This window comes from Pseudopodoces humilis, chromosome 17 (genome assembly GCF_049639895.1).
Source record: "Pseudopodoces humilis isolate 2021_Gansu_Grassland_sample_001 chromosome 17, ASM4963989v1, whole genome shotgun sequence".
NCBI classification, from domain to species: domain Eukaryota; kingdom Metazoa; phylum Chordata; class Aves; order Passeriformes; family Paridae; genus Pseudopodoces; species Pseudopodoces humilis.
The window spans coordinates 17,079,666-17,641,769 of NC_142216.1; the positions used below are offsets into that span (position 1 = coordinate 17,079,666).

General features: G+C 50.8%; 13 protein-coding genes, 6 long non-coding RNA genes and 1 other non-coding gene across 34 annotated transcripts; 9 read left to right on the forward strand and 11 right to left on the reverse strand.

The window, feature by feature from the left end:
- Window positions 1-59,960: 59,960 nt before the first annotated feature.
- On the reverse strand, window positions 59,961-63,771 carry LOC148182991 (uncharacterized). Its single transcript, XR_015774019.1, has 4 exons — window positions 63,232-63,771; window positions 62,806-62,967; window positions 62,478-62,599; window positions 59,961-62,095 (listed from the first exon to the last, which is right to left on the reverse strand). It is a non-coding gene; the product is annotated as an uncharacterized LOC148182991 (long non-coding RNA).
- Window positions 63,772-63,983: 212 nt separating this feature from the next.
- On the forward strand, window positions 63,984-181,800 carry CTNNA1 (catenin alpha 1). Its single transcript, XM_005533576.3, has 18 exons — window positions 63,984-64,029; window positions 80,483-80,589; window positions 82,543-82,738; window positions 89,257-89,423; window positions 90,218-90,337; window positions 92,163-92,429; window positions 96,032-96,235; window positions 132,236-132,316; window positions 133,093-133,245; window positions 149,864-149,956; window positions 160,297-160,453; window positions 165,958-166,158; window positions 167,198-167,349; window positions 169,897-170,007; window positions 171,476-171,657; window positions 172,388-172,493; window positions 178,169-178,303; window positions 180,690-181,800. The coding sequence occupies exons 2-18, from the start codon at window positions 80,485-80,487 to the stop codon at window positions 180,975-180,977; spliced, it is 2,718 nt and encodes a 905-aa protein (XP_005533633.1). The 5' UTR covers window positions 63,984-64,029; window positions 80,483-80,484; the 3' UTR covers window positions 180,978-181,800.
- Window positions 121,093-125,255, reverse strand: LRRTM2 (leucine rich repeat transmembrane neuronal 2). 2 transcript variants are annotated; one of them, XM_005533575.3, is made up of 2 exons: window positions 124,853-125,255; window positions 121,093-124,087 (listed from the first exon to the last, which is right to left on the reverse strand). In XM_005533575.3, exons 1-2 carry the CDS (start codon window positions 124,880-124,882, stop codon window positions 122,966-122,968), a joined length of 1,152 nt encoding a protein of 383 aa, XP_005533632.1. In that variant the 5' UTR covers window positions 124,883-125,255; the 3' UTR covers window positions 121,093-122,965. The 2 variants fall into 2 exon arrangements, with proteins under 2 accessions (XP_005533632.1, XP_087919705.1); XM_088063579.1 differs by having other exon boundaries at window positions 121,093-124,515.
- Window positions 181,801-186,437: 4,637 nt separating the features above from the next.
- On the reverse strand, window positions 186,438-290,163 carry SIL1 (SIL1 nucleotide exchange factor). Its single transcript, XM_088063778.1, has 10 exons — window positions 290,092-290,163; window positions 268,282-268,396; window positions 265,954-266,089; window positions 240,603-240,723; window positions 225,922-226,018; window positions 223,037-223,228; window positions 218,467-218,588; window positions 190,505-190,601; window positions 188,389-188,553; window positions 186,438-186,887 (listed from the first exon to the last, which is right to left on the reverse strand). Exons 1-10 carry the CDS (start codon window positions 290,142-290,144, stop codon window positions 186,537-186,539), a joined length of 1,449 nt encoding a protein of 482 aa, XP_087919904.1. The 5' UTR covers window positions 290,145-290,163; the 3' UTR covers window positions 186,438-186,536.
- LOC148182992 (uncharacterized) lies at window positions 240,708-243,528 on the forward strand. The gene is made up of 3 exons (XR_015774050.1): window positions 240,708-240,842; window positions 241,029-241,174; window positions 241,475-243,528. It is a non-coding gene; the product is annotated as an uncharacterized LOC148182992 (long non-coding RNA).
- On the reverse strand, window positions 255,773-257,718 carry LOC148182993 (uncharacterized). 2 transcript variants are annotated; one of them, XR_015774036.1, is made up of 3 exons: window positions 257,628-257,718; window positions 256,751-256,982; window positions 255,773-256,666 (listed from the first exon to the last, which is right to left on the reverse strand). It is a non-coding gene; the product is annotated as an uncharacterized LOC148182993 (long non-coding RNA). The 2 variants fall into 2 exon arrangements; XR_015774035.1 differs by lacking the exon at window positions 257,628-257,718 and adding an exon at window positions 257,117-257,563.
- Window positions 290,164-302,075: 11,912 nt separating the features above from the next.
- On the forward strand, window positions 302,076-303,908 carry LOC106628689 (uncharacterized). Its single transcript, XR_001332137.2, has 3 exons — window positions 302,076-302,477; window positions 302,782-303,009; window positions 303,604-303,908. It is a non-coding gene; the product is annotated as an uncharacterized LOC106628689 (long non-coding RNA).
- LOC148182994 (small nucleolar RNA SNORA74) lies at window positions 303,260-303,461 on the forward strand. The gene has a single exon (XR_015774056.1). It is a non-coding gene; the product is annotated as a small nucleolar RNA SNORA74 (small nucleolar RNA).
- Window positions 303,909-306,288: 2,380 nt separating the features above from the next.
- On the forward strand, window positions 306,289-332,005 carry MATR3 (matrin 3). Of its 3 annotated transcripts, none has more exons than XM_005532667.2 (15): window positions 306,289-306,396; window positions 314,182-315,264; window positions 319,528-319,589; window positions 320,142-320,183; window positions 320,422-320,525; window positions 321,683-321,735; window positions 322,189-322,314; window positions 322,770-322,895; window positions 323,082-323,252; window positions 324,488-324,619; window positions 325,830-325,873; window positions 326,338-326,728; window positions 328,317-328,710; window positions 329,333-329,454; window positions 330,942-332,005. In XM_005532667.2, exons 2-15 carry the CDS (start codon window positions 314,374-314,376, stop codon window positions 330,990-330,992), a joined length of 2,709 nt encoding a protein of 902 aa, XP_005532724.1. In that variant the 5' UTR covers window positions 306,289-306,396; window positions 314,182-314,373; the 3' UTR covers window positions 330,993-332,005. The 3 variants fall into 3 exon arrangements, with proteins under 3 accessions (XP_005532724.1, XP_087919540.1, XP_005532725.1); XM_005532668.3 differs by lacking the exon at window positions 306,289-306,396 and adding an exon at window positions 306,589-306,757; XM_088063414.1 differs by lacking the exon at window positions 314,182-315,264 and having other exon boundaries at window positions 306,305-306,396.
- A 2,522-nt stretch (window positions 332,006-334,527) lies between these two features.
- On the forward strand, window positions 334,528-342,016 carry PAIP2 (poly(A) binding protein interacting protein 2). 4 transcript variants are annotated; one of them, XM_005532664.2, is made up of 4 exons: window positions 334,528-334,681; window positions 338,095-338,260; window positions 340,418-340,597; window positions 341,777-342,016. In XM_005532664.2, the coding sequence occupies exons 2-4, from the start codon at window positions 338,123-338,125 to the stop codon at window positions 341,840-341,842; spliced, it is 384 nt and encodes a 127-aa protein (XP_005532721.1). In that variant the 5' UTR covers window positions 334,528-334,681; window positions 338,095-338,122; the 3' UTR covers window positions 341,843-342,016. The 4 variants fall into 4 exon arrangements, with proteins under 4 accessions (XP_005532721.1, XP_087919798.1, XP_087919800.1 ...); XM_088063672.1 differs by having other exon boundaries at window positions 334,553-334,681; window positions 338,101-338,260; XM_088063674.1 differs by lacking the exon at window positions 334,528-334,681 and adding an exon at window positions 334,977-335,201 and having other exon boundaries at window positions 338,101-338,260.
- Window positions 342,017-344,759: 2,743 nt separating this feature from the next.
- Window positions 344,760-349,213, reverse strand: SLC23A1 (solute carrier family 23 member 1). Of its 3 annotated transcripts, none has more exons than XM_014261202.2 (15): window positions 349,004-349,213; window positions 348,483-348,554; window positions 348,202-348,303; window positions 347,952-348,109; window positions 347,790-347,878; window positions 347,646-347,713; window positions 347,371-347,552; window positions 347,150-347,270; window positions 346,890-347,046; window positions 346,566-346,713; window positions 346,341-346,446; window positions 346,134-346,263; window positions 345,802-345,945; window positions 345,575-345,670; window positions 344,760-345,458 (listed from the first exon to the last, which is right to left on the reverse strand). In XM_014261202.2, exons 1-15 carry the CDS (start codon window positions 349,211-349,213, stop codon window positions 345,217-345,219), a joined length of 2,025 nt encoding a protein of 674 aa, XP_014116677.2. In that variant the 3' UTR covers window positions 344,760-345,216. The 3 variants fall into 3 exon arrangements, with proteins under 3 accessions (XP_014116677.2, XP_087919796.1, XP_087919797.1); XM_088063670.1 differs by having other exon boundaries at window positions 348,202-348,306; XM_088063671.1 differs by lacking the exon at window positions 348,483-348,554 and having other exon boundaries at window positions 348,202-348,306.
- On the reverse strand, window positions 349,206-350,735 carry MZB1 (marginal zone B and B1 cell specific protein). Its single transcript, XM_005532663.3, has 4 exons — window positions 350,474-350,735; window positions 350,098-350,204; window positions 349,700-349,804; window positions 349,206-349,631 (listed from the first exon to the last, which is right to left on the reverse strand). Exons 1-4 carry the CDS (start codon window positions 350,669-350,671, stop codon window positions 349,457-349,459), a joined length of 585 nt encoding a protein of 194 aa, XP_005532720.1. The 5' UTR covers window positions 350,672-350,735; the 3' UTR covers window positions 349,206-349,456.
- Window positions 350,736-351,296: 561 nt separating this feature from the next.
- PROB1 (proline rich basic protein 1) lies at window positions 351,297-355,906 on the reverse strand. The gene has a single exon (XM_005532681.3). The coding sequence runs from the start codon at window positions 355,836-355,838 to the stop codon at window positions 351,648-351,650; it is 4,191 nt and encodes a 1,396-aa protein (XP_005532738.2). The 5' UTR covers window positions 355,839-355,906; the 3' UTR covers window positions 351,297-351,647.
- Window positions 355,907-360,018: 4,112 nt separating this feature from the next.
- DNAJC18 (DnaJ heat shock protein family (Hsp40) member C18) lies at window positions 360,019-374,310 on the reverse strand. The gene is made up of 7 exons (XM_005532662.3): window positions 374,208-374,310; window positions 373,941-374,086; window positions 372,354-372,539; window positions 369,549-369,661; window positions 367,714-367,823; window positions 365,913-366,085; window positions 360,019-362,463 (listed from the first exon to the last, which is right to left on the reverse strand). The coding sequence occupies exons 1-7, from the start codon at window positions 374,243-374,245 to the stop codon at window positions 362,339-362,341; spliced, it is 891 nt and encodes a 296-aa protein (XP_005532719.1). The 5' UTR covers window positions 374,246-374,310; the 3' UTR covers window positions 360,019-362,338.
- Window positions 374,311-375,747: 1,437 nt separating this feature from the next.
- On the reverse strand, window positions 375,748-392,968 carry ECSCR (endothelial cell surface expressed chemotaxis and apoptosis regulator). Of its 3 annotated transcripts, none has more exons than XM_014261208.2 (11): window positions 392,856-392,968; window positions 384,509-384,550; window positions 383,984-384,034; window positions 382,537-382,653; window positions 382,003-382,065; window positions 380,183-380,230; window positions 379,532-379,630; window positions 378,718-378,816; window positions 378,109-378,145; window positions 376,911-377,010; window positions 375,748-376,386 (listed from the first exon to the last, which is right to left on the reverse strand). In XM_014261208.2, exons 1-11 carry the CDS (start codon window positions 392,905-392,907, stop codon window positions 376,378-376,380), a joined length of 717 nt encoding a protein of 238 aa, XP_014116683.1. In that variant the 5' UTR covers window positions 392,908-392,968; the 3' UTR covers window positions 375,748-376,377. The 3 variants fall into 3 exon arrangements, with proteins under 3 accessions (XP_014116683.1, XP_014116681.1, XP_087919733.1); XM_014261206.2 differs by having other exon boundaries at window positions 376,835-377,010; XM_088063607.1 differs by lacking the exon at window positions 380,183-380,230 and having other exon boundaries at window positions 376,835-377,010.
- An 804-nt stretch (window positions 392,969-393,772) lies between these two features.
- Window positions 393,773-398,499, forward strand: SMIM33 (small integral membrane protein 33). Of its 2 annotated transcripts, XM_088063596.1 has the most exons (3): window positions 393,773-394,603; window positions 395,156-395,380; window positions 395,826-398,499. In XM_088063596.1, the coding sequence occupies exon 3, from the start codon at window positions 395,842-395,844 to the stop codon at window positions 396,247-396,249; it is 408 nt and encodes a 135-aa protein (XP_087919722.1). In that variant the 5' UTR covers window positions 393,773-394,603; window positions 395,156-395,380; window positions 395,826-395,841; the 3' UTR covers window positions 396,250-398,499. The 2 variants fall into 2 exon arrangements, with proteins under 2 accessions (XP_087919722.1, XP_087919723.1); XM_088063597.1 differs by lacking the exon at window positions 395,156-395,380.
- Window positions 398,500-403,327: 4,828 nt separating this feature from the next.
- On the forward strand, window positions 403,328-413,326 carry PCDH12 (protocadherin 12). Its single transcript, XM_005532679.2, has 4 exons — window positions 403,328-406,322; window positions 406,754-406,848; window positions 407,976-408,163; window positions 412,968-413,326. The coding sequence occupies exons 1-4, from the start codon at window positions 403,470-403,472 to the stop codon at window positions 413,324-413,326; spliced, it is 3,495 nt and encodes a 1,164-aa protein (XP_005532736.2). The 5' UTR covers window positions 403,328-403,469.
- Window positions 413,327-416,139: 2,813 nt separating this feature from the next.
- Window positions 416,140-432,696, reverse strand: DELE1 (DAP3 binding cell death enhancer 1). The gene is made up of 11 exons (XM_014261195.2): window positions 432,590-432,696; window positions 432,375-432,474; window positions 432,175-432,295; window positions 431,792-431,935; window positions 425,128-425,183; window positions 423,616-423,709; window positions 422,760-422,902; window positions 421,771-421,929; window positions 420,832-420,924; window positions 417,386-417,542; window positions 416,140-416,532 (listed from the first exon to the last, which is right to left on the reverse strand). The coding sequence occupies exons 1-11, from the start codon at window positions 432,694-432,696 to the stop codon at window positions 416,288-416,290; spliced, it is 1,419 nt and encodes a 472-aa protein (XP_014116670.2). The 3' UTR covers window positions 416,140-416,287.
- An 84,744-nt stretch (window positions 432,697-517,440) lies between these two features.
- Window positions 517,441-524,920, forward strand: LOC148182996 (uncharacterized). 3 transcript variants are annotated; one of them, XR_015774008.1, is made up of 3 exons: window positions 517,441-519,071; window positions 521,326-521,510; window positions 522,979-524,920. It is a non-coding gene; the product is annotated as an uncharacterized LOC148182996 (long non-coding RNA). The 3 variants fall into 3 exon arrangements; XR_015774009.1 differs by lacking the exon at window positions 517,441-519,071 and adding an exon at window positions 520,509-521,193; XR_015774010.1 differs by lacking the exon at window positions 517,441-519,071 and adding an exon at window positions 520,509-521,193 and having other exon boundaries at window positions 521,387-521,510.
- A 5,069-nt stretch (window positions 524,921-529,989) lies between these two features.
- LOC148182997 (uncharacterized) lies at window positions 529,990-530,986 on the reverse strand. The gene is made up of 2 exons (XR_015773994.1): window positions 530,862-530,986; window positions 529,990-530,592 (listed from the first exon to the last, which is right to left on the reverse strand). It is a non-coding gene; the product is annotated as an uncharacterized LOC148182997 (long non-coding RNA).
- Window positions 530,987-562,104: the final 31,118 nt, after the last annotated feature.

Consider the following 562,104-nt stretch of genomic DNA (forward strand, 5'->3'; position numbering starts at 1 on the left):
CCAGACCTGCTTCTGACACACCACTCTTCCAGTGTGCTGTTTACAGAGGGTAGAAGGCACTGTATTAGGAACCTGCAGAGAGAAAAACGCTTTGTTTACCTGCACAGGAGGCGCAGCTGATGCTCAGCAGCATCACCATGGCCCTGTGCTGGCGCTGGCCGAGGTGACACTCCTGTCTCTGCAGGACCAGCCTGGCCCTGCAGGCTCAGAGCCACAGCACCAGCTTCTCCTCGGCTGTGCAAACCGGGGCTGCGGGTGGTGCTGGCAGGGACGAGGTCACAGAGGGGTCTGCAGAGGCACCTCTGGCACTCGGGTGCTGCTGGCTCCTGTCTGTGGCAGTCCCTGCCTCACAGGAGCCCTTCCCTGGCCCCAGGGATGTCCCAGCACCGATGCTCTCTCCCTCGGGACACAAAAATGCCAGCTGCAGGGCCACTCGTCTGTCAGCCCGGAGGGATTGCAGGGCTGCTGTGGAAGTGCTGTCATCCCCCGAGGGATTTTGCCTCCTTCCTTTGTATGCACAGCACACGCGAGTCGGCAGGGCTATTTTTCTAATTATTAGATTTTATTGGAAATCAATAAGCAAATAAGATAATTTTTCGGTCCTAATGCCTCCATAGCTCTTCTCGCAGGGCCCAGGTATTGCCAAGCCCACTCTGAGACTCTTCCAGCATGGTGATGGATAGTCCCTGCCTAACTCTGCCCGGGATGTTTGCTGGCACGTGGGGGTGGATTAAGTAGTGAGGGGTTAACCCTGGTGTGGAGATGAAGCCCAGGGTGATTATCCCTGAGTTCTGCAGGAGTTGGGGTGCTGGGTTAACCCTGGTGTGCAGATGAAGCCCAGGGTGATTATCCCTGAGCTCTGGGGTGCTGGGCTCTCCACAAGCCCCGTCACCTGCTCAGAAGGACTTGTGAACATCTCTCCCTCTGAGAGCTGCCTCAATTGCCTCTTAATTTGAGCTCTGTCAACACAAGAGCTAAATGAAGAGTCATTTCTGTGAGAAGGAGCGCTGAGAGAGATGTGGGTGCTCAGGTGGCTCGGTGGGGCCAGTAACACATCCCAGCACCTCTCGGCACAGCTGGGCAGAGGGAACGGAGCCCTCCTCCAACAGGGATGTTTTTCTAAGTATTGGACCTACTGGAGATCAATAAGTGCACAGGGTAATTCTTCATCTTTTTGTATTGGAGAACAATAACTGCACTTCAAATGTTCACAGTTTATCAGTGGAAAGAATAAAGAAAATATATATGTCAATGCTGCAAGTTTGAAAAGTCTAGCCTGTCTCTTCACTGAAGCAGTAGAAGAAAACACTGAAATAGAAGTAATTAGGGAAAGAGGGAATCATGGGCAGCCTCAGCACAGCAAAACCCATGAGAAGGCGCTTGCCCCACTGTTCCAGTCCCCTGGGGCTTGCTCCTGCTCGCCCTGGCTACCTAGGGAATGCCAAGTCCTTGGATTAGGAACACGATTTACAAAGAGACCTTGTGGAAAAAAAGAAAAAAAAAAAGAAAAAGAAGAAGAAGAAGAAGAAGAAAAAAAAGCTGGGCTGATTTAAAGAAACCTGGAGTGAATAAATTAGTGGGGGAGCGGAAACGAGGAGATGGAATTACACGGGAGCGTTACATAAAAGCAGCTGACGTCTGACTCTTGCAATTAATTCAAATTGGGCTGAGCCTGGGCTTTGGGGAGGGGTGGCTGGTGGGCGGTGGTGAAAGGCAGAATGAGCAGTGGTGCACTGAGCTGAGGGTGGCACACGGCTCTGCTCCCTGTTCAGTGAGTGCCCGGGATCTGTAAGGACACACTGGGGAAATCCTCGGGGCTGGGGGCTGGAAGGATGAGGAGAGGGCACGGGCAGAGCAGAAACACGGGGAGAGAGAGGTGCCTGCAGCTCTCTGTTGGCTCCTTGGCTCACAGGCAGCCTTTCCACTGTTGTCCTGAAATCTGCAATGGGCAGTGCCTGAGGGTGACCCCGGGGTGTGACCTGGGCCTGGAAGGACCTCCTGGATCACCGAGCCCGTGGGCTACTCCTGCAGCCCTGGCACCGCACAGCACCGCCTGTGTCAGTGGCTCCTCCGGGGAAAGGAGCTCAGGGAGGCACGGCTCTCCTGGCCAGGGCCACACTCCTGGCCAGCAGCACTGGGACACCAGAACAGGGAGTGACCCTCAGCTCACATAGCCTGAAGAAAGCTGGGGAAACGGGGATGGGGCACTGAGGTGCAGCTCAGAGCCACAGGCAGAGAGAAATCCCAAGGAGCCTCCTCGCCTCTGGGCACCAACACCTGTGGTGGCCTCTCTTTGTCACCTCTGGGCACCAACACCTGTGGTGGCCTCTCCTCGTTAGCTCCAGGGTTCTGGGAAGAGGTTCAGGGGCACATCAGGGTCCTCCCAGGAGCAGAAGCATCCCCTGGATCTCAGGCACCCAGGGATTCCCCAGCTCCACCAGGTTTCCCATGGTGACTGCCTGTTCTACTTGATCCACACCCATGGGATGGCTCCCACTGACCCTAACGCTGCCAATCCTGCTCATTCTCGTTCCCAAAGTGTCCAATTTCATCCCAGACTGAGTATTCATCCCCAGTATCCGAGTGCTCTAACCTGGGGGTGGCCTCTGCTCCCCAGGGCAGAGCCACACCCAAAACCTGCCCATCCCCTTGAGCTGGAGACAGGCACCAGCTGATTCTAATGCTGAAGTTCTGTGCAGAGATGGCTGAATTTGGGGTGAACCCAAAGCTTGTGAGCAGAGCCCCGAGGACTCCAGCAGCCCCTGGGCTGGTGCTCCAGCCCAGCTCTGAATTCAGGACAGCACTCCTGCGATGGGAGCAATCTTCTGCAGTCTTTGAGTTTGATAATCTGAGATCTGTAGGAGTCTCTACTTCATAATCCATATATCTTGTGACCCTCTGGAAGCCTGACAACTATTTCATGCTCGGATGGCTCCTTGCTCATCTTCGTCTGTGCAAGAAGAGCGTGTCCTGACTGGCACAGGAGTAGCTCATATTTCCATCATGTCCAGACAGTGATTAAATGTCTTCAGCCAAGCACAGGGCAACTTTAACTGGGTTTATTCTCTGGGGACTGGGAGGGCTGGGAATGAGGCCAGAGCAAGCTGCAGAAGACCCCAGGCCAGGCAGGAGCTGGAAAACAATAGCTAGATCTGGCACCTCCAGCAAATCTCACCAGAGCCTGCTGGGAAACAGAGCTTGTGTGAAAATCAGGATTGCCCCAGAGTCCCCTGGGCTGGCAGGGGCCCTTCTGGGTGGCCAGGCCAGAACAAGAGGTCTCTGACCCTCTCGCACCTCTCCTCAACCTGTGGTGCCTGCTGGGGGGGTGAATCAGGATGGAGAGGGAAACTGAGGCACGGCTGGATCCATTTGCTTTCCTTGAGCTATTCCTGGTCTGACTGGGCAATGCCAAGCCCCCGTGGCTCCAGGCACTGTACCCTGGCAGAATTCCTGGTCCCACCACCCCGCCAGGTCCTGCAGTTCTCCAGGCTCAGCGGGGCTTGGAGCAGTGCCCAGGCAGGAGCCAGGGCGGGTTTGGCTCTGCAGGTACAAAGCTCTGGACACAAATAAAACCCACTAATAGAAAAATGGTACAAAGGGAGCCGGGCTCTCGGGGGCAGGCTGGGAGTGAGAGCAGTAAATTGCAGGATAAAGCGGTGGCTGCCGGTCAGCCTCGATTTCACCCTTTCAAGCTGCAGTAAAGAGGAAATGCTTTTTTCCCCAGATTCGTGCTATCATCACTAAACCCTGTGTATGCAGAGAGTGTATTTCATGTTCTCAGGGGCTTTGCAGTCAATTGAATGCTTCTAAAGCTCTCCCTCCCTGCTTTCCTTGCTCTGGACACTAAAGCACGCTCTTCCCTGGGATCGGGAGCCAGGCACGCTGCCACCGGGATGGGCATCCGAGCAGGCACCAAAGGCTGTGGGAATCAAGCATTTCAAGTGAAATTATGGCTCTGGCCCCCTTTTACTCCTGATTTCCTGATGTTATCTCAGGTATTTGTCCTTCAGGGACTGTTGGTGCCTGTACCAGAGGCACAGCCCAAGAGGAGAGAGCAGCATTCCCCAGGATGATGGCACGGGGTGCAGAGAAACCTCAGCATGTCACTTGGAAACATCCAGGAACGTTTTGGCTGGGCACAGTGTTCTGCAAACACAGCCTGGGAATCGGCAGCGTGGCACCAGGAGATAAAACCAGGCCACACTTCAGTATTTTCATCATTTTCAAGGCAGCCCCAGCTTGGCTGGCAGGGGATCTAACAAGGGTCACACGAGATCACAGCGACAGCCCAGCAGGAAAAATTCATTTTCCCATCCAGTGGCAATAGCCCAAGCCTCGATTTGTGGGAGTAGGCGTGAACACACCCCAAATTCTGCTGCCACAACCCCAGCCCTGTGGCCCAGCTCTGGATGGATTTACACAGACAAAGGAATTCCAGGGAGAGGAAAGCCAGGAATACACTGATACAGGAATTAAAGAGAGGCCTGGTTCTTTTTCCCACCTGGCTCTTTTTCCCACCTGCCAGCCCTGCTCGGAGATTCTCTTTTTTTTGGGTAGCTCAATTTTTTCCTTGTTCTCACAAGAACAACAGGGTGAAGTTCAGTCTGAGGTGCCCCCTGAGGGCTCCCAATGCCCTTAGGTGTCCACAAGCATCGGGAATCTCTTCTGGTAGGGAGGTCTGATGGTGCGGGAGATGGAGATGAGACTCCAAAGCACCCCCTGATCCACCTTTCTCCATCCACCTCCTCCATCCAGACCTTCCCAACCTCCATCCAGACCTTCCCTGCCTCCTCCTTAAACCATCATCCAGACCTTCCCAACCTCCATCCAGACTTTCCCAGCCTCTTTTCCAACCTCCATCCAGACCTTCCCTGCCTCATTCTCAATCTCCATCCAGACTTTTCCAACCTCCACCCAGACCTTCCTGCTGTCCTCCCCAGAGGTCAGAGTTTGGTGTTGGCCATTGGCCTTGGAGGAGCTGTTTTCCTGGGAAAATGAAGCGTCACGTTGGCTCCATCCATATGTCTGGTAGAACCATGAAATATTGCAGAAGATTGAGATTTATCAGTTCGGACAGATTGGCCTCTTTCGCTGGGCCTATAAAAGCTCTGAATGATGCCATCCATCATGGGCTGGACAGCAGCAGCTCTGACTGAGGACCAGGCAATTTTGCATCGCTGGGGCCAAGTGCCAATTCCTTAAGTAATCCCAGGTTTCATTACAGAGGCAGCCAGAGGAGGGCAAAGCTTTGAATTTATTTTTTTTTAAAGTCAGCTGCAGGACACTTGCAAGTTATGATGGAATTGATGGTGGATGACTCGTTAAAATTAATTATAGCCATAATTAGGAATGTTCAGGAAGAAAACCGCAAGAAAATGATCCATGGAAGAATATTTTTGATAGTAATATTTTAAAATGCAGCAAAAATTTGCAGCTGCTTTATTAATTTAAATAATAAGCCTTGTATTTTTCTTGCATGGCTTCGGAGGGTTTCTAATGGAGGGGGCTGTTAGATGAGACATTTCAGAGGAAATCAAATAACCTCATAAATAAATGAGGTTTTTTTTTCAGGGCATAACTATATTCATTACAATATTCATAGAGCTTCACATTATGGGGGAAAAGAGGCAGGAGGAGCCTCCAGGCTGCTTCTGCATCCTAAGGACAAACTTCTCCTTCTAAGGAGCTGCCAGGTCCTCACCATGACCTCATCCTGCCTGTGCCTGCAGCAAGGCAGCTCCTGCAAAACCCTGCCCTCAGACACGGGGGCACAGGGACACCCCCAGAGCCTCCACACCAAGAGGTTCAGCAATTTTAGCTGTAGGTGGATTTTTCACCGGTGGATTTTCAACAGAAAGAACTCTGCTTTTCTATTCTGCACATTCCTCTGCTCAACAGCCCAATTTCCTCCTGACAAAGAAATTCATTAGGAAACTTTCAAGTCGATCCCAACCATGGCAGTGAGTTGAAATTGCTCAAATCATCTCCAGAAAACCTTCTTACAATGCATCCATCTCCGCCTGCCTTTGCATCCCCTGGTAACTGAGTCGAACTCATAATGACCCACGAGCCTCCTGCCTGTTTAGTCCAGCTCTGGTACTCCCCATACCTGTCACAGCAGAAATATATTCTCCCAAATTCATTTCCAGGCAGTATTTCTGTCCTCAGGTTGTTTCTCTCAGCCACTCTCTTTCATGTGATAATTGTAGGAGAATTTGTGAAACTGAAGAAACCTTTCCCCAAGATTCCTGTTCCTTTGCAAGCGGGAAGGTGGAGGAAAGGAGGGATTGGAGCAGAGCAGCCTCTGCTCTGGGGGGGTCAGGTGATGTCCTGCAGGATGTGGAGAAGCAGATCCAGCACAGCCATGAGGATGAGGAGCTGGAGCTGGCCTTGCTCGAACCCCAAAGGGCTGCTCTGTGGCTCATTAGCCAAAGAAGAAAGGGCTAATTTTAGATGGGGTGGCAATTAAAAAATATTGTATTATCTTCCTGTGCTAAAGCAGCCAGTCACAATCTTTGGGTAAACCAGCAGTTAAATGAGGGGCTGACGGGGAGTTATAACAAGGAAAGACAATGGCATCATTATATTGGGATTTATCTTCCCGAGACAGGATTGTCCTCATTATTCAGGAGCGGTGTACCCAAAAGCCACTAATAAGGCTCCCTCCCAGCAAGGAGATAAATCCTAAACCTTTTGGAGACTTTTGAATGTAAATGCTCTGTGGCATTCCGAGTGCCCTTTGATTCCAGCAGGCTCATCCCTCGTGCCAGCACCGCGGGTCCTGCTGGAGGCTAAACTTAGGGGTCTCCATGGGCCAGGGGAGGCAAGGAGGATTTGCTGGGAGAAGGGGACCTGGCTCCTACAACACAGAGACATTTGGGTCAGCTCAGAGGGAGCTGCAAAGTCCCACCTGGATGGGACTCAGCCACTCAAATTGTGGTGGCCACAGCTGGGATCAAACACCTGCAGGGAGCTGGATCACCTCTGTGGGACACCCAGGCTCCCAGCTGGATGCAGATCAAGGGTAACTGGCAGAGTTTTCCAAAATGCAGCAAGGAAGGAACTGGAGAGCTTCGAGCAGGGCAGAGAAGTTTATAGGGCGCTGAAGGGGATGGCGTATCCTCCCCAGCGAGGCCAGGGATGGCAGCTCAGCTCTCTGGTGTTTTGTGGCACAATTAAACTGCATCGACCAAAAGAATTCCTCCCCTTCCACCATGCAGGAAACTCCGTGCTTCAAAAATACCTCAGATGCTTTCTTACTGCTACAAAATAACAGGGTAAGTATAATATCCATCCATGGCTGGGAGGGCTGCGTTGTTTCAATTGCTGTGCTCTGACCTTTAGCCTGCTCAAATAAAGAAAAATTCCTGATAAAAGCTGTAAGTGTTGGGATAGATTTGGAAAGGAAAATCAGCTCAGCAGCAAGGTGGGAAACATGAATTTCTGGGTCTGCATTTAAAAGGGCTCAGGGTGTACGAGCAGCCTTGGGCTGGTTCCTGGTGTCCCTACCCCAACACCAGCCAGCTTTTCTGTGGCCCAGTAAGAGCGGGGTGTCCCTACCCCAACCTCCTGCTGCCAACCCAATTCCCACAAAGCACCAAAGCTGCCAAACCCCAGGGCTGTGGCACAGCCCATTTCACCCACCCAGTCTGCTGGCCACCAGGGCTGCTGGTACAGGACAGCTGGGAGAGCAGCCCAGAAGGGTCTTTGTTAAAGTGGGAGTGAAACCATGAAAGACCTTTTAATGCAGGGGCTGGAGAGCTCATCAGTCCTGCCCTGCCGTCAGGAAGGTGAGCCCGGAGCATGCGCAGGGTGGGGAATGCTGGCAAATCTCTCATCCAGCTGAGGTCAGGGTCATTTGTAATAAGAAAAAGACATTTACTGAGGGCTTTTGGATGACCATTATGACAGACCTGCAGGAGGCACACGGGGTGAGGTGGGAGATGAGCTGGAGGCTGATACTGATGAGGTTGTTTTCACTGCTGGAGCCTTTGTGGGGAGTGGTGCTGCCCAAGCAGCCTGATGCTGATGAAGGGATTTCTACTGTGGTAGCTGGGGAATTTTTCTGGGCTTTGAGAGTCCAGAGTGCCATAAATTTGATGACAAAAACTCCCTAACCATTATCCCTGCTGCTTTTTCCCGTGGCAAACGGGCCTTGCAAACCATGGCTGTCAGACCGCAAGAGCTGAGTGCCAGGTGCCCATGTCATAGCTCCTCTGGGCTCTGCATCATCCACATCCATCCAGTAATTAAACCCCACAGTTCATTTAACCAGTGCTGCCTTGGGATCTCCTCTGGAGCAGCAGAGAAGCAAACAGCAACCTGCCCCAGGCCTTGCATCCCACTGCCCCTTCCCCTGGGCTGGGCACCACTGTGCTCTCTCCTGCAAACTGTTTATCTTAACAAACCCATTTAATGATTGCTGGTTTCTATTTCACCATTCAGGAGTGAAAACCTGTTAAATAAATATTTAATGACTCCTGTTGGGTGCAGGGATGGTAATGGGGCCGGTAGGCACAGGGAGCCACGCTTTATCAACCTCCAGCAAAACGAGGGCTCTTGTTTTATTGTGCCCAATGTTATAAAGATTGACTCTGCTATTAGAGCTTCCTGGAGGATTTCTCTGGGATAAAATCTCCAGCTAGCAGAATTTAATCAGTCAGGGGTGAGAAATAGATTTCAGGTGGCACCAGCTTTTAAATAGGTGTAATGATGTTTCTGCAAACATCATTCTGCTAATAAAGCACCCTGCAGACACCACCTGCCAGTCCTGGCCATGCACGGGGGGCACAGAGTGCTTTGGAGCCCACCCTGAGGGGCTGTGAGTGTGCTGGCCCATCCTCCATTCCCTGTGGACCTCAGGGAAGTGCTCCAGCCCAGGGACAGCAGAGCAAATTAACAAGGAACTAATTAACAGGAGGCTGTCACTGTGTGGGCTCCAGGTACAGCAGGTTTGGAGATGAGAAAAGTTTATTTAAGGTAAAACCACTGGGACTGGGTTTCTGTGGTTTGCTCCAGCCTCAGCTCTGGGGTTTGGAGGAGCACAAACCTCACCTGCCCCCACTGCCAGAGAGAGGTTTTGGGTATGGTGTGATCCCAAAAGCACAACCCAAAAACAGGGAAGGGAAGGGGGAAGGGAAGGGAAGGGGGAAGGGAAGGGAAGGGGGAAGGGAAGGGAAGGGGGAAGGGAAGGGAAGGGGGAAGGGAAGGGGGAAGGGAAGGGAAGGGGAAGGGAAGGGAAGGGGAAGGGAAGGGAAGGGAAGGGAAGGAAAGGGAAGGGAAGGGAAGGGAAGGGAGGGGAAGGGAAGGGAAGGGAAGGGAAGGGAAGGGAAGGGAAGGGAAGGGAAGGGAAGGGAAGGGAAGGGAAGGGAAGGGAAGGGAAGGGAAGGCTGAGGCTGGCACAGCACGTGGCCCCAGCCACAGCAGATGTTCCCATGGGCTGGGAAGTTGTTTTAGCTGCTGGCCTGTGATGGCAGCAGCTTTGAGCTGATGGCCCTGGCAGCCTCCTGTGAGGGAAGAGGTTCCACCTGCCCCCAGGCCGGGCTGGGGACCCTCATGGTGGCCACTGGGCCATGCAGGACAGGGTGGCTCTGCCCAGGGGAGGCTGTTCCAGCTGGGCACTGGGGTGCTCCCTTCCTCCTGTCCTTCTTCCCTCATTCCTGCATTGGCCGAGTGAAGTTCAGCTGTTACACAGTGTCAAGAGATGAATTACATGAAATTATAATTATATTCCCCTTGCCTGCTCTGGGCAAAATGCAAAAGGTCATCCTTTCCTTTGCTGCCTGAACTTTAATATGTCAGAGCACTTAGAGACACTGCCCTGGTGGTTACACAGTGCCAGGCACAGGGGATCACAGGCACCCACCCGTTTTCCTCTTCTGTGGGACTGGCTTTGACTGGGGACAGCCAGAGCCACGCTGAGCTGTCAGAGCCAGGCTTTGCTGGAGGGCTCAGCACCCCTGGCACAGAGAGGCCAGACAAGTGATCCATTCCCAACACTGAGAGCCTGCAGGTGTTTTGGGGGACTGCCACACCAGTGCAGCAGCTTTCTCATCTGCCGGCCTGGAAACTGGTGATTCCAGGAGCAGCAACGCCTGGCTGGGTGTGGGTGGTTGGTAGCACAGGAGAACCCAGAACCACACAGAACATGGGGCTGTGCATCTCACAGGCCTCTGGGGAGGCTTTCCCCACACCTCCAGCCTCCCAAAGCAAATCCTTGATGATAACTGGGCTGCTAAAAGCCTTTAGGCTCCTTTCAAAGACACCTGTGAGTGAACACTGTGGTTACTAATGCAGGTGGAGATGAGGTGCAGCACTGACCACCTGAAGCAGATTTGCTGCCACCTTGCCTGCAGCCAGCAACTTGAGGTCACTTCAGGCCCTGCTGTGAGACCTGAAACCTGGTGACAGGGACCAGGACAAGCCGTGGGGCTGGGAGTAGGGGCAGACTGCAGATTCAGCTCCCCTCATAAGGTGAGAAGCCAATTTCCTGCTTTCCACAGCAATTTTCTTCAACACCAGTGGCTACCAGCTGCTCTACTGATTGTAAATAAATACAAGGGGAGCTTGGCCCAAAATAGAAAGCAGAGAAACCTCCGTAGCTCAATAAGCAATAATGAGCCCTTGCAGGCAGAGGAGCTGTAATTTGCAGGGCCAGCTCTCTCCATGGGATACAGGCTTGGCCGCGCTCTGGCCGGTGTCTGTCCAGCGAGGATGGAAGAGGGAGTCTGGCCCTGGAACTCTCTTCTGGGCTGTCCTGCTCCTCTCCCTGCTGCTGCTGGTCCCTCGGGATGTGGCTGAGCCCTGCCACAGCTGGGGCTCCCTCCTGGGGCCTGCCCAGAGCCAGGCACAGCCATTTATAGTTCCCCACACCAGAGCTGCTCTCCCAGAGCGCTGCCCTTGCAGAGGGCACAGCCATGGTTGGTTCCACCCTAAAACACCATAAACCCTCCCATTCTGGGTGAGATGAATCCCTGCTAGCAGTGCCCCATAGCAGCTCTGGAGTCACAAACAGGATGAGCTCCTCCCTCCCAGGTGCCCCACAGAGCCCGATGTCCAGCGCAGGCTCCAGGCACAGCTCCACGGGAGCCCCTCAGCACCACAGTGACCACACAAGATCCCCTGCCAGGCCTCTCCCTGCTCCCAGCCCTCGTCACATCCAGGGTGTGGAACATTCTTCCACCTTCTGCAGCTCTCTGGGATCCTGACATGTTTCCAGGACATCCTGTGGCCCCACCAGCCGGGGAGCAGCAAGGCCACCGTGCCCTCTGGCCACTGGCAGCTCCCTGCTGGCCTGCCACGGGATTTTCAGCTGTTTGACTGGAGTAAATTCCTTTGAGTTTGTGGTTTGCTGTTGCTGCTCTCCTTTAATAACCTCTAATAGGTTTTTCTCCTCAAGATAAGACCTCAGTAGCAGTGGTTTGGCATCATATCAACAGTATCAGGCATTCTCCTCTGCTGTAGGTACACTGAGATAAAGATTTCAGAGTCCATTGAGCTATGGTGTAGACCTTTCCACAACAGTAAATGGTGATATTTCCATTCAGTAGTGTATTTATATCTTCCCAGTGAGGTCAATAACAGAGTATCCCTTGAGCTGGGAAAAATGATGAGTGATGTCTAGTAATTACAGAGACCATAAGGCATCCGTGAATCTAATTTTGACATTAAAAATCACGACAAGCAACTCCATTGCCTATTTTATTTGCTGGCTCGGACAGTGAGGTCCAGTGCTGTGTGTCTGTACACAGGGCACGTTTTGGGATTGTTGGAATCTAAAGCAATTAACTGCTCTTGCCTCTCTCGGTTTCCTGGCATCGCGCCTGACCTTGCATACGATTCATCTTCCTCGTTCCTGTTGGATGTTTGCAAGTCATCTTGCTTTGAGCAATGTGGGCTGCAGTGGGGATTGGAATGTGTGACACTGCCATCCGTGCTCAGCCGGCGCTGGGCTGGGGCTGTGCAGCACAAACAGGCACTGAGAGCTCGCTCTGAAGATGAATTGCATGAAACAACTCTCCAATGAGGTGCATTTTGCATTTCAAACACCATCACTGCAAATGCCCAGCTGTCTCTGCCAGAGGAACCAATGGGAAAAAAAATAAATTCATTCCCATTTCGTATAAATACCCTTGTTCATATTTGTGTTTCAGAAATCCAGCACATTTCCTCCGCTCTGAGACCTCTCCAAGCCAAGTTCTCCAAAGGCAGGGTGGAGGAAGCCAGCAAGAGCTCCAGTAGCTCCTGGAAGCCAGGCCACTCAAGTAATGCCACTTGTTTGGAAATCTGGGTTAAAATACTGAGATTTTGGTAAACTGCAGTGCTTTTCAAACTGGTAATATGCAGCAGGTTTTTTTCAAAGCTGTCACAAATTTCCAAATTTTTGTGGTATTTTTTATACTTCCCCCTAAAAGTCATTAGAGATGTGGCACTGCTTTTGGAATGACGCAGAATCACAGAAAATAGGGCTGGGAGGGACCTCAAGTGTCGGCCCTGCCCCAGGGTAGGGTCAGCTGTCCATTAATCCCGGGAGATGTTTCTCCAAACTCTTCCTAAACACTTCTAATGATAGAAACTCCAGAGCCCTCCCCAGGCAACACAACCCAGGGCTTAATTGTCCTTTCTGCTCCACGCTGGAAATCACCTTTTCTGCAATTGCAGCACTAATTCCCATCCTGAAGCTCTGCAGCCTGAACAGCAAATATTCCATCATTTGGATCGTTAGGGAGAACACTGACTCGTATTAGACTGAGGATGGATTCCTGCAGAAAGTCACTCAATCCATCCTTTTATTTGACAGCCAGTTATTGATTTCTCTTGTCTGGTTTCCAGCCATGTTTTGCACCTCTCCCACGGCACTTGTGTGGAGACCTGCTCACCAACCTTGCTAAAAGGAATGTCATGGGAAGCACAGCAAATTCCCAGCAAAGCCAAGGCATCCAGCATCCCTGGCTTCTTCTCAATCCAGAATATTTAGTCTCATCACACAGGGAAATCAGATTGACTTTTTCTTTTGGGAAGGATCTTAATTTTATTTTTTTTTTTAATTTTAATTAAGAAACATAATTTAGAAATGATATTTTTCTGGGACCTGAGTTTAAAGCCCTCAGGTTAGAATGTTAATAATAATTCTCCAAGCTTCCTTCTTTGTCCCCTCTGTAAATACAGAGTTTACCTTTGCCTCTGCCAATCTCCTGGAGCGTTGTAATAGCCCAGATGGCTTCTGCCCATTCCTTGACTAACCAAGGATAAAATTCTGGTTTTGGCCATTTCCAAAATGCTTTACTTATCTTCAACTGATCCTTATTGCCCTTCATAGTCCCTGCTGATTGCACAGCATCTCATACTGCCAGTTCCATCCCTTCCTTCTCACACCTTGGGAAAGGAACCTGGATTTCAGTTCTTGCAGAATTTCCTCCTCTCCCAAAGGTCAGTGATGGGCTGGAGCGGAACAGACACAGCCCCTGCTGCAGCTCCTGTCCTGTCTCCTCAGGTTTGGATGGTTCTGTTTGCACACAAAAAGATTTGGTTCACCTCTAGACCTTTGGATTTTAGGAAAAAATCCCTTTTCACAGAAAGGGCTGGCAGAGCTGCCCAGGGCAGGGGTGGAGTCCCCATCCCTGGAGGGATTCAAAAGCTGTGTGGATGTGGCACTTGGGGACACAGCTTCATGATGGCCTTGGCAGTGCTGGGAGCATGGTTGGACTCGGTGATCCCAGAAGTTTTTTCCATCCTAAACTTGATTAAACATGGGTCAGCAGGCTCACAATGTGAAATATTCATTCATCACCTCCAGTTTTCCAGTAGGTCCCACATCCCCTTGTTCTCCAGAGCTTGTGGGAAGTATGGCCATTCCTAACACAGAGCATCTCCCTTTTCCTCTGTTTCTTTTTCTCTCTCTTCCGACACCATCCCAAGCACATGAATCGCTTGGCCTCAGCCTAAAGTTTCCCAATCAAAGAATTCTCCTGGAGATCTCTTTGTCAGGGCTTGTCTGGCTGTTCCTTCAAAGTCTCAGCAAAGGTGGACTGGCAGCACTTCCCCAGTCCTACAGGGGAAAGGTTCAACCTGAAAAAAGGACTGGCCAAATCCAAGAGCACAACCCCACAGTCCTCATCTCAGACTCCTCCACCTCAGGAGTGCTGATCACGGTTCCAACACATGGATTTAGATTGTAACCCCCTTTTTCACTCCTTGCCAGGCAAAAAACGATGGAAGCAGCTCAGTTGCTGTGGTCTGTCCTCTGCCATGTCAGTCAAACCTACAAATCACTGTCAAACATTTTTTCCTCACGGGCTGGTCACATTGACACGTGCAGAAGATATTAATTCCAAGCAGCTCATCATCCATTTCAGTCAGGAGAGATCCTGACAGCCTTTGCTACGGGAGGTCCGTGGCTGTGACAGGATTTGCTGGGTGAGCTCAGGATAGGAGGCCCCAGGATGGAGAGAGAAAGGGGAACAGCTGAAATCCAGGGCTGGGTGCACATGGAACCCAGCACGTCCAGGGGACAGGGACAGCTGGGATGTGGCACCAGGAGTGCGTATCACAGCTGGCAACGTGACAAACAACTAAAGGACAATTGTCCTGACACTTTTTTATGGTACATATCATTCTTTTTAATAAGCATTTCTTTTATAATTGCATCTGTTCCCCAAAGGATTTACTGCGGATTAGGGATCCCATGCGAACATGGGGAAGCAAACTGTGATTAATTATGCTCAGCTTGCTCAAGGTGTGCTGTGGGTAGACACACAGAGGATGAACATGAAAAAAAAAAAAAACAACAAAGTAACTGGGCTGTTTTTTTCAGTAATGAAGCTCTGAGAAGGGGGAAAGCCTTGAAAATTGCAGAGTTCCCAGGCAGTTCTGATAACTGCGTGGGCTTCTCAGCCTGCAGCATCCAAAAACACCTGGTTGGAACAGAGCAGCCAGGTTCAAGAACACTGCTCCCTGCTTAAACCCGGCTTTTGAGCACTCTGCTGGAGCTGGGCATAGATGGGGGACACAGGAAGGAGAAATAGGGGAAAGCTCAGACCTGACTGAGGGAACAGCTCAGGAAGATGGTCCTGCTGCATGGTGGGGATTGTCACCGAGAGCCCCTGGAAGCCAGGGGCAGTGAAACCCTGCTTTGGCCCTGAAGGGAGCAGAGGAAGGAGCAGAACGAGCTCCTAAAGCCCTATGTCTGTTCTGCAGGACCCAGGGCCATGGGAAGGAGAGGCCAGGCTGGGCCAGGTGCTGCCTGCCCGGCAGAGAGCGGCTGCAGGACAGGCTGCGCTCGGGAGCGGCACAGTCCCCACGGGCACCTCTGCCAGCTAATCAATAAACCATTTTTCTACTCAACTGAGAGCCATTTGTCACCAACACACTGACAAATCCCCTGCTCCTCAGGAGATGGTGCCCCTGGCACCAGGAACAGCCAGACAGCACCAGCATTTCTGAAGTCTCCTGTCCCACTCGTGGCTTCGCCCTCCTCCTCTGGGAGTACTCACTTCTCTCCCTCTCCTTCCCACGTTCCCAGAATAGATACCACAGGAATATTTTACCAGGAAAGAGGGGGGATCCCCTCCTTCAAGGGGGTCCCTCTGTATAAAACCAGGTCCTGGGAGCTCTGAACCATCGTGCAGTCACCACCACATGGAGAAGGAGCTGTGAGCAGTGCTGCAGCCAGCACCATGCTGAGGTCCATGAAGGCTCAGAATTGCCTTTGATCTGCCCTGCAGGGCCCACTTAGCTGGGCTGGACACCCACCTGTGTCCCCCAGCTGAGCCCAGAATGCCTGTGGGCACATGACAATGCCCAAATGACAACTTGATGGTCATCAGTTGGGCATGGGCAGATCTCTGCTCTTTGGGGAGAAGGATGCTGGTCCCCATGGCTTCCTAATCTTGAAAAAAATGTCACAGTTTTTTCTAAAGCTGCTCCCGTTTTGTTCTCTGAGCATGGCTGAGGCTGTTTTCTGCATTCCAGGTGTCCTCTCCTCTGAGAGGAGCACTCTGCCCTGCATGGTATGGGATAAAACAGCACATGGAAAGCAACAAAAGGGTTAAACACAGAGCTGGAGTTCAAAACCTATTTGATCCAAGCAAGAACATCATTTCAGGATGGGGAATTTCTCCCTCTAATAAATATATATGGCAAGGAAAAGCTGCTGCCACTAGAATTACTCATAATGTTATAAATGAAAATGGATTTGGGGATGCTGGGTTTTTGCAGAGCGAGAAAGACTTTTAGACCATTAAACAAGAGACTTTCATATTTTATTTCCATGCACACAGCACAAAACAAGGATCTCAGATCTCTTGGATCTGAATGCCCAAGAAGTGGGCACAGTGGTTAGTTTGAGCAAATCAGGAGAGACACAGCTTTACATTAAATAAAAGTCAAGAGAATGAAGAGACAGAGAGATCCTCACTCCCTGGCTGTTGCATTTGCTGTGGGTCAGTGCTCAGTGGGGACACACCTGTGGGAGAGGCTGAAGTGGCTGGGAAATGATGCCCACATTGTGTCCAAGGCATGAAAGATTGCAATTTTTGCTGATAAATAACCACAGTTAACAGTGAGTGGGTGCTGGTTGCCCCACTGATTTTCAAGCATGGAGAACCAGTGCTCAATAGGGCTAAGAACTCAGAGACACCATCAGACAGGTAGAAAAGACAAAAATAGAAATGAAAACCCAGGAGGAATGCATTTCCCCCTGGCAGGGTGGCCCTGGGCTGGGCAGGGTGGCCTGGGGGCAGCAGGACAGGCACTGCTGCAAGGATGGAGGCTTGGATGCTGTCTGCAAGGTCTGTCAGCCGGGCCCCGAATGCCAGCAGAGAAAGAAAAGCAATGAGAGAGCAAGGCAAACAGCTTAAATGAGCCCAGGAGGCACATCTGAGCTTCAGAGCAGGCGAGGGAACGGGCATTCCAGAGGCTGCATTGCAAACCCTGAGCAATAAAAACCACGGCAGAGCTCCCCGGGCCCCGTGGAGGCACCGAGTGTGAGTGAGCAGGGAGGAGGTGACTGCTGGCCAGAATGTTCTGCACCGAGCTCCCACACAGCAGCAGCCTTGGGGGAAATCTGGGACTGGCCCCAGCACTGCCCCTCCAGGGAAAGCTCGATCAGAGCAGGGCAGGGCTGCCATCCATGATTTGGAGCTGGAGAAGTGGTTGGGGATGGGCACAGGTGAGACCCTGCTGGTGAGCACGGTGAGGTCCAAAATTCTCCCCTTGACCAGCAGAGATCGCTTTGCCAGGGGCTTTGACAACAACGGGCAGCAGAGAGGCAGGAGGAGATGGGAGAGGCAGGAGGAGATGGGAGAGGCAGTAGGAGATAGGAGAGGCAGGAGCAGATGGGAGAGGCAGTAGGAGATAGGAGAGGCAGGAGGAGATGGGAGAGGCAGGAGGAGATGGGAGAGGCAGTAGCAGGGGTGGCTCTGTGGTTGTCTCACTGCGGTGACAGCTGCCCTGGGCCAAGGCAGGGGGGACGGGGGGGCTGAAATGGTCTGGGAGCCTCCTGGCCACCACAGGAGATGTGGAAAAGCCCAAGAGGGATTCAGGGCTTGTGGCTTCATGGGTAGGAACAGCCCAAGCTCCTCTGAAGAGTTTCCCCAAATTAATTCTTTCTGAATGTGACCACATCATTTAGAAAAGCACCCAATCTTCATTTTAAAATCACAGGTGAAGGGGAATCCATCAGGAGCCCTGGCAAACGGCTCCAATTGCTGATCACCCCTCCTGTTCCCCTGGATTTGTCTAACTTCACCTTTCAACCATCAGATCTTTGCATGCTAAATTGAAAAGCCCTCTGTCAACAATTTGCATCCTTTAACCTTCCCCTGGAGAGCTGCAGTCACTGCAGCATGAGGAGTTTGCTTTAACCTTGGAACTGCCTCTGAAATGACAACACAAAGAAACTCAGCAAAAGTTAAGGAGGACAAGCAGGAAATTTGGGTCTTGATGAAAAACAAATACTAAAAAACTGATGTGGAAAAAGGCTTTCTGAAAGGAAACTTTCCCTGGACATGAAGCCTGGGGACACAGTGCAGATACCAACAGCTGTGGCACAGAACAGGGTTCCTGACAGGGAGGATGTCCTTCTTTCCCACCCCAAAACACTGTGGAAGGCATCAGGAAGCCAAGAGGTTTCTGAAATGTTGAAAACAAGACAGGGTGTGAACCCCTGATGGAGGTGAGGGTGACACCGTCCCCATGGGCCCTTCTGCCCTGGCAGAGCTGTCCAGAGGTTTCCCTCCCTCCATCTCCACTTGCTAAATCAAGGCAAAACAAAGCCTAAACTCGGTTTCTGCCAGGCACTGCCTTCCCCCTGAGCCTGGCTGGGCACAGGCCACGCTCCCCACCCATCGCTGTCACCCTGATGGGGACAGGCCTTGCTGGCCCTGCATGTGCTGACAACGTGTCCCTCTTCCCTTGCAGGAGGTTTTGTGGGGTTTCACCTCCCAGAGGCTGCAGGTGACCCAAAGAGGTTGGGTTTGCCCCACTGCTGAGGCTCTGGGGGTGGCTGGAGGCACAGCAGGCTGCTGAGGCAGGCGGTGGCTGCAGGGACACAGCCACATCACTCTGGGAGTGACGGGCAGCACGGGCTGATGCAGGGCTTCCTTTGCTGCTTTCTCTGCTGCCCAGCTTGGCCAAAGCTGCCTCTGGGTCCCTTCTGTGGGCAGCAGCCTGGGCTGGACCCAGTGGGGAGCGGTGGGGTTGCTGTTGGGGGTCACTGGTGGCTCCCAGCCCATACCCAGGTGAGCTGTTCACAACAAGGTGACCACTGAGGTCCCTTCCTTGCTTGTCCCTTGACACTTCCAGGAAGCTCTGGGCTGTTCCCCAGGGTCCAAGCTGACCCTGAGTCATCCCCTGCTGGTGTTTTTGGGGCTGGTTTGTGTTGTTCACCGCCAGCTCCTCATTTCCATGATGATGGCTAACACAGGCTGACATTAGGAAAGGCCCAGCAGGGTGGCAGCATCTGCCAGCACCTTGCAGGCCTTCCCCTCCCTCCTTTGGGGTGAGCATCACCCACAGGATGGGTGGCATCCTGCTTCTGACTGGAACTGATTGGAAAAGTTCCTAAACCACAGGAGGGGCCCCAGCCCTTTGCCATCCCATAACACAGGCACTGCACAGATGTCATGACTGCATTGCAAATGTTTGTTTGTACGACACCTTCCAGGCCACAAGGCAGAGAGCACAGCAGGATGGAGCCAGGCAAACCAGCACAGGAGTTCAATGGAGCAGGAAAAGACAAATGCTCCTAGTCCAGCTCCAGGGGCAGCCCTTGCAGCAGCCACCCCAGGCAGCCCTGAGACCCCAAACACCTGCACAGAGCCCAGCTGGGGCTGAGAGAGAGCTCAGGTGCCAGGGAGATGAACCAGGAAGGGAGGGATTCCATTTTGGTACTTTTATTAAATAGGAAATGAGATTGACAATCTCCCACCCCACGCAGAGCTCCCCATGCCTGGTACCTCACTCCCTGCCAACCCCACCATCCTCTCTTCACCAGAAATTCGGGGGTGTGAGCTCCATGTAGGCACCAAGGTGGGTGTTGGCCTCAGGCAGAGATGTTTGAAGGATGGGAAAAGAGGCTCTGCCTTGGTGCAGCTGCCAGGGGGCTCCAGGACACCCCAGAAGCCCCGTGAGCCTGTGCAGAGCTTTCTGCCAAGGCTGACATCTCAGGGGAGCTTGAAGGCATCCCCAGGGGAGGTGGCTCTGGGCCCAGCAGCTCTCACTGTGCCTGAGGATGTGTTTCAGCTGGCCCTGGGGACAGGGTGCCCAGGGACCCTAATGAGGGCTGCCAGGGAGACACTGACCTGCTGGCCCAAGGTGGGCTGTCAGCAGCTGAGGTGAGGGTGACACCCAGGTGTGCCGGGAAGGTTTCACAGTGAAATGTGAAATGCCCTGGGCATTTCCAGCTGCTCCACTCAAGCCTTGCCCAGGCTGCCCGTGGGCAGGGGATGCCTGTGTGGGATGACCCCAAGCAAACCATGGTTTGGGTTCTCTGGGGCTCCAGCCCCGACTGCCACCCTGGGATTGCCCTTTGGGGCACCTCTGTGGTGCCCTGGCTGCGCTTTCTGCTGCACTGAGTCACTGCCAGCTCGGTTGTTAACTCACCCTGGGGCCGATGTGAACGCTGGTGTGATATTTTCTGGGATGATTTCAGACTGTTTACTGCTCTGTGTTCCCATGGTGATTAATGCAGTGCCACTCCACGCACCATAATCAAACACCTACACACAGGGCTGCTTCCACCGGGCTCCCTGTGCCCCCAGGGCCTGTGCCCAGCTCCCTTTGCTACAGCTTCTCCCTGTGCTCATCCACATCCCCTGCAACCCCCTGCCCTGGAGAGCCACTGGCTGGGCAGAGTTAAAGGAATAACACTGGCTAATAAGATATTATCATTATACATTGCATTATATTATTATATTATAATATAGTATATTATTATGGTTAATAACATATTAATGATATGTTATGATATGATATGATATGATATGATATGATATGATATGATATGATATGATTGATATGATATGATATGATATGATATAATGTAATATAATATAATATAATATAATATATAACATAATATAATATAATATAATATATTTCTATAATATCTAGTATATAGTACATAATATACTATAATATGCTATAATATACTATAATTTAATATCATAGTACTATATATTAATGATATAATATTATTATCTTATATTTAGGTGTTTATTAAAAGGCTTTCAAAAGAATCACCTTGGGCAGTACAAGAGCCCAGCTGTGGCTCCACCCAATACTGACTCTGAGTCATGAGTTTTCACACTTTAGTCAGTTTTGGTCCATTTCCATTTTGGGGTTAATTGTGCAATTCCAGCTCCAGGTGATGCAGTCCCATCCTCCCAGGTTGCTCTCCTCAATTCACTGCTGGTTACACTTTTTGGGCCTGAAGCTGCAATGGTGTCCTTGGTTCTGAGGCTGGAAAAGGATTGTTGTGTCTGACCACAGTGTAAAGAGAGCTTGCCGACACTTGATATGAAGTTCAGAGCTATGTACCAGTGCAGTAGAGAATCTGGAAAGTATGAAAGTTGAACCTTAAGGCATCAGCAGAGCCTGGCTGTGGGGCTGCTCCCTGGGATGTTGCTGTGCCTCGCTGTGCACAGCCACTCCCTGCCATGGCACACACACAGCCCTTCAGGATGGGTTCCCCCAGCAGCCCTGATTTAGTGTTTCTGGGGCTGCTGCTGCTCCCTGCTCCCAGTGCTGGCCGGTTCCTGGGGGATGAGGAGGCAGGAGGGGGCTGTGTGCAGCAGGCAGGGCTGGCCCTGGCACTGCCTCTGCCACCAGGGAAGGGCTGGGGCTGCATACAGCCCGCAGGGGGAATGGCCCTGGGGGCCAGGGCAGCTCCTCACCTCCCTTTCCCAGCCTCAATACACTGAGTTTGCAGCCCCTGGAGTACTCCAGGGCTCCCAGGAGCAGCCCAGGGGAGTTGTCACTGTGGGGATCACCCACCCACAGCAGGGTTTTCCTAGGAGAGGAGCAGAGCCAGGAGAACAGAACTATCTTTTTCCCCAGGAAAGCAGCCTCTGTGTGAGCACTCTGCCCCTCTCCCCCCTCACCCCACGCCTCCCAGCCACCCCCAGTTTCCAGCAGGGCACCCCACAGCCCTGACCAGGCTCTGCAGAGGTGCCTGGGGCAGTGCAGGAGCTGCAGCAGATGCGTTTTCCAACCTCTGGGAGATCTGCAGGAGGTGTCTGTGCAGGAGGCCTGGACCATGACAGTGGGTGCTGCTGCCTGCTCTGCATTTTGGGAACACACCAAGGGAGCTGCTGCTCTTCCTTCTGCAGCCTGGACTTGCTCCCACCTTGGCAAATCCCAAACATCCCAATCTACACACCCCAAAGAGGGGATTTTTACAGCAGATGTGAAGCCCAGCTGCACAGCACCCCAGACATGTGGCACAGCTGAGCCCTGTCGTCCTGGAGGGCAGCAAAGGCCATGGAATCACGGAATCATTCAGGTTAGGAAAGAACTTTAGGATAACCAAGTCCAGCCATTAACCCAGCACTGGCAAGCCCACCACTCACCCGTGTGCACCTCCTCTGCCTGCCCTGTCCAAGCCAAGGTGGAGCCTTGCTCAGAGGATGAGCTCCTTCCTGCAGGCTGAGCCCTGGCACCCTGCCTGGCACAGCTGCTCAGGGCACAGCCCTCCCTGGGGACACTGGCCCCTGGCAAACCCCCCCAGCCTCGTGAATATTAATGTACATCCCAAGGAGACATCTATTTCATCTCCAACTATTGTGTTTTTCTGACATATTTATGAGTCCTCTGTCTCATTAATCTGGTGAGCATTCCTGAGACTCCCCTTTCATGCTAGAACAGCTAAGGGCAAAAGCCTCTATTTATCTACTCAGTGTCAAGGAACTTCCTCGGGAGTCAATTGGATGAAAGGTTTTCACCTTTTAAAATTCTTAATCGAGGTCTTCCAGCAATATGTCTGGTGTGTTTTAGGTAAAAGTCAACTTTCTCTTTATGGCACACCTGGGGTTCTATTCTTTTATTGCCCTGACAAAATAGCATTTCCCTCTTCTCCCAACACCTGCCTTTCTTCCCCAGCCCACGTCACCCTCCCAACATTCCAGCTGGATGGGAACTGTCCTCGTAGCAGCTTTCTGGGAGAGCCTTTCAAATAAAAGCCCAAAACAGAGCGCCACAAAAGAAGCCTGGAGTGGCCCCATGCTCAAATCCCACATCTCAAATTCATGCTCAGTTGGGCAGGACTGGCCTGGGTGCTCTGCTCTCAGAGGCCCCTTCCTGACCTCCCAGGTGCTGGCACCCTCCATGCTCTGCTGAAGCCAAGGCTCCACCACATCCTTGGGCTGCTTTGGGGTGGGAATGCTGCTCCAGGTGTGCAGAGGAGGAGGATGGATGGATCCAGGAGGATCTCCCTGTCCTGGACCTGGGCAGAGCTGGCTGAGCACGGCAGGCCCCGTCTGCAGTGCTGGGCACAGGCCTGGCTGTGTTATTGATGGAACCAGCCTTGCCCATCCATAACTCTCCATGCCAGCCTGGCCAAGTGCTCCTTCCCAGGGCCCTATAAATAATAATAACTGCTGAGCTCTGATTCCCCATGTGAGGCTCCTTTCCATTAAAGCACTCTCTAGTAATTGCTTTTCATTTACCTTTTTTTCAGGGGTCTTCTTAGCATTGTATCTAAATCAATATTGTAGTTAAAACAAAAAATATTTCACAAAAGCCACAGAGCAGTAAAAACAGGGAAGCAATTACAGGAAACCTTCGAGCATTAGCACTGAAAAGGAAATAAAAGTATAAAAGCTTTCAAACACCCATTTGAAACATTTACAAAAACATTTCAGTGCAGTAAATGAGTTTTTGGAGCGTTCCCCTCTGGGTGGGCCACAGAGTTTGTGCTTCACAGTTTCAGTGCACGCTGGGCTGAAGCACATCAGGCACTGAGCTCTGCTCCTGGGACAGGGACAGCACCCAGGGAGCGACTGGAGCTGGGCCAGGGCAGGCTCAGGATGGATTTTGGGAGGAGTTTCTTCCCCCAGAGGTTGCTGGCACTGCCCAGGCTCCCCAGGGAACGGGCACGGCCCCGAGGAGCATTCGGACAGCACTGCCAGGGATGCCCAGGGTGGGATTGTTGGGGGGTCTGTGCAGGGCCAGGAGCTGGACTGTGATAATCCTTGTGGGTCCATTCCAGCTCAGGATATTCCATTATTTGGTGCTTGTTTCTCCCTTGTTGCTGCCCTCACTGTCTCCCTCCACACGGGTGTGCCCATACACAGAATTTTGGGCTCACATCTTCTTTCAGCAGGGTTCAGACTGAGCCCAAGCACATCCCTGGCATCATTTGCCTGTTTGTCTCTCACCTCAGCCCAAACCCAGGAGCCCACACCAGCCATCCCTGGTGTCCTCCACCTGCAGTGTGACTCCAGCTTCACAGCCAGCCTCAGTCAGAGCCTGAGCACCACAAAAGCCCAAATCAAGGCGAGTGCCTCTCAGTGAAGCCCTACCCAATTATCTGATCAAGCAAAGAGAGGGAGCAAACACACAGGGAACAGATGGGGCTGGTGATGGCTTGAGAAGTCAGTCTGTTTGTCTACTAATTATTTAATGTATGAGACAATTTCAATACTTAACCCCCTTGATCCTGGGAGTCGCTTTGCTGTTAAGTATGGGAATCAGGCAACGAGCTGCTCATTAGCATTGAGCACCCGGAGCCCGGGATTAGCCGGCGTTGAAGTTGGGAATTAAAAATGAACAGGAGTCAGACAGCGTATTCATCATCCTGGAGGAAGATGTCAGCTTTGGATATCCCAGCCATTATCATAATTGCCAGCAATCTCCAGCCATAAGTGCACATCCAGCAGCGTGGGGCTCCTCCTGTCCCCTGAGGTTGGCTCTGCAGCCTGCCCCTACCCTGGGACAAGGTCATGGCTCTTTTGGGGAATTCCTGGTGCAGATGTCATCCCTTCTCCAGGAGAAGGTGATGGCTGTTTTGGGGACGTCCTGGTGCTGATGTCACCCTCGTGCACAGCAGTGCTGGCCATGGGCAGGACTCTGCTGTCCCCTGCACAGATGATCACAGGCAGGGAGAGAAAGGAAGAGAAAGCTGTGGGCTCCACAAGTGACCACAGGATCGTGGAAGGTTCAAAAAACCTTCTAGGGCCACCATGTCCAACTATTCCCCAAGCACTGCTATGGTCACCACTAAACCACATCCCCAGGTGCCACATCCACTCAGGGGTAGTGACTCCCTTGCTGCCCTGGGCAGCCTGCCCAGTTCCTCATCACCCTCTCAGTGAAGAAATAGTTCCCAAGATCCCATCTAGATCTCACCCAGTGCAACCCAACATTAGCCAGCGTGCCTGACGAGCCCACTCGCAGGGGACAGAGGTCCCAGGTTCAGTGGCAGAGCATGGTCTGAGATAGGGGGACCTTTCTCTGCTCCTTCTTTGTGGTCCAGAGCTGTGTCCCCGTCCCTCTAACAGGCACCAGTTTGGCCACAAATTCTCCCCCAGCAGCTGGGAAGAGGCGGCATCCCCTCCTGGCAGCGTCCCCTCCCCTGCCCGGAGCTCGGCAGCCGGGAGCTCTTTTATGATTCCCTATCATTTCTGAGTGGCCCAGTGTTAATTCTTCCCCTTCACTTCACAGCCAGGGGGTCATGGAAATGTCCAGTTCGTTGTTTATCAGCTCTGCAGCGGCAGAGGATGTGCTGGGACCACAGGGAGGGATCCACCATCCCAGCTGCATCCAGGGCCCAGGCTGGGAATAGCACTCACTGACATTAACAGTCTGTGTGCTTGCTGGGAGTCAGGGCAGGCACACAGACATCCCAGGAATTCCTTCCCATTCCCTTGCCTCTCTGAGCAGACCTGCTGACAGTGCCACTAAAGCATTTGGGGCTCTTCTATCCCAGCTGAATTCCCTGCTCCTGGAGTCAAGGCGTGGCCAAACCACACCTTGGATTGAAACGAAGAATGTTTCTGCTGCATGTAGAAGCTGCTGGAACCGGCAGCCCAGCTGCCATGGGCGCACAGGCAGATGAGCAGCAGGGTGTGGGAGGCAGCATCACCTCGCCCTGCACAGCAGGGCTGGGGCAGCGCTGTCCCCCCGGTGCCCAGAGCGTGCCAGCTCCCCCTGGGCTCAGAGGCACAGATCAGGCTCCTGGATGGCAGCATGTATGAAACCATCAGTTCCCTTCGCAGTTTTATTAAAGTCAGCGTGTGGTTTTTATGAGAAGAGATAATTGCAGAAGAAAAGGTCACCGTTATCTGTGCGGCGCTGTCAGGGATTGCCAGAGCTGTTTATTGCATCGTGCCTCGGCTGATCCAAACGCGGCAGCCCCGGGAGCAGCTCAGGGCTGCCCGGGGCTCTGCTCACACTGCTCACAAGTGTTTTATCCCTGCAGTTCCCTACACATCCTGCCAGAGCAACATTGCAGTGTCCTGGGCACCGAGTCGTGTTTGCCACGGGGAGGGGTGAGACCCTCCCGGCGGTTCTTGGCCCCACAGGGGGCTTTTGGATCATCTTGTTCTAACTTTAGCAGCTAAATGAAAAACAAAGATCTCATTTCTTGGATTTATGACCCCCAAACTCAGCGAGGTCCCCAGCAAATCTTGCTAGAAGGAAAGGAAAGGGTCACAGAGTGCCTTGGGGTCAGCGAGGGCACCTCAGCTCGGTGGGTCCGAGACAGTGAAGGGTCACAATGGATCCCACCTGGAGCAGCCCCGTGTCCACCCTGGGCCCCAGCAGAGCCTGGCACAGGGCAGCTTTGTGGGGCTGTCTCCCCATAGAGCACAAAGATCTCCTGCCACCTCTGCCCTGCAGCTGCTGTCTGCTGAGATCTGGGCACTCCATCCCCCTGCTGTGACCCCACACGGTACCTCAGTGGCTGGAGATTCACACCAGCACCTCTCTCCCCTCTCTCCCTCTCCATCTCTGGCTGTTCCCCTTTCCTGCCTCCCCAGGCAGGGCTGTAGGGAGGCTCTTCCCTCAGCCCTGTCTCCCCTGCACGCTCCCTTTTCTCCTCTGAGCCGCCAGCACAAGCTGCAGGCAGGTGAAAATTGATTTGCAGTGAACTGGTGCCCTGCCAATGCCTGACTCATCCATTCAGTGCACACACATCCCCCCGTGCTCATAAACCATCCTGCCCCGAGCCCCGAGCTCCAGCAGGGCTGAGGAGGCGCTGCCACCACCCTGGCCAGGCGGCAGGGCTGGCAGAGTCACAGCCCCGGGAGCCACACAAGGGAACATTTGGAACCCAAACCCAGCAAGCAGAAGAGGGCTGGGAGGGAGGAAAAGGTGCTCACAGATTCACACCTCAGAAAGGTGGAAAGCTGCAGCCATGGGAGCTCGTGCTCCGGCTCCCAGTCTGTGGGATTTAACAGCAGTTACCGCCACTGATGGATGTGGAATTCCTGGAAGTCACCAAGAGGCATCTCTGAGTTTATCCCAGAATGGTCTGGGTGGGAAGGGACCTTACAGCCCATTCCCATTCCACCCCTCCCATGGCAGGGACACTTCCCACTGTCCCAGGGCAGCTCCAAATCCAGTCCTGGCCTTGGGCACTGCCAGGGATCCAGGGGCAGCCCCAGCTGCTCTGGGCACCCTGTGCCAGGGCCTGCCCACCCTGCCAGGAACAATTCCTGCTCAATATCCCATCCAGCCCTGCCCTCTGGCAGTGGAAGCCATTCCCTGTGTCCTGTCTCTCCATCCCTTGTCCCCAGTCCCTCTCCAGTTCTTCTGGAGGCCCCAGAGGCCCTGGAAGAGCTCTGAGCTCTCCCTGGAGCTTTATTCCAATGTTCCTGCCCATCCATTCCTACCCACTGACCGCTCCTCCTCCAGAGCCACATTCACCACCTGCCCTCAAGCCCAGCTGAGGACACCCCAAATCTCATGGACATTAAAGCACTCTCAGAGCCAGCATGAGGGTGCAAGATCCACTGGGCTTTCACCAAGAGCATCCCCTGGCTGAGAGGGTGGGAGCTGGAGCCCTGAGACTCAAGGACAAGATGCAGAATGATGCTCTGGAGGGAGGCAAGTGTTTGGAACCCAATAATCCATCACAGAACAGCTCCTCCAGCCCACTTAGAGGATGGAGCAGACCCATCTCCACTCCCTGGCTCTCCATCAGTACAGGCCAGCTCTATTTCATGAGAATCTTAGATAATTAATGTAAAGCAAAAAAATGTGCCTCTGATTAGTTAATATACCCACACTGCTCTGCAAAAAAAAAAAAAAAAAAAAAATACAGTCCCTCAACAGGCCTGTTCCAAATAATAATTCAAGTTCTTTTGAAAGCAGGTCAGCAGCGCTGAGTAATAAGTTCATTATAATCTAATAAAGTTCATCAGTCCTTGAGAAGTCTAAAACGCAAGAGCAGTACTACCAACAAAATCTTCCTCTGGCAGGATCATTTCTGGGTGGGGAAAAAAGGGTTTGAGATAAAAAGAAGTAAAAATAGGCAGGAAGAATTTGAACGAGGAGAAGACATTGCTGGGAGAATTGGAGACACCTGAAGTACATCCAAAGAGCTGCAATAAAAGTGCTGGGCCTCACACATGAAAGGTAAAGGCAGCTATTAATAGCAGGGCAGCCGGGATGGCAGCGCTTGGCCGTGGCTGCACAGGCACGGGCAAAGAAAAATCCCTGCACAAGTGATGATAAAAGCCCTTAATTCAATGTCAGCGGGGGCCGGGTTTGAAGAAAAAATAGGAGGAGAGGCGTGATTCAGCTGCCAGCCGCACGGGGACATCTGTATGCAGGTCCCTGCGTGCACACACTGCTCCTGCAAAGTCAACAGGAGGAATGAAGGAAAGCAAACAAATATCTGGGAGCCTCTGGCACAGCCAGCCCGGCTCTCGGGCAGCAATAACCTTGGGCACATGGTACCTGTGGGAAACCAGCCCACAGATGGGACCTGCAGGTGTCTGAGCCTCGGGGAAGCTCCTCTGCAGGGAAATGATCCCAAAGGAAAGCAGGAACAGACAGTCCCAGGGGCAGGAGAGGCCGTGGGCCCTGTGGGGTCACACCCAGAGCAGCTCCTCTCTAAGTGTGGCTCGTTCTGCTTTTCCTGCAGCCAAATTAAGGAGGGAACAGGGATTGAGCTGTGAATCTGATTTCTTGCCCAGCTGGGAAGCAGCTCTGAGGCAGCTCCCGGGAGGGCAGGGATGCTGGGACAGGCAGAGCCAAGAGAGCCACTGTGGAGGACAGGGCTAGCACAGGCTGCTCCCAGCCCAGGCAGGCATCCCACCTGCAGGATCTGCAGGAATAAATCCCCACTAATGAGAGCCAGGGACAGTGCAGACACAAATAAGAGGGCCAGGAGGATGTGTCCTTTACTGCAGGTTTTGTGGTTGGTCCACTGGGACTTTGCAGTCTGCAGAAAAATTCCTGGTTTGTCCGAATTTCGACATTTCAGCAGAGGCAGATGGGGAGTGGTGCTGTCCCCCATGGATGGAGAGAGGGCACCAAGGGCAGAGGTCCTGGGGGGCAGTGCCCCAGTACCCAAATGTTTCCTAAAGCCTTCCTGGGTGTATGGAGCTCCAGGGGAAGAGGCTGGTGCTGCTGCCACCCCATGAGGAGTGGGAACAGGGGCTCTCCAGTCTGCAAGGATGCTCCTCCTTCTCCTGTTCTGCCTTGTTCTGGTCTTTGTCCTCAGGGAAACGGGGTCAGACACTGAGAAGAAGAACAGCACCAATTTCTCCAGCACATATTGGCTAATTTTTTCTCTTTCCACCCCCAAAGCGACAGCTATCGCTGCCCTCAAGGCCACCCAGGCTGTGGCCAAACGAGGTAATGGAAGCTCACTTTGCTTGAAGGGAACAGGGGTAAGGGGGTGGAGTTAAAACAAATACTTCACTTGGGACTTCATGTTTCAAGCCCTTAAAATGTTTTTCCTTCTTTTTCCAGTGGAAGGCTGACACACCTTAAAGAAATAATTGTTGTGGATATGGACAGCTTTTCACTGGTGCTGAACTTGACCCATGGTTTCATCCCTCACCCGCTGCCACAAGCGTGGGACATGAGGTGCTCCTGGTCCCCAGGACAAACCAAAGGACTGATGAAAAGCCATGATTCCAGCAGTGAGCCCAGCTCTGCCAGCAGGAAGATCCAAGCAACACCCACGGAGCAGCAGCTCCAGGACTCTCTGCCACCCCCGGGGCAGGATGGGGTGAGGAGCAATGAGATTCCCAGGGGTGGGACAGCTACAGCCACATATCGTGCCCAAACAGTCGGTCTGAGCCTTAATAAATGCAAACCCTCTGAATAGCTGGCACCTGGAGTTATGGAAGAGCTGTGTGAGCACAGGCAGAGCTCGTGCAGCGCAGGTGCCCGCTGGGGATGCACTGAGAGAAGCCTCAGCTTTTACAGGTGGCTGGGAGATGATTTATGGCCAGTGCCAGGCGGGAGGGCTGGCCAGGCACAGCCCCTGTTGCCGTGCAGCCACAGCCCCACTGCACCTCGCTGGGCACTGAGGGGCAGGGCAGTGAGGAGCTGTGTCCCTGGCACTGCCCATCTCTGCCATCACCCAGGCCACAGCAGCCCCAGGAGCAGCTGGAACAAGGAGGAGAGTCCTGCACCCACCCTGGGCACAGCCAGCTCCCAGCTGCACAAACACCGACTCCCTCTGGAGCTGCAATGACAAACTCCACAATACTGGAGAGAAGAAGGCTCCAGGGAAAGCTCAGAGCCCCTGCCAGTGCCCAAAGGAGCTCCAGGAGAGCTGGAGAGGGACTGGGGACAAGGGATGGAGGGACAGGACACAGGGAATGGCTCCCACTGCCAGAGGGCAGGGCTGGATGGGATATTGGGCAGGAATTGTTCCCTGTTAAGGTGGGAGGCCCTGGCACAGGGTGCCCAGAGCAGCTGTGGCTGCCCCTGGATCCCTGGAAATCTCCAAGGGGATTGGAGCAGCCTGGGACAGTGGAAGGTGTCCCTGCCCATGGCAGGGGGTGGAACAAGTGCAGTTTGAGATCCCTTCCAACACAAAGCATTCTGAGATCCCATGAATGTCACCACCAGACCAACCAGTGACCAACGTTTCTCTGTTGGGGCCGCTCTGCTCCCGCTGGAGCCGGCACTGGGGCGTTCTGTGCCAAGGATGCAGCATCAGCCTCGTGCTCCTCACCTGGGGTAATTTGTCTCAATCAGCCACAGCAGAGAAAAATAAAGATCTGAAGGAAGAACACCACAATCTATCCAAACTACAGGAGAAGATACCTGGCAAGAACTTGAGGTAATGAACTTGGAGATTGATTCTCTTAACCAGAGCTGTGATGGGCTGCAAATTAAAGCTGGAGGGATGGGGAAAGGCTGGAATTATCAGAATTTTTTGAAGCTGAGTGAAAGCATGAAGCAGCAGAGAAAAACCTAATGATAATTAAGGATAATGTTTGAGATTCTGATTTCAGGGACACTATGTAAATTCAAAATAATTCCAGAGGAACAAGCTGTATTTCCTCAGAGGCAGCCCAGCATCTCTGGCTCGAGCACAGTTGTCTTTGGGACCCAAGGGAGAAGGGAGAATGCATTTCTTAGTTGTTTCCTACAGTCTAGATACATTACCAGGAGTCAAGAAAATTCAGAGATAAACTCTTTTCTGGTAGAAAAATTGATTTGTCAAAACTGGGAAGCTCCACAGGGATTTTGGTCAGTTAAACTGGAAACCAGGCAGGGTTAGGACTGCCCTTGGAACAGATCCCCCAGGCTCCCACAGCCCACAGAGCCAGTGCAGAACTTTATGCCCCTCCAGGGAGTGAAATGGGTTTTTTTTTTCCAAGTCAGGACTAACCTAAAATCTAGAAGAAAAAAGCCCAGTGGGCATAGATGCCTTCAGAGACTCCTGCTCTAGAGCAGCTCCTGAGACAGCAGACCTGACACAGCACCGCTGTGGGACACAGCTGCTTGACAAGTGATGCAAAACCCAGCTCCAAATTGCTCAGCAAATGATGTTAGGGGGCAAACACAGCTTATTCCAACCCAAATATAGCTCCAGACTGCACAAATCAAGTCGAGTTAAAAGGGAAGGACATCTAAAGGTCCAGGAGCAGGATCTGAGGAGGAGGGGATGGGAGATAGAGGCTCAGTGGGAAACCTTCCCGCCTTTGAAGGCAACAGGGGCTGAGTCTTTGACTGCAGCAGGGTGAGGACTTCACAGGTGTCTATAAACAGATCTGAGGCTGCTCCTCAGGGAGTGTGGACAGCACAGGCTCAGTCCTGCTCTCACCCCAGGGAGCTGGGGCAGTGTCTGAGGGGCAGACAGAAGCAGCTCCTGCAGTCCCATCCAGCTGCAGAGCAGGGCAGCCGCTGCCCACGGCCCTTTCTGGCTGTTTCTGGCCACCAAGGATCCTGTGCCACTGTTCTGTCCCATTTGCCAGCAGGGATCACAGAATGGTTTGCACTGGAGGGCACCTTAAAGCACACCCAGTTCCACGTGCCCTGCCAGGGACAGGGATGGCACCGCCAGATTGGGCTGCCCCAGCCCAGAGGCACAGCCCAGAACCACAGCACACCTCACAGCCCAGAGGCACAGCCCAGAGGCACAGCCCAGAGGCACAGCCCAGAGCCACAGCCCAGAGCCACAGCCCAGAGCCACAGCCCAGAACCACAGCACACCTCACAGCCCAGAACCACAGCACACCTCACAGCCCAGGGATGCCCCACAGGCAGCCCCTGCCCCAGGGCAGGAAACGCTCCCTGGCTTGCTCAGCACTGGGCTGGCAGAGCTGAAATTGCCCAGCCAGGAGACACAGAGGGACCAAGGTCAGAGCAGAGCTGGGGAGCAAACAGCCCAGGGCTGTAAGGAGGTGCAGGCAGTGCTGTGGGCAGGAGATGCCTTGCCTGGGCTGCCCAGCTACATTTGAGAAGGGATTTTCAAGGCTGGGATGTGCTCCTGCCCCAGCAACTGCAGGTGAAATCGGTTTCTTTATAGGCTTTGAGGAAGCACACGTTCAAATTCTGCATTTATCCTTCAAGCTGAAGAGGTTTGGCCAAGTCCCCATTAGAATCATTTGCTACTCCAGTAATAAGAGGTATGTATGCAGGAGCAGATTTCCATGTGACATTACAATACTGGCAGAAATCCTTATGAATTTAGAACAGAAAAAAAGCATTTCCAGTTGATATCTTGGAGAGAACTGGCACAAGCCCTGCAACAAAAGTACCTCCAGCTGGTGCGAGGTGGCTGTGCCAGGAGGACTTGCAGGTCCTGTTCTACCTTGTCTAGCAGGGCCCGTGCCTGCCCTGTGAGCAGGACAGATGTGGCACGTCACATCGGATCAGCACGGAGCTCAGAGCACTCACACCAGCCCTGTGCCAGCCCTGACTCCAACAAAACGGAGCATGGAGCTCCCAGCAGTGGGAGCCACCCCAGCAATGGCCACTGCTGCCCCCTCAGAGGTCCCTCCTTGGCCCCAGGACACACAGCTGGACAGGGACAGCAACCATAACTCCCAAATCCTTCTCCTCCAAGGGGATACTGCTCTTCCCAGGGGCTCCAGGGCTGCTTCCTTTGTTTATTTGCTGTTTAAAGCCAGGATGAGGGTTGAGAGCAGCAGCCTGCCCAGCACATTTGTCCCTGGGATTGACCTTGCCTGACAGTGGGCAGGAGTGACTCTGCTGTGCAGCAGGCAGGAAGAGCAGCACTATCCTGGGCTATCAGGAATTCCAAGCAGATGCCACTTACCAGGTCTGAACATGAAGGACAGAGAGAGGAGGAGGAGGAGCTGGTCCCACCATGGGGAGCCAGCCTTGCTGGAAGGACACAAGGCAGGTAAGGTCCCGGGTCCCTGCAAGGTCAGGAACGTCGTTCAGGCAGCGAGTCCCCCCTCACACAGCGCTGCATGAAACAATCCCTTGCTTTACAACTCCTGGCACAGAGGTAACACTTGGCCTCAGATCCCCTTTTAAATTCCTCACACTCTTTGATTTTCTGCTTTCTGTGTCCAGGGCCAAAATTGACCTCATGCATCACAACCCTCTGGTTTGTGCTGCCGAGCAGCACCTTCCCTGCTCCCTGCTGCACCTGGCTGGAGCTACTTAACATATTTCGTTTGATCTGGGTTTTTCAAAGAGCAGTGCAGGTTTTTCAAATCCTAACACCGATCCAAGACCAACAGAGCAATATTTGAAGTAGACAGGCTGTTGCAGAAATCACAGAATGGTTTGGGTTGGAAGGGACCTTACAGATCTCCTCATGCCACCCCCCTGCCCACAATGGGTTCCTGCAATGGAGTGCAGGGCTTTGCTGGCATGGCTAACTGCACAGCCAGGTGCTGGCACTCCAGTTTTCCACTGTCTGTGCTGCTCCCACAGGGGTGTGGGGGGCTGCACTGCCTGGGCAGAGGTGGGGCAGAGCCTGGGGCTGGGGACAGGTGTCCTGCCTTGCCGTGCCTTGTGCTGAGCACTAACCCCACAGGCTGCATCACATCCCTGTCCCCAACCTCAGTTTACCATCCTCCATATCCTAATTTACACTCAGTGTTTTCCAGAGTTGAAAACAGTGAAGAAAAACAGCTCTGAAAGCAGGAGTGAGTGTGGGAGTTTGATTGGAAGTCGGGGATGGTGTCACCATTTGCAGCTCTGCTGTAGCTGCAGCAGAACAGGGTCCCCTCTGAAGGGCAGATATCCCTCAGCCCTGGGTGTCCCTGGGTGTCCCCGGGTGTTCCTGTGTGTACCTGAGTGTCCCTGAGTGTCCCTGTCTGTCCCTGAGAGTCCCTGGCTGTCCCTGAGAGTCCCTGGCTGTCCCTGAGAGTCCCTGGCTGTCCCTGAGTGTCCCTGGGTGTCCCTGGGTGTCCCTGGGTGTCTCTGGCTGTCCCTGGGTGTCCCTCGCTGTCCCTGGCTGTCCCTGGGCACAGGGAGGGGCAGAGCAGGCCCAGTCTCTGCTCCAGGCCCAGCAATGGCACCAGAGGAATGGGCAGGGACTGATCCCAGGAATCCCCCCTGCAGAAGGGTCAGAACTTCTGCCCTGGGCAATGAGCAGGTTGTGCAGAGAGGCTGTGCAGTGTCCCTCGCTGGGGATATTCCAGGTATTGCTGTGCCCTGAGCTCTGGGATGGCCCTGCTGGAGCAGGGAGGTGGCACCAGCTGAGCCCCTGTGGGCCCTCCCTGACCTGGTCTGGGACCCTGGGATTCGGAGGGATGGCACTGGCTTGGCTGTGGCCATGCTCTGGAGGCAGAGGCAGCTTCCCCAGACTTCCCCTGCAGGAGTGGACACAGTGCAAGTGTCCACACCATGGCCAGGACAGGTTCTCCAATGTGATTTATCAGCCCTCAGCTCGAGAGTTTGTTTCCCCAGTGGAAAATGCCACATGGAAATAGACTGACTTTCGTTAATCCCTACTAAACACAGTGAAATTGGGCACTGAATCACCTGGAAGGTGCCCTGAGGGGACACTGCACAGCTCCTCCTGGGTGTGTGTGGGCACAGCCGGCCCTGGCCTCGGATGGCAGGGACAAGGTCACTCGTGCTCCTGCCCCCATCCTGACAGGCCCAGCCCAGGGGAACCTGCTCGCCCTTCCCTGATGCACAGCACTGTTGTGTTGCTATGAGAGAAGTGTTAAAAATAACTTGGCTACTAGGATGGAGCATTGGGATGGATGCAGACCAATCCCACTGGTTTTGTGCTCTCTCTAGCACCATGTGGGACATGTGGGACATCTGTGGGACAGCAGCTCCCCACGGATCAGCTCCCTGTGCCCTGTCCAGCCCATGTTCCTGACCTCACCTCCCTGCAGCTCCTGCTGCGTGCCTTGGCAGAGGAGCCCTTGCACACCCGAGCAGAGGGGAGCAGGAGGCAGATGGGCTGTGCCAACGCCACAGCCGGCTCTCTGCAGAGCTCTGACAGGGCTGCACATCCCACACCGCCTCCCCAGCCTGGGCTGCGCTCACAGAGGGACTCATCGGGAGCCACGAGCTCAATTACCCCGCTCTGAGCAGCACAAGGCTCCTCTGCAGCTGAACAAGCACAGCTGAGGCTGAAGGGATCTGGGGCACCAGTGCTGGCCCTGCTCGTGCCCACTGCAGCGTGCCCAGCTGCTCTGAGCGGAGGAGGGACCAGACCAGAGGATGTGAACACACACCGGGAGCCCGGTGAACCTGCTCACGTCAAGCCTGGCACCTCGAGATCATATTAGGAGATAATAATTGCACTTGGCATTGTCTGGAGGCAAACAGAGCCAAGGTTCTGCAGAGGCTGTGACAATGTGAGCACCAGAGGCAGGATTTTCCAAAACACCCAGGAGACGTAGGGATAAACCTGCCATGACTTTTCAGGATACCCCTGATCCCCAGCCAGATGCACAAGCATTCATCTGGCATGCCCAGCCACAGCTCCTGCTGCACAAGCCCTTTCCCCAGTCCTGCTCCATCCCCAGGCTCAGCCAGATCCCCAAAACTCCTCAGCCAGACCCCCAAACTCCTCATTTTCTTGCTAACATTCACCTGCCCCACATTCCTGAGGCACATCCCTGTGAAGTCAGGACATGGCAGAGACACAGTGCTGGTGACAGGTGAGGGGAGGCTGCCAGGCATCCACACAGAGCCCAGCCCACGTCTACCTGCACTCCCTCTGGAGCCTCCTCCACACTTTATCCTAATCCTATTCCTAATCCTAACCCTAATCCTATTCCTAATCTGGGACCCAGCACTCCTCAAAGGGGCTTCACCCTCCTCAGAGGGGCTTCTCTGGGCCACAAAGACACAGGCAGGGGAGCAGATTTGTTGCTAAATGTGAACTTTTTGATCACAACACACCAAGAGAAGGAACCAGAAACCATCACAGGTACCAGGGGGCAAAACGAGCCCCTGGCACCCAGCACAAGAACCAGCACTGCTCCATCCCTTGGCCTGTGGCATGTGCTGCCATGGCAGGGACAGAGAAACAGCTGCTGCTGTCCCTTGGGATACCCCAGGTGCTCACACTGTCCTGGCCACTCTTCAATCTCCCTTTCTGATTCAAAAAGTGATTTGAAGCTTTAAGCAGATACTTGAAGCAAGCTGAGTGCTGTTCTAAAAGCCAAAAAAACCCCAAAGCCTTCTCCCCTGGCAAAAGGTTTGCTTTGAGTAGAATGGAACTGCACTTTGGACTTGCTTCTTTGTCATGTTTTATGTTTTCCAAGCACTGCATAGGATTAGCTGGTTAATTAATACTTAGTATTATCCTCACAGATGGAGAGAGCTTCTAAGAACTCAAGGTAAAATATTTTAGCAATACAGATTTGTGCCAACCTAAATTTATAGTCTTAAACATAATGAGATTAGTAACAAGGGGGAAAAGGAACCAGGATGGGAGTAATAAAACACAGATCCTTTCTAAGCACACACTGGTCTCTCTGCCTTTGGAAGTCCCATCCTCACCATACACAGCAAGAAGGTTTAAACTCATTCATTTATTTTTAATCAAGCCCATGTCTGATATAAATCTGCAGGATTTGTGGCCACTTGTGCCACTGTCCCCAACCAGTCACTGGCACAGCTCCCAAAAGGGCTCAGCACAGCCCAAGCATCCCACGTGGGAGGGAGAACCAAGCTGGCTCAGCCACAGCCCATTCCCACCTCCACATCTGAAGATCTTATGAAACTTTCCTGCCCAAAACCAGATAGAAAAATAAAAATCACTGAAAGGATCCAGAGGGGGTCAGTAAACATTTCATTTGGAAATGTTTCTTTCCATGCCAACCCTTTCAGCTACTTTCAGCAGAAGTTTCAGTTGAACTGTTTTGACAGAGATTTTGAAGGTTGCATCAAGATGTAATTTTTCATCAGATTTGCATGAAAAAATGTAAAAATAAGGTATAGAATCAAAGCTGGATGCAGCTCAGGTTGAGTTTGCTTTTGGCAGGGGGGGCAGAACAGATGATCCCCATAGCTCCTTCCAGCCTGAGCTTTTCCATGTTTCCACGCAAACTATTTTAAAACGCTTTCAAATATTTTGTCAGGAAGAGCTTTCTCAAAAATATCCTTTCCATGAACAGTTAATCTTAGCAGTAAAAGAGCACTTCACCTGAGAAATGCCACTGAGCTCAGGGGGCTCAGTAACTTCATCTGCTCGTGGCTGCCTGACTCAAACTCAGCTCCTCTTAGAATTACCCAGCCCCCTGCTCAGGCCAGTTAGGGAGGGCAAATCCCAAGTAATTGGACAAGGATGGATTTTATCCTGTGTCTCACATGCAGCTTGCCCAGCACAGGATAGAAGAGCCAAGATAATGGGGATGGCAGCACTCTGAGCAACTTTAGGGTCTGGCTGAGCCCCTGGAGGTGCTGCCCTGGACTGCTATCCTGAGTATCAGCCCTGTGAGATTTTCCTTCCCCAGAGCAACATCCTGTCCCTCTGGGGGCAAGGATGTGCCCACACTGCCAGTGCCACTCACCAGACCCGCTCATGGCTGCCAGGGCCAGTTCCCCCCAGGAATGTCTCTTGTAGGGCTGGTGGGATCTGGGGGCAGAGCTAAGAGTGGGTGTGGGAGAGGCAGAGCTGCCCAGCCCCAGGAGAGCTCAGCAGGGCTCACCTGGAGCCAGGACAGCCGGGCTGGCATCGCTCCTGGGCCTGATGTCCTGGCGGCAAACAGCAGTGGTGCTGAGAGAAACAACCCCAGTTCTCTGTGGACTTTCCCAAGGAACTGTGAATAACTAAAGGCAGCAGGAGTTCCTCTTACTGGAGCACCACTCTCCATCCTTGGGGAAAAGGTCTCCTTTTCCTGTCACAGGATGGTTTGGATTAGAAGGGACCTCTAAAGATCACCCAGTCCAGCTGCCCTGCCATGGGCAGGGCCACCTTTCACCAGGGCAGGCTGAGCAGAGCTCCATCCAGCCTGACCTTTAATGCCACCAGGGATGGGCCATCTGCTTCTCTATCATGGGAGGACAAGGAGCATCCTGGGGGCACTTCAGGCATGATAACATTTCCAGTTTCTCCTCAGAGGAGAGGAAGCTCCTGCCTTGGCCAGGGGACAGCAATGCTGTCCCTGCTGAGAGCAGCCTGGCCAGGTAGACATGGCCTTTCCTGAGGTGCTCCTAAAGACTGGCTGCTCCTTTGATCCTGGTCAAGGAAAGATGATCCTTTGAGCAGGAGCTTCCTGCAGCCTTCCCAGCTGTGCAGGACTATCATCTCAGTTACACCTAAAATAGAGCAGAGCATTTGCCTCTTTCACTTTGTGTGGAGACAGCGATAATTAGAACAAAGAGGAGCCTGAACTTTGCAGTGATGGGAGCTTCAGTGGGGAGGGATCACACTGGCAGGAAAATCAATCCTCTGCAAAAAGGGAAAAGAAAAAAACCCAACCCATGAGGCCAGAGATCTTCAATGAGACTAACAGCATGTTCAGCCGAATTTGGGGGCCCCAATTAAACAGCTCAGATTAAACAAAGACTGGCACAAGATTTGCCTGGAAAAAGAGAAATCTGACCTAAATAAGATATTTTCAAAGATGAGATCAGCGTGGAGAGCAGATGTGGCCCGCACATCCACTCTCAGCTGGGTCTAGGTCTGCTCCAAGCAGCCCCATCCTGCTCTGGCTGGCCCTAGCAGCACTGGGACCAGTGACAGGAGGGCCAGGCTTGCAAGGGAGGCACAGCCATCAGGTGAGACATCCCAGAGGGAGTTAACGCAGCACACACTGCAGGAATATTAATTCAGCCCTCTTGTTCATAATCCTAAGGATTTAATTTTAGAAATCACAGCTCATCGGGAATTACTCACTGAACCTGGAAACAACAGGCTGGAAGGAAGAAGTACAAGTGCTCCTGCCAGCCACTGCTCAAAGCCAGCAGGAGACAGGAGCCAGCCTGGAGAGGGAGCAGAGCCACCACCTTCAGGGCCACTGGACCCAGACCAGCACTGCAGGACAGCCTAGAAAACTCAGGCAGCACCAGATGGGCCGATGCAAAGTGCTGAGGAGGTGGCAGAGAATGTCCCAGCAGAGTGGGGTCACCGCTGCCTGTCCTGCTCACCCACCCCAGGGCTGGGGTCTCTGCTGCAGGTGCAGCAGCTCAGGAGCTGCTCTGTTCTGCTCTCCAGCAGAACAAAGCCTGCACCTGCCCACGAGAGCTTGAGCCAAACTGAGCCAGGCACAGCACCCCCAAACCCCTGCAGTCAACTCAGCCCCTGAGTGATGGACACCTTTGGGAAACAGGATACTGTGTGCCTTGGGGTCCCTGGTGGGTCTTTTCCTGCTCCCCAGCACTGCTCACCCCCTGCACACAGAGGGCTTGGACAGCACAGCCCCTCAAATCAGCCCCTCACCCTCAGACCCTCAAATCAGCCCCTCACCCTCTGACCCTCAAATCAGCCCCTCACCCTCAGACCCTCAAATCAGCCCCTCACCCTCTGACCCTCAAATCCTTCTGCCAGAGCTGGGAGCTCTGAGAATTCACCTGCGAGCACAAGCAGGATCTGGGCCACAAGCCCTCACAGCTCACAGGGGTTCTGCCAGGGCAGGGAGCCCACAGAACCCTACAAGCAGCTTGCCCAGCACTTGGCAGCTGGGAGGGAGCTTCTGTGGGAGAGAAATCCCTGCGGGTGGAGCTGGGGGGCTGCAGGGGTCAGGGCTGTGTTCGGGGCCCCTGCTTATCTCCCAGGGGTGCATTGCTCTACACCCCCTACACCTGGCCCCGGATCCTGCTGGGCTCTGCCAGGGGTGAGGACACAGCAGCGCTGTCACCTCTGGATGCCAGTGGTCACCTTTGTGCAGGGGGCTCGTGGAGGGGACCAGCGCTGGGATGGGGAGCGTGCCAGGACCGTGAGCCTCGCTCCTGCAGCTGCAGGGCCCGGGCACGGAGAGCTCCAAGGGCTATATTTAGCTTCTCGCTCGTAGAAATACATCGTTGGGTTTCATAATGGATTTTGTAGACTATTAAATCCGTCTGAGGTGCTTGGGGAGGACAGAAGTTCTCCCGGCTCCGCAGCCCGCTCGGGGCTGGCCAGCATCACCCCGGGCACGCTCCGTCCTCCTTCCTGCCGCGGCATCCTCAGGAAATTACACAGCCGTGCTGAACAACCTTGCTCTGACCCAGCCGATCCGGAGGCAAGGATAGCCAGCCACACACCACTCGCTCGAACAAATCGTTCCTCTGTCCCTCAGCATCCCCTGCAGCCCCGCGGGGAGCCCGGACCCCCCACCCCACAGGAGCACCGCGGGCTGCAGCCCACGCTCCCCATCTGAAATTCAATTAAGACAAACATTATTTTGCTGTCACCAGTCAGGAAGCATTACAGCACCCTGCGCATCGCATGCGGGTGGAGGCAAAACAATTCCCCTGTGGAGGGAGGGGAGCGCTCGCTCCCAGCGACGCCCGATTGTGGCAGGTCCGAGGCAGCGTTTAGGTTAAAGCCGTGTTCTGGTGAAATCATGGGCTGGAGGCTCTGCTCAGCCTCCCGGGCCCCGAGGTGAGCACAAATGAGTCACAGCAACCAGGAGAGGAGCCTGCAGGTGCTGGGGACCAGCCCAGGACCGCTGGGATGCTCAGCTCCTGCCTCCTGGAGTGGGCACAGCACAGGGGACCCCAGAGAAGCTGAACCACCTCCCACTCCCTCACCTCCAACCTGCAGCAGAAATTACACTCTAATTTCTGCAAAAACGATAAGTTTAATTTGAAAGGGCATAATTCTTAATTTATGTGTTGTCATGAACAAAGACAGCAAAAGTAGGTCATTTCATTATCTGCTGCCTGAGTATTTTGCCAAGGAGCCAAGACATAAAGCTAAACAAAATCACCACCCAAGGTTTGGGATTTGTTTGTGAAAAAAAAAATATTATGGTTATTTTTCTACTTGCTTGATTTGCACATCTTGGATTGCAGAGCATATTTAGCTTGGCTTTAAAGCATGCATTTATTGTGACTGTCATATTTGATAGTGCTGCCTATAGTCAAAGAGCAATCTTTCATGGATACACTGTCTCAATTTATAATTCAATATCACAGCTTTGAGAACTCGTACAATAAGTCAGCCAACAACAAAAAGCCTAAAATGTCTGTATGCAAATAAACATGTCAGTGCATGAATGAGCACCTTCCAGGAAGGGCCTGCCAGCTCTCTCCTTGCTGCAAACCTCACAGCCAGCTGAAGGACGGGAGGCACGAGCAGCCCAGCAGCCCCTGGGAGCCATGCCCAGGTCCTGCCAGCCTCCCTGAACGTTCGGGGAGATGCTTCCAGGGCAGGGAGAACTGCTCCCTGGCCAGGGACTGCACCAGGGAGCCCTCACTCAGCACAGCCAGCACCTTCTGAGCAGCACCCAGGGGCACCTCGGGCACCTTGAGACCCACCAAGGCTTGGCTTTTCCTCAGAGCACAGATGAAGGACCTGCACCACCCTTGGGACAGGCACAGCCACGCCTGGGTGAGCAGCAGTGGCTCGGGGAGAGCCTCCAGGGCACCAAACACTGCTGCAGGCAGGACCTGCCCACAGCTGGGAGCCTCTGAAGCCCAAAGCCAGGGGGATGATCCCAGCCCTGTGTCCTGGGTTAAGGGCTGATCTGCAGCCCCATGCTCCTCCAGCCTCACCCCCTGCATGGTTTCACCTTGCTGCTGCAGCCGGGTTCCCCCTCTTGGCAGTGGTGCTGCACTGTGCTTGGGGCTGCTGACAAATAAACCTGTGGGCAGCACCACTCTGCTCAGCCCCATGGAATAGTTCCTGTGATGGGCAACACACATCCCCACAGAGCATTATTATTATTAATAATAATAATAATTAATATTATCAGTTAATCCCAACCCCTACTATTCCCTGGGAAGTGGCTGGGATGAGAGGGAACAGCTGGAGCTTATCTATCCTGTGTCCATCTGCAGGCACATTTGGGATGGTTTGGGGCTGTGTTCAGGGATGCTGAGCTGCCAGCCTCTGCTGTCACAAAAGCTGTGCTTTGCCAGGGCAGCACACACTGGGAGTGAGCATCCAGTGGGGATGGAGGAGGGGACCCCAAAACTGCAAGAGGTGACTCTCAGCCGCGCTGAGAGGACAGAGCTGGTGAGACAGACCCTCCTCATCCCTATGCCAGGGTCAGGCAGTGGATCTGGTACTCAGCCTCCCACCGAGGGCTGCCCAGGGGAAATTCCTTGTGGATGGGGACAGGTTCAACACCCTCACCTGGCTCAGAAACCACCAACAGGGCCTCGAGAGCAAAGCTGTGCCATTGGCATGAGCATCCACTGCTCATTCTGCCTCCAAAGAGAGGCAGCTCCAGCAGATTGTGGCAGATCATTTGCAATCAGTCAACAAAGAGGGAAGAAAATCCAAAGTCTTGAGCAATTCCAGCTCCTGATCACAGCTGAGGAAACTGTGACATTCTCAGACAAGAAGAGGCTCAGTAACTTGAGAATGCTGTGAATTACTGCCTTGGTCTGTGCAGGGAAACTGCCTGGCCACCTCCTGCCATGGCCAGGGGATGGCTCCTGCTGGACCCTGTGGATTTTCCTCCAGCACTTGGTGGTGGAAAAGCCCTCATCAGATTTGAAGCTCTGCTCCAGCTGCTCGTTATTACCCAGTTTTAGGAGCTCCCTGAGCAGGCACAACTTGACCCAGCTCATCCCAAGGAGCTCCAGAGATAATCAGTGCCTTCTACCTGGGTCCTCATTAGACCTGCATTCCCTAATTCCTCTGAGAGGAGCTTTGGAGGAGGTTTCACAGACCTTGACCCAAGTCCACCCTTTTCAAGCCAGGGTGATGATCTGGCCAAGCAGAGATTCAATTGCACAGAGCCCTGAAGGACATCCCGTGGTCATTCTGCCTCTCTAAGACATGGATTTCATTTCCAGAGGGCTGCATCCTGATGGATGCTGAGCACTTGCATTTCTTCACAGCAGACAGCCCGATCTATAAGCATTAAACAAGAGTGAACAGTTTTCCTTTTGCCCACTGACATATAAAATGGGTTTGTGTGAGGATTAGGGAGCAGAGGTGGGAAATGTCTTTATCTGCTAATGATCCTGTGAATTATACATGTTTAGTATTCATGCATCTGAAGGAGAGGCAAACATAGCCATTTTCTGTGGAATGACCTTTACCAGCAGCCAATACATTTACATTTAATTTAGAATTACAATTACTGGGTCAACTTGGGAGCAAGTGGAACTTAGATTTATGGAGAAGAGACAAAAATTGGTCTGTCTTTCTGCCTTCACCAGCAAAACACAGATTTTTCTCTTAAATAATCCCTTCAAACCCAATGTCCAGCAGGGACCTGGAGCATCTCCAGTGCATTTGGGCAGCAGCACTTGTGTATTTTGGCTGGGTGAAATCCGGGGACTGTGAGTTTGGTCCATTGCCCAGCAGAGCGTGGCTCAGGCTTTGGTCAGCCAGGATCAAGGAGCTTCCATCTCCCAGTGCACGTGGGTAGGAGCCAGAGGCAGGACCTGAGGGACAGCATCTCCCCTCACTGGGAAACAGCCTTGGCACAGCGTGTGTGTCCCTGGAGCTGCAGCTGCTGCTGGAAGGGTGGCAAGGCTTGAAGGCACATTGTGGTAAGCAACAGGGTTTCCTTCTATATTGAGATTATATAGAAATATAATCATTCATTTTTTATATAGTAATATATAGATAGACATGTCTGCTGTTACATATTTGTATAGAAATATATAGATTATATAGAAATATATAACATATAGTTAATACATATATAAAATTATATAATATAATCTATATATAGAAATATATAGATTATATAGAAAGAGATGGGTTATATAGAAATATATATCCATCTCTAGTTTTTCCCTGGGAGGTGCTGAGGCCCTGGCACAGGGTGCCCAGAGCAGCTGGGACTGCCCCTGGATCCTGGAAGTGCCCAAGGCCAGGCTGGACAGGGCTTGGAGCAGCCTGGGATGGTGGGAGGTGTCCCTGCCACGGCAGGGATGGAACGAGCTGAGCTTTAAGTTCCTTCCAACCCAAAGCAGTCTGATTCTATGATACAGTGCTTCTATAATCTAGAAATCCATCTAAAATATTCTATTTGCCAGTGAGTTTCTGAGCTGGTCTGTGGACTAGCGGTGAGCACGCACCGCTCACACCCAGGGGAAGGGGGAACTCAGCCGCTGGCCAGGGCTCCACGAGGGCCCGGGGAGCTCCCCCCGTGTCCCCAGCCCACCCGGCACGTGGCCAGGGCCTTTCATCCCGGCTCTTTCATTCCCAGCACAGCAGGAGAAGCAGGTCCAGAGCCAGAGCTAATTGGAAAGCACATCAGAGCATGAGTCAGGGAGCTGATCACAGCGCAGCACTGCCTCACCATCCTGTCGGACAAAGGCACGCAACCCTACATCCAGTACTGGAATTTTATTTTCAAGCCTGTCATGCAGCTGAAAAGGTTGTGAAGCTGTTTGGACACTGCCCTGCAGGGGAATTCAGCTGAAGAGCTGCTTTCTCTAAGGCAGCACCTTCATCTCCCATCTCTGTGATCAGATCAGCGCTGAGGCTCTAAGTTCATCATCCTGTCACCAAAAGCCACCTCACAGGACACCCGGAGCGCTGCTGGCTCTGGTGCCTGCACAGGGCTCTCCTCCATGGGGGGATGGTGGCTGTTCCCACCAGCTCTGACCAGGAACGCCCTGGGCCCTGCTGAGGGAGGCTCTCCCCATCAAACAGCCTTGCTCTCCTACACAGGCCTAAGTTCAGAGCCTGCGCACATTTTGGCCCCATGTTAACATGTGTAAGCTCAGCTCCAAAATTCACCTTTTCCAGGATGTTTGGAGGGAAGATTTCTCCAAGCAAATGCCCAGCACTCTCCTGGGAAGCTGAGGCCTGCTGCTGGCCAGTGCTCTGTGCCTCAGCCCCCCAAGGGCAGTGGGGCAGAGATCTTCTGACTCAGAGCTGTCGGCTCCACTCAAGTGATGGAGAAAGGAGCTGCCCTGAGCTGCCCAGGGATCAAGGGGTCATTGCAGGAGCTCTGGGCATGACCAGGAGAGGGAATGGCAGCCTGGAGCCTGGGATCAGGCATCTGGGCTGGTGAGAGGCTTTTCTCCAGCTGAGAGAGAAGGAACTTCTCCAGCTCCAAGGGGAGCTGCTGATGTTGGAATAACCCAGCATGTGTCAGACCTGCAGAATCTCACCCAGCTCATGGCCTGGCAGGGCCCCTCTGAAAAGGCTCATTACCACTCTGGGTCACTGGCAGCACTGCTCCCTCCCTCGAGCAGGGTCTCAAAAGCTCCTCTAGAGCCCAAAGTGCTGCCCCAAGTTCCCACAGAGCTGCTCAGTCCCTGCCTGGCAGGACAGTCATTGCCCTGGGGCAACCATGGGCCAGGAGCTGGTGTTTTTTCCATCACTGTGCATCACACACTGCTCAGAGGAGCCAGCCCTTGGCCTGGTCCTCTACAGCCTCTTCTGGACTTCTCCCACCCAATCAGAACCCATCTCCTTCCCCGTGGCAGGGACAGGGACAGCAGGAAAACAACACAGATCTATTTAAAAGCATTTAAAGCCCGAGCTGAGCCCCAAACTATCCATTTCCTTAAACAGACTGCTTGGAAGAGCTCCAGCTGGGCCATTAGCTCAGGTAAGTTCTCCACCATCCAGCCATGTCACTTTTCTGCTTCATAAAAAGAAATACATTAAAAATACGTATTTACTCCTGAAATTGGCTTCAGCAGCACTGAGCACCCCTGGAGTGATGAGTTTAGCTCCATACACCCAGCTGCTTTCTGTGAAAAAGTTTATTTTGATTTAAGATAATAAGCTGAGCAGGGTTTGATTAACCCTTGCATCCCACAGTGTGGGCTGGCACCAGCAGCAGAGGGAACATCCTGAGTGTATCCAGTCCTGGCTTGGCTGTGAGGATGCCCCCGTCAAAGCCACGTCCTCTTCTACCTAAAAGGATTCCTTCAGTCACAGAGACAAACATAGCCAAGCTAAAAAACACCCAGCTGAGGTGAGATCCAGCCTTTCCTGCACACTGCTCTGCCTGAATGCCACAGGACCTGGCCCTGCCAGGAGGGTGCAGGGCAGTGAGCATCACTCCATGCCCAGGTTTGCACTGCTCAGCACAGCCCAGGGTACTGATTTCTGCCTGGGCTGCCCTGTGCACTCAGCTCTGCTCTCTGAGGTGCTTCTCAAACAGCCCATCTATTTTCCCAGCTCCCTGGCCATGTTCCAAGGTCTTTTCATCTCTGTTTCACACGTGAGACATTGAGGCAGGGTGAGCACAGCCGCTCATTCCCTACCCATTGGAGCTACCTGAGGATGTGGGACTTCCAGAGGCCCCGGGGTGCAAAGCAGAGCTCCAGCTCTTGCTGGACCTGCTTGCTGGGGGCTCCAGGGTCATTTTCACCCCACTGAGGGAAGATGCAGTGCTGGGAGCCACTGGTATCTTGCTGAGCCAGCAAAATAAATGGCAGCTCCCAGCTGGCACTGCCAGGGCTGCCATGGACAAGGCTCTCCCAGGGCTGAGGTGGGGCTGGAGGCTTCACGGTGGCCCTGGGCTGGAGGAGGTTTGGGTTTGCAGCTCAGGACTGAGGTGGGCTGGAGGCTTCACAGTGGCCCCAGGCTGGAGGAGGTTTGCAGCCAGGGCTGAAGTGCAGCTCCTCCTTTTCCATGACTCCTGCTCTCATCATCCATGAAATAGGGCCTCCCCTCACCCTGCTGAGGACCCGGGGCCATCACCCAGGGCGTCACCTTGTCACTGAGAGCACTGAGAGCATCTCTTGGGGCACAGCAAGAGGCATGATAGCTCTGGGTGCGACACACAGTGTGTGCATTTGGGGACCATGCACAGAGCAGCCTGGGCTGCAGGAGCAGCTTTCTCCTCTCCCACTGCCCCTTGCAGCAGCTGTAGCAATCCCTGAACCTCTGTGAGGACCCTACATCCCCCAGGAGCAGGTTTTGCTGGGATGGATTCCCCCAGGGCTGTGGCACAGTGGGCAAGAGGCTTCTCTGTGCCACTTCTTCCAGTTTGTGCTCGGAGCTGGGAGCACCTCACGGAGCTGCAGGGATTCCCAGGAGAGGCAGCTTCACCAAGCCTGGCTTCATTTCAGCACATTTCAAATAAGTGATCTTCCAGGGAGCCTGGGAAGCGTAAGGGATGCTCATCGGCCCAGCAAGGCTGAGATCTGATAAAGGCAGGGCTCAGACTGATAAACCCCTGAGTTAACTGGCGATAAAGATGCGATCAGTGACTGACCGTGTGCAGGCAAAGAGCCCAGTGCCCAAGAGGAATAATCTGCCTAGAGGGGAGTGGCACCACCATTTCCAGTTCCCTGAGAGCAGCTGGACATTCAAAGGAGAGTCACTCTGGCAGGGTTGACTTTGGCTGATTTCTCTTTGGGAAGAGAGGTGGCTGCTCTAGGGGGGTGGCTGCAGTGTCCCCTCACCCTGCCCTGTCTGCAGCAGAGGAACCAGCAAGAGCCCATTCCCAACAGGATGAGAGCCCAGGGAGCAGCAGTGACTCATGCTGGGGATGACTCATGAAATCACACTGAGCCACAGCTTTTTTCGGCTTGGGGACAGAGGCAAAGGCCATCTCTGCCCTCGGAGGGGCTCGTGGCCCTTCCCAGTGGGGTACCCTGGGACAGCCTTTCCCAGTCTGGGCACTGATTCTGCCCTCTCTAGCAGGGAGGCCCAAAACTGAGCTTTCCCTTTCTGTCCTGGTGATGAGATGAGTATTTTCCACAGAAGAAGACTTTTTAAAGGTTGTAAGTAACTTGGCCAACATGACAGGGGTGGTTGCAAGCGTTCATGGCAACTCGTAGGCCATTGAGGCAGGCAGCTGGCTCAGAGCATCCTCTTTTCTCTAGCACAGATCACAGGCAATTAAATACCTCTCTCCTCCAAACCAAGGAGGACACAGAGCAGATTGCTGCTGCTGGTGGAAAGGAACAGCAGACAAAGCAAGATCAAACATCCAGGCCCCCATGCAGCTATGGGAATCCTGAGAGCTGCAGAGACCAGCTCTGTCCCCATGGAGGCTGTCCCCATCCTCTGAGTGGTGACTCAGCCTGAGACACTGACCTGGAGGGACACCAGGTGAAAGGGACAGCCAGCTGCAGCAGCACCCTGCAGCACAGCCCCTGTGCCAGCACTGCCCCAGCCTGGAAAAACACTGATGGAGCTATGAGGGGTTTCTCACTTTGCAGCAGATTTTCCCAACCCTTTCCCAGAAGAGACTTCGTTGCCAATTTAAAAATATCATTTACAACCAAGAAACTCTTCACCTTGCCTTTGGGCATGAATTTTTCCTCCTGCTTGGCTCAGCCCACTGAGCACCCAGGGTTATTTCATGGCCTCTCCTGGTGGCACTGTGAAAAATTTGCTTCCAAGGGCACAATGGGACACGGCTTCATGTGAGCTTTTCTTCCACTTCCCTTTGCGCAATGGATCATCTTCTAGAAATGTGGAGAGCAGTGATGAATTCCTGGCAGGACAGAGGGATTAGTCTGGGGGAGACCGTGATGAAGCAGTTGAGGAGCTTCCTGAACAGAGAAGCTGCAGCTGCACTGGAGAATAACGAGAGCATCCACTTGTTCAGAAGAGGTGTTAAGATCTTTTGCCCTGTGTTTAGTCCAAGAGCTGCACTGTGGATTAAGCAAAGACATTTGCACCTTTCATTTAATAAGGGCATATCTGGGCATCTGACTCTCCTTCATTATTAAATACCAGACCCTTATTAGAAGCCAAAAAAGGAAAAGTGTTTTTTTTTCCTTTTCTTTTAGCATTTATCTCCTTCTCTCCTGGGTATTCCTCCTGCTTTGACATCAGGGTTTGCTGGAGAACACATGATGAGGGAACATCTTCATCCAGGGCCACCAAAGGACCGTAATGCAGGAGACTCCTCTTTCACAAATGGCAATTTATCATTTTGCTACAAAATGCATCACAAAATCACCCATTTCCCCGAGAAGACTGTGAAACCGGGTGAAAGAAAATCTAAGCTCGTTCAGAAGCAGCTGCCACTGCCAGCACTGTCCCCAGGGTGTGTCCCAGGAGGGCTTTGCAGACCCCAGCCAGCAGGGACGCTTCTCCTTCATCCTCATCCCAAAGCTGCACCGCTCTTTTCCTGGCTGCACTTTGCCTGGAGCTGGAAGCAGCTCTCGTTGTGACCCTGAAGGCAGAGCCCAGCTCGTGGGGCACGGCCAGGCTGCTGGGCCAAGGTCCCCAGCCACCCCCGGCCATCCCCTCCTGCAGCGCCAAAAGCGCTGGGCCAGCGTTGCTATTCAGCGCTGCCTATTTATATCCCGAGAGGGAGATGAGGACCAGCCGTGCAGCTGAGCCAGCCCCTGCGAGCGGGGGATATTTTTAAGCTCTGGTTTTGAAAAGGTTGGTAATGAACCCACAGCTTTGCTCAGCAGCAGCTGCACCCACTCCCCAGCCTCTGCCCCGGCCTCTGCCCCGGCCTCTGCCCCTTCTCCGGGGCCAGGACCCCCATCGCAGCCCGGGGGATGCTCCAGGGGAGCTGTGTTTGTGCTGGGCTCCGAGCAGGGGGTCAGGGCACAGCTCGGCGCTGGCACGGCCCTGGCGGCTGCAAATGCAGAGCCTGGCCCAGCGCCGGGTGCTCTGAGCTGGGTCTGTCCTGCCGCCAGCCCGAGAGGTTCCAGACAGCAATTACAGCCCACTGCTAATTGCACACACGGTACCGACTGCCGTTTGGGCACAGCAGGCGGGACACAGGAGCCCTTTGGCCGGCAGGTCCAGCAGCTCTGCTGGGACAACCCTCCCTCTGCAGATCCTGCTGGTCCCTGCTTCCCACCCAGCCCCTGGGCCAGGATGGCCTTGGGGATCGCTGTCCCCTTTGGGGACCCCGTGTCCCCTGGGAACATCCCAGCTGTGCCAGCTGCTTCCCTGCGCTGTCCTGGCTGAGGGGCCTCACTGGCAAAGGGGGTGCTGAGTGTCTGAACTCATCCCTCACCCCTGGGGAACCTCCCGGACAGGACTGGGACAGGGAACAGCGCCCCAAACATGCCAGACCTCGTCTGCTTCATGTCCCTGTGCTTTTGTACATCCACAGTCTGGGGCTAATCCAGCTAACCCAGCTAAACCTCCTGCTGGTGGCAGCCGGGCAGGCTGGGAGCTCGGGCAGGCTCTGGTGGGGAGCCCTGTTTGGGGCTGTGCTGGCACAGTGACACAGGCACCCACCAGAGCAGAGCCGTGCTCCCCTGGCAGACACTTTGCCACCTGTACGATTTCTTTCCATTTTCCTGGCTTTTTTCCTTTGGAGCCAGGTGGGTCTGAGCCTCTGGGGCGGACAATAGCTGGGGGCTGCCGCAGCTCTTCTCTCTCCATTACCTTTCTTATTGAGTTGTCTCTCACACTGCTCACGGCAGCAAAACACGCTACAGGCGTATTAAGGATTCTCCATGCAAAACTGATAAGCTGAAGCCTCATTATTATCCCGCCAAGTGATTATCTTTCCTTGATGAAGCCTCATATTTGCCCAATTTCAGATGGAAACCTTCCCCTTTTCAATTTGAGACTAATTCATTTCTTGACTCCTGGTTACAGTGCAAGATATCACAAACACTCCCTGGCTCTGATTTATATCGTTAAGAATCATTTACTTGCAATTAAAATGAGCCTTCAGGGCTTTTGCAAACAAGGCGGATTAGCCAACGGTAGAACATTTGCTTTTTGTAAACAGCAGCTTCGGGCTATGAAACAGTCTGGGAGGGGAGGGAACCAGCCGGAGCTGCCCCAGGGCTGTGGGTGGAGGAGAACCAGAGGGGACCTTTCCAATTTCCCCTGAATCCATCAGAAACCCCCTGGGGGGGCTGGGTGCATCCCCGGGCTCAGCCCCAGGGAGTCCTGGCACAGTGGTGTCCTCAGCATCCCCCTCCCACCTCTTTCCCTCCTGCTTTGGGAAGTCTTTTGGGTGATGGAGCCCTCCCTGCGCCTCTCAGGGTTTTTCCCCACTGCCTGTGAGCCCCAGAAAGGGTGTGGATGTGCCTCCATGTGCAGACCCCGGGGATTCAGGACCTGAACACTGCAGCACAAGCCTCCAGTGGAGATGTCACCTAGCAGCATACTCATAATTAAGATAATTAACAATAGGTTCATGTAATTGGCAAACTCTCCTGCTCTTACAGCTGTTCCAGGCTCTGAGCAGCAAGAAGACAAACAACCCTCTTAAAACATTAACTTGGCCAAATCCTGGGCACTGAGGATGGAAAGAGTCCAAATCCCAGCATGGAGAGCAGCACACTGGGCATTTCCAGGAGCTATTGAGGGGCTCAGGGAGGTTCAGGGAGGTGCTGGGCAGCTTCTCTGGCCCTGTTAGCTGGGTACCAAGGGCCTGGCATCAGCTGGGGGATGTCAGAGCTCAACCACTTGCAGAGCACCCAATAAGAGGGTCTTAAACCACAGAGTGTAAATATAGCACAAACCAAATGCCAGGCTCCTTACAAAGCTTCATCCCTGCCAAAAACTGGAGATGAACCATGGCAAGACACCACTCTGCTGGGGGGTGGTGGCTCTGGCCCTGATCACTCGGGAGGTGGGGACCAAGGGGCCCCCACCCCTCCTGAGTCCACTCGCTTCCCTTGAAGGAGGCAGGAGCAGCAGAGACTGAAGCCTCAGGGAAAGGTCTCCTGGGCACATAACCTTGGGGACCTGAGGCCACTGCTCCAAAGGCAGCTCTTGCCTCCTGAAGACCTCTGAGTAAGACACAAATTCCCTCAAGTTATCCAGCTGTGGCTCCCTCTGATTACATGGAGAATTTATTGGGTGACTGGATAATTTGAACCTATAGAGTTATTAATTATGACCTTAATCTGATCATCGCTTTGTTCCATTTTTAATTAGCTTAGTAAAGCTGTAGTCATTTAACTTGGTAATATACTTGCTTAAGTGCACGTCTGATTGCATATCCTTTTTATATCCATCAGAAGCACTTGGGACTGCTTCACTCCATCTAACTGCAACCTGGGGCATGAACTCTGAGCAAACCTCAAGTAATATGAAGTTTACAAGTGGGCTGCTCTGCTCCTGAGAGGGCTGAGTGCTCCCTACACCTGCCTTAGAGCTGGCAGCAGGAGGAGGGTGTGGGTAAAATGCTCCAGTGCCAGGCAGAAAATGGGAATTGGAACTCCAGGGGCTGTGCAATCAAGACTTGGCCATTTTGTGCTCTGCACATGGGGCAGCTTCATGCAGCAGGTGGTTTTGGAGAGCACAAAGGCAGGGGGCTCTGCCTGTGCTCAGTGCCTGCCTGCAGGCAGATGGATGGCTTGGAGTTACCTGCTCCCAGCGATCCTCGTGGTACTCACGGGAACCTTTTATCCTTGCACGGGATAAAGGTGAAGCAGAGGGCGTGGGGCTGGGCAGTCTGAACTGCTTGTCAGACAGCCCCAGCTGCACCAGCCAGCAGGGCTCAGGTTTTATAGTCTTTGGTGCTGACATCTGAGGGCTCACTTATGGTCCAGGGACTGAAATTTCCGTGGTCTGGGATCTTGCTGCATTCCCGGCACTTCTGGTTTACACAAGGCAAATAATTTCCTTGGTTTTCCTGTCTGTAAGGAGGGGATAATGGTGCTGGCTGCCACTGCCCTTGGAGAGCATGGATTTGAAGTGCTCTCACTGGAAGGTCTTTACTATTGCTCTTCCCAACTCCCCTATTTCAGACTTCCACAGGATTTTGAACAGCTTCTGCAAAGGTATGGAGGTACTGTGGGAATCTGCCTGTCCTAAAAATACATGCTGCTGCTCTGCCCCACAAGGTACCTGTTGCACCATCCCCAGGGATCAGCTGCAGTGGTCAGAGGAGATGCTGGGAGCAAAAGTGTGGCACAGATGGGATTTTCATCCCGAATATCAGCACAAGGAAGTGGCAGTAGTTCAGTGCACAGCCGTGCTTTTCCCCGTTTCTCCATCCTGATCCTGCTGCTGGTCTTTGCACAAGCACCTGTCCCTGGCTCTGGCTGAGGGCCAGGTGTGCCCAGGGTCCCAAAATCACATTGCAATCACACCTGCACTGGGCAGAGGTGCCAGCACCGTCAGGCATGAGGGTGTTAATGAAATAAAACCACTGCCCTGCTAATGTTTTCTACTTTTTCCCACTTTATTACTTAATTCACAGCAGGGCAGTTCCACATCCATCCTCCCGGGATTGGATGTAATCAGAACTGTATTTAATCACCTGTCTCATTAATCCCTAACATTCTGTGTGCCGGCCTCACTAACGGGGCTGTGCAGGAAGGTAGTGCTGAGGTGGGAAGGAATTAAACAGCTTTATCCTAATTGAAGACCAAGCCACAATTCCTCAGCAGCCAAATGCTGTAACTTTTACTGGTTTCACTGCATGCTGTGGCCTAAAACCTCCCACGTGCCTGGAAGAAGGAACAGAGGCCTCAGAGACAGGTGATGCTCCCAGGGACTGGCCAAGGCTTGTCTCAGAGCAAAAGGGCCTTTCCTGCACATCCTCTAATGGCACCTTTGTCCTTAACCCCTGGCAGATGCTGGCACCTGGCTGGTGGTCCAGGTGGTGTGACCAGCTGCAAGTTACCAGGGCTTGTTTCCTTCATGCTTTATCCCTGGACAATGCAGGTGGCAGGAGCAGTTCCTGCTTGCTTCAGGGCACAGGATGGCTCCAGGCCCTCTGGCCAGGGCTGCAGGGGAGAAGGAGGTGGCTGCAGAGCATTGCCATGGTTACGGGCACTTTCCTCATCATCCCTGAGGTTTTTCACCATGCTCAGTGCAATGCACCACAAAGCAGCCGAGGGCAAGGCACTGGGGTTTCAGACCCCTCCTGATGCCCATGTTCTCCAGGACAGGGAGAATGAAGTCTGTTCCCCAGGAGGGAGCAGGGAGAAGGGGTGGTGGTTCTCTCCTTCTGACAAAATCACACTAATGAGGGTATTTAATTTGGCTCCAAACCATCCCTCCACCTCATTGTCCCCATGCTGCTGCCTGTCCATGAGCACTGGGCTCCAGTGAGCAGCTCAGAAAGGGAGAAAGGCTCTACACAGCTGTAATGATTCAATTCTCTTCTAAAGCCATGGAGAATTATTCCAATCCCCATCCAGAAGCCATGTGACACTTGATGTCTTTACATCCTCTGGTGTCTCATTTTTGCTTTTCCTTCCCTCTCCTCTCACTGCTCCTCCTGCCATGTGTGACTGCAGGTTGTGGTGTCTTCCTTCACCAGGCAGGGACCTGCCCGCTCCCCATGCCAGGCCCTTGGCAAGCAGCAGCTCTTCCAAAACACAGGCAGAGAAGAACAAAAGCAAGTTTAGGCAGACAGTCCTCCTCTGGACCAACTCCCACAGGTTTCTTCCTAAAACTGTTAATTCTCCAAAGCATCCCTTTGACACAGCATCTGCAGGTGGGCAAAACCTGTCCTTTCCCCCTGGCCTGCCAGGAGAAGCCTGTACTTAAGGAGCCACCCACCCTACCTTAATAATTGGTGATAATTAACAGCCAGGCATGAAAGCAAGAGTTGGCACACCTCAGGCTCATCATGATTTGGGTTTGACCATGTCCCTGAGCGAACTGGCTCTGTTTTGGAATGCTGGCACCCTGCTTTCAGGCACTACTTGCTCCTCATCCCCCTGTCCAGATCTGAAGACTCTCAGGCATTGTGCAAGCAGAGGGTGATGGGGACCAGCACGTTCTGCTCCAGCACGACAAATGAGGTTATTTTTTTTGCCAGCATTTCAGCTATAAATAATTGAGCATTTTAAAACTCCATTTCTGCCACAAGACTCTGGAGCAAAGGGTTCAGATCTAGTATACAGATATATTTTTAAGCAGTGAGAGATTGATTTGTGCTGCGCCTGCCTGGCTGACACCTGCATTTGGTCACCTCAGAAAGGCTCAGCCCGCTCCTGCAAAGAGGAAAAATTGCTGCTTCCTGAGCAGCCCTGCTGCAATAGCTGTGTGTGGGGAGCCAGAGGTGTCCCAGCCCTGCAGTCAGGAGATCTGCTCTGACACAGCTGCAGGATTGTCTGCCCAGGGCATCCCAGAGCAGAGGAAATGCCAGAGTGGCCCCAGCTGGGGTGGGGAGGGAGCCCTCTGTAGGGAGCTGCCCATGGGAACGGGCTCATGTGCCCCAGGAATGAGCCCACATCCCTGTGGTGGGCTCAGAGCAGCCCCCACACACAGTTCAGGGTTTTTCTGTCTATTACGTGGCTGGTTTCCAGGGAGGAATAACAGCTCAGAGCCTCAAGGCCTTTTAACTGGCTCTTCCTGTTATTGCTTTCTGAAAATAACAATAGTGGGAGGTTTATGTTCCTTCTCCTTTTTTCTTAATTCCATCCTTTCAGTGATGTTACAATTGCTTAAGTGGAGCTTTCCCTGATGCAATGTCAGGGTAAGCTGTGTGGCAGAATTACAGCCAGCTGAATTAGCACTGTGTTTTGTGCTGCTCTCAAGCATGTGCAACAATTATTAATTTTCCAGTGCCTACGTGGGTAGAGTGAAATCCTTCCACCAGCTCCCAACTCTCCAGTTCTCTCCATGCTCTGGATAGCACCAAGACCTGTCCAAGGTGCAGCACGAGCTCTTGGGGTGACCTGAAGTGCCTGACATGGTGCTTGCAGTGCCCTACCCACAGCAATGGGGTACTGCCAAAGAGCTGCAGAGCAGAAATATGTTAAAATTGCCCATACGTTCCCAGAAAGATCCAGAAATACCTTCCTTCTTTTTATCTAATGTGGCCATATACAGAAGATGAGTGAGAGCCTTTATTTCTGGGAAGCCAAGTCCCTCTGTTCTGCCCACGCCTTGAAACCTTGTAAATGAACTGAGGCAGCTCCTCGTCCCCCAGACTAGAATTTCCTTGAATTTGCTTAAAACAATGGACAGAGTGGGTTAAGCAGAGAAAGGACAAGAGAAGACACATTTATGTTCTTGAAAGAGAAAGCCAGGGCAAGGCTTCTGCTCTCCTCATTGTCATCCACACGCAGGATGGACAGATCCTGACAGAGAGGTGAGGGGGAGTTTCACATTTCTGCCTCTGTGTCAAGTGTGCAGATATAAATCCTCTGGAGAGCTGAGGGCAATGCTCAGAGGCCTGGGAAAGCCCCAGACACACCATGTAGGAGACATCACTGAACCCAGCAGGATGCTTCATAAGTCAGAGTTCTCTCTTCCTCCCTCACTTAAGAAAGAGCAGAGATCAGCAGAAAAAAGTTGCTGGGTGTGATGTTCCTGCTCTTGCTACAATACCACAGGAGGTGGGATTTTATCCTGGTTAAAAGGGATCCCGGTGAAAGGATTTATTCAGGTCTTGTTAGAAAATGCTGCCCCATCCTTCCCCTGCCCCAGGGTACAGACACACACAGTGGCCACTTGTCCATGTGGACAAGCTCAAAGGTGGGGAGGAAAAGTGTTTTTTCCTTGATGACTTTCCTCCCAGTAATCCCAGCTGCTATTTGTAAGGGCAGCAGATACCACAGCCTCAGACAAAAGTCTGCTTTTCAAGCAATGTTGTCCCTTTCTATAAGAAATGCTGCCAACTCCTAGAAGTGATAGCTCACAAACAATCAGGGAGAGGACAACGGGAATGCTCTTTGAGGTGCTGTGCAGAATAGATCATCCACTGTACAGCAACAAATCAAATTTAGGGAGCAAGAATTTGGAAACAAATTACCAGCAAGATATTTCAAGCTGACAGCAATTTGGAGCAGCTTAGGTCTGTCTGGTAAGAACTGTATTCCTTTTATTTCCCTATCAATAGCAGCTACCTTATAAGATTGGTTTCTCGTTGATAATTCTGTCTGGAGCAGGAACTCCTGAGTACACTTAAGTTGATAACTCTCTCTTTGATCACATTTCAGTAGCAATGCTTTTCACCTTGACGACGGAATTTCTCCCTTTGGATGAAGTTTCCATGCCTAAAAAGCCACGTGGGTGTGGGATTTCCAGGCTCAGGGAGCTCTGGTGCACTGCAGACGGTGCTCAGACTGGGAATGGCGGAGAGATGAGCTTGGGCCAGGATCTGCAGCACTCATATCTTCTGCCTCAGTTTCCCTGATCCTACAGAAGTATAGAAACTACTTGTAGGTGTTTCTCTTTATGGGAGAGGGATAATTAATATCTGCTGCTGCCACCTCCACGTAAATGCTGAAACGTGAAGGATTTAGGGGGTTTCTCCACACAGCTTTGTGTGCCTGGAGGAGCAGCGTGGAGCTCCGCACGGCATGTGTGAGTTTGGGAGCACACAGGGAAGGGAGCACCGGGAATGGTGCAGCCCCAAGCTCCGAGTGCCCCCACTGCCCTACTCACCCTGGCAGAGGGGGCAGGCGTGGGGCAGGTGCAGCTCAGGTGCAGCTCAGGTGCAGTGCAGGTGCAGCTCAGGTGCAGTTCAGGTGCAGCTCAGGTGCAGCGCAGGTGCAGCTCAGGTGCAGCTCAGGTGCAGCTCAGGTGCAGCTCAGGTGCAGTTCAGGTGCAGCGCAGGTGCAGCTCAGGTGCAGCTCAGGTGCAGTTCAGGTGCAGCTCAGGTGCAGCTCAGGTGCAGTTCAGGTGCAGCTCAGGTGCAGCTCAGGTGCAGCTCAGGTGCAGCTCAGGTGCAGCTCAGGTGCAGTGCAGGTGCAGCTCAGGTGCAGCTCAGGTGCAGCACAGGTGCAGCTCAGGTGCTGCTCAGGTGCAGCTCAGGTGCAGCTCAGGTGCAGTGCAGGTGCAGTTCAGGTGCAGCTCAGGTGCAGCTCAGGTGCAGTTCAGGTGCAGCGCAGGTGCAGCTCAGGTGCAGCTCAGGTGCAGTTCAGGTGCAGCTCAGGTGCAGCTCAGGTGCAGCTCAGGTGCAGTTCAGGTGCAGCTCAGGTGCAGCTCAGGTGCAGCTCAGGTGCAGTGCAGGTGCAGTTCAGGTGCAGTTCAGGTGCAGCTCAGGTGCAGCTCAGGTGCAGTGCAGGTGCAGCTCAGGTGCAGTGCAGGTGCAGCTCAGGTGCAGCTCAGGTGCAGTTCAGGTGCAGCTCAGGTGCAGCTCAGGTGCAGCTCAGGTGCAGCGCAGGTGCAGTTCAGGTGCAGCTCAGGTGCAGCTCAGGTGCAGCTCAGGTGCAGTGCAGGTGCAGCGCAGGAGCAGCTCAGGTGCAGCTCAGGTGCAGTGCAGGTGCAGTTCAGGTGCAGCTCAGGTGCAGCTCAGGTGCAGCTCAGGTGCAGCTCAGGTGCCAAGGGGCACGCTGGGGTGGAGGGGGAGTCGGGACTGACCCCACCCTGCACACCGAGGTGTTTTTCCGGCACTGGGGACTCACCTCGTGCTGACAGCGGTGCTCAATGTGTTAATTACGGAGGGAGGTCATTAATGTCCATCAGCGGGCGGGGAGGGGACGGCACTCGCAGGGAGGAATGTGTTGGGGGTAGGCTGGAATGCAGCAGCGCTGACATGCCCGGAGCAGGAGAGACATAAAAAGAGTGCACTATCCTGTAATTTCCCTGCAATTTCTCCTCGGGAAGTAATCAAAGTTTACGACTAGTCGTGGCAATGCCCGTGTCTCTATTCCAGAAAGAGGTAGATAAAAATAGTTTAGAATCACACTGGGAAAAAGAGAAATTTGACATTCCTTTGAAAACTCTTTGTGGTCAAGTGCTCCCAGCCCACTTTGGCCAAGTTCTTAGTAAGAGGGATGCCAGCTGTGGCTGACAGTCCTTTCGGTTGCCCTCATGTAAGCCAGGCCCTGCTCATCTGCTGAGCAGAGTGATTGGACTCGTTTAATCTTTAGAACTAAAAATGAAGGGATTTGTGCTGGTTCAGCAAAGCCCTGGTTCCCCTCGGGGCTGTGTCAGCCTTGGGACAGGAGGGCTCTTTCCTCCTGGTTTTCTCCATTGCCCCACTTGCTGCTTGGGGCTGGTTTTGACCTTGCTGAAGCCTCACACGATGCTGCTGAGCTTTCAGGGAATGAGCAAGGATTCGGTGTTCCGGATACAGGGTAAGGTGCTGTCAGCGTGGGATTTGTTTCCTCCACTGGCTTCTGCTTTGTGTCTAACATTTGGGAATCAATTACCAGGAGGCAGGAAAGCCTTGATCCAATGATAGTTTAAATTTGTAGCTTGTGAGCCTTTAACACCCCAAATTAAAATCACCCAGTACTTGTTTTGCACTGCATCCTCCCTGCATAACAAAAACCATCTACAATGTTATTTACTCAAGTGGTGCCTTAGAAACTAAAATCTTTTTGTCTGATCTCCACAGATATGAAATGCCCAGTGACGTAACAGAGGCTGCATTTAAAATTAAGAACCTTTTTCCCCTGTGCCCTTGGCGAAGCTCTCACAGTCCCACCTCTACAGGAATCACACTTCAATGGTGCTGTACACCCCTTAGTCTTTACAACATTTTCGGATCTTTCCAGATGGAAAATGCCATAGAAATGTAAAACCTTATTAATTAAAGGCTGAAATAGATGCAGTGTGTGGAGGTCAGTGACTCATGCAGGAGGATTCTCAGGCTTCTGCTATGCATTGCCTCGGGGCACTTTTTTGAATGTTCCCTTCTCAGGGGCTATGACAGTTTATTACACAAAGGCTGTGCAAACCTGGAGGTGAATGCAAACTACTCGGGCTAGGAACAGCAACCAGTGAACCCAGTTCATGCTGAGCCTTTTGGGATGCCATAATTTTCCCTCATTCCATCCCCTGCTTTTTTCAGGCAGCACAGGCATGTGCTGTAGTGTTTGTACAGGGGGATGCTGCCCCATGCTGCAGCCCCTGTGTTCCTGGCCACGCTGGTGTTAGAGATTGCTTCTCTTTCTGGAGGGCCCAGGAGCATTTGATAGTGCAGGAAGAGTGTTTCACTTAGGACCCAGTGATTATGAACCAGGACATGTTTCTAGCAGACAGTTTTCTGTGGAGAGGGTGACAGTGATGGGGAGCACAGCCCTGGCTCTGTGGCTGTGGCTCCCACAGAACCAGTGCTGACCCCAGAGGCACTGCAGCATCACCTGGGTCTGATCCCTGCGCTGCCAGCAGTGCCAGGGAGCTCCAGTGTAGCTGCAGGTGTGCTGCTAAGTCCCTTCTCCTCCTGACTGAGGCTTATTTCACCGAGGTAGGTGCTGTGGTCACAGCTGAGGCTGTGTACCTGCAGTCCCCCCAGAAGCACCAGCTACCAGCACTTCCAGAGTCCTGAGCCATGCATTGCCCCAGGACACTGGAATTTGATTTCTGGCTCTGCACATGCTCATTCCCAGTTGGATATTGCGAGACAATCTTAGTTCTTTACGTATCCAAGCCCTGAAAAGGAATGGTGATGCCTCCCAGCTGCCTGGAACGCTGAGATGAGCACTGGGGAGTCCCAGGAGTTGGTGCCATAGCACACATGAGATACTGGTGCCAGACCCTCATTTTTGTCACTTTGCTATATTGCTGACTTCATCAGAGCCCTCAGTCCTCCAGGGAGGCTGCATTTTGTGGGGGGCCCTAGAGCAAAGCTCACTGGCTGTGAGTCCCTGCCCCGCTGCTGGCCCCTCACTGGCAGCCCAGGGACAGGAGGTGACAGGGCTGTGCCCGGTCACTGCTGCTCAGTCACACAGCTGCTGGCACAGCACGGCTGCCCTGGGGCTGTCCCCACTGCCCAGCACATCAGCCTGCAGAGAGCCTCAGCCTGCTGCTATCTGAACCTGGAGATTCCTTTGGAGTATTTGAAGTTTTTCTTCTCTTTCAGTTCCTGCTGCCCATTCAGCCCCTGTGGCAGGACCTTCAGCTTGCCATTACAACACTCTATATCTTTTCCTCATTCTCTTTTATTTCCTTCCTTCTCCCATCCCTCTCAATCCCCTCACCATCTCCTGCCCCAGCAATCCTGTCTTTGAAACTGATGTGAGAGGTGCAACATTTACTTCTTGCAAATAACAAAACAAAACACAAAACCAAAAAGACCAAACAAACATTTTGAAATGGAGCACAAATGGATGCATGGAGCAACTACTTCCCTTCAACAGTGTTGTTACAGAAACAGAAATTTCAGTTCCAGGTGAGGCACATCATTTAGACCTCGTGTACACTGGGAGTGGAGCTCCAGCAGGTGCTACATAAACAAGCCCCTTCCTACACAGACCCAGCCCAGGATTTACAGGAAAATGCAGCTCCCCTGCGGTGGCTACACCCACACGGTGTCTCCAGGTGGCCCTGGCCGGGGATTGCCCTTGTGCACACACCTGAGGAGCAGGGCCAGGCTGCCTGGAGCTGGATCCTCCGTGGGTGAGAGTAGGAGCTTCTGTTGGTGTTACACAAACCTCCCTGGGGTATCAGTGTGGCCACCTCGCCTCCCTCTCCCTGTCCTCTCCCCTGCCTACCCCGTGTTTTCACCCAGTGAAAAAGGGCAAGAAAAACATTTTAAAATCCACCAGGGAAATGGGATTATGAAACCACAAACACTGTCACGGGAAGATCTGAGGTCAAGCAGCAGGCTTGTAACTCATTTCAGAAAATGCATTCGATTTCAAGCTGCCAATGACATGGGCTGGATGGGAGGTGTGAGCTACTGTTGCTGGGTGCCTGTCTGAACACCCCCTGCATTTTAGTCTTGTTGACAGAGCCCAGTGCTGTGATTCAGAGAGAGCTGTTAATTAAGAGACAAAGTCCAATCTCAAGCTAGCTGGCTCTATTTTTACATAATTTTATGTTTTGTTTGCTGAGCCTTTTAACTCGCTCCATGAACCAACAGAGCTGCCAGCTGATCTCCCGCTTCTGCCTTGACTTTTCAGTGGTGCAGTGCAGAACACGCGATTCTCTACAACTCCAGGCCTTCTACTTTTGAATCTGTAGGTTTAAAAAGGATTTTTTTTTTTAAATCTGACATTTTGTCCTGAAAGGATGTGAGGCACACAGAACTGCCGAATGTGGAAGCCATCACAGGAGGCCAAGACATGATATTAAAAGGAGTAATGAAAGAAAGCAAGCTATTGAAGTGTAAACTCCATTTCAACTGAGAGTATGCTACAGACAGAAATGAGTAGTTTGGATCCCTGGTGCAATTGACACCAAATATTAATGGTTTGGTATAAGCAGGAAATACAATGAAGTTAAAAAATCTGTTTTCCATGTGTTTCCATAGGAAAGTCTGTTTGTTGAGGCACTGAAGACCTGCATTTTCTTTAATAACCTGTATCTCAGTCAGTTTAATTTCAATTACAGATCTCACCTTCTTCTGACTAATTTCACTCATTGACAAGGCTGGGCTCTTGATCCCTATTTTCTTCCTGGATTATAAAACAACAGTACTCTGCTTACTTCCTTGTCTTGGATCCCTTTCTTGGATTAAACCTGCAGGAAGGAAAAATGCAATCAAATTCGCTGCAGGACATGGTGTTCCTGCAGGAAAGGCTTGTAGAAATATGGCAAAGATGGGAAACAGAGCCCTGCAAATCCCATTGAACCAGGGTCTGGAGGAAAGTCACAGTCCTGACCACGGTGTGGTCACCTGTGCTGTGACACTGACCTTGGGCCAGCCCCCTCACTCAGTTACATACCTTGAATAAATCTTCCTTGTAGGTTACTCAATCTCTCTATTCTTTGCTTAATAGCAAAGGATGGAGCATGTAGATTCAGGTATCTCAGAAGTGCTGGCAAATGAGTCATGAAATGTATTAAATTTATTCAGTTGTCTTTACAATCCAGTACAAGTGTAAGTTCTGTGGAAAGATTTGTATTAAAAACCATCTCAAAACACACCACAGAAAGTCCCAGAGTAATTTGTTGCAGGGTAAAAACAACCGCTCTCTCTCACAACAGGCTCACTGAGACTTTTCAAAGAAAACTTTGAAACAAATTATCGCATAAAGACAAGTTCTTCCACCTGCAGACCTGCCTCTCAAGTCAAGGCTGGGTTCACAAAACATTCCTCTCTTCTTAGAGGGGCTCCTGTTGCCCTGCTTGTACCCGGAGATTCCTCTCACCTGTAGCCTTGTTATTAGAGACATCTGGATGAAAAGAAGGCTTTTCCTAAAGCAGCAGCTTTCAGGAGGGTGAAAATATCTAGATTTTCAAAACAAAATACCAATTCACAAACCCAGGGGAAACCCGGCTATAACTTTCCCTCTGTCTCCTTCAAATCCCTGCATCCATCAGTTCTCCTCTCTCCAAAGAGCCTCGGCATGCTGCACTTAGGAGGACAAGGCCAGGTTTTGACTTTGAATTTATTGATTCTATGTCAAAAGTAGCATCCTAAGAGACTGGGCTGGGGGCGGCCGGTGGAGGGCTGTGAAGGGAGGCTGCCCGAGGGGACAGGGAGCTGTGCCAGGCTCTGCTCCGGGGGTCTGGGAGCTTTTAGGGTGCCCTGCTCGGGGTGAGGGGGTCTGGTGGGTCCCTGCCCGGGGTGAGGGGATCCCGTCTGTCCTGCCCGGGGTGAGTGGCTCCTGCCCTGTCCGAGGGGGTTCCCGCTTGTCCTGCCCGGGGTGAGGGGATCCCGTCTGTCCTGCCCGGGGTGAGGGGATCCCGTCTGTCCTGCCCGGGGTGAGGGGCTCCTGCCCTGTCCGAGGGGCTCCCGCCCTGTCCCGTCCCGTCCCCGCCGTCCCTCACCTGCAGGCGGGCGGCGCCGGCAGGGCGCGGGGGCGGTGCGGCGGGCGGTGCCGGGAAGAGCGGCCGGGCCGGGCGGGGAGGCGCCGGAAGAGCCCATTTCCTCCGCGGGACGGGACAAAGCGGCGGGGCCGAGCGCAGCCAGGGCGGCCGCCACCACCCAGCCCAGCTCTGCCCCGGTAAAGCTGCGGCTTTCGTACTTAGAAACTTTTAGGCGCCGGGCCGGGCCCCGCTGCGGCGGGGTTGGGGCGGGGGGGGCGGAGGATGGGAGCGTGGGAAGGGAGCCGGGCGCGGCTGTGGGGAGGCTGCGCTGTGCCGGGGCCCGCGTGGGAGCGGGGCGGACCGCGGCTCTCGGGGCCGCCGAGCGCGTTCTGCCGCGGGAGAAGCGCGGCCCGGCCGCTGCCGGCGAAGTTTCGGTGCGGCGGGCGGTGTCCAGGCCCCTCCCCGGCCGGCCGGGGCCGCCCCGGCGCCGCTCCCCGGCTGCGGGCAGGGCCGGGAGCCCCCCGGGAGCGCTCCGTGGCTTTCGGAGCCGCGGCCTGTCCGGGCGGCGCCGCCGGAGCCGGAGCGAGCCCTCCTCCGGCCCCGGCCGTGCTGCTGATCCCGTACGCGAACAGCCGGGAACACCCCGCGGCCCCGCCTGGCTCCGCCACGTTTTGTGACACCCATCGCTAATCCCCTCCTGTGCTGGGAGGCGAGAGCCTCTCCTTCGCTGACAGAAAGTTTCGTGCTACTTTTCCCGACCGAAAAGTAGGGAGAGCGCGTCCGCTGCTGGGTTCTGTGCGACCCCCGTGTCTGCTGCCTGTGGCCCTGGGCTCCCTGGGCCACCCGCCTGTTACTTAGTGCTCCTACCAGTCCAAAACGCCTCAAATCTTTCGGGCCGAAAGTTTGCGGGAAAGTGCGTGTTCCCTAAACTAAATGTTTAGTGAAGAATCGGATGCGATCGAGGCACGGTTCCCTGCCTGTCTGCCCGTACAGCCGTGCCCAGGACGTGTCTCCTGGCGAGGGTCATCGATCGCTCCGTGGCCCAGCTGGGCCGCGAGCCCCGGGACCGTGTCCTCAGCCCGGCTTTCGGAGTTATGACTCCAGGCGTGTCTGGGCTATCTATTGAACCAGTCTGGGAGCTCTTTGCTGCCCTTCCCCCTTCGTTTGGCTTTGCCTATTGTTTTTTTTTTGGGATGGGAGTTGTGCAGGAGGTGTTTCCTGGGTGCTTCAGTCACTTGTGCTCTAGTTCCTGGTTTCCTGTGTTTTTCCTGCACTGGGACTGGGGAGGTGGGAGAGGCTGGGCTCCTCAGTCCTGCTGGCTACACCAGGCTCTGGAGTTGTTTATTTCAGTTCCTGCCTTGCTTTGTAGGCAGGATTGTGTTGATGAAGGTGAAAACCCAGCTCATTTTACGCTGGGTGAAGTCTTTGCTCTGTCTTGGGGCACCAAGGCCACGTTAAGTGTTTTGTTGTACTTATTTCACCCTTCTGAATCGAAACATCCTGTTTAGAAGGACATACTTTGATGTTGAGTCACTGTTCGACATTTTCAAAGAAACAGTTTCTAAAACATCACAGAAATGTTTTGACTTTTCTCAGCGGAAACAGACAAAGGTTTAGTAGGTTTTGTTTTTAGAAAGGGTTTGCTCTAACCTTTTCCATAACAAACAATGTGCTTTCAGTCTTTACATTTTTTTTTCAGCCAGCTCTAATAATAGGCTTCTGCATTGGAGATTTAAAGTTTACACAAGGTGGCCGGGGGGAGCGCAGTGGGCAGAGATTAGAAATCCTGTGCTCAAATCGATGCTTTAAAATACAAATGTAAATACCTTCCTCACAATGAATTTTCAGGCTTTGAAACATCAGCATTTCTGTGCTGACATGTGTAAGGACAGACATTAATGTGCAGTTTCTTCATAGGGCTTCTGTTGGTCTGATAAAGTTAACTGGGAGATGTAATAGAAAAGTAATTTGTGTTTTTTCAGCAGCATGAATATCTTCCTTCTGCAGCTGTAAGATCGAGAAATTGATCTTGCAGAGGAATCCGCATTAAGTTGAAATGTTTATGAGCTGGAAATACACTTTAGTGGGACTTCAGGCCTGCCTTGAATTTATATCTACTGTTACTGTTTTGATTTCTAAATGACCTTTCTTGTGCAGAGAATTAGTCAAGATCACAAAAATACCAAATGGCCAAAGCAGCCTGCTCATCATAAGTGGCCAGAGGGGCTGGTCTGGAGCGAGAGCCCACGTGGCCATGCTGTTTAGGATTTGCTGGATTCTATTTTACTGGCATCTCTCAGCTTTGCTGGACACCAAAGGAAACATGATGAATAAAAGAGGACTGAGTGCCATTTTGTTAGGGACAGTCACTCAGCATAATGATGAATCACAGACTGGTTTGGATTGAAAGGGACGTTAAAGCTCATCTGGTTCCACTCCGCTGCCATGGGCAGGGACACCTTGCTGCCCAAACCCTGCTCTGAGCCCTGTCCAACCTGGCCTTGGATGCTTCCAGGGATGAGGCTTCCTGCTTTTGTGCCTTAACTGACATCACTCAAAATCTTGTGCTGCAGAACTTCAGTGTTGAGAGTGTGACCTTGAAGAATGGGATGTGTTACTGCTCTGGGAATTCACCCGAACTGTTCTACAGCTAATCTGGAATAGCTCCATTCAGTGACTTTATAGCTCGTGCGTTGGTTAAACAGCATTGCAGCTTTAGAGAAAGTGCAGATGTTTGATAATTACTACTTTTAACTCCATACTATTTTAATCCAGCAAATGAGATTTAAAATAGAGCTACCACAAAATTGTATGCTAGCACCCTGACTGGATGAGCTCCTTTGGAAAGACAAGCACTGAGAGTGGCCTGCTGTGTCACGAAGCAGAACTGGGTGCAGATGGATTTATTGAGGTGAAGGAGTTGCAGGAGGAATGCAGTCACTGAAACTGGAAGTGGGATTGTTCTTCTCGAGTGACTGAGACTCCTTATCTGCTAGTCAGGGTGAGAATGGGTGTAACTGTGATTTCTGGTGTGCAGAAGGTTAGTCCAGACTCTTCTATGGGCAAATCTGATAGTTGAATATGATTCATAATTCCTTGTGACTGGTGGATTTAAAGAGCCAGCTACCTTTTCTCTCAATATGATTACATATTTTTGCTTGTTAATCCTAGATGCATTACAGAAAACATCTGTTAGTCCTTTGATATGTGTTTATAAATATCTCTGGTGGAATTAGAGGAGTAACCTTTTTTCCCCATGCTTTGTGAAGTGATAGACATTATTCAATATACAGATCTAAACTAACACAGTTTGCTAAGCGAAATTCTCCCCCAGTCTGATGTTCCCTTTTGTTAAAATTCCTCTAATTTACAAGACAGCTACTTATTAATCAGTTAGACTCCCAAGAGCCTCTTCTGAAAGACTTTAAATTCAGGGATCAATGCCTGAATTTATCCAAAGTATCCTGGGTTTATCCAAAGCACTGTGAGCAGCAGATGGAGGGCAGGGATTCTTCACCTCTTCAGGTGAGACCCCCACCTGCAGAGCTGCCCCACCCCGGGCCCAGCACAGGGAGGAGCTGGAGCTGCTGGAGCCAGGCCAGAGGAGGCTCCAGGATGAGCAGAGGGATGGAGCAGCTCTGCTGGGAGGAAAGGCTGGCACAGCTGGCAATGTTCACCTGCAGAGGAGAAGCTTTGGGGTGATCTCAGTGTGGCCTTGCAGGGCCTGCAGGAAACATGGAGAGATAATTCCCAAGGGCTGGAGGGACAGGACCCGGGGAATGGCTTTCCACTGCCAGAGGGCAGGGTTAGATGGGATATTGGGAAAAATTCTTGGCTGTGAGGGTGGGCAGGCGCTGGCACAGGGTGCCCAGAGCAGCTGTGGCTGCCCCTGGATCCCTGGAAGTGTCCAAGGCCAGGCTGGATGGAGCTTGGAGCAAATTGGGCTGGTGGAAAGTGTCTTGCCCATGGCAGGGGTGGGGTGAGATGAGCTTTAAGATCCCTTCTCACCCAAACCATTCTCTGATAAACTCGGGGATGGAAAAAGCAAACATGAGGCCAGCTGTATCTAAAGGAATAACCATTAGCAAGGCAGAGAGTGGAACAGTGCCCATGAAGCCAAGCTGGAGAGCAGCTGCTTCTCTGGCAGCTCTGCTTTAGGGCATGGAGTGGCACAAGGACAGGGGAGTGTTCATGTTACAGCCCAGGATGAGTGAAACTCCTGGCAGTGAGGGGCTTGAGAACAAAGCAGACACGGATCTGGCACCAGTGGGGCAGGTAGGATTGCACTGGGCATGATGTGAGATCTCAGCTTGTGGTGTGCTGTTCTTCCCAAAGAACACCCAGTTTCTCAGCAATCAGTGCCCTATTATGGAGTAGATCTGCATATGACTGTATATGCTTAAGAAGAACTTCTGTGTGGAGCTGATGTTGAGCAAATGAGGAGTTGATATGGAGCAAATGAGATTTTGGTGCAAATTAGGGTAGAAGAGGCACCGTTGGTGCACCCTGTTCTAAAGTAGCCTTCAATAGCTAGTTTAAAGAACAGGCGGAAACTAATGAGCTTGGTGGGTGGGTAGGTGCTGAAGGGTCAGGAGAAATAAAAAAAATATATTTTTTTTGCCTGGAGGTTAACTGAAGGAACTGAGGGGAGATTGTAGGCCCTGCAGTTCTGCCATTGCTCAGCAGGTCAAGAGGAAGCTCAGGGAAATACTGAATTTGTGGCTTTCCATTTCAGTCAGTAAGGGTCAGTGCTATCAGGAACGTGTGGCCTTGATGGCTTGTGTGGTTTTCCTTGCTCCGCCTTCCACTGCTGTTCCCACTTCCCCGAGGGCTCAGAGTTTTCATTCACTTTATTCTGAGCACTTATAGAAGTGATATCTATGCAGATCTAAGGCTCTAGGGGGGAGATTCTTTTTCTATATCTTTCTCTGGTTGATACAACCTGAGCACAGAAGATCCACTTAAATAAATGGTCTGCACAAGGGCTGCACTAGCAATGTAGCTTTACAGAGCCACAAAGGTCAGTTGAATTTTTCATGTAAACAGGGCTGAGCTGTGTGCCTATAAAACGGTGTTTAACCTGCGTAACACTGAGCAGGTCAGTATTCATCTTAGCAAAGTGCTCTTGAGATCTCCAGCTGAAGCTGTAGGTGGGTAAATGTTTTTTTTAATTGACTGGAATATTGAATTCAGTGCCAGCGTTGTTGAACAGCAGAGGAGAGAGCTGTGGTGAGCTTAGAAGCAAGAAGGTGAAAGTGGGTGTGAGTGCAACTAATCAAGATGTACAAGCTGCCAGTTTTTGCCCTCTTTCTTGCAAGTATGTCCATGTAATGTATGCTTGTAAAACTAATCCCTTTTAGCATGACTTAAAGACCTCGAGAGTCATGCTGCTCAGTGCTGAAGGGTTGCTCCTGGTCCTGGATAATTCATGATGGGCTGTGGATGTGTGTGCAAGTGACACATCTCATAATAACTTCACTTAAAACCATACAGTTCATTCCAACTTGTATCTGATGTCCAGATGTTTTGGAGTCTAAGCAACCTGAAACTTTAATTATTTATTCATTTCAAAGGTGAGAAGTTGAACAGTGAACTGGAAGTGGTGCACAGAGGGCTTGGTGTGTTCTGATTACTACAGCTGGGAGGTCTGTCCTGCCATGACCCTCATCAGGAGGTTCTGGTTGTACTGGTCCTGTCAATTTTTTATCAGCCTAGCCCTTGTCTGAGGCCCTAAGTTACAAGCCCTTCACCTGGTCTTGGCTGAGCCGACTGTTAGCAGCACTGAAGGAGGGAATAAAGCAGGAGCTCTGCCTGTTGCACCGTTGAGCAGTATCCTCTGGCTCTTTGATGCCTTTGTGGAGTGATGGATGCTCTGGGATGCGGTTTGGGGTCTCCTTCTGGTCGTAATTACTGACCCCTGCCACTTTTCTTTTTACTGATCCCTACAATCATTTATCATCATTTATCTTCCCTCCCTCTTATCCTCCCTCACCTTTTTCCTGGGTGGTGGCAGTGTGTAAAGCCATCCCCAAAAGTGAAAGCAACAGGCAGGCAGTAAAACAAACAATAAAACCATGAGAAGAACAAACAAGTAGCGTTGCTTCTCTACCAAGGTCCAGCAGTTTAGGAGGCTCCTGAGGCAGGAGTTGGAGTCTGGACTGGCTGTTCTGCAGATGTGCTTGGTGGCCACAGTGGCCAGTGCTGGCAGGAGCCCACATGGCTCTGACAGTCCTGGCTGCAGGTGCAGAGCCGCTCTCCTGTCACATGGTCAGCTGGTGACTCCTTGGCTTTAACATTTAGAAACCTTCTGGGTCAAAGGACTTCATAAAAGCTACAAACAGAATGAAAGATACAGAATATCTTTTGAGTGAAAAGCAGGAATCTGGTTTGGCTCTGTGAGAGGCTCTGGAGTAGTTTAAATTTTGGTACAAACGATGGCTTTGTAGTTCCTGTCACTTCCACTCTCTGGAAGATGTGTTTAATTAGAAACTACTGCCCTTGCAGATGGAAACACATTTCCTAAGTAACATTAAACAATGCATCCTGAAAGTGGAGACCTGGGGAAGGCTTTCTTGGACAGTGGGCACAGCCTGTGTTTGTTACTCCATGACACTTCACTGCTGGTGGAGTCCTCAGTCACAAACCTCTTTGCACAGGCACAGAGAAGAGTGCAGTATGATTGTGAGAGGGGTTCTTCCCCTCTCTCCTAGCTGGGGGTTAGGGAGGAAAAATAATTACATGAAATCCAATAAGAGTAGCACAAAAAAAAAAAAAAAAAAAAAAGCTAGAGGGTTTATTTGTAGCAAAACAGAATAATGCAGATTAGTTGTGCAGGGTTCAAAGCTTATAACCTCAAGGAGAAAAAGTTAATTTCTGGTCTTTATGCATCAGTACTTTAGTGTCAGGTGTTCTAAGCCTGTTTACTTAGTTTACAGAATTGGTTAAGACAATTTGAATATGATTATTTGATTAACAGAGTATTATTATGGGCCTAGGGAAAAGTCAGTGGCTGTCAGTGAAAGATGCAGTGTTCAGCAGAACCACAGGCAAAGCACTGGTGCAAAGCCAACGGAACAGGATTTTTTAGGTCATCTGGTTTTTGTTCTGTATGTTTGTCATGTTTCCTGTTCCTGGGGGTGAAAAGAAGGGGTGGAGAGAGAAAAATGTGTCTTTAATCAGATTTGAGTTGGTTTCTACTTAGTAAATGGCTTTGTTACTATATTAAATTTTTGTTATTTTTTTTTCCCCAGCAAGACCATCCAAGCAGTGACTCCTTTTTCTCAAACCTGGTTCCTTCATGTTGTTTTTATGGAATGTGGGTGGGACAGTGACTTTTGTTTTTTTAGCAGAAGTTGCTGTAGTTGGTCATCTGTCTGTGAGGGCAGTGACTCGGAAGGGTTTCTGCCCAGGCAGGTCATGCTTAGCTCTGACTCCCATGTGCTGTGGCGCACCTTTAGCGAGTTTGTACTTGACAGAAGGTGCTTATGGCTGTGCAGGAACTCTGGAAATCATTCCAAAATTCATCACAGCACGGTGTTTTTACTATTGCTTGCTCTGCTCTTCTGGAGAAGCCGTAAGTTGTGAGCAGTCGGTGGCCCAGCGTTGCAGAACCCACAGCCTGGAGGAGATGGGGTGTCAGGGCGTGCAGCCTTAGCGCAGGCACTGCGAGCTGCCTCACTCCTCCAAACCACGCTTGTGCAGCCCATTCATGCTCACTCTTTCTTCTGGGGTTTGTTTTTGTGAATTCCTCCCTTCCCCCTCCCAAACTCACGGTGTGTTGGTGGAGCTGCAAGTTGAGAGTTGTCTGAGGGCGTGTGGTGATGGTGCAACTCTTCCTGTGAGAAGAACTCATTGTTTATAGCTCAGAGATGTTGCTGAAGGTTGTCCTGAGCACCAAGGGAAAATCTCGGTCTCCTCACCTGTGGGGTTTGTTACTTTTTTCTTTAAAAAAAGCTCCTTTGTAATTTTCAGCTAAGACTGACAGAGTGTTCCTGAATCAAAGTGGAGGACTGCAAAAGGACTTCTGAAGGAGTTTTCATAGGAAACCTAGAAAACATTTTACTTTGAAGAGCCTTCACACTCATGTTCTCCTTTTGCTTCAGTGGGTGTTTCTAGTAGGTTTTGCAAAAGGAGAAAAAAACTGGAGAACTTTTTCCATTCTTAAAACACAGAACTTTTAGTTATGTAGTCCTTGGTTGCTGCTATGCTGAGCATGGAACTGAGGGAGAATATGGTATTTAGTCTCTGGTGATACAAGGCTGTCCATTTGTTCCATGTTTAAGTAAATTTTCATCAACCCCCTAATTATAGGGAGTCTTTTTTCTTAATTTTTTTCCAAAACATGTGTGTTGGCTCCAACAGCTCCAGTATTTGTGGACTCCTGACAGTTTTAAATTGCTAATGAAGGACTAGGTTTCGAAGATGTGGTCAGCTAAAAGCACTGAAGGGTATTGCATAACAGCATATCAATTTAGGAATGAAAATGCAGTTTGAGTGGGGTCAGATTCTGGTTATTTCTGACTCTTTAGCATAAACAGCACTTTTTATTGCAGGCTGAGTGCTGAAGAAGATCAGAACAAAAATCCCCAGGTTTTCTTTTCCCTTTATTACCAGCCATCAGTGAGGTTTTGCAGGCTAAGCAAAAATCAATTTTGCAGCTGTGGCAAATTCTTGTGCCAGCTGATAAAGTGGACTAATTTATAACAACCTTTTTCTTATTTAACATATAGTTGTGGCAAAAATTATCTTGTTAAAAGGTTGCCCCTTCTTGCATTCATTGTTAACTTAAGGTTGGTAATTGGAACCTGTGCTGGCATAGTTTGGGGTTTGAAAGGCCATGCTCTGAAGCCACAGCCTAGTTATTATATCTGCACTGAGTGCCTGTCCCTAGGGTCTGAAATGTCTGCTGTGGTTCAGAGAGTGCCAGAAAGCTGTTCTTTAATTCTTTCTCAGTGATTTTAGGGAAGCTTCATGGAGTTTTCTGCCTCAAGAGTGGAAAGAGGCACTGACGGTGGAAGGGCTCTTGGTAGTTGAAGTCAAGTGGTCCAGCAGATGCACAAGAGTCTCCTGGGTTCTGACATCTTGTGTCCAGGCTGAGCCCCCATATTGTGGTGTGAACCTACAGTCTGAGCCTACAGCTTCAGTGTGAGAGATGTGGCTGAGTAGGGGCTGAGGTTGGGAGGTGGAAGCTGCCATCTCTGTAGAGAGAAGCTCGTGAGAGATGTTGCTATTTGCTTAAACTGCAGGTCTGGTGTCCTTCATGGCCAGAGCCTCGCAGTCCTGACCCAAGGAGCAGCTAAATACAGCGGTTACACATCTGGTAGTTACTTGTTCTGATCTGGGAACTTTTCTTCTGTGGTGTTACTGAAGGTCTTCAGCATAAAACGCACAAACATGCACGTGAAGGCAGAGTGAGTGGTTATTATTCATAACAACTATTATTATATATATTATTATTCATAATAGCTTGCTGGTCATGACACATCCTTTCTTCCCAAATATGAAGTTCTTCAGCCAGAATATAAAAATTAATCTCAGTTCTAGAGGAGACTGTCCTTTTTACAAAGAGCATGTGTGTCTTCTAAAGCACTCTTGATACCCTGTCAGTCTTCTTTATGGGGTTGGGATCGTGCATGAGTTTTGGAAACTGAAAACTGCAGAAATGAATTGGAAGTTTGTTGGGGCTATCCATATGGACAGTTAAATGGGTACAGGCCTGAGTTTGGCTCTGTATTCTTTCAGGGTGTCATCCATGAACTGGAGCCTTAGTGTGACATAGATAAGTCACTAATTGCTCGTGCTGCCTGTGATTTGTCTTCCATGCACCTCCTTTCTAGATCCTTTGTAGTAAAACAGTTCTGTCAGAAAAGAAATGATCCGGGCTGAACACTTGCATAACTGTTGGCACCAGCATCTGCCAAGCAAACTTCGTATTTGCCACTGTGAAATCTCTGCTGAGCTCCCAGGACCAGCACAGTGAAACTGCTTATGCAGAGCCTGCCTCCAACCCTGAAGCAGCAGCAGGACCTGAGTGGAGTGAAAACTGTAGTGACAGAGCATGTTCCCGATTCTGACTGATGAGGAGTCACTCTAATCCCCAGAACTGTGACAGTTTGGAAGCTGCTAGGAGACACAGACTGCTTGGGAGAGAGTGAGGCACCTTCATCTGCTGCTGTGCCCTGTGCCTGCTCCCCTGATGCTGCGTGGGCTGGGCTGGGGCTCTGCTGCCATGGGGAAAAGGTGAGGAGCTCCCTGTGGCTGCTGCCTCCGCTGGGAGAGAAAACAGAGTCAGGAATTCCATGGATTTTTGTAGGGAAACTGGATTAAGTTTCATCTCTCAATTCAGTAGCAAGGTCTAAATCAGTGGAGAATAGGGAAGTGTTTGTCACTGGCTGTATCAGGCTGTCTGTCTGATGAGTGTTTCAGATACCTCTGTGGGTCTTCTCTACAAGAGCAGCAGAGAAAAATTGATGAAAGCAGATTAAGAGACCTGGAACTGGGATGGCACTGGTGAGAAACAGGCTTATCTGAACCTGAATGTTGTCCTTTTTCTTGGGTGGCTACTGCAGTTTGTAGGGAAAAAAACCCCAAAACAAAAGGCGTAGTGAAGTTGAATAGACTCGAGTGGCAGGAAATTCCATCAAGGAAAACATGGTCATTGGTTTCTACAGAAGGTGGTTTTATTCAGTGAAGTTATTTCCCACGTGTTTATCCAGGATTTGTATAGATACCACACCTGAAAGTTTAGTAGAATTGTATTCACTGAAAACCAGGAGTTTGGGATGAGGTGGAGATGGTCTTACCTTGACACCAAGCAGGACATGGCTGGTGTATCTACTCACACCTCGAACTTGGAGGCACTCCAGAGTTTAATAACACAGGCACAGGCAGTACATCCCACCTTTGCCACCAAGACCTGAGTCTCGTAAGACAGGTTCAACTCAAACTCATCCTGTACATACAAATAGGGACTTTACCACAACATGACCCCCGAGTTTGTATTAACATCTCAGAAATTCTAGCAGTAAGGATTTCTACTGGGCTAGTACTTGTGTGGCATTTTTGGTGGGGGCAGGGTTTGGTAGCTGAGCAGATGGAATGTAAGGTTGAAGGCTACGTTAGAAGAGGATGACTCTCTTTTTTCAGTTGTGTATACTTGATGTTAAATAAAACCAACTTAAATAAAACCTGCTTAAATCCTCCTTGGAAAGCATCGCATACACCAAACATCCTTGACTTGCAGCTATTTGGCTGCCGAGTATTGCTTTATTTGTGGAACAGGGCAGACAAATTAATTTGGAGACTGTGAAGGGAAAGAATGAAACTTTTTTATTTTATGGATACTCTTAGTTATATGAAAAGCAGTTTTGAATTGTCCGTGGGCTGTATGAAGCCCCAGCATGTGAGCTGAGTTTTATTGAAGTGTGCCTTAATCTCTTTGAAACCAAAACTGTTCAGAAGGTTTGCATTAATGGTGTGTGTTAGATACCCAGCTCCTGAAGATCTTTGATCTCTTGTCTATCACATTCAGCAGGGGTCAAGGATCCCTGCTGGTTGTCAGGTGGGTTGGGTATTTGGGTAACAAGCCAAGCAAAAGGATTCCATTGGGAAAGAGGGGTCTGGGTCTTTTTCTGTCTGGAGGATAAAGCTGGGTCATTGTGTTGTGAGTCCCTCCATGTTCCATTCCCAGTGATGGGTGATAGAGTTATTATGCAGTACAGTATATTTAGAGACAGTCTGGAAGCATGGTAGGAGACCAGATTATCCTGCAAAAGGAGTGGGACTACTTAAAGACATAGGAGAGAAAGAAACTGCAAAAAACTGTGGTGAAATACCTTTTACTGCGCATCGGCCCCACAGAGTGGGGAACAGCTGAGGAGTAGCAGCAAGGCTGTTCAGGTGGAGAATGTCCTCCCAGGTATAAAATGTTCTTGTCCCACGTTCTGTGTTAGGTATTTTGGCTAGCACAATGCTGGAATTCAGCGTGTGGTCTATTGTGCCAGGCCAGGTCAGCTCCTCTCTGTGCCAGTCAGACCATTCCTTGAATACCGGCTTCCCTGAGAAAAACCAGGAAATCAGTGAGTGCAGCTAAAAGCTTTTAGAAAGCAGCCTGGCAGGAGAGTTAAAATGTGAAGACTGACAGCAGATCTCATGTTAAAGACATTTCAGGTAGCACAAGGTGGTGGGGCTGAAGCACAGGAGATAGGCAGTTATTTTTTGCTGTGTAACCCAACGAGATTTACGCTTGCCTGGAGGTGGGGTGGCTGCAGGATGGTTTGGTACAGGGCAGGTGGAGTGGATTCACTCAGTAGTGTCTGAGATACGGCCAGTCCTGCCTTCAGGTGTGTGTGTGGGAGTGCAGCCTGGAACAACAGGACCCTGAGCACTTAGGCCTTTCTGTGATTTGTTGGGGTGCAGAGCTTGCTGTTTAAATTGTGCTTCTCCATGGGCTTTTGGAAAAGCCTTGGGTGCCTTCAGGGCACTTTTGCAAAGCAGCTGCAGAGCTGCATTCCTCTGCTTGCCACTATCTAAAAATTATTTGCATGCCAGTATTATGGAAGTAGATATCTGAAATTATTCTTAAAACCTTGAATTACCAGTTTTTGAAAACACTCAGACCTTCAGTTGTGGCTTTTGGAAGGAGCGCTGTGCACATCACTCTTGGTGTGTTCCTGGCAGCCCCAGCAGCTCAGACATCTCTCTGTTCATCCTTCCCTCCAAGCAGGGCTGGGGCCTGCCCTGGGGGACACTTCAGAAGCAGAACTCATCTCTGTGCTGGTCCTTCCCTGGGCAGTCCCACCTTCCCCATCAGGACAGGAACCTGGGAAGGGAAGTTTTAGTTAACAGCTTACCCCAAGACTCAGCTCCCTGCATTGGCTCACCCCATCAGGCCTGTGCCAGTGTGGGTCTCTTTGGGCAGGGAGAGGAGCAGTAGGGTGGCAGCAGTGGTTGATTCAAGCAGAATGGAGACTTGTCCTTAAATTTTAGCTGTAGATGAGATCTTGACTGTTTGTAGAGAGTTGTCCAGGGATGATTCTGCTTGCAGATCCTTGGCTGGAACAGAGCTCTGGAAGTGGCTTCTTTAAGCTCCTGCAAGTCGCTTCTTTAAGCTCCTGTGCTGTCCCTGCCCTCGTGTCCTTGCAGGGCACTAAGCCCCAGTGAGACACTGCATTGCTATGGAAATCTATGTTGCAGTAATGAGGACCATCACGAACAGGAAAATAACCCAAAGGGTTTGCAGTTAACCTGCTGGGCTGGTGAGCATGCTTGGAGGTTGGGACTTCACATGTCTGAGCAGCAGATGTGTGGGGAGCACATTCCTGCTCTCTGCAGAAGCTCTGCTTGATGCTCAGTTTTCAGTGGCTCCTGGTTCAGCTTGGCTGTGGTATCCAGCTTTGCCCCGTGTTCCCACTGCAGTGGCTTTGCCAAGGGTGCCAGCTGATGGTGCCATCTCCCCTTGCCATAGCGCTGTCTGTGGTGGCATGGTGAGCCAGATGGGCATCTCAGCCCACCTTGCAAAAATGGATTTCTTTCCCTTCAGCCAAATCAGCCCTTCCCCATCTGGTTAATCACTCAGGCGTGGGGAAAGCTTTGCCAGTACGGAGGGGGTGTGATGTGCAAATGGGAATGAGTTCCTGGAGGGTTGTGGGAGGATGAACATTGGTCTTTAAGCAGCTTTTCTGCTGCTTACGAAACCACAGGCTGGGCAACCACAACTCCCCGTGCAGTGGTGTTGTTCTATATATTCCTGCACTTGAGATTCAGCGCTGTTCACTCTTCCTCTGTGTGGTCCGTGCTGCTTTGTCCTTGAAATGTGTGGGGCTGGGGCATGGAGTTCCCATGTGAGTTGGGCTGTCCTGGCTGTCAAACCAGTGCTGCGCTGCTCTGCAAGTGGGTTCCTCCTCCAGAGGATGTCCTCTTTCCCTGTAGGTGTTGGAGTGACTGCAGTGGGGTTGTGGTGTGCTCTCTAGGAGCCAAGGGTTAAGCACTCTGCTCCAATATCCCACAGTGTGCTTTGCTACCGGTTCCCATGTTTGAATTCACTGAGGGAGAGCTTGAGCAGTCACAGGGGAAGGGCAAGTTCCAGGGAACTGGGGGGAATCCCAGCCATGCCATACCAGGGCCCTGGCATTTGTCCTTTTATCCCCTAAGCCCATCTCACCCATGTGTTGGTAACCTATAGCCTGTTCCTGTATTCTCCACAAGTATTTAATTGAATAAACATATTTATTGCAATGAACAAATGATAGCCGAGCCATTGCTGCCAAACAGGCTATTTGATATCAAGCTTTGCTTTTTAGATAAATTTCAATAGCACTGCTACTAAGTGGTTTTATAGACCATTACTTTTGGCCAATTCATGAACTATCATACTAACGTGTTTTCAGATGAATTGCCTTTATTATCCTACTAATACAATTAATGTATCTTCTCATGGTTACCTTGTCCTGCACGTTGTTTCTGCCAGAGGTGTAGCAGCATTAACTACACAGAAAAAGCCTTTCTTTAGAAACCTGCTGGGCTTTCCAGAGCCCTGGCTCTGTTTCTCAGAAACCACAAAGGTTGTCAGTGTATTTTTCTTGGCTTCTTGCGTAGGAAGCATTCGTGCCAAGCTAATGGGGAAGGAATAAAGCATTGAAATTCCTTGTGGAGGGTGGGAAGCTACCTGGGGGCGAAGGGCATTTCACAGCATGCCCTGTGCCAGCATCTGGGCTGTGGCACAAGCCGTTGGGGAGTGAAATGGAAAGGGGGGACTGAGAGAGAAGGTTAATTAATGAGTTCACAGTGCTTAGAGGCCGCTGTCAGAGGTAGGGTAGGACAGGAGGTGACCACCTCCTCCCCTCCTGTGGCTCCCTGGGGGCTCTGGAGCTGGGAGCCTTCACCTGCACCCACTGTTTCTTCAGTGCAAACCATCAGAAGGGTTACACGTACACCAGCATCAGTCAGGCTCTTTCTAGTCTCTCTTTTTTTAAGCTTTCAGCTTCTAACATTTTTCTCCCAGCAGTGTGGGCACTTGGAGCATGGGTGTAGTGGGGAGCTGAATTCAGCTGGGTGGATATTCCTGCCTTGCACCTTGTGAAGTCGTGTTTCAGTGTGTCAGCTGTGGTCAGCAGTGCTGCAGTGATCTCTGCCGTGGGATGGCTGGGGAGCAGCCCTGGGCCAGCTGAGCCTGAGCTCCTCCAGTGCCCCAGAGCTTTTATTCTTCCCTGGGAAAAAAGCAGCCCTCCTGTGCACAATTAGCTCTTGGGGTCGGGAGAGAGCAGTTGGTTGTTGGTACGTGTTGTAAACATTGTTGGTTACCAAAATTAGTGCCTTGCCTCCTGCTTTTGAAAAACAACGGGATGTTGTGCTCGTCTGGCAGCTTGGGGACATCTGGTGCTGTCAGAGCAACGTGACTGCTGAGATGCTGTGCAGGCAATGCCCTGGCCAGAGAAAGATTAAAAATATCAGCTAATAAGCTTTAAAATGACCTCTACAGTAGGTATTTAGGAAGATGGGTCTACAGAGATTTAGGAAATCTATTTTTCTTCCTGACTTCTTTCAAAATAAAAAGTTACAAATGTAGGTTTAGTCTAATCTTGAATTTTGAGGTCAGCCCAACACAGGAAGATCTAGAATCTATTATGTCTGAAGTGATATGAATTGTTTTTATGGATCTGTAATACTTTAAATCCATTTTTTACTGAAATTATTGTTCAGTTTATTCTTTTGTTGTAATGTGCAGCATCATGGTGTTAATCCAGAGATTTGTTGTAGTTCCTTATTTTTAGTTCTATTTTTTTTAGATTGCTGGTCTCTACAGCAGAGCTATTTTAGTAGTTTCACTCAACTTTTCCCATAAGTATGTTTGCTGTTCCGTTGGGATGTTGATATAAAACTGTAACGGGAAGGAACGGCTCAGTGACAGCTTTGAACAGATCTCTTCATGCAAATCTGCTTTTCCCTCCTATGCAAATGTTAAGAAGTGTAATAGATATGTAAGCTGTTAAGTATGAACCAGCTGGATTTTCTGGCTTTGTGAGGCTTATATTCACTCCTTTACCTTTGTAGTCCCCAAAGGTGAGCCGAGTGAAGGGGGAGGTGCGTGGGTTGGGTTGAACCTGGCTCCTGCTTTGGCAGAGCCTTTGGTCAGTGACTGGTGGAGCTGAGGATGTGGGCAGCATTCTGGAGCTGCTGAAGGATTTCCTTCTGCTCCCCCATGCCTTGGGTTGTGCCTGAGGGCTGCTCTGGGGGCACAGGAGAGCTGGCCCTGGATGGGAAGTGGTGCAAATTTGGCAGTGGGCACCCAGCTTCATTGGCAAAGTGCCCCCACTACCTGTGGTCCCTCTTCATTGCTTGGGGACCAGCAGTGAGTAGCCCTGCTGATCTTGTCATTGCTTTGATAAAACAGCAGTGGCTTTGCAGGTTTGTGTGTGGGTTTATTGGCTTTTGGTTTTATTTTCTAACCGAAATGTGGAGGTAATATCTGTATATTGTCATAACATTATGTCAAACTCACACCGTTTGCATCAAAGCTGATGTTTCTGGAGATGCTGTAGCATTCACTTACACTAAGTGTATGTTTTGTGTTTAACAGGCTTAATTTAAATTTATTTTTAAGATGCCTTAACAATAAAAAATTGTATTCATATAGCTCTTTTCTTCTGGCAGAAATGACTGCTGTCACTGCAGCCAACGTGAACTTCAAATGGGACCCCAAAAGCCTGGAGATAAGGACACTGGCAGTTGAAAGGCTGCTCGAGCCTCTTGTTACACAGGTAGGAAAAAGATGGGGCAAAATTGTCATAAACACGATTGCCTGTTTTGGTGTTTCATTTTAACTAAGTCACAAAGCTTAAATTTTAGGTGTAAAACACGACAAACTAAAAATAAAAAGGTCGGCAAGCAGTTTCTTTGCTCAGTTTCATTGGAACAGTCACTGGCTGTGAGTCCATGGAGACTGTGCTGCTTTAGCACCTGATTAGACACAGTAGTTGCTAACATGCATTTCTGCACTTCTGATTGAAATAATGTTCCGTGCCTACACTTTGGGCTGGATTTGTGAATAAAAACTTCTTTCTGTTTGGTGTATGTGCCCCAGTGGAAAGCACTGAAGAGCACAGGAAGGCTGATGTAAATCTTGTAAATGGGAGCTGTGTGTATTGGGTGTTTCAAAATTCTTGGAAGAGACTTTCTAGGAGGTCTGGAGAAGAAGGTACACAGGAGTTCACTTGTTATCTTCAGCATTGTTTTCCTGGAATGTGAAATGTCTAAAATGACAGAATGAGCTGGACAAAATTCCTGCTAGGTACAGACAGGAATGAACAAATTTTGTTTCCAGTATTATTCCCTTTAGTCACCAAGCTGCTGTCTGTACCTGCTACTTGTTCCCTCTGGATCCTCAGGTGAGCAGTTGGATGATGAGGCTTTTTAGCTGAAGTTACTGATAGTCTTTGCTTAAAAGAAATTGTCCTAATTTGGCAAACTCAACCGAGCAAACTTGTTCACAGGACCTTTTTCACCAAGTGCAGTATCTGTAACTTACTCCTCAAGGAATAAGCACAACAGGCTGTACTGGCAATCCCCCGCTTTCTGAATGATGTGACTGGCAAAATACAGAGAGGGAACTGGAGCAAATTGCCTTGTTGCAACTTATTCTTTATTTGTAGAACACGATGAACTGAGAGTACCCAGTACAAATGCTCCCCGTTAAGCAACCGCGATATTCCCAACTGACGGCTTTCCCTCTCTGCATCAGCCAGCTGGGAAGATGGATTCAGCTCTGAGGACCTTTATGTCAGCAGTCCTTGGGCTTTCCAGAGCAGTAATTTTTTTAGTGTTGTAATTTAATGTCCCTCTGAATCAGCTTTGTGTGCATTTTCTGAGGCTTTCCAAAAAGGAGAGGAAAGAGTAAGGCAAATGGAGAAGTGTGTGTGGATTTTGTGACATGCCTGTGTTGGATGGAAGGGGATGGATCCTGATCCTGAGCTCAGGGAGTACCTGGGGGTCTCCTGACCTCTTGTGATGCCCTGCTCCCAGCAGGGTGTCAGTCTAAGACACAGAGTTGGGAAATATTTGTTGATTTCAGCATGATTATGAGAGTTCAGTTGTGGGTCTTTTAGGGAAATAATGAGCTCTACCAAGTCCTTTGCTCTGCATTCAGCCCTTTGGCTACAGCTCTGTTTTGGACTGAGTCTACACTTCATTGGCACAGACTTCAACCTTGTCTGGGGTCCTTTATGACTGGAGAGTTATCCCAAACTAATTATCCCTACCTTGGTTTCTTTTATGTGGTGCCAGAGAGCTCTGGCCTGTTACTGAGGCTGCAGTTTATCATAAATACAAATAGATCTCCATTATTTAAATCAACTTTTGAGGTGTGCTGCTGGTGAGAGAAATCTTTGGGCTGTTTAGCTGCATTTATTTTGGTCATCTAAAGAATCAAGAAGCACGGTAGTGTTTAAATGTGAGAAACACTCATTAGGTTAATTTTTGGAGCTGGCAGTAGTGTGGATATTAGCAATACACTAAAAAAAGTAGTATATATTAGTATAATATATACTAAAATATATACTAAAATATATAATGTATAATAATATATAATAATAATACTAATATATATTAAAATATAGTATATATATGTAGTAAAAAAATACATGTGGCCTTCTTACTATCAAATGAATAAACATGCAATTTGATGTTGGGTTTTTTCCCTTCCGTCTATGCTTTAGGTAACAACACTGGTTAACACCAGCAACAAGGGCCCCTCCAATAAAAAGAGAGGCCGTTCTAAAAAGGCCCATGTCTTGGCTGCTTCAGTTGAGCAAGCAACAGAGAATTTCCTGGAGAAAGGAGACAAAATTGCAAAGGAGAGCCAGTTCCTGAAGGAGGAGCTGGTGGCAGCTGTGGAAGATGTTCGCAAGCAAGGTAAGAGTGTGCATTTGGTGGCTTCTCCAACTCTGGCTCTTCAGAGCAAGTAGAACCGTTCCCATTTCACTTTGTTGCTCTTTCTAATGACTCTGCACCTCTCAACTTGTGGGTTCTCAGCTTGCCTGGCTGGCGTCCAGGTAATTACCATTTAATTACCGTTACATTACATCCAACAGTAATGTAACTGGATAGGTCTGGAAATTGGATGGCCCAAGTAGAGGTTAAGAAGAGAAACAGAAGGGCTTATTCTTTGAAGAGCATTTAAAAACTCAGTTTAGGCTCAAAAGTTAATGTGCTCCCCGCAGCTGTGAATTTTATGGGACTGCATCTGAAATATGTCAATAACTTATTCAATATCTGACTGTATACAGACCGGCACTGTAGGAGGAAGAGCCAAGTGTTGACTCGACAGAGACGTGTTTCTTGACTATGTAAAATGTAAACAGCACCAAACAGAATGTGAAGACCTTAATTAAATATTCCAGGCCTTCTTCCTCACATCCAATGTTTATTTTTATAATTTTCTTTTTTACTTTCTTGGAGCAGACCTGCAAGAAAAGCCTATGGAGCTGACTTACTCTAAAATATGCACTAGTAAATATTGTTGCTCATAAATCATTTATCATTCTTCCAGTCATGAGTCTTTTCTATGCTTCAGTGAAACCCAGTCAACTGGTATTAATGGTGACGGCTGCTGCTGCAAAAAAGGGAAAACTCATTAGCATTAATTACTTGTTTGTAGCTGAAGTTGCAGAGTGGTGAAATATTAGTTGAAAATGGTTCTAAGTTCTGGATGAGCCTGGTTGACAGACCAAAGAAAGATCAAGGTAAGAAGGCTGCAATATAAGGGGCTAATTGAGTTGGCTTAATTTAACAACAACAAACAGCAAGAGAGCCTCCTTTGACTCCAAGCTTTAATTGCTGGTGCTCGACTGTTGCTCAGTCAAGAGTTAGCGCTCATCTCTGGGTGCCTCCAAAGGGCTCAGTGATGCTGGGGGGAGAGGGAGCTCTGCTCAGCCCTCAAGATTGAGAACTTCCCTGAGCAGGATTTGTAGCTGAATATTGTAGTGAGAAGCTGGTGGGAAGGAGAGACTGATAAAAAACCTTCCAGATGACCCTTTCCCATGTTTCTTGGTTTCTTCTTGGTTCTGAGCCTGCACGTAGGCTTGATGCCAAAACCTCTTGGCTCTGTTGGCTTTGACAGAGGAGATGAAGCTCATAACTGAGAGGTGCTGGAGTGAAATAACTTCCCACCTTAATGTTGCTTCTCTTCTTCCTCCCTTTTTGCTGTTTGCAGCTTGTGTGGATTCTGGTGTTAGAGGGGTGGCTGTGCCTGTTTCCTCAGGCTGGTGGGTGGTCAGTGAATCTCCTGGACACAAGTGGTGCCCACCATCCTCTGTGGGGACACAGGTGCAACACAGCCAGGGTCAAAGCTGTGCCAGTGTTTGTCCAGGTTTAGCAGAGCAGCTCTTGGTGATGAAAATGAAAAATCAAACTGGTCTTTGAGGAAATGAGAAGCAAGTGGTGAAAAATGAGCTAGAACAGAGGGAAGGGTTATTGCTGCCAGTCCCCAGGAGGATTGCAGTTCTCTAGCAGTGCTAGTAACAGCAGGGAGACACAACCTCCCAATGTATGTGGTTATGTACACTGTGTGCACCTCAGAAGCCTCCCAGTATTGTGTCAGACCAGCTGAATTCATGAACTGGAGGAACAAGGAAAGCATGGTGTGAAAACCCTGTTCATGTGCTCAGCAAATCTCCTGGCGTTGGTGCTTTCACCTGCCTTTTGCAGCAGGGGCAGGAGTGGAGAGGAGAGCCTGGGTGTCCTGGTCAGCAGCAGTGGGATTATAGATAAAGAGCACAATTAATCTTTAGCGGAGGACAGGAAAGTAGCATTAATAATGCCACTATTTAGAGTAGGGAGTGGTTTAGTTACTGTAATAAAAAAAGATGAATGGATGTAGACAGGGATTATGATGATGATTAGGACAATAGATAACTTGTCTCATCAGAGAAAATTAAAAATTTTTCTTTTAGCCTGTCGAGAAGAAGATTGAGAGAGTACATGATTTTAGTGAGCATGCTTGTTCATAAAATCCTATTTGTTGGGGGTAAAAACAAAGAACTGAAAAGAGCTATTTTGAATGAATAATAGCGTGGCTGCCTACTAAATCAATATAAGTGGATCTTCAAAGTCTTCTTGTTTTTCACAATGGAGGAATAAGTTACAGCAGGCAAGTTAATGAAATACCCTACAGTAAGATTCCTGGCCCTTTAAAGCTTTGGACTTTTGGTTTCTTATAAAGTAATGAAACTTTTTAAGGTTTTGAGCAAAAAAGCGGAGATAAGGAATCAAATGGTTTTTCAGAGTAGATCCTGCTGTGGTTGTAGAAAAGACTTGGTTTTGGGAAAGCATTTGATGTGAACATCTTGAATTTCAGCATTGTTGCAGTGTTTGTTACAGGCATTTCAGAGGTTTGCTGGGTAACAGAAGGTGCACCACTGCTCCTGCCCAGCCCTGCTCCCCACTGCAGGCTCCCCGTGGGGTCTCGCTGTGTGTTGGAGGGCTCAGCCCCTCTGGTGCTGTTGGGAGGTGTTTTGGAGCTTGAACCAGGCCCTTACCCAGGTGCTTGGCACTGGGGCAGCTTCCACACTGGGCTCAAGAAAGGAATTTCTTTCGGGTCAGACTAGCAAGGCTGTTCCTGATTCCCGATTCCCTGGAATGCTGATGGCTTCTGCTCTCTGCTGCCTGTGAAGATGGGGATCCCAGGAATCCACTGTGCTCTCCTGTTGTGCAGCTTTACATAACAGACCAAAAATTAAAGCTTAACATTAAAAAGCCTAAGCCTGTGTATAGGGCTTGAGGTAAGAGAAGGGATGAATGCTTTGATGGCTCAGGTTGCAAATGCAGGGGAATGAGCCAACTGATTGAGCTCAGTGTCTTTCTGCTTCATGCTTCTAAGTGAAGGGTTCTTCAGAACTGAGCAGTGAGATGAATTATGAAAGGGGAAAACAGTTTTTTCAGCTGTACATCACAGAGGATGTCTGGCTTAAGGATTTCCAAAGAGCAGGAGGAGGCCAGTTGTGGGGCATCTTGAAGCTAAATACTGAATTCTTCTTGGAAAATGTAACTTCAAAATTCTGTTGTGACCAGTTAGCCAATTTGTTAGAAAGGTACGATGCGTTCAGTTGGTTTCCTGCAAAAAAGCTTTTTGTGTGCCACTTTGAACAGCCATAACCTGAGGGAGCTCTGAGGTGACTTTTGGCAAACTGCAGGAGTGTTGGAGGCAGTGTATGGATTTAAGACAAGATTAAGGAGTTATCAGAAGCTTTTGTTGCCACAAGTATCAACTCCCATGTTGATATGGCAAAAGGCCTCATCCTTTAGAGCGGAAAGCCAGGCTGTGACACTGCTGGTGGAAGGTGGCATTACTGGTGGGATAGGACTTGAGTATTCACAGCAGTAGAGACTTGAAACTGATTTCCTACTTGCTTCATTTGGTGGGGAATGGCAGCCTCTGGGGAGGTTTGGTGGGGGGATGTGAGCAGGGGGGGATGGCCTGGTGGTGCTGGGGTGTCCCTGGCACTGCTGGCAAAGCAGCTGTGAGCTGAAGAGCTGCAGGGTACCAGGGGATGTGTGGGCACAGGAGCAGCAGTGCCAGTGTGTCCTGCCTGTCCCTGCCTGTGCTCTGCCCTCCTGGCACTGGTGCTGTGGAGCAATTCTGTCCATGCTCATTGTGTTCCCCCCTGGGAGCTGCCTGAAAGTGCTGTCACACCCTGTGGGAGTCGGGGAAAGAGATGAGAAAATAAGAATTTTCTTTGGATGGACTGGAGTCTGACCATTTCTAAAATGGGCTTGGTTCCATTAGATTTAATTGAATTCTTAGTGCTTTATTGACAAGATTGTAGGATGGCTATTGTTGCCTCTTCTTTACTCAACTCTGTTTTATTTTCTTTCCCTTCTAATATCTGATGAAGATCTAAGGTTATATTGGAAAAACAGACTACTCGTAATAATTTGTACCAGCTTTATAATCTGAGTCTCATAGTTAGACTCTTCTCCACTGTGTTACTTTAACTCTTAAAATCCTTCTTCCAAAGTGGCTGTGTTCCGTGTTCAGCGTTGAAAATGGGAAGGTTGTGCTGGATCCCCTTGGAACTGCTGATGTGCACACACAATGCAGTACCTGCATATTTAGGCCAGGCCAGGGTGCCCTCTTGCCCTCTGAATCCAGCTAAAAGAACTACCCCAGGGTGCTTTCCCTTTATAAAAGAAGTCTGAAAGCCAGCTTCCCTTAATTGGCAGAAATGTATATATATGCAACAACTTTAAATATAATCTGCTTTTAATTTTGGGAAGCTGGTTATCTTTTGACACCCTGACAAGCTGTTTGAAACTCACTAAATCTTTTAAAATCTCTTGTTAAAATAAAAGGGAATAGCATTTTATTTTAGGACTGGCTTGAAAGGTTGCAATTTAAGAGATGGGTAGAGGATAATTTTGGTTTTTAACTTGGTTAGCAATTTCTGAGATTCACGTGAAGCAAGCAGCCTCTTCAATAAGTTGTTTTAAATAGAAAATAAATGAAAACAACATTTTGGGAGTTGAAAATACGGGAATTTTACATATAAGTAGATAAAGAAGAAAGTTTGTATTGAATTTTGGTTCTGGCAGCCTGGATTGGAAGAGACCTTAAAACTCATCCAGTGCCACCCTGTGCCAGGGCCTGCCCACTCTCCCAGGGAACAATTCCTTCCCAATATCCCATCTAAACCTACTCTGTTTGAAGCCATTCCCCTTTATTGTCTTACTTCATGCTCTTGTAAATACATATCCTTAAATCCTGAGCTTGTCAATGGATTTCATGCTTGTGGTGATGACTTTTGTTATTAGCCTGTTCTAGAAGGAATAAAGAAAGGGTTGTGTCAGCTGTGTTGGGGTTTTATAATCTCCTGGCTGTTTGAAGCTTCCAGCTTTGGTGGTACTTCATCTCTCAACCATCTGGAAATCTGGAGTTCTTAACCCTTGTTAAAATAATGAGTTGTGTTCCCCAAACCTGGGTAGGGGATAGCTTTCTGTTGGTATTCAGAGCTGGCCTGTTGTTGGACAGAAGTTTTTTGCTGTGTCCAGTAGAGAAGCAGCATATTTTTATCTTAAAATGTTATGTGCCACTCTTGGTTGTATTATTTAAGATGATGGAAGGGTGTTACATAGCGGGGAGCATTTGAAGAAAATCGAGTATCTTGATGTGGTTGCTTGGGCAGGCTGGCAGCTGTGCTTGGGCTGAATTTAGCTGTGAAGGTGTAGAGTGCCTGGGTGGGAAAAGCTTCCTGGGCAAGATATTATGTATGAGGATGGTTAACCCCCGGCTCTCCAGCTGTTGGCACTTCTGAGCAGTTAAAAGTCAGCTGTTAAATAAGTGGAAGCCTCCTGGGACCGCATCACACAGAGATTTCGGGGCAGCCCTTGCCCTGTGTGGTGTGGGGGGCTCCATGGGACTCACTGTCAGCTGTCACTTGTCAAGCACTGGTGGAGGTTTTTTAGTCTCATCTGAGACAGGCTATTTTTATTTCGGCATTTGGCCACATGGACACTTTTTCATACAGGTTTTTGGGAAGCCTCTGAAACAGCAGCTAGCTATAGCAATCTGTTTTCTGGTCGTCTCTTACTGCCTGACCCTGAGGACCTGCCGTTTTCTAAACTAAGTCCTAGCTGTTTTCTCAGTGTTTCTGAGATGCAGGGAGATCCAAGGATAACAATGTGGATTCCAAAACTTACTGCTATGTAGGAACTGTGGTACTGGAAGCTGCCCCAGAAAGTGAGGGAGAAATCCAACATTTACTCCTCTGACTGTATGCGGGCATTACTTTTATGCTTTGTGAATGCCTTCTGGAGGAATTGCTCTAGCTGTGCAAAGTGGCCTTTGCTTTTCATAGTTAACCAATGGCATTGTTACCATCTGAAACCCAAATCCTTTGCTCCTGCACCAGATGCAGCCCCACAGGCTATGAAACGTTGAAGCGTTTTACGAAGCGCTGCCTGGCTTTGAATTCCAACCAGGGCATATCCAGCCAGGTCATCGCTCCGAGTTGTTTACGGTCCCAGGAGCTGTGGCAGCTCGCTGTGTGTTTACAGGGCTTTCTGCTGCTTTCTGCTTAACTCCTACACGCACACAAATCAAAGCTTTTGCTCAGGCTTTGAAAGCATCGGAGCTTGGGGAAGAACTGCAGCCCTGCAAAGGCGTGCTGAATTCGCCTCTCTAGAGAATTCTGGCATGCTGGAACACCTGTACAAATGAAAATAAGGACCAAAGTGTGGTTTCCCAGCCCTTCCTCCCTGCACAAGCCCCTCTGCCCCAATGCCATGTGGTAGCTGTACTTAGAGGTAGCAGCATGAACTGTTGGCTGTGTTTCACAAACGCTTTGTTTTAGAGACTCAGGTTGGCTTAGGAGCCCTTGCAGCAGCTGAGGCTGTGCTGGGTGGTGCTGAAGCCAGCCCCTGCTGTTCCCCTGCAGGTGACCTGATGAAGAGCGCGTCGGGGGAGTTCGCAGACGACCCCTGCTCGTCGGTGAAGCGCGGGAACATGGTGCGTGCCGCACGCGCCCTGCTCTCCGCCGTCACCCGCCTGCTCATCCTGGCTGACATGGCAGACGTCTACAAACTGCTGGTTCAGCTCAAAGTTGTAAGTGTGGGGCTCTGCTGTGCCTGGAGTGCTGGGGGTGCTCTGCCAGGCGCCCGCCGTGCGTGTGACCCCGTGGGGCGTGCGCTGGCAGCGGCTCCCTGCTGCCGTGGGGGGCCTGTGGGTCTTTTTCATCTCAGAAGAATGTGGGGAGGGTCTGGGGTTTTTTCTCTCAGCAGAATGTGTGCAATGGGTGTGTGTCGCTCATTTTTATACTCAACTGTAAGTCGCTTTTGACATTGAGCTGCACTCTGTTCTGAACTTTTAGTACAGAGACCAACTGAGCCTTGGTCTGCAGCTGCAGGCGAGAGCCAGCCCTTTCATCTTACAGAATTTGGCTTTCGTATAACCAGTACTCCTTTGCAGCTACTAGGGATGAGTAGGTTTGGCAGTCTAAATAAAAATGAAAGTGGACTGTTTGAGGAAGCCCATGAGCAACAGGGTAGGTGAGTGGTTTGTGCAGAATTGGAAGTGAAATGGCATTGGATACCGGGTCTTCATTTGCAAATGAGCTTTGAGGACTCTCCTTGTGCCCTTTGGCCACTGATATGGCTCTGCCAGGGCCCTGGACTCCTTCATGCTCTTTCAAATGTGTGTACTTGACTGTCTTTGGTTGCTGGTGACTATGAAATAGTAGCTAAGCACTGTGTCCTATTAGCCTTTAAAGTGTCTCTCCAAAAAATAATAGGGAGCAGAGGAAGATTGCTTTGTCTGGCTGGCATGAAATGCATTCTGAAGTACCTCCTGACCTGTGGACTGTATTGCTTGGAAAAATATGTGAATATATATTCTTTTAGGTGGAAGATGGTATCTTGAAGCTAAGAAATGCTGGCACAGAGCAGGACTTGGGTATCCAGTACAAAGCCCTCAAACCAGAAGTGGACAAGCTTAACATAATGGCAGCCAAAAGACAACAGGTATAGTGTGGCCACTTTCCTCTGTCTATTAATTCTTACTTTTCTTTTCCAAAATAAGGCAGCCTTGCTGCTCTTAGACAGTACCTATTCTGTTAATTTTTACTTAATTTTTTACATTATTGCTGAGTATTTTATGTTGTGCTCTGCCATGTTTAGCAACTTCCTGGTAAGCAAGAAAAGTCTGCTTGGCTGTAGGGTGCTGCTTCTGTTGGAATTTGTTCATAGCAGCATTTGTTTTTGTCAGTGTTTTAGTGCCTCAATGACATGTTGCTGCCCAAGAGCTGCAGTCCCTGTTTTGAAGCAGTGCAGGTGTGGGTGAGGACAGGGAGCTGAGATGTGTCCCAAACCTGGGCACTCTGCACTAGACCCTGTTGCTGTTGTGGCTCTCACAGGCGGGCTGGACCTGCCCACGTGCACGGGGAGCAGAAGCCATGGCTGGGCACAGCTACAGCTTCCTGAGGAATCCAGTGGTGCTGCTCACTGGTCTTGCACTGAAACCCCCCACTGGAGTGGGGGTTTAAATTCCTGTTTGTTGTGGGTATGTTCTGTGTTTGGATAGTTTGTGCTTAGCCTTAAATTGCGTGTGAAATTTGTTTTGTTCAACAGCGCTGGTGTGACTCATTCTTGTGTAGTTAAGTTTTCAGAAGAAAGCAGAGGTGTGGGCAGTTTAACTTATCAGAAATAGCATAATTCTTTTAGAGCATTTTTTGCTTCTTTGTTCTGTAGATACGTACAAACCAAAACTGCTTATGCACCTCTGACACTGCTTGGGGGTTTTTTTGCACAGATTTGTCTTAGAAAATAAGCTGGGTCCAGTCAAAAAGGGATTGCCAGTTGGTTATGTATCTCAAATCTGATTGCAGTAAATGGGAGTAGGGCTGTGATGGCAATGCAATAAATGCTCTAAAACTGCTTTGTGATGGATTGTTCCACACTATGGGAAGTGGTTGTACAAAATCTCTAAATCTCTGTGCCTGCTTGGAGTGCCCTCCCTGCTCAGTGTGTACCTTACAGAGGTCAGCTATTGCCCATTCATTTTAGAGAGTCTGACAGAATTTTTTTCCCTTTTCTCAGTAAGGCAGTCCTTGTCTTCATTTTCACTGCCTCTTTGTTAGATTTAAGAGGTAACTTTGAAATCCTGCTGCTGCTAATAACTGTGGTTGTTCCTCCTTTTATGAACTTACTGCTTGTGCTGGACTCAGAGGCTTTATCTGATCATGGTGCTCTGTTCCAAAACAGAGGTGATGGTGCTTTAGAGAATTACAGCACAGAGTGTTTGGGAAAAGACTTATGGACTTGCTCACTAATCTTGAATTAGTGGTAATTACAGTCATTGGATTAATTTTGTCTCATTGCAGGTGAACAAGAAGTTGAATGAGATGATATATTTGTTCTTCTGAAATTAAATACCTGAGTCTCTTGAGAAGAGTAAATGCCATCTTCTAGGTGTGATTAAAGAAAACATTCTGGTTGTGAACCTGGGAGTTTAAATTAAAGATGATCTTGCTTCTCATCTGCAAGTGCAAGACAGGACAGCTTTTAAAATGCTGGCCCTCTGCTGCAGAGGAACAAAAATCCAACGTCAGGTTTTGAATTGTGGTGTTTGTGAATTGCCCTGCAGTGTTGTTGCATCTTGGCTTTATGAAGCTGTCGTGTTCTGCAATTAGTTGAGCCCTTAAGGACAGGAATAGTCAGCAGACAGATTTGAGCAGATTTGAGGCAAAGAACCTGCCTGTCTCTTGAAGATGTGGGGAGACAGCGTATGGACGTTGAATGTGGGCAACACTCTCAAATGCTTCTCTTTCCCCTTTAACTTTCCTAACAGGAGTTGAAAGATGTGGGTCACCGCGATCAGATGGCGGCAGCCAGAGGAATCCTGCAGAAGAACGTGCCCATCCTGTACACGGCATCTCAGGCCTGCCTGCAGCACCCTGATGTCGCTGCCTACAAAGCCAACAGGGACCTGATCTACAAGCAGCTGCAGCAGGCGGTCAGCGGCATCTCCAACGCCGCCCAGGCCACCGCCTCGGACGACGCTGCCCAGCAGCAGGGCGGGGGTGGAGAGCTGGCATACGCCCTCAACAACTTCGATGTGAGTTGGAACCTGTCCTGCTTTAGGGCAAATCTGGGAGGAAACTTCCTAAGGGGTCTATCTAGAAAACAGATTCAAGCAGCCCCTCCCTCAGCTGCTTTGGGAAAAGATTTCCTTGGAGAAAAGTGGAAAAAACCTGTTTATTTAACAAGCGGAGTATATAACCCTAAAAATAAAAGAATAATATTAAGCAATGAAACTTCTCAGTGTTCTGAAGAGATGGCAAATTCAGCAAGTCCTTGTGGTGGGGTGTAGCTCAGCTTGTTCAGTCTCTCATCAGTCCCTCAGTGCTCTCAGTCCTGGTGGGCACCAGGTGTGAGCTCCTGGGGTTTGTCTGGGTTTTCAGTCCAGAGCAGGGCCGATCAGTTCCAAGAAAAAGAAAAGCCACATTTCAGGGAACTTCTCTGCCTCAGCCAGCTAAAAAACTAAAGGCAAAGGAGGGCTCTGTCCCGCTGTCCATGCTGCAGACAACACTGTGAGAAGGAAAGCAGAAGCTCCTATCTCTGTTTCTCAATACAGCCACCTCACGCATTCCACCACTTCTCCTTCTCCCCCTCTTCACTCTCAGATCTAGTTTTAATGGTGCAAAACCTATTTCTGGGCTGAACAGACAAATGGAGATACAATTCAATATCATAAAGGACAGAATCTTGCTGTGAAAAACCCTCTAACTCTTGTGTTTGTTCACCTGGTTTGTTAGCCACAGCTTGCTTTTATTGCTATTGCATGGAAGATCATTTTCTACTGAAGTGCAGCAAGTTGTAGGCAAAGTAGGCTTTTTTAAATAAGTCATTTTCCAAACTAGGGTTGATGGAATATAGAAAGTTATATATGTGGTTCTTGGTGATGGAAGGCTGTCAAGTTAAACTAGCTCTGAAATAGCAGTTAGCCTACTGCTACATTAGATGGTTTGTTTGAAATTGATTATTTCATAATATATTTATGTAATGTATTCTTGAAGGTGACAGAAGTGATTTATTCAAAGTGAATCATGTATTTGGAATTGCTGAAACTACCTATTGAGAGGAACATGAAGTGGGAAGTTTTAATACAATCTTTGGTTGGAAATGAAGTCGTTTCACACTGATATGTTGTACTGATCTGTCATGTTCTTTATCTTGCATTCAGCACGTTGCTGGGGACAGCCATGCATTTTTACTGAGATGGCTTTCCTTTTGAAGCCAGGATTTGGTGTCTACCTGATTCATCCTCTGAATTTTAAACACTGCAGCACTAACTTACTCTAGAACTTTATTTAATATTGCAAAGCCATCACTCAAAAGGCATTTAATAGTTGTGGTTTTGCCAGATTTTGCTCACCTTTTTTCCTCTTACCGCTCTCGTTCCTCCCTTTCTGCCACGTGTATTTTGCCAGGATAAAGTTCTGTTTGAGTTCTCTCTGTGCCTGATGGGGGAAGCCTTTCCCTGTGATCTCTTGGGTAACAAGAGGATGTCATGGCTGTCTTGATCTCTGTGACTGGCTTCAGTTTTGAGTTTGCCTGCCTGAAGTTCCATCAGATGCTCAGTAAGCCTTTGGAGTGTGCCGCAGGGTAGCCCCGAGGGGCTGCAGGCTCTCACAGGTGCCTGTGGGAGGGGAAGGCAGCCCTGCAGCAGCAGCACCGTGTCAGGGGCTGGCAGTGAAGAAGCAATTCAGTTTCAGGTTTGTGGACTGACTTGTACAGCTCAAACCAGCTAATGGGATTTCTGACAAGTCACCCTATTTTACTATACAAACTTTCCAGTATACAGCTGCAGACTACTTTTTGAGTGTTGCAGTTCACATGAAACTTTTTGAACTTTTAATTCCACTTTGTGATGCTCTCTAATAGCAGCAGTGCCTGATCAGCAGGCCAGCTTCACGATAGCTTTGTCTCATCCCTGCCAAAGGAGGCTGACAAAACAAATGTGTTGAGGTTCTTGGCAGATGTTATCCCTGCACTTCATTTCCTGCTGCTGCTTGAGTGTTATTACACTCCTGTAATAGAGGTTTTGAGCACACATGCCCCCAGATACTCTAGTGATGGTAAAATATGAAATGGCTACCAGAAGATAACAAGCTGATTGTTATCTCTCTTTTTTTGGCGGTGCAGTTCTGGAGAGGTTGCACGCTACCACTGAATTAGCCAATGGCTAAAAGTTTTGGGAAGAATGAGGAGGGAACGCGTTGGAGAGCACATGCCATGTTCTCATCCTGCTGTGATGGCTGCATGCTTACTCCATAGGGATAGGAAATGTGCTGCCTGGCAGGAGGAGGTGGTTGTGACGTGGCTGCTGAGGTTAGCTTGAACACAGACTGGCTGAAAAAATTCCCATTTCAAAAAGCTTTGGAGCTTCTTTTAGAATTAACAAATTCCACCCCTGAAACAACCCAACCAAAACCTAAACAAACCAAACTGTGAAATGGCCAAATTATTTTTCTTTATTAAATTACAAATATGTTTAAACAAATCACCTGAAAGTACTCAAAGGTGATAAATACTGTGCAGCCTTTCCTGGGGAGCTTCCATGGGTGGTGGTGTTGCTCCCTTGGGAGCAGATATATCAGTGCTGCTGTTTCTGCCCCGAGTCTCTTGGTATGAGCTGTTCTTGCTGACACTGTGGCAAGAGAAGTCTGCAGTAATTGTAATGAAGAAATGGATTTCAGTGTAATTTGAAACCTTTATGTTGATGTTTCACGTGGAGAATTTTCGAGAATACAGTTGTATTTACCTGCCTAACACTGAAGAGAAGAAAGACTGTGCAAAGTAGGGCAGCAGAACACAATGCATAGAGCCAACTTTGGATGTTTGTTTTCTTGTTCATGATGGGATAATTATATCTGACAAGTTAACTAGTGAAGGCCCGTCCAAATTGACATGTCATTAGGAAGAGTTCTGTACTTTGAACCTTATTTTTGTTGGCACATTTGATTTTTGCCATTCATGTAACAAGGCTTCCTATGGCCAAGTTTTGTTTAGCTGTCAAAGCAGCACAAGAAATGAATAGCAATATAATCTGCTGGGAAACCTCTTAGTAATTTTACAAAACTACTCATGAAAATCCTCCTCAGTGCCAAAATGGTGTCGTTTGCCTCTTAATGTCTGACCAGGGAGTTACTCTAAGTGTTGATTGTGTGCATGATTTAACAGTAATGCACTGCTTTGAGCCTTAGAGTGGCTACCTAGAGCAGAGGCCAGATGAGATTAAGAAAATAAAAGTGGGTATTTATTGAAGGCTTTCAATAGATACACCTTGGGCAGTCAGAAGTCTCCGAGAGGGGCTGCACCCAAGGTGGATGATGGTCAGGAGTTTTTCAAACAATTGTAAGTCTCAGGGGTTCATACTCCAATTACAGTTTCAGGTAATGAAGTTGTTTACTCCAGGTTTGCCCCCTGCCCAGTTCACTGTTGTTTACATCTCTCAGGGCCTGAGACAGTGAGGTGTCCTTGAGTTTCAGGCCCAGAGAGGAATTGTTTTGGTTGGCCAAAATATAAAGGCGGTAGCTAACACTTCATAAGTAGTTTTAGAGACTAATGCACTACAGGATTTGAAAAATATAAAAGCTAAATACTAAGGCATCACCTGGGCTAGTGACTGATTTGCAGCACTTTTTCTCTTACCAGAAACAAATCATCGTGGACCCCTCGACGTTCAGCGAGGAGCGGTTCCGGCCGTCCCTGGAGGAGCGGCTGGAGAGCATCATCAGCGGGGCAGCCCTGATGGCCGACTCGTCCTGCACGCGCGACGATCGCCGCGAGCGCATCGTGGCCGAGTGCAACGCCGTGCGCCAGGCCCTGCAGGACCTGCTCTCCGAGTACATGGGCAACGTGAGTACCCCCCTCTGCTGGCTCCCTTTGGGCTGCAGCTCCATGGCATCAGCTGAAATACGGGATTGAAGCCGTGTCCCTCAAAGCTGGTCTGTTCTGTCCCAAACAGAACTTGAACAAGTGGTCCTGAAAGGTTTGTCATGGGGTGGGATGAAACCTACTTAAAATTGATCTCCAGTCTTCCAACCAAGTGTTGTCATCATAAAGTGTTAACCCTTTGGCACTGCTTCTGTTTCTATTTTATGACTGTTGGCATTGTTTTATAGAGAAATTCAAACCTCGGTTTACATAAGGTGACTGGGTTTATGCAAAAAGTTCTACTTCTGTTGACTCTTGGAAACTTTAACTGTGTCATCTTTGTAGCTGAAAGCATGAGTTGTCAGAATCAAGTTGATTATTGTTGCTACTCAGTTAGAGTAGAAGTGATGTATGAAGTTGAAGATGTAGTAAAAAAATCTGAGAGCAGTTTGGTGTAAATATTGGGCTCTGGGCAGTTCTTTTCCAGTGTTGAGACACTGAATGTGCACACAGTGTTTGAAGCCTGAGCGTGTTTCTACGGTTGGAGTAAGTGTCATGTCATGTGGATGAGCTTCTGCATTTGAGGGCATCATGGTGCAATATTGGACTTCCTTCCCCTCCATTGCCCCTTTGCTCTTGTTCCAGTGGGTTTTAAACTGAAGAACTTGCTGTGTTGAGAGGTGAGATCAGGATATTGTATGATTATAGATGAGACTACATATAATTGTCAAAGTTCAATGCTGTCGAAGCTGATTTCAGAAATAAAGTTGCAGAAATGGCAACAACTTAAGCAAACTGTGTGGCTTGTGGCACTGTGGCAAGTCTGAAGAAATCTTATTGGGAGGAGGTGAAGTCTTATTTACGATTTTGAACTTGTTTGAGTTGCAACTGAGTTCAGAGACACCTTTTTTAGACAGTACTACTTATTTAGGAACCTTGCTGCATCAGGAACCTTACCTTCAAATCTTTTGGCCCAAGTAATTTCAACATAGAGCAAAACTGGCCCAGAGGCTGCCATGTGTGGGTTGGGGTGGTGGAATTTGGAGAACAGATGCAGTGTGTGTGGCAGAGAGAAAGGAAAACAAGGATTTTTGTTTACCAAAGAGAAGGGCAAAGTAATTGAACAAAACTGAAAGGCAAGTCTGATGTTGCCTGCGGGCTGAGCTAGGTATTCATGTAGTCTGTCTTAATTGCTTGTGAAAGTAGCTTGTGCTCAGCATTGACATTTTGTAGAACTTCAGACTGCAGCTGGGGAGCAAAGCACAGAGTTGTACCACTCAAAACTCCTTTGAGAAGGGTGTTTTATGAGTCTATGAAGCATCAGCAATAATCCTTCAAATGTGCTGCTGGATTGGATGGAGCCCTGTCAGCATGATTCCGAATGGAGCAGCCACCAAAGGGTAATTAACGTGTGCAAGAGGTAAATGCTCGGTCTTGCATGGAGGAGTTGGTGGCATTTGTGTCATTGAAAGTTGGTCAATAGCCGTGTGAGAGTGCAGAGCTTTGGCTTCCTCTCACAGCAATGCCTGTCCTCCTCCTCAGCCATGTGCTTTTGTCTCTGATAGGCAAGTTAAAGTAATCAGGCTGAGATGGAAAGAATGTATTCCCTCTGTTATCTCCTTTAACACATTGTGAAATTAGTGGAGCATACTGCATTTTTTAAAGTCACTGTTATGTTATGATTGTAGACAGTGTAGTTGGGGAAATTAGATTAGAAATTCAGTGAAATGGAGTGGAAAAAGCAATTGATAAATTATGGTGAAAATGTGGGATGGTGTGTAAAAATCCATACTGTAAACCCCTCTGTGATTAAGCTGAAGAATGACTAATAGTTGGGAATCTAAACAGTGAAAATGGTTTGATACATCTGCAGGAAGAGTAGGGATGTGCTGACTTAGAGTAGTGGCAGAGGAAATGTCATTTCATGTATATGTATGATATACCCACAGCTCCTGGGATGCTTTCCTCCAGTCTCCCTTTGAAGGAGGAAGTGAATTGGGCATTAAATCTGTTAATTGCACAGCACTTGCAGTGCATCGTAAATCCTATCCAAGTGCTACAGTATTTATTGGCCAAGTGTAAAAATTCAGAGAAGATTGGATGAGGAATACACTGGAAAGGCTGAAGCACAGGACTGTCTTGAGGCAGATTTCCTTTCTAACTTTAAATGCCTCCTCTTCTGTGACTTCTTTTGAGCTTTTGAGCTTTCTTTCTGCTCTCTGGCAGTAGAATGTTTTCTAGACAGTTTATAACTCAAAGTTTAGTGTTTTGGACCCAGAGTTTAACTATTTCTCTGTTGCTGTCCTTGAAGGTCTGTAAGTCTGGAAGCATTGGTGGCTGTATTATGGAGTGTGGCAGAAGTTTTTAGCTGAATAACAGTTTTTGGCAATAAACTGAATTGTAGGATGTCTTGACCCCCACTGCATCTGCTGGCACAGTGATGAATCCTATGATTATGCCCTTAAAAGAAGGGCAAGATTTGCTTGTAGTTTGTTACAGAAGTTTGAATCTCCTTTTTCTCAGATTGGTGCGTGTATGATTTCCTTTTTTGTCTAGCACAACTTTTCTTGCTGTTTTCAAGAGCATCTTGGTCAGACTAAATCTTTTATGTCAAGGCCAGTATCCTGTCAGACAGTGGTCAGTAGTAGATCCTGCAAGCAGAAGGACAGGAACAAAGGAGCTGTTTAATTTACCTTGCCCCAAGTGTCCCCCCAGTGCTGGCAGTCTGCAGCTCAGGCACTTCTGACCAAGCTGGACTGCTCTTGAAAATGGCAAGAGAATTTGTACTAGTGGCAGGAGTGTTTCTGTGGCTGTTGAGTGAGATGGGCTTTCATTGCTTGTGTCCACTGAACTTCGTCAGCCACTTCATGACCCAGCCTCTTGGTTTATAAGCTACATTCTTTGAAATCCCAACTGTTCATCCCTTAATTCTAGCATCTGATCCTCTGGCTTTCTCCCCTCCTTTCCCCCTTCTCCTGGGGAGAGCTGTTTTCCATTATGGCTTTTGCTCACTTCTCACAATTCCAACTGAAAATAGTTTTCCTTTTTAAACTTGCATTGCAGATCCCTCCTGGATTGAAATAGCATGAAGCCTATTTGCATTTGGGTTTTCTTACTTGGAGCAAGCTTGATTCTTGCTGCTGGTGATGAACAGCAGAGCTGGAAGGGGAAGGCCAAAATCCATTATTGATTCTGAGTAGCTTTGTAAAAGCAGAGTAGTCCAAGGTCTTGGGTCTGGGATCAACTGCCTGGAATGCAGTAAATGGACCACATCAGTCCCAGCTAAGTTTGTAACATAACTCACAGATGGCAAGACCAGATCTTTTGTATGATCTGTGGCGGTCAGGCATTCTTGGTGTGTATTTTATTAATTAAACAAAGAAATTTCAAAGCATATTTGAGTTATTTGAACATTGATTGCAGACTTAGGCAGGGCAAGAGGGCAGAGCAAAGCATCGAACAGAATGATGTCAAGATTAATAGTGCAATCAATGAAGAAGCTAGTAAGAAATATCAGAAAATACAATGGGTCTAACTCTGTGATCTCATGTGGGTACGTGTTGACCTGTTGCAGTTTGCTCCAAATAAAAAGGATGAAGCTGTATATTTCTTGACACTGCTACCAGTTTATCCTGGCATTGCCTTTGCACTGGCAGCTGGTGAGATTCCTCTCCCACTGGGGGTACAGCCAACATCTCTGCTTTTCTGTACTGTGCTGCTCAGCTTTGCCTCAAAGTTAACATAACTCCAATGAAAATACATGGATATCTAAACTACTGAAATGCATTAAAAAACCCCCTGTGGGCTGACAGCTGAAAAATTCCTGTGTTTGAGAAGTAAGAAAATGTGTCACTGACACAAGAATCCACAAAGTTGGTTGTGACAGGTATGTGCTCTGTGCTGTAACCCTCTGGGTGTCATTAGCACAGGACTTGGGCAGCCTGCCTTGCTGTCAGCTCTGGGTTACACATGGCAAACCCTGCATTAGGTGCCTTTGGGGCCGGGCTTTGAAGGGGTTTGGGGTTTAGCAGGGTAGAAAGCAGGGGCCGTGCCCTGGAAATGTAACCAGCGGTTTCCAGTGTGCTCTCCCCGTGCCCTGAACTTGCAGAAGACATCAGTTATCTGACTGACATGTAAGACTGGTAAGAAAAGCTGCCTTAAGCTTTTGACAGTCAATTTTTACTGCCTGGTGCAGGAGCCCTGAGGGCTGGGCACAGTTGGGCTCCTTTCCACGAGCCAGCCGCGGTCGGAGGTGTCGGGCTCTGTTTAGTATGCACAGGGAAGTGCAGAGAGCTCTCATTTTCAGTCTATTCTGTACCCCATCAATTTCTAATGCATTCAGCTCCCCTTTCATGCACACACCAGTAACTCAGCCATGTACCAGCAGAAACATTGTCAGGAATTGTAGTTTGGCGAGTGCGGAATGCGGACCCGGAGCCCCATTGTGTACCACATGCTCTTGTACAATAAAATCCCTTGTTACTACATTTGGAAACGATAAATCATGTTACATAAAGTAGCCTGACAGGTCCCATTTCAATGGGAATTTTAATGCTTTCATATTAACATTCTGACTGTGTCCTTGACTGTCTGGATTGCATTAGAGGTGCTTGGCAGCAAATGGAGAAAAGCCATTGGGAGCTGGTTCAGAGCAGGCGTTCCAGGCACACATCACTTCAGGATGGCTTTTTATTTTCCCTGGTTTCCATCTTCTCTTTGGCCTCAAGTGCTTGAGCACCACAGCAGGGTCTGTTTGGGGGTGGGGGTTGTGTTTCTTTTTGTGTTGGATTTTAAGCTGTTCAGGTTTGGCACAGCTTGAAGGTGAGGGAGGTGGTTGAGCCCAGGCTGTGGCCCTGCTCTGCCTCGGGGAGCTCTTGCAGGCCAGTGTGGTTTGGATCTTGGGGTCTCCAGAGAAGGTCCCAACACTGCTGGATTTGGACCTGGTGGACCCATAACTTGCTAAATGCTTGGTTTGCACCATTGTGTCTGTGTTCAGTGCAGTTGGGGGAATGTAATACTCCACAAAAGTGCTGTTTCTTCAACCTTAATTGCACTACTTTGCTTTTTTTTCCTAAGCTTCTCTGAGCATCTCTGATGCTTGGAGGTGATTGGGCAGGAAAGTGCCTGGCTTATCTATTCAATATCTGCTGGGAGAAATAATTTGTCTTCAGAACTACCAGCAAAGGATATTTCTACTCCTGACACACTTGCAATTTACAGAATGGAGATGTGTTTTCATGATGAATTTGCCTATTAATAATGTTGATCCACAGTTTTGTATTCCCATCAAGGATCCAAGCTTGGAAAGGAACATGTGAATTTTCACATGACTGTAAAATTCATTTATAGCAAGTATCTATATACTGAAAGGGCTCTTGCATAGCCCTTTTAATGAAAGCATCTGTTTCTCTGAGAATAGATGTGAATTAAAATGGCACACTGATCTGTGTTGATGATAAAGATGCTGATAAAAATTCTGCCTTGAGATAATCTATGCTTTCTTTTTTAATATTGTTTGTCAGTTTAAGATGCCTGAATGCTGACGTGATGGATGGGGTTTGAAAGCCTGGATGGGTTTTCCTGTCATGGACTTTGCTGCTCAGTAGAGAGCTGTGCTGTTATGCTGGGCCCTGATTTCCATTGACATTATTGCTTTGACAAAGATGCTGCTTTTAAAAACAGAACATTTCTGAAGTGATAAGAGTTTTAAGTTGAATGCTTACAGGCTGCCATAGAGTAAATATTTCAGCATCATTGGACTGAAGCCAGATGAAGATGGTGAGAACTTCACACTCTGTCAGTCAGGCATTTTTGGGCTACAGAATCTAGCTTCCAGGTGTTCACCCAACACTATTCTGGTTTGGGACTTAGTGTGGGGTTTTCAGATGTTCTGGCACCTTCTCTTTCTTAGGGAGTAATACAAGGACTTAATGAAGTTTCAGTTCTTAAGAGTCCAGCTCATGCGAGGTTCTGTAAAGATCTTGTGATCTTTGGGTTTTGAAGCTCTTCAGAGTCTTCCCTGTCACTCCCAGTGGTTTCCCTGAGCTTGTCCCAATGTTGATGTGGAATTGCTGGTTTAGATACCCCAAACAACTTGCCCTTGGACACCACTGCAGCCATTGATGGCAGCGGCACAACTTGCAAGCCCTGGATGCTTTTCCACAGCCAAGACAGTTTTTGTGCTGTGCAGATGCATCTCTTAAAGAAGCATTATGGCTGGCTGAGTGCCTCCTGAGAGAATCCCAGCAAAGCCCAGCACTCACACCTTAGGTCTGGTTCCAGTACGAGCCGAGAAGTCTCTTGAAGTCTTAAATCACTGCTGAGCTCCATCCACTGCCTTCAGCCTTTGCTGCTTGTTTGGTGCAGAGCTGCCAGGAAGAACTCTCTTAAATTGAATAGATTTGACAGCAGCTGGGACTTGTTCTGAACTGCCTTGTACAGCAGAACTCACCCTTGCAGCCTTTCCACGCTTTGCAGCATTTTTGTTACAGACTCTTAATGTATGTAAAAGAGGGAAGGTGGCTGCCCTCACTTACAGTGCTCACTGCAGCCAGCTGTGCAGCAGAGCTGAGCTCCAGTGCTGGCTCTGAACAGGAATTGAGTCCTGGGGATACTCTGAGTACCAGTGAAGGCTCTCATCCCACCTGGTCCCACCTTTCCCTGTCACCCTTTGGTTTTCTGTTGGTGAAACACCTGGGTTTTCCTTTCTTGTCAGGCTTGTGTCTGTCTCCAATGTTAACACATTCTGGTTTTCTGATAATGCATTATAAATCTCAACCTTTCTTAATCTCATATTGATCAAATAACATTTAAGATTGGTGCAGGGAAAACCTGCAATAATAATGTGTACAGCCTCGTTTGTGGTATGGAGGTTGGCATGTTGCAGTGTTTTATTTCTGTTGAGCTGTAAGTGGTTTTACATAAATACACTCTAATGCTGTGCATGAATTCTGCTTTAACATTGTGGTTCATGGCTTAATTCATTTGAATTCTACTGTTTTGTGGAAAAATATTTGAACTTTATCTGCCTACATAAGATCAAATATGTAGTCACCCCTAATGCAGCTCCATTTGGTGATACTTGAGTAGTCTCTCAAAGTCAAATTCGATGAGTATGGATGGAATGGAGCATGTAAGTTTGCACAGTGTCTGCTGATCTGTGGATAAACAGTCTTTTAGCCTCCAGCAGGATCATGCTCTCAGTGTGCAGAAGTATTACACACACAACTGGGCTTTTCAATTCGTTGGAGGAAAGGGATGATGGAATTATTACAGAGCTGGAATACCACAGTTCTTGTATTGCAATGACAAACTTGCATCACATGTCCTCGACTTCTTATCTTTTTCTTTTGCCTTCATCTACTACAAACTCTGGATGAAGTTCCATCTGCAGGATGGGATTCAGGAGGTGATGAAGGGAGAGAAGGGGAGCAGTCACTGTCCATGTATATACATATCCCTGTGGCTGTGTGGTACCACTTGTCTCCTCTCCAGTGCTCCCATGACATGCAAAACCTGTTGTACTCTTTCATTTTTTCCCTTTCCAATACCTCTTTGTCTTTTTTACAGCTCCTGCTGTAAAGGTCCTGATGGAAGCCTGGATATTCTCTTCTGGATGTGGTGTTTATTATCCAGACTCTGCTCTTGCTTAACCTGTTTTATCCTGTGTAAGAAAGCTGATGTTCTGTAATACTCTTAATGTGTCCTGGGGCTTCAGACCTCCTTTGTCCCAGAAAGTCAACAGAATCAATACAGAATAATTAGCATTTGTGGCTTATCCAAATAGTGGCAGCCCTCTGGAATTTAAATAGAGGCAGAAGAGTGACTTAATCCTTCTCATGTCTGAGAAAAGGATGAGGCTTAAGCTGTATTTTGGAAAGCTGTTGAAATAGAGGAGAGAACTTTGGATTCCTCCTGGCCTACACAGGGACACATTTCTTTAGCAGGAGGGACGGGAGTTAGAGGGGAAGCAGCAGAGCCAGCTTGTGTATGGCAGGGTGAAAAACCTGCTCAGGCTTTCTGAAAACACTTTGTGACTTTGGAGACTGGATCCTCACAAATTATTTTTGCTGAACAGGCGTTCTAGAAGAGTAGTTTCCTTACAATAACAGCAGCAAAGCCAGAGGCTGTCAGGCCAGGAGCTGCCTTGCAAAGGTGGGCTAAAAGGTGCATTTCTCTCAGCACCAATTAAAAAAAGCACTGGCATCGAGCCACAAAGGGAAAACCAGGGCATGTGCAAAATTAGCAGTAGGCAGTGAAGAAACAAACCCAGATGGTTCTGTGCTGGCTTTCACAAATACCTGTGCCTTCCACAAATGGAGGGTGTTTTTCTTTATTGTGTGTGTCAGAGTGAACACAAATATTGTGGGATGTGCAGCCACTCATGGAGTATCGACTCCACTGCGTTCCTGGTAACCTCTGCCTTTCAGGAAACAAGGCTTTTGCCATTCATTGGGTGCTCCACTGCTGCCATATGTGGCCAGAAGAAAAAAATTGCTTCTCAGCTCAGAATCTCTTTGATATGCCTGAGGTGCTGTCAGCTGTGGTTTGCTGAATATGATAACGTGAATTGACGTTATCAGTTACTTTCTGAAACCTGCGGACTGATCCGGGGAAATGAAGCCTGCTGCTTCTCTGGGGGGGAAAAGGCTCTGAAAACAGAAGGTTCTTGCTTTAGGATCAGTTCAGCTCTGTAGGTGTGGTAGCTTGAGAGTGAAGTCTGTGAGGCACAGGAAGTGTGGGTGACATGGGAGTGACTGGACAGAGATGAGGAGCATCGTGGGGATGCAGGTGGGTCAGTCCTGGCTGCCATGACTGCTCCAGAGCATCCTTCTAGCTTGCCTTTCATCTGCTGGGGTTGAGGGAGTTTATTTTGACCTTGTATTTAAAGGATGGATTCCTTAAAAAACCAAAAAAACATAAAGCACTTTTTGTTGCCTTTGATTGATTGAATTTTGGAGTAAGGTTCCCACCTGCAAGTGTGGCAGGCAGCTTTTTTGATATGATGATAGATGAAGATTTGGCCATGAGGCTGCACACAGGGGCAGTTTGGGGGAGTTGGAACATTGACTATCCTGAACTACTCAAAACTTCAAATAATTCTGATACTATTAAATTTCTTTTCACATTGCCTTGATATATGACTGTAGTTGCATAATTCCTCCCCAAATTAAAATACATACAGAGATCTTAAGGTAAGGAATGCTGGAGATACTTCAGCAACTTCTTTGAGACACCAATCTCATTATGTGCTTGAGACTTTAGCTGTTTTTTTGAGTTTATTTTCTTTTCTGATATTACCTGCAACATTGGTATATGATGCTTTAAAAAGCCCCTGTTTGCTGAGTAGGAAGATAACCCTGGGACTTGTTTGTAGCACACACATTTTGTCCTGTGTCTGGTGTTGGAAGTTGATGGATGTTTTTCCTTTCAGGCTTCCCAGCAGATGAATTGCAGCTGTGAATGTCAGTGGTGCCCAAGTCAGATCTCCCTCCATTTACATTCTGTCCCCATGGTTTTTAACCCAATACTGTGCATTGCTTTTAAGTATGCATTATTTTTACTCAAATCCTCTTGACTAAACCCCAGAATTAATGCAATTAATTCTGCTTGTGTAGAGGGTGAGCAACTGGCTGTGTGATACTGCCCAGGTGGCTTCTGCATCTGTGGCTCATTTCCCTCTTTTCAAAGGGTTTGTGTGCGGATCCCTGCTCACTCAGCCTCCTGGATTGTGTAGGGAGGAATGCGGGATGTGGGGCTGGCTTCCTCTTCCCTACTGTGCCTTTGAAACTCTCCTTTGAGGACTCTTTATCGAGTCATTTTGGGGGAAGAAGGTGACTGGAGGGCTCTGATGTCAAGTATAAAATAAGACTGCAGCCATATCACTTGATACTGTTCCCCTTAAATGCCAAATTGTGAATTTCCTTAGAGGCAGAATGAGTTCTTTGGGCATCTCTCCAGGAGTCAAAGAATCCAAATTCTAGAGGTCACTGGACTGAAAAAAGCCAAGAAAACGAGAAGTTAATGAAGAAATAACTGAGGAGAAAGCAGTTGTGAGCCCTTCTGCCTTGTGTCTGGGCAGCTGAGCCCTTTGGAGCTGATGGACTGCAAGATGGGAGTGTTCCTTCCTGCAGGGCCTGCATTGAGCCAGGCAGGGTCTTCAGCAGCCCATGGAGAAGCTGATGTTCTTGGGAGGGTGGGTTTGCAGATGTGGCTCTCTGGTAGCCACAGGTGAAGTTGCTGCCCAGGCTCTCCTGGGTGGGCTCCTGCTCCTCCCCACTGCTGTCACTGCCAGCTTTGCTCATCCCCAGGGGCTCAGGGACCTGCTGTGGGAGTGAGGAGAGCCTGGCAGGAATGTGTGTGGAGAGAAAAAGGTGGTAATTATGCAAATCTTCCTGACCTGTACCCCCCCATATGCTCTCGTGAAGGCTTTTTCACAGAGAATGTAAAACTGCCTTTTTGGTGGCAGATGCTGCATTCTCCAAACTTACTCTAAATTATTCTTCCTGGTCAGTTTTGTAGTGCTATGGAAACCTATTTCCTCCATGCTCCCAAGTTATGGGTATCCTCAGCTGGACTCGAGGAACTCTTTTTGAAACAGCAGGACTACATCAAATACACAGGACACTTGTATCCCCTGGGAGTTATTCCTGGTGTTATTTCCAGCAGATTATTTTATGTGTTTTGTAAACTTCCTCTATGACTTTGATTCGATTACCCACTCCTGGAGCAGTGCCTGTGTGGAGGGAAGGGTGCTTTCAGTGCTAGACTGCAGTGAAGTGTAGATTCAGTTACAACTTATTTCTTGGTGTAAAACTGAATTTACCAGCTGGGTTTTTCAGATTACTGTCAGCTTAAGTACCTTCAATCTCCCGCTTTTTCTGTGCCAGATTTTGCAGTTCTGTGTATTAATTCTGTTCATTTTGAATAGCTGTTCCTTTATCATCTACCTAATGCTAATTCAAATTGTTTATCTAATGATCTCTTTAGAAGTAGAAGCTGATACAATAAAAATGCGAAATGCCTTGGCATCCCATAGCTTTGTTTCCCTTTCTTTTCCTGGATGCTGAGGTGATGCCACCTTTGCCCTGCACCTCAGATGTGCTGAGCGTTCCTCAATGGATTATTTCCTGTAACGTTCATTTTCTTTTGAGGAAGGGCAGCCACTTCGTATGTGTCAGGCTTGTACAGGAATCTTAAATGCTTTAATGCATTCTTATTATCTGCAAGGGTGGCTGGATAATTAGCTTAGTAAATAATGGCTGGGTGGTGCCTCTGTGAGAAATGAAGGTATGCACACCACGTTTCTGGGCTTCTTCATCCCCCACAGTGCCCCAGTGAGTCACTGGCTCTGGGTGAATAGAGGTGGTGAGGATGAGGTTGGCTTGGTCTGAGGGCCCTCAGTGGGATCCCCCTCCTGGGCACCCAGAGCTGCTTCTGAGCCCCTCTGGCTTCCCAGAGACCCCACAGATGCTGAACCTGCAGAGCTGGCCCAGCACAGGGAGGAGCTGGAGCTGCTGGAGCCAGGCCAGAGGAGGCTCCAGGATGAGCAGAGGGATGGAGCAGCTCTGCTGGGAGGAAAGGCTGGCACAGCTGGCAATGTTCACCTGCAGAGGAGAAGCTTTGGGCTGAGCTCAGTGTGGCCTTGCAGGGCCTGCAGGAGCTGCAGGAAACATGGAGAGAGACAATTGCCAAGGGCTGGAGGGACAGGACACAGGGAATGGCAGAGTTGGATGGGATCTTGGGCAGGAATTGTTCCCTGGCAGGGTGGGCAGGCCCTGGCACAGGGTGCCCAGAGCAGCTGGGGCTGCCCCTGGATCCCTGGCAGTGCCCAAGGCCAGGCTGGACAGGGCTTGGAGCAGCCTGGGATGGTGGGAGGTGTCCCTGCCATGGCAGGGGTGGGATGGGATGAGCTTTGAATTCCCTTCCCACCCAAACCATTCTGGGATTCTGTGATGGAGAGAAGATTCTGCTGCTTTTGCTGCTTCTGAGGCTTGAGGTTCTTAAGAATTAGTCAGCTTTTCCTGCTGTTCCTGGTTTTGAATGCCTATTGCTTCTAGTCAAAGGCAACTTCATACCTGCTTTTTCCTGTTGCTGTATTGCAGGTTAACACTGCTGAATCCACCCCCCCACCCCCCCAGGAAACACTTTAAAATCTGTTGCAAATTAAACCTATTTATATTTCTAATAATGAATAAAGGATACATTAATTCTAACTTTGAATGTCTTGTGACCATATTGGTAGGATTGCTTTATTATCTGTTTCTCCAAGCTGTCTTGCCAGGAGTTAGGTGGCTTTATTCCCAGATTTATAATGCATTCTCTTCCTCTTGGAAAGGGCATATGCTGCCTTGGCTCACTCCTTTTAATTTGAGTTTTGCAGGGGTCTGTGTTGTTCCAATTTTAGTTCTATTTCTAAAGCCTTTTGCACACATGTAAAATTTGATAAAAACTACAGTATCTCAAGGCTTTTACAATTACTGCAGGTGTAAACTTTAGCCTGCTTTTTGTGCTTCTGGATATATCTATTAATTCATGTAATCTGTGAAGGAAAAACTTGAGATATTCCTTAGATAAAGTTGCTAATTAACATAAAAAAGAAAAACCAGGCCTGTAAAAAAGCAGCTCCAGTGGTAGATTACTCACCAGCCCCAGCAGGTCTCTGGTGGCTCCTGCAGAAGTGGTTTGTCCCCCTGATTTGGTATTCTGAGACATTCCCCCATCCATCCTGCTTCTCCCATCTAACCAGGCATGCTGGAAGTGAGGTGAATTGACCTGTAGCCAAGCTTAACCAGTCATCACTCAGCAAAATCCCTTGGGAGGAAACAGCTGGAGGTGTTGACAAAATCCTGGGCAGCCCCTGTTGAGCTCCTGGCTGTCACTCCCAGCAGCCTGGTCACCTCACCTGGCTGCGCTTGCCTGGGGGTCCAGCAGTCCCAGTTTTGATCTGGGCACTGCATGAGGACACTCCAGGTCTAAAACAGCTTTTGTCCACAGTTGTGATCCATTCCAGGGCCTGTTGTGACGTGGGGCTGTCCTGCTGCTTTTCCAGCCCAGGTTTTGTGCTCCTGTCTAGGCTGGGGGCAGCAGGGGGCTGTGGTGCAGGAGGAGCAGCCTGGCACCTCACACCAGGGAGGGGTAGGAGCACAGGATTTGCAGACTGTAGGATCTGGATGCCAAAGCCACTGCAGAATAACCCCTTTCCATCTGGGGCTGGGTGAGATAGAGCCACAGCACTCCTCTGTCTGTGTGTGGAGGGGCTGCCATGGCACGGAGGGGTGACCCTGACACGGGCCCGGGGCTCAGAGCAGGGTGTTACAAACCCCAGGGCTTGGGGCTCCATCCCTGTGTGAGCCACTCACCTGAGAGTTGGAGTCTGATCCTCGGGGGCCCCTTCCAGCTCGGAATATTCTGAGATCTGAGCGTGCTGCAGGGAGGGGGGCCCAGCACACGGAGCCAGGGCAGTCAGAGCCCTGCAGCTGCCTCTGAGCTCAGCTAGGAAACATTTCAGGGGAACAAGAAATTGAAACCTGTGCCATTCTGCAAAAGGCTTCAGGTACATTTGCTTGGTCTGGCTTGTAGAGCCCCAGCATCATGATGTAATGGAAACTGGGGAAACTCAGCTCCGTGAAAAGTCAGGTTTAGCATGTGATGTGTTATTGCCAATTTGGGTTTTCTTTTGCGCTTTTAGGGAGAAGATGTATGTTGTTACAGGATGACTTTCTTGGCACCCTGGCACTTTCCTACCATTACTGATCTGTATAAATAGGTATTTTTGCTTCAGTGGTAGAAATGTGCTTCAGAGGTATAGAACCTTCGGGCTATATATCATAAAACATATGCTATTAACCTTTTAGGTATAAGAATAAGCCTTAAGAGAGCACGGGTAGATAGATCTGTTACCTGGAAGTGGTATAAAAGTAGTACAAAATGTTTGAGAATCTGTTGTTTTTCAGACCTGACAAACACCTCTCTTCATCCCTTCCCTTCCTCCTCCACACCACAGGTGCAAATAATAGTAAAAAAAATTAAATTACTTTTTGCTGTTGCAATAATGCTTTTTTCCCCTCAAGAAATAATACATTGATAGCACTAGACAGTAATTTTAAAAGGTTGGTTTTACCATCACTTAAAAGAGGACTTACAAAATTGTAGAATATCCTGACTTGGAAGAAGCCAGAAGGATTCCAGTGCCCTGCCCAGACCTCCCAGCAATCCCACAGGGCATCCCTGGCAGCGCTGTCCAAACACTCCTGGAGCTCCGGCAGCCTCGGGGCCGTGCCCATTCCCTGGGAGCCTCTGGGGGAAGAACCTTTCCCTGCTGAAATCCAGCCTGAAGTCCAAAAAGATCACATGGACTGGCTTTCCTCTACCATCCAGGTGGGATAGCCTGTTGTAGAAGGAAATCAGGTTTGCCAAGCAGGACTTTCCCTTCCTGTAGCCATGCTGGTTGTGACTGATACCTGTGTTGTCCTCCAGGTGTTTTTCAGCACCTCTCATAACTTTACCCAGCACTGAAGTGAGACTGACAGGCCTGTGGTTTCTGGGGTCCTCCTCCTTGCCCTTCTTGAAAATCAGGACACTGTTCCCCAGCTTCCAGTCAGCTGGGACCTCTCCAGATTCCCAACACCACTCCAAAATCATCAAGAGAGGCTTTGTGATGATATCAGCAGCTCTTTGAGGATTCTTGGATGAATCCCATCAGGCCCCCATAGGTTTGTAGGGATCCAGCTGGAGCAGCAGATCCTGCAGGATTTTCAGGGTCAGCTGGGAGCTGCTCCTTGTCACAGCCATGGTTCTCCAGCTCAGGGCACTGGGACCCCCTTGGGCCCTGATCCGTGTTGAAGACAGGCAAAGAATGCATTCAGCACCTCTGCCTGTCCCTGTCTGTGAGGTGTTCATCCTCACCCTGGAGCACACTGAAGTCATTTCTATGCTGCTTTTTGCCATTAATATGTTTGAAAATTGTAATTATCCCCCCCAGTTCTGGCAGCTCCAACTCAGCTGAGCTTTGTCCACACAGATTTTCTGCCACAGAGGGGAGCAGCATCTCTGTGTTCTTCCTGTGTCACCTGTCCCTGCTTTCACTGGGCACACACCTTCCTTTCTTGCCTTATTTCCAGCTGGCCTTGGACACTCGTAGGGCTGGGGCACCTGCTTTTGCTTGTTCTTAAGATGTGAGTTCTTACAAATCAGTCCCAGTGTTTTTAGCTGCTCCCAGTTTTGCCCTTGAGTGGGAATTCCAGGCTGAGTTACAGGGATTAGGAATTGTTAGCCTGGAGCAGCTTTTGGTCAGTTGCCATTAAAGTTAAAAGATGCTGTGAAATGTGGAAGAAGACTTTTGTGCTCTGCTGATTTTTCTTTTTCATTAGGGAACAGACTGCAAGACTGAAGTTGCAAATTACAGTTCTCCTGTGAGAAAAATAAGATTCTTGGAGTTTTTTTTATATTAGTGAAGCAACTGGAAGTATGTTACTAACTTGAAATGTTTGAAGACAGTGGGATGGTTTTGATAACAGAGGTAAAACAGGCTTCTCTTGATTATAACTGCATTGCACAAAAAGAGGTGACCAAACCACTTGTCAGAGTAGAAATCAGCCTGTGTACTTGCCTTGATACAAATTGTTTTAATAATCACAAAAATGTTCTATTTTCTGCTCAGAAGGGATGTGAGCTTGATATTTTTTTTTCTCCTGGCTCAGCTCACTAAAACCTGTTCATGTTCTTTATCATTTTTTTCACCTTGTGCCTGTGAACAATCTGGATCAAGTATGTGGACTTGTCATTTAATCCTAGTCCTGCTAGTAGTTAAAAACACTTCTCTTGCATAAGCAAATGTAGCAAACAGGATGGAGTAATTATAAAAAAACCTTTTATAACTCCTTCTGTGGGAGAACATTAGTGGGTTTGAAATTTAGTTTTGATTTTTAAATATTTTTTGATTGATTTCTGTTAGTTCCCCAGAATCACTGATTGCATGTATTTCATAATGTGGCATAGGAAATCCACCTGAAATGTCTCTATTTTATATATATATATATATATATATATATATATATATTTAATTAACTGCACATGTGTGCATAATGAATGCTTTAGAGGGATTGGGTGGTTGGGTTGTTTTGTTATTTGCATAAACTCATATTTTTGGAGTGGTTTCCTGGTATTTTCCCACTTCCCATGGGTGCCTGGTGGCCAGGCAGGGTGGAAAGGATTTTGTAGTTGAGTGTGCCAGCACAGGCTGAGGCAGTGGCAGTGAGCTGTTTGCTACAGTGGAGCTGTGTTTGCATGAACAATTGAAATTGCTTTCTAAAGCTGATGATCACTTATTAATTTGCCTGATGAAGACTACTGGTTTTGAATAAATGGATAGTAAAAGTAAGTGTCAGAAAGTTCCTCTTGATGATGCAGCTTTATTGGGGCATATTCAAATGATGGAGTGCCCACTAAGAAGGAAGAAGCAGTCTGCAGCGGGGTGGCATCAGCTCATTGCAGTGTGGCATAAACCTTTTTCATGTGTCTCTGGACACTCTCCTGGCACCCTTTGTCAAGTTAATTGTTGTCCCTAGACAGCTGTAGGTATGAAGGAACAATATCCTGGGATTTATCTGCTGGGTGCACTGGAGTCTGCCTCCTCTCAGTCCACATTTCCATTTGTCCCTGTGCTTTAGGGTGGCTCCCCTCATCCCCCGGCTCTGGCTCCAGCAGCGATCCCATTGCTGTGCCAGTGTTGTTTGCTCTGGAACCTCCTGCTGCTGGCCTGGGCACTGCTGGGAAGGGACAGCCCTGCAGCAGGGGGCAAGAGCTTGGAATTCATTCCAGAAACACCTCTTGGGTGTGCAACAAAGCTGTGGTTTTACTCAAGCTTCAAATTTGTCAACAAATATTTACACTACTGACAAATCCCAGACTTGGCGTGGAAGAGGCACTGCAGTTTGTTCAGCAGTTCCCAGCACTGAGGGTATTTTGAGTGGTCTGTAAATAGCTGAAATTCCTTAATCCTGATGCCACTGTGTTGTTACGAAGTGAGCTCTGTGGGTGTTTGCTGAGTTTAACCATGGGTGGTGTTTTAGCTGGCCTAGAGACTCGCTCTGCACTCTCTGGCAGGGAGGAATACCTGGCAAGAGCTCACTGCACTCAGACATTGAGGCTGCTGCTTTGTAGTTTCAGTGAAGGGCTGTCCTGGTTGGGCAAACCCTGGACAAGGATGAGCAGACAATTTCTAGAAGTTCCTTGTCACCAGAGACTCTGGGAACTTGTCAGAAGTATCTCGTTTTTGTTCTGTTCAGGACTGTAGTGTCATGTTAAAGATGCAATATCTGCCAAAGCTCTCTGGGTTGGTTGGTTTGTTTTGGTTTTGTTTTTGTTTGGTTGGGTTTGGGGTTTTTTTCTGGTCCATCCCAATCAGATGTCTAACCTTAGCCTTTTTGAAAGATTCTGGCTGCTAGCTGCAGGCAGAAGACCTCTGTCATGTATTCACAGCTCCCTCACTTCCAAGCTCCACAGCTGCCGTGTGCTGATGGACATCCCAGAGCTAAGCTGGTCATGCACAGACAAGAATGCAAACTAGAGATGGTTTTGTCTGCCTGCCTGCCCTGTGGCTGTGGAATTCTTGAAGGTCTGGACCCTGCAGATACACACTTGATACCCAGAGAACTTCCAGCTGTCGTCAGGAGTTCCCAGCTCGGCTGCCTGTGCTCTGCTCAGCCTTGCAGTGGGCTGCTGCTCCCCTGGGTGCTGAGCTCGGTGTTTCTCCTACCTGGAAGCAATTCCAGCAATTTCCATCTTCAGGACTATCTGGAAAGCTTGAGGAGTTCTTTAACCTTTAAATTATTCAGCCATAATTCCAAGCAGCTGTTGCTGTTTGTGTGGGGATGTGCTCCAGGGCTGGCCAGGATCAGTAAGCAGTTCCAGGTCTTTACTGGATCATGTTGTCTTCTCCTGAGGACAGCAGAAATGTGCTGTAGGATCTCTGCTCTTCAGTCAGAGGTGTGTGCTTAGACCTGGGCGCTTGCAGCATGGCCCTGCTGTGTGCTTTCCCCAGCCTGGGGGTTTGTTCCTGGCTCCCATCCTGTGATAGGGGTGTGCTGAGGATGTTCAGTGCCTGACCCCCCTCTGGGCTGCTTGGGCACCTCAAATGGGCCAAGCTCAAAGCAGAGGTTGTTAGCAAAGCTGCTGAGAGTGGCTGCAGTGCAGGGGAATAAGTTTTCCCCCAGTTAAGTGCTGTGTGGTGCCTTCAGGGGTGGAAATTCCCTTGCAGTGTTGTGTCCCTGTCCCTTTCCCCTGTTCTCCTCCTTAGCAGACTGTGTCATTATTAGCTTACTAAGAGCTCTATTAATTTTACAGGTTTTTTTCTCAAAAACAATTCAAAGTTAAAGTGGCGTTAGGGTTGAAGTAATCCATTTGAGGGCAGAAATTGATAGTCCCAGCTAGAAACACATGGCTTTTGAGGCAGAGGTTCTGGGTATGTGATGGATAATTTAGGAGTTAGTGGGAAAGAGAGCAAATGCTTCCTAATAGGAACAGTTGCTGTAGGGTTGAGCTGGATTCCACATTAACACGCTTCTCGATATTTTTAGCTGTTTGCAAACATATAAGTAAAACTACTTCTCACAGTAAAATTTTCTGAATATTTTGTACACTTGATAAAGGATATTTCAAGTATTTTAGTGGCTATACAGTTAAGAGGAAGGACCTTTCTGCTTGAAATGCATTCCCTGTATCGAATGCTGTCTTTAATCTCATGGGGTCTCACAAAACCCGTTCTACCTATTAAATATGCAGTAAAGCTGTTCTGTTTGGTAGAAGATTGTATGTTTAAACAGCAGAAGTCTTCACTACTCCTGTATTTCAGGATTAAAAATTCAGCTGCAACACTACCTTCAGATTCAGAGCCATTAGAATAGATTTTTCAGATTTATTCTCCTGATTACAGTACAGAAAATTAATTGCTTTTGACTGTAAAGAATTATGACTCATTCATTATTTAAGAACCTTCTTGATGGATGAACCTTTTCCACTTAGTCCAAGACTTCTCATGAAATATGGCTGTTTTTTTTAACTGATACAAAGCATGATGCACCTCTGTCAAACAGTGGCCTGTGGGGTCACTGGCACTGCCCAGCCTGTGGGGTAGGGAGGGGTGGAAGGGAAAAGCAGCACCTCCTCTGTCTCCACTTTGAGTATTCAGTGCACAAGGAGCAGAGTCTGCTGGGGATAACAGGGAAGTTACTTCTGTGACATTTAAAAGAAATACTTTGGTTTTATAAAAGAAAGATCGATTACTTAATTAAACATGCAGGTAGCAGAGAATACCCTTTCATTTTGCTTGAGTGTGCATACTGGAAGTGTTTGTGTTACATACTGGGGAGAAGAAATTGTGTTTAACTCGAGAAATGTTCCTTTCTGATCCTGGTTCATCTTCTTGCTCCTGGTTTTTATGCTCAAATGATTTTTGTGTGTGTTTAACTCTTGTCCTTTTAGAAAACTTAGAAGAAAATGTCAAATTATAGACTTTGTGGATTTAAACCAGCTGAAGAGCTGAAATCAGGGTTTGGTTACCTGTCAGCCCAGAAGGGTTTGCTCAGTTTGGCAGCCAAACCTCTGGAGCTGTGCATCCCAGAAACAAACACAGAATTTCCTAACAAGACAAACGAGACTTTTTGTTTCACAGACTCACAGAATGGTTTGGGTGGGAAGGGAGCTTGAAAAGCCACCCCAGTCCAGCCCCCTGCAGTGAGGAGGAACAGCTTCAAGTCACCCAAAGCCCTGTCCAACTTGGCCTGGAGTGCTTCCAGGGAAGGGGCATCCACCACCTCTCTGGGTAACCTGTCACAAGGCTTCACCACCCTCACTGCAAAAACATTTCTTCTAAAATAGGATTCACATGCTCTGGGTCTTATGTCAAATACAGCAAATAGAGCTTTAACTCATTGTAATAAAATTTCCTAAAATCTTCATGGTAATGAAATTGTTGATTAGGTAACAATGATTTTGTAAAGCTTTTCCTTAAGAACAGATTACAGAAAATACTGGCATCAGGGTTTTGTGGGGGGTGAGCACTCACTGAATCCTGTCCCTTAGCCTGAACATTCACTGGAGGAGGGAGCCAGGGTTTCCCAGTGCTGCAGTTTTCAGTTCATTTGTGCAATCCTCTCCAGTCAAATTCTTGAATCTCAATTTTTTTGCAGTTGTCTTAACAGAGCCTACATTTAAAAGTAAGTTGCTAGTGATGTTGACATTTCCTTGTTCTTAATTGGATTTAAAAGTTTTGCATAATGTATTTAGAATACTGGTTTTTCTCTCAGGTGTGTTACCTTTGCCTGTGTTTGTAGTTGAGAAATGCTTTTGCTTGTAAAATTAGTCTCTGAGAGTTTAAGGAAATAGATATATCATGTGCTGCTTTGAAGTATTAGAAGGATTTGAGAGGCAGTTTGCCAACTGACATTTAAAACCCTTGAGAACTTGTTCCAGCCAAACCTTTTGATAAAAAAGTAAATGCAGCTACGGCTTAGTTACTAAAATGATTTTAGCTGGCAGTTCAGTGCATGTAATCGTCTTGGAACATCCTGAAACTTCTTCTTTTGTTCAGTTCTCTATCACTGCTTTTGGGCTGTGTCTGTGAACTTGTCACTTCTCACACCCAGAAATGCTTCCCATGATACTGAGGCACAGTGGCTCTGAGGGCTGTCTTGGCTGGTGTAGCTCATGTAAAGAGCTCTTCTTGTGCCAGGAATGTTTTTGGGACCCTTCCTGGAGGGCTGTGACTCAGAGCTGGTGGGATTTCTCACTGTGTGGCACCTCTGAACCTTGCCTCGCTGTTGTCAGCGCGTTCCTGTTGGGAATGTCAACTCCTGGCTGGCACAGGGACACACGGGTGGCCATGGGGGGTACCTGGAACCAGGGAACAGCCAGGGGCAGGGCAAGGCCTGTGCTGATCCTGATCCAGCTGCTCAAGGGTTTGGCTTTGGTTTGGTGTTCACTCCCATCCTGCTCAGTCAGTTCTGGGTGGTCAGGAGACACCTGGTGAGGGAAGAGACCATGCAGCTCTGCTCACTGTGGTGCAGCAGAAGGTTGTGCTTTACACAACCCAACAGGAGGTTGTGCTTTGCACAGTCCAACAGGAGGTTGTGCTTTACACAACCCAACAGGAGGTTGTGCTTTGCACAGTCCAACAGGAGGTTGTGCTTTGCACAGTCCAACAGGAGGTTGTGCTTTGCTCACTGTGGTACAGCAGAAGGGGCTGGAATTTGCTGTGACTCTGGCAAATGGCCCAAACCTGACTCTCCTGCTTGGGACAGTGGCTGCAGACTGCTTTTAACATACTGTGAAAGAGTGAGCTTTTGACATCTCTGCTTGAAAAGGGAGGAAGAAAGAGGCAAATTCAGTTTTACAGTATACACAATTTTAATAACAAAATGCTTCTGTACACTGCACTTGTTTTACTCCATTACTCACACCCCCTCCCACCAGAAGTTGGCTCTTGAAACATCATTTAAACACAATACATCTAGGACTCTCTGTAATCTTGGGTTGCTAAGCTGGTAGAATAGTTCACTTACTAGTGTTTTCATTAGCAAAAAGGAAAAGGGGCTGGGTTTTGTTTGGCTTTTTACAAAGGAGTGGTTGGGAGATGGCAGGTGTAGCTTCTTGATGCTTACACAGTGGCATACAACAGTGTTGCACCCCATATGAGGCCTGAGTATACCCTCCAAAGCTTCTGATACCTTTCCCTAGATGCCTCTCAGAAAATTTTTACACAAGATGTGAAATGCTGAATTTCCAGCTGATTCTGAAATTATCTCTAAGCATCCTGCTAACGTGGTGCCTTAAAAAGCAAAGCCCAGCACCAATTTTAGCATCTGGGACATTTGCAGTGGAGGAAGGTGTGGGGAGGGAGGAGCTGCTGCCTTTGGTTTCTGTTGTTTCCTTGCTTGTTCCTCTTTGGGGGGGGAGGAGAAATACTGTATCCCCCTCTGAACTTGTTTAATTTTTATGGAAAACTTCATAAGAAAGATGAAATTCAGCTCCTGGGTAAGTTTCATAGGTCTGAACAGATGGATTTTGATAGCTACACAGATCACAAAATTAAATCAACTTTATTTCCATTAAAGTAGTACAGAAATTATCTTAGACACATTAAAAATAAGTGTGTAGTGCAGATTTCTAGTTTAAAGCCACGGGATGTTTCTGATTTTACAAGGTAGCAACAGGCCCCTATCTTGTAAGGGGGTAATGGGACAGAAGCTCAGATGCTCAGATTTGCATGTGGCTGATCACTGAAAAATCGGATCATTTCTGCTTGGGGGAGAAGCAAACAAAGCCAAGCAGCGATGGAGCAGCATTCATTTTGTTTCCATCTGATAGGGAACGGGAGCTCAGTGCAGAGGAACACTTCAGCTGGAGACTGAACACTCACCCATTTCACCCTTCATCGAGTAATTTTTACTTGTGTGCATTTAAACACTGATCTAATGCAGAGAGACTAACTGGGAGCATTAATTCAGCCTGTTCCAGGAGAATGACTCAAAAGCTGAACTTGTGCTGCTGGGTTTCCATTTCACTGACATGAGGGTGGGAGCAGGGGAAGCTGCCTGGAGATCAGCGAGGATGGAGAAGATCTTTGGATGGGATGAGGACCACAAGAGCAGTACAATAAATTCTGTTTCTAAAAGACCCAAAGACCTCTGAGGTTGTGCCTGGAGATGTTGAAGCACCTGTAAGCAGTGTAGGATCTGTACAAACCGAGGCTGTGCAGCAGGGATGGTATTTGGGGGAGGGAGGGATAACAAGCTCCTGTCATCAGCCACTGCTTGTACTGAAATACGATTAATTTAAACCAAATCATCGTGGTTCTTGTTCCATCAACAAAATAAATCAGGGACTGCTGAGTAGCACAATTATTCCAATCCCCTTCTTGCCTGGAAGAGTCACAAGCAATTGTGAATGGAAGACAGTAACTTTAAAATAAAAAACATTAACAGCCTCTGGCCATGTCCTTGTGCAGAGCGATGGCTCTGCCTGGTGCTTGCTGTCCCTCCACAGGGAATTCAAGTTGACTTCACTGCTACTGTTTGACATTCTGTGAGTTTTATGATACCTGTTACCCTAAATGTAATGTTTGCTGAATGGCTTTGCTTATGCCTGGAACCTGGCAACAAATGGTTTGGAAATAGCAGACGTAAAGCACGGCATTTGGGAGATTGGCTGTGGATTAGTGTGGAGTACAGGGCTGTGCTGGGCTCTGCCTGCTGGCCTCCTGCTCTGCTCTCTGCAAGCCAAGCACTGTGGGACCAGTGGAACCTGGGAGGGAGAACTTGAGTACCTGGGTGGGTTTGTTTGGAGAGGTGCTGGAACAGTGCCTTAGTGCTTGGAAAATCACCACGAGTGGCAGGGATGGAGAAGAAGGTTAAATCCAGCATTGCTGGAGCGTCTGTCTTTGCTCTTCTTGGGTGGCATGAAAAGCTCATAAAGATGGAGTGGGATGGAGCTGGGCTGTTGGGAAAGCACCTCCCCTGGAGGAACCTCAGCTCCTCATCAAGCAGCCACTTGTTGCTGTGTGGAAGACTGAGGTGGTAGCCCTTGGCCTGTCTGGCAGGCAGGGTTTCTGCAGGGTTTCTGCAGGACCAGGTGGGATTGCTTCCTGCAGGTGCAGCTGGGACCATCAGAGTTCAGTGGGGACATCTGATGGGGGATGGCAGCACAGACAGGTTATTTGGCTGCCAGGGTGATTAAGGAGCTCAGGGGTAACTCTGTCTGTGCTGGTACCCTGCAGCTGTGGATGGAAGTTGTCCCCAAGTGCCTTTCCCCAGGCTCCCAGAGCTGGCCTGTGCCAGGCAGTGCGGGGTGAGGGAGATGCACAGACAGTGATGCCCACTCTGTGCCCTCTCACCTGCCCCTAGAGCAGCATCCGGGGCCTTGGGAGAGCTTAGTTATGGGAAGAGGCAAAACAAATCTTCCTGCAGTCAGCTAAATACCCCTGGGGACCAGTATGGGTCTGTATTTCTCAGCTTAGCTCTGGCCTTCTGCCTCACATGGGATTTAATCATCCAGAATATCTGCTCTTTGTCCCCTACCCCGCAGGATTTTTTGTAGTCAGTTAAAAGCAGTAATTAATTTCCCAGAACAGGTGTAAATGGACTCATCTTAGTGTTAACAGTAACGAGAGTTCAAAGATATCTCTATGGAAATCCATTAGGCTTCACTGGATCTCTTCCATTAAAGTACAGAGTCAAGGGAAGTAAACAAAATATTGGTTTTATAATAAGGGCACTGTATGTAAAAGTAAAATGATGCAAATTAATATCTTCAAAACCAGCAATTGAAAAACCTTTATGTAAAATCTTAACAGAAGTTACTTATTTTGCTGTAATTGCCTTGGACGAATTCATCTCACAAGAAAACATCAAACTGCTGTATAATTGCACCCTAAATACCTCACTAAGTGGTAATACAGAGAGAAAAGCAGAGTGAAATAGCAAACAGATTTTTATGCAGTGGTTTTTCTGCTTAAGAAGTTTGCAGGATAGTTTAGTACATCACAATTAGCATACTGTAATTACGGATTTGGTCAAGGTATGGCAACACTGTGAGGAATTTCATTTCTTCATTGGGGTGTGCTGGTAATTGTTTAACACTGCAGCATTGGACACAACACATTTTTTAGTTATACATACATGTATATATATATAAAATAATTCTCCATCCCTCTGAATCTTTTAGCTTTGGTTAGAATGTTTACAATATTTGAGCAGTTGACTTAAAAATAATGCAATCCTTTGCAGACCCCCCCCACCCCCCCACCATTGTGGCATCTGAGTACCACCATCACTGCATAGATCTGCAAATATTTACATATAATTCCATAATAGAGTATAAATAGCAATATGGTACTTCTGGCTAAAGAAACCAAATTACCCCTTAGAATGAGGTGTGTGTGTGTATATATATGTTTATATATGATTTTTTAAAAAGTCATACTAGTTTAGATTCTGTCCCATGTCAAGTAAGAAACAAAACATTTTTCAGTGAACTATTCTATTAACTAATCATATTCTCCTAACTTGTCAGAAAGGGTCTTTTTTTATCTTGAATTCTGGAAGAGGACAAGTGAGAGCTTATATTACAGGGGCTAATTCTGTCTCCAGAGAAACCAGTGGAGTTAGTGCATGAAAATAGCTTCCCAGCGAGAGGAAGCCTCAGCTGGGGGGGCAGCAGGGGGACAAAGAGAGGCTTTTTCCTTCCTTTCTTCCTTCCCTCTTCTCCTTAACCTCGCTGTTGATATTTGCTTTTAATTAAGAGAACCTTGCATTAAGGGTATTTACACATGAAAAGATGTTGAAATGCTGTTTGTTCATCGTCATTAAGTAATTAGCCTGAATTCATGAAAAGCATCATCAAGTGAAACCAAGGAGCCGAGGACTGAATGTACTTAATAAATATTTCCAATCGATCCTGGTGTGCTGAGCCTCCCTAAAGAAGCTGCACTGCCAATTTGGGGGCACATGGAGAGCTGTCCTGTTCCTGGGGGAGTGTGTGTCCATCCTGCCTGGGGCTGTGTGCCCATCCTGCTCTGGTGTGTGTCCATCCTGCTCCTGTGTGTGGCTATCCTACCTGGGGCTGTGTGTGTATGCTCATGTATGTGTCCATCCTGCTCTGGTGGCTGTCCATCCTGCTCATCCTGCTCTTGTGTGTGTGTGCCTATCCTGCCTGGGGCTGTGTGTGTATGCTCATGTGTGTGTCCATCCTGCTCCTGAGTGTGTGTGCCTATCCTGCTCCTGTCTGTGTCCATCCTGCCTGCGGCTGTGTGTCTGTGCCCATCCTGCTCCTGGGTGTGTGTTCCCATCCTGCCCAAGGCTCTGTGTGTGTCTCCATCCTGCTCCTGGGTGTGTGTGCCCAGCTTGTCTGGGGCTCTGTGTGTGTGTGTGTGTGTGTGTGTGTGTGTGTGTGCCCATCCTGCCTGGGGCTGTGTGTGTCTGTGTGTGCCTGACTTATGTAGGGCTCTGTGTGTGCCCACCGTGCCCCTGTGTGTGCCCATGTGTGTGTGCCTGTGTGAGCTGCTCCTTCCTGTGCTGCTGTCCCTTTCAGCGAGCCGAGCCGTGAACGTGCACAGAGCAAAACTATTTCAGATAAATTCACCCCAACGCACTGAAATTCCCACCTGGATATTTGTTGCTATTTTTCATTTTTCCTTTTTGTTTTTCCTCCCTTCTCTTACTGGAGTGAAATGCTCAGAGGAGGAAAATCTTCCTCCCTGGCTGCCCTTAAAGTGCCCGGAGCCAGCTGCAGTGTTTGGGATCCTCCAGCTGCAGTGGAACAAACAGATCCCTGCACAGATATCCAGTATCCTTCCTCTCGGACTGTTTGCAGTAGAAAAAGTAGAATATGGAGACTCGGGTATAAATGTTTACACACAGTCATATAATTACATAACATGAAACATTTTACATAGTTTGAGGTGAGCATCTCTTTAGACTTTTAAACATTAGGAGTGCAAGTTTAATGTAATCATTGCTTCTTTAACACTGAAAATATTATGGATTTATTTTTTAAAAAACTTAAAAATACTGCACCACTCCATAAACAATGTTTCCATTAAGTAGCTTGGAAAATTAGGCTTTATGTCAACATTTGTAAAAATTAGAATCTGATGTAGGTCCCTACAATTTTAAAGTAGGTTACTTATCTGATTTACTTTGTGATGGGCTGTAGGTATTATACTTCACATTCTTTATAGGGCAGCTGCTGGCACTTGCACTGTCCGTAGCCATTGATGATGATGAAGGGTCCTTCGTGGGTGGGTTCATACTCGTTATAGGGTCCTTGGTCTGACATGTTGGCCATATGCAGCCGCGTTTGGGATCGGAGCTGCCTGTGGTTTTGAATCATTGAGCACTGCCTAATTCTTCTTAGTGTGGGAGGGCAGCACTTCCTGGAGATGAACACTATAAAAATGATAAAAAAGAAAGAAAACAATAAAGCCATTGTTCCTGTAATTACCCTCTGAGTGAAGATGGCATTGTTTGGCTCGGGGAACTGTTCTTCAGTGGTAACGACCATGCCTGCCGTAGTTGGAATCTCTTTGTCTCCCACATGGAAATGAGAAGAGCTTATTCTTTTCGTGTACTCGGTAGTTGGAGCTGTGTACGACGTCGTAGCCACGGGGGTAACCACGGTCGATAAATTCCAGCAAAGCTGAAAACCATACACTGCATCCAGAATATCCTCTCCCTGGGTGTGGTCGGGGCTGTGGCAGAGGATGGAGTGCTCCCACCGACCTTGGAAGCCACTCAACCATGTGGCCAAGGAGCAGATCTTTGGGCTGCATTCCCACAGATTGCCGGAGAGGCCCACGGTGGTGAGGGATGTCAGCGAGCTCAGGATCTTGGAATCCAGAGTGGTGAGCTTGTTGTTATCCATGAGGAGGGTTTTAAGGTTAGGCATAGTTTCAAAGACGGTGAGGTCGATGGCTTTGATTTCATTTCCAGTCAAATCAAGCTTTGCTAAGGTGCCCCAGGTCCACTCCATCCCACATGTCAAGTTGCTAATTTTGTTCCACTGCAAGAAGAGTGTGTGCAGGCTGCTCAGCCGGAGGAAGTGAGCAAAATTAATCTTTGTCAGCTGGTTGTGCTCTAGGTGAAGCTCCCTCAGCTTGATTAATCCCGCAAATCCATTGCGAGCCAAACTTCGCAAGCGGTTTGTGCTCAAATCCAGGAATTCCAGGCTACGACAGTCCCAGAACAGGCGGACTGGGATGGTCCGCAGGGAGTTGGATCGCAAGTGCAAGGTCTGTAGCTTGCGAAGGCCGTAGAAGAGCTCGGGGTGCAGAGAGGATAACTGATTAAAAGAGAGGTCCAAATTCTGCAGGTTAAGCAGCTGGCTAAAAGTTGTGTTTGGCAAATGAAAGATTTTGTTGGAACTTAAGACTAATTCCTTAAGTTTATACAGTCCTTGAAAAGAATCTTCTCTGACTGTTGCAATTTGATTATGATCTAAGTGAAGCCAAGTAAGTTGACTGAAGCTTGCAAATTGATCCCTTTCAAGTTCAGAAATAAAATTGTGCCTCAGTGACAAACCTAGCGAGCCCTTTTCAGTGGTGTTTGGCACTGAGTGAAACCCCTGAGAGTCACAGTAAAAGAGCAGCTTCTCACAGCGACATTTTGGTGGACAAGCCATGCCCAAGGCAGGCAGCATTTTTAAAACCATACTCATTGCATATAGTGCTGCCAGCATACGAGCCCCTAATGGCCACTTGAAATGTAAGCCTGCAGAATATAATTTAGGAAAACAACAAGATAGGATAGCCTTATCAGTACACTTGGAACATCACGGTGGAAGATTTCACTGCAGATAACATTGCCATGCATTTCCAACAAGCTAATTCTAAATGCAAGAAACAACTTACTATGACAAACCGAATACTTGGACATTACACTTAGGAGGAGGTTTTATCTCGATTACGGAGGGTTACACTGGCACTATCGGAAAACATTTTTTTTTCTTAAGGTTCAGTGCAGAGCAATCAGCTTTAGCATCTTAAATGCTCCTTTAAAGCAGAGCTGTCATTCATTATACAAGGAACAGAGAAACGCAGGAACTTACCCATTCTTTTGAGTACATTGGAGGGTGCATTCAGTCGTAGTTTGAGACTCAACGCCGTGAGTCTGTGAAAGGCTCTAATGTAAGACAGCCTTGAATAATTGACTGGGTTTAGTGTCCTTTGATATTAGTGCAAAATCCACGATGCTCTCTTGGAATATTCCTTTTGAAATTGCTGCCTTGATCTCCGCTGACAGGTCTGCAATTTTTAAATCTTAATACAAGTTTTCGTCCTCCGTGGCTGCTCAGCTGGTTAATTGAAGCTCACGTTTTCCTTTTCCGCAGCTGTGGCTTCCTTTAGTCCTAACTTGTTGATGGCAGATGGGTGGCTTATTGCTGAGAGAAGCTCCTGTAGTAGCATGAGTGCATTTACTGAAAAGCTTTTCAGGGAAGCGGTACAAGAATGGATTTGCTTATGCGCTGCGACCACACAGGGCTCTATATAGGCTGACGTCACCTGGTGACGTTCCTTTTGTTTGGGTTTTCCAGAAGCTTTGCTGTTTTAAAGCATTGTGCTGCATGCTGTGATCGTGTTAAAGACCACTGATAGAGGGGGAAAAATCCAGCGGCAGGAGTCCTTGGTCCCCGCGGCAGAAGGAGCAGGAGGGACGCGCAGCACCCTGCTCCCCCCACATCTGCGCCGCCTCTGCTCGGCTGGGGTTAAAAGCAGCGCAGAGCCACGGCTGGAAGTGCCCGAGTGCTGCCTGCTCTCGCTTTTCTGCTAAATCTCCCTGCATGAGAGGAACTTTTAGATGCAAAATGCGCAGAGTTTGAATAGAGGATGCCGGTCAGCACCGGCGTTGGTGGAGGAGAGAGGGATTGGGCAGCTCAGAGCTCTGTGTGACAGCTGTGTGCGACTGTGGTCCCTGCAGAAGTGCAGAGAGCAGTGCTGGAGCTGGAGCTGGAGTGTCAGGAAGTACAGCCCGGGAGCAGGGCACGGGAACGAGCACTTCAAGCCAAGAGAAATTTCTGGAAAAAGCAAAGCTTGTGTTAGGGCACGGGAAAAATTTAATTGGAATCCAGCTTGACAGTGTGTGGTTATGAAACTAGAAAATCTATTTTCTCCTCTCAAACGGTGGCTTTTGTACTTGCTTTTTGCTGGGCACTGGAGTGCAGGGAGGAAATGGTGAGATTGGCATTTCCAGTCGGGGCTCGGAGCCGTGCGAGGGCTTCCTCGTAGTCACCCCCAATGTCCCGCTGCCGTGTGTCCCCTCGGAGCGGGGACACCACCTCCAGGAGCCCCTGGCTGCAGGCTGGGCGTGTAACAGTTCCCTGTGGGTTTGGGGCTGCAGAGCTGCGCTCCTGCCCAGCACAGCGTGCACACACAGCCAGGAGGAGGGCAGTGGGCTCGTAGGGCTGTTGGCTTGTTTTAAAGGTTCATTGCCCCGTTATTCAGAGCAGCCTCTCCTCTGGGACAGCTGGTACTGAAAGGTAAATGAGCAGCTTCAGTTGACGTTTTTATATGTTTTTAGGATGTGTGTGCTGATGGAGCCATTGTAGCCGCTGCTCTGGTCGTAGCTCGATGTGGGTACAGCAGGGGGATGCTGGTTTCCTGCTCCAGGCAACCTGGATAAGCTTTTTTTTTATTTTCACCTTGAGATATAAAGCAATAATGTAGAGGAGGCACTTGAAAATGTTTTCTGCATAGCAGCAGGGTATCACCTCTGACCTCCAAGATCTGGAATGAGCTGAGAATAACAAATTTCCCATGATGATGGAGCAAGATGAATTGTGTCAAAAGAAGGGTTTAAAATAAATGGTATTTGCTTTTGTTATTAAGTGTTGGTTCCTTGCTTTGGTTTCTTGGAGGTCCTTGCTTAAACCAAGACCTGCTGTTCTCTTCCTGCTTTTCCCTTGGCTGTCCTGTGGTGGAATGGTGACACTGCCTCTGGTGCTTCCTTTCTGGGATGGGCAGACTCAAGGGAGCACTGAGTGGAAAGTAAATGGATGGTGAAGGTGAACACACAGGAATAAAATCTCAGAAACCTCAAAAAAAGATAAAGCACAACAAATAAACCCTGCCCTGAACCCATCAGGAGAGTAACTGTCTTTAATAATTAAGCAAATTAGGAAATGTTAGATAAATTTCTTAAATTGCTCTGCCATAGTAAATGTTTTCACATTTGCTCTAGTGTGGAAGAAATACATGCAGAGAAATTACAGAAACCTATTTAAAAGGATTCTTCTTGTTTAATGTTCAGTGTACGAGGAGCTCAGGCTCGGCTCCAGCTGTCCGGCGGAACCGCGGCTCTGCGGCACCTGCACAGGGTTCTTGGAGCAGCTCTGTGCAGCACCCTGATCCAAGCCGGTGCTTGGAATTCTAACAACATTTCAATATGTTACCATAACCTTTAACAACAGCATTCCAAAGGGTATCATTTGAGGTCAACTGTTAGCCCTCCCCAGTGCTGCCTCTTTCCCTCTTACCAGGAGACTGAAATTAGGAATCGTTGGAAACGTTTTGCTTTTTTGCATCAATATCTGCTGGTAGGTTCCTCCCACGTTAAGATTGTATAATTTGGCACAGAGTTAAGAGTTAATGTTCAAACATGGTGAGTTGCTCCTTTTCTGAGGCTCTCCATTCTTTGGCCCTTAACCAAACAAGGGCTATTTAGCACCTTGCCAGCGAGTTTCCTGTTTAGGAAACTGTTAACGCGAACTTTATGGGTGCTTTTCTTAGCAAAACATGTTTTTATGTGCACTTGCTGTGAAATAACAGTTATTACCACAAGTGTGCATCTCAGTCTCTGAAGTCTGGAGCACTGCAGTAACATTCACATTGTTCCTTGGGAGCTGCCTGGGGTGTCAAGGTGCAACAGGCTGGGAATAAACCCTCAGAAAACTCATGCAAATGGATTTCTCCTGCGCCTGAAAACTCGTTGCCTGGCATGAAAAACCATGTCTGATGGCACCTGGGCACTTCTGCTACAGCAGGAGCTCTGTGGCAGCCTGAACCCTCACGTGCACCATGACAGGAATAAGCTTGCTAGGACCAGGTAACGCTTTTGGGGGCTTCTCACCTACCCCACTCCTGGAGCAGCAGCACAACTGGTTTTCCTGCTAAACCCATGTGCTGGGAAAGTAGAATTGCACCCTGAGGCGAGCGTTGTCATTTAGTTAGGCTGACATCTTGTGGAAGCCTTCCTAGCGTATTAAGAACAACACACAAGCTGATTTTACTGGATGGAGATGTGGGGGCTGTGTGACTTTGCTGTGCTGGGGGCCTGGAGGGTGCCAGCCCTGGAGCTGCAGGTGGGGCTGCAGCAGCCGGGACGTGCAGCCCTGCGCGTGGCACTGCCCAGCTGCCAGCTCACCCCCTGCCTGCAGCAAGGGTGCTGGCAATTGTCACTGGGCCTCAGCACCTCGGGGAGCACGGGAGGATTCTGCTTTTTGGCCAGAAGGTTGTGTTGGTGCTGTGAGGCAGGAGGTGAGCAGGACGTGTGGCTGGAGCGTCACCGTGCGCGCTCCATCACTCGGACTCGCTGCCGCGGAAGCGCTGAGCCCTGGGAGGGGCACGCGGGACAAAGTGTCGGGGTGACCCAGCAGCAGAGATGTGCCCAGGGCTTCAGGCCAGCTGCTGAGTCCCTTGGGGGAGGGCTGGGCACTGGAGGTTGGGTGTCCTTGTCTTCATGGGAGCAAAGGGTGGTGGCCGTCACCTCCCTGTCCAGCAGCTCTCTGCACCTGGCACTGGTTGCACATTGTAATTCCTGCCTGTACCAGGGTGAGAGCAGGAGCCACCCTTCCCCTCTCCGTGGTGCAGCCTGGCTCTGGGGAGGGGTGGCAGGGTGGCAGTGCAGGGCAGGGGGACAGTGCAGGCAGTTTATTGTCATTGGGTTCTGGCTGAGCGCTGGGTGATGCCACACAGCCCGTTTGCTCTGCTGAGCTGTGGGCTGGCTGTGGGAGACTCCTTCCCACAGCAAACCAGGGCACAGTCCTGCTTCCTCCACCGGCAGAGCTGGGATGTGAGAACTGCTGGAATCCGTGTGGGTCACGCTTCAGTGCTCACTGCCTGGCCTTGAATCAGCCCTGCTCTGTCTGGAATTTGTTGGCAGCCCTGCTGTCACAGTGATGGAGGGCTGTGCATGGTTATCCTCGGTAGACACGGAATTAGGCTGGGTGGCAAGGCAGAACCAACTTGGGACAATCATGTGACATCTGGCTCACATCTGGGTGCTGATCTGGGGAGAGGGGGCATGCTGGGTTCTGCAGGGATGGTGTCAGGTGCTGCTGAGCAAGAGGCACTGTCTCCCTCAATACCTGTGTGGGCTCAGCTTAGCCCAAACTGATGATGAACCTTTAAGATTAACAGCAGAGGTTTGTGATATTTAGCTACAAAAACATGCCTTTGAGTAGCTGGTTGCAGCACATGCTCTGCTGATCGTGGTGGAATGCACCACCACCACCGTGCTCCTGTACCTTTATGAATCAGTTGGGATTTGATTTTAACCTCCATAGCTATAGGAGAAGCTTGGGTCTGTCTTTTGCTTGTCTGAATACAGATGGCACACCTACAGCAGGAGGACTTTGTGACAGAAATGGTGATTCTGCTCCCCTCCCTGTGTACAAATCCCCTTTCTTTGCTTTGAGCATTAAAACAAGCCCTGCTGGGGATGGTGGTGTGAGCTGGGACTGCAGGGATGTGACAGGGAATGTTTGTGGTGCTCTGCAAGCGGGGCAGCAATGGTGGGGGAAGAGCAGAGATGAAGGGGATGTGGGAAATGAGCAATTTTTAACATCAATTTTATCCTCTTTGATAAAGATCTGATTTAATTTAAAGTAAATTTGCACCGTGGCTAAATTTATTATCCATGATACTGGTCAGAGTTGGGATATCATACTGCAGAATGATTGACATGGTCATCATGACCCTATTAAATCTACTGAATCTATTAGCTGCTCACTGACTGCGGGGTTTGTGATTCCCTCAGCAGAGTTTTGTGCTGAATATCTAAAAATCCTATTAGAAATCTGAATATTTGGGCTTCACTCTTGTGAGTTCTCCCAGTGCCATGGATAGCAGAGCTGCTGGCTGGACTGCCTTGTGCTGCTGGGTCATTAGCTGGCTCCTCACTGAAGGTTCACACTAGACATGAGAACCAGCTCTTAATAGTCAGGCTAATTGGTTAGTGGAACAAATTACCCAGAAGAGCTAAACTGGCTCTTGGAGCCTTTAAAACATGATTTATTACTTGAGAGCGGGAGCCCAGCTCCAACAGAACTTTTGAACTGTAGGGTGGAACCAATGGGTGCAATTCCTGAGGTGTGTGGGAGCCTGGCCAAAGTGCCAGTGCTGTGGTCAGGGGTGATCCTCAGCGTGTTTCTGTGCCCAGCAGGGTTTGTGCTGCCACGGGCTGTGCAGGTCTTCACGTGTTCCTTCAGGTCCTAATGGGGTTTGGTTGGCCCCACTGTGTTTATTATGCAGGGAAAAAATATTCAGGAAACTTCAGCTGGGCAAAACTCGACATAGTTGTCTCCAGGATCTTGGTTGGAATTGGCTGTGATGATTTAAGATGTCAGTGGCAGCAGGGTTCTGTAGCCATCAAGGTGTCCTGGGTCTGTCCTGCTGTGCCCCCACTCAACCCTAAAAAAGGATCCCAATTAGTGCTCCACGTGCTAAATCATCACAGCTAAATTAGCAGGGTGCTTTATCCTGCAGCCTTCTGAAGTAAATTCTGGTCATGCTTTTGACAAGCTTCTGCATGCCAGCAAGGTGGAAATGAACCAGAGCTGCCTTCCTAAAATCGAGTGGGGTTGGATTCTACAGCTCTTTCTGTGCTAGGACGTGGTGTGGTTTCATAGGAACGGATCAACAGTGAGAAATCAGTGCTGCTCAGGCTGTAATGTGTTTTTTGGGGTGTTTTGCATAGTGGTCCATTAGTGGAAGCCATCTCTTGGTTTTCCTCTGATCCAAAAGGCATCTGGTGCTGTGCACCAAGGCTGTTGTGGCTGTGAAGCCAGGGACAGCAAAGTGGAACTGATGGGTGGCCTCGGCTCAAATCCCTGCTCCTGCTTCTTGTTAAAATGGTAATGTGGGAGCACCCGGGGAGAAGTAAAATGGCACTTCTTGGAACAGCTGAATGTTTGGCTTTCTGCATAATAGATGAGCATATATCTTAGATCCAAACATATTCCTGGGAAAAAACCCCAGTGTGTGGGGAGGGTGCTGTGGGTTGAGTAAAATGGTCACGTTGCTGTGGGTAAAGAGGGGTGAAACATCAGAAGAAGCAGCTGCCACTGCAGGTTGGTGTCTCAGAGCAGCTTGTGGCTGGGGCAGTGCCTGGTGCAGCTTCTGGGGGTCACTGTCCCCCTGTGCCAGCCCTGCCCGCTGCCACCGGCGTGCCAGGGACAGAGCATTGCTCAGCGAGTCTTGTCTGTCTGATCCCTGAGCAGGGCAACAGCAAAGTGTTGGGTAAATCAGTGCATTAATCTTCACTTTATTTACAGCCTTCAGCTTTGATTTTTGAATGTAGAGCAAAGAAGGGGCCGGTGCCGGGGCTGCTGAAGGCTCTGGCAGTGTCACGAGCTTCTGGGTTTAGCTCCAGTCACTTTTCAGTTACCTTTTGTGATGAGAATCAAATAACTTGATCATGATGGTGACAAATCTTCAATAATTCATTACTGTATAATGACATTACAACATCCAACTCCCTCCCCCCCATTTTTTATTTCTGCTGTAAAGTGGACTAGATGTTTTAGATTCAAGGCTGTTCATCCAGATATTTCACACCAGCCTGTCACCTGGAGAATTGATACCTGGCATACCCTCACTGCAGCACTGCTAAATGTTTTTTCCTCTCAATGGGATAATTATATTGATTGTGGCTTAGGACTTCAGAAATTGGATTGTGGTTGAATAAAGTGTGTTTTGAAACCCTAATATAAGCTGTATTAAAGAGAAAAAACTCCCAGCAAAACCAGACCACTACCACTGTCTTATCTGACTCTTAATTTGATGCGAATGAGGGTATTTTTGACCCAGTGTGTGATGGAAAAGGGAAGCTGCTCCTGCTGCCTGGCCCTTTGGCCTCTCTAAAAACAGGGCTCAGGCGAAACGTGCTGGATCAAACCTCGGCAGCTCCCCATGGGTGGGCCTGGAGACTCACACGAAATGTTGAATTTCTTACCCAACAAATGGTTTATAAAGATTTGACTTTTGATTCTGGGCTTTTGCCTGCCTGCTCAGGAGCAGTGGTGTGTGATCCCTGGGGTGGGGTGTGGAGGGAGCAGTGACTGCCTTATCGGGGAGGTGGAGACTCTAGTGCCAGTCTGCAGAATCACAAACCTACAGATAGGAAAAGCAGCTTACCATATACTTGAAATGAATAACAACTGGCTTAACTTTGAGACCCTGAATAGCTGTTCACCTCTTTGGCTGCTGTTTTTCAGGCTGGCCGCAAGGAGAGAAGCGATGCCCTGAACTCTGCCATTGACAAGATGACCAAGAAAACCAGAGACCTGCGCAGACAGGTGAGCAATGCTCAGAGGTGCTGCTGCCTGAGACACCAGTGCTTTGCTGCACGCTGGGGGTTTGTTCCTACTGGGCACTGGGTCTGCTGGCCTGTCTGCAGTGAATTAAAGGCCAGAAGCTTCCAGTGGGAAGCACAGGGTGGGAGTGTAATTCCCTGTTAATTTGCTGTTAGCTGGGTGATACAGATGTTGGAGACTTAATCATCCTCATGGCAAGAGAGATTAAAAAACCCAAACCCAAAGAACAACTTTCACTTGATAGACTTTGAAGATAATCAGTGATATTTTATAATTCTGGTGGTGTTCATCTCAACCTATTTTATTTGAGAACTGTATTTATGTAGCATCAGTCGTTTCTCTGTTTGGTTTTAAAGCAGTATATTCCAATTTTCGAGTAAGCGAGAATATGGATCAGGTTTGTTGAAAAATGTTTTTATTCTAGCAGAAAAATAAAAAAGTTAAATCAGTGTGTTGTTTAATCAGCTGAGGGAAAGCAGCAAATTTACTCAGACAAAACCAATATGAGCTGCTAAATCAATATTTGTGGCCAAACTGGTGACTTGCACTTCTATAACTAATCCATTTTTTAAGGAGATTTAATTTAAATTGAAGCAAAAAAGTGTGTAGACAAGACTTAGTGCAGGGAAAGCCTTGGTCACACAAAGGAAAAAGGATCAATGACAAAAGTAGTTTAAGCTTTACGTACTAATACAGTAAGAGGGAAACAGCAGTGGAACACTACTGAAGAATAACTGATTCTTTTATTTTTATTTTAGCTCCGCAAAGCTGTTATGGACCATGTTTCAGACTCTTTTCTGGAAACAAATGTTCCTCTTTTAGTATTGATTGAAGCTGCCAAGAATGGGAATGAAAAAGAAGTTAAAGAATATGCCCAGGTTTTCCGTGAACATGCCAACAAATTGATTGAGGTAAGATGGTACAAATTAAAATTTAATTGTTGCTAGTTAAATTAAGGCAAGACTAGGCAAAACAGGTTTTTAAATTCTGTTGAAGCACAAAGCAAATTCGGTATTTAATTTCCTTTTAAAATTTTATTTGAACAAATTTAAACACGATTTAATATTTAAATAATTGAAAATGTAAGCTTATCAGAAGGAGCTGTTAAATAACCCATGTAGTTGTGGATATTACCATTTGAGTATATGATAAAGGTTTTGTTACTTGGTCGTGGTCGTTTGGAGTAAGGGAGACCAGGGCACGATTGTCCTGCTGGACAGTTTGACCCATTGCTTTGAAGCCTGGGGGGTTTTTCCTTCCAGTAAAATCCCACTGAATATAAACAGGACTTTTGTGTGAAGGCTTTCAGAATGCAGAGCTGCTCATGTGTGTGTAAAAGCAAAGAGAGCACTTGGAGTGACAACACAGCTGATCCCTGCCACCCCTCTGCAGGGAAAACCCAAAGCTCTCCAGCTGGTGGGACTGCAGAGCTGGGACTGGTGGGAAAATCAGGTTAACTGGGACCAGCCTGTCCTAACTGCAATTCCAGGCTCACTGAGGTTGGAAAATCCCTCCCAGCCCATGGAATCCCAGCTGTGCCCAATCCCCACCTTGTCCCCAGCCCAGAGCACTCAGTGCCACCTCCAGCCCTTCCTGGGACACCTCCAGGGATGGGGATCCAAACCTCCCTGGGCAGTTCCAATCCCTGAGCTCCCTTTCCATGGGGAAATTCCTGCTGCTGTCCACCCTGAGCCTCCCCTGGCCCAGCCTGAGGCTGTTCTTCATTACCTGGGAGAAGAGACTGAGCCTCACCTGGCTGTGCCTCCTGTCAGGGAGTTGCTTTCAGGGTCATTGTGCCGTGCTGAGGGAAGCAGATTTCCATGGGTGATGTGTCTGCAGAGAGAGCAGCAGAGCCTGCCCCTGGTCATGGATCCACCTCAGCATTCTCGGCCTCTTGCCACCGCCTTGGTGTGAGAGGTCTGTGCCCGCTGATGCTCAATGGCAAGGAACAAACAGCTACAGGTATTGCTGAGGAAACATGCCACTAGGAATAAGCTTCAGAAACTCCTCCTGTACTGTTCTGTGCTTTGAGGCTCTGGCTGGTTGTGCTAAACCTCAGCAGCTCCCCTGGAACAGTCCCAGGCTGCCTCGTGTGGTTCTGCTCTCTTGGTGTCTCTGTGTTTGATAGTGGAGTCCATGTGTCTCCAAGGCTTGTGGGGAATACTCACACAGCTGGGGAGGTTTAAATTGCTCAAGAGTAAAGCTGATCAGACATCAGTAAAAGTAGCTTCTGACTTGCACAATGTATTTTTCGTAGGGTTCTGAGTTCACTTTGCAACTCCCCCATAGTCCAGGGTGCATGAAATTTGTCCAGTTCTTTAGAGCTGCAGTCTAAGCAAAGAAAATATTTCAATTCCTTGAAGGTATCCATTTTTCTCTTTTGGCTTGTCATGTTTCAGCATCAATGCTGTCCTCCTAGAGCTGCAAAGTTATTCTAATCTAAATTTTAAGTAACTGACGTTCTGCAAAGCAGCATGTGGAAGGAAGGCAGTGCTGCTGTGCCCTGCCTTGGCAGCAGGATACATCCTTGGGAACACTTTGAAGTGGGTTTGGTCTAAAGCCTCCCTTCTTCATGTTGCAAGCCTGATTTATCTAGAAAATTATTTTTAGAGCTTGTTTACAGGGGAAGCTGAGTAGTGTAACAATAGCAGTGCCTGTTCTGCCAGAGTTCTGCTACCTCCTCAGCAGATGTGTGGAATTTATTGGCATAATTAGGAAGGAATAATGGTGCTGCTCTGTCCCTGAGCTTCTCCCCAGCCCTTGCCAGGTGAGCCCTTTCTCCCTGTCCCCTCAGGAGCTGTGTCCCACCAGAGCAGCCACAGTTCCATCCTCACTGGCACTGGCCCTACCTGGTGTGCAAATGCCAGGCTGCAGAGGAGTTTCCCAGTGTCTCCATACAGCCGGACTCTTGTCTTCCAAGGACTATTCCCCTGAAAGTAGACATTCAGCAATATTTTTGACTGACATCAAAAGGTTCTGTTAAAATGATATGCTGCTGCAACAGCTTTTTGAAGGCTTGGTTATTGCTTTTGCTGTCTGAAATGTAACTGAAGTTGTAGAGTAGCATGATGTAGATGGTTTATAAACCTCTTCCCTGAATGGAAGTGGATTAATATATACACTTAGCTTGGACAGGAGGGAATGGTGCTCCTGCAGAGCCCTTGTCCCGAGGGGCAGGGGAGCCACCGGAGTCACACCAGGAGTCAGATTCACTGTGCAGGAACATGGGTTTGAGTGTGTTACACTCAAAATGTCTTGTGCCTCTTTGCCAGAATGGAGAAGGATGTTTGCCAGTTCCCCCATGATTCTGCTCCTGGGCAGGAAACTCAGGAGAAACAACAAAAGGATGTGTAAGAGCAGAGCTGAAGATGTTTTGCCTGGTGAGATGGGCGGTGATTGCTCCCACCTGCTTTCAGGGTTGATGGGTGTGCAGGGCATTTATCAGAACTGCCCTCACAAGTGCTGTGGGCAACTCAGGACATCAGATGTGCCCAAGGAGCTGCAGCACCGAGTGCAGCTGTGCTGACAGACAGGCTCCTCTGGTTTGGGTGTAGAGGGGAGCGTGTCCTTCCCTTCCTTCCCTTTGGTGCTGAGCGAGGGCAGGAAACCTGCGGGAGATCCTGTTCTGCCCTGGCAGCTCAGCACAGCCCCACTGGGTTGCTGGGAGGGTTTGCACCTTGGGTTGATGCTCCCATGTCTGTGAGCCAGAGGAGTCAGTGAACCAGCCCCTGAGAGATAGATAATGAGAGAGATTTACTTTATTTTGCTTTTCATTCTAAACTGTGGCAGGTGTTGGCCGGACAGGAGTGGCAGTGCTGGTTCTGCCCTGGCTTAGCACAGGGAGTTCTTGCTCCTGCAGTGCAGAGCTGTTTATGGCCCTTCCAAGTGCCCATAAAGAGATGCAAGCACATGATTGGGGTAATTAAGTTTTGAAATGTTCCCTTCTTGGCAGCACAGCACTGTCTGCTTTTGTGGTTCCTAACGTCCAGGCAGCCAAATTTGACCAAAAGGTGCAATAACTACAAAAAGCTGATTTGCCTGCTGGGTCTGTGTCTTCTAGAGAACCCGTACTGAGAGCATCCCAAAGGGCTCCCATCTAATTTGTTTCCCACGTAGTAAAATCCTCACCCTTTTATCCAGCCTTTTGAAAACTGAGTAACAGTAAAAGGGTAGAATGAGCCTTGTCTCAGTTGAATAATACGTTTCAAAGATAGCTTTCAAAATTGCTCTATGCTAACAGACCATTAACTCTGGCTGGATTTGGTTAAAGGAGTTTAATTCAGGAATTGAGAGGCCAATTTCAATGTAACACACAAGAATAACAGAAAGGACAGCATTTGGGGAACTAGCCTAACAAAAAGTTAAATTCACTTGTAAACTGTGGAAGTCTTCCCAATTTGCAGACTGTGAACTGCTAATTCCATTCCAGTGTTTTTTCCCACTGGGTGAGGTAGCCTTGGCTCTCCAGGGAAGGAGAGTTTGGCACTGGCACCCTTGGCTGTTCTGCTGCCTGTCCCCAGCGATGGCACGGAGCACCACGCTGGCCCTTTGTCCCTCCTGGCCTTGGAGGGAGGTTTGTGCTGAGCTGCCTTTGTGCCGCTCCCTGGGGATGCTCCTGCAAAAGGAAAAAGCCAGACATGTTAAGCAGAAACCTTTGCTACGCTGTTGAATGCTTTAGAAAAGGAAAAATTAGCTTGTCAATTTGTCACTGGTTACATTATGACACAGTGTTACTCCGTGTAGTTTTAATGGAAAAGTTTTTCAGACGTTAAGAAATTAGGAAGTGAAAGGTAAATAAGGACAGAGTCCAGGTTAAAATCCTCCAGTTTGCTTGCTGAAGAATATTTTGGAGAATATATTTGGAATTTGTAATTCCTTAAAAAGAACAAATGATCTCTTCTTCCTCTGGTAAGATCCCACTACCCCTGTGTCAAATGTTTATCTCACCTTAAATTTTATTTATAAGTCTTCTTCTTACCAAGAGAAATATTGGTAAGACCAAGGAGGCAAAAGCTCTCAATGGTGTTTCATAAGCATTGATTTTTTTTTTCTAATTGCTTTAATTTATCTGAAGAGACTGATCTGTGCCTTTTTTTAATGCACTGGGTTGCATCTTGCATATGGAGTGATGATTTTCTCATTTTCAGTGAAACCCATGAACAGATGCAGACGGCAAATTTATTTGCTTGGAAAGAATCACATTTGGGCACTTGCAGCTCCATAAGCTTTCTGTAGCCTCTTGCTCTGACATTTCCCCCTTCTGTTGCCCTCACTGTCTAGCCCGATGTCCTGGAGTCATTCTTCAGTCTAAAATCTAAAAATACCCCTCTCCCAAAGCCTGAAGGCTTGCACACTTGCTACATTTTTCCTGCAATTATCCTGATTTGCTCAGCCTTGCAGCCTGTATGTTCTTCAGAGAGTCTTAACAGCTGCACGTTTTTTACATGTGAAAGTCTTTTTAAAAATGTGAAGTGGATAAAACATAGCTTGGATTTAAAATAAAAACTGGATTTTGCACTGGAGGCATCATAAAGGTCTTGAAAAGCTGAGGCTTGGCTGTCCCCTGCCCATTGTCCCTTGCCTGGGCATGGCCAGGTACCATTTATTGCACACGGAGCATGGGATGGAAGAATCCAGAAGATCCAGAAGTTAATCAGCTCTGTCAAGATTATCCTTTGTGTCTATCAGCCACCTGATTTCCAGGGTTCCCACAGAGTTTTCCAAACATCTTTGGAGGTGGCTTTGCTCATTCTTGCAGTGCCCTCCCCTCCTGCCTGCCAGCACAGGATTGCTGGGGATCCCTGGGTGCTGCCAGGCAGGGATGAGGCTCCTGGGGAACAAGACAAACACCCAACTCAGATACTGACTTGGAGTGTTTTCCTGAGTTTCATTAAATCTCAAAACCCAGCATTTTCCAGACTAGGGTCATTACCACGGTACCTCAGCACCTATTTTTCCAGTACTCTCATTTACAGAGGGAAAAATATCTGCCAACTCAGGTTTGTCTTTTATTGCTTTTATTTTTAAAGTAATTTTGTATTACAAGGGAAATGTCCTTGCACTGTGGTCTGGAGAAGAGAGACAGGGTTATTTCCCATTTAAAATGGAGACCAAAATGAGCAAAATGTCTCTTCCAAAGCACAAGCACGTTTTCTGTAATTTGTCTATAGATAGCCTTGGCAGCAATTTAGAACTAATGTCTCCAATAAATGACCAGTGTAACTCTAATGTGCCCTCTAAAGTCTGACACTCTTCAACAGCCGATGCACTTTCCTTGTAAGTTCATTTTATTAGTCAACTAATTCATAAATAAATTAAATTCTCCTCGTAGAACATGCTTTCCTTACATTCATAATCAGGAAAGCAGGAAAGCCTCAGCAGAAAAATGTTCCTACATTTTTCAACAAAACTGGATATACAAATTTAATACATCATACATAAGTAAAGGCAAGTAACCTTTTAATAGGATAACTTCTGTTCTTGTAAGGTTATTTTTTGAGGCCAGTCTTCTAATGCTACACCAAATAATGTATGAAAGGCTCTGTAGGATGCTGGTAGAGTTTAAAAATTATTTTGGAAGAGGAATAAGAGACTTCAGGGTAATCTTTCTGTCCAGATTTCATTGTAAGTGCACATGGATAAGCAGGGCCATGACAGTGAAACTGATGAAGAAGATGAAGGGATTGAATCCTCACAAATCTGGGCAGCAATTGGGCTTCTGGAGACAATTTTTCTCTTTGGAAATCCTCATGGTTTGCTGCTGAGTGGAGGAGAGGCATTTCTGCCACACCTCAGCCACAGGGGCAGTCACCTTGCTGTGTGACTGGGAGGGGCTTCCTCTGTGCACACCTGGGCCAAGGCATATGTGGAGAGGGTAGAATTTAGAGGTGAATGAATTTGGGGTTTGGAAAATATTAATGTACTTTTTATTTCACTGGAAACTGCCCTGTGTTTACTCTGTTCCTTTTTCCTTTGGAAACAGGAGCTTTGGCAGAAAGGGAAATGTGTAAAAGAGGTCAGGAGGTGTGAAACACTTGGGTTTAGGTGGTGTTGTCATGATGTCTTCAGAGGTAGCTGAAAAGCAATAGAGCCCTTTTATTTTCCAGATATTTAAGTCTTAATTCCAACAGCATCTTTAAGTGGCTTTTTGGGTAAAGTTTTTTATAGATGTGGCATAAACGTTTTAATTCTTGATATTTAACTAAAAGCCTTGATGCATGTCTGGATTTTCATCATCTTAGTCATTAGCAATATTGGATTATTAGTCATGTCATGTCATCAAGGAGGTGCCTGAAATCTGTGTGGATCTCATTACTGACACTGTTTTGTCGTCTTTGTGAAGAGCACAGTGTACTGACAATTACAGTTACACTGCCATGAACAGTTGTCTGAATCACCAAAAACTGGTTTAAGCAGCTAATAATAGGCACCAAGTTGGAAGCCTTTAGTCAGATCAGAAGGCAGCATGTTCTGAGTGATGAGCAAACTGAGATGGGAGAGAAGAACAATTTCACAGAATCCCAGACTGGTTTGGGCTGGGAGGGACCTTAAATCTCATCCAATTCCAGCCCCCTGCCAATCTCCACATACCAATCCAAGTATCAGTCTCCAAGTTCATTACCTCAAGTTCTTGCCAGGTATCTTCTCCTGTAGTTTGGATAGATTGTGGTGTTCTTCCTTCAGATCTTTATTTTTCTCTGCTGTGGCTGATTGAGACAAATTACCCCAGGTGAGGAGCACGAGGCTGATGCTGCATCCTTGGCACAGAACGCCCCAGTGCCGGCTCCAGCGGGAGCAGAGCGGCCCCAACAGAGAAACGTTGGTCACTGGTTGGTCTGGTGGTGACATTCATGGGATCTCAGAATGCTTTGTGTTGGAAGGGATCTCAAACTGCACTTGTTCCACCCCCTGCCATGGGCAGGGACACCTTCCACTGTCCCAGGCTGCTCCAATCCCCTTGGAGATTTCCAGGGATCCAGGGGCAGCCCCAGCTGCTCTGGGCACCCTGTGCCAGGGCCTCCCACCTTAACAGGGAACAATTCCTGCCCAATATCCCATCCAGCCCTGCCCTCTGGCAGTGGGAGCCATTCCCTGTGTCCTGTCCCTCCATCCCTTGTCCCCAGTCCCTCTCCAGCTCCTCTGGAGCCGCTTTAGGCCCTGAAAGGGGCTCTGAGGTCTCTCCGGAGTCTTCTCCAGGTGAACACCCCCAGCTTTCCCAGCTTATCTTCATTTCTACTTTGATAAACAGAGACATTTTTGGATAAGGATAATTATTTGGGTCCTGTCCAAATATCACTACTAGAAACACTTTTATTTTAAGGAAAGGTATTTGTGTTGCTAAGGAGTATCTCAACGGAGGGTTTGCTCTGAAGGTTTCAGCTGAAGCTGAGCTCTCCATCACACACCAGTGGTGTCATTGCTGCCACAGTAGCTCAGCTAGACTTGTGTAACTAACGTGGTTTGTGATTATAACAACATTTTAACACTTTAGCTTGTTTGTCTGAGGGAGGAATAGTTCCTGTGCCAGCAGTTACATCTGCTGCCACAGCTGCACCGACAAGGGGCACGGTGCCCGCGTCGCACACTGGTGTTCCTGTAGCAGCTCTGCTTTCCCTCAGGTCTGTAGAGAGGATAATCCACCAGGCTGGAAATAAAGATAGTGCTGCACTTTCCTGCTGTGGTTATGCTTTATGCTACAGATGTATTGATTCCCTTCAAACACCTCTTCTTTCTGTCTAATTGAAAACCTTTCCCATTGGCAAGAGGGAAGTTGTCTCCATGCTGCCCTTGCTGGGAGTGGATGGAGCCCAGTTTAGTTTGTCCTGATGCACAAACTCTGGGATTGCCCAGCTGGGTGGAAAACTTCCCTTCTCCATGAAACTGTGGCAACACATGGGTGGCTCTCTGCTGGGGAAGAGCATTTCCTCAGGGCATGGAAGGAGCTCGCCAGTGTGGAGAAGAGCTTCTGCAGGACACCTGTACCTGGAATGGCACCAGGGAGCTGGAGAGGTATTTGGAGACAGCTCTGGACAGGGTGAGAGGCAAGTGCAAAGCTATATTCCTTAATTAGAATTTTAAACACACAGATATGTGTGTTTACACCTAGAAATGTGGAAGTATTAAGATGTAATTCCAAGCAAAAGGTGGTTGCCCATGGAAATACCGAGTGCCTCAATGTAAAAGGGAGCAGGGTGCACAATGCATCTATTTTTATACTATTATATTACTTACAGGAGCATGGAGAGACAGAGCAAGGGGGAATGGCTTCCCACTGCCAGAGGGCAGGTTTAGATGGGATATTGGGCAGGAATTGTTCCCTGGCAGGGTGGGCAGGCCCTGGCACAGGGTGCCCAGAGCAGCTGGGGCTGCCCCTGGATCCCTGGCAGTGCCCAAGGCCAGGATGGACAGGGCTTGGAGCAGCCTGGGGTGGTGGAAGGTGTCCCTGGCATGGCAGGGGGTGGCACTGGATGAGCTTTGAGGTCCCTCCAGTTGAGTCTGGGATTCTGTGATACTGTCTCTGATCCCTTTCTCTTGCCATCACTTGCCAGCCTGTTGAAATAACAAATGGTGCAACCTCCATTCCTCGTTGTCCAAAATGCCAGCCCTTTGCTTGCCAGTTTTGTTCCAGCCAGCTGAAACTTACCCTCCTTGTGTTTATAACCAGACTTGGAATGAAAACTGTTCTCATCTTCATGTGAGGCTACAGAGCTCTGAAAATAGCAGCTCCCTCCGTTTAGTCCTTCATTCTCCCCGGTGCTTTACGTCTGCAGTTTGTCTGCCTGTGCCTTGTTTTATTTAAAGACTTTTACTATTTTCAGGTAATACACTGGGATTGTGTTGCCCACAACAAGCTCTTGCAAGGCACCTTCTATGGAGCTGCAGCCACATACAGCTACTTAAGTTATATAAAATCACAAAGCAGTTGACAGCACGACTCCAGTAACTCTGCGCAGTCCCAGTGGATTCGATCCCTAGTCCTCCTGCATTAAAGAAGTGGAGCTGCTCTGTGTAATTCAGATTTTGCATCTGCCTCTGCAAAATGAGGGGTTTGTAGGGTTAGAGTTAGCACATCTGTAGCTGTAACACTTCTCCCTCATTCAGCACCTGTTAGGGCTGGATGTTAAAATGCTCAGATTCGTCTTGAATATTGAGTGTAGTGTACAGGTGAATAAATAAATGTATGGACTTAGTCAATAATGAAGGCCTTTCTGGAGAGGGATGGGGATTACATAATCGGCACATCTCTTCTGAGAGCCCTCGGTTGCCATTAGTTTTGCCAGAAAAGCTGTTTCTGCAGATAAATTAATTTCCTGAGCTTTGACCAGCGTGAAGGGAATCAGGACAGGTTTTTTTTAACATGGAGGAGGAACAAATTAGCTGTGCTCTGTTTGAATTTTGTGAGAATATCAGATATACTTTAGCAAATCCCTGGGAGGAAAATGTTCAGTGGCTGCCTGTCCATTTTTTCTTTTTTGCTTTTAAAAACGGTGATTTTTTTTTAAGCTGCTTAAAAGTTGGAATTTGCATTCCCAGAGAAATTGTAATATGTAAAGCAAAAAACATGGAACAAGCAGCTGAAGTTTTGAAGTTTAATCAGAAATGAAAATGCTGCGAACACCTTTGAAAAGCTTGGTTTCCGTGGTTCTGAAATTCCCAAAGTATCTGTGTACACTTGGATGTGGGTTTGTTATTTTTGTGTAAGAGTTTTTGGTTATGAGAGGATTCTGCTTGATGTTAAACTGAAAAGTTTCTCAGCGTAAGACAGTCTGAAAACTTCTTTCTGCAATGGTTTTTTTACAACTGCAAGTTCAAACGAGAGCGCCCAGACTCAGAGAATTCAATGAGGGAGTGTTTGGCTCCTGCACAGGGATGTGCAATCCTGGGCTGTGGCAATGACAATAAACATTGCACAGCTGCTTGGGGATGGTTGCAGCAGCACAACTTTGGAGGCTTTGCCTTGCTGACTGCCTGGAGAAGCTGTCCTGAAAACTTGACCTGTAAACAAGGAGGAAAAGCTGGGAGGTGTTTCTGTGAGGTTAATCCAAGTGCATAACTCAGAAGCTTTAACACATTTATTGTCAGCCTTCGAAATCCTTGGAAAGGAAGGTTTAAAGTGTTAGAGATTATAATGCCTTTTTTTTTTATTGCATCTTTTGTCTCTTGTTAAAAAAGCAATTGGGCAGTCTTTCAATAAAAGTAATGTAACCCCTCTGCCTAAGGCAGGGAATCTGGGCAAAGAGAAGGTGGAACAAGTACAAAGCTGGAGCATTGTTAGACAGAATCACAGAATATTCTGAGTTGGAAGGGACCCACAAGGATCATCAGGTCCAGCTTTTAAGTGAATGGGGGTCAGACCCACAACCCCAGTCTTTTTATTAGCATTGCTGGTTATGTTCAGCAGGGTAATTTAAGAAGCTTTACACTGACCCCAAACTTATGTGGTTGAGGCTGCTGCAGTTTTTTTAATTGCTGGAAGATTTAACTTCTTAGTCACGATCTGAACAAATTTTGAGTTTAAGAAAACAAACAAGCCCAAAAAATGTATTTCGTGGGGAAAAGGTACAACCTGTGTCTTGTCAGGGGAGGCGGTTCTCTGCCACAAATTGTTAATAATGGTAGAAAGAACAGCTTTAGAAATGTCAAGTTTTTTCTGATTTAAATATTCGTAAATTCTTAAGAGTCAAAGTTAACTAGAATTTGTGATGGAATCACTCTGTGACAGATGGTACAATTTTTTTTTAAATATTGCAGCTACACCTTCTTATTAATAACATATTCTCAGCTGACCCATGGCCCTGAGACAGCACCTGCTTCTCAAAAGGAACCACTTAAGTTATGCCTCCTCCAAAGGCACAGAACCATGGAATCATTTAAGTTGGAAAAGCCCTCTGAGACCCTCGAGTCCAACTGTTCCCCCAGCACTGCCAAGGCCACCACTAAACCCTGTCACCAAATGCCACATCCACAGGGCTTTTCAATCCCTCCAGGGATGGTGACTCCACACCACTGCTCTGGGCAGCTGTGCCAGGGTTTGACAATGCCTTCAGTAAAGAAACTCTCTAATACCTGCCCCGAGCCTCCCCTGGCCCAGCCTGAGGCCGTTCCCTCTCCTCCTGTCCCTGTTCCCTGGCAGCAGAGCCCGACCCCCCGGCTGTCCCCTCCTGCCAGGGACTTGTGCAGAGCCAGAAGGGCCCCCTGAGCCTCCTTTTCTCCAGGCTGAGCCCCTTTCCAGCTCCTTCAGCCCCTCCTGGGGCTCCAGCCCCTTCCCAGCTCCGTTCCCTGCCCTGGACACGCTGCAGCCCCTCCAGGGCTCTCTGGCCATGAGGGACCAGAACTGGGCACAGCCCTCAGGGGCCTCAGCAGGGCCAGCACAGGGGACAGGCACTGTCCTGGCCCTGCTGTCACCCCAGGGCTGGCACAGCCCAGGGGCCATCAGCCTCTGCCCCGCTGGGCACACCTGGGCTCGTGTCCAGCCGCTGGCACCGGCAGGCCCAGCCAGGCCTCTCCTGCTGGACACTTCCAGCCACTCCTCCCCAGCCTGGAGCATCCGTGGGCAGGACCCACACCTGGCCTGGCTGAACCCCACACAACTGGCCTCAGCCCATGGATCCAGCCCGTGCAGATCCCCCTGCAGAGCCCTCCTGTCCCCCAGCACATCCCCTGCCCCCAGCACATCCCCTCCTGCTCCCCAGCACATCCTCTGCCCCCAGCACATCCCCTCCTGCTCCCCAGCACATCCTCTGCCCCCAGCACATCCCCTCCTGCCCCACAGCACATCCTCTGCCTCCCAGCACATCCCCTGCTCCCCAGCACATCCTCTGCCTCCCAGCACATCCCCTCCTGCTCCCCAGCACATCCTCTGCCCCCAACACATCCCCTACAGCTCACCAGCACATCCCCTTCTGCCCCCCAGCACATCCCCTCCCCCCCAGCCCATCCCCTGCCCCCACCACATCCCCCCCTGCCCCCCACCACATCCCCTCCTCCCCCCCACCACATCCCCTTCTGCCCCCCAGCACATCCCCCTGCCCCCCAGCACATCCCCTCCTGCCCCCCAGCACATCCCCTCCTGCCCCCCAGCACATCCCCTGCTCCCCAGCACATCCCCTGCTCCCCAGCACATCCCCTCCTGCCCCCCAGCACATCCCCTGCTCCCCAGCACATCCCTCCTGCCCGGTGTGCTGCTGTCTGAGCTTACTGAGGGAGCCCTCGGCCCCCTCTTCCAGGTCACCAACAGAGACATCAAACAGGGCTGAGCCCAGGGAGCCCCAGTGGTGACTGGCCTGCATTTAGAGCCATTCACCTCCTGGATTGTGCCAGCACCAGAGCCACTCACCTCAGATCATCTTGCAGCGTGCTGATGCCAGCGTTAAAAACTGGGGGATTTGTTTCACAAAGGGATCCGTGCCCCGTTCCGGATGAGCCCGTCCGGCTGTTCCGCCTGGCACCGTCAGCTCCGTGCCAGGAGCGGCCAGGGCTGCGTGCTGCATTTGGCACTGGGGGAAACTGAAGCTCATTCCTCTAAATCCCAGCAGCTGCTTGGGGTCTGCCCTGCCTTTTGGGGTCTGAGAAGCCGCCTCTGGGCCGTGGCTGTGCACTCTGAGCCTCGAGATCTGCTTTCCAATCAATCTGTCAGCAGCCAGAGGTGGCTGGGCCACACCGGGCCGCGCTCTCGGGGCTGTCTTCATTCCCAGTGTATTTTTAACTTTTTTCAAGAGATTGCTCGTTGTGCTGATTACATTATTTGCAGTGGTTTTGTCTCCTTTGATGCCTGTGCCAGTAGTGCTTATGTAAAGGGACTTGATGATATTGAATGGTAAGAATGAACAAATGCAGCGGGAATTCAATTGCTATTTTGCTCTCAAGCACAAGTGTTCTTCTTTCTAAATCAAGTCTGACCACTTACTTTGTCAGTCAGCTGCTTTGTTGGAGACATGGAGAAACTATTTAATTCACATTTGATTTAAAGGAAATTTTTGTTCCCTTGAGGTGCATTATTTAATTTAGAAGTTTGGAAATGTATGATTTCCAGGCGCTCTGTGGGCTTTGAAAGAGTTGATCTTCATCTCAGCTACAAAATCCAGTGTATTATGGGTATGTGCCAAATAACTGGCCAGCAGTACCCTGTCCTCTGAAGGGAGAGAGAGTTTGAAATTATTTGTCAGATCACCCAGGAATTCTTGCAGATGAATTCTTTCAGGTACTTTTAAAATTAAATTTCTTGAACCTGCAGCCATCCACCTCAGCTGGTATGTGCAATTTCAGAATTCATGTTATAGAGCACCTGATAATTACTGACAGTTTAGAATACCTCACTGTTAGGTCATTTACAACTTGATTAATTAGTAGACACAGCTCATCTTAAATTCCAGATTTTAAGAGGCTTGCGAGTGTTTTCCAGTAGGTTGACAGAGCCTTCCCATGGGTGCAGTAAGTGCTGCACTGCTGTGAATTTACAGCCCTGTCTGCAGCACTCTGAAGTCATCTCAGCCGCTGCCACATCTCTGATGTTGAGCAGAGTTTGCTGGGAAGTTTGTGTGCTGATCTGGCAGGGGAACCACCCCGGCAGAGCGAATTGCTGGCTGTTGGATGAGCGTGCTGAAATGTTGAGCTCTGGAGCTGCAGCACTGGGATGGGATGTGGCAGCCAACAGTTGGATTGTCTTAAACTGCCAAAGACCCTCAGTCAGGGAAGCACACACGCTCCTTTCATGAGGGTTGGCAGTGCCAGTCGGGCGCTTTCTAAAGAAGAATTGCCATCAGTTGGGTATTCAGGAGAAAAATGACTGTTCAAAAATGACTGTGCAAAAAAGCAAATTTTCATTGTACCACGGTGGGGACACTCCATTATTAACTTCTTTGCCTCTCTGTGCTCAGACAGAGCAGGGTTTCTGTGCGCTTGATTCATCACACTTGGCTTGAGAGACAGCACAACATCTCCAGATATCGGAGAGGCTGATTTTGTAGTGCTTCAATGTCGCTTTTATTCTGCCCCTACTCAATAGAGCTTTGTGTTCTCTTCACTCCTAGAGGTTGTAATGCTGCTGTGGAGGCAGGAATGATGGGGAAATATGGACCATAAAAAATATTGGCAAACTGGTGTTTCTCAGAAATATGACCTGTGCTTAAACCAACAGCAAAATCTTTATTTGACTTTTAAATCATGGCATCTGATTGTCTTTTGATTCTTGTGAGCCTCTAAACAAAAGCATGATGTACTTTTACATCATCCCAGCAGCTCACTGGGAACCCGGGATTCAAGGCATGGCAAATGCACAGGAAAACTCTGTGATGCTCAAACACAGCCCCTGTGGGAGAGGGTGCTCCAGGGCCAGCTGTTTGCTGGAGTGCCATGCAGAGGGGCTGGGCTGGAGCTGTTCACAGAGCCCTGGCTCAGCTGGGCCCTGCCTGCAGCGCTGTGCAGAGAGCTGGGGACATCCTGCACTTCACCCCTGCATGCAAATCCAAACACGAGTGGAAGAGAAACTTCAGGAGAACACAAATCTTCCTGAGAGCTGGCAGGGTTTTCTCTGTGTTGTTGATGCTGTACAGTCTTTCTCTCAACTTCAGTTTGTTTTCCTCCAAATATGTGCTGTCACATCTGTTTGCTTGCTTGTTCTGTGCTAGAAGCACCTCTCCTCTTGACACCCTTGCTTTCCATCCTTGGTAACTTGGCTTGGAGCTGGAGGGAGGAAGAGGCCGTGTGCTTTGCAGTGGGAGCTTGATTTTGCTCCCCAAATTGATCATGGGATTGATGAAAAATGCTGTTCAAGTGTAATGGCACGTGCTTGATGGTTTGCAGGAGAGTAATGTATTCTGTGTGGGAACATCTGCCGTGAGGGAAGGGCTTGGGGAGGGGGAAAAGCACGTGGTAGAGCTGCAGATACTACTTCAAAGTGACTTACATGAAGGCAAGGAATAGTTTAATTAAAGGCAGAATGGAAATTCCCCAGCTTATAGAGGAAAGTATCTGGAGAAATCTGGTTCAGTGGTGTTACTGAGCATCTGCTGGCTCCTGGTGATGCTTTTATGGCACATTTACAGGGGGCTTTGCAGGTTGCTCAGCCTCTGGAAGGACAGTACTCTGTGTTCGTCTCAGTTCACTTGCTGCTATTTTTACAGCTTTCTGTGTTCAAATGGCTCAGAATAACATGCTTGTCATTCACCTGTCAGCTGAGAAATGTAACTTATTTCAGACTTCCTTCCCCTGAGAGTAGCTCTGGGATGAGGAATATCTTCAATTACCAAAAAATTCTGTGCTGTCCCCATCCTCCGTGCTCTTAAAAGGCAGGTGTTTACAGAGGTCCCTGCTTCAGGCTGACCTAGTTAAGGGTGATGCTGTGCAGCAGGTCAAGGTTGTGGAGCAAACTTTTAGCATCATAAGAGATGCTGTTCAAATTTTGAAGGCCTGTGGATGCATCTCGGAGATGTCCTGTACTGGTTGTATCCGATGAGCTGCAGCATAGAGGGGAGAGCTGGAGGAACCTGCCAGGCTTTACCTGACACGTCCTGGCACAGAGGGGCCCTCAGGGAGCACCAGCAAAACACCTCGAGCTCTCTGGGGTTGTTGCTGTCCCACCCTGGTGGCACTGGGCTGTGAAACTGGGACTGCAGCTGCTGCAGTGCTGCTCCTGCGTGTTCACTGGAGAGAACTCGCCCTGATCAGGGCTAACAGGGATGTCTGCCCTGTTTGACTGGCTGGGGGTAGAGCTGGACCTGCCCCAGCACCCAGAACCCCCAGCCTGGGCTGGTCCCGCAGCAGGGGAGGGAGATTCTGCCCCTGTGCTCAGGTGAGACCCCACCTGCAGAGCTGCCCCAGCCCCGGGCCCAGCACAGGGAGGAGCTGGAGCTGCTGGAGCCAGGCCAGAGGAGGCTCCAGGATGAGCAGAGGGATGGAGCAGCTCTGCTGGGAGGAAAGGCTGGCACAGCTGGCAATGTTCACCTGCAGAGGAGAAGCTTTGGGGTGATCTCAGTGTGGCCTTGCAGGGTCTGCAGGAGCTGCAGGAAACATGGAGAGAGACAATTGCCAAGGGCTGGAGGGACAGGACCCAGGGAATGGCTCCCACTGCCAGAGGGCAGGGATAGATGGGATATTGCAAAAAATTCATTGGCTGTGAGGATGGCAGGCCCTGGCACAGGGTGCCCAGAGCAGCTGGGGCTGCCCCTGGATCCCTGGCAGTGCCCCAGGCCAGGTTGTCCAGGTTGGACATTGGGGCTTGGAGCAGCCTGGGACAGTGGGAAGTGTCCCTGCCATGGCAGAGGGTGGCACTGGATGGGCTTTCAGGTTCCTTCCAACCCAAACCATTCTCTGATTCCATGATCCAAAGTGTTGTGATTTTATGTCTATAGAAGGAACAGGTGCCATTAGTGGTTTCAACACTGGTTAGAACAGAACTAATGTTGAATCCTTTTGTTCCATGATGGGTTACTGGTAACTGGTCACTGTTGGGATTAGGCAAAAGTTTTCTAAAGAAGGAAATAACCCCCAATTCTCACAGCTGTGTTTTGTTTTGTCCCCCCTCTGACACAGGTTGCCAACTTGGCCTGCTCCATCTCCAACAACGAGGAAGGTGTGAAGCTGGTTCGCATGTCAGCCAGCCAGCTGGAGGCCCTGTGTCCCCAGGTAAGGAAGGCATCACAGCAGGACACAAACCCCAACCAGCTGGTGCTGCTGAGGACGTGCTCTGGTCTCACAGTGGCTTCTTGTGACTTGCTGCAGAACTTAATTTTTCCCCTTAGTACATGTAGAGGATGAAATGCAGCACAGGCATCAAGACTTGGGAACTTGAAAATCCATGGCAAAGGATTTCACTGATGTGAAAGGGTTGTTTTTATGGCATAGCTCTAATTCCATTTGGCCAGGACATTCCATAACCTGCAGTTAGGAAATGTGGGAAGCTTCAGTGGTTTCCTATGCACATCTGTGCTACAGGAAGGTGCCTTGTGAAGGTGCTAGCACTGCTCCTGGGCATGCTGTAAGATGAATTATAAAATACTATTTTTGCCTGAGTAGAATATAAATATGCCAAATAATCTTCCCGATGGAGTAGGATGAGAGGAAGTTGGCTGTGTGTGAACAGTTGAGCCTGGCTGAGACTACCTTTTAATTAATAACTTTTTAATGGAAACAAGGAAATTAAGTTTATATAAGCACTAGACTATCCTCTTCCTTTTTAACAGCCTGGTGTTTTAAATGCCAGCTACTAGATACCTGGATGAACCCCTGAAGACTGCAGGGTGCTGTTGATTTGTGTAATTTATGTTTTTTAAAGCAACAGGAAATTCAGATCTAAAATATCCAAATAAGCTGTTGCTGGTAAGGAGGAACTAACAGAAAATATATAATCAGGAAAAATATATAATCAGGAAAACTGGAAAAATGGCATTTTATGAAAATAAAGTGTATTGTCTCAGGATTACTTGGAATTTCTCCAGGTCTTCCCATCTGCATTGGTCTTTTTTAAAACTAGTTGAAAGGAAGAGAGATGTTCACCTGTACCCACCCCAGCAGGAGGGGATTTGGAGGGAATAGGTGAAGGCAGTGTGAGGAGCAGGACTGTTTTACCTTTTGTATGACCTGCAGGTGCTGTTAAACAGGTGAAGACATGCCCCTGAACATAAAGCATGAAATCCTAAAGGAGGCTCTGGGCATCCCAGAGGATGGGATGTGCTCCCACTCCTGCGTTTGGCTGAGCAGTTCTCTGCCCCCAACCTGGAGTGAGGGCTGGGCAGGACTGCTGAAGCCAAAGGTCAAGTTCTGCACTTGGAACAAAGCATGTGGAAGAAAAAGCTTTTAGAAATCCATCTTCCCTGATATGAGGGCTTGCTCTTTCCTGAAGGAGCTAACTAGGCTGATGTAAGTTTTTTTTAGTTATCTCCCAGAATATGGGTGTCTAACGCAGGGTGTTCCAAACAAATGCTGCTGCTTTTGAAAATAATCATCTGAAGAAAGTTAGGTTCTCTTTGACTCTAAATGTTTCTGGTGGTTGTCCAAGTCTGTGGGGGTGTTTTCTTCTCCCCATTGCTGAAATTGTGTGTATTTCAGACTCTTCTATCTTTGCTTTTCCAACAACTGCCTATTTAAAGAAATCTACTCCTGGATAAAATAAGCAGCATGATAGTCAGCATGAAATGATGACCCAGCTGTAGTCACCAGTGTAGCCACATCTCCTGAAGTGCAGCTGTTAACCTCTGACTTTGGGGATTATGGACAATATATTTAACACACATTGGAAGTTCTGAGTATCTATAAATGCACAAGGGCTTTAACTGATGGATTTTGGCTTTACAAAGGTCACATCTCTGAACTTCCAAGCCTGCAGTTTAGATGCTCCACTGCACAGTCTTGCCTTAATTTCAGGGTCGTCACCAAGAGATTAGTAAATGACACTATAGATGTTTGTAGCAGTTGAAAGAGTGCTTTTATATTACATTACATGCTCTGGGCTTGATTCTTTAATGCTCTAAGAGTATTTAAACATGTTGTGAATGCTGAGAGATAATTAGGGGCACTTGTCTAAGCTATTTTACAAATGGCATCTGTGTTTTCTGGTAACAATAGCTCATCTTGTGCCAGTGCAAGCAGCACAGCTCTCCATCCTCCTCCTCCTCAGCTGCCTTCCTCAGCTTGTCCCCAAACCTCGGGTATTCTCCACAATCTCTAAAAGATTCTCAATATCAAAAACAGCAAATTGAGATTTTATTTTATTTTTTAGACAAACTACCTATTTGTTTTGCAGTTTATTTCTGACGAGATTCACAGCTGCTTCTTGAATCCTCTTGGGTGGCTGTGCTGCACAAATGTGTGAATTAGACATAAGATAGAGGTTAAACCCAACATGATATGCCCTATATATTTTTGGAGGTTTTTTTTGCTCAGATGGTATTTTTCCAGGAAGATGCTGGATTCAGAATGAGTCAAGTCAATCAGTAATTACAATAGTCTCAGAAATTTCAAGATATCAGTAGCACGCAGAAATACAATGTATGAAATGTAATTCAAAGTATTGCTGTGCTTGAAAGATGAAACTGAAATTTAATGTACTTGAGTCCCAGGTAACCTCTTAAATAGTTTATCTGAGAAGAGGCCATTCTGGGAGTAGGGAATTCCTGGTTAAAGAATGATTTCTGCAGAAATCAATCTGTAGAGTTAATTATAAAAGCTGTAGCTCAAATAGAGCCGTAATTCGCTCCCTTGCCATCCGGAGCCATTGAACTGGCAGCAGGAGGAAGGAACATGCAACTCTTCAAGCTGGCTGGGGAAAACCTGGGAGTTTTGTTGGTACTGACAAGCAGTCAGTCCTTGCCAGTGTCACTCTTGGGTTCAGACCTCAGGTTTGAAATTTTCTTTGAGAAAAAGAAAATGCAGAAAATTTTTCATCCAAAGGTCTCTACAGAAACAAGCAGTCAATTTATTTAGCGTGGTTTTGTTACTGGAAATCAGCTCTTCCTCGGGAGTAACATCATCCTTCCTGTTTGTGGGTCCCCAGCCAATTAGCACAGAAATTAATGTGAAGTTGAAGACTTAATGGGATATTTAGAGCTCCCTTTTGAGGGTGCAGGATGAGCTGTGCCCAAAGTAGCCAGCTGGGTGATTTTAGTCTGGGTTTACAGGGCAGAAATAAGGCAGCTTTGTTGGATCACTATGTTTTCTTCCTCAAGCCCTGCATTACAAGCCTGCCTGAATTCTTTCTTTTGAGAATTGCTGGAATTCTGTGTGTGGAAGGAACCAGCTTTGTCCAGCACCTCACAGGAGTTCCCTCAGCCCTGCCTTGCTGAGTGCTGGGGAACAGGCTGGGCTGGAAGGGGTTAAGGTGAAGGAGCAAAGTTCTCCATCACTACAGTTAAATTTAAAAACTAAAAAAAAAATGCTTAAACTGTCTTTCCTAATGGAAATGGAAAATTACTGCTGCAAAATGCTTGGAATAGCTGCCTGTGCCTGCCTGTGCCTCGCCGAGCGCGGGGGGAAGTTTTCTTTGCCTTAAACACAGAGCTTGCCAATGGTGAATTAGGGAAAGGTTTTGTTTATCTCGACTCAGAAACCTGGATCCTTGCTCCCCACTCTGGCGTCTGCGCTCTGTTTCCAAGAAGGACTTGCTTTGGGAGCTGTTTTGTAAGAGCATTTTGCATGAGAGACGGCTGGGAAGAGAGCTGGAGCCATCGGAGTGTTTCTGATCACAGCAGCTGTGGGTGTTAGACACCAGCAGTGAGAATGCCCCAGCCCGGCTCTGCAGAGGAAGAATTGCTGCAGCCTCCGTGAAGTTCAGACTCCTTCCCAAACTGCAGTTGGGCTGAGAGCTGTAGGAAATAACTGTGGGCTACAATTCCCATCAGCTTGGGTGTTTGCTCCTGCCAGCCAGAGCTGGAGCCCATTGCCCTGGAGGCGGCTGCAGGACAGACCTGCCCCGGGGCACACAGGACCTGTTCCCCATGAAAGGTGGGGCTGGGTGCCTTTCTCCACCACAGCCCAAAGAGCTCTTCCTCCCAAGAAACTTTGGGAGGCCACCAGGCAGCACCTGGAAGCACAGGTCCCTCCCAACCCCCTCCATACCTGCTGAGTGTGCTTGGAATTGCTCGCCACGCACACGCGTCGCCCATCAAACTGGCTCCAGAGAATTCTTGGATTAAATTACATTTTTAATAAAAATAAATTGGCTCTTCTCATATTAACATCTTGTTTTAATAACTGCTTGTTCACATCCTTCTATTCCAATTTTGAGCTGCTTGAAAAGCCATTTGCTGCTTATAGATTTCTGATGAGGCAGATGGCTCATATGTGATCACACCTACTGACATAGAGACAAAATACCAAAGCAGAAGGAATCCCATGGAGAGTTCTAGAAACTTTTGTTTAAAAGTTGGAGTATCTTAGAGAAATAAAAAAACACTGCAGATCACCCCTCAAATCAACCAAACCCAAATGTGACCAGCAGACTTCATTCTCCTTGGGTCCCCAGTCACCACCAATTTCCTGGTGGCTGTTGGAGAAAACCTCATTTTTCTTGCAGTAAAGACTCAACATCAAACAATTGTCCCTTTTTCTCATCTCTTTGAAAGACTGTCAGATTTTTTTGAATGTTCTAACGAGCAGATCTGTTTCCAGACTGTTTAATTACAGGTGCTTGAAACATTTTATTGGCATTGAGTAGAAATGCTTCTAACTAAAAACTTAACACTTGGGTTGCAGATTTGCATCGCCCAGGCTTGCTGGGAAGAGCTGCCAGCACAGGCCAAGGCTGACCAGAAAAGCAACAATTTTAGAAATTCAAACAGTTACTGGTGCATAAAAATAAGCAAAGAGTAGGAAAAGGATTCAGTTCTATAGAAAGAAGCTTGTTAGGGAGTAAGGGTTCTTTGTTTCAGGATCTGAGGAGCACAGTGGTGAAACAGCTTCCAGGAAAGACACTAAGTCCCTGAGACCCCAAAGTTTCAGCATTTGAAGCCGTTAAAATGCAAAATGGAGCAAGATAAATGGCACCAAAATTCTTGCAGCTTCTACGTGGACTGGCACTGTAAAATCAGCTCTCAGTTCCAAATGAAAATGCTTTCTTCATGGATGGGGAAGTTGATAAGATAATTATCTATACACAGTATGCAAATAGCAAATCCTGCTGTGACAGTACATGCTGGGCTGGGGAAGGGCTTTGTGCTGAGAGGACTGGAGCAGCTCCCCTAGGGAGCCAGGCTGGGAGAGCTGGGAATGTTCAGCCTGGAGAAGGGAAGCTTGTGTGGAGACCTCAGAGCCCTGCCAGTGCCTGAAGGGGCTGCAAGGAACCTGGAGAGGGACTCTGCATCAGGAACTGGACCCCCACTGCCAGAGGGCAGGGTTGGATGGGATATTGGGCAGGAATTGTTCCCTGGCAGGGTGGGCAGGCCCTGGCACAGGGTGCCCAGAGCAGCTGGGGCTGCCCCTGGATCCCTGGAAATGTCCAAGGCCAGGCTGGACAGGGCTTGGAGCAGCTTGGTCTAATTAAAGGTGTCCCTGCCATTGGAAAGGGATGAGCTTTAAGGTCCTTTCCAGCCCAGGCTGTTCTGTGGTTCCAAGTTACTGAGTAGAAGTGTGGATCTTTTTACAAGACGAGTAAATATCTCTGCAGAGATCCCTGCAGTCACTCTGTGCGTAACTCGCAGGAAAGGAAAGTGCTCAAAGTGCCTTTTATACATGGGAACAAAGTATTGGAAATCAAAGGAAACTTTTCCTTCCTCTTTTGGTGCATCAGCCTCTGTTCATTGCTGGTCAGTGCCATTAGAGCTTCTGAGAGTGTAAAACAATCTGCTGTGTGTTTTGCTCGCAGGCATTTCAGCTCAGCAGAGCCTGCAGAGTGCTTTTTGCTGTACTGGAGTGCGTGGAGGGCTGGCACACACAGATGTGGGCATGCAAACCTGGCCTGGGATGGAACTGGAAGTGACTTCAGTGTCCTCCCATAAACCATTTTTAACACTCGGAGCAAAGTGCAGTGAGGGGCAGGGAAGGGGCATGAGCAGGGTGAGCACTGGAGGCAACTCTGGCGTCTTGGGTATGTAAAGTTAAATAATGAGAAGCTTCTTATGACCTGCCAGGAAGCAAGCCATGCTTTATTACAGGAAATTATGGGATTAAAGCCCAAAACACACCTGGGCAAGGTCAGAGAGGCTTGGTGGGCTTCTTTTCACATACTCCTGAGTAAGACTGATTTCACATCCCCACTCGGGCACTTCGTGTGTGCCACTTGTCCCTCTGCCCCTGAGAGGAGAGCTGATAGCTGGGGGCTTGTTTTGTCAACTTTTTCTTTTTACAAATGCAAACTGTCCTGGATGTGTAGGTCACAGAGCTATTTCCCAACTCATTATCCACCTGCCACAAGAAATCTGGTGAGTCGAAGTCTTTATATAAACCCCAAGCCCAAGTGAGTTATTTAGGAACTGCAGATGTTTTGGTTGCAAAGCAATGGTGTGCAGTGAGGGGAGAGGACTGGGGGTTCACCTCAGAGCTTCTGAAACTGTAAAACTCCTCCTTGTTGGGGCACAGTGACATCCTAAAATCAATCCTACAGGAATCAAGGAAAAGCTAACCCAGCTGCAGGAAGAACATTCTCTTGGAAGGAGCAAGAGCTTCTTATCAAAATGACCAAGGCAAAAATCAAGAAGTGCTTGAAGCCACTGAAATGGGTGTGGGTCAGACATGGTGTGTGCTGAGTGGATACAACAGGTTGGGATTGCAGTGCAAATAGCTGGGTCAGAGTTTTCCTCTCCCAAGTGATGTTTCTTCTTCTGGCCATGCCAGCCAAGTATTCAGAATTATTCTTTGTGAGAACACCACTACATGGAAGAGCTTTCCTGGCTTCTCTGACTTCCAACTGGGGTGTTATAAAGCTGAGGCTGGAAGCCATCCTAAATTTAGCTTAAAATAATTAATTCTGGCTGACCCAGTGGCTGTGATTTAAACCAGGTTTATCTGAGGTCCAGGTGTTTTCTGGCCAGAATAGCTGAGATTTTTGGGAGAGCCTCTCTCAAGCAGCTGCAGTGTTGTAACCAAGGCAGGAATTGCTGCAGGGAGCCTTGGACAGCCCTGCCCTGCAAAGGGGAGAGGACACAGCCACACTTGGACATCTCTGCTTAAAACAGGGAACATAAAACCAGGGAAAAGCAGCAGCTTCTTCCCATGGAAGGGATGAGAAGAGGGCTCAAGGCACAGATTGAGACATCCATTCCAATCTTTGGAATGCTGAGCCTGCCCAGGAGTTGCCAGGCCCTGGCTGCTGCCACGGGAAGCTGGGAGGTGCAGGGGAGAGGCTCCAAGGAACGCGCTGGAAGCGCCATCCGGAGTGTGGAGCTGTCTGACTCGAACATTGCAATTGCTACATGAAACAAAGCACCGATAAAAATAGTGTGTTTTCTTGCCATGCTTCATTTCCTTCTGGATAGGCTCAAAATGTCCCTGTTTGATTCTTTTCTTTGTACAACTTCAGTGAGTCATTGTGATCACAGTGCTCTGGCAGCATCTTGAAAAGCTCTGAAATACAAAATATTTCCCTGAAATTGCCAAATGTTTCACATGGAAGTGGCTACATTTCAGCTAGTCCAGTCCTGATCTTCCTGGGGTTTAAACTCTGTCTATCTCCATCCTGTGAGAGTTACTGATATTTTAAAGTAATTGCCCAATGCTTTATGTGTTTTGGAGAAGGAAAAGTGTATTGTGGTCCATCCATCCCTTCCCCCAAAAAAGTGTTTCCTCCTCCCCCTGAAAGTGTTTTTTTAGATAATAAAGGGATCATAGTCCTGCTACATACACAGACTATTTAAGATCCGGCATCCCTGTCATTTTCCCACATCTCTCTAAGCACCTGTTGGAAAATAAATCAATCACTCTGTGCTGGATACCGGAGTGTATTCCCTGGAATAGATTGCGTGCAGGGTGTTGTCAGTGATCCCTGGGACATTTCCTCAGGCACATGTGTGAAACACATCCAGGATGATTTGCCCACCTGAATGCTAAACTCTCCACAGAGTGAAGGCTTTTATCACCCCTGCTAAAGCTGCCTGTTGTGGCCACTTTGCACATGGAGATATGGAGTGTGTGCTATAAAAAGGGACTGCTGAGCTGTGTCTGCTGCCCTGAATTTCTCCCTGAGCACACTCACACCTCTGTGGCTCTCCTGAGCTGTAGGTTTGTCTTTAGCTCCATGAAACCTTTGATATCCCCACCAGGTTTCCTCATCTCCAGCACTGTTGGCTGCTTCCCTGCTGCAAGAATGTCTGTCTGTAAGGGAGATGAACACTGGTTTTGCTTGATCACTTTTATAAAATACATTCAGCTTGACCATGCATTTTTGCTGTAATATATAAAAAAAATACATTTTTTCTGCTTGAACAAGCTGCCTGTTGAGAGGAGGGTGATGCAGCCTGTGCCTCCTGTGCCTGGATTTGGTGAGGACACAGGATTTGAGGTTGTGGAGCAGTTGCAGAGCCCTGTATGTGTGACAGCTCTGCCATTACCTGTGACGAGGTGCTGAACGTGGACATCTGGGCTTGACATGCGCTGTTGGTGCAGATTAATTGTCCAGACAGCTGCTGTGTCCAGACAAACATCTCGCAGGAATCCAGGCCATATGTTCCTGCAGCATTAGTGCCCTGTCTCAGTGCTTACAGGACATTTTATATCTGATATGGGCCAAGGCAGGTTGAGCAAAACAGAGAAAATGTCCTGACCCTCAGTATCACCTCGCCACCATCTCTGTCTCTGTAGTGACAGTTTCTAGCAGGATGAAAGTGAGAGCAGATTTCTAGAGCATTGTTTGGTTTATCTCCCCTGTTTCCAGGACACTTGTTCAGATTCATCTTCATGAAACCTTGGATATCTAGATTTTGATTGATAGGTGGTTAATTCATTACATCCATCAGACTGGGGGGAGAGGTGGCAGTGGCTGGACTGCAAATCAGGGCTCTTGAGCAGAGGACAGGTTTGCCTCTCTAAAACCTCTGTTTCTGCTTGATTTTAAAATTCTAGACATCATTTTCTTGGGTGTTGCAAGGCTTTTTGGGGACTTTCAGGACTTTCAGTTCCATGTGTGAGGGTGGCAGGACAGCAGGGACATTCCAAAGGGACATCCTGACTCCTGCAGGTGCCACACAGGTGTGACCCTGGGCTGGCTGGAGGAAGAAGAGCAGTAGAGGAGCCCTTGGTGGTGGTGGGGACAGGGACAGTGCTGTTCCTCCAGGGTCAGAGGTGTGTTCATCCCCACAGACCCCTGAGCAGATGCTGCTGAGGCTCAGGTGCCACTTCTTGTGTTTGTCACTCACCAAACCCACCGAGCTGGGCTGGATTTGTGACCCAGACGTTCAGTCCCAGCCCCAGAGGCAGCGTGAGGAGCAGCCCAGCTCTTCTGTGGGTTTTCCTGTCACTGCTAACTCCTGGCATCCCTCGGGGGAAGCAGCCTCCTCCTCCTGCCTGATTCACTCAGTGCCATCCCAGTACGTTTGACATCACCATCATTTCCATGTTTAGTGAGTTATATATTTTTTTAAATGCTTTGTGACACTTGTAAATGAAGCAGGTAGAGAAAGTAGATTTTGGAAAAGCGGGAACATCTGGTGCTTGCATGTTTTGGTCATCAAGTTTGTGAAATTAATACAGTCCTAAAGTAGAAAAGAAAAATGACACCTTGAAGTTGTGAGTTAATTAGCTCTGCCTCTCAGGTGCTTGGGAGCAGGGCTGGGATTGTCACGCTCTGGCTGCCATGGCTCCTCACACCTGACACATTTCCAGGTCATTCTGCTGCAGCAAGAGCAGGACCAGGATGGTGGGATTGGTTTCTCCCCTTATCCAAAGAGGCTTTTGTGGTCGTTTAAGTAGCATTTGTCCTGCTAATTTAAACTAGGATATGGTCTTGGGGTTTGAAGAAAATTAGGAGAGGATATTCAGAAGGAGCAGATCCTGTTCGCTGGCTAACCTGGTTTGTTCACAGCCACAGCAGAAATCTGAAGTCATTACAATAATTACTGGCAAGATCCAGAGTAAAGCTTCAAGGAAAAGTGATAAATCAAAATTTATCTGTAATATTGTATTTGCATATCGTTTCTACTTCAGTCTGTATAAGATTAATCTTTTTTTGACCTTTTTACTGAGGTTTTGGCAAGTAGCAAATGCAGCCTTAAGTGCACTAAATGTCATCCTGTCTAAAACACTTAACAACACAGCCTTTACTGGGAAAGCAACACCTTGTTACCACGAGCTGCTAAAGACAGGTGAAACCAGCTCTTGAGAAAACTTACCAAGTGATTTTGCTTCTAATAACTATACATAATAAACATGGAAGCAGGTATGAGTTGCATGTGAGAGCAACAAAATTAAACACTTCTGTGTTTAAACATCAAGTTCCTCAAAACTTACTAAACTTGCTTTGTCTGCTGCTGAGTTCATTGGATAAACACACAGGAGGTAAGCATTTCTCTGGGATGTTTTAAAAATGCAGAGGTGTTTTACAGGTTATCAATGCTGCACTGGCTCTGGCTGCTAAGCCCCAAAGCAAGCTGGCTCAAGAAAACATGGATCTGTTCAAGGAGCAGTGGGAGAGGCAAGTGCGAGTGCTGACGGATGCCGTGGATGACATCACCTCCATCGATGACTTCCTGGCTGTGTCAGGTAACCAGAGCTCCAGAGAGAAATAATCACCCTCCTGAGAGCTTAGTCCTTTCCAAAGGGGTGGTTTGGACACACGTTCTGGGGTCTGGGAGGCTATTGGAAGGGATGGTGGTGTCACACCTCACCTGGGATCACCTTGTGCCCAGCAAAGTGTGGAAGTGCAGCAGGAGATCTGGTCTCAAGAAAACACTTTATGTCCCAAGAGTTGGAATTGCTGGCTGAACTAAGGATGAATTACCATTTAGCTGCTGTAGACAAGCCTCACCAGTAACTCTGGGGGAAATGGAACATGTTTATGTCTGAGGCAGGAACTAGCAGGAAAAATGATCCCTCAGGTCACTTCAGACTCTGCCATGTAAACAAAACTGAATATCAAACCATGGTTGTACAAGTTAATTAAAATAAAACTGTTCATACCATGTCAGCTTTAGTAAAGTTTTAAGAGTTTTTAAAAGAGATTGGATCATTATAATAGATTAATAATTACATTTGGCAAAGTGCTTGCCAAGATAATCCATTTTATCAGCATCTTGATAAAGACCCACTATCAGCTGCTGTGACCTAGAAATAATGGGGGCATTTTTATTTCCACATCCTTTAATTGTGCTCTAGTCAGAGGACATGGAGATGTGAGCACGTGAATTGTGTCTGCAATAATGTTCACAAATCACCACTGCAAGCTGGGAATCTTATTTCCATGGTGCAGGCAGGTTTGGGCATCTCAAGTGACCTAAAACCTCCAGTTGTAAAGAGAGATTTCAAAGGAGGATGTGTGGAGTCAGAAGTTCCAGGTGAGCATAGTTAGAAAATGTAGATGAAAAATTAAGGTCCTGAATTAAGAGGTCGTATTTGTTTTATGATTAAGAAAAGAAAAACCAAACAAAAGCCCAAGTGGTGTTCCTGTGAGGAGTCACCTGCGTTGTCATACCCATTGTGTTGTGGATCCCTGGGCTCTCAGTGAAATTCCTCTTTGCAATAATGAGCATAAACTCCTTGGGCAGTCCAGTGTCCGAGCTCGTTGTATCCCTGGGTGCTCACTGGGGCAGCAGCAGCTGGGATTGCACAGCTGGGAGGAAATCTCTTCAGAGGGAATTGTGTGCTGAGGTCCAAGGCTCCTCTTGAAGCTTGCCCACAAGTGTAGAAACATTTGAGAAGGAAAAGCTGTGAGTGTGTACAAGCACAGCCCGTGTGGAGCTGCCGAAGGGCATCTCCCTGGCAGCTGTGCCCCCACAGGGCTCAGCCACTGGCCTGAGGGCTCTGTCTCCCTGCAGGACACTGGGCAGTGGGAGCTCTGCTGGGGGGGCTCTGCTCCTCAGCTCGTGCTGGGCTGCTCCCAAGAGCTCCCAGCTGCTTTTTAAGACAAAAGTCGCCACAAGGAGGAAGTTGCATCACTCAATAAAATCACTTCCCTTCTAGTCCAGGTTTAGCACCACAAGACTAAAGTGAGTTGTGGGCAGGACAGCCCCATCTCCTGCAGGGATGCAGGTTAGAACAGAACTGGGTTTTTTGGTTTAATAACCAAATCTATTGCATAGTTTTACTCCGAGGAGCTTGGCAGAGAAGGTTTTTTCCCTGGGCTAGTGGCAGGTTGACTCAGGAGAGTTCACCTCGAGTGAGTGCTCACCACCCAAAATGGAGCCAAGGAAATGCAATTTGAGACAGCTCCAGACATTCAAGTGCATTCAGTAATTATTAATACATGTGTGCTATCAAAGAGATGGTAGAAAAGTATTAAAGCAATAAATACTCTTTTAAATGTTATTTGTTTGAACTGTGATAAATGTTTTCCATATAAATGCCACAACTCCAATTCATCTGCTAGAAGTCTGAACTTCTCTTTGGATAAAGTCGTGGCGGGTATGATTTATATCAAGAGCTGTTTAGGTTATTAGGATGTTTGTATCAGTTACTAACTGGGATGTAAGCAGAATTTAAAGGAGTTCTTGTGAGTGCATGAGTGTGTGCATATATAAATATGTATGTAAGCCATCCCACATCCCTACTGTGTGGTGTGCTGAAGCGAAGGCTTCACCATTCAGCTCATGCTACAGAACTGTATCAATTATCCACGAGGAAAGGCTCCATGAGAGGGATGCTGGGTTTAGGTAACAGCAGAAGAGCAGAGAAGGAGGATCCTTCAGAGCACAGTGCTGCAGGTGAGCTTGCAGGTGACAACATTCTCACAGGTGCAGCAGCAGAAGGGCCCTGTTGGGTTAGGGCAGGGTCTGGGGGAGGCTCACTGTCAGCGTGGGAGATGGATGGCACAGCAGCCTTGTAGCCTAGAGATGTCTGTGTGCTTCCAGCCATGAGTGATGTGCAGCTCAGGGAGCTCCAGCATCAGAGGTGCTATCTCCTGAACAATCCTTGACAGATTTTTCTCATTTAAGCTGGTGTTAGTTTTCTTTCGACCATTATAAACTGCTGGCACCTCCATCCTCCTGTGCAAAATTCACAGCTGAAGTGTGCTCTGTGTGAAGAGCCTCCTTGTCTTGCACTGTCGACTGTTTGCTTCATTTGATGCCTCTGCTTGTACTAAAGATGGTGAAGAGGTTTTCCCCATTCTCTCTCCATGCTGGTTGCAAACTCACAGAGCTGTGCCATGCACTCTATCAGTCATCACTTCCCCGACTGCACAGTCTTTTCCTGTTTCATTATTCCTCATTTCAAAGCTCTCCTGTACCTTCTGTAATTCTTATCCCTCTTATCAGTGCCTTCCTGAAGCACTCTGGGTGTGTTGGTGTGCCCACTATCTCTGTTCTTTAGAGCAGTTGCTGATAGCACCCTGTAATTGTCAAATTCAGTGTTCTGAAATTGCCTGAATCTCCTTTGAAACCCTCTTAAAAAACCATTCCATTTGCTGCCTTCTGTTCCTGTGCTGCTGACAAAGGTTTATGCCACAGATTGCCCATCTCAGTGGAACTGTTTTTTCTGAAGAGCCTCCCAGTGAATATTGGCAGGATGAGCACTATTTACAAGAGTGTGAACTCCCCAGAGTTTGCTCCATGTGCTGCCTGACCTGGCTCCTGCAGTGCCCCTTGGCAGCAGAGGTTCAGCATGGAAACGGTTCTGAGACCTTCCACAGGAGGTGCAGCAGACGAGCACAGCTGCATTTATGAATCTGTGGCTTCATCCCCCGACTGTTGCTCTTTGATTTTGATCTCCTGTAGCTCTCAGACTCCCTCACAGGCTGCTGGGGTTGTTTGGAAAAGCATTGCTTAATCCCTTTAATGTGGAGGTGGGTGGAGGTGGAAGGTGTTTGGTGGGTGTGGATTGAGGATTGACAGTCGTGGGTGACTTTTTATTCTGTAGCTTTTCGCAGTTTAATATATTTCCTTGTTTGGTCTAAAAGTCATTTCTGTGGAAAAAATACCTTTCCTTTTACCTTGTTGCCCAACCACACCATTTTCTCTGTAGCTATTTTGGTGGGACAAGATCCCTTTGCTGTTGCCTGTGTTCTGTTGCTGTGGGATGTTTCTTCTGCTCAGCAGGGGGACAGGGGGGATTGGATGTGGGACAGGGGGGTTTGGATGTGGGACAGGGGGGTTTGGATGTGGAACAGTGAGGTTTGGATGTGGGACAGGGGGGTTTGGATGTGGGACAGGGGGGTTTGGATGTGGAACAGGGGGGTTTGGATGTGGAACAGGGGGGTTTGGATGTGGGACAGGGGGGTTTGGATGTGGAACAGGGAGGTTTGGATGTGGAACAGGGAGGTTTGGATGTGGGACAGCCTTCTCCCATCCCCAGAAGTGCTGGTGGGGAACCCGTGCTCCGTGTGCCAGTAGGATGGGGAGCACTGGGTGTATTCACGAGAACTCAGCACAGGGTGAGATCTTACCTGTTATCATCCAGCTGGAGAATATCACCAGAGCAGATAGACCTGACAGTCCTGCACTTCCCTGGGCCCTTTACAAGCTGCCCTGTGGGTTATCTCCCTCTAGAAGGGACTCTCTGGCCACTTCACATCTGCAAAAAGCATTAAATGAGCAGCAGACATTTAAAAATTCACCTTCCTTTTGTCCATGCCTTTTATTAAAGTTCGGATAATCCAAAGAGGCTTTTAAATGGTCTGTGGCTTAATTTATTCATTTAGGAATTGAAGCAATAAACAGTCTGTGTTTTGGCCTGGCGCCGAAGCTTTTTCTTCGGGCTCTTGCAGCTCCCAGGGCTGTCTCTTCTTTAAATCCCCTCTGTGCTCGCTGTGGCTCCTGTGCCTGCTCACTGACTTGTCAAATCACTAATGAACCTGCTCTTCCCTCTCCCAGGGCCACATTCTGCCCTCAGCTGAACCTGCTCAGGCTGAGTTGCTTCAGAGGGATTTCACAAGTGTAATTTTTGTCCAGGTTACTTACAGAAGTCTTGCAATATTGCACCTGGCTGTGTTAATTTTATGTAAATCAGGAGTAACTTCCCGCAGCAATCCTTTCAGGCAGTTCCTCCAAGTCCTCTCCCAGCCAACACTATGAGCTTCTTGCCTCTACAAACTCTTGCAAAATGGCTCTTTTACTACCTGCAGAGGGAATAAAAGCCACTTGCATGGCTTGGCAGTGTAGAATGATTAAGTCAATGGTAATTAACACTGGAAACTATTTTAAGTGACAGAGCAGAAATGTTTCCAAGTTGGTTTCTTACCAAGCAGCCCAAGTGCTGGTGTTGGATAATGATACTGAAACATTAGTCCTGGTACATTAAAGTGCTCTCTAACAGAGTTTGGAAGTCTCTAAAAACAGTTTGGGAGATCTTTAGGGTAGGTTTTCCAAATAAGGATCCAAATTTCTTTAGGCATCTTCAGAAATCTGTTAAATGGTTTTACTCATTTTGGGCTTCTTGGACTCGATGAATGGGGAAAATATCTCTTTACAAAACCAGAAAATGTATATTAAAAAATCTAATTGCAAACAGAGGTCTTGCCTTGATTTTTTTGTTTGTTTTCTGAGCAGTCAGTGAGTGCTGTGTGGCTGGAACGCTTTCCACATTATTCACTGCATACATTATGTGTCTCAGATGGGAATGGGCGACTGACAGTGTCATGTGTTCTGATGGAATGCGTGTGGCTGTAGGAAAACACTCTGGAGGAAGCTGGAAAGGCGCAGCAAGTGTCTGTTGGAGTGTTGAGGGGAGTGGGTGTGGTGCTGGGGATGTGCCCATCGCCCCACGTGCACCACCAGGGGAGTGGTTTGCAGGTATTTGAAACAAGGGCTGGGGCAGTCCAGGGGAGAAATATGGAAAGAAACCAGGGGAGAACTCAGCAGAACTCTGCTCTCCTGTTGGTAAAATCGAGTACAAACAGGGGCAGGACGTGTGGAGGCCAGTTGGTGGACGGGCTGATGGCTTTTTGACACCTCCTGTGGAAGGGCAGCTCTGCTGGTTGCAGTGACCTTCACGTTAACGCTCGCCCGCGTCTCCGTGGAGCTTCTCTAGAGCAGGTCCCTCGCTGAGCAATTGCCATGCTGATGACTGCAGCAGAAAAGACATTACCATCTAAATCCTCCTTCTTTTACCACCAGAGAATCACATTTTAGAAGATGTAAACAAATGCGTCATCGCTCTCCAAGAGAAAGACGTGGATGGCTTAGACCGCACGGCCGGCGCGATCCGGGGCCGCGCCGCTCGCGTCATTCACGTGGTCACCTCGGAGATGGACAACTACGAGCCTGGAGTGTACACTGAGAAGGTGCTGGAAGCAACCAAGTTACTGTCCAACACAGGTAAGGGTTGCTTGCTCCCAGGAGCCCTGAACTGCTGTTTGAGAGCTTGTGGGCAGCTGGGGACGGCGTACCTGTGAAATCTGCTAAAGACTCCATTTGCTGCCGTGCAAGTTAGTGGGAGTTGTTTGCAAAGCTGTTGCAAAGTGAGAAGTTTGGTTTTGCTGCGTGTGCTGGCTCAAAGCTCAGCGGTGCACAAGGTGTCCCTGGGTGTGCTCACTGTCATGGACTGCACTGTGGGAAGCAAAACCACCAGGAGTGTCCCAGACATGAGGGGAGGCTTGAATTTGTGCTGTGCTCATCTTGGAGCATTGCACCAGGGCTCTGCAGCTGTTCAGGGTCCAGAAGGAAGATCACATTCCCCAGCAGAATAAATTCAGGGTAATAATTAGGGTAAATTTTGTAAATTGTCTTTACAACTGTTGAAAGAGCACTGTAGGTTGTAGTGTCCCACACATAAACACCAAATCAGGGTGTTCCCTATGAACTACTGGTGACATCCACAAGGGTAAGGGGTGAGCCTGGCTGCTTCAGTGCCTGCCACTCGTTGTTGGTTTTGCTTTAATTACTTTGATGAAGAATCAAGGGTGACACTGAAGAAACAGCAGACTCTTAACTGGTTCTGGCATGTTCTTCCTGGGGCACCGTGAGTCACTGAAATGCAGCAGTGCAACCTGCCCCCTTCCAGTGTTTCTTAAACCAGAGCTTCTTGACGTAGCATGACTGCTTTTTCCCCCCAAAAATGATGTAAATCTTCAGGGAACATCAAATAAACAATTAATATTTTATCCCATAGTTTCTAGGGGCATCCCCAGATGTTTTCTCCTTGTCCATTAGAGGGGTGTGATAAACTTTTCACTGTCCAAGGGGAAAACACCAAAGAGCAGCAGCGTAAGCAGGAGTAAGAGTTCACCTCCAGTCCCAGATGTTGTGATTTCCATGGCAGGAGAGCACAGCTTTCAGGGTAGTTTAGAGCAAGGCTGGAGTGGGAAGCAGCGAGTGGCTTGGGGTGGGACTGAGCAGCTCTGTGCTCTGGTTTCAGTCATGCCGCGCTTCACGGAGCAAGTGGAAGCTGCAGTGGAAGCGCTGAGCTCCGACCCTGCCCAGCCCATGGATGAGAACGAGTTCATCGACGCCTCCCGGCTGGTGTACGACGGCATCCGCGACATCAGGAAAGCCGTGCTGATGATCCGGGTGAGAACAGCTTCCCCAAGCAGCTTTCCCTGCCCCTCTAGGACTGACAGCCAGCAGGATAATGGAGAGCAGGCAGGAGAAGATTCTCATTTAGCTCTTATTAACATTCAGAGTCTTAAAACGTGCTAATTGCTGTGGAGCGCTTGAGCAGTTTGGGTTCAGATTCATCAGCCAGGTCTGAGCATCGCTGATGGCCCGAGTTGTGATGCTGAATCCCCATCACACATCTTGTGCTAGGATCAGTGACCTTTCAGTTAACAACAGCAAATTAATTCAGAACTATAGATGCTTGATGATGCTTTGAGAGCTTAGAAATAAAATCTAATGGCTCTTCATTAAGTAAATTTTGAGAATTAATGTTAGTTAGTCCAAAGGAAGCTGTGATGGGTTTGGTCTGTAGTTCCATGTAATTTGTAAATTGGCTAACCTAGGTAAACAGGGGCAGCTCACAGAGGCCTTGATGCCAGTGTGCCTGCAGTGGGTGTGACTTGGAAGCCCTCATTTCTGGTAGACCAGACACAGAAGGGCACAGTTGGTTGAAGGGATGCAGAAAAGGAAATTCTGGTTGAAGCTGATCTATGAACCTTTTTCTTGGATCTTAACTGGGGCAAAAGTGGGCAGGAGCCAGACATAGCAAAGACAAATACAGGGGTTTTATTCCTTTCTTCTTCTTTTCCTTGTATTCCTTTGACTCTGTGAAAGTGCCCTGGTGTTTCAGAGTGGTGACCATGGCAGATGCAGCTTGGTGGTCAGTAAAAGTGACCACCATGAAGAGTGTACAGCCCCAGGAGATTCGTGATTACAGTACCCGTTGCAATGGCATCTTCCATGTTCGCTGCTTAAAGCAGAGGATCAGATGAGAAACCAGGAGGAAAACTGCCAACCACATCTGTGCTCCCTGTGGAATTTTTTCCAGACAAGCTCAGGAATTATAGATGGTAGATGAAGGTATCAATGCCTTCCTGCTCTGCCAACAGAGGGATGTGATTCCCCCCTGCTGAAGCCCTTGTTCTTCAGGACAGGGAGCTGCCAGTCCCAGCGGGCAGTAATTACCCAGGCTGGCAGTGCCAGGAACGCTCTGGGAGCCAGGGAGCCACAGCAGCCACCTAGAAAGAAGTTAAAATATTAGCATTTGTCATCCAGAGAGTTTATTTTGGGATGAAAAAACCATCCAAATGGGAATTCCAGGGCTCTCCAGGTGTAACCCTGCTCACAGGGGCTCATTCACTTCAGCTTTGTCCAGGGGCTCTTGCTCTTTACAGGGACCAGCAGGAAAGGCCACTGCAACACCTCAGTTTTGTGTTTATGCAGGGTATTTTCAAAATTACCATCTCCATATATCTGTATTTGTTGAAGAGAAGCTGTTCCCCCCTCCCTGCTACCCAGGCTTGTGACCCCAGAGGAGTTTCTGCCCTTGGTGGCACTTGAAAGGCAGAGTTACACTTTGTGTGTCCCTGGGCTGTGGGAGGGATGGGCAGAGGAGAGTCACACACAGAATCAGGTACAGCAGAACTGCTTTCTTATGTTCTTTCATTTTTTAAAAAATACTAATACACTGAACTTCTTAGTGTGTGTCCCTCTGCTGATGTTGTGGATATACCCTGTTCTCCTGGAGAGGAGGCTGGAATACCCAAAGTCTTGATTGCCACCCTACTCACTTTGGCTTTTTGGCAATTATTTTGCATATCCATCTCTATTTTCACTGTACCACAAAGTGTCTGTAGTGGAAGACAGGTCTGTGAAATTCAAATCATAGGGAAAAAATCTAAAGAGCAGGGACTTTATTTGTATTTTATCTGTTAATCACAGTTTATTGCATTTATCAGTGAAGTTCTTTGTTGACCCAGCTCTGGAGAATTGTCGTGAAGTGCCACTTTAGCAAAGATGTAGTATTTTGACAAACATGCTGTTTAAACTTGATAGGCTTTATAAAAAGTTTGCCAGCTACAGACTGGGAGTAGCAAAAATAAATCCTAGGCAAGCAGGAACTAGGTCAGATGTGTTTAGCCTGCAGCATAAAAGCTGGCCCTTACTAGCTGAAATTTTTCAGCTTTTCCTGAGGGATAATGATAAATTTTGAGATATTTTATCTGTTGTTAATTTAGTCAATGCTTTGATTCATAATTGTGCTGAAGCCACTGTCTGTGCTTCTGAACCAGCCCTCAGAGCTGTGTGTAATTCCAGCTTCAGAATCCTGACTGAAGCTTTTACATTTAATCAAGTTGCAAAAGCGCTGTTCATTTCACAAGAACTTTTTTTTCTGTCTCTCAGATGCTGAGTGCATTAATGTCCTGACAAATCTCAGCTGTTCAGTTACTGCTGTGTGATTCTGGGGATCCCTATGGTGTTTAACAGGAGAAGTCAAGCACATAAAATCACACGTGTTCAGAGCTGGATATAGTCCCTGTATTTACCTTTTGGTTGAAAACATGGAATAATTTTTACCTCCACTGATTTCCATTCTTTCTGCTTGAAAAACAATATTCTTGTTGATTTTCAGAGCCATGGAATCTGTAGTTTGACTCTGCCTGAATGCTTTTTCCTCAGACTCCTGAAGAGCTGGATGATTCTGACTTTGAGACCGAGGATTTCGACGTCCGAAGCAGAACCAGTATCCAGACTGAGGATGATCAGCTCATCGCTGGACAGAGTGCAAGGGTAAGGCACAAAGCTGAGCATTATAAAAGTGTGACCTGCCTTCAAGAAACACTTCAGCTTGCTTTGAAAACCCAGGTGAAATTTGGGAGCGGGGGGGTGGTTATAAAAATGCTGGATCAGAAAACTGGTATTCTTTGTTTCCAGCATTCTTCTGAAAAGGAGGTTGAGTGAAATGCAGTTGGTCTGATGGATGTGAGAAATGTCTGTGTTTTATTTTAAGTATTTGAGGTATTCTGAAAGATCAAAATCCTTTTGGTACTAAGAAACTACATCACATTTTGATATCACAGACGTAGTCAAGTGAGCTTCAGCAGGGAGGTACAGGGCAGATCACTCCATTGCATTAATGTTATTTTCAACAGACAAACACTAACTTTATGAGCAAAAAATCTTCACAAAATGTCTCCTCACACACACGCTGGTGTGTGTGTGGTCACTGAGCATTTATCAAGGCAACGCTGAGAGGAACTCAAACAAAATCATTTCAACTAACTGCATTTCCTGTGAGTCAAAAATGAAAGCATTGATAGGCAATATATAATCATTAAGAGGTGAGACCCTAAAATCAGTGCACGGAAGGAAAACCATGCCTTAGCTTTTGCTTTTATTTGACACGACCCCTCTGGATCGATAACAATTTACACTCTTGGGAAAGTGCCACGGCAGATTTCTTGTGGAGGCTCTTCCTGCCAGGCAAGAAGTAGCCAGAGCTTATTTATCAAACTTCTGCCACGTTGGCTTGGGAGTTACATGAACTGGGAGTATTTTAATGCTCCCCTCCCTTGCACAAGCACTTGGACCCTCTCCCCCTTCTATTTTGGTGCAGGCATTGCTCATTTTCCTCTTAGCACAGCTGCTGCCAGAGGATTTTTAGTAGCAAAGGCTCCTTTTTGCCTGCTCCTGGAGGCATTTGTGCTCCCAGTATTTATGAAGGCAAGGCCATGGAGTCTTACACAGGCTGTAAACCCAGTCTGAGAGATTTTATTTGGGAGTAAGCACATCCTCTTTATTTTCACTTACTCTTTCCTCAGCAGACATGTTTCAAAAGAGTACTGCTAGCTTTTTGCAGGGAAGAGACTGGTAATATTTCTTATTATCCTCAATACCCAAGTGGAACTTAATTTTAAAACGTTGAAATTTTCTATAAAAGACAAGTCCTCCTTCTTCATGTAGTTTTATTTTGAGGGATGGTAATATGTGGCAAATTTGTTTGGAGTCTTAACAGCTTTACTATGCAAAGCCCCATATATTAAGTGTCAACTTGTCTTTCTAGGCACTTTTTCTTAAAAAAAAGAGTATAAACTTTGATTCAGAATGGAAGCAAATGGCTCTGTAAAGCCTCTAGGTAGAGGATTGCTATTAAAGTTTTATCCCCCATCTACATGACTGAAATTGGTTATTAGTGAAATGTTCCAAAAAGCCTCTACAAGGCAGCAGGAGGCCATGTGAGAAAACTCTTCTCTTCCAGGCTATCATGGCTCAGCTCCCTCAGGAGCAGAAAGCCAAGATTGCTGAGCAGGTCGCCAGCTTCCAGGAGGAAAAGAGTAAATTGGATGCTGAAGTGTCAAAATGGGACGACAGTGGCAATGACATCATTGTCCTGGCCAAACAGATGTGTATGATTATGATGGAAATGACAGACTTCACCAGGTGAGGCTTTTTAATTTGTGCTCACTGCAAGCTGCTTGGGCTGCTGGGCTTTCGGTGAGACATGGTGCAAGTTCTCCTAAGAGTCTCACTTCTTATAATTTCCTTTAAATGGTGCCCTGCTCCAGCTGCATATTAACTGGGGAGATGCATTATTGTGCAGTGGTTGGGTGGTAATAACTGTTCAAATTGATCTACAGATACACAGCAGTTATTGCCTGTCTTTCTTTCTTCAGGGTGATTCTTGTCCCCAGGAATATATGTATATATATATTTGCTCAGTTCTTTACAGCATTAAATTCTATGGGCTTCTCAATATTGCCATACTGCAGAAATAGTTCCTAGTACAGTTATTTGCAGAGGAAAGAGAGGGTTTTTGATGCCTTTTGAAATTAATTTACCAGATTTTATATAACGCTATTTTTTAAACTTCATGTTCCATTCCATAAAAATTGCAAATCTGTCTTCTAAAATGTTATCTCTTATCATCATTAAGTTGCTCAAAGCAGTAAAATTTAAGATGTTTTTATCCCTAGATTTAAGCTAAATGTGGGGAAGAGCCAAAAGGGGGTAACTCTCAAGAATGAAGGTGCTGCAATGGCTGCTCTTGCCTTTTCCTGCCCTTTGGGTGAGGTGTCACTGCCAGCACTGTGTGGAACAGAATGAGAAAACACACAGAATTCACTGCTGTGGCTCTCTGGTGCTAGGAGGGAGGCTCTGCTCTGTTTTGCAGGGGTAAAGGTCCACTGAAGAACACATCAGATGTGATTAGTGCAGCCAAGAAGATCGCAGAGGCTGGGTCAAGGATGGACAAGCTGGGCCGGACCATTGCTGACCATGTAAGTCCCAGTCCCGTGAGCCTCCAGCTGCAGGAGCAAGAGCAGATCTTTCAGTGCTGCAGGCGAGATGAACAGATGAAAATGTGTTCGGTTTTGGGGGGTTTGAACTGATTTTCCAGATCTGCTGCTAGAAAATCCTGCTCTTCCCAGCTCTCTCCTGCCTCCCTGAGCAGTGGCACAGCAGCTCCTTGGCTGGAGTCGGGCACCTGGCGTTTTGTGCCAGCCCTGCTTCAGGTCACGTGGAGCCAGGGCAGTGCCAGAGCTGGGCTCAGTCACACCCAGAGCACTCCTGGTGCTTCCCAAAGCCCAGAGCCAGCTCCTGCACAATGGCCCTGGCCTATTGCACAACCTCTAACACTGCTTTGGAGGAGGCTTTTGAAGATTAACCATTTTCAGATGCCCCACGGACTGAGTGGGGAGGGTGTCAAAGCTCCCTGGTGATTTTCTTCACTGTCCTGTCAGAGCTGATGAAGACTTGGAGCGAGGCCTGCGGTGACCTGAGCGTGGCTGTGCTGTCCCAGTGTTAGGAAGGAATTCTTACAGGACTGAACAAGCACAGCCAGCTCAGGGATTTATTTAGGCAATCCCTGTCCTGAGCCACTTAGAAACTGGGCCAGGCAAGAGCACCTCTGGCCTCAGCCCACACCCAAAGAGCAGGGAAACATCAACATTAGTAATAAGATTCCACCTTCAAGAGAGACTCTGAAATGCAGAGTTTCAGAGAGGGAGGTTAGGTCTGAGATCATGGACTAAGCTTTGTTTTCTCCAGTTGTCACTTGCTTTCCAGGCCTTTTCAGGATGGAAATTTGTACTGCAAGGTTTTACCAGTGTCACTTTGAAAGTAAATCATTGTGGTGCAGGACTCTCTTGATGTTGCATTCAGAAGTGCTTGTCTACACCCTCCTTTATTAATGATGCAGTGAGAGATGTTCAATGGGGAGATAAATTTGAGAAGTGTTTTTTCAAATGGCTCTCCTTGCTACAGCACTTTGACAGCCTTGTTTCTGCAAGAACCAGGTGTGCTGCTGATGTAGGTAAATGAAGCAAGGAGCAGTTTGTGTTCAAGGTCTCAGGGGAGCTTGGGCTGAAGGTTTACAGTGCTTTTTTGTTGGGTTTTTGTTGGTTTTTTTTTTTAATTCACGTGTTTTATGCAAAGTTGGTATATGGTTTTCTGTACTAAGCCATTTCAAATTATAAAAGAAAACTACTTTTAGTATCAGTAAGGTCCTTAAAAATGTAACAGATTAACCACATGTTTGAAGATAAATATGAGCAGCACTGTACAGTTAGTCATTTTGACAAGAATATAGCTTTTTCCTGACTCCATACTCTGCTAATACTTTGAGCCTGCATATTTCATTAGCTTCCATACTCTTTAGAAACGTGTTCATGTGGAGCAGTGTGACAGCTACAGAGCAGGAGCAGCCCTGAGCACAGATCCCGCTGTCCCTGCTCCTGCCTGGGAGCACAGGGCTCGTGTCCTGCCTGGCACCAGAGCTGTGACCCCTCGTGTCAGTGTGCCAGCAGCTCCCAGCCCTGCCATCAGGCCCTTGGGCAGCACATTCCTCTGAAACTCCACGAGCTGCTGTGCCAGGAATTCCCTGTCTGTTGGGAGGAGTCCCAGCTGCAGGTTCTCCCTGAGGTTTCCATCCCTCACTCCAAGCAGCTGCTTGCTGGGAACAGGGAATATTCCCTGAGCACAACACAGATGACAAGGGTTTGCAGCAAGACAAGGCTTCTCTCTATTATTTCTTTTTTCAATGTCCAAACACCTACAAAGCCAAAGGAAATTTCTGTTCCTTTTTCCTTTCGTAGCGGTGGGAGGCCGAGGTGATGTCGGTTCTGATCTCCAGTGAGGGTGGGGGCTGCCCCACTTCCACAAAAAGGCTCCAGCAGCCTCTTGCTGGGGAGACTGGTCCCTGGCTGGGGGGCAGTGCTGGGGACCCTGGGCACAGGCTGGTGGCAGCTGCTGGCACACGTGGCCAGTGCCAGGGAGCTGCCTGCCCAGAACAGCTGCTGGCAGCTCCTGCTGAGGGGCATTTATTGGGAATTCCTGGTGCAGCAGGGCCCATTCCAAAGGGAGAGGCAGTGGGAGGAAGAAGCTCTGCAGTTGCTGGCTGTCACCTGTAGCCACTGGGGATGGGCTGTGTCCATCAGCACACACCACCAGGGCTCTGCTGGCTTCCCCTGCCCCTCCTCTCTGCAAAAACAGATCAAAGGGTGATTCTGCTTCTCTGCAGGCTCAGCTGGGGCAGCAGGAACTGAAATTGGGGGGTGTTTGCTGTGTCCAGGATGGATCCTGGATTTGACCTGGAGCAGCCAGCTGAGCTTTTGCCAGTAACCTTCCCTGAGTCTGTGGCTGCAGCTCAGTTTTGGGGTTTGGGAAGGTGGGGTGTCCCCCCACACGTTCATTTCCATCTACACTGCACTCCCTGCTGGGCTGTGCTGTGGGAGTCCTCCCATGGCAGCTCTGCAGATGGGGGTTGTGGCTGTGGGTTAATCCAATAATGTCATCATTCTTGATCGCTGTTTAAACTGTTGCCTTTTGGGTTTTTTGATTTTTATCCGAGTGCTCCTGCCTAGGAAAGGACAAGGCTCCTGCAGGCACCCGCAGTGCCTTTTGTTGATGCTCTTTTTTATCTTGTGTTACATCTCCATTTAAACCTCATCTGTCTTTGAGCTGAGTCCTCAATCCTGCCTGCAGAAATAGCACACACAGGAGATGATGTGGGTTTCCATCTCACACCATATTGATGTACACAACCCCGTGATGATTCCTGTTCCATGAAGGTTTTGCTGCCTTCCTCAGCTGTTGGTGATGGTGCAGCAGCCTCCTGCCTTAAGAGTCTTTCCTGGAATGGTTTCATAGCCCTACAGAGTAGCTGGAATTGTTGAGCCATCCCCTGACATGCTGTACTGAGCGTTTGTCAGCCCTCGAGCCCCTCCAGTGCTGCTCGCTCGCTGTGCTGGATGAGCTCTTTGGGAGATGGAGATCAGTTTCTAAAATGGTAATTTGAGCTTTTCCTTAACTCTTTGGCCAGGGCTATTTGTGGACTTGCTCTAAAACATCTTGTAGTGCTGACTAATATTGATTAGCTTAAAAAATTAACCTGCAAGCTTTGCTGCTTCGTTAGGCAGGGTTTCACTGCACCGAGGGAAGCTGCGTGCCCCCATTGAGAGCTGAGATTAATTTGGCTGTTCCATCATTTTCCTTGGGACTAAGAGGTGGGTTTATGTCTCTTGGTGGGGTCAGATGCCCCTGAAGCTGTGCAGATCTCCCACTGCAGTGCCCCTGTGTGTGCACATTGCTGTGGCACCTGAGTTAGCCCTGCTCAGCACAGAGACTGCTTTGCCTTGCAAGAGTCACTTGTTCTGGCCCTGGAAAAAAAACAAATGTGTGTGTTAGCTGCACTTGCCTTCACTGCAAAGGGAAGTGCCTGTTCTGGCAGATCAGGTGCTGTTGGGAAGGAAATGCTCCATGTGAGTGGGACCCTGTTTGCACATCCCTGCGTGTGCACCACAATCTGCTCCTCTCTTTTATACAAAGAGAAGAGTTTCTGCTTCCATGTCATAGCTGAGGAGAGGCCTGCAGGGAGAATCAGGGCTCAGAGCCTGCTGCTCACAGCCAGGAGGAGATTCCTACCTTGCCCTCAAAGTGGTGAGAGGCTGCACAGCCAGTGCAACAACCCTCAGCTGGAGTGAAGCTTTAAGTAATGAAGTGGTGCCACACTGAAGATTAATCTTCCAGTCATGCCATGTCCATTATGAATCTTCATCAGATGGTCCATTGCACAGGATCAGTGTCTTAGGTGAAATGGGGTTTTGCTGTGAACAGGGGCGTGTGAAAAAGAGCTCTTAAATCACTCTGGATGGGGTGCAGCTGTCTGGAAGGCTGGAGATCCCTGCAGGGTGTGCCTGTGCCTGGGTAATGCCAGGTGGATTCCACTGCTACAGCTGAAATAATGCTGGCCACAGTGCAGCCTGCTTCAGAGCACAATATAATGGCAGTCTGATGGTGTTGGTTTGGTCCAGGAGACCTGTGGATACTGGATGAGATGATGAGTGATCATTTCTGTGGAACAAAGAGCAGGAGCTCTCTGTGGGGTACAAGTGATGCTTCTCTGGGGTTCAGAGCAGGGCTGAAGCAACATTGGGTGTGACCCAATGTGGTGTAAATTACATGGATGTGGAGCTGGAGATGTTGTTTGTGTGTGTGAACATGTGGGGTGCCCCTGGGGCTGAGGTGGCCCATGGGGGACCTGCTGCTGGCTCCCCATTGCTGCTGCTCCTAAAGGGGCTGGCGTGGGCAGCAGAGCCCTCCCCACAGCCTGCTCTGGACCGTGGCTGCTCCTCACATGGGCTCCCCTCTGCTCTGGAAATCCAGCCTGAGCCTGGCTCATTCTTGGATTCTGTCCCAGAAAATGCCCTTCCTGAGCTGCACAGAGGGACTCCTGCAGAGCCTTTTGTGCAAAGCTGAAAAAGTTTCCTTTCTCTTACGGATGAGTGCTGCAGCAAGCACCTTAAAAATGTCATTTTGTGCCTGGTGAGGAACCTGCTTTCCCCACTGCTACGAGATGGGAGCAGAAGTCAGGAAAATCTCTGTTTGCTGCAGGTAATTGAGTTGCTGTCGGGTTTATCGCTTTGGAGCTTGGAATAGTTGAGGTTGAGGATTGAGGGAGGAATTGGTAACACCTGCAGCTTGAGACCTTGGGTGTCAGACCATCACTGCTGCATCCTGTGCACTACAGGAAGGACCTTTTACAGCTGACAGACCTGCTCTGGGTGATGCCTAAAGAGGCTCCCTGGAACAGAGGCTGGGCAGAGTTAAAGGAATAAAGCAGGGAGTTATTAAAAGGCCTTTAAAGGATACACCTTGGGCAGTACAAGAGCCTGGCCATGACTCTGCCCACGATGGATGCAAGATGAACTCTGAGTCACGAGTTTTCACACTTTTATTTCAGTCCATTAGCATATTAGGGTTAATTGTCCAATTACAGCTGCAGGTGATGCAGTCCCATCCTCCCAGGTTGCTCTCCTCAATTAGTGAATTGTTACAGTGAACTGGTTACACTTTTTGGGCCTGAAGCTGCAATGGTGTCCTTGGTTCTGGGGCTGGAAAAGGAGTGAGGAGAACTTGCCAACACTTCATATGAAGTTCAGAGTTATATTCTAATGCAGTACAGAATTTGGAAAATATGAAAGCTAAAACTTAAAGCATCATGGGGAGGGTAAATAGTCCTTCTTCTCTTCCTCTTCCTCCTGTTACTCCTCCCTGGGAGGGCTGCTGCAGGGCAGCTGGATGGAGCCTGCCCAGTGCTGCCCCTGCTCATGGCTCCTGGCTTTTAGATGCCTTTCATGCTGCTCAGCTGTCTGAAAGCCCAGGGCTCTCCTGCCCACACCCTGCTCCAGGGGGAGGTGCTGGTTTGGCTGTGCCCCAGCTGTGGTGCTGCCGAGCTGCCTCCGAGAATGGTTCCATCAAACCTTCCCTGCCCTTTTCCCTCGCGTGCACAGCACCCACAGTGCCCTTTTACTCTTTGTTACTGCTCCATTCCATCAGCATTGCGTGCTTCCTTTCCTGCAGTGCTGGTCTGGCACAGCTGCAGCCCTTTAGGGATGAGGCTCTAACACAGCCCCTAATTCCTAATTCCCTAATTCCTCCTCTGATTCTCCCGCAGTGCCCGGACTCAGCGTGCAAGCAGGACCTGCTGGCCTACCTGCAGCGCATCGCGCTCTACTGCCACCAGCTCAACATCTGCAGCAAGGTGAAGGCCGAGGTGCAGAACCTGGGCGGGGAGCTCGTCGTGTCTGGGGTAAGTATGGCACAGCCCAGCCTGTTCTGAGCCCACTCCCGTGTTAAACAGCACAGAAAATACACAGGAGGTGCTGGAGCGTGCACAGCTTTAATGCATGCAGAGTTTGTGTTGCTGCCTCGCTGTTCTCTTGCTGTGAAAATACAGACTTCACATTTCCTTACTCAACACTGTTTGTAGACAGATTCACTTCACCTCTGTGTAATCTGTTTTCCAGACTGCTTTTCACTCTTAGTGAGGTTAAATCGCTTTATCTGTGCAGCTAAACCTGCCCCACGTCTCTGCACAGCCTTGGAACATGCTGGGGTCCTGCAATGCTCTGGAGATGTTAATATTTCAGGATGGCTGTGCCCTGAAGAGTGCAGGGATTTTTAGTGGCTGTTCTGGTTTCTGACAGCTGGAAGCTGCCCCAGGCCAGCTTGCTTCCTTATTCCAGCCTTAACTTTGCAAATAACTTTTTTCCCTGTAGTTCATGAAATGCTTCCTCCTAAGAGGATTCTGTATGACAGATATTTGGGGGGAGGGAAGTGAAGCTAAATTCTTAATTTTTTCTGGCATACTCTTCCTTGCCCTGCACAGGCACGTTTGGTCACTGGTGCTTTTGCCCAGCCGTGTCAGGACTGAGGAAAGAGGCTGGAAGAAGGGACAGAATTTGCTGATAGTCCAGAATTGCTCCCTGAATCCTGATCAGCAAATGGAAAAACTTCCCACATTCTGTTATATTTCCACAGAATCATGGAACAGTTTGGGTTGGAAGGGACCTTAAAGTTCATCCCATCCTACCCCTGCCATGGCAGGGACACCTTCCACCACCCCAGGCTGCTCCAAACCCTGTCCAACCTGGCCTTGGGCACTGCCAGGGATCCAGGGGCAGCCACAGCTGCTCTGGGCACCCTGTGCCACTGATATTTTCCAGTGAAACCCTGCTTGATACTTCAGTTGCTTAAACTTATTAGCACAGATTTCCCCCAAAATAACAGGGAGAGCTGTGGAAGGAGAGCTTTGGGGCAGCAGCAGCAATAGCCATCCCTGCAGGAGCTGAGCCCATCTGGGGTGATGGAGCTGTGCTGCCCCTCCTGCTGCCTTTCCAGCCCCCAGAGCAGCCCCAGGGGCTGTGGTGGATGTGCTGCTATTCTGTCCTGGAGCTGGGAGGCTGAAGGCATGGTGCTGTCAAAGCAGGATATGTGTTACTGTGCAGCAATACCTACTCCAGGGCTTCAGTGCAGTTACTCAGTGTCTCCAGGAGTTACATCCCCTCTGCCATGAATTAGTGACAGAACAGCCTGGCCTCTGTGGTCTGACCTCCTGCTTTTATCCCTTCTCGAGCCTGTCCAGCGGGGCTGGGGGTTGGCAGCAGCAGTGTTAATGTCCATGGGATGATCAGATGAAGACCTCAGCCAGTGCAGAGGCATCACCTGTCTGAAAGGAAAGTTCTGTCCAGTGTTAGTGCCCTGCCCCTGCACCAGAACCACGGCCCAGGTGGGCAGAGCTGGCACCTTCAGAGTCTGACAGCTCATTCAGAAAGCACCTCCTGCTCTCCTGGCCTTTAACGATTCCTCCTGCTGTGAGGATTCCTGGAAACACTCCAGGGCTGTGGTTTCCAGCCTGGTGAGGAGGAGGGCAGAGCTCAGTGGTTTGCCAGAGGATCTGAGGTGCCATGTGGGGTGGAAGGGAGGGGACAGTGCCCCAGAGAAGCCACCAGAACCAAGCCCTGCCCCAGATCAAGCCCCTGTCCCAGCCCACTGGGCCTTGGCAAGCCAGGGATCCCACCCAGAGCAGGACCCCGGCCCCTGGAGAAGGGGGTGCCAGCTGAGGTCACCACAGTGCTCCTCCCCTCTTCCACCCAGCCCTGCTCTCAGCTCTTTATCCCCACTGTGCCCTACAGCTCTGACAAATTCATGTTTTTCCTTGTTTTGATGCTCTTGTAAATCAGGAACCAGCTGGGAAAGGGCTCCAGGCCAGGCTGGTGATGCAGTTGTGTTCCTTCCTTCCCAATCCAACTCAGTATTGTAGGGCAATTTAAATATTTATTATCAGTGATTAAGATATTACTACAGCTTTATTAATTTCATTAGAGAATAAGCAACTGTTAAAGCTTAGTCACAAAAGCAAAGGTCAGAATACAAATGGTTCCCACTACCATTAATATGGAAATGAAGACAGGGGGGCAAACACTGCTTTTGTGTTGGTGGCACGAGTCAGGTTTGTAACCAGCGAGCGTCCAGAGGAAAATCCTGCCTCAAACCAGGAGCCTCAGCTTTCAAAGGAAAAATATAAATCAGCCACATGAATCAGTTTTCAAGTGGTTTTACCCCCAGGCCTGAGGTGTGCTCAGTGGAAGGCCGTGTTTGGGGTTCCGTGGGTGTGACCGTGTGTCCCTTGGCAGGTGGACAGCGCCATGTCCCTGATCCAGGCGGCCAAGAACCTGATGAACGCCGTGGTGCAGACGGTCAAGGCCTCCTACGTGGCCTCCACCAAGTACCAGAAGTCCCAGGGCATGGCCTCCCTCAACCTGCCGGCCGTCTCCTGGAAGATGAAGGCTCCAGAGAAGAAACCCCTGGTCAAGAGGGAGAAGCAGGACGAGACCCAGACGAAAATCAAGAGGGCATCCCAGAAGAAGCACGTGAACCCCGTGCAGGCCCTCAGCGAGTTCAAGGCCATGGAGAGTATCTAGAGGAGAGCTCTGGCTCGGGGGTGTTTTTCTCTAGCCCACTTACTGCTACTTCCAGAACTCTACTTTTAATACCCTAAGAATTTTTCAAAAATTTACTATTCCTTCAAATGTATTTACTTAATATAATTTTGATAATTTTGTTTAGATTACCCAGGGAGATACTCAAATTTTTAAGTCCTATCAGTATATCTTCAGCCTGCAGAAGTGTGGTAATTTAGATGGCTTTTAGATTACAGGGGTGGATTTCTAGCTGGAAACTGTTTTTGTAATCTTGCTTTAAATGAAATATTCTATAACCAAAGAGGATTTTACAGTACAACTAACGGTTAACACTAATACTGGATCATGCTACTCAGAGACTCACTTTATCACGGTGATCGAGAGACAAAAGTTAGATTTTTTTACTCAAAAAAACTTAATGCAAGTATTGTATGTGCTAGTGTATCTCTGTGGGGGTGGAGAGGGAGCAAGCTCAGGAGTTTGAAATTCCAGCAGGCACCGGCTGTGTGAGCACAACTGGAAAACAGCTGGAAAAACGCTCCACCCGTGCTGGGTTTTGCTGAGGATGGTGTTTGGAGCTGGGCTCGGCGGTGCCCCGGGGATGTGATGCTGCTTTTCCTGGGCTGCCCCAGAGCCCTCTGGGCATTTCCCAAAAAATTTCCTTAGAAACCCTGGTGGCACCGCTCCCTCGGAGGGGCTCCGCTGCTGCCGGGGAGCTCCCGGGGCCGATCCCTGCGGAAACCTCCCCCGGTGTGCTTGTAATGCCTGGTTACAAATTACTAATGTGTTTTGCTGCGGGACACTAATAAAGTTGCTTTTCCCAGCTGGTTCATTGTGGTGCTGTGAATGGAGCGGGGCCCAGCCCGCCCCTCGCCCCCCCCTCGCCATTCAGATGCAAATCAGCTTTGTGCTCATTCCTCATAATTGCTCTGCATCCCGCCTTGGGCTTCCAGAGGCACCCAGGAAATCGTGTTTGCTCAGGCTGCAATTTAGACTGTACATTATTTGTGATAACTATAGCTACAAGGTATAATTTCGCTGTCTTATTTAAATTTTATGAATTTCGGTGTGTTTCACACATCCCAGTCGAGTCGGGTGCAGGGAAGCGGTGCCTGTTCCTGTGGAGCTGGAAAAGCCTGGGCTGCAGTCAATGTCTAAAGTGCAGCTCCATTTTAGAGCTGAGCCTTGGCACTGAAATGCTATAATTTTATTTATCTCAATCAGCTCATAATTTACTGTATTAAGGTTATTGCTGTTGTGTTACTGTAATGCTGGTCAGAATTAAGCTAAATAGTTTTTTGAGATATTTTTGCCAAATGTATTATGTTTTCAAGCATTTTGGCCTCTTGAGTACTGCTATTAACCAGTGGAATTATAGGCTATTTTCATATAGCCTTAACATGTAAACAGGCTCAGGGGGGGAGCTGTGCTCCACTGCCATTTGGGGGTTAACAGCCTGTAGGTCTTCTTTTAGAGATAATTATTAACTGAATTTATACAATATGGTTTTTTTTTTCTCCTGGTATTGTCTTAAAGGTGACATTCCCTAGGCTGTTTGGGGAGTACAGCCAATGACTCCCCCCCAATACAATCTATTAATAAGCTTAAAAAAAATACCTCTATTAAGATGTACAGACAAATTTACATGTATTTAGCTTTTAAATACATGTTAGTTTAATTTATGCTACAAACATTGAGCATCAAGAAATTAAGATGGTGAGAGCTACAGCCCCAGGGGGTGTGAGAGCAGCAGGAACACGATGGGGACAGGAGGCCAAAAAAACCTCAACTCACATTTCTTTTGTACCCGAGAGTTGCTCCTCTGGGACTCGTGTTTGGGTTTGGAGCAGAGAAGGGCATCGAGATGAATCGTTTTTGGTGTAACATTTAATTGTTCCCTTCAGGAGTGCAGCAGCAGCGGCTGGAGGGGAGAAAACGCCTCTCCCCTCAGCAGAGATGGGATTTTGTGTGGTGAAACCCCAGTTCCAGCAGTTGATGGTGGAGCCACCGGGGCTGGGGAGATCCTGGGGCCGGGGCAGGGCGGCTCCTCATCCTGGAGCGACCCTGCCCTGGCTCCAGCCCCGGCTTCTGCTCCAGCCCCGGCTTCTGCTCCAGCCCCTGCTCCATCCCCAGCTCCATCCCTGGCTCCTGTCCCTGCTCCATCCCCAGCTCCATCCCTGGCTCCTGTCCCTGCTCCATCCCCAGCTCCATCCCTGGCTCCTGTCCCTGCTCCATCCCCAGCTCCATCCCTGGCTCCTGTCCCTGCTCCATCCCCAGCTCCATCCCTGGCTCCTGTCCCTGCTCCATCCCTGGCTCTGGCTCCATCCCTGGCTCCTGTCCCCACTCCAGCCCCAGCTCCATCCCCAGCTCCTGTCCCTGCTCCAGCCCCTCCGGGTTGTTCAGCACCAGCCCAAGAGCCGGGTGGGTCAGGAGTTCAAAAACCCCAAAGCTCCGATCCCACCGTGCCAGGGAATTCCAGCCCTGCGTGGGAAAGCAGCGCTGGAGCAGCGGCTCAGCGAGGGGGTCCGGCCGCCAGCGAAGCTGCGACTTTATTAGGGAGCCAATTGAGGAGAATTACAGCAATTACTGCTCCGTGTAATTAAGCGCTGGGGAAGGGCTCGTGCCGGAGGACGACGCTGGGCTCGGACGGGCAGGGAGAGCTCCGGGGATGCTCCAGCCGCTTCCCCCGGCAGTGGGCGAGGAGCCAGACCCCACCGCCCAATCCAGCCCTCCGTGGGGATGCGGGGACCCACCGAGGCTGTGGGATTTCCCTGCCCGCCGGCTTCCCACGGCTGCTCCCCAGGCACTGCCTGCAACAGCCAGACTGCTTGCTGGAGGGTTTGGGGGTTTTTTGAAGAGATTTGGGGGTTTTTTTGCAGTACAGTGGGACAGCAGCTCCACTGAGGCTGAGCCAGAGCCTGGCAGACCTGGCAGTGCAGGGAGCTCAGGAAGATGAACCCACGTTATCTTCTAAAGTGTATTAGTGAAACCACATTAAATCCTCAGGAGATAAGTCTTATTCCAGATTTCAAGTGCTCTTAATTCAATTCCGTGGTGAATGGAGCCACGTTGAATTTATGCCGCTTTAATTGTGTGTGAAGTTCCGTGCCACGATTTAATGCCCGTTAATGAGCGCCTTTCCCACTGCAGCCCTCCCTGCTCTCACTGCCTCTGGGATGTGCCAGGAGAGGGGAGCAGGGCACCCCGAGCCGTGTGTGCTTGCACGGGTCCAAACCAGGCCACGGCTGCCAAACCTCAACCTCACAACTTGAGGAGAGAGCAGAGAGGGTGGGGAGGGGCGAGTGCATCCAAAACCCCAACAAACGGGTGAGAAAAGGAAAAATCCATTAAGGGACATCAGCTGCTCCAGTGCTGCTGTGGATGGGGGAGGCTGGGGAGACACACACTGTGGGCTCTGCCCCGAGCACTCCCTGCCTAAGGGTGCCAGGCTTTGGGGAGCCCAGACTGAGCCAGCACAGCCCCCCTGATGCTCTTGTGGGTGCAGGGGAAGGAGAAGGAGCTGTTCCTGGCCTGGCCAGCTCTGACTCCAGTGCTTAGCCTGACCTCCCCTCATAGCTGGAGGAATGAGGGGACCCTTTTAGCTCCAAAATTAAGGATGGAAGTGCCCATCCCACCTCCCAGAGCTGCACTGGGAGAGGGTCCAGTGAGCCCTAACCAAGGTTTCCATCTGCCCCAGGACCCCCCCCAACCCCTGGGGCTCCTCCAGCCCTGCCTGTGGCTCTGCACAGGGGCTGGGGCCGGACAGGTTCAGCCCTGACCCTGTCCCTGTCCCCATCCCTGCCAGGGGAGGGTCAGGCAGCCACAGCAGCCCTGTCTTTACCCCGGGCTGTGGACCAGCAGCACCACTTGGGAAACAAACCTGTCATTAGTGGGGACACCGGCCTGGGCTGGCATTTGTGGCCAGGGAAAGCAGCCCAGGACTCGCCTGCCCTTCTGTGTCACCCTCTGGGGACACATGGCCTGCAGACGGAGGAAGGACGCTCCTCTTTGGGGTGCAGCCCCCCCGGCTGAGCCTTGGCCACGCTGCCCATGGTGCAGTGAGTGCCCTGCAAGTGCCATGGCTGCACTGCCAGTGCTCAGACAGGACCCCTGAGACCTGCAGGAGCTGCAGAGAGGAGGTGGCTGCAGCCCAGGGGTCCCCTCTGGCCACCCCTCCTTGGGTGATCCCCCTGCAGAGCCCGGAGCCCCCTGGGCAGGGGGACACGGGGTGGATGTGGGGACCCTGAGCACCAGCACTGCCCAGGACCTCACCCAGCCTCTGGCCCACGAGTGCCCAGCCAGGGCCCAGTGCCCACGAGCAGCACTGCCAGGAAACTCTTCTTTGTTTTCATTTCTTGGCCTCCTTTCAGTGCTCCACATCCTTGGCTGTGTCACTGTGCCGGTGTGCGGGAAACAGCCTGGGAGGGTCACCAGGACCTTGCCAGGGACACAGGCACCTCCTGCTGCCATCCCAGGCCACAGGGGCTGTCCCAGGGCTGGCACTGTTGGCACTGGCCAGGAGCCAGCACCTGCTCCCTCCTGAGCTGTCCCAGAGGCCCACGGGCACCCCTCCATCCCCAGGACCAGCACAGGCCCCAGAGAGCCCCTGCTCAAAATCTTGTCAGGACTTTAAGAAAGAGTGAGTGGGGTTTTGGTTTTGGGGTTGGACAGGGAGGGCTGCTGGTGGTTTTCTCCCTGGCTCATCCCCTAAGGAGGTGTTAGACAATCCCCACCTCAAATCCAGTGTGACACAGTGACAAGGCCAGGCAGGGCCTGAGAAATCCCTGTGCTGATCCCCCCACTCCTGGATCCCTGCTTCACCTGCCATCGTTCCAGAGGCTCAGGTTTGCAGCAGAAAAGCCCCTTCCCATGCTTATTCTGACTTGTTGCCATCAGATATATTTTATTTTTTTTAAAGCCTACAAAGCGAAGCTTTGGCAAGGCTGGCTGGGAAAAGCGTTTCAGATAAAAATAGGGAAAAAACATAAAATTAATGCCAGCAAAAACAGTCTGAACAAACCCCAAAAAGAGAAAGCTCAAAAGAGAATCAATAATTAGCCCTGCTACTTAACAGTAACAAGTGACACACTGTACGTGGGAGCCACAAATATTAGAGCCCAGTGGCTTCAGGGTCACAGGGGGGATCTGGTGGCCTTTGTGCCCATCCCTGGTGGTGGCAGAGCCCTGCAAGGACTGGGGGATGGAAGTGACCAGCTGGGCTCTGCCAGGCCTGGAGGGAGTGCTGGGATTCAAACATCCCCTCCTGGGGGTGACACAAACACAGCCCCCCAAGGGAACACCGCTTGTTCCCCTTCTGCAAACCCCAAATTCCCCAGCTGAGCCCTCAGCTTGTTCCTCCACTGTACACCTGTTTTTCCAGTGGTATTCCATGAAAACAAGCCATTCCCCACGCCCCAATATACTTTAATAACCAAGTTATTGGCACACAGTGCTGGGAGCTCGTCTCATCCAGCAGTTTATTCCAAAGTGCACCTACACCGCTGCCATCCAAACTTGCTGCCACCCCAAATTCCCTGGAACTGGACTGAACCCACGGTTTCACCTCAGCTCCTGGATGATGGTGTTTATAGAGCCCAGGAGCTCCCTGAAGTAGCCGTCCTTGTCCCCTTCCCTCTGCTCCTCGGCCGCCAGCTCCTCGTACTCGCTGCGCAGGAGGCTGAGGGTGGTGCCCAGCGCGGGGTCCCCCCGGTAGTGCTCCCTGCAGAAGGCCACCAGGACCCCCACCAGCTTGAGGACCTTTTCCCGGGTGTCATGCTCGGGCATGGCCAGCAGGTTGGGTACCAGGGAGCACCAGCCCTGCTCCACCACCGCCGGCACCAGCCTGACCTGCCGGTACTGCTGGATTTTCTCCTCCATCTGCTCTCCGTGCTGCGGGTCCTCAAGCAGCATCTGTGGGAAGTGGTGGAACGCAGATTAATGTCCCTGTCAGAGAGGGACTGCTCCCAGGAGCTGGCACAGTAGAGGAGGATGAATGTCCTGTACCACCTGCCATGGACTTGCCACAGAGAACCAGACTGAGGTTGTGTCCTGGCTCCCTGGCCAGGGGCTGTCTGTCCGTCCTGGAAATCTCCCAGTGACTGGGGGTTTCTGTGTCACACAGCCTGGGAGGGGACTCGGGGGCAGGAAGCTCAGCAGCACTTGTAAAGTCTCTGGTCCTTTGCCTTTTGCTGCTGACAGGTGCCTGCAGCACCTAATGAACATCATCACTTGGCTCCATGCTGCTCCTCCCAGAGATGGGGATCTCCATCTCCTCCAGCCACAGCCAGACCTTCCCCTCCCAGCCTTGTCCAGAAAACCCCAGCACTGAAATTCTGCAGGGGGCTGGACCCCTTCCAGCGAGAGAGGCCAGCCCCAGTGACTCCTGTTCCACACTGAGAGCTGCCAGGGTGGTTTATTATTCCAAACCAACCCACCTGAACATCACCCAGCCCATCCCAAACCTGCCAAGGCAGCTCAGAGCAGCCCCCAGCACCCAGGGTACAGCATTCCCAATCCAAAGAGCAGCTAAAAATCGTTGTTTTAACACAAACCCGGGGATCTGCCAGGTTGTGCCTGCCCCAGACCCATGGAGGAGGAACCAGATGGGGCTGCCAGAGGGGGCAGCTGGAAATGAGCAGCAGGATTGAATGGGAATGGGAATGGGAATGGGAATGGGAATGGGAATGGGAATGGGAATGGGTTGAGTCAAAATGCCCTTCTCTGCTCCTTTCCCACAGAGCTGACAGGATCATGTTACAGTCAGCACCTGATAAGATTTCAGACCTGCTAAAATAATTTGCACCTTTACAAAGTCTCCTGGACAATAAGTGATTTAACAGAGAGGTGCTGCTCTGCCGTGCCTGCAACCCAGGTATTAGAGCAGCCATAATCCACAGGGCAAATTGGCCATAAACTGAGCCAGAGTGGATTTAATTCCCATTCTCTGGAGTCAGGGAAATGCACAGACTGAACAACAAGCCATGGCAAGGAAAGACAGGCTTTAAACTGACACTTACAGCAGTAATCCAGGGTATTTGAAAATAAAACAGGGAACGTGGCGGGCTGGGCTCCAGTGAGGGACGTGCAGCAGGCAAAGGGACACAGCAGGGCTGGCCTGTCCCCTGGCCTTGGCTGGACACCACAACCCAAGGCCAGCATTCCCTACTCGTGTCCTGCTGTTTAAACACCCTTGGGAGGGAATGGTGGCACTGGCTTGAAGGCCAACAAAGGTTTCAACTTCTCTGGGCTCCCCCAGGCACTCGTGTGGTGTTGGGCAAGGGGCTGCAGGGGACTCATCCCCACTGATGCTGGGCTGGCTCCTCCTCATCCTCGTCCCGTGAGGATGTTCAGGCCTGGCTGGGTTTGGGGGTGAAGGTGGGAGTGCCTGCCCAGGTGCCATCCCAGCTCTCACCTTCTCCATGATGAGGTCGTAGAGCAGCGTCACCACACGGACGTGGAGGGGCTCCATCCCCTTCTGCCTGAAGAGGCTCCTGAGCACCTGGAGGCCACCCAGCTTGAGGAACTGCTGCTGGGCATAGGGGAAGTGCCTCAGTATGGAGGACAGAGCGAAGAGAGCCTGGTGGAGACAGAGAGGCCAATGAGGATGGTGGCCATGGCCACCCCGTGTGGCACAGCCCCTCTTCATGGCAGCAGTGGGGACAGCAGAAACATCCAGCCCATCTGCAGAGCTCCATGGAGAATACATCCCAACCTCTCCTTGCTGAGGGACATATCCAGCAGTCCTGTTTGCAATCCCAACCCTCCCCAGCACTGTGAGGCTGCCAGACCTTGGGTGCTTCCATCCAAACCCAGGCTGGGCTGTCACTGTGGCAGCCCCTGACAGACCCAGCCCCATCAGTTCCCCCTGCTCACCCACACACAGGCACCGAGCCCACAGGATGGGGTGAGGAGCGTCCAGCACCACCCAGCACAGCCTGATCCCTATGAATGATCTGGATGTCAGGGGTGATGTCCCCACACCTGCACAGTCAGGGGACAAGGCCACGATGTCCCCCAGCACCCAGGTCCCGGCAGGGTGCAGCCCCACGTGCCAACAGCCAGCACCCAGCGGTGTCCGGGGCTCGGCTTGGAGCCAGGGGACAATTGGGGACCAGCCTGTCCCGCTGGGTGGCTCTGGCAGCCGTGGTGGCACAGGCTGGCCTGGAGCAGGGCACACGCCGGGTTCCTCACACACGGGCTGGGCCGTGCCCGCTCCGCACGGACAGATCTGAGCTGACAGCCGCGTCCTCCCCGCTCCCATTCCTCCCTATTTCCATTCTCCGCCTTGCTGCTGGTGCATTTGAGATGCTGCTGTCTCCCTTTTTAATCGTAGGCCAGAGGAAGGCGGAGGGAAGGAATGCACTTTTGGCCTCGCTGCAGTGCAGGGCTCTGAGCACCGGGGCGGAAAATCCACGGCAGCGGGAGCCTGGGGCTGCTGCCATGTGCAGGAAGGGGCTGGGGCTGCCCTTGGGATCCAGTCTGGACACACAGGACACTGTACACAGCACAGGAGCTGGAAATGAAAACCTCTGACCTCCTGGAAAAGAGAGTACAGCCCTTGGAGGGTCTCGTACAGCTGTGTGTGGAGTGGGCAATACTGAGCCCACCCCTCTCCTTTCTCCAGGGGCTGCCAGCACGGTGCACTCAGGTTCACTGGAAAGGATTCACAGCAGTGCTGTGAGAGCCCCTGCACGTCCCTCCCCAGCCCAAAAGGAGCTAAAGGTTGAGCCACAGGCACTCCTGGGAGGAGTTTCTGAGCCCGGAGCATCCCGTGGGATCTCACATCCACGGCCAAATGCAAGCGGGTTCCACAGCCTTCTCCTGTGCCTTTCACTTGCTGGAGGACTCTCACCAGGGTTAAAGGGGAACGCATTTTAAGGAGCTCATTACAGGTGAATGGAAGAGCCAGCGGTTCCCCCACCCTGTCAGACCCCTCGTGCAAGAGGTTCCTGTGGAAAACAGGGCTGGGGGCTTGGGAGCAGCCAGGTGATGTTACAGAGGTGGCACCACAGGCCAAAGTGAAGGTAATGGGATCTCATGCTCCAGGGAATACAGCAGGGAAGGCAGGGAGAGAGAGGGGGAGAGGGCAAGGAAGCCCCCAGCCCGATGGACAGCACTGCACATTTGGCTGGGGGCTCTCGGTGCTGCTCCTTGTTCCAAAGCCTCTGCCAAAGGCAGGACACAGGGCTGGCTGCAGCAATTAGCTCCTCCAAACGTCAGCTCCTGTGTTTGTCAGCCTGTGATGGCTGTGCTGCCACAGGGACCCTCGCTGTGCCCCCGGGAGCTGCAGCCCTGTGCCCGTGAGAGCCACTGCAGGCACTGGGGGTCACCCCCAGAGCCAGGGGGTGAGGGCTCCAGTGCTGCTGGGCTGGTTTGGCATCCAGGGCCCCCCTTCCTGCTCCCCTGGGAGTGAAGCCCAGCCAGCGAGGGGAGCAGAGGGGGTCCCACACTCTTCAGATGTCCCTGATATCCTGGAGGTGTTTTTGCAGAACTCAGCACAAACTCAGAGGTGCAGCCCCACTCCTTACCTTCTTCCTGACAGCCAGGGGCTGTTCTGTGGCCAGGATAACCAGGAGCTTCTGCAGGGCACCACCCTCGATGGCTTCGATCTGCACTCTGGGGTTGCTGCAGGGATGAAAGCAAAAGGCAGGTCACCAACAGAGGGGCAGGGCAAGGAGGGAGGGACCCTGCTCTGGCTTGTGCCAGCCCTGGGGTGACAGCAGGGCCAGGACAGTGCCTGTCCCCTGTGCTGGCCCTGCTGGAGCACCTCGAGGGCTGTGTCCAGTTCTGGGCACCAAACTGTGAGAGAGCCCTGGAGGGGCTGGAGCGTGTCCAGGGCAGGGAACGGAGCTGGGAAGGGGCTGGAGCCCCAGGAGGGGCTGAGGGAGCTGGAAAGGGGCTCAGCCTGGAGAAAAGGAGGCTCAGGGGGCCCTTCTGGCTCTGCACAAGTCCCTGGCAGGAGGGGACAGCCGGGGGGTCGGGCTCTGCTGCCAGGGAACAGGGACAGGAGGAGAGGGAACGGCCTCAGGCTGGGCCAGGGGAGGCTCAGGGTGGACAGCAGCAGGAATTTCCCCATGGAAAGGGAGCTCAGGGACTGGAACTGCCCAGGGAGGTTTGGATCCCCATCCCTGGAGGTGTCCCAGGAAGGGCTGGAGGTGGCACTGAGTGCTCTGGGCTGGGGACAAGGTGGGGATGGGGCACAGCTGGGACTCCATGGGCTGGGAGGGCTTTTCCAACCTCAGTGATTCTATTTAATTCTATTTCCACCCCACAGTGGACATGAACAGCCTGATCCAAAAGAAAATGCCCCAGCTCCCACCAGTCCTGGCTCATGGTTTTGGAGAAGGTACAAACCCTGCAGCCACCTCAAACACCCCTGAAGTGAAGGCAGCAGGGGTGGGGAGGGCACACTGGGTCACCTGGGCCTTCCCACCACACCCCCCATCCCACCTGGCTTCCCCTGGCAAGGAGCCCTCCCCTGTGGCTCCCTGGCTCTGTGAATCCTCTCACTCCACATCACATCCACTCCTGAGCAGCCTCCATATTCCAGTTCCTGCTTCCCCCTCCCCTCACTTGCTGCGAGCGTGCTGATCACCCACACACCTCCCACAGCAAGAGCTCCTCTCCAAGGACTACTGTGGATAAATGCACCCTTCTGCCTGCCAGGACAGGCTGTAACCTCAGATCAGGATGCCAGCAGCTGCCCAGGGACAATCAGACACACAGACAGACCATGTCCCCATCCATGCTGGCACATTGCAAGCCCACTTCTGGCACGCCTGGGAAGGCGGTGGAAGTGTCAGAGGCTCCAGGCTCCCTCCTTGGCAGGGCTTTCACAGTCAGGGCTCAGCGTGCCAGCTGTCTGAGCCACAACTGCCCCTGCCAGAGGTCCCTGCCCCTGCTGCAGCACCTCAGCCACAGCTCTCACTGCTGCCAGGGAGCTGCTGCAGCAGCGCTTGGGTTGCAGTGCGAAATGTAACCAAAACCTGTGTTCTGTCACCAGCTGTGGCAGTGCTCTTCATCTCCCCCACCACCCATCCTCCCTCCGGGGGATCTCTTCTGTCAATGGGCCCTCGAGTCTGGCTGCAGGACTGATAAAATGACATCATCCCACTGGGAGATGCTCCACCCAGGGGAGGAGCCAAGCATTCCCACCTGGATACAATCTGAGACTCGGAACACCGCAGGCAGCCGTTCTCCACTGGAGCCCAGAGGAAAAACAGACCCAGCTACAGCACCAGACCTTCAGAGGAAACCTACACCCTTCTATGGGATCTCTGCTCCAGCAGCACCACACCTGACACTGCAGGGACTGCAGCCACCATTTAACCAAAGTGCTACCAACACCCTGCCCAACATTTCCTTAGTAAAGAACTGTTATTCCTATTCCCATATTTTTGCCTGAGAGCACCTTGATTTCAAGATTATAATATTTTGAAGGGGAGAGGGGTGGTTTACATTTTTGTTTATTTCAAGAGACGTTTCTGCCTTCCTTAGCAGACACCTGGCATTTTCAAACCAAGACAAGCAGCCACGGCCCAGCCCCTCCCTGAAATAAGACAGACAGAGGCAGGCAGGGTCATAATGAAACAAAATCAGAGACAAAAGGAGCTGGGCAAGCAGCAGCTTGGAGTTAAAACCATGGCTCAGAGCAGATCTGGTGTGGGGCTTCCCATCTGGCAATACCAAGCTGACCTCAGGGCAGGAAAAGGGGGTTTGCTGAAAGCCACCTTTGATTTCTCCTTCCTCACCCGCCTGCTGCAGAGACATCCAGGCACAGCCATGGCACTGGCACCCTGCCGAGGTGGGGGCATCTGTCAGCTGCCCAGACAGGGCAGGAGGGAGAAAGAACAAACCCAGGAGCTCCGGGATCCTCCTGCAGATGAGATTTTGGCAGAGCAATTCTCAGACCCCCATGTACCAGCCCCACAGCATCCCTGGAAGCAAACCAGCTTCTGCTGGGTCAGCTGGGACCTGACACATCTACCCTGTCCATCCCCAGCCTCCCCATGCCAGGAGGGGCAGCAGAGTCTCCTCCTGCAAAAACAGGATGCGATTTTCCACCCCAGTATGTTGTGCACCGAGCCATCGATGGCATCTCTGAATGGGCTGGGCACGGATCTGGGCAGTCAGCAGAGGCAAACAGCACAAGCCCTAAAACTTCAGCTGTCCCCAGGCCACTCCTGGGCCCAAGGCCACTTGCCCCAGCTCACAACCAGGGCTCTCATTCAACTCCAGCCCAACCTGCTGCCACCGCCATGGCCCCAACAGCATGTGGTCCAAAAATCTGACGCCGTTTCACGTGCAAGTCCCTCTGGGCAATGGAGACTAGAGCAGGTGCAGGAGCAGCTTGCAGGAAGGCACTTTGCTGAGTAAAAGTGCACTGAAAGGACAATCCCCTGGGCTGGGGACCTCCTGGTGCCATTCAAGGAGAACGGCACATTTGGGATATCCAAGCTCTTTTGTCACATCTCTCTAAAATAAATAATAAAAACTCTTACAGCAAGAGACACAACTGAGAAATTGGTATGCCTTCAATGCTTGGCTGGTCACCTGGAGGATTTGATCTAATTAAAATCTCTGAACCATGGAGCTTTTGCCAAGGAGCAACTCTGGAGGTGAGGGAGCCTTCCAGGCTGGTGGGTGTGCCGCTCGCTTCTCAATGCTCCTGATGCTCTTTCTCTGCTATCAATGGCCCTGGTTTCAAGCTAACAAAAAAGCTCTTTTGAAGGTTTGGAAAACTCAGCAGAGATCTGTACAAATTACACTGTCAAGCCCAGGGAAAAGCAGCCTGAACAAAATAAACACAATGAGACAGACTGTGGAGCGCTCGCATGGGAAATTCAACTGTGCTAATCTGCTAATGGAGACAGGATGGTGGCACCTGCAACAAAATTCACTGAAAAAGGAGTCAGAGGCTGGGCCAGCCTATGGTGACATCCCACAATGCTGCAGTGGTGGCACAGATTTGGGTGTGCTGCACTGATGGGGTTGACCAGCCCCTGTCCCGGGGGAGGAACAGGGACTCAACACAAGCCCCACGCAGCTTCCCAAAAGAGACCCCTGTGTGCTAAACAGCCCCAGATTATCCAGGGGGGCCCAGCCTGGCTGTGGGGTCACAGCACATCCCCTCCAGATCCCCTCGCTGCACATCTGAGCTCCTTGTGCCTCCCAGCCACGCCACCCGCACTCTGTGCCATTGCCACTGACAACTCACGGCATGGAAGCAGCTCCCACTTTGCAGATGAAGGGGTTCTTGAAGAGCTCCCCCTGTTCCACTCCTCCTAGGACGACCCCAAGTGCACAAATTTAGGAGAGACTTCTCAAAGTTTTTGCAGACTGCACATGCGATGGGTGTGGGAAGACTGAAAAGCAGCAACACAGCCCTGAGGCGACAGCAGCTCTGGAGTTAGGTGGGAACTTACAATAAGGCAGCAAAATTAGATTTAAATTAAAAAAAAAAAAAACCCAAAAAAAAAAGAAACCAAGCAAGCCAAGTGGTGCAGAGGGAGACTTGGAGGCACAGAGCAGGGCAGGCAGGCAAATGCCCTCATCTCTACTGCTCTGACAAGGACACACACAGAATATTTATTTCATGGCCTGCTTGTTGCAGAAACTGCATGAGACCTTGGGAAAGAAAGGGTCACCTCCTCTCCTGGGCATGCTGCTGAAGCCAGGTGGGGAAGGAGCAAGCAGAGGTGTGGAAGGAGTGGGCTGGAGGGGCTGCCCCTGCCTGGGCACTGGCACAGCGCTCCTCCTGCCCTGGCACCTCCCTGGCACAGGGGCCCAGGCTGCAGAGCTGAGCTCTGATGAAAGCCCCGCTGCTGGTGCAAAGGCATGATAATCACCGGCCTTAATGGGTCTCTCCTCTGCTCAGAACCAGAGCTCTGCTGGTTCTGACTCCCCAGGTGCCGCCTGGGAAATCAAAGCTGGGGATCAAAGTCTGTAAGTCTGTGAAAACAGCCTAAAAAATTTAGTGTAGTCTATTTAGCTTGTGCTGTAACCTGAGGATCAGAAACAGGCAGCGAGGCAGCATTGCTTACCTTGCCCTCAACCTCTTTCCCTTCCCCTCCCTGGTTTTCAGCCCAATATCTGTTAATGGAGAAAACAAGAGCAAACCAGCAGGACTGAAATGTGCCTTGTCTGGCTCCTGGGGCTCTCAAACCCTCACACCTGGGTCACAACTTGACAGGCAATGGGAAAGGTCATTTTTGTTGAGTCCTGGAAACAAAGCAACACGACCAGGGTCACACTTGAAAAGGCCAATGACTTCTCATCCTCCTCTCTGTTTGGAGGATATCTGACAGCACTTGTAAGCACAGTCATGTTAAAATTATTTGACAAATAATAGATAGAGAGATAAAACAGATCATTACAGTGTCAGTAATTCCAGCCTGAACTAGAGCTGTAAATCTGAGACTCTGAACAAGGGCAGAAAAGAGAGGCAGAGTGATCAGCAGCTCGTTAATACCTGCACGAGTGAATTTCAGATTGCAGGTTTAAGAATAAAAAGAATAAAAGCATTAAAACAGTTTGAGTGAGAAGCGACACATAAGGAGAACACGGTTTCCTCCTGCACTCCAAGCTCTGGCTATGAACTGTCCCTGTGGGAATTGACCATGGAGCAGCTGCAGTGAGCCAGATGGCTCCGAATCCATGACTTCCCAGGTATCCACATCTCCTTCCAAACTTCCTAGCTTCCTTCTTCAGAGGAGGATAACTGGGACAACTTGGTATCGACAGCCCTGCAGCCTCCTCGTTCTCCAAAAGGACCCCCTAGCTCTGCCAGTAAATGACACAAAACAGAGTTAACCCAGGCTTTCCCCAGTCCCCAGCCATGGAAAAGGACATTTGCATGCACAGTGTGAGAAACAGGATAATAACAAAATAACCCCACTGCTACCAAGGCTGCCTGTGACTATTGGAGGGAGAAGGAGGAGGGATGAGGCACAGCCACCCCCAAAGCCTCCCCCAAGGGCTGCATGCAGCAGAACTGGCCTAAAAATCCTCTTCTCCAAGCACCAGCTCAGACCTGAGCTTATCACAGACAAAAGCCTTCAGAGCTACGACTTAAGGAGATTAAAAACCTCCCAGAAAAATGGAGCCCTGAGTAGTTACACCGATCAAAATACAGCGCAGAAGAAAGCAGGGGTGAGGGGGGAAAACCTGACAAAAGGAAAACTAGGTTTCAATAGGCAACACAATACAACAATTTCATATGAAAGATGTGAAGCATAAAAGCGGTGTTAGATGTTCAAAAGCCCAGAATATAGGAGAGATATAAAAAAAAAAATCCCCAAGAAGATGAAAATCTCCACTTCAATGCAACGCTGCCTTCTCACTTTCTGCCAAGCCAGGCGCTGGCGCCGTGGCGGGGGAGCAGCGGCATCCCTGGGAGAGCAGCACGGCTGCCGGTGACATCCCGGATTCCAGGGACACAGCACGGCCTTTAGTGAGCAATTAGGTTACAGAGTATTTGCTGCTAAGAGGAGAACAGGACTGCAGAGAATAAATTGGAGCGGAGTACGTGACTCTGCGATTCCGACGGGCGACGCGATCCTCAAACCCGGCAGCGTGAATCATCCCAGGAATCATTCCCAGCGGGAAAGGCACCTGGGAAAAGCTGGGGGAACCTTGGCTTGGCTTCCAACCACCTGTCTGTGTCCCAGGCAAGAGAGAGGGAGCTTCTTGTGAGCCCTCCAGTGTCCCCTCTGGAAGCAGGAGGGCTGTAAGATCCCAGTGACATCGGCTTTATCTGGGAACACTCTGCTCCCTGCCACACCATGGAAGTGGGAATTACCTGGTGCGAGCTCCCGGCCCTTTGTGGTCACAACACGGAGCTTGGTGTGCCCAGGAGCCACTGGGAGCCCTGCAGGGAGGAGACCCAGCTCAGCTGAGCCCAGAGAGGCCAAGTTTAGTGTTTAGAACAGGAAGAAATCCGAGGAGCTGTGGTGCCCTAACGCAGCGTAACAGATGGATAATTAGATTTACGCAAAGAGCTGTAAAAGTAAGTAATTAAATAAAAATACAGAATAACAAATCTGCTGCAGCAAGACACCTCACAGGGCTGCAGAAAGCCCCTGCAGCTGGGACCCAGCATTCCAGGTGTGGGATGCAGGAGCTGGGGCACTTGTGGGAGTCAGCAGAATCCAGGAGTTGCCCAAAGTGTGGAGAAAGCAATGAGAACACAGGGACTGAGTCGAGTCCCCTCCTCTTCCTCACCTCTCTAGGGAGCAGAGTAGAGTGAATACCGACTCTGGCAGTAAAATCTCAGGTGCCAGAACAAAACCAATCACACCAGACTGTTCTGCTGAACACACACAAACAACAAACTGACTGGCTCTGTTTATAGCTGTAGGAAAAAATGGTCCCACAAGAACAGAGAGGAGATCACACACAGCCCCAGAGCGAGCCCAGGCAGGAATTTCACTGCCCCAGCAGGACTGAGGCCTCCAAGGACACCCCCAGAGCCCTTTTCTGCTGGCCTTGGCTCTGCCAGCTCTGAGCTGTATTTCCGTGCCAGCACCATCCCCTGGCTCTGGGGACACCGGCACTGTCCCCGAGCCTCTCTGGGCTGCTCCAGGGGGGATTTGCACCTGGAGCTCCCACAGACACCAGGACAAGGGCGGGGTACAGCCTCAAGAGCCTGAGATGACAGCTCAGCTTCTGTGGGTTTAATCAACAGCCCATAGCCTATTTTAGGATAAAATGCAAAGGGTTGGGGGATTTCAGGATGATTGCCATCCCCATGTCAGCACTGTCGAGGTCAGCCTGACTTCTCTGTTCTGCTGGTGAAGTGGCCATTCAGGCCACTCTGAGGGTTTGTCACCCCTGTGTGACACAAGGGCCGTAGGTGACCCGTGTCCCACCTGCAGTGGGAACAGCGTGAGCTCTCTTGCAGCTCAGGGTGGTGAATGATTGACCCTTCCAGGTAGGTACAGGCAAGGGCTCCACAGTGCACGGGAAAGGCATCCCAGGAAATCCCCAGTGCTCAATCACCCAAAGTGATGCTTTGTTTCTGAGGGTAAATCAACCTTATGGCTCTGTGTGCCACACTTACAAAACACTCCCCATGGATTCCTGAAAGCCTGGTATTTACTGTGGGTCAGACATGGATCGGTGCCGAGGGACGGGCTGTGCTTCATCAGAGGCCACATTAATAAAAATGAGGAGATGCTCTCTGAGTGTGAGCAGAACTCATTTATTTCTGTGCCGCTTTAGCCAGAGCCCTCAAAAATTGTGTCGATTTCTTTTTTAAAAAATCCCAACACAGCAAGAAAGAACAATAGTTCAGGATTAATACCACGGCCTCGAGCTCATCCCGTGTTGTTCATCACAGAGCCTTCAAAGCACCTCCTGATTTATAGACAGGGAGACTGAAGTGCTCCCAGGAGCGTCGGCAGCCGCGTCAGGGTGGGAGTGAGAGTGCTGGCTCCTGCCTCCCTGCTCCTCCTCTTCCTCACATTCCTGTTCCCTGCCCGCCTCCAGATCCAAGTGGCCCAGGACGGTGGCAGAACATCCAAGGTCCTCCCAGCCCCTTCCTGCTGCCGGAGCCCCGGGAGCCGCTCCGAGCCCGCAGTGGGGCAGCTTTGTGCAGAATTCTCCCCCCTCGCCTGCTGAATCGCTCTGGGCATCATTCCAGGCACGCCGAGTCACTCGGATATTTCAACAAAACCTATTCACACGCCTTAGGTGAGATGAAAACACTGCAAAAAGCTGTCTGAAAGCACCAGCAGAAGAGCCTCGGCTCGGAACGCTCCCGCTCTCCGGTGCCGATGTGACACATCCCACTAATCATCCTGAGAGATGCTGAAGGGGGCCCGAGGCTGAGCCCTTCCATTGTTACTCGCTTTGTTTGTTTGCTTGCTCATTTGAGCTGATTTTTCTTTAAGACAAGTGCTAATAATATCAGAAACCCGAGGACGCCTTTGCCTGGCGCGTTCCTGCTGGGAATGCCGGCGGAGCGCAGGCACTCCGCAGCTCTTCCCGAGCCTCAGAGCCAAGTGTGAGAACAGGCATTTCACTCCTCTCCCTGCAGCAGCAGCTCGGCTCAGCTCTGTCCTATTTTAACCCTGCCATCTGCTCGCAGCTCCTGTCCCCGGGCAGGCAGAGCCTCCCCTCCGCTCCGCCCATCCCTGCCCAGCCCCATCCCGGCCCGCCTGCCCCTGGTCCCCGGCCGGGAGGGGATGCTCCTCAAACTCCGATCTCCTCATCCCGGCCCGGGCCGCTCCTTGGCAGGCCAGGGAAGAGGCTGGATCCCCCCACTGCAGTGTTGCTCCGGCTCTTCCCGGTCCCACCGGGTTTCATGGTGCTATCAGAATCGCTTCAGTCGCTAAAAGCAGGTTTGTTTCACTGAGTCATGACTCAAACCCAAGACTTTGCTCCATTTACAAAAGCAAATCACCATCTTGCAAATGCCAAGCACAGATTTCACCTCCGAAAGCAAAGCCTGGGGAATGTTTCCAGCCAGAGAGAGAATGGAAAAGCTGCATCTGCAAAAGCTAGGAAACCATTTTTTCCATTTATCTTGTTTTGATAAACAGGGTATCCTGTGGAATACCAGCTCCTGAAGAAACCTGATGAACTCATTCTATGTCAAACAACATAATCATGGATTAATAGAGGGGAGAGCAACAGCAGGAGATGCCACGGGACCAGGGACTGCGACACAACCCACGGACAATTCCAGCCAGTTCCTGCCTGGGAAGCCCTCGAGGAAAACTTGGGAGCCACAGAAAGCACCAGCAATTCTTTCTGCTTTCTGATTCATCCCTACTCACCCACCCACATGCCACGGCAGAGGAGGCTGTAACTGCTACATTTAGGATGACATTTAAAAATCAAGGTTGTGCTGCTGATGGTCATTAAAAATCCCACCGCGTTTTTCGGAAACAAGTGGGTACTCACATCAGTGTCCCTGCCAAGTATCAGCACAGCAGTCATTTTTTTCTAGCAGCTTCAGTTAAAAGATAAAAGAAAATTGTGCCCACCTATAATTACTGTTATTACTGTTGCTGTCGGTTTTTAAACTTTCACTATATACCTTTACATTTCCTAAATACAAATTAAGAAGAAAACATTTCCCCAAACCTTTTCAAGTGCCAGATTCATCTCTGTTAACACCAGACAGCTACAATTAAGATATCCAGCCTACAAAAGCTGCCTGGGCTCCCTCAGTAACATGTCCTGACCTGTGGTCTGCACGTCCCTGGAGACCCTGTGTCTCTTTTAGTCTCCGGGAATAACCCAGAGAGGCAAATCCACTGCCCAGGGCTTTAGGGTCACTCTGAAGGGGGCTGCATCTGTTCTGAAAAGCATCTGAGGAATTCAAGGTCAGCAGCAGTGAGCAGAAAGATGCTCTGTCTCACGGGAGATGGGGCTGCCTTTGACTCCTGCCTTAGCTGGAATGATTTGGCAGTTGGAGGATTGTCTGTCCCTGGCTGGAGAGGGAGCCTGGAAAGCCAGCCCAGGTGGACACTCGTGTAGGAACACTGAAGCTTACACAGATCCCATCTTCAGACCGAGGGTGAAGGAAATGCCGACAAATGCCTGAATCAAACTCTCAAAGAGCCAAAATGATCAGGGTAGCTAAAAAAAAAACGGGAATAACGCAAAGAATTCATATGCAGGTATAAGGAACAAAGCCATGACAGGTATCAGAGCTGAACTGGGCACTCAGGAAGAGTGGGAGCAGGGAGAGGAGCACTTCCAGAAGGGAAGGTTCTGCATAAAAGATGCAGTGGAATAAGATAATTATGCAGGAGGAAGAGAATGTCAGCAGAGTGCCCTGCATCACTGATGGATGGAGAGCAGATACCTTGACAAAGAACGTGCTAATTAAGATTTAATGACCCTGAAGGCAAAGACAAAAAGCCTCCTTTGCCACAACTGAGGAGGGAGTGGACAGAGAGCCTCAGCCTGGCAAGGAAAGGGTAGGAAAAGCATCTCTGCAAGGGGGAGCATCCAGGCAGGTTCTGCCAGGCAGGAGAGAAGGGCTCCATCCCCAGGGCGGAAGAAAGCTCCGAGAGCCGAGCTGTGGAAGCGGAGCTGCATGCAGGAACAGCTTGAGCGCGAAGGTGAAGGAGGAAGCGAGTTCAATTCATTCCACACTCTGGAACTGTGGAAAGACATACGCCAGGCAAATGTGAGCTGCGATGAGCACTTCCCACTGCTAGACTCCGCGAGGAGAGGACGGGGAGGTGGCACAACCAGGAGTTCACACATGTGCTGCCAAGGCGCAGGAGGAGCCAAGGCTTGCCAGTAATTGCTGGGATGTAAAAGCCCGGCCGATTGCAGCCTTGTAAACAAATCTGGCTGTGCCTCCCCATGGCTCTGCAGCCCCCGGGGCCTGCCAGCCCTGGGGGGACCAGCTACTGGCTCTGCCTTCAGAAGCTTCAGGAAATCACTTCAGAAATCACTGGTCCTGCACCAGTGCTTCCTGCCTGGATGGATGTCCGTGACTCCACGTGGGAGCAGCTTGTGCCAAGCTGGGGCAGAGAATCTCCGTGCCCAGCTCCACCAGCAGGACTCAGACTGAGTCTGATCCTGAGCCCAGCTCCACCAGCAGGACTCAGACTGAGCCTGATCCTGAGCCCAGCTCCACCAGCAGGACTCAGACTGAGCCCGGGCCCTGCACACCAGGGGGGTGGCCCTGGTCTCCAGCTGACCACACAAACCCTGCAGGAGAGGGATGAGAAGCCACCTGCTGTGTGATGAGTAAGGACATGAGTGCATCGTGCTCCTCTGGCCAGCCCTGGGGTGTGACACGCTGGCCCCTGCCCAAGCCCAGCTGCCGCTGCCTCCCGCTGACAACATCCACGACTGATTTGTGACAATGACATCAGTGTCCACAGACATCCTGCCTGCTCCTGCCCTTCCTCACATCCTGCCCTTCCTGCTCCCCCAGCAGCAAGGACACCAGGCCAGGGAGGATGAGCACAGCTCCTCACCCTCCCTCACACTGGGCTGGCTGCCCAGCTCGCCCCACGGTGACTCCTTCCCCACGCCGGGCAATGCAGAGTCCAGGTCACAGCGGTTGTGGCGGATGTCTGGAAACTATCACCCCATGGGGAAACAGTCATCACACTGACCTACCCCCTCCCCACTCTCTGCCTGTTGTGCAAAAGCAAGAAAAACCCCTCTGGTCTCAATCAGCCATTTTTAAGTTCCACAAGGGATAGGAGCTATTCCATGGGCTCACCTCTGCTCTGGAGATAGGCTGAAAGAGGTGAAGTGGAAAACTGAATGCTCTGAGGAAAACTCAGAGCCCCTTCCAGTGCCTAGAGGGCTCCAGGAAAACTGGAGAGGGACTTTGGACAAGGGCCTGGAGTGACAGGACAAGGGGCAATGGCTTCCCACTGACAGAGGAAGGGTTGGATGGGATATTGGGAAGAAAATGAGACCTTTGCACAGGGTGCCCAGAGAAGCTGGGGCTGCCCCTGCATCCCTGGAAGTGTCCAAGGCCAGGCTGGACAGGGCTTGGAGCACCCTGGGACAGTGGGAGGTGTCCCTGCCATGGCAGGGGTGGAACGGGGATGGGCTTTAAGGTCCCTTCCCACCCAAACCTTTCTGGGATTCTGGGATCCTCCTCTCCAGGAGGGCTGACTGGACAGCAGGAGCTGGAGACAGACCAGTTCTCATGCTGGAAAACAGGACTTTGCTGAAGCCCATCTCACAGAACCGTTACGTTCAGCTCCGATTCCCTCTCTTTTCTGTGTGCTCCCTGTGAATTCCCCAAACGCAGCAGAACCTTCCAGCATTCCTGCCATGGGATGAATCTGGGCAGCTTCCCGAGCCTCACACGCTGCTCCCTGGCCGTGTCCTTCACGCTGTGCTGTGACAGCCCGTGTCACACAACACCTCGGACTATCTGGGCCACACATTCATGGCCACGGACCTCTGTGTTTCACAGAACAAATCTGGGAACCCACAGCTGACCGTGGACACATCACTCATTCTTGAAATGTAGGCCACAAAGCTCCTTTAGTTCTGCTTTTGCTTGTAAATCAAGGGCTTACACATGTAATTGGCCCAACCTTAAGAGCAAACAACAGCAGTGGTAACACTGTGCCAGCAATTATTCATGCCTATAATAAACGGCTGTAAAACTGAAAGCCAGCCTTTAAAAATCTGGCTCCTCACTGCACAAACAACAAAAACTCATTTGCAGGACTTGGCCTGGGGAGTTTTTAATTTTGGGGGAGAGACTGAGGTGGGTGAGGATTTATTTTTTCTCTCTTCTTTCTCTAAAAACACCACTCGTGTTTTGGTCACGGATTATCCTGGCTACATTTTGGCACTGTGGAATAAACCCAGTGAGAGGCACAGGGGATGGATGTGTGCATTCCAAGAGAGGGCCCTGGGAGCAGGCACAGCTGATCCCCATCCCCTGGCACTGGGAAGAGTCAATTGTTTGCAGCCCCTCCTGGCTCCAGGCAGAGCCAGCAGCAGATGAGGCACCGTCCCTGGGGATGACCCAGACACTGGCCCTCCAGCTCCAGGCAAGCCCCGTGCTGCTGTTCCATGCCAGGACAGGGATGCTGAGCCTTGCACGGGTCCTACCAGTTAAAAAGAGCATCCTGGCTGACGAATCACTCCTCGGGGTGGAGCAGCAAACACCCAGCTCTGCCTCTTGTGCCCTCTTTAACCAACCGTGGCCCCAACGCAGCCGCTCCTGGGCTCGCAGGGGGAAAGGTGTGATGGGCTCATTCCTTCTGCCGTGCACATCTCTCACCCACAACACCAGAGCAACTCCGATAAAACTCTTCTAGTGGCTGGAAATCTCCTTGGTGGTGCCGAGCAATGGCACCAGAGGAAGGAGCAGGAGCTGATCCCTGCTTCCCCAGCTCTCACCAGGCAGGAGCGGATTTCTCCCGGTCCAGCAGCAAAAGGCAGGGACTGTCCACATGCTCTGCACCCCCGAGTTTAGGGGGGTCTGAGGCACTGACAGACTTCCTTAATGAGGAAGTTTTACATCCTCCTTTGGCATCTCTGGCTGGCTGCCTCTGCTCTAAGCGGCGGCAGAGCATGAATGGAAGAGCTCTGTAAGGACTGCTCTCCCTGTGGAAAGCTTCCCTCGGCAGAAATCTCTGACTACCAAGTTTTAGCGTCTTCTGAAGGAAGCCGCATTCCCCACAGTTCAGAGGGGACCTTTTGGCCTAATCCCCACTAGAGAAACATCCGAGCCGATCCTCCCATCACACAATTAGAGACTCGGCTGCGCCGGGCGCTGCTATGACAACAGGAACGGGAGGCTCGTTAAGGGTCTCATCGAGGGGGACAAGGAGCAATCACGGCTCGGAGAGGAGGCAGAGCCCAGGCAGCTGCTGATAGCTCCCTGCTAGGTTCTGCAGAGCTGAGAGCTTTGCTGGATGGGGCCGGGAGCCCGGGAGCCCCCGAAGGTTGGCTCGCATCGCTACGGCGGTGGCCGCGAGTACAACTTCTGAGGACAGGCAGATTCCTGGGGAGTAGAGATGAATATTCATGAAGGAGCTCGGTTTGGGAGAGGAAATGAATCAAGTGTGACAAATGCCGCCTATTAGGAAAAGAGGGTGGCGTCTATTTTTAGCGGAGTTAAGCAAACATTAAAGCTCACTCTCTAAGAACTCCAAATAATACCACTCCCTGCTCTGCCTCCCCATCGCCAGATAAGAATTTAGCAGCACGTTCCCACCAGCCAAAACCCGCTCGCCTCAACAGAACTTTTCCGATTTAGCCCCCGTGAGTGTTTTATAAAAATACAAGTTTTAATCTCTCATCTGCATAGGAAGATGTAACGGCTTCCACCAGGATTTATTTTTTCCCCCCCTTCTCCAGCATCATAGGGCTTGAAGGAACCTTTTTAAGACGGAAGAAAACGCTGCATTGAAATCTCCTAAAAGAGCACTCACGCAGAGCTGTAATCACTTCAGATGCACAGAATTATCAGGAGGAGAAAATTCATCTCACTTAGAATCAAGCCCCAATTTGAAGCAGAAAGGAAGAGGCTTGGTTTGCTGCCGTGCCAAGCACTCAGACTTTTCACTGAAGTCAAAGAAGCTACAGCTGCTCTGAGCCATTGAAAATCATGCCCAGAATCTCTAGTGAAACTTGTTTGCAGAGATGGCAGCAGGCTGATAAGGATGTTGACTATTCCAAATAACCCCATGTTATTTTATATTTTTAGAGATACTTAGTCTGCCTATTATTATTATTATTAAGCAGAGGTGGAGTATTTACTGCCCTTTTCTCAGAAATCTGTACAAATGCTGCTTTTCAGCAGGCTCCTCTTTTCTTCTGGTGAACGTTCCTCCTTTTACTTTTCAGGCTGCTAAACATGCAGCTAAGACAACAATGAGAGAACAGTGCCTAACAGAAACACCACCGTGCCCACAAAGCTACCTGAGAAGCCTTCATCCTGTAAAATAAGCTGCCCCCCAGGCAAGATTATGACCAGAGCATTTGGAGAGCAGCAGGACATGGGTGCTCCTAACAGTGAGCACTTAGACGACCCCTGGGCAAGGGGAGAGCACGAGGCAGGGGTGAAGGACCCTTGGCACAAACTCTCCATGCTCAGTCCAGGCTCTGCTGGCTCCTGCCATGCACCAAGGGCCAACTCTTCAAGGCAAATGCCCAAACTCCTCCACGTGACCTCTGTTCCTTCTCCTGAAGAGCCTCAAACACAGCCTTAGAGCTGGTTTAAAAAGAAACTGCTCTGAAATTAGACATGTCAAATGTTTGTTATCGATACCAGTCTCTGGCAGCAACAGCAAAGAGACACAACCTTTCCCAGAGCTTCCAAACCCTGGGAAATCCTCTATGGCTTTGGGAACATAGGTGGTGTCTGTCCCTGAGGTCCTCTCCTTGGCCTTTCCTTCCTCCTGGAGTGTCCCCATGATTCCCCCCATCAGCTTTCAGGTTACGAGCTCTCCTTCCATCTGGAGGGGAAGATGCCCACGATTAACAGAATGTGCCTTGTAACTGGGTGCCCTGGGGCAGCCTGCATGCCCAGCACAGCTGGGACCCCAGCAGGACGACAGCCAGCACTCAGAGCTCTCCCTACATCACCTCCTGCTGCCGTTTGTCAGGGAAGTTGGGCCCGGAGTCCTTTGGAGAGCACATCTCTGTCCCTCGCCACGCCAGCCCTCAGCAACTGTTGCCATGGTTATTTCATTGGAGTGCTTTTCATCAAGGAGATGCTGCAAATGCTGAATTGTCTCTTGCAAGAGTTATAGAGGAATAACCAGCTGATAAGTAGGAATAACAGCTTCAGACTGCCCACGGAAGCCAGCAATCCCAATTATTTTTGTTTTGATCCTGCCTTTCTTTTGGTCTCTGCCAGGCTCAGGTTTAAAGCAGGGGTTAGAGATAAGCAGCAGAGAAGGAATGCTTCCTGATGGGAAACACACTTGGCTCTGCCAGGAGATGAAAGGTCTCTCCTCACACAAAGCCTCTGCTTTTCAATCAACCCTAAATAGGCTCTAACAAGGCACAGCAATCAACCAGGCAACATATATCCATCCTCACCTGTCGGTGTGGGGCAAGGCACGAGATGTATTTCCCAGTTCCATCATGTTAATTGTTAATCAGGATATTGTAGGCACAGCCCCAGAACCACCCTTCAGTCACGGGCAGTTGTGGATGTCCTGTGCTCTGCTCTGGCCCCGCAGCAGGAGAGGCTCTGCTGGGGTTCCTGGTGACAGGCCCCCGCATTTCAGCCTTTCAGCATCACAGAGTGCAGGAATAAAGCCTGCTCTGGAAAGCCAGGGCCGTTCTGTTTAGTCCTCATTGAAAGCTCTGAGGAGTGACTGGGTAATGATGGAGCTGCTGTTCCCCCACTGATGGGGTCCCACTGGGCAGGCCGCTGGGCTCTGATGGGCAGAAATGCCTTGTTCTGCTCTCTGCTGTCCCTGGCACAGGTTTGGGGTGGGGAGGTGCAACCTCAGACCTGGAGAACAGTGGGGCTGCAGGAGAAGCACCCACTGCCACCTGCACAGCCACCAGCCTCACCCAAACCCCTCTGTGACAGCTGAGCCCAAGGAACCAGGAGCCTCCCCACGGAGAGATGCAAAAGAGCAGGGGAAGATCTCGGCTTCATTCACAGGAACGAGTCCAAGGGCAAAAAAATATCAATTAGATTTTTCTTTCCTCCTTTTTGGAGGGCATCAGGCCCAGCATTGCCAAGGGAGGGGATTGTCCTGCTCTGTCCTGGGCTGGGGCAGCCTCACCTTGAGCTCTGAGACAGTTTTGGGTGCCACAAGATCAGAGAGATCCGCAGCTGCTGCAGAGCCCAGAGGAGGGAGCCGGGGCTGGGGAAGGGTCTGCAGGGACCACCCGAGGAGCGGCTGAGGGCACTGGGCTGGTTCAGCTGCAGCAGAGGAGCTGAGGGCAGAGCTCAGGGAAGGAGGGAGCGGCTGCAGGGGGAGGTTTGGGATGGAGAGCAGGGAAAGGTTCTTCCCCCAGAGGCTCCCCAGGGAATGGGCACGGCCCCGGGGCTGCCGGAGCTCCAGGAGCGTTTGGACAGGGATGCACAGGGGGATTGCTGGGGGGTCTGGGCAGGGCCAGGAGCTGGACAGGGTGATCCTGGTGGGTCCCTCAAACTCAGGATATTCTCATTCCAGATGTAAGCCAAGCACACCTCACACCTGGAGCTGGACAAACACTCTGTGCTGTGCCACGGAGGCACCCACGGCGCTGGGTTTGACAGTGTGTCTGCCTGGCACAGACACTGGAGCTGCTCCCAGTGGACTCAGACACCCCAGCTGGAGCCCCCGGGCTGGTGCCAGCCCTGCTCCCTGGGGCTGAGCTCCCCTCCTTGCACTGGCACAGGCAGACGTGGCTGCAGAGAGCACAGCCCTGGATGAGCACAGCAGCCACCCACGAGGGATGGGCTCTTCCTGGAGAGCACTCTGCACTTCTGGAACAGCCACAGACTAAAGACAAAGAAGGGAATGTGGATGATGTGACCCCAGAGAGATCAAGATTCAGCCATTCTCAAGGTACCAGAAGAGACAGAAGATGACTTCACCAATTCCAGCTGAAATAGCTGGATTTATAGAAATTAAATTTGTCAGTTCATTAGTGTGTAACATAAGAATAAAAATGCATTTCTAATTCCTGATCCACTAATCCACAATCCGCTGATCTGCAATCCACGGAGTCCCCAGGGAAAGAGAAGAAAATCCACAGCAGCCTTTATAGCATCTCTCCACGACTTCTGGCCAGGTCCTGCAGAGAGCTCAGCTGCAGAGCCTTCCTCCCTGTCCAAAATCCACCTCAGCAAACTTGCTGCCATCCTAGGGGGGCTCAGGGATAACAAAACTCCAACTGCACTTGTTGGAGTGAGCGAACACTGGGAGTTTGGTGAGGTGCTGGGTGTGATGTCCCAGGAGTTAGCTCGGCTCCCCACAGATCTGTGGGATCAGCTCATTTCCAGCTCCCACTCGGCAGCACTATTAGCAAGGTCCCAGTGGTCACCTTAACTGGGAGGGCTGCTGCTGCCCCATGGGACAGGTGCCTGTGAAAAGGCTGCGTGTGGGAGATGTCCCCTGTACCTTCTTCCCAGCTGAGGGGCCCATGGATGCCGTTTGTTATCCAGTTTGCCCCAGCAAGAGCAGTTCAGTGCACACACACCTGCTGAGCACACATAGCCATGGGCTCCTGGCCACGACCACACCTTAAACCATGATCTCTGCAGCCAATTTCAACTTCCCACACCGAATCCTTCCTTAAATTATTCTCAACACTCAGCCCCATTCAGCCGCCACTGAATGGGGAGGCGGCCACAGCCTTTGGCACGTGGGCAATGGCAGCACAACCTGTGCACAGAGCCCAGACCAGTGAGCACCAGGTGGGAAACTGGGAATCCCTTGGGGCTGCCACCACTGCTCTCGACCATCCCCTTCATGTCCTCTCCAAACAGAATTGCTGACACAATCTGAATTTGCCTTTGCAAAGAAACGTTGCCTTCACTTGCTGCCTCTCCCCAGCTCCAGAGCTGCTCAAGGCTTGCTGACCATGACAGCACCACCATGAGCAGTAAAGCCCGTTTGCACAGGGAGGACTTGCTCCCAAAACATGATGGAGAGCTCTCTGCAACACTTTTTCCTCCTATCTAGCAGAAAATGCTGTAAATGTCAGTGGCTACAGAGCCCAGAAATGTCCACTAACGCTGAAGCCACCACACGTTCAGCCCACCTGGTGTTTCTTCATTACTCCCTTCCCTGTCACAGGCAAGGATGGGAATGACCCAGGTCACACATGGAGCAGGAACCCAGAGCAGAGCCCAAACCCTGTGCCACTCCCACACCTCCACATTCTCAAGTTTTTTGGAGCATGGAAACGTTCCCCTCCTCCCCGCTCAGCTCTGTGTGCAGGGACACGAGAGCCATCGTGCACAGCTGCGGGAGGCTGGAGGCAGAAATAGCAGCTCGTTACCCAAGCACATCATCCCACACAAGGACCCCGAGATGCCAGCACCCCTCCCTCACCCCGACCCACACCTGGGCCACCCCGCCCTCCTCCAGCCACCGCTCCCATCGGGAGGGGACAGCTCGGGGCTGGCACTGTGACATCTGCATGTCCCCCCTGAGCTCTTCATGCCAGCTCAATTGATCCCCAGGTGCTGCCAGGGCAGGACCAAGCCCTGATTCCACCGCACTCTTGAAGGTTTCAATTAATCATAAAGCCAATTCCATTTTGGGCTCCATCTGTCTTTATTCCTTCAGGGACTAATAATGCCTCGCTGTGTGTTTTCACACACTAGCTGAACTGAAATTAAGACAGATTTCAATATGAAGTACCTGAGAAGAAAATGCATTTTTTAAAAAGAAATCTCAGAGTCGTTACTGTTCTCAGCTTGGAAAAACACCTTGTTAAGTAAAAGCAGCGGGGTATTAATTTGGAAAACAACTCAGGTGAGTTCCTGTTCATCACAAGTCATGCAAACAAACTAAGATCATATTTAGGGGCTTTTATGACAGAGAATGTATGGAAATATGACACAGCTACTTCCACAAGGAGAGGAGGAACGTGCAGAGCAGCTCACACAGGCTCCTGTGCGCAGCCTCCGAGCAGAGGGATGCTGGCAGCAGCCACCCTGCTGCACCAGGCCTGGACCAGAAACCCTCTCCAGCCCTCCCAGCTGCACTGACAGAAACAGATAAAACCCAAGAACCCTTTTGGTTCATCGTGTATGGCAGGTTTGAGCTGCTCAAGGCTTCAGAAAACCTCGTGTACACGTCAGCACACCCTTAGCACCTGGGTTTTGTGCTCCCTCCTCTGCAACCCTGCCAGGGGCCCTTCCAGCCAGCCAGGCCTGCATGTCCACTTCCATAAGGCAGTTCCCACGTTGATTTGGTGGGTTATACAAAACAGCAGCCCTAATGATTGATCTCAGCAGATGCAGCTAAGGATGAATGACTTGTCCCTCGGAACTGCAGCTGCACAGGGTGCCCATCGTCCCCTGGCTGTCAGCTTCCCCTCCCTCCTCACCCACGGGGAGCTGCTGTCCCACACAGTGCCAGCCGAGGCTGGGATGCCCAAAGCCAGCTTCAGGATGATTAACAGGAGGGAACAGTTATGGTGAGCACCTGCAGGGATAACTGAGGGAGTCATGCCTGCAGAGAGCAGCAGTGACAGGACGTTCAGCATGACCCACATTTCGCCTGGGCTCCAGATAACACCACCTCACTGGAGGAAGAGCCCTTTCTCTCTCCCATCCCCAGTGTTCAAGGCATTCAGAAAGAAAAAAAGGAGAGATAGTCTGGAAAGGATGGTTGCAAGAAATTACATGATGTGCTCTGTGTTGAATTCATAAGAGACATGTGAGACGTGAGCAGTGCAGAGCGCTGAGGGGCACGAGGCTTCTGATGGAAGCCAAGATCCTTTGATGGCAGCCTTCTGGAACTGGCTGCAGTACCTTGGAAACTCATTAAATGCAGCAGAAAGGACAAGTGACGTACATCTATTGATGCTCTGAGCAGCAAATTAGTTTCCAAATCTATTCAGGGCTCCTGCAGTGGCATCGAGGGGCCGAGCCTCAGTGGGAAGCGGCTGCGGGGATGTTTCTGCAGCTCGTGTGGGGACTCCCAGCTGCCCTCAGGGATGGGGCTGCCACTGGTCCAGCTCTCCAGGGACATCAGGTGGCCACAGACAGCTGTCCTGAGCATCAGGGCTCCAAGGGCTGCTCAGGCAGCCAAGCCAGGGAGTCATCCCCTCCCAAAACATGACAGGCTGCTCTGAGGGCATCTGCTGGACATCTCATTTCAAGCAGAAAAAAGATCATCTAAAATAAAGGGAGATCAAAACCCAGCTCACAAGAAGACACAGAATGTCAGCACCTGAGGGAAGAGCAAGTAGTTAACAGTGATGAGGAGTTTCTTCAGAAAGAGATAATTTCCAGTAAGCTGTTGTTTTCTCTCATCATCCCATTCGAACACCTGGAGAGCCTCGAAGCAGCTGAGGTTGGCAGCAATCTGGTGAAAGGCCTGAGGAACTGTCTGCATGGATGAATAATCACCTGTTTCAATGAATCTTTAAGCACATGAATAGACAGATGAGAGAAAACTTACCAAAGCACTGTGTTAAGAGAACAGGTAGGCTGGAAGATGCCAACCTGGAAATGAGGTTGATCCCTCTTCTGTCACGACAGCCAAGGGCCACTCTTGGATGCCATGGGAGCCTGCAGTTGCTGCTTTGGGTTATTTTGCCTCCTATGAAAGCTCTGCTGCCCTCTCCTCAGCACAAGGAGAGGAGTGGGGGAGAAAATATGGCTAAATTCAGAAGAGAGGCCACAAGAGGCAAGAGCAGCACCCCAAAATCCCTGTGACAGCCCAGTTCTGCCAGCTGGCAATGAAATTCAACAAAACCCACCATCAGGAAGGGGCAGCAGGGCACAGCAGGACCTACAGAGGAAGAGATGGGATCTACATCCTTCCACAGAGGCTCAGACAATGGCTGCAATCATAAGGGTCAATGCTGTCCCAAACCCTGCTACGAGCAGTTCCTCACTGAGGCTGGATCCTACATTTCCCACTCCGGTTGTTGAGCTCCCAGTCTCCCATTCCTCCCTTCCTTGTTCTACTCAATGCACTTGTCAAGCTCCCTTCTGAAACACACAACAAGGGGCTGCCACAGCTCCCTGCACACCCAGAGCAAAGAGCAGATGCAGCTGCCTCCTCTTGGTGAGTGTTTTGCACCTACTGGAGGGAACGCAGAGAACATGCCAAGACCTGGGAAAATAATGCAGGTGGTTAAAGAGGAAAATCTTTGAAGCCTGTGAAGCCATTAGCAGAGTGTACAGGCTGTAGTAAAAAGGGTAAACAGAAAACATAGGATCACAGAATCATTTAGGCTGGAAAAGACATCCAAGATCATCAAGTCCAACCATTAATCTCACACCACCGTGTTCACTGCTAAACCGTGGCCCTAAGTGCCAAATCTGCACAACCCCTCCAGGGCTGCTCCAACACTTCACAACCCTTTCAGTGAAAAAATATTTCCCTAATCTAAACCTCCCCTGGCAGAACTTGAGGCTGTTTTCTCATGTTCTATTGCTTGTTACTTGGGAGAAGAGACCAAGCCCTGCCTGGCTCCACCCTCCTGCCAGGGAACTGTAGAGAGCAGAGGGATGAATAAATAGTGGCTGAAGAGACAGAGGAATATGTGTTGTGTCCAGCTACAGAACCACGTCTGCACTGGGAAACAGCAAGTTTGGGCTGTTTTTTTGGCAGAAAGTGATTAGGTAACCAGCCTGAACATGTATTTTAAATGGAAACCACCACAGTAACTCAAAGGCTTTAGCAGAGAGCATTTACTAAACACGATGAGACAGAAACAACATGTTTTATATAATGCATGAGCAGGCTGTGATGAGTCTTTCCCTCGCTGCTGAAGCTCTGCAGGAGCAGCTTCCTGGTGCTCCCCACGCCTGCCACAGCCCTGGGCAGCACTGGCTGTGCTGTGGGGCTGTGTTTGTGGGGCAGGACACCTCCCACAGCTCTTGGCACATCAGCAGCTGTGCACTGAGGAGGTCCTGCAGGCTCTGGGAGCACCCATTGCTGCGTGGAGGACACAGGAGGACGAGGCCACCTGCCTGAGCCCCAGGGAAGTGGGAGAAGCCAGTGGAGCCTGGTGCTGGGAGAGCCGTGTGGGAGCTCAGTGCCTGCGTGGGATGAGGCCAAACACTCCCATTTCATCCTCACTGCTTGATCTCTGTGTCCTCTCTCACAGCACCAGCCCAACCCACCCCAGAACCCCCGAGTTTTACAGAAAGGACAGCGTCCTCAGCCTAAAGCCAGTCCCTCGGGCTGAGGGGGCCATCCCACCTTGTCCCCTGTCCAGCAGCTGCAGGCACCTGGGGAAAACACACCTGACCCCACCCTCTGCCACTTCCAGCCATCAGCAGTGCCCCAAAACTTTCTCCCCAAAAACCCAGGAGCAAATCTTGGATTCTAGACTTTTCCCTCCTTGTCTTCCTGAGAGTACAAGGATGGCAGTTTACTCTTTAATTGTTAATTACACTTCCTTGTTAGATTTCAGAGGCTGAAAAATGTTTAGGGATTTATTCTTCTGTGTAATTAACCACAATGATGAAACACCCATTTATACTGCACTGCAGTTTTTGTTAAGGTTATTCATAATGGGGAAAGGCTAAATAGGTTGAGTTCATTATCATTACAGAAAAAAATCGAGGTGACCCAATCAAATTAATTTGAAATTAAGTGCAGTGAGGCTGATAACTCCACACAAGTCAGGAGTTCAAACAGAAATAGAAGACACAATCCACAAAGCAAGAAATTATAAGTAAGGAGTGGAGCTGCAACTGGGAGATGGCAAACACGTGGTGTGGGCAAACAGGGCCACTGAAAAAATCAGGAAAAGTGGATAAAGAGATGGGCAAATACTGCAGAATGTAAAAGGAGAAGCTGGAGGAGGGAGGGATGAAGATGGATTGGAAATAAATGGGTAGGGACAGTGCTTGTTAAGCTAACCAGATTTATTTCTCTGCACAGAAATTCTTATGTCCTTACAAGACAGCATCGAAGCAAGGTCTTTAATTTTACTTTTCCTGGGTTTATTGCTTGGGCCTCTGTGTTATTTAACACCAGTGAGCACCAACCAGTTTCAGTGCACAGCTGGACCTAACTCAAACCCCTTAAATCTGGTGGAAGCTCTTTCCTCTTGACAGAGGCGTTCTGGAGGAGCTGCTGCTTCTCCAACAGAGCAGGCAACTCTTGTGCTCTGGGAGCATGGACAGCACCAAGGGACTGATGGACAGAGCAAGAGACAACATTCCCACATCCTTCTTCCCTCAGAAAAGACAATGGAAAAGCAGAACCAAAAGCAGGTGGACTCCACGAGGCTGAGCCCTGTTGGACACCCCAGCACAGCAGGAAGAACAGAGCCCATCACTCAGGGAGCTCCTCTGAGGCTTCTCTTGAGAAGCAAACACATGTCTTGTGCCTCTCTTGGTTTCACCAAAGTGGGGCAAGCTCTGGACCAGCCTCGGAGCTGGTAACGCAAATAACAGTGGATGGGATATTCAGGATAGTCATCCTTTAAGGGGTTTAATCTCTGGGAAACAGCTAAGACAATCCATGGAAAACTCTTGGGTGTTGCTACAGGATCGTGCTTCAGTTATCACCTGTGATGAGTTTACTCCCAAGCTGTCACCAAGTCCTGGGGGGTTATTTTAGCACTCAGGGCCAAAAGGGCAGAGTGAGAGCCCAGCAGTGCTGGGGCAGAGGCTGTGCTGGGACTGTCCCTTCTAGGACACATGGCAAATGTCAGCTTGGACCATCAGTGTGACATCCTTGTCCCTGGCCACCCCAGCATAGGGGTTTTTAAAGGTCTGGCCAAAATGCCACAAGTCTCTCACTGCAGCTGCACAAGCAGCTGCCCTCCCAGTTCCCCACTTTGGCCAGGCCAAAATCTCACCTTCTGAGCCTTCTGCCTTGTCCCCATGAAATACAAACTGCTTCCTTTTGCAGCTTAACTTCTCTCCATCCTCACCTCCAACTCACCCCTAAGCGCATGGGGAGCCTTTGGGATAAAGCTTCAAGAAGGCATTCAACATAAATTATTATTCCCCTTCTAAACGGATTACAAAAATCCTTTTATTACAAAATACTAAAATGCCCAAATTATTGGTGTGGAAAAGCGTTTCCTTTAGGTAAAGTTTTCAAAAATGGAGGTTTTAATCTCAAGCATAATCCCTTCTGGCTAACATTTCCAGTCTTGTGAAACATGGAGATAGAGACTGCACGGAGGCCTGGCTGTGCCACCAACAAAGGGAGATGCTGCCTGTAAATAGCTCAGAGGACATCAGAAGACACTTCTCTCATCAGCAATCTTTTTTAGCTTAATATAGCTCCTCTTTGCATAAAACATTGACATTTTTGTAATGTTTGGACCCAATGGTGCGAATGCTGATTGTCATGCGAAGATACTGGAGTGTGCCTTCAAAATATGCAGGAACATTTTACAGACAGTAGTTTCACTTGCCTCCAAAATGCTGGATCTTAATATTTCATACTTATATATATTTAAATGTTAGTACCACAGGATAAATGCTAACATGCTTTTATGCTAATGCAATCACTGGAAATCCAGATAATGCTGTGTATTGGCATATACTGTTAGTGAATTATGGATACCTAAATGTACAACCCCACATGCCTAGCAATTATTTTTGTTAGTGCATTTAACTTTTATTTGCAATCAGAGCACTTGAGGATTGTTCAAATGAAGTTTACTTTTGCAAACTGCTGAATGGAAAAACATTTTGTTAAAGGCTTAAAAACAGTAAGAGTGTGATGAGGTTTTAGACTTGCAATAAGGGCATTGCTCAGAGAACTCCACCAGATGGAACAATGTTTGATTTGGTCACAGACTCAGCAATTAAAACCCAAATGCCTGAAGTGAAGGACATATAAGAGAAACATGAGATGAAACCTTGATTTCCTCCCTGTCAGGTGAAGAAATCTGCCTCTCCTGTGGCAGATGGATGCTAAGAGGTCAGATCCTGGCAGCTGGACCCCAGGGCCCTGTGCCCCAGATCATGCTGTGCTGTGGCTGCTTTTCAAGTCTGCTGTAAGCCAAATAAACAGGAGCAATATGAGGAAGGAGAAATCCTGAGCTGGCCCTGCTGTACCTTCTCCTCCTCCTGCCTTTGCTGATCTGAGTCTTGGCCAGCCCCCTGGCCTGCTGGCTCAAGAAGCTGATCCCCTGGAAAACCCTTTCATTCCAATGGGCTTCCAGTACAGCCAGAGCTCTGAGCCAGGTCCTGGCAGGACCACGTGCATGCAGGACCTGGGTGCTGCAGCTGCTTCTTCCATCCCTTACCTGCTTCCTTACCTGAGCAGAGTTAAGGACAATGCAAATCTGGAGAAGATCTGGGTATGTCTGAGGGTTGAAAAGTTCTGGATGTGACCCAGGCACCGCTCTGTGTCCAGTGGGCTCCTCTTGTGTTAAACACTTGTCTACAGACAACGCCAAACTCCCCCTTCCAGACTGAGCTGTGCCAGGATTACTGACCTCCCATGCCAGGCTCTGGAGCTGCTATCATCATGCCCTGATTTCCCTCTGGGAATGTTTGCCTGGGTTGAAACTGCAAGCCTGAGCCAGCCTGGCTGGAGAGACCTGGGAGGTGGCCACAGACCCATTTGGTGAGCAGCAGACCATTGCCTCTTCCCCAGCTCAGCATCCAGCACAGGGTCTGACACCAGCCCCAGGCACACAAGCACAGAGCAGATCATGTCCCTGCAGCCCAGCGAGCTGTGACTCCTCTGGGAGGTTGCTGGAAAGCCCTACCACCTCTGAGCCTCCCAGGAACAACTGTGAGAGAAGGAAATAAACAACAAGCCCTCAGAAAAACACAAAATGCTGTGTGAAGTACCTGAAATGCCCCCGACAGTTTAACTAGAGCATGGAGTAAGCTGAGAAAATGTATGAACAAACGAATTAAGCAGTGAGCACACAGCAGACAAGTTGGCATGTAGGTGTCTACTGAGAAAGCTTAAGCACAGCAAGGGGAGAAAAAGCAAACTCAAACCAAGGCATAATATCCCTCACACTTTGGAATGGAGCTCTCAGACAATGTATCATCCAAACCACTCCAAATTACCATCTGCCAGAATGTCCTTCAAAGAAAAAAAGGTCCACAAGTTTGCAAAGCAGTAGTTTAATGCTGTCATATCAGATGAGAGATTCTCTCCAAAGAAGTTTTTAGCACTTGAGTGAGAAATACTACACAAAAGTGTCACTCTCGTGGCCACTGCTACATTGTCAAGTACCACGAGACAATGAATTTTTGGAGTCTTGGCCATGTCATGCCAGGTACATCTGGAGAGAAGCTCTTTATCAGCCCCTGTCATTTCACAAGTTACCTGCAAATGTTTCCAGACCCTCTGCGTGATCTTCTCTGTGTGGATAAAGAATCTACATAAAGAACCTGAGCAAACTACTCCAGTATTGTTTCAAAGACTGAGACACACCAGAATATGAAGAGCAGGTGTTGTTTCTGATGCATCTTCCTGTCATCACTAAGCCAGGCTCTGTTTCAGACTAGAAGCTGGATCCTTTCCTGGTATAAATCTGGGTACCTGCTCCTGTCCACGAGGCCCCCTCACTCCACTGATGCTGAGGGCCAACTGCATTTCATACGAGACTGCTGAATAAATGCAGGTCTGTGGACCATGTGCTAGACTAAGGCATAAATAATTCATGATGCTGGAGAAGGTGACTGTATTTTTAGGTGTAGAAATATGCAGATAAAGCAGTCCTGACCTTCAATTTTCACTCTGCACTTCTGATCCTCAAGTTTGAGTCCATCCAATGCATTTCTAAAGCCTCTGCACCTCTGAATGTGCAGCACACCCCCTGCAAAGCCCCAGACCCCATAAATCAAAAAGGGGGCACCAAGAAAGCCCATGGAGTCCACAGGACACCTCCTGCAGCACTACACGTGATGCCTGAGCATGAGGCAGAGCAGGTGAAACATCCTTCAGCTCAGTCTCCTCTGGATTCTGGCTGTTCACCCTATTCCTGACACCACATCTACTCAACACCCCTTTGATGGCAGAGGCACGTGTCCATGGGGCCCAAATCCTACTCCAGAGACCACGGGAGCTGCTCAAATCAGCACTTTGCCATCCTGAAGCAGCCCAGGAGCAAGGAAGAGGAAGGACAGAGGTGTTCACTGGGGTGCTTGTAACTTTACCCTCCTGCACATCTTCCCCCAGACAGGTCTGTCAAGGGGAGAGAAGGAGAATTATTCCCCCCTTGGACTTTGTGTGAACAGGGAGCCCAAGGAAATCAAGCAACAATCACAGATTTGACACCACATTACTTCTGGACACATCCAATGAGCATGATGAGGACACACTGAGGAGAAGGGGAATGGGTGTGGCAAGGGAACAAGACAATTTTGTGGCGTGTCACAACACAGCTGTCAGAAATGAGCCAAGAGAGGCGAAGAGAGGCATGGAGCCCAGCTGAGGGCAGGTCTCACCTGGACAGGGCAGCTCCCAGGACGAACGCAGCGTGTTCCTTCAGCGAGGCCTCGCTGCTGTTCAGCCCCTCCATCAGCAGCCGGAGCCCGCCCATGGACAGGAAATCCTTGGCATTGTCCACCTGGGAAAGAGCAGTTCCCATCAGCACAAACCCTCAGCCCCTGGAGAACACCTCCCTTCACACCCACAGCATCCCCTCTCTCCCACTCTAACCAGCATGGGGTTTTGAAAGGAATTTAAAATTCGGAGGGAGTGGCTGTGGCTGAACTCTGCACGGTCCTGCCCAGCAGCACAGGCACACACACAGAAAGCATGGCTGGAAACACAAATACTTTGATTATAGCTATCAAAACTGCTCTTGACACGTATTTCAGTAATTCAGGTGGTGTCAAAAACTCGGTACATCTGCTGATGTCAAAATATTCTCCAGCTCTTTGCTCTCCCCTGAGCAGGCCTTTCCTGGGGAGCCGGGGAATTGCATGTTTTGCAAATGCAGACGATGAATTGATGCTGTAATTGTAGCACCAGGAGTCAAGGATGTTTGGGAGGCTGTCAGCACCAATAGGGCGCACAGGTGGCACCAGAGTGAGGAGCATGGGCACTTCTGGGAGCTCTCCATGAGTTCCATCAACAACTTCCCATGGACAAGGAAAGAAAAAGCCAGTCCCTGCATGGAGGGCTCAGCCAGGACCTTCCCGAGGGAGCATCCCCACCATGATTTTTCTAAGCAAACTATAATGGATTAACTGCCAGTAGGGAAAAGTTTACACATTAGTGGGGATTCATCAGCTTCTGGCCCTAAGTGGATCAGGGGCTAGCCAGGCACAGTCCCAGCAGGCATGTGCTCTTGGAGAGGAGATCAGAAAAGGCTCTGAGTACTCACAGACAAAATTTAGAGAAACAGCACAAAGTACTTCAAGTACAAAATTCAGTCCAAAGTCAAATCGATGCATTTTTGTATTCAATTATTTTTTTTTATTTTTTTTTTTTCAGTTTAAAAGGGGATCTGATGAATGCTCAGAACTGCCTGCACAGAAAAATCAGGTTTAGAAATTCGACATTTTTCCTCCCTGAAAGACAGGGAGACAACAGCAATCGTTGGCAGACGGAAACAGAATATAAAAATGAGTTATCAGCAGAGCAAGCTGACTCCCCAATGGGGTGGGACAGGACAAACACCACAAGCTGTGCAGGGCATGTGGGACACTCTTCTAGTCACTGACTTCATGCTCAGTGTTATATTTATCTCAACCATGTACCTTCATCAAAATTGGCCCTAAGTCAGATATTTCAGGTGCCCAGGAGAAGGAAGAAGCTTTGTGTCCTACGGGTCTGTCGTTACCAACCAAAGCAGGACCTGGGGAGCTGCAGCTCAGCTCTGCTCCCCAGTGGGACAATACCCACCTGGCCCTCTGCAAAGCTGCTCTCTGCAGGTCTGCTGGGCCTGATTCAGGATTTGCAGCAGCTTTTGTATCCTTTCAGATGCTGTTCTTTTAACTGTCCCTATAAACCAGGTCTGCCAGATCTCTGTTTTCTGCAGACCCATCTTTGTCTACAAAGAAATCTACGCAGCAACCCAATTTCAGCTGCCAGTGGGTCCTTTCATTACTCAGCCTCTGTAAAAATTGGTTTAGTGCTGGAATCGGACGTTGACTTCTGCACGAGAGGGAATGTATGGATGGGCAGGAATTTGCATCCAGCACCTGGTGTGGTAAAACCAGTCACTGCTGTAACCTCAGCAGCACCAGAGTCCTTTGTGCTGCCCCAGCATCAGTGAGACACCACAACTGCAGAATATAAATTGTGCTGCAAAGCTTATTCTGAAGATGTGTTCATCTTTATTAACCAGAGTCTGTCGTGAGAGCTCCTTCCCTCATTCGCTGTTTTAAAACCAACAAAATCCCCAAACTTAACAACTTGAAGGTATTAACCTCTCTGGGGAGCAGCGGCTGCTGTGAGGCAGCAGCTCCTACCTCGCTTCAGTCCACTGAAATCAGTGCAGAAGAAAAACCAAAGATCAAAAGAGCTCTTGAGTAAAGTACACAGGCAAAGCAGGCGAGGGGAGGGAAGGGAGAAGAGCAAATATGACAGCAGTTATTCAGGGAGCAGGTTTGAATTGGATGAGAAAGAAAATAGAGAGGGAAGGTGAGAGAGAAAATGTTAGAAAACAAGAGCGAGGGAAAGCAGCATGTCAACCGCTGGCGATGGAGAGGAAATTAGCAGAGAGATGGTGTAGCATGTCAGAGGAGAGGAGAGAGGAAGATAAGCAGAGTAAATAATTGAGAGAAAGAGCCTGCAATGCCTGAGAACGGGTCTTGGCTCCACACACTGCTGTGCAAGCACCGTGAATGCTGTTTATGAGTTACGCTCTGCCCTCTCCACATTTGCATTTGGGTTTTATGCGTTACAGATAACCCAGCCAGCCAAACCCTCCTGCTCCTTCTCCAAGACGGGCTCCCGAACACGCCAAGCTGAATCGTGGCTGAGGAGAAGCAAACCAGAGCTGGCAACCAGAAGCTGAGCAAACTCAGAGCCTTTGGGCTGACTCTTCAAAAGCAGGAGAGAGCATCTCCCCGGGCTGGGCACCGGCCCTGGCTCCCACGGCATGCTCCGAGGCATGGGCTGCCCCACACCCCACTGCTCTGGGCCACTCGTGGCCATGCCACAGAGCAGGGAGCAGCCTTTGCTGGCACAACCTCCAGGGCATGGCATTTTCCACTCCACAGGGCATCCCGCACCCCAGAGGCAGCAGCAGCACGGCTGAACAGTAACAAAAAGCCATGGCATGGCACTGCTCTGGTGGAGGCAGGGGAAGGTGGCACCAGCAGAGTGGCTCCACACGTGGCCTGGGCCAGCCACACCTGCAAGGATCCCCTGCTCCCACGGCACGACTGGGACTCGCTGCAGAGGAGTCCTGACAGCTCAGCCCTTCCAGGGTTATGCGGCACAAGCGTCCTTTGGCTGCTGTTCAGTAATTACATTAAGCCAGTGCTGCTAAAGTCAGTCCCAAGCAGAGATAATGCTCTGGACGCATTCAACTGACTGGAAGAAGAAAGAGGAGGAAAAGCCATGCTGGCTTAGAGACAAGTCATATTTCTTATCAGCTTCCTGCCTGACGAGAAGGTGCTGCCCAGCCATCTGCCCCGCCAGCGCGGGCACAGAGCAGCGCTGTGATGGGAGCACAAAGAGCCTCTGTGCTCCCGCCAGCCTCCTGCCATTCCCCCTCTCTGACCCCTTTGATGCTGCATGTGCTTCCCTTTGATGCTCCAGTCCCTGCTCCTCTGACATTCTGAAATTGCGTGCCCCATCCTGTGCTGCAGGGATTTTCTGCTGGAATAGGCCAGACCCTTATGCTGGAATCCAAAGCATCCCAGGGTGTTTGGGGGCTGCTTTTTAGCACGCTGGCCTGGTGCTCTGGCACCCTTAATCAGGCAAGATTAGCCCTGAGTACAAATATGAAGCTCTTTGGGTGCCCATTGTTCACAGTTATTCTCTGAGTCACACAGATGCCGTCAGTGACACAAAAGCAGGGAGAACAAACAGCAAGGGAGCCTCTGCATGCCCACAATGAGTGAAAATTCGAGACAAAGAGCCCTGGAAATAACAGTTCTATCAGCTGGCACATGGACTCCCTCTCACAGCAGCAGCACTTGAGCTACCTGCCCCCAGAATACCACATTTGGTCCAACAAGTGCTGTTCCAGTGAAAGGGCGTGCACTGGCACCTCCCAAGAGTTGTCCCACTCACCCTCTGAAATGACAAAGTGCCTCTGGGAACTCTCCCAGTGCACTCCAGGCTCTCCCAGTCACCGGGGAGGGAGAAGCCAAGTCCCTTCCCACAGGGCAGAGCAGAGGCTGGATTACCTCCCAGGGGTGGCACCAAGCAAGGCACCAAGCCCAGGGGAGCAGAGCTCTGTGCCTGCAGCTGCATCCAAGGGGAGGTAGGAATGTGTGAGCTGAAAGCAGAGCAAGAGAGATCAGAGGGAGGGGGAAAAGTGTGAGCACAAACCCGAGGAAGCGAGATGCCAGGAAATATGTTCACCCTCAAAGAGAGCTAATTAGCACAGCAAGGCTCTACATGCCACTGCTTACTCACACCAAGACAAAATAGGGGCTTTTTGGGTGGCTGTCGCCTTCCCTGGTACAAAGATATTCTCTGTGAACTCATGTAAGGGCACCTACCTTCAACCACGGCAGATTTCCGTGGAAGAAGAGAAAAAATAATTACTTATTAAATCACCACTCTATTTACCCAAAAACGGCAGCTAAAACCCCACTTTGTAACATTAAGCAGGTAAAAGAGGAAAAAGAGAGGATGAGAAAACCAGCCTGAGAACAGACAACAAATCAGGCAACTGCTAGGATACTGCTGGCTCCTGGCACAAGCGACGATTAATTCCAACCTGGATATAAAATGAGCCTGCACTAGTCCTCTGCTGTCTGTTATTGTCCCAGGATTATGGTAATTAAGCAATTTGTATTACCTGATACCGATAAGGAAAATAAAACCCCATTTATGACACTGCATCCCCTGGATTTTACACGGTAGTTACTGAGGCATTCTTGTTACCTGGTGAACATAATATTCGAGATCATAAAGCGCCGCTACTTTTTCATCCAGCGTGGAGGCAGAGCTGTTGAATTTGCTGATTAATTTAACCATAATTTCATAATCTGTTTCTATCTTCATGTTCAGCTTTTCAAACTCCTCCTTCAGCTGCTCTATGGGCCGGAACTTCTTCCTCACCTCTTCCTCTCGGGCCTTGGAAACAGAAGGAGGAAACCAGATGTGACAACAGGAGATGAAGAGAGACAAGAGACACAGAAAGGAACATTTACAAAGGGAACCTGGCTGGCTGTGCCAATGGATTTATTGCTGTGCATCAGAGGTGCAGGGGCAGGGTTGGAGGGTCCTTCTGAGCAGCCCTGGAACCCAGTTACCTGTGAGATAGCCACAGTACGAGTGAGCAGCAGGGCTTTATACACCACTTTTACATCTCTACACCATTTATACACCACTCTACATCTCTACACCATTTATACACCACTCTACATCTCTACACCATTTATACACCACTCTACATCTCTACACCATTTATACACCACTCTACATCTCTACACCATTTATACACCACTCTACATCTCTACACCATTTATACACCACTCTACATCTCTACACCATTTATACACCACTTTTACATCTCTACACCATTTATACACCACTCTACATCTCTACACCATTTATACACCACTCTACATCTCTACACCATTTATACACCACTCTACATCTCTACACCATTTATACACCGCTCTACATCTCTACACCATTTATACACCACTCTACATCTCTACACCATTTATACACCACTTTTACATCTCTACACCATTTATACACCACTCTACATCTCTACACCATTTGTACACTATTTCTACATCTCTACACCATTTGTACAGCATTTCTACATCTCTACACCATTTGTACACCACTTCTACATCTCTACACCATTTGTACACTATTTCTACATCTCTACACCATTTATGCACCATTTCTGCATCCCATTTTCTCCCAGCTCAACACCAAGCCTGCAGGCAGCAGCGCTGCTGTTCTGTTTGCCTGCAAGTGGATGTTCTCAAAATCTGCCTGCAAAAAGCCCTGAGCCAGCTCCCTGATCTTACAGCTGAACCTCTCTGGAACCAGACATGAGGCTGGAGAGCTCCAGGGGTCCCATCCAGCCCAAAGTGCCCAGCAGCTCTAAGGAGATCTCGGACACAGACAAAGATGCTCTGTCTCCCAGGGAAAGGTGTGGGGAGAGAAGCTGTCAGAAAGGGAAGCAGGAGGAGCAGTGACAAGCTGGGGGAGTGAAGTGCTGTGCCACGGGGCCTGGCCAGCAGGCAGCCTGTCCTGAGCACGGCTCATCTCCCTCACAGTAACAGCACCCCAAGGGCTGCCCTGAACCAAGAGCTGACACAAAACATGTGGTGAGGAGGAAAGGATCTGTCGGAGGTCTCAGTGAGCCCCAGAGGTGCAGGAACATCAGCACTGGTGGCACTGGGGACACAGCCTGCTGCTGCAGGGGACAGCAGCAGCAGAGAGGCCAGGCTGGAGCTGGGCTGCCCCAAGGACAGCAGAAAAGCAGAAAGCCCCTTCTGAAAGGGATTTGTCAAAAATACCAAGATGTGTCTGCATGCAGAGCAAGCCCCAGCTGAAGGGTTTGCACATCCTGCTCCCCATGAGGGAACAGAAGCCAAGAGCTGAAGCCACCAGGGGAAAACCAAGTGAGCAATGGAGGTGAAAGCTGTGTCAATGGAATGATTAATTACCACTGGTAATTAATGCCATCCAAGTCCACCCCCAGTACCCCTCTCTGGAGCACAGAGGGGCTCAGTGTAACTCCATTTCCTCTGACACAGAGCCATCAAGGATGGATTTGCTCTCCACAGGAGTGACTGCAAATGGAATACTTTAGGTCCATTAGATGTGGCTGCTTTTAGCCCAGTTGCTGGGACAAAAGCTATTCTAACAGGGGGTTTTAAAATATGGCTTATTTTCACCTAATAGAGTGAAATCACTAATTTCTGCATTTCAATGATCCCCATTTCCAGCAGCCCTTTCCAGCAGCCCTGCAATCAATCAGCAACACTGCTATGGAAATAATCTCCCAGCAAATGAAATCATGCCCTGCTGCCACACAAGGGGAGAAAAAACCTTTCTGTGACACCAGAACTTTAGAGCCTTAACTCCTCTTTCAGTTTTCGTTGGAGTGAGTCAACACCAAGGCAGCAGGAGGAGCGAGGGTTAAGGAAAAGCTGCTGAGGGGGAGAAGGAAAAGAGGCTGTGATGCACCTGATGAGTCACACATCATCCCAGCTATTTACTTCGGGTTCTGGAATGTTTGTAACTAAATGGACAACTCAGAGCTTGTGTAAGGAAACTTCAGCCCCTGCTTCACCATGGCCATTTGAGTTTTGCTATGCAGGGTACGAGGCTGGAAGCAGAAAGCAAGGAGGGTGGTGAGAGGGAAAGTAACTCCCTCTGTAAATACCATCAGCTGCAATCCAGTCCCCCTTGGGGACTGCAGACATTTTTGTGAATTGAGCAGCAGTGGAACAGATAAATTACATTGTTCAGAGCAGCTGTGGCTACCCCAGGATCCCTGGAATTGTCCAAGGCTAGCTTGATTGGGATTTGGAGCAGCCTGGAAGATAGTGGAGGCACTGGATCATCTTTAAGGTCCTTTCTAACTGAAACCATTCACAGAATCATAGACTCATACAGAGAAGCCAGGGAACAGTATCACTAATGGGCTAGCAAAGGTAATTTAGGCCCATATTCACCACAAAATTAGTTTGCACAGTGTTTCCAAGCAATCATTTTAACTGTTGAATTTCTGCAGTGTTCGACAGGGTGTCATCACATCCCTGCTCAATACATTGCTTTAGGAACAGGAAACTCACCTTCCTTTCTGCCTTCTCACTTTCCTTCATTTTAGCCAAGGCCTTTTTGAGCTCCTCGGATGTGAATGAATTTGTATTGACATCGACCTTGCCCAGCCTTGCAGAAAAAACAAAACAAAACAGAACATGTTATGAGTGAACAACTGCTTCTTCTATTTTCACTGCAACATTCTAGCAATGGCTAAGAGCAGGAGAAAAGGGATGAAAAAAACACACCACACTCAAGAAAAGATTGATCTGAGTGCTGGATCCTGTCTGGGGTTCACACCTCACTATGACAATCAAGGGCTCTGCCATCAGCCTGCTGACCCAAAATCTCAAGTCCTACCACAATAAAACCAGCTGATTAATTGATACCTCAGGATTTCATCTTGCACACAAATGTTCCCTGCCACTAAATCATTCCTAAGCGCTTGCAAGCTTCAACCTACAGATTTCAGCTTATGACCATTTGTGATGGATTGGCATTTAAGAAACAAAGGGAAACACCTCAGGAAGTTAAGGCTGCTGGAGGCTGGTGGGAGTTTTTCTCCTGGCTAATAACTAGCCATTTCTGAAAATTGACAGTAATTTTGGCCATTGAAAAGTGAGATCAACCTGTGAACGCCACCTTAAGACCTAAGCCCAGGAATTTCTTGCTCTCTTTGGTTTCTGACTTTTGAAGAGGTAACAGGGCTCTGGTTCAGCCTCCTTCCCCCAGGCCGGACAAGGCTGCAGCGGGGGGAGCAGGGCTGGCTGGAGTTCTGCAGGTCCCGGGGAGGATGGAGACTGTGAAGTGACAGGAGCCCCTTCTCAGAGGGCTCGCTGGGCCTTGTACAGCTGGGCTGCTGGGCCAGGCTGGTCCCTGGCTCGGCTGCAGTTTCTGCCGCTGCTGAGTTTCACCAGAGACTGCTGAGTAAGGGGAGGGAAAGTTATTGGCCTGTGGTGTGCTGAGACAGAGGCCACACTCCCCCAGAGGAGCCATGAAAAACCTTCCATCCCAGAAAACTCCAGCCACTGCTCCAGCAGAGATCACCAGACCATCCACAAGGCCTGGGCAAGATTTTAACTTTTTCACTACCCAGATGAGACTTGCAGATTAATCCCATTTTTCCAGAGAAAGGGAAAGAGAGAGGGTGATCAACATGTAAAGAGACAACATAAACTATCAAAGACAGTGAAGAAAGGAATTAAGCTTCAGATGGGGAGAGAAATAAGGAGGTGCATTAATAAGCTGAAATATTCTTTTGCTAAAACTATGGAGATGGACAATAATGTTCTGAAAAAACTCCTTTAATTCATGAAACAGTATGTTGGGGGAAATGGAGTACTTCAAAGTGTGGATCTGAGCAAAAATAATTAATTAATAAAGCTGAGTAAATGGTGAAGTAGTTGTGATCTTATGAGATGATGGAACAAAAAAGGAGAAGTGAAAGTTGTTGAATATTTGTGGCCCTTCAGAGGCAAAGAGAAAACTTCTGTTTCCAGAGATGCTCATAGAGACAGATGAAAAGAACATTTGCCTTTGAATAGCTCATCCTTCAAATGACAACCCTTGACCTATGGCCCAGGAACACACCTCAGAGTGGTGTGAAATGGGAGGAAAGAATTGATAGCAGAATTTTCTGGGCGGCAGCATCAGAGAAATAGAAAACCATGAGACAATGGTTTGCTTGTCAAAACCTCCATAGATTAACAAAAGAGGACTTCTATTTCTCTGCAAAGACTGCTGAAAAGACTATAGCAAAGTTGGGACTGTCTTAATCACAAGGATTTTTTTGTTTCTATGTTGTCATGTGAGCAAAAAAATTATTGGGTATGGAGAAAAAAAGGGTTTCTGGAGGTTTTATTCTGGCTTCTTACTCTTGCAGTTTTGTTAATAAACTTATTTTATTCCTATTTAAATTTTAAGCCTATTTGACCTAATTCTAATCCATATCTCCCAACAAGAAATTAGTAAATTTTATAGTGATTTTTTAACTAATGCTTTAAAACCACGACACCATTGTACACAGAGCCAGGGCAAGGGCAAATCCACACCGAAATTACCCAGAAATTCCAGAAAACCCCCTTGTGTCGATCGTTATACCTTTCTGGTTGGATCAAGGAGTGTTTATCTGGGCCACAGTCACTCTTGCATAGAAAGAAAGGAAATGCAGCTGCTGAGCGGGAAGATGAGGAACATCTCCATGCCCTGAGCAGGAGCCACAGAGCAGCCTTTGGTGGCATTGCTGCAGGGGCCCCTCCCTGCTCCTCCTGTCAGAGCCCCCTCTCTGCTGGTGACACCTTTGCTCGTGGGGACACGGCCCTGCCTCGGCCCAGGAACGTGAGCAGGGCCCAGTGCTTGGTCAGTGGGACCGCCCTGTGCACAGGGAGCCCCAGAAACACCAAGATCTGGCAGAAGTTTGCTCAGCTGCTCTTTCCAGAAACTGCATCCCAGGAAAATTCAATCTCTGCCTCTGCCAAAGATCATTTCCTACACACTGGTGATCAGAAACCTTCTGCTGGACTTCCTCCACCAAAAACATCCCCACAGCCCTGGAGGAGATACCAGGGGCACTGTTAAAGCCTCCAAAACACTGCACAGGCACCCAGGATCACCAGCTTGCCATCTCTTTCCATCTGCTTCAGGCTCCCTGCTCTGCTCCTGTTCATTTTCTCCTCCTCTCTCCATAACTTTGGCAAGCACAGAGCTCCCAGGCTTTGGTGATTCCCAAGGCCAGCGCCTTGCAGGGCTTGTGGGACACCCCAGGCCTGATGTCCCCCGTTGTTCCCAGAGAAGCTGCTGAGTGCCAGAGGAAGCCACAAAGTTGCTGAGGGCACTCAAGCACCTTCCCTGTGGGGAAAGGCTGAGAAAGTTGGGGCTGCTGAGGCTGGAGAGGAGAAGCTTGAGTGGAGACCTCAGAGCACCTTTCCACTGAGTGAAGGGCCCACAGGGAAGCGGGAGGGCCACTCTTCCTCAGGAACTGCAGAGACAGGACAACGGGAAAGGGGATCGAACGGAAAGACAGCTGGAATAGATTTGATGATGGGAAGAAGTTTACTGTGAGGGTGTTTATCCCGGAGAAAGGCACCTGGGCAGAGAGGCTGTGGATGCCCCATCCCCAGCAACATCCAAGGCCAGGCTGGACAGGGCCTGGAGCAACCTGGTGTGCTGGGAGGCTGCTCAGCTTGGAACCAGGTGATCTTTAGGGCCCCTTCCAAGCCAAACCGTTCAGGGATTTGATCATTCCACCATCCCCATCTGCCACTGTCGAGTGTGGCACTGTGACATCACAGCTGGCAGAGCGATGCAGCTGGAATGTCCAGGACCTGGAAATGAGCACGGACAACACCTCACCAACGGTCAGTTGTCACTCAGTCTCCGCTCTGGGCGTCAGTACTGAGCTGCTCCTGCTGCCTGGACTTCTCCTGCTTCCTGGACTTCTCCTGCTGCCTGTCCTGAAACACCAAGCCCAGCAGGATGTGCACTCCTATGCCAGGGAAGGTACAGGACCACGCCAGGCCGGGGGCACCCCAACTACCCGGGCAGGCCACGGCCTTGTGGGGATGGTGTGGGACAGGGACCCCACTGAGAGGTTGTGCTTCCTCTCACAGTCAACCGGAGACGCTGTGGAGGACATGGAAGTGGACATGGTGCTGGACACAGAAGAAATGATGGAGGTGGACATGGAAGACGACATTGAGGACATGGAGGTCGATGTGGAGGACAGCATCGAGGACATGGAGGTGGATGAGAAGGATGAAGAGGAGCCCATGATCCTTGGATGAAGATGGAGCCTCCACAGAAGAACAGGCCGATGCTCCCCATGTCCTGCCCAAGGCAGAGTGGATCCACCACCTGCTCCACCCTGCTCTGCCTCTGGACCATGTCAGCCCCATCCCGGCGCCTGGAGCCTGGCTCCCAGTCCCAGCTGGCCTCAAGGCTAGCAGCAGAGTCCTGCCCTGCTGCTGCCTTTCTACCAACGATGGCCTTCCAGGACGCTCCTCCAGACACCATGGCCACGGATATGTCCCCTTTGTACATACGTTTTCATGTTAGATATTCTCTGTAAATATGTTGTGAAGATTGTTAGGCTATAGGTTCCATGTAAATACGTTCTATAGGTTGTTGTTGTTATAGGGTTTCTTATAATGAAAAGTGTTCTCTAAAGCCTAGGATCTGCTGATCTTAGGTAAATAAATACTATTTCTTTTTAAAAGCACACGTCTCTTTGCAATTCCTTTGGGCACAGGCAGCGTTTGCACAGTTGTGGTTTCCACTTGCTCTGGCTCCCCGGGCCTGGGGGGTCCCTGTGCGCGGGGACGTCCCACTGAGCCAGCACTGGGCCTTGCTCGTGGTCCTGGGCTGGGCCAGGGCCGTGTCCCCAAGAGCAAAGCTGTCACCAGCAGACAGGGGGCTCTGACAGGAGCAGCCCCTGCAGCGATGCCACCTAAGCAGGCAGGAAACCTTCTGCAGCCACGGGACTCCTGGCCATGAGGCCACAGGGAGGCCATGAGGCCCCGTTCATGCCCTGAAGGCCATGGCAGCCTCGGGACCTGTGCGATCTGCATCTGGGCTGCTGCAGGGGCTGCTGTTTCAGCCTTGGAGCCTCCAAAGGCTCCGGCCTCTGCTTCCTCCCCGCTTTGCATTGCCCTGTGCCCACATTGTTCAAGAGACAAAAGCCAAGCGAGGGGATCCTCGCCCTGCCCGCGTTCCTGCTGCAGGCAGCGGCCACTGGCCCCTGTCCCCCCTTGGCTGACAGCTGCAGGGGCACTGGCTGGGGGCTTTGGGCCCAACAGGGCCCCCAGCTCAGCCCCTGACCCAAAAGCCCTGTGCTCCCCCAGCATCCCCATCAAGGGGCAGGAGGAAAGGGATGAAAATACCCACCACGCTCCAGAAAAGATTGGTCTGAGGGATGGATCCTGTCTGGGGTTCACACCTCACTATGACAATCAAGGGCTCTGCCATCAGCCTGCTGACCCAAAATCTCAAGTCCTACCACAATAAAACCAGCTGATTAATTGATACCTCAGGATTTCATCTTGCACACAAATGTCCCCTGCTACTAAATCATTCCTAAGGGCTTGCAAGCTTCAACCTGCAGATTTCAGCTTAGGACCATTGAACACAGAGCCAGGGCAAAGGCAAATCCACGCCGAAATTACCCAGAAATTCTAGAAAACACCTTGTGCCGATCGTTATACCTTTCTGGTTGGATCAAGGAGCGTTTATCTAGGCCACAGTCACTCTTGCACGGAAAGAAAGGAAATGCAGCTGCTGAGCGGGAAGATGAGGAACATCTCCATGCCCTGAGCAGGAGCCACGGAGCAGCCTTTGGTGGCATTGCTGCAGGGGCCCCTCCCTGCTCCTCCTGTCAGAGCCCCCTCTCTGCTGGTGACACCTTTGCTCGTGGGGACACGGCCCTGCCTCGGCCCAGGAACGTGAGCAGGGCCCAGTGCTTGGTCAGTGGGACCGCCCTGTGCACAGGGAGCCCCAGAAACACCAAGATCTGGCAGAAGTTTGCTCAGCTGCTCTTTCCAGAAACTGCATCCCAGGAAAATTCAATCTCTGCCTCTGCCAAAGATCATTTCCTACACACTGGTGATCAGAAACCTTCTGCTGGACTTCCTCCACCAAAAACATCCCCACAGCCCTGGAGGAGATACCAGGGGCACCGTTAAAGCCTCCAAAACACTGCACAGGCACCCAGGATCACCAGCTTGCCATCTCTTTCCATCTGCTTCAGGCTCCCTGCTCTGCTCCTGTTCATTTTCTCCTCCTCTCTCCATAACTTTGGCAAGCACAGAGCTCCCAGGCTTTGGTGATTCCCAAGGCCAGCGCCTTGCAGGGCTTGTGGGACACCCCAGGCCTGATGTCCCCCGTTGTTCCCAGAGAAGCTGCTGAGTGCCAGAGGAAGCCACAAAGTTGCTGAGGGCACTCAAGCACCTTCCCTGTGGGGAAAGGCTGAGAAAGTTGGGGCTGCTGAGGCTGGAGAGGAGAAGCTTGAGTGGAGACCTCAGAGCACCTTTCCACTGAGTGAAGGGCCCACAGGGAAGCGGGAGGGCCACTCTTCCTCAGGAACTGCAGAGACAGGACAACGGGAAAGGGGATCGAACGGAAAGACAGCTGGAATAGATTTGATGATGGGAAGAAGTTTACTGTGAGGGTGTTTATCCCGGAGAAAGGCACCTGGGCAGAGAGGCTGTGGATGCCCCATCCCCAGCAACATCCAAGGCCAGGCTGGACAGGGCCTGGAGCAACCTGGTGTGCTGGGAGGCTGCTCAGCTTGGAACCAGGTGATCTTTAGGGCCCCTTCCAAGCCAAACCGTTCAGGGATTTGATCATTCCACCATCCCCATCTGCCACTGTCGAGTGTGGCACTGTGACATCACAGCTGGCAGAGCGATGCAGCTGGAATGTCCAGGACCTGGAAATGAGCACGGACAACACCTCACCAACGGTCAGTTGTCACTCAGTCTCCGCTCTGGGCGTCAGTACTGAGCTGCTCCTGCTGCCTGGACTTCTCCTGCTTCCTGGACTTCTCCTGCTGCCTGTCCTGAAACACCAAGCCCAGCAGGATGTGCACTCCTATGCCAGGGAAGGTACAGGACCACGCCAGGCCGGGGGCACCCCAACTACCCGGGCAGGCCACGGCCTTGTGGGGATGGTGTGGGACAGGGACCCCACTGAGAGGTTGTGCTTCCTCTCACAGTCAACCGGAGACGCTGTGGAGGACATGGAAGTGGACATGGTGCTGGACACAGAAGAAATGATGGAGGTGGACATGGAAGACGACATTGAGGACATGGAGGTCGATGTGGAGGACAGCATCGAGGACATGGAGGTGGATGAGAAGGATGAAGAGGAGCCCATGATCCTTGGATGAAGATGGAGCCTCCACAGAAGAACAGGCCGATGCTCCCCATGTCCTGCCCAAGGCAGAGTGGATCCACCACCTGCTCCACCCTGCTCTGCCTCTGGACCATGTCAGCCCCATCCCGGCGCCTGGAGCCTGGCTCCCAGTCCCAGCTGGCCTCAAGGCTAGCAGCAGAGTCCTGCCCTGTTGCTGCCTTTCTACCAACGATGGCCTTCCAGGACGCTCTTCCAGACACCATGGCCACAGATATGTCCCCTTTGTACATACGTTTTACATGTTATATATTTTCTGTAAATATGTTGTGAAGATTGTTAGGCTATAGGTTCCATGTAAATACGTTCTATAGGTTGTTGTTGTTATAGGGTTTCTTATAATGAAAAGTGTTCTCTAAAGCCTAGGATCTGCTGATCTTAGGTAAATAAATACTATTTCTTTTTAAAAGCACACGTCTCTTTGCAATTCCTTTGGGCACAGGCAGCGTTTGCACAGTTGTGGTTTCCACTTGCTCTGGCTCCCCGGGCCTGGGGGGTCCCTGTGTGCGGGGACGTCCCACTGAGCCAGCACTGGGCCCTGCTCGTGGTCCTGGGCTGGGCCAGGGCCGTGTCCCCAAGAGCAAAGCTGTCACCAGCAGACAGGGGGCTCTGACAGGAGCAGCCCCTGCAGCGATGCCACCTAAGCAGGCAGGAAACCTTCTGCAGCCACGGGACTCCTGGCCATGAGGCCACAGGGAGGCCATGAGGCCCCGTTCATGCCCTGAAGGCCATGGCAGCCTCGGGACCTGTGCGATCTGCATCTGGGCTGCTGCAGGGGCTGCTGTTTCAGCCTTGGAGCCTCCAAAGGCTCCGGCCTCTGCTTCCTCCCCGCTTTGCATTGCCCTGTGCCCACATTGTTCAAGAGACAAAAGCCAAGCGAGGGGATCCTCGCCCTGCCCGCGTTCCTGCTGCAGGCAGCGGCCACTGGCCCCTGTCCCCCCTTGGCTGACAGCTGCAGGGGCACTGGCTGGGGGCTTTGGGCCCAACAGGGCCCCCAGCTCAGCCCCTGACCCAAAAGCCCCGTGCTCCCCCAGCATCCCCATCAAGGGGCAGGAGGAAAGGGATGAAAATACCCACCACGCTCCAGAAAAGATTGGTCTGAGGGATGGATCCTGTCTGGGGTTCACACCTCACTATGACAATCAAGGGCTCTGCCATCAGCCTGCTGACCCAAAATCTCAAGTCCTACCACAATAAAACCAGCTGATTAATTGATACCTCAGGATTTCATCTTGCACACAAATGTCCCCTGCTACTAAATCATTCCTAAGGGCTTGCAAGCTTCAACCTGCAGATTTCAGCTTAGGACCATTGAACACAGAGCCAGGGCAAAGGCAAATCCACGCCGAAATTACCCAGAAATTCTAGAAAACACCTTGTGCCGATCGTTATACCTTTCTGGTTGGATCAAGGAGCGTTTATCTAGGCCACAGTCACTCTTGCACGGAAAGAAAGGAAATGCAGCTGCTGAGCGGGAAGATGAGGAACATCTCCATGCCCTGAGCAGGAGCCACGGAGCAGCCTTTGGTGGCATTGCTGCAGGGGCCCCTCCCTGCTCCTCCTGTCAGAGCCCCCTCTCTGCTGGTGACACCTTTGCTCGTGGGGACACGGCCCTGCCTCGGCCCAGGAACGTGAGCAGGGCCCAGTGCTTGGTCAGTGGGACCGCCCTGTGCACAGGGAGCCCCAGAAACACCAAGATCTGGCAGAAGTTTGCTCAGCTGCTCTTTCCAGAAACTGCATCCCAGGAAAATTCAATCTCTGCCTCTGCCAAAGATCATTTCCTACACACTGGTGATCAGAAACCTTCTGCTGGACTTCCTCCACCAAAAACATCCCCACAGCCCTGGAGGAGATACCAGGGGCACCGTTAAAGCCTCCAAAACACTGCACAGGCACCCAGGATCACCAGCTTGCCATCTCTTTCCATCTGCTTCAGGCTCCCTGCTCTGCTCCTGTTCATTTTCTCCTCCTCTCTCCATAACTTTGGCAAGCACAGAGCTCCCAGGCTTTGGTGATTCCCAAGGCCAGCGCCTTGCAGGGCTTGTGGGACACCCCAGGCCTGATGTCCCCCGTTGTTCCCAGAGAAGCTGCTGAGTGCCAGAGGAAGCCACAAAGTTGCTGAGGGCACTCAAGCACCTTCCCTGTGGGGAAAGGCTGAGAAAGTTGGGGCTGCTGAGGCTGGAGAGGAGAAGCTTGAGTGGAGACCTCAGAGCACCTTTCCACTGAGTGAAGGGCCCACAGGGAAGCGGGAGGGCCACTCTTCCTCAGGAACTGCAGAGACAGGACAACGGGAAAGGGGATCGAACGGAAAGACAGCTGGAATAGATTTGATGATGGGAAGAAGTTTACTGTGAGGGTGTTTATCCCGGAGAAAGGCACCTGGGCAGAGAGGCTGTGGATGCCCCATCCCCAGCAACATCCAAGGCCAGGCTGGACAGGGCCTGGAGCAACCTGGTGTGCTGGGAGGCTGCTCAGCTTGGAACCAGGTGATCTTTAGGGCCCCTTCCAAGCCAAACCGTTCAGGGATTTGATCATTCCACCATCCCCATCTGCCACTGTCGAGTGTGGCACTGTGACATCACAGCTGGCAGAGCGATGCAGCTGGAATGTCCAGGACCTGGAAATGAGCACGGACAACACCTCACCAACGGTCAGTTGTCACTCAGTCTCCGCTCTGGGCGTCAGTACTGAGCTGCTCCTGCTGCCTGGACTTCTCCTGCTTCCTGGACTTCTCCTGCTGCCTGTCCTGAAACACCAAGCCCAGCAGGATGTGCACTCCTATCCCAGGGAAGGTACAGGACCACGCCAGGCCGGGGGCACCCCAACTACCCGGGCAGGCCACGGCCTTGTGGGGATGGTGTGGGACAGGGACCCCACTGAGAGGTTGTGCTTCCTCTCACAGTCAACCGGAGACGCTGTGGAGGACATGGAAGTGGACATGGTGCTGGACACAGAAGAAATGATGGAGGTGGACGTGGAAGAGTGTGTTGAGGACATGGAGGTCGATGTGGAGGACAGCATCGAGGACATGGAGGTGGATGAGAAGGATGAAGAGGAGCCCATGATCCTTGGATGAAGATGGAGCCTCCACAGAAGAACAGGCCGATGCTCCCCATGTCCTGCCCAAGGCAGAGTGGATCCACCACCTGCTCCACCCTGCTCTGCCTCTGGACCATGTCAGCCCCATCCCGGCGCCTGGAGCCTGGCTCCCAGTCCCAGCTGGCCTCAAGGCTAGCAGCAGAGTCCTGCCCTGCTGCTGCCTTTCTACCAACGATGGCCTTCCAGGACGTTCCTCCAGACACCATGGCCACAGATATGTCCCCTTTGTACATACGTTTTACATGTTAGATATTCTCTGTAAATATGTTGTGAAGATTGTTAGTTTATAGGCCCCATGTAAATACGTTCTATAGGTTGTTGTTGTTATAGGGTTTCTTATAATGAAAAGTGTTCTCTAAAGCCTAGGATCTGCTGATCTTAGGTAAATAAATACTATTTCTTTTTAAAAGCACACGTCTCTTTGCAATTCCTTTGGGCACAGGCAGCGTTTGCACAGTTGTGGTTTCCACTTGCTCTGGCTCCCCGGGCCTGGGGGGTCCCTGTGTGCGGGGACGTCCCACTGAGCCAGCACTGGGCCCTGCTCGTGGTCCTGGGCTGGGCCAGGGCCGTGTCCCCAAGAGCAAAGCTGTCACCAGCAGACAGGGGGCTCTGACAGGAGCAGCCCCTGCAGCGATGCCACCTAAGCAGGCAGGAAACCTTCTGCAGCCACGGGACTCCTGGCCATGAGGCCACAGGGAGGCCATGAGGCCCCGTTCATGCCCTGAAGGCCATGGCAGCCTCGGGACCTGTGCGATCTGCATCTGGGCTGCTGCAGGGGCTGCTGTTTCAGCCTTGGAGCCTCCAAAGGCTCCGGCCTCTGCTTCCTCCCCGCTTTGCATTGCCCTGTGCCCACATTGTTCAAGAGACAAAAGCCAAGCGAGGGGATCCTCGCCCTGCCCGCGTTCCTGCTGCAGGCAGCGGCCACTGGCCCCTGTCCCCCCTTGGCTGACAGCTGCAGGGGCACTGGCTGGGGGCTTTGGGCCCAACAGGGCCCCCAGCTCAGCCCCTGACCCAAAAGCCCCGTGCTCCCCCAGCATCCCCATCAAGGGGCAGGAGGAAAGGGATGAAAATACCCACCACGCTCCAGAAAAGATTGGTCTGAGGGATGGATCCTGTCTGGGGTTCACACCTCACTATGACAATCAAGGGCTCTGCCATCAGCCTGCTGACCCAAAATCTCAAGTCCTACCACAATAAAACCAGCTGATTAATTGATACCTCAGGATTTCATCTTGCACACAAATGTCCCCTGCTACTAAATCATTCCTAAGGGCTTGCAAGCTTCAACCTGCAGATTTCAGCTTAGGACCATTGAACACAGAGCCAGGGCAAAGGCAAATCCACGCCGAAATTACCCAGAAATTCTAGAAAACACCTTGTGCCGATCGTTATACCTTTCTGGTTGGATCAAGGAGCGTTTATCTAGGCCACAGTCACTCTTGCACGGAAAGAAAGGAAATGCAGCTGCTGAGCGGGAAGATGAGGAACATCTCCATGCCCTGAGCAGGAGCCACAGAGCAGCCTTTGGTGGCATTGCTGCAGGGGCCCCTCCCTGCTCCTCCTGTCAGAGCCCCCTCTCTGCTGGTGACACCTTTGCTCGTGGGGACACGGCCCTGCCTCGGCCCAGGAACGTGAGCAGGGCCCAGTGCTTGGTCAGTGGGACCGCCCTGTGCACAGGGAGCCCCAGAAACACCAAGATCTGGCAGAAGTTTGCTCAGCTGCTCTTTCCAGAAACTGCATCCCAGGAAAATTCAATCTCTGCCTCTGCCAAAGATCATTTCCTACACACTGGTGATCAGAAACCTTCTGCTGGACTTCCTCCACCAAAAACATCCCCACAGCCCTGGAGGAGATACCAGGGGCACCGTTAAAGCCTCCAAAACACTGCACAGGCACCCAGGATCACCAGCTTGCCATCTCTTTCCATCTGCTTCAGGCTCCCTGCTCTGCTCCTGTTCATTTTCTCCTCCTCTCTCCATAACTTTGGCAAGCACAGAGCTCCCAGGCTTTGGTGATTCCCAAGGCCAGCGCCTTGCAGGGCTTGTGGGACACCCCAGGCCTGATGTCCCCCGTTGTTCCCAGAGAAGCTGCTGAGTGCCAGAGGAAGCCACAAAGCTGCTGAGGGCACTCAAGCACCTTCCCTGTGGGGAAAGGCTGAGAAAGTTGGGGCTGCTGAGGCTGGAGAGGAGAAGCTTGAGTGGAGACCTCAGAGCACCTTTCCACTGAGTGAAGGGCCCACAGGGAAGCGGGAGGGCCACTCTTCCTCAGGAACTGCAGAGACAGGACAACGGGAAAGGGGATCGAACGGAAAGACAGCTGGAATAGATTTGATGATGGGAAGAAGTTTACTGTGAGGGTGTTTATCCCGGAGAAAGGCACCTGGGCAGAGAGGCTGTGGATGCCCCATCCCCAGCAACATCCAAGGCCAGGCTGGACAGGGCCTGGAGCAACCTGGTGTGCTGGGAGGCTGCTCAGCTTGGAACCAGGTGATCTTTAGGGCCCCTTCCAAGCCAAACCGTTCAGGGATTTGATCATTCCACCATCCCCATCTGCCACTGTCGAGTGTGGCACTGTGACATCACAGCTGGCAGAGCGATGCAGCTGGAATGTCCAGGACCTGGAAATGAGCACGGACAACACCTCACCAACGGTCAGTTGTCACTCAGTCTCCGCTCTGGGCGTCAGTGCTGAGCTGCTCCTGCTGCCTGGACTTCTCCTGCTTCCTGGACTTCTCCTGCTGCCTGTCCTGAAACACCAAGCCCAGCAGGATGTGCACTCCTATGCCAGGGAAGGTACAGGACCACGCCAGGCCGGGGGCACCCCAACTGCCCGGGCAGGCCACGGCCTTGTGGGGATGGTGTGGGACAGGGACCCCACTGAGAGGTTGTGCTTCCTCTCACAGTCAACCGGAGACGCTGTGGAGGACATGGAAGTGGACATGGTGCTGGACACAGAAGAAATGATGGAGGTGGACGTGGAAGAGTGTGTTGAGGACATGGAGGTCGATGTGGAGGACAGCATCGAGGACATGGAGGTGGATGAGAAGGATGAAGAGGAGCCCATGATCCTTGGATGAAGATGGAGCCTCCACAGAAGAACAGGCCGATGCTCCCCATGTCCTGCCCAAGGCAGAGTGGATCCACCACCTGCTCCACCCTGCTCTGCCTCTGGACCATGTCAGCCCCATCCCGGCGCCTGGAGCCTGGCTCCCAGTCCCAGCTGGCCTCAAGGCTAGCAGCAGAGTCCTGCCCTGTTGCTTCCTTTCTACCAACGATGGCCTTCCAGGACGCTCCTCCAGACACCATGGCCACAGATATGTCCCCTTTGTACATACGTTTTACATGTTAGATATTTTCTGTAAATATGTTGTGAAGATTGTTAGGCTATAGGTTCCATGTAAATACGTTCTATAGGTTGTTGTTGTTATAGGGTTTCTTATAATGAAAAGTGTTCTCTAAAGCCTAGGATCTGCTGATCTTAGGTAAATAAATACTATTTCTTTTTAAAAGCACACGTCTCTTTGCAATTCCTTTGGGCACAGGCAGCGTTTGCACAGTTGTGGTTTCCACTTGCTCTGGCTCCCCGGGCCTGGGGGGTCCCTGTGTGCGGGGACGTCCCACTGAGCCAGCACTGGGCCCTGCTCGTGGTCCTGGGCTGGGCCAGGGCCGTGTCCCCAAGAGCAAAGCTGTCACCAGCAGACAGGGGGCTCTGACAGGAGCAGCCCCTGCAGCGATGCCACCTAAGCAGGCAGGAAACCTTCTGCAGCCACGGGACTCCTGGCCATGAGGCCACAGGGAGGCCATGAGGCCCCGTTCATGCCCTGAAGGCCATGGCAGCCTCGGGACCTGTGCGATCTGCATCTGGGCTGCTGCAGGGGCTGCTGTTTCAGCCTTGGAGCCTCCAAAGGCTCCGGCCTCTGCTTCCTCCCCGCTTTGCATTGCCCTGTGCCCACATTGTTCAAGAGACAAAAGCCAAGCGAGGGGATCCTCGCCCTGCCCGCGTTCCTGCTGCAGGCAGCGGCCACTGGCCCCTGTCCCCCCTTGGCTGACAGCTGCAGGGGCACTGGCTGGGGGATTTGGGCCCAACGGGACCCCCAGCTCAGCCCCTGACCCAAAAGCCCCGTGCTCCCCCAGCATCACCATCGCAGAGGCCCTGGGAAATCCCACGCGTTCCAGGAGAGAAATTCTCCTACTAACTAAACCAGTCTTTTCTCAGAGGGTTCCAAGCGGAAAGTCAGCAGCAGCTGAGGTTTAAAGCACTTTTAAAAAGGTGGTTGCAGGGAAGGGGTGACCTCCAGGGAGCCTGGCAGTGCCTAGTGTGCAGGTGAGGTTGTGGGGCTGAGCCCAGCTGGGACACAGTAGCTGGCTGAGCCCCTCACATCTGATCCCAAGGCTCAGAAAGCAGTTTCAGAGCACCTGCTGCAGATACTTCAAAGGGCTAAATCTCATTCAAAGAAGCCACATTGTCGATTTAGTTTCGGTGTCATGGTATGAGAAACCATGAAGGTGCCTCTGAATGTGCACTCAGGGCACTTTCACCACCATCCCAAAGGGATCACAAAGGACAAGTCTCTGCTTCCAGCACTGCTGAGCTCCAAACCCAGCAATTAAGTCTCAGGAAGAGGCAGTAATTGAGCACACCTGGGAGCCTGGCCTCTAATAAAAGGCATGAATCCCACAGCCCACCCCTGCACGGCCTTGCATGTCTGTACCTTTTCCTTCTTCTCTCTTCTTTTGTTCCACTTTCCCCATTTTCTCTGTCTGGGAGTTTGGCTTCTCTCTCTCCAGTCTCCAGGTTCAGCCGCACGTGTGATCCTGCCGGAACAGCCTGACCTACAAACAAAGGTCACCTTAATTCATGGCCCGTGCACTGCTCCAGCTTTGGGAGGAACTGGGAGCTGAGGGCACATTCTCTTCCCTGGGAGAAGGGGAGAAAAGCTTCATCCCACATGGTGAGGAGTGGTATATCCACCACTGCCCCTGCTCCCATCCAGCAGCCCCCTTAAGGGGTTGTTTTTCCCTCCCAGAAATGCCACCCTGAGCCACCAAAGGTGTCCCTGTGCTGACAGGCTGGCTCTGAGCCACAGTGGAGGTGGAACCCTGAACCCAGCAAACCCTGGTTCCTTCGTCCCTTCCAGCCCAGTTCCTGGGAGAGCACCAAAACTCCACACCAGAAGTAGATTTGGAGGCTACATGGAGAAAGGGGAATTGCTGCTGATTGGGGCAGACAGAATAAAATGCATCTACCAAAGGGAAATCAAAGCATCCCACGGAGTACAGCCAGGTACGCTGCACATCAAGGCTGTGCTGGTGTGCAAATGCTGTATTAAAGGGAATTTACGATCATTACTATCTGCCAACAAAAATACACAGAATACATTAAGCTTTGGTTTTAAATGCAGAAATTGGAAAAAATATTTTTTTATAAACCAGGAAATTTTAAATGCAGAAAAAATAGGAAATTCAGAGTGTTTTTCAGCAGTTCACCACAAACACATCTCGACGGCCAGCCCAGCACTGCGGTGAAGAGGAGGCAATATTTGGTTGCTATTTCTTGATGGCATTTCTTCTTCTCTTAATGCAGGAATTCTGCCTGCCCAGGACAGCAAGGCTGCAGCTGAATAGCCACTGAGCTGCTCACAGGTGGACAGACAGACCACAGCTTCCTCCCTCCTGAGGAGGATTCCCTATTCAGCCTTTCCTTTCTCTCTTCCTTTTATCTAAAAAGATACCTGGGATAGAGTAACAGCTTGCAGGAGACAGGGAGCATCTCCTACCAAAGGGAAGTGAAGACGAGGGTAATTATTTTGTACCATAAATGTACTCACAGACAAAAAGCTCTGGTCTTGGGAACAACTGGATTGATCCTTCCCTGTTCAAGCCCAAAGAGACATTTCGCTGATCAAAGGACCTGGTGCTTCCTACATGAGACTGGGATGTTTGTCACAATTCAGACAGAAATATTTCAAAGCCTGTAGTCATCCAGTTGGTATAAATGCATTTAGAAAAAAACAGGAAAATCCAGCTTGGAGGATTTCCTATTAAAACAAGGTTTGCATTTCTGGTAGACCCTCTTTCTCTCCATCAGTCCTGTCCACTGGAGGTTGCATTGGTTGGATATGTAAGAGGACATGTGATTATCTCCCCATCTTAAACTATGGGAGGACAGGCTTGGAATGCTTCCCATGGACAGATCCCAACCTCCTCCCACTCCTCAAACTTGTGATATGCAGGACCTTTAATCTTTGTCTGTCTATGGGAGCATCCTCCCACGCTGAGAGTTGGGCTCTGCAGGAATTTGCTGTGGCCCTCGCCGGTGGTGGAGCTGGGAGGAGGAGTCAGAAAGGACTTTGTAGGATCTCCATGAAAAGGGCAACTCCACATCTCCTGTCTCTGGCTCACCGAGACAGGGCTCTGCCAGCAAGGAAAACACAGCAAAGGATCACCTGCTCTAGTGGGACACGTCCATGCCCACGGCAGGGAGGTGGAACGAGATGAGCTCTAAGGTCCCTGCCAGCCCAGGCTGTTCCAGGACAAAATGCCATGGCGTGCTGAGCAGAGGGCGCAGGAGGACAATCCTGTCCTCTACAGCCACCGCCACACTCAGGGGGCAAAGCGAGGGGCGAGTCGGGTGCCTCCCCCCGCAGCCAGCGTCCTTCCCTTCCCTGGCCGTGTCAGCAGCACTGGGCCAGCCAGGGCACAGCCCCAGCAGCAGCTCTGGGCTGTCACCAGCCAGGGCACAGCCCCAGCAGCAGCTCTGGGCTGTCACCAGCCAGGGCACAGCCCCAGCAGCAGCTCTGGGCTGTCACTAGCCAGGGCACAGCCCCAGCAGCAGCTCTGGGCTGTCACCAGCCAGGGCACAGCCCCAGCAGCAGCTCTGGGCTGTCACCAGCCAGGAACAGCCCTGCCAGGGCAGCTCTGGCTGCAGCCAGCCACATCAGCCTGCCTGGGCAGAGGAGGGAGGTGGATGGGCTTTGCTTGAGAGAATCATCCTAAGGGAAAGCACAGGAGCAGGCCCAGGAGGAGCCCAGCCTCCCGTTTCTATTCTCAGCCAGCAGGAAATAAAACCCAACCCAGACCTGGTGCTGACGAGCTGCACACCCAGCACCGCCAAATTACAGAGGCTGCATCAGCCAGGACACAAACTCTTCCTGCTTCTGCTTTGCACATGGAATGAGATTTAACCAAGAGCATCCCAACCCCAGAGCAAAACTCTGATGTGTTTAAGCAGCTCTTGGCACTTCAGGGATTTCTCCTTGCCGCTCTGCACAGTAGCCCAGGTTCATGGCACAGCAGGACAAATGCACTGCTTTAATAAATAAACCATGAAAAACATCTCTGCTTTCAACAAAAAGATTGACATTGCCATTTAAAAATGTTACAGCTGTTCAAGGAAGGTCTTCTGTCTTATTTAGTTTGGGGTATTTTGAAGTCAAAAGTCTGTTTGAGGGTGGGTTGACTTGAATAATGTGATTAAAATTGCTGATTTAGACGAATAAGCTGGAAATCCTGAATTTTAATCATGTTTCAGTATGTAGCTTCTAGACATTTCCCTTAAAAATAGTTGATTCTCTTTGATTCCTATAATTTGATAGTATTCAACAACTGGGAGCACACACTGGAGCAATACATATGTAAGCAATTACACAGCTTCACATGCTGCTAAAACAGAATCATTCTGTTAATAGCTTTTTCCCGAGAGAAATTAATTTTTTACTTATTGTTTGCATTAAGTTGCATTTGGGAAATGAAACTCAATTAAAAAAATATCAAAACACATCTATATTTAAGCCATTTTGTAGCATTTTTTTCTCCTTGACACCTCAGACAAATAAAAGATGTGTATCCACAGGTAGGCACTGCCTAGATGTCTTGCTGAATGGTCCCTCTTCCCTGAGAGCTGCAAATCCTACAGCTGCCAGACCTCATCCCTTGCTCCTCATAAAGGGAAAGAAGAGTTTCCATTCTAATTAATTTCCCAGCTCTAAATCAACTACCCAGTGAGTAGAAATAGCTGTGAAATCCCCTCCACGAACCTGCCAGAAGGGCTACAGCTGTGGAGGGGGAAGCAGCAAACTCCCACCCCCACAACTGGTTTGTACGCCTTAGCACTTAAAAAATATCCCACGCTTGGGATTTTTTTAGCCACAGCTAAAATAAATTAAAATAAATTAAAAATAAAGTCACAGAATCATAGAATCACAGAATGGTTTGGGTGGAAAGGAATCTTGAAGCTCATCCAGTGCCACCCCTGCCATGGCAAGGACACCTCCCGCTGTCCCAGGAGGCTCCAAGCCCTGTCCAGCCTGGCCTTGGGCACTGCCAGGGATCCAGGGGCAGCCCCAGCTGCTCTGGGCACCTGTGCCAGGGCCTGCCCACCCTCTCAGGGAAGGATTCCTTCCCAATATCCAGTCTGAACCTGCTCTCTGTTTGAATAGGTGTTACTGCATTGCCTTGGGGCGATGGATCGAGAGAAAGCCGCAGGGTCTGAGCAGAGCTCCAGCCTCTGCTGCCCCTCAATCACTCACTGCCTCACGCCAAAAAGACAGTGCCCAACAGGTGAAGCACTCCCAGAGGATAAAACCCTTGTCACTGCACAAACGACAAGGTCTTTATTGGGAATAAATGTCAGAGCAGAGCGACAGCGTTTATTTTCCAAACAGGAGACGCTGATCCTGTGGCGACACTGCAGGGATGGTGTTATTCCTGTTCCTGATTTAATCCCTTTATCAGCTGCAGAAGCACCAGGACAGGCTTTGGTCTCCCATGCCAGCTCTGACTGACACTGCTGTCCCCACAAGCCGTCCCCACCCCGGGGACTCTGCAGCCCAAACCACCCCTCCGAGCATTAGCACTCATTTATTTGGATGCGCTCTGTCCATAAAGTTGCTTAAAGAGACGCCAAGGAAGACTTTCATTTATAGCCCCATTCTTTTAATCTTGGTCAGGCAGATTTTTTCAGACATCTGTTTATATCTCCTTTTAATATATTGGATGGAGCAGCAGCACCAGGCAGCAGCTCACTCGCAGGGGCTCTGCTGACATTTATAAACCGAAGCGATTTCTCCTGTGTGCTTTATGTTATCAGCTAAACCTGTCCACTTAAATTATTGCCTTGTAACCAAATCACGACTATCTGTTACTCTGCTCTGTGCACACTTCCCAGGCTCTATACCAATATCAAGCTTTGCAGAGGCTGAAAACAAGATGATAAATAAATAAACGAATGGAAAACAGGACATGCTTCCACCAGGCTCACAACAGAGGGAGGATCAGGCACGTTGTGTACCACATTACTAAAAGCAGAGGGCTGCTGTGTGGAATATGCAGCGATATCCAAAGAACCCCATCTCTCTTTATCTAGATCAACCAAATGACCAGCTGGGTTTCCTCAGTCAAGGAGAAAGGTCTCATCCTGCCCAGCTCCTTCTCAGCACATCATTCCACAGCCTGCTGGCCACAAGTGGGTTTGTGTTCCATCATGGGGACAGGGCTGAGCCCCAACCCACTGCACAGCCATGGGCAGGTGCAGGGTACATCCTACACTGACTTGCAAACCAAGGCTGTGCAATGATTCACTCACTCCTGGCAGTGGCTCCCCATCCCATCATCCCATCCCATCCCATCTCATCCATCCCATCATCCCATCCCATCCCATCATCCCATCCCATCCCATCATCCCATCCCATCATTCCATCCCATCATCCCATCCCATCTCCCATCCCATCCCATCATCCCATCCCATCATCCCATCCCATCCCATCATCCCATCCCATCATCCCATCCCATCATCCCATCCCATCCCATCTCCCATCCCATCTCCCATCCCATCCCATCATCCCATCCCATCATCCCATCCCATCCCATCTCCCATCCCATCCCATCATCCCATCCCATCATCCCATCCCATCATCCCATCCCATCCCATCATCCCATCCCATCATCCCATCCCATCCCATCTCCCATCCCATCATCCCATCCCATCCCATCCCATCCCATCATCCCATCCCATCCCATCATCCCATCCCATCATCCCATCCCATCATCCCATCCCATCCCATCTCATCCATCCCATCATCCCATCCCATCCCATCCCATCCCATCATCCCATCCCATCCCATCCCATCTCATCCCATCTCCCATCCCATCATCCCATCCCATCTCCCATCCCCAGCCCTTGGACAAAGCTGCCAGCCACTGACTGCCCAGCAAGAGGAGCCCAAGAGGGACACGAGGCTCTCCCCCTGCAGCACCGCTGTCCCCATGGCAAAAAGATCACAAAGATGGATCCAGCTCGCCGAGGCAGAGCCCCAGCTTGTCCCCAAGTGAGCATCCTTATTTGCCATTGTAAGAGAATTCAAAAATCTATCAAGGGTTTGAAAACAAGCCCCAGTTATGAGTCAGCAAGAGGCTCTGCAGCTCTCAAAAATTACCTCAGTATGTGAGCAAGCCTCAGATAACATCTACCTTCCTTTACTCTTTGTTTCTCTCCACTAAGAGAGTGAGGGAAAAGGGACTTTCTTTCTAGTACAGGCAACAAAGGAATCTGGAATCAATATGTGAATGTTCCAGCAAAACACACCAACAGTGCTGCAGTATTGAAATAATCCCACTGACAGCATCCACAATGAGTTATCTGATGGCACCTTCTCCGTTAATAAAATAATGATTAAAAACGAGAGGAGACAAATCCCAGGGAGCAGCAGAGCTCCTCACAGCTGCATCCCCGACTCCAGGAGCCACCAGGGCTGGGGAACTGGCCAAGGCCAGGGCATCACGTGCTGGTGGCACACAGGGGACAGTGTGCCTGCCTCCAGTTGTGCCTGGGTGGATGGGACTGTCCCATGCCACAGAGGAAAACAGAGCAGCCAGGCCCAGTCTGGGGGACTCAGCTCACACCCTGACCTGGACACTTGCCGCTGAGCAAGGAAGCAGCAAAGCCTGCCTCCAGTTTTTTTCCTTTCTTTCCTACAAAGGCAAGTCCTACTGCTCTCCAGATTGTTTGTTACTTCAAAACAGAACATTTTTACACACAAAAGGAAGATATGTAGCAGGCACAGTTAAGTAAGAGATGGATTACTGATGGGAAGAAGAGGTCCATAGCCTGAATCTCATTTAGTTTCTTTCTGTCCCTTTTTCACTCAGCTACAGCCTTTTGCATTAGTTCACTGTCTGGCACTCACTGCTCCTCCCAATTAAGTGTCATTGGAAAATGTCATTAATGCTCTGTGTCACCTGTTCCTGGTACCTGGTGGAGAAGTTTCACAGCACCAGGCCTGGGGGCTCCCCCAACACCCCCAGCATTCCCCACCTCGGGCAGGGAGGAAGCTCAGACACCTGTGTGCCCGTTCCAAGTACAAACTCCCGTGATGCTGGAAGAAATGCTATACAAATCCACTCCCTGTGCAGCTCTCACTCCCACTGCACTGCTGGGAAGCCCCAGCTGCCTGCTGAGCACAGCATCTCCCCAGAGAAGCACCAGCCAGCTCACTGCCTCTTGATTTCTCAGGTAACCAGTGACAGCAGGGGCTTTGTTTCCTACCAAAATTGATTCTAGAGAAAACTCTTTTATAAAATCACTGCATGCTGTCCTTTATGCATGTTCATAAAGTGTCCCTTCAGCCTGGGCTCTGCAGGGGATGGGCTGCAGGATGAAGTCCTGTGTTGCAGTCCACAACCTCAGGATCTCGTCCAGGAAGCCGCAGGGTTCTGGGGACCAGCATGGAACACCCACGAGCCGGGCTCCCGGTTCATGAAACCATTTATTCAGCATGGGAACAAACCCAGATCCAGAACAGAGAGCCCCGAACAGAGGCACGGCAGGGGTTTTTGAGGGACAGAACTCTTGAGGGTCTTCACCCTTGAGGGTGGAGTTCAGGGTCAGGGACCACTGGAAACACAGCAAGGGAGAAACCCCCAGGGACTCAAAGCCAATCAGAACCCCTGGGCTGCTCTGCACAAGGGGTTTGGGGTGGGACAATGGAACTCTTTTGCCTCCCCCAGGCAGGTCACCACAGCCCTGGGGTGATGCAGATGCCCAGTGCCACTGTGCCAGCTCTCCCAGCGCTGCCCAGCTCTGCCCAAAGGAGCTGTGCTGCCTCTGCCTGCGAGCGACCAGTCCTGCTGGTGCCAGCCTGGATCCATCGCCGCTGCTATCTAATCCTTTCCCACAGCGCTGACAAGGACAGAGATGCCCTTTTCTCCCTGGGATTGCAGAGGAAACCCTAAGAGAGGAGTTTTGTCCTTACAGCATGAGCCAACAAGTCACACTGCTGCTTCCCTTTGCCTCCCAGGGCACCCAGACACTCAGGGCAGGGCCTGATCCTCAAGCCACAGATTTCACAGAGGGTCTCCCAGAAAGCCCTAGTTCTTCCCTGAATGGGATGAAGTGTTAAGAGACTGAATGAAGAGTTAAAAGCACCTCAACAAAACCAAGGAAGTCTCATGTAAGACACTTCAGCTGGATAGTTTATCTGACAAACCTTTCTGTGACATTCCAAGCTATGTTAATAAATATCCTGGAAATCGACCTGTCAGAATGGTGATGTCAAAGTACGACATCTCCTCCAACACTGACTGTGTCCTGCTCTGCAGTGGAGCAGGAACAGAAGCCATCTGAAATACTTTCAACTTGCCAAGGGTGAATCTGTCTCCTGTTCAACACCCAGCACTGCAAAGCCATTCCTGGGAAAGCCCCAAAGCCCCCCTGCTCTGACACATCCCGACACCAAGTGTGCTCCTGCCCAGGCTCCTCACAGGTCTCAAAGCAGCAGCACTGCTTTCTGCTGGACTTGAACTCCACTTGAACAGGGAGCAGGAAAAGAATTATGGAATTGGGCTGGAAGGGATCTTAAAGATCATCCAGTTCCAGCCCTCCTGCCACAGGCAGTGACGCCACCCCAGAAGGGCTGATCCCATCCCAGTTTCTCATTTAGCTAGAGAAGTGACCCACTGGTGCTTGCTGTGCTACTGCTCTGCTCTGGCTGCTGCCACAGAGCTCTCTGGCTGGGCTCCTCACAACCAGGATTACAGGGAGACACCCTCCCACAGCAACCCTTGGGAGAACTTTCTTGCACCCTGTGATTTTTAATGCCAACTTTGCTGCAATAACCAGGTCTTTAAGCACCATCCATCAGACTTTCAGCTCAAACTCGTTTGGCTGGAAAGAGTTTTAGAGCCACTCTTTTGTCCCAGCACTGAGAGGTCTTCTCTGTAATTTGTTCCCCTCTGCAAATAGAATGGAAACGTTTTTAGAATGATGCCAGAATCCAATCCCTCCTCCCGTGATTCAATCCACAGCCAGCAAAGAACAAAGCCTCACAGGGAAGGGGCTCTCCAATAAGTAACCCTTGATCAGAGGTGTGAAAGCACCATTCCATTTGGCCATTGAGCTGGACAGTGCTCACAGCTGCCCCTTTTCTCTGACCCAGGGCTCTCCTGTGGCCCTGGGATTTCTGCTCTCCCAGCTGGCAGCCGGTGCTGAGCGCCCTGAGCGCTGCTGGGGGAGCAGAGGCAGCTCGTGAGCGCTGGGCTCCCTCCTCACACGCCTGCCAAATCCACTCGGCTTCTCCTCCAGCTCCTGCTGCAAGAGGGAGGGAGCGGCAGGCGGGCCCCTGGGCACAGGCAGGGCCAGAGTGGGTCCCTGTGACTGCCACCCACCCTCACTGGCAAGGAGGGTGGAGGAGGATGATGATGATGGCATGTGTGGCCCAGCCTGGTGCCCAGAGCTGAGCCACCTGGCTGCTGGACATCCAGCAAACCTCGTCCCTCTTGTGGGGAGGGGAGCCACGAGCACAGGAGGGGTGGCACACACAGGGCACAGCATGGAGTGCCTGGGCCCTCTGGGAAGTCTCAAAGTGATGGAAGAGAAGGGGGAGGAGGAATCTCAGGGAAGGAAGGGGTGACAGGAAGGCTGGAGAGGGAAATACAAGGTCTCTGATGGAGACACTGCTGCAGCATCTCTGATGTATCTGCTGCTGCTGCAAGAGGGAAATGCCTCCTGTGGCAAAGAGCTCCCGCAACAAGTGCCCTGCCACCTCCCTCCTGGGAGGGCTGCTCTGTCTCGCAGCGCAACAGCAGCAAACACACCAGGAAAAAATTAATAAGCACAGGGAAGGAAGAAGAAGGGTTGTCCTTTCGTAGAGTGGGCACAGCATTGCATTTTCTCAGCAAACCCTTCTCCCTGCTTTAAGGCAGGCATGCAGTGAGTTACCACAGCGTGCAGCAGGAGCCATGTGCTCAGGATTCAATAGGAGGCACTTGATTTGTTTTTTCTTCTGATTTCCAGCTTGAAGTCTGTGAACTGTAGCAGTTTAGAGAGTTTAATCCCACAAAGGTCCAAGCAGAAGAAACAGAGAGACCAAAGGTATCCAGCCACACTCTGATATTTCATCTCTCAAACACACCAGGCTGCAGAGACACTGCAGCAACCTCTGCCTCACCATGTCCCCAAGTCAGCATCCATGAGAGGCTTATTTACAAAAGCCAGTTTTAATCCCTCTCCAACTCACTACATTACTTATCCCCCAAGCCAATGCTACAATCCATTCAATAATTGTCATCCCTCAGGTCTATTTGTTACTCCAGAGAGCCCATCTGGGATGCTGAAGGCTTTGATGCATTCAGAGAAGATCAATGCAAGATGTAGGCAGAGAAGGACAAGGCAGCTGACCAGGAGAATTGAGAACCTGACAAAAGGAACTGAGGCTGATATTAATTTTGTGGAATTTTAGGCATTTAATGCCATTTGAGAGAGACACCACTGGCTTCTTTATGAGAGGGAGATTAGCACCTCCAGAACATCATCAACCATCGTGTCTCCCACATCTGTCACCCTCAGAGAGCCTCTCCTCTCTCAGGGACTCATGAGATGGCCACCAAAGAAGCTACCAATGTGGAGGCACAGAAAGGACACAATAATCCATCAGGACCAACACCAGTGTGAGAATCAGGAGGTTTAAAATGGCCATGGTTAATCTGTGGTTGGAAACGAGGAGCTGAAAGCTAAAAGTGCACAACTTGAGGAGGGTAAAGGGGCAAAAAAGGGAACTGTTTTCCAAGGGAAGGCTGGGAAGCTCAAGTAGGGCCGCTCACAACCAGACCTCAGCATTCTCTGTTCCTGTCCTCAGCCTCTGAGTCTGTAACTCAGCGCTGAAATCGCAAAGACACAACACGTATGACACAAACTCCCTTCTCCCAGCTCCAGCTCCCAGCGGGAGCATTTCAGGACACACTGTGCTGCTGGCAGGGTGTGCAGCTGATCGCCTCAGATCCCATCTCTGCTCCATGTGTGTCAGCCGGCTCCTCTCACCCACGGCCCAGCACCGGCAGCTCCCCAAGCCCGGAGTGTCCCGCAGAGCCAAGGGCTCCGCACGCGTTGGGCCAACGCTGGCCAGCTCAGCGCTGGAAGGTGCCTGATCCGACCCACCCGACTGCGAGACGAGCAGGATGGATGGGAAAGAACCGCCTGCCAAGGCAGAGTGAGAACAAATTTGGATAATAAAAGCTGGAATAAGAAGATGCCTTGGAGAGCGCGTTGGGATAGTGCTTTGCGAAGCTTCAATTTAAAGCCTTGTTTCTACAGCTAACGCAGTCGTAAGGGACATTAGCCTAATTTCTGTCAAGAGAACTTGTCAACACTGCAGTATTTAAGATAGACACTAAAGACGTGTTTTATCTCACAGATAGATCACTGGGAAAGGAGGGAGCTGTGCCACACTTGGTTCACAGGAAAATAAATTGATGTTCTCCCTGGGCCTAATTGGTGGATGCTGTTTTATAGCACCACATGCATGAGCAGCCTCACATTTTATCAGTGTGCAGCTGAGATCGGTGCCAGATCCACGGTGGGGTTAGATACAGGGGCCCACAGGGACTTCAGATGGGCACCCAAGGACACAGAGCTGGGCATTTTCCAGCCACAGAGTAGCTGAAACATCTGGCCATGTCCTGAAGGGTCAGGTCCTTCTACTGATGGTGCTCACCAGCTGAGCCACAACTGGTGGGGTGTGACTTCAGGGCCAAGGGGAGAAAACTGGTGGTAGAAGAGAATTGGCTTTACTTCCTCAGGACCACCAGCATGAACTTGCCTGGCCTGGTTTTTAGAGACGCTCCAAGGTGAGTCAATAGAAAGCAAGGAAAAGAGAGGCCATACCCTGCAGCTTTAGGAAAGAAGTGTTATCATGACCCTGCTGCCGTCATACCCCACTTTGAGGAACTAAAACATTCCCAGGAGTGTCCTAATACTGGCATGCCTCCACACACCCCACATGCCAGCCTTGGAGCTGGGCTCAAGATGTGCCCAAGATAATGCTGGTGCCACAGCACAAAGGCTTGTCCCACGGGGGAAAGCTGAAAATGCCCTTTTATTGTGGTTGTTACAGGGAAATAACAGCCATGTAACCTTGTCCCAGCCTTGGAACAGAGCTCAGCTTGCAGAGGAAGCCTGAGGGAGCGTGACCCTGAGCTGCAGACTCGAGGGCAGGAGGGTGGCTCTGCTCTGCTACAGATTCTGCATTTGCACAAGAACTAAATCACTACAACAGCTAGAAATGTCCCTCGGGAAGGAAATCCTCTCAAAGATAAATCAATAACTCAGTGTAATTTTAGCATGCAGCCAGGAGAATTTACATTGCCAGGAAGGCTGAGAGCTCTGCCACAGAGCCACAGCATCATCAAACAGCCCTGCAGCAGACCCTGCGCAAGAGCTCAGGCTCTGGGTGTTCACAGCAAAGCCACGAGTCTGGGCTCTGCATTTTGGGACTCCACAGACCCAAATCAGAATGGCACCAGCAGGGATGTGGTCCAGCCAAATTCCCTTGGGCCAAACCCACCTTTCCCTTTCCTCCTCTGCTGCAGCAAGGCTGCTCCCTGCAATCACGGCAGGGCTGGCAAAGGCTCCAGATCCCTGCAGGATCTGAGGTGAGGCACACACAAAGCACAGCTGAACCAGAAGCAGAGGGGGAGTGCTCCAGCCACAGCCTCTGCCCTGGCCAGGGGGTTCCCACCAGCCAGGCCACCCACAAAACAGCACCGCAGGGATGTGCCGTGGCCCCCGGTGATTAATGAGACTGCAATTTACGTAATTATATTAATGCTAAGTACACTTGGACCAATAAGTTCAAGGGAACTAATGACACTTCAGAGCACAGTTCAACACTGAGCAGTAACTCCAGCAAAAAAAGGAAAAAAGAAAAAAAAAGGAAAGGCCCCTAATTATTCAGTAGCTCTTCTCCCAGATTCTCAGGGTCAGCTTGGAGGAGAAGGTGGCCTGAATTATATTTTCATTTCCAGAACATCAACAGAATTGCTAAGTGAGTTCCAGTGGCAAGGTCAGAGCCTGCCCATGGTTATGCATGCCAGCCCTGTCCCTTCCCCAGCTCGGCAAACAGGCCTGGGCTGCCGTGTCCCCTGCCACTGCCGCGCCCTGCTGCTCCCGGGGACCAGCTCCTGTGCCAGTGTTTGTCCTGGTCCCCAGCACGGATGGACAGACAAACTGAGCCCTGGGACACAGGACTGGCTCCTGTCCCAGTGTTTGTCCTGGTCCCCAGCACGGATGGACAGACAAACTGAGCCCTGGGACACAGGACTGGCTCCTGTGCCAGTGTTTGTCCTGGTCCCCAGCACAGACAGACAAACTGCAACAACCAGTTCCTCAGAAGCCAAGTGTAGCCTCCATGTCTGGGAGCCTGTTCAGGGTAAGCCCGAGGAGCAGACAGCCCAAAGCAGCCAGCAGAGATTTGTGCCACGCAGCCCACCCCAGATGGCCTGTTGGTACAGCCACAGCCTCTGCCAGACGTGGAGCCTGTGCCAGGGCATGGAGGGCTGGGAAAGGCTGTGCCCACACACACAGAGCTCTTCCCCTGGTACAGCCCACCTGGAGCCATGGAAGCATTTTGGAGTGTCTGTGCTGGCCACCGTTGTGTCACTCCTCACAGGCTCCTCTGGTGCCAACAGGCTCTCACAGATTGTGCCATCAGTGCTGATGTGCTCCAAGAGCCTCTGTCTGTGAATCCAACTTTACACAGTTACAAATGCAGCCTGTGCTTCTGTATTACCTGATTGAGACTTGGACTTTTACAAGGGATGGAGGGACAGGACACATGGAATGAATCCCACTGCTAGAGGGCAGGGATAGATGGGATATTGGGCAGGAATTGTTCCCTGGCAGGGTGGGCAGGCCCTGGCACAGGGTGCCCAGAGCAGCTGTGGCTGCCCCTGGATCCCTGGAAATACCCAAGGCCAGGCGGGGGCTTGGAGCAGCCTGGGACACTGGGAAGTGTCCCTGCCACGGGATGGGGTTGGAATTGGATGAGCTTTAAGGTCCCTTCCAACCCAAACCATGCTGGGATCCAATAACTCTGCACCTCTGGCATGCTGAGATCTGCCAGCAGAGCTGCCCCAAGGGACAAGGTGGGTGCTTGAAGCTGAAGGTGCATTATGACCACCCCACACAAAGCCAGGACAACAACTTGTTACACTCCTTCAACACAGAACATGAAGCTGCCTGAGGAGCCAGGGCAGAACTCTACAAAGACAACACAAAAGAGGAGACCCCACAAGCCTCTCATGACCCCTGTGCCTGACTGAAAGCCAAACCCAAATTAAATGAACCAAAACACGTTTGGTGTCTCAGGATTGCACTCAGAGCTCTCCTGGTGCCTTCCAGGCTCAGCAGCAACACCCAGAACAGAGAACATGCAGAAGGCAACTCAGTGATGATTAGGAAGACACATATGAAGTTATCCATCACAGAGCAACCTGTGTGCACCTAAATGTCCTGCAGTACAATCAGAAATCAATAGCAAGACGCAGAAACCCTCAACCACCAAGTAAAATATAAAGAACACTTGTAATATTGATTTTGAAAGCACCTTGGTGAAGACCGTTGAGAAGAAACCTGAGAAAGCAAAGCAAAATGCCTGAATTGAAACCTTTCTCTTTTTTCTCCCTCAAAAAGACATTAATAATGGATTTTCAATGCAAGAAGAAAAACTGAAACCCACACCAGATTCTCCTGGTAATAACAGCTTTCTGCAAAGCCCAGCTATTAATGTAACAGGGACGTCCATCAATCAAGCACACAGAAAGTACTTTGAGAGCTAAAAAAAGAGCATGCAAACATCTGCTTTTGGCAACTTAAATTTTGCCCTTAAGCACAAGGAACATAATAAATTATCAGGAGGTTGGGCTTGAACTTGTTTTCCTCCATCCTGGACCTAAATGCTGAGGATAAGGATGAAGGTACACAAACATGCTGCTGCTGGGATTTCTCCTGACAAAAAATGGGAGAAAGGAGCACAGTTTTATTTGTGTTTTCATTTGAAAACACTGGTGTAAGGGGTCACCAAACAGGGTGTAGCATCTCCCTGTCTGCAGTTCAGGGAGCTCCTGTGAACCTTTTCCACATCCAAGACTGCTGGAGCTGTCCCACAGCGGAGCGACATGTGTGCCAGTGTGCTCCAAGGTGCCCATGGCATCCCTCCTCACCCAGCTCCTTCCCTGCTCCCCGTGGAGCTGTGGTGACTTTGGCAGGTCCTCAGTGCCCTCATCAACCACCACGTCACACTTGGGGTCCAACTACGCAGCTGAGCACTGCCTGGGGTGTCCCAGCAAACCCCAGAAAAGCTGGGTTTGCTCCAAGGAAACGTCTGCAGAAAGCAGCTGGGGTGTCCCCACGCCTCCAGCATCTCCTCCCCTGTAAAACACAGCAGGTCAGAGCAAGTGCTGGAAATAATGAACACAATTTACTGATTCCAGCACAGGAGGCTGCAGGCATGGCTGCAACTAAGTCTTCATAATTCCAAAGAGTGACACCATAAAATGGCATTATGGAAGGCTGTATTTACTGTCTCCCCATGCTTTTCTCTCCAAGGTGCCACGTTACACTTAATAACAGTTTTCTCCCCAGCTGCCAGTGCTGCAAACCCTGACAAGCTAATGGTCGGGCCAGCCCTCCCCCAGCCACACACATCTCCACCCAGCACACAGCCTCGGTGGCAGGAGCAGGCAGAAATGAGGAAACCAGCGCTGTCCAGCCCATCCCCTCCGTGCTGGCTCTGCAGGGCCCTGCCGTGCAGCAGGACAGGAGTTTTGTCCCTGTGAGTGATGCAGAGGAGCAGCAGCTGCTGCAGGATGGTACCTGCATGCCCAGGGACCTGCTGGGACAGGAGCAGCCCTGTCCTGCCCTCCTGGGAACAGCACGGTACTGCCAGCAGAGCAGAAACTATTGCCTGCTGTCACAGCAAGCTCTGGGCAATCGGCACATGCTTGTGGAGAATCATGGAGAAACAGAGGTCCTCATGGAGAACCATGGGAAACCAAAGGTCCTCATGGAGAACCAGAGGTCCTCATGAAGGACCATGGGAAACCAAAGGTCCTCATGGAGAACCAGAGGTCCTCATGAAGGACCATGGGAAACCAAAGGTCCTCATGGAGAACCAGAGGTCCTTATGGAGGACCATGGAGAACCAAAAGTCCTCATGGAGAACCAGAGGACCCCTGGGTCTTTGTGCCAGAACTGCAGGAAACCTCCCCATTCAGCATTCCCAGCTCGGCTACCACTGCAGTGTGGTTCCATGGTTCCAGATTTAGCTTTTGGACCATGGATAGTTTTTCTGGAGCATGGTCTCCACTGAGCTTCTTGTTCACCCTGCTGGTGTAGTGTTCTAAGCCTGCAAGAAAATCACCTTGGAGCTTCAGGCAGCGCCTTGGGGGCGGACGGAGACTTGACAAGTACAAAGGTGCCGTTGTTCCATCCCTGCCTGCATCACCTGCACTGCAGAAGGCACAAAAGAAATCGTGTGAACCATCTTTAGTCCTCCTCAGAATAAAAAAGGGCAACAAAAAAACCCAAACTCACATCTATCAGTTTATCAAGTACAGCAGACAGTACAAACAGGGAGTGCAGGTGTGTTCAACCTGAGAACATCGCAGTGGATGGATGAGAGTGTGAATATCTCCTCATCTCCTTCACACCTCTGACCACAGCCTGGGCTGGAGGAGTCTCCATCTCCCTTCTCTTGTGCCAGCTGACAGCTACAAGCTCTCCTCAGCAGCCTCGCTCTGCTCCTCCTCCAGGACAAGTCCTTTCCCTGTCAGAAAGCAATCCAGAGGCTTAAAGAGCATCTGAAGAGATCAGCGTATGGAAGGATGATGAAACAGGAGTCAAGTGAAAAGCCTCTTAACTTCTCTTCCAGCAAAGGCTCTGCCCTCATGGGGCACTTACCCTGCAGCCTCTGGCTCCTGGCTCTAGCCCTCTGAGCCCACAGCTCCCCAGAAGCTCAGACGTTTTCTGCTGCCTCTTTTCAAAGAAGACCTTTGTGTGCTTGCCCCACCCAGACTGCAGCTGATATTAGTGGGGGAGCAGTCAGCTCCCCCAGTCAGCACCACCAGGGCTTGCAGCTCTCTGTGAAGCCACCTTGAGATATTTTGTCTCAAAAACGCCACTGCCACACAGTCCCTGACAGACGAGGCTGGAAACACCTCTGGGATCAACCCCTGCTCAGGCAGGGTCACCTCCAGCCCTAGGCCTGCGCTCAGGAGGGTCTGGGATGTCCCAGGACTCCACCACCTCTCCTGTGGAGCTGGCCTGCTCCAGTCACCCTGCAGTAACCAGACTGTTCTATGTTTAAGCAGTGTTCTCAGTATGTTTTGCCGTGGAGGTGTTTTGGAATGGCAGCACAGCCAACGGGACAGCAGCCACTCCTCCAGCTTTCCCTCAGACAGTCTATAAATACCTTCACTCCACCTGTAAAACCATCCCAAGTGCCACCTCCTTACAGCTCCAGCTAATCCAGATACAGCCAGGGATAACAAGTTTTTGTGTATTATCCGGTGAAGAACAGGGAGATAACTGTAATTAGCAGCACCCTGGTTAGCAGGTGGAATGATAGTGTAATTAATGAAGATCAGGTGGGCTTTGTGTCAGATAAGAAAAGCAGCAGATTCTATCAAAATGTAAATGCAGCTTAAAATCCAGCCTCGGTGATCACTTAGAGATGTTTTTAGAAACACCACCAGCCCGAGATGCAGTGGTTTCTCTTGGGCTGAATGGCTCATCCTAAAAATAAAACCTGGTCTGGGGCTAACATGTAAATTGTTGATTAGATCTATTTATTCACACCCTGCAGTGATGGGAGAGACTTGCAGCTCCATATTCCTCCTCTGGCTTTGCAGGATCACAGGCACATTCCTGTTATTGCTGCTTTAAAGGACTCTGCAACCCTGGGAGCTCTCCAGCAGCAGAATAGCAGCAATTCCAAGTGACAGCCTGCATACATTAATTCTGTATTCAGATAACATCCTGTTGCAAGTGAATGACCCAAGCAAAACTTCCTGCAGTCTTAAGGAGCAGGCAGAAAAATCAGGAGAGAGGAAAAGGAATCTCTGGACTGAAGAAAGATCTTTTGAATCAGAAATGTTGTCCCTCATTAGAATTTCCAACACCACCACCCTTACTCCTTCCAAAATGTAAACACTTAATAAAAAATTAAATGTGAATCTAGCGTGGAAGAGTTCTTCCAATAAATGTGAATTAGTTCTACAAAACATCAGGACAAACCCAAGGAGATTACATTTCTTTCCCCAGCTTTTGCTGGAAAAACAGAACCATATTTATTTTTTACCTCGGAAGCTTCCTCAGGATGCTAAAGGAAGCAGCTTCAGTAAAGCAGAGCCATTTGTTTCAGTGTGCATTCAGGTAAAAACAAATGCAAAACCAGCTTCAAGGAGCATCAAATAGCTTTTTAATTTATGTCCCAAATTCCCTGCAGATTCTGAAATGAACAGAGGGCAGGGTTCAGAGAAAATGCCTCTCTCAGTCAGGACAGCTGGATGGATATTCTGAGTTTTCCTCAGAGGAGCAAGGTGCTTTTACACCAGAATGGAGCAGGCCCAGCACGTGGCTCTGGAAGGATCTGTGGTTTAAAAAGCATACTTGTTGTGTGACCCTATAAATAAATGTATGGAAAACTGAATAACTTAGGAAAGAAAAAGGGTAAGAGAAAAAAGAAAAAAAGAAAAAGCTGGAGCACTGTCTGAGCAAGAGCATTATTTGCAGGCAAGAAATGTGATGGGGCAAGTGAAATTTTCCTCACAGGAGCCACCTGGCTGTGCTGACCACCTGAAAACCCTCTGAGCTTGTCCTTGCCCACCCAGAATCAGTTTTGTGGAAGTTTCACTGAGTCAGGCCTTAGCCCATGGGGGAAGCTGCAGGGAGGAAGGGCCTGAGCAAGACCATGGAAAATACTCCCTAGTTATGGAAAAAGACGCTGCTGCACAGCTGTGGTTCAGGGATGTGCATGATCCAGACTGAACAGCAAAGAAAAGCCAGGGATTAGCCCTAGAGCCAACTTTTTGTAACAGCTGCCACACACATCCCAGGGCCCAAACCCAGCAGCTCCTGGAGCACATGGCCACATGTATCCCAGGGAAAGGGCTCAGGAATGGTCATCCCAGCCACAGGCTCAGGCACTTCTGCTCCAGCAAGCCCCAGGGCAGGGTCTGAACACGGAGCCGGCAGTGCCAAAGGGAGGGATGGGGAAGGAGCTGGGAAAATGGTGCATCCCCCCTTGGGGCTGGGACTGCCTCCATCACCACCTGCAGACGACAAATACAATGGGCTGAAAACACAACTCTGCAAGGTTTCTATAGGTCAGGTTTTAATTTGTGAAATTACAGAATAAAGCTGAAAAAACTATGGGGGGGGGGAAACTAAAATAATAAAGTCTGCAGGAATGCCCGACCCCCAGAGCTGGCAGCCTCTCCCAGAGCGTGTGGTCAATCCCATCCTGCAGCAAACACTGCAATGCCTGCAGGGCTTGTCCCACACAAGATCACACATTTGAAGCCTGAGGGAGTTGCTGTGATTATGTTTGATCAAGCCCTCAGAACTGTTTCAGTGACCCTGGGACCCAAGTCCCACGTTTTGAAACCACATTCCCATAATACCCAAGGAAAATGTTGGAGGCGTGGGCCTGGTGTGGCTTGCTGGCTTAGGGAGGAGGAGGGATGATAGCCAAACTGGAAATTCAAGACAACTGAGGCTGGAGGCACTGCCAAAACATTTTAGAGGAGGGAAAACATTTTTCTTCCAAAGCACCGTTACAAGCTTGAAATAAATGTGCAGACTGTTAGATAAAGACAGAGATAAAAATAGGCCTGTTATTAAATACCTCTTCTTTAATGAGGTTCATCCTTCTAAACAGCCACACGAAGGTTATTAGAGTTATTGCAGAAAATACAGCCTGCTTGCACATAAAAACCAGAGCAAGATATTCCTCATCACCCAGCACACATTTAAGCACCTCTCAGCAGCTCACACGCTCACAGCATCCCCGGCTTGGCAGGGAGGAGATAAAAGAAAGCAATGAGAGATGTCTTCTCTGAGAAACAGTCTCTCTTCTTTCAAAGCACTTTTCCCCCACCAAACAATGTAAATTTAACCATGGGAATGATTCCCACTGCTGATGTCTACTGCTATTACACCACCAGCACCCTGAGCGTCGTTAAAGTGAAGTTTGAAATTATTCTGAAAGCTGCAGCTTAACCTTCTCCTGTTGCACTGAAACCACTGCTTGACTCTCAGCACCTCATCCCCTGGTTTATGATCAGTCCAGATCACCTGGAATATCCTGCAGGGCTCAGAATTCCACAAACCACTACCAGGAGTCACGGCTTGGCTCATGACAACACAGCACTGCACCCTTGTTTTGGCAGTGCCCCACAGCCTAGCCCATGGCTGCGTGTTAGAGAAGCTGCAGACTTTTATTCTGGATGCTCAGAAGCACAGTTGGTTTTTGGCAGGAGGAGCATCACTGCAAAAGACTTTTGTAACCAATTTGTTTAATGAAACCAGTGAGGGACAGGACTGACCTGACACCAAAAACCCACCCCAAGCCCACTTTGCTCCTCGACCTGAGCAATCCAAGCAGCACATGGAGGGCTTTTTCTCACCACACCAGTGCTGCCAGGACACTGTCACCTCTGAAAATGACAGAAGAGAAGTTTTAGCTGAATTTGGAGGGCAAAAACTGGCTCCCAATTGATTACAGAAATGCTGAAATAAGCCATGGGGAGGGACACTCGTGCCGTGTCTCCTGTCCAGAGCTGGCATCCTCCAAATGCTCCCTGCTGGAGCAGAGGGCTGGGAACCTCCTGTCTGCTCCCTGTCCCAGCATCTCCTGAGCCCCAGTCCTGTCCTTCCACCAACAGCAGGCAGGGGAACACCACTATCCCTCTTGGCCAGCCCAGGAGGGGGCATGCAGGACGTGCCTGCTGTGCCACATCTGCCAGGCACTGCCCCACACCCACGGCAGGAGCAGCACCCGGAGCTTCAGCCCCAGCACTTCTGCCAAGGACTTGGAATGAGGCACAAGCCAGTGTTAGGGACACTGTGCACGCTGTGATGTGAAGGTGAGAGGCAAAGGAAAGCCCACGAGGGAAGGAAGCTGAGAGAGGAGCCCGTGAAGGCAGCTGGCAATGAAAAGGACAGGAACAAGATACATTTAGGAGATGAAAAGCCTCCTGTGCAAGAGGTCAGATTGAAAACAAGCAGAGGGAGAGCTACCAGGGACCATAACTCAGCTTCCAAGCACTGATCATTTGCTTTCAAGTCAGCCTGGCCTTTCCCACCTGCTGGAATCATCCCCCAGCTCTCCCATCGCTGGCCAGACAAGATTATAACTACTCCAGAGTCGAAATTTCTCCCCTCTGCACATCACTAACAAGTCATTTTATAAAGAAGTCCAGAGAAGAAACATATCATCTAGTATAGATGAGGTTTTTAAAATTCCATTTGCCTTCCCTCTGTATGTAAATCTGTGCTGATCTGATGAGGCTCCTATTTCCTGGATTAGACACGTCAAACTTTGCAAAAACGAGCGTACCCTGGTGGTTTCACTCTGTGTTTCACAGCCCTCTCTTGACCGTGCTGCCATAAATATTTCAGAGACCTGCCCACCGCTGTCTGAGTTAGGTCCAGGTCAGCAAGAAGCCAATGGTTTGGACAGTGATTAATTCAGCAAGGCAATTAGCAAGAGCTGCTGCAGCTCAGGAGATCCCAGTGAGCAGCGGGAGCACAGCACCCACAGACAAGGGGCAAGGGGACCCTGGCAGCCACCACGTCACCACCATGGGCCATGGCACAGCACTCCTGAGCCAAAGGCATCCCTCCTGCCTCCTTCCTCCTCCAGCTTTAGGAATTTCTTCTCAGCTTAAAGCAGCACCGGCTCATTTGGCCACCGAAATCTCCCGGAAGACAGACTGGCAATGAAACTGGACTGAGTTATTCCCCATCCTCAGTCCTGCTCTTCCACAGCAAGTCCTTCAAAGCAGCCTCTGAAAACACCTCCCCAACGTGGCTGCCTTGAGAATTGTGTTTGCACAGGTGTAAAACCTTGTTTGAGCAGCAAATGAGACGGGAGAAGACCCGTGACAAGTCGGAGCAGCAAAGACAGCCCTGAGGATCCTCAGGAGCTGCAGCCATGGATATTTAAATGCCAAGCAATGTATCACTGGCTCCCTGCTGAACACAAGATGGTTTCATCTCTGCAGAAGCAGCACCAACAGCATGCTCACATCAGCTTCACTCTGGCATCCTGACCAGCAGCAGCAGCTATGGCTCCTTGGTTTTTAACTGTGATATAATCAGGCACTTGAGAAAATGAGTCTGGGCAGCACAAACGCTGGGGAGTCACTGCAGGTTCAGCTCTGCAAGGCAGAGCTTTAACCACAGCTGAAGGTGAAGGCCAGCCAAGCTCCCTGCTCTGCCCTGAGACATCAATCCAAACCCCAGAGAGATCCACGCTGCACCGTGCCAGTCACGGTGCCAGGCTCTGCTCCATCCCTCCGGCCTGCAGGCAGCAGAGGCAGCCTCCCTGCCCCACTGCTGCCTGTCTGCAGAGCAATCTGTAAATATTTTGATGGTTTGGGCAGAGGAGGTTCTCACTTGTCCATCTGGATTGGAAACTGGACTCATTAACTCCCAACTGTCAGCTGGAAAACCTGCCAGAGGGTTTCTGCCACATCAGGGAGCTGCAAAGTGCTGCTGCCATGGGCATGGGCAGAGCAGAAGCCCTGTGGGGCCCCAGCTCTCCCCTCATCACTGCTGGGGGCGTGATTAACCCCCTTTTCCTTTCCCAATTAAACCCCTGCCTCTTATATCCTTTTTCTGAATCTTCACAGGAAAGTCTTTCCAGAGGAGCCTCTGCTGGGTGGAAAATTTCCCACCCTAACGCTGGGTGGAAAATCTGCTGCTCAGTGATACAACTAGATGGTCTGAGCAATCCAACTTCCAATCATTATCAGGGATGCTAAACAAAATATTGGGAAATTTGGTGCCCAAATAACAAAAGCAAAAAGAGGTTCCAGCTCCCAAGGGTCCTATCTCCTGGAGAAAGTGTATTCTGAAAGGAAAAAGACAGCAGAGGAAGCACAGCTTCCAACAAGCTCTGTGTCTGTGCTGGAAGGAGCAGTCACCTGTCCATAAGGAGTCTGAGCAGGGATGTGAGCCTTTGTTCAGAGGACACCACAGTCCCACTCACTGAACCCCAAAGAACCCGCAGGGTCCTGTGGACTCCAACCACAGACAGAAGGAAAAGCCCCACAGATGATGCCAAGAAGTCCAATAGCAGAGGTGCTGGAAGCCTTTCTGAGGCACATGTTCTCCTTTCAGTCTGAGCCCTGCACCTGGTGCATTATTTAGTGCCGAGGGAGAAAGAAGCAATGCCTAACCAAGTGTTAAAGGGCTTTGGGAAGTTTCACCAACCCTTCCAGAGCCATCAGCTCCGGCTGCCTGGCAGAAGAGACAACTGGTCTTGCTTCCAGATTACAGGCAGCACAGCTCTTAGGGCAGCTGTCTCTCTGTGTTTGCATCCAGCTACCTCCAGCAGCTTGAAGTGTGCTCAAAGTGCAAGGAAGCACTTGATCAAAATCCAGCTCACACTGTAGACAGCGAGGAACAAGCGCCTAAAGCGTTAGAGATACAATAACAATCGAATTTGGGGGGGGATTTGACAGGTTACAGGTTGATGACACTGCTGCAGTCTCGGTGGAAACGTGGATTGATGCAATTAGCAACAGGGAACTAGAAACTCAGCAGAGGAAAACTGGGAATGCATCTATAAAAGATGAGCTGCTGCACCATTGTAGAGAAGCACAAAAATCCTGCGTGAGCTCCGAACAGGAACAAGTTGAAACAGGAGTGAGATGGGGGAAACGCAGCTCCAAGCTCCCTGCCAGCGTTCAGAAGTGTAGATCCAGATTTTAAATTCAAACATTCGCTTCCCCCAGAGAGACTGGCCCAGTTTGCCGCAGGGATAGGGCGGGAGAGGGAGAGGGGGTACCCTGGAGAGATGGGCAGCAGAAGGCAAACCCCTGAGCCCAGCCCAGCCAGGCTCTGCTCGGCTTCCACTGGGTGCAACCACATGGAAAACACAGCAAGATGCAGAAGCAGGGCATGAGACACACTGCCAAGGCGTGGCTCTGCTGCAGCACCAAAAGGGGCATCCTTGTGCAGCCACAGCAGCTGCTCCCCTCGTGCCAGGCCCTGCCCAGCACAGAGCTCTGCTCACACCGGGACAGCCTCGGGGCCACAGGCTGCAGGGATGGGCTCGTGCAGGCATCCCCAGCCTTGGCCAGAACGTGCTGAAGGTGTGAGTGCCAATCCTCACAGAGATCTTGCTCCTGAGGAACCCCCAGGAGACAGAAACCCAGAATGGCAGTAGAAGACTCCTCTTTGTGCCATGTCCCCAGTGCTGGGATCTGCAGCAGCCAGAGCATGAGGTAGGACACCATTTAAGTCCTTACAAGAATAACCAAAATTACTCTCCTCTGCGAATACTGACAAGCTCCCCACTTCCACAAGCCCTTCCACAAGCGTGTGCCCAACATGGAATAACTACGGAAATGAAGCGGAATAAGGCACCCGAGCAGTGGAGAAGGAGCTTGTGAACAAACCCTGCAATGAGGTTTCTAATGATTGCAAGTATGTACATGTTCTGCTCCAACAAAGCTGGTGGGGATCTGCCAGGCTGAATAATGAGCAGGGACACCACACGCCTTCCATACATAATGGTACAGAAATGGAATGTAAGTATATACTGCGGCTTTGTGGAACACAGGGGCTTTTGTAGCCATTTATGTTATACAAAGATTTACATTTGGAAAAGCCATTCTGCTATATTTGGCAGAAATTTCAAGACAAATGGAACCCATACTTATTCATTCAATGCTAATACCGAGCACAGGATAAAGCTCTTAAATTCAGAGCACTTTATAAAAATTAAGGACTACTTAGTTCACCCTTGTGAGGTGGGAAGGTATTACACCTGCATATACATGAGGACACCAAAGCACAAGTGGATTAAACAGCTCGTCCAGGACCCCAGAGACAGGCTAATTGTTGAAATATGTATGCACACGTGCATCTGTGTGTGTTGGAATGGGTTTGGCCCCTCCAGAGCCTCCCCAGCATGCGGAGGCCAAGCTGCTCTGCTGGGCTCCTCTCACCATCGAGTTCCAGGCACATCTAATGAAAGACACCAACCCAAAGAAAGGGAAGAGATCTTTTTGTGGTTTGCACGGATGGAAATAAAAGCTAGCTTTCAAACAGCTGAGGAACAGAAAACCCATTGTTAAAAAGCTGTGCAGTGCTCCAGCAACAGCTCCTAATCAGCTTGCCACTGAGCAGCTCCACACCGGAGCTCAGCAGACCTGAGAATCCACGTGCCAACAAATGTTATAAAACCCAGCCCTGGACAAATGGAGAGAGAAAGGGCTGTGGAGCCAGTGACAGAGACAGCCCCTCACCCCCAAGGGGGGCTGGCAGCCCACTCCTCCTGTTCTTTGAGGCCACAAGTGGCCTCAAAGCCCTGGAGCAAGCGCTCCCCTGGTCGGACACTTTGGTCACGGCCCCCAGTCCCTGCCCTGGGTCACCCAGTCCTCCTCCGGTGTGAACAGCAGCAGAACATTGTCAGGGGAACAAACTCTGAGTGTCTGCAGGGCTCCTGCCAGGGCTGGCAGGTGGGGCTCCAGAGGATGCTATAATTAGCCAGCAGCAGTTACCTGGACGCAGGGATTGCCACTGATCCGTGGGGTAAAACACTTCCAGGTCCTCAGGATCAGCGTCATCCTCTGTCACCGGCTCCTTCCCACTGTCATCTTTTATGTCGCTCTCTTCTATTTTTGTAAGGGCAAACTCCTTTTGGAGAGAAGAGATTCAGCTCATTAGCAATTGCATCTGGGTAATTTAGTGATGGCTGAGAATACAAAATTTTTTCCCTCGCCAGCAGATTTTTTTTTTTAATTTTTTTTTTTTTTGACATCCGAGATTCTTTCCACATGGTTAAATTTAGATTTAAAGTATATTAAAGGTTAAACATGCATAACTAGCATGACATTTGTGCTGAACAAAGCAATGCAGCTTATTTCCTATTCCAGAACAGGTTGCAGGTTTCAAACCAGCTCTCACAGAGCCTCACCTGTATTTCAGTCAGAGGCAGGAGCCCTGGCTATTATTAGGGTTGTGTAACATCGTAAGACCCCATTTTCCCTTGCCTAAAAATATGTCAAACTTTTAACTTTTTCAGCTGAAATTTTCCACATGAGTGGAATGCCTCAGGGCTTGTTGGTTGGTTTGGGTTTTTGGGGGGTTTTTGTTTTGCTGGTTTTTGCTGTTTTTTTTTTTTTTTTTTTTCTTCTTAAATGCACTTATTTCAGGCTTGGAGAAGATTTCAGCTAAAATAGTTCAGCTCTTTCCAAAATAGGACACAGGAAAAAACACACCGAGTTGCCCACATGATACAAATGTGAGGATCCTCTTCTCCACCCGCTCCCAGTGTTCTCCAAGTCTTTTAAAACAATGAGGAAGGGATTTAATCACCACCTCCATGGCAAGTGCAGCACGAGGCTGGCAGAGGTGTGGGAGAGCAGCCAGCACGAGTGGCTCCACGTCACAGCAAAGGAAGAACAGGGGAGAACAGCAGGGGGAAAAAATCCTTGCTGTGAGGGAAACCTTGGAAAGCTCCCTAGGGAGCTGGTGGGAGCCACATAAAACTCTGCAGAGTGCACAGTAATGACCTGTACTCTCACAGCAGGCACTGACTCCTGGGTCTGAGCTGTCCTGGTTCCAGCAGGAACAGAGAACTGGCCCAGGTTCATCATCCCCACAGCTCAGTGTCTGCTGAAGGGAATATTTTCAGCTTCTGAGATCACCAATTCAGTCACTGCTGAAGAATTTGAGATAACCACCCTACAGGGAATGATTAGTCCTAATTGTTGGCAATTAGAATAGAGTTACAGCTCACTTCATGAGGTGTTTGGATATTAATCCTTAGGATATTTTCACAGGGAAAAACATAAGTAAATTCAGAGGTTAACTGGAAATTCTGGGACACATTCTGCCTTCAGTTCTTCCACTCTTTGGGAAGAAATGCATGCACATTTTCTGTCAGAATTTGGATGCTCTGCATATAAATATCCGTTTCCAGCCTAGAAGAGTCTTTTTGAGCAACAGAAATGTCAACCTGAACAAAACACGCACAGTAGCAATGGCAGTGTGGATGTGGCACTTGGGGACGTGGGCTGGAGGTGGCCTTGGCAGTGCTCAGGTTGTCCTCAATGATCATAAAGGTCTCTCCCAACCTAAACAATTCCACAATTTCGTGATTGTGGTAACACACAACGATGGCTGACAAACCTATAGAATGTTTTTATTTCAGCTGTGGAAAGGGACTGCAATTTCAGAAATGGACGAAACCAGATCTTAACTCCTGCTTTTGCTGAGTGCATCAGGGGCTTGGAATTGTTCAAATTATAACAAACGGTTAAAGCTCAGGAACAATCACAGGCATAAAAGCCCAGGTTCTGCAGATGAAAATCAATGTTAACATTTTCTGAGCCAAGACTCAACAGGACTAAAAAGGAGTGAGTGGAACAGTTATTACTTAGCTGATTTCCACGGCTCTGTGATTATCCAAGAGGGAGTTAGTGATACAGGCTATTGTAAATTTACCACCAGGCCTCCCAGTGCTGGATCTGTTCAAACACATAATGGAGACAGCTGATGTTTACCGGCCCTGCTCAGGAAAAGTGCCGGGGTTTAAATGCTCAGTAAGGATAAAAGGATGTGACTTGGTTCATTTAAGTGTTGCTGTCACTGCCTGGCCACAGTTGCTTTGCAATACCCCATTTCCATTAGCGTTTCCAGCAAAAAATGGGCAGCACCACACAAGCGATTCTTCATTTGCACGGAAATCAGCAGAGCCCTTTTTCGGTTTGTTTTCATAATTCAAGCAGGAGAGAGAGATTTCCTAAAGAACAATGGGCATTTCCTTAAAGGCCAAAGAAGCATCCATGTTTTCTCAGTGTGAAACCTGCCTGGAGGTTACTTACAGGTGCTCTGTGGCTCAGGCTGGGGCAGGAGAAGAGCAGGGAGCCCAGCAGCAGCAGCAGGCTGGCTCTGGCAGCGGTGGAGAGGAGCCCGGCCCAGCGAGGCATCGCCACCAGCCTGAAATGCCAAACAAAACAAACCACACGGTTATTTTCCCCCCGTTTTTGCAGGTTTTTGGACTGTTCACACAACACTTTGTGGCGCAGCGTGGGAGTGGGGGTGTGACACGGCAGGAAGCACAAACACCTCGAGGTGTGAGCACTGGGGGTCCTGGGGCAGCGGCTCCCTGCTAATGGGGTTTGTGACAGGTAATGCCAAGCGCCTTATACCGACCCCAGGGGGGATAATATCTCTCCTGGAAAACATGAGGAGACCTGTAAGACTTGTTTGAAATTGCTGTGTCAGTGCCATGGATGACAACTACAGGGGAAAATAAAAAGCAATCCCATGAAGGCTTTTTATGCCTGTGCCTCATTTTAAGCGCAGAAGTAGCTGAGTTAATTCAAATTAAACAAAACGACCAGCTGTCCAAGGATCAGGGGTTTATCTAATCCATATGTAGGTTTTTCTTGAGGAAAACAACATTTTGCAGAGGTCAGCGAGGTTTACTTGGTGGTTCCTACAGCACAAGGCTTTCCTTGCTGCTCAGAGCAGCGGCTCAGCCGAGCCGTGGGGCCAGGAGCTGGCTCTGGCCAGGCTCAGGGGAACCAGGGCACAGAACCACCCCGATCTGCTGAACAAAAGAGGGGGAAAACGAAGGGTTCTGCTGTGCTGGTGCCAGTCCTGGGCACGGAGCTGGTGTGCCCACCCTGCGAGTGTGAGCACACACACGTGTGCCCCCAGCGCCTCGCCACACGAGGCTGGGGATCCACCCACGGCCTTCAGCTCGCTGCTGGGGTAGGGAGAGCAGCAGCCTGCCAGCACACAGGCTGCACAAGTGTTTCCTTTGATTGGCTCTAAATTTACACGCTGCTAAATTAAACTAAATGAGGTCTTTTGAAAGAAGATGGGACTGATTAGTTCCGTTCAAACACTCCTTCATTACTCATCCCTCCATCAAGTCTGCTCCTACTCCTATCCAGGTTTTAAAGAATTTCCTCCCCTACACGCAGTCCGAAATATCTTGCTTTGCTGTCCATCAGGATGGCACATCAGAGAGCAGAGTCTTCCCTCCTCGAAGCAACAGCTTTATGTCCCACAAAGCAGAAAACCTGCTCACAGCAGTACCCAATGCCAGCTCCTGCCACCGAAGAGCCTCCGCCCCCAGAAGCCTTCAGGGACATGGAGAGAAGCCTCCTCTCTTTCCACCCTTCCACTGGGACCTTGTCTCTCGACTCCATCTTGTCCCTTCTTCCTCTCCCTGTTTGCTTTTTGCCAGAAAAAGAAAAAGCAACCCCCCACATCCCCCTGGTCAGTGCTGGACAGGGGAGGGACAGAGAGGGGAGCAGAGGTAACAGTACACCTGATGTGCCAAAAACTCCTGAGCCAGAGCCTTCCTGAACAGCAGCCCCTACCTCTGAGCCAACTCTACCACATCAACTGGATTTTTCTCATTAATTTGCTTCAGAACAGATCTGGATTTCTGACACTCACAGCATCCCTGACCAATGAGTTCCCCTCCTTAACTCACACAGTGCAGGAAAGCATCACCTCCCATTTCCTTCTTCCATGTCTCCTCTTTCCCAAAGGGTCAAAGAACCACCTCGAGGACCCACAAGCCCTTATTAAACCACAGCTGGAGTAGAAGAAAAGCTCCCTGTTTTCATAAGGTAACCTGTGGCCACAGTCTCCATCTCTCTCCTGGGCCATGGCCAAGCAAAACCAGGCTCCAGCCAACACCAGGCTCCTGAGCTGGCACACCCAGAGCTCAATGCAGGCTCCAACTCCCTCTGCTCCCAGAAGATCTTCATCTCAATGAAGATCTCATGTCCTCAGTCCAGGGTGACCACGACACACAATTCCCTCTCATCTCAGAACAAACTGCTGCTTTTTACACAGGGAAAAGGTTTTTGGGTTTGGTTGAGGGTTTTGAGGTTTTTTTCAGTTATAAAACAAGCAGCAAAACTGGAATAATGAAAAATAGATGTATCTCTCAAACTTTATCTGCAAGCCTGGAAATAAAAAGAAAAAAAAAAAAAGAAATTCAACAAAGCAGTGGCTGAAAGCAAAGCAAACGCACACTCCCAATAAAAATAGAGCTCACGTGTACCGAGGAGGCTGGTAGCAAATGACAGCACAGCCTCTTTCAAGCCTCCAGCCTCCTGCCTGCCTGGCAGATGACATCTGCACAACAATTAGCACTTTGCTTCGGTCCCAGGTAGGCAGGAGGAGCCAACATGTGCAACTCGGGGCTCTGGAGCTCCTGGAGAGCAGCCTGCACCTGCTGACATCTCCTGACAGACAGACACACGCAGAGGATTTCCACACAGAATGTTCTGTGGACACAATGGATTTACAGAAACAACCCTTTGCAGCCTGCAAAGCAGAAGGGTGGTCATGGTGACCCCACCTGCACAAGGAATGTTTGCTTGGATTTGAGGGTGTCTTTGGGGATCCAGGAGCACTCACGTACAGCAGCCAGGCAGCAGCAAAAACCAGCCTAGGACAGCCACAAATCCCCCTTGTGCAGAGTGGAGGGGCTGATTTTTTTTTTTAATAATCCTTTTTTGTCAAACAAACTCAGGTACTAGGGAAAGAGCAAAGGGTCAGACTCTGAGAAGCCTCCACTGCTGGCAGTAATCCTCCTGTCAGAGGAGATGTTGCTGGCTGGGAGGTTCTGCTCCACAGCTCCCGAAATCCGCCAGCAGTGGCAGAAACAACAGCTCGGAGTTGTGTCCCCATTAGCAGGGCCATTTCCACTGGTGGCAGAGCTGTGCACCAGGGAGCTGCAGAGCCCCAGGAACGCAGCTCCTGTAGCCACAGGTGACAGCTCAAAGGGAGCCAGCGAGAGGAGCACATTTCATTAATGCCTCCTGCTGCTGGCAGCGCTCTGCGCTTTCATGTCCCGGCACAGAGCCCACGCTGCCTGTCCTGTGCCACTCCAACAAATCCGCCTGGAGCCTCATCTGAATTCTGATCTGCTGCTCCAGGAGAGCACACAGACCTCCCAGAGCTCCTCAGCCCCGTCATCAGCCTCTGGCTTTGCAGCCAGCTGGAAGCAGAATGACTGAATCACTGAGGTTGGAACAGACTTCCAAGACCATTGAGTCCAAGCTGTGCCCAATCCCCACCTTGTCCCCAGCCCAGAGCACTCAGTGCCACCTCCAGGTGTTCCTTGGACACGTCCAGGGATGGGCACTCCAAACCTCCCTGGGCAGCTCCCTCCAATGCCTGAGCACCCTTTCCATGGGGAAATTCCTGCTGCTGTCCGCCCTGAGCCTCCCCTGGCAGAGCCTGTAGGACATTTCCTCTTATCTTGTCCCTTGTTCCCTGTGAGCAGAGCCTGACTCCAACCTGGCTCCACTCTCCTGGAGAAGGTTCCCCCTGAGCTTCCTTTTCTCCATGCTGAGCCCCTTTCCCAGCTGCTCCTCACAGCACTGGCTCTCCAGCCCCTTCCCCAGCTCCATTCCTTCCCTGGACACTCTCCAGCCCCTCCGTGTTTTTCTTCCCATGAGAGCTCAGAACTGGACACGAGATTGGAGGTGCCTCAGCAGTGGCAGCACAGGGGACAGGCACTGTCCTGATCCTGCTGCCACACCAGTGCTGATACAAAAATACCAATTATCTCTAAGAATAAACAATAACAACAAGCTAATCCTTCTTTTCATCTCAGGGTGACCTGAGGGAGCGGGATCAGTATTACAGTCTTGCAAAACTTGCCTGCAGATGAACTAACTCAGGCCAGGTTTCCCAGATGGGAGGTGGCAATGGCAGCTCCAGCAGCACACTGAGTATGGCAGCTCCCTCCATGAGTGCAGGGCACAGCTGGAAAACCTCGAGGAACACGGCCCAAGCACCTCCAGCTGAACCATGGCACAAAGACCCGCCAGCACTCTCAGCCTCTGCGGCTGAAGGGGAAGTTTCCTGGGCAACAGCAGCTCAGGAAATGATCTCCAGGCAGCCGTGCACAGGGGCTGTGGGACTGGAGAGGCTCTCAGGACACAATCACAGAGGTCCCCTTCACACACAATGTCCTTTTAACGGGTGGCATCCGGGCCAAGCGCAGTGTGATGGGCTAAGTCACAGTGCCACGGAGAAAGAGAAGGAAATTTAGCTGACCTGACCTGCAATTTTCCTCCTCTGAGCAAGAGGGTCCCCAGGTCTGTGAGGAGCACTCGTGTTTGCTGGTATGCTACAGACACCTTGGGAGCACCCTGTGTCCAGCTGTCCCTCCTGCTCGATGACTGTACAGGACACCAACAGGAGAAAGAGGAGCTTTGGAACTGAAACTCGGCCTCTCCTAAGAGAGGAAACAGCTGGTGGGCAAAAAGAGGATTACTGGGAGCCCACAGAGGATTACTGGGAGCCCACAGACTAATGCCCTTCCCCAGTCCCTATCTGGGTCTGCACAATCCTGTGCTTTCAAGCAGGACAACCTGCACACCCCATCACCTGAGGTCAATGCCCAGGCTGATCTCAGCAGCTCTGCTCCTCCAGGCAATGCCTTTAATTTCAGCTTTCATACTTTCCAGATTCTCTACTGCACTGGTACATAGCTCTGAACTTCATATAAAGTGTCGGCAAGTTCTCTTTACACTGTGGTCAGACACAACAATCCTTTTCCAGCCTCAGAACCAAGGACACCATTGCAGCTTCAGGCCCAAAAAGTATAACCAGCAGTGAATTGAGGAGAGCAACCTGGGAGGATGGGACTGCATCACCTGGAGCTGGAATTGCACAATGAACCCCAAAATGGAAATGGACCAAAACTGACTAAAGTGTGAAAATCTGTGACCTGGTGTCCATCTTGGGTCCATGTTTAGTATAGCCTCAGCCAGGCCCTTGTACTGCCCAAGGTGTATCCTTTGAAGGCTTTTTAGTAAATCCCTGCTTTATTCCTTTAACTCTGCCCAGCCTCTGTTCCAGGCAGCCTCTCAAGGCATCACAGGCAGCCTGTCCTCAGGAAAGCACCCTTGTGTCCCCAACCCACACAGGAGCCCACTGCAGTGAGAGCCCCAAGCCCTGCCAGAGGGTCCCGAAGCCCCAGACAGGTAAGGCAGCCCAGGGAGCAGAAGTTGTTTGCAAGCACCCTCACACCTCCAGGATCTCAGTGGAGAGGGTGCAGCTGCCATACAGACCGTTCCATTCATGTCGCTTATGAAATTGGTTTAAAAAAACATTTATTCTTCTTGCTTGCTCCTCATCATTTACTCCTACTAGGGCTCTGCTCTGGCATGTTAAAAACACTCCTCCACAAAGGGAGAAGTTGTGGGAACACCTTCTTGCTGCCTACAGAGAGCCCACACAGCAAGGAAGGCAGGCTTTGAGGCTGGCAGGACTGAGCTGGGCTCAGCCTGAGCACAGGCACCAGGTCCTGCTCCAAACTGGACCCAGCCCACAGGAGGGAACTGTGGGTGCCAGGGGCAGGAGAACCACGGCACAAACATGTTTACAGAGCACTCATGCAACCTTTGCAACAGCTGCTAACAAATAATTACAATAAATATTAATAACCCCTGCAGGCTACCTGTGCAGCCATCAGCTCACATCAGCCCCTGGAGCAGCAGCTGGGCCATGACACCAGCACAGCACTGCCAGGGGCCAGGAGCAGGACAGGGATGTATCCAGCAGCAGGACACAGCCCAGCAGAGCCCAGGCATGGCAGGGGCAGCTCTTGGCATCGGCAGCTTCACCAGCACAGCCACAGCTCCCCCAAGAGCAGAGGAGAGAGTTGTTGTGCATCACTTGGATAAAGCCGGAATCACCCCCTGCACCCGGCCACAGCAATCCTGACCCTGCTGTTTATACAACTCGCACAGTTTAGCACTAAGCATCGTTTAGTCTATCATTTAAATGGCCTTAATTAATTCGTTCAGCGTGCTGCATTCATACAAAACGCTACTCTCCAGAGGGCAGGAGCACAGCTTTGTGCTTGGGTGGTTTGAAGCCCGAGCGAGGCTGCCCTTGCCCTGCCCACGGCTCGTTAGCAGCCCTGGCACAAGGGGCCACGCTCATTAGTGCTGGTGGCAGAAGGGGCCACGCTCCACCGTGGCTCAGCACGACCCCAATTCCACGAGCTGCCTCCCCAGCATCCCTCAGACCCCCACGCCAGAGAGAGACCACTGAGTCCAGGATGGGGGATCGTCTCTGCCAGCATGGAGCGTGCAGAAGCAGAGCGTGCCTCGGAGATCAGAGGCTGTATTTATCATTTATTATTTATAAGCAGTGCATCTATCTGAATTTCTGGCAGCTGCTCTCGCAGGGCTCTGCAGTGCCTGCACACCACATGACACTCTGCTCCGCAGACCTCTGAGCCCGCACCAGAGCGCTGGTGCTGATTTGCACCAATTTAGGACTTCAGGACTTGCCTGGAGATGAGAGATGCGCAGGGACCTTCAGGACAAACATCTTCCTGAAAGCTGTCACACTGCCTGACCTCAGCCACCCGAAACAGCTTTCCCCTTCCTCCTCACCTCCCCACCACCCCAAACCCCAGCCGAAAACACCTCTCGTCCTGCCTGTGCCTATTCCCATCTCCCACTCCTTGCTGTAATTTCCCATGCACAGCACATGCAATAAGTGATGTTTTCTCCCCCCACTCAGATCTATCCTTTCCATCAGTCCCTATTTGCAGGGTGACACCTTGCCTTACACTATCCCAGGAGTCTGCCAGCATTCAGCGTGTTTTTATCCCCTCTGTTTTCACAAGCTTGGAGAATCTAAGGGGAAAGAAAGCAAATGCTGCACTAACAAGGTCCCAGAGAACCCTGATGTCCCACTGCAGCTGGGCCCATGAATTGCCAAAGCTTTAACTGGCTTATTCCCAGCCTCCCTGGAAACAGCTTCTTGTATTTTCCAAGTTCCTGCTGTTCACCCGTGCCTCTCACAGGGAATAACAACCTCCTTCCCCTGTCAGATGCTGGCTTCCCTATAAAGAAACTCAATTAAGAGGTTAAGAAACCATGCAAAATTCCTGCTCAGTGTTATAGAAATCCAGCAGTGATGGATCCAGCGCACGACTCCCAGAGCAGGACCCGCGCCACGCCGCCTGCCCAGTACCACCATCCCTCCCCATGGCTGTACCTCAGCCTGTCCCAGCCTCAGCTCAGCCTGGAGGTTTCCCACAGGGATTGCCAAGCCAAGGAACCCGCTGCCACTCCCTGCAGAGCACCTGGCACAGAGGTGCCCCAAGAGTGGGCACAGGAGGGACTCCTCCAGCTGCCCTATTGATCCTCAGGAACATTGAGCTGTGAGCTTTGTGAAAAATGCATTTTCTCACCTCTCCACAGAGCGCCAGGCGGTGGTGACAGCTGTGACTCCTGTGACAGCCCTGGGGAGAGGGAGCAGCAGGGAGCAGGATGGCACACGGGCAGCAAACGTGGGGCTGCATGCTCTGGATATGTGGCCAGGAATAACATGGCATAGCAGCTTGTGGATTGATCCCATGGGATGCCTGGTCAGATGTCCAGCCCTGGCTCGGCTCCTACACGCTTCCAGTTTTGTGGCAAGCTCCCAGCTGAAAAGGCAGAGGCCACTGGGATCCACTCATGGGTCAAACCCACTCAGGAGCTGCCAGACTGGCAACAAAACCTGGAATAAAGCCCTAACAAGCCAATGTCAAACCCTCCCCTGAAGGGGAATAGGGAGCTCTCTGGGGATGAACACAACCTGCTGCCACTCAGGTTCCCTCAGGACCAGTCCTGGCTTTGTCCCCAGACCCTGCATCAATCCAGACACGTCAATCCCCACACTGGGGCTCAGCTGCTCCACTCCCTACACAGACACCAGTTACAACCAAGGCTGCTTCCACTGAGGTCAGCAGCAGTATCTTTCTGTGCTTGGGTGAAAGGCTTAGTGCAAGTTTGGTTTTTTTTCCCTCACTGCACTGCTCCTTTCTCAGTGGTTGCAGAGGATGCCTTTGTTGAACAATTAAATAAGCCCTGGGACAGGAATGAGCATGAAGGGAGAGCTGAGAGACTGCCAGCCCCATCATCCAGAATTGATTCTCGTGGTGGTTGCCATTCCTGTATCCAGGCATTTCCCTCCAAGACTGAAAAGCAACTCTTGTTTCCCAACCATCAAAGCTTCCCCAGGACAAAGCCAAAGCAGAACAGCCAGCCACTGCAGGCAGCATCCCTTCAGCAGGGCTTTTCCTTAGGAAATTTAAATTAAAACAAGCCCCAAGGGCTGCAAATGCAGAAACAAATGCACAGAAACAGAAAGCTGAAAGAGAACATAATTCCTTCCCTCTCCTGTTCTTCATCTTCCACCCCTACTTTGGGGAATGGTTTGTTGCCTTTTAGAGCTATTTTAGACATTACTTGCAGCAATGTATGGAGAAAACAGTTGAAATGTGATGGTGCAGCATTCTTTTTAATTAAACAATCCCTCAGGCACAACGGAATGGCTCCAGTCAAGGCCAGGACACTGCAGGTCTGCCTCCTCAGGGGGAGATGCTGGCCCCACTCCTCCAGCAGAGCAGAAGGTCTCCCAGGCCCCTCTGGAAGTCTGTTATCAGATGGCCCAGATCTTCCATAGGGTTTGTGTCCTTCTGCTGCCATCCTGGCTTTTTGCCTTGTGTCAGCCTCTGCTAAGCAGAGCTTTGATCCCCCAAGTGACTCCTGGTTCAGGGACCTTCTTTCCTTCTGCTGCCCAAACACGCAGGACATGGAGCTGGAGCTCCCCAGCACCTCAGCTTCAGAGGGAAAGGCTTTGATGTGGCACTGAGATTCCTCTGGTCTCCTCAAACAGCAGGAGAGCCACAGCTTGTGATCCGTGCAAAAGAGCATTTTCCTTGGGGAATGGAAGTCACGCCAGCGTTCATCTCCACCTTGTCATGGCAGAACAAGCTGCATCGGCGCTTCAAAGAGCTCCTCAGCCTTAAATCCTTATAAAAAGTTGACTAAGTGGAGAACCTGGCTCTGAAGGTCTCCTGAATCCCAGCAGAGGTTTTGGAACAGCTTTCCTGTGAATGCCTGTGCTGCTGGAACCACGGCAGCCACCATGCCGGGCTCCTCTCACAAGGAACGCTCTGCTGCCCCAGGGAGACCTGAACTGACGGGTCATGGACAGAGAATTAAAGAGGCAGCAAAGCTCCCAGTCCCCAGATCCCTGCTGGGCTGCATGACCAGGCTCCCTGCTCCTCAGAGCTGTGGGGTTCGCTCAGGAGCAGGACCTTAACTCCGTCCCACTGCCCCTCAGCCACAGCACTCCAAAACCTGCACGGAGGAAGGAGGAGAACAGAGAGGTGACCAGAACTGAGTGGGTTTCCTCCACAATCTTCTCGTCCAAGGGACAATTACTCTGTTGGTAACCTCAGTACCTTCCAGTCAATTCACTGGTTCTCATCTGGAGCTCAGACCAGCAGCACGACATCCAGATACTGAAGAGGAAGATCCTTTTGGTGAGACACCCTATAAAGAGCCATTTCATGGACTGGCATATCTCAGCAGCTGAGCAGCACTGGCCCACAGAGGGTTCTTCCTTTGACAGTCCTGCCTGTCACTGCACCTGCTGGCTCTGCAAACACCCAAGCCAAAGGACACAGGGACTTTCACTCTCCATGTCTTGGTGTTTGCCGCAAGGCAAAGCCAAGAGCTCGAAACCTGCTGTCAGAGTGAGCAGCAGGCTGTTCCTACACACGCTCAGCTCTGATCAAAGATGCACCTGCAGCACCTTCCTCTCTGCTCTGAGACACCAGAACATCCTGAGCAGCTGCCTGTGCACGGCACATCCAGCACAGCTCTGCACGTCTGTACGTGCCTGAGCTTCTGCCACAATGACCACAGACCTCAGCTGTCCCCTCCTGCACACAGATTTTATCCCCAGCTATTCTGCAGAGCTCCTCCATCAGCTGCCATCTAAATGAAGCTGCTCTGTGAATCCAGGCTGCTTCAGTGACAGCCTCCACAGTGACTTCCAGTGACCACACACGTCACATGTCAAGACAAGTTTTGGCACGGACCCCAGTGAGGGAGTGAGAAATCTCCATGCACCCAGAGGCAGGCAGGGGCAGTTCCTCACATGTCAAAGGGAACAGCAGTGGGAACAGGCCGCATATGTTTTCCGAGGCAAGGACCCTGTCATTTATGGAACAAATGGTACATTTATTGTGCTATTCAGGAAGAAATAATAATTACAGTGGCCTCCAGTCTCCAGCCCTTTTAAGTCTGTACTTAAAGAAAGAGCAAAAAAAAGACCAAAGCAAACAAGGCTTCCACAAAACCCTCTGAGCTGGCTTTTAGCTGCTGGACAAAAGCGTGGCAGCGGGAACTGCTCATATTGTCCCATCTCGTTCCTGTTTTGTAACAGCCCTGGCACTGCAGGCAAAGCACGGCTGGAGCAAAGCCCTGCTTGGGTGCTGGAGCTGCCCTGACCTCAGCTCCTGCCTCACCACTGTGCTCCAGGTGTGCTCCAGGTGTGCTCCAGGTGTGCTCCAGGTGTGCTCCAGGTGTTCCTGGCTGCCCTGGCACGTGCTGCTTGCTGGGCTTGTTCATCCCAGGGCACGGAGCAGAGAGCCGGCCTGGGCACCTGTGATGCCATGATGCATTTTTTTTTCCTTTTCTTTTATATAACTTTTATGTATTTTATATTCTTTTATGTATTGTATGTTAAGTGCCCTTAACATGCACACCTGTAATTCCTTAAGTCTGATAACTTGCCATCAACCTGGCATTCTGCTAGGCCAGAGAACCAAACATCCTAAAGGCCTTGCAGCCGGAGCCCTGAAAGCCCGACGCTATCTTAAGAAACCAAGGTCCCCTCTAAAATACATCCTGTAAACTAAAATTAAGCCCAAACTAGAGAGGAATACTTTGAAGTAGAAAGAGATCATACTATTCATTCAAGCCTCTCATTGGGGCATCTTTGTTAAATATGCTAATTTGCAAAGTCTATGAAATTGTATACGCGATCTACCGTGTGTGTGCATTTCAGCAAATTCCACCTTGGTGAAGTGCTGCACCATAAAGATCCTCAGTGAATATCCAGATAAAACCCCTTTATCCCCTAACTGTGTCTAGCTCTCAGTTTTAAGACCAAGGAAAAGGCATCACCTGGCAGGCTGTGTGTGCCCAAGGGCATTGAACAGCAGCACCCGGGGCTCCATCCAGGGCTCCAGGATGAGCTCCCAGGAGCACGTTCCCAGCACACATAACTCTCTGTCTAATCAGGCACCCTGCCCTGTTTCGGCAGAGATTTACAGAGAGGGTTTTTTTTCTTGGAAGCAATAATAGATGGACAGCAGGAAAGGGAAGAAATTAATGAACAAGTAATCATTCCCAAAGTTGCAAATAGGAGCTATTCTTCACTCTGAGACAACTCTGGAAAACAAGATTAAAATGCTTAGGGGACATATTCTGAAAACTGCAGGTAATAGAACAGATAAAATGTATTTACACTATCTCACAGGGGACAGGTACTTTTTATTCTGCTGAGGAATGTAATATTCTGCTCCTCATTGCAGAGCTAAAAGGGTGTCCTAAAAAAAGGAATTTAACAAAGCCTTTTTAATGGCAACTGGGTCTGGCTCCAGAAGACAGGCTCTCCTCTGCCCCGCAGCCCACACGCCAGGGGAACCACAGCCAGCACCTGCAGACACACCCAGCACACAAACATGGTTAATAATCCATGCCAGCACCATTATCAACCAGCAGGAGGGAGGCTGGGATGGCAGGGGGGTCAAAGCAACACTCCCTGCGCTGATGTTTCCTGAGAGGAGGAGGCAGGCCTGCCTTCCTCCACTTCCCAGCGCCCGCAGAGCCGCGGCTGCCAGCGAACAGACTGCGCCTCAAGTAGCCGCCAGCAGAAACAATTTGTCATGTGTCAGATCAAATAAACTCTTATGAGGCCACTGTGCTCCCTGAAGCAGACGGCTGCCAAACTCCGAAGGAGAAATCCAAGGAAGCGAGCCGGCCGGTGTCAGCCCCGAGTGCTCGTGGAGACCAGCACACTTCTTCTTGTTGGGAGACATCGGCGCCCCTGCAGCACCCCCACGCCAGGCAGCCAGCAGCAGCTCCCACTAGGAGCAAGGATTTGGTGTTTAAATTGTCTCTCTGCACAGTCCAGAAACTCCACAATCCTCATCCAGTGGCACAGCACCTCGCTCATCCCAGGGAGGCCTGAGGAGGGCTGGTATCTGGCAAGTGTCTGGAACGGGCTGCAATGGATTATCACTTGTCCGAGCAAGTGATTCTTCCCTCCCAGCCAGCACATGCTCTCCTGCCACAAGAATTCCCTCAAAACTGAATTACAGATTACTAACTTTTTTCCTTTTAAATAGTCCTGGAGACTTTTTTTTGTTCATTTCCAAAGCACCATTGCAGTTTCCCATGCATTGGGTTGTGCCCTTGCATTGAGGCCCCTTGCAGGTCCCGTTTGCTGCACAGTCCTGCAAGAACCACTAAAGCACAGGGTCTTGGCAGAACGAACCCTTAAAACTGCTGCAGGCACTTCTGCAAGAATAAATCACACCAGCAGTACTGGGAGGATCTCAAATCACCCACCTGCTCCTGCAAAGAGCAGAGTCAAGCACTCCCTGGACTGCACAGAGGGCACATCTCTCAGCGCAGGGCTCAGCTGGCTCCAGATGTTCCAGTGGGCTCCACCTGGGAGCAGCCACCTGAGCCCTGCCATAGTCAGGAAAGCCATTCCTTCTGTAGATGATGGATAATGGTCCCATAAGTGAGTCTGCAAGAGGCCTGAGGCTCCTGGCTGGACGGAGATTCGTTTATGGCAAAGTGAGAGCAGCCACGGGGAGAAAGGCAGGAGGTGCAAACGAAGGTCAGGAGAAGCTGGAAGTGTTGCTCCAAGTCACCAGAAAGCAACCTCCTGCCCCAAAGCCCAGCAACAGAACCTCGACACTGCCTATCAACAGAAATAAGTGAGCAAATGGGAAATCTGGCAGCCTGAAGCGAGGAACAAGGGAAGAACAAGGAATCAGGCACGGGGCATTCCCCCAGAATTAGCTGGGCCAGTACAAACCTCAGCTCTGTAGGGTTTTTCCAGCTTATTTAAAGAGCATCTGGTGCCTGATGACGAGTTTTATGTAGACCCCTTTTATCTGTACCAGGACTCCTCTCCAGCCACAGGGACTGGCACGGAGCACAGGACCCCATCCGTTGTTCCAGCAGCTTCTCACCCAGCTCAGAACACAGCTCTCAGCCAGCCCAGGCACCAGGAGAGCTGTAAAGGATTGGTGGTGCTGATTCCAGCAAGGAGCAAACACAGGCTGTGCCTGGAACGCGGGAAGTGTTACACCGAGATCCCGGGGAGGAGGAGGAGGTTACAGCCCCCAGTCTGTCATTTACAGCGATGCTTTTCAGGCACTCACAGCTGCTCAGACATCAGGAGTCAGGTTCCCACAGATTCCCAGCCTTTGCATGCTCCAGTTTGCAGCCAACAGCTCTCTGGACTGTGATCCAGCCCAGCTCAGGGGTGGAAAGCAGTGCCAGCCCCAGGCACAGCCCTTGCCCCCAGCCTTTGAAGGCAGGTTAAGCAGGCAAAGCTTTAGGCATCAACCCAGGACATGGCATCAGCCCAGGACATGGCTTGAACTCACATCTCTGAATGGAGACTCTTCCTCTGAAAAATTCATGCTTTTTTCAGCTCTCTGCCTTTGAGAGATTTCAGAGAGAATCAAAGGGCTGGAGTGCAGTAGGAGTCACACTGGCATCGGGTTCCTCAGCAAACTCTGGTTCTGTTCCTGAACAATGGTAAATTCTCCTGGAGAAAACCAAATCTGCCTCAGCCACCCCATCTCACCCTGCTCCTCACATCTGAACAAAGGAACCCACTTACAGCACCACTGACAAATTTCTTTACCCAAGAGCACGTGTCCAAGTGCCATGCTGGGAGTACTAGGATGGTTCCCAGAAGCCTCCTGCTGACGTGGAACACTCTTCCCGAGCTTCCCCACATACACTCTGTACTTGATTACCCCACGCTTGCTGGAAGGAACAAAATGCACTCCACAGCCACTTGCTGATTCCTGATTTGAGTGCAACCATGGCAGCAACACCATCTTCCCCTCTCTTTCCAAGGCTGACACATGCCATGTCCAGTTCCCAGAGACAGGAACACCCAGCCCTTCTGTTCTGTCACCCTCAGGAGGGCCCATCTGGAGGAGCCATCACACTAGGTACCAGCAAGTATTCAAAATTATGTCCAGAACTTGCAGAAGCACTTAGATCACCCACAGCTCCTGCTGGAAATTTTCCACAGTGTAACAGTTTATTCTGTGGGCAGGAAGAGAGCAAGAAAATTAATTAGACAGAGTAAGAAGAAAAAACTCCTCCAAAAGTGAGTTAACTATGCTAAAGCAGCAGTTGTGAGCAGGCCAAGTCCATTTTAAGGGCTATACATTTTCACTTCCACAGTCTTGAAAAGGAAAATGAAGAGACTTTGTTCTGTATGCATATTGTCCACCATTTGTTATTGTCTGTCTATTGATGCTTACTTGAAAAACAAAATTTAATTAAACCCCACAGTACTGCATCGCCTCCCTTTGAAATATGCCTGCATTAGTGGTTCATTACAGTAAATGAAATACAGCTTCATATCGGATTTTTCAAATAACGTCCTAAAACTGTTACAAATTAAATAATACTCCTGCAGAGAGAAATTAAGAGACAGTGTTTTTAGCAAGGGCAAAGGGAGGTTTACAGATGAAGTCTGGAATGAGATGTGGAGGCAATGAGGCAGAGAGGTGCCACAGGGCTCTTCCAGACCTTGTTGGGAGGGTTCTGCCTACCAGAAATTAGACAAGGAAGGAGTGTGCCAGGACCAGGCACATGGAAGGGGCAGTGTCCCAGCTCCCCAAGAATGTCAGCATGACCAGACAGGGTTTTGGGGTGTGCTAGCACAACCAGAGAGGTGTTTCTGCATGGGGGAGAGCTCCTCCAGCCACACACCCTCCACGTGCTTTGCAAACCCGGCCGAAGCAGCCTCATAACCACTCGAGGCACTGAAAGCCTGGACACTCAGTGGCCAGGGAAAGGGAGGCAGGAAGGTGCTGATCTGGCAGGATGAAAAATACATACCCAGGGAGGAGAAAAGCAACAGGAGCTTTGTTATCTCGGGGTAAGTAAAAGCACAAGTGGGTCAGTGAGTCAGCGTTGGGCAATGCCTGATGTGGAACAGCAAAGCAAGTGAATATTGCATGAGCCTCACAGCTCTGGCTTCAAGAGATCTTCTCCTTAATAGCACCTGGGCTGATGCCAAGTGTTCTTTGACAATTTATTTACTCCAAGAAATCATTTTCCCTAAATAACAGGAGCCCATTACCGCATCTTTCTTCATGTGAGCCTGGAAAAGGCTGCGCCCTGCAGCAACTGCGGCCTCATCTCCATGGTGATGCACCAACACACACACATTGACTCCAGCAAGAAGGCAAACGTCCCCAAAGGAGAGGCTGAACCTCCCTAAAGGGAAAGGCTGAACCTCCCCAAAGGAGAGGCTGAACCTCCCCAAAGGGAAAGAAAGGCTGAACCTCCCCAAAGGGAAAGAAAGGCTGAAGCTCCCCAAAGGAGAGGCTGAACCTCCCCAAAGGGAAAGGCTGAACCTCCCCAAAGGAGAGGCTGAACCTCCCCAAAGGGAAAGGCTGAAGCTCCCCAAAGGGAAAGGCTGAAGCTCCCCAAAGGGAAAGGCTGAAGCTCCCCAAAGGGAAAGGCTGAAGGTGGCAGAGCTCTCCCCAGCACGAGCCCTGGGACAAGGCATGCTGCAGGTGCTGGCAGGCAGGGCTTTCCCAACAGGCAGAGCATGTCAGCCTCTGAGCAGGCTGGAAATAAAAAACCTTGCAAGTGCACCTCTGGATCCATTTTATAGGAAAACAGTAGATTTCCAGCTGCTGCCCATGCCAGAGAGACAAGTTCCTGTAGTTCTCATCAGCCTGTGAATCAATTATTTATAGGAAGAAGGTTCAGCATATAATCACTGAAAGCTGTCAACTTCCAGCCCACGCAGAGCTTCCTCTGTGGAAAGGCTGCTGCTCTGTGAACCAGGGACTCCTCACCCCTGCATGTCACAGGATTAAAATGAGCAGCAGTGGCACAAGGGGATCCATTACACTATCAGAAACAACGAGCACCCCAAGGCACTAACAGCACACAGCAACAGCAGGCAAAATCCACAGGAGTACAGCAAATGCAACCCAGGATCCTTCCTAAAGGAGAAGGACGGTGGTGAAAGGGCGTTGGGAGTGGTGTAACTGAGCTGGCACATGGAGCAATTGGGGAAGGAGACTCTGACAAGGTTCTCAGGGGCCAGACTGTCAAAGGCAAGCACAGCAGGCAGGCTGAGCCCAGTGCTCTCCTGCCCCCACACCAAAGCCTCTGTAGGGATCAACAACTCTCAGCCACTCACCTGCACCCCCAAACAACACTCTCCCACCAGGAGATTTTGCCTTTGTGCTTCCCAGGCTGTGGGAAAGCCTCTCCTGACACTTAAGAGCAGCACAAGCAGCTCACATAGAGGATGGAGATAGCTGAGCCTTCTCGAGGAGGGAGCAATTCACCAGTGCCACCATCATCAGGCAGTGGGAGCATGCCAAGAGCAGGGCAGACAGAGGTTAAAAATGAGCAGGCTTCACACTCCCAGGTATTGCAGCAAATGTGCTCATCCTCAGCTCACCAGTGCGCTTCTGAACACAGCCAGAATGAGGTCTGGATGTTTAAAACACACCAGAGTGCTGCTCCCAGTTTGCTGGAGGAAATAAAGGGAGGGGGATGTCCGATAGGGAGGAGGGGACACGGCACAGGAACCTCTGGAAGTGCCCTGCTTCTGCAGTTCAAGGTTAAACACCTCCTTTGCACTCATTTCTGAATCTGCCTCTCTCTAAAGCTGCACCAGGTAATTAGAATCATTATAACTATTATTAGACCATAATATTATTATAGCATTTTTGCTACACTTGACATCTGTTGGCTGATAGATTTAACTGGTACATAAGAAATAACTGTGCAGAGATTTCTTGCAAATGAGCAGCAACACGGAAGACATTAAAGCATTCTGCATTCAAAAAGTTAATTTTATGGAAGTACGCTTGAAATAAAAATTCTAAAATTAAGTTAAACCTTTAAAACCTCTCGTTAAAGGAATTATTTGGGCTTAAAGCAGGCAACCATTTGAAAAATCCTGACTTCTATTTAGATGTTTATAGCCATATACATGGCTTGGTATCTCCTTCAGCTCAACATATGCATCTTCTTCCCATCAACTCCAGAGATTTCTAAATCATCCTTCCATCTTCCTTTCCCTCTCTCTGCAGCAGGCACTTGAATTATTTGGGCAGAGTCTGACTGCACAGGGAACCAGTATAATCAGGGCTCTTACAACCTGCTGTCTGCAAATCCTATAGAATTATCAGCAAACACACATCTAGAATAAAATACAGCTTTCCTGCAGCCCATGAAGCCCAAAGGGCTTTGCAAACTAGAGTTGGGATGCAATTTATCCACCACTGAGATTCAGCTGTAATCCAGAGTGGAACACAGCCTTTCCATCCATATTTAACTACAGCACACAGCCCCCTGGAGAAAAGCAAGGAAGAATCCAACACAAGTCATAGGAATGTTTTAGGGAGACTGAATTTTCTCCCCTGGAACTGAAATTAGGCCAGGGCACTCACCGAGTTGGACCCAATGATGCTTGTGGGTGCCTTCCAACTCAGAATATTCCCTGACTCTATGGCTCTACCATCAGCCACGGACCAATACAGGAGGACAAAGAGGACACAGTGTCTCCGTCCTGTTGATGGAGCCCCTGAAGCACAGCTGGAGTGAACAGCTGGGTACCACAAGTTACCAGCCTGGAGAGGAGAAAGACATGAACACCACAGAGGAATCCTGTGTTGTTCTTAAATTTGGTGGGGTCCGATTTTCACCCCACAGTTACACCCACATGAAAAGCAAAATGGAATAGGGGGTGGAAGAGCACTTCACAAAAGGACCAATTCTTAAACTTCAGGCAGCTGAACCCAGCAGCTCAGTACTCACAGACCTTGGGGAGGGTAGAGCTGGTCCTGCTTGGGCAGTGACATTTGTTCCAGTGAAATCTATTTCATCTCAAGTTTAATTTCACCTCTTCCTTAAGCAGTTGGCACTGAGGTGACAGCAAAGCCCTGGTGCAATGAGGTATCCTGCAACCACTCCCACCATGACACACTATCTAGGAATAAAAATGAGTGTCATTAATTTCTACAGAGCAAGTACTTTTATCTTTTCTAGAGAAGAGCAACCACACAAGGAACTTGGAATTGCTTGAGGAGAAAAATATATTTTTGCTACCTTAGTCACATCCAGACAAGCCCAACTCTCACTGAGGAGAGACCTATGGAGAAACAAAGGGGAGCAAGAGATGCTGGACACAGCTTCCCCCATGCACAGCCCACTGCTGAGGCAGCTCTGAGGGGGAAGCAGGGCTGAGCATTGCCTCGGTGCTGTGCCAGTCCCAGCAAGCATCAGCTAGAAGCCCCAGGTAAACGAAGTTCATGAAAGCTCTTAAAAGTCACCTAAGCCTTCAGAAGGAGAGCACAATCCCTCACTACAGAGACCTGCCCATCACACCTCTGACCAGCACAAAGCAGGCTTTTCACTCCATCCATCTGATGCTTTCGAAAGCCAGAGGAGCTGGGTCTGGGCAAGCTCACCTTAATGAGGCCCAGTGCTCATTACAAACTAAGAAAAAAAAGACCAACCAAAGCCACTCAACCCCACACACTTGATGGGGAGCTATCAGCAATTCCCTGTCACCATAGGAGAAATCCCTGTGTATAGGCTCTGGGAGCTCAGCCCAGGTCTGCTTCTGTTCATCCTTTCCGTTAATGGTTTGAACAACGAAAGAGAGAGTGCTTTTATAAAACCTGAAAGGATGCCCAGGAGTTAAGAGCTGGAAGCACTCTGGAGGTCATGATCGGAATTGATAAACTGAAGAAAAGTTCCCAAAACACCCACAAATCAATAGAAAGAAAAGCAAGGAAAACAATGCAAAGAAGTGTGCTTGGAAACAGCACAAACAGAGACCAAGCACACAAACAGAGTCATGGGGAAAGTTCCCCAGACAGAGGGAAGCTGGGGAAAACTGGGGACCAGACTAAATGTGCCAGCACTGTGACACCACAGCTCCAAAGAGCTGAACATCACTCTGTGATCCAGGAACATAAAATACCCAATTCTGGGCTCCGTGCTGGATATCACCTCTGAGTCCCACACAAACCACAGAGTCTGGGCAGCCAGCAGAGCAGTCAGCAGTACAAACCATGCTGCCCCATACCAGCTGTGGAGGGGTTTCTCCATCCCTGCTCCCTCCGGGGCCGGTACAGCTCTCAGATTTTAACAGGGTTTACTTACAAAGACAAGCAGCCATGGGGCTCCCCATTCTGTGAAGGCAAGAGACAAACTGGCTGCTCAGTTTGCTGCAAGGGCGAGTTAGATGAGCTGTCAGGCTCCCTGAGACTGGGATTTCACGAAGGCCCAGAGGGACCTGGGGCCTGCCCAGCCTGGAGACGATTTTCTCTCACCTGGCTCAGGACAGGGCTGCGGACAAGGAGGACACAGCTGCACCAAACCCAACCAGCAGCTTGGGAGAAATCCAAGGGAGCAAAAGCTACAAACCTCATGCAAAAGCAGGGCTTAGCTCTCAGGAACATTTCAGATTTCCCAAAGACTCAGAGGGATTTGGGGTTTTGCTGAGCTGCCTCATGAACTGCAGCCAGAATGGATTTGACAAAGCCTCGGTGAGCAGGCGCCGTCTCCCTTCGCAGGGCTGCTTCCCAGAGATCCCCAGCATTGTGTCACTTCCCACTTCAGGTGCTAAGAATATCTGAGTGTTCATAAAAAATAGCAACCAGCTATTGAGAACTTATCAACAAAGCGCTCGACAAATCTTAATTAAAGCTGATTCACCTCCCTCACGAGTCGAGCGTTATTTCTCAGAGGAGAACACCGAGTATAAGAGCTGAGGTGGGTTCTAAAAGCCACGGAGGGAGTCAGTAGCACAGAGGATTAGCACATAGAAAGACTGACTATTATCCCTAAATTTATCCCAATAATCCACTGCCTCACAAATTCTCAAGGTACAGCTGCTGTGCTTTCAACCCCACCTGCCCAACCCAAGCAGAAGCAGACAGAGACAGGTTTGGGGGTGCTGAGGTTTTCCAGGTGTTCTATTGCTCAGGCTAAAGGAATTCTCCACTGAAAAGATGAAAAAGGTTGTGGCAGTAGCACCGGCCCTGCTTGTGTGCTGTTTCAGGATACACAGGGACAACACTGTGGTTCAAAGGCTGCTCTAACAGTTCACCAGGAATTGCTTCCAGCTGATTTCTTCCAAAGAATTGTATTTGTATCCCTTCAAATTTAGTGAATATGTGGTCACACAGCAGCCTCCAGGAACTCGTAAGACTGCTCTTTCACCTCTGGTAGCTGCACTCCTACACTGAAGTTTCTGGGACAGTATTTTGGATACTTCAACCACAGAAATGCCCTAGAGGCTGCTGAAAAAAAAGTGGACCAGACTGGGTCATTTTAAGGCAAGGTTGAGGGAAAGAGAGAAAATCAGAAGTCCATCCCTTAGGAATGCTACTCCCAGAGAACAAATGAATTCAAACGATCACAGGGAAGCAGGCACGCTGCGGCAGCACGATCAGTAAATGACAGGGTGTGTCACCGTGCTCTGGAGACATATCTGCTCTTAAGAGGCTCCTGCCGGGCTGTGCACGGAGCAGCCTGTTCCACAGACAGCTCCACCAGAGAAATGCCTCTGCAGCTTATCCTCCTTTGGCAGGCAAACTGAGCAGCACCGGTGCAGGCAGCTCTGCCTCTGTGCCGCACTCGGTTTGGGTTAGTTCTAGCAGAAAAACACTGCAGAATAAATAACCTGGCCCTAAGAAGATGTGTCAGCAGAACTTGGTGTGAACCCAGACCCTCCTGAAGGCAGGCGGCGTCAGAGCTCTGTCAAAGATCACTCCTAATGGAAGTGTTAGTCAAGCACTGAACTTAAGCACTTTAAGGCAACATTACAAACAGTGTTTATATACAAAATCCCATTTGCTCAGCGTTCCTTTCCTGGCTTTGTGCATCGTTTACCAGTTCTCCAGCCAGAGAGCCATATGCAGGCTTGTACCAAAGCAATTAAAAGGGTTTTGAAATTCAGACCTCATGTTACAGAGCGCCCACCCTTAAGAAACATCCATTTTAATATCCCGGACCTACTCCAGCGGTTCCAGCACGTTTTTATTGCACAGCAGCAATATTGCACAGCAGCCTGGGCACACAGTAGGCCGGAGGTGACCCAGCCCAGCCTCGTGCTCCAGGCAGAATCCAAACTGTGCCCGCTGGGGGAAACTTAAGTGTAAATATTTATGTTTAAAAGCCCTTAGTGTAAGGGATCCCCGTCCTGCCCCCACTGTGTGCCTAAGTGCCTGTCACAGGGCCCGCGTTTGCGGTCCCTGCTGCAAGACCCCAGCCGGAGCCGGACACGTCCCTAAAGGCCCGGCCACGGCCGCTCTGAGGGGAACCGGGCCGGCGGGCAGCCCCCGGGCCGGCAAGGCCTCACCGCCAGCTCCGCTCGCGTGAGTGCAGCGCAGGGGAAGCAGCGGCCGGGGCCCACGAGGCCGGGACCAGGGCGGCGGCCCGGATCCGGGTCCCCGACCCGGCGTTACGGCCCGGCCCTCGCGGGGCGCCAGCAGCACCTCCCACCGCAGCCCCCCCCAGCCGACTCACCGCTCCGCACCGCGCACGCTCCGCCCGGCCCCGAGGGCCCGCCCCCGCCCCATTTCAGCCAATCATCGCCGTCCTCCTGCCCTTTGCCCCGCCCTTTCTCCGCCCTATAAGTCAGCACCGCCTCCCTATTGGCCACGCCCCCTGGCCGTGTCCCCTGGCCCGGCCTGCCTTGGCCCCGCCCTCTGATCGTGGCTCCGCCCTCTGGGCTTGGCCTCGCCCTCTGCGTCCCCCCCCCCGGTGCCCCGTGAGGCGGCGGCGGCGGCGGCGCTGCTCCGGCTCCGGTTGGCGGGTCTGAGCCTGAGCCCTGTCCCGGGCCGGGTTTTCCGGCCTGAGCCTGAGCTCTGTCCCGGTCGGGCCCCGGAAGCCGGGGCTGCGCTGGGCGGGCTGGAGCCTCCGTGGCTCTGGGAACGGCAGCAGCCCCGTCCTGAAGCATCTGTCCCTCAGGAAGGGCCTGCCGGGCCTGCCTGGCTGGGGGCGCCTCTCTGCATCGTGTTACGTTGGACTTCGGGAGGAATTTGTCCATGGAAAGGGCGGTCAGGCCTTGGCAGGGGCTGCCCAGGGAGGTGTTGGAGTGCCCAGCCCTGGAGATGTCCAAGGAAGTGCTGGAGGTGGCACTGAGTGCTCTGGGCTGGTGACAGGGTGGGGATATCTGGAATGGGTGCTGGGGATCAGGAGGGAATATTCACAATGATCAGGAGATGTTGGCCTTACACATCACATCATCCCTGCCACAGGCTACTTCACCACCCCGTTTATTTTTCACAGGTTTTGAGGAAGGTAGTGAGCTTTCAGGTAAATACAAGGGTGTAAATTCTCAGGCTTAGCACCCCTGGCTGATGGTGAAATGAGGTGAGAAAGTCAGAGAAGGCACAGGGAGCTCACTGGTCCCCTCACCTCATTCACTCAAAGAACTCTGCTGATTAAAATCATGCCAAAGCATTTCCCACCCCTCTCCTGACTGCGACTGAGTGATGGCATTGAAGAAATGATGGAAAAGCAACAGCCACAAGCTGTGCAACCCTCCCTGGCAAAGGCTGGGCTGTGGCTGAGGAACAGGCTATGGGATGCACTGCACAGCAGCCAAAATCAACCTGGCAGCTCCAAAATTAAACCTGCAATGTTTAATTATCCAGTGAAAGATGCTCAGCAACATCAGGGGGATCTGTCCCTGGGCCACTGTCCCCATGGCTCTGCTCACCAGTGCTGTGTTTCACTGCTGGCACCCACAGAGATCCTGGAGGCAGGAGATTGACTGTAAGCAAATCTCAGCTCTCCTTGCCAGTAATTGAATATTTTCAGTTTTTCCAGGTTGGTTGTAAACATCTCAGAAACATAATCTGGAATCAAATCCCTCAAAGCCTGTCAGGAGTGCACCAGAGCTTTATTGATGTTTATGATTTTTGTTGGAGTTTATGGTTTCTCAGGTAGCTGCGTGATTGCTGCCTGGGTATAACTCCTAGCCTTTGGATGGGTGAAAGCACTGCTTTTCCAGCCTCTTCCTTCTCTTTTGGGTCCCACACACCAAGCCCAAGGCTGGCATCCAGGTGGGACTGGTCTCTGCTTGCAGCCCAGGAGCCAAATGTCAGCTGGGGCACTTAGGAGAGGATTTTCTCCCTGCTTGTCTCAGAGTGCTGGCACACCAGGAAGCCTCAGTCCATCCAGAGAGATCTGCTGCATCCCTGGGCAATCCCAGGGATCCCACATCTGAAACCACTCCCACATGAAAGAGAAAAGAAAATACACTCTGCATGTATTACCTTCTGCATCTGGAGTTCCTCTCTTTGGTCTGCTGGGGTGGAGGACTTTTTCCAAAGGTATTAGAGAAGATGGGTGTGAGAGAGTAATTTGGGACTGGGAATAATTTTTCATCAGTATACTTAAAGACAATCATGGCACTAGGAGGGAGGCCTAATTGTGGAGTTGTGTAATTAGTTTTTATGTCACTGCAATTATTCTGTTGGCTACATATAAAGAACATGGGAAAATGCAGCACTTAATTTTAAATCAAGACTTGATTCTCTTTTAGTAGGTAATTGATGTTGATCACATCACTTAGCAGCGACTATAAAATGTGCTATTTAGATTGTGAAAGGATGGAGAAAAGGACTAAGCAGATAGGTAATTGATGAATCGTGGGCAGCATTGGTGGGAGGCAGCAGGAATCCTTCAGCTGGTTCTGTTTGCAGCTGCTCCTGGGCTTTGTTAGTGCCCAGGGCATTAACGAGCACAGAGCCCCTATCCTGGTCCCACAGCATCGCTGTCCTGGACCATACCAGCAACAGGGCAACTGCACTCCATGGAATTGATCTCTCCTGGTTAAACCCCATCCTTTAATTAATTCAGATTTTCTTCTTAATTTAATTCCTTTAAGGAATTCAGATTTTCTTCATTGAGTTGGTCCTTCCTGGTTAAACCCCTTCCTTCAAGGAATTCAGATTTTCTTCATGGGATTGATCCCTCCTGGCTCATCTGGAACCACCAGGCTCCTTTCCTCAAGGCTGTTTGGCTTCTCCAGTAGCTCTGTTGTGGCAATGTGACCCAGATTTGGTTACAAATGAAATCACCTGACTGGTGCTAAACACTCTCAGAGACATAATTAGACATTTAAGTCCAAAAGCAAAATTAAGTCACAAGGTGCTGTGCTATGAAGCACTGTCTTGCTGTGAAGCCTCACAGTGCTGCCCCTCAACAGGTAACTCAGTTTTTAGTGATTTTTTCATACTAGAAGTACCTGTAAGTAGTTTTGGTTGAGGGAGGACCCAGAGGAAAGCCATGGATGCTGTTTAACACAGCAAGGCAGAGACATCCAGAAGGTTCAGTTGCCCTTTTCCCTCTGGAAGGATGCAGCCACCAGAGAGGTGTCTCTCCTGAACATGAAGCAAACTCCACAGGCTGCAGGAAACTCATGAGGTCGCATTTCCAGGTGGCAGGTCCAGGCTTTGCAGCCCACACTTGCACCAAAATAGATGGATTTGTGGCCAGACAAGCCACTGGATAGACTCCTACCAGGATTTTTAAGTGAAACACTTTCCCCCTCCAGCCCTTCCTTCCCCTCAACCTTTTTTGTGTGCTGTAGCAAAATATGAGATGGAATTAGGGCTCCAGCGGGTGTAATTGTTCAACAGCCTGTTCCGGCCAGCCTCAGCACTGCCAGAGAGCTGCCCACGGCCACTTTCTGTGCTGACACAAAGAAATGCACTTTTACAGCCCAAGACGTGAGTCATGACCCAGCCTGAGTTCAGAGCAGAGGGTTTTTGCAGTACATGTGACTCCAGAGAGGCCAGAGGGGGAACCCTGGGCTTCAGACAGGATGGCATCACAACTGCAGTTTCCCCAGTCACTTTTTAAAATGCTTTTCCTCACCCATTTTGTGTGCTGGGACATGAAGGCTGTGGCAGGACCTGCTCTGCCATGTCAGCATCAGCCTCTCCGAATTGTGAGGCTCAGATGGGTCCAACTTGCAGCCTCTTATCACCACCAGCACAAATCCTATTTCATTCACTGCCAAAAGAAAAGACCCATCCAAAGGCTTTTGCCATCAGTCCCTCGGAGGCTCTGGAGCACTGAGCAGGACACAGGGGCCATCCCTGCCCCAGGAAGGGCTCTGCCAGCCGGGGTGCAGCACGAAGCTCACGGGTGAGCTGCTGTCTGTGCAGCAGTGGCACAGCTCGGGGTCAGCATCGCTGGCTGACAGCCCCTGAGGCTTCCAATCGCTCTGGGCCGCATCCCCAGCACAGCTCTGCACTCGTGGGAGCTCCGGCTGCAGGACGGAGAGCGGGCAGTGCCAGGGGAGAGGCGATACCGGGTCCTGCCGGAGGGCAGGCTGTGCCAGGGGAGAGGCGATACCGGGTCCTGCCGGAGGGCAGGCTGTGCCAGGGGAGAGGCGATACCGGGTCCTGCCGGAGAGAGGCGATGCCGGTGGCTGCAGCGTTTCGCTCCCGGTTATTAACGGCGCCGTTCGGCACCGCCAGGTGCTTTGCTACACGCTGGGTCCCCCGGGCTGCCCTCGTTCGCTCCCGCCTGGTACCGGCTTTGGATTAAATCAGCGAGAGCTACACAGTGATCAGTTCCCAGCGCTCTTCTCCGGAGCCGGGCACAAACGAGGGGAAAGCAGGGAGGAGAATAAAGCCCAGGGACCTGCAGGTACAGGAGGGGTATGAAGGGGAACTTACGTTTTCAGTGTCACCAGCTCAGCTGTGACCAGGCAGGGACAGTGATCCCAGGGATGCTTTCTAGAAGCCTTTATGCCAAATGACCTGGGTAGGGGCCTTTTTGGGTGCCCAAGCAGGGATTTGGGTGAAAAATAAAGTCACCAGCAGGGAGAGCCATGCAGGCAGCAAGAGGACAGTTCAACCCCTGTCTCCTCCCCATGGAACAGAGCCTGGTCACAGACACGCAGTCCTGGTTATCCCTCAGCAGTCAGACTCCCTTGGCTTTGGGGCAGTCAGTCCTCGCAGGGCTGAAGGTTTCAGAGCATTGGAAAGCCCGTGGATAGCAGCCATCCCTGCCTCTCTGGCTGCCTCCCCCAGGAGCCACATCCCGGCTGCCACCTCCTCTCCGCTGTATTTGCAGCACGTCCACATCACAGCACACGTGGGCTTAGGAGCAAGGGCAGGGACAGTTAATACAACACCTCCCCTAAGGTGGAAACACGACACCACCCATCTCAGCAGTGTCACATCACTAAAGGAGAGGGGATGGTTATGAGCCATTATTCCCTGCACAAATGGGATTTAAATCATCATCCATCACCAACACCCAGCACTGGATGTTTCAAAGGTGTCCAGCAAAGCCTTTGTGGCTCCTTTCCACCCTGGCACAAGTGACCACAGTGCCCATCACCTGGAGATCCTTACAGAGCCTCCACACCCACACTCTGCCGCTGCTCCAGGAAGAAATCAGCCCTGTAAAACATCAACAGGACCAAATGTGCAGCTTTAGGGTCTCAGGTCCATCTCCCTGGGGTGGGATCACAGGGCTCCCCAGCTGCCCCACCCCTCCTGGCGTGGCAGGGGAATTGGGATGAGCAGCAGCGCAGTAATTGAAAGCCTTTTTCCTTCTGGAAGCCCTTGAGGCTGCCAGTCTCAGCTGAGCTGCCGCTTGCCAACACTTCTTCATTTCTTCTGTGTTTCATCTAAACTTTCCATTGGGTTCCTCATCCATCTGAGCTGCAAGATAAATATGGAAATAAAGAGGCATTTACAGCCCCTCTCCTGGGTTGGTTTTGTGTATAAACAAGCTGTGCTCACAGCATCCTCCTCTCCACAGTACTGGTTCAGGAGCAGCAGGAACTGCCCAGGACTCAGTTGGATGAAGGGAAATGAGTGCCAGCCACATCCCTGGGGCACTGTGGGGAGGAAACTGAAGTAAAAGGGATGGGGCAAGCAAGGCCCACAGGTTTCTGTAAAGGACTAGAACGGAAAGAGCAACAGCTGAAGAGCTGGATCTGTGAAGTATGACAAAAGGCTTTAATTTGCACGGGATCTCTTAATCCATTAATCACAGGGACATTTATGTATGAAATCCTCCCTCTTGTTTAATACTATCTCAGGTTTGTCCAAGAAGGTAATAACTGTTTGGCAGGGCAGTGGGAGGGGCGAGGTGGGACAGGCTAAAGCCATGGGCTTGTTTCCAGGGAAATCAGCCCTTAACAGCATGGAGCCAGCACAGGGATGAGCAGTGATGAAAAATATTGGACATGGCAGCCCAGGAATCACAGAGGCACTGGGGACATGAAGGAGGATGCCCCAGTGCTTCTTGGCTCTCTGGAGGTTGCCTGCAAAGGCTGGACAAAGCTGCCTGGGTGCCTGGAACAGAGGGTTTGGGGGTTTAAGGGCAGACTCTGACATCATCCCTTCCCCTCCACCATGGTCCCTTCCTCTCCATCCAAACTGCTCCAGTGTTCTTTCCCTTGCCCCAAAGAGCTGGGGGTGTATGAGGATCATCCTGGAGGCAGAGGGAAGCTCTGGCAGCATAGCATGGACTGATCCATCCCCTGATCCTCACCTGATGCTTCTCTCAGGCTCAATCTGTTCTGATTTTATCCCTCTCGCTTTCCCAGCAGCACCAGCATTGCACCAGACCAGCCAAAGTCTCCTTGTGTCCCACGATGGTCCCGCAGACCTCAGACTTCCCTGTCAGCCAGCAGATGACCATAATATCTACAAACCCAGCTGCCTTCCTAGAGCTGTTACCTGCATTCCTCAAGGGAGAAAAATGGGAAAAACTATTATGTGGCCTCTTCCTGGAGAAATCAATGCGATCTCAAGTCACTGTGAAGTTCCCTGACTGTTAGAGATGCTGCACTGGTGAAAACTAACCCTCAGAGGGGAAAGGGTGGGGGAAAAAGAAAGAAAAATAAGTTCCAGTGACTAGACAAGTCTAAAATGTTGCAGAAGGCTAAACTGCCAGGGCTAGGGCTTGTTTGGAAGTCCCAAAGTGGAGAAGGCTGCACAGTCCAGCTGTTAATCACCCCACCAAGAATCAGCTGTAGTTGTTAATTCTAATTAGAGCTGTTGGGTAAAAATGTAATCAAGAGTTTCCATTAGGAAAAAAAAAAACCCAACATTTCATCTAAATTAAAAATTTTGGTTTTTAAGAAAGGGGGTAAACGTTGAAAATTTTGTAACAACTCATTTCAGCATTTTCAAGATGAAAAGGGATGTATTTTTGCTGTGAAATGCATCATCAATTCAAATGTGTTTTATCTTACAGTCTGAAAAGCAAAAAATAGTTTTCAAATCAAAGCAAAAATGGTATTTTTAGGCATTTTCTTTAAAAAAGCCTATCTGGGGGATTCTGTCCTAATTAAGAATGATTATTTTTTTCTTTTTTTCTTAATGGAATAAGCTGTTCCTAGTTAGCTCTGCTCTAAAACACTGGGTTGATGTGCCCACCCATCTGTCCCCAGTACCTGACCCCAGGGCTCTGCCCACACCACCCCACTCTGGGTGTCAGCACTGCCTGAAATCCCTGGGATCTGAGTCAGGCTTTAAAGAGTTAAAGCAAATTCTTTGCTGCCAAGAGACCTGGTGGGGCACTGGAAGGACACAGGTGTGTTTGGTGGGCCTTGTGCAGATCTGAATTCCTAAGGGGAGCTGATTGTGGTGCCCACATTCGGGGCAAGGCAGATGCGACCCCCCTTTGTAGATTTGACCCTGTGTTTGATGCCATGGGATTGTCACAGATCCCAGCAGGGGTTTGCATCCTAAGGGATCCTCTCCACAGGATTAGCAGGTCACATTTATTATGCAGAGGAGGTGGTTTAGGATCTGTTAGATGAATAGCAGAGCTTGTGGTTTGTGATCTGTCTTCTGGGTAGGAGCACTGAAGGACAGAGAGGACAGAAAAAATGGGGGTTAAAAAGGAGCTGGGAACAGAAGGGGACACCAGGGAAGGAGACTGGGCCAGGGAGAAGCTCAGCAGGAGGAGAGGAGGGTGGAAGAGGAAGGGAGCAAAGCTCAAGGGCTCTGCCAAAGATTAAATGGAAAAAGAAATTGCTGTGCAGCAGTTTCAGCCCAGAACAGAGGGAGCTGCACAGGCTCCTCAAGCTGCCCAAGTGCATTTAGAGCAACAGAAACACCAGGCTCTGACAGGGCCAGGAGACCCAGGCAGGTGTGGAGGGGGGAAATGGGGAGAGGAGCAGGCCTGGGGGAGCAGAGTCCCACAGACAGGGCACACTCCTGCCCAGCCACATCCAGAGTGGCACTGCCCTTGCTGCTGGTGCACGCAGCCCTGAAGGCTGACAGGGGGTTATATAACCCTTCCCGACAGCTCTTTCCTCTGCACCCAGCGAGGCTGAGGGAGCAGCCTGGGCAGCCTTTCCCCTGTGCCCAGAGGGACACAGCCAGCCTCAGCCTCTGAGACAGCTGAGCAGCACATCCTGCCCCACTGGCACCCCCAGGGAGCTGTGCTGGCTGAGCTGGCACCCAGGACATGGCACCAAGCCCCTCTGGGAGGCCACAGAGGCCCTTGGCCAGGGAAGGAGATGGCTGGATTTTGGGTTCTTGCAGAGAGCAACTGGTGGATGAAGCCTGGAGCATCACCCACATGTGGGAGCAGACACAAGGGATAACACAGTGCAACTTTATGCACCTAACTCAAAATAAACTTTCTTTTTAAAAAAAACATATCTAAAAAGAATGATTTTTCACTTTCTTTTTTTTTTTTGTTATTATTTTGAAATTATAAGTTATTGAAAGACTTCTCATTACTCTCACAAATCATTCTCAGGCAAAGAAAAGGAAGAAAAGGCAGTTCTACCTTCAACAGTGCTTTGTAACAAAATGAGTCAGATTCATTTTGCTCATGATTTGCCCTTGGCTCCCTTTGTCCATGTCTTAAACTACATCCTGGCTTGGTCTGATTAGCAGCGTCTCCTCGGGGGCAGAGGAGGCCCTGCAGGAGCTGGAGGTGTTGCAGGTCAAGATTAAAGCGCTCTGCACGCCATTCAATGTCAAAACTATAACTGGCTTAACTCAGTGCAATTAGATGGCTCAGAGGTTACTGAGTAACGGCGGCAGTGTTTCAGCGCAGGTGATTAAAGCACAGCCCTGGCATTAAGGGATGTGATTAAAAGGCAGTGTCAGGGCTGAGACCTGGCAAAGGAGCTCAGCAGGCAGGGTTAAATCCACAGCTTCTTCTGGGGTTGGATACCCCAGGGCCTGGAAAAGAGCTCTTAAGTATCAGCTGAGCCAGCTCAGCTTTTAGGTCTGGAATGCCATCTTGTGATGGCAGTGGGGAAGTGGAAATGGCCTCTCTGTGGAATCATTGGAGATGATGGAATTATAGAACGGGTTGGGTCAGAAGAGACCAAAAAAGTAATTTTACTCCTCCCCCCCCACCATGGGCAGGGACACCTTCCACCATCCCAGGCTGCTCCAAGCCCCAGTGTCCAGCCTGGCCTTGGGTATTTCCAGGGATCCAGGGGCAGCCACAGCTGCTCTGGGCACCCTGTGCCAGGGCCTGCCCACCCTGCCAGGGAACAATTCCTGCCCAATATCCCATCCAGCCCTGCCCTCTGGCAGTGGGAGCCATTCCCTGTGTCCTGTCCCTCCATCCCTTGTCCCCAGTCCCTCTCCAGCTCTCCTGGAGCTCCTTTGGGCACTGGCAGGGGCTCTGAGCTTTCCCTGGAGCCCTCTCCTCTCCAGGTGAGCATCCCCAGCTCTCCCAGCCTGGCTCCATGGCTGCTCCAGCCCTGGGAGCGTCTCCATGGCCTCCTCTGGACTTGCTCCAGCAGCTCCATGTGCTTCTGATGCTGGAGCAGCTCTGCAGGGGGAGTCTCATAGGGACAGAGTAGAGGGGGACAATCCCCTTCCTCCCCTGCTGCCCACTCCTCTGTGAGGGCAGCCCAGTGCAGAGGGGTTTCAGGGCTGCACATTGTTGGCTCATGCCCAACTTTTCATCCATGATATCCTCCAAGTCCTTCTCTGCCGATCAATGAGCTTTTCTCCCAGTCTGTGCTCATGCGTGGGATTGCCCTGACCTGGGTGCAGCACCTCAGAGTGCTGAATCTCCCAGAAGAGAAAAAGGCAGCATCAAGGCCATGGCTGCCCCACCACCTCAGCTGTGTGGGAGCCGAGCAAGGCTGGTGTCACTCATAGTGCAATGTGAGCCCAAACACCCACAACGCATCATCATCGCTGTCCCCAGCCATGACAGACACTGAGGGGACAAAAGTTCCTCTCATCAGAGCCCATCCCTGCTTGGCTGTGGGGCTGGAGGTGACCACCATGGTAAATGATGATGTACATCCACAAATCTTTTCTTCCATAGGCTAACTGAATTGTCTTCCTCTTCCCATGGTACTACTCTGTCTTTTTCTCCAGTGACTGACGGTGTGGCCAAATGGCGTAGAGCCAAAATCTGATCAGTAGGGAAGGAGCACAGTACCAACCCTGCAGTGCCAGAGCTGAAGGTGAGCAGTGATGTGGGGCAGGCACTGAGCCCTGGGCACAGTGTGGTGTGTTCAGGGCCGAGGTGACAGTAAAGGATCTCTCTTGCTGCCACAGAAGCTGCAGACGTCGGCTACACGGGGGGATGTCCCACCCCAGGCTTGGAGCACACGTATTTTGAAGCATTACAGCTCCATGCCAGTGCAGATCTCTTGAGTGGATACACTGTGCCAGCAGACAGTGCTCGTGTCCTGGTTTAACCCACCCTAATTTATGGGAGCCAAATCACTCAGATGTGATTCCTCCTTTATGCTGTAACTGAGCATTCACTCGACAGGGGTTACCCAGGCTTCTGGAGCCTGTTGCTTTGAATACAAGCTGCAGGGCTATGCTGGGATGCAGGGAGCTCAGGGGAGGCTGTGTCTAGACTAGAGGAACTCTCCTGAAGGCTAGCTGAGCTTTTGTTTTGTAATAACTCATATCTCTAATCTGGCTTGGAACAAAGCATCTCGGTCCCTTCAGGCCCCGCCACAACACTTGCAGGAGAAAAGGAGGATCTGTTTAGCTGTTACCAAGCCAAGATGAACAACAGGGACTGGCTGCAAGTGATACAGGGAGCACATTCCTGTGACAGAAAAGGGCTTCACTCCCATGGCAGAGCTGCTGTGTTTCATCTGGTTTCATGCTTTTCACCCAAAGTTCACAAATTATGTACAGGCCTTTGTTTGAGCCTCCCTCTGAGGCCAGCAAGCAGAGGAAAAACTGTGCACACAGAGGGAATCTATACTGGGAAGTGAGAGGCTGGTCTTGGCACTGAGAGCTGCTGAGTTCTGGTATTTGGCATTCAGGAAGCTTTTGAAGTCTCCTGATCCTGCCGAAAATGTCTTATTGAAAGAAACAAAGCATATTAATTTGGGCCCCATGCTGCGCTAATGAATTAAACAGCTTCCAAACTGAAGCTGTGGCTTAGGGTCTCAGCAGAGTCATCATCCATCCCTGCGTGGGCACGTGCCCTCAGCCACGGGCAGCGAGAGCCCCAGGAACAAGAGCATGAAGCACTCTGTGTCTGCTTTCACCCATCCCTCCACCAGCCAGCTTCTGCTGCACTGGGCATAGCTGGGAAACCTGCTCCTCAGCAGGTTCATCACTGACAGGGGAAGCAACGAACTCCTTCACCCAGCAGCAGCCTCTCTCCCTGCACGCAGACGTGTCCAGGGCACAACAAGCCCAGAGCTTCCCAGGACAAGGCAGGATCAGGCTGAGCCAGGAAGAAGCACCCCCACATCCGGGAAGAATAGCTGCCTGCATTGGGCTGAAAATAGACCATGAAGCGTTTGAAGAAGACAGAGCTGGAGTGGATGATTGCCGGAGGCAAGGCACAGCTCCAGCTGAGTTCATTGCTGAGCTCTGAGAGCATAAGCACATGAAGAGCATGGGGGAGGGATGCCAGGCTTTCTGGAAAGGCCTTGAAGTGTCTCACTGGAGCACAAAGCCCAGAGAAAAACTTCCTTTGAGTGGATCCCCAGCGAGGGAGGTCACAGTTACACTGCTGTGCCCTGACATGAATACACAGAGCACTGGGCTGATGTTAAGGCATCCAGTGGAAGCCAGGGAAGATGTGGAATTGTGCTTCTCCCAGCGAGGCACTTGGCAGCACTACAACTTTTTTCTCTGCTTATTTCAGGGCTGGTTTTTTTTTTGCTTCTGCCAGCTGTTTCTGAGCTGACACTTCTACCTCCTGTGCCTGAAGAGGGACACATGACGGGCAAGCAGAGTGGCAGCTCACCAGCCCTCTGCTTCCCGTGAGCTGGTGCTTGAGTTTAGTTCTCCCAGCTCCACAGATCCTGTGTTTCCTGCTCTGGCTCTGTCAGGGATGCTGGAAGTGTCCAAGGCCAGCTTGGACGGGGCTCGGAGCAACCTGGGATAGTGGAAGGTGTCCCTGCCCATGGCAGGGGGTGGGACGAGATGATCTTTAAAGTCCCTCCCAGCCCAAGCGCCCTGTGACTGATTATCGAGGGTTTTTCCCCGCCCCGGGGGGAGCGGCCGACGCGAGCGGGGCGGTGCCGGTGGAATCACCTCGGCAGTGCGGCCGCGTTTGGGCCTTTTGTGCCGCTGCCATGAGGGGAAGGAGCGGCTCCGGCGGGCCGGGCTCCCCCGGTTCGCTGCCATGAGGGGAAGGAGCGGCTCCGGCGGGCCGGGCTCCCCCGGTTCGCTGCCATGAGGGGAAGGAGCGGCTCCGGCGGGCCGGGCTCCCCCGGTTCGCTGCCATGAGGGGAAGGAGCGGCTCCGGCGGGCCGGGCTGTTTTCTGCCGCTGCCATGAGGGGAAGGAGCGGCTCCGGCGGGCCGGGCTGTTTTCTGCCGCTGCCATGAGGGGAAGGAGCGGCTCCGGCGGGCCGGGCTCTTTTCTGCCGCTGCCATGAGGGGAAGGAGCGGCTCCGGGCGGGTCGGGCTCACTCGGCTCGCCGCCATGAGGGGCCGCCGCCGCCAATGAGGTGAGGAGGGCAGAGGGGACGGGTGGTGGCCGCAGCGGGGCTGGAGATCGGGGTTCCTGGGACAGAATGTGCCACCTGAAATACTCACTTTTTGTTACTTAGCTGTTTGTGCTGGCCGGCAAGCGCTGTGGTTCGCGGTGCCCCGGGACTGGGGGTGTTGCTCCACTGTGCTACTCAACAGTAATTCCTCAGCCTTTTGTTCGGTTTGCTGGCTTTTGTCCTCTGCCGCAAGCTGTTGTTGAGCTTTATGAATACAGGTGGAATTAATGGATTAATTTTGATGTTTGTACTGCGCTCTCTTTAGGCCTTCAGCCGATAGGGGATCGCGGTGCCCCGGAGCTGTGGGTGGCCGGGCGCCGCCCGAAGGAGCCCTGAGGTGACCCGACCCCGTCGTGTGTGAAAGCCGAGCTGTGCTGTGCTGGGACAGCCAAGGAGGCATCTCCAGGGGGGCACTGGAGCCTGCCGAGAGGAGATGTGAAGGGATAACCTGCCCGTGAGGCACAGGGAGAGCTCTGGAGCAACGTTGAGTGAGGTGTGACCATGAGCCAACAAGGGGAAATGGGCAAAAATTTGGGTTTTGCTGGCTTGAATTAACTAAACGGCCTCTGCTGGCTGCTGTGGCCTCAGGTCCTCGGGGTGGAAATAACATGGTTTATCCAGCGATAGCTTTAACTTATCTGTTCCTCTTGCTGGATGAAGCCCTAACGAGAGGAGCCATCAGCAGAGGGGTGCCTTCACCTTTTTTTGCACTGTAAACCCCGCAGTTTTGTTTGTTTTCTTCTCCCAGCAGTAGTCAGCTGCGCTGGCTGCTCGGTGCCCGTGCCAGTGTTACACTGCTGGGAGAGAAAGGTGCTGCTGAGCTCTCCTGGCACCAGTGGGGCCGTCTTGGCACTCAGTGGCGCCAGGTTTTGGCAGCACCGTGCATGCCAGAGAGTGGAGTAACTCCTGCCTGTGGAGTTAGAGCCTAGATTGGATGCAGACAACACACAGAAAATGGAAAATTCTGTTGCAGATATTTTAATGTGCATGTTTTATATAAAAATTAATGTAATCTAATTAACTGGTCAGTGCTAAGGGTTGATTAGGGGTCCTCTTTTCAGCTGTCTTTATTGGGTTTTTATTACAGGTAAATTGTTGGTTTGGGGCTTGCTGGAGCAGCAGGAGTGGTCAGAAGTAAAAGCTGTGGATGCTGCTTTGAAGATCCGTGTTAGAAAGGTATTGGGAAGATGGAAACCTGGAGCCCACAGTTTAAACGGGGCAGCTAGAGAAGAATTTGTTTTCAGGATGTGGATGTAGGAATTGGAAACATCAAAGGTGTATTAAAGGGCGAGATATAACAAGAATTATGTGTAAAATTTATTGTTAATCTCCTCTCAGTGCTTGTTTAAAATACATTTTTATATGACCTCAATTAAACATATTTATATTTAAGCTTGTTCAGTTTATTTTTCATTATCTTTCAAGGCTGTTGGGTGCAGCAAGGATTTAAGAGTGGTGTTGAATTCTTGTGGGGGACTGGAGAAGTTGTAGTGAGGCACCAACTCATCGCTCAGCCTGGGGGGAAGTGAGCCCACAAAGGAAGGTTGAGAAAGGCTGTAGAATATGTAAAATATATTAGAACTGGTGGGGAGGGGCAAGATGACCGACAGGGATTTGAACAAAAACTGTGTTTAAATGCAAAAGTTAGAACAAAAGATGAGGTTTGGATCCCTTTGGATTCAATGCAGGCTTATTGAAAACCCTGGGTTTTTTAAATAATTCAGACTCCTTAAATGTCCCTGACACTGTTTAGCCACGAGCCCTTCTGCTGCCTGAACATCCAGAGCTTTGAATGCAGCTTTTACACTGCACGTGGGAATACTTATTAAAATACTCAACATTAGGGAGGAAAGGTTTTTGCTGGTTTGAAGCCTGAGTTCCATTGTTTCTGTAGGAACAAATCCTACCTGTAAAACTAATCAAGGACTTTCCTGTGGTTTTATGTTGTGCCCAGCAATCTTCCTCTTTCCCAGGTGGGTGCCACAGGGCTGGCACAGGGCTGAGTGAACACTTACTGTGTCAGGGGGCTCTGCTGCTGGACCAGGTATTCCCAAAAGTGGCAAAAAATGGGGAATATGGGCTCTTTTGCCATTTACCCCATCTAACCCTGCCCTCTGGCAGTGGAAAGCCATTCCCTGTGTCCTGTCCCTCCATCCCTTGGGAATTACCTCTCCATGTTTCCTGCAGGCCCTGCAAGGCCACACTGAGCTCAGCCCAAAGCTTCTCCTCTGCAGGTGAACATTGCCAGCTGTGCCAGCCTTTCCTCCCAGCAGAGCTGCTCCATCCCTCTGCTCATCCTGGAGCCTCCTCTGGCCTGGCTCCAGCAGCTCCAGCTCCTCCCTGTGCTGGGCCCGGGGTGGGGCAGCTCTGCAGGTGGGGTCTCACCTGAGCACAGGGGCAGAATCTCCCTCCCCTGCTGCGGGACCAGCCCCGGGCTGGGGGTTCTGGGTGCTGGGGCAGGTCCAGCTTGGTGCACAACTGGGAAATAAGAAAGGGGTGTCCTGAAAGCTCTCCAGTGGTCAGCAGAGGCTTGGGGGTCTGGAGCACAGGGTGTCACCTCTGGCAGGAAGGGACAGTCAGCACTATGCAGCTCCTGCAGTGCAAAGGCTGCAGATAAAGGTCAGAACAATTCACCTCAGCCCTGCTCTGGTGCCTCGAGCTAAGGACAGCAAAGGGAATTGGGAGAGAACCCATGAGGTCCGAGACTGGTGGTGAAATGAAGCCAAGAAATGGAGCAGGACCTGTGTTCGTACTCGGGAAATGTCAATGTGATTTACGGTTCTGCTGAGGAGCACCATTCATTTTGGAATCCGTATATGACTTCTACCAGGCAAAAGTGGCTGGATTGCTTTAGATTTGCTTTGTTTTTACTGCTCTGCAGCACCACAGCACAGGAGGATTGTTAACTGAGATTTATTGGCTTGTTTTTGAGCACTTAATTGTTTTCTTACCCTGAGCTTGTTAAGAGCTGGATTTCTTGTGATTGTTCTCTGAGCATTTCCATATTATTTCAGCACATATATTGTACCACTTCAATTTTTTAAAAATACCTTATGTGTTATTGTTTCATTGTGCTCTCCAGCCACTTACAGAGAAGAAAAATCAGCCCATGATGAATTGAAGAGGCAGATTTTTCCTTTCCCCTGGAGCTTTCCCTTAATTCACATAGGCACCCTCACCTTCATAAAGCTGCTGGAACACAGCGGTTTCCAGGCTAATGGAGAGACCAGTTCCTAAGCCACAAAATTAAATAGGGAAGAAAGATGTTGACTATGAAAGAAATCCAAATAATGAATAGTACTTGAGGGGTTGTATGAGTACTTTGGTCACAACTCGCGGATTTCAGGAGGGCAGCGGCACAGGGACCTCTCCTCATCGAGCACAAGGTGGCAATGTTGGATCAGAGGAATAGCACAGCCTCGCACATCGGCGGCAGGGCCTTTTTACCAGAATCTTCTAACGAGCCTCACAGCCAGCGAGAGCCCAGTTTTGACTATTTTAGCGATGGTGACACCAGCGTCGTGCTGAGAAGAGGGGCCTTACGCCGCGCAGGTCTGTGTGCCCGTGAGCGTGCCCTGGGACAAAGAGAACAGTGCGGGGACCAGAGGATACTCTGGATCCCCCGGATATCCTGGACACCGTGGATACCTTGGATACCCCGGGCACGCCCCGCGGCGGCGCTGCCGCTCCCCGGAAGCGGCTGAGGGGAGCCGCGAACCCGCGGGCCCGGGCCCCGCACTCCTCCCGCCGAGGGGCGTGGGCGCCGCCGCGCCCCGCCCCCTGCGCCTTCCCATGCTGCCCCGCGGGAGCGCGGACAATGAGCGGGGCGCGGGCGGCGGGCTGGCGGCGCGCGGTGCAGCGGCGCTCTCGCGAGAGCAGGGTGAGCGGCCCCCACCTCTCGCGAGAGCCGTGCCGGCGGCGCCTCCTCCCCGTCCCCCTCCCACACCCCACATCCCTCACGGCGGGCGGGGCGGGCGGTCCCGGCCAGCGGCGGGAGCGGCGCGGGCCTACCGGCGATACCGGATCCGAGCGGGGCGACCGCCGCCGGGCACGTGAGCGGGCGGGCAGCGGGCGGGCGTGCTCTCGCGAGCGCGGCGAGCCGCGCGCGGGGCTCGCGCAGTCGCCTCAATTCCTCTCTCCCTCAGTCCCGCCGTCCGTCCGTCCCCTTCCCCCGCCGCTGGCGCCGCACCGAGCGGGAGGCGCCGCCTCCGCCGCCGCGCTCCGTTCCCGCCGGCCCGCAGGTAGGAGCGGCGCCGCGCCCCCCGGCCCACCGCCATCTCGGGGTCCGGCGGCGGCCGCCCCGCCGTGAGGGGTGGGGGGCGAGGCGGGAGCGCGCGGCGGGGGGGGGGCGGGCCGTCCACGCGCAGGCCCGGCCCGGCCGGTGCCGCGGCCCCCGGGGCGCCCCCGCCCGCCGCCAGCCGGAACTGCGGCCGCGCCGGGCCCGAACAAAGCCCCGGCCCTCCCCCCCCGCCGCCGCCCCCCGGGCCCGGGGGCTGCGGCCACCGCTCGGCTCCTCGGCGCTGTAGCCGGGAGCCAGCTCTGCCGCGGCCTCTCGTTGCCTGGAGCTCTCCCCTGCGCCCTGGCAGCGCTGCTGGCGCCAGCCGGGGCCTCGCAGGCGGCCTTGTTCCTCCCTCCTTCCTTAACTCTCTGAAAGCCGTTAAGTCTAAAACCGCTGGTTTTGATGCCCATCTGGCCTTAAGAATTAATGAATTAAGCAACAAGAATCCTGGCAGTTCAGGCAGCCGTTTGACCTCTCTTTCTACTCAGTTTCACTCTCATATAATTCAGGTTGTGCTTACAAATCAAGCTGCGGGGATGTTTTTTCTTCCTGTGGTGGATTGATAACGTTCCACTTCTTTAATGTGCATACTCTGTTTCCAGAGTCAGAGTAATGAGATACAGAGTTCACCTATTCTGAAAACAAGCAGAAGTTGAAAAGAACTTTCTGGGAGCCTGAAAAACTGCTTTGTTAAATGATAAATGAGCCATTTACGCTTTTGAAAGAAAGCTGAACCATCCCTCTGATTCCAAATGTGTGGCTGCTTTTCTTTCCATGGTGCAGACCTTTGGGAAAAAAGTATCTGATAGTGGTTCAAACTGCTGAACTATCTTTATTCTTTTTACTCAGCCTTGAATTCTTCAGTTTTTTTAACTGTAGGTGGTCCTGACTTCCTGGAGTCAGATAAGTAGGGAGCAGCTCTGGCCGAAAATGTAAGTTTCTTAAAACAGTCTGTAGTTTCCATGGGGAGGAGAAAAGGGTGCATCTTCTGAAGCTTCTTTACAGAGAATCTATTGATCCAGTGATTTAATCTTCTCATATTTTGAAACATGGTAATAGATTAGTTTTCAATGTGCTAAAATGGTGAATCGTGTTTATAACACGTGGTGGAACATACTAACATTTTTATTGTATTCCCAAGAAATTAGTGAACTTCTGTTTTGAATTTTATCAGAAAAATTTCCTAAAATGATTCATTACTGAATTCTGAGTGACGATACTGGCACTCAGGCCTTGAATGTGTTTGTGAAGTGATAAGCCAGTGTTTGTACTTCTACATTATGCACTTGGTGTTACATACACCCTGGAACTAAATGGTGGGAAGAGAAATTCTTAAATATGTCCTTAAAATGTGGATATCCACATTCCTAAAGATAAAAAACTGTAAATCAATTAAGAGGGGGGAAGAAGAGTCAGTGTTGGGGGTCCAGACTGAAGTTTCATAGAGCTGTTATAGCCACTTGGTTTATTCAGGAGTGCACTTAAATAAAAACACTCATTAATTTGGGGAGAAATTAGGAGAGGCTGTGTGCTGCCCTTTGCTGTGACTTGCTCATGTCTCTGCTGAGAGATTTGGTGAATACAAAGGTATTTTATAATGTAATATTCGACTGGCTTCTGGGCAGTTCAGTAAATCTGGGGGAGAAACTGTTGCAAGCAGAGCTGCAATTAAATTATTTCCATTCGGTTTGTTAATTTATGAGTGGTTTTTTTGTAGCCTCAGTTCTGCTTCCTTTCTTCATCAGCTCTCTGAATCAACAAGTCTTGAAAACAAAAGCAAATACTTCACCATATTTCTGAACTAATTTACTTTGTGAGTGTTTAAGTACCATATTGTGCAGTCATAATTTCAACAAAAGAGTTTTTATTTTGGGCACTGAACCAGTGAAACAGTTCCTTGATTTTTCTCTGCAGCTAGAATACTTCTTGCAACCTCAAGCAGGATTTCAGCTAGGAAAGAAGAGGATTTTATCCCAGCCCTGGAAATGCCTGGAGGCAGAGGGAAATTCAGTTCACCAGATCAGAACACAGAACTGTTCTGTGTGAAATTTTGGGTGGTTTTTTTGTTTTTTGTTGGGGTTTTTTTAATGGTAAAATTTGATCTGTGTTTGGATCACTTTCTGTATGATCTGTTTATCAAATTATTGTGATTTGTTCTGGGGTTGGTGTCAAAATTTTGATTTCTGAGGGGCTGTTGGTCCCCACACCTGCTGGGAATGAAGGGGGATTGTGTCCTTGCTGTACATGGGGACACAGTTGTGTTATCAGTTTCCCAGTGAAATCCCACAGCATTCCACAGAGACACTGGTTTTGGCAGAGCCCCTCTGTTAGTGGTTCCATGGGGCTTTTTGGAGCTGCAGGAATCTGGATGCATCGCTCTCGCTGGAGAGTGGGGGCTCTGAAGGTGACAGAGGGATCGAAAGCAGTAATAAGGAATGGCTGGAAGCCAGTCAAGTGTTTGTGGCGTAGTCACCACAGTGACAGCAGTTACCTGTTGTTTCTGGGTGTTACTTCTTTCCCTTTTCAAAAATACATGGGTTTTGCCTTCTTTCTCTATGATTCCTTGAATTTTTATTTTTTTTTTCCATTTCCCTTTCTGTAAAGGAATAAATGCACTTTTTTAATGCACGTCTTACAAAAGAGGGTTGGTTGAATATATTAAATTATATAATGAGCAGAAATAGGAAACCAGCCTCTTTTGTGTTTCTTTTTGCATTCAAATGTTGAAAACTCTCAAGTCCTTGATTAAACCAGTCATTTTAATTCCCCATTTGTAAATGTGCCTGCTCAGTTGTCACACTTCTCTATTCTGAGGAAATGCTCTGTTACAGTCACTTCAGCTCTCAGATTATTTTGTGTTCCTCTCATCAAGGAAGTCCCTGGGATGAAGCTAAACATAATCCTAAGAACTGAAACTCTTCCAGTTGTTGAGGCTGAAGCAGACTGGTTAATCTGTGCCCAGAAAAAGCGGGAGTCCTGTGTGCCAGGTGCTCCTGAAGTTTCTGAGGCCATGACCTTTGAGGTGGCTTGAATAAGAGGAGTGCTTTTCTTGCACATGAAACAGCAATATTAAATAACCACTATGAGTACTGGGAGCTGAAACGAGTGAGAATCTGCATTTCTCTAAGGCTGCCAGGCAATTCCTCCTTTGCCTTTGCAAAGACGGTGGTCTTTTCTGTATTGTCAAAAATTAATCCCTTGAATTTGAAATCCATTGTACTTGGTTATTCAGCAACTAGACAAGTTCTGCTTCTAATTTCCTTGTAAGTTCTTGGTTTTGCTACCATTAATTCTCAGAGCAGCATGGGGGGTTGCCTGTCCAAATTCTCCCTCTTCCCTCAATAACCCTTCCTGCCATGATGTGCTGGAGTCAGTTTTGCCAAGAAGCAGAAGAATTTTCCCATGGCAGTAGGGATTCCCACACGGAGTACTGTGTGTAAGGGAGGAGGAGGAAGACCTATAGATCTTTATCCAAAGAGCAGACTTCCAAAAACTTCTATGATACTTTTTTCCCAAGGGTGTACAGTCTGCAAAAGCATTGTGTTCTTATGAAATGAGAGTGTACTTTTCAGCTTGTAGATAATTTCATATTTTTACCCTAACTGAATTTGTTTGTTCTAATTCAATGTGTTTTGAAGTGAAAGTGAAACTGACTAGAAAGTGAAAATAGTTATTTTTCATTTTTAAGACTTTTTTCTGTAAATAGTGGAAGATGAATGGGTAAAAGATGAGTTATTCTAAGAACAAGATTAACATTAAAATTACAGTAACTGTGCACAGGTTAAAACCCCCTGAGAGTGGCAGAAGGAATAGGGAGCTGAGGACTTTTCAGCCTATTTGTGTTCCATAAAAGGTGACAAGCTGAGATTATTGTTTAGCATAATCAGTATATTCCAAGAATTCACTGAATTTAACTGTTCTCCGGTCAAACTTAACATTGGAGCAAGAGTTCTGTAAGCTTTATTGAAAAGATATGTTCAGTTTTACACTAAGAGGAAAACCTTCTGTAGTGTTTGAAAATCAGCCTCATTTTGGGCTCTGTTTGATAACAGTGTACTCTGTAGGATTCAAATTCCTTATTTTTGTTGTCTGCCTTTATAGAAAACTCTTTGCAACTTGTAGATACAAATTGTTTTCATTGTCCGCATTTGTCTGGAAATCTAATAACATTTTGACTTTCAACTTATTTTGAGATTGCTTGTTATTATATATTTTCAAATATATTTCTTAATATGGCCAAATTTCAGTCCTCAGATCTTTAAAAAAGGTGTATCTGAAAGTCTGTCTGTTCCCAGTGTAGCTGAAATTACATGGAGAACAATTAGCATAACACTTTCAATTAACTCATGTCGGCTCTCGAGGCAGCTCTGTTCAGTCCTACCCATCTTGTTGCTGTGACTCAGTTGATGGCACCCTCTCTCAAAAAGCTGGCCCTGCTCCATGGGAACCTGTCTCCATCAGATACTGGCATGGAATCATCAGCACAAGAGGTGCTGCTTTAGGATGACGTTAAACCTGACCCTGTGGAAGTTAAACATCCTTTGGTGTGAGGGTAGAGCTCTTCCCCCACCTCTTTCCCTTGGCTTAAAGGATGGGGTTGGTCAGGAGTGGAGTGCAGCAGCCATTGCAAGATGAGTGGTGTGATAAGTGGTGTTTTTTTGAGGATATTCAAACTTGTTAATTTAAGTACTCAAGTACCTAATTGGGTGTAGAGCATTTCCTCACTAGCATCAACTGCCAAGGTGTGCTCTGTCTTCACCATACACTTGTCTTACTGTCCCACTTCATGCTTTTCCATACGATTGTCCCTCTCTGTGTCTTTGTCTTGGTTTTTCTCCTATCTTTCCTATTTTTATTTCTCCCTTTGCCCCTTCCCTTGGTGTTTGCAGCTGCAGGAGCTGGGTGTGGTTCCGTAGAGCTCTGCTGTGGGGTCTCAGCATGGCACCATCAGGTGCTGCAGCCCTGGTCCCACCGGGCTGGGGTTTGTTCCCTGCTAATCTCTGCAGCAGCACACAATGAACTGCCAGCTGACAGCTGTGACAAGAGGATTAGGGAGCATTTGTTCAAATAAAGGGTGTTTTTGAAAAGTGGAGAACTTTCCTGATTTAGTGGAAACTTGAATAGTATGGGTCCTTGCACTAACAGCAGGACACAGCTGACCACAGGGGTATCTGTGGAATCGCTGCAGGGTCAGGCTCAGAAAACCCTCTGGAATACCTGATTTTATGAAGAACCCAGTAAGTTCAGCTTCAAACCCTTCTGAAAGTGTGTGAATGCGCTAGGAGGAAATTTAGGTGTAAAAATGGAGTGAGCAAGGATTAACTTGTAAAATTGTCATAAAAGTACTTTGAAGAATACGGAATGAATGTAAGATAAAAGCACAGAACCCAGTTGAACATTAGAGTTCCGCTGTGTTTGAACTCAAAAGAGTTGATTTTTACAAGATAGTTCTTCAGTGCTTCCTATTCAGGTGTCCTCCAGTGTCCCCCTTCTCTGGGACATCTCCCTTAGAATTCACCTGGTATGATCCCCCTGTGTTCTTGTGTTACTGTTTTCCTCTGAAGCTTTCTGCAATGTCTGTCTTCTGCCTCAGAACTTTCAAACTTATTTTCATCCCCATGTTTCTCAATCTCTTCTTCTTAACAAATGTCACACAGTTAAGCTTCCTTTAAGTGACTCCAGCAAATGCAAATCTTAAAAACCTAGCTGAAATGAGTTGAGATGCATTGATAGCAGAGTGTGTAGCAAATTGTATAAAGGAGTTACTTTACAAAGGTGGAGTTGTGTGACTTATGTGTATTTTGTGTATTTTTCAGGGAATCCATTATTTTTTTACATAAATGCATGATTCCATAAGATGCTGCTACTGAGAAAGAAAACCCAAGTGCTTTTCAGCTGTGTGCACTGTTGGAACAGTCTGTGGATTAGGCAGGCAGTGGGGAAAGAGACCTCTAACCTTGACCTTTTTCCTTCTGTTTCCAGTACAAGAGCCATTGCCTTCTGCAGAACTGGTCTCTTCAAGGAAAAGTCCTTGCTTTCATTTTGTCCTTTCCATTTCTCCCCAAACATACCTGTTCTCTTGGGAGCTGACTTCATTTGCAGCTGTGCAGTCTGTGCCTGTTTCTTTTCCAAGTGATCCTGTGTTTGATGTGCTCCTCAGTGGCAGTGCTGGAGAAGCAGAACTGCTCTGCCCGCACTGGAAAGCGCTTTGCAGCCTTGGGAACAGATCATTCCTTCTGGAATATTTGCACATGTGTTGAATTGCTTTAAACTTTGTGTATCTGTCCCAAGGCTGGAGGAGGATGGGGTAAAGTATTACAGTTATTTCTGCTCTGCCCTAAAAGAACATTTTATGAAATACGTTCCTTGCAGCGTGCTGTGGATATTGATAGACTATTTAGTTAAAATTTGGTGTAAACGCAGTTGAACCAAATATTTGAGTGCTGGGTTAGTATTTTGGTGGGACACTGAAGAGTCACCTCTCTCCTCTGAGCAGTGTTCTAGGACCTTTAACTCCCACAAGTGGTCACGGTGTCAGTGCCAGCCCCAGGCAGGCAGTGCCGCTGGGATGTGGTGCCATCTCCTGACTCACTGGGGTCTCTTCCTGCAGGAGCAGGGTTTTCCTTAGGTCTCCCATCCCAGCACTAAGCCTGACCTTGTTTACTTTGAGGTCTGAGAGTACAGGCTGGTGTCACAGCTGCCATGTAACAGAGTAAAGAATCCCTTCGGAAATGCTGTTAGCAGTGTAACTGCAATTGGAACAAGAGGTCTTGTTTACTTCCTGCAAAATGTAAAACTTGTTTTTCTTGTTCACATCTGTCTTCACATCAGTAATTGGAATTTTACTGCATAAAGATTAAATATTATGTTTGGTCTTAATTACAGATCTTATAGCAGAAACTTTTTGCCCAAACTTCAGTTACTTTTAACTTCCTTTCGTCCTGTTCTATGGTGGTACAGGTTTCATTTTCAAATATGTGTTATATGCCAAAGTCATCTTGGATTCTATGGGCCTAAGTTTTTTGTGTTCTTCTCACAGACACAGTACAGTAATGTAGGGTATGAACAAAGCCATTAACCAGAGATCAGAGCTTACATGTCAGTAAACTTTATAGATGCTTTCAGACATCGCAAACTTCTGAAATTCACTTTTCTTCAGTGTGAAAGTAGCTTTTTGTGGAAGAAGAGTAGTATGTATAGGAAACACTACTGTATTTTTATCTGCAATAATATATGTAGGTTCTGGGTACCTCTTGAATCTGTTATGTGATAAAAGCCTTGTAAGATTGAGATCTTTAATGTTTTTTTTAGATCAACATGATGCATAAGTTTAAAACTGCATCTGTTTAAAGGGATTTATGACTAAAACTGCTTGTTTTTCTACAGAATTGTCTGGTGTTTCTCAGCTTGAAGAAGATCTGCAGTCATTATTGATCCTCTTTCTTGGCGTTACCGTTTTTGAAGTGAAGTTTGCCTAGTTTTCTAGTGTGAGCTCTCTTTGCAGCCATCTTAAAAAAAAAACCACTAAACAAAAAGAATTTTTTTTAATCCATAAAGTAGACAAGCTCTAGTTCTACAATGTCCAAGTCATTCCAGCAGTCATCTCTGAGTAGGGATTCACAAGGTCATGGGCGTGACCTCTCTGCAGGAATAGGCCTTCTTGCTGCTGCTACCCAGTCTTTAAATATGCCAGCATCTCTTGGAAGGATGAACCAGGGTACTGCACGCCTTGCTAGCTTAATGAATCTTGGAATGAGTTCTTCATTGAACCAACAAGGATCTCATAGTGCACTGTCTTCTGGTAGTACCTCTTCCCATAATTTGCAGTCTATATTTAACATTGGAAGTAGAGGTCCGCTCCCTTTGTCTTCTCAGCACCGTGGAGATGCAGACCAGGCCACAAACATTTTGGCCAGCTTTGGTCTGTCTGCTAGAGACTTAGATGAACTGAGTCGCTATCCCGAGGACAAGATCACTCCTGAAAACTTGCCTCAGATCCTTCTACAACTTAAAAGGAGGAGAGCTGAAGAAGGTTATGGTAGAGATGGCAGATCATCCACACGGGAACCACCATACAGAGTACCTAGGGATGATTGGGAAGAAAAAAGGCATTTTAGAAGAGATAGCTTTGATGATCGTGGTCCTAGTCTCAACCCAGTGGTTGACTATGACCATGGAAGTCGTTCTCAAGAATCTGGTTATTATGACAGAATGGATTATGAAGATGACAGATTGAGAGATGGAGAAAGGTGTAGGGATGAATCTTTTTATGGTGAGACTTCGCATAACTATCATAAATTTGACAGTGAGTATGACAGAATGGGTCGTGGTCCTGGTCCCGAGAGATCTCTCTTTGAGAAAAAGAGAGGTGCTCCTCCAAATAGCAATATTGAAGACTTCCATGGATTCTTACCGAAGGGTTATCCCCATCTGTGCTCTATATGTGATATGCCAGTTCATTCTAATAAGGTGAGTTATGCACCAGATACTTCTATTTTCCTTTACGTTGTAGTATCTGTTCTGTTTTTACCTATTTCTTTAATTATTTCTATGGCCTGGTTGCTTTTGAAATGATCTGAAAGTTGGTTTGAGAGTGAAAAAGGCACTTGGTTTATTTGCAAGGTAATTGTTGACAAACATTGTAAACCAGGGCTTTACATTAATGTATTTTATTTGCCCAGATTGCTTAACTTCAAGTCAAACAGCTATCATCTACTGGGATATCTTGTTTATATTTTACATCTACATATTCTCTTAACCACAAACATCTGGCATTCAAGCAGTTTTGGGGTGGGTTTTGGTATTTTTTTTGTTGGTTTGGGGTTTTTTTGCAGTGTTTCTACTGTGCCATTCCGGAAGCTAGTTTCAGCTCTCCTCCACATCTGTCTTGATTGCTGATTTATATGTAGTTAAGATGCATTCTTGCACAGTTCTGCTTTTTCCCTGTCCAGAGGGAAAGAGTTAATGTAGAGCCCTGGAACTTATTTGCAAAAGTAAAAACCACATTTTAGATTAGCTCATTCTTGCCTTTTTAATTTCACTTTAACACTCTATCTCATACTATGGCTGAAATTTGTCGTCATTTTTCTCCTTTTTTCACAACTTTCTTAGAACACTTCAGACTCACTTTTTATTGTCACATGTTGCATCTATCCCTGTAGACTCTCCGAGCAATCAGTCTGCTGTTGCAGTATCCTGCTCTGTGTTCCTAGTAGTGTTCTTTACTTGGCTCACGAGTAGAGTGGATCTTCGGGTGTGTTCGGTGATGCTGAGACTTCCCTCTTAGTTATCCACGCCTAGTGCAGCTCTGCAAAGGGAGCAGGTTACTCAACATGATTCAGATGGTGTTTTCAGAGCCTTCTCACTTTCACCTTTTCCAATGTACTCATCTTGCTGATTTCCAGTATACTAGGCAATTTAATTGGCTAATTGGCTAATACAGTGCCCCTCTTGTCACAATTAGTGGCTAATTAGCTTGAAGGCCTTCAATTGAAAACGTAATACGTGCTGTTACTGTAAAATTGATACGATGTGGAATTGCTGTTACTAACCATTTCTTTACAGTTACCTCTCAAAAAGTGCTGTTCTGTACATCTGATCTTTTTGAAACAAAATTATTCTGTCCCTGCAAGGAAAGGCTCAAACCACTTCTAGAGCACACACTGTATGGCTCCACCTGATCTGACAGTTTACGAACTTGTGTTGCTTTAATTACTTTTTATATAAAATACAGTAATCCAGGTTTCTTGTCTCCTGTATTTGACATTTATTTTCACTAAAGTTTTAAGTGTTAACAGTTTAGCTGCCATGCTCAGGTCTGTAAAAGGACTTCATTTGGTTAGATTGAAAGCATTAACTTCTGAGGCCCTTGAAGATGGCAACCAGTAATCCTGTAAGTAGGGGTCTTTTTAGCTCTTTATTTTAAAGGCTCGTGGCTCTTAGTGTGCTTTGGAGTGCAGATCTAATGAAAGGATATCCACATGGAAATACCTTTCCAGGTATGAGAAATACCAAATTCTTTTAACAGCATAACCTGAGTGGCTGACTTCTTCTGTAACATGTAACACTTTTTTTTTTTTTTAGGAATATACTTTGACTTTAAAACTGATAGTACACAATAAAACATTTGTGATTGGATCATCTGGTTCTTATGACCCAAGTTGGGGCTTCATTTCTGATTTCAGAAATCATGTCACCACAAGAATTTTTCTCTCTCTCTCCTTCTTTCCTCTGCTTTGCATACCCAACCATTACAGAATTCCTTATTTTGTATCTCCCACAAAATCAAATCAAGTATAACAACTTTTAAAGTTATCTGATTTGAACCAAAATTTATGGAAAGCAGAAAGGGAATGCTTTTCATAGCTGGGACTATGTAAATTTACTACTGTAGTAACAAAATCTCATTTTCCCCACCTCCAAATAAAAATATCAGAGATTTTTAAAAGTGTTTGATCAAGCCATGTATATTTTAAGTGCAAGCAGGGTGTTAAACATCCTTAGTTTGACTTAAATTGGCAGATTAATCTTCTGGTGTTTTTTTAGTTTTAGTGATGTTCTTAATTGCTTCTTTAATTTGATGTGTGTATATTTTAAGACCAAGTTTATTTTCTGTCTGTGAAGTAAATTGTGCCCCAGTTACTTCAGGCATTTTGTCAATCCTGATCCCTTTATCAGGAAATGAGCTGTTAGACGTGGAGGGATTGTTTTCCTGCTGGAGACAAAGGCTGATGCAACCCAAGCAGATGAATTTGGAGGTGAAACACTTGAACGTGGTACATCTCAGAGGGAGAACCTGGCTGTGGCCCTGGGAGAGGGCTGGCTAAAATTAGGTGCTTGAGTGTGGCCTCATTTTCTGAGGAACATTGTGTCCTCTGGCTTGCATCAGCTGAGCCAAAGGGGAATCTGGGTTTTCAGAAACTCACTTCAGATTTTCTCTCCCTTAACTTGGGACCTTTGTGTTAATGAGTTCCTGTAAATACAAATAACCTGGTGCCCCAAAACCCTGGGGAAGGGACGTTTCCAAATGGGTGCAGGCAGCAAAGGGAATCCAGATTAAGAATTGTGTAATAAAAAGTTAATGTATATGATCTACCATTGTTCCCTGGGGAGAGAAGAAAAATATGAAGTTAAAATCACATTACCCTTTTTTGCCAATCTAAAAACATTTCAGTGAGAATTAAATCTCAAAAATTTGCTGTAGTTTGCAGATAACTTCTACATCAGTTTTGTGGTGAGGCAGATTTCAAAGCATGTTATGTCTGGTGGAACCAGCCACTGATGTTTTACTCACTGTGCCCCCAAAATTTAGAGAGGTTTGGGGTTTAAAGGACTACTTTCTAGAGTGCAATGTTAACAGTTGTTAGCAAGTGTTGAACTGAAGAAACTTCATATTGAATGGTTCATAGATTTTTTTTTTGGTGGGTATTTTTCATCCTAATTGCCAGCCTATTTATAGTTGCCGGTTACATCTTGTGCAGTTAACAAGAAAAAATGGTGCTCTCATTTTACATCTTGAATAAAGGATGACTTCCATCTTGCTCCATGTCAGGAGCATCATGGAATAATATTGTAGTACTTTAAGAGAGACTTTAAATCCAGATTTTTCTTCTTTGTAGGAAGTGCAGCATAGGCATTTAACATAAGGAAACATTACAGTGAGCCTTGGGAATGTCTCATTGTATCCAGGATAGCTATAGTGTGGCAAAGACCAAAAATCTGGAAAGGTGAGGGATTAGGCAAAAATCGCTTGTGGGTGCTGAGCAGAAACAGAGTTGTAGGAAGAGGCACATAAAGCAGTTGCCAGTGCACATTGTGTTCATAGTTGAAAATGTGACTGATAAGAAAAAAACATTCAGTTGGAGAAAACCTTCAGCCCCAAGGTTCTTGGCTCTCCCCCATTTTCCTCCCTGAGGAGCAGCAGAGTGAAGGTCAGGCTGGGGCTCCTAGGTGTGCAGCAGGGGAACTCCAGAGCTTCTGTCACTTAACTGTGAATAAAGCACAGACTTGTGCTCTTACTTGTAAGAACATAAAGATACAGAGATCAGGCACTAAAATAAGTAACTCCCTTTGTAGTTAAAACAGTCTGCAGACAAAAAGTAGAAATCCCTCATTATTTTCTAGTGCTAAAACCAGAACCAGGAGTTTTACCTGGATGATTTGGTTCAATTTCATTATATTTCCTTTGTACCATCTTGATTTAGATCTTTTTCCTTTATTATTCCCCTCAAGTGGTCATATATTTTATATTTCATCTGTAAACCTGTAGTTTGTCCTAGCTATGCACTTAGATTTCTTTTAGTCTTTCCTTTCTGAATTCCGTGCAATATCTTGGCCTCTTTATGGTTATCAAAATTGGAGTGTTTACTTCATATTAATCTGTAGAAGTCTGAGGAATGAAGCAGAGTAGAGGAAATTCTGAAATGCCTGAAGACAAACAGTCAGCCTTCAGTTCCGAAGGCTGCTGTGGCCCTCTGTGCCTGGGCTGGAGTTTTCCAGGGAGCTTTGCACTCTGAGGCAGGAGCAGCCCCGTTCCCATCCTTTTCAGCCAGGTTAGCAGGGAGGAGGTAGGTCCAGTGTCAGTGTCTCCTCAAAGCACCACAAACAGATTCCATTCTCTATGGATCTGCAAAGCTGCAGCTTAGCAGAGAAGACACTGCGCTGTAGGCCGTGCCTTTGTGGGAAGGACTCCCATGAGTGGCTGCTAATTGTGCCTTGTTTACTTTGCTGCAGGAGTGGAACCATCACATCAATGGAGCGACTCACAGCCGCCGCTGTCAGCTGCTGCTCGAAATGTATGAACTGGAAGTACAGTAACTGGGGAGGAGGGCTCAGCACCAGCCTGGGACAGCACTCAGGCACAGCCTGGCCTTCTTGAGTGTCCTGTGCAGGGCCAGGAGTTGGACTCGATGATCTTGTGGGTCCCTTCTAGCTCAAGATGTTCCCTGATTCTAAATAACTCTTGCACAAAGTAGGTTTAGAAAACATACTGTGCCTTGTAGGGAATAAAAACAATTTGGAGCATCTTCAAGACAAAAAGGGACCCTGGTTCATAGCTTTGGAATCCTGCTGAAGTATGTGTAACAGCTGGAACTTAGCAGTTGAGAATCTGTTGTAATTGTACTTACTGATTCCAGCTTTTACATTTTTGTTGTAAAACCAGCAGTTGTGCAGACAGAGTAGGGAGTTTGTCCTGAAGAGCAGCATTTCTGTCAGTGCTGCTCATGGCTCGGGCAGTGTTGCCTGTGCTGCAGCTGTGTTACACCTCCAGGTATCGCTGCTTGTGGTACACAACTAGAGGAGATTGCATTCTTCTTATATTTTCTTTTAATTTTGTTTCTTTTAAGATACCCAGAATGGAATCCTGACAGTGATTCAGGACATGGAATGTAAGTAGTAATTAATTTTGAAGTATTTATAATTGTTAATTTGAAGCAGAGGATGTTCCTAACATTTTATGTGAAACCTTCGGTTCAGATGGGTTCCTCCCTTTGTTTTCCAGCTGAAGGAGAGCAGTAAAAGTACCTTGAGTTGTCTGCATAGATCTGCAGAAATTAGGGTGGTTTGTGAATGAAAGCTTCACAGTTTCTTAATTTAAAATGACAGTGTGTTTTCCCCTCTTTCTAGGGGTGATCCCTTTATGTTACAGCAATCTACAAACCCTGCACCAGGAATTCTGGGACCACCACCACCTCCATTCCACCTTGGAGGACCTCCTGTTGGACCCAGAGGTAACCTCAACAGGCAGCTGCCTTCATCAGGCTTAATTCCTTCCTAGGTTTTTTTGATTTATTTTTGGGTTTTGTTTTTTTTTTAAAATCTTGTTTTAATTTGTTACCAGTATTTTAAAGCAACAAAGGAAAATGCTTTTCTCAGCACTAGAACTAAAATACTTCAGCCAAGGAGGGACTAAAGACTGGTGCTGAGTTCCCACACTTCACCTTTCTGCCAGCTGCCAACTCCCTATGGCTGGTGATTTTAAACTGAGATTTATCTGCATGTGTTTTGCACTTGGATTTTTTTTTCCTGTGTAGGTTTTTGTCTTTTGAGTAGCTACATGTCCAGTAAGAATTCAGTGTCCTAAGTGTTTTTCCCCCCTATTTTCAAGTGAATTTGAGAAATAAATTGGAAGAGCAAGTGAGAGGTGGGAAGATGGATGATGCAACCCTTTTCCTCTCAGGAAAGGAGACTAAGAATCAGATTCTTGCTTGATGATCTTTATTTCCTACCTTTTAGATAGTTGAAATTACTAAAAGAGCAAAACTAATTAATTTATCTGGATATCCTGAGAGAGTACAAGTGTTTTAGATACTTATTAGATGATAGATGCATTCATACTCAATTACATTAGAATAACACCATTAGTTTTTCAGAATATCTCAGATTTAACTATAGGCCAAACTATTTGAAGGGGGTTTTGTTTGTGTTTGGTTTTTTGCTTTTTGTTTTGGTTTTTTTTTTATGGGTATTGTCATTGAATTGGTAATCTTTTAGAACCTAAACCCTCAATTGTAGAAAGAGTGTCTTAGATAAAGAAATCTCACATCCATTGTGTACAGAGATATTTTCCTCAGGCAAATCTTATCTAAAACAGGAGGGTTTTTTTTCCCATAGCCTGTACTTACTCTCTACTGCTCCTGAACAGCAATAAATGCAGCTCTTTCTCTAATACCAGAGTGAAAAGAAGGAGCAAGAATGAGGACCCCAAGTTACAAGAGCTCTGAAATAAATAAAAAACCTTTTTACAGTACAATGAAATAATTACATTTTAGAACTTGATCTCAGTCTGGTATTACAAGTGACATACCTTTAAGAACTCATGATGACACATGTTAATCCCAGTCTTGCAGGCTGAGCTAAGCTTGTTCATTCTTTTAATTTCTTAAAGGAGCTGGAAATGGAAATATGCAAGGACCCAGGCACATGCAGAAGGGCAGAGTGGTTAGTATTGAAATTCTTGGTTTTTTTAACTCATGTTTTTGTTGTATAATTTTTCTGTGCTTTCTTAAGGTGTGGGGTTTGTTTTTAATGAATTGTCTTTAGAAGTGAGATTTTAGAATTTTTGTGAAAATACTGAAACTTTGACATGAGATTGAGTACTCTACAAAATATTTATTCCAAAACTGTACAGAACTCCTTTAGACATTCTCTTTATGATGAAGCTGTGGGATGTGAACTTAAGGAAAGGCAGCTTTGGCATGGCAGGCATCTTGCTCTGGAAATCACTAGAAATTCTGAGCCTTTTCTGGATGCATCTTGTTTTGGTCACTAGTGAAAATAGATATTTTTTTTTAAATGGAAACAGTTCCACCAGTAGAGAAGAGCCTTGGCAGATTTCAGCTTTGCTGGTACACAGGTTTTTCATGCTGTGTGCACGTGCTTTGTCTTCAACAGGAAACAAGCAGAGTTGTGCACATCATGGATTTCCAGAGGGGAAAGAACCTGAGATATCAGCTGCTTCAGCTGGTTGAACCCTTTGGGATAATCACGAATCACCTGATTCTAAACAAAATCAACGAGGTAAAGCTGGGTCCTTGGGCACTGCTGTGGGGGCTGGCTGGTGTCACTTAATATTGAAAAATCCTCCTGTTTGGTTGTTCATTGCTTTCTCAACAACGCCACATTCTGCTCTTGTTTTAAAACTATCTGAGAACTTACTTGGTCTTAGTTTGTACTATGGAGTGTGTCTTATTTTGAAGTGTGAAAAAAAGAAGTGGAAAAAGCAGGAAGTAATTGAATATTTTGAATCCAAATCTAGGTGGAATGTAAACAAACAAAATAGTTCTGCTTGTGCACCTAAATAAAGTGTCTGAAATTTGTGCCAAGTTCTGCAGGTCAGTTCATGTTGTAACCAAAAAGCAGTTTTCATTTCTGATACAGTTATTTTCAAAAGGAAGCATGGAAGAGCTTGAAAATTTAAAATGAAATTAGATTCCTGAAAGAGCAGCACTTGATTTGATTTTGTGTGATTTCAGGCATTTATTGAAATGTCAACCACTGAAGATGCCCAGGCTGCAGTGGAATATTATTCAACAACACCTGCCCTGGTGTTTGGTAAACCAGTCAGAGTCCACTTGTCACAGAAATACAAGAGAATAAAGGTAAAACACTTCTGCTTTTTTTAGCATTGCCTTATTTTAATCTGGGGCAGTCAGTGTCATGAGGCTGCTGCATTTAAGTTATTCTTAATTTCTGTACTTTTCAGTGCATCAAATTAACCTAGGGACAGTCACCCATGCATACTTTATAGATAGGTCATAAAAAATGTCTTTCCCTTTTAATCTTAGAAACCTGAGGGTAAACCTGACCAAAAGACTGAGCCACCAAAACCAGAACTTGGTCGTGTGATCCACCTGAGCAACTTGCCCCACTCAGGCTACTCTGACAATGCCGTGCTCAAACTGGCTGAGCCCTACGGGAAGATCAAGAACTACATCCTCATGAGAATGAAAAGCCAGGTGACTGCAGGGGAAGCCCCTGGGGGAGGGTTTGAAGAGGGTTGAATTGTGAAATTACCTTCAGATGGGGCATGTGTGGACTTCGTGCTCTGGTGTCAGTTTGGAAATGACCCAGGGTCTGTCTAGGTAGGGGTTTGCTTTGGGACTTCCTGGGAAATGTCCCTGGAATATGAGCTGCTTTAAAAACAGGGGAAAAAAGGTCCTTTAGCATGGAGCCTTAATTATTTGATAATGCAGATTTTGTGGAGCCTTGGGAATGTATTTTAAGAGCTGAAGAAACATTACCTATGAAACATAAGTATATTCCATTGTTACATGTTTCTTTTATTTACCCTTTATTTTTCATTCTTTAAAATTAAACAAAAGCAGTCCTGCTGTACTTTTCAGCTTGGAAAATAAAGGTTTGAAGTCAGACCATTGCATGTGTACAGTGAAATGCTTTGGATGTGCATAGATATGATTTCTATAAATATACAGGAGTTTAAACTATTTAGCTCTAATTTTTTTTAAACTTTACTGTCCCAGTTCATTGCTCCCTTGAGTAAAATAGGAGGTTCCACTGCTTTTTCAAAGAGATGGGTGCCTGAATCCCCTAATGCCACACTTGAGAAATGAAAAAATATTAGACTATTGTGTGACCCCCTAGGAAGTCCTCCCTGACCTTATTTCACTGGAAAAAAGAAAATCCCTTTGCTAAGTCGGCTGCTGAAGCAGCTTTCAGTTTTTTGGCAAGGATACTCCAACCCAGATGTGTTTGTTTAAAGCTCATTCAGCAGCCTTAGTGTGCCATAGGTTTGTTCCTAAGAGGATCTCCTCACAAAGCTGGAGGAGCAGCAGTTGCTGCCTTTCTGCTTCAGGCTTCTCTTAAAAACAAAAAATAAAATACTGAGGTAGTCTCCCAGCTCCCCTGAAATTCCTAGGAACATGAGCACTAAATAGAATTTCATTGTCCTGATGATTTTTTATTTAAATCATATTTTACTTTATGGTGACTTTTTGTCAGATTATTTAAATGCCTGTTTAATTTCAGAACTATCTCTGAGACAGATGTTCTGAATTGAAAAGCTAGGGTTTGTAGAGCACTTGGGTAAATGTTAAAGTGATTGGTGAGGATGGATGTTGAACCTCATAATTTAGTTTCAGTATTTGGAAATGCTGTGTTTTAAGTTAAATAACTTTTCCAGAAAAGTATTGTGTGTTTCAGTCTTTTTTAACGTGTGTTTTAATCTTTTCAGGCCTTCATTGAGATGGAGACCAGAGAAGATGCTTTGGCCATGGTTGAGCATTGTGCCAACAAAGCACTTTGGTTCCAAGGCAGATGTGTGAAAGTAGATTTATCTGAAAAATACAAGAAACTGGTGTTAAGGGTAAGGAGTGTTTTTTCACTTTTTTAATTGTAGTTGAAGATGTAAAGGGAAGTCGTTGATAGCCATTGTGTATTGAAAATTCAGTGTAGCATGTAAAAAAAAAGAACGGTGGCTTTAATATTTTTGGCTCCTCTAGTGCAGTTACTTGCCATGAGTGTGGTGTTATAAGGACAAGTTAAAGGATATTCCTTTCAGATTAAACAAAACCCAAACAGTTACTATAATTCAGATTTTAAAGTAAATGATGTAGATTTTAATTAAAATCACTCCATTTAGAACATTCTCTAATGTGGGATCCTTTTTTTTTCCTTCCTCTTTGAAAATGAAGGTTTGTGAAAATTTAAAATACATCAGAACTGCACCCCTGCCTGTGCAGCTCATATAAAGGTTGACTGAAGGGTTTTTTTTGCATAACACCAGGGTAATATTAATGCAATTATAGGTGTTTCTTCATCAGACTGGGACAGTAAGTAGAAAACTGAGATGAGCTCAGCTGGTCAGAGTATGGTGCTGATAATGCCAAGGTTGTGGGTTAAACCCTTTCGGGCCATTCACTGAAGAGCTGGACTTGATGATCTCATGGGTCCCTTCCAACTTAGAATATTCTGTGATAATAATAAAGTTCTGTGATAATAAAAGCAGGAAAAATCTGAACTGTCAGGCTGTCTCCTAGAAACATCAGCTTTGTTGTGGAGCATGAAGAAATCTTATTGTTGCACATGGTAGTGCAGCAGAACGAGCACTTAGTGGCAATTTGAATAGATTTCCTTGCTACTGCCTACAAGTGACATTTCCTGATCAGTAATTCATAAACAGGTGAAACTGTGGGAGTCTGCTAAAGGTTTTCCACTAATGACAGGGAGAAAAGTACTGCAGCTTAGGACTGATCTGTGCCAGTGCCTGCAGTACATGCTGTTGGTTCATAAACAAACCAGGAATTTTATGTGAATTTTCTGGAGCAGGGTATCCCATTTGTTTTGTATTGAATAATTACTGTGAATAAAGGCAGGGGAGTTCTAGGTTAGTCAGATCCTGTCTGACATGAAATAAAGGTTTAGTGGTCAGTTGGTGGGTGGCATGGGCAGAGTTCCTGGGGGTTAAAGTAGCTGGAAGCACTTGGCTGGATTGGATTCTGGTCTGAATTAATGCTGCAGCAGTTGTGTAGGTCATAGTCTGCTGTGACTCACAGATTTTTTAAATTTTATTTTAGATTCCGAACAAAGGAGTTGAACTGCTGAAAAAGGATAAAACCAGGTAATTTCCTATTGTTAAAGCATGATGTTGTTTAAAGTAAATATGGAGATACCTTATTCAGAGTATAGAAACAATACAAAAGAGGTCAGGCAAGCTTTGAGATCAAATGGTTGGTAGTTGTGCCCAGAGATGAACTGTTTTGCATATGCTACCCACCCTTTTCCTCTAATGATGGAGATTTCACAGCCTCTTCAGGCTCCTCAGGAAATCCTTTGCAGTCCCTAATTAGCCTTGCCTTCCTGCAATTTAAACCCACAAGCAGTTGTCCTGTCCTGTAAGATTCTCCTTGGAGCCGCCTTTTCTATGTGTGAAGAATGATGTCCTTAAGGGTTTCCCTCACCTTTCCATTTTCTGAACTGAAGCACAGTAGTTTCCAGGCTTGTCTAAGAAATATGATCTTTTTCTTCAGTAATTTGTGGGCTCTCTCCAGGTTTACAAGCAGCAATGTTCTTTGTTCTTTACAGAAAGAGAACATATTCCCCAGACAGCAAAGATTCTCCCAGTGATAAGAAATCCAAAACAGAGCCTGCTCAGAAACCTGAAAGTGGCAATGCAGAAGAAAAAGTGAAAGAGGAGAAACAGGAGGATGCTGCTGAGCCTTCAGGTGCCAAAAGTGGGGAACAGGCAGAGCAAGATGAGCCCAGTTTACTCCTGGAGTCTGAAGATGAGCTGCTGGTGGATGAGGAGGAGGCAGCAGCACTGTTAGAAAGCGGCAGCTCAGCAGGAGAGGATGCAGATGTTGCCAATTTAGCCGATGTGGCTACTGAGGAAAAAAAGGATACACCTGATGATGCAACTGTAAAAACTGAGGGAAATGTTGCAGCCACTCCAGCAGCCAAGAAAAAGCTTAAAAAGGTAATTCACCCAGTGAGGTGCTGAGTGGGGGAAGCCCAGTCTAAGTTAGGTAGCACACCATGTACGTTCTGTTGCAGCCCTTCCTCTGTGGGTCTTTTAAACATCTGTCTGGAGAGAAACAGGTGTTAAAGCTCCTGTGAAGAAAACAAGATCTCACTGGATGTAACTTGCACATGGATGCAGTTATAAATCCCTGGTTCTGTTTTGATAGAAGCCTTTAACTTGTGGCCTTTTACCCTTGTTCCTTGCTGGGGATTTGCTTGCTTTTCTCTTCACTCTTTTTTTGATGAATACTTAGCCAGGAGCTGTGTTCTCCTCAGCAGTTTCTCAGAGAATTGTCAGTAGTTACTCTTGAGCCCAGAAATTATGTTCCAAAAATAATGTACTGGGGCCTTGAGGCTGATCTTGGCTTGGCCAGAACTGGATGTACAGCTACACCTTACACTGAGAGGAAAGTAGAACTATCTGGAGTGAGCCAGGGCCCCTTTCCTACTGAAGAAGGGAAAGAATTGGTTTCTAAGGTGTTTCCAGTCACAGGCTACTTGCTGAGAATTCCCTTTTTCTCACCGCATTACCCCACAATTGAGGGTTTTACGTCCTACCTGCTTTGTTAATCATACTCAGTTCTGTGGAGCAGCATGCAAAGTTTTAGTATTTTGTTGACTTGGAATGTTGTTGTGCAAGAAAGGCATGTTCCTAAATAATGAATGAGATGTTCATGGATCTCAGTTTTGGGGGATCCTTGTCAGGAACCTGGTTAGTGGTGCTGAGATGGATACTAGCCAGGCAAATGGCATTTCCCACGTTTCATTGTGTTCCTTATTAGTATGTGGGCATTGGCTGTGATAAACTGCTTCAGACCCAAACTTCTTTCCTTGAAGACCCACATTCAGAAACCTAATGCTGCCTCAGTCCTACTCACAGTTGCTGTTAAACATGTGGAGCAGTGATATTTCCATATCAGCAGGAGCATTTCCAAAAATTCAGCATTTAGACAGTCCTCTTCTAATGAAAACTTAATTTTCAGAGGCCTTGACAGTTTGGGTGGTGGGTTTGGGTTGGCTTTTGTTTGTGTTCTAGTGGTTGTTTTAATGTAGATGCTCTAAGCTTTCTACAGGTTGAAAAGAGCTTCTAATTTTTTTTTTAATGAACTTTCATACCATTAGTGGGGACAGAATAGTTCTGGTAAGGTTTTAGCTTCTCTTGAGGGCACAAATTCAAGGATCTTACGGGACTTTCAAATAGAAACAAAAATGTGCACTCGAAAATTACTTTCACTTAAGGTACTCAAGTTAAAAGAACTTTGAGCTTGAGAATTTAAGTGGTTTTGGCTCTGTTCTGAAGTTGAAATCACATTGATAAGGTGAAACAGTGGCCACTCCTGATGAAAAAAAAAAATCATTATGAAAGGGAATCCTTGATTCTGAGGCAGCGTGGTACAAAAAGGGCTGGTTAAACCTTGAGTGAGAGTTTGAGTGAGCGAGGCAGCGCTCGTAGGAGGAGTTGGGAGCAGCTGTTGCTGTGTGAAGCTCAGAGGGTTTGAGGGGAGCCCTCAGGCTGAGCTGACAGAGCCCCGTTCTCCCCGCAGCGCTACGTGGGCGGCTTCCCGCGCAGCATGGAGGGCTTTGTCACCCTGGACGAGGTGGGCGACGAGGAGGACTCTGACCACCAGAAACTCCGCAAGTCGGGGCTGGCAGCCAAGGCTGCGGGCAAGAACGAGGACAGCCTGGCAGAGATCAAGGTGGACAAGATTGAGGAGCCAGAGCAGGAGAGTGAAACGTTAGAAAATGGAACGAAAAGCGAAGAGAACGCCAAGGCTGAAAATGTTGAAGCTTCTGATTCTACGACAGCACAGGATACTGAGAAAAACACCCAGGAAAACACAGACCCCCAGGGCGAGCAGGAAACAAAGAGTGTCCAGGAGAAAGCTCTTGTCCCAGATGAGTTTAGGATTGGGCCGTACCAGCCAAACGTTCCTGTTGGTAAGGCTGTTTCCATTTCTTCTCCAGAATGTCTCTGTGCGTCGCAGTAGCATTTCTCATTTCATCTGACTTTTATTTTTGGCAATACATTGTCCCATAGCCTTTCATTTTAGGGCTTCCCCCTCCTCCCCCTTCTTCACTCCTGCCCTAAACTGAGTATTTTCTTCCTTTTTTCCTTATTTTCATAACGTTTTTCATAACCCTTTCCTTAGGCAGAAATTGAAAAAGGTATCTTTTAGCAACACAAATTCAATTTCTAGCACAAAGCACAATACTGGTAATAGTTCAGAGTCATATTAAATGCTCCAAAACTCATCACAAAATCTTGTGAGTTCTTGAAGGAACTAATAAAATGAACCCTTAATCTGAAAGGTTGATTTTTAAATTTTAAAAAAAAACCAACAACAAAACAAGAAAACCAACCGAAAAAAAAATGCCTGCACTTATTTAGTTACTACTAGGCCCCTGCTTGACTAAACTAAAACAGAGACTTTTAAAGATAAAGCAGCTTTTAATGTAAAGTGAATTATGGTTTTAAGATTTAGCTGAAATGACATATGACATTAAAAGAAATGATGTAGAGTAGATCTCTTAGTTTATTTTGTGGTGTTTACTCCTCTAGGTGTGAATTATGTGGTACCCAAAACAGGGTTTTATTGCAAATTGTGTTCCCTGTTCTACACAAATGAAGATGTTGCAAAAAAGACCCATTGCAGCAGCCTTCCTCATTATCAAAAGTTGAAGGTAAGGCAAAAACTTGTTCATTTTAAATGGCTTGATTCTTTCTGGGGAATAGAGCTCAACGAGACCGGACTGAGAATAAAAATACCTTTCAGGCAGTGGAAATTGGCTTACTCTATAACTTTTAACTCTAGGTAGACCTCTCCAAAACTTCATCTTGTGAAAATAATATGCAGGATACACAGTTTAAAGAGGGGCTCCAGCATTTTTTTTTATCTTGTAAATTTGGATTAAAGAGGGAATTCCAACTGGAATAAAGCCAGGCTTAGAAGTAGAAATGCAGAGTAAATACAGATGGCCCAGATCCCTTCCAGTTGTTACTTTGAGAGTGTTTTCAACCAGTCAACAAAGCTTAAGATGAAGTTTTTTATATGTTTAAAAACCCAAAAACCTTTGCAACTTCTGATTTTGTGAGCACTTTTTCCATTTTTGAACTGGATGAGGTATCACATGATTGCATGGCATGAGTGATAATGCTGCTGCTGTAACCTCATACTGTGAGCTGCAAACATCACCTCCAGGAAAGGGCAATCCCAAAGGAATTCTGATAGTCCTGCAGTGTCACATTCATGCAGTTCAGGGCAATTGATCCCTGAGCTGAAAGCAAAACCCAGGGGCTCCACAGAGAAGGAGAATGTGGCACCTCATAATTCAAACATTTGCCTTCTTGCAGTAACAGGGAACCCCTAAATAAACAGAGGCCCCAGGAAGGCAAGATGGCACCAAAATTGTCACCAAACAACACTGTGAAGGAGTAGATCAGGAAAATCAGTTCCCATGCAGCATCTTTTAGGAAGAAAATCCACCTCATCCATCACCATAGCGTTTTTTTTCTTTTTTCTTTTTTTTTTTTTCTTTTCCATTGAGGTACCTGCTTATGGGACACTAAAGCCTTGATGTCAAAAGGGAAGGAGGGGAATAATGCCAATTTGTGAGCTTTATTACGTGAATGAAACATGATTTGCTTTGCTTTTTCCATGGCATAAATGAACAGTGAGCTGCTTGAGGGTGATTGTGTGACAGTGGTGGGATTTGGGACTGGGGAGGGAAGGGGGGGAATGCAGCTTCTGTGTCGCAGTGGCACTTGTGGAGCTGGGAGTTTCCTTTGCTTGGAGAGCAGGAAAAATGAAATAGGTGAATTGATGTTGCTACCAAATATCATCAAAGTGGTACCAAATTCCTCAAACTTCAAGAAGTTAACCCTCCTCCAGGGAGGGGAGCTATTGTGTCCCTGCCTCTGTAGAGGGCAGATTCTACCCAGGTAAGTGGCACAATCATGTCACAAGCCCATGACAACATGGGAAGGAATTCCCTTGGCTTGCACTCCAGAGCAGGGAGAAGTGCCAGCCTTGTTAGTTACGACCTTTGCAATTGCAGTTAATGCTCACAGATTTTAAACTTGGAAATTGGATTTATGTTTCTGTTCTTTATGTTGTGCCTGTGAGAAACTCTTTAAATATATCCTCAATGTAACTGCTTTCTTTCAACAGAAAATTCTGGATAAAATGGCAGAAGACTACAGGCAAAAGAAAGAAGGTTAAAAAGAAGGAAGGATGTGTAAGGAAAACATGGCTTTCTTTTTAATGTTGATCTTTTTTAAAAGCAGTACAAGTAGTAGGTGGAAATACTGTATTCTTTTTTGTTTTAGTGAGATACAGTAGGCATTATAGGTCTGTTCATGTGTTAAATGTTGTAGCAAAAAGCATATGCAGTTAAGTTAATGACAACAATTTGTTCTTAATGTGAGAATGGCAACAACTTTCCATTTTGACACTTCAAGCTATTACAGAAAAAAAAAATCTTGCACCCTTGTGGAAAGCTCATCTATGAAAAAACTGTGTTTAAATGAAATTTATTTCTTTCAAGCTTCAGAATTTGTCTTTTAATTCCATTCTGAATAAAAAAAGAAAAGTAATACTGTATTTTTATTTTATCTAGAACATTCCGTATTTTGGTCTGAGCCTAGCAGCTATTTAATTTTGAGTGTAAGGCTGTCATTGCATTTCACTTTGAACAAGTCTTTAAATGTAAGTTGCATTTTTAAATGTTGAATTGCAGTTTCTTTTAATGTCACTGCTGTTACCTATAGCAAATAGGAAAATTAGTGATTAGTCAGCTTTACAACTTTGTGATTTTTTTTTCCTAAGCTCTTGCTAGACTTTCCTATTCAGCTATTCCATGTATTTTTAGTGAGAAGTAAATGCCCATTCTCTGACCAGTATTATTTCCTTGAGCTCTTCCTGCTTTTACTTGAATCTCGTCGCTGTCGTACATCTCTGGTATCTCAAAAGCAGCATTGGAGTCCTGAAAGGGACAGAGGTATCTTTATATTCGTCACATGGAAGTTTTCATACCTGCATTTTAACACCATTTTTTTGTTAAAACCTTGTTTTGTCAAGACTCTTTAGAACTGTGCTCTTAATGTACCTGCACATGTGAGATGTGAACAGGATTTGCATGTGTAACCTGTGTTTATCTGTAGGTTTTGTTATTTACTGCTTATTTGTGACTTCAGGTTACTAAAGTGATTCCCAATAAACAAAGCTAGACCACAGTGATTTGTTATAGATGTTTGGCATGTTAACCAGTGTGTCTGCTGAACTCTTTATCCTGTGTCACGTCGCCACAGCAACACTCCAGCTCTCTTTTTAAAATGTGCATGTTTTTAACACCTGTGCTTCAGCAGCTTCCTGCATAACTCTTCTTTCTCTTCCCTAAACCCTCTTGCATTTCCAAACAAATTAAAATATCACACGTTAAAACCCTGATAGGTATATTCTGCTGACACTTTTATTTCTGGAGCTTTGGAGTGTTCTCATAAAGCTGAAGCCACATCCCATTCATGCAGATAAAACAGACTGGGGCCAGTTCTTCCTGCCTGAGCCTCCACTAGTGAGGATTTGGGGCTTGGAAGGGGTTTGGGATGCTGGAGGCTGAGTGTTGATGAAGTTACAATGTCGTTTGTTAAGCGGACACACCCAGCAGACACAGGACAGTGTGTTGTGTGCAGGTCGAGAACTTGTTTTTCCAGCTGTGACTTGGTATTGCACCCTCACCCAAGGGGGTGCAGTCCCTCACAGAGCTTGAGCCACCTCCAGCGAGAGCAGCAGGTTCTGCGGGGCCCCTGGAGAGGGGAGAAGTGCTGAGCAGCAGCTCCAGCCTGGGGTTTGTTGAATTAGCACATCCAAATTGAAGTCTTACCGTGCACTGACTCATCCCCGTACAGAGAGAAGTTATTGCTCGGTACGTGACACTCATTAGTATGCAAAGTGCTGTTTGGGTTTGTAGGAAATGGATTAAAATTCAGGCACTGATAGAATCTTAAAGCTTTCTGAGGCCCCTGAAAGAAATCACAGGCACCAGCAACCCTGGTTGCAACCCCTGACTTAGAGCAGAACTAAGTTATAAGGATGGGCCTGGAGCTCCAGTTGGGGAGGCATTTGTCACTCATCTGTCACCGAGAGGCTGTTAAGTGCCTCTGCCTTGGCTGCAGACCAGGCACCCCTTCTCTCTGAGGGTGGCAGATGATTTATTTCAAAGGTCTTTTAAGTTTCCTTACAACGTGCGTTTGAGATTAATGTATTGAAATACTACATGCAATTTTAAAAGTAACCTTTTGTTAGCTAATAGCTGTGCTGACCTTGTACCTTGTGTGAGTGCTGACCTGTGTACAGGTAAACAAAATGTTTAGTGTTTAAACAAAAAGCATTCCCAGGTGTGAGTTAGTGTAAGTGTAAGGATGCTTTTACACGTCAGAAATGAAATCAAACCCACTGCTGCTGCCAAGTGTCTAGAGTTCCCATGCAGAGGTGGGGGAGAATAGAGTGCTTTGGGTAATTTCTGAGGAAAGGTGCCAGAAAAACCTGATCTTGAGGACAGATTCCAGACATGCACCTTGGTGTCATGGGCTGCTTATTTGGGAATAACTGCACTGTGAAGGGTGAGGGAAATCCCAGAGCACAAGGGTGAGTGTGAAATGCTGGGCTCTGCGCTTCAGGCATTCATTTCAGCTGCAAGGAGTAACCTGGAGCCTGCTGTCCCATTGCTGTAGGAGTAAATAGAAAGAGAAGGCTCTTAGTGATGAGAAAACCACATCCTGCTGGATTTGTGGAGTTGAAAATTGTAGAAATAAGAGTAGCAAGAGCACAATATTGTTTTTTTTAAGGATGATGCTTGCCAGGGCTATTTTGCAGTGTTTGATGTACTCTGAGGAAACCCTGGGGCCTTGGGAACAAGTTGGTAATGGTGACTAATAAAATCAGTATAAACTAAAACACACTTGGGCCTTTGCATTTCCAGCTGCTTGTGTGCCACGCGTGTCTGCAGCTGGGGCAGCCAGGCCAAGGAGGGTTTGTGGCTCCACATTTTGTTCCTTGGATGGATCAAAGGGCTTGAACTCGTTCCGTGTCTGGTTTCTGTGCCTCTGTGAGGTGAATGGGCACGATGGGCACAGCTTGGCTGTGGGGCAGGAGAGGCGTTCCCACCTTCCCCTGAGGAAAGGGGAGAGGAGGAGCAAAGAGAATAAAAATGGCTTTTTTGAACCCATTTTGTAAATCCGGCTGAAGCCTCGGCAGGTACTAGAAAAGAATATTTATTATGTCCCATTTCCTGATAGGAGCCTTAAAAAAGGCACGAGCCCCGTGCAGAAACACCACTTAGTGGAGTGTTGTTCCCTCTGTTCCATTATCCCCTCCCACAGTGAGGCGAGGGAGCTGCGCCTCCCGGCTCAGCCGCTGTCCTGAGGGAGGCTCTGGGAGCCCCGGGGGTGGGTGCCCGGTAACGGGGAGTGTTCGCAGCCCCCTCTGTGAGCCCCGGCGGTGTTCGGCCCCCGTCCCCTCCCCGCTGGTGCCACAAGATGGCGGCCGCCCCGCCGGACTGCGCTTCCCGGCGTGCAGCGCGCCGCCGCGCGAAATGGCCGCCAGGTGCCGTGCGAGACTACGGCTCCCGGCATGCTGCGCGCCGAGAGGGGCGAAAAACTACGCGTCCCGGCGTGCAGCGCGCCGCCCCCCCGCCGGTGCTGCGGCCTGGCGCGCGCCTGCTGCAGCCGCTTCCGGGGGAGAGGAGGCGGGGCCCGGCCTTGGCGGAAGTGACGTCAGGTCCGGCGGTGTGTGGCGGAGTGGGGCGGGCCGGGCCGAGCGCGGACCGGGCGGAGCGGAGCGGAGCGGGGCCGGTGGGTCCGGTGGGGTCCGGGCGGGTCACGGCGGAGCGGCGGCTCCTCTGCGCACCGCAGGTGAGAGGCGGGGTCAACCCCGGGCACAGAACCGCCGGCACCGCCGCGGGGGGCTCGAGGGCGCCGCCCCCTCCCCTGAGGCGGCGCCGGGCCGCGGCCTCCACCCCCCCGCGGCGGGGCCGCCCCTCGGTATTGTCTGCGGCGCCATCCGGGGCCTGCGGGGGCGGCTGGTGCCGAACAAAGCGGGGGCGGGGGGAGGCGGGTCCGCGGCGTTACCGCCCGCGCGGGGCCGGGGGCGGCGGGGCCCGCGGTTACCGGCCCCCGCGGTTACCGCCAACACCGGCTCGCGGTGCCCGCGCCCCGCCGCGACTCCGCTATTACCGAAACACGGCCTCGGTGCGGGTCCGGCCGCCCGCCGAGGGGCCCCGTCCCCGCCGGGGCGCTGCTCCCACAACCCCCGGCTGAGCCCCGCGCGGGGGAGGCGGCTCCGTTCGGTAACCTCCAGCGCAGCACTTGGAAGCGTTTAGATCAGATAGCGCTGGCGTCCCGCGTGAATTTGATTAAGAAATCTGTTTATTAGGCGAGTATAATTATTAGACGGTTATAATCAGCTCCGTTGATAAGAGCCGTGTGCTAATCTCGATAGATAAGGAGGAGCTGGGCCGGCGCTGCCGACTCGCAGGAGGAATCACCGGGTGATAAACAAGTCACTGACTCCTGCTCGAGCTGCTCTGAAACACCTTCCCTTAATCTTCAGCTGCTGCTAAAACTATCATGTGTTGTTTTGGGATCCTTAAAGCAAATATCGTCATTTTTTAACCTAATTGTTCTCTTTCTTGTTCCTGTGCCGGGTAAGGACCTGAGGTTGCTGCATGGAATTAGGCCTGACCTCACCTCCGGAGAAGGCAGTGGATAATCTTCTTTCGTGACTGGGTTTTAAATGCAGACTCTTCAGTCACAAAGCTCTGAATTTTAATGATGGTCGGTCAAGGGCTCTTCATGGCTGTAACTGCAGCAAAATTCAGGGAAATGGGTGAATTAATGGGCCTTAGTGATCTTCTGACTAACAAGCTCCACACTGCATACAGAAAACAACTCGGGGTTAGCTTAAAGCCTGTTGTTACAGGGGTTTTAATTTCTGTCTTCATTCCTACGATAAAAATCCTGGTTTTTATTAGTGTCTTTCCTTGTGTGCTTGCAGCGTGCTTGCTCCACCACCCCCACTCCACACCAGAATCCCAGAGGGACTTGGGTCAGAGCCTCACAGTGTGTCACCGTGGCAGAATTCTCCCCGATTTCTGTTCCTTAGCACTGCCAATGTTATATTTCTTCTTCTAGAGTGAGGAGCTTTGAGCTCCTCTGCTTCCCACCTACTCCCAGATGGAAAATGGGTTATTTTTATTCCCAGCAATAGTGTAGCCTGGCACTGGGGCTTGTTTCCTGCAGCAGCCTGTTTAGATTGGGACTTTTTGCAAGACTCAAGTGGCATTTGGCTCTGCCCCTCAGAATTCCCTGAAAAGGTTATACCCAGTACTGGTGAAACGAGACTGAGCTTGTCCCCACACGTGAGCACAGAAACCTGGTCTGTGTCTTGGAAGTGGAGAAAAGGGAAGGTTTATTTCTTCTGGAAGGTTTATTTGTTCTGTTGGAAGCTGCAGAAAATTAAATCAGTGGTGCTGCGAGTGGGGCTTCCTCAGTGTTCCTGCAGGATAAGTGAGTGTGGGCATGTTTCCCACATGTGGGAAAGGCATGAATGGACTGAGGGCTTCATCAGATAATCTTCAATTATTCAGGCTGAGCCTGGGTCCTTCGTGAAGATCATCCCCATCATCCTTGGGCAGTGGTGGACAAAGCTGGTTTGGTGCAAGCTGGACTTCTCTCCCTCCTAAAGCTGGAGCTCCTGTCCGGTGGGAACGCTTCAGAAATGGGAAAGCTGGCCCATGAGTCAACAAATTAACCTTTCAAGCTTTTACACAAACAAGTAGGGTTGGTTTGTTTGGTTTGGGTTGTTTTTTTTAATTATTTTTACCATTCTGGACTTGTCTGGGTACAGTCACCTTTGTGTAGAAGCTGTCCGAGTTCCTCACTGCTGAGGCAGTTACTTTCAGGAAAATAGTAATACCAAGATTAGCTCCACAAAAGAGAAGGTGAAAACACATGCCAGTAAAAAGGGAAGGGGGGGTGGAAAGAATTTATATTTTTTAGGCTTTATTTCCTGTACTCCATCCCATGCGTTGGCTTGGGAACAGCTGAAGAGGCTTAAAGCAATTTCAAGCTTGAATTGGGGTGTTAAATGCAACAGCCTTTCCTGTTTTATGTAAATGCTGCCAGTAATCCTCAGCAAGTTTGTTTTGAAAGAACATCAAAAAGAACCTGTTTTCTCTCAGTGGAATACACGGGATCTGCTCCCATTTGTGGCACTTCCCAGGGAGCTGCAGTGACTTCCGTGCTGGGCTTTGCCTTTGATTGAAAAACCTGGAACAGAGCGAGCCAGGCAGGTTCCTTCTTCTTTGTGCTTCTCTTAATTGGTCACTTGGATGTGGCAGGCTTTTAGCTGCTATTATCAAGAGTTTGGAACCAAAAGCTGCATCAATTCCCTAGATAATAGCACCAACTGGAATGCAAAGAGAAAATGTGAGGTTCTGGGTGATAAGCCCTTGTACTCTTAATAACAACGAGGTTGTATTTTGATACCCTCCTCTCTGAAGAAGCCACTCTTTGATATGCAGGCAACAGGCTAAATTGTTGTTTTGATAATAAAATATTTTCACTCCCTGCTGCAACTTTCATTGTGAATTGTAACATGAGAAAAACATTCAAATTTGACTTGAGTCATGGATTTTTTTGGTCAGGTCTTTTTTAGGTCATTTTTTTTAAGACGTTGCCTCACTTTGCATACTGTTTAAAGAAAATTGATACCACCAGTATTAGTATCCAACAAATACTGAGCTTTTCTGGTGTTGATCTGTGTATTTGGGCATGGTAGAGGAAGGGCAGCACTGTTGTGTCAGCTCAGAACACACAGATTTCCAGGTGGCCCTGTGCAGGGTCAGTTCCTCGTAGTTTCTGCTCCCTGCAAGGTTTCCCAGTGGGAAAGGGCTGTGAAACCTGGCTCGTGCCATCACACACAACCCTTGAAAGTGCTTTGGAAAACAAATTCTCCTTTTGAATGTTTAAATATTTCCTACTGGCAAGTACGCGCGCTTCCTGTTTTTTCCTGTCACTTTTCATTGGCCGTGGTGCTTGGCTTTGGTGAGGTTCAGTTGGGGAAATTGGTTTGTCCCTGGAATCCACACACAATGGGAATGGTGCTTGTGATGCCGCTCCTTGCTGGGATCTCAGAGCTCTGCTGCACTCGGGGCAGGGCTGCCTGGAGCCTCCAAATGCGGCTGCAGCCCCCCTTCCCTTGGGCTGGCCTTGTGCAGAGGCAGGGAGTGAGGACTCTGCAGGTGCTGAATTGCTGCTCTGCTCAGTTGCAGGTTTGGGATCGGAGTGGCAGCCATGAAGGACCCGAGTCGCAGCAGTACCAGCCCCAGCATCATCAGCGAGGATGTGATCATCAACGGGCACTCCCACGAGGATGACAACCCCTTTGCCGAGTACATGTGGATGGAGAACGAGGAGGAGTTTAACAGACAGGCAAGTCTTTACCTGCTTTCTGTGGCCTGTCTGTCCTTTGTCACTGCCCAGCTGAAGGGACAGGGCTGGGGTCCACCACTGACAGTCCTTTGGAGAGGAAGTTTCAGATTGGCCCTCTGGAGTGATCCTGGGGAGAAAACGTGTTTCCCTTTCTCTGGCAGTAAATGCTGATTTTCTGTAGTCCTGGTGGAAAAAACAGGAAGTGCAGCACATTTGAAAGCATGCATTAATTCCCTGCTTCTGGAGGAGGGAGGGCAGAAAAGAGAGTTGACAGAAGCACGTGGCACCTGGGAAGGGCCGGCCTGGGAGGTGTGCGTGTGCAGGCATGCAGAGTGTCCCAGTGCTGAGCTGGGGAATTCCAGGTGGACACCTGCCTTGGGAACAGCACTGTTGCTCCACAGGACACTGGGTGACTGAGCTGCTCATTTTAATACTTGAGTCTTACAGCTCCCTTCTCCCTCAGGAGGGAAGGAAGCCTTACCTTCCTCTGCCACCTTGCCTCTGTCACCCCTTTCTCTCCTGCTTCCCAGACTGGGAACTGCCCACCTCTTTCCATACCCATTCCCAGCTCACTCTGTGCTCTCCACAGCTGCTTCCTGTGCCCCAGCAGCTGTGGCTGTGCTGGGTGCTGAGGCACCAGCATGGCATCCTCAGGTGCCAGCAGCACTGAGCTCATTCAGTTAGGTTAGCTCACAAAAACTCCGTTCTCTCTTCTCTCGTGCGTTGCTTCCTGTTTGGTGGCTTTTTCCCCCTGGGAACTGTCCCACAGCATACAGGGGGTGCAGTTCTCTGGGAAGGAGCTGAGTTGTGCTGTGATTTTTCAGGCACAGATTCCATTGTCAGAGCAGAGGAAAGGTGAAGTGTGAGGGGAGAAGGGTCAGACGGACAAACACTTGGGGCAGCCTGGGCAACCTGCTGCTGCAAACACAGCCCTCTGGGAGCCTGAGCAAGTTAAACTGGAGCTGGGAAATAAAAACAGACAATCTTAATTTCCAGCTATTTGGGGAATTAAATGTTATTTCGTAGTGTTGGAGCTGCCATGGAGGCAGCTGTAGGGGTACAGGCCTGTAACCAGGCCCCCGGAGCTGAGCAAGCCCTGTGTAACAGGAGCCTGTGGCTTTGTGCCCACAGCAGGAGGGAGGCAGTGCCTCCTGCAGGTGCCACCCAGGCTGGAGTGCTGCCCTGGGAAATCACTGAGCCAGCCTTCCCTGCCTCTGGAGTGCCTGGGCGGTGCCTCGGAGCACGTGGGGATGAGTCCCTGTTCCCCAGAGCACCAGGTGAGCTCGTGGGTGTGTTTGCCCCAAGGGCAAGGACCCAGATTGCACAGCAGTCCTGATAATCTGCTGTTAATGTTTTTGGTTTGGTGTTTGTGGTAACTGAATTTCCACTCCGGGATTGAGGAGGTGTTTGATTTCAGAGGGAAGGATAGATAGGAAAACTTGTTTGAGCTTCCACTGAGTGAACTTCTAAATCTGTCCTGAATCATTTTTCCATTCCCTTGTGTCTGGGCAAGTCCTTCACACCAGCTTCTGTTTCCCTGCTTTCCACTCTTAAACACTCTGATACAGGACATGGAAAATTTGTAGGATGAACTCCCTCCAGAGCTCGTTTACTGAACAACCAAGGAAAACTGCTTTAATCTCTGCACTGTGTGTCAGTTCTGTATGAGTTGGTTTGTCCTGCTCCCAGGACAGCAGGGCTGCATTCCTGACAGCTGCTGGGATCAGGTGGGGTTCCCAAGGAGAGCACGGTGGGTGAGCACACACCCACAGCCAAGGAGAGCTGCTTGTTCCAGGTGACAGGCAGGGGTTATTTTTTCCCCAGGACACTTTCCTGGGGAGTGTTTCCTGGCTCTGTGTGTTGGCACAGCTCCCTTCCTCATACTTGCAGCAAGCTCAGTCCAGACTAGTTGGTACAGCTGAAATTTTTGCTTGGGACCTACATTTTCCTTCTCCTTTAGGTCATAACAAGCTGCAAACAAAACAGCTGGGGCTGGGGTGGGGGTTCTTCTGGCTGTCCCTTTCAGCTGCAGCCCCAATCCCTGGGACAAAGATGTCCTTCCAGCTGAAGATCAGCTGGGTGCACAGACCTGGCAATAAAAACCCCCATGAGCTCATGGTAGATTTGTTGCTGAAGCAGTTTCTTTTCATTGCACAGATCGAAGAGGAGTTGTGGGAAGAAGAATTTATCGAGCGCTGTTTCCAGGAGATGCTGGAAGAGGAGGAGGAGCACGAATGGTTTATTCCAGCCCGTGATCTCCCACAAACAATGGATCAAATCCAGGACCAGTTCAATGACCTTGTTATCAGTGACAGCTCGTCGCTGGAGGATCTGGTGGTAAGCTCAGCTTCTCATCTTACCCCTAAAGTTCAATTCTTTGTGCAAGGCTGCTTGTGGTAAAAGAAAGTCCTTTCTAGCAGGAAGGAGCCTGTTAAACCCTGCCTGGCTGTGCAGGGTAAGTGGGAAGGATGTGTCCTCATGGGATGTGACCTGTTTGGTGGCTTTCTTCATACCCACGTGGAGCCTTTCCCAGCCCATGGCACAGCTCCAGGAGTGGGTGGGATGTTAGGAAAGAAGGGCACTGAGTGGAGCCGGGACTGGGAAAGGGTCACTGGGTATCTGCCAGCACTGACACGTTGGGCTGCTCTGAGCCCTGTCCCAGAGTCTGGTTGGGATTGGGAGAACCACAGCAGATCCCTGTAGCAATTCTAGGGAAGGGGGAAGCAGCCAAACTGTGATTATTTCCCTCTTTTTGCCATCTGACTTCTGTGCACAGCTCAGCTTAAAGGAAAGGGCAGCGTGTGCTTTTTTTCCCTCACAGAATCCAAAGTTCCTTGTACAGAGCACAGACCCCACACCATCCTGTCACACAACTGCTCAGATTCAGATGCAGACCCTGACTTCTCCAAGCTGAAGTAGCTGCAGGCAGCAGTTTCAGCCTCAGTGAAGATGAGAAAAGCCTAATTCTCCATCTCTTTGTGATAAAGAGCTCCTTTTGAAGGTGCTGGTGCCCACCTCGAACTGCAGGACATGGAGCAGCAGCAACTTGCCAAGGGGGAGGACAGGAGAGTCACAGAGACATGTAAAAAATCAATACAATGCTCATACACACAAAATTCCCAGAAGTTGCTGAAATTCCTGGAACAAGTCACCTCTTGCTTAAATAAGCAAAATTTAGAAACCTCGTGGCACGTTTGAGCAGCTCAACTTGAGAAAAGGCTATTTCAGCATGAGGGGAGCTGCTGTGGTTGGTACATGCCTGTGGTTTGCTGCTTACTCCCTGAGCCCTCATCCAGCTGAAAATTCAGGTGGAGCTAAGGAAGGTTGGATAACTCAGGGAGTAGCACAGGGGAATGGGTTTTTCTGGGGATTATAGACTGCTGCTAAATGTAGGAAGCCTATTGTGTACCTGATTGTTACTCTAAATCCGTAAACCTTTGCCTCTAATTGTCTTCAGCTTGAAAATAGAAGCTGAAAATAATGATTCACCTCAATTTCTGTTCTTCCCTTCCTCAGGTCAAGAGTAATCTGAATCCAAACGCAAAGGAGTTTGTTCCTGGGGTGAAGTACTTAAACATTTGAGTAGACTGGGCCCTCTTTTGGTGGATGTAGCACAATTTCCACACTGTGAAGCCAGTATTAGAAGATTTAATTGTAAAAGCTCTCTCTTCTTGTCACTGTGTTACACTTATGCATTGCCAAAGTTTTGTTAGTCTTGCATGCTCAATAAAAGTGCTGAGACTGTTATTAAGTAAATCTGTCAAAAGTTTAATGGAAACATAATTGGGCCCTGGCTCTGTGCGAAGGAGGCAGTGAGGTAAGAAGCACCAGTCAAGTTGAGACAAAGTACCACGTTAATAAAACCTTCTGCAGACTCTGACTTTTTAAACAGGACTTGGAATTTGCGGTGAATGGTCTGTTTTTAACTAAAGATGTGTTAACTGGTGCTAGCTTGCACCTGATAATGCCTTAACTTCCAAGTGAAAGTGAGGAGATCTGATTGTTATGCAAATTAGCTAACTTTCCTTTGAGGTATCAGTGTTGTTACTAACGTTAATTTCCCCCCTTGCAAAACATCATGATCCTGGGAAGCAGCGTGAGCTTAACCCAAATCTCACAGACCTGTACAGAGTCGTAGATCTCAGCTCCTGAACTAACATCCAGGCGATTGGGAGGAAGCAATTCCGTGTCCTTTGCAGTGTGTGATCACGTTAGAAACCTTCCCTTCCCGTGCTCTCCAGGGAGGTGTGAGATCCATCTCAGTTCCTGCCAGGAACAGGCACCCTACATAGCACTGCCTATGGAACCCTTAGCATCCCGACTTCCCACAGCTGGATTTAACCAGGCAAACCCCAGCATTAGTGATTTGAGTGGTGCTTTTCCCTTGCTTTGTTTAATCATCACTACACAATAGTCTACAGCACAACAACTTTTTGGGGGTTTTTTTGTTTGTTTTGGTTTTTTTTTCTTTTAATAAAGCTAGAACAGTTTTGGCTTCTTAAACTTCATATTTGGGTAGGTTAAGCTGCCATACGTGTTCAGTGTGAATAGTGTTTAAGTTGAAAATATTGTAAAAAAATTATATTTTTTCAAAAATATTTAAAAAAATAAATAATAGTAGAACTGATGTGGTGGCTGTCTCATAACTGGGCATCTGGCAGGGGAACTGGCTTGGCAGCGTGAGGAGGACAGGGCTGGCCCTTGGAACCCCATGGCCCGGATCCTGGCTGAAGCTGGACTCTTCATGGAATCACAGACTGCTCTGCCTTGGAAGAGACCTCAGAGATCCAGTGCCATGGGCAGGGGCATCTTCCTGTGCCAGGCTGCTCCAAGCCCTGTCCAGCCTGGCTTCAGATGCTTCCAGGGGTGGGAATTTATTCTTCTCCTCCCACTCTGTGCTCTCACATCCTTTTCCCTGTGCCTGTTCCCAGCCTGGTCCTGCTGGCAGCCCTGGGAGCAGCTGAGGGTGCTCAGAAGCTGCTCCTGGTGCTCCCAGAGCTGGAGTCGAGTCCTGGCTGCAACAGCTTCCCCAGCCCCATCCACTCCTGCTTCATGGAACACCCCGCTCTGACCCGCAAGGATCGAGGCCAGGCCCTGCTCAGGACAGCCTGGCTCTGCTGTTAGGATCGCCTTTTTAAGCTGGGATTAAATCGGAGCTGCAGCTCTGCAGGATGGGCAGGATGGGCAGGGTCTTTCCGCAGGGGTTCCCCGCAGCAGAAGGGCCTTGCTGGACCAGCCCAGAGCCCCAGGAGGAGCCTCTCCCTCCTGGGGAGCTCAGCTGCACCAGCCCCTGCTGCTGCTGCCCTGCAGAATGGTAATGGGGCTACCCCAGCTCCAAGCTGGGCACTCACTCCCCTTCCCGCACCTTCCCGCACCTTCCCGCACCTTCCCTTCCCGCACCTTCCCTTCCCGCACCTTCCCTTCCCGCACCTTCCCTTCCCGCACCTTCCCTTCCCGCACCTTCCCTTCCCGCACCTTCCCTTCCCGCACCTTCCCGCACCTTCCCTTCCCGCACCTTCCCGCACCTTCCCTTCCCGCACCTTCCCTAGCACTGGCAAAACTCCTCCAGGACTTCCAGTGACCTGGACAAGTGACACACAGCTGGTTTCTATCTGCAGTGGGAGTTCCACCAGCAAGCCCTGTGTGGCTGCAGTTTGTCCATGAGCTTCGGCCTGGCCACAATCACCTCGGGGTGGTGGCAGCTGAGTGCAGGATCCAGCGTGTGGAGCAGCCAGCCTGGCCACAGCTGCTCTCCTTGCTCTGGCTTTATCCCTCTGTGGTCTCCCACAGCACTGGGATGTTCATTGAGGAGGAGCTGCCCTGCCGGGTTCGGGCTGTCCCCAGGATCCTCAGTCCTGCTCCAGCCAGGGTGGGCTGGGGGACAGGGAAATGGGACCTGCTTGGCCAGAGAGGTGTCACACACTGTGACACCAGGACAGCAGCCACAGAGGGGGCTCAGAGCCTGGCTGGTGCTCGTGGGAAGTGGGGAGTTGGTGGTATTTGCAGCCCTTGGGGTTTATTTTAAGTTAGGGTGGGGTTTTTTTCCCCTCATCTTCACTTTGAACAGATTTTCTCACTTCTCTCCCTGCTCAGGCTGGGGATCGAGCATGTGACAGTGCCACCCCGGGCTGTGACAGGCTTGTGCAATGTTTCCTCAGCTCAACTTTGGTGCTAAATCCAGGCCCAGGACTGGCCTGCCCCTGCTGCCTTGGGGGTCAGCCACCTCTGTGCCTGCAGCTGAGCACGGGGCAGTGTCACCAGCACGGCCGGGACCGAGCCGGAGCTCCAGAGCTCCCGCAGCAGGAAGGGTTTGCCGAGGGCTTGTGCTGAGCTGCCTTTCCCACAGCACCGGGTCCAGGCAGCACCTGGAAGAAATCCAGCGTGTCTCCGTGCCTGGCAGCCCAGGAGGAGTACGGTCAAAGGTGCTCGTGCCTTTGCACCAGCAGAGTCCTCCAAGGACGAGGGAATGGTGCAGGAGGCAGCAGAGGCTCTGGCGGGGTACGTGCACTTGAATATTTTATCACTTTTAATGTATCATCTTAAATTTAGCGTCCTAACGCTGGTCTGGACACTGCCCCACGCAGAGCCCGTGCCAGCCGCTGGGTCACCGTGCCAGAGCCGAGGGCACAGGGTGAAAATCCGTGGCCCCGGGTGGGAGTTGGTGGCCCCGGGGCTCCGGCTGGCTCCGATGTGGCTGACGGGCTTCTGCAAGCGCTGGATGAGTCTCAGCCCGCTAAAGCTGCGGGTGGAGCGCGGCACGGGGTGGCGGTCCCCAGGCTGTACCCCGGGGCTCGGGGTGTCCCCCAAGAGCAGGGTTGTGTTTCCCTAGCCCCGCGTTCGAGCCGAGCTCCAGCATCCTCGGCTTTGGCCTTGGTGGGCGACCCCCGGCAGCGCCCCTGGAGCTCGGCTCGGCTCCTCCGGCGCTGGGGCGGGACCTCCCGGGACCCTCCCCTGGCTCAGACCTTGGTGCACACCGAGCCCCCGTCCGTGCCGTCCGGGCCCTCTGCGGCCTCCGTGCCCCTGGCCCGGGCCCTGAAGCCGGTGAACGGCGGGCAGATGGGCACGTTCCTCAGCCAGCGGCTCCTCCGCACCGCGCCCATGCCCAAGGGGAAGTCGTAGCTCCTCAGGCTGGCGCTGCTCGTGCTGTCCGAGTGCGCTCCTGCCTTCCACTGCACCAGCCCTCGCTCCTCCTGCGTCCCTGCGGGGATGTCCGGTGTCACCCCCGGCCCTGCCACCCCCGCTGGCAGCTCCGAATCCCCGGGATCTGCCCCGACCCCGCCGCCTGCCCCTCCCCGGCCCGTGCGCTGCGCTCACCGGGGATGGTGTTGTCCAGGACGAAGGCGATGGTTCCCCCGACGAACATCTCCGTGGTCAGCAGCACCGTCAGGATCTGGTCCAGCTCAGCAACACCTGCGAGAGCGTGGGACGGAGCCGGGGGTGCTGTGAGGAGCCGGATTTCCCCGCTGCTCCCCCGGAAAGGGGGATTTACCCTCCTCTCTCCCCAAACTCCCAAAATTGCGGCTTTTCGTGGCGGACGGTACCTGTGTTAATGGCCCCGGGGTGGGAATCCAGGTAGTTTGGCAGAGTCAGCCCGAAAAACATGGCAAAGCCCAGCACGAAGAGGTTTCGGGAGGAGTTCATGTCGACGAACTGCAGGTTGGAGAGGCCGACGGCCGTGATCATTCCTGCCGGCAGAGACGCGGCGATGCAGGCGGAGGTGCCAGAGCTGGGCCGGGCATCGGGGGCTGCCCCAGCCGCGGGGAGGGTGCGAGGAGCCCCCGTTCCCCCCCAAACCCTCCCTGCACCCTTGGGCTCTCCAGCCCCCGAAGCTGCGGGGACGTGGCCCAGGGCTGGGTTTGGGGCAGAAAGTTACCGAACAAGGTGCAGAACATCCCGCCGAGCACGGGGTCGGGCAGGGAGGCGAAGAGCGCCGTGAATTTGCCGACGGTTCCCAGCAGGAGCATGATCCCGGCTCCGTACTGGATCACCCTCCTGCTCCCCACCTGCAGCGAGACACCGGCGGCAGCTGACAGCGGCCGAGCCCCCCGGCCCAGCCGGGACCCCTCCCCGGCCGCGGTACCTTGGTGATGCCCAGGACGCCGATGTTGGGGCTGGAGGACGTGGAGCCGTTGCCGGTTCCCAAGAGCCCCGCGATGATGCAGGAGATGCCCTCGGTGAAAATGCCCCTGGGGAGCAACACGGTGTGGCTGGTGCCCATCCCGCTGTCCTGCAGCATCCCTGACCGGTCTCCAGGGATGCCGCGGGGCGAGGGAGGGACCGTGGAGGGGGGAAGAGCCGGCTGTACCTGTTAATGGCGTGCACAGGGGGCGGGGGCGCTCCTGCCAGCCGGGCACAGGAGTAGTAGTCCCCGATGGACTCGATGATGCCCGCCAGCGTGGCGCTGAACATGCCCAGCACGGCTGCTGAGGTCACCGTGGGCAGCCCCCACTGGCCTGCCCGGGGGCAGAGCGGGTCAGGGCTGGGGACACCCCGGGACCTCCCCACCCCGGTGCTCACCGGTGCCGCTTTGGGCCCCCCCCCGAGTGCTCCCCAGCGCCGGTGATGCTGCGCCAGGTCCCCACATCCCCCAGGGCAAAGGGGTATCGGGGATTTACCGGGGGACACTCACAGGGGTAGGGGACACGGAACCAGGGGGCCACGGACAGGATCTCCCCGCGGGCGTCCGTCCTGGCCTTGTACCCGTACTCCTCGGGCCGGCTGGGGAACGCTCCGGTGATGGTCAGCACGTAGCAGATCAGCCACACCAGCATGATGGCCAGAATGATCTGCGGGGCACACACCGGGTCCCTCCCGCACCGCTCCCGAGCCCGCGTGTGGCTAAAGGGGGCGATTTGGGGCCGCCCCAGGATGCTCTCAGCCAGTCCCTACCGGGAACATCTTGAAGATCTGGATGCGGAGCAGGACAAAGCCGTGGCCCCGGCGGTAGCCGGGCAGGCAGATGGAGACCTGCCGCAGGTACTGGGCAAACAGGACGATCAGGAAGATGGTTCTGGGGGGAAAGACAGACGGGATCCCTCGTGCCCCTGACATCCTCCTGGCACCGTGCCGGACAACCCTGGCCCCCTGCCGCCCGTGTCCCCATGCCATACAGCACAGAGATGCCCCAGTGGGAGCCAGCCCGATCACCAGCAGCCTGGAAAACGGAGAGGCCGATGAGGGACACGGTGGGGGTGACGGTCAGCGGCCCGATGTAGCTGAGCAGTGCCCCGGGGAGCCCCAGCAGCCCGATGACCACTTCCACCAGGCTGGACACGATGATGGCTCCCTGGATCTGCAGGGCACGGAGGGGTGCGGGAGAGGGCGTCAGCAGCCTGCCGGGGGCTCCGGTGCCGCGGGGCGGCTGCAGGAGGGAGGCAGCCGGTACCTCTCGCATGCGGGGCTGCCAGATGTGCGATGTGTTGAGAGGCAGGGACCAGTTGCCGTAGATCTGCTCTGGGGATGAAGGGCGGTGAGGCGGTCCCGGGGGGCGGGGAGCAGCCGGACACCCCCTGCATCCCCCTGCCCTCACCTTCGGGTGGGCATCGCCACTTCTCCAGGGCCAGGATGGACTTGGCGGGGACAAGGAAGGCCAGCGCGCTCGCCTGGAAGAGGGGCAGCCTGGGGGGACAGAGGGATGCCTGCGCCCGGGCCCGGGGCTGGGCAGGGGCGCCCGCCGGGGCCGCGGCTCTACCTGATGCCCACGGTGGTCTGGATGAGGGTGGTGATGCCCACGCAGGTGAAGATGGTGCCGATGAGGTAGCTGACGGTGAGCTGGTCCTTGCCCACGCACAGGCTCTCGGCCAGCAGGAAGGGGACGGCGATGGTGCCGCTAAAGCAGGTCAGGTAGTGCTGGGGGGCGAGGGGGGGGGCTCAGCGGGGCTGCGGGGAGTCCCACACCGCGGGGAGAGGGAATTTGGGGTCTGCCACTTCCCAGGCTGTACCTGGAAGCCGAGCAGGATGCAGAGGTACCACGGGGGCACGTCCTCGATCCGGTAGATCATGTCCATCTCCGGCCGGGGGGGCCTGGTGCCCGCCCCGGGGTCCTGCTGTGGGGGCACAGCTCAGCCCGTCTCACCCTGGGGCTGCGAGCAGGGACGGACACCCGACCCTGTCCCATGGGAGCCGCTGTGGCCGCAGGGATGGGAGGGGTCGCGGCTGGCCGGTCTCCATCCGCAGGTGGGTTTGGGGTGTGGCGCTGCCCGCGGGGTGCCCCGGTACTCACCCTGCCCGCCTCAGGCAGCTCCTTCCCAGGGCTGTGCGGGGAGCCCCCGGGGGCCCGAGCCAAGCTCCCGTTCTGGCAGTGGGGACCAGGGGGAGCGGGGTCAGTGCGGACCCGGTGTCCCACGGGAGCGGGGCTGGGCTCTGCGGGACGCGGGTGACACCGGGCCGTGGCCCAGCACGTTCCCCGTCACTGCCACCCGGTGCCCACTCTGACTCCCAAGAGGGGTCTGGGCTCCCAAGCCCGGATCCCTACGTGGTATTTTGTTCCTGGAAGGTGTGGAGGGGGATCCCTCCTGCAGGTGATGGGAAGGGTGGCACAGCCAGCCCCAGTCGCAGCATTCCAGCGTGTCCCCTTGATCCCGGGATTCAGAGCGGTCCCCAGACTCACCCTGGCCTTTGCCAGCCCCATCAGAGCATCCTGACCCTGAGCTGGGGTCAGCGTCCCTGGCCACCGCCTCCCTCCCCACCGCCCTGGGACGACACCGGGGAAGGGACGGGGACGGGGACGGCGCCTGCATTCACCTGGGGCTGAGCCAGGTCTCCCGAGCGAGTCCCCATCCTGCGGCGACGCGTCCCCGGCGGTGATGTCGCTGCTCGGGGGCGTTTTATGGCCGTGGGAAGGACTTTAGTCCCCGGCCGGGCGGTGGCGGAGGCAGGGGCGGCGGGCGGGCCGGCGGCCATTGGCTGCGGGTTGTGAAACCGGCGAGCGCAGCCCCGCCACGGATCAGCCATTAACCGCTTTAATCGGGGCTGCTCCGTGGTGAAACATTACAGCCCGTGGGTTACACAGTAATTCCCAGCCCTCCCGGAGTCCGCGCTGCTGCCGGCACGGCCGGGCCGGGCGTCGAGCGACAGCGGCGACATCGGTGACAGGCGACAGCGGCGAGGCGCCCACCTCCCGACACGTGTCGGCTCCCGCTGGGGACGAAGTCGGCTCCGAAGGTCACCGGGGCATTAAGCATTAACCTCGCCGGTCTACAGCTCGTTCTGCAGCGCCTTGGGAGGGTCCGGGCGGTGCTTGCGGCCGGCACAGGGTCCCTTGTCCCCGTGGCACAGCAGCTGTCGCAGCGCCGCGGGGCCCCGCCGGTGCGCGCCGTAGATTTGCGCCTCTCCCTGCTCGCCCACGTAGCCGTGGCACAGCTTGGAGAGCCTGCGAGAGCCACCGCGGTCACCTGGCGGCGAGGGGACATCCCCGCAGCACCCCCAAACCCGACTCACCTGCTCGGCCAAGGTCCCCCCGACACCAGCACGCTCAGGGGCTGCTGCCTTGACAGCCCCGGCCCCGCCAGCCGCTTCTCCCCGTCCAGCTCCAACACCCCGTAACTGCGGGGAGAATGGGGTTGGAGGGAAAATGGTGGCAGGGGACACCCCTATCCCTAGGGAGACCCCCGGACACTCTGATCCTTGCGGCACCGCCGTCCTTGGGGACATTCTGAGCCCTGGGGACTCGTCTGTACCAGGGGACATCCCGATCCCAGGGAGACCCCGATCCCAAGAACATCCTCACCCCAAGGACACCCCCATCCCAGGGACACCCCCCCATCCCAGGGAGACACCCCCATCCCAGGGACATCCTTACCCCAAGGACACCCCGATCCCAGGGACACCCCGCTCACCTCTCCCAGTCCTGTGAGCAGCTCCTCTCCAGCACCTCTATATAGTCCGACTCCTTCAAAGCCTTCTTACCTACCTTCCCTTCTGCCTTGCTCAGCTGCTCTTCAATCTGGGGTGAAAAAAGGCAGAATCCGGGCAGTGAGGGTGGCAGCCTGTCCAGGACCCTGCTCTCTAGCGGGGCTGGGGTCCGCACCCCGTTCTGTGCTGAAGCACCTCTGCATGGGTGAGAGGGTCCATGAGGAGCCCCAAAAGGCTTTTTTAAGGTGCCCATGCGGAATATCCATCAGTGGCGTGCCCCAGAGGAGCAGCGGCATCTCCCCAAGCTGGAGCCTCCCCTCAAGGGCTCTCACTGCCGCTTTCGGGGCTCCGTGTCCCCACCTGGAAAGCGATGGCGTGGCAGGAGTCACAGAGCAGGGATTCGGGCATGTGGGGCGAGAGCCGCTCCTCGGGGCTGAGCTGGGGAGCGGCGATAGAGTGGGAGGGGGTGCCGGGGGGGTCCCCGCACATGTTCTCGGCCCCTGTTCCCCCCAGCAGGCTCAGGCTCAGCACCAGCCACGCTGCCAGCGCCGCCCGCATCCTGCCGCGCTCCCCAAGTGCGGGGCGGAGGCGTGGGGTGGCTGTAACCCTCCGGGGCGGGCTAATAAACCCCTGGGGCGGGCTATAAACCCCCGGGGCGGGCTATAAACCCCCGGGGCGGGCTAATAAACCCCCGGGGTTGGCGAGCGGCGCTGAGGCGCGGCCAGCGCACACCTGCATCCGACCCGGGCGTTGCGGCAGGAAGGGGGGGTGTGCATGGGGTGTCCCCGACCGAGTGTCCTCTCTCTGGGACGTTTTTGCTGTTAACTCAGTCCTGTAGTGCCTGAACGCTTCTCCTCAACCTAAATCCTTCCTGGGATGGTGTGCACCTACAGGGGCTGGGGCTGGGCGAGGGTTTGGGACTCAGGGCTGGGATTTGGGGTTTAGAGCTGGGATTTGGGGTTAAGGATTGAGGTTTGGGGTTCAGAGCTGGTTTTTGGGGTTTAGGGCTCACTGCAGAGTCCCCTCCTGCTCCCAGGGACTGGGATTTCTATGGCCGACACTCCAAGACAGACAGAAAGTTCCAAGTGCCTCAGCCCCTCGCCTCCCTTGACAGAACACACAAGCACAGAATGAATAAACAGATTTAAAGCTCTTTCAGCATTTTTATTACTCTTTTGGGGTGTCTGTGCTGCAGCCGTGGCTGGCAGGGGGCTGGGGGTGGCCAGGCCATCACCCCCCTGTGAGAACCAGCCCGGCCCATCCTTGGGATGGGACTGGCAGGACTGGGGGAAGCAGGACCTGTGTGGTTCCTTTGCTGCCCGGAGCCCACCTCCATGTCCCCCTGGGGCTGCCAGGTGCTCACAGACGAAAATAACCTTTTTGTCCCCGTTTCCACGAGAAGCCAGTGAAGTCCAGGCGGTGCCCGCTGCCCCTCGGCGCTTTGCGGGCTCAGCCGTGAGTAGGGGGCCCTCCTGCCCCAGGGGTGATGCTGACTCCGGGCTGACGGAAGGGACATCCCCACGGGTCCATCCCGTCACAGCCGGAGCAGCGAGCCCTCGGGCGCGGCGGGGCTGCCGCGGGCCGGGGGCTGCTCGGGGCCGGGACTGGCCCGCATCCCCGTGGGGATGTAGTACAGGCTCTCCAGGTAGCCGCAGTCGGGACCCCCGGCAGGGGACGGCCCCTCGGCCTTGGGAGCAGAGCCGGGGGTCCCGGGGTTTTCGGCAGCCGGCAGCGAGGGGCGCGGAGGCGAGGGGGCGGAGGGCGGCGGTGCCGGGAGCCCCGGGAAGCCGCCGTAGGGGGCGTAGGGTGGGCCATAGGCCCCCGGGGCCACGATCAGGGGGTTGAAAGGTGCCGGGTAGAGCCCGGTGTGTGATGCCACCGGTGGGACCAGCACCTCCAGGTACTGCCCGGTCTCGGGGTCGTAGAGCGTTTTCATCTGGGGCTGCCGCGGCGGCTCCATGTAGTAGCACTTCCCGCTGCTGGGATCCACGAGCATCCTCCGCTGCGCGGGCAGGGGTGCGGGGAAGGGCTTGGGGGGGCTTTGCCTGCTCCTCCCACTCGGAGAGGGGCCGTCGGTGCTCCTGAGGAAATGAGGAGCATCCTCCAGGTGGGGCTGACCCGGGGGCTCCACAGCAGCCGGGCCCTCGGGGGGTCGGGGCAGGGGGGGCTCAGGGCTGGGCTTGCTCCAGGGCACTTCCCCGGCAGGAAGGGGATAGGCACCAGATCCCAGCGGAGCGCTGGCCGGGCTGGGGACAAAAGGGGATCCAAAGAAAGAGCTGGCCATGTGGGAGGCTGATGGACGCCCAAGGGAAATGGGGATTGGGTTGCTGATCAAGGGGTTCCCGAAGGATGCACTGGATGGATTGGGGACCAGTGGGGACCCAAAGGATGCACTCGATGGACTGGGGACCAAGGGGCTCCCAAAGGATGCACTGGATGGATTTGGAACCAAGGGATTCCCAAAGGATGCACTGGATGGATTTGGGATCAAGGGATTCCCAAAGGATGCACTGGATGGATTTGGGATCAAGGGGTTCCCAAAGGATGCACTGGATGGATTTGGGATCAAGTGGCTCCCAAAGGATGCACTGGATGGATTGGGCACCAGTGGGTTCCCGAAGGATGCACTGGATGGATTTGGGATCAAGGGGTTCCCGAAGGATGCACTGGATGGATTTGGGATCAAGGGGCTCCCAAAGGATGCACTGGATGGATTTGGGACCAGGGGGTTCCTGAAGGATGTGCTGCACAGGTTGGGCACCAGAGGGGCCCCAAAAGACTTGTTGGAGTTGGAAACCAAGGGGGTCCCAAGGGATGTGCTGGCCTGGATGGAGGCTGATGGGAAGCCGAAGGATGAGCTGGTCACAGTGGTGACCATGGAGGTCCCAAAGGACACAGTGCCTGGGTTGGGGGCTGAGGGAGCCCCAAAAGAGGCGCTGGCTGGGCTGGGGACAAAGGGGGTCCCAAAGGATGCACTGCCTGGGTTGGGGACCAAGGACAGCTTTGGCATCAGCGTGGATTTGGGGGCTCTCTCGGGGATTGCCAAGTAGCTGGAGGTCTCTGCAGGGGCAGCGGCCGGGTAGGGCTCTGTAGGCGCCGGGCACTGCGTCGAGTGCTCCCAGGCCCCGGGGGGGCCTTCGCTGCCGTCCCCGGCTCGGGGCGGGGCGGCGGGGCCGGTGCCACCGGCAGAGCCCCCGCTGCCCACCGACACCTGCCGGCCTCCGGGCTGCTCCTGCCTCTGCTCGCTGGCCCGGGGCTCCGCCGCGCTGCTGCTCCCCGGGGCTCCGGCTCGGGGGTCCCGGCTGTCCCCGCTGCTGTGTCGCTGCCCCAGCGGCTCCGGCCCCTCGGCGGAGTGGAGCGCCCTGGTGCCGCCGCGGCCGCGAACCTCCTGCCCCTCCGCGGGACTCGTGGGTGGCGGAGGCAGGAGAACGGTCTTCTCTGCCCGCAGCACCGCGCTGCTCTGAGCCGGGGAGCTCTCCCTGGCCCCCGGGCCGGGCCGGCCCACCAGGACGTGCAGATGGGTCTCCACGTGCGGCACCCGTGGGGGCACCCTGAGCTCGCTGCGCTCCCGGCGCGGGGGCGATGCCGGCGGCTCCTCCGTGGGGGCCGCTCCTCTCCGCGTGGCCTGGACCCTCGTGATGTTGATGGGGGAGCTGTGTGGGGGCGCGGCCCGGCTGCCGGGGGGCTTTGCGGGCCCCTCGGCACAGGCCGGAGCTGCCAGCACCTCCTCACCCGCCGGCTCCGGCGCCGGCTCCCGGCGGACCGAGGTGCAGTGGATGACCAGAGGGGCGGCCGGGGGGGGCTCCCCGCTGCTCGTCGGTGCCACGGTGCCACGGGAGGAGCCGGCAGTCCCGAACTTGAGGCTGTAGCTGCTCTTCACCAGCTTGCGCACGTCCCGGGGCTGCGGGACTCGCCCCTTCCCCTTCTCTTCTGGCTTGGGGGGCGCGGCTGGCGGGGACCCCCGGGGGGCCGGGATACCGGGGCTGGGCGGCCGGCGGGGCGCTGCCGGCGGCTTCTCTGGCTGGTTCTGCGGCAGCGACCTCGCCTCCTGCCCCCGGGAGGAGGTGAAGGGGCGGCGCGGGGAGGTGGAGGGGAGCGCCGGCCCCTCGGCTTTGAAGGGGAGGGTTTGGGAATGGATGGGGCCGATGGCTCTCTCCTTCAAGCTGGGCCACGGCCTCGGTGCCCTCGCAAACCGAGGGGCGACATCCAGCATCTTCCCCACCCCAGGCTGGGCTTCGAACAAGGCGCGGGCTCGCTGGTAGCAGATCCTCTCCGACGTGTGCTCCTCTGCGGCCGCGGGCAGCCAGCGGCCCTCCAACACCTCCCGGTACTTCATCCTCTGGTTGAGCTCGTTGAACGTCTTCCTCAGGTTGCAGACGGTCTCCCTCGTCTCCTCGCTGAGCACCACGCCCTTGGTGGGATGGGTGGTGGTGGTGCTGCTGCTCCCCGCGGCCGCCGTGGCCGCCGGCATCCCTCCGCCCCGCAGGTCCTCGGCCGAGAAGCTGCAGTCCGAGCGGGACAGCGAGCTGGATTTGCCCTCCAGACCATCCCCCAGCAGGTCGGTGCCGGCGGAGGACGGCCCCGAGGAGGTCGAGCTGCCCCGCAGCCCCTTCTGCTCCATCTTGATGCGCTGCTCGTATTGCATCTTCTTGGCCAGGACGTTTTTCACTAGGCTCGAGGCCGCCCTGGTCCTGTCGGTGCCGGTGCCCAGGGACGCCGCCTTCATGAACTGTTGGTAGTTGAGCCTGAAATCCTCGCCGAGGGCTCTGCCCTTGCTGGGGGGCTCCTTCCTGGCAGGGGGCTGTGGCGCTGGGCCATCCCCCCGAGGGCCAAAGCCCGTCTCCTTCCTCTCCTTCCTCTTCAGCAGGATCTGGCGCTTGGGCACCGTCCTCTTCTTGCCGTGGCCCTTCCTGGCCTCGCCGCTCTCCAGCTCCACGTCCACGCACTCGAACTGCTCCTTGGCCAGCAGCTCCCCGTCCAGGCCGGCGGGGAAAGGCCAGCCCACCCTGCCATGCAGAGCTGTCACCGCGCCCCGGAGCTCCCCGGCGCCCGCCGGCCACCGCCGCGGCCGCCCGCCGTCCTCCGACAGCGAATTGGAGAGGCTGGAGGAGGTGTGGGAGCTGCACATGTCGAGGCGACCTCCGGGGAGTCCCGAGAGGCTGCGGAAAGCCCTCGCCGTCAGCGCCTGCACCTCGCCGTCCACTTCGTCCGAGTCGCTGGGAGCCCCGGCGAGCATCGCCCCGGGCTGCCGGGGCACGGCCGGCTCCCCGGCGGCGGCAGCGGCCGGCACAGGCTGCCGGTCCCCACCGAGGGGACCCATCCTGCCCCCCTGGCCCTGCGCTGGGCTATTCTTAGCCGCGCTGGACAGCTGAGCCCGCTGCGGGCGGGCGAGGGGGCCGGGCGGTGGGGGGACGCCGGGGGCCCCCGCCGGAGCCCAGCGCCCCGGGGCAGCCCGGCCGGGCGCTCCCTCCTCGTCCAGGAACTCCAGGCAGTCCTTGAAGGTCTCCGTGCCGTCCGAGCACAGGGCGGAGTGGTAGGAGGACACGGAGGAGCTCGACATGCTCTTGGTGAGGTCGTCGCGGGGCAGCCCCGGGAGGTGTCCGTCCTCCTCCTCCTCCTCCTCCGCGGACCGCCGGCCGTCCCCACCCGCTCGGGGACCGTCTCCCTCGGGGCCGGGCAGCTCGGCCGGGGACAGCAGGACCGGGTCCCTCTTCCCTCGGGGCATGGTGGCAGGGAGGAGCCCGGGGGCTTCCGGCGGTGCCGGGAGCCCCGCTCGGGGCTGGGGCCGCTCTGCCGGGGCCGCTGGCTCGACCTTCTGGCTCCCTCGCCGTCCCGGCGGCTGGACCCGGCGGTGGCAGCAGAGCAAGCCCCGGACCACATGGACTCAGCGAGCGCCAGCCGGGGCAGCCGATGCCAAGCGCATTGCAGGGATGCCACCGCCGCCCCCAGCCTCGGGGACCTGCCGGGGGGCCGCCGGCTCATCCCTGCCCCTCATCGCGCTCCCCAAACCGCAGGACAGGTCCCAGGGCATCCCGCAGAGCTCCCGGCTGTGTGATCCCACGGAACGGCCTGCGCTGCCCCGGAGCGGGGGGGACCTGCAGAGCCCTCTGGGGATGTCCCATCCCCGCTGCTGAGGGCACGGCAGGATCCCGAGCTGCAGCTCCATTCTCACCAGGGCACCTTTCCCGGTGCCACCGCCCACCTCGCCACGGCAGTGGTGCGTCCACACTGCACTTTCCCCAAAACACACCCTTACCCCATGCAGGAGCTCCCCCATATCTAATCCAAATATCTGTATCTCTCTATATATCTATATCCATATCTAATCCAGGAGCAAACTCAAGGCTTGGGATCAAGCCGGGCATGGAGCACCCCTGGGATTCACAGGAGCTGACCAAAGGACTGCAACCATCTGTTTTTTGGGGACACCCCAAGCCAGTGCTGGGGTGGCTGGAGTGACAGGAGGGTCTCTGCAGCTTGCAGACCCCAAGTGCTTCTTGTGCAGCCCAGTCCCCGCTTTTGGGGGAATTTTTGCCATGAAACAGAAGCAGCAGGTGCTTCCCAGCACTGCCAGCCCCAGAGCAACCCGATGCCCAAGTCCCCTGGGTTCATGCAGGGACTAAATTTAAACCTTGGCAGGGAGGAGAGGAAAGCTTCCCTCAGAACTGGGCTGGCACTTAACCCTTCCCTGCTGAGCTTGGCTGGGTTTGCAGGTGGCATTTGTGCCCACAGGGACTGCAGGGGACCTGCCACGGCCACCGCTCACTGGTGTGGTGGCCTTGTGTGTATGTGGGATTCCAAACCCCCAAATCCCTTTCTTCACGGAAAGGGGGGTCAGGCACTGGCACAGACTGCCCAGGGCAGTGGTGGAGTCGCCATCCCGGGCTCTGCTTCTCCACCGAGCTCCAGGGTGTGTCTGGGGCCATCCCAGCTCCTGTGAAGCGGACGGACACCGGACAGACACCGGACGGACAGCCGGGTGTCCGGTGCTGCTCTCCCGCCACCCTCGCAGCCTCCGGTGTTGCTGTGTCACTTGTCACAGCTGTTGTCACTGTGACCATTGTGGTTGTAGCAGGAGCTGGCTGTTGGAGGAGCAGCAGCAGCAAGGACTGTGCTGAGCACGAGTGAGGCAGGGGAGAGGCTGGGAGAGCTGGGGGTGCTCACCTGGGCTAGAGAAGGATCCAGGGAGAGCTCAGAGCCCCTGCCAGGGCCTAAAGGGGCTCCAGGAGAGCTGGAGAGGGACTGGGGACAAGGGATGGAGGGACAGGACACAGGGAATGGCTTCTACTGACAGAGGGCAGGGTTAGGAAGGAATTGTTCCCTGGTGCCCAGAGCAGCTGTGGCTGCCCCTGGATCCCTGGCAGTGCCCAAGGCCAGGCTGGAGCACCCTGGGGTAGCGGAAGGTGTTCCTGCCCATGGTGGGTGGTCTTTGGGGATCTTTCCAACCCATGCCAGTCTGTGACTCTGTGATCCCAAGGATGCCATGAACAACCCGTCTGGGGGTGCTGTGGGATGGCAGCAGAACTGGCTGGGCATTGCTGGCACTGCCCTGGCTGCCACCAGCCTGCCAAGCCAGGCCATGCTGCAGCACCTGCACCTCCTCCTGCTGCTCCTGGGTTTGTCCCTCAGTGTGGAGGCCATGGAGAGAGCTCCTCGGGCCAGATGAAAGCCAACCAGCATCCCCCAGCAGCCAGAGCAGGAGCGTGGGAGCAGCCCGTGGGGCACAAACACGTTACAGAACAACGCACAGACCCCAGCTGAGCCAGACTTGCTAATTAAACACTGATTTATGTTTAAGCCAGCATGATACTGCCTGCAGCCTCACCACTGCATTTGCTTATTAACCTGGATTTTGTGCCAGCTCGGTGCGTGCTCACCTCAGTGCCGGCAAACCTGGCACGGGCAGCGAGGAAGATGAGGAGGAGGAGAAAGGCTGCTGGTAGCTGCCGAAAGCAGGATGTGCCTCTCCCACGCTGGAGCTACTTTTTGCAACTCCGGAGGAGCAGGAAACACCGGCCCAGCTTGGCAGGGGCTTTCAGAGCTGCCTCTGGGGTTCAGGAGGGTTCTCAGCAGCCCCTGCGAGCTCAGGCCCCGGGACACCCCAGGGTGCTGGGACAGAGGCACCCACCCGCCCCCCCTGTGCCAGGGCTGTGCCCCCCGAGCCAGGGGCCAGAGAGCGGGGCTGGGCTGGGACACGGCGGGGCAGGAGGGTGTCAGGGGCCAGCCCCGCTCCCAGCCCCCTGTCCTCTTCCAAGCCCCATTGCCAGCCCCCTATCCCGTTCCCGGCCCCACTGCCAGATCCCTATCCTGTTCCAAGCCCATTCCCCGTCCCCTGCTCCGTTCCCAAACCCCTGCTCTTGCACCTGCCCCGTTCCTTGTCCTTCTCCCCGCTCCATTCCCAGCACCTGTCCCATTCCAAACTCCGTTCGCAGCCCCTTGCCTCATTCCCTGCTCTGTTCCCAGTCCCGTGTCCCATTCCCAGTCCCGTTCCCATCCCTCGGTCCCGTTCCCAGTCCCGTTCCCATCCCTCGGTCCCGTTTCCATCCCTCGGTCCCGTTCCCAGTCCCGTTCCCATCCCTCGGTCTCGTTCCCATCCCTCGGTCCCGTTCCCATCCCTCGGTCCCGTTCCCATCCCTCGGTCCCGTTCCCAGCCCTCGGTCCCGTTCCCATCCCTCGGTCCCGTTCCCATCCCTCGGTCCCGTTCCCAGTCCCGTTCCCATCCCTCGGTCCCGTTCCCAGTCCCGTTCCCATCCCTCGGTCCCGTTCCCATCCCTCGGTCCCGTTCCCAGTCCCGTTCCCAGCCCTCGGTCCCGTTCCCAGCCCTCGGTCCCGTTCCCAGCCCTCGGTCCCGTTCCCAGTCCCGTTCCCATCCCTCGGTCCCGTTCCCATCCCTCGGTCCCGTTCCCAGTCCCGTTCCCATCCCTCGGTCCCGTTCCCATCCCTCGGTCCCGTTCCCAGTCCCGTTCCCATCCCTCGGTCCCGTTCCCATCCCTCGGTCCCGTTCCCATCCCTCGGTCCCGTTCCCAGCCCTCGGTCCCGTTCCCAGTCCCGTTCCCAGTCCCGTTCCCATCCCTCGGTCCCGTTCCCAGCCCTCGGTCCCGTTCCCAGTCCCGTTCCCAGCCCTCGGTCCCGTTCCCAGCCCTCGGTCCCGTTCCCATCCCTCGGTCCCGTTCCCAGTCCCGTTCCCATCCCTCGGTCCCGTTCCCATCCCTCGGTCCCGTTCCCAGTCCCGTTCCCATCCCTCGGTCCCGTTCCCATCCCTCGGTCCCGTTCCCAGTCCCGTTCCCAGCCCTCGGTCCCGTTCCCAGCCCTCGGTCCCGTTCCCAGCCCTCGGTCCCGTTCCCAGTCCCGTTCCCATCCCTCGGTCCCGTTCCCATCCCTCGGTCCCGTTCCCAGTCCCGTTCCCGATGGGTCCCACGTCACGTGCAGGCCGCGGGGCGGGGCCTGCACAGGCCCCGCCCCCACTATGGAGGCGGGAACACAGGCCCCGCCCACACGGACCCTCCCGCCCCTCACACGGAGGGGACGGCTCAGATCCCAGCCCCGATCCCAGCCCCGATCCCGATCCCTGATCCCAGCCCCGATCCCGATCCCAGCCCCGTTCCCGCTCCCGATCCCAGCCCCGATCCCGATCCCAGCCCCGGTCCCGATCCCCGCCCCCATCCCGATCCCGATCCCAGCCCCGATCCCGATCCCGATCCCAGCCCCGATCCCGATCCCAGCCCCGATCCCGATCCCAGCCCCGATCCCTGATCCCAGCCCCGATCCCGATCCCAGCCCCGATCCCGATCCCAAGGCCTCGGCCATGTCCCACACCCCGCGGCAAATGACGGCCTCCTCCTCCTCCCAGACCCATCTCCCGCAACCCTCCCGGCGCCAGGCTCAGACCACCACGGACAGGCACAGCGATGTCACGTCTTTAATTTAAAAATAAATAACTATATATACACACACACAAACTCATGTTTAAGCGCTTGGTGCACCCTGAACACCCTCTCCTCCGTCAGAGCCCCACAAGGGAGAATCCCAAGTACCTTTTGGAGGACAGCGAGGCATTTCCACATCAGGAATTCCGGAGAGGATTCTCCTTTTCCCTGTGGAGCACCGAACAAACACAACTCGTCCCGTTTGTCACCGCATGGCTCCCAAGCCACACGCCCTCCCTCACAGCACACAGCGGGACCAGCACCCTGACCCTGGATAGGAACAAAACACTTATTGCTTTTGGGGATGTTTTCACCTCCCTCCTGCATTTCCTAGCTGATTGTGCTTCCCACAGGAGGTCTCCATCGAGTACTCGAGATCTTTGGATGAAAGATACAATCTGATTTCAGTGCAAAACGCTATGGAGGAGTTCAAGCTCCGTGCAGGACATTGTGAGTCCAGGAAGCCGCTGGATTTGGTCTCCCTACCCGTGTCCCTCTACAGTCACACAGGAATGACAGGGAAAATCCCAACCCTGCAACACAGTCCAACCACTTTAATAGATTTCTAATATATTCTACAAGCTATTTAATATATAAAAAGCAATATTATTTTCGCTTTTTGTACACAGTCGTGTGCTCAAAAGTGGGAAATACCAGAATTAAGGCTGCCTGCTCTGCCAGCCACCAGCCTGGAATCATCACCCATTCTTGCCCTTAAACTCCAGCACACCAACCTCCTCAAAATGCCCTTTTCACTGGGCCCCAAAAATTCCTACTCAACTTCCCCATGTTCCAACAAGGTTTCCTACAAATGAGGCATAAAAATGCAATTTAGAGAGTCAGTATGTTGGTTTTTTTCCCCTTTTATGACATCCCACCACAGCACAGTTGCTGTGCCTGGAATGTTCTGCTCCCAGCTGGGATGTTTAAGGCTTGTGTGCAGAAGCACCAGGCCTCAAACCAACCCCTCACTCTTGTGCAGACCCCAAAAAAGGGTTTTTTTTCCAGCTTTCTTTCCTGCCAAACCTCCCAGGGCTGTATGGATGGGACAGGGACATGGAGGGGATGCACTGTGATCCCAACACTCCCAGCTCCATCCAGTGGGACTCCTACACCACTGCACCAGTGCCCAGCACATAGACAGCTTGAGCTTTAAAGGCAGGTTTAACTCTGGTGTTTCCCAAGCTTTTGAGCATTTGCTGCCCAGGTTTCAGCCAAGGCCACCTGTGCATCCTGTGTGACTCGAGTTTCAGGCATGTGGCAACAGCAGAGCTTTGCTCAGGTGTGGCTCACTCCCATTCCCAGGGTCAGAGGGGAGCAGTATGTGAGCCATTGGGCAGGAATTCCCTGGAAGAGCAGCTCATTCCATGCAGGGCACACACCAGACTGCCTCAGGGAGTTCACGGTGCTCAACTGGAGCAACACTGGTCTAACACTGGTCTGCTGCTGACGAGGACAACCCAGCACCACCCTACCCTTCAAGGCCTAGCTGTGTAAAGGAGGATCAAGAAAAACCAGGACATTGCCACATGGATCTTTTTTCTTTACAATATCATGTCTACAGTGAAACATTCATAGCTGCTCAACAGAGTAAAAATATGCTACATGAGAACTGTACCGGAAAAAGCAGGGCCCTGGAAGAGCAGATCAAAACCAAAATGGAATAGCCAGCTTTAAGATATGCCACTGCAAACAGACGAGGGAATGACCACAGCTCTGCCTTCCCAACAGTCTGGCAGACACTGGAATCTGTGCAATTCCCAGGCTCCCGTGCTGGTGTCAGGATGGGCACAGCCCTCCCTTGGAGCAGCACATGATCCCTGGGACAGCAGAAGAGCTGTGCTCAGGGGCTCAGCATCCTCGTGCACTGGAAGTAGCCCAGCTCTGTGGCACAGCCTGAAGGGACAGGGGGAGGTGGCCTGCACGGCGCTGTCCGGGGATGCAGGGAGCTGCAGGTCCGTAGGGAACACGGGAAGCCGAGAGGAGCCTGCTCTCCTGGGAAGCACACACAGCCTGGATGGCAGACACACCACCCATGCAGACGGGGTTCAAACGCAGAGCGTGTCCTGGGGAATGAATTTACAAAGTGCCACTGGTCCTTGGAACCAAATCTAATGTACAGAATATATTACAGCAAACAGCAGCGCTGCAGCTCCTGCTGCCCCCTCTCTGCACCGCCTGCAGAGGGACTCCAATATCCAGACTCTTTACAACAGACTCCTTCCCTTTTCACACGAAGGAAAATAAAAACAAAAGTTAAAACAGCAATAAATAAAAGTATGGGACGTGTGCATCCTGGTCAAACCCCTTTGTGCATCCCAATCAGACTGGAGAGCTTCTCACAGTGCTCAAGTTTCAGGGACTCTGCTTTCTGTTTTAACCGCTCATCTCTGTAGAGCTTGGCCAAATTTGACAAATCAGACTCTGAAAGATGAAAAAAAAAAAAAAGATGTATTAGGATGAAGCCCTGAGCTCCTTTAAAGAACTGTTTCTAAGTGCTTTGTTATCCTTGTGGCACTTGTAAATTTTAATTTTGGTGGGTATTGAGCCAGGGAGGTGAACAGCTACCCAAGGGACTCGTCTGAAAGGCCTCCCTGCCCTTTCATTAACAATCTCAAATGTACATTGCATTTTGTTCCCCTTCTTCTCAAAAGCCACATAAAACAGAAATAATCCCATTGTTTAAATTATTTCCTCCTAGTAATTCAGAGAAGTTTCTTTTGCTGATTAGCTGAGGAAGTCTTAATATAGGTTTCTCCCTGCAGAGTAATTTGGCTGCAGGATTAGATGCACTGAGGAGAACAGCAGTAATTTACTTCTGAAAAGGTCAACATCTCCATAAGCACAGGCTACCTGATGACACTCAATTTTTCAAAGAGCTTTTATACACCTTACAAGCCCCTCATTTTACAAAATTATTCAGAGTGGAAAGAACTTCAATAGATCCTTTCATGCCTTACGTCCTCTGTCCCTGTCCCACTGAAATTTAAAGCTATTTAACCCTCCTCCCACTCACTGAAAACTTCACAAACTGACAGGCAGGAACAGTTCATTTTAGAGCAAGAACCCATTTACAGGTTTATAACCAAAATGCCACTCAAGCAGTGCTGGGCACAGCCTTGTCAAGCCTCCAGCAAAAGCCAGGCTCAGGTAATTGTCCCTGAGCCCAGAGTCCCTGGAGTTGTGCAGTGGAGAATCTCAGTTTACACTTATTCAATTGGGGAAAATTATTCCCTGCACTTTTGACAGCATTCCATCACATTTGCTCCTTGTGGGTTTCAATCTTTGCAGAGTAGTTCCTTTGAAGCCTTTTCTTCAAGGAGGTTCTGAATTCCAACTATATTTACATTGGATATACAGAGCAAATTCCTCCCTGGGAGGTGCTGAGGCCCTGGCACAGGGTGCCCAGAGCAGCTGAGAGCAGCTGAGGCTGCCCCTGGATCCCTGGAAGTGTCCAAGGCCAGGCTGGATGGGGTTTGGAGCATCCTGGGACAGTGGAAGGTGTCCCTGCCATGGCAGGGGGTGGAACTGGATGAGCTTTAAGGCCCTTTCCAACGCAAACCATTCCATGATCCATGATCCTGTGTTATCCTGATTCGGTTTTCAGTTGCCTCTTTGTGACCCTGAGCTCTCTGCAGCCTCACTTTACAACTGAGCCATCCCAGCTGAACCATCTCCTGTAAAACCTGGGATGTGCTTTTTGAACTTAACTGTGCCACAGATGTCAGGAGACCCAAACCCACAGCACACCCAACTTGGACACACTGCTCTGCTGAGGAGTCTGGTGCAGCACTATAAAACTGGCTGAACAATGTACAACCAATCCATTATTTTAAAGCTTTTCCTTAAGGCTATTGGACACCAGGTAACGCTTTTCAAGTGTTAAAATCAAGGACTTTAAAACCTAAACTGTTCCTGAACTACTCATCCCTGTCTGTTTTGCTGGTGCTCAAGGGAAACGTGCCCTCAGTAAACACAACAAATGTTCTATAAATAGACATTCAACTGATGAAAAACTCCTCACACCAAATCCAACACTTCAGCAAGGATTAAAGGACCAACACTGTGCAGCAACAGCTGACTAAGAACTGCCTCAGCATCTGCAGAACTTTTCCCCAGCACTCCATCCTGTATTCAGAGTTTATTTTTACAAACATGACTGTCCTAAGGTCAGCCCAGTCTCAGCTATGGCCTGGATGGGAAGCACTCTGAAAATGGGGAGTTTTTAATGACAGCAGTGGTCTCAGGCTGTGCTAACTGTGGCTGTTGTAAATGTATTTGCAGCTGCTGACTAACACAACCCCTGAGTGTACAAAGCTCTGGAGGAGCTTGGCAGGCACTTGGCATTCCAGGCTGGATCATCTCCCCTCTCTGACTCCTGGGCTCTCTCGGACTCACAAACCCTGTCCCCTTGTTGGGGCTGGGCTCTCCTCTGCTCCAGCTCTCTGTGAAAACTTTCAGTTGCACAAGGTCAAAGGAATTTTTCTGTAAGAAATAAAATCTCCCCTTTAACAAGCCTACATTTACGAGTATGAACATCCACATTATCCCTGGAAGCTGCTCCTGCCAGCCACAAATACTCAAAAGTTCACAAATCAAACACACCAAAAACTTAAGGACTTTTATGGTCTTATCATATATGTTCTTTCCCTTTTTAACTTCAGAGCCTACATCTTTTAATTTCTCTTTAGAAGCAGGATTGGTAACTTTCATGTGAAATAAGCCAGAACAAGCCTTCTCATCAAATACCTGTAAAGAGCCTGGAGTCACAACACTATTGTTACTTCTCCTTTAGGTTTAAATGAGTCTTCTTTAGATAAATTGGTAAAGAAACTGAAAACAAGTGCAGAGGCACTTTTTAGCAGTGTGCTGACTGCTCTGCACAGAGCAATTTAAAACCCCCACCAGTGTGTGAAAGCAGAACATTCACACAGACACAACTTGTTCCAGCTTCCTTTACACACAGCACTACTCGCTGTTGACTCATTTGAAGGTGATGAGTTCTTAATGTGAATAAAATCAGTGAATAAAACCAGTCACAACATCCCAGCTTAAGTTATTCCTTGTGATTTGATTTCTTATTTCTTACCATTCTGCAAGCAGCAGGAATTTGCTGTCTCTTCAATGAACCAGATTAGTAGCAATTAACAAGCAATAAAATATAGGGTTAACATGCCTTTTATTTGTGCCACTGATCCACTCTGGGCTGAGTGAGAATAATGATTTTGAACGCTCACATCTGTGTTCTCCCTTTCTGCATTCAATTCTTGTTTTTGAAAGACTTGAAAATGGTGAAAAACATGATCTCCAACTCAGCTAAAGATAGAAAATGCAAATAACACCCAAACCACGGAAGCACGCCCTGAAAACTGACACCAGGAACACAGCCCACTGCAAGGGAGCCAAGAGCACCTGGACATGCTCTGGACTCTCCTGGATAAATTATAAGGAAAAAGTTACAGAAACTTCTTGTGGAGCCAGTCAAAGCAAAACTGATTCTGCTCCAGCAAAGGAAACATGGAAGAGGTGATGTTTCAAGATCTTTTCCAGCCTAGCAATCTGTCAGGGCTAGATAAATGTGGTGGGTTGTATGTTTAAAACATCACTAAGGGTTATTCAAGCATAAAACCTGAGCGGAAAAAGTGTCTGAAATGGTGAAGTCTACTTTCCACTCATCTCAGAATCACCTAAAATGGATTTTGACAGATCTCAAGAATAGCAAATTCAGTGTTAAGAGCAGATGTGAGACACCTTAAACCAGTGCAAGACTGAGATGTTACAAGGATTGTAAACTGAGGCTAAAAACAGCAGAGCTTTGTGAAGCACAACCACCCCCCAGCCCCTGAAACACTCTTGGGACAGAAATAACTTACTTTGCTGTTTCTCCTTCCAGCAGCTGGTCTGAATATAGTCTATGTAATCTTTCTCAACTGTTTTCTCAAGCTCTTGAAGTTCTGCTCCTTGATAGTTCTTTTCAAAGTTTTTATCAACATAATAAGGCACCTGCAAGTTCTCTGTTTCTCTGCTGACAACGTGGCCTATGGACCTGTGGGAGCAGCAGGGAGATATCAGATGTTTCAGCAGTTCAAACCTTAAGAAATCAAGAGTTATTTCTCCATATTAGCATTTCCAGAGGAAAATATTTACAGCAGTTTTTACAGCTCATTTCTGTAGGATTATGGCTCCCTCAACCATCCAGTCAGGAAATTACAGTTTCAGGGACAGCAAACTGCAGTACAAACAGAATCCACCCTCTTGCTGCAACCATAGGAAAATATCCCAGAGTTTATAAAAACTTAGGGCACAATGCAGTTGGATCTGGATTTTCCCATTTTTTGGATTCTTTAATGGAATCTAGGGGAGATTCTAGTTATACTTTTCTTCAGGGTTTTATAATCATCAGTAAGCAGAGTGAGGCATGGAACAGGCTGGCAAATACCCAAGGAAGAATCAGCCCCTCTGACACAGTGACTGGGTTAAACTGCAGTCCTGGAGTGAATTTCCTTGTTTGAGCAAAGGTATCCAAGGCCTCTGCTTGAGGCCACAGAGAGAGGCAGGCAGCCAAAACACAAAGGTTATACTCTACTCACAGGAGTCCTGTTTATCCCTTTTTCCTGGACTCCTCTTCTCCTTCCCTGTGTCTCAGAGGTGTTTCCAATTTTTTTAATTTTTAGGCTGTTTTAAGGCTATGATTTAGCTGAACAGCCTAACTGAACCAGGCTCAGGCCTATCTCCCATCACCAGCAGAAGGGGAGGTAGTGAAGAAAAGTAGCTCAGCTGCTGTGGGGGCAGCGTGGGAGGTTTCACATGGAACTGGCAGATAGCAAAAACACTCTCTTGAAAAAAAAACAAACCTAAAAACATCCACCCTCCTGATCTTTTCTGAGGGCCTCACACTGACATTGTGTGGTAAAACAATGAGGGTGTTGGGCTGCTGTGACAGAGGAGAGGAGGGGAAAGCTGGACCTGAGCAGTTTTCCTCCTAGAAGGGAACAAGGGGACAGTTTGGAGCACTCTGCTGGTTGTTCCAAACCTGCCAATCCCACTCCTCTCTCAGTAAGGGCCAGCCCAGCTCAGCTCTTTCCCTCCTCTAGCCCAGGAAGCTGAGAGCAGCACATGGGTTTTCCTCTGGCCCAGTACAGCAGCTCTGGTGGGGTCCTTCTGCTCCCAGAGCCCACCAGCCCCCAGGGCCCTTCTTCTCTAGAGAGGTTCAATCAGGGCATTTCAAGGCTTTAATGATTTGTTGAGCTTCCAGTGGAATTCATGCTCCAGAAAAGATTTGGATTTATACTGCAAACCACAGGTTTCATTTTTTAGCTGCTTTCCAGAGGAACCTCAGGGGTTGGTCCACAGATTCTGGCGGTTGGTCAGATCAGAGGCTGATCTACATCCACACTCCCCATCCTGTATCACTGTACAAAACCATTCCACACCAGTTGAGGAAGGTTTCTGACCCTCTCAGTTCAGCACCCTGTGCACTAAAGCTCCCCACAGGTAACTTCACAGTGCTCAGAACTCACCAGTGCAGGCTGTTGCTATTTCCTCATTTACAAACTGGTAACATTTTCTATAAAGAGCAAAACATTAACGTGCATTTTTCTATCAAACCCAACTTCCATCTGCCTCCATACAGCAAGCAGCAACAGCAGCAAAATGTGGTTTTAAAGGACTTACGATTTGTAGAATAAGCTGTAGGGTGGGTTGGTGGCCATCAGCTGGGTTATAACTGACACTATTATGATGATGAAAACTGGCATCAGCTGGATAAATGCAGAGTATGAATTCTGAAAAGTACAAGGATTAGCAGTCAAGAAAATACAGAGATGGTAAAAGGCATCTGTTCACAGAAGCCAGGCTATCAATCACAGATCTACAACGTGTTACATGTAAACTTTGAGGAAAAATGAGAAAGTACTTTGGGATTTTGAGAGGCATGACACTGTAATTTCTAAACAATCTTTATTAATAATATCAGAACACTCTTGAACACCATTTTCTTTCCATTATCTTTTACTCTGCCCCTTCCTTCACTGTGCCCACAGCACTATTGTACCTGTCAGTGTCCAATCCAGCCCACAGGAACACCCTGCAATTCCCGTGTGCCTGTGGCTTTCCTGTACCCTCTGAATTTGCTCTCCATTGTAAAGATCTCAGCCTCTGCTCAAGCAGTAAAGGGTTAAGAGCTCCCATGAAGTGTAACTTCAGACAGGATGCAAGCACTGGGGCTTTTGTTTGGATTAATTTAACAGAACAAAAGAGTGGAAACACTATCAAAGAGAAAACACTGATCTTTCCTTCTGCTCTTCCATTTCTTTCCAAACTGACTTCTAAAGTGCCTTTTCTTACGCAGAGGAAAATATCATATGCAGCTATGTAGGCTTTGCCCTCTGCCCTGGGACAGCAACAAGGATTCCTGAGGCAGTAGTAGGTGGGATTCACAGATCTCAGGATCAGAAACTGGAAAATTCCTCCCAGCCCATCGAGCCCCAGCTGTGTCAGTGCCACCTCCAGCCCTTCCTGGGACACCTCCAGGGATGGGGATCCAAACCTCCCTGGGCAGTTCCAATCCCTGAGCTCCCTTTCCATGGGGAAATTCCTGCTGCTGTCCACCCTGAGCCTCCCCTGGCCCAGCCTGAGGCCGTTCCCTCTCCTCCTGTCCCTGTTCCCTGGCAGCAGAGCCCGACCCCCCCCGGCTGTCCCCTCCTGCCAGGGACTTGTGCAGAGCCAGAAGGGTCCCCTGAGCCTCCACTTCTCCAGGCTGAGCCCCTTTCCAGCTCCCTCAGGAATTCTCCAGACCTCTCCCAGCTCTGTTCCCTTCCCTGGCCATGCTCCAGCCCCTTGGGGGGGGGGGGGGGGGGGGTTCACTTTCCTGAAGTGAGGGGCTGGATTCATTTCCCCACCTTAGCTGTCTATCAGCTGTACCAGTTTTTTTTTTCTGAGCCTGAGACTCACAAGGAAAATCTCATCTTCCTCGGAGAATGATCCCTGGAGGTTAACAGACTGTCTCCAGAGGAAGATCTTGCTAAGGCAGGTGGCAGGTGTGTATGTGCACTGACAACAAAGGACACCTTGTGCCTCAGCTGGCAGAAATGTGTCCTAAGCCCATCCTGTCCCCAGCTGGAAAAGGCCTGTGCAGCCCCTGGGTGCTCATTAATTGAAGGATTAAATACACCTTGAGGACAAGGCACTGCTTCCACATCCATCACCAGTTCCCATTTGGACTAATTACTGTTGCATTACCAAGCACTGGAGCTTGCAAAAAGCAAGAAGCAGCAAAACCCTCAGTAACAGAAACTGGAGGGCCTGAGATGCTATAAATAAAAGGATTTTTACAGCAGTGATTAATAAAAGCCAATCCAATGACAAAGAAAACACCCACTGTGGCTGCAGCCCTTGAGGATAAACACTGAGCACTCAAGCATGGGAGGCTTTGGCCTGGCTTTGGAAGAGGATCCCTTGCCCTGCTGAGATGTTAAAATATTTAAGCTGAGGAGATCTCTCCTCCTGACCTGTGGCCTGTGCTCCTCCTCCTCTGGCTCCTGTGTCCACGCCCTCTCGGCCCGGTGCCTCCGTGGGTAATAGTGAGCATCTCTGCCTACATTGGAGAACATGTGGATATTCCCTGCAAAAGAAACCAGGACAGACTCATGTTTCACCCAGCTGCTGGTACTCACCTGCACTCCTCAGTTCCTACTGAATCATCCAGGTTTATACTCCACAGCCTGAATTACAGCTGGGAGATCACAGAGTAAAAAGCACAAACCACCTCAGAATTAAACACCACCACGACGTTATTCCAAAAAGCCTACCAGAGAAATTGTAGTGTGCTCCAATCCATCTTAATTTAAATCAAGCTGCAGAAACATGTTCTGATTTTTATGATTGTATCTCATATTTTAATGCTGTTCTTGTCACACTCACTTGCAAGGCTGTGGCAGGAAAATGAATTTGCTTCACCAGGCTCGGGCTGTGAATTATGGTCTCCCATAATTACTGAATGCGGTCTTCTACCCTCATTTCCAATTCCTCTGCCTTCAAGCCATTAATAGTTTCACTTAATTATTTTATAATAAAGAAAGAGTTTTTAAAAAGAGTAAAAAAAGAACAATTCAGGATTTTCTTTCCTGCACACAGAATGCAGTTGATTTATTTTCAAAAAATCTAAAATGAAGGAAGAATTGCATTTGCTGCTTCAATTTGAAGCTCAGGATCTGATTTTATCACCATATGAATATCTTAATAATAGCTGTGCTTTCCTCTTTTGAAATTCAGAATGTCTTTGTGTTAGAGAATTGAAGTCTGTGGCTTATCATCACAACAGAAATGCAAAACTATTTTTAAGCCCTGGGAAAGATGTCACATTATTTTATACTCTTATCCTGTCCTTTTTTTTTTTTTTGAGTTTCCCAAAGAATTCTGCAAGAAACCTGGGCAAAGGTGACCTCTGCTGTTGTGTCAAAACCTCTGTTCCACTGCTTGTTCAAAGATTTTCCAAGCTCTAGGTATGTGTGCAGTCAGAGCTCCAACAGTGAGCCAAGCCAGGCTGGCTCCAAGGAGGAGTTTCTTTTGGGGAAAAAAAGAAAGTTTATTTCTACCCTTCAACATTGCTCAGATAGGATTTTATCAAGCTGTGAAAAGAAGCAGCCAGTGTGGGCAAAGAAGAATGGCTCTTATAGGGGTGCCCAGAAAAAAGTTTTCCCAAATTTTAAGTTTCTCCAAGAATTCCTGACAGCAGTTTCTTTTGTTCCATGTGCATTTATTTTTTATGAGAAGAACTTGTAGCCTCTCTTCATTACAACTGCAACACTCTGCCACGTGGAGTCTCCTTTGAGTTTAATCACATTTAACATTTTAAATTTAACTATTTTTCCATGGAATATCCATAGAGGAAAACTGCTCAGTTAAAGCAAAGCCATAAACCTGCCCTCAAAAACCCAGTGAGGAAACTCTTGTTTACTACCAACATCCGCTACAACAAAATTGTATTTTTGTTTTCTTTTTGCTGCTTTGCTAAAAATTCCCATTTTCTCCTTCATGCCAGTCTCCCTGATAAACCTGCCTTGCCCAGTAGCCAAACTCCTCCCACAGCTCCTCAATTTCCTGTCCTCAACTCCAAGAATCCCTGTTCCCCACAGGCCCATGCCATGAGGGTGATACCCCACAAAGGGCACATCCAGGTGCAATTCCTTGCACAGGCAGAGATGGAAAGCTTGCATACTCCAGTTGGAATTACACCATGCTGGGGTTGGCTTTGCATATCCACTGGTGCAAGTCTGGGATCTGAGGTTCCCTTAGCTGCAAGATTCACCACTCACAGCAAGGTTCAGGCAGGACTAGTCTGGGTGTCTTCAGGCTGTAGTAACTGGTGTGTACCTCACTTCTTGTGACACCTTGGAGGTGAAAAGTTCCCAGGAGTGCTAAAGCAATTCCTCAGATGCTGCCAGGAAGGCCCTTGAAGTCCTCACACCTTTCAGATTTCCTTTTAATCCACCGATCTTGCAGGATCTGTTTTTCCTACAAATCCAAGCGCCAAGGCTGGGCTGAGACATGCACAGAGCTACTCCAGGTGCAGCTCCACTGCTGTGTCCCTGATCCTGCACATCCCTGGATCCTGGCTCCTCTCCTGGCAGGCAGCACTTGCTGAGCTCCCAGGCTGTCATTTCACTACAGCACAGGCTCCTGCGAGGCACAGGAGCTCCTGCTTCCCCTGAGATGACAGCTCCAGGAGCTGGGCCATCCTGGCCTGGAATGCTGTCAGGTGCCTCAAGTACAACCAGTCATGGAATTGTTCATGCTGGAAAAGACCTCTGAGGTCACTGAGTCCAGCCATCACCAAAATGATCCGTTTGATGATCCATTCCCATTCACACCCTATTTTACCTTCCATACTATTACTGGCTTCAGATGATGGAGGGAATGAAAGAAAGGCAGAAATCAAATGTGAAAAGGTTTCTGCTCTTCTCAGATGTATCACCAACTCCCTGGGCAGTCCCAAGGGAAGCTGAACTTCCTCATGATCCACAGAATCACAGAGTTTGCTGAGCTGGAAGGGACTCCCAGGGATCACCCAGCTCCTGTCCCTGCCCAGATCCCCCAGAAATACCCCCTGGGCATCCCTGACAGCGCTGTCCAAACACTCCTGGAGCTCCAGCAGCCTCGGGGCTGTGCCCATTCCCTGGGGAGCCTGGGCAGTGCCAGCACCCTCTGGGGGAAGGAACTTCTCCCAAAACTGAGCCTGCCCTCGCCCAGCTCCAGCTGTTCCCTCAGGGTTGGTCAGTCCACTGCCCTTTGAAACCACTCAGACAGGTACTGACCTGTAGGGAAGTGCCCACCAAAAAACACATTGAATATTTCTTCTGGTGTGATATCTGCTTCGAATTCTGTGTAGTAACTGTAGTGCCTGGCCTGGCCAGCGCTGGCGTGCTCGTGGTCACTCCCGAGTTCATCGTAGCGGAGCCGTTTCTCAGGGTTGCTCAGAACTGCAAAAGCATTGCCTATTGCTGGAGAGGGAATTAAAACCAGTGTTATATTCCCAGAGCTCACACCCTTCTAAGTGGAGCAGCAAAAAAAGCCCAAAGAAGCCCAGGGAATTTGTGCTTGACCAAAGACTGAGCTACTTTTACAAAAGGCATGTAACAGCTGTGGCATTACCTGTGATGGAAACCACTTCCTGCTGTCACTGATGTTGGGGGAAAGACAAAAGTGTCCAAGTATACAGAGAGACTTGAAATATTTCTAAAACTGACATGAGAGTTCAGCCAAGAAACTGGGTGAGAATAGAGCATTTTATCAGCTCAAGCCAAATGCAAGTTTGGTCTGAGTGCACCTCTATATCCCACATACAATTAATACAAAGTTAATAACTGCAGGGAAGTTATTTAATTAAAATAATAGTTATTTAATTAAATATTATTATTAATTATTATTATTATTATTAATTAAATTATATTATAATTATTATTAATAGTTATTTAATTAAAATGCACAGGGCCATCCCAGGTTTTTCCTGCTGGCAGAGATGCTCCTGAAGCTGTGTGGCACATCTATTTCACACCTCACATCCAACCACTCAGAAGTGTTTGGCTCATCTTCTTCTTTGATCTTTGACAGAACAAGTTCACAGAGAAATACAACCCAAACACAAATGAATAAAGAGCAGCCCTCCAGAAGCTCCTTGTTTTAACAGACTGTGAATGAATCACTTGCTTTCCTCGTGCTGGGCTGCATGGAAAGGGGAAATATGTATGAGTTTAGACAGTAACACTGCAGCATAACTGAGAACTCCAGACACAGCACACTGGATTCCACTTCATACTCCCATACATAATGATAAAAAATAAAATTTTATTCATGACAAGGAGCAGTTATTGATGACAAACACCCAACCCTCCTGCATGGGCAGTGTCAGTTCCAAGTTCTGAACCTTCTTCAGTACCACAGAATCCCAGAACGGTTTGGGTTGGAAGGAACTATGAACATCACCTCATTCCAATCCCCTGCCATCACCAGGGACAGCTCCCACTTGACGAGGCTGCTCCAAGCCCCATCCAAGTTGTCCTTGGACATTCCCAGGGATTCAAGGGCAGCTTCTCTGGGCACCCTATTCCAGGGCCTCTCCACCCTCACAGGGAACAATTTCTTCCTAATATCCAATCTGTCCCTGCCCTCTGCCGGGGTAGAGGCCATTCCCTGTGTCCTGTCTCTCCAGCTCTTCAGGAGTACCTGGGAATGAGACCTGGGATGCACTTCCCATCGTTTCTAAGGGAGACGGGTATTTTGCAGACAGAAATGCAAACCCTGCCGAGCCGCAGCAGGGCTCTGTGAGGACGCTGCTGTGTCCGGAACCCCGGCCGGCTCCGTGGGCGCCTCTGCCCCTCACGGTGTCCCCCGGGCCCCCTCACCTTTGAAGGCCTCGGTGGCTCCGGGCGCTCGGTTCTTGTCGGGGTGGAACTTGAGGGCCAGCTTGCGGTACGCCCGCTTCAGCTCCTCCTCGCCGGCGTCCCGGCTCACCCCCAGGATCTCGTAATAATCCCGGCACCGCTTGATCCTGAGGGCGCACACGGGGTTAGCCCGGGCCGCCCCGGGCCCGCTCCCCGCCCTTCCCGGGGCTCCACCCCCCGCCTCCCCGCCGCCCCCCGCGCTCCCGCGGGCCCCCCGTTGCCGCTCACCGCCGCACCCCGTCCAGCTGCTCGGCCGTGTAGGTCATGTCGGCCCCTCGCCCCTCGCTCAGCGCCCGCCGCCCCGCGCCGCCATCTTGTGCGCGGGGGCTGCTGGGAGCGGCGCTGGAGGAGCCGTGACGTCACGGAGAAGGGCGGTGACGTCATGAGAGGTTCTGAGGGGAGCGGGAGGTCGTGGGGTCATGGAGTTGTGGAATGTCATGGAATCGTGGAGTGTCCCGAGCAGGAAAAGATCCGCCAGGATCACCCCGTCCAGCTCCTGGCCCTGCCCAGACCCCCCAGCAATCCCCCTGTGCATCCCTGTCCAAACGCTCCTGGAGCTCCGGCAGCCCCGGGGCCGTGCCCATTCCCTGGGGAGCCTCTGGGGGAAGAACCTTTCCCTGCTCTCCATCCCAAACCTCCCCCTGCAGCCGCTCCCTCCTTCCCTGAGCTCTGCCCTCAGCTCCTCTGCTGCAGCTGAACCAGCCCAGTGCCCTCAGCCGCTCCTCGGGTGGTCCCTGCAGACCCTTCCCCAGCCCCGGCTCCCTCCTCTGGGCTCTGCAGCAGTGCCCGTCCCCTGTGCTGGCACTGCTGGGGCCCCTCGAGGGCTGTTCCTGTTCTGGCCCCACGCCACAAGACATTTCCCGGTTGCCTTCATCACTGCTAATGCTCTTGGTGCTTTCCCCTCATTCCACCTGCCAGGGACACCTCCCACCATCCCAGGCTGCTCCAAGCCCTGTCCAGCCTGGCCTTGGGCACTGCCAGGGATCCAGGGATTCTCTGAGCTTCTCTGAGCACCCTGTGCCAGGGCCTCCCACCCTCATTTTAGGACCCTCAAGGGCCTGTGGGAAGAAGGAGGTCAAAAAAAGGAAAACTAAAGCAGTGCTGAGATCCTACGGAATCTCAGAGGTCTGGGGAGATTTGTTAAAGCTTTGCTTTCACTAAAAATCTAGTTGCTGTGCTCCATGTGTGGATTCACAGGTCTTTGGGAACTGGAGCTATCTGGGTCCATCTAATTGGGAATTATCTGGGATTCTTTGTTAAGCAAATTCACCAGTCTGGTGGAGCCTGGGTCAGTGACAACATTTTACTTTTCATAATTGTTACCAGAAAAGCTTCATTTATTAAGAAACAATTTATCAAACTACCCTGTGCAGATGCCAGAGGTTAAAAGTGCATTGGCTCTTACCAGGAGCTTTGAAAATGTTGCATTTTTTATTTGCTGAACATTTCCTTGCCAGCTGCAAAGCACAGCTGCCTCTTGCATTGCACAAGGGGCTGCTGCTCTTCCTGGTCCCAGGAAGCTTTGGGGAAGCTGGAGATGATGGAAGCTCTCCTGGCAAACTTGGGCACGTTCCAGGAGCTGAAGGAACTCAGCAATTTGCTTGTGACCATTCATTTTACACCGAGATAAACCACGATCTAAGCAGGGACTTTGTTCCTTACACTTCAGCCGAGTCCCTGAGCATGTGGGGACATAATGATCTGCCTTCCGGAAGCTCCGTTGTTATTATTATTAATAATAATAATAATAAAGTGTTTAAGATGGCGATTTGCATTTCAGCAGCACCTTTAATTCACGGTTCTCCATGCACTTTACAGACAGATTAACAAGGCCTCACAACAACCCTGTGAGGTAGGTGGATGTGACCATCCCACTGCTGTGGGGACAATGAGAGCACTGGGGATAAGGGGCTTGGAGCAGTCGTGCTGGGATTTGACCTAGAACTTGGGCATTTAAGTCCCATCAGGCCTTCAGCTTTGGATCAGGCTTTCCCAGCTCGCGGGTCTGGCTCGACGTGGGGCTATGCTGATTAACGAGCCTGTGACTGCCTGGCACAGACTATAAAGGCCATTAATCTAAGGCAGAGGTTTATTAGCGGAGTGGATGGTGCTTTGGTGCTTCTTGCTGCTGGAATTATCTGAGTGTTTGAAGGCATATCAAAAATAGAGTTAGATATCAACCACGGAGCGTGGCGGGCTGTAACTGGAGAAAGCCCTCAGGCCCCAGGTGGGGAAGCTATGTAGGACACTACTGCAAATGTACTGATCAGAAAGGACATAATAATTTATATATAAAGTCCACCCTTGCTCTTTCCCCGAAGGGGGAAAAAAAAAAAAAAGAACCTAGAAAGCCACTGCTGGTTGTCACGTGTCAGCTTCGATCTCTGGGCTCTTGGCTTCATAACACCTGCCAAAAGAACAAAACACAGCTCATCAGCGGCATGGTTGGGCTGACAAAGGGAGTAGAGCTATGTGTTCTCCCCAACTCAGTCCCAGCTTTAAAACAGCCAAAAATGATATGAATTCCTCATGTGGAACTGTGGGCACTGATGGGGATGTGCTTCAGCCACCTGTGGGGCAGGAGGGGATAAGCTGGACTGGAGGGTGACACCTCGATTTCTCACACATCTCTTCATTTAATGGCAAACCCCTCCAGCTTTGCAGCTGGCCACAGGTGATGTCACCTGTACACATGAGGTAAACTTGGCACCTCGAGTTCAGCCAGCCCTGTCAAACATGAGATGGGCACACAAACTTTTCACCCAGGCTCATGGAAGCAGTTTGGACCTTTAGAAGTTTGGTGGCAGCTGTTTTTTGTCATATTTTTGAAGGAATATAAAAGAGCAAAGAAATACCTTAAGGCATGCTCTTATCCAGCCAGAGAAATGATCCCCAGCTGATTCCCTAAAAAGCAAGGCTGAAAAGGGAAACCTTTTCTGATGGGGGGTAGCTCATGCTGTTGTTGGTGTTGATGTTCTTCATGGAGATCAGAGTGATGCTGTTCCCCTTCTGGCTCATGTCTGCCGAGCAGCTGCCAAGGAGACAAGGAGATAATTAATTACTCTGGGAAATGAGAGGGAATCACAGAATCACACCGAGGTTGGAAAAGACCTCCAGGGTCATTGAGTCCAACCTTTGAGCAATCACCACCTGGTCAAGCAGACCAGAGCCACATCCAGGTATTCCTCAGACACCTCCAGGGACAAAACCTCTTTGCACAGAGCTGGAGGCAAACAGGCAAGGCCAAGTCTGGTACGGGTGACCAGGTTTGGTTTCCACCACCCACTGAGCTGCTGTCCTGATTCGGGCCCATCCATAGGGCATTACAAGGCTTTGGAAGGTGGAATTCCCTTTTCCTACCCTGAGGGCTGGGATGTGCATTCCTTGCCAGTTTAGGCTGGATGATTTTGGGGATCAGGGAACCTTAGGCACTGTCCTATTTTCAGGCATGTTCTGCCTCAGTGGCTTCAGATCCCTTGGATCATGATTGTTAAGGGTATTTTGTGACCACTGATGCTGATGCAAATTTGGCACCTAAATACTTACAGATTTTGCTCCCTATGTCCCTTGTCCCTTTCCAAAGCAGGGTTTAGGAAACTATCAGATGGAAAAATAGGAGCAATATGTTTTGGTCCCTTCCAGCTCTTGTTTCTTGCTGTTTTCCCACATTCAGCCTCTCCTCTGGAACAGCAGTGAGGGACCATGGGTTTCTGATGGACCATTCTCTGCTTGATGATTCTCTTCTAAAAGTCTCTGAACTGGGGCTCCTTTGTCCTGCCCTCACTGAGAAACAGTAATGGGCATCTTGGGAGATACCTAAGACTGCTTTGAGATCAGAAACTCAAGTTTAGACCTCAAGGCTCTGTCTAGGCAAGGAAGACAATCTGCTTTGGGAAGGTGATGAGTCTTAGTGCGGCTTTGAAATGAACCCCCTAAATACTGATCTTCTATCTATGTCAGAGGATGAGGTGTTCTCAAAGCTGATTTTGCTTTTCTAACTCTTTCAAAGATGTCTTGACAAGCTTCCTTCCACCTGAAATAACCAAAGCAGACTCTTTCCCTTGCTAAAATTAGCTCTGGGATAAAACAGGCACTCTCCATCAGATGTGGGTGGCGTGAGCAGCCTTACCTCTCTGATACCATTGAGGTTCCTGGTTTCTGTTTGTCTGGGGAGAGAAAAGCAGATGGTGAAGTAGAGGTGAGAAGTCATAAAATAAGTCAGCCCTATTCTGAATTACTTCGTGCAGGGATATAAATGAAGCCTGAGTGAGATTTGAGACACTGTGGGGGAAACCTGGGAGCTGATTAGAGAAAATCTTTTGGCTAAGGGGACATAGAGGCAGGACCCGCTGCCCCTGCAGGCTTTAGGAAGGATTCCTTTGGGAAGGATTCTGCCTTGCAGCAGAGCAGCCTTGCCCTCTGCTGGGCACTGCATCGTGGGAAATGGGATTCCTAAGGAAAAGGTGTGTCAAAGTCCACGATTTTTGCTGGAAGAACTGCCCACCTCTTGGAATTTGAGCTGCAGGAAATTTGAGACCACATCCAGATGAGGCTGGGCTGGGGCTCTAGCAAGGAGGTCACACTGCACTCCTGACTGCTCAATCCATGTTCCAGTCTGGCTTCCAAACCTCCCCACCACTGTGTAAGCTTTTCAGATGCATCTTTTAGGAACTGCCAGATCCACATGGAAACTGGTGACTTGTTGATTAGGGAAGCACAGATTCCCCCAGACAAATACCTTCTGAATCCTTGGAATGGTTGCACTTGAACCTCAGGCTGACCACACTGACCAGGATGATGACCACCACTATCAGGATAACAACGAAGCTGATGACACCTGGGGATGGAGGAAAGGAGTGTCTGAGTAGCAGAGAGACTCTGACATCAAAACTTGGCTAGGAAATCAATATTTCCATTAATGTGAGCATGGTTCGTAACAGGCAGAGAAGCAAACATTTGTTAGAACAAATAGCTTTATCCTCCTGTGTTTTAATCTCAAAGGACTTCTATGAATACTTTATCAATAAATAATTAATTGGTAAGGCAGTGCCAGGAAGGCAGAAGTCAGCTGATTACACTGGGGATTGATAAGAGTCCATATGTTCCTGCTACAGTTGGTAAATCTTATCCCAAAAGTGTGTAAAGCCAAATAAATAAGTAGTGTAACAGGGAGAGGCAAGCTAGAGCTGTGGGTGATGTTATCTGTCCCATAAACCACCTTTAGACACTTCAAATCAAGTGTGGATTTGTACTGACATCAGGCCTCAATCAGTCAAACAATTCTTTGCACAGGAAATTTGTCCTGCTAAGATTCCCTTGGATTTATAATCCTGGAATCACGGAATGGTTGGGAGGGACCTTAAAGATCATCTCATTTCACCCCCTGTCTTTCCAGTATCCCAGGCTGCTCCAAGCCCTGTCCAGCCAGGCCTTGGCCACTGCCAGGGATCCAGGGGCAGCCCCAGCTGCTCTGGGCTCCTGTTTGGGTGTCCAAACCATCACGGATTGGTGCAGGAGAGCCCCCTCCTCTCCCCAGTTGGCACAAACCTTACCAAAAGCTGCCACTGTCAGCGGCGATTTCTCGTCTGTCGGGGTGGGCTCAGGCAGTTGGCTGGAGGAGTTGGGTGTTGGGGTGATGTGTCCTGAGGTGCCTACAGAGGGAAGAAAGGCAGATTTATATAAAAGTCATTCTTCCACGGCTAGGAAGAGGATTCCTAGCAATGCTAGAGGCCCTAACTCTCACTTGCACTTCACTAAAGAGACCAAATTTGGATCCTGGCCAGGCCCATCAATCTTAAGAGCAAAGAGAGTGAGACCTGTGTGGAATCATTGCCTTGGTGGGGCCCCTTTTATGGACAAGCTGAGAGCACCCACAGGGTTTCCTCCTGAGACCCCAGTGAGGAAAGGTCAAAGTCAGCGCTGGCACTGCTTTTGAGGAGGGAATTTGTCCTGTCTCCCTCCTTTTACAACCTTTTGCCATAATGGCACCTTTCCTTCTGTTCCCAGGCTTGAGGTTGCCCAGCAGTGCTGTTTCTGCAGAGCTTTACAGGCTTTTCAAGGGCTGGATGGGATGTTCATCACCCCTCAGGAAATCACTGGCGTCCACGCTGCCTTGAAGACAGCCGTGTGATGGCCCTGCTGCTGGCTGTGCACAGGAATATAAAATACGGAGCAGGAATTGCCTCTCTGAGAGGAGGAAGCACCTTGAGTCGCTGCTGTTGTGGTGCTCTCATTCCTCATGGGATCCTGACCTGCACAGAGAGACACAGAATGTGAGTCTTGACCTCCAGTGACATCCGAGAACCAAAGGAATTAATGGAGAGGAGAATGGATTCACAGTAGTGCCGGCGATATCTGGGGAAACATGGAATTAATACTCCCACTTCCATGTTAAAAGCTTCCCACCAAATATACTTTGTACTATTTTCCATGTCCAAATGGAAACCCTAGAGAACCAAAATTCAAGTACCCTTTTGTAAACTCTTTAGGGTCTGCAGTCCCAGGTACAGGTTTGGGGCAAAAACAGCAAGGCAAGGCTGGAAGACTGAGCTGGGAAGGTTATAGATGTGCTGCAGGTCATGAACATTGAGACTTTAAAAGAAGTCTGATTAGGGGAAAAAATATTGCAGACTGTGGGTGTGGATTGAGTGTTTGGCTTGTCCCTGGATTTGAAATGAGTGGATTTGCTATGCTGGGTTATCTAGAAGTACACCATATGTGGTCTGGCTGTGTCAGCACAGAGGTTTGTCCAAGCAAGGACTCCAGTTCTCAGTGGGATAAATTGGCTTGTGTGAAGCTGTCTGGTTGGTGACAGCTGCTTCCAGTGCCTGTGCAAGGAAATGTAAAGCCAGCCCCTGTGTTTCACTTGTACAGAGAAAAAACATCCTTTGCTGCCTCCAGGCTGTTGTTGAACAGCCAGAGTGTCTGCATCGACCTTAATGAGCAGCTACAGGCCCTGCCAGGAGACTCAAAGTGATACTTCAGAGCTTCAGAAGATCACCTGTAGGATCTTCCTCCCTGCTTTCCCAGCCCCACATTCCCAGCAGCAGCGCTGGCCAAGGGGCTGTGGTGCCTGGAGAGGGGTGCACAGCTCCTGGCTCTGCCCTGGGGAGCAGCTGAACCCAGTCCTGTCCTGCAGCAAACATCCCTGATTTGGACTGGGATTCTGCCAAAAGCCAGAAGAAGAAGGGGAAAAGGCATGAAATAATAAATCTAGTTGTTTCAGAAGCCACAAGGAGCAGAACCGTCTGGAGAAGCAGGGTCTGCTGCTGTACAATTTTTTTCCCCACTCATCAAATTCTTTGTTTCATTCTGAAGTTGTTCCTCTGGCCACAGGCAGAAGCTGGGGCTTGCTGAGCCTGGCATGGATACACCATCCCCGGGAAATATTTGGTCTCACACAATGGGAGACCCGGCTTTTGGAAGCCTCAGCATTAGTCAGAGATGTGTGGAGCTTCTCAGTGGTAATTCAGGGTTGGAAAGAACAGCAGTGTGCTCTGAGCAAAGGGCTCCTGGCTTAGCTGGGCACAGCCATGCTGGGTGGGCACAGCTTCCTCACCTTGCTTGTGTTAGAGATCTGAGAGGTACTTGGAGAGGCAGAGCAGTTTCTTGACCACTGCAGGTTTTTGAGGCTGAATTTTTAATGGAGAATCAACTCAGTTGTCAGATTTCAGTCTTCCAGTCGCTTGGATTCTGCCCTTATTCTGAGAAAACTCATACTGAAGTCTCTAATTTGTGCTTACAGCTTGAGTTAAACAAACTGTCAAAAGCAAAATTATATTTACTTAAAAAGATTTTAAAAGGGCTCCCCTTTCCTAAACATAGATCCAGTGTTCAGCTGCTCAAGTTCATCCCAGCAGAGGATGTTGAGAGCATTTATCTCGTGTTTTATCACTGCTTATAAAGACACCAGATGTGATTTTGCATGATTCACCCCCCCAAACAGGCTCGTGCTTAGAGAACCTGTGCCACTGATTGCCATCAAATCATCTGGTCCTATTGTTAGTCTAAAAGAACAAAGTACCTTGAGGTGTTGGAGAAGTTGGAGAAGGAGCTGCCGTGCTTCTGTTTCCACCAGACTTATCATCTAGATAAAGAAAACGTGGGAAAGGACAATTAACTGGGGGAGCCACTGCAGATTCCAGCATGGAGAGCTGTTGGGTGTCCATGGAGTAAAAATCTCGATTTGCATGATATTTTCCCTCCAGCCATCCATCAGGATGCCCAGTTAGCCAGCTGTGGAGGCAGCTCAGAGTGTACCTGACAGGTGAGCTTGGGAGAGGGAGCCTGGGGAGGCTGGAGCTGCTCCATTATTTGATAAAGCATGATCTGGATTTTCTGATATGGCCTTGGCCTGGCTGTGTCCATCTGGGGAGCTGGAATGAGCTGCTCTTTCAGCAAAGACTCTGAGAAATTCAATATTTGCAATTCAATAATTGCTGAATAACCAGCACAGTGTGGACTAGCTCAATACTCTGATGCCTGCAGTTTGGCTTGGATAAGGAGGGAGGCACAAACAGGTCCTGCCTGAGCAAATATTTAAGTTTTCCATCCTTACCTCGCTCGGTGGTTGCTGTCAGGGTTGTTGTAGTGGTGGGGGAGGGTTTGGCTGTAGTAGTTTGACCCGCAGAGGTGAGGTTCAGGTTGGTCGGTGGTGTTGATTTTACTGATGGCTCTGTAGGGAAATTGTGGTGTTACTTCAAACAGTTCAGCTCAGAAACAGCTTGGAGAGGGCACAGCTATTGCAGAACCCTCAAATTCCTCGAGAGTTAGGAATAATCTGCTAGGGAAAGCATGGGAATGGCCTTCATCCTGCTCAGAGTCAAGGAGCTCTTGTACTTTGGAATTTCCTTTTGTCTTTTCACTGTGAGGAGATGCTGAGCTGGCAGAGCTCAGCAAACATGTGGGGAAAGTCAGGGTTTGCTGCTGCTTCTTTCCCTGCCATGGAAAGTGAAGGTGTTTTTGTCACCGGACACTTGAGCTGCCTGGAGCTGCCTGGCACCCCGTGATCATTTCCTTGTGTTCTGAAATGCCAACTTTCACCTTACATTTCACTGAGAGTCTCTAAGACAAATAATTCAGCTCTTGAAGTGGTCTGGAGGCTCCATCCTCTGCCTCAACCTGCTCCAAACTGCACTCGATCCAGAGCAAGCTGTGAGGGGGAAATCTTTCAATAATCCCTCTGCACAGAAGAGTGGATCACCAGCTGGGAATTTACAGGTGAGTTCCCTGTCTAGACTTGCACCTGGCTTTCCAATAAATTGAGAAAATGATGAAATGGTTTCAAGGTTAGTGTGATGTTTTTTTTTTTTTCTCCTTTATCCAAATACTTCACTGAAATATTAGAATTTAGGATTAAGTTTAAGGTTTAGGGTTTTTTTTCTGAAAGGCTTGGAAGCAGCAGAGATCTTTTAGAGATCTTATTCCTTGATATTTTTGGGGTCCTTCTGGAAGGGTAGCTATGCTTAGATTTTTTTGTTTTTTCCTGAAACAGCAGGAAGAGATCTGTCTCCAAAGATCCAAATGGGCACTAGCAGCTGTGGAGCTGGAGAGATCATTTCTTGTGTAATCGGTTTTCTGTACATGTCAAAAATCATAGGAAGGCTTGGGTTGGAAGGGATCTTAAAGATCAGTCAGTTTGGATGGGGCTTGGAGCACCTGTGATAGTGGAAGGAATCTCTGCCATGGCAGGGATGGAATGGGATGAGCTTTAAGGTCTCTTCCAACCCAACCCATTCTGGGATTCCACTCTATGATCTTCTCATTCTCCCTATTCAATCTGAAGATTTCTTTCCCCCCCTGGTTTTGCTCGCACCCATGCCTTGATCCCTGTGGGGCGAGTTGGCTGGATCAGAAGCCCTGACACCACAAAATTTCCTTCCTCCTCACCACTGGCCTCTGCACAGCCCCAGTTACTGTGGGGTGGCCCAGCTGGACTGAGGTCAGAGCAGTTCCCCACTGGGATGTCCTCAAGCCTCTCTCCTCGCTCTCCAGCTGAGCATTACCTGAGCTGTGGTTCTTTGCTTCAGGGCTGGGTGCTGTAGGTTGGGATTGACCTGGAACACAAGCAGAGGCACGGAGGTGACATTTCCAGGCTGGTGGGATCCCACAGGGAGGGTTGGAGAATGGGCCAGAAAGGGGCCATTGAGAGCAGAAAGGGTGAGTGGGACAAGAGATGCCAAGGAGAGGGTTTGTTGCTGGTGTGGCTGTAGGGACCAGCTCCATGGATCCATGTAGGGAATAGCTGGAAAAGCAGGGAGCAAAGGTGAGGCAGGATCCTTCTGCTTTCCCCAGGCTTCCTGGAGCACAGCCTCACTCCCTTCCAGACAAAAGGGAGCCAAGCCAGGTCACCCTCGGGGCCATGTCCCCTGGAGATCTGGGGGTGATGGATGGGGCAGAGGAAGGATCCTGGGAGAGGATCCCTCATCAGGTGCAGGGTCCCACTTGGGGCCTCTCCATTTGCATCCCCCCATTTCCATCTGCACCCACGTCCAAACAGACACATAAAGCACATCACAAGGCAGAGGTACCTGTTCCAGTGGGGCTGGAGGAGTTTGTGGAAGCTGTAGAACCTGAAAGGAAAGAGCAGAGTGTGAGTGGTGCTGATCTGTGGTGGTCACTAACCCACTGCTGCTCTTGTTCCATGTGTGGTTTGCGTTTTCCTCATCTTCTGTTGGAATGATTTTGGAATATGGGATTCCCCCAAAAGCATTAGCAGAGGAGTAGTAGCAAACAAGTTTTACTGAGCACTAAAACTATCAGGCTGAATAAATGAATAGTGGAGTTTATCCAGCCAGGATAAATGTGCTCCTCCCCTTTGGGGGTCATAGAAATCCATGGGCTCATTCCCTCCCCAGCCCTGGCCCAGAAGGGTGTGGGACCTCTGTTCTGGAGCTGTGTAAGATACACATTTGAACACTTTGTTCCCTTGAGACCTTATGGAATGGATGGATGAGGTTTGTAAAGGCTTCCAGGAGATGATGGGACCATTCTCCTTCCTATCCTGTGTATCCCAGGAAACTGAGGCCTGCACTGTGAGGCTGGATGGAGCTGCAGCCCTCAGGATCTGCCTTCCCTGTAGGGCTGGGTAGTCCTGGAGGTCCACACAATGTTGTAGATGTTTCACTGGGCCCCCAGTTCCTCAGCTAAAAGGTGGCTTTGTTTGCTTTATGTGTTTGCTTTTCTTTTGGATTCATGATGATGCATCCCTGTCCCAAACCCCCACATTTCCTACTCTCAGCATCCGTGATGTTTTCCTTGAAGCTCCCGGAGTCACAGAGGAGAGTATTTTGGCTTGGAATGGAACTTTCAATCTCATCTAGTACAGCCCCAAGGGTTAGATGAGATGTCAGTTAAAAATGCTGCCCTTGAAAATGGAAGAAAGAAACGTCCCACACTCGAGGACAAAACCTGGAAAATGTAAATACACTTTAAATGCTCAAATCCTACCTGGCTGGTTTAACTTTGGGAAGGTGACTTTGAGTCTGTCATTGCTGGAATGTACATCCTAATTGGGATTTTAAGATGGTTACTGCTGGTGACCCTGGTGCTCTCCATGGTTAAGTTTAATGAAAGAAATGGCACTACAGGAAGCAGCTGAATCTGACTCCCCTGGTGATCCATCTCACCAGAGTCCCATGGGACAAAAAGGATTTGGGCAAAAGGGACAGCAGGGAAGGTTGAATCCTCCCAGCACACTGTCCCCTCATGGTGCCCCAGGGCTCTGGTGGGAGCAGAGCCTTTGCAGGAGGTGCAGGGGAGGCTCCAGCCAGGCAGCAGCAGCCAGGGCACAACAGTGCCTGTTTGCATCCAGAGCCTGCCCTCCTGCAAGGAAATTCTCCCTGGCAGGGTGGGCAGGCCCTGAGGGTGCCCAGAGCAGCCGGGGCTGCCCCTGGATCCCTGGAAGTGTCTAAGACCAGGCTAAATGGGGCTTGGAGCAGCCTGGGATGGTGAAGGTGTCCCTGCCATGGCAGGGGTGAGATGGGATGAGCTTTAGGGTCCCTCCCAGCCCAAAGCACTGTGTGATTCCAGGATTTGATGCCAGGAGCTGTAGGGGGGCTGAGGGCTCTGGCAGGGAGGGGTGTCTTGAAGGAAAGCCTCAGCACTGATTGGGGGTCTGGCTCAGAGCTCACCCTCAGCACGCTCTGGGTGTAGCAAGTTCCTGATTGATCTCATTTTCCTCGTGGAATTGCTTTGGAGACTTAATTGTTTTTGTGTCTGAGGCTTTATGACAATGATCCCAGCCAGACAGGAAGTGTGTAAACCATGGTGAATACATAATGAAATGTGGTTTATTCCCAGACACAGTTTGGCTGTGAAAATCAGACTGGACTTTTCAGACCTTTTCCATGTTTTTCTCTTCTAATTTACTGGGCAGCAGGCTGGGAAAACTGTCCTGTTCAAACCATGAAAGAGAAGGCAGGATCAGATCTTTAATCATAGAGAGAGGAAGGGACTGGCTGATTTACAGCTCAATTTGGAGCAGGATCAGGAAACAAGGACCTTTATGTGCAGCAAGGAAAAGGGAGGCTGGGAAAGAGGAACCTGCCTTAGCACAGGGATAGCGAGGTGTGGTTGTGTTGAAGAATTTATGGGATATCCTTCCCCGAGGGTTTTGAAGAGCAACTTAAAGGAGCATCAGGGCAGTAAGAGACAAGGGTTATGGGCAGCTGTACCATCACCTACTAAAACAATTAATATCATGGGGAAAAAAGAATGTTTTAGGCACATGTTTGCCCTTCCTAAAGAGGTAGAGAGGATTCTTTTGAGGAAAGGGGATGATTCTGGGCATTGCTTTGCAGATGCCTTAAGATACTCTCTACATTCAGCACAAAAAATAAAGTGCTGAGATCATCATGGGGGGTCAATATCCTCCAGCAGCTGCTTGACTCAAACAGCTCCTCTTTCTCCAAAATTCTCTTGCAGGACCCATTGTCTCATTTTCCTGTGGGGAGAAGTAGCTGTGGCACATTTATGGAAGAGATTTATGGAGCATTTATGGGAATGCTCACAGGTACTTTTTCATGGACATGGTATGTGGAAGCACCCAGAATCACTGGAGAAAGAGCTGCTGTCTTCACTTAGTCTCTGCCAAAGGAAAAGGGGAATGAAGGTGCTGAGCTGGACGTTTATTCCACCATTTTTGGTGCAGATGAGGAGAAATCTGAGAACTTGAACAGAGCCTCTGGGGATGGCAGGAAGCTGAGGGTGAGGGAGGTGACACTGCCATCCCTGATGGGACCATCCAGGGGCCAGCTCCAGGAGGAAATTGTACTCAAAACCTTCTCATCCTGACACCGAGGCTCCCACTGCTCATTGTAAAAAAGATGAAAAAGCAGTTTTCCCCCATTCTCAGTTCCTGAGTTCCTGTGGCTGGGCTGATGCTTGCCCTGCTCTGGAGTGTTGCTGTGCAGAGGCTGAGGGCTGGAGATCCCCTTCTGGCATTCTGCTCCGGAATAAACGCCCCTGGCTTTTCTAAACACATCCACACTTCATTTCAAAGTGGAGCAGGCCTGGCTCCGACTTCTGGCCGCTGCTGCTTGTTATGCCTTCCCTGCCAACTCAAATAAGCAAAACTCCTGTTCTATTGGGTGTTTTGTTTTGGGGAGGGTGCTCAGCATCCCAGACCCCGCAGGAGCGGGCTGGATCTGTGCGAAGCAGGATGAGAGCAAACTCCCGTCGTGGGGCTGCGCAGCAGGACGGGGATGAACAAAACGCGCCACGTGTCGTGGCTCCCTGCAGATATCCCAGGGGATTCTGGAGCTGGAAACCATTCCCTCCCCGTGCTGCTGCCAGCACGGAGAGCCCTGGCTCTATAAACAGCTCCCAGCAATAATCAGGACACGTCTGGCGCAGCTGGAATCGCAATAAACATCAAAGCCCTTCCACAAGGGCGAGCGCTGCCAAGGAGTTCATTGCGTGTTTGGGTGCAGAGGATTTACAGCTGGATTGTGCAGTCCTGGGTGGAGACCAGGAGCTGCCTGAGGGATTTACGATGGGAAATACGGCTTTGTGCTCGTGCTGTCATGGGAAAGTCCCAGTTAGGCACTGGAGCTGCAGGGCTGCAGAGGAGCACGTCGGGGCTGCCGCTGCATTTCCCGCTCGCTGCTTTCCGCTTCGTTTCTCCAACGGGCAAACGGGAGAATTTTGGATTTCTGGTTTTGGCAGTTGTTTTTTCTGTGGGGCTGCGTGTGTCTAGACTCACCTGGAGCCTTCTCTCGTGGCAGCTGAGGTATTCCCACCTCACCCCACTCACTCCTCAGCACAAAGAGGGTGATGTCAACCAAAAGACAGGTGAATTTTAGGTATTTATGCTTTGGTATTATTTTTGGCAATTGTAGACATTTAAAACATGGTTTTTCCAGCTGCTGACCAAAGAGAGGGAATACTTTAAACCCCCAAACTTCACCAGGGCCTCCTATAGAGACCTGAGGCAGCTGTTGGGAAGGTTTCAGCAGGGTTTAGATCAGGCTCATGACAGGTTTGTGGTGTCCAGCCTGTGTTCACAGAGAGCTGGGGTCACTGGGAAGGACCTCTGGCACCGGTGTGGAGTCACAGGGACTGCTCCTGTCCACTCAGAACTGCTGATGGGGAGGGAGCATCTATTCCCAGTGACAAGGAGCCCTGGACTCGTCCCTTCCCTGGCAGTTTTGGGGGATGTCCCACCTGCAGAGCCCACAGTGCTGACCCTCTGTGTCACCCTGTGCTTGAGAACACTTTCAGAAGAGAGATCCAGCAAGCTAAAAATAGGATTTGCAACTCAGATAGTGGCACTTCTGTCAGATGACCCAAGACAAAAAAATACCAACCACTTAACACAGGTGCAGCTGCTTCCTGGGTGAAACACACAGCACTGAGCAGCACTCAGGGCTTCCACAGGGAAAAAAATCCTCTCTTAGGAAACCTGGAAAGCAGAGAGTTCTGCCAAAGCCTAGGCCCTGTTTTATTAAGTGCCTGAATAAGGTGTCTCTGCCTTGAGGGTCTCACAGCAGAACAGGTGGGGTGGGAATTGTGGAGGAGAGAGAGGAAAAGTGTTGTTCTGCAGGGTGGATAACTGACAGCCCAAATTAGGGCCAGATCCACAGAAGTGCTCAAGTGCCTAATTCCCAAATGCTGGGAGGGGGGCTGGCAACTGGCTGCCAAGTTGTTCTGAATTGTAATGACTCAGTCAAAGTGTTATGGAAAGTTTAGAGAGCCGGGAATTAATCCCGGATCTCATCAGCAATTAAAATTAATCGTTGCCTTCCTCTGCCCGTCCTCAAGGACTGGGCCTGGGCATCCTCTCCAAGCACCACATTCCATGCTCCTCTCTGGTGAGCCAGTCTGGAATCAGATCTTAGTGGGAGGCAATTAAAACCCACTTGGATGTAGAAAACAACCCGGGAGACAAACAGCATGGGGAGGCTGTGGGCACGGGGCGGCTCTGCTGCGTCCTTGTGCTGCCCAGGGCTGCTTTGCCAAGGGAAAGGGCTTGTCCTGGAAGGAAAAGCAGCCTGGCTTTTCTCCTGGCTGCACCACCAGGCCGCTGCTCCATCACCCTCCCAGCTGCTCGCTGGTTCCAGTTTCCTCCTGAGCTGCTTATTGTAGAGCTCTTATTTATTTTATTTTATTATCTTATATTATTATCTTATCTTATTTTAGGTTTGCTCCTGCTGATGTGGCTCCTGTCCTTCTCCTGGCTGTGCTGCTCCTCAGCTTTGGAGCTGGGTCTGGGATTTTGGAGGGGAAGTCACTCCATGCCCAGTGCAAATGAAAAATGGGAGCTTCACCAGTCCAGGCTCGATGGGACCTGCAGCCCAGCCTGTGCTTTTTGCCTACCTACAGTTTCTTAATAATACTATTTATTAGCAGAGCTCAAAGCACTTTACAGAGGAGACTCCAAGTTTCTTCCCAAATTGCTTACTCTTTCCAGTAATTCTGAGATTCCCCAGGTTTATTTGAGCGCTGCTCTATGGTGTTTATGAACCACCAGGCAGGAATGTGATCTGCTGGGACTGGTTCAGGAGATGAGGTGTGAAAGGGGCTGGTGGCTGAGGGATTTCTCATAATTCCTCTTCTTTCCACCTGCTTTTCTTGAGTGTCCTGGCTTGAGTGCCAGGGGAGCAGCTGAAGGTTAACCCTGCTTGGAAGAGTTCTCAGTCTCACAGAAGCAACAGCTACAGGCCAGGTAAAGCATCTTGGCCTGACAATTCATCTGAGTCCAGATTTTGGGTGAAAGACCCAAGTTTCACCCCCACATTTCCCAACTCTTCATCTATCCCCCACAGTGTGGGCAGCAGGGCAGGGGGGATTCTGGACCTCACCTGCAGAGCTGCCCTCCTTCAGCTTAAGGAGGTCCCCTTGTCCTGTCCCTCCAGCCCTTGTCCCCAGTCCCTCTCCAGCTCTCCTGGAGCCCCTCTGGGCACTGGCAGGGGCTCTGAGCTTTCCCTGGAGCTTCTCCTCTCCAGGTGAGCATCCCCAGCTCTCCCAGCCTGGCTCCACGGCAGAGCTGCTCCATCCCCCGGACCATCCTGGACTCAGATGGGAGCTGCTCCCTTGTTGAGGTGGTTGGGTGGTGCTGGGTGGGTTCCTCTGGGCACTGGAGCCAGGAGAGCTCCCAGCTGGGCTCTGCTGCTGCTGGAGAAGCCCCAGCTCCCTTTTCCAGCCTGGCTCCCCTGCAGGAGCGTTCCTGCCCTCGGGACACCTGTTGTTGACTCACCTATTGTAAACGGGACAGAATTCCTGGAAGCTGCTGCGCTCACCGAGGGGTTTCGGGTTACCGAAGGGAGCAGTTTGTTGTGCGAACAAACATTTCTAAAGCACCTCCTGCTTTCTCTTCCTTGTTCACCACCTCAGGGCTGGGCTGGCCTCGCCCTTGGCTGAGAAATTTGCTTGAGGATGGCCTGGTTTGAGGGTACAAGTCTGGAATCGGGGTGCCTGCCCTTCAGCTGCACCCTGTTTTTGATTGTATCAAAAATATATCTCAGAATACTCGTCTGGTTTTGAAATACCACATTTCTGGTGCCATTATCCATCCACAGGCTGTGGCACAGATAAGGAGAGCGATGGATGGAACAACAACAGTGGGAAATCCTGCTGGGTTTTCATCAGCTTTGAGGAGGAATTTTTTCAGTGGAAATCTTTTGTCTGGAAAACTCCTGCCCATTGTAATGGAAAGGGTCCATAGGAAGAGGTTTGTTTGGACAAATTTTCTGCTAAGTGTTTCTGGGGGGAGGAAAAACAAACTGGAAATGTTCCAGACCTTCTCACTTCAGCAATTTCAAAATAACAGTTTGAACCTCCCTTATCTGAATCTCCCTTCAGAAATAACCAGGAGAACGGAGAAGTTTAATTTAGGAAATGATAAATTAATAAAATAATTTGCACCAAGCAAAAGTGAGAAAGGCCTGTGTGGGACCAGGCAGGTGTTACTGTCCAGCCAAAGCTGATTCTCTGTCTCATCAAGGTTATCTCCATCTCTCCAGGGCAGGGAGCCTCGTTCCAGAGCCCCTAATTCCCTTTTCCTGCTGCCGGGAAATCAGTGGCAGCACCGAGCCCCTGTCACTGAGCTGCTGCTTTGCCTTGTGCAGAAGCTTCCCCCAGGGGCCACACCACCTTAGAGACCTGCTGTCAAATTAAAAATGAAATTCAGAAGCCCTTTTTGGGCTGCTGGATCAGCAGGAGAGGGAGCCAGGACACTTTCCAGGGAAGGCTTGTTTGGTGGGAGAGGGGTGACGGTGCTGTCACCACGGAAGGGGACGGTCCCTGCCCCTGGTTTTAGACAGGTGGCTTTGAGAGGACAGAGTGATGCTGTTGGGACTGAAGGGTGGCATCCCATTCCAGCTGCTCCTGGAAGCTGGAATTCTGGGCAGCACCTCTGGGATTCCCACTGCATGGATCTTGGCATGGTGCAGCCCAGCCAGGGAAGGGCCTGACCCCCTCTGTGCCATTCCTGTCCCATAAAAGCCCTTCCACGTTCAAGGGGGAAAGCTGCGTTCTGGGTGGGCTTTAAGGAGCATCACAGGGTGGCCAAGGTGCTCAAAGGCCCTTGATGTGATCCTTGCTCTGATCCCAGGCACAAATTCCCCCTCTGCTGAAGGCAGCAGTGCTGCCCTCTAATAAAGAGACAAAATTTCCAATCCACGTGCTCTTATGTCTTGGAATTATACAGCTACAAACCGAATTGCTTTCTGTATTCTACAGAATGAGCTGATCTTTCCTTTCCAACACAAACCATTCTATGCCTTTTAAAAATCCCATTATTACCAGCACAGTGGCTGTAACCTGAGGCAACTTCTATGGTTTAATGATAAAACCTCGGAGTTGGAGACACATTATTTTATATTCCTTTGAATGTATTCCAGCTCCCAGCTACTACAGCTGTCAGCAAGGCAAAAGAGGCCTGACAATGCAGGGCAAAGCAACCTGTCATCCTTCAGAGCAGGAAACCAGCTCCTTCATCCCATACCTCGACTCACACAGGAGAGAGAAGTTAAAGCAGAATTACCCCAAAGCAGAATTATTACAGCAAGGACGAGATGTGCTCTGCACCAACCTTGCACGTGGGCTTTGTATTTGCATTAACGAGAGCAAAAAGTGCAAATAAAAAGTGTTTTTGAGGAAAACAATATCCTCCTGTACATTGAAACACCCCATCTTTACTCTTATTTGACAAAAGCCACTTACTCTGAACTCCTCAGCAGAAACACTCCTCTCATTAACCAGGAAACAAATCTTTCTATCCCAGCACTGAGCGAACCTGACAAAGCCACGTTTTCCCCAGCGAGCCGAGCTGCGAGGCTCAGCTTTCCCCAGGCTGTGCCCGGATCCCTCGGAGCCCCCCGAAGCCGGGACCCCCCCAGATCCCCCCGGATCCCCCCGGCTGTGGGGGGAGCTCACCTGGGAGCAGCAGGAGGAGCCCGAGCAGTGCCTGCACGGACGGGAGCAGCATCTCGGCGCTGCTCGGTGGCTCGCAGAGGCTCTGGCCATCCCGGGAGGGACCAGAGCGGCGATTCGCCTGCCTGGGCTGACTCTCACACGGCTTCCTGTTAAAGAATAGGAGGAAACGGGCTGAATCCACAGGGGAACTGTGTTTTTCTGCCCATTATGGCCGGGGAGGATGTGAGACATCGCTCGCCGGCGGCAGAGGAAACCTCGCCGGGCTTTGCTGGGGATTCGGCACCGAGGGATGCCCCGCTCTGGGCCTCAGCGGCTTCTTTACGGGGCTGGGGTTTTTGGGAGGGGTTTTGGGTGGGGTAGGATGTGCCCCAGGTCCCATCTCCCCCCACATCACCCTCCCTGGGGTAAGAGCGGCTGGAGGAGCCTCCCCGCCACCCGAGAAGGGATTTCTTACACATCCATGAGGAATTTAGGGATAACTGCTCCTTGTGGGGCCGGGCTAGCTGAGCAGCTGGACCTGCCTGTGCCCCGTGCCTCCCTGGGCAGCTCCAGCGAGTCTGGGAGCTGGGACATGCCAGCTTTGGGATGGGGGCTCTGGGATGGGGGATTTGGGATGGGGACTCTGGGATGGGAGATTTGGGATGAGAGATTTGGGATGGGGGCTCTGGGATGAGAGATTTGGGATGGGGGATTTGGGATGGGGGCTCTGGGATGGGGGCTCTGGGATGGGGGATTTGGGATGAGAGATTTGGGATGGGGGCTCTGGGATGAGAGATTTGGGATGGGGGATTTGGGATGGGGGCTCTGGGATGGGGGATTTGGGATGGGGGCTCTGGGATGAGGGATTTGAGATGCTCCTCTTCAGGCAGCACAGCCTCCCTCCCTGCAGGACACACAGCACATGGTGGGCTTGGACCTGCCCCATCCCCAGTTCCTGAGGAAGGGGAGGAACTGGAAAACTGGGCTGGTGCTGCCCCAATCCAGCCCAAGGGGTTCAGGGATTTGGTTTCTTGGCCCTGAGCTCGTGTTGTGCTGGTCTGTGCAGGTCCTGCCTGTCCCAGTGTGAGCTCTGGAGGTTCTGACTGATCCTGTGCTGGATGCCAGTGGATGTTTGCAGAAGGAGAAGCATTTTAGTGTTTCCCCACCTAGGAGAGGCTCCTGTGTCCTTCCTGGGGGGGTCTGTGTGGGTGTTCAGGATGCAAGGCCAGAGGATTTTGTCTCCTGGTCTGAGGGGCTGGTCCAGCCCCCCAAAAGCCACAGAGCCTCAGCCAAAGGCAAAGGAGATTCTCCTTCACTGCATGGAGCACACTGAGGGTGTCCCATGCTGCCAGCAGGACCCTGGTTCCCACAGCTGGCAGACAGCAGCAGGACCAGAGGGAACCATCCCCCGGGCATGGCACAGCTCCTCACATTCCATGGGCCTCTTCCAACCCCTCCAACCCCCCAGGAAAACCAGCAGGCCCGAGGCTGGAGCCCTCCACAGCAGCCCTTGCTGGGACAAACCCCCTGCCAGCAGCCCCCCCATCCTTTTGTCCCTTGCACAGATGTGACGCTCAGAGATTATGCTGTAGATTAAGGTTTTACAGAATCCTGAAATGAGTGCAAATACCCAGAAGCTCACACGCAGTTAAATCTCTTCTGGATGCTCGGCTGGATGGTGGAAAAGGCTTTTCCCACCCTGCCCTCCCCACGTGCAAGAAGGACAGAGCCCAAATATTCACCCCAGCCTGTCTGCTGAGAGCCTGCAGGTAAGAGCAGTGGTGTTTTGGGGTGGAAGGATGGGAAGATGTGTTTTGTAATGGCTGAAACTCCGAGGGATCTGTATTTTCTGCTCTGTGATGTGCTGAAGGTCACTGCTGGGGCAGAGGGTGTGACACACAGCACCCCGGGGGGATGTACCTGTGTGCAGGGCGTGTCAGGGGAGGGATGTGCCAGCCCTGACCTGGCACTGTGACCCCCAGCAGCTCACCCAATCCTTTATTGCTGAAAAACCTCCAAAATCATTGAGTCCAACCACTGAACCGGGGGCCCAAAGCATCCAGAGCTCCCCGTGGACTCAGTCCTTAGGCAGAATCTCCTCCTGCAGCAGCGGGACCCCGGCAGGGACAGTCACCCCCGGGCTGTGCCACCCCTGGCGACAGGGCCCTTCCAGCCCGGAGCGGCAGCTCACGGGCACAAAGGGACTTTTCCTTCAGCACATTCCTTTTGCCCGCCCCGCCGGTGGCAGCGGGGAGGTTTCCCGCAGCCTGGGCGGGGAGGGATGGCGCCTGTCCCCGATCAAAGGGGCCCTTGTCCCGCAGCGGGGACAGCGGCGCTGATGTGGCAGCGGCGGGGGAGGGATGAGCGGGGCTCCCCCGAGTGCCCCGGGAGCCTCGGCGGGGCCGGGCCGGGCCGTGACGTGGCAACTTCCGAGGTGATTCCGGCTGCACCTTCCCCGTGGAGCCAGCCCGCAGCTCGTCCTGCTCGCCCCGCCGGCAGCTGCCCAGCGCCGGAGATGATGATTCGCAGGCAGCAGGGACGTGCAGGTACCCCATGGGGCTGGGAGGGCTCTCCTTCCTTCCTTCCTTCCATCCATCCATCCATCCATCCATCCGTCCATCCTGCCTCCCCCGTGCTGGATCCCACGGGGTCTTGGCTCTGGCGAGGTGGGTCCCCCCGCGAGGTTCGGTCCTGGATCAGCACCGCGGGGCTGGGGCCGGACGGGGGAGGGCACAGGGGACACAAGGGCCAGGAGCAGCGTCCAAAGGCGCCCAGGACAAGGACAGGCAGGGCATTGCCTCATCCTACAAGCCCCAGACGTCACCGAAATTCATCCTGTGCTGCGAGCCCGAGGGAGGGGACACCCACGGGATCATCCCGCTGCAGGAGCGGGCAGGAGCTGCGGGCTGGAGATGAGGGCAGATGATGAGAGATGTCACCCTCACCGTGTCACCCTCTGCCCGGTGCTCACCCCCCGTGTCCCCGTGCCAGGTGACCCCGCGGAGCCATGAACGCCTCTCTGCCCGGCAGCCAGCTGAGACAGCCCGAAGCTCAGGACGTGGCCGCCTTCACTCCGGTCTCCATCGTCAAGAGCGTGACAAAGAAATCGGACGCGCTGCCCGTGATCTCGGCCATCGTGGTGGCGTTCGTGCTGCTGGCCGTGCTCATCGTCCTGGCGGTGCACTACGGGCCCCAGCTGCGCACCGTGCAGATCACGCTGTACCACGAGCCCATGCCCCAGCTCATGGACAGCGTGCTCCTCACCCACTGGAGACAGCTGGATTCCCACGGGAAGCTGCCGGGCCGGGATCTGCCCGGCGCGGACTCGGCTGGGGTGATCTGCCACTGCTCCTGCAGCCGTCACCTTCCCCTTGGGAGCGCTGAGCCCAATGTCATCGAGATCACCTACCTGTGACACGGCCCTGGGCCACCTGGGCACAAGGCACGCGGCCCTCGGGAAAGGCTGGGATGGGATGTTCGTGTATCCCGGGACTCGCTGCTGCCCACACACGGAGGCTGCACCTCCCCGGAGCCGTGTCTGGCCCCAGGAAAGCTCAGCCAGGAGGTTCAGGGTCACTGCTGTGTCCCTGGAAGCTGCATCACCCCAGAGCCGTGTCTGGCCCCAGGAAAGCTCAGCCAGGAGGTTCAGGACCCATCAGTGGCCCCCAAAAGTCCAGCCCAGGGGTGCCACTGTGCCCAGGCAGGAGCTGGGTCCCAGCCCTGGCTCTAGGGCTAGCTCAGCCTACCTGGGACAGCTTTAGCATCTCTTCTGCCCCGGTTTTACCTGCCCCACGCTGCCTGGGAGTGGCCAGCAGAGCTGCCTTGGTCCTTGCCACAGCTGCAGAGCTCTGGGGCTGTGCTCGGCCCCCAGCATTAGCTGGAAGTTGCATCACCTGGAATTGTTTTCCGGTGAAGATGTTTCCACACTCAGTGTCCTCGTGACACTGTTTCTATGGCACAGAGAAGCTTCCAGCCGCTCTTTGCCTCTCACCACAGCCCCTTTTCCCACAGTGGGGGGCTGGAACATCATCCTGCCCCTGCCAGCCCCCCCAGCCCCTCGGGCAAACAGCCAGAGAGGGGAGGAGAGGATGCAGCTCCTGGTTCTGTGTGGAACGGTGCCAGGGACGGGGGACAACGCGTCCTGTCCCCAGTGGAGGTGGGTGAGAGAGGAGCGGTGACACAGCAGAGGCCAGAGAGGTGATAATGGCACATCACAGCTGGCTGAACATCTGCAGGTGTTGGCACCAGAGGGGAAGCTCGTGTGACTCTGGGAAGTCACCTCTGTGCCAAGGGACAGGGAGACCTGAGGTCACCCTCACTGTGTCACCTTCAATGTGTCACCCTCACTGTGTCACCCTCACTGTGTCACCTTCAATGTGTCACCCCCACTGTGTCCCCTCCCTGTCCCCATCCCTGGCTGCTGTCCCTAGGAGGGAGCGATGCTGGGGTTGCCATCTCTGGTGCTGAGGTGGCACAGAGGGACCAGGGCAGGTGAAACCTGAGCCCTGCAGGATCCTGGGGGTGTCAGAGCACAGTCCCTGTTCAGCCCTGGGGTCTCTGCTGCTGGAGATCTCTTCAGTCCCAGTTTCTCCTCCCGTGGGGGACTGCAGGATCTGCAGTGCCTGGGGAGGGAGCAGCCTCTGAGATCCCCCAGGAGGATTTATTCTGCTGGACAGCCCCAGAAGTCAGGATACAGCTCCCACCTCTCCCAGTCTGGAAAAGCCAGGTCTGTGGCTGCCCTCAGGTCCTGGCACAGATCGCTGTGGGCACAGCTGGACAAGAGATGGGCTTTACCTGTTCCCGCAGGTGCTGGAGGGATTCTCGACATGGCAGATGCTTCAGGATCCCTCCTCTCACTTTTCCTGCCCTTTTCTTGCTTTAAAGCTGGGTAGTGGTTGGACTTGCTGAAAACTTTTTGTCTCCACAACAAAGATAATTTATATTACTTTTTTGGGACAGTTGTTTTCTGTTTTGAATTTGCTTCCATTTGTTTTCCAGGGCCGGTAGGGCATTATCAGCTCTCCCACACCCATGGTAGAGGAGATAAGGACTGTCATTTCCATTGAAAATTATGGAGTCCTGCTCCCCTTTCCTTTGTTTGAGTAAGTGCAAAGAGGCCTTTGTTTGCAAAGTGCACATCCCTAACAGCACCCCTGAGATGATAATCCCCTCTAGGGACTCGTCCTAATTAAGAAATCTTCTCTGGCAGGGTGGGCAGGCCCTGGCACAGGGTGCCCAGAGCAGCTGGGGCTGCCCCTGGATCCCTGGCAGTGCCCAAGGCCAGGCTGGACAGGGCTTGGAGCAGCCTGGGATGGTGGGAGGTGTCCCTGCCATGGCAGGGGTGGGATGGGATGGGCTTCAAGGTTCTTTCCAACCAAAACCATTCCATGAACTCTTTAAATGACATCTGTGGGTTGTGGTCACCCCCACCAAGAGCTGGAGCTTGTGAGCATCACAAGATCTGCACTGTGACAGCCAGAGAGGCTGCACCCTCCTCCTGGGGACATCAGGCAGTGTCACCCGCCCAGGCTGGGACAGCAGGGTCGTCCCCAGCTTGTGTGGCTGCACATTCCTGCTCAGGAGTCCTGCACAGTCCTGCTGCCCAGCACAAAACCTTTAATTGGAGGAACAGGAGCTTTCCTGGCAGCTCCCTCTGAAGGACACCCACAGCAGGGAAACATCGTGTTTAGAGAGAAAAGATTAAAAACGTCTAAATATTAATAAAGAGCAAGACAAAATGGGTAATTATTGCTGGCACTTATTGATTTGCAGCCGCTGGGGACTCGTAAAGGTCTGATTTATGTCACAGTGTGCCGTGGCCCGGATCCATCACTTACCCTGTGAGGTGCAGGGAAGCCAGCCCGGGTTGCTGTTCAGGTGTTTTGGGTTGTCAAACTGAAATCAAACCGAGCTGGCAGTGAAAGGTGCTGCCCATCCTGCTGGGTGACCCCATCCTGCCAGCAGCCCCATCCACACTCTGCAAAGATCCAGCACTGAAGCCTTGGGGAGTTCTTCCATGTCTTTCATTTGCAAACAGAAATTTAGATACAAGCTTTTGGAGCACAGGAAAGAAATTACTGTAAGACTTAGAATAGCAAATTAAATCATACAAGCGAGCGGCAATATGCTGCCAGCTTTCTCCTCCAGAAGGACATCAAGGGTTAGATCTCAACTCATTGCTTTCTCCCACACAATAAAACATCGTTTTTACAGCTTCTCCTCATTTCTCTTTGGCCAGCTCTCCCTCTCTGTGCTCACAGAATTGGCTTTTATAAAACACGTCAGGGTCCTGGAGCAGCAGAGCCGTGCATGACATTACCATAACATTATTCCTCTCTATTCAAACACCCAGCCTGGCCCAATTTACTTCACTTATAACTTTCTTCCCCTCCTTAATACTAATCCTTTTATGAGCACGGAGCAACAATAACTCTCCTTATCGTCCCCTCTGTGCAGGGCAGCTCCTGGAGCCTGGCAGGCAGGAGCTACTTTGCTCAAAACCAGTTTTTTTTTGCCTGGGGAAGCTTTCAGGAGCTGCTGCATCAATAATGAACACTGTCCTCATCAGGGATTGCCTGCACCCCCTTTTATTTCCCTCCTAATTCAGGTGTTGCCTTGCAGGAGGGGGGACACGGTTAAAACACCCCCAGAGAAAGGGTTGGGGGGGCACAGCGGGGTTTGGGGGGAGACTCTGCTTGTGATGCTGGAAAGTTGCCTAAAATCGTGTAAAACCCAGGGAAACACCCTAAAATCGTGTGAAACCCAGGGAAACAGCCAGAAAGTGTGCAAAAGCGGGGGAAACACCCTAAAATCGTGTATAATCCGGGAAAATCACCCGGAAAGTGTGCAAAACCCTAAACCTGTGTAAAACCCAGGGAAACACCCTAAAATTATGTAAAACCCAGGGAAACACCCGAAACCCGTGCCAGACTGAGGAAGGCACCCAGAGCACCCGCGGGGGATGGAGGGGAAGCAGCTGCAGCATCCCCGGAGCCTCCCCGCAGGCTGGCGGGGGCACCGTGCGCGGGGGGCAGCGCGCTCGCAGCCGCTCCCCGGGGACACTTTGGGGGGCTCGGCACCCCCGGCCGCTCGGGCCAGGCGGGGACAGGAGGAGCGGAGCGCGGAGCAGCAGTGGGCTCTCGTGGTGGAGCGATCCAACTGCACAGCGCAGGCACCGGGAGCTCCGGGAAGGCACCGCTGGAGGAGCCCGCAAGGACACCCGGTGATGGTGATGGAGCAGGTGGCACCGGGATGTCACCTGCGGCCGGTGTCACCTGCCGGTTTTACGGAGATGAGCTCAGGGAGAGCCGGAGCACCCCAAGGGAAGGTCTTGTCACCTCTTACAGGGCTGTGTGCCTGGTGTGAGAGGGGGAATCGCGTCCTTCCTCCTCCCCCCGGGAGCCTCGCAGGTCCCTGCAGGCAGCTGAGCACGGGGAAGGTTCTGAGCTGCCTTGTGCAGCTGCACCTCACACACCTCATGCTCAGGGAGGGATTTGCCGTCTGCTGAAAAGGCAGTGACACTCCTAGAGGAGCAAAGGCTGTCTTTGAAGGGCTGGAAATTCAGAGAATCGCGGAATATCCGCAGTTGGAAGGGACCCACAACAATGGTCCTGTCCAGCCCCTGGCCCTGCAGACACCCCGGCAATCCCAGCCTGGCATCCCTGGCAGCGCTGGCCAAACCCTCCTGGAGCTCCGGCAGCCTCGGGCACTGGAGGGGCTTTAAGGTCTGCCTGGAGCCTCCTCTTGTCTGGGCAAACATCCCCAGCTCTCAGCCTGTCCTCATCAGAGAAAGCGATTAGGTTTGAAAAAGCCTCTTCACTCTCATTTCCAGCTGCCCTCCGCTCCCTGCTGTGCCATGGCACAGCTCCTGCTCCCAGGCTAACACCGTGGCAGCCCAAAATGACAAAGTTTGAAGATCTCCAGCTGTGCAGCGGAGCTCGAAATAACCTGGTGGCGCTGCTCTCTGCCAGGTGATGGACAGGGAGAGCGGTGCCTCCAGCACAGCTCGGCACCCCTGGGAGCTCAGGGTGTGCCCTGTCCTGCTCTGGAGCCTGGAGAGCAGCTGGAGCCGGGTTTGCACTCCTGGGAATGGCATTTCCAGCTGCTCTGGGCACTGACAGCCCCTGAGCTGAAGGAAGCACTGCACACAGTGAATGTACGAAGCGCTGTGGGGGTTGAGTGTAGCTGAGGCTCCTTCTGAGCTTTAAATTAAAGGGTTCAGGTGCAGGCTAAACCTTAGAGGGGGAATTTTGTGTTCATCACCACCACGGTGTCCACGGAGGTCCTGAAGCACGTCGGGAGCCAGCTGGGGTGTGAACAGGAAACAGGAGGAGACACATTTTGTTTCTAGCACCAGATCTCATTTCCCTGCCTGTGCTTCTGGCAAGTCCCAGCTCGACCCCATTTTTCTTTCCTATTTTCTTGCAGCATTACTTTGTCCATCTCCCTCCACGGCAGTGGTTTGCAGCTCAGCCATGCTTTTGCAGCATCCTCCTGCCAGCTGGGAATGTTCTGATGGCTGGGGGTCATAGGCCTGGTCTGTAGGGATTTCTTCCTGAAGAACCATAAATAATTCATGCAGGAGCTCCTCCAGCTCCTCCTGGGCAGGCCAGACCTGTCACCAGTGCTGGGATCTGTACAGCCAGACTGGGAACAGTGCTCAGTGACTGTGACTACTCCCAGCCTTTCCCTGAGCAAACTGGTGCTCAAAATCCCACCTGGTCCCTGTCTTTGGGGAGAAAAATGAGTGGTTTGGAGGTTTGGAATCCTCCCAGCTGAGGGGTGGGGACGGCAGCAAGCGGGGTCTGGAGTCGGGGGGATTCACCTCCTGTGGTGTCAGTGATGGGTTAAACACGGGGCCCTGGGGAAGACTGGTTTGTTGTGCAGTTGGACTGGGAGGTGATGGGAGAAGGAGCTCCGGGCTCCTCGGGGAACCCCCTGAAGGTATCACCTCAGGGGGTATCACTGATTTCCTTTCCCTTGCGATGTTCCAGCACGGTTCTTCTGTTCCCCTCCATTCCTGACAAGGAAAAGCATTACACAAACCGGGAGCTGGAGGGATAAGAGTCCCAGCAGAAGGAAGTGGCCTTCCCACCTCCCCTCCCAAAATCGGGCATGGGCTGGGAGACATCCGCTTCTCCAGCCGGAGCTCCGCGGGCAGCGGGATCATCCCTCCGGGAGATGATTCCAGGAGGAAGCGCGAGCACAAAGCAGGGAAATGACCTGGCAAAGGTCACCTGGAGCTGGGGCTGAGCCCAGGATTAGCAGCAGGGCTCTGGCCCTTCCTCCTGCTGGGCTGAGGGGACAGCCCCTGGCACTGGGGGCTTCGGCTTTGCTGCTCTTTGGGGCATCAAAATTCACCATGACAAAAAAAAGTGAAGAGAGCAGGGATGCAGGAGCCTCACCTGGGAAAAGCAGAGCGGTGAGGGGAGCTGGGAGGGATGGGAATAGGTTGGGGGGACAAGGGGTGCCTGTCAAGGCTGGAAAAGCAGGAGGAGAGAGTGAGGTGGGCGCAGGATGCAGAAGGCTGCTGGAGGCTGCCTGGAAGGTGTGGTCACACAGAGATGAAGTGGCTGGTGAGGCTCCAACCAGACCTTGAGGATGCTCTGTAACAGCCAAGGAGAAATCCCACATGACCTTCCCTGTCCTGAATGCCTTCAGTCACCTCGAGACTGAAGCAAACCCAGCCTGGGGTCTGGGGGCTCTGCAGGCTCAGGAGGAATCCATGGAACACCTTCAGGCTGCGCTCCCTGTGTGTGCACAGCTGGCCAGCTGTGGTGATACTGCTGCAGCAGCTGGGCAGCCTGACTGTGGGGGCTCGGGGCTGAAATAAGGCCAAGAAGGGATTTGATGGAGCAGGAGTGATGCCAGGGAAATCAGTGCTGAGCCAAGCTGGGATGGAGCACATGCCGAGACAGGGAGCAGCCAGGACAGACAGATGCAGGGATGGGGAGAGGCCTGAACGGACACAGGTCGTGTCTGCCAGCGCCTCCCTCCTTCCCTCGCACCCTCCTGGCTCTGGGTGATGTGGCCACGCTCCTGCTGATTCATCAGCTCATTTTGGTGTGTCCAGCTGGAACTGGTGACATCATCCATCACCTTTGTGCTGGGAAAGGGGACTCGGGCAGAGCACAGAGCTGGGATTGCACTGGAATTTAGGCAAAACGAGAATGTGCCAAAGTCTGAGATGTAAAAGCGTGGGGAACAAGGCTTTGGGTCAGGGCAGGAGCAGAAGCTCATCACCTCTTCCTGAAGCACGAGAGGTTTGTGATGGGTCAGGGGCTGCAGGAATCCCACCTTCTGGGCAGGTGGCAGCGGTGACGGTGCCCCCAGGCCGGGATCGGGGGACACTTCCACACCCTCTCGCAGCTGGGCCGCCGCACCCCGCCCCGGCATTGTACCGGCCCGGTCCTCCCTTTTCCTGTAGGTGGGGTTTCCATAGGATCTCGGCCGCTCCATCCCCAGCCCGGCCAGCCGGCCGGGGGCTGCTCCGGGCACGGTCCCTCCGCTCCGGGCTGTCCCGGCCCGGGGGGCTCCCGGTGATGGCAGCGCTGGGAGCAGCCACCAGCCCCGCTCGTCATTCCCCCTCCTTTCCAAGCTCTGGCTGGAGTCCGCGGCGCTCGGAGATGGGAGAGGATGGCGAGGCGCTGCGGTGGCCCTGAGGACTCTCCGGGGATGCGGTGGCCGGCGGGACAGCCCATGGCAGCGCGGCGGGGCCGCGGGGGCTCTGCCGGCAGCGTGCTGGGGCTGAGCCGCTCGGCGCTGCAGCTGCCGGCGCTCTGGTGGTGGTACCTGTTCCTGAGCGCCGATGCCCAGGAGGTGGCCACGTTCACGGTGCAGTACCGGGTGCTGGAGGAGGTGCCCCCGGGGACCGTCATAGGGAGCCTGGCCGAGCACTTCGAGGGCGGCGAGAGCGGTGAGGCGGCCGAGACCTTCCAGCTGATGGAGACCCCCGGGAGGTTCCCGCTGCGTGTGGGCAGCGGGGACGGGGTGCTGAGCACGGCCGGGCGCGTGGACAGGGAGCAGCTGTGCCGCCACGCCGATCCCTGCTGGGTGTCCTTCGACGTGCTGGCAGCCCAGAACCCGGCCCTGATCCACGTGGAGGTTCAGGTGGTGGACGTCAACGACAACGCGCCGCGCTTCCCCACGCCCGAGCTGGAGCTGGAGATCTCAGAGAGCGCGTCCCTGCGGACTCGGATCCCGCTGGATCGAGCCCTGGATGCTGATGCCGGCCCCAACGCTCGCTGCTCCTATGCCCTCTCCCCCAGTGAGCACTTTGCTCTGGAGGTCGTCTCCGGCTCCGACGGGACGAGGCACGCGGAGCTCGTCGTGGTTAAGGAGGTGGACCGGGAGCTGCACTCCTCCTTCGACCTCGTGCTGACGGCCACTGATCACGGGGAGCCACCAAAATCAGGTACTGCTTTGATTAAAGTCATTGTCCTCGACTCCAACGACAACAGCCCCGTGTTTGCAGAGAGCTCCCTGACGGTGGAGGTTCGGGAGGACACCCAGCCCGGGACCCTCCTGGTGACGGTCACGGCCACCGACCCCGACCAGGGTCCCAACGGGGAGATCGAGTACAGCCTGAGCAGGCACGCACCCCCCGAGGTGCTGAGCACCTTCAGCATCGACGCCCGCACGGGCAGCATCCTCCTGAGGCTCCCTCTGGACTACGAGGAGACCCACGCCTACGAGCTGGATGTGCAGGCACGGGACCTGGGTGCCAACCCCATCCCGGCGCACTGCAAGGTCCTGGTCAAGGTCCTGGACGTCAACGACAACGCTCCCGATGTCCACGTCACCTGGGCCGCGCGGGTGCCCGTGCTGTCCGAGGCCCTCCCCAAGGACAGCTTTGTGGCCCTGGTGACAGCCAGCGACCCCGACTCGGGAAGCAATGGGCAGGTGCTCTGCTCCCTCAGCCAGGGGTACGAGCACTTCAGGCTGAAGAGGACCAACAGCCACAGCTTCGCGCTGCTGACCAACGCCTCGCTGGACCGCGAGCGGCGTGCCGAGTACAACCTGACGCTGGTGGTGCGGGACATGGGGGACCTGTCCCTGGCCGTGCTGAAACACCTCACCATCTGCATCAGCGACGTCAACGACAATGCCCCGGCCTTCGAGAAGGCTGCCTACGAGGGTGCTGTTGCTGAGAACAGTGAAGCCCCTGCCTTCCTGCTCACTGTCCGTGCCACCGACCCTGACCTGGGCTTCAATGGGAAAGTCACCTACAGGATCCTGGACCCCTCTGCTTTGGGGCTGGTCTCAGTTGACCCCGTCACTGGGGATGTTTTTGCCCTCCAAGCTTTTGATTACGAGCAGGTGAGGAGCCTGGAGTTCCTGGTGACAGCGGAGGATGGAGGGCATCCCAAGCTGGCATCCAACATCTCCATCAGGCTGGCTGTGCTCGACCGGAATGACAACGCACCCATCATCACCATGCCAGCGCTGGTGGGAGGGGTGGCCACGCTCTCCGTCCTGGTCAATGTGGACACCGGGTGCTGCTGGGTGGTCCCTGGGAACGGGAGCGCTCAAGGGGCTGCAGCAGTGACCAATTCCACACTCGTGTCGTGCCCTGGCAGCCCCTTCCTCTTCACCATCATGGCCAGGGACGTGGACTCCGGCGTCAATGGGGCTCTCCGGTATGAGCTGCTGGGGGGGGATGATAGCGGGCTCTTCATCCTGGACCCCCTCCTGGGGCAGGTGTCCCTCAACACCAGCAACGCCAGCAGCCTGGCCGGCAGCCAGCGGGAGCTGCTGGTCCGGGTGAGCGACCAGGGGGACACCCCCCTGCACACCCTGGCCCGGCTCCGCTTGGTTTTCCGGCATCACGGGGCCTTCTCCAAGATGTCAGCGCGGGATCCCGGCTGGCCGAGCCTGTCCGTGGTGCTCGTGATCTGCCTGGCCGCTCTGCTGGGCGCCTGCCTGCTGCTGCTGGCCCTGACCCTGTCCCTGCGCAAGAAGGACAAGAAGGACGGCATGGCCTACAACTGCCGGGAGGCCGAGGACGCCCGCAGGCAGCAGCAGCTCAAGAAGCCGCACAGGCAGATCCAGAAGGCCGACATCCACCTGGTGCCGCTGCTCCGCGGCCGCCCCCGGGAGCCTGAGCCCCCCCGGCCCCACCAGCAGGAGCAGCCTGGCACGGCCGCCCCCGCCACCCCACCGGCTCCCCTCCACCTCACCCCCACTCTCTACAGGACCCTGAGAAATCAGAGGACACCCAGAGACTCGGAGGAGCAGCAGGGCGCCTTCGAGCTGCCCATCCTGCAGCGCCGGCCCTGCCAGCCCCACAGACCCAAACACGCAGGGAAGGAGGCTGCGAGCCCCACCGAGGCACCTCTGCTGAAGCCACCCATGGGAGAGCCCCAGGTGCCCCCCGAGCAGCCCCAGCCCCACCAGCAGATCCTCAGGAGCCTGGTCCGGCTGTCGCTGGTGGCCCTGGCGGAGCAGAGCCCGACAGGGGAGTTTGCCATGGAGTCGCCCCCAGTGCAGGTAGGAGCTGCTCCAGCCATTCCCAGAGCGTGGACACTCACAATCCTTCCTTGCCTGGGCCTTGCCCACCCTGGGGTGGTGGGAATGTGTGACCTGATGGTCTTTGGTTGGTCTCTTCCCCCGGGCCGGGGCAGTGATGCCTCAGTAGCCTGGGTGGGATGAACATGTCACCCCAGCAGGACGTGTGGGAGCGGGGCTGTCACAGGGACAAGGGGACAATCCCGTAACAGCAGGAACAGCAGGAGGGTGCAGGGGAAGCTCAAGGCCCAGGTGGGCTGGCCAGGGCTTGTTTTTCCCCCGGTGTGGGGATGCTGAGCCATCTGCAGCAGGAGGAAACGCTATAAAAAGGCCGGGGGGCTCGGAGGGATGTCCTGGCAGGAAGCAGCTTGAGTGGCCAGCCCGGGGCTCAACAGGCTTTTCCTGCCTTGCAGCAAATCTCCCAGCTGCTCTCCCTGCTGCACCAGGGCCAGTTCCAGCCCAAAACAAACTACAGGGGAAACAAGTACACGGCCAAGAATGGCAGCAGGTAAGGCTGGCTCCCAGCACTTCCCTTCCCCACGCCCCCTTCCCCTGCTCCAGCCCCACCAGTCCAAAACTTCCGAGGGCAGGAGACACCAGGGCAGAGACACACAAGGAAAAGCCTCATCCCCCTCAGATTGGAGGTCCTCCCTTCAGGGCCTGGTTGTGCTCCTCTGGTCCTGGCTCCTAGTGGTATCCAGCTGCTCTTTGCTTCCTTCCTGGGGCACCTTTGGCAGTCCCTCCATACTCACCTGAGCTCCTCCATGGCCATGAACCATCCCTTGCCAAGACCTCCGATGGTTCTGGGTGCTCAGGAGCACAGAGGGGCCCAGCTCTGGAGGCAGCAGCACAAGGATGAGTGTTCCCATGGCTCTGAGCATTTTCTTGGTGCCTGTCAACATGAGTTTGGGACACCTGACCCTGCCAGGCATTAGATGAGTGAGGACCTGCAGCAGGGCTGGAAACACTGAGATATCCCAGCTGTGTGCCAAAGATATCCCCAAACTTCAGGGTGTTCCCATTAAATTGTGCTGTGTGTCCTAGGTGCACACTCCTGAGTATTCATCACTGCCTTGCCACATCCCCTGTCCCCACCTGGCCGGGCCATGGGCAGCCACAGCTTTCTCCACCTTTCTCACCTGCAGCTGCAGAGGGTGGAGAAGGAGGAAGAGCAGCTCTGGCTTTCTGGGGTGCTCCTTACCTGGTCCTGCAGGAGGGAAGCTCCTCTGCATTCATGGGGAGGAGCCAGCAGGCCCCTGTTTGCTCAGGATATGCCCCTGGATCCCTGGAATTGTTCCAGACCAGGTTGGACAGGGCTTGGAACAACCTGTGATTGTGGAGGGTGTCCCTGCCCACGGCAGGGGGTGGAATGAGATGGGCTTTAAGTCCCTCCCAACCCTCCTGTGGTTCTAAGATCTTTCTGCAGAAGGATAAAAACCCTTCCAGGCAAGAAATGGGGAGCAAACCCCCCAAACTCATTAACTGATGGGCACTGAAAATGCCTTCGCTTCTGAGAGCCATGCATGGGTGCCCACAGCCCCTCTCTGGGGCATTCTGGGGACACCGAGACACCACCAAGGGCTCCTTGGGGCTGTGCTGGGGGCTGGAGTGACCTGGGTGTTGTGACCCCGGCAGGGCTGCGGGGCTGGACACGGGGCTGGACACGGGGCTGGACACGGGGCTGGACACGGACTGCCTGAGCACCAAGGACAGCGGGCACGGCGAGAGCGAGGCCGGGGACCGCGACTGCGACAGCGCCTTCGAGCTCTCCGTGCAGCAGCTCGTGGGAGAGGAGCTGGAGACCCTCCTGGAGCCACAGGCAGGTGAGGCCACCTCGCTGCTGGGACGGGGGGGGTTGGGGGTCTCCAGCAGCGGGATCTCCCCAGGAAAGCCACACTCACCCCCCCAGGAGGTGCAGCTGGCCTGCACAGCCCGGGCACATCGCAGCTCCCGGGGAGGCTCTGGCCAGGGCAGTGCTCGGGGCAGCGTGTCTGGACCCTCCCAGGCTTTGGGTACCAAGGGACTTGCTGAGAGCTTCATGTTGGATTTTTCCACGTGTTTATGGGTGTTCTTCCCTCCCACGGACGTGTCTGCTGTTGTTTAGGGTTCAGTGATGTGTGAGCTCGGTCTCTGTTATTGCTGAGGGGTGAGTTTCACATTGCAGCTGCTGAGCTGCTTCCCACTCTGGCCTGAGCCCTCCCTTCGTGCTCTCCTGGTCCTTGCAGAGTGAGAAAGGTGGACACTTGTCCTTGTCAAACCCCCCAAGATGTTACCTACCCTCAGACCCCGTCAGGTTCCTCTCTCCTTTTCGTGTCCTGTGACCAACCTGCTGCTAATTTTATCTTTTTTGAGACAAGTGACCAGAACTGTGCACAGTCTTTAGGATGCACTGGGGGTCTGAGGAGCTTTTCTGGTTTGTTCCTCATTCCTGTCCTGCCCAACACTGAGCCCTGTTTGTTGTGACTCCCCAATCCCTCCTCTGCGTGGAGGGAGAGCCATCAGCACATGACAGGTCATTGTTCCCTGGGACAAGTTGGTGACACAGAAATTCACCAGCCACCTTTGGCTCATGGCACTCAGCATTATCAGGTCCTTCAGCAACCCTCTGCTTTTGGGTGTTTTAGTGGAGTCAACACCAACATTGTCCCCTTTCCATGTCATTTATCACTGTGTTGAGCAGTGGGACTCTGCTAATGACCTCCCTTGGTGAGGAAGATTAATTATTCCTAGCCTCACTTCCCAGCTTTTAACACATATTAGTCCCTATGGATCCTGGCTGTAAATTCAGGCACGGCTCAGATCCCCTGCAAGCCTGGCTGCTGCTGTTCCACCAGCTCAGGTGACCTCTGCCTTCACAGAATTGAATTCTGGAAGTGTTTGGGTTGAAAGGGACCTTAAAAATCATCCAGTGCCACCCCTGCCATGGCAAGGACACCTCCCACCATCCCAGGCTGCTCCAAGCCCCAATGTCCAGCCTGGCCTTGGGCACTGCCAGGGATCCAGGGGCAGCCCCAGCTGCTCTGGGCACCCTGTGCCAGGGCCTGCCCACCCTGCCAGGGAACAATTCCTGCCCAAGATCCCATCCAGCCCTGCCATTCCCTGTGTCCTGTGCCTCCAGCCCTTGTCCAAAGTCATCCAGGGCTCTCCATCCAGCCCTTCCAAATTTCCAGAAGACAATTGTGTGACAATGTCAGGGGGTTCCCCTGGGAGTAGCAGCTCCATGGCTCTCTGCTGAGCCTTGCACAGAAGGATTTCTCTGAATCTGCCTGGGCTGGATTCACCTTCACTCGCTTAAAAACTCCTGTCACCATTTCCACCTCCCCCAGCTCTGATCCCGCATTCATTTGGAGCAGTAGTTAATGAACAGCAGCTAATAAACCAGGCAATTTCATATCTGAGTTCCTCTGGCACTCCGGGGTGAATACCATCTGGGCCTGACATTTTCTACATGTTCCTTTTATTGATTTGTTCTAAAAATCTCCTCTCCTGGCATTTCAATTTGAAAGAGTTGGGCTGACTCATGTCCTGTAGCAGAAATTTCATTGTGGAGCCTCTGTGCTCCTCCACAGAAGAGAAACTCATTGAGCTTTGCTTCTGGGGTGGTTTGAATTCCAGAGCTGGGCATTTTTGGTGCTCTTCCTTAGGGACAGCACCTGCTGCTTCTCCCCCTTTGCCTCCCTGCTCTTTTATTCCAGTAAGGAGCAAACGAAGGAAAGGCTGAGACCTAAAAGTTTCCTCGGATTCCAAGGTCCTGCAGCCAGGAGCAGGGAGCAGAGGGGAGCCCAGCTCCATCCCAGGTGATCTGACATGTCCTGATCCCAGAAAAGGGACCTCTGGATCCAGTCCTGCCCACACAACGATGGAAAATCTGGGCTATGGTGAGGCTGATCCATGAAGTGCCATCTCCTGTGGTTCTTGGATCTGATAGGACAAAAACCCTTTTGGCTGAAGTCCTGGAATTCCATAGGATCATTAGGGCTGGAAAAGCCCTCAGAGCCCATTGTTCCCCCAGCACTGCCGTGCCCAGCACTGACCCATCCCCAGGCCACGTCCCCATTCCCGGGATGATGATCCCACCGCTTCCCTGGGCAGCCTGCTCTGTGCCAGCAGGGAATGCTGAGGCTGTGTGGATTCCTGCTGGAATGCCCAAAGAGACTGCTCTCTTCCAGGCCTTCCAAACCTTCCCCAGGAGCCCAGACCTGCCAAACCTTCCCCAGGAGCCCAGACCTGCCAAACCTTCCCCAGGAGCTCAGACCTGCCAAACCTTCCCCAGGAGCCCAGACCTGCCAAACCCTCCCCAGGAGCTCAGACCTGCCAAACCTTCCCCAGGAGCCCAGACCTGCCAAACCCTCCCCAGGAGCTCAGACCTGCCAAACCCTCCCAAACCCTCCCCAGGAACCCAGACCTTCCCTCAAAGGCGGCCGAGTGCAGCCGCTGGAGCTGCCGGGCTCCTTCCTCCTCTCCCAAACACAAACAGAGCTGTGGACTTGCATCCTGAGAGGGAGGAAGGAAGCACTGCTGGTGCTCAGGAGCATCCTAACAGCTGGCTGAGGCTTGGCTGGGCCTTTGTGCCGTTCCCAGCGGGGGGACTGCAATCCCAGGCAGCTCTGGGATTGTTGATGCTGCGGGATGAACTCCCAGCACCGTCTGTTAGCTCTGATCCCCCAGCACAGCACTCCCAGCAGCAGATGAGAGATAGAACTTTATGGATGATAAAAACAACCCCTGCTCCCCAAACACCATTAAAACAAGGCAGTAAAGAGTTATTGGTCAAATTAAACATCCCTAATTATGAGGTTTTCATGGCCACGGGACCATCAGCCCAGCTCTCCCTGCAGAGAGCAGACCGCTTGAGCCCTGCTCCAGAGCTGAGCAGCCAAATATTCAGGGAATGAAGTGGCTTCTTGCAGACTGAGGAGGAGAAAACTGCATGTTTTACAGCAAAACCCGCAGCACACTGGGGTGATGTCTCCAGGAACGGGCACTGCGACTCAAATACCGAGATTGCAGAAAGAAACCCTGCATGTGAAGCAACACACAAGGAATTTTGGGCTCCAGCTGAAACAAAAATCTAAGGGATGTAGCTGCCCTTCTCTCCTTGCCAGGCTGGAGTCCCAGCTCTCACCCCCAGCCCATCCCAGGGGGTTCTCTGGAGAACAAGGAGCGATTGCAGGCTGGGGAAGGAGCCTTGTGTCAGCCACTGGCTGCAGACCCCAGGCAGGTCCCAGCTGTGGCAGGGTGCTGATCACCCTCTGGAACCTGCAGGATAAGAGCACTGGAATGGGGACCCTCCTTTCAGATGCCACTTTTTAATCAGCACCACACAATTATTACCACAGTGACACCAGCCCTTGCCACCCTGGGACTGCTGGGCTTTGTTACCAGCGAGGTTCTGCTGCTCCCAAGACCTTTCCTAAACCGGGCGGTTGCTCTGAACCCCCCTGAGGTTCTGGGATGTGCTTTGGGAAGGAACAATGAGGGGCTGGAATGCAGCCTCTGTGCACCACAGCACGGACTCTTGTTTACCAGCCACCTCAAAAAACAAGAATCCCTGTTCCCCTTCCTGCTGTCTGACGGGGAAGCTATTCCAGGCTCTCCCTGCTACGGGGTCCTTCCTTTATTTTCCAGGAGATGTTTATTCATGGACAGCTATAATCACTTCTTCTCTTGCCAACGCTATTTTAAGCATAAAGATTTCCTCTGCTGGCGCTTATCTCCTCAGCAAAACGACAGGTTGCAGTCAGATCCCTGGAGAGCTCCTTGCTTCCTCAGGAGCAGCAACCCCCGGCTCTTGGGGTCTCCATTGTGTCAGCCTGCATCGCTCCTGGTTTCATCTCCCCAGTTTTCCCTGCCGGTGTCGTTTCAGCTCCCTCTCCCACAGACGGATAATCAGATTTGTGTGTAATTCCCCTAATCAGAACCAGTAACAATCCACGCTGGCTGTGCCTCCCTGCCAGCAGGGAATGCCCTGACCAATCCTCTGTGTGATTCCAGTTGCCCATTTTGGGCCACAATCAAATTAGTGGTGCACTAACGAGCGTGCCCCAGCCCCCAGCCCAGGCTCCCCCTGCTCCTCAGCTGTTTCCAATCGAGGAACAACTACTTTAGTGCTCAATTGTTCGGTCCCAGACTCCAACCATCCAGCTGTGCATTTTATAATCCACAATTTCATTCTGCTATTATTGTTTTCACAAGAACTCATTTCTTTTCGGTCTCAATCTGCCTCCTTAGCAGCAAATTCCCACCCTGGAGTGACCCTGAAGGGAAGTCCACTATCTTTGTGTCCAACACTTCCCCCTGGAAAGCTTTTCATTGTCTGCTCCCCTTCGGCCAGTCCTAAAGCCTCCCTCTCTCAGGCTTTGCTAACAATTTAGTGAAGTGCCAATTGAGACTGCAACAAATGAGAATGCACAGCGATTCTAATGGTTATTATATTAAAAACAAAACAAAACCGCCAATAGTTTCAAACCAGTTCTAGTTTGTTTGGCTTTTTTTAGCTGCTGCTTTGCACAGCATCGCTGGTGATGTGTTTACACTCGTTCCTCTCGGTCAATTTTAGATATTTTCACTTATCAATATTTTTATTAATGTATTTTTCCCCCCCTGTTCTGTGCTGTCCCTCCCCAGAGCTGGCCCTCAGGAGGCTGACAGCTGCAGACCCAGCGTGGGTGGCCCGGCTGTCGCTGCCCCTCACCAGCAGCTACAAGGACAACGTCTTCTCCCCCGACTCGCCGCGCTGCCCCGAGGATGAGGATGCTGCGAGGCAGGAGAAACCCAGGACCTTTGAGACCTTTGGCAAAGGCTCTGGGGCTGACGCTGGTGGCAGCGGGACGAGGCTGGCCAGCACCTTCCTGTCGGAGATGAGCACCCTGTTTGAGCTGATCCTGTCCCAGAAGGCGCAGGAGCACGGCCAGACGGGCGCGGGGCTGCTGCGGCAGCTGTCGGCCCGCAGCCACGGCCTGGGGCATGCTGCTCCAGGGCTGTAGCTGGGGGAGAACAGGAAAGGGGTTTGGGGTGGGCTTGGCACTGTAGGAGCCATGCTTAGCCAGGTTTATTTCTTCCTTTGCCTCGCCCGTGGGATTTCTCCACGACTGATTTCACCTGTTTCACCTGCCCATCCTCACCCTCCTCCTCTGCCAGCCTCCCGTCCCACCCAGCAGCAGGAGGGCCCTTTCCTCCCAGGACAGGACAAGGGGGCTGAGAACAACCACAGCACAGGGAGATATGTGATCACAGGCTGTGGAAATACCTCTCACGGACACTGCTGCAGCTGGGCTCCAGGGTTTCAGTAATTTAAATAAAACCAATCTTTTTCTAACACTACCCTCTCTGTCAGCAGTGTAGCTGACATTAAAGATGTGCAGAAAGCCTGAAGTGGCAGCTGGGGGAGATGTGCCTGTTGTCTCCCACAGGTCCTTCCAGCTTCTGTGGTTCTGCCACTGGGAACTTGGCATTTTGTAAAAGCCCCCAAAATCAGCACTGGCATCTCTCCTGTGGCTGCTCCAAGTGCCCACAGCTTCCTTCTCCAGAAGGACTGGATGTACGCAGTGCTGTGGGCTGAGTGACAAGGTGGGGATCAATCACAAGTTGGACTTGGTGATCTCAGAGGTCTTTTCCAACCTTAACAATTCCATTCTAGTCTGTTCTGTCCTTTGAGGCTGTTGGATTTTGGAGCACAGTCCTTATCCAAAAGCAGACACCAGATGGCTCGAGTCTGCCAAAGGTAACCAGGGAAAAGGGAAGTGTGAGAACATTGTTTTGAAATATTCAGTCACAAGCTTCACCCTTTCTCTGGGTTTTCACTTTGATCTGTCTGTCTGGGAGCTGTAAGACAGTTTTGGGATAATAGCATGGGTGGGAGGAACCAAGCTATGGCGACAAAGGAAGAAGCACACAGGTGTTTGTGCCTTCCTGCAGGAGGAAAGGGCAGTGCTGACCCACAGGCTCATGCAGCAGCCTGGGGATGGCAGGGAAGGGCTTCTGGGCTCTCCTGGACCATCTCAGAACTACCCCTGCTCTTTCCAGTGCACCTGGAGGTGAGAGCTCTCAGCTTTAGGTGTGTACACACCCGAGCCACGGCACCAGACAATCACACAGATTGTTTAAAGCAGAGTAAATGAGGAAGTTCCCCCTTTCTGTTGCTCCTGGGACTAGATGACAAGAGCAACAGAGTGTGATTTCCCCAGGTGGACTTTTTAATATCCAAAATGTTCTGTTTTCTTTCAAGTCTCCAAAATGCTTGTGCAGATGAGCCCATGTCTGGCATCCATCCACGGATGGGTTTGGCCTGGCCTGCTCGTGCTGCTGCTCTGCTAACACAAATCTCTTGCTGGTTTGTTTTACAAACAAAACAGGTTCTTGCACCAAAACAATGTCAGAGAGCCAGATTCTAGCTGAGATGCAGCTGTGCAAGCCATGAGGGAGGCATTTGATGGCTCATGACTGAGCCCTGTGGGATTCCTCTGCACCTTGGGAGCACAGGCAGTGGGACAAACACCTGGCACAGCCTCACATCTCCCTCTGCAAAGTTGCTTTGATGTCCCTGTTAGAGGACAATCCTTACACAAAAATACCTTATAACAAGCAGGTTTAAAAGGAGACTAATTCCTCCCTCTTGGTTCAATTTCCTGATTCTGCAAACTGCTTTCAGCCCCCCCCAGCCCCTCTCCCATCCTGACCGATGCGTAAGCACGCTCTGGATTATCACAGCACAGGAAATCCACCCCAGGAATTTCCTGCTCCTTGTATCCTGCTTCATAAAGGAAATGGTCTAAGAAAGTTTGGTCTGAGCAGAAGGAGAGAGCAGACCAGAAGAACAATCAGATGTGTTGAGGGCTGGCTGTGCCCCTCCCTTGCTGCATGGAGAAGTTCAGGACAGGGCCATTGCCTTTGTTTTGCAGAGCCCGACCTACACAGAGCACCAGAGCCACAGGAAGCTGGGCAGTTTGCACAGATGCCCTTGAACCAGTTTAAACTGGTGTGAACAAATGCCTTTTTCCGGATTCAGCTGCCCCAGTGGAAGAAATTATCACACCAGCTGCCTGCTGCTGCTGCCTGCCAGTGGTGCCTTCCCACTGGGAGCATCCCTTATCCACTCTGCTGCAAACGAGCTGGCGTGCTCACAAACAGGGGCAGGATGGATTTTGAAGCAAACCTTGCTTGCTGTGTCTCACAGAGGTGTGCTCGTGGGAGCAGCTCCCTGCCAGGGCTGCAGGAGCGGGCACAGGACACGGTGCAGGATGGCTGGGGACAGCTGCCACCTCACTGCTACAGCTGGATCTGTCACATCCCATCAAAACTGTGCCCTAATGATGACAATTCACTCTCTGGCTTGCCCAGCTTTGAAAGCAGATTAAACTGCCAGAATGGTGACACAGAGCCAGCCCACACTGTGCTGGTAGCAGGGGCACTGTGGGGACTGGCCTTGGAGAGAGAGAAAATTGCCTCAGAGGCTGAGGGCCAGGACAGCCCCAGGCTTAGTTGCCAACATCCCCAAACAGTGGCTTGTGAACCTCCCTGGGGGACCACAAGCAAGACATGCAGGAATTAGAAGCCCAGATCACACCACTGTGCTGCAGAACCACAGAATGGTTTGGGCTGGAAGGACCTTGAAGCTCATCCTGTTCCACCCCAGCCATGGCAGGGACACCTCCCACTGTCCCAGGCTGCTCCAGCCCTCTCCAGCCTGGCCTTGGGCACTGCCAGGGATCCAGGGGCAGCCCCAGCTTGGCTCTAATGCAGAAATGCAGCTGCAGAAGTAACATCCCTGTGAGCAAGGAAAGAGGACCAGAGGACTTGGTAGTGTAGGAGATATCACAAAGTTTATTCTTAAACCTCAGGCATTTAAAAATGCCACTCCTGTTGCATGAAACAGAGAGCTTTCTCTTTCCATTCACTGCCAGCCTGGTTCCAGCCCACACCAAGGGCTGCCTTGCCCTCTGCCTGCTCTAGGGCCAGCAGTGCTGGGGCTCCCAGCCCTGCAGCTCCAGTGGCACTGTCCTGGCTCTGAGGGCACGGCTCCACCCTGCACTGCTGAGCAGCATCACGTGCAGCCTGCCTGTGCTCCACGAGTGGGGCAGGGTCAGGCCACACTGTCCTGGCTGACCTGCAGACACAGGCTCAATAGTCCAGAAATTGGGGCTGGAGGAGGAGGCTCTTAATCCTGAAGGGAATGGATGCTTTGTGTGCACATCTGAAAGGACAGAAAAACAAGGTGTTAATGACACTGGCAAAGGCTGGACTTGATCATACAACCAGAGAATGACAGAATACCCTGAGCTGGAAGGGACCCCTAAGGATAATCCAGGCCAGCTCCTGGCCCTGCACAGACACCCCAACAATCCCACCCCATCCCTGAGACCATTGTCTAAATGCTTCTTGAACTCAGATAGCTTTGGGGCTGTACCCACTGCCCTGGGGAGCTTGTTCCACTGCTCAACCACTCTCTGGGTGAAAAACCTTTTCCTGGAATCCAACCTGAACCTCCCCTGGCACAGCTCCAGCCACTCCCTCCTCACAGGAGGGTCACAGGGAGCAGATACTGGAGCTGGCCCTGTGCTGCCCTTTAGGAGGGGCATTGAAAACCACAATGAGCTCTGCCCTCAGCCTCCTCCAGCTGAACAAACCAAGTGCCCTCAGCTGCTCCTCACAAGACTTCCCCTCCAGACCCTTCCCCATCCTCGTGGCATCCTTTGGACACTCTCTAATGGTTTCATGTCTTTTTTATACTGTGGTGCCCAAAGCTGCCTGCAGGACTGGAGGTGAGGCTGCCCCAGTGCAGAGCAGAGCAGGACAATCCCCTCCTGGCCCAGCTGCTGATGCTGGGCCTGGTGTCCCCCAGGACACAGCAGAATGATTCTGTGACACATCATACTACGGGAACAGCTTCTGCAGCTGGGCTGGGAAGAACCGAGAAGGAAACGCGGTGCCTTCCCTTCGCACAAAGAACTCCCTTTGTGCCATGGCCCTGTTTCACCCCCCCTCTGGCACCACAGGCCCCATTTCCATGGGGTCACCTCCCCGTGCAGCCCCCTGGTGCCCTGTACCTCGCAGCTCCTGCTGCCATGCCCGCAGCCTGTCCTGGGCCTGTCTGTTCCCCGCGGCCGCCGACTGCCGGTAGTGCCGCAGCGCTTCCGCCACGTTCTGCTGCACCCCCAGGCCCTGCTCGTGGCACACACCCACGTGGAACCTGCTCTGGGCATCCTGGCACAGCAATCAGCACAGGGAAGGAAACAGAGAGTCTTTAGCACCTTCTTCAGAGTTTACTGCTCTATCTTTGGTCACCTTCTTAAGTTTAGGGCTCTGTCCCTCAGTCTGGATCTTCAGTAATTGAGGCCCCTGGAGAGAAGCAGAATCTCCGGCTCTGCTCCTTCCTATCCCTTTCCAATTAAATTCACTGATTTCCCTTCAACACCCAGGGCTGTGGCAGGGGAACAAAGGAGCAGCTGGCTCTGCAGAGCATCCCAGTTGTCTCAGAGGTCAGGGCTGAGGTGTCTTGGGCAGCCCCGACTGCGCCACATCCTGATCCCACCCAAACTCCGAGCACGCCCTGAGACTGCCCCAGGAGAGTTCAAGCCCAAGTCTTGTAAAAACATCACAAATTGAACAGAGGTACTTGCTGCCAAGGGTTGGGAAATTCCCCTTTAACACAAGAGTGCAGCACTCTCCTGCTCAGCCCCACTTTGTTCTATTCCAGAAGAAATCTCAGGCAGCAGAAATGAAGTAAATGAAGCAAATATGCACTAGAAAAAAAGCACCTGAACCACTCAGATGTATCTAACTGCTGGGAATGAACTGGAAATAAAAGGCTGGCACTGCAGTGAAGCCAAATCCAAACCCATGACATGTTTATGTGTCAGCTGTGCACTTTATCTCTGAGATCCAGTGGGAGGCAAAGGGGCTCAGAGAGCAGGAAAGCAGGATGACACTCCTGAAGACATTCAAGACTGCACAGACTCGTGGTCACACAGACCTTTCCAGAAACAAAGCCAGCAGCACAACCTGAAGAAAGTGACTGCCAGAAACATGATCTAAACGAGGCCTTGGGAAAAAAAATAAATAAAAAAAAAGGAAAGAAGGAAGAAAAAGAAACAAAAACCCCAAGTAAGTAGCAAGTTTTAATAAAGCCATGAGAAAAGAACATATTGCAAGTGTTGCTGTCTGGGATGTAGCTGGTAGAGGCAAGTGAAGAATTCAGTGAGTGGGTGCTTTGCAAAATGTTGCAAGTCTCAGTTTATGACAGCAATAAAGTCCTTTGGAGATGAGATAAACACGTTGAAGGATTGGCACTTCAGCTGTGACAAGAGATAGGGTTCAATCAGGAGAACTGCACCACCATCTCTCACAGCATGAACACCTCAGAGCCAAGACTGCAGCGAGGGGAGATCCCCAAATTAGCATGGCAGGAGTGACTGTGACACTCTCGGAAATCTGGAGGTCAGGCTCAGTTCTCCAACAGAACTCTTTAATAGGGGTTTATATTCTGGGGCTGCACTTAGGAAATCAGGGAGGACAGAAAGTGGGAAACGAAGCAGAAGATGGTTCTTGTGTTGGAAAAACACTTGTCAGAGTTCCCAGCCAGGTTCTAGCAGAGAGAACAGCCAGAGAAATGCTGAATCCCTGACTTTTTGTGCTGTTTCCCTTTTCTTTGGATTTGTACTAAACAGTGCTATCCTTGCTTCATCCACACCCAGCTTTCTTTCAGCCAACTAAACATAAATTCCAACTCCAGGGTAATGGGAAGTGAAGCTGTCCATGAAGCCTTTCTCCCAGGAAAATGGGTACATGCCAGGGATGAACCCTGCACCATCAGCCTGCCCTCAAGGCTGAGGCCCTGGAGCATCCATGGAGCAGCAGAGAGGGGAAAAGATGCTTGGGGCCTGAGAACTCTGACCAAAACATGCCAGGGGTGCACCTGAGGACCTGCAGTCACCTGACAGCTTTGGTGTTGTTCAGGCATTACCAGTAAATGCCAACCATCTATTTAATGGGATAAATCCATGTTCAGCATAAACCTCTGACTCCAGGCTGGACAAAAAGGAGCCAAGGATGAAGCTTAGGAGAGATCTTTAGCAGATTGAGAATTAAACACTGTGCACTGCAATGTCTGAGCTGCTGGGGCAAGTCAGGCCTTGTCCCAGCAGCCTGAGAGCGTCTCCATGCTGGGAAGAGGGTAGGAACCCAAGTGGCAAAGTTTACAATGATGTCACACCATTCCAAATGGTCAAACCTACTATAAAGAATTAATTACAGCAGATCTCACACAACTAAGGAGTCAGCAACACAATCACAAAGGAAACAGTATTGCCAAGTTCAAAGTAGGGCTGAAAGCAAGAAATTTGGGTCTCACACTGTGATAGTTCCCTGAGACCATCTCATCACTGCTCAGTGCCAGGCAAAGGGCAAGCAGGGCTAGGAATTATTGGAAGGGAATGCAGAACAAAGCAGAGGAGCTCATTATGTGAGATCCATGGCATACCTCCATCCTGAGTCCACTTTTAGTCCAAGCATCTTAAAATGGTCAAAGGAGAATTAGAAAAATAGACAGAAGACTGACAAGCAAAGTAGAACAGCTTAACTACACGAAGACACAAACTGAAACAGCACTCTGCAGCCTGCAAAAGAAATGACTCAGAGAGGACACACTAAAGGGCACCACAACCACAACTATTAGCCAGCAGAACAGGCAACAGCTATTCATTATTTCCCACTGCACAAAAGCTGTGAGAACTGAAGTTAAAATGAACGAGTTCTTCAGGGGAAAAAAAAAAACAAACCAAAAAACCTCCTGGCCATTACAATGCAGCTGCAAACAAGGGGACAATGGAAAGAAACAGAACTGTGGGATGCAGAAACCTGGCTGCCAAGACATGGGATCCACACTTCTCCTCTAAATGCTGGTGGGGGTTCAGGGGAGTGCTGTGCCCACATTGGGGCACTGCCCTTCAAGAAAGAGAAGCCTGGGCCACTCGGGGAAAGTGCAAGCAAGAAGATTCTTGGGGATCTAACATGACCTGTGAAGAGAAACAGCAACAATGGGGGAAGGCTGAATGGAGATTCAAGTGTTTAAATATGTTAAAGGTGCCCAGATTAAAAAATAAATCCAGAAATGAGTTTTTCCATCCTCTCTACAGAAGGACAGAAACATGGGGCCAATTTTGAAGAACAGATCTGAGATAAACACAACAAAGTTCTCCAAGTGATGCAGTAGTGAAAGATTTTGACTGAAGAGGGTGTAGATGCTCCATGATGGGAAACCTGTGCAATTCTGGAAGCTGGAAACAGGCACTGGTGCTGTGGGAACTGCTCCAGCCCAACAGGGCTGTCTCTGTAGGGTCTGTGCCCAGGGCCCATCTCCTCTCCAAGAGGCTCCACTCTGTCCCTTCACACTGGGCAGTAAAATCCCAACACTTTCTCCCATTCCCAAAATCCCCCAGAATCTTCCACCTGCAGATCCCAAGCTGAGGACAATCCTGGCAGAAGGATTCCTTACCCCACTGTTTGCTGCCTGCAGCAGGTACTTCAGACCTCTCTCCTCCTGGGGCTGAAGCCCCCTCATGTAGAACACTCCAAGATAAGCCTGTGCCTGCAACAAAACCACATGGTCCAGATCAGCCAGGACTTTAATTATTTGGGGTTTTTTGCTATTTTTTCAAGCTCCTCAAATGCTGGCATTGCTATGGCAGTGTGGTGAGGACCCTGCCTGTTCAGGGGCTCTTGGGAGATGCAAGGCTGCCCTAAGAAAAATCAGCATGACACAGTAAACACAAAGAAATGACATTTGACACCCAGAGCATCATTTCAAACTCCCTGTGGGAGTCAGAGGCAGGGAATGGCTCCCACTCGTGTCCCCAAGATCCAGCAGATGCAGCCCTGGCCAGTGAGCTCTGGGAGGCACGGGCACTGCCAGCCTGGCACTCCCAGGATGAGGTGGCACATGCCTAAATGCATCTCTGCAGTGGGAGAGGAGGGCAGGAGACACAGGTCTGAGCAGATGAGTCATCTCAGAAAGTCACAGATACAAAATGAGGATCTGTTCTTGCTTCAAGCACTGAAGTTCCTCCAGTACAGTGACCTGTACTCTTGGAATTGAAAGGAGATGAAACCTGAGCTGTGTTTTCTGGCACAGGTCAGCTCTGCCAAGCCAAAGGTTTCATGTTAGAGCCCCGTTAACAACAGACAGCCACGGTGTGGCACAGTGGCTCCTTCTGCAGGCAGGGCTGACTCCCAGACACTGCCAGCAACAGAAACAGAATCAGAGAATGCTTTGGGTCAGAAGGGACCTTAAAGATCCTCCAGTTTCCCTGCTGTGAGCAGGGATAAACCCCTTGGAAGGCTTTTCCTTCCAGTGCCACAGACGCTGCTTTCTAGGATGTGGCTCCAACGCTCCCGTCAGGGCTCTCTGCTGCTCTCTCTGACTGTGGACACCAACCTCTGTGATGCCAGCCCCTGCTGCTTGCTCCAGGAGTGCCACAGCCTTGTGATTCCTGTCCCAGAGGCTGCCAGGGCCGTGCTGGAGCAGGTACCTGGCGTAGCGGTACTGGGCCATGGGGTGACGGCTGCTGGCTGCCTGGCAGTAATAAAAACCTGCCTGAGAGAGAGAGAAATCCAGGTAATGCCTGCCCTCAACATGACATGGCTCCCTTCAAGCTTAACCTCTCTGTCTAGACCCATCACAAGCAGCATCCCTCCCCAGAGCCCTCCCACACCAGAACATCAGCTGCCTCAGCTGAGACAGCGGATTGTGAGTGCCCCACAGCCCTGGAACCCCCCTGCCTGCTCCACTCCAACTCCCCGAGCTGAAGGGGGTGGCCCTGGGCCAACCATGACTCAAACCAACCTTTGCAGCTCTTCCCAAGCTCCAGCAGCTGCTGGCCAGCTTGCACTAGATGGCAGGCTGGAGTTACAGGAGCCAAACTGGAGATGTGAGAAGCCCTGGGATGTGCAGTGGTGTCTTAAATACAGCAACATGACAGGTTTCTCCTTGGAACCCCGCTGGGTGCTGGTAGCACAGCCTGTGCACCTGGAGAACCCTCAGAAGCTGTGGGAAAGAGATCTCCAGCACCTCTCTGAGGGGACTGGTGGCACTGAAAGCAGCTCTGCATAGCTGCAATTTTTATTACTCCCAGCACTTTCTACTGAGTCTTCAGAGCCTGGGCACTGCCAGGGCTCCCCAGGGAATGGGCACAGCCCCGAGGCTGCTGGAGCTCCAGGAGTGCTTGGACAGCGTTCCCAGGGGTGCCCAGGGGGGATTGTTGGGATGGCTGTGCAGGACCAGGAGCTGGATCAGTGATCCCTGTGGGCTCCCTCCAGCTCAGGACACACCATGACTCTCACAGCCACGTCCAAGGAACAAAGCTCCAAGCACAGCTCCCTCTCCTGATGTGTGCTGCCCACAGCCACCCCCCAGGCCCTGGATACCTTTTCCAAGTCCTTTTCCGTGCCCCTGCCGTGCTCGTAGCACAGCCCCACGTTGAACTGGGCTTTGCTGTAGCCCCGATCCGCTGCCAGCCTGAAGCAGGTGAAGGCCACCCGGCTGTGCCCCGCCCTCATGCTCTCGATGCCTGCGGAAAACACAGCCTAAAACCACGGGAAACAGGGCAAAGCACAGAGCCACAACCCAGCCTCCAATGCAGCAACCTCCCCCACAGCCACTGGGCCTTCCTTGGCTCAAGCCAAGTGCTCTGGGCCACTTCCAGCTGGCTCACCCCTCACTCCACAGCTTCCGTGAGAAAAATGGCAACGCTGCATTTTAGGGATTTTTCTGGGCTCGTGGCAGAGAGGGATCACAGGCTAACACAACGTATGGCTCACACAGAAACAACTTGCTTTTCAGTGCTGCAACTAGTGGTGTATATAGGGCAGGGACTTTTCTTAGCTCATTGCATCTTCCTTCTGCTTTTCTTAGAGTTGCAATCCTGCAATTGCTTTTTCAGCTTGCCAGGGAAACTGTGAGCTCAGACAATAAAAGAAGGATACAAGGATATGACATCTTGTGTTGCAAAAAAGACAGAGATGGCTTAATTTCCAACTACAGATGTCAGGACAACAGTGCAGGCTTCAAGCAAGCCTGGATTGAAATATGCTGAGATAAATCAGGTGGCAGGATGGGACAAAGGGCAATAAATCTCTCCAAGTACTGTTAAAATTGCTGAAAGGAGGCTTCAGCTTGGGTATTTGCCATCCCTGCCTTCTCACAAGACCTGCAACCATTTGGAGGTCCTCCAAAATGAGAAACCTGTGGTTTAAGGGCAAAACAAAACCAACTGCACATTACCGAGGATATTCAATGCAATGGAAATATCAATTCGGAAAATCTGCTGCAATTGGAAAGCGGCTTCCTCTAACTGCCCTCGCTGAGCTGGGTCACCCTGAGGAGTCAGAGAAAAAAGCTCTTAGAGACAGCTAAATCATATCAACCCTAGAGGAGGTTCTTGCTTGGAAACCAAGCAGTGAGACCTGTTGGTATGGCAGGTCAGTCATCGGGAGGGTGAGGTCATGTGTCTGCACAAACACCTCCCTGTCCTACACAGCCCTGGGGAAGCTGGATGGACACTGCTGCCCTGCCCTCTGGCCAGGGAGCTTGGTGCAGCCTCTCAGGCATCAGCAGACCTTTCAGAATTCAGCAAATACCTGATCCTGCTCAGAGCAGTGTGCAGCTCCGAGCTCTGCTCCTGGGACAGCGCCCAGGGAGTGGCTGGGGCTGGGCCAGTGGGCTCAGGCTGGATTTTGGGGGAAGTTTCTTCCCCCAAATGGTGCTGGTGCACTGAACAGGCTCCCCAAGGCTCCCTGAGCTCCAGGAGCAGCGTTTGGACACTGCACAGGGGGGACTGCTATGGGGGCTGTGCAGGGCTGGGGCTGATGACCCTCGTGGATCCCTTCCAAATGAGGATATTCCATGATTCACAGACAATTCCCCCTCCAAAAACATTTCCCCTTTTTCCCTCTCCCACATTGTGCCCAGAGCAGAGTCCCTGCCAAAACACCCTCCTCCCACCTTTGCAGTGCTTTACCCAACTCCAGCTGAGCCCCCTGCCCAGTGCAGATGGAGCAAATTCCTCCTTAGTGCCTCTTGCAGGAACTCACCCTGCTAAAACCCAAATTTACCTCACCCTGCTAAAACCCAAATTTACCTCACCCTGCTAAAACCCAAATTTACCTCACCCTGCTCACAGTGTCCTTGAACGATTGCTCAGCCGAGTGATTATTTTTTTAAAAAGGGAATTATCTGCATCTCAGATGTGAATTGCAAAAAATTGGCAGGTTTAATCACAACAAGAACAATAATATAATTTATGGCCTTGTGACTCTCGAGCTGATGCGCTCTCTTCAAGCCCCAAGTGCTTCCCTCTTTACCAGACAAGAGCCAGCCCTGATTTGCAGCTTTTGGAGTGACACCACCTTCCCCAGTCATGGGTTGTCTGGTAAACACCAAAATAGCAACAGCATGTAATCACCTAGTGAAAGATTGCATCAAAATGCAAATACACAAAACACACTGCTGCTGCTGAATTTATTTCTTTGTTTAGTTGCTTGGTTTGGTGTTTCTCCCCATTTTCTTTTGGTGCCTCCCTGCCAGCAGCCCTGTTCCACAGACACCTCAAAGGATGGGGATGGCAGCTGGTAAATCCTGGAATTTTCTGGCTAAAGCAGAGGTCACTATATCCCATCTCCCTTTTTTTTTCCTCCAGTCCTGTGTGTGAGTGTTGCTCAGGCTGTGCTTGGGGCAGCTCTGGGATGTGTTCTTGCAGGGAAGGTGCACACAGAGGGGTGGAAAAGGAAACCTTACCTTAGCACTGTGGAGAGCTGGCCCCACCCTGCAGCTCACAGGGATTTGGAACTCTCCTGCATTAAAAAAATAAATCCAACAAAAAAGCCAAGTTTAGCAGTGCTGCATCTTTGCCTCTTCTCATCCTCTCTGCTCCACAGCTCCTTCCTACAGATCTCCCATTCAGTCAGGGACATCAGGAACAGAAGCAATCCCAACCAATCTGACCTCTGCAGCAACAGCAAGTGCTGGAATCCAGCCCTGTGGCTGCAGCTCCTCCAGAAAGGCCCCTGGTTTTGATCTGAAGACACCAAAAGCAGAGTATCTCCTGCTTTTCCTAAATGTTCCAGTAACTTGTAATCACTGCTTTAAACCTCTGTGCTTCATTTCAAATTAAAGTACTTCTACTCCGGGTTTCTGCTCCCAGGCACTGGCTCTTCTAGGTTTTTTCTTCTTTACTAAAAAGCCAATTCCTTCTTTTGAAAGTCCTGACACGACTAATCAGCCCCTCTTGATTCCTGTCTGTGATTCTAAAAAGACTGCACCATTCATGTCTTTCAACTGCAGCACTTTTCTGCCAGCCTTGGTTAATTTTATGATTTTTTTTTGCTACTATTCCTGAATTTCCAGCAAGGTTGCTGAGGTGGAGCCCCTCTCAGCAGTGTCACAGGAGGGGTGACATTGCCTCCTCATGTCCAGTTTGCCTGGATCAGAACTGCTGCAGCTCCAGCTTGCCCAGGGCATCACACCCAGCCCTCCCCAACTCCTCCAGGTACAGCTCTGCTTCCCCCAGGGGAGCACCAGCCCTCTCAGGTACACTGGAACAGCCACGTGTTCAGCACTTTTGTGACCAGAATGATCAAATTTTAATTGTATTAAATCAATCAGAATTATCTGACAGAGCATCTCCAGCTCAGGCACCTTGCTCAGAGCAGGATTGTGCTGGCAGTGGTTGCAGTGGCATTTGCTCCTGCCACTCTGAGAGGACAGTGACCTCCACAGCCTGAGGCCAAGGATTTTTAACCTGGATCCCACTGGAAATCTAACACCAGGTGCTGGAGCCTGCATCACTTTGTGCCAGAGCTGCACCCTCCCAGTGTCTCCTTCTCAAGCTGTGTGAGAGCCAACACAAATGAAAAAATAAAAAAAGTCCTTTTAGGGCCTGATTCCTCCATTCCTGGCAGTGTTGGCTCCACAAGCAGCAGCAATGAGGTGTGCAGCAGGCAGGAGTGCTCCTTGCAGTGCCTGCACTGTGCCAGCTGCAGCCTCGTTATTCCCAGACAAACAATTCCAGACAAACAATTCCCCCCTGGCTGTATTGAAATGTGTGTTATCTGAACAGGCCCCACTCACCCAACAAGCGAGATCACTGTGGCAAACATGATTTCTATGCAGCATTCCACCAAAAGTAGTAGAATTTGTGAATTTATTAGTTGTGCTTTCTGTTTCTTTGCAGAGCAGGCATCAAATTATCTGATATTTCTCACTGTAAGGCTCTATCGTGTATCTCCCTCGTGATGTAATTTGGGTTTCTGCCACACAAACAACTGCAAATCCCGTGGAAAAAAATGGTCTGTATTAGGAATTCTCCCACCACTTGTTTAAACAGCATTAGTACATCCACACTTTCAAGAAACTGTACATTTTGCACAGATGCCTCCTCCTAAATCAGAGACTCCTCATTTACTGTGAAAATGTTGTAATTTGGACAACCCACTGAACCATGAAAAATAAACAGCCACTAATTCTGAATTCTGCCAGCCTGTGGAAGCATCTTGTGCCCCTCTACCAGGGGAAACCCCTCCTCACCCAGACCTCCATGGATCAGGGTTACCAACCCCAGAGAATGTCTGGAAAAAAGCACAGGGACCAACTGATCCTTGAAGTTCCTGAAGGATCAGAGAGTCCCAGCATGGTTTGGGTTGGAAGGAACTTAAAGCTCACCCAGATCCACCCCAGCCATGGCAGGGACACCTCCCACCATCCCAGGCTGCTCCGAGCCCTGTCCAACCTGACCTTGGGCACTGCCAGGGATCCAGGGGCAGCCCCAGCTGCTCTGGGAGACCTGAATTCCCTCAAAATCCCCTCTGAGGCTGGGCAACCTAAATTATTCTTCAGGTTATGTTTAAAAGATGGGAATATCCCAGCTGGAATTTTCTGTGCAACTTTATTTCTACTCCTTCAAACCCAAGGCATGATGCAACATGACTGCACATTCTTTTTTCCATGCAGTCCTGCAGCTTTCAGTGTTCTGGATGCCCAATGCTCACATCTTCAGCAGTTAATAAATATTTTTGCCTCTCTTCACTGTTCATCCTGGACTAATCAAGTGTTGCTCACAGCTAGCTCCAAATGAAGAATTAATAATCTTCTCCTAGACAGCCTAGACTGCTCATCCCAAAACATCCACGAGAATGAAGTCACAACAAGAGCTGGCCAAAATCCAGCGTTTCTGCCTCATGGAAAATTTCACTGTTTCCAATTGGTTTCATTGTGCTTTGAAATGAAAACACACTTTTGCAATGTCTGTAATCTCAGAATTGAAATAACGAATTTTACAGTTCTGCCAGGGGTAAAATACAACTCCCCAGGGCATCATTCAGCTGCTGTAACACTGAGACTGGCTGTAATCACCTGCTTGCTCACTCTGTGCCTTTAACTTCCTGCAAAAAGCCTCTGAGTGAGGCAGGAATTGCATGGAAAAAATAAGATGTGAACACAGAGCTGAGGACTTGCTGGTAGCAATATTCAGAATGCTATTTAAAGCAAGTTTTAAGTTAATTTCCTGAAGTTTTCTGTTTAAACAAAGGAATAGATTTTGACACTATTGTGCTCCAATAAAACTGGAATGGCTCTTGTGGAAAGCTGAGATGTTGGGATCCATCCCACAACAACAGCAGATTGTCACTGCACAGGGAGACCAGAACCAGCAAGTGTGGAAATGAACGGGAACACCCAGAGAAAGGGGAAGGCTGTGGAATTCTCTCCAGAAGATCCCTTGCCATTGCTGGCAGCAGCAGACTGGAGCAGGGAAGGGACATTCTGCTGTGCTCTGCTACCAGATTCCCCCTGCATCCTCTGCCAGGCATCTTCCCCTCCCCTTCCCTTCCCTTCCCTTCCCTTCCCTTCCCTTCCCTTCCCTTCCCTTCCCTTCCCTTCCCTTCCCTTCCCTTCCCTTCCCTTCCCTTCCCTTCCCTTCCCTTCCCTTCCCTTCCCTTCCCTTCCCTTCCCTTCCCTTCCCTTCCCTTCCCTTCCCTTCCCTTCCCTTCCCTTCCCTTCCCTTCCCTTCCCTTCCCTTCCCTTCCCTTCCCTTCCCTTCCCTTCCCTTCCCTTCCCTTCCCTTCCCTTCCCTTCCCTTCCCTTCCCTTCCCTTCCCTTCCCTTCCCTTCCCTTCCCTTCCCTTCCCTTCCCTTCCCTTCCCTTCCCTTCCCTTCTCTTCCCTTCCCTTCCCTTCCCTTCCCTTCCCTTCCCTTCCCTTCCCTTCCCTTCCCTTCCCTTCCCTTCCCTTCCCTTCCCTTCCCTTCCCTTCCCTTCCCTCTGCATTCTCGTTTTGCCAGCCTCACTCTCTTTCAGTAAACACCTGGGGAAAAAAAAAATATCCTGTACCCCAGGCAGGTTTTTCTGTAAGAAAGCAAAATGAAGTGAAAGAAAGGGATCATCAAGCTTCATTTTCCACAGAAAGATTCCCAGGACTTCTCACATGACAGAACCCTGCATTTTTTCAGGCTCTTCAGTGCAAATCTCTTTACCAAATCTCTTCCTCCTGACTTTCCTCCGTAAGTTCCCACAAAATGGATGCACAACATAAGGTGGAATGTAACCCGAGGACTTATGCATGGAGCAAAATCAAATTATTTCTGACATATATTATCTCTGACAAGTGACAGTTGGAGATGCTTGGGCAGAACGGGTGAGGAGCAGGGATTATAAAGTCACGCTCTCCCTGGCAGAACTTTCCAGCCATCAGCTGTTCTGTGATCTGAGCAGGAGGCTTGGCTGGACCAATTAAGTCTCATTTCAAAGTGTAATTTTACCTAATCACTTCTTGGGACCCACTTGGACTTCTGGCCCATAGCAGCGAGTTCCACAATTTACCTGGGCACTGGCCAAACACAAAATGCCTTTTGCTTTTTTCCAAACTTGCTACCTGACCCTTCTGAGCTGCCTTTTAATATCAGGATTATGAAAAAGACTGTCCCTATTCTCTTTCTCTCAACACTTTTAGTTTCACAGAGCACCAGCACATTCTCTGCCACTTCTTTTTTTTTTTTTTTTAAGCTGAAGAGTCAGTCTGTGTTTGGATGTAATTGTCTCCCTGTCATCTTTTCTCTGCAGTTTTGTCCCTGTTTTTCAAGCACTGTCTTTCCCTTAAGTGTTCAAGACGTGGCTGCATCCCAGACTCACACAAACCCACAGCACTGCCTTGTCCTCAGCTCCTTCCTTCACCATAATTAACATTTAATTGGCCTCACTGCTGCCGAGCACTGACTTAACCTTATCAAAAGCACATCCACAGTGACTTTAAATGTTCCCTCTGCGAGACAATTATTAAGTTGACACTCCTCACTCTGTCTGTGTATTTACAGCCCCACTCCCCTGTGCACACTCGTTTCACCACCTGGGGATTACCCTGGCTTTGGTTCTCATGCAATCTTTGCCTGTGACTTTCAGATTTGACTGTCCTGAAAAATTTTGTACCATTTGCTGCTTCTGCTGCCTCGTTTGTCACCTCTGTTTTTCCAAATCACTGCTGACTGTGCTGAACAGAACAGGTTTTACAAAGGACAGGAGAATCCTACAGCAATGGCTCTCCACTGTGAAAACTTTCTTTCAGGAGTTCCCAACCCCTCCATGTTCCCTCACATCAGCGTTAATTCTTTAGATAGCTTTGGTTTAGGTCCTGTCTGGAAGATTTTCCAAAAGCTAAAAGCTGGATTATCTTGCTCCACATGCCTGTTGACTTCTCCAAAGAAGACTTAATAGATTTACAACTCTCTCAAGTCTCTGCAAGGGAACAAGCTGGCCTGAGAAATGGCTTCCTAAATCCTTCCAAGACCTTTGATACAGCCCACTCATCCCAGCATCTGACACCACCATCCTGTAACAGAGTTTTTATCAAATTAGAATCACCTTTTTTGCAGTTCTGTGCCTCAAACAAACACCCACCCACCCTTTTTAAAAGCCAAGCTGTGCAATCTGTCTGTGCTCATTCCCCTGGTCACAGAGCAGGTTTGAACATGGGATTACAGACATCCTTGGAGGCTCAGTGATCTCCCAGCTTCTAAAGAACATCTGAGCAAAGACCACGTGGCCTTAGTGACTTGTCACTGTTGAATTTATCAGTTTGCCCAAAAGCTCTTCCTGTTGACTCTCAGCAGGAACTGTTTGTCAGACACACATTCGCTCCAGGACGTTCAGCTGTGCCAACTGCAGGCATTGCTGTCTTCACTTCTCCCCACCACTCCTCCCAGAGGTCCATGTCCAGTCACCTGCCAGGCTTGGAGTGCTTCTTAATATGCCCCAGGCTAAAGCAGATGGGTTAAACAGTCTAATTGGCAGTTTAGGTAAATTAACCTGGCTGTTTTCCTGGAGTTAATTAGGAGACATGGAAACAAAATGCTCCATTTGCCAACTGATGGGAATGGTAACCTCTGGCAGGAGAAGGTTTGATAAGCAGTGATGGGCAGTAGCTGAAATCAGCACATAAGGAAGCCAAAATTCTGAAAGAAGGCAAAAAATGTGGAACAGCTCTGACCTTTTCTGCAGCACCTTCATTATTTAAATTCTTCCTTGAGGGTGCTGAGGCCCTGGCACAGAGAAGCTGTGGCTGCCCCTGGATCCCTGGAAGTGTCTAAGGCCAGGCTGGACAGGGCTTGGAGCAGCCTGGGATGGTGGGAGGTGTCTCTGCCACGGCAGGGAACAAGAAGAGCTTTCAGGTCCCTCTCATCCCAAAGCAGGCTGTGATCCTGTGATTTAGCCAACATCTGTGCCTGGTTTCCTGATGTGCCTCTTCTACACCACTACTGAGTGTTGCCCCCTTGCCACCTGTTTCAGCAGGCTTCCTGCTTCCAACAGCTTTCCTCAGGTCATTATTCTATATCCATTTCTATATCTAGTGAGCTGTAGGCCTCATCTGATCTTCCTTGGTGTGACTTTAAATTCCCTATGTAGGACACGCTTTCCTGGGTGAGATTTCAATTTTGTTGGAGTCTATCTCTCTATTTTTATAAAACTCATTTTAATAATGTCTTTGATACCTCCTTCCACTGTCTTATCTATGGCAGAAGAGCTCAGAAGCGCATCCTCATCATTTGCAGGAAGAGAATAATTCCTTCAGTTTCACACCAGTCTCCCAGATCAATGGCGCAGCATCCTCCTGAACCCTTCTGGCTGCAAACATCTGTCCACAATAAAAGCACAGGACTGGATGCTGCAGTCGGTCTGCTAGGTCAGAGCAGGGTTGGGAATGCTGTTGTCACCTGCAGTTACAGCACAGCCCTGTCTCTGCCCTCAGGAGGCTTTTTCCTCCTGTCTCTGGACTCTGATTCATCTCTGCCTTTCCACTCTCACCTGCCTCCTCAAGTGTCAATAAATGGCTACAAACTCCTTGGCTCCGAGGTTGCCCTGGGGGAACTCCCAGGTCCTTCTGCCACAAGGCTCCTGCCCCGCAGCACATGGCACATACCTGCTTCTGCCCAGGGCTGGCTCTCTCCTTGCCCCGAGGGGATGCCTGAGGATGAACTCTCTGCTACAGCCTCTGGACTTGCTTTCTGCAGGAACTGGGACCCCAGCTGCTCGCCAGGACAGCCGGCTGAGGCTTCAGTCACCGCTGTTAATACAGAGCACAAAAACTGTGTCTGCTCCAGGCGACAACACCGCTCTGTGCATGTACTCGGTGTCCTCTGACCACACAGACAAGCAGGAGCAAAGTTTGTGCAGCACAATCCCGAACGGAAAACAAAGGTAATTAAGAAGCAGAGATTGTCCTGACACTCTCCCCAGGCCCTCCCAGGCTCACTTGGCACACCGAGGCAGGAATCCCCCCGCCGCCCTCCCCAGGCCGCTGACCTGCGGGCTGCGGGGGCAGCGAGGAGCTCCAGGGCAGCCTCCGCTCCGTCCGGGAGTCCGGCAGCGACCTGAGCCCCGCGATCTGCCGGAGCAGCTGCAGCAGCACCGCGCCCACAGCGCCCTGCGGAGAGCGGCCACGGTCAGGGCACGGCCCCGCTGCCAGCGGGATCCCCCCGGCTGTCCCCGCCGCTGCTCCTCACCCAGGTGACGGCCTCTCGCACGGAGTAGCGGGGCACCAGCCCGGGCAGCGCCCGCCGTCCTCCTCCTCCTCGCTGCGGGCCATCCTGACACGCGGCCGCCCTGCAACAGCCGCACACACACGGGCACCGTGAGGCCGGGCCGGGCCCACCCGAGCCGAGCCGCGCTCCCCGCCCGGGGCCGGGGCCGGGGCCGGGGCCACCCGAGCCGCACTCACCGCTCGGGACTGTGCCCGCGGCCGCCGCCCAGCCCGGGGGCACAGGCGGGGCGGGCGGGGGTGGGCGCGCAGCGGCCCCGGCCCAGCAGCAGCAGCAGCCGCCACATGCCGCCCGCCCCGCCGGCAACGCGCGGCCCATAGAGACGGGCGGGCGGGCACGGCCGGGGCACGGCCGGGGCACGGCGGGCACACAGTGCGCACATAGCGGGGACACAGCGGGGACAAGGGCGGCTGCAGACGTTTCGCAGCATCGCCGCGGAGCGGGGATAGAGCGGCACGGCGGCCGTGGAGCGGGGCCAGAGCGGCCGCAGCACCATAGAGCGCGGCTAGAGCGGCCCCGCCGGCACGGAGCGCGCACAGAGCGCCGCCCGCAGCGCAGGCCCCGCCCGGGCTCCAAGGCGCCGTGGCCTGCAAAATGTGGAGTTTGTGAAACGTTTCTGGAAAAAACGTGTTCACCCGCGTTTGATGCCTGTCTGCTTCCCCGCCTCGTCCACGAGAAGGGTGGTTTTATCCGTGGGACAGCAGCTCTCGAGCTCGGTGTTGTGGCCGGCTGTTGCAAACAGTCGTCACTCGTTGGTAGAGTCACCTTGCTAATGACGCTGACATTTCCAGTCAGAACTCGGTAACAATTTATCCACACCGTAACAGGGAATGAGAAGGGGGTTATGAAACCTTATTGTTTCTTATATATGTTTCTTATTGTTGCAGAATGTGGAATGTCAGGAAAATTAATCCACAAACACCAGAGGTTTATGTCCCAAAAAGAGACAGAGGAGTCCTTTGACTTTATTTGAATAAAAGGAGAGGCCATGGGGCATTCCCCTGGGGTCTCTCCAATTTTTGGAGGGCACAGACTCCTTTTTATCCCAATTTCCCAGCCATGTCCCTCTCTTTCCCCATTGCCTGAGGTACTTGAGAGGTCCGGACCTCCCAGAATGCCTGATACCTAAGAATCCCTCTAATCTATAACCCTCCCTCTTAATTTTTAATTCTTATGGAATTTATAGTTTCCCCCCATTGTTTCTTTCATCTTTCAATATCCAATTTCATTTATCAGCAAACGTACAGTTTGTTTGTAAAGGCAAATATCTTTTTTTCCATTCATCAATCAGTGGAATCCTTCCCATTGTTTCTTTTATCTCTCAGTGCAAGTTTTATCTACCAGCAAACCCACAGCTTGTTTGTAAAGACAAATCCGTCATTCCTCTCAGGAATAAATTAAAATTAAGAAAGGATTGGTGCTTGATCTTTGTATACTTTTAAGCCACATCAACAAGAAGGGAGATTTAATCCCTGGAACAAATAGCACCTAACAAGCTCTAAGTGATGTCCAAGTGTTAGAAGGACAAATTGGAATTGCCTCGCTAAGGTTTAAGGGCTGGACATGTTCCAATGACCTCAGTCCCCAGGGAGGTTGAGGAAGCTTGGGAAGAAGGATGTACCACTGCTGCTGGACACGAGGCAGAATTTACAGACCACAAGGACACCTGGCAGAAGCCACGAGATGAGGAAGAAACTGATAAAGCCAGCTCAGCAATGGGGCTGCAATCAGCTGTGATTGGGTAGAAGGCAATTCCAGCAGGGCTGGTCACAACCACTGACCCACGGCCCAAGAAACCACTGACCCAAAAGAAGAGAAAGGCTGAGCGTGGGACTAATTAGCATGAGAAGCGAGAGACTCGTTAACCAATAGAAGATAGAATACTAATTAATAGGAGAACTAGGTGACATGTAGCCAGTGAACACTGCTGCCTTTGTTTGCTAAAATGTGAACTGTAAATAAATCAAATATTGCCTCTCTCTCTGGATCAGCCTCTTGCACAGCGGGGAAGGAACCTGTTTTGGGATAACAGGAGAGTCCCTGGGGATCTGTTCTTGCTTGGGGTGGGGGGATAACTCCTCCTTGGAAAACAGGGATAGGGACACACTCCAGGCTTGTCACACCCAGGTTCTTCCTGTGGCTTTGGGGTGTCTGTGAGAGCTCCCCGAGACCTGGAAGTGACAAAATAGAGGAACCACATTAACAGTGAGGAGTGCTGAAGGATTCCTGTTATTGCATTATAAACTGAATAAAGTTCCTTTTCCTTACCCAGAGCTGCACCCACCAGAGACCAGAGACCATGTCTGAGGAAAAATCAGCTCCACGTCCTCCTCACCCTGGGCTTCCATCAGGGGTAGGAATATTGCCCTGCTCATTCCAGCTGAACACTCTGGTTTATTTCTTTGCTCCATAGGAACAGAAATTCTTGGTCATTCCAGCAGTTGTCTCTCTTTCTGGAATGTGGTGTTTTCTGTGCTGGTTATTCCTGTTACGAGCTCAGAATCCTTGTTCAGTGTTAGCTGTGGTTTATGCTTGAATGGCTGCAGGTTTAATTCCAACTGTGGAAGATCCATAATCACTCTCCTTCATCAGCCTAAACACTTGCTTTAAACTACCAAATTTCTCTTGGTGTTCCACAGTTGTTTTTTTTTTGTTATTTTATTTTTTTGTAGTGTCATATGGGACGCAAATCCTTTATCCTTTTCACCCCAGATTTGGCTTAATAGTGTAATTACAAAGTCATTTAGTTGCCTGTTTCACTAAATGGGTCTGTAATTGTCTCATGTTAGTAGACTGGTGTTTGCTAAGCTACTACAGTTTGTTTGGGGATGAAAATTACATGCAAAATAGAAATATCAGCATCTCCATTCCATAATCTTGCCTTAATTTTCTCGCTCATCAGGTTGATACCACTAATTAATGCTCCAAAAACGGAACCTGCATTTGTTGGTATTGGTTCATCCACGATCTTCTCAGTTGATCACTGAATTTTTAATGCTTTGCTCCTGGTTTCCTTTCAAGTCCCCAGCCGGGTGATGAGGGATACTCTGTCTTTTCTGTGGCTGGCAAGGCACGAGCAGAGCTGGTCTGTTTGGGTTGCTGGAGTGAGGATTCCCCAAGAGCTGCAGTTGTGTGTTTGTGTCTGTGACACTGGAGTAGGAAAATTGCTGGATGAAGGTGAGGGGGTGCTGAGAGATGAGGAAGCAGCTCTGCTGGGAGGGGACCAAGTGGCCGAGGAGGCCAGTGGGATCCTGGGGTGCTTTTCCAGCAGGTCAGGGAGAGATCCTGCCCCTGTGCCCAGCCCTGGGGACACCTCTGGAGTGCTGTGTCCAGCTCTGGATGCTCAGCACAGCAGGGACAGGAGCTCCTGGAGCTCAGGAAGGGCCTGGAGCATCTCTGTGCCCAGGAGAGGCTGAGGGAGCTGGGGCTGCTCAGCCTGGAGAGGAGCCCCAGCTGAGAGGGGCCCTCAGCCCTGGCTGTCCTTGAGTGTTCCTGGGTGTCCCTGGGTGTCCTTGGCTGTCCCTGGGTGTCCCTGGGTGTCTCTGGCTGTCCCTGGGTGTTCCTGGGTGTCCCTGTCTGTCCCTGGGTGTCCCTGGGTGTCCCTGGGTGTTCCTGGCTGTCCCTGGCTGTCCCTGGCTGTCCCTGGGTGTCCCTGGGTGTCCCTGGGTGTCCCTGGGTGCAGGGAGAGTCAGAACTTCTGCCCTGGGCAGTGAGCAGGTTGTGCAGAGAGGCTGTGCAGTGTCCCTCGCTGGGGATATTCCAGGTATTGCTGTGCCCTGAGCTCTGGGATGGCCCTGCTGGAGCAGGGAGGTGGCACCAGCTGAGCCCCTGTGGGCCCTCCCAGCCTAACCCAGTCTGAGATTCCATGAAGGGATGTCCAGAACAAGGCAAAGCTGAGCTGGCAAGGCTCAGAGTTGGGAGCTGCTGTGCAGGAAGGTGGCTGGAGGAGGAGATGCTGAAGAGTGGCTCAGGCTGAGGCAGGAGAATGCTCAGACTCTTCCACCTGAGGTTCTGCTGCTGGGGTTGCCCAGCTCAGCCCATTCGTGTCCTTGCAGCTTGAAGGCAGAGTGGAAAGGACAGTGAGGAGGAGGAGGTGACCAGCCCCAGGAGCTGCTGCAGGTGCAGTGTCTTGCTGCTGCTTTTCTGCCTGCTGCTGCAGGGATTTTGTTCTGTGCACCCAGGGGCGCTGGGGGAAGTGACCCATGTCATTGCAGGGCCCCTTTGCAAGGTCACAGCAATCAGGAGAGGATTCTGCTGACTGAGAAAGGGCAAACAGCACACACTCAGTGAAGAGTTCTTCCCTGGGAGGGTGGGGAGGCCCTGGGGGAGCTGGGGCTGCCCCTGGATCCCTGGAAGTGTCCAAAGCCAGGCTGGAGCAGCCTGGGACGGTGGAAGGTGTCCCTGCCATGGCAGGGGATGGGACTGGATGATCTTTAAGGTACCTTCAACCCAAAGCAGTTTGGGATTTTATAAGGAGGGTAAAAAGAAGGATTGGACAATTCTAAAACATTTAATCTAACCTGACTCTCGGGAAGGTGATGGGGAGCTTTCTCCTGGACACTGTTTTAAGCAAGGTGTTGATTTTGAACAGCCAGGATGGTTTTAAGGACAATTACGGCAAAGGAACCCGATTGCCTCTGTGATGAGATTGGCTCAGGGCACAAGGGGAGAGCAATGGGTTTACTTTAATTTTTGTTTACTGGACTCTGCCACGGAGGTGTCATTTTACCAGCCTGGTGGGCGAGCTGTGGGTTGGGTAAATGTGCTGTAAATTGGATGGAAAGCAGCCTGGGTTGCTGGGCTCAGCTGCTGGTCAGCAGTGGGTTAGCAGCACACAGAAAGTACCAGAAAGGGCTGAGAAAACTCAGCTTGCTATCATGATAATTTTAGGAAAATAAATACTTTGCTCTTGAGGGAAATAAATACCGTGCTCCTTAAGAAATATATTTATTTTGGTTGGAAGGGGGAACCAGGCTGGTTGTGGAAATCCAGCTAAAAATAGACATGGAATTTCTAGACGGTTATACACATTGTGAGTTCTTTTAAAAACCTTTGTAGTTGAAATCACTCTTTCAGTCACTGGTTTGGACACTCATTAATGCCCATTCCCCCTCAAAGTGCAGAAAAAATGGACGTATTTCCAAGGTTTTTATTGTTTTTTTCAGGCACATTTGGCACTGGAACTTTATTTTCTGGAGCTGGTTCCATCTTATAGTGGCCTCCTGCTAACTTAAGGTTTCATCTGCATTTTTATTTTTCTGCATCTTCAGCAAACTAACTTAGTGGACCATGTAAACTTTGATAGATAATAGCTGTTTTTTTTTAATCTAAACCCAGGGATTTATGGCCAAAAATCTTGCCATCCCCCTTTGACCACATATACTTCAACCAGTGTAATTACAGGGAATATCTCGTTTCACAGCTCACAGACAAAGCAAATGTGTTTGTTTTACTTTATTAGATTTCTTATAATACGTTCATACAAACCCAAATGTGCATATACACACTCTGTCAATACTGCCAACTGCAATTTATTAAGTTTTATAAATTTTTTCCACTAGGTCACTATGTTGTTAAACAGAGAGTGAAGGCAGGATCAATGCTAAAGATGGGAAGGCGAAATTTCCGAGTAAACCATCTTGGCTTCCTCTTAATAAGTTTATAAGGGATATTTTTGAAGAAGGCTAATTAATCACATGCCTGAGAGCTGTCTTAAAGCAGCTGTACTGTAAGAAAACAGAAGAGAATGAGAAAAGAAAGGTATTTGTGTATAAGCTGTAGCTCTTGTTGCTGCTTCCCTGTTCCCTGAGTGCTGCAAAGCCCCTCAGCCAGTCACTGTAATCCTGGGCTGGAACTGGGAGCAGCTTTGGGGATAGATCTCGTTGCTTTGTGATGAACTCCGAGGCCCTGGGAGAATCTCTTGGTGTTGACAGCCCCTGACAGTAAATGTCACATGGATTCTGAGGGAGCTCAGAGCCTTCTGGTGACTGCTATGAGAAGAGACACGGTGACAGCAAACCTGATTGATGAGCCGTGCCACGAGGCCAGGGAGCTCTGTGTGGTGATTGTCTGTAATTGAATGGTCCACAGAAGTTATTTCTGGGTTTCCACCAGCACTCCAGGAGACTTCTCACAGGGGAAGGGTGTGAGGTGCTCAGCAAGTCCTTGTTAAGTCAGCCCTAACAGGCTTTAAATATTAACAGGCTGCTTTAGCTGTGTTCCCAGAGCTCTGATGGAAAGAACGACACGTGGAGATGGTCAGCGCTGCCATTACCTTTAGGAACCTTTAGGAACCTTTAGGAACATTCTTTTGCCAGCTTCTGCCTCCTCCTCTTAGTGCCTTCTCCTCGTGGCTGGGCTGTGTGATGTTGCTGACGGAGGTTGTCCCTGGCTGTGACACCGGCTCGTCCGGTGACGCCGCAGTGTGAGACCTCAGAGCCCCTCACCCAGCTGAGCATCGCTGGCCCTGCCCAATTAAACCGGCCTCTCCCTCATTAAAACCCCAGTGCAGGCCCTGGTGTGTCACAGATCTTTAAAATCTCCATTATGAATTCCACTTTCTTGTGGGTATTTTTAGTTTCTACTTGAAGAAATGATTATTGTCTCTTGCACTTATACATATCAGTTTCGGCTCTGCAGACATCTCCTCTGGGCCACAGTCAAAGACCTGATCTGACTTGAACTGCTGAATCCTCAGGGAGGATTTCAACACAGCTCCGAGCGCTCGGACACTGGAACTGTGCAAGGAGGGAGAGGGAAAGAAATCCAAGCCCTCCCCTCTTCCCTTTGGTTAGGCAGGAGCACATCCCTTACAGATTGACTTGGTTGTGCCAATTTAATGTGATTTCTTCTGAGGGCCTGGAACCACTCAAGGAAGGCTGACAGGTTTTATCAACAGAATGGAAACTGAAGTGATAAGGTGAGAGTTGTTGACCTGATAACTAACAAACAGAAAGCTCCAGTGTCCCTCCAGCTAAATATTGCACTCCTCAGGTAAGTAACCGATGGCAGCAGCTGTGGTCTTGTCACTGAGCGAGAGTGTTTGAGTGCAGGGGAGCAGGAGGTGAACTGTGAAAACAAACACATTCACTTTGCCACAGACTATTTCCCTCTATTACTTTTAATGAGAGCTAAACTCCAAAATGCACAATGGGACAATAATATTGTGGGGAGAAGGAACTCTGCGTGCAGCTCCAAAATTCCAGACACCCGGTCGCAATTAAAATGATTGCTGGTGTATTATTAATGGCTCGCCAGGAGTCTCAGGCTGTTACCAGGTTTGGGACCAGCTGCTACAAGTCAGTGCACAAGTGACTGAAAGGCAGAGCTGAGTTAACAGCCTGAACCCACAGCGCTCAGAGGAGCTGGGAAACGAGAGAAGTGTGAAAAGGTGAGAGGAGCCGTGTTAAAGCACATCCCTGAAGGGGCTGGCAAGAAGCAGCTGGGTCACCGTGGGCACATGGTAGTAAACACCAGCAGAAGCGTGTGTGTGAGGTTATTACCTTTATTTGTTTTAATTCTGAAATTGTGGTGGGGGAGGGCAGCTGGGAAAGCAAGTGAAGACCTCTAAAGAGCAACGATTTTGAGGTAATGGGCACAAAAAGCACTGCAAGCCTTCCTCTCCTCCTTTCCCCTTACATTTCCCTGCAAGCACGCTGGGATTATGTAGGAAACGGAGCTGTCACAGCCCTCCCGGAGCCCTCGGAATTGCTGCCTGACAGGATATGAAGGCTTCAGCAGCTGAACAAAGAGGCACACGACAGAGCTCGTGTTCGGTGTCCGTCTCCCCTCGCTGGCGCCTGGCCTGCTCGGCACAATTGGCAACGACAAATGCCACGCGATCCCTTCCTACCCAGCCTCTCATTCATGCTAGCTCTGCTTCTCACATGAAAGCAGTTTTGTACTCCCCATGTTTGTCATCCTGCCATGTCGCTTTTCTTCTTGCTGTTACAGTTTCTTTTTGTCTCAGGTGAGGGTACCAGAGATGCGCTGGCTGTTGGAGCAGCAGAGCCGCTGTGAGCGTAAACAGGGGCAGGGCTGTGCTTTTCTCTCCTAACAATTCCAAACTTTGGGGTTTCTTTTTTTTTGGGTTTTTTTTTTTTTTTTTTGGCCTGCTCTTGAGCAATGAGGTCATGTATTCATAGAACAAGCTGTTACAATGTTGAGGTGCATTTCCTAAATTGGGCAAACTAGCTCAGAGCCCATCGCTCTGCGTGTAAATTGTGGCTTTTGGTGGATACCCAGATTACAGCTGCCAGGGCACCTTCCACTGTGTCACGAGGCTTGCTCAGTGTCATGGCATCTTGAGCTTTTTGCAGTAAATATTATTCTAATTAATTTAGTTTTTATCAGAAAACTTCTTCACTTTCCCCCCCAACTTTTCAAATCATTTCTGAGCACATTGAACACCGTGGACCTTAATCCCCATGGGACTCCACCACTGATCACCTTCCACTGTGAAAACTCATCCTTTAGGATAATCTTCTTTTTCCAATGCTAAATTGTAACTCTGTGAGGTCCTTACCTGTAGTCCCTGGCTGGTTTAGTTTATTTAAAAGCCTTTGATGAGACCTTCTATGCATGAGGTTCCTGGAAGCTTGGGGTGAGTTGGAAATGCAGGGAAAAAATCTCAGCTGGAGCTCTGCTATTTACATGCTTTTGACTCCTTCAAAGAATTCCAGCAGATTTAGAAGGCTTGGATTCCTTTTACAAAAGTCATGTTTACTTTTCCTTAACATGTTACTTTTATTCATGTATTCACTAATTCTGTTCTTTACTGGAGCTTCAGCCAACATGACCCGTATGGACATTGGGCTTAGTGGTCTGAGGCTTCTTGAATCGCCACTGGATTTATTTTAAAAACCTTATTTCTTATTAGTTACCTTCCAGTCCTTTGATAATCACAGCAATTTTCAGCAAAAGGTTACATACTCAGGGTATTAGCTCAGTGATGATTCATATTTAACATTCTATAAAAACCTCGTGTGAATTCCATCGGGCGCCCAGTGAAACGTGGTTATTCCTTTTATCTGCTCTGTAATCTCCACTCAACACCCTTAAATGAAGACAAGCCTTCTGTGAAGGCCTTATAAACAAGATTCTGGCTCTGGAGTTTCCAGGATTCTCCAGGATTCACCAGGTAAGCAGAGGTTTGAAATAAAAAACCCAAGAATCTGGGATTTTTTGTGATTGCATCGCGTTTTGCGAGTGCTCCTTCCGCACTTGTGTGGCTCCTGCAAGCCCCTTGCTCTTGATGTGTTCAAGAAGGATTTATAACATTCTTCTCTATTTCTTTAGCAAACTGCTTCTAAACTCTTTCTTCCATCTATGTTCTTGTGCTTTTACATTTAGTCTGCCAGAATTTATGTTCTTTTTAGATTTCCTTTTTCAGACACAACTTCAGCTTTTTGCAGGATACCTTTTAACTTCCAAGAGCCTCCCTGATCCTGCTGTTTTATGATGCAAGCTTTTTGTTTTCCTCTCAAGTCTTTTTTTTTGACAGGTTATATGCATTTGCTTTGAGCCTCCAATATAAAATCCTAAAATAGTCTACCTGCCATCTGAAAACATTTTACCTTTCTGGCTGCCACTCTGAGTGTTTTCTGTAACAAATTCCCTCATTTTCCAATTTTCTTCTTGCTGGAATCAGGCACAGCCACTTCATTTGCCAACATTGCTTCGTTTCAGAGGATGCAGTCATGAGTCAGATAAAAGGATTAAGGGTTTAGCCTAACCCAGTCCCTGGGAAGGCTGGAAATACCAGCCATTAACATTTCACTAATGGTAATTTCCCTGATTTCATTACCTGAGGAACAGGCAGGAGCAGCTTGCCAGTGCTGGTGATGGTGGAAATTCCTGCCCTGGAACTTCTGTCTGCAGCCTACAATGAACCAAGTGACAGAAAACTGGGGAAATAAAACAATCTGAGCTGATTTATCACCACACCACTGGAGTTTGGTGCTAATTGGCGTGAGTGGTTTGGGGCAGGCGTTGGTGGGAAGCAGAGTAAGGAGCAGAGGGACAGTGACAATGTCCAGCTGTCACATCAGCAGGTCAGGAATGATCCAGGCTGAGGGACAAGGTGTGAGAGCAAGGGGTTCTTCACACCAGAGAATCACAGAACCATGGAATCCCAAACTGCTTTGGATTGAAGAGACCTTAAAGCTCATCCCATTCCAACCCCCTGCCATGGCAGGGACACCTCCCACCATCCCAGGCTGCTCCAAACCCTGTCCAGCCTGGCCTTGGGCACTGCCAGGGATCCAGGGGCAGCCCCAGCTGCTCTGGGCACCCTGTGCCAGGGCCTGCCCACCCTGCCAGGGAACAATTCCTGCCCAATATCCCATCCAGCTGTGCCATTCCCTGGGTCCTGTCCCTCCATCCCTTGGCAATTGTCTCTCTCCACGTTTCCTGCAGCTCCTGCAGGCCCTGCAAGGCCACGCTGAGCTCACCCCAAAGCTTCTCCTCTGCAGGTGAACATTCCCAATTCCCTCAGCCTTTCCTCTTGGGAGAAGTGCTCCATTCCTCTGTGCCAAAATCTTCCCAGAGCTCCAAATGATGAAGAGTTTAGACCTCGTGCCTTCAGTTCCCATCTAACACAGCCGTGGGCACGCTCTGACCCACGGGTGCGTGCGGGATGATTTGGAATCCAATTCTTTCGGTCTTTGCAGGAGCTGCTCGTGGCCAACTCCAGAGCTGTTGGGGCTCAGCAGCGATGCCAGGTGGGTGAGAAGAGCCTTCCCCAAGGTGAGAAACCCCTGTGAGGGTGAAAGGCAGCGGCACCCGGGGGCTGCAGAGCACCTTGAGCCACCGCACACGGTGACAGTGGCACTGCTGAGTGGCACCGAGTGCTTAGCAACGGCGAGAGTGATGGGGATACAGATGAATTGACTGTTTTCTGAGCAAGCTGGGTAGGAACAGAAGTAATTAGCTGCTAGCTGATGAAAAGGCATGCTTAATTATTAGTATAATTATAGATATAATAGACCAGGAATTATTCAGTAAAAGTAAGAAGGCCAATATGTTACAAAGAAGGTAATGGGAATGGAGGAGAGAGTGACAGCACTGTGAATTCTTGAGAGGAGATGTAAAGAATTAAGATGATAAATCAGGAATCTTTTGGGTTTCTACTCTCTGACATATCAACTCGATTTAGCAGTGGTAGAAGGGTACACAGAGCTAACGAGGTCTGTGACTTGCATGATTTCTTTTATATAAGAACCCCTATATATAAGGGTTTATATAATGTTGATTTAACTGATGGAATGCCAATGAAATCGAGCTGTGCTTTCATAAATCTCAGAACCTGCACAATTTCACAGGGATCTTTGCTCTTCTTCCAGCACTGCCATTTAATTCCATGGATCTTGCAGCTGTAGCTGCTTCTGATCAATATTGGTAATTGATTATAATTGTTTGATAAAGCAGGACTGCTTTCCCTGACACCCCGACAATTCATCTGGCTCAGAAGGTGTCGTGTTAGCCTGGCCACTGCAGCTTAAACTGCTTTCCTTGGGAAAATGGCTGGGGAAAACAGGCTGAACTGCACTAACAACAGGAATACATGGTTGATGTAGGATGTAGAATCACTGAAATGGGTAATCTGGGGAAGTTTAAAGTATTTGAAGATTTTTTTCCTGATGTCAGAATGGACAGAGGGAGAGCTGGTCCTGCCTTGGTGCCAGGGATTGGGCTGGAGGCAGCAGCAGTGACCTGGTGTCTCTGGACGAGAGAGAAGTGAGAATCTGCAGCTGAGATGCCCCAGATGTCTACAGTGTTCTCTAAAATTGTCCTTGTTTCTAAAATTCTGTCAGTGGGATGGGAGGCTGGCACCAGCAGCTCTGATCTGGATCCTGTGAGTCTGAGAGAAGCAGTGCCAAAGGATTACGAGCCCTTTAGCCCATTGTGCTGGGTGGGAAGGAAAATCAAGGTACAAAGATTTTATTGAATTAGTATTTGAGGAATAATTATTGAAATGGCTTTTGATGGATGAGCTGTGAGTCATGTTGGTCTGGCAAATAGCATTTTGATAAGGTGTTTGTGAGACAGGGAGTCCTGAGATGGTAAGATGAACATAAACCACTAACCTTAATGAGGATGTTAGTGCAGAAGGGATACAAATGCTGTGTGAAGCTGCTGGGGTCCATCTGGGCAAACTGGGGACACACAAACTCTAGTCAGCCTTCAAGGGCACAGAACCCTTGAAAAGTGAAGCTGGATGAGCTCTCAGCTGATCACTGAGTCCATCTCCTCCTTCCACAGCAGAGTCAGAACTGCTTGTGGTGCTCCTGGCACGTGCAGAGCGTTGTTTCACTTGCTTTCTTAGCAGCCCCAGCACCGAGGTGTTCCTGCACCAACCCTGCTCTGTCAGGGCTGTTCCTGCACCTCTCCATGCTCTGCTCTGTGATTCAGGTGGTGTTTTCCTTGTCCTGCTGCTTTGCCTGTCAGCCTTTCCCGAGGAGCAGCACCCAAAGCTGGCTGTGCCTCTGCTCTCAGGCGTCTCAGAGGAGAGCAGAGAACCTGTGAGATGTCTGGCAGGAAATTCTGCTGAGACACCTGCTCAGGATAACAACCCCTCTCCCTGCTCAGGATAACAACCCCAGACAGCCTGTGGTCCTGTTTGTTTTTCCAGCCTGCTTTCCGCCAGCTGCTGTCTGTTCTGGATTTGTGCACTTTACTCCTGCCCGAGTGAAACCACTCTGCTTTTTACCAGCAAGATGCCTTCTGTATTTATAGACTTGTCCAAGTTGTCAAAAGTTTTTAATACTGCTCTCCCCCATGTATTTGCAGCCGCTTTTCACAGATTTAATCTTGGCAGATTTAATAAACACCCAGTCCATTCCCTCATCCAGGCTATCAATAAAATATTGAATGGATCTTCTGAGCAGCTGAGTAACCATTCGATTTGTCCTTTGCATTTCACAGTGAGCCATTGGAAACGGCTCTCAGACTGCAGATTCTGACCAGACTCGTGTCAGGGCTTCAGGACTTTCATTCTTCACTTATGGATGTCACGTGGGACAATGTCAGAGCCTCAGGTGTGTGGGATCTGCTGCTCCCTCCTTGCCCACAAAGCCTCATCCATTGGAGAGCAGAGTTGGGTTGCATCAGCTTGTTTTGTTCCTGAGGGATTCATGTAGACAAGGACTTATCTCCCTGTTAGTTTCTATACAGAAAACATTCTGATTATTCTGCTGTTTAACGTTTCCTGGGTGTTAAATCTTTTGATATCTTCCTTGTCCTGTTTGATTTGTGGACAACTCCCAGTGTTTGAAAGTGTGAGAACTTTGTGGACGGTTGGGAAGGCAACAGATCCAATCTCTCACTGGGAGAAATGCTGTGCCAAATGTGAAATTCCTGTGATAATTCACAGAGTCACAAGTGGTTTTCAAGAGAGTGGTGGAAGGAATGTTTTGACAAAAAGAAATTATTTCATTTCAGTCTGAGAAATGATGATGCAAATCAGCACGACTTAAAAAAGAGATTTCAAGGGAGTCTGGAGAGAATTCTGAACAGTTTGAACTGCAAGTCTGAGCAGCCTTGTAGAAATTGTCTGGTAGATGAGAAATTGAGAAAAAATTCTTTCCTGTGAGGGTGCTGAGGCCCTGGCACAGGGTGCCCAGAGCAGCTGGGGCTGCCCCTGGATCCCTGGCAGTGCCCAAGGCCAGGCTGGACAGGGCTGGAGCAGCCTGGGATGGTGGGAGGTGTCCCTGCCATGGCTGGGGGAGGAATGAGGTCATTTTAAGGTCCCTTCAACCCAAAGCAGTCTGGGATTCTACAATAAATATGGCCAGGGCCATGTAAAAGAAGAAATTATGAAAGAAGAAGTCGGGGAACCAAATTTTGGGGTGCACTGACTATTTTTTTTTGCTGTAATAGATTGGTAGTGAACATCTAAGAAAACAGAACTAGAGATTAGACTAAATTTCATAACCTTTTAACCCAGAGAGCCTGGCTCTTGTTTGCAGAGTGTTTTCTGAACTCTCCTACAGGCTCAGTGTTGACAGGAGCTTAATCACAGCACAGGGTGACCTTTGCACAGCTCAGTGAGAAGTGCCCCTGTGCTGGGCTTTAGCATCTCCTGCTCGCTGCACACACGTGGCTGCAGGTTTGATCCCTCCAAAACAACGGATTATCCTGGGCTCTGTAGCACTTGTGGAGTGTTTGATACTGTGTGGGTGGGAAGTGCATGCATATTTATGTGAACAGATGAGTGGGGGAAGAAAGAATAACCACTGCAGTTGGGATGAGCGATTTGCTGTTATTCAGAAACACTGATTTTGCCTGAATTCGGTGTTTCACAAAAAAATATCACCCAGCAAACTCTCAGCTATGTGTGCATCAACAAGCCTTTGGGTCAGTGCCTGTTCTGTCTGCGTTTTTGCTATGTGGAATTATCACCGTGGGAATGCCTTGGGTTGTTTGGAATAACCCCAGAACCCCAGACTGGTTTGGGGTGGAAGTGACCTCATCCAGTGCCACCCCTGGGACACCTTCCTCTGTGCCAGGCTGCTCCAAGCCTCATCCAGCCTGGCCTGGGATGCTCCCAGGGATCCAGGGACAGCCCCAGCTTCTCTGGGCACCCTCAGGGCCTCCCACCCTCCCAGGGAAGATGGAACTGCTAGTGGAGGAAAAAACCCAAAAATGTCATCAAACTCCCAAAACAGAGGCAGATATTCCATGCAGGAATATTGAAAAGTGAGCAGGGGCTCTGTTATGATCCTTCCTTTATTATCCCCCATCTCCTGCAATAGAGATCCCCTTCTGCTTCCTCATCCTTACAGCTTAGGGAGCTGCAGAAGCATTTTCAAAGCAGTTTGTGTGTGGAGAAGTGTTCTTGCTTGCTGGTGTTCCTTTTTTTTTAATGTCCCCTGCACAGGCAGGGTCAGGAATGTTCCTGGTGACGAAGCAGATCCATGTGAATGTTCTGAGGAGAGGGGTACAAGGCAGTGTAGAACAGATTTATAACACTGAGGTGAGTCAGTTCTTACCAGACAGGGCTCAGGAGTATTAACTCCCAGTGACTTCCTCTACAAGGCAGCTGTTAACATATTACTGTGAATTGGGTTAGGGGGAACAAAGAAAAAAAAAAAGGAAAAAAAAAAAGGATTAAAATTGCATAAGTAGATAAATTTTAAAGCGGCAGAAATAATAATGACGTGAAAATTGGCTGCAAGACCTGAGCACCAGTAACAATGGAAGGTTTTAAAAATAAATGGGCAGCCAGGAAAGGGTGCAGGGAGCGAGGCTGCCTGCAGATCACAGAGGCACCTGAGCTTGACAGTTTCTATGACTGCACGAAACAGAGGCACAGCCAAGCCCCCGCTCCCTCCATTCTCCTGCACAGCAATCAGCCTCAGCACCAGGCTGCTGAGGAGAAGCCTCCCACTATTTAGTATTCATTAGAGATGGCATTTTTCAGATTGCAGTGCAGAGTGTAAACAAGCCACGCTGGAGGGAGAGTGGAGAGCAGCCTTTCTCCCAGCTCTGATTTATTTCTTGTTGATGTTTGCTCACTCCACAAACCCGTGGTAGCACCAGTTTTGAGGAGCTGTCAAGCCAGCCCTGTTTTCCAGAGTTCTTTGCAAGGAGGCAGCCCAGCAGGAGGCAGAGCACAGTCCCTGCAGCAGGACAGGAGAGTGGTTCCCTTGTGGGGCTGCAACATCTGGCAGGTTTGTTTGTGGGATGTGGCAGCTGCTGTTCCATGGTCACTGCAGCTCGGAGCCTGTCCCCAGGGCCTGGGCACCTGCAGCTCTGGGCAGAACTGCCTGGACACAGCTTTTGTTGTGTTTTCATTTAAACAGCCACACACTCCCCATCCACACGGTACCCAACGCTCCAGAAGTGCCATCCCAGCTTCCCTGGGTGTGGCCAGCTGCTGGCACCCAGGAAAGATCCAGGGGTGCTTTTCCAGCACTGCTGAGCCAGGAGCTCCTGCCAAGCAGGGTTCCTGAGCACTGGGAGCTGTGCTGGGGTGAGGGGGCACTCAGGCTCTCACCACCAGCTTCCCACTGCCCCCCCAAATCCTGCTGTTAAAGCCAGACCTGGAATGCTGAGGAGAGGCCACGTGTGACAGCTCTGCCCCTGACTCCCTCTCTGTGTGACTGGAATTACAGGAGATCCTTCCAGCTGAACGTTGAGTTCACATCAGTCTGCTCTCACAGGTACATTCCTGCTTTGGAACAGGAATTTTCCTTTGGGAATTGCTTCTCTCAATTCCCTCCCTGATTTTTACCAGGCCCTTTTGGATGCTTGGTGCTGGAAGTTCCTCTGCCCACCTCTCCTGGCATCCAGGTCCTGCTCCCTGCAGGGCAGAGTCCATCCCATCCTTCCCTTTCCAGCTGGAGGTGCTGCACATCCTTTCCTCCCTCCTTTGGAAACCTTGGTGAATCCCCCCTCTCTTTTTCCAGAGGGATTTGTGACATTATCTGAGGAATATTTGATTTCCCCCCCAACTCCCTCACGGTACCACCTAACTTAAAAATGAGACCTATTCAAAAGTGCAGGAGCTTCCTAAAAGGAAATTAAAAGCAGCTGCTCTAAGGATGCAGGAGATGAGAAAGGAGATAAACCCACCCTGTCTGAAGCTCAGAGCAATATATCACTAAGTGAAATAATTCTACAAGGGACCAAAAAGGCAATATTCTAACAGCAGAGTGGAAAGAGAGTATTCAAAATCTGGGGTTTCAGAGCAAATAAAGAAACTATGGCAGAAAAAACAAACCCAAAAACCCATTAACTGTGAAGCTAAACCTGTAGGGCAGCCAAGGGAAAATTTTAAGGTGCAAACTCACTAAAGGAATCACAAAAATATTGTAAAACTCTATTCAAAATTGCCAGAATCCCATTTTTCCAGAGGTTTGGTACACAGATGACCAGTCTGTAATAGGATTTCCTGTCGGAGAGGAAAGTGAAGTGAGCTTTGTGTTGGTGCTGTCTGTAGTTGAGGGAGGTTGTTCTCCCATGAGAGCCAAACTTATGGGGACAAGTGTAAGGAACCGTCTCAAATTAAATGACAATAAAATTCATTTTAGGACTAATTGATAAGATGAAGAGTCAGAAATTACCAAGACCATCTGGTAATCACTCAAGAGCTCTGGAGGAAAACAAATATGCAATTATGGAGCTACAATAGTGTGTAACCTGTCACTTAAATCAGTTTCCCTGCAGGAGGGATGGAAGTTGGGAGATGTCACAACAATCCTGGAGAAGGTCCCCAGGAGTGAAGTGCAGAACTGCAGATGGGCACGGTGGAGGCTGTGCTGAGCAAGGGAGGAGAAATGATAAGGAAAAAACAGAATAAATGGAGAAACCCCAACCAATCTGGGATTTTTTTTTCTCCTGAGAAACCACAATTTACACGTTTGGAGCTCGTGAAAGGGTCCTGAAAGGGCACTAAAGGACCTACTCAGAGCTACAGATGAAATTATCTCACAGGTGAGACCCTGGTTCCTCTGCCTGCACTGTCCACCTGTCCTAGGTGTGACCAGAGATTCCCAGAATCCCAGAACTGTTGAGGTTGGAAGAGACCTAACACCCAGCCCATGGAGTCCCAGCTGTGCCCCATCCCCACCCTGTCCCCAGCCCAGAGCACTCAGTGCCACCTCCAGCCCTTCCTGGGACACCTCCAGGGATGGGGATCCAAACCTCCCTGGGCAGTTCCAGTCCCTGAGCTCCCTTTCCATGGGGAAATTCCTGCTGCTGCCCACCCTGAGCCTCCCCTGGCCCAGCCTGAGGCCGTTCCCTCTCCTCCTGTCCCTGTTCCCTGGCAGCAGAGCCCGACCCCCCGGCTGTCCCCTCCTGCCAGGGACTTGTGCAGAGCCAGAAGGGCCCCCTGAGCCTCCTTTTCTCCAGGCTGAGCCCCTTTCCAGCTCCCTCAGCCCCTCCTGGGGCTCCAGCCCCTTCCCAGCTCCGTTCCCTGCCCTGGACACGCTCCAGCCCCTCCAGGGCTCTCCTGAGGTGCCCAGAACTGGACACAGCACAGGAGTTGTGGCCTCGCCATAATTTTACAGGTCTCACTCATATCCTCCTCACTGTCTCCAAACTGAGGAACCCCTTTAGTGTCTCTTCCAAAGCAACAACTGGGAATCAGCATGCTGTGGTTGATGGCTCTTGCCAAACCTTGTGATGGAGCTGTAAAATCCCTCGCCACGGGGTATTACGGATGCTGGAAGTTTACTCGTGCTCCGGGGGAAGCGGGAGAAGTTAATGGAGGGAAGTTAAAGCAGAACCCGTTCGCCAGTAAAACCAAGGATTGTGACTCGCAAAATCCCAAGGCACACATTGTTGGGAAACAGAAAAACATTCCAGGAAGGCTCTGCTGCATTCCTGGTGTGTTCTTAAACCCCTTCCCTGATCATCCAGGCTGGAAAGCTGCTGCTGGAGCAGGGGAACCTTCACCTGAGCCAGCGCAGCCTTTGCTGTGCTTTGTCAGAGAACGGGGCTCGCAATGTAAACACTCGTGATGGCTCCTCTCCCCACTGCACTGGCAAACAATGAATTTTTATTTGAATGCTAATGAAGATCTCTCCACGAGGCTGCTGGGGCTCAGCGAGCACTAGAAAGAGGAAAGCTACATGGGAGAAATAACGAGAGGGTCTTTAGAAAGGGATGAATATGTATCGGAGAGATTGATGTCATTAACCACTCACGGGTCAAAAATACACTTGAAGCTACTGATGTAATTTGAAGTAGGTAAACAAGTCTGGGGAAGAAAGTTTTCTTACAATTGGTGCATCTGTCGTGATCTGAAAAGGAGAAATTTGTACTTCTTGCATCGCTTTAACTCCAAATGATCTGGGCTTTGTAGTCGAAAAGCAGCTCTTTCCACAGGCATCTAATCTCGATCTCTTTTGGTTTTTGGATCAGAGATGAGACAAGCTCCTTTTACAAATTTGTGCTGCAGTCTACTAAAAGAGCTGTTCCTTGCCAGGAGAATATTACACACAGTTCTGAGAAAAATGAACAGAGTCAGCTCGTTTGAGAGCTAACTGATGCTTACTCACAACACTGATAAGCCTGACATTTTCTGAGGAGTACCACAATTCTCAGGCCAATAAAAAATCCCTAGAGGATGTGTTTTTTTGTTGTTGTTTTTTTATTTTTTGGTGATGCTTCACATCCTATTGATTCAGGATGAGCTTCACTCTTCTGAAGGATCTGACTGAAAAAGAAAAATAAATCCAAGGACGTGGAGCCCGACTGCTCCTGGACTCCACACAGCTGTAGCAGCCTTGGCACGTTTGTTAGTGGCTGTGGTGTGGTTAATGATGCTCCCCAACTTGTCGTGTGTCATTTCTCATTCCTGTAGGGTATTAAAAGCACTTGTGCAGGAGTTCTCGGTGCCTTGATTGCAATTAAAAACGATCCTTGGAACGATGCCACTTAACACCTTCGAGGAGGAGCCCGAGCTGGGAGGAAATTCCTGTTTGTGCCTGGTGCCCGGTGTGGGCTTCGCACATTTGGGAGCATCCACAATTTCAGGATTCCTTGGGATTAGCCCTGCCTGAAAAACACTATCAGAAGGCTCTCGAGTGCTCAAGTAGATTATGTCAAGCAGCTCCCTTTTGATCATTATTATAAAGAAATGTTCAAATAGTTCTGGAATATTAGTGATGCGAAATTTTCATTACAGTCGCTGTGATAATTAACTCCTGCCATATCATACTCCTTATCTAGGAATTCCATTATTCTGCTTTTATTATCATTTTGACCAACTTTCAACGTACAAAGCTGTTCCTCTGTCTCATCTTTTATCTTTTTTAAGTAGACAAGAAACCCGAACAGTGGCGAAGAATTTTCTGACAAAATTATTTTTCAGGGAAGGAAAAAAATCCTTATTTATCAAAACTTGAACTTTTCACGGGAACATATGTTCCAGATGTCAAGAGTTGCAAAATCCATCACTTCAGGTGGTAGTTTGTTCCCAAATTTAATCATCACTGCTGTTAAAAAATGTGGGTTTCATTTCTGCTTTGAATCACTTTCATTTTTCAGTCCTCAGTCTTTCTTCTGTCTCGGCGAGATTAAAAAGCCTCGGTTGATATTTCCCCCTTGTGAAAGTTCTTATGGAATTGCCCCACAATTGAGCTGTTTAAGCTTCCCAGCTACACATTCTCCTCTCCTCATATCCTTTTTATGGCTCTCTTCTGCCCCCAATCCAATCTTCCACACATGTTCGATAGGAGCACCAGAATTGGATGTACTGGAGCTTTCACTGCTGGGCTCGATGATCTCAAAGGTTTTTCCCAGCCCAGTGAATTCTTGGATTCTGTGGGATTCTGTTTCAGTGCTGCTGGGGACGAGTGGATTCCCTATTTCTGACCACTCCCATTTCATCTCGCTCCACCTTGAATCGTGGGCGGCCCTGTGCCCGCTGAGACCCCTGAGATCTGCACTCCAAGAGGGGCTTGGTGCTCCAAGAGCTGCCCAAATTCTCTGCTGCTTCATCCCCTGCCTCTCCCGGCGCTCGCTCCTCTCGTAGCTCGCGGGAGATGAAGCGGAGCAGCCTTTGGGTGCCTGCTCGGGCTCCGCGAGCTCTGCACGGCCGCCTCTGCTCCTGGAAATTGCTTCTCTAACCCTTCTCTCCCCTTTGTGCCATTATATCCATTTATTTTATGAATAATAGGGGGGCCCATGTTTGGTATTTCACCTCTCAGCATTAAGCACTCAGTCTCCTTGCTCTGGTGACTGATGGGGTAACTCTGCTCATGTATTTACATTCTCACTGCCAGGCACTTTCAGGGTATGGTCTTTTCCAGGAAGAATTTCAGTCTGACTTGATTCCTTAAAACATTCTCTTTGATATAAAAAAAGAATCTTTCACTTTTATGACTTACACTCACTTTTCTCTAGTTTATGGCCATATATTTTAGCACTCTGGGTTTGTCACTGGGATTTGCTGTTTGCTGCTGATTTTATCACCCATGTTTTATTTCATCTAGCTTTTTTTCTCCCTTTAATTTAACACCACCCCATTTTTATGTACATGTATTTATAGTTCTTAATTAAGGGGGCAGCTTTGTTTAACTTCTTAGTGCACTCTGATATATAAAATTTCCCCCTATTATCTGTACCAAGCTCTTTCTCTGCGCTAGCTCGATACACAGAGCATTTGTGTGGTACCAACCCTCAGCAATCTGTTTACCCTTAGCTCATGACAGATTTCCCCCAGCTCCCACTTAATTAAACACATCCTATATTTTTTCCTGAGCCTGATTTCCCAAAGCCTGATTTCTGCAGAGTTCTGATGGAGCCCATCAGCTCCGGAGAGCATCTCCTCCCCCTGTGCCTAATTGGAGCCGTGCGAGAAAGCTGCCGACAGCACCCTGGGGCTAAATCTTCAGCCAGCAGCCTGGCTTTGCCTTCCAGGATGCTTCACTTTCCCTTTAGGATCTGTGACATGCAGCAGGACCTGCTGCTGCCCAGCATCTCCAGGCAGGTGTCTCAGGAGAGGCCCCTTTGCGCTGTCCCTGGCGCTCGGTGAATCCGCCAGCGCTCCTGCAGCCGCTCCCTGCTCCCGGTGCTCGAATCCCCGGCAGTGCAGCCGACCAAAAATTCTCAATTCAGAATGGATTTTCAGCCACAGCCTTCCTGGGGATGGCAGCTTCTCCTCAGCTGGAAGGTGGCTTTGTGCTCGTTTCCCACCTCCTTCCACAGCTGCCCCGTCCCTGGGAGCGCCCCAGGTTGGACAGAAAGGTTGGACAGGCCTTGGAGCAGCCTGGAAGGGTTGGAACCATGGCTGTGGAACAAGATGAACTTTAAGGTCCTCCCAACCCAACCCATCGCACGATTCTGCACTGGGCTAAACCATTTATTGTGAGAGGAGAGCAGAGGGTGAGCGAGGCCTCGTCCCTCACGTCCTTTTACGCCGGGTTCGTGCTTTAGATTTGTTCTCTCTTTGTCTTTCCAGATTAGCAGCTCTGGCCTCAAACTGCTCTGGGGCTGTGCTGGCAGAGCCGTGTGGGCAGTGCAGGCAGGAGCTGAAGCAATTATTGAAGCTTTAGTGGCTGCCCTGGAAGCTCCTGCAAGGCAGGTGAGATCACTGAGCTCTGTCCAAAGGCAAACACAGTTCTCTCCTTTGAAAAAGACAAACCAAGGGATGAGGGACTGAAAAAAAAATAAAAATAAGTAAGTCTGAAAAAAAAAAAAATTACATGATCAATTTAAAGCAAATAGGAGATAGAAAGGCAGAGACATAGATTTAGCAAGAATTAATCATGCGGGCTCACTGTAATTTCTTTCCTTGAGAAAATAATGTCTAGGAGATGAAGAGGAGGCAGCAGATGGGACATATTTTGCTTTAGGAAAGCTTTTGAAACTGTTCCACATGATTCTCTGAGAAGCAGACTAAAGAAATATGGTCTGGATCAGTGTGCCCAGCATTTCTGGCTGGGCCAGACTCTTACCTTGTTTCTGTGTGAGGCAGAGCCCATCTGCTGCAGCCCCTGCCCTGATGGATGTCACAGACATTCTTGAAACGGGCCTGGGGCGGAGATTTATTGCTCTTGTGAGGGCAGGTCCATGAGCAGAGGCACCGGGTGGGCTCCCAGCAAGGCTGGGCTGCACTTGCCCCTCCGGCAGCCCTGGCTCCGGCCAAATTCCTTGTGCTGGCGGCTCCGAGCTGGCAATTCCCCATCCAGAGGTTTTTATCGTGATGTGGGTGCCCTGTAAGGCTGGAGTTTGGGCTGAGATGCTGCTGGTGCATCCTGGTGTTCTGTTCAGTTGTTCAATTAATCATCGATGTGATTAAACTGAGAGCTGGCTCCAAGGCTGGGGTAAAACCACTTTGAAGGTTGGGATCAGGTTTTCTAACATGGAGAAGAAAGTGATCAAAAAATCGACAGATAAATAGAAACAAATGCTTTGTACTGCATTTGTGAAAGGGGAAACAGATACCAAAATATATAAAAAAAGATCCAACTGCCTGCCTGAAGCGTGCCAGGAACAGACATGGGAATTAGAGAAAATAAAAAATGGAACGAGAGTGAGCAATCACCAAAGTCTCAGCCCAGGAGGTGTTAATGAAATGTATTACTGAAACATGGGGGGGGGGGAAATCTTCATTTTCTGCAGTGCTTTGAGCTCTGCTGGACTTCAGTGTCCGCACTTGGTGCTAGAGGGAGCTGGTGGTGTGAGGGATGTGGGTACCAACGTCAGCAGTGAGTAGGAAAGAGACTTGGAAGTGAAATCACTGAGTTATAAATTGTCACAGCAGCAGACAGGCAGATCCTGAGTCGTTGGTGAGGTAGTTTTTACAGGAGAGATAAGCTATATAAATCAACATTGCAAACTAGGTTTTAGCATTCCAAAGCAAGGAGGGATTTTTATAGCTGGCAGTTGTGGAAACTCACCAAATAAACAACGGCACATGGCTTCAGATCTCTTTCAAGAGAAAGAAGAAAATTCATGTGATTTAGAAAAATGGAAGGGGCTGAAATCAATAACATCAAGGAAGGAAATAGCAGAGAATGGGTTCAGCAATTAAAGTCCTAGCTAAGCAGGTCCCATGAAAAATGGGCAATGAGATCAATAAAAAATGTAAAAATATATCTGTACAAATGCTGTAACTCTGGAGCCCCAAAGAGGTGAACTAGACTGATTTTAAAGGAAATTATTGACATAATAAATGCCTCAGAAACTTGGCAGAAGGGTAGGAAACTGTAATAATAGGGAGCAAATTACAGAGGAAGGCTGGGAAGGGGTGCATTAGTGGTGAAGCAGTGGAGGGCATGAGGAATTGTCCCTAAATGAAGTTCCAGCAGAGGACATTTTGGAACAAATCAATAAAAGGCGCAGTCAGAAAGCAACAAGATAAGATGATACTCGATCAGGAGCTCTGAAAGACCTCAAACAGTAGATTAAGAGAAAGCTAAATGTAGCATGAAAAGTGTCACTTGAGTTGACCACACTGCAAGAGGGATGGACGGTGGCAAATGTGTCTCCAGCCTTGAGGAAAAGGTCTCCAGGACAAATGGGGAAAAGCAGGATCAGTAAATCTCCCTTCAGCCTGAATAAGTAGGTAAAAACTACAATAATAAAGAAGAGAACCAGGAGGCAATTTCATAAATGTGATTTATTTGGAAGAAGTCATTACAGTTCTTGCAGAAGGAGGCCGTGTCTCATAAATCTCCTGGAGCTCTTTGGAGATGTCACCCAGCTCGTAGGTAAGGCTGATGCAGCTGATAAAGTGCACATGGACTCCCAAACAAATGTCAATAAGTCTTTCTCTAAAGACTCTTCAAGTGGTTTGGCTGAGGTAATCAAATGTCCTCTGTAAGGAAATAAGATTGAGATAAAATGGGACAAAAAGTGGGAGGAAAGCTCGGTTTTCCCAGAGAAAGGAGCTCTGCAGCTTTGCCATGAAGGTGGCGCTGGCAAGGCTTGGGGTGACACAAAATCAGCTGGGATAGTCCAGTGTGACCCTGGGAAGAGAAGCAGACGGTTCCTGTGGCTCTCAGGAGCAGCGGGGGGAAGTCAGAGCTAAGAAATGCAGAAGAGTTTGTCTGGGAATATCCATATTCCATTCTATATTATACTGAATATAAAGGTATTATTATCACTCAGAGCTGCTGTAGGAAGACTCCATGAAAACATAGGAGCAGTGGCCCCAGCACTAAAATATTCCAGCTGAATGAGAAAGAAAATTTTAGCAGAGGGGAAAAAAAGTTAAACATGATTATGTGATCATGTCACTGTATAAATGTTTGGCAAACCCACCTATTGATTAATATCTGCAGTTCTGTTCATCCTGTCTCCATAAAGAGTAAAACAGAGCTAAAAAGGATGGGTGGGAGTTCTTTACCTCAGAGACTGAGACTCCTAAATTCAGGTTTCTACCTGGAAGTGTCAATCTATGAGGTAGAGCAAGGAAATCAAAGCTTTTTAATCTGAATTGCACCTTCAGAAAGTAGGTGAGGACAGAATGATTTTGGGAACAGGACAGGAAATAGTCAGGCATGGGACAGAAACCTTGAGATCTCCTAGCTAGGAAAAAAAATAAGAGGAAATAGGAAAAGTTAAGATAAGAATAAGAAAAGTTCAGGATACCCCACTAAATCAGGAGGCATCAGGTCTAAATCAGAAAGTCAGATGTTCTCGTATAACTGATTACTGAATTGTACTGCCTCGGGCTGGTGTGTAGGTCGAAAGTAGAAATGAATTAAGAATTCCTGGGAGGCTGATGGGGACTCACTGTCCTGCCAAATGGAATTAGGGAGGCTCCTTCAGCTGTCAAAAGCCAGGCAGAGGGACCTGGGATGGACCTGGAGCAAGTGAGGGGGACGATAAAGGCAATTTTTGGGGTAGAACAGACACTGAGTGAGGAACTGGGGAGCATCCCACCAGCAGGGGGGCACCAGGATGAGAGAAGCACAGCTGGGATCTCGGGAGCAGGAAGTGTGGGATGGACTTTGAGGAAGGAGAGGCAAAAGCAGAGAGACAGGAAAAGGAGGGAAGACCAGTGCCAGCCACACACCAACATTCCTTGTAGGGGGAATGTCCAGAGCATGGAATCAGGAGAGTTTGCAGCCAGGATCTTCAGTGCCTCGGGGCTGGGACCATCCATGAGCACTGCGGCTCTTCCCAGGGGTTCTGGCTGGACACGCTCCTGCCTGGGGCTGGCAATGCAGGCACTGGGATGCACCTGACAACTCTGGGCTGTGCCAGATGCTTTTTGAAGACTGAAAATGCTCAAACCCACGTTCAGCCCAGTTCATCTCCCTCTCTCCAAACTCCCTGGTTTCTCTGGTGAGCAGTGTTTCATTATCAGGGAATCACACCATCGTTAGGGTCAGAAAAGACCTCCAAGGACATCAAATCCAGCCTTTGGGTGAACTCCCCCATGCCCACATCTCCTCATTCTTTGAGCCCTTCCAGGGATGGTGACCCCTTGTCCCAAAGCTCCTGTCACTGAAGGGAACCTGAGGGCAATCCAGAATGATCCAAACACAGAGATTTTACATGGATTGGCTCAGAGGAGCAGCTAACAAGTTGTGCAGGGCTGTGGAGAGTAAGGCTGGAGAGCATCTCCAGCTCCTCCACATGGGGGAGAACTGAATTATGGATGTGGCTGCCACTGTAGCTCAGTTGGTTTAGTCTAAAACCGTGCTTAGTGATCCCAAACTTCCCTCTTCCCATCCTGCTTTCGTTTTCCATGTTGTTCAGCTGTATTTTCATCCTTCATTTCATGCTTTAGAGGCACACTTGTTCCTGTTGGGAGTTTCTGTGCCAGCTGTCCCCAGGGTGTTTCCACCTGCTCTGAAATGGTTGCAGGTATTTGCTGTGTGCTTGGGCAGCCACGGCTTTGGCTCGGGGAGCTGGGAAGGACAAGGAGTGCTCTGGCAAGCAGGATTCCTCATCTGCAGGGTGCAAACCCAAGGAATGATGATTTAATTAGATTGGGAGCACTACTTAAAAGCAAAATTGGGACCTAATGCAGCTGCCTTTAAACTGCACTCCAGTGTTACATAAGGAGCCCATTATAACATCAGAAGTGGAAACCTTTAGATGAGGGGAAATTGGATGGCAACTTTATTGTAAAGTAGGTCGAGCTGCAACATGCTAAAGCCACAGGATCAGGGAACATCCTCAGCTGGAAGGGACCCCAAGGATCATCCAGTCCAAGGCCTGGCTCTGCCCAACAATCCCACCCTGGGCATCCCTGGCAGCGCTGTCCGAATGCTCCTCGGGGCCGTGCCCGTTCCCTGGGGAGCCTGGACAGTGCCAGCAACCTCTGGGGGAAGAAACTCCTCCCAAAATCCATCCTGAGCCTGCCCTGGCCCAGCTCCAGCCGCTCCCTGGGTGCTGTCCCTGTCCCAGGAGCAGAGCTCAGAGCTGCCCCTCTGCTTTTCCAAAATCCTTCAGTCCTTTGAGGATTTTCTTTTAGTTGGGAATTACTCATCATGGGATTCTTGGGGTTTTTCTGTGCAGGACCAGGAGCTGGACTTTGATGATCCTTGTGGGTCCTTTCTGACTCAGGGGATTCTGGGATTCTGGGATTCTGGGATCCATCAGCTCAAAGTTAAAATTTCTGTACATGGTGTTGATGCCAATGGAGGTGGCACCAACCTCTCCCAGAAAACCCCAAGTGCAGGAGCCTGGTAGGAAAACACTGCAGCTTCCCTGTCCCACACGAAACTCCTGCTTTATTAAGGAATATTTATTTCTGTTTTATTTATCAGCCAAAGACCACCATTACAGGCCCCTTTCTCCACTGCAGGAGGAGACTTGAGCAGTTTCCACTCTGTCCCCAGTCCCCTTTGACTACAACGAGGCTGCCCAGGAGCCTGGGACAGATGGAGCTGCCCGAAAAGTCCTTTTTCCCCCCAAAAATGGGTGGGATCCAACCTGATCTGGTGTAGCCCCAACACAGCAGAACTGTCACAACCGTGGGGGTGTCGTGGAGCTTCTTACGCTGAAGAATATTTCTTCTGCAGCCTCTGAAAGGGAAAAGATTTGTAATTACAGGGAAAAAAGGGAGTGCTGGGAGTAATCTCGGAGCTTTGCTATGCATATGGATGTGCTCCAGTCTCTGGGTAGGGATGATCTGCTTTACATGAGGACTTGTCACCAAAGCAGGACTCTGAGCTTAGTGCCTGACGCTCCCAGTGAATCCTGGCACTGCAGGACCCTTCCTGGCATTTCTCGCCTTTTCTGACCTAGAAAATATTTACTTCTTTTCTTTTTCCTTTTCCTATAAATCAGAACTGCTATCCCTAGGAAAAAAAAAATAAATTTAATAAGGTATTTTGGTGTCTGTCAGGGAGTTGCCAATTGAAATCGGGGTCAAACTGGTAGCATGGTTCTGGACTTAATTAGATAGGCTGCTGCTTTTGGGGAGAAGTTATTTTAAAGAGTTGGACACTGGGGAATTTTCTGCATGGAGTTAAGAGGAAAACAGCTTTAAAATGTGTTTCTCCATTTCCTAGAAAATGAGGTTTCTACACGGTTTTGGATTGTTCAGCCAAATGTCTCTGCTTTTTCATGATATGTTTCACAACATATTTGTTACGTCCAGACATAGAAAGTTAGAATTAATCAAACCTGAAATATTTATGGAGAAAGCCATTTCACGTCCATCTCTGTCATGAGACTGGCTGCTCTGATAGGGATTAGAGGTTGTTACACTAATGACTTAGACTTTTGTCTCATTGCCAGAGCAGTTTCCCAATTTAGAACCTTTTCTTCTGATTAATATTTGTATTCCTCCCACAATTCCTCTTCTTATAGGAACTCGTACTGGGAATTATTCCAGACCTACATAATGTCTCTAAAATCTTTTTATCCCTCTGTTTGCTGATCAGTGGAAAGGATTTTAATGCCAGGTTAGGTAATCGAGATAAATCCGAACTTCATCTAACTTTATCCCTCGACCATGTCTTGGATATTCTGGAAACATTTTTTTGTGATCCATAAATAAATTCACGTAGGGTTTTGATTAATCTTTTTCTTCTGCTCTGTTTTTGGTGGAGCCTCATTACGTTAATGGGAGATCCAAAAGTGTTTTAAAACTTCCACCCTGCACAGCCTTGTTTAGGGCAACGATTTTTGGGGGGGTTGAAAACGCCAGGGACTCGCAAAGGGGAAGTTTCATGCACAAAACTTTTGCTTCTGGGGTGGTCTTTGGTGCTACCCTGAAGCAGAAAAGGTTTCTGGTATCTCTTAAAGCTTCCCAGCCCCCTCAGCTCGTTGGAGCTTACACAGGGGTGTAAAGTGAACAAGGATTTAATCCACTTCTTGCTGGAGAAAACAGGGAGCCCAGCTTGTTTGGAGCAGCTCTGCAGCTGGCTCTGGGTTGGGAGAGGGAGAGCTCCAGGCTCTGCGAGCCACAGCACAGCGCTCCTGCCTCTCTGTGTGCCCATTTTGGGACTGTGCATGGCCACAAACCAGCTTTGCACAGACACTGGGACCAGCACCAGCTTCACAAAAACCCTGGTCAGAAACTCCTGCTCCTGCGTGTGGGCAGAACAGAGCACAGCTCGAGCCCAGAGCCTTTTCTGTTTGACTCTCACCTCCAGCAGAACGTTTTGAGCTGACCAAGAAGTCAAAGTTTTGTAATGGAGAAGAAAACTCTGGTCTGAGCGAGTGCTGGGTGACATCCCTGTACCCCAGTGCCACCAGCCTGGGGAGGAGGCTGGCTCGGTTTGTCAGGAGAACTGGAGATATTCCAGAACCTTCTGAACTCTGCTGTGTGCTCTGGGATGACCCTGCTGCAGAAGTGACCCCTGTGCTCCCTCCCTGCCTTCCCCACTCCATGATTCCCTGATTCCACATGGCTCCGAGTTCCACTGCCCGTGCTAATGACAGGCTAGAAAACCCCTCCCTCACCGTAACCCAGAGCTGCTCTTTCCTCCTGGCTCATTGATTCCTGTTGCTTCCCTTCTGCTTGAATGGATTTTGAGAAGTTGGGCATTTCCAGATCTGCTGCTGTGAAGATTCAGCGGGGCCCAGAGCTCCTCTGCCTGCTGATTTCAAACTCCTCGTTGTGGAGAGATCCTGACATCCCTCTCTCTTCCTGATAGACTGGAAAGTATTTCATCATCCTCGAGCAATGAAAGCAAATCAGCCTTCTTTCCAAACCCCGACTAAAAGTCTGTTTGAGCTCTCCTGCAATTCCTGCATAATCCTTCCCAATTCTGCCGTCTGCACCAAGCAGTGACCCCGTACTGTTGCTGGGATTTCTTCTGCAAACATAACTTCCCTGTGCTAAGCTCTGTCAGCCATGGATTTTATTCTGAGGTTTCTTTGTTTCCTGCTTCTGTTCATGTAGGTCAGGAGTTTTTCCTGGCGATTGATTTACAACCAGCTCGATGTCGTAGCAGGGTCTGACATTTTGGGGCTTTGTTTTCCTTTGCTGATGTCACCACCAAACTTTGACCACGCCAGTCAATTTTTTTAAGGTTTCACGCCAAGTGTTTGACTCTGTGATATTTTTTTAAAGTGTCAGGTGAAATGGCAAGAGGATTAGGGAAAAGACACCATTTTCCCAGTGTTTTTGATACATATCTATCTCTGTATAATGTGCTATTATGTGTTACCCATCAGGAACTGCACAGTAGGACAAGGGTTCAGCCTAAAAGAGGGGAAATTTAGGTTGGTATTGGGAAGAAATTGTTCCCTGTGAGGGTGGGGAGGCCCTGGCACAGAGAAGCAGAATCCCTGGAACCCTGGATCCCTGGAAATGCCAACCAAGGCCAGGCTGGACAGGGCTTGGAGCAGCCTGGGACAGTGGGAGGTGTCCCTGCCATGGCAGGGGTGGCTCTGGATGGGCTTTCAGGTCCATTCCACCCCAAACCATTCTGGGATTCTGTGATTCCATTTGTAATATATTTATTTATATTTATTATGTAAATAAACCCCTCAATAACAATGCCAAATTTGCCAAGCCAGAGTCTTAACAATTGAATTAAAAGCTTGAAATTTAGGAAAGGAATAACCCCAGTGAAAAATGTGTGGGTTATTTTTTTTCCTTTTCCTCTGAAATCTGCCATGCTCTGAGGCTCCCTCCATGTCAGCCTGTGGATGTTCAGCTCTGGAGCCAACACCAGCCCCGTTCCTGGCTGGAGCAGGAGCAGGATTGCCCTGCAGGGCAGAGCAGAGGGGCTGGGATGTGCCAGCAGAGCCCACAGCCAAGGCAGGAGGGAGGATGCAGAAGATAAACAGATGTAAGGTAGGAAGAGAGGCAGAAATAGCTGGAGAGGCACAGGTGGGACCAGGGAAAATCTGCAGTGTAGAGGTGGAAAATTGGTGCTTTTCCATGTGTGATGCCTGTTGAGAGTGTGGGATGGAGCCCAGCACCACCCTGTGCCTCCAGATTCGGCCAAATTAAAGTCGTTCTCAAGGGTGACGGCATCCTGCCCATCTCAGAACCCCCTTTATTTGCAGATCCCACAGAAGGGGATGAGGACACTGCAGGGCTGTTTTCCTCCTCAGCAGTGCATGAGGAGGAGCTCAGGGCCACCTGTGCTCTGCCCCTGGCATCCTGATCCATCCCCAGCAGTGCTGCAGGTACAGGAGATCATCCCTGAAGTTCAGGCCATCCCTTTCCGAACCCTCCCATGTTCCCCAGGTTCTCCTGTGCCTCGTGGTCTGTCTCCAGCTGCCAGAGATCCTTTATCAAATCTCATTCCTTTATCAGAGCTGTTATCTCCTCTTCCCAGCAGCCTCCTCATGGAGTCACAGAATCCCAGACTGGTTTGGGTTGGAGGGACCTTCAAGTCCATCCAGTGCCACCCCTGCCATGGGCAGGACACCTCCCCTAGCTCTGTCTGCCCTGGCCTGGCTGATTCCCTGTGCAGGCTCAATCAGAATTCCCTGATTCCAGGCAGAATTCCTGCCTGGAGAGATCCCTGGGTGCAGCTGCTCCTGCATGGCTCGCAGAGCCCTGTGCCCTCTCCCTCGTGTCACCGGTGTTTGCTTTGGGCTGTAAATCAGGCCAGGAGCTGATGATCAGACAATTAGCCAGGAAAAGTGTTTTTATTTGTCCTCTCTGTTCGGTTTCCCACAGCACTCACTACAGGCCACGTGGTGTGAGCAGGGAGAGCCCCTTTGCTTTGTCTGAGCAGGAGGATTTTTGTGTTCTTTGCACCTGAAAGCCCCCGGCTTTCTTTTCTTACAGCTCCACTTGCAGCACTCCCAATCTGCAGGGTTTTTCCTTAGTGAACCTTTCCTTGTTCTGCCACCACTGTGTCTCTTCATTTTCATTATTAGCAGATGGAGTGTGAGTCCCAGTCCTTCCCTCCCATCCTTCCTGCCAAGAGGTCTCTGGGTTTATTTTCTGGATATTTAATCTTGCGCTGCTTTTCTTCCACTGGTTTTGATTAATTTCATTCAGGTACATAAAATTATTTCGTGAGTGACACTCACCATTAAAAAAATCCCGTGGAAAGCTGAGATGCCGTAACCTGATTCCAGTGAGAACATTTCAGGCATCCTTCTTCTCCAATTTGAACTTCCCGATTATTTCTCTGTAATCCCCTTTTAATTGCGAGTCCCCTGCATTCTGCCACTTCACACGAGGTGGCTGCTGGGGAATATGGAAATTCCATGGAAACGTGAGGACCATCCTGTGAAACAGCCTCTCCAGGCAGAGCCATCTGGGGTGACACATCCTGCCACGTTCAGAGGGAGCTGTGGTGCTGCTGGGCTGGGGCTGTGCAGCTCTAATGAGCCATTGCAGCAGCCAGCAGCTTCCCACTGGATTTGCTGCATATTCATGTGGCTTTCTTCCCCTTGTTCCAAAATTCTTTCCGGTAGATTAACGAGGAATTCTCAGTTGTTCTGTCAAGAGCTGCCCAAGGATGGTCCTGCCCTTCCCAGCCTTGGCTGGAGAGTGGGGCTGGTGTTTGGAGAGCTCTTCCCCTGTGGAGCCAGGCTGGGAAAGCTGGGAATGTTCACCTGGAGAGGAGAAGGCTCCAGGGAAAGCTCAGAGCCCCATCCACGGTCCAAAGGGGCTCCAGGAGAGCTGGAGAGGGACTGGGGACAAGGGCTGGAGGGACAGGACACAGGGAATGGCAGAGCTGGATGGGATATTGGGCAGGAATTGTTCCCTGGCAGGGTGGGCAGGCCCTGGCACAGGGTGCCCAGAGCAGCTGGGGCTGCCCCTGGATCCCTGGCAGTGCCCAAGGCCAGGCTGGATGGGTTTGGAGCAACCTGGGACAGTGAGAGCTGTCCCTGCCATTTAAAGCACTGGATGGGCTTTAAATTCCCTTTCAAACCAAACCAACCCATGATTCCATGAAACTGTAATTCTCTCCTATCTCATTTTGCCCATCACTCAGAGCTGCCTTCAGATCTGGTGCCCAATTCCCCAGCCAGCCAGTTAATTAGGGGCAAGGTGTTAATGAACAGCCAAGGCTGCCTCTGTGGGTCAGGCCTTCGGGAAATCCTTCTCACCCATCCACAGCAACACCTTGGAAACCCACCTTCCTTTTCAGTGGTGCTGGCAGGAACAAACCTCTCTGTGCTTGCAGCTCAGCGTGCTGGAGGTGGCCACGGTGCCCCTGGGGCTGCCCTGGGCTCGGGGCTGAGGTTTAGCTGAGATTTTTCCTCCTGCTGAGGAAGGGGAGCCTGGGCTGGGGGTGCCAGAGCAGAAGGGCACAAATCCACAAACCCAATGCTCACATCTGCCCCTGACTGGGTGAAAACAGATTTTTTCAGTCCCATTGTTTGTAAAGGAAAAGTGCTGGGAGTGTCTTTGCTGCTCTTTCTCTTTTCCTAGGTGTTTATTGCTAAGAATAAACTGCTGCTTCACCTCCTGCCCGCCCTCCAAGCTGCTTGGGGCCAGCATTTTAGACTTCAGCTGGAGCTGCACAGAGTGAGTGACCTTGTTTTCCAAAGAACTTGCTCCAAGGTTCTCTGGGAAGGAGCAGGAGCTGGATTCTGCCTTCATTTACCCCTTAAGGAGCTGCCCCAGGGGGGAAAAGGCTCCTGCAAGCAGTTCCTGGCTGGGGAGTGGCACTCAGGAGGCCTGAGCAGGAGCCAACCATCGTGCTGGGATCGTTTTCCTCCTGGAAATAAAAATGGAGTGAGCCACAAGCTGAGATAAGATGATTCTTGGTTTATTTAATGCTCTGTTTACTTGTGACAGGCCTTGCCCTCCTGCTCCTCATCCTCAGCCTGTCCCACAGCTCCTGGCTGCTAAAACACATCCAAAGCCAAGCAGTGAAAAGCTGTGGGGGAGGTTTGGGTGAGTCTTCCCCATTTCCTTTGCTTTGGCACACAAACTGTGCTGCTCTGGGTCCCTGCCCAGCCTCACTGCTGTGGGATGGGACTGAGAGTCCCGAGAGCCCCTGGAGCCCACGGAGAGAGCTCCTGATGGCACCCAAGCCCAGATTTCCTGGGAAAATCAGCTTGAGAGCACTGGGACACCCTGAAAATCACATCACGGCCTCTGAGGGCGCAGCAAAAGAAACAGAGGAGCTCCAGGGGTATCCAAATGCTCCCAAGAGGCACAGTTGGAGCAGGACAAACAGAGCAGGGCTGGTTTCCCTCTGCTCTCTCCCTCTTGCCTCTCCTCTTCCCTTTCCATCAAGGGAACACAAAAGCAAACCAAGAGCTGAGGGAAGCAGAGGGATTCAGAGCACTGCAAAGCAGATGGAGGGATTTGAGGGGCCCTGGTGGCACCAAAATCCATATGGGAGCATGTGGGTGCTCACCATGGAAGAGCAGAAGCCTCTGGAGACACGGGAGGGGCACCAAACCCAACTGAATTCCATATGTGAGAGATCTGGGGGGGGTTTATCAGCCTGAGTCCTGGACCTGTCCTCTCTCCTCCTCGTGCTGGCAGCCAGGTTTCAGATGGATTTCACGGTGCGTGAGCATCCCGGGAGAATTTCCCGCTTGTGGAAGAGAAACGTTCCCATTTCCACCCGGGTCTTACAATGCCTTGTCAGTGACAAAACATTCCCAAATCCTCTCATTTATCAAATGGCCAATCCTGTTAACAGCTTAAGAAACATAATTACCTGCAATCTCTTCTGCTATTCATTTTCTGCCTGTACTTCCCTTTCCATGGCAGCTTCCCAGGAGCCAGGCAGGAGCTGCAGCCTCAGCACTGCAATTCCCTCTGCAGTGGGAATCACGGTGCTCCCAGGGGGCTTTGCCTCCCTGTTTGGAGCAGCAGGGCTCAGGTGAGGGGGGAAGGCACCAGTTGGATGCAGTTTTCCAGGTGTTGGCTGCCTTGGAAGTGCTGATCCCTCCAAATCGTTCTGTAGGAACAGCTTTGACCAGGATCTGCTTTTAGGGTGGAAGAAATCACAGCCAGATTTCATGGAATCATGGGGTGGTTTGGGTTGGAATGGGCATTAAAGATTAGTCCCCTGGGCAGAGACACCTTCCACTATCCCAGGTTGATCCAAGCTCTGTCCAGCCTGGCCTTGGACACTTCCAGGGATCCAGGGGCAGCCCCAGCTGCTCTGGGAAATCCATTCCAGGGCCTCTCCATCCTCACAGGGAGGAATTTCTGCTCAGTATCCCATCTATCCCTGCCCTCTGGCAGTGGGAAGCCATTCCTTGTGTCCTGGCACTCCAGGCCCTCTCCATCTTTTTAGGAAGCTCCCTGTAGGGACTAAAATGCTGCTACAAGGTCTCCCCAAATCCTTCTCTCCTCCAGACTGAATTCCCTTGCATTCCCTGACTTGTGGTGCAGGTGACCCTGGGAGAAGCTCTGGGAGAAGCAGCAGGAGAGGCTGGAGCAGCTTTGGGTGCTGGGAGGGGCTGGGGGAGCTTCAGCAGCAGCAGCAAAGCAGGACCTGAAACATCAGGGAACTGGTGAAAAGGGGGAAATTGGGATCAGCTGGAGCCAGCACCAGCTCCTGGTTATGGCACTGCTGAAAGGAGCTGATCTCCTGATTTCCCAGTACATTTCCAGCTCCTGAGAGGCCTCCCCATGCCCCGTTTGGCCCAGACCTCAGGGAGGAGCAGTGTTTGCAGGCTGCTGATGTTTTTTCCTAAAAGTTTGTTCTGCATGGAACAGCTCAATCCAAGGAGAGCCCTCCAGGAGCACAACAGCTTCTCCCAGAACCAGAAAATTCCCAGATTTTTGTGCCTTAAAACCTCGTAGCACACTGACATCCTCAGTGTGAACTGGCCAGGACAAGCCCTGGCTCCTCTCCGTGTTCAGACCTGCTTTGGGTTGGGAAGGATTTTTCTGATTCCCACTCCCCTCCTCTCTCAGCTATTTTGGATCCTCAGTGTTTTGGATAAATGATGCACATTCCTTCTGACACTTTCATATGTTATTTTTAAGCAGTTTTTTTATGCTGCTTGCCAACATTTTCTCCTTGCAGTTCTTTGAATTTTGTATTAAAAACCCCCATGAATAAACTTCAGGCGACATCTTAAGGGATTTGGGGCTTTTTGATCCTAAGATGCTGAATTCAAGAATATTTTGGTCACTATTATAGAATAACCCTTTCTTAAGAACAATTTGAACCTTAAATACTGTATGTGGCCAGAACTGCCTAAAGAAACCTGCTTTTCCTTTTGGAAACAGTTTAATCCATGTCTCAAAATTCAGCCACTCACAGACCAAACATCACCAGACCCAGAGATTTTGGATGGCTCTGGGTACCTGCCTAGAGCAGGGAAAGGAGTGGGATAAGAAAGTATCCAAGTCTTGAGGAGGGATTATCCAAGCTGGATTCTCGTGTTTAACAAGATATAATTTATATATAAGGAGATGAAGAACTGCAAGTGAATAAACTGTGCAGGAAAAAAAAAGAAAAGGCAAAACTGCCCCAATAATAATAATAAAAAAAAGTAGGACAGCTCTGCTTTTCTAGCAGAACTTGCTATTTCTTTTATGACATTTATCTCAAATCATGCAAACCCTTCAGAGCAGCACTAATGCCCAGTGGAGTTCTCCAACCTAAATGTCTCGTTGTCAGTGCAAGAAACAAAGATAATGGAATTTGAATGCTGGATACAACAACAGAGCTGCTTCTCCCTTCTCCAAGTGGGAATGATGCCTCCAAAGAGCCTCACCAGGACAGACTCAAGAGCAGACACCTGATTTGTGAAGAAGTGCCCAAGATCTCTGCTATTTTTCCCCATGATTTGTTTCTTCCTGGAAAGAAAAATAAAAAATAATAAAAAACCCCCACACAAAACAGTTGCATAAAGACGCTGCGATTTCAAAGCAAAATTTGAAAACATTTCTGATTTGCAAATGGCATCTCAGCATTTTCATGAGAATAAAATGCTGCTGTGATGCCGTGGTTAAATATTTCATTCCAGCTCCCTGAACAAACTTGAAATCTTATTAGGAGGCATTTTGACATAAAAGTGAGCTTCTCTGTGGTGCCCAGAGCTGAGACATCTCCGGCTCCAAGTGCAGCTGCAGGAGCCCTCTGTGCCAGGGAATGATCAAAGGTGCCACCCCTGAGCTCCTGCTTGTCCCCACACCCAGCCCAGGAGGAAAACACATCCTGAACATCCCCAGGGCTGGGGAAACAGCGTGGAAAATCCATGGAAAACACATGGAAAACACACACTGCTGTCAGAACCCTCCTGTGAAAAGGTTGGGCGAGTTTAGCAAACAGGAATGCTCTGCCTGGGTTTGAATTGTGCCGCAACAAAACCTCAGCCAGCGCTGGCTGCTCCGTTTCTTGTGCGGCCTTGGGAGAGGGAAATGCTGGGAAAAGGATTTCAGGGAACGGGAGGAGAAGGAAACATTCCAGGAGGGATTGTTCCAAAGCTCCCGCAATCCCCATGTGGAGTGGCTTGTGACAATTGCCAGGATGTTCCTGGGATGATGGGGTGGGAGGGATGGAGGTAATTCCCAGTGAAATCCCGATGTGGGAGCAAGGAGCTGTTCCCCTCTCAGAGGCTGGGGCACAACTGCCACAGGATCTGCTGGCTTGGCTCTTCCCAAAACACCAACACAGCCATTGCTGCCCTGCTGCTGGGAGAAGGATGTGGGAACTCTTGGAGCTGGAAGGGGGATGCTGACCAGAGCTCCCAGATTCCCGTGTTTATTCCACCGCTCCTCACGGTTCTGTGCCTCGCTGCCTCTGCTGGGGCCCAGATCCCCAATGCAGCCTGGTGGCAGATCCCCTGCAATATCTGAGGGCCTGTTTTGGGACTCTGGGCATCCCAGCTCTGCTCCCCACTCCTCCTGGATGTGCCCTTGGCACAGCCTGGCCCATGGGGTGGCGCAGGGCTGAGCCTGCAGAGCGGAATTTGTGCTCTGGGTGTCCCAGAGCTGCAGGACACCCCACGGGAGGGGATGGGGCTGCTCTGCTGGCTCCTGCTCTTGGGTCACACAACCCCAGGAGTGCTCAGGGCTGGGGCAGAGGGGCTGGGAACAGGAGCAGGGAAGTGACTGCTGGGCACAGGTGAGGCCCCTGAGGGCTGTGTCCAGTTCTGGGCACCTCAGGAGAGCCCTGGAGGGGCTGGAGCGTGTCCAGGGCAGGGAACGGAGCTGGGAAGGGGCTGGAGCCCCAGGAGGGGCTGGGGGAGCTGGAAAGGGGCTCAGCCTGGAGAAAAGGAGGCTCAGGGGGCCCTTCTGGCTCTGCACAAGTCCCTGGCAGGAGGGGACAGCCGGGGGGTCGGGCTCTGCTGCCAGGGAACAGGGACAGGAGGAGAGGGAACGGCCTCAGGCTGGGCCAGGGGAGGCTCAGGGTGGACAGCAGCAGGAATTTCCCCATGGAAAGGGAGCTCAGGGATTGGAACTGCCCAGGGAGGTTTGGATCCCCATCCCTGGAGGTGTCCCAGGAAGGGCTGGAGGTGGCACTGAGTGCTCTGGGATGGGGACAGGGTGGGGATGGGGCACAGCTGGGACTCCATGGGCTGGGAGGGATTTTCCAACCTCAGTGATGCCGAATTTCTCCCCCCAGGGCTCCAGCCAGCCCCCAGGCAGCCTCACAGAGGCTCTGGAAGCACCAGCGTGTCGCTGAGCAGCTTAAAGCAGCTCTTGCTGCGTGTGAGTGAGGCCCCATCCTCATGCAGGGAGGGTATGAGCAAGTAGAAATCAGGGCTTATGTTTGCCACTGATAAATGTATTAATCTTTAGAGCAGAATTTCAACTACAACCCTTTTCCAGGCACCTCAGCGCTCCCTTATTTTGCAGGCCTTGTAAGGGAATGTGATTTTGCCTTTTAACTGGAGTGTATCTTATGCTAAGCAGCGAGATTAAGCGGAGGGATCCAAAAGAAGTTGCTGAATGGCAGAATTGCCTTTATAAATAACATTAATAATTTATCCGATCCAGGGGTTTTTTGGGTAAATGAAATACCTGCCTCTGTATAAAGCCCACTGAATAGGAACACATCTCTGCTTTTATGAGGCTGGGATTAAAGAAGGGAAATGCTAAGGGGCTTATCTTCGCTTCAATTTGCAGCCCTTCCGGCTAATGGCAAACTCATTTAAGGAGCTGCTGTGTTTGTGCCAGCTCTGGCTTTGTTCTCAGTGCTGGAGCTTGGCTGCATTTCCCACCACGGCGCTGGGGAGAGCTGAGAGGAAGCACTTTGTTTTCCTGACCTCAGATTACCAGACAAAAACCAGCGAGGATCGTTTTCCTCCCTGTTCTGGCTGGGCCAGGACCCCCCCGTGCGGGAGATGCCGGGGCTGGATGAGCCCAAGGAGCATCTGTCAAACCTGTGCTGGGACACCCCGAGTCCTCCTGCACCAACAGGCGTGAAATGGCAGAGTTCTCCCTCCCCAAAGTCCACGAGCTGTCACTTCTCAGCTTTTCTTTCATGCCCGGTGAAAATCAATCGCTTCAAAGTTCACTGAAGGTGAAGGCAACGTTTGCTTTCCATTCAGGGCTGAGCCATCTTCGGGAGCCAACCTCTCGAAAGGGAGAATAGCAAAAATCAGCAGAAAAAAAACCCCTGCTCTGAATAATTCCAGCTAGGCAAGGGAAAAGCAATTTGCTCCTGGTTATTCCTCAGACATAAGTATGAATATATAAAAAAATAAAATCATCAGCTATTTACCCTGCCTGGACTGTTTGCATGAGGTTTGTGCCACTCCAGCTTTGCTTCACCGACCCTCAAAGACCTCATCACCGGATCCTCGAGGCATTTAAAGAAGTCAAGGGGCTTGGGGGATTATTTTTTTTTGCATCAGCAGGGCCCAAAATCAGAGGAAACAAAAGAGGTCCCACATCTGACCCAAGCCTGTGTGTGCACTGACCTGGATCAGGCTCTGACCGACTCTACCAGCAAGAAAATTTTATCCAAAATAATGTTCCAAGCTCTGTGCTTTGCATTCAGAGAGCGAGGCTGTGGCAAAGGCAGGTGGGAATTTACAATCTGCTTTAGTAAAACCTGAGATTGTCTTTAGCTGGGTGTTTAAAGGCAGTTTTATGTCACCCACATCTGCTGCTGCCCAGGCGGGCCTGCAATCCCCAGTGCTGCGCTGCTGCAGCGAGGAGAGGAAACAGAAAGGGAGATGAAGACCTCCTAAGCTTTATCAAACCCCACCAAAAAAGTCAGGAGATTTGGGGATTATGCCGTGTAATTACATTACCTGCAGAAAAAAGTTGCCTGAGAATTTCCTGTCTTGTGCTGCCAGCGCTTTTCAGCCATTAGTAACACACAACTTCCCATTGTCTTCTCCCGAGGCACAGATGGGCTAATTTTCAGCTACCTGATAATTACACATTGTTTGAAACTCTATCAAAAGCTTCCACTCCTGCCATCCTGCAGCACCATTCCTGCAGCTCCCCAAGTCCCTGGCTGGGGTGTGCAGAGTCCCCATCCCTCGCTCCATCTGGCCCTCCAGGAGTGGAGCTCCGGAGCCTCCGCGCTCCCACTCAGCTTTCCCAGGCTGTTTTTGTAGGGATTTGCACCTTTTCCAAACGGGTTGGAATCACTGAAGTTCCACCAAAAGCTCCGTGCCAGCGTCCCAGGTTAATGTGGGATAATGCTCTGTCAAGGTGGTTCTGCTGGAATGCCCGTGGGGATGCTGAGGCTGTGGGGAAATGAAGGACAAACTAAACCAGAGACTAAAAATCAGCACAGCAAAGGTTTAATCTCAATTTTCCTGGGCAAAGCTGGGGGTTGCCAGGCTGGAGAAAGGCAGGATGGAGAGGGAAGGTGACAGTCCCTCCTCTAGAGCCAAGGTGGAGGCTGGAGAATCTCCTTGTCCCCTGACCCCTCCTCTTCAGGAGTGGTTTCTCTGCCAGTTGAGCTCTGATTGCATTTAGAGGGTGTTTTCTTACTGGGAAAATGCAAAAGTTCTCCTCACTTGTGTATTTGCTGCTCCCCATCATCAGGTCCTCCTGTTCCCTTATCAAAGAAGGAAATTAAATTGGGTTGACATGGCTGGCTCTTGACAAACTCATGTTCTTTGATTTTATTCATCCTTTTACAAGTCGCTCATTTTAACCTTTCCTCCAGCCTCTTTCAGGGAATTTAGATTAAAATTATTATTCAGGGTTTTTTCTAATTTTTTTTTTTTTTAATTTTAAGTATCCTCTTCAAAGAGTGGTGCTTCTCTCATCTCCAGGGACCTCTGCACCTTCATCAGTTTTGAAGATAACCACCAAGGGTTCAATGTTCCAGGGTGTTTTTCATCAGATCCTCTCGTTTTGAATACATCTGACACATCCGAATGGCTCCAAACCCCTTCCCTTCCTCTGGCCTTCCCCACGGTTCCCTTCAAAGCTGTTTCATTACATTTCATCCACAATTAACCTTTGGATAAAGACTGAAGCAATGGAGATGGGGCAAATCCCTGCTTGGAATGCTCAGTCTGTTCTGCCTCCCCAGACATTCAGGGCCCTCCACATCTTCCTGTTCTCGTTTTACATCTGATTTATTTGTGGGCCCTTCTGGTTGCCTCCAAAACCTCGTGAGCAGCTCCCACTGTGTCACCCTGTATTATCCCTCTTTTTTCCCCCCAGGAATGTGCCTGTTCCCACTCTCCACATGATTTTTTCCAGCTCCCAGACCCCGCTGCTGCTGTAATGCCATCTAATTATGCTCCTTATCAGCTTTCCCGGGAAGCAGTTTGTTGTTGTGCACCATCTTTGGTGTCTTCTGGGAGCCGCCAGTTCTCCTGTGTTTCCTTCTTGCACATTCCCATCCAGGAGAGCTCCTCCAGCGCAGCCCTGATCTCTGTCAGCTGCTCATTATTTTGTTATTTCTATCATCCCGCCTCGCTGTGCCGCTGGGAAGGGACGCTCAGGTGATCCAAAGCTTCTCCAACTCCCAAATCTCTCGGGATGCGAGTTAAGGACTGGCATGATAACGCTGCAAAACTGACGGGAGGTGATGGCTGAAAGCTCCTGGAATTCTGGTGGTGACACTGAGCAGAGAAGGAGCTCCCTGGGGGACAGAGATCTGGAGTTGGTCAATTTTTCCGTGTCAGATTGCGTGTGGGAAGTGCCAGAGCCTGACATCTCCCGTTGTTCCCCCTGCTCACGGAAGGGATGGAAAATCAGCTCTGCCCATGCCTCAGCTCTTCAGGACTTTCATCTCCTCAGCTCGAGAGGACCAAGGTGTCCCCACCTCCATATCCCTGTTTTTGGGGTCCCTGCCTCACACTCCTGAGTTTCCCACATTGTCCAAACAGCTTTTTATGTCTCCTGTGGCCACTTGGAATCAAGAACCACTGGAAAGGCGTCTCCCAGAGGGAGGAACTCCAGGTGCCCTCGGGAATGTTCCGCGCTCAGCTCCTGGATGTGATTTAGTCTCAGGTTTAACCAGCGCTCTCCCTCTCGCTCGCCTCGAGTAACGAAGCAGCGAGATAAAAGACAGGGCCATGGAAGGTTGTTAAAAAATTACTTGCAAATTAACGGGAGGACAAAGTGTGTGAGTTAATATCGTCTAAAGACCCTTGAAAGCGGCGCTGGCGCGTGCACCCTCCAAGCACCGACGTTCCCAGGCACAGCTACACTGGTAAACCGAGCCCAGGGGGCTTGATTAACAGGAAATTTTCAGAATGCCAATTAGAGCAAAGTTTACCGAACAAATTGTTTGCACTTGTACCCTAGAACCATCATGAATTTTAATTCTGCATGGATTTATGTGGCTGAAACAATAATTAAAGATACATGAACGCCTCACGTTCAGGAGAATCCCCCAGGGTTGTGCTGGAGTTTTTGGGTGGGGAAGGGGGTGAGGAGCCTGTTTGGGAAGGAGCTGCTCTCTCCTGGGGGGATGTGGGGTGGAGAAAGCTTTTCCCTACGGAAATGAGCAGTTTTCCAAGTACTGAGCTCCCAGATTTGCGCTGTGTTTTGTCTTTGATTTCTTTTTTCTCTCTTCTTTTATTCCTTCATTTCTGTAACCTGACAAAGAATGATGCATGGGATATTTTCCCAATAAACTGGCTTGTCTTTCCCTGCCTCCCAATTTTGGAGGCCGTGGGATCTTAAATCATCTCCTTGTCTGCTCCAAAACTGGAGCCTTGCCCCTCCCTGCAGCCTGGGAGGGTACAGAGGAATCCCTTTTCTCCTCATCCCTGCTCCTGCTCAGGCACTTCCAGGTTTGGATATGGGGGAAAGGAAAATGGGGATGGATCCCTTTTCTCCTGATCACTGCCCAGCCATTCCCAGGTTTGGGTGTGGGGGAAAGGCCTGGAATGCCAAGGAAGCAGCTTTGCCCCCAGGAGAAGGCACGACCAGCGGTGTGATGTCAATGTGTGCCTTCATTTGAATTCCTCTCCTCCTCTCCTGGTTGCTGGTAAATAAGTTACACGTATTTTTAGAAGAAGTTATTTTCTGTCACTGCACTTTTAAATGTCAAGCTCCTGGAGAGGAGTCTTCAAGAGAGTTTAAGGTCAGCCAGGCTTTAAGGAAGAAATACAGGTAGGGAAGATCAGCAGTGGTCGGGCTTTGGTCCAGCCTGAGCCTGGCTGTGGTTTAAATGCTGGGCAAGCAGGAGCATCCCACACAGAGATGAGAGCCAGGGGCACAGCTCTTCCTGTCCCTCAGTTATGGAAAATTTGGACCAAAAAACCGCTGGATGAAAATTCTGTGTTGTGCTGGTTGAGGAGCACTGATGAATAATTCATCCCCCCAAAGGTCGCTTTACAAATGATTAATTAACCTTAAGAGAAGTTGTCCTCACTGACAACATCCATTGTCCTGAACAGCTTCATCATGTCTGCATGGGCTGTTTGAACACAATTATTTGGGAAAAGGATGGAGGAACTTCAGAGCAAAAGGGGCAGCACCAGCCATGGGGGCCACAGCGGCTCCTCAGGCTTTGCTGGGCCCCTGTGGGGTAAGCCAGGCTCAGGAACTGCTGGACCTGCTGGGACGTGGCTGAGAAGTTGCTGGAATTGCACAGAAAAGAGTTCAGCATTTGTTTTCCTGCTTTCATGCGGGAGTGTGGCTCTCCTGCTGGGAATGCCGCTCCGGATCTCCTGCTGGGACTAATGGGGCCACTGCCTGGGCAGGCAGGCCTGGCGTCCCAGGGCTCACTGCATTTGTTACCGGCCATTTCCCACGTGCATTTGTTAACAAAGTGCTCCTTAAAAGCTCTTCCAGTGTCTGGAGTCATTCCTGGCTGATCCCTGGATGCCTCCGGTGAGCAGAGTCTCTGCCGGAGCTGCCTGATCTCAGCAGGGTCCTGAGAAACTGCAGCTGCTGGGGACCCTCCCAACCCCTCTGCCCCCTGATTCAGGCTCCAGGAGAGCCCCCAGCCCTTGCCAGGGTCACTTTTGATGCTGAAATTGATTTCTTTTCATGTGTGGATGTGTTTTGTTTTGGCAGAGGCAATGGCTGAAGGCCCCCTCAGAACCTCTCCCAGCACAAATGTGTGGAAATCTTGTCTGCATCAGGAAGTCGCTGTTCATCCAGCTCCTTCTTCTTCCTTCCCCTCCCAAAATGAGCAGGACACCGGGTTCTTCTTGCACTGAAAACAATTCACCCTCTCCCCTGACACAGCTCCTACATTGCATGAAGATAAGTTGATTTATTCTTCCCTTTTTAATCCATAAAGTGGCAAAAGCAGCACATTCACACCTGAGTGCTCCCTGTCCTGAAGTGGGGGAGGTTCCCCAAATGTTTCAGCTCAGTTCCAGTTTCCAGGAGCAGAGGGATCCCAGAAAGCACAGGAAGAGTCTGGGGGAAACACAGCAAAGATTCACCCTGTGAACAGTTGGGTTTAGCCTTGTTAAGCGGGGCTGGACACCAGAAGGGGTGTCTGAAGTGCTGCTTTGGTGGGGTGTGGAGCCTAAGCTGGGCTCATACTGGTCATACTGGTCACTGAACTGGGAATTTGGGGTTCAAATTGAAAGGGAAAATTAGGTTGGATATATGGGAAGGAATTGTTCCCTGGCAGGGTGGGCAGGCCCTGGCACAGGGTGCCCAGAGCAGCTGGGGCTGCCCCTGGATCCCTGGCAGTGCCCAAGGCCAGGCTGGACAGGGTTTGGAGCAGCCTGGGATGGTGGGAGGTGTCCCTGCCATGGCAGGGGGTTGGAATGGGATGAGCTTTAAGGTCCCTCTCAATCCCAAACCATTCTGTGATTCCCTAATTCTGCACAAGCACCTGTGGGACGCTGATGGACCCTCTGGAATCAGCCCAGAAATGATGGAGAGCCCATGCACAGCTTGATGTCACCACTCAGCTGCCAAACCACCAAGTTTTTCCCTGCTGTCTGCTCCTCTCCCACATCTCCTGGCTGGCAATCCCTGCAAAATCCCTCCCAAACTGCTGGAACTGGGAGCAGTGGGGTCATGGGGACCATCCAAGTGACATCAGAGTTGCAGCACTGGCTGTCAGCTCTGCCTGGTGTTCCTCCAGCTCAGGCACCTCCTGGAGCTCCAGCTTTAATCCACATATTTCTGCATTTGTAGGTTGTTGGTTTTGTTTTGGGTTTTTTTTTTTTTAGAAGCATGAAAATGATTTACAACATTTCACATTGCATTTTTTTTAATCCCTCGAAATGAAAACAAATCTTTTCCCGACTTCGCCCGATTTCAAGGCCTCGCTTTTGTTCGGCTCTCACCCAAAAAAAAACCTATGGGTGGGAGAAACTCCTAAAATCCCCAACCACTGGAAAGAAAATTGGTGTTTTTCCAAGTTAAGTACTCTGACAGAGCGAACATACATGTTTAATTTGAAAATGTTGATTCCAAATGGATTTTTGTTTAAAAAAAGCTTTCCTCAAGCAAGTCAATATTTGTAATCAAATTGAAATTTCCTCTGGGAATTATTTATTTTCATGAGGTCTAATTTTTGCAAGGAAAAACGCTACACAGGAAGGGTTTAAGGCGCTTTAAAGCAGCTTTAGGAATCTGGGAGATGGGAGGGGGCTGGGAAATCCCACTCAGGATGAGCCCACTTGCCTTTGATGAGAGTGAGCTGATGAAAGAGTTTCAAGTGATTCTTTCTTCTTTGAAAAGGGAAAGGAGTGAGCAGGAATTGGAAGGGAGGAGACATCCAACACCAGTTCCCTCCCCATCCCCTCCTTTATATTCCTCAAAAATCAAGAATAAAAAAATCCACACGGCCCTGGAATTGCTCCTGGAAGCGTTGGACAGCAAAGTGAGGGACCTGAGCTGGACTTGTGGGGTTTCTCCACAGCCAGAGGGGAGAAGGGGACTCTGGGGTGGTGTGGAGCTCCCCTGCCCTCACCTGGCTCCTGCTGCAGGAGATGAGTTGTGCAAAGAATTCATCTGCCTCGAACAGATGAGGGTGACAGGTCCACGGCCACCACAGGTCCACGGCCACCACAGGTCCATTTCTACCACAGGTCCATGGCCACCACTGGTTCCTGTCCACAACAGGTCCATTTCCACCACAGGTCCTTGTCCACCAATGTCTCTGTCCACCACTGGTCTCTGTCCCCAGCAGGTCCACTTCCACCCCATGTCCATGTCCCTCACAGGTCTGTGACCACCACAGGTCCACCACAGATTCCTGCCCTTCCTGTCCTTCCGTGAAAATTGTCACGGCACAACCTCAGTGATTTTGCTGCAAATCTCTGTCCATTTCAGAGCAGCACTTGGGGTTAATGATGTGCATTATTTACGTTATTATGCCTTTTATTTATTTTTATTATTATAAATTGCCTGCTTTCATGTTTCTCTTCATGATAATGCTCTGGGAACATGATGGAGTGGTAGGAAAACAACACCAGGGCCCTGCAGTGTCAGCCTGGAACCCAGAGCCGGCATTCCCAGGCTCCAGACACTCCCAGGAGCACAGTGGCAGAGCTCAGGGCACCTGCCAGCCTGCAGGTTTATTGGGAATGGAAACAAGGGAGCTGAGGATTTCTTTGCTCTGGAAGAAAGAGGCAGGACCAGCCCTGACACTGCTCCTCCGCCTGCAGCCACGGGCTGGGGGTTTTGGGGTCCCCTTCCAAAGGATTTCCCTCCTCATCCCCAGGCTGTACCCAAGGAGATGGAGAGGGGTTGGCTCCAGTTTTGCTGCAGCTGGAGGGGGATAAGGACACTCCCAGCTGTGCTGGTGGCTCCAGGCACAGCTCCCGGGGCATTGGGGGTGGCTCCTCACCACAATCCTCAAAGCTTTTCAAACATGCCCTGATTATTTTCCAGCTCAAACTGTTCCTTACCTTCCCAGTCTTGCTGGTTCAGCCCTTTTCCATGGATTGGGGTGAACTGATCACCAAACAAAATCATTCCTCATCCACCAGGCTCCGGTTTTGTTGCTCTGCCCAAACACAATCCCTGCCTGGGCTTGGATACCTGTGGGGAAAGGCCCTGCTGAAAACATTTAGGGACTGGCAGGAAAATTATCAGAATGATTGGGGTGATTAATTTGGAGCTGTTGAAGGCCCTTTTAAAAGATGCCCTAAATGTGTTCCAAAAAGCCACGCTGATCACAAAAGCAATGAAGAAATGCACCTTGATGAGATAAGAGGTGAAAGAAGCAATAAAACCAAATAAAGCAACCTATATAAAAAATGGGATAAGAGCAAGCTGACAGCAACAATCACTGGGCAGAAAAGAAGGGATGCAAACAGGGCCTGACAAGAACCTAAGCTGGGAAAAAAGCCTCAGTGGAGATGGAGAGGTGGTTTCCCAGACCAGTGTTTGGATTCCCAGGTGTTCTGGCAGTTCCTGGGAGGAGGGAGCATGGCAGGGCTGCTCCAGTGAGTCTGTGGTGGTTATTTTAAATGGACAATTCCTGGTTTGGACAGTGCTGAATAGTTTGTGGAATACTCCTGCCTCCCCTCAGAGAGGAATTTTAAAAATAAATCTGAAATCCAAAGCTTGGAAACCAAACTCTTCAGCTGGAAAGGCTTCTGATCCATCTTATCCATCTGTTTTAGCTCTGCCATCACTCCTGAGGACATGGAAAAACACCTTGTGTTGTTTTCCTGTTGTCCAGAGCACTGACTTCCCTGGCAAGACCTAAAAACTTGTTCTTTTCAGGGTTTCAGGAACAAATCCAGCATTTCCCAGGGCAGGAAACATGCTGGGAATGTGCAAGACCATAGTGGATGCTAAAAATTCCCTCCTGCAGGTGCCTGGGAGCTTTGGCTGCCCATGCACAACCAGCCAGACACCACGGAATAGAGATGGGAGAAATTCCTGCTGCCTTCAGGGGCCTGCCCAGAAAATGGGGTTTTCCTGCTTGTTTTAAATAGTTTTGCTCTATCTGATCCAGATTTCTATCTAATTTCTATCTAATCCAGATTTCTCCAACCTGGAAGCCAGAGGGGCTGGGAAAGGCTTGGGTGGGGGTTCAGGGTTTCCTGTTCTCCAGGATTGGTGGGAAAGATCCACCTCAAAAAGCCAAAATCCCAGGAAGCTTCAGCCTCTGCTGGCACTGGCCCAGAATCCAGGAGAACATGGATTCCACGGGGTGATGCAAACACAGGGAAGTTCCAGTTGGCCAAAATCCCATCAAAGCTGACCTCTGATGAGCTGCAGCCTCCAGGAACTCAAACAGCCCCTGCTCAACATTGGCACCACAATCGTTTCCCTTGGAGGGCTGGAGGAGCAGCGAAGCCTGGAGATACCAGAGATGTTTCATTCCCAGGATTTCTCTGCCTGTTCCCAACTGCTCTGCCATGGGGAGAGCCCAGAACTGTGGATTTGGGGTTATCAGAGCACCTGAACCTCCTCAATTACAAAAAATCCAGAGTGAGACAAAGAAATGATCTTTCCCAGCAGGATGGTCCTCTCCCTCAGGCTGGTTTTCAATCTTGGAAACTCCAGAGGAAAAACCTCCAGGAAAAGCCCCTTCCCTGCCTTTGGAGCAGGGCAGGTACCCTAGGGAATAAATACCGAGCTAGAAGTAATGGGAAACCTTTAATTTCCAGGTTAAATAAATAAACCTGAGAATAAATAGGTTGGAAACTATAAAAAAGGAAGGATATAAAAGTAAGCTCCTTTTATAAAAATAAAAAGGGAAAAAAAATAATCTGAGTTTGATGATAACCATGAAGGGAAAAAATGGAAGCTTCTCTGCAGAATTCCTCACCTCCCAAACCAAGGATTTCACCAGACCTCAGCCCTGTTCAGCACTACAAATATATCAACAATTTATTACCTTGTTCCCTGGATTACTCCAAGCTTTTTGGAACCAGTCTAAAGCACAGGCAAATCCATTAAAAAATTGATTCCTTGTATTTCTTTGTACCTTCCTCTAACCTGAGTCCCTTCTCTGTTAAACCCCACTACAGCAAATTCACCCTTTGCTTTCCCTCTCCCCAGCAGGGTGTTAGTGACATTTTTGGGATTTATCCCTCATCCTGCCCTGAGTGGCCTGGAGCCACAGGGTGGGAGATGCAGCAGCAGCTCCTGGGAATGGGGGGATAAATCTCCTTCTGTCTCCACCCTGGGAATGCTGGAGCAATCCCAGACAGGCAGATTCTCCCTGGCTCCACCTGCACCCCAAACCCACAGGCTGGGGGGTCTGTGGGGTCTGGGGGTTCTGCCCAAATCCGAGCCTGAAGCAGAGCCCCTCTGGCCTTGGGGTTTGTCCAGAGCTGTGGCAGAAGCTGCAGTTTCCTATCCCAATCCCACAGCCTGAGCTCTGCCTCCTTTGGGTGCTTCAAATCCAAAGAATGGGAAGCACAGCCAGAGGTGGCTCAGGCTGGATCAGGCACTGCATTTTTCCCAAAAATCTGAAAGCAGCCTACAGCAATCACCACTGCCAAACACCTCAAAAATCCCGGAATTCCACGTGGCTCCTGAGCAGAGGGCACAGTGTTCCCAGCTTAAAGCTGCCTCCTGCAGCCCTGGCTTTGCCCTGGGGGGGTTTGATGCCCCTCCAGCCATTCCCACCATCCCATGGTGTTTTATTCCATTCCATTCCCACCATTCCTGCCAGGCCACTGCTGTGCCCTGGGAACACAGGACAGCAATGTCCAAATCCTCCAGCTCCAGGGTGTGGTGCCAGCAGGGTCAATCCCTTCTCCAGCAGAGCAGGGACCTTCCAGGCCAGCTCACTGCGCAATTAGGCTGAGATTAAGCAAAGCTTAACTTCTGGGAGCTGGACTCCAGCTGATCTCACTGGAGGTTTCACAGGAAGGTTCAGGATTGCAAAATGTTCCTTCCCATCCAAACAGGCTCCTACCAAAGCCAATCCTGCCAGCAATTTCTCATCCCTGTCCTGGAGCAAAGCATTCCCAGCCTGGCCAAGGAATGGTGGAAGGGCAGTGCTAGGGGAAAGGATGTGCTTGGAGCAGAGATCCCACCTGGATTCCTGCTTCAGGTCAGCACAGCAAGGATGATGTGGAGCTGCTGGAGCAAATCCAGAGGAGGCCATGGAGCCAGGCTGGGAGAGCTGGGGGTGGAGAAAAGGATCCAGGGGGAGCTCAGAGCCCCTGCCAGTGCCCAAAGGGGCTCCAGGAGAGCTGGAGAGGGACTGGGGACAAGGGATGGAGGCACAGGACACAGGGAATGGCAGAGTTGGATGGGATATTGGGCAGGAATTGTTCCCTGGCAGGGTGGTGAAGTGCCAGAGCAGCTGGAGCTGCCCCTGGATCCCTGGCAGTGCCCAAGGCCAGGCTGGACACTGGGGTTTGGAGGAACCTGGGACGGTGGGAGCTGTCCCTGCCATGGCAGGGGGTGGAACTTGATGACTTTTATGGTCCCTTCCAACCCAAACCATTCTGGGGTTCCATGGAGGCTCAAGGGAGTTTTTCCTTTAAAAACAGTGGTTTTGAACCCAAATCCCCGTGGATTTCCCTTTGGCTCCCTCTGGTTTCACAGGCAGAGGCAGAATCATCATTTCCTGATTAAACATCAATTCACTTGTAAGGCCTCAAGATTTATAATAAAATTAAGGGCACTTAATTAAGGACCCTGCAACTTTCTTTTGCTGATATTCTGCTGTAGCTGTGGTGATTTCACTCAGAGCAAACCCCTGAACGACCCAAATCACCCTTAATCCCACAAATCCTGCATCAAACCTTCCACCTGCTGGGAGCCAACAAATTAAACAGCTCCAAACTTTTCCTGGAATAACAAGGACAATCAACTTCAGCAGCAGAGAGAAACCCCAGGATCGCAAGATGCTTTTGGAAACAATTTTTATTCCCCAGCTTCTAAAAAAAATGTGTTTGATGCCAAGGGGAAAACAAAGGAGGGGGTTTATAGGATGGGACCAGCTAAAGGTAAAGGGGAAGAGGGAGGAGAAGGAGAAGCTTTAGGGGACAGTGGCACTTCCAGTTGGGGGCTGGTGACAAACCCCAGCCCCATTTTTCACCCTCTTACCACCAGCTTTATTCTTGTAAAATATTTAGTGGTTTCCCTCCACAAATTTCCAAACAGCTTGGCTGATCTTGCAGGTGAAAACTGGTTTAAAAATTAATTGCAAGCTTTTAAAAATTAATAATTATTTCGCTTAATTAAGCTTGCAGCTTCACAGTTTTTTAAGCTGCGAACAATTTGGGAGCTGCTGCCGCTGGGATGGAAAATGCTGGGGGATGAGAGCTGGAAATCTGTTCCCTTCATTGTTTCCCAGAGCAGATTTTTGGGCTCTTCTGCATCATCTGCATCGTTATTGATGCCATTCCTGCCCCTACCAAAACCTGGATCTATAACATGGCAATTTTGCTGGAATTTCTTTTGTTCCAGACTAATCGAAAATGTTTTCTTGTTGTCCATAACACATTTGGATATGGATTTTTTTTTAAATGGATACTTTTACTTCTCCCATCCATCGTCCTTTATTTCCCAGTGTCTAATTTTTAATCACAGCCATTATCTTCCTCCCTTTCCTGATTTGTTACTTATCATCTGTAGGCCAGCTCATCCCTCTGGCTTCTTTCTTTATTTTTTGATTTTTTTTTTTGCTGGGATGTGTTGTGATCTTTCCTTTTCATCACCATAAACACTCCTGTCAAAAATTCAGGGAGAACCCGAGAAATTTCTGCTTTCCAGCAAAGCAGCGGAGAGAGCTTTAAAAATTGCCACATGTGTGAGGACGGCCCAGCAGATTTTGCTGTGGGTTTCTGCCTAATTCCTGCATCCCAGTGGGATTTTTAATCTTTGGGATCTCTGGCACGTGGCAGGAGCTGCTCTGCACCCTGGCCTGGTCTCAGCCCCCCAAAATCCCCTCAATTTATTTCCTTGATCATGATTTCCAGTGGTTAGAAATCCATAAATCTGAATTAATACTGTCCTGCAGAGGTGGATGAATGACAGGACTCACCATCTTTAATGGCTTTAAGTGGGAAAAAGAGAGATTTAGATGGGATATTGGGAATAAACTCGTCCCTGTGAGGATGGAGAGGCCCTGGAATGGATTTCCCAGAGCAGCTGGGGCTGCCCCTGGATCCCTGGCAGTGCCCAGGCCAGGCTGGACAGGGCTGGGAACAGCCTGGGATGGTGGGAGCTGTCCCTGGCCATGGATGGCTTTGAGATCCCTTCCATCCCAAGCTTTTCCATGATCTCCCTGCCTGGAGCAGGGCTGGAATTGTGGGGAGTTCAGGACAGGGGGTGAAATCTGGGATTGTGCATTTCAGTGTGGCCCAGGCCAGGGGGAGCCAGGCCGAGCTTTTCCCTGGAGCTGAGCTCTCCGTGCCACCCCGAGCTGCAGCTGCTCCTGGCTGCCCCTTGCTTTGCTGACATTGATTTTGGAATAATGACTTTTCATGAAATAAATTTCACTGGAGAAAATAAATTATTTTCGGGCCTGGGCCGCTCCCGGCGCTGATTCCCCATTCCCAGCACCTCAGCGGCGTCTCAGCATTTCCATTCCAATGCGAGGCACTCACAACTTTATGTATTTCCCTTTTCATGCAGAAAATCTGCCTATTTCTACTCAGCACAAGAGGAACTTTTGCTGGGTTGTTTAACCTTGAACAAATGCTGCTTTAACCATTTTCAGGACAGCGGAATGACAAATTCTGCCTCTGCCTTTCTGCACCGCTGCTCCGTGGTTTAAACCTGAACGTGGCAGAACTGAAAGCAAAAATACAAAACGTATTTTTCCCCCTCAGTGCTGCAGTGCTTTGAGTCCTGCTGGGGTTTAGAGATTTTCTTTGAAGCTGTGGCCGGTTGTTTGCCTTCCCTGGCTGGGTTTGATGCCCTTCCAGCCTTCTGCTCCACGCAGGATCCCGTGGAAGTGTGATCCCAGCGCTGCCTCCTTGGGTGCAGCTCCACCAGAGCTCCTCTGCTCCAGGCCTGGAGCTCTCCTGGAGCGTGAGGTGAATTTGAAATCATTTTCCTCCAAGGCTGTTCAAGAATGTAAACTGTGAGCTTGATTCTTCCCTCACAGCGATGGAAGGTGAGCTGATGTCCAGTGGGGAATGCTCTTGGAAAAGCAGCTGCATTCTGCTCCAGAAGGAAAATCCTGGTTTTCTACCTCAGACTGAGGCAGACTTGATTTCCAGTCGGGATCAAACACAAAGCTGTGCATGAGACCCCATCCTCATCCTCAAGTGAGGGCCCACCCATTTCAGGAGATTCCTGAAGAATTCCTGGATGAAGCTTCCAAACAAGGAGGAGAATTGAGGGAAGCAAACCTGGCCAGGTGTGGGGAGGCCAGCGAGGCCCACACCCCTCTCTGCATGTTTTTGGTTATCCCCCAGCCCACACAAACCCCACCAAATCCTGTGGGGAAGGATTTTGGTGACACAAAATCTGAACCAAGCAGGTTCTTCCTGCCTGTTTGGAATGTCCTGATTCAGGTGCTATCCCAGTTCTGAGCTGCAGGAGCTGTGAATTATCTCCCCTGTGCCAGCCCTGCCCATCACTCACACTTTGCTCCGACTGAAGAGTCTCAATCCATGAAAACTCTCCTCCTGCAGAGACATTCCTCAACCCTTATCTTTCCCACTTCTCTCTCCATCTTTTCTCCTTCCTAGGGTTTTTTTCCTGTCTTTTTTTTTTTTTTCTCCTCCAGTGGAGGGAACAGATCTGCAAACAGCAGTTAAGTAGCAGGTGAAATATTGATCTGTGCAATGACAAATTGATCTCTTCTGTTTTGTTTAACATTTTTCCCCCGAAAAATTTCCACACTCAATTTACTTTTAGGCTGTCACAGATCACTGAGGTGATTTTTTTTTTCCCCTAACTGTACCTGCAACATGGGCATGCAAGGAAAAAGTCACATTTCCTGAGCAGCTATAGCTTGGTTAAGGCTTGTGACTGGTTCAGCTCAAATCCCAGAACCCCAGGATGGTTTGGGTTGGAAAGGACCTTGAAGATTATTTCATTCCACCCCAAGGGACACCTTCCACTGTCCCAGGCTGCTCCAACCTGGGCTTGGGCACTTCCAGGATCCAGGGGCAGCCCCAGCTGCTCTGGGCACCCTGTGCCAGGGCCTGCCCACCCTCACAGGGAGCGATTCCTTCCCAATATCCCATCTAAATTTCCCCTCTTTAAGTCTGAACCCATTCCCCTTGTCCTGGCACTCCAATTCCTGACACAAATCCTTCCCCAGTTTCCCATCCAGACACTGGAAGGGGCTCTGAGGTCTCCACACCCTTTTCCAGGCTGGGCAGTCCCAGCTCTTCCTACAGGACTGTCCCAGCCTCCCACAGCATTCTGCACATGTTGCTCCTGTTTTCCTGGCCTGTTGTGAGCTCCTGCCATGGCTTCGCACCAGGAACTCGGAATATTGAACAATTATTGGCAGCTTCATGGTTTAGCTGCTTTCCTTTCCTCCTCCTGCTCTGGAGGTGCTGCTCCTCCACAGCTCCCTGGGGGCTTCTCTTGGCACTTTTACTCTGCTGATTTATTCCTGAATTGTTTCTTGCACCTTTAGGAGACACAGTTGATTTTTCTCTGTAACACTACAATTTCACACTGCACTCTTAACTTCTTTAAGATCCTCTGATGGGGATTTTTCCAAAGCTTTTCCCACATGCAGCCCCTGCTCTGGAAGCTCTGGGGCTGCAGGGACTCTTGGTGCAGTGTTCCATATTTATTGGAATATTTTCCTGAGTGTTTGCCCAGCTCAGAACCAGGCTGGACCATCCCTGGATTGAAGCATCCCTGCATTTCCCACCTCCAGCTCCTCTGGAACCACCTTTTTCTTTTTTAATAAACTGCTCACTCCCAGTAAATGCCTCTTTCCTGTGCCACATCCTTCAGCCTCCGGGGTGAATTCCAGGTGCTCCTTGGAATACTTTCAATTTCCCCATTTTGCTCCCCCACCTCCTCAAAGACCGCTGATTTGGGGATGGATCCTCTGCTCTGGGGGCTCCGCAGCTGCTGAGGGGGGTTGGCAAAAAGGGTTTATTATTAGATTTATTAAGGTTTATTTTTAGATTTATTAGGGTTTAATATTAGATTTTTACACCTCCTCCAAAAAAGGGCTTGTCTCTGCTGTCACAGCTTTGTCTTCTCACGCTGCTTTTCTCGCTTTTCTCCTTTGAACATGACTTCCACGTTTTGAAGGATACTGTTTTACCTCTGACAGCCTCCTTTGGTCTGCTCTTTAATGAGAACTGCTAATTTTTTGCCCTTTTAAGGTCTCTTTTGATAATTGTATAGGTTTGCTCTCATCCTCTAATAGAAGATTTTTAAACAATGTCTGTGTCCCCTGGAAAAATGTCACCCTTTTGGTGGCTGCTTTTAATTTCTTTTTAACAAGCCTCTCCCCTTTTATGTGGAGAGCCTTTTTGAAATGAAGTTGTGATGAACTTTTGCAGGTTTATTTTTAAATTCCTACAATGTTACGGAGTTGAAGTACATCGAGACATTTTTATAGAGCAACCCTTCAACAACATCATTTAAAATGAGCCCTGTGGCCTGCCCAGGATTAAATCTGGCACCGCTTCTCCTGGCTGCCCCAAGGAGGAATTCTCTCCTGTGTTGTCTCTGTCCATTTTTTCCATGGAGTTTTTGGAATTCTCCCCAGTTTTGGGCTGGTTTGCACCCCCTGGGCCCCAGATTCTTATGGTTTAGAGTCACCTGGTCAGATGGGTGCTGATGGAGTCTCAACCTTTCACTTCGGTTTTGAATTTAAACTCACAGAGTGAGTTATTTTCTAATATTAATTGCTCATTAATTGTTCATCGCACTAATTAATGCCCAGCCCTCTCCTGCACTTGCCCACTGCTGCTTTCTGCCCTGGCTGTCATGGGTTGGGGTTTTGTCCCTCTGATTTCCACAGAAAACCCAAAAGATGGGATAAAACCCCACTAGATCCCACATTGGACAAAAGGGCCATCCAAGGATACCCCATTCCCTGGACAATTTCCCATTCCAGCTGGGATTGTTGCTCCTCAGAATGAACACATCCAAGCTTTACCTGGATTTGTATGTGATGCCATGAGATAAATAAAACAAATCAATCTATGTGAGGAAACAACAACCAAATGACTCATTTTAGCAATGGAAAGTTTATACTGGTAATTACAAAGTTTAAAGAGAGCTCCTGACCTCCCTCATGCCCCAAAGGCCTTCCCAAGGAAGGTTATTCCAACATTTTCCACAGAGGAGCCAGGAATGTGTGACCACACACAGGAAGGTCGTGACAATCCAAGCACTTCCCCCCTGCCGTGTTTTAGGCTGAGAATTGTTCCCAAGCCCCATCATTTCCTCGGAGGTTTTTATCAGCTGAAAACTGCCAGGAGCACTCAGCAAGGCAGGAGAGGAGGAAAGGGAAACCCAGGGGCAGCCACCTACCCTGGCTGGGGCTGCCTGAGAACGTTTGGAAAGTGAGGCTGCTCTCCTTAAAGACACTGGGAAAAGCCTCGCCCATGCCAAAAAAATCAGTCCTGAGGATTGAGGTGGATGCACTGAGCTCTAAAGGAAAGGCAGGGCTGGTTTTGCTCCTGTCCCACTGGATTCTCCTATTTCCTCGTTGTTCTTTACAATCTGTTGTAAACTGGTGGGAAGTCACTGCCCCATTTCTAAAAACCCCAAATCCTCAGCATCACCCTGTAATCAGTGGGGAGGCCTCTGCTTGCCCAGACTGCTGTGGCTGCCCCTGGATCCCTGGGAGTGTCCAAGGCCAGGCTGGATCATGCAGGGACAGCAGGAGGTGTCCCTGCTCATGGCAGGGCTGGAAAGGGATGAGCTTTAATGTCCCTTCCCACTGTGATTCTGTCGTAAATCCATGCTTACAAAACCCAGCAAATTTCACTCCAGGTGAGCACAGACAACATTTCCCAGCATTTCCCTTTTCCCTGTTAAACCCCCAGCCTGTTTATTCATTCACAGCTGTCACAGTTTCATTTCCCCCTCGTTCTTGCCTCGAGCATCTCCTCTCCTGCCCTGCCTCTGGAGCTCCACACTGCCCTGTGGAATCACTGGGCAGCCACAGCCACATCTCCACCGTGTCTGCTCCATCCCCTCCTGGAGGCTCCCGAGGATTCTGTTTGCACTGCACAGGCTCAGACCCTGGGCTTTAGGGATAAGCCAGATTTTCTTCTGATTAAAGACTTCTGGAAGATTAAAGATACACAGCCGGGGCCCAAGTCAAAGCTGCAAAGCAAAGATCACTCTGTAACTTTGTGCTCGGCAATTTGATTATTTTTCTTTCAGTCCATTCTCCTGCATTTTTAAACACAGAAATTGGGAATGACAATCATCTGCCACAGAGCAGCACGGTGCCCAGCTCAGGAGCAGGGCTCAGCTCCGAGAGCCAGAGTGGAGTCAGAGCGATTCCCAGGGTTTTGGCACAGCCAGTCCAGCTCTGCTGGATGTTCTCCCACTCCCTACACAGCCCCAGGCTCCTGCTTCAGTCTGGCTTTGTTCTCTCTGCTCCACTTTCTCTTCCCCTGCCATTCCCAGCAATTGTCTCCATCCCACACAGACAAACCTCTCTCCGTCGCTCTCCACATCCTCTCCCTCAGCCTGGATGAAGCAGAGATGCCTCCATCTCCTCCAGCAGGATTTTCCCCCAATCCCAAGGGCAGAACAGGCTCTTCTGGTTGGACAAAGGGCAGGGGACACATGCAGTGTCCCCAGGGTGTGCAGAGGGGGCACAGAGCGGTGCCCGTGGGAGCCAGGCCATCTCTGGGCACAGCCTGGCACACCAGCAGCTGAACAGCATCGGGCAAACTCTGCCTCTCCCCCTCCTCCTCCTCCTCCTCCTCCTCCCCATCCCACTTGTGCCCACTGAGCAGCATCTCCCCGTGTCACCACCCCAAAAACCCTTCTCCAGCCAAAAAAGGCTGTCCCCAAAAACCTTCTGCAGTGCCCAATTTCTGTTTCTCTCACCGATAACACCCAGCCAGCCCTTGGCACGTGGGATGTGCCCTCTGTCCTGCCTGCCCCAGGGGTGCCTGTGTGGGATGGTCTGAGGATCCCCTCTGCCATGGGGGGGTCAGGGATATCCAGGAGCCACCTGAGCCACGTCAGGCTGTCCTGAGCTGGAAAAGGACGAGCGTGGAGCAGTCCAGACAGGCCTCCAGCTGGCCCAGCAGCTGCTCTGGGACCCGAATCCCACCCCTGAGAGCTCCTGGTGGCTTCGTGTGACCATGGAATGTCCTGTCCTGCTGTCACCGAGCTCATCAGCTGCTCCCACAGCCCTGAGACAATCCACCCCATTTCCTCTGTGTCAGGAGCGTTCCCAAAAGGCTTTTGGAGCAAAAAGGGCGCGTTTTGTTTGACTCTGTTAGGTTACTTCCTCTCCCTCTGTAACGAAGAGAGCTCAAAGCGACAGTCAAACAGAGAGGAAATAAAGAGAGTTATGAGGAGAAATAAAAAAGGGTTTATGATCACTTTTCCCACCCACCACGTCCTCGCTGGCTGCTCCTTCCTCCCAGCCCAGCTTCCAGCTGCCAATAACTCACGGAGCATTTCCAGCACCAGCCCTGGGCTGCTCATCTTCCATCCCCCTGCTCTGGCTGCACACTCCCAGTTCTGCTCTGCTTCTCCTGCACCTGCAGCCTGCTCCAGGTCCGGGTTTCCTCCTCCCAAGGGAAGGAGCCGGCTCCCTTCAGAGGCATCTCCTGACTCCTCCACTTTTATTGGAGAGACCTGCCACACACACACACGGAGATCAAACAGATGCTGTCTGTCACAGAGCTTAGAGCCTAATTACAGAAGATTACAGAAACTATTTATAAATATTTATACCCATTTAAATATATTTATAAACGTATCAGGATTGGATAAAAGTGTATATTGTTGTTTTAGCTTAAGACACAACCAAGTATCTTTTATACAATGCTCATACAATAATCATATATTTGTATTAAGCTGCTTTTTGACGAACATGGACAGCAGCTGTTAACATTTGAATCACTGTTAATACAAAGTAGGTTGGCTGAGGAGGATGGGTGGATGCTCAGGAGTCTGGAGCAGCAGAGCAGGAATCTTCCCCTTCTGGATCCAGAAATCCGCTGCATTCATCCAGAAGGAGACTGGAAATACAGAAGAAGGTGATGGATCTTTTTTTCACCATCAGTTTGCTGGTTTATTATGGCAGATTAGAGCCTTCCCTCATCTCTCACCTGGGGGAAATTTTCCACACAGTTCCTGGTGCTGCTCTTCCCACTGGGATCCTCTAGCTGGGAGCAGCAGTCAGCAGGTGGAACACCTGAGTCACACCAGGGGAACACCTGAATCACACTTTGCTGTCACCCACAGGTCCCCCAGCCCCCCAACTCCCCATTTTGGGGCTCCCTTTGGCCCCCAGGAGGCTCCATGGCACCTCCTGAGCCAGGACAGGCCTGTGCTGCTCTCTCTGCAGCAGCTTTGCCTCTTTGGCTGATGCTCAGGAAAGGCTCCAGCAAAAAACATTTGGAAAATCCCCAGTGATTTCTTCTTTCCTTCCATTCAGCCTCCTAAGGCACATGTGTGTGCTATCCAGAGGTGTGCTGGGCATCTTGGGTCACAGCTGGCAGAGGCTGTGCTCCCTGATCCAGGTGTGTCCAGGAGGGTTGGGAGATGAAGGCTGTGCTCCCTGACCCAGGTGTGTCCAGGAGGGTTGGGAGATGAAGGCTGTGCTCCCTGACCCAGGTGTGTCCAGGAGGGTTGGGAGATGAACCTTTCAGTGTGTTCTTGTGGAAAACACGACTCAAACCTCGCCCTCGGCACCCAGGAGCAGCCAGTTAGCCAGGGGGATGTGGGCTGGGGGGCCTGGCTAGAGCTCTGGAGCTGCCTGGATGTAGGAATCTGGAGGAGGACATGGATGGAAGTGCAGGAGGAAGCAGCCAAGTGAAATTTGGGAAGTGCTGGAGAAAAGGCAGCTTTGGAGCTGCAGCAGGGAGCTCTTGGTGTGAGCTGCCCCTCGGTGCCCATCCTGAGGAGGATCCAGGTGGGCTCTGAGCAGCTCAGACACTGCTCTCCATCCCAGGGATGCTGCTGGGAGGGGGATCCAGCCCTGCCCTGCCTCTTCCCAAACACCTTTCCCCCTTCCCAGCAGAGACCAAAGCAGGGAGCTCGCTCTGTGTTCGCAGCAGGGCGGTTTTTGAGCAGGACAATCCCTTGGTCAGGCATCAAACAGCAGCGTGTGAACCATCAGCTTCTTGGACTCCTACACCCCGAGAAAAGCTGCTGGATTGGAAAGAGGATATTAATCTGAAAAGCACACAACAAAGCGACTGCAGGGTGTTTCCCCCTCCCAGCCAGAGCGAGCGAGGGAAAGCTGATTACCATGACACACAGGAGCCCTGATCTAATATTCCACTTCAAGATTTGCAAATAATGTGCCCATTAACATTCATTAGCTCTTTAAATAATACCTGCCAGACCTTCCAGGCAAGGAGGAAAGGCCCCTTCGCCCAGGAATCAATCACCTAACAGCCTCTAATTGTGCGTTTTCCACGGCTCCGGGAAGTTTCAGTGAAAACAAGGCAGGACAGGAGAGCAAAGCTGGAGCTGTCAGTGCTGGGAGCAGAGCTGCACTGAGCCACCCTTGCTGCTCCCGGGATCTTGGCTAATTAACTGCTCCTCTGCGACAGCTCTCCACTCGCAGGGTGCTGGGGGAGGCTCCCTGCAGGAAAGTGTCAAGGCAGCCTCTCAGCACCCAAAATAGCTCCTGTCCTGCAGCTCCTCAGGGCAGCCGGAGCCTCCGGGGCCAGGCAAAGCAGAGGGGGCGCCGTGCCCGTGGTGCCCCAGGAGGTGACGTTTGGGGAATGTCACTGAGTCCCCAGACATGGATGGGTGTGAGGGTGTCCTGCAGCCCCTGGGGGAGTCACAGCCTGGCAGAGGTGGAAAACTCAAGGGCTGAGATGCAGGCATGGCCGTGGAGCTCCAACAAACCGCACTGCTGTGTTTGTCAGCGGTGCTTTCTGCCCTCCCAGCCCTTCGGGAAGGGGAAATCCTCTGCCAGATGCAAAGGGGAATCTGGGACAGGAACCTCATCGCTCTCTGGCCATACTGCTGTTGGATGGCCAAAGCAGCCCCCTGGAGAAACCCAGTTTTCCAGCTTGCACTGAAAACTGCCCCAGCTGAGAGCCTGTGTTCACACCCTGCCAGGACCTTGTCCTGTCACCCCTGTGTCCTGTCACCCCTGTGTCCTGTCACCTCTGTGTCCTGTCACCTCTGTGTCCTGTCACCCCTGTGTCCTGTCACCCCTGTGTCCTGTCACCCCTGTGTCCTGCCCACCTCTGTGTCCTGTCACCTCTGTGTCCTGTCACCCTGTGTCCTGCCACCCCTGTGTCCTGTCACCCCTGTGTCCTGTCACCCCTGTGTCCTGTCACCTCTGTGTCCTGACTCCCCTGTGTCCTGTCACCTCTGTGTCCTGCCACCCCTGTGTCCTGTCACCCCTGTGTCCTGTCACCTCTGTGTCCTGTCACCCTGTGTCCTGTCACCCCTGTGTCCTGTCACCTCTGTGTCCTGTCACCTCTGTGTCCTGTCACCCCTGTGTCCTGTCACCCCTGTGTCCTGTCACCTCTGTGTCCTGCCCACCCCTGTGTCCTGTCACCCCTGTGTCCTGTCACCCCTGTGTCCTGTCACCCCTGTGTCCTGTCACCTGTGTCCTGTCACCCCTGTGTCCTGTCACCTCTGTGTCCTGTCACCTCTGTGTCCTGTCACCCCTGTGTCCTGTCACCCCTGTGGCCACATCAGGTGGACTGAGTGCTGGGAGTGAGGGGCTCCACCACAGGAACACAGAGAGGTGAAACCACAAGGCTGTTTCTATCCTCGTGGAGACAATTCCCCAGCTTGAATCACAGGTCTGGGTTTGTGAATTCTGGGAATTACGGAGTGAAGAGCCCTGGGCAGCTCAGCCATGAGCTGCCTGGGAAGGGTGGTGGGGTGGAGAAGCAGCACCGCTGTCACCTTCTCTCAGCTCATTTCCAGGGATGGCCACAGCCCCTTGGCTCACCCACTGGCCTGCCTTGCTCTGAGCTGTGCTGAGCTCTTTGGACACACTGAATCTGACAAAACCCAGCCTTGCCAAGGAGAGAAACCTGGCTCAAAGTTTGGCCTAATCCTGCTGAGCTGCCTCACCACAGCAGGGACGGGGCTGCCACCACCCAGCCGAGCTCTGAGTCACTCTGCCAGCGTTCAGAAGAACTCTAAGGCACTGTAAAGCTCAAATTAATTGTCCACACAAGCACTCTGCATTTTCCTGGTGTGTTTTAGTGCTTTTAAAAGCATCGGATAAGTAGGTCCCTGTGCTCAAGGCCACGAGCAAGCCTGGAGGCATCGGGGGTCTGTGGCACATCCTCGTGATCCTCAGGAAATGGCTCTGCTTGTCACAGATGTTACAGTCAGAGGGAAAACACTTTGGGAAAGGCACATTTTCCTGGAGAAGAGCTGAGCAGCTCTTCAGAGCTGCGTTTGATCAGCCCCCAATGAGTTTGAGGCTGTTCATAGACAACCCCAAGTGATTTGTGTGGTGTGGGGACAGCAGGAGAAGGATGGGAACAGCCAAGGGGCTGCACCTCGGCAAGATTAGCGAGAACTCTGCCCCAAACAAGAATATTCCAGAGCAGAGAGAGGACTGGAGAAATCCCTTGCAAGTGTGAAGGTGAAATACAGATAGAGAGGGGGACAAACCCTTTTTTAATGTGCAGATGATCAGAGAGCAGCAGGGAAGTGCTCAGCAAAAGGAAATAGTTTGGTGTAAGTGCCTCTCTCTGTAGATATTGCAAAGAAATGCAAGAGCAGGATGAGTTTATGAGGGTGCTTAAAGGGCAGTGATCTGATGAAGAGGAGAAATGCAGAATTAATGTTCTCGCCTGGATTTCTCCACAAATTTACCACGCAAGATTTGGCTGCATGGCTCCACACCTCAGAGAGAAATTAAAGGGAATTTCCAGGGGCAGAGTGGAGCAGTGGTTGCTGCCATCACACTTTGATATGCAAAACACAGCAGCCATCAGTGCTCATGGAGGAAAGAGGTGATTTCTCGACCCATCTTTCCTCAATCCCAGTCTCAGGTCTGCCCTCATGGAGCCAAGGTCTCCCCAACTTCCAATTCCCACCCCAGACCTGCTCTCCATTATTGCTGAGCTCCCACTAATCCTCCCTGTTATCTCTCAGCAGCTCCCATCTCATTTATCCTACAAGCTTCCACAAACTTCTTTAATCTCAAAGTCCTGTAAACTCGAGGAAAAAATCCGATTTATGTTATGTGCTCCCCATTCCCTCCTCCTGCACCTGTGTGAACATGGATAAAATCACTATTTAATTGTGCTGGTCAAGCCTGGCTGCTCCTTCTGGAGCCTCCTGCCAGCCCCTTTGGATCAGCTATTAAAAGTTGGTGTGAAACTTGGGAATATTAAGGAGAGGAGGGAAGGATGGGAATGCCTGGAGCAACCTGAGGGCAACCTCGTACCTGGAACTGTGGTGGGGGAGAAAACAGGGAGATGGGATCCACCCACCAGGATCTCAGAATCTTCATCCCAGGAGTCTCCCACATTCCAAAGGCACCTGGATGTGACCCAACCCTTTCTGAGAGCTCTAAGAGGGGTTGGGGGGTCCCTTTTTCAGGAGACAAGGAAATGCCACCCCATGGGAGCTGCTGCCCACCAGGATCCCTCATCCAGCTGCTCCAGCTGGGACCAGGGCTGGGAAAGTCACTGAGAACAACACCGGCCAGAGCCAACCCTGTGGTGCCTCTCCAGAGTGGGAAAAGCTCCACCTGGATCAGTTTCAGGAAGGTTAAATTTATCCCAGAACAAGCACTTGAGCAGTTTTCAGCTCCTTTTCCCCACAGATTTGGTTTGTTCCCCGTTCCTTCTGCAGTGCCTTGACTCACCAGCCTCTAATTATTGCCTGCAGATATAAACATGCACTTCTCCCTGGAAAAAAGTCCATTATTTTTCCCTAAAATGGAGGGCAGTCTGCAGCTGCTTGGGTAATGTGAACACTTGCAATATGTTATTAAAACAAGCTCTGTGCTCTGAGGGAGCTGCAAACGGGGCTGTCTGCACCAATTTCGGGAAGTTTTGTAATCCCAAGCCTGAGTCTGAGGAACACCAGACTCTGTAATTTTCCAGCACTAAAATCAAGGAGCCGGGGACAATTCCAGAGCAGAGCTAATCCCTCTTGCAGCCATTTGGAGCAGGAGGGGAAGAGCAGAGGCATCAGGGAGCCCTTTCAGGTTTCACAATTATCTCAAATCGCTCGAGCTTGGTCCCTGTGGAGCATCAGCAAACTCAAAGCCCAAAGGCAGAAGAAGTTCAGACAAAAGGCAGTTCCCACCGCGTCCTCGCACCTTTCAAACATCAGTACCTGCCACATTTCAAAGCTGTGATGCTGACTGGATTAAACCACCTGCAACAAATCATCCCGATGTAATTTCAGTATTTCAAAAAAATCCTTGTGGCATTGTTGGCCATGAATAAAAAGTTATGGGAGGAAAGGTTACGTTGAAAGCAAAATTATCATTGTGGCTTTCCTTGATTAAATTCTTGCAGCATTTGAGGAGCCCTACTCCAGTTGAAGGCTTAATTTTTGAAAAAATAGCACTTTGATAGGAAAAAAAAATCTAAAAAGTAGCTGGCTCTAATGTTGGAGAACCCATAAAAGTGCAGGAAAATAAAGTGCTGGTATTAATTTTAATATATAACCTATTAAATAGAAGCAATAAAATGTTAAACTGAAATAAAATATCATATTATTATTATTATTAGCATAAGGAAGAACAGCCACAGCAGTGTTGGATATTCAGGAAAGGGTAATCCCAGATTGGTTTGGGTTGGGAGGGACATTAAAGCTCACCCAGTTCCATGGGCAGAGGCACCTTGCACTAGCCCAGGTTGCTCCAAGCTCTTTGCTGAATCAAATTCCATCCCAACCGACCCTTCCCAATCATTTATCCCTGGGGGGGGTGGTGGTGACACCAAGGAAGGGCCCCTTGCAGCCACCCCGAGCTCATCCTGGTGAAGTTTTGGAGCTGCCACCGACCCTTGGGACACCCAGAGGTGTTTTCTGCTCGAGGATTGGGTAAGACAGATCCCAAGGACTTTATGGCTGTGTTATTGATGAGCCTTTCCCATATTAATTCCTAGCCCTGGTATTATTAGAGCTGGGATAATAACAGTTTGTTGTGTTTGATTAGACCGTTCGGGCTCTAATCAGACCAACAGTAAATCCCTGGCTCCACAGGAACATTCCCATTCCAGCCCTAATAACAATTGGGGTCTGACAGGCAGGGGAGGGGCAGCCACAGCTCCGGGCTCCCTGCAGAGCCAGGGAAAAAGGAAATCCTCAGGGACCTCCTCATGGCTTTGAAACAGAGAATCCAGGCCAGGACAACGTGTGACCATGGCAGGGAAGGGAGGCTGAGGACAGCCCTCAGCCCTGGGCAGGAGGCCCTCAGCAGGACATGGAGGCTGCTCCTCCCTGCAATCATTACCGGTCAGGACCTCAATTAACAGCCATTCCAGCAGAACTTCCAGCTGCACAATTAATGACAAGTCAGAGACAGCTCGAGCTGTCTCACCCAAACTGAGGATGATCCTCTTGCATTCCCAGAGCAGCCAAAACGTAGCACGGGCTTTATTCCCTGCCTGGGAAGGAGCAGGAGGTGCTTCCAGGTGGGAATCTCCTCATTTTAACCCCTCAGATCAACGAGTGCCAGGAGCCAGGGGCACTTCCCAGAAGGGGCTGACTAACCCCACATCCCTTGTTCAAACATCCCAGGGAAAGCCAGGGGAGCAGCCATCAGTCCTTAAATCCCATCCACCACCAGCATCCCATGAACTTCCTCTGCAATCCTGTTTAGGGAGCAGCCTCATAAGAGGCAGAGTAGCAACAACACGACTTTCATATGACTCGGAGAGAAGATACTTGAATGCACTCCTGGTTTATCTTGGGAAACTGGAGCCGGAGCTCTCCCTCCCCTGCTGGTTCCAGGGGAAAAGCCCCACGGAGCCTGAGCTCTGTGGCTCCTTTACCCAAGTGACAAGATGCCACTTTGTGTCCAGATTCTCCTCTGGAAGCTCCTCCCTGAGTGATTTTTGCCTGAGTGAAAGGTTTGTGAGGGACTTGGGTGTTTAGTGCTGTCCTGGATTTGCAAGGAGAGGAGTTGCTGCGGGGTGGGAGCAATTCCGAGGTGGAGAACAGTCTGGAAGGTGTCCCATCCTCACTTTTCCTGGATTTCCCTGGTCAGCACATCTGTCCTCAGAGACAAAACCCTGCTGGCACAAAAAGCCCCAGCCTGTGGTCGCAGAGGTGGTGCTGTGAGTGTGCTGAGGCACCACGGCCTGGACGAGAGGTCCTGGTTATCCCACAGGGATCCCACACCAGGAGAAAAGCCCTGGAGAGAGGCAGATCTTCAGTCCTGGGTGTGGGAGCTTTGCTAGGCGTGGCATGGGAGCTTGCTGGGAAAAAGCTCCTCCAGGGAAGGAGGAAGTGCCTGGAGCAGAGGGTGGGATTTACTTCCCAAGTGCCCCTGGGTTCTTTTGGGATGTGTGAAGAGCTGGGGGATTCTCCAGTCCCCTGGGTGTGGGATGGAGCCTCCCCTGAGGTGTGTTCTGATTGATCCCACTGGAATGAGCTTGATCCCACTGGGAATGAGGCTTGGAGGGCGCTGGGATGGCAGCCCCGAGTCCTCCCTGTGCTGCTCCCACTCCCAGGGCCAGGGAAGTGGGATGGGGCAGGCACAGCTGGAATGCTGCAGCCAGAAATTAATTCATGGGGTGATGGTGAGAGATCTGAAGCCTCTCAGAGGCTCCTCCAGCACTGCAGGTTCAGCTCACTTTACCTGTGGAGCTGTAGGATAACGTGGATTACCTGATTTAATTCCTTATATCCATGTTCCAGCAACCACAGTTAAACCTCCCAATTTTACGTGTTCCAAGCATGTTTGGGTGGCCTGTGTTTTATTCATTGTAACTTCTTTTCTTAGTTCATTCCATTTTGCCTAATAAAGTGCTTTCATTTACCTTCATTTCCATATTGTACTGTAGCTAAAGACGAGAAACTCAGAATAGATAATTGGTTAATTAAAACAACTTCCCTGGTTTATAACATATTGTTGTCACGGAAGCAACAATCTGGTGAACTGCTCTGGATAGGTAATTCCAACTTCCAGCTGCCTTTAATGAGTGGATCCTGTGAAAGGGCTGGGAATGATGGAATCTGGATTACCAGGCTCCCTTTCCCAAGCAGATCTTTGTATTAAATCCAGTTTTCTCTCCCCATCCACTAAAGCCAATTTACAGTTGTCATGGGAATTTACCCACTGCACACCCACCCGCCCTCTGCTGTCACCAGGACCTGTGGGAAGCATCTCATGTGGAAAAGACACATTCCCAGCTGTCTTCCTTTCCTAAAAGGAAAATCTTTCAATTTCAGGAAAATCCAAACTTTCCTAAAAGTGGGATACCGTGGAGAGAGGGCAAATCACTTCTCCAGGCAGGAGCTGGAGGGGACAGGATGGGTGGGATCGGGGTTGGAATGGTGGGGCTGGGCACCTGCAAACCTCTCAGAGATCCCACAGCGAGGGACAGGGATCGAGGAGCCAGGCCTGGCAGAAAGTGGGAAGATCTGGGATGAGAAGTGGCTGTTGCAATCCCAAAATTCGCTAACCACTTGTTTAAACCAAGTCTGGAATCAAGGATCTGCCTGCAGGGACACCTTGGGCATAGAAAAACTGTTAATAACCCTTTGGAACATTCCCTTCTGTCCAATATGCTCCCTTTCCCTCTCTCTTGATGTGTTTTCCATCTAATATTCAGGGTGACTCCTTTCAGTAAGGTGGAAGTCTGGGCAAATCCATCCCAAAGCTCTGGACAGCTCTGGATCTGTGTCCCAGCAGCCTGGAGCAGGCAGAGGTGGCCCTCTGGGTGACTTTTTTAGCCTTTTGGGTCACTTTTCTAAACTTTTCTCTGGCTGTGACCTCCCCCCCCCAAAAAAATTGGTCTGACAGGTGCTGGAACTTTCCCCTCTCCCCACAGGAGAAATCCAGCTCTGTTTGAGCTGGAGGTGAGGGCACTGAAATTCAGCTTCCTGTGTCCTTGTGCCCTGTGATCCATTGCCAACAGCCCTCCAGACGCCTGGATCCCTGCAGGAATGTCCTGAATTTCAATTGGAGCCCACCTGCCATGCGAGGGGGGGTGGGACGCACACCTGCATCCAGGTAACCCCCAGGAATCAGGCAGTGCTCTCTGCAGGGAGCAAAGCAGCACCAAAAACTCCCCTCAAAACTAGCAGATAAAAAAAAAAAAAAGAAAGAGAGAAATAACAGGGAGCTCTGGTTTATTCCTCAGTTCCAGGTGATTTAAGTAATTGGAAAATCATAGTTGTGAAGCAACTCTTTGCAGAGCATCATAATCAGCACTGCTGCTCAGCGGGGCCTAAGTGCAGCAGAGAGGCTTTAAAGACCCCCTGAGCAATGTGCTTTTGGGGGAGCTGTGTTATTTGGAGATGGCATCTCTGGGAACAGCAGTTCCCAGCAAAAATATCAAGTCTGCAGGACCAGAAGGATGCAGAGATTCAGGGAATGCTTGGGAGACTTTCGCCAGCTTGCTGGCAGCCCCCGTCCTGCCCAGGTCCTGCTGCTGCACGAACACAAACTGCAAATTATCCGTGACATTTCCACGGTGCAAAGAAAACTGTGAGCACGTGGCTGCTCATCCCCAGCGCTCTGGGAGCTTTGGGAAAGCTCTGTGGGCTCAGAGGAGGGAGCTGGCTGCTCCCAGGAGTGCAGCCAAGCCAGGCTCAAGTGGCACCTCCGTCAGGGCCGCGCGTCCCCGCGTGAGGCATTCGGATCACGCCAAGTCCCCTCCACGTTATTAATTTTGACTCAGTGCTTTGAGTTCTGCTCTGAGCAATCCATAATCTCCAACCAAATAATCATAAAGGCCCTGCTGGCCTTGAAACATATGTCTCTGACAAGAGCAATAAACCCATTTATTGCTATTGTGGCCACTGCAGAAGAGCTCGTGTGATGCGAGCGTGAGATTTCCTCGGAAAGGGAGCCAGGCCCGGCATTAACTAAATAAAAATATTACTCTTAAGATCTACTGATCATGTATGTGGGCATTTAAATATCAGAGATAGTTATGGCTCTGAAGGCTGGGAGAGGGGAAAAAAACCAAGACATAAAATGAGATTAAGACAGAAGGATAGAAGCTGCTGCTATAAAAGTAACTCAATAAACGAGGCGCCGAGCTCAAGCCAGCGCATCCACGAGCATCCCATGACCATAAACCCAGGGATACAGCAGGATCAGGTCACAAAAGCTCCAGGAAGGGGAAAATGTTTCTTTAGCAGCCACAGGTTTGGCCAAAATGGCCCAGCCAGTGGAGCAGGGCACCAATTTGAGAGCTTTAGGAGCAGCCAGGGCCTATCTGTGGTGCTCAGTGGAGCAGAGCAGGCACTGCCCCAGAGGTTCTGAAGCAGTAAATGGATTGGAGCAGTGATGATAACGTGTTTGCAGGAGAAAATTACCTATATTGAGGCAGTGTCATGCTAGAGCTCCCCAACAATAACAGGCAGGCTCAGAAAGAGGTGAAGGAACAGACTGGGGGAGATTTTCCAGCTTTTAAAGGAAATTAAACAAGATGGAAATGCACTGAAAGAGAGCTGCACAGAAAGAGAGGAGCAGCATGGGCTCCGCTGGGGTGTCCTGAGATATTTAAGAACACCGGTGTGGGCAGGACCAAGCAAGTTTTATGGGCTGAGCTCCTCTCCACTGCCACATAAAAATCAAGAGACTCATGGAAATGGAGTTAATTCACCATTGCATATGCAGAGGGAACAGCTGTAATAAAAGGGAATGTGCTCCTTGGCTGGTATTTATTTTTCAAATGTTCCCACTAAAATCCTGGGGACAACAGCAGCAGAAGTGCTGGAGGACACTCCAGACTTTTACAGGGGAGAAAAAAGTAAATCATAAGTGAAGGGAGAACAGTGGAGATGAAAGGATGGTCTTGCCCTGGGTAAAAAAGAAAGTATCAATCCAAAAGGATCAATGCCAGACTGAGATTATTACAGATTATAGCAGCAGTTCTAGGATTTTCCCCCTTCTTCATATCATCTGTGGAGGTGATCATCTGCCTGCAGCTGGAGTAGGCTCCTGTGGATACCTCAGAGTGGATATTGCTCAGCTGGGGGTACCCAATCCCATATTTCCCATCAACCCTCACTTCACGGTGAGGATAAAGACACTGCCATATAATAATATTGAATCCTAAAGTCAGGGATAGCTCTGACAGATGGAATAACACCAGACTCTGCCCTTAAAAATATCTATTTATTGCCTAGCAAATAACCTTTATGACAGAGATAATGCCATTCACTCACTTCCTGCCATAAAAAAAAATAAAAATAGTTCATTCTGCCTAAAACACTTCCCATGAGCTTCTAAAGGGTGATAATATTGATGGGATGTGATAAGAGAGGGTTTGGGGTGCTCCAGACCCTCCCTATTGCCACCAAAGGTGGAGGGGGAGCGGAGGTTTCCAGAGGAGCCTCTGGCACAGCAGGAATGAGGAGCAGAAGGGAGGGTGCAGCCCTTTCCCAGCAGTGTTTGGGATGTTAAGAGTGACTCCTCAGCATCAAAGCTGTCCTACTTCCCCAGCCTTATCATATTTGCCAGAGCACAATTCAGGAAGCAGGACTCCAGCGCAAATCACATTCCACTGGAAGCCTCGGTGATAAATAAATTACATCCCTCTTCTCGAAACAATTTCCCATGATCAATAATGAATAAAAAAAGTCAGGTCCAAAGCAGTGTTGTGACAGCCCCACACAGAAGTGAGTGGCAGCCAGGATTTTGCTTCAGCAGCAAAATCAGGGCCTGATAAAACATCGCATTTCCCCAGGACTCCAAAGATACTGGAAAATAGGGAGAGAAACTCACATTCCACCCCCTCCAAAGAGCCTGGCAACACATTTTGCATAAAAAGCCTTCTCCTGCACAGAGAATTGCACAAACAGGGGCGGGTGGGGTAAACTCTGTGTCCTGAGGGCCGGGACAGCTCCATCCAGGCAAAAAAGCTGCTGGGATAAGGATGCCAGGCCAGGAAAATGTTGCCTCCCACTCCCACAGGCTCTGGAAGCAGCCTCAGCTCGGTATTAGTGAAGTGTGAGACTGCTGCTCGTAACGTGCACAGTTTGGGGCTGGGAGAAGAGATGGGATGTCCTGGTCCCCTGATCCTTCACCATCTCAGCCCCTCCTGATGTGCAGCCCCTCCTCCTCTCTGCGTTTTGGGGACATTCCAAGGTTTAACTGTCGCTTGCTCAAGGCGTTTTCAACTCGCAGCACATCCAAATTTCAGCTCCTCCACCCATCCTGAGAGGTTCAGCAGCCCTTCATGTTCACTGCCTGAAAGAGGTGAGGAGAAGACGTGTGATGGGAAATAGGAGTCCAAAAACTTCTGTGGAACGCGTGGGAGAAAAGGGTTGGAGCATGGGGAGGAGCCGCTCCAGTTTACAGCTGGAGGACCTGTAATAAACCTAAATAAATAAATGTAAGTAACTAATATATATATTAAAACATACATTATATATAAAATATAAAATACAAAGTATAAAATATAAAATATTATATATTATGTATTATATTCTATAATATCTATAATATATATATGTACTATATAATATAACCTAAATGAATAAATGTAATAATGTAAATGTAAATGACTAAATGTAAATAACCTAAATAAATCCTTAGGGAATCAAAAAAGGTCATGGAATCATGGAATGGGTTAGGTTGGAAGGGGGCTTAAAGCTGATCTAATTCCACCCCTGCCATGGCAGGGACACCTTCCACCATCCCAGGCTGCCCCAAGGCCCAGTGTCCAGCCTGGCCTTGGGCACTTCAGGGATCCCAAGGATCTGGGATCCTGCTGCTCTGGGCACCCTCAGGGCCTCTCCACCCTCACTGGGGGGAATTTCTTCCCAATATCCCATCCATTCCTGCCCTCTGGCAGTGGGAAGCCATTCCCTGTGTCCTGGCACTCCATCCCTTGGGAATATTCCCTCTCCTCATTCCCTTTCTTGGAGGCCCCTTCAGGCCCTGCAAGGCCACAGTGAAGTCACCCCAAAGCTTTGCCTCTCCAGGCTGAACATTCCCAATTCTCCCAGCTTTTCTTCCCAGCAGAGCTTCTCCAGATGTCTCTGGAGCCACCAACACAGAGTGATTCTGCAAGGGCTGTGACTTCATCTAGAAAATTCCTGTTATTTTCTGAGGACAATCTTGGGCCTAACCTAATTCTGGCCAGTAGGAACATGGAGTTCCATTCCTGGATGAGTCACATCCATGAGCTGAGACCTCTCTGTCCTGCTCATCTCTGAGTCCTGAGGCTGTCAAGGCTCAGGCAATCCCAGAATTCCCAATTATTATGGTCCTTACTTAAAGAGTGCCATCCCCAACTCTAAACCAAGCATCAGCTTCACAGATAAAAACAGAATCACAGACGCAAATGTCTGCAGTGACCACGGTTTGCAGTTCCAGTGACTCAGCTCCAAGCAGAAGGAGAAAGTGCAAATCCATCCGGATGAGGATTTCCTTAAAAGCCCCATAAGAACCCGCTGCACAAAGCTGAGAATTCCTGTGCCTCGTGTATCTGAGAAAAACGACACATTTTAAAAAAGAGAACCTTGATGAGAAGGGGGAGAACTGGGAGCTGGGTGGAGAAGAGTTGCCATGATGCCAAAACCCCCCGATCCCGCAGGCCTGGAAGGAGCCGTGCTGCTCTGATTGCATCCCTGACGGCTCCTGGAGCCTGGAGCGCAGCCGGATCCGTGTGGGGAGGGTCCAGCAGACCCTCAGCTCTCACCCCCATGGCTACTTTGATTTCTGTCCTTTCCCACACACCAAATCCTGAATGGAATCTCAGCCGTGAGCTGGGGATGAGGCCCAGCTGCCCCAGGCAGGCCAGGGAGGGACAGTCCCACCCCGCTCTGCCCTCACTGCAATATTGGTGGCAGTTTTGGGTTCCACGGCGTAAGGAAAACCACCAGAGTGTCCAAAGGAGGCTGTGAGGGTGGGGAAGGGCCTTGTGAGGAGCAGCTGAGGGGACTTGGTTTGCTCAGCTGGAGAGGAGGAGGCTGAGGGGGGCAGACATCACAGCTGGAGCTTCTCGTGAGGGGAAGAGGAGGGACAGCTGCCACCTCTGCTCCAGGGTGACAGAGACAGCGCCCAGGGAGCGGCTGGAGCTGTGACAAAGCTGGGCCAGCCTGGATTTTGGGAGAAGTTTCTTCCCCCAGAGGGTGCTGGCACTGCCCAGGCTCCCCAGGGAAAGGACATGGCCCCGAGGCTGCCAGAGCTCCAGGAGCTGCCAGGGATGCCCAGGGTGGGAATTTGAGGGGTCAGGAGATGGATTATGATCCAGGGATCCTTGTGGATCCCTTCCAGCTCAGGATATTCTGTGATTCTGTGATTAAAGTGCTGGAGCTCACAGCAATCTCCACTTATCCCCTCACAGGCTGAGTCAGAGCACTCTGAGAGCATCAGATCAGGGAGGGAAGGAAAAGAGGAGGAGGAAGCAGCTGCTCCTCTCCCAGCACAGAGCATGAAGCTCTTCATGTCCCTCTCCCTGGTTTCCTGCCGAAAGCAGCCCTGATTCCATCTGAGCCAGCCCAGCTCCCTCTCAGGCTGCAGGCAGTGCTGGCAGAGCTGCCCAGCCCTTCCCCAGGACAGACAGCCCCCAGCTCCATGACAGCTCACTCCAGACACCTCAGGACATCCCACGCCAGCCTTTCTCCTCCTCCAGACAGGAAACAGTGAGAAATTGTCACCTGGGTGCTGTGACTGGGCTGTTACCCTCCTGCTGCAGAGCCCACAGCAGTGACACATTCACAGGCTCTCCTTTCTTCCTCTGACTCACTGGGTTTTGTCGAATTTGGTATTTTAGAGTTGGAATTAAGAGCTTTAAAGTACCTTGGAGGATTATCTGTGGCTTGTGAAGCTCCTGGTTGTTCCCCTGAACCTCTGGATTGAATATGAGGGCTTGAGGGGACATCTGGGTCTATCTAAAGTGGACACAAGGACATGTATTTATTATTCCATTGTAGGCTCTATATAATCCTGAGGGCTCAAGGATCAGGAAAATTCCTATTTCTGACACTGGATATATAACTGAGGGTTTGGGGTTGGGTTTTTTCCTTCTGTATTTCCAAGAAGCAGCTGCAGGTAATGGCAGATTTGGTTTGGGAAGATGCATCTTGGCCAGATTTGGGATCGAGAAGGAGATTTTCTTTAAATCAAGGATCATAGGGATGCCTTTCTGTTTCCCACCTTCTTTATTACATGGAATTGCACTCTCAAAGGCCTCCCAGATGTTTTTATTGGGCCAAAATCCTCCTGTTGCAGGAGCCCACAGCAGTGGCGCATTCACAATCTCCCTCTCCTTGTTTTTGAAGTCCTTGATATTTTAGATGTGAAATTAAGAGCTTTAAAGCACCTTGGAGGATTATCTGTGGCTTGTGAAGCTCCAGGATGTTCCTCTGAACCCCTGGGTTTAATTCCTGTTTCATCCTCCAGTTCCATGTGTGATCCAGGGAGGCACCCAGGAAAGTCCCTCCCAGTTACCCTGACTGATCCTCAGTAATTCACCAGAAACACTCTGAAAATCCTGCTGAGTGGCCATAATAAACTGCTCTAATAATGTTCTCAATTAATTATCAGCTCTATCTTTTTAGCAGCTGTCCTGCTATTTTATGGAGGAGCAGTGTGGAGCAAAATCACTTCAGCAATGTGGTTCTGGGCTTTGTTTCAGCCCAGTGTTCCCCTCTCACTGAAGCTTTCCCAGTATTCCACATTATCACAGGATGTGTCATTAAGCCCCAAGTTCCCCAGGAGTTTCTCCAAAGCCCAGCGCACAGCATCTCTAATTTAAATGCATTTGCCTCAATAATACAATTTAATAACTACCACAGTTACAGTTTAGAATGAAAAATAACCCCTTAGCTCCTTAAACTTGCAATATTCTGTCCTTTTGGCTTCTTTTAATTACTAAGCAGAAATATTTTTGGAACATATTTAACTTTTCAGCAACACTCCCATCAATTTTATCATTCCCATTTAGCAGCAGGCTTTACACCAGCATTAGATCCCTTTTAATTCCTATTATCAGATTTCTTTGAGTCCTAACACTTGGCTGTTTTCTTCTTTTGTTCTTTACTTCCCTAACTAGACTTTCAAATAATGTAATAGCTCATCTTAAAAGGTAAAGCCCAGATAACTGGGGCTGGATTAATTAATTTCTCTTCCCGCCTTTCCAGAGGGGTCTGCACTCACAACCACTGCCTGTCACCTGCATTTAAAGGAATGCCTTTACCTAGAACAACACTGAATAAACACAGAGATCCTTCATGTGCATTTACAGTCCAGGCACCAGCAGCTCTCCAGCTGCCAAATGTATCCATGGGAATGGAGGAACTGGAGAGGGGACAACCAGTGGTTCCAGTGTGATGGCAACTCACAGACCAGTTCATTCCTTTTTTTAAAATGTAGAGAGTTTGCATTACTCCAGTAAGGCAAATAATCTGTGTTTATTTCTCTATTTTGTGCAGCAGAGCTGGGTTTGGTTTCTCCTTCACCACCATTTGGGCTCAGCACAGATGTTGTCATGAAGAGGCAAAACCATCTCCCTACTCTGCTCCCCCTGTCCCTCCCAGGCCATTCCCATCCCTTTCCCAGCAAAAATGGGGGGAACCACTTGCATTCCCCAGGAGAATGTGAGGTTTGGATCAGCACCAGGCTGGGACCAACTCCTCCCCACATCCCCATCAGCCTTTGGCTGTTGTCACCCTCCCAGCTGTGTCCCCAGGGAGGCTGCAGCCACACTGTGACCGGGAATTGTGTCCCCTCTGGAGCTGGAGGAAGGGGATGCTCCTGGAGCAAGTAAGGAGAGCTGTCAGAGGCAGCAGAGGGTTCAGCTCTGGCCACTGAAGGTCTCAGCCTTGGCAGCTCCTCCAACATTTGGGCTCCACCAACAGTTGGGGTTCAGCTCAACATCTGCTGCTCCTGGGATGGGCAGATCCCACTGGGATCCATCCTCGCCCAACCCTCTGAGCCTGCTGAGAGGGGAGGTGGGACTCACCCTGAGGGGGACGTGGGGCTGCTGTGCCCTGCTGGAGAAGCCAGCCTGGGGCAGAGCGGTGGCTTTGCCCATGCCAGCAGCCTTGGGAAAAGCAGCAGCGTTTGCTGGCATGATGAAGAACTTCCCTGCATCCGTGCAGGCACGCTGAGGCATTGATTTCATAAACACTGCTGTTATTTGGAGGAGCTTCATCCTCTCCTGCTACTGGGCCCCCCTGAGCCTGAGTCCAAAGCGGGGCCAGAGGAGTGCAGGGAGTTGTGGGGGTTGGAGAGGGCAGGCCAGGAGGTAGCCAGGAGGTAGCAAGGAGGTAGCCAGGCAGTAGCCAGGAGGTAGCCAGTGTACCCAGGGAGGCTGGGAGAGCCCTCCAGGAGGCTGAGCCAGCCCTGAGAACTGCTCTCCCCTCCCCGATGCCTCCCCCCAGCTCTCCCCACGCTCCCTCCCCTACCCTGCAGTTCTACAGCTATAATCAAATCATAACTTTTATTAAATTTGAGATTACTTTTTAATGGAATCAATTTCTTGTGTGGTGCTTTTCCCTTCTGCCCCACGGCTCAGCCACACTCTGCACTTTTGTGGTTCTGCTCGGATTTTTATCTCTGTTGCTGCCTTAACACTGGGCCCTGGGTGAGCACCCCCGACCCTGTCCTGCCTGAGAGGGACACTTGTCCCTTTGCCTGGTGTCCCCAGAGCAGGAATTCCTGCTGAAGGACACCACAGGGGCAGCAGGATTTGTCCCACGTTCCAGCTGGCAGTAGGGATGGAATCAGTAAAGAATCTTCCCCTGGAGGGAAGGGAGCCCTCCCCTTTCCCTTTGGCTTTGGGGCTGCACTGGAAATGCTGTGCTGGATCCAGTGGCTCCACTGGCTGTGGAGCTCCTGGAGTCAGCTGAGAGGGATCTCATCCTCTTCATCATCCTCTGTAGGAAATCAGAAATTCACCCTGTTCCTCATTCCCTGTAGGAAGTCAGAAATTCATCCTCTTCATCATCCCCTGAAGGAAACAGAAATTCAGCCTCTTCCTCATGCCCTGGGGGAAGTCAGAAATTCAGTCTGCGCTGGACACGATGCCTGGGGCTCTGTGAGGATTCCCACACCAGGACAGCCCCACGTGGATATCCCCAAGCACAGCAGCTCAGACCTTCCCACCTTCGTGGCTTTTCCGTTCCCTGAGAACTTTCTTGCCCAAAATGGCTTCATCTTTGCAGTTTTATGTAACTTTCCCCTCGTCTTCCCCTCCTCCCCTCGTGCTGCTTCCTTTCCCTTTCTTCCCCAACACCTACAGACTGTATTATATCCTCTGATGCAAAAGCCCCATTCTGCTTTCACTTGTAACCATATAATGACAACAAGAAAAATAACAGTGACAGCTTTTATTTGGTCCTCTCCCTGCTGATGTTCTTGAAAAGGAATTTCACATCCTAACTTCAGATCTCACATCGAAACCTTTTGGATTCCGCAGCATTCTCAGTGAGGATTTTCTAAATCCCGTGTTTTCTAAAGCCTTATTTAGGAGCCACAGGTCAGGCTGTGTCCTTGTTGGTTCAATACCTGGCTCTAATCCAAGCGTCCATCTCCCAAAAACTTCCTCTCAGTTTGGAATTACCTGAGTGCTGCAGAGCTGATGTTCTGCTCCAAAGGCACGCGGAGCGTGGGCTCGTGGGCTTTGTGCTGTCTATTACAGAGGAGTTTCATTGAATTTCTGGGGGAATTTAAATCTAATTCCTCCAAAACAAATAAAGATGCATTATCTGGAGTGCTTTCTTCAGATGAAGCTGGAACAGCAGGTCCTGATCCTGGGGATGTGCAGAGGAGCCCTGAGGCTGCAGGAGCCCCACATGGAGCAGGGAAGGGCTGTCAGGGGGTACCAACCCCACTGGGGGTTAATAATGCTGCACAACCACCCCAAAAAATTCCATATCCCGACTTTTTCCATTCTTCAGCCTGTTTGATGCTCATGTTCCCACCAAGAGCATCCTAAATGTTTGTCCTGACCACAATCCCTGTGTTCATCCCACTGCAGGGGGGCGGAGCTGCTGGAGCCAGGCCAGAGGAGGCTCCAGGATGAGCAGAGGGATGGAGCAGCTCTGCTGGGAGGAAAGGCTGGCACAGCTGGCAATGTTCACCTGCAGAGGAGAAGCTTTGGGGTGAGCTCAGTGTGGCCTTGCAGGGCCTGCAGGAAACATGGAGAGATAATTCCCAAGGGCTGGAGGGACAGGACCCAGGGAATGGCAGGGTTGGATGGGATCTTGAGCAGGAATTGTTCCCTGGCAGGGTGGGCAGGCCCTGGCACAGGGTGCCCAGAGCAGCTGGGGCTGCCCCTGGATCCCTGGCAGTGCCCAAGGCCAGGCTGGACATTGGGGCTTGGAGCAGCCTGGGATGGTGGGAGGTGTCCCTGCCATGGCAGGGCTGGGATGAGATGAGGTTTCAGGTTTCTTCCAACCCAAACCTATCTGAGATTCTCTGAGCTTTCTCTCCTGCAGAAATAAAGTTGTGCTCTGCTGTTTGATTTATCCAGGACAAACCAATATAATATTTTCCCTCCAATCCTGGCTCTTTAAGTTTAATAAAGGATCCACCTATTGATTGGAGTTCTGAAGTGTCTGCCTTGCTGTAACTGAAATATCTTCCAGGGCTGAGCATCCATGAGGCCAGAATTGGGTTGTCCATAATTAACACATCTCCAGAGGCCTTCACAGCATCTAACCACTTCCAAAAGAGCATCAAATGCCTCTTTTGGGAATTTGGAGGAAACTTATATTGTTCTTTGTGTCCCTCCTAAGATGGGAACCTAGAGCTTTCTCCAAACTCGAGAAATCTCTCATGCAGTGACAGGGAGATGAGAAGTTCTGAGTCTGCAGCTATTCAGGTAACTTTGCTCTGTCTCCTCCTTTCAAAGTCTGATTTTATTTCTCAGCCAAGTCCATTCTGGCTTTATCTGTTCCTGGGAACAAAAGGATGTCACTCTTTGAGCTTCATTTGAAATGCTCTTCCATGGTCATTTATGAAAAGCATAAAAATAGCTTCAATCCTGAAGCATGAGACACATCACCAAAAGCTATATTTAAATATATATATATGTACGTATATGAATAGATATTTGTGTGTGTTTGGGTGTAGTTTTTAAGGATGACATTCCCTTTTTGTTTGTTTTTTTTTTCCTGGGCATGTGGGGTTTATTTCTGCAAAGGGCAAAGTTTTTTTTCCCAGTCTCACACAAATCACCAGGACTGGGGGAGCTGCAGCTCTGCCATAACTCTGCCTGTAATTAATAAATCATCTGAAGAGCAGAGAGTAACAGGTCCACTTTGAGGGCCAACAAGAGACTTCTAAGTATAGAACTCTTTGAAAAATTAAAATCAGAGGCCATTTTGGTGTCTGCTCTCAGCTCCTGGATTTCTGCTGTTCCGATCCATGGAGAAGCTGAAGTTTTGTGAGTCTGAGCCCCCCTGCAGGTCCAGGGATGGGAGTGGGGACTGGGCACGGCTCCAGCTCCGTGGAGCTCAGGGCTGGATGTGCCCCTTTCCCAAGGATGGGGCTGGTGGCATTCCCGTGGCTTTTCCCACGCTTTGCTGGTGAGAGCAGCATTTCAAGCCCTGATTTCTGGCTGGTTTTTGAGCCTCGGGTTGCAATAAGTAATTAACTCTCTCTGTTGCCCTCCTCAATCAAACTGAGACATTCTGCCTGCTTCTCTCCAGTTTTATTAAGTAAAACTGGATCAAAAGATCATTTCCTACAAAATCACCATTGTGTTGAGGTTTGCCATCCTTGGTGACCTGTGCAAGCTTTGCAGGTGCTCCAACAATTCCCTGACACCTCCTGCCTGTTTCCCTGCTCTGGAAAACACCTTTCCTGCCCTACACCGGGATAGTTTGGAAATACCCATTTCATTCTCCAAGGCACCCGAGCTACCTGTCCCCATTTACCTCCCCGGGCTGGTGGCTCCTGATTGCCACCCTGTGCCCCCTGACTGCTCCCACTTGTCCCTGGCCCAGCAATCCCACTCATTCCAGGCTGGAATGTGCCTGGGGAGGTGCTGGTGCTTCCTGCCCCATCCCTGCTGGCCCAAGGCTGACCTGCCCCACGTCTCCCCAGGCTGCCGATTTCCCTCGGAACGAGGAGTACAACTCCTGTCCCTCAGCCTGAGAGGGAAGCACATTTTTCAGTGCCACCTCCAGGAGGACAGCCTGTCCTTCCTGCAGAGCCACCCCGAGCTGCAGACAAACATTATGTAAATGTCTGTTCCACAGCCATGCTCAGGAACGCTTCTTGTGCTTCATTAGGTCATTGGCACAGAACGTCGCTGCAGCCTCTCACATTTGCATCCTTTCCATCAAAGGCTGCTTGCCAGCTGATGGCTTGTTGTCCTGGCTGGGTTTCTCAGGAAAAGAGCTTGTTCCTGCTGCTGAGGATGCCACTGGAGGCCTGGATCTGAATGTGAGGTGTTTACCTGCCCTGTCTCCTCATCCACACCTCCAGTGAAGCTGCACTGGAAGAGGAGAGAGGAAAAAGAATTGCAAAGGATGAATGGGGTCAAGCCCAGGCTGCTCCTGGGGATCACAACACCCTCAGACTCTTTTGTCCCCATGTCCATGGGCTGCTCCAGGGCTCCAGGACAGGGATGAGAATGCTGATCCCAGCAGGAACAGACCACAGCCCCTGGGAAAGGGCATTTCCCAAACAATAAATGCACAAAGGACACTCCATGCAGCAATAACAATTTTCTTAAAATGAAGTTTCTCTGCCAAAAGTCCTTGAATTTTGCTCTGTGACCCCGTGTCCTGCTGTGCATTGCTGGTTTCCAGGGATGCTCATAGGAAGGGGGGTTTGGGCTCCTGTTATGTGCAGTCTCTGCAGTCCTGTGGCCATTCCCAGATGGATTTCCCAGAGCTCAGCTCCTGCCCTGCTCTGGAGCTCTTCCTCCCAGTCTGCCCAGTCCAAACCAGCCACATCTGCACGTGCTGTGTCCTTATACTGCTCCCCTTCTGCTGGGCACCTCCTGTCTCATGTCTTCCCTGAACCTTTGTCCAGCACATTTACACTCCCAATCCATCTGGGATTGAGAAGGACATCCAGCACTTCCTGGTATGGAAGGTTTTACTCAGAAGGAGCATAGGATGAGTGGTTCCCTCCCATTGCAGGAAAGGAAAAGGGCAGAAATAATAAATTCTGGCCAAGGAGGCCAGTGGGATCATGGGGTGCCTCAGACAGAGCATTCCCAGCAGGTCAGGGAGAGATCCTGCCCCTGTGCCCAGCCCTGGGGACACCTCTGGAGTGCTGTGTCCAGCTCTGGATGCTCAGCACAGCAGGGACAGGAGCTCCTGGAGCTCAGGAAGGGCCTGGAGCATCTCCGTGCCCAGGAGAGGCTGAGGGAGCTGGGGCTGCTCAGCCTGGAGAGGAGCCCCAGCTGAGAGGGGCCCTCAGCCCTGGCTGTCCTTGAGTGTTCCTGGGTGTCCCTGGGTGTCCCTGGGTGTCCCTGGCTGTCCCTGGGTGTTCCTGGCTGTCCCTGGGTGTCCCTGTGTGTCCCTGGGTGTTCCTGGGTGTTCCTGGGTGTCCCTGGGTGTCCCTGTCTGTCCCTGGGTGTCCCTGGGTGTCCCTGTCTGTCCCTGGGTGTCCCTGGGTGTCCCTGGGTGTTCCTGGGTGTCCCTGGGTGCAGGGAGGGTCAGAACTTCTGCCCTGGGCAGTGAGCAGGTTGTGCAGAGAGGCTGTGCAGTGTCCCTCGCTGGGGATATTCCAGATATTGCTGTGCCCTGAGCTCTGGGATGGCCCTGCTGGAGCAGGGAGGTGGCACCAGCTGAGCCCCTGTGGGCCCTCCCAGCTCATCCACTCTGGGATTCTTTGTGTTTGTAAGAACTCACCTGGTTCCTTCTCCCATGGCTGAAAATCTCTCCTCTCTTCTCCCTCTGACTCTTCCCACACTTTCAGGTGTGGGAGCAGCACCTTTGGATTTTCCTCACTCCCTTGGGAAGGAAACCTTCACCCTGTGCTCCCAGCATGAAAAGAACTTTGAATATTCCAAGTAATGCTCCTCCATCCCCAACTTTAATGCACCTGTAATGCCATTCCCTGAAAATATAAAAAGGAGGAGGAATATAGATGTAAATATAGTGCCTCCGTAGCACTCTGGAAGTAAATATAGTGCTTACCTGGAAGAAAGCACTGCAGGAATACTAAAAGTGAGTTGTTTGGTTTGACAGAGCACAATGAGTACCTGCCTTCATTACTCTGCTGAAATATGGGCTGCTCCGAGGCATTTTGATAATTATTTGTGTCATACACTTATTTATTTATTTTGCCTTTAACCCAGCCTAGGTGTGCCAAGGATTTTGTGGAGAAATCCTCACACTCTGTGTGTGTGTAGGAAGCTGCAACAGCTCCCTAATTCTTTTTGTGGAATGACAAGAATCGTTTGTTTGTTGTTTTTATTTTAATCCTGAAAATGAACATTGGTAATCACTGCTCTACGGAGAAGCAGCTCCACACATTCCTGCAAACTCTGCTGAAAGCAAGCACGGGAAATTTCACCCTCAGAAAATATTTTGCAAAAAATAAGGCGTGAATTTGAACGCACAAAATCAATTTTTTTTGCATCCTTGGCAGCAAGAGCCTCACTCAAATTTCTATTAAGCCCTAGGAAGGCTTTTTTTTTTTGTTTTGTGTCAGGAAAGACAAAGTCTTTCTTGGATTTTCTTCCACAAATGCCAGGCTTCTAATGAAAAACCCAGATAGGAGCAAAACTAGTGGGGTTCAATGTTCCTTCTGTACCAGCTTGGTAATTAAAAATTGAGAAAAGGAATCCAAAACCCTGAAAATGGATGTAGGCCAAAAAATTGAGTTGTGAATGGAGAATCTGCCCAGCCCGTGGGTGTTTAACAGCCCTGTCCCTCAGTGGTGTCTCTGCAAACATGGAATTTCCAGGCTGGGATGCACAGGAGGTTGGAGGGTCAGCATGGAAATCAGCAGAGGGAATCAGGACAGGGAATTTGGGTTAATAAAGCTCCAAGCCACATTGTCAGCAGCAGGACTGCACTTCCCAGGGCTTGAAGGCAACGAGCAGGAATGTGGGATGCAGCTGGAGCATCTTTTCTTTCAGAAATATCCATAATTCCTTTGATAGTTTGGCTGATGGAAGAGATTCGAGTCAGGAGGGAGCAGGAGGGATGTACTGACCAGTGCAGTGTTTGTGTGTGTGAGTGCACTGGGAAAGCACCAAATCCTTGGATATCCAGGTTTTCCACAGGCAACGCATTCACAGGGTTCAAATATCTGAAGGAAGACTACAAGGAAACATGGAGAGAGATGATTCCCAAGGGATGGAGAGACAGGACACAGGGAATGGCTCCCACTGCCAGAGGGCAGGGCTGGATGGGATATTGGGCAGGAATTGTTCCCTGGCAGGGTGGGCAGGCCCTGGCACAGGGTGCCCAGAGCAGCTGGGGCTGCCCCTGGATCCCTGGCAGTGCCCAAGGACAGGCTGGATGGGGTTTGGAGCAGCCTGGGATGGTGGGAAGTGTCCCTGCCATGGCAGGGGGTGGGAGGAGATATTTAAGGTCTCTCCCACCCCAAGATTTCTGTAATTTTGTGATTTTAAGTGCAAAGCTCCCAGAGTCTGTGGGAGGCTGAGGAAGGGTCCCGTGGGAGCTGTGGGTGCTCTGTCCTCAGGCCATCTCCATTCCTGGGGAACGAGCCCCTCCACACTTGTTCTCCCGCTGCTCTGAGCATTTTCCCTGGATTCTCAAGGCAGGGAGAGCCTTGCCCTCCATCCTCTCCCCATGGGACAGCAGAGTCCCGGCTGGCACAGTGCCCGGAGCTCTGGCTGCCCTGGCTGTGCTGCCCCAGGGCTCCAGGGCACCCTGGTATTGCCTGTCAGGGAGATTGGTGGCATCTGAGCCGCCAAACTTCCCGAGCCATTTACAAAGCGCCGCTCGCCCGGCCCCGCTCGCCGGTGATGGATGGAGTTATTATATCTGCACAATCTTATCCTGCCCCCCAGCAAAACTCCCTGCTGGCTGCAGCGGGGCTGGGGAGGGCTGGGCAGGCTCACGGAGCGCTGATCACATTTGTCTTGCAGGGAGAGGGAGAATTGAGGGCTGCAATAAGCAGCATTAAATAGCCAAGAGTGTGGGATTACAGCTCCCAGCCTGCTGCGCTCCCCCAGCCGCTTCCCGTGGCCTTCCCATCATCCCTGGGCATCACGAATGCTTCCTGGAGCTCTCCTCCCATCTTCTGGTGTGGCTCAGGTGGGAAAACCTGGTCTGAGGTGGGGTCAGCTGATACCACAGGCAGGACTCTCCGGCTTGGGGACATCAGAGGATGCTGTTCCCAGGCTCTTTTCCCTCCTATTCCCTGCTTTGGGAATGTCGTTTCCACAGCAAAGGCCGGGTGTAAGGGTCTGAGAGGGCCCACAGAGGGCTGAGGGTCAGATGAAAGGGTTAACAGAAAGGAAAAGCCAGCAGGATTCCCGTGTGTCTGTGAGAAGAAGAAAAAGAAGATAAAGGTAGGGGAAAACAAAGAATATCTGTGCTGCGGAAAACACCACGGAAAAACAAGACTTATCTGTATTTTGCATTTTTGGGGGTACTTTCTCAGAACAGAGCTTCCACCAATGGACTTGAGGGGTGGTGTGGTGATGGCTGATGAGATGGGGCTGTGTACGGGCATGATAAAATCTTGGATTAAGTTTCTTACGGATCTGCTTTGTGTCGTGTCTGCTCCAACAGCGACACCAGGGCACCTGGGGGCAGTGCCCTTTCCCCCCGCCCACTGCAGCCTGTGTGCTGCCCAGACAGGGTTAATTAACGAGTCAGGGTTAATTAATCCTCCCAAGCTTTGGGAATGGTGAACCATTGCTGGCTGAACCCTCACAGCTGGTGTTCCCTCTGCAGCTGCAGCCAGGGTGGGCATTTCTGGGGCACAGGAGTCGCCCCCAGGGAGCAGGAGGGTGCAAGGCTGGGGAAGGACTTGCAGAGCCCGGTCTGGAGCCCCGAAGGCCGGGGCAGGAGCTCTGGGGCTCCTCCAGCTCCAGCAGGGCTGGTGTCACCGATGGAAGGGTGATGTGCAGGCCAGGACTGGTGGCCAGCTGTCTGGATGGGCACTGGAAGAGCGAGCAGGCTGTGACACCGGCACGGGGTGCCCAGAGCAGCTGTGGCCATTCCAGGGATTCTCTGGAATGTCCAAGGCTGGGTTGGACAGGGCTTGGAGCAGCCTGGGCCAGCGGAAGGCGTGCCTGCCGTGGTGGCACGGTGACGGATGTGGACCGAGGATGATGAGGTGGACCGAGATGAGCTTTAACCCCCCTTCCATTGCATTCCATGGTTCTGTGATCCCAGGATTCCGTGATTTGTGCTCCGGAGCAGCGATCGGGGGATGTGCCGCTCCCCGCGGGCCGTGCCGGTGTCACAAAGGGCTGCTCGGGGCAGGACATGGAGCAGGCACATGGCCACTGTCCCCCGGTGTGGCTGTGCTCGGAGTGCCGGCTGGCAGCAGGGGGCTGTGGCGACCTGTGGCTCCCAGAGCCGGCCCTGGGGGCTGCGCTTCCTCTGCTCCCGGCGTGGGCTGTGGGAACCTCCGGTGGAGCCGCGCTCGGCATAAGTGTGGGAAGAAGGGCTGGGAAAGGCACAGCCGCTTCCCCCCGGAGCCAGAGCTGGGCCAGGACAGCGGCTCCGGCGCAATTCCCACCCCCGGGAATAGCAGAGAGGGTTTAACCCCGTGCGGGCTGGGGAGGATGGGACTGGGGATGTGGGACCGGGCTCGGTGCCTGCCCCGACACAAACGAGAGGCACCGGGAACACCTTTGCCTGCTCCTACCTGTGCAAGGGACACTGGGGACACCTCTGTCCATCCCAGCAAGGGACACTGGGGACAGCCCTGTCCATCCCAGCAAGGGACACTGGGGACAGCCCTGCCCACCCCAGCAAGGGACACTGGGGACAGCCCTGTCCACCCCAGCAAGGGACACTGGGGACAGCCCTGTCCACCCCAGCAAGGGACACTGGGGACAGCCCTGCCCACCCCAGCAAGGGACACTGGGGACAGCCCTGTCCACCCCAGCAAGGGACACTGGGGACACCTCTATCCATCCCAGCAAGGGACATTTTGATAGCCCTGCCCACAGCCGCATCCTCGCAGGGACACCACCAGCACCAGCTTTGTCCACTCATTAAAACCTCGCAGTGACTGAGCAGCGAGTCCCAGGGAGGGCTGGAAAAGGCTTTTGCTGTCGTGTCCAGGTGGGATCAGAGGCTGGAAACCCAACAAGGCACTTTCTCATCCTGGAAAAGCACCGCAGGCCCCTGTTCCTCCCCGAGTGACAGCCCTGCCAAGGCACTGTCACACATCCCCAGGCAGCATCGGAGGAGCAGGGAGAGATGGCAGTGAATTTGCATTAAAAATGGTCACGTTGGCATTTGCTTCGTGCTGAACATCGCTGCTCTTCAAAGCAGCACACATTTTCACAGGGAAGAGGAGAGGAAGGAGCACACTGTCCCAGGTATGAGACCGATGCCTTTGTCCCGAGTAATTTTCATCTTAAGAATAAAAGAACTGCATAAAGGAAAATACTGCTGAGCACATTGGTTTGCAATTTTCCAGCCTTTAAAGGCTGGTCCCATCACTTTCCTCCCAGAGAGGTTTGTTCTCTGGCCCCTGAGGACACTGTTTCCTTGCCAGATCCTAATTTTCAAACCTCAGCTCTTTCAGCCCGTTCCAATAAACATCACAAGAATGTTGCTAAATAGGGAAAGTGCTTTCTTTCTTTCTTTTTTTTTTTTGTTCTCCTTAAGCCTTAAGAAGGAGAGAAAGATTTTGTTAAATGTTAAAAAAGGATTATTGGTGGCTGAGGCGCTGTTTATCCGAGCAGGGAGGGTTTGGAGAGGGAAGGAAGGGTTAAACCTTTTGGAGCTGGGGAAGTGGGCATGGGTGGGACTGGAAAATCGAGGAATGTTGCCCTGGTAGTGGAATTAGTGGGATGTTTGCAGTGCCCCTCTGTATCCCAGCTCTTCCCAAGGATGGGATGAAGATGAACGTGGTGGGATGGAGATGAAGGTGGTGGGATGGAGATGAAGGTGGTGGGATGAAGATGATCATGATGGGAGATGAAGATGAACGCGACGGGATGAAGATGAACGCGACGGGATGAAGATGAACGCGACGGGATGAAGATGAACGCGACGGGATGAAGATGAACGCGACGGGATGTAGATGAACGTGACAGGATGATGGGATGAAGATGAAGGCGGTGGGATGAAGATGAACGTGATGGGATGAAGATGAACGTGACAGGATGATGGGATGAAGATGAACGTGGTGGGATGAAGATGAACGTGGTGGGATGAAGATGGCCATGACCATCAGGTTGTTTCAGGCAATTTAAAGACTCTTGCTTGTCCTTTCCCTCATTCCAACACCCCTGGTCCATCCCCACCAGGCCTAGGCGGTGGCTTTGGGTGCAGGGAGCAGACTCTGAGCCTGCCTGAAGAATGTCAAGCTAATTAGCGATTATTTTAATGAAGTGAGAGCTCATCAACGACTGTGGAAACCAAGAAGCTGCTGGAAAGCTCCCACTGCACCGTGCTGGGCACGCTGGGGTTGGCTGGGTGATCCTTTGTGGCATCCCCGGGGTGGCTGGGGAAGCCCAGCTTCATTCCTTGGATCTGGGGAACGCTGGGAATTTTCCAGCAGCTCCATGGGTGAGAAAACCCCCAAAAGGTACCGCTAAAGCCGTGAGAGAAACCAAAAACATTCGAGCAGAAGATGCTGCAGGAGCTGCTTCTTTGCCCTCCCAGGGGGAGGTGAGAGCTGAGTTGATTGAGATGGAAAATTCCTGAGATTTGCAAGTCAAAGAAAGACAAATGAGTTGTAAGAGGTCGATGTTCTTCTGGGTCAGGGGCTTTAACCAGCGACAAATTCCCTGCTTGTTCCCAGGATGTGGAAATTTGGGGGTTGCTACCTGAGCTGATGAGGATTCCTGGCTGGAAGTGTGGCCTGGGAATGCCTGGAAATGCTGGGATGGGAGAAGTTTAAATCCAGGAGTGACATCTGCATCCCGAATTTTGTACAATTCCACGTGTTACACAGCAGTGATTTAATGTGCTCACACATCTAATGAAAAGAATTTGAATTTAATGCAAAAACGAGGAAGAGATATGTGGCCATTTTGACCCCTAATCCATCTGCCCATCCCAGCAGATCCCAGGGCCTGGAATTCTGTTCCTAAATTCCCCAGCCTCATTTTAACTTCCTTGTGATTTTATTTTTCTTTCTTTTTCCCCCCCTCGCTCCTCTATTTGCAATTTCAGTCAGCCGAGCGAGCGAGCGCTTGCCACGCACCGAGACATCCCTTTAACTCCCTTTCCTGGATGTAATTTCTCGGAATTTTTGTGAAATCCATCTGCATGGATCCCAGTGCATACAAATCCAATGACACCATTCTAATCAGCCTTAAATGCTGCAGCAGCCCGCTCCCATTTAAGCTAATAGCTCCCAGCAGGCAAAGGTTGTTATCCTTTATGGACCAGCCCTCTGGGGAGCCACAGGGAACAGCTTGGAACAACAGGGAATGCATTTGGAAGTTGCCAAACTTTACTTACTGCCTCGCAGGGCTTTGGGATTTGGTGATTTTTAATTGATTTATTTTTTTAATTTTTTTTTTCCCCTTCTCTACGTGCACAGCAAATGTTTCTGAGCCTTGATGTGCTCGTCTAAAACGGGAATTTTAGTTTGTAATCGCTCTCTCAAATTCCCAGGATTATTGGCTCTCACCTGCGTGGGCATCTGGAAGATTTTGGATTATCTGTTTTTTAACAGAGGAGAAAACTCGAGGGACCTCCAGTTTGAGAAATCCCAGCGAGTTCAGGGGATTAACACGTGGCCTTCCAGGCGGGGATGTTGGAGGCAAAATCCTTGGGAAATGCCAGAGCTCTGCTAACAGGTTTGTAAATGGAGGTGCTTTGCTTTAAAAGGGGATATTTATTAGGTGTGCCGGTGGAATGAAAACAAGCACAGATGGGGGATAAATCTCCCTGAGCAGCAGTGCAGCACTCCCGGATCGCTCAATAACCAGATTTTAGCACCTCTAGGCTTTCCCAGCAGCTCTGGGGGTGGGACAGGAGGAGCGGCCAGTTCCTGTCCAAGCCACTGCCTTTTGCAGCTGCTTGGAATTTTCCAGGCTCTGCCTCTGAGGTGTCCTCGCATCTCTGCTTCTGTAATGAGGAGAGGGGTTTGGATGAAAGGAAAGTGGTTCACAGAATCCCAGGATCATTGAAGTTGGAAAAGCTCTCCCAGGATCATCGTGTCCCAGCTGTGCCCCATCCCCACCCTGTCCCCAGCCCAGAGCACTCAGTGCCACCTCCAGCCCTTCCTGGGACACCTCCAGGGATGGGGATCCAAACCTCCCTGGGCAGTTCCAGTCCCTGAGCTCCCTTTCCATGGGGAAATTCCTGCTGCTGTCCACCCTGAGCCTCCCCTGGCCCAGCCTGAGGCCGTTCCCTCTCCTCCTGTCCCTGTTCCCTGGCAGCAGAGCCCGACCCCCCGGCTGTCCCCTCCTGCCAGGGACTTGTGCAGAGCCAGAAGGGTCCCCTGAGCCTCCTTTGCTCCAGGCTGAGCCCCTTTCCAGCTCCCTCAGCCCCTCCTGGGGCTCCAGCCCCTTCCCAGCTCTGCTGCTCTGGAGCCAGGCTGGGAAAGCTGGGAATGCTCACCTGGAGAGGAGAAGGATCCTGGGAGAGCTCAGAGCCCCTGCCAGTGCCCAAAGGGGCTTCAGGAGAGCTGGAGAGGGACTGGGGACAAGGGCTGGAGGGACAGGACCCAGGGAATGGCAGAGTTGGATGGGATCTTGGGCAGGAATTGTTCCCTGGCAGGGTGGGCAGGCCCTGGCACAGGGTGCCCAGAGCAGCTGGGGCTGCCCCTGGATCCCTGGCAGTGCCCAAGGCCAGGCTGGACGGGGTTTGGAGGAACCTGGGGTGGTGGGAGGTGTCCCTGCCCATGGCAGGGGGTGGGAATGGGTGATTTTTAGGGACAATTCCTCCCCAACCCAGTCCATGATTCTCTGGGAATGCTTTGGAATTGGGATGCACTCCATTCCTCCTGGGAGAGCTCCTGGGAGCCCTAGCCTGGCCTGGGCTGGAATCCTGGCACACATTCCATGAACCATCCCTCAGCATCCTGCTCCAGCCTGATTGTTTGGGATGGGCCCCTGTCTTCTGCACTCCACTGTACAAATCTGCTGCTGGGCATGGAATTATTCATCTCCCTGGCCCAGATAACATTAATGGGACACAAATAATGGCTGATTTTCCACAGCATTCCCAAGGATGAATGGGCTTCCTAATCCTTCTTTTATCTGGGAGGAGTTGAAGCGTGGTGAATTGAAGGTCTGAAGGTTCCTCTCTGTGCACTCCCAGGCCTTGCTTGAGGTGCTGCTCAGCATTCCATGGGCAGATTCCTGAGGCCTGGATGAGCCGATCCCTCCTTGGAGCAGCAGCTGTGGGATGTGAAATCTCCAGGGGCGCAGCCAGGGCCCCTGAGGAGAGCCTGGAGATGGTGCCAGAGGCTTCTCTGGAGCTCTGGATGCCGCTGCCACCTTCTCGCAAAGAGCCCTGGAAGAGCCCAGCAGGAGAGAAGGGAAGAGCAGGATAATCCACAGAATATTCCCTGAATCCTCCTTGCAGTTGCTGCTGGTTGGATGTTGTGATCCCTGGGATCCCTGCGGATGGGCTGCTCCAGCCTCAGCGATGGAGGGCAGGAGATCTCCTGTGGTTGTCCCAGAAACGGGAAAATGTTCATCCTGGGAAGAGGAGGAGAGTGCTGGCAGCTTTTCTGGATTTTATGGCACAGCAGCAGGTCCTGCTTGGTCCCAAATGGAGACAGATCCCGGATGTCCAGGTTGGAAAAGACCTTTAAGACCATCAAACCCAACCATTAAAGAGATGTAGATGTGCAAATGCTCCTGGGTGGGGTGTAATGGTGAGGGTATGGAATTCCCAAGGTTTGCCGTGGGATGGGATTGGATCTCTGCCCGCTGTGTGCCCTGGCAGAGCTTCTCCCAAAAAACCAAAGGTGATCTACAGGATGCTGGACCTGGATCAGCTGAGCCAGAGTGTTTATTCCCCAAAATCATCTCTGGTTTCTCCTCTGCTTCAGTGGAGATCCCTGGGGAGGTGGAAACTCTCCTGAGGGTCCTTTTCCTCTAAAGTCACTCTCCGAGGTTATTCCCCTGCTCCTGGAGACACTCCTACTCCTTCTCTGGCCATCTCCCTGCCCCAATGCTGGCCCCCTCACCCCCCAAATTTCTCTTCCAAAAGAGGCTCCAAACCTTTCCTAGATTTCATTTATTGAGGCCAGAGGCTCCTTTTCCACATATCCACACAGATTTTCTCCTTCTATCCCATCCAGCTCTGCCCTCCAGGCTCCCAAACTTCCCCTGTGCTTCCCTCACAAAAAGAGTGTGGGATTCTCCAGGAGGTGAAGCAGCACAGGGTGGAATCTCCAGCTCCTGCTGCCACTTCCCAGCTCCCTGAAGGATCTCCCAAAGGCGCCCAACAGTTCCAAGCTTGTGGATTGTTCTCTTCCCTGCCGCCAATCCATGCAAACCTGGCCATATTTCAACCTTCTGTGCACACCTAAACTCCGTGGCTTTATTTTCACTGCAGGCTCTTTGTTCCTGGATGCTCTGGGAAGGGAATTTGTGCCTAATCCTTCGATATGTGACTCCATGCTTTGCATATCATCCTCATGTCCCCTGTCCCCAACATCTTCCCTTCTGTGACGAGCTGAGCTCGTGTCTGAACTCTCTTCCCTGATCCTAGAAGGTTTTTTCCTCCCATCCTGGGAGATTACAACTAATTCAGTGCCCAGCCATGCATGCCAAAATTTAAATAATAAATCATCTCTCCCTGCCAGCAAGTACCCCTGGACACGAAGGCAAAGCTCCGCTCCTTCCCGGGAAAATGGGGCTCTGCCTCAGCCTGAAAATTCCGGGAATTGTGGATTGGGGATGCATCCCACCTGCCTGCACATCCCCCTTCCCCATCCTCCCTGCCTGCCTTGGCTCTGCTCTGAAGGAAATGATTGTGTTGGGATCCTCCAAATGCCAGGGAAGGGAGCAGGGGAGCCCAGAGGAGCTGATGTGGGGTGAGGATTGAAGGGAAGACACGGCAGAAAATGAGAGCAGGGAACAAAACCTGGGGTGCAGGAGGATGAGAGTTGGTGTGTGACCCACGTGCCAGTGTGCTAAATTCCCCTCTCCACCACCGTAAAGGGGCTTTATCCTTTAACCAACACCGTGGTGAGAGGTTTATTCAAGTAGAAAATTTTTAATTGCGTTCTCTTGTAGTCAAATATTAATGGAAGGACCTTGTACAAATAAAAGTGAATAATGCAACAGCTTAGCTGACAACATTGTTTCACATTCATTGCAGATTGTGAACCTTCATTAAAATGGATTATTTTTGCTTTGGAGATTTAACCAGCAACATGACTTTCCCCTCTCGCTGGCCCTGTTCTGCCTGAGCCCGCAGAGAGCTCGGGCCAAGGAGGAGCTTGCAAAATTAATTCTGAAAGAAGAGGCTGAAACTTCCAGGACATGAATTCTCCTCATCCCCTCGGCTCAGAGGAGAGCTCAGCACAGAAATCATCAGGCAAGGGCTTGGAGCAGACCCCTGCTATGGAGGAGGGCTCGGGGGAGCTGGAAAAGGCAGGGAAAGATCTCAGCAGTGACCTCTTGGAAAGTGATCTGAGGGGATCCCAAGCCCAAGGGGGTCAGAGGGGGCTTTAGGACAACAACCCCACCCATTGGGAGGGTCAGCTGCTCCTCTGAGGCAGCCAGGACAGCGGGAGGGGTCTGAGGGCAGCTCAACCCAGAGCAATCCTGGTCAGAGAATCCCAGAATGGTTTGGGTTGGAAGGGACCTTAAAGCTCATCCAGTGCCACCCTCTGCCATGGCAGGGACACCTTCCACTGTCCCAGGAGCTCCAAGCCCCAATGTCCAGCCTGGCCTTGGGCACTGCCAGGGATCCAGGGGCAGCCACAGCTGCTCTGGGCACCCTGTGCCAGGGCCTGCCCACCCTGCCAGGGAACAATTCCTGCCCAAGATCCCATCCAACTCTGCCATTCCCTGGGTCCTGTCCTTCCAGTCCTTGGCAATTGTCTCTCTCCATGTTTCCTGCAGCTCCTGCAGGCCCTGCAAGGCCACACTGAGCTCACCCCAAAGCTTCTCCTCTGCAGGTGAACATTGCCAGCTGTGCCAGCCTTTCCTCCCAGCAGAGCTGCTCCATCCCTCTGCTCATCCTGGAGCCTCCTCTGGCCTGGCTCCAGCAGCTCCAGCTCCTCCCTGTGCTGGGCCCGGGCTGGGGCAGCTCTGCAGGTGGGGTCTCACCTGAGCACAGGGGCAGAATCTCCCTCCCCTGCTGCGGGACCAGCCCAGGACAGGGTTGGTTTTCCTGTGCCACCACAAGGATTTTCCCAATTCCCAGCTCTCCCTACTCTGTCTGTGCTGTCCCAAAGCTTTGATGCCTCCGTGCCTGCAATGTCCCTGCTCCTCGTGCAGCCCCATCCCAGCTCTGTCACCCCAGAATGTCCCAGGCAGCTCCAGCAAAGCCCCTCTGCAGGAAGGGATCCAACATCCACAGGAGACATTTCAACCTCTCCAGGGTTTTTCCCCAAGCCATGGGAGCAGCCTCAGGTGGAGGCAGGAGACTCCCATCAGGAGCAGGAGCACAGCCCTGCTGTCCCAAAGCTTCGCTCTCCTCCCGAGGACTTTAGAGGGATCCGACCCAGGTGCTCAGCTGGCCTCAGCACTGTGGTGCCTGCGGGCACAAAGGAGCTCCAGCCAATTTCCCCAAAATCCCCTTCTCCTCACTCATCTGCATATGGCTTGGCTGGGAGGTGGGAGCTGTTTCCCAATCTTTCCAGCCACACGTTTTCCCTGGGCCTAACCCGGGATTAATTGGGTTTGGAGCTGCGGCTGTGGGGAGGCTCTGATGTCCTCCGGTACGGTTTGACTCCCGAGTTCCTTGGCAATTCTAATTCCTCGCTCACACTTCGAACAGCAATTCCTTGTTATTTTTAGTCCTAAAACATTATGAACATAGAGGAAACGAGACACCTACAGAAGTTGCCCCTGTGCAAAATTATGAATGATTCAAAAGTGCTGTCGCAATTGCCAAGCTCTCCTGTTCTAAAAAGCTTTGTAATATTCACAGTATGGGCTCGGCTGGCTCCTGAGCAGTGCAAAGCACCCGGCAGAAATTAATTGTCGAGCCCTGCATTTACCCTCAGGGAATCAGAGATAAAAGCACCGAGATTGGGGGGGTGATAAGGGAACCCCACCCTCCACCCTGCGCACAGGGAAACCGCTCCTGCCTCAGTTTCCCCTCGCTCTGGGGGGGTGGGAAAGCGGGAATATTAGCACTGGGGGATCCCGTTAAAGCAGCTTTAAGGGGCTGGATCAATTAATTCCCTGCCGGTATCTCGCGGTGCAGGTGTTCGGTGTCCCCATGGAAGTCACCGTGGGGCCGCTCGCTGTCACTGCGAGCTGTGGGGTGACCGGGGGATTTATATTTGTACAATGGCCTCGCTGTCGAGGCGGACGAGCCCCTGACATGGCAGCACTTATAGTCCATAAAGCAGCAATTATCCCTGTTACTAGATCATCCCATTTCCAGCCGGAATCCTTCGCCTGTGGAGCATGCAAAGCCAGCCGGTGCCTCTCCCAGTGCCGGGCTAATCTGAGCTAATCCATTATGTAAATCACCCGGACAATAACCAGAGACAAACGCTCTGTGTCTTCCGAGCATCTCGCCCTCCTTAATGAAATTTGACCCTCAAAGGCGATGGTTTGGGCTGCAGGGTGCTGGGAGAGCTGGCTGGGAAGAGCACCCGCACTTGGCAATTGGGAGGCGCAGTTTGGAGCCCTGGGGCACCTCCTGAGCTCTGCCTTTCCATGGGGCTGCTGCTGAAGCGGTCCCCGAACATTCCCCGGCCCTTTGAAACGGGACCCCTGCCCCTAAACCAGGTCATAAACCAGGAGCGGCTGCTGCTGCCTCGGGGCAATGCTCTGCACGTGGAGTCTCCCAAAGGCGGCGTTTGTGACCAGGACCTTCGGGAATCTCAGGGACAATCAAACCTGACTAGGTCAGGACAGAGAGTGTGTATTTTCCCTACTCAAAGCCACCATGATGGTGACATCTCCCTGTGACAGCAGTGGGGCACTGGATGAGATCCCAAAGGGCAGCAGAGCCCTTTGCAGTGCAGGGGATGGAATTCCTGACCTCAGGAACAGCAGGTCCACGCTGGAGAGCTTCTCCTGCGTGTCCATCCTGCCCCTGGACACAGCTCAGACACCTCTGAAGGTGCCCAGGTGACTCTGAAGTGTCACCAAGGGGCTCTGCCCACACTCATGGCTCTTCCTCATTGCAACTTGTGTGGCTGTTCTTTACAGACCCCTTTTTATGGATCCCTCAGCACTGATTCCCCATCCCCTTTTTATGGATCCCTCATCACTGTTTCCTTATCCTGTTTTTATGGATTCCTCAGCACTGATTCCTTACAAACCCCTTTTTATCGATCCCTCATCCCGTTTTTATGGATTCCTCAGCACTGATGCCTCATCCCGGGCTCCGTGGTGCAGGTATTGAGGGGATAATGACCTGAGGGCACTCTCATGCCTGCCACGAGGCCTGGCAGCAATCCACCGAGATCCAGGCTCTCCTTGGGCTGTGCTCCTGCTCTCCCATCGCAGCAGGGAGAAGCAAAGCCACAAGGGGATGCCAGATAGATTCTCCTCTCTGCCTGCGTTTCTGCTCCTTGGGAGGGAATCTGGGCTGTGGCGATGAATATTTTAGAAACGCGGGGCTTGGGAATCTCGATGGCAACATGTTTTAGCAGCACTCCGCGAAGCAAACACAGCCCTGGCTGTGTCTGTGCTCCCGCTGTCTGTCGGCATCTCCGAGCCGAGCTGCGAGACTCCGCCGGAGCCGCGCGTCGGAGCCTTTTATTCAAATAAACCTTGGGATAATGACATGCAGAAATCCTCTGCTCCCGCAATGTTGATATTGCACATTCGGGAGGCACCGCAGAGGGGGTGCATGTGGGCAGAGCCATACGGGCGGTGGCAGCTGCTGCCAGGCTGGCACAGCGGAGCTGCCGCCGCTCCAGACGCTTCCCACAGTCTCACACTTTGCTCGAGCACCGAATTCCCTGCCGAGTTTGGGGTGCTGAGCCCCTCCGCACATCCCGGGAGGGAGGATCCGCCAGCGGTGGGGTGCTGGGAGTTATTTCGGGAGAAGGCGCTTCACTCCTGTGCTCGGGCAGCGCCAGAGGCTGCTCTGGGCTCATCCCAGCTGGAATTGCTCAGGGATGAGGCAGCTGCGAGGTGCAGTCCGGGTGTCTGGGGCCTGCACTGTCCCCTGGCTGGAGCTCCAGAGCCTGTGGAAAAGCCCTGGCCACGTGGGAGGTTTGGATGGAAGAGACAGACGGGATGCTGGAGCTGGAGCTGGACACCAGGACATCTCCAGCAGCTTTCCAGCCGCCCGTGGGAGTGCCTGCACGCAGTACTGGGCACTGCTGGCCCTCAGGACAGCCCTGTCCCCAGACTGACCGTGGGGACAGTGACACTGCGGGCTCCACAGCCATCATGGAGCCCAGAGTGCCAAGGACACCTCCCTAAGCTGCATCCTGTGTCCCCCCTCCTCATCCTCATCCTCATCCTCATCCTCATCCTCATCCTCATCCTCATCCTCATCCTATTCCTCATCCTATTCCTCATCCTCATCCTATTCCTCATCCTCATCCTCATCCTCATCCTCATCCTCATCCTCATCCTATCCCTCATCCTCATCTTCATCCTCATCCTCATCCTATTCCTCATCCTCATCCTCACCCTCATCCTCATCCTCATCCTATTCCTCATCCTCATCTTCATCCTCATCCTCATCCTCTTCCTCATCCTCATCTTCATCCTCATCCTCACCGTCATCCTCATCCCCATCCCTCTCCTCATCCTCATCCTCATCCTCACCCTCATCCTCATCCTCATCCTCATCCCCATCCCTGTCCCCAGGCTGGGCTTTGTGAGGAAGCCGAAGGTTGGGAGAGGCGGGAACGCCGTGGCTGGAGAGGATGGAGGCAGGAGCGCGACTCGGAAGAATTCCCGCTATTTCCTTAGGGAAAGGTGCCTCCATTTCCTGCACGGATCAGGAAGCCCTGGGAAGGTGGGAATCCTGCAGGAGCGTCCCAGCCTCCAGTCCCACCTCAGATCTCCCGCTGGGATCAGGCTGGATCACGCTGCTCCCCCAAGGAGGTGTTGCTTCATCAAATCTGGGCTGGATTTTGCCAGGAAAAGGAACTTTCATGGCAGACAGACGTGAAGGCTCCTGTGATTCTGCTTTTTTCACCCCAGCCAAATTTTCAAATACTTCTTAAAAAAAAACGAAGAAAGAAGGGAATAAAACATGAAGGACCTCTTGGATATAATGCTGGAGGCTTTGGGGTTTTGAACAAAACAGGTTTTCTTCAGAAAAAAACACCACAAAACCCCACACAAACAACCTAGAACTGTTTCAAAATCTGGATTTTTTTTTTTTTTTTTGTGCAGAACCCTGCAATTTTGGGCCCAAATAATGTGGTTTTTTTTATTAAATGAAACCTGTGTTTTTTAATCTCTCACAGAAGAAACAAAAGATCCAAAGGGAATTGTGATAAATTATCCTGGAAATAAGGATAAATATATGCCTGGAAATAGGCACTTGTCATGTGCTGGCTGGTTCTGGAGCATCTTCCACCAGGAAAACAGGATTTTTTCTGGGATATCTGTATGGACACAGCTTGAGCTGGTCCATTTTATCCTGTTTGGGTGATGAAATGATCAGAAAACCCCAAAAATTTGCATTCAGACCAAGCTGATGCCTTGATGCGGCTGCACCAACATTCCCTCAGCTCCCTTCCCTCTGCTGGGATTTTTTCCTTCTGTCCCAGCTTTGGTTTCTTCTTCGTGCCTTCATCAAAACCAGAGGAAATTCCTTAAAAAATAAAATTAATAAAGCCACGTGGAGTGTTAACAATAAAATGAATGCAGGGGGGATGTTTTTGGAATCTTGAAGATTTAATTTTCCCCAAATAACCCATAAATAGGGGATGGAGAAACTTCAGGGTGCACCATTCCCATGGCAGTGACCAGTCTTTTCCCAGCCCATTTTCCCTATTCCCATCCCCCTGGGGAAGGAATTTGCACTATTTAAAAAGATTTTAAAATTTTAAAATGATTATTATTTCTCAGGCTGGAACCCACCTGCCCATCCCATGGCACCCTGTCCTTCTCTCTGGCCTCTCCCAAATGCAGTTCCTGGAGTCTGGAGATCCTCTTCCAGCTCCTTGGTCTGTATTATTGAATCCATTAATTTACAGAACAGTTCTGTGGAAAAATCCCAGGATAATTTGGCTGGGAGGAACCTTTCAAGCCATCCAGCCCATCCCAGTGAGCAGGAACAGCTCCCACCACAGCGGCAGGCTCAGGGAAGCTGGAGTCACAGAACCATGGAATGGTTTGCCTGAGACCTTAAAGATCCAACTCCCTTGGGAAGCAAATTCTGGATTTGGGAGAATCACACAGAGCAGGGAGGCAGAGGGACACGGAGGAAACCCAGGAAGGGGATTTGGGATGGATTTTCCAAGCCAGGAGCTCATCCTGATGCTCTAGGCTCCTGTGAGGATATTCCTGCTCCATGCACGGCGTGGGAGCCCAGTGACGGCTCTGATCAGTGCTTTATGTCTAAATAATAATCAATAATCAGTAATCATTAAGATAATTTTGCAGCTTTCTGGGCTGATTTTGAAAGTTCCACAGCTCCTGCTGGTGCCGTTCCCAAAGTCCTGCCCACACTTCCCTGTTTGGTACCTGCAATTAGCTGTGAGGAGATAAGACAGGTGTCACTAACGTTCAGACAGAGGAGAAGGAAGCAGCAATTTGCATAAATTAATTAAGAAACTGACCTCGTTCCCCAGCACTCCTCGGAGACAGAGCCAAACCCCCCAGTTTATCAAACCAACACCGACTTTGACACCTGAATCGAGCTCTCCCCAAACCAAGCGACAAAATTAATCCCCAGCAGAAGCCGCCACAAGTCCCCTCCCTTCAGTCATTTATTTTTTCAGCCGTCCCAGCGATTTATTTTTAAACATATCAGGACGTTATGTTCCGTGACATTTCTCATCCACACAACACCATATGTATTGGCAAGTGATTCCTCCTGGAAGCTGCGGGCTCGTGGATGCAGGGAGAGCTGGCAGCTCGCTGCTCCCACCCCTTTTGGGGCTGTGCCCTCATTGTTCCACGGGCACCGCTTCCATTGGAGAGAACCGAGCGGCTGCTCCACAAAATCAGATGGATTGGGTTTTTCTGGGAGTGGTGGAGGCCACACCTTCACTCCAGGAGCCCTGCAGGGTGCTGGGCATGGGATGCTGCATTCCAGAGCTGCATTTTGGGTTTGGAGGAGTCTCTGGAAGGCTCAGCAGGTTCTGTGTGAGCCCTGACACCCCCACGCTGAGATTTCCATGCTCCATCAACCGGCACAGCCTGGGGACAGCAGTCACCAGCTCAGGGGGGATTTCATGGAATCCCAGCATGGTTTGGGTTGGAAGGGACCTTAAAGCTCATCCAGTGCCACCCCCTGCCATGGCAGGGACACCTCCCACCATCCCAGGCTGCTCCAAGCCCTGTCCAGCCTGGCCTTGGGCACTGCCAGGGATCCAGGGGCAGCCCCAGCTGCTCTGGGCACCCTGTGCCAGGGCCTGCCCACCCTGCCAGGGAACAATTCCTGCCCAATATCCCATCCAGCCCTGCCATTCCCTGTGTCCTGTCCCTCCAGCCCTTGGGAATTATCTCTCCATGTTTCCTGCAGGCTCTGCAAGGCCACACTGAGCTCACCCCAAAGCTTCTCCTCTGCAGGTGAACATTGCCAGCTGTGCCAGCCTTTCCTCCCAGCAGAGCTGCTCCATCCCTCTGCTCATCCTGGAGCCTCCTCTGGCCTGGCTCCAGCAGCTCCAGCTCCTCCCTGTGCTGGGCCCGGGGTGGGGCAGCTCTGCAGGTGGGGTCTCACCTGAGCACAGGGGCAGAATTCCCCATCCAGATCTCCCTCCTCCTTGGGAAGCTGCTCTGATCCCTTTTCCCTCACAAATCATTCACCCAAATAAGTTCCTCAGAAAATTATTCCAAAGATAAACCTGGGAATGGTCATGGAGTTGGCCCCCATGCCAGGAAGTGGCTGAGCAAGAAGTGTCCTCACCTCTTGCACACTTTGACCTCTTCCCATCTCTGTTCTGGCCCAGCTGCTGCAGGGGAAGAGCACAAAGTGGAATTAAAGCACTTTTTAGCAAATCCCCATCAATAATTGACAGGAGGAAAAAACGAATTCAGGTGCTTGAAGACAGAGTGTAAACCATAATTAAAACCTCCCAGTGCTGCTCTGACAGATGGCACAATGCAGACCCTGAAAATTGTCCATGAACGTTGATTTGATATCTGAGAACGCCGGCTGCCAGCAGGCTGGGGTGCTGGGACTGCATCACTACTGAATCCCTGACATCCAGGGAGAAATTCTCTGGATTACCTCACCATTCCCATGACACCATCCCAGAAATGGATGCAAGGAAGACCACGCTCCTCACAAATACCATCACGGATGCAAACACTCTTTGCACAGATATCAAACCTCAGCGTGCAAACATGGCCAGAACCACGACCAAGAGCGAGGTTGTTTTGTTGTAGGAACAAGCTGTGGTGTTTGAGGTGGGAATTGCAGTCCTGGAGCAGGTTCTGCAGCCCTGATGGGAAAAGGTTGCTGAGCCTGTTCTGGGTTTGAAAAGGCAGCACAAGAACAAATTCTGCACATCCTTCCCTTGTGAAGCTGCAGTGAGACCCAAATTCTGCTTCCTACTAATATTTGCTGGTGCATATTTCTACCCCATCCCTTTCTCTGAGGGGATTTCCCCTGCCTTTGGAGAGCCAGCTCATGGATAGCAACTCCAGGAGCCGGACAATCCCTGGGGAGCATCCGGGCTCTGCTTCTGAGGAGCCTCTTGTGTGGGCCTGGCTCTGCAGTGCTCTGCAAATGTTCCTGCTATTTGTAATCAGCCCTGCTTGTCACACTTTGATATTTGTTCTCTCCAAGCACTCCTGCAGAGCCTGCCAACAGGAATGTTTTCCACACAAAGATGCAGCAGCATGTGTTTCAGACAGGAATTTTGAACTTACGAGCGCTCGCCTCGGAAACCTGAGGAGTCTGATGTGATTAAGAAGCAGATCCACATCACCTGCCTTGTTTGCAGTCAAAACATTCCCAGGTCGGGATCAGGAATGTCAGGAAGCCCCAGAGGGATCATCCAGCAGCTCCTGGCTGAGGGGAGTGTCCCCATTCCCAAATTCACCCCGACATGGATCCACCCAGCGAGCAGGGCCGGCCGAGCAGGCAGATGGGGCTGGGAGCACAGAGTTATCCAGCACAGTGAGGGAGGTTCATAAAGCCCCAGACTGAGCAGAGGAGAGCTTTAAAGTGAAAATAAACCCTTCAGTGCCTGCAGAAGGGATGATCACAGCACCGTGAGATGCTGAGCCTGAAGGAAATGCTGGGAGAGGCTCAGGCAGGTGGTGATGGTTGCCTTGCTTGGGTTTAGTAGGATGGAGATTTCTTGGCCTGGCCCACCCAGGAAACTCCAATCCAAGCTCCCTGATCAGCTCTGGAGCCCAGCATGACCCTTCTCGGAGCTTTTCTCAGCTGTGCTGCAGCAAAGGCACCAAGCAGCTCTGAACATCTGGGCGTGGAAGCCCTCAAAGCAGGAAAAATGTCACCGTTCTGGGCAGAAATGGTGGGGAGAAGGACAAGGATGTTCAGCAGCATGGTGGAAAATGGAAAATGAGCACACAGTGCCAGTGGGGGCAGGTGGCCTCCTGGTCACATTGGGCAGGTGACAACATTTTGTCGGAGGAAAGTGTCCTTGTGAAGAATTCCCATGGATCCAGGACTTTCTGACACCATGGACAGGACCTCTGGGTGCTTCAGCCTGTTCTGGTATCCCAATCCTGTGCAGGCTGAATTCCTGCCAGGTGCTGCCTCCCCTGCCTGCAGGCTGTGTGTGCTCAGCCTCTGGCACGGGACACTTTGGAGCAGGAGCCGGGGGCATGGATTGCCAGGGAAGTGTTTCACTCCATGGATGCACGGGGATGGGAGCAGGGAATTCACCTGGGAATTCCAGCAGCACTTCAGGAGCTGCTCTGTTTTGCTGGTGGAAGCTGCAGCCCAGGAGCTGCTTCTCCATCCATTTCGTGGCAAAGCAGGATGGAAAAGTGAGGGAGGAGTCCAATCCTCAGCTCAGCACTGGCACCCAGCAGCTCCAGTGAGGGTTTGGAGGCACTGCTGCCTCCCCCTGCCCATCCCCAGCCCCAAACAGAGGGGGCTGAGCTTGGCCACCACATCTGATCCCCCTCAGAGAGTCAAGATCACCGAGGGTGGAAAACATTTCCAGGATCATCAAATCCCCACCTTGTCCCCAGCCCAGAGCACTCAGTGCCACCTCCAGCCCTTCCTGGGACACCTCCAGGGATGGGGATCCAAACCTCCCTGGGCAGTTCCAATCCCTGAGCTCCCTTTCCATGGGGAAATTCCTGCTGCTGTCCACCCTGAGCCTCCCCTGGCCCAGCCTGAGGCCGTTCCCTCTCACCCTTAGGCACATTCCAAGCCTGCAGCCACTCGGGAGACACCCCCAGACCCGTGGGCCTTGTCCCCTGGGACGCTGGGGACACCCTCACAGTGTTCTGTCTCATTCTTCTGGTGGCCACCATGAGTGGTGGGCTCTTTGCCCCCTGCCCACGAGTCCTCAGATCCCCTCCAGCATCAGAGAGGGAGCTCAGAGCACCGCAGCCACCACCAGCCAGCCTTTCCCCACACATCCCTGCTCCCATCCCTCTGCACGCTGGGATGGCCACAGAGGACAGATCAGGGGCCGCCATGGAGTCATTTCTCTCCTCCTGACTACTCAACAAATGCTGCCTTCTGCTGTCTACCACCCATGCAGGACCTGTGAAGCTCCAGAGAGCGAGGCAGCAGCACTCCTCTCATCTGCTCAGCTCCAGCAGCTCCAAGACAGGTTGGCTCTGCAGAGCTGCGGAGACAGAGCCTTGGAAACAGCACTGCAGCCTCACAGCCAGCTTAATTCCACATTTCAGCCCCTGGAAACACCTTTAGGAAGGGAAATGTGTGGGAAAAGCTGACAGGGTTGCTGTGTTTGACTGCTGGCACATCCTTCTAATTAATTTCTTTGCTGCTCTTCCAAAGCAAAGCGCCTGTCCAGGATCAGAGATGCTTTCTGCTGGAGCTGCTCAGCCCTGGGATTTGTGCCATGCTTTCCCTCGGCCTGAGGCTCCAGCACCTCCTGCATCTCCAGCTGGGAGCTCCTGAGGGATCTGGACGAGCTCAGACCCCGCTGGGGTCACCGTGGCCGGGCTGGACACGGCACATCCCTCGCTCCAAGGATAGATCCCAGAGGATTGGGAATTGCTGCCCTGACATGACTGCACAGGCACAGCCTGAGAGCAGCCTGAGCTGTCCCCAGCTCAGAGGTGACAACTGGGATCACCCATTTATTGAGGAACAAGCTGGTGGGGATTGATGCTCCACCCAAACTCAGCAGGAATTTGAGTGCCCTGCTGTGGCTTTGTGGCTCCCCCTCAGCAAGGTCAGTCTGGCACCTCCTCTGTGCTTTCCTGTAGTTTGGTTGTGGCCCTTGCTGATGCCTTACATTTTATCTTTTATATTTCTCATATTCTGCCCAGCCTGGGGCTGTAGCTCTGAGCTTCATATTGAGTGTCAGTGAGCTCTCTGCACAGAGCAGGCAGACAAAACAATTCCCCTTCCAGCTTGCTACCAAGGACAATCGTTACAAGTTCCAGCCCCCAGAGCAGAAACAGCGCTGGGCTGGAGAGAGAAAACAAGAAGGGTGGGACTCCCTAACCTGAAGCTGGGACTGGACAATTCACCCCGATATGCAGATGGACCAAAACTGATAAAAATGTGAGCCCTCGAGAGCAGTTGTGCATTTTGTGACCATTTTTGGTCCATCTTGGGTGCAGCCCTGGCCGGGCTCTTGTAGTGGCCAAGGTGTGTCCTTTAAGGCCTTTCAGTAAATCCCTGCTTTATCCTGAGCTCTGTCCAGCCTCTGCTCCAGGTCAGCATTCCCAAGGCACCATTGCCATTTGGCATGCCCAGATGGGACAGGGACACTGAGGAGGGATCATGGAGCACATCTCAGCATCCTGAGGAGGAAAAGCCTCGGCCCACTCCGGGAAGAGCCGCAGCCTCAGTGTGGGAGGCACCAGTTGCTGAGAAACCTCCTCCTCACCATGGAGTCTGCAAAGGAGATTTGTTATTCTGGGATCCTCTACCTGATGGTCTCCAGCATGAATATCTACTGAAAAATGACTGTACAGGCTACAAAGCTCCCAGGCGCTCTGACTGCTCCTTGATTTCCTGCTGGAGGAACTCTGCGCCTGGAACTCTGCAATAAAACCCAATTTTTCCTTCTGCATTTTGCTTTTTTTGCTTCAAATGAGTGGAGCAGCCTCATGCTTTCAGAGATCCACTTTTCCCTGTTAGCTTTGCAGGGTGTGGGAGCCAGCCCTGGAGTGAGGAATCACCTCGGCTTCTCCCCTCTGGGAGCATCTGGAGAGGGGAAAGCTGGAGTTTTGCTCTCTGCACACACTCAATCCTTCCTTTTGCACACTCCTTCACGAAGGCAACGGGGCAAAACAAACGAGGCTTGATAGCCTCACCCAAACGAGTTCTCATCCTGGCACTTCATCCCCTATTCCCCATCATGGGGAGCTGCTTCCCTCAGAGGGAGGGAGGGAGGGAAATCTGGATTCACGCAGTGCTGGGTGAACCAGCAGCTCATGGTGACACAGGCAGGGCTTTCCCAGTCTGTCCCAGACACCCACTGAGGCACAGCTCTGAGGTGGAGCTGCCCAGATCTTTTCCTTTCCCTCAAAAGATGGAAAAGGACATTCATATCATTAAACCTGGCTCCTGGAGAACTGCAATTGGCTGATCCAATGGAAAAGATTCCCAATTCCTGGGCCAGCTAGAGTAGGAATTACACAGGGTTTTTCCATAACCATCCCTGCCCATCCCCGGGTGATTGCTCCAGCCAAAACTTCCCAGTCCCTTCCCTGGGAATGGTGCTCAGAAATGGGATCCAAACTCTTCCCTGCTCCCACAGCTTCCTGCCACAGGTTGGATCCTGCAGGCACCTCCCCCTGGGCACAGGCATGGTCCCCACTGCTCCAAGGAACACATGGAATGTGGGAATGCTCATTATCCACCTTGTATCCATGAGGGAGCTGCCTCTGGTTGAAATTCCACATGGATTGGCCCTGTTTGGATGTGGCTGGAGCTGAAGAAAAGGTGGAAGCCCTGCAGGAAGATCAAGTGAAGCGTGGTCAGTTGGCTCTGCAGTGCTGGGAATGCCGTAATTCCCATGGGATCCTGGCAGAAGCTTTGGGATGGAACAAGGAATGGGTTTGAGCCATGGGTAAAATCCCAGTGTGAATCCTGGAAGGTGGGAGAGAGGGAGAGTCTGTCCTGTTCAGATTTGGGATTCCAACAGCAAAGTCCTGCTGGTTCTGCAGATCCCACACCTTGGACATGCCAGTGCCAGCCTGGGATCAGGACTTGGCTGGTGCTAGGCTGGGATGGGGACACTGGTGGGTGGCAGCCTGGGATGGGGACACGGGTGGGTGCCATGGGGTGAGGAGGTGGGCACCCAGCAGCACATCCTTGGCAGGGGCACCAAGGGCACAGCCTGGCCCTGCCACGTTGTCTGGAGCCTGGAGAAACAGCCAAGGGCACCAGCAGGGCCTGAGCCAGGTCCTGTGGGCTCTGAAACACTTCTGATCCAACAGGGAGCAAATCCTGGGCACAAAATGTGACTCTGGGGTGAGAGCCGGAACCGAACCTGGATTACAGGGATAAGAACGCGCACCTGATAACGCACACCTGATAACGCGCACCTGATACCGCACACCTGATAACGCACACCTGGATAACGCACACCTGGATAACGCGCACCTGGATAACGCGCACCTGATAACGCACACCTGATAACGCACACCTGGATAACGCACACCTGGATAACGCACACCTGGATAACGCACACCTGATAACGCGCACCTGATCACGCGCACCTGATCACGCGCACCTGATAACGCGCACCTGATCACGCGCACCTGATCACGCACACCTGGATAAGAACCCCACAACATTTTGCTATTCCTCCTCTCCCTGTCTTTCCACATTCCCCCTCTCCCTGCTCCATTCCCCGGCCCTGGCTGCAGCAGGAGCGGCAGCAGCTCGCTGGAACGAGGCTCCGGAGCCGCGGAGCAGCAGGGAGCTGCCACATCCATCACGGCTCTGCTGTTGGAATTAATGAGAGCGCCACAGGTTCGGGCTGTCACTCACTCCCCTCACTTTGCTGCTTCCATATGGCTGCCAGCCGCCAGCTCCCGCTTCCCGAGCCCTGCCAATTACAGCCTCAGCATTCCCACCCTCCCCCTATTACACTCACGGCTTCATTATTCTAATTAAGCCCAACGAGCTGAGCCCTCCCTTTTGCGCTGGTGATGCATGGCTCTCGCATGCAACGCTGCAGCAAAGCCCTCGCTTTGGGGCAGCTTTGGTGGGAAAAGTGCTGGATGACGGGATCATCGGGATCTTCTGGCTCCCAGCCTCTCCAGGCCTTGCTCCTCACCTGGTGCCCGTTTGGCAAATCTTTCAGGGGTCTGATTCACAGGCCAGCCTGGCTGGGATCAGCTCCCAAATGAATCAGCTTCAAAGCTACTTTGCATTTCCACCTTTTTTGGTTTTGGTTTTTTGTTGGATATTTGTTTTAGGCTCTGCCTCCTGCCCCAAAGAGAGGTGGCAGGTGGCAGGAACCCCTTGGGAAAGAAAGGATTTGCCTCTCTCCTAAAGGGAGCTGTGCTGAGGAAGGTGCTGTATTTTTTGGGGACACTGCCACATCCCTGCACCCCTAAATAACACCCCCAGCCTCCCAGATTTTCCTTTTGATAGTCCCTGATCTGATGTTTTGGGTAACAAGTGGTCACCACTCCAAAGAAAGGTCGGAGCAGCACCTAAGCCATGGACTGGGAGGTGGAGCAGAGCAATCCACGCTGGAATTAATGCCCTTTATAACAGCTGGAGGGGTTCTGTGCCTTTCAATTGAAATTTTTGGCACAGCTGGAGCGGGTTAATCCCCCTCTTTCCTGGAAAGGATGGATGAGGGGATGCAGGAAACACAGGGAGCAGGGCAGGACACTGATCCCTCTCCTTCCCCAGCACCTCCATGGCTGGCACACAGGGACATTCCCAGGATTGTCTGAGCCAAACCCAAGGACAGCTGGGCCCACTGGAAAGGCTGACATGGAGGAGGCTCCGCAGTCATGGGCATCCCAGACCCCTGACCCTGCCAAATTGGGGCAGCAACAGCATTTCCCAGGAATTCCACCTCTGGGAAGGGAAGGTGCGGGAAGGGAAGGTGCGGGAAGGGAAGGGAAGGGCTCCTCTGCAGATCCCGGTGCCGCAGCCCTGCTCTCACTTGGGATTTGCTGCCCTTTGAATCCCTGGAATTGCTCTCAGCATTGCTCTGACAAGCTCAGCCAAGAAATGGAAGTGCTGGGAGGGAGCCAGAGCAGAGACTGCTCCTGCTTGAGGGTGGAGAAACAGCAGGGATATTTCTCCATCTCTCCTCCCTCTTCGTGCTTCGTGACACTGAGCAGCCTCTGGAAAAGCCTTTGGAAACCAGGATCTCTGCCTTAAGACAGGCTTTATTTTTTTTCACCCCTCCACAAATTTTAAGTTACATTTTTCAAAAAAATCAGTCTCTAATTCAGTTTTTAATTTTCTAAACAGTCATAATATATATATATATATTTGTATTTTATTTATATATATATATATATTTTATTTTTTTGTTGTTGTTGTTATTTTCCCAGTGTCTCTTCTCCCACTATAGCTTGGAGTAGAAGCAGGAGGCTTCCAGGCAAACTGGGAATGGTTTGTGTGACTAAAGTTCAGAATATCTTGAAAAAGATCCCCAAATTTCCCCCCGGTCACCTGCTGTCCATTTCTCAGATCCCTTCACTGAGTGCTCCGAGCTTGAAGTCCCACCTTCCCTGACTCCTGATATTCCCCATTCCCTGTTCTTCCCTGCCACCACTTTGGAATCATCCCTGCACATCTCCTGCTCCTTCCCTGAGCTGTGGCCACACCCCAAAGGGGCATCCTGGTGTAAATCCCTGCCTGGGCATGGGACACTGGGGGCTCGGGATGTGACCTAGAGCCGGTGACCCCCCCGGAATTCCAGCTGCCTGGCAGAGATGGTGACCCCCTGGAATTCCAGCTGCCTGGCAGAGATGGTGACCCCCTGGAATTCCAGCTGCCTGGCAGAGGTGTGACCCCCCGGAATTCCAGCTGCCTGGCAGAGGTGTGACCCCCTGGAATTCCAGCTGCCTGGCAGAGGTGTGACCCCCTGGAATTCCAGCTGCCTGGCAGGTGGGAGGGGGAAGCAGCAGCACAGCCACGTTGGCTCTGCCATTGGGAGCATTTTCCCCATGAGTTATTGCCAGGTTAAAGGGTTGTGATAGTGCCAATATCCCGAGCTGGGTTATTGTGTTATTAATGTGTGCCTGTCGCTGGCCATTAGCGCTGTGATCAATCCCCGCTGACAGGGGCTGCTTAGGCTGTCACACTTTGTTTTATCTGCCATCCTTAGACTTTTACTAACTCAGAAATTGCTAATCCAATCTCCTCTAACCCAGTTAGGGGAGGACATTGTCTCTGTGCTGCTCAGACGCCGGAGCTGGGCCCGGGCAAGGACGTGCTGCTGGCAGGGGGTGGCTCAGGGGTGACAGAGCCAGCTGGTGTTCCTCATGGAGTTATGGAATGGCCTGGGCTGGAAGGACCCTAAAGCTCATCCAGTTCCACCCCTGCCATGGCAGGGACACCTCCCACCATCCCAGGCTGCTCCAAGCCCTGTCCAGCCTGGCCTTGGGCACTGCCAGGGATCCAGGGGCAGCCCCAGCTGCTCTGGGCACCCTGTGCCAGGGCCTGCCCACCCTCTTGTGTGCCAGGACACAGGGCAGGGCCAGATCAGATATTGGGAAGGAATTGCTCCCTGGGAGGGTGGGAGGCCCTGGAATGGATTTCCCAGAACAGCTGTGGCTGTCCCTGGATCCCTGGCAGTGCCCAAGGCCAGGCTGGATGGGGTTTGGAGCAGCCTGGGATGGTGGGAGGTGTCCCTGCCATGGCAGGGGGTTTGGAACTAAATGATCCTTAAGGTCCCTTCCAGCCCAGCCCATTCCATGTCCCTGCAGTGATATTCCAGTGAATTATTAGGAAATGGATAATGCCACAGGAGCACAGAGAACCCTCCAGGTCTGTGACAGCCTCAGCAGGAGAAGCAGGCCTGGAATGACATCCATTAGGGAAACAAACCAACAGGCACATTCCATTTCAACTCCCTGAGTGATAAATCTGTCAAAATAGTTACAGATTGTGCCCTCTCAGCTTGTCAAAGTCACAGGCGGAGGAAAAGGTGCAAATCCCTTTGAAACTTGTGCAGTCTCTGCTATCAACAGCCACATCCAGGCGTATAAATGTTAAATATTCCAGAGGGGAAAAATTCCAGCACAAGGTGGGGCTTTACAGCCTCCCATCAGTGCTTGGCACAACTGGGAAGGTAATTCTTTGGGGTTTGGTGTCTTTTAATACCATGATGATATGAAAACTGAGATTTTCATGTGTGAAAGGCCCAGATCATCACCAATGTATGAAGGGAACTCATCCATGAGGCAAAGCATCAGCTGAGCCTGATATAATTTTTATTTTGGGCAACATTTACCCATTTCCTCAAACCTGGACAGGCCACCAGGGAGAATTCCCTCCTTTTCCCAAGACAATGCACAAGTCCTTGGCTGCATCATGTGTGTAATTAGAGAGAAACCAAATAAATTGTAAAATCAGAGTATATTTAATAAACCCCAGACAAACTATGGGATTTCTCTGTGAGAGTACAAAAAAATGAGTCTGTTGGGGGAGAGATCCACAGGACTGAGATGAGTCAGGGAAGGTTTGGATGTGGAGATGACAGCAATTCCTCATTTTAGGGAGACAAAGGTGCCAACCTCTCCTCCTGCTGGGCTGTGCAGGAGAGCACCATGAATAATCCAACCCCTGAGCTCTTCTCCCTGCAAAACTTGCAGGTGACCAAACAGAAACCAGGTGGCAATTCCCAGCTGGGCTGGGGCCAGTGTGCCTGGAGCCCTCCCTGTCCCTGGGGAGCTGAGGGAAGGATGAGCACACCTGGAGCTGCTGTGAAGGGATGACAAAAAGTCCTTTATTTTCCCCCCTGGATTGTGCAAGGTCTGTTCAGAACAGCTCCGGTGTCACTTTGGGTGTGACAGGGCTTCAGTCAACAGCCAGGGCTAAGCACAGTTCAAGCCCCCGTGTTCCTGCCAGCTTTGGGAGCAGCTTAAACTGTTTAAGCAGCTGCTCTGCAGTTTAAGATTAAGCCAGCCTTTTGAGCAGCCTAAGCAGTTTAAAATACTCCAAAGGCTTAACGTTAGAGCCAGTTTAAGTTGCTGTAGGGGCTTAAAGCAGGGATGTGCAGTCAGTATCTTCACAGGGTCGGTCACAGGATGGGGCTCTGAGAAGCTCTGTGGGTCAGGGCATGGATGTTTGCAGAGGGCACAGTTCTCTGCCAGCCTCTCCTGCCCTTGTCCAGCCCGGATTTCTGGGGCTGTGCCAGCTGGAGAACACTCTGCCTTTATCCTGCAGCATCCCAGGACTTTGCTCCTTCAACCTCACAGCTGAGGAGAAGGGGAAATTTAGCTCCAGACACCTTTTGTCTTAAACCTGGGGAAGGAAGGGGAAACCTCCTGCCCTGAGCCCAGCCAGGATGGAACAGGAGACTTTGGAGCAGCCTGGAAGAAAGTCCCACTCCCTGAGAGCCTGGCTTTGGGAGACCTTTGAAGCTGGAGCCCTTGGGATGCTGTGGGACTGCCCTTCAAGGAGCAGGGAGGATGAAGGAGGCTTAAGCTGCTTTAACTCTGCCTCAGGACTCACTGCAGCCTTAAGGCCTTTAAGCCCTTGGGTGACACCGAGGGTTTAAGGTCTTACACAGCTTTAAACGAGGCTTAAACACTCGCTCACCTTCACAAGGGACCTTTCATTCCCTCCTGGATTGGAGGGCCTGGATCCAGCAGTGGCATCCGGGAGAGGCCCCACAGCACAGCCCTGGGCTCTCCTTCCCATTCCTACAGCTCCAGGGAGTGGCACTGGGGGGAAGGTGGCACTTCCAGCTCCCCAGAAGCTTTTGGTGAGAGGCAGAGCTCTGGGCATGAGGAGATGAGGGCAGTGGTGTTCCCTGGGTGACCTTCTCCTCCCTGCTGCTGGGGACTGAGAGCGTCACAGGGTGTTTTTGGTACCAAACATTCCCAGAGGGTTCTATCCCCCATTTCTGTGGGGTCAGTGCTGGAATAATCCCGTGCTGCTGACAAGAACCTGTCTCCAATGCTCTCCTTCCTGTAGGACACTTCTCCAAAGCCCAGCTCCCAGTTTGAGGTTTGTGACGCTGGGCTTGCTCCTGCCCGGGCTCAGACAGGAGGGGAAAACCCCTCAGGGAGATTTTAGTGTTCCTGATTCCCTGTGGAATGGCTGCAGAGCTCAGGAGCCCCCCATGCTCTGCCTGATCCCAGAACCATCCCAGGCACAGGCTGAGCTTCCAGGGCCTCGTCCCTTCCTGCCCCAGCGGTGTGGAATGCCAGCCTGGAGGAGGCACCCTCCAGACCCCTCTGTTGGGAGAGGAGCCCCTTCAGTCCTGGGGACAGCCCTGGTGCCCTGATCCCTGCAGGTGACCGGGGCTCTGCTGCAATTTTTGATTCCGTGGATGTGCAGCCCCTGCCAGACCTTCCCGAGGATGCGGCGTCCTGGACAGATGGATTCATGCCACAGATCACAAAAATCATGGAATCACTGAGGTTGGAAAAGCCCTCCCAGCCCATGGAGTCCCAGCTGTGCCCCATCCCCACCTTGTCCCCAGCCCAGAGCACTCAGTGCCACCTCCAGCCCTTCCTGGGACACCTCCAGGGATGGGGATCCAAACCTCCCTGGGCAGTTCCAATCCCTGAGCTCCCTTTCCATGGGGAAATTCCTGCTGCTGTCCACCCTGAGCCTCCCCTGGCCCAGCCTGAGGCCGTTCTCTGTCACTTGGACACTTCTGAGCTCCATGAGGAGCAGCAGGATCCATATAAATCCCTTTTGTCTGGGCATCTGTGAGGCTGTTTTTGGAGGCTGGCATGAGAATTCCTCATAGTTTGGTTTCCTAAAAACTCAGGTGAGAACTTCAGGCTAAAATACAAATTCAGCCCTTGGTGAGGGTGTGTCCCCAGCCTGGTGACATTCCTCAGAGCCCCATCCCACAATTCCCAGCCTGGAAAGGAGCAGAGGGGATCAAAGCAGGGGATGATTGGGTTTGCAGGTGCAGAGGGCTCCCAGCATTGTCCCATTGGACCTGAAGGGCTGCAAACCCCACAGACAGCCTGGGGTGTGGGATTTGGGACACACGGCCTGGCCAGCCCTCAGAGTGGCAATCCCATGGCCAAAAGGACCTGTCTGGGTTGCTGGATGTTGCTTCCCTTCATTTTGCAGGCTTTGAAGAGGTTGCACCATTTTTCTCAGCTCAGCAGCCCCTCCAGCCTCCCTGTTTTTCCAAAGGCACCGGAAGACTTTGTGAATTCTGCAATCCTGTGTCCTTCCCACCCAAAAAGAAGCAAAGCAGAGCAGCTGTGAACCAAAATTGCTTCAAAAGCATTCCCAGAGCTCCCCTTTTTTTAGATGGGAACACAAAAACTTGCAAATCTGCACCTGGCAGGGGCCTCGTTTGCTGTTGCAGCAGGTGAGGCCAGAGGGCCCCTCTGACAAACGCCACGTTGGATTTTTCCAACCCATCTCCTTCTCCTGCCTATGGAATTTGAGCCCAGCTGTGCCATCACACTGGGAGAGGCAGCTGAGTCAGGTCCAGATTGATTAGAGCTGGTTTTAAATTAATTCCACTGGGAGGGGCATGGAGGACCTCGGAGTCACTTCTATATTTTGATTTTTCATGCTGGGATTGTGCTCTTGATGTCACTGTTCCAACTGCTACACTTGAAAGTGCCCATAATATCCAAAAACCTCTTTGTTATCTAAATAAAAGGTTGCATTTCAGGTAAAAGAGGGCTTTAATAACCATAATTTTCCCTTCACTCTGCTAATCTGGCCAGCTGAAAGGAGCAGCTTTTGTGCCGTGAGGCTGCACAGGAACATTGGGAGCCCCTGGCTCACTCCCTATTTTTGCAAACCAAATTTCTCATTCAGGTGCCTCGGTGTGGATGGAATTTGGACTCCCAGGATTTTAATTCCTATACTTTTAGCAGATGGAGCTGCACCTAATGGATTTCTAGGGCAGGAGACTTCTGTCCATTCTCCTCCTGATCTGTGGGGTTTCTCAGCAGGATCTGGACTATTTTCACTCCTGGAATCGCCCTTGGAGGGGTGGCCAGGCATCCCTGAGACCTCCTCAACGAAGAGACTTTATTTGTATTTAAATCCTTTGTGTGTTCTGTTCAGTTCACACCAATTTAAACCCAGACCTTGAGAAGTGCTGGGAAAAACAAGAGATCTGTCACGGATTTTGCACCCATCCACTGTGGGCAGAGAAAGCTCGTTAGCTGCTCCCTAATGAGCCAGACAGCAAGTCCAGGAAACCTGAGACTAAAAAGGTGCCAAGATGGAGCAGAATGAAACATTCCCGTTTTCAGAGAGGGAAAATTGGGAAGGGCTCAACAGCACAGACACAGAAGGGCTTCGTGTGATCCACAGAATTTCCTCCTGTTTTCCCATTTTCCAGCTGCTCCCCAAACGTTGCCACCAGCCCAGCTCCCCTCTTGCTGGGCAGGAGATGTGGAGCTGGAGGTGTGGGAGAGGGAAAAGGGGGAAATTGGATGCTGTGGCTTCCTGGGGTAGTTCCAGGCTGTTCTGTGTCATTTTTAGGATGTAACTGCCAGCAGTGAGGTGCTCTAAGGGTGGCAGCTCCTGTCTCCTGCTGGGGAGGAGAGAGACTGGGACGGGGCTGAACAGGGTGAAGTTTTCCAGGTGCCTGAGTTCTCCCAGAGGTTTTTCACCCTGGACACTCCTCGATCCACAGAGGTGCCCTTGGGGACCACCTGGAGCTTGAGGCACCTGCAGGAGGGTCCAGTCCAGCACAGTTGGGGTTTGCCCAGAGAAGCTGCGGCCTCTGCTGGACCTTTCGCCTCGGCTGAGCTGCCCACGCTGCTCTGCACCCTTGGGACTCCTCCAGCCCTTTTTTCCCATCTCTGATCCTCGGCCAGCACCACAGATCTAAACCTGCACAGATGTCCAGCCTGGAGCAGGGCAGGGATATGGGATCCCCCAGGAATGTGGTGTCAGATCCCATTCCACGCTGGCTTTGGTGTCAGATGGGTTTCCCACCATCCCTGCTGCCCTGGGATGTGGTTGCCACGGCAGTGAGTGCCCGAGGTCCTGTAGGGAACAACATCCCCAGCTCCTTCCCTGTTTCTGCTGGACAATTCCTGCATCCTAGGCTGAGGGAGAATCCTCAGGACTTTGCTCCCCTGCAGCCCCTCATGCTTTTGCCACCGTTTCATTTCCAGGCTGCTGCAAAATGAGCCAAGGAGGGGCATTTTTGGCTTCCCAGAAATGTTACTGAGATACCATCTGATAACATTACAAAAAACACCACAAACCCTCACCCATGCAAGCTGTGCGTGAAAAAAAGAGTGTCTGAACCCATTTTCTAATTGCTCTCTGTCATTAAGAAGGATCAAAGTGAGCCTGAACCATCTGAAAACGTGTCTGGAGCGGGAGCCCAGGAGCTTTGTCTCCTAACAGACATTTAATAGGTGGCTGATTAATAGGAAAGTGCTGCTTCCTTCAAATATCAATATTAACTTGAACTTTGCCTTAAGTAAGCTGGAGCTTATATTTGAAAAAGTAATGTGTTAAATAAAAACCAGTCATTCCCCACTGGAATATTTTCCTTGGACTCCTTTTCATTCCCGGCCCTCAGGTAACGACCTGAGCTCGTTTTTCTGCCCACGGATGCACAAAGGGAGCTGGAAGTCCTGGGAAGTCGGATTCCCAGTTCCTGAGGCAAACAGTGGGACAGCAACACGTGGGAATGGTGGGGCACGAGTGATTAACGGGGCTGCCTCATCACCAGCCACACTGGAGCTAAAAAAACCCACTGCAAATATTCCATCAGGAGAGAAATGACCCCAATAAAGAGTTTGCTGAGCTGCCTGCCAGGGAATGCTGCATTTCTGTGGCCCAAAGTGCCTGGTTTTATTCCCTTTTCCTGCCCCATCCCGTGTGCTGCTGATTCCTTGGTTGTGGGATATTTTTCTCTGTTATTAATGAACTGCCAAGCCTAAAATAAATAAATAAAACTGAAGCTGAGTGTATCTGCATGGAAAAGAGCTGCTTTTAATTGGCTTTAGGTTGCTCAGTTTGGTGGGAGGCCAAACTCCAAGACCCTTAGTCTTCCAAGGAAAAGAGCTGCTGCAGCAGAGAATCGGGGGGAAATATGGGAAAAGGGGAGGAAAAATCAGCTTGGATCACTTCAAGGGGGTAAAATGGATCCCTGTGTGGGAATGAATCCCCCAGGGCTGGGCCTGAGCCTTGGGGGCTGTGCTGTGCTCAGAGGAGCCTGGGCAGGTTCCTGCAGGATTTAGGGATGGCTCAGCATTGGCAGCACTTTCCAGGAAAACAGGGATTGCCCTTCCAGAATAAATCCTGTAGGGAATAAAAAACTCAGTCCTGATTCCTGGGGAGCCCTGGCTGAGGAGGAAGGGCAGGGTGGATGCTGCAGCCTCTCAGGAGTGCTTCAGGAGATTAAAGTTGCTGCCAAAATGGACATCAGCTTAATTTGGGAAGGAGCTGGAGCTCTGCTTTAAGGATCTGAGTGGGAAGAAGAGATTTTTTTCCACTTCCATGGATGCTTCCACAGGAAAGCATGGAAAACACCTGGAGAAGGAGCATCCTGCTCAGATGGGAGGGCAAGGTCAGCCCCAGCTGATCCAGGGTAACAGATCCATGTCCTCACTCCAAATGCCCTCCAGTTCTCTACAAGGAATACTGAGATGGTACCAGATAAATTCCCAAGCACAGGGAAGTTGGGAAAAGCTTTTCTCCAGTCAGGGGCCTGGGGAGGGCAGCCACAAACAGGGGCTCAGAAGGCTGGTATTCCCAAATCCCAGAGCAGCTGAGCTTGGAGAACACCCCTGGAGATCACCTGCTCCAACCCCTGCACAGGCAGAGTCACCCAGAGCAGGTTTCCCACATCCAGGTGGAGTTTGGGGATCTCCAGGGATGGGAACATTGTGGCCACCTGTGAACTCCAACACCCTTCCCAATAAAATCTTCTCACATGAGAGAAAATTCCTGTATTTCCGTGTGTGCCTGTTGTCCCTTGGCCTGCCACTGGGTACACTGGGAACACTGGGAACACTGGGTACACTGGGAACACTGGGTACACTGGGAACACTGGGAACACTGGGAACACTGGGAACACAAAGCTCCCACCCATTTCTCCAGCCTGTGGATGGTCCGGTCCCTCTGAGGGACAATTTCTCCATCAGGTGTTTGATGGAATCATGGAATGGTTTGGGTTGGAAGGGACCTTAAAGCCCATCCAGTCCCACCCCTGCCATGGCAGGGACACCTCCCACTGTCCCAGGCTGCTCCAACCTGGCCTTGGGCACTGCCAGGGATCCACAGCTGCTCTGGGCACCCTGAGCCAGGGCCTGCCCACCCTCCCAGGGAGGAATTCCTTCCTCATATCCCTAAATCTTCCATTTTCTGGCTTAAATCCATTCCCTTTTCCCTGAGGGACAGGACCCTCTGTCCCAGCTGCTGCCCCAGTTCATCCCAGCCACAGACAGGACACAGAGACCTCACTGGAGATGTTTTCTCTGGTGGGAATTTTTTTTGGATTTTGTGATTTTAAGAGAGATGGGACTACTGGGAGATGTTTTAAAATGTATTTTATTGTTCTTCTTTTACAGTTTTATGAAGGAGTGAGAAGTTTTTTTCTTCCATGGCTTCCAGTGGAGGCTTCCTGCTGGAGTTGGGAGTGGTGTGATCCCCTCAAAGGAGCTGGGATGTTTATCCAGGTTTGCTGGGTTAAAAACCACAGGGAGCAGCTGCCTGGAGCTGGAAGCTGCAGAGCCCAGCTCTGTGTGATTCCCACAGGAATTCTGGGACAAACCCAGCCAAGTCTGGCTATAAACCAGTCTGGTGACAGCCTTGTGGGATCTCCGGCGCCTGGGAAATCTCATGCAAAGGCAGAGGATGCAAATCCATGGCCAGAGGAGCAGGAGATGGGAGTCAAATGAGGGATTCCTGTGCCTGGAGAAGGAATTCAGCAGGTCTGGAGCTCTCATGTCTCTCCTGGGCTCCAAGGTGGGAAGAGCCTGGGACAGGACATGATTCCACTTGGGAATGGTCCTGGATGAAGCAGCACAAGAGCTCTCAGGAATCTTGAGGGGGTCTTCTGCAGCCAGGATGCATCCAGACATTCCAGAGGAATGCCTTCAGGCTGGATTCCAGCCCCTGGAGCTGTGGGGACACAGGAGGATGAGGGGAGTGTGCCCTGGGTGCTGTTTGCTGTCATGGGGCTGAACTGAAGCGTGATTGATTATTGATTATTATCAATAATAAACCAAGAGAGCGCTGCCAGCAGGAAACGGCACCTCAGTGGCATTTGGTTGTAATCGAGAATTTCCACGGGAATACATCGATTTCAAGGAAAATTCAATTTGGGGAAAAGACAAAGGGGAAAAAAAAACAAGACAGAGGAGACATTTTGTGAGCTGTGAAAGCTCGAGCTGCTCTCTTGCAGTGAATACTTCATTTGTTACCCCACAACTGACTTTATTTCCCAGCTCATTCTCCATCCTGCAATTATGGAATTTGGTGGAAGTGCTTAGCTCCCACCCAGCCTCTTTTGGCAGCTCCTGCTGGACTGGAGGGAACTTGCAGCAGAGCCAGGTGTTTCTGGTGGAGCTCATTTCCGATGGAAAACGCTGCTGGGAATGGCACTTCCCTTGAGCTCAGCTGTGCTGTGGCAGGAGATCGAGGCCTCCAAACCTCCTGAGCCTTTCTCCAATCACAGAATCATGGAATTAACCAGGTTGGAAAAGACCTTTGAGATCATCAGGTCCAACCTCTGGCCCCACACCACCTAAGCCATGGCACCGACTGCCACATCCAGGCTTTCCTTAAGCTCCTCCAGGAACGGGTCCTCCCTGGGCAGCCCATCCCAACCTTGCTGCTTCCTCTGAACAAAGCATTCCTTTGGCCACCTGGAGCTTCCTGATCATTCCTGCTCTTCTTCCTGCCCTCGGAGGAGCCCCCAGTCTCCTCTGACAAATCCCCAGCCCTGCAGCTTTTCCATGAGCTTCCCTCAGCTCTCTGTTTGTTCTGCTTTGGGCAATCCCATCGCTCCTGTTGGTTGTGGAAGAGGAATCCCTTCCTTCCCTACTCACTCTTCCTGAAGGATGGCAGCAACTCCCAGCCTTTGGAATGTTCTTCTGGCCACTCCCAGACTCCTGGTAACTCCACATGCCCCAGGATGCAGCCCCCGACCCTCTCCGGCCTCTTCCAGGGATGGATCCTCCACCTCCTGGTACAGAAACAGCCAGGAAAACACCCACTGCCCTCCTGGGTGCTCCCACAAGATTTTAGGGAGATACAAATAAGCTCCAACTGAGCCAAGGTGTCCATAAACACCACGCAGGTCAGTGGGGCTCCAAATCTCATCCCAGGAAAGCAGACAAAGACTCCGGGTTTTAAACCTTGACCAGGAGAAAGGGCAGCCAAGGTATCTTGGCCATCAGGATTAGGATAAGGGGATTACAGCACTGGCTCCAGCCTCTCGGAACTTCAAAGGCTCCTGGCACTCGTAGTTTCAGATGTATCCTGGAGTAATTAAGCAAAGCAACTTTAAAAGAAAGGAATTTGGGCAGTCTGAGATGCTCCTGGGGGGCTTCCTTGCTGGAAAAGCCCAGCCACCATCCCTGATGGGAGGCTCAGGCTCCTGCTCCAGCCTGGTGACTCCTCCTGCTGGGTCTTCTCCCAGCTCTCCAGGAGGAGGGTGAGGAAGGGGCCAGAATTCCTGCAGGAATGGCAGCTGGAGGGGTGGATGATGCTGGATCCCCTCTGGCCACATCCAAAACATGGAGCAAACCTTCCAGGAGCGTGGAAAAGCACGTTTTGGGAACCCCTGGCATCAGGATGAGCTCTCCATCACTTGTGAGCCCTTCCTATGCCCTGCTGCTCTCCTGAAGCTTCTCCAGTGGTCACTGGGATTCAGGATTCATCCCTAGGCTGGGAAAGCAGCTTTTTCTGGATGATTCCTGCTTCCCAGCCTGGCTTGCAGCAGGTAGAGGCAGTGTCCTGCTGGACTCTCTGTGGCTGATGTGCCACCCACTTCCCGAGGAACGGGAATGTTTGGGCTTTAAAGAGTGAGCCGAGCCCTGGAAATTGCTTGTGGAATATTGATTGGTGTCCAGGCTGCAAGGAAAAGGGATTTTCGGTCATTAGCTGGGAGATGTCAGGGCTGTGGGACTGATCTGAAAGTGGCACAGAAATAGGAATTATTCCTCTTGTTTTGTTTGGGGGTTTTATTTCCTCTCCATTGAGTCTCGGCTGACATTTCCAGGAGCCCAGCCTGGATGCTGCTGCTGAGGGGGAGGAAAAGCAGCAGGAAAAGAGGTGCTGCTGTGGAAAAACAGCACAGCTACACCTGAAACAGAAAAAAAAAAAGGGAATTTTCTCTTCCCGTGTATCCAAGCGACATCTGGGGGTGCCTGGAGAAGACAGGTTCCTCCTTCTGTGCCCAGTAAGAGCAGACTGGTGCAACTGGTGCAGCAATCTCTGCGCCCCTCCTTCCCTCCCTCAGGAATGAGTCACGGAGCGCTCGTGTCCGGCTCCTTCCCGAGCGCTCGCCTCGCTCCAATTAGGCAGGAAAAATGTGTGGAAATGAAAGGAGCTGTGTGCAATTTCCAGCAGCTGGGAACTTCCCCGCTCCGCTCCCAAGATGGTTGAATTCTAATCGATCTGGGCACGTGGAGCTCACTCTGTCTCTGCACATCTTCACTTGGTGCCTCCCAAAATATTTTGGCGCTGTCCGTGTGCCCGTTGTTCCCATGGGGAGTGGCAGGGGCAGGGGCTCAGTGGGAGGAAACATTCCCAGCTCCTGCTGGCGTTTTCAGCCAAGCATTCCCACCTCTGCCCGGCCATTTTGCGGTTTTTTTAGGATCTGCTTTGGATTCCCACCAGCTCCAGTATTGACTGGAGTATTTCATCCTGGAGGCCGTGGAAAAACACAGGGATACGCAGCTGGTCTTCAGGACAGCCAGACCCAAACCATGCATGGACAGGCACCTCCCAGCCCCACAGCCAGCAGCTCTTCCTTGGGATCTGAATTGGGGAGTTCAGGCAGGGCCAGCCAGTTTTCCCTTCTCCCACAGAGATCCCATGGGATTTCAGGGTCCCTGTGGAGCTCTGATCCAGCTCTGGGTCCCCTGGAACCCAGGGGCCATCAGCAGGGATGGGTTGTAGGATCCAGAGCAGCTCCTGAAGTTCCCAGCATTCCTGGGATATCTGAGCTCTCGGAAGCTCCTCCAGTGCTGGCCTGGAGATCCCACCCCTCCAGCTGTGGTGGTCAGGATTTCTCCTGGGGTATCCCGGTCCCCATCCCTCAGGAGTGACTCGGGGTGGCTCCTCCACCTGAAAGTGCCTTTTCCCAAAGTGCCTTTTCCCAAAGCATCCTGGGCTGTTTTGGGAAGGTGATTCCCTGTTTCCCGGTGCCGCTCACACCTCGAGGCAGGTGCAGTTCCCAGAGCCTTCCCACAGCACCCAAACCCTTCCCAAGGGCAGCCAGGCATTCCAGCTCCCTGCCAGCCATCCCTGGGATGCACGGAAGGAAGGGAGGAAGCTTGGGAGCGCCTCTCCCTCCCCAAGCCACGCTTCCAGGGCAGCCTTCAGTGAAATATCAATAACTCCTGGCTATCAAAAAAATAAATCCAGCCCAAAAGTGCCAATTCCTGGGCTGCACGTGCACCCCCCCGGCTCCCCTCAGCCCCACGATCGATCTCTGTTTAATTAAACCCTGGCAATGACTCTCACGTGGGGGCAATTCTGCTGACTCGGCCACTCGGGGATTTTTATGCATCTCTTTCTGCTTTGCTTTTCCATTAACTTATTTTTCCCTTTGTAATAAGGGCTTGTCAGTGTAATTTATCCAGCGGCGCAGGAAGCACGGCCAGCCCGGGGAGCCATTCACAGCTTGCCAGGGATAAACACAATTACACATTTTTAAATGTCAGCCTTCAGGAGAAGGAATGAAAAAGGTAAACTCTATAAATTGCAGAGAGACACACACAGAGAGAGAGAGAGAGAGAGCGCTGCTCTCTCTTTGAGGAACTTCCACATCCATGGGCATGTCCTGCATCTCTGGGATGCAGAGGAACAAAGGGAAAGGCCTCGAGGAATCCGTAGAAAGTGGCAGCAGCTCTTGTGCTTTGCTGTGGAGGGTTTTAAACAGCAGCTGGTGAAGTGTGCTGGCCTGGCAAGTGTCCCCTCCTCGTCACCCACGGCAGGCCCCGCTGCACCCTGCTCATCTCCTCGCAGCTGCTTTGATCTCGCTGCCGTGAAAAGAGGAGAGTTCAGCTGGATTAAATGAGAGCCACTTACATAATCTGTTTAAAATTCCAGCAGCACAGATCCAGGGGAAGGCAGAAGGAGAGCAGTCACCGGCTCCTGCTCGTTCTGGCGGCGAGGGGGGAGCGCTGCCGCTGCTTGCCCGCTCCTGGAGGGTTTGGGGCTGTGTGGGAAGCACCCCCAGGGGACAAGGTGACAGCCAGCACAGCACTGACCTGTCCTGGATGGGAAGGGAGGAAATCTGGGATGGAGAAGGGAGGCTCAGAATTACCAGGCCCTGCTAAGGAGCAGCGGTTTGGGTTCTGTTAAAAGGCACTTTTCTGGGGAGGGTGTTGTTCTGGGGATGCTGCACCAGTGGGTTTTGGCTGGGATAATTCTCCTGCTCCAAGCCTGGAGTGGGTGGGATCCAGAGCAGCTTTGCTCCTGCGGTTCCCGGCATTCCCAGAAAATCTGACGCTCCTCCAGCACTGGCCTGGAGATCTCACACCTCGAATTGTGTTGCTCAAGTGTTTCTCCCTGAATATCCACATCCCATCCCATGGGATTGCCTCAGGGTGGCTGCCTCTCATGGCTCCTCCATCTAAACCTGCCTTTTCCTAAAGCAGCTGGTGGGATTCCTGTTCCTCTCCCTGTGATTTCCCACCTCCCTCAGGTGGGGAAGGACAATGGGTTAGTGGGGTCTCCTCATCCCTGTAGCCTGGGGGGTGAGGGGGGAAAAGGATGGGGCTGGGAGTCTTTGCAGGGGTGGGAGAGAAGCTGGAATTTCTTGCTGAGGATCCTGCCCCACCACTGCTGGAAGCTGGGAGGGTTTAGGTGGAGGAAGGAGGGGCAGCTCAGAGGGCTCCAGAAGGATGGTGTTTGGGAATAGAGGGACTTTTCCCCTTGGACTGGGAGGATGCTGGAGCAAAACATGGCGAGGGATAGACAGGGAGGGGAGGGAACCTCGAGGGCACAATTTGGGGGTCTCCCTTCAGCTCTTGGCTGGGAATGAGGAGCCACCAAAACAGGCACAGCCCGTGCTGGAGGATGGATTTGGGATGGTTGTGGATGTGAGGAGCAGCCCAGGGCCCTGGGTGGGGTCACAGCACTGTGCAGCCATGGGAGCTGGGAAGCACCAGGAGGAGTTCAGGAGATGTTCCCGACCTCGGAGCAGCACGGGGAGGCGGATCCAAGGCCAGGAAAGCAGGAACAGCCTTTGCCAGAGGGAGCAGATGCCTGGAGAGGGCTGGAAACGCTGGGAGAAGTGTCCTGGGGAATGGAGCACGGGGCAAATTAAGAGGTGAGGAGGCTTTTTGGCCTTTCCAGAGGCTGTGAAAGCTTCTCACAGGAATGCTGCTGGCCACCAGGAGGGATCAGCTCCCTCTGTGGAGGGAAGGACTGGGCTGGCCTGATCCTGAGCTGGCTGTGGAAAATGCGATGCCAGGGGCACTCCAGCTCCTGCTGCTCCATCCCTGCAATGTGAATTTGGGTTGGTGTTTCCTCACTCCGGCCGTGCTAATGAGCTGCTCAGAGCCTGCCTGGCTTCCAGGGGTTTCAAAGGGAGAGGGATGGGCAGGGATAAGCAGAGAGTCTCCCAGAGCTGCCTGGAATTCCTTCATCTGATGGTTCCGTGCGAGGGCAGGGAGATGAAACAGTGCAGAGGCAACATCCCACACCAAACCCAGCTTATTTACCGAGTTATAAAGGGTTTAACACAGCTCCTGATGCAGCCAAGCTTCAATTTCAATCCTGGGACAACTCCTGCTGGGGATGGCACCAGAGGGGGAGAGGACATGGCCTGGGACTGCAGGAACCTTCCTGAGCTGCCAAGGCTGAGGCACGGGGGCATGGCTGGCTCTGAGCTTTCCTGGGGCCCTCGATCTCACATCTCAGGAGGCTGAAAACCGCTGGGCACAGAGATCATCAGGGATTTAGAGACAGGACAAAAGGGAGCGGCTCAAAATGGCAGAGTTTAGGTTGGGTATATGGAAGGAATTGTTCCCTGGCAGGGTGGGCAGGCCCTGGCACAGGGTGCCCAGAGCAGCTGGGGCTGCCCCTGGATCCCTGGCAGTGCCCAAGGCCAGGCTGGACAGGGCTTGGAGCAGCCTGGGATGGTGGGAGGTGTCCCTGCCATGGCAGGGGGTGGAACAAGATGAACTTCGAGGTCCCTTCCAACCCGAACCATCCCATGATTGAAGAGCAGCACAAGATGTTCTGAGGAAGGCAGAGCAGTGCTGTAAGAAGTGCAGCTGGGACAGCAGCTCTGAAAATAAACTGATTTAACATCACTGAGAGTAAAAAAAAAAAAAAAATAAAAGAAATTATTTCTCATTCAGGGCTGCCAGAAGAGCCAGCCCTGCTCTCCTGGATGCCTCTCCAGGTACAAGCACCTCTTGAGCTGGATGCTTTTCCTGAGTCTCCTGTTTAGCCTCCAGGAAAAACTCCCCAGTCATTAAGTTTAGGACCCTGCTGGCAGAGAAGAAAGTGCTGTGGGATCACAGCAGAGAGCAGAGCGTCTTTAATGAACAAACAAAGCAGCAACTGCGACCAGAGAAAACAAAATGCTGGTCCCAGACAAAGGTTGCCAGACAAAGAGTTTGGAGGAGGAGGAGGAAGCAATGAGGTTGTTTGCAGAGCTAATGCCAGGATGAAAGGGAGAAAATGGAACCAGAGCTTTTTATGGCATTGCTGGAGGAACAGACAAGGAAACTACGCTGGCAGAAGTCAGCTCTGAATCACAAACAGCTGGTACTGCACCCCTCAGAGCTGGATGGACAGAGGGGCAGAGGTGGCTGGAATTGGGGCTGTTTGAGAGCCCTGGCAGCTCTGTGGACACAGAAGGGCTCATGGCCACTTTTCTCTCCCTGCTGCAATAAACGGAGCCACAGCAAACCTGGGGAAGGCTCTGGAAGGCAAAACCCAGAGGAGCTGTGCAGGGAAGGATGGAAACTCTGGGACACCAAGCAGGCAGTGCAGGGGGAGCACAGGGATGTCCTGGGGCAGGGAAGGAAACTGCTCCCAAATTGGAGGAAGGAATTCCACAGAGGAATTGTTTGTGGAATGGGGACTGGGAAGGGACAGCCTCAAGCTCTGTCACCTCAGCAGGTGGAGGGGCTGCAGTGGAGGCTTCTGAAAACCTCATGATGCTGTCCCTGCCTTCCTGGAGACCAGTCTGGATCTCCCCAGGGCTGAACCTCGGATCCCCTTTGGGGTGGTGTCAGCTGCTTTGCCTGGACTGAGCTGCTTTATCTTTCTTTTCCACCAGTGGCATGGCAAAAGTCACTGCAAAGTGCCATGAGTTTGGGGTGACAGCAAAACCAGCCTGGAACGTCCTTTAAACCTAAGGAATTAAGTCTGGAATCTCCTTTAAACTTTGGAGTAATCATTGGCTGCTCCAAGGATCATGTTCCTCCCTTTAGCTCCTCTATCAAACACATTCAACTCCCTGCATTTTGCCACCTGCAATCCCAAGAAACCCCCGATCACATCCCGGTTTTTGGGATTCTCCCCTCTCCCAGTAAAAGATGAGAAGTTCAGTTGAAGAGGCGCCTGCTGGGCCGTGACGGATGTGGCTCCGGAATCATGAGCAGCAATTTCAGGCCGAGGGAAGGAATCAATAATTGAGATCACACCAAAATCCATCCTGGATTCACCAGGAAAACGCAGCCTGGCCTTTCAGAGCCTCGGAGAAGTGGCTGCTCCTCCCCAGCAGGAAGAGCAGGGAATAACTTTTCCTCAAACTCACTCAGGGGCCAGCTCAGACCCCACTGCCCCAAACAAGAAACTCCTTTGGCTGGCTCAGGAAAGGTCTGTGTGCTCAGAAGTGCTGCACCTCCGAGGAGAGCCATGGGAATTGTGTCTGGAGGCTCCTTCCAGGCCTTTGATGCAAATGTTCCATGTCCACAAGCCCGAGCTGTGCCCGGAGGCCTCCGGATGCCCTCCCAGAGCTGTTCCTGCCAGGATGATTGAGTTCCCAGGTGCCTGGCAGTTCCTCCTGCTGCTTCCCAGGGGTTTGTGGCAGCTCCACCTTTGATCCTGGAGTTAATGCTGCTCCAGCTGCTCCTGGCTCACCTCGTGCCCGTGGAATTTTGTATTCCTGCAAAACTCTGGGCCTGGATGGGAACGCTGCCACTGGAGGTTTTAGGAGCCTGATTTGCTTTCCCTACCTGTTCCTTGAAGGAACATAAATCCCCCTTTATGGCCACCGGGTTCCCCAGCTCTGTTGGAAGTCAACAGATGTTTGCTGGAATGGACTCCAGCTCCTGTTTGTGCTCCCATTATCCAGCATTTCCTTCAGAGTGAGCACAATCACGGAGGAGACTCTCCCCCTGATCCCTCTGGATGGTGTCATTTTAATAACAAATAATCCTTTTCAGGCTTATTTTGGGCTCTAATCCCATCCTCCAAGATGTTTGCAACTCCTTCCACACTAAACCAGCCCGTTTAATGAGCATCCTCCACGGGGCACAGCCAGGTCCCTAATGAAAAATGGAATAACATTGGACAGATGTGCTTTGGAAAAGCCTTCCCGAGGCCTTTCCATCTGACAGCGAGTCACTCACAGCTCCTCTGAAAACCCCAAGGTTTTCAGCAACTTTTGTGCTTGTGCTGGATGAAATTCTCCCCCAAATGTTTTCCAGGTCTGTAGATTTCCATGCTTGAGTTTGCTGCAAGATGGCCCAAACCCTCTCTAAAATTGGTGTACAAGGTCTCATCTGCTGGCACTGCTCACCCTGCTGCCTGGAACAGCTGTGATAATCAGGAAAAATGAGATTCAAAGCCTTCAAGATGGAAAAAGTCCATAGTTGACTCTTTTTTAATTTTTTTTTTCAGAGCAGCATCTGCATCAGACTGTTAGAAAAACGAGTCCAACTTTGAGAGGAGAATTCCTACAAAACACCTAATTTTATTTGACCGAGAAATCCCGAGAGACCTCTCTTAAGAAGCCTTCAAGTATCAGTGCTGGGCATTTAGTGGTTACACATCCTCTCAGCTCTGCCACTAAAGTAATTTTCTTTTCTCCAAATTTCATCTTAATGGTGGTTTATAGCATATGTTCACCGTGTTATTCATTAGCTCGGGGTAAATAAACCTAAAAATGAGGCGGAAACCTACAATAAATATGAACAGCAAAAGAGTGGCTCAAGAAAAATTCGAGAAGTGAAGCAGCAGGATTTTTTTTTCCCTACTTTGGCCATTAGTGTGTTGTTTGGAAATCACTCAGCCATCCCTGTTTACTTTTCCTGACAGGAATTATGTGATTACAGCACATTACGATCCCAATTTCTGGCAGAAAGGCTGGCTGGAGGACACTTAGGTGAGGATTAGGAGGGGAAACTGGCTGGATTTTGAAAGCTGGGATGATGGGTGAGCAGGGGGGGCCTCGTGGGATGGAAAACCTCTGAAATTTCCACCTGAACTGAAGGGTTGTGGAGGTGCTGCTGAGTCAAACTCAATGGTTGGAGCAGATCAGGTTGTGTTATTGTCCAGCCAAGCCTTGGGAAGCTCCGGAGGGAATTCCCACTGCTCCTCCGAGGGGCAGCCTGGGCATGGAGCACTGCTCTGACCCACCTGGCAAGGTCCTGTTGTCCTTCAGGAAGGTGAAGGACACAGTCAGGCCACCCCTGAGCCCACTGGTGGCCACACTGACCCGTGTCCCCCGGCCCTTCCCGATGGAAATGAAAGTTATGGAAAAGTGTGCGGACCCTACGGATTAAAATCACAGACCTCAAGCACCTTGGTGGCCTCTGTTGTCTCATCCCTGCTTTTCCCATGTCACCCTTGAACTCAGAGGCCAAAACTGGTGGTGCCAAAATTGTGACCCCCCCGCTCCAGCGCAGGGAATGGGAATTCCTTGAAGTGTCCTGGCCCTGTTCCCTCTGTGCAGGATAAGGTTTGAATTATTCAGGATGAGGGTGCTGGGGGCTGCTCTGCCCAGCCTGGAATGGTGCCAGGAACTTCTCTGGGAGTTGCTCTTGGCCCCATGCTCAGGTTCCCCCAGGTCCCTGAGGGCTGGAGCTCCCATTTGCCGTGTTCACCACCCTCTCTCATTCCGTGGTGGCCCCAGACCTGCTGAGGGGATGGGGACCGTCCCCACCTCTGCTTCCCCCAGTGCAGGGTGGGGTTTGAATTATTCAGGATGACTTTGTGGTGCTTTTCTCCACCAGCCGGTCATGTCAGCCTGGAATGGTGCCAGGAATGAGGACAATCCACAATTGTTATGGAATTCCTGTTGACGCCACCCTCAGGCTCCTGCAGGCCCCTCAGGAGCGGAGCTGTGTCCATCACCCTCTAATCCTGTGGTGTCCCCAAAGCTGCTGAGGGGATGAGGACCCCCTGCAATCTCCTGGCCACATTCCCTCCATGCAGGATAAGGTTTGAATTATTTAGGATGAGGGTGCTGGGGTTGGTTTGCCCACCTGGAATGGTGCCAGGCATGAGGACAATCCCTACCTCTTGCTGAACTCTGTGGAATTGCTGTTGGCCCCATCCTCAGGCTCCTGCAGGCCCCTCAGCAATGGACCTGTGTCCATCACCCTCTAATCCTGTGGTGCCCCCAAAACTGCTGAGGGGATGGGGACTGTCCCCATCCATGTTTCCCCCAGTGCAGGGTGGGGTTTGAACTTCTCAGGATGACTTTGTGCTGCTTTCCCCCCACAGCCTGTCATTCCCAGCCTGGAATGAAGGAATATCCACAGTCCTTGCTGAATTCCCTGGAGTTCCTGTCCCACCCTCAGGCTCCTCCAGGCCCCTCAGGACGGTGTCCATCACCCTCCATAACCCCGTGGTGCCCGCAGAGCTGCTGAGGGTGGCTCTGTCTGCTCCTGACGCCGATATTGACCCATGCCAGCCCCACTATTGACCCCCGAGGCTCTGCTGGTTCCTGGCTGTCAAGCGGAGCCATCGATCCCTGGCCGATTTTCCAGCCCTCTAACAGCGCTTTCCTCCAGCCTCAACTTCCTCAGCTTCCAAAGGAGAACGCTGAGGGAGACAGCACCGAAATCTCGATCAAGCTGCGCTGAGGGAAGGCCGAGAGCGGGGTTATTAAAGGAGCCAGTGAGGGAGAGATCACAGCCTTCTGCAGGGAATGGCAGGGATTAACTCCAGCCAAACAGCTCCCCAGGAGTTCCAGGAGATCCCACACTTTGCAGCACCAGCCCCAGCACAGGCTCCCTCCTCCCTGTCAGTTTGTGGGGCAGGGATGGACAGGCAGCAGCAGCAGCCTCAGTTCTGCTGTGTAATCACCCCAAATTTTGTGCTGACAGCGCTGGCTTCTCAGGGGCAGAGAAAAGCAATTAAAAACAGTGTTTAAAATCATTACAGAACTCAAACCTTGCACCTAAAGCTGCTGCAAGGCCCCGTGAGTGAGCAAAGCACTGGGGAGGGGAGGAATTCAGCTGGGAACGTGAGGCCTTTTGGTGTTTATCCACTTGCTTGTGATTTGCAAGTTCCCATCCATTATGGATGTGGTGGCCTCCTCTTCAAATGGACTCGTGCTGCCAGATATATTATTAAGACTTATGGTGATAAACAAAGAAGAAAACATTTAATTGACCCAAAATGACTGTTGCTGCTGGTGTCAAACGGATGAGAACAGAGCTGGTCAAGTCGAATCGCAAATCTGCAGCTGCTCCAGGCATTTTCCTAAGGACCTGAGACAGCTGCGCAGTGCAATTTCTCTCACTAATGATTCCTAAATTAAGAAAT

Coding starts and splice junctions, on each gene's coding strand:
- DELE1 (XM_014261195.2), bottom strand. CDS start 432,696: ATGTGGCGGCTGCTGCTGCTGCTGGGCCGGGGCCGCTGCGCGCCCACC. Junction 422,903..423,615: donor CATTGCATTGAATATCCTCG/GTAATGTGCAGT, acceptor TGTTTTCCGCAG/GCATCGAGAGCATGAGGGCG. Junction 416,533..417,385: donor ATGGCAGCAGGAGCTGCGAG/GTACAGGGCACC, acceptor CTGTCCTTTCAG/ATGTGCACACAAAGCATCCA.
- MZB1 (XM_005532663.3), bottom strand. CDS start 350,671: ATGCGGGCGGCGCTGGCAGCGTGGCTGGTGCTGAGCCTGAGCCTGCTG. Junction 350,205..350,473: donor GCCACGCCATCGCTTTCCAG/GTGGGGACACGG, acceptor TTTTCACCCCAG/ATTGAAGAGCAGCTGAGCAA. Junction 349,632..349,699: donor GGGGGACCTTGGCCGAGCAG/GTGAGTCGGGTT, acceptor TGGCTCTCGCAG/GCTCTCCAAGCTGTGCCACG.
- SMIM33 (XM_088063596.1), top strand. CDS start 395,842: ATGAACGCCTCTCTGCCCGGCAGCCAGCTGAGACAGCCCGAAGCTCAG.
- SIL1 (XM_088063778.1), bottom strand. CDS start 290,144: ATGGGGCGGGGGCGGGCCCTCGGGGCCGGGCGGAGCGTGCGCGGTGCG. Junction 268,397..290,091: donor AGCGTGCGCGGTGCGGAGCG/GTGAGTCGGCTG, acceptor TTGGCATTTCAG/GCTGGTGGCGATGCCTCGCT. Junction 186,888..188,388: donor ACGACCTCATCATGGAGAAG/GTGAGAGCTGGG, acceptor CACTTCCCACAG/ATGCTGCTTGAGGACCCGCA.
- DNAJC18 (XM_005532662.3), bottom strand. CDS start 374,245: ATGACCTACACGGCCGAGCAGCTGGACGGGGTGCGGCG. Junction 374,087..374,207: donor CAGCTGGACGGGGTGCGGCG/GTGAGCGGCAAC, acceptor GTGCGCCCTCAG/GATCAAGCGGTGCCGGGATT. Junction 367,824..369,548: donor AGGAGGAGCACAGGCCACAG/GTCAGGAGGAGA, acceptor TGTACTTTTCAG/AATTCATACTCTGCATTTAT.
- MATR3 (XM_005532667.2), top strand. CDS start 314,374: ATGTCCAAGTCATTCCAGCAGTCATCTCTGAGTAGGGATTCACAAGGT. Junction 315,265..319,527: donor TGCCAGTTCATTCTAATAAG/GTGAGTTATGCA, acceptor ACTTTGCTGCAG/GAGTGGAACCATCACATCAA. Junction 322,315..322,769: donor TTCTAAACAAAATCAACGAG/GTAAAGCTGGGT, acceptor GTGTGATTTCAG/GCATTTATTGAAATGTCAAC.
- PCDH12 (XM_005532679.2), top strand. CDS start 403,470: ATGGCGAGGCGCTGCGGTGGCCCTGAGGACTCTCCGGGGATGCGGTGG. Junction 406,849..407,975: donor ACGGCCAAGAATGGCAGCAG/GTAAGGCTGGCT, acceptor TGACCCCGGCAG/GGCTGCGGGGCTGGACACGG. Junction 408,164..412,967: donor CCTCCTGGAGCCACAGGCAG/GTGAGGCCACCT, acceptor GTCCCTCCCCAG/AGCTGGCCCTCAGGAGGCTG.
- PROB1 (XM_005532681.3), bottom strand. CDS start 355,838: ATGCCCCGAGGGAAGAGGGACCCGGTCCTGCTGTCCCCGGCCGAGCTG.
- SLC23A1 (XM_088063670.1), bottom strand. CDS start 349,213: ATGGCTGATCCGTGGCGGGGCTGCGCTCGCCGGTTTCACAACCCGCAG. Junction 348,110..348,201: donor GCATCCTGCTCGGCTTCCAG/GTACAGCCTGGG, acceptor CTCGCCCCCCAG/CACTACCTGACCTGCTTTAG. Junction 347,047..347,149: donor AGATCTTCAAGATGTTCCCG/GTAGGGACTGGC, acceptor TGTGCCCCGCAG/ATCATTCTGGCCATCATGCT.
- PAIP2 (XM_005532664.2), top strand. CDS start 338,123: ATGAAGGACCCGAGTCGCAGCAGTACCAGCCCCAGCATCATCAGCGAG. Junction 338,261..340,417: donor AGGAGGAGTTTAACAGACAG/GCAAGTCTTTAC, acceptor TTCATTGCACAG/ATCGAAGAGGAGTTGTGGGA. Junction 340,598..341,776: donor CGTCGCTGGAGGATCTGGTG/GTAAGCTCAGCT, acceptor TCCCTTCCTCAG/GTCAAGAGTAATCTGAATCC.
- CTNNA1 (XM_005533576.3), top strand. CDS start 80,485: ATGACTGCTGTCACTGCAGCCAACGTGAACTTCAAATGGGACCCCAAA. Junction 90,338..92,162: donor TGGCAGCCAAAAGACAACAG/GTATAGTGTGGC, acceptor CTTTCCTAACAG/GAGTTGAAAGATGTGGGTCA. Junction 171,658..172,387: donor GAAATGACAGACTTCACCAG/GTGAGGCTTTTT, acceptor TCTGTTTTGCAG/GGGTAAAGGTCCACTGAAGA.
- ECSCR (XM_014261206.2), bottom strand. CDS start 392,907: ATGCTGCTCCCGTCCGTGCAGGCACTGCTCGGGCTCCTCCTGCTGCTC. Junction 384,035..384,508: donor CTCCAGCCCCACTGGAACAG/GTACCTCTGCCT, acceptor CTTGTGTTCCAG/GTCAATCCCAACCTACAGCA. Junction 378,146..378,717: donor CCATTCCAAGGATTCAGAAG/GTATTTGTCTGG, acceptor TTCTCTCCCCAG/ACAAACAGAAACCAGGAACC.